A 504676-nucleotide genomic window follows, 5' to 3' on the forward strand; every position below is an offset into this window, starting at 1 on the left:
CCTATACCCCTGGCAACTGTCACTGTACTTTCTGTTTCTTTAAGTTTGACTGTTTTAGATAACTTGTATGAACAGAATCATGCGGTATTTGTCCTTCTATAACTGGCTTATTTCATTTAGCTTATTTCACTTAGCATAATGTCCTCTAGGTTCATCCATATTGTTGCATGTGGCAGGATTTCTTTCCTTTTTTAAGCCTGAATAATATTCCATTTTATGGATATACCAGGTTTTCTTTATCCATTCACCTGTAGATGGAAATGTAGGTTGTTTCCATGTCTTAACTATTGTGAATAAGACTGCAATGAACATCGGAACGCAGTTATTTCTTCAAGATACTTATTTCAATTATTTTGGGTGTATGCCTAGAAGTAGGATTGCTACTTTATATGGTAATTCTATTTTTTATCTTTTTAAGGAAACTCCATACTGTTTTCCATGTTGGCTGCACTCTATTTTACATTTTCATTAACAGTATACAAAACTTTCAATTTCTCACACCCTTGCCATTACTTGTCATCTTTTGTTTTTATTTATAATAACCATCCCAATAAGTGTGAGGTGAGATCTCATTGTGGTTTTGATTTCCATTTCCCTGATGATTAGTTATCTTTAACATTTTGTTATATATCTGTTGGCCATTTTTATCCTTTGGATAAATGTCTGCTCAAGTCCTTCACTCACTTTTAATGGATATTTGTCAAACCATTTATTTATTTAGATGTTGAATTTAGGTGTTCCTTGTATATTTTGAATACTAACCCCTTATCAGATATTGCATTTGCTAATACTTCCTTTCATTCTATAGATTCGTTTTTTACTCCATTGTTTCCTGCTGTGCTGACATTTTGAATTTAATGTAATCTCACTTGTCTATTTTTGCTTTTGTTGCTTCTACTTTTGGTGTCATACCCCAAAATTTGCTACCAAGACCTGTATCATGAATCTCTCTCTTTATGTTTTCATCTAGGAGCTTTATAGTTTCCAGCCTTTATTGAAATCTTTAATTCATTTTGAGTTAATTTTTTTGTATGCTCTAAGACAAGGATCCAGTTTCATTTTGTGCATGTGGATATCTGGTTTTCCATCACCATTTGTTGAAGAGGTTGCCCTTTCCCCACTGTGTAATCTTGGGATCTTTGTCAAAGACCAATTGGCTGTATTTGCATGGGCTTATTTCTAGGATCTCTGTTCTGTTTCATTGGTCTATTTGTCTATCTGTAAGCCAATGCCACACTGTTATAATTACTGAAGACATGTGATAAAATTTAAAATCAGAAAATGTTGTAGCTCTAGCTTTGTTCTCCTTTCTCAAGACTACTTTGGCTAGTCAGGATCTTTCATACTTCTATATGATTTATTTTTTATTTCTGTGAAAAATATAACTGGGATTTTAATAAAGGATTGCATTGAATCTATAGATCACTTTGGGTGGTGTGGACATTTTAACAATACTAAGGCTTTCAGTTGATGAGTACATAATATCTTTCTACATATTTGTGTCTTCTTTAATTTATCAATGTTTTGTACTTTTCAGTATATAAGCCTTTCACCTCCTTGGTTTAAGTTGTTTTTATTCCTAAATATTTTATTCTTTTTGATGCTATGGGATTGTTTCCTTAATTTCCTCTTCAGATGGTTTGTTCTTAGTATAGAGAAATTATTTTTGCAAGTTTATTTCCCATCCAGTAATTTTACTGAATTCATTAATAGGTCTAATAATTTTGTTTGTGAAGTTTTTAGGGTTTCATACCTCTGAGATCATATCATCTTCAAGCAAAGATTTTTTTACTTCTTCCTTTCCAATTTAGATGAGTTTTATTTCTTTTTCTTGCATAATTGCTCTAGCCAGAGCTTCTAGTACTATGTTAAAAAAAAAAAAAAAGTGGTGACAGTGGACACACTTGCCTCATTCCTGATCTTAGAGGAAAAGGTTTCAGCTTTTCACCATTGAGTATGATGTTATTAACAGCTGTGGACTATTCATATGTGGCCATTGTTATACTGAGATAAATTCCTTCCACATCTAACTTATTGAAAGTTTTTGTCATAAAAGGGTATTGAATTGGGAGAGCCCCCTGCCAAATTTTCAGCTGATGAAATTAGGACTCAGAGAGCTTTTAATTAGGATGCCACTGGCATATATGGTAACTTTGTATGAATTAGAGAAAAACAAGACTTCCTCTGTGGGGAAAAACAGCTGGGATGCTGATGTGCTGAGTTGAGTGCCCATTCCATCTCAACTAGGTAATCTCATGCAGAGTACACTTTCTAAAATTGTAGCAGAGACTTTACTTGCAAGAACTCTCCCATTGCCTGTTGGTACATCAAAATGAAAGCAAAGACTTGGTGCTTTTTGCCCTACCTGCATTGGTTGTGTCAGGGTATATTTACTTGAGTCTTTAAGGAGAAGGAAAGAGAACAAAATTTCTGATCTATAACCAGAGATAAGTAATAAGCAAAGTAAATAGAGGGAAAACAAGTTCGCATAGTGTAGATTTTTGCAACCGGAATACTATAAAGGAAGAAGTACCACCCAGTCACTCTATCTTGAAAGTGATTGTGATAGATTACAAAAATACCCACCACACTTTGCACTTCTTCAATCAAGCAATGAAGTGTATTTCTCCACCCCTTGAATGTGGGCTGGCCGTATGACTTATCGTGATTGATAGAATGTGGAGGAAGTTACAACCTATGAGTTTTGCACTTGAGCCTCCACAAACCTACCAGCTTTCAGATTGCTGGACGGTGAGAGGTTTGTGACCAAGTCACCCCATTTTTCTCACTAATAGTAAGTCAACCACCAGATAGTTAAGTGAGGTCATTTTCACTCACACAGTTCCCAGCCAAGTCACCAGGGGAACACAGACATTAGTGAGCTTAGCTACTCACCTGTCTGCCTCAGATCTACAGAAGCACCCAAATGACTTGTCGCTCATGAGTAACAATAAATGGTTGCTGTTTTGAGCCACTAGATTTTAGGTGGTTTGTCTATAGCAAAAGATAAGTGATACAATGAGCAAGCCTAGAAGCAAAAGAATTGGACAGATCATGAAGCTAAAGTTCCATTTGCAAATAGCAGCAGCCGTTGCAATTAGCAGCAAAAACTAAAGAACAAAAAGATTCTGCATGGCATAGACACTGCTTATCATGTCAGCTTTCCATGAGATAGTCTCAGAGTTGGTAGTGGCCATTAGTGGTATATTTTTAAAAAGAAGATAATGTACATAATAAATTTTATGTATAGTGGCTTGTTTTTGAAAGCACTAATAGAAAGATCACAGATAGCTACAGAGGCATCAACCACTTGATTTATTAATAACAAAACCCTTGTGATTCACTACCTCTTCCAGTGCATTCTCATAGAGAGCTAATTTGGTAATGAGAATAATTGAGGCAGCTCTTCTTGTGATGACTGGATTCAGCTCTTTCAAGTTTGAATATAGCCCTTTACCTATATTCATTTCCCATTACAATGGAACCTCAAAGTTTTCATAACATGAAATAAGAACTATGCTTTGAAGTCCAAGAGGAGAAAACAAAAAACAAATAAAAAATAAAGAAAATGTTATGTCAACGTGCATTCAATATTGAAGACTGGCTTGCTGGAGCGTGTGTCTTTCAACCTTTCTTCCAAACCTCAAACCATTTCAAATTCTCTTGCTAAAGGGAGGACAAAAAAATAGGGAAATACATAAAGGACAGAACCCATATCCATACTACATCCCACAATGACTGTTTTAGAAAATAATAATATAATCTAAACATTTTTTAAAGAAAGTTACCCAAATTAAATTTGAACACAGAACACTTCTAATACCTAGAGCTATCCTTGAACCAATGGTTTTTCTTGTAGTCATGTACAGATGTGAGAGTTGGACCATAAAGAAGGCTGAATGCCAAAGAATTGAAGCTTTTGAAATGTCGTCTGGAGAAGACTCTTGAGAGTCCATTGAACTGCAAGGAGATCAAACTAGTCAATCCTAAAGGAAATCAAGCCTGTTCAATGGAAGGACTGATGCTGAAGCTCCAATACCTTGGCTACCTGATACAAAGAGCCAACTCATGGAAAAGGCCCTGATGCTGGGAGATATTGAGGGCAAGAGAAGGGATGACAGACGACAAAATGATTGAGTGGCATCACGACTCAGTGGACATGAAATTAAGCAAACTCCAAGAGATAGTGATGGACAGGAAAGCCTGGCATGCTGCAGTCCATGGGGTCACAGTGAGTCAGACATGACTTAGCAACTGAACAACAACATATCTTTGAACAAACCTTGTCCTTCTGGGAGTACGCTGGAATCCATGGGTTATTTAAGACCAAAGAAACAAATCTTCCACTTCCCATCCTAACAGTTCCATAAGGCCCCTGAAATACACACAAACTCCTAAGCCTGAAACTCAAGACCTTCCACTATCTAGCTCTTGCACACCTTTCCTATAATCCCTGCAAATGTGCAATACATTTCCCCCAAACATAGGCAATACCTTCCTGCTTCCATACTAGTTGTTCTGCTAAGAACGTCTTCCCTACTCTTCTCTACTCATTACAAACAGCACTTAACCTTTGATGTCCATCTCAAATGCCATTTTTTTATTGAGGCATGACTACTTTTCTACAATATGGGATATTCTCATGTCCTGAGTCTCATCTTCCCAACTGAGAAATTAGAGATCACGTACCCAGATTCCTTTATAGTTAGGAAGAAGTCATGTGACTGAGTCTAACCAAGTGGGAATACCCACTTGTTGCATTGATTCAAAAAAGAGCAACAAGAGAGGAGACTGTGCTCAGAGGAAGAGATCTTCAGACAAACATAGTAGAAGAAACATGTAGTTCTTCAGTGAAGTGCAATCTGATTGTCCAGTAACCATCTTTCATTGAATCTGAGATGTTATCCACTAAAAATTTATCATTATTTCACGTGTTTCTAAAGCAATTTTTAATACTGCCAATAAGCTGGGATACAATGTGTTATAACTTAAGGTTTTTCTTTTGTGTTTATTTAAAAATGTGTTAGACATGAGGCATATATAGATATAGATTTTCATAAAATACATTAGTTAACCAATATATTTTATGAATGACTGAACCAATATATTTTATGAATGACTTCCTGAATAACTTTCAGACTCACAGTCAACCATGTCCATGTCCTGGCACACAATGTCATCCCTTCTGCCATCTGGACTGTTCATGATGTAGCCTTTCTTAAGCGAGTGCTCCACTATTGTCTCTGGGATTTTATTCTCATTCACTAGAGCCAATTTTAAGAGTGTTGATGTGTGTGAACAGGCAATGACAGGCTACATCATGACTAACACTTGGTTAACAGCAATTGTGAAATCCAGTATAATTTCAGAGATATAAGTATGCTAGGGGAAAAAATATTGTCTTAGAAAAAGTGAAGCATGTTCAGGCTCCACCAGTGATTCCAAGGTTATTTGTCAGTGTCCATTGCTATGCTATGTTATAGTCCATCAAATAAAAAACTGGTTAGTAGTGCAAAAAGAATAAATCAGTAAATAAAAAGCAAATACCTCTATCCCCGGCCACCTGTTCTACAGTTTCCACCAACCTAACACATAAGACTATGACACACATTCAAATTAATTTACTGAGAGGTTGAAATAAGTAGTCTCAGAGAGAGGAAAAAAGATGTAATTTTAGCTGATTTGGACTTCACACAAAAAGTATGAAACTGAGGACTTTCTTTACTAGTGATACACTAAGGAAGGCATCTTGAAACTTAGATTTTCATGTCTCTCATGCCTCTCAAGTTTCCCAGACCAAACAACTCCTTCAGGAAAGTGTCAATATTTCCATAGGATAAAATCTGATATTTGGTTGCTTTCTGAGCTCTCCATGTCAAGATGTATACTGGGCTTTCAATTAGATGAACACTGACATTCACCTGTGCTCAGTCTCATGATGTGAAAGATGGGCTTCAAGTATGGACAACGATGAAAATAATTCTCCCAAACTATATTTCTCTCAAACCACTTGGTGAAAGCTCTGATTCCCTCAAATGGTAACTATATTTGTTAGAAATTTCTCAGTTATTTTAGCATTTATTTTCTCTCTTACACAAAGTTCTCTCCTACACAAAGTTCTCTCCTACACAAAGAACTCTAGGTGTCATATAAATGATCTTGACTATGCTCCTCAAAGACCCTCCTGCGTCTGTCTTCCTAAGTGGGTTAGCTTCATCCTCAGACTGAAAGTAAAAGGATTGACAGAGATCTAGGTACATATCCAGATGCAACTGTGTCTATAGAAGGTAGAGGTGACTCTCCCTGTTTCTCTTAGGAGCAAAGAAACTTTCCCCAGAATTTCCCAATGTTCTTCTACTCTAGTCTTTATTAAACAGAAACGGATCACATGCTTATAACTAAACAATTATTGGCAAAGGGACAGACCCACCATGATTGATTTAGACCCACCAGGACAAATCCTTAGAGCCCGCCTACTCTAAAGAATGTGGTCACACAGAGAGGGTAAAAAGCCTGAACAAAATCAGGGCCCTAATAGGAAAGAGGAAGGGTGTGTGAGAAAAGGCATTAGGTAACCAAAGGTATCTACCAAATCAGTAGTCTCTCTAATATATTAATTTTTCTTAGAAATGTGGTGCTAGTGGTAAAGAACCCACCTGCCAATGCAGGAGACATAAGGGACATGAGTTTGATCCCTGGGTTGGGAAGATCCCCTGGAGGAGGGCATGACAATCCACTCCAGTATTCTTGCTTGGACAATCCCATGGACAGAGGAGCCTGGCGGGCTGCAGTCCATAAGGTCACAAAGAATCTGACATGACTGAAGTGACTTAGCACATGAGTGCAATCATTATTGATGAAAGAAGACTTGTAGCTACAGGACTCTGTGCTCCTCTTTAGGAATAAGCTTTACTGTGCTGTAGTACATGGGCTTTTTCTCTGGTCCATCAGAAGCCTGGCACCCTCAAAAGGAAGTGGAGGTTTTTGTATGTCCTTTCTTTCTTACTGGAAAAATGACACTGCATATGATTGAATTTTTTTATTCAAGTTATTCCTCTGATAGAAAAGAACTAAAAATGGAGGGCTTAATGATTTCGTGTAGGCCTAATCCCTACATATACAAGTCTGTAAACTCTTCAATGGAATAGATGGTGTCTTTTTCATATTTATATCTCCTATGGAGTTAGCCTCATATGATAGAAACTCAATTCAATAAATAAATGATGAATTAAATTGTTAATCTTGTTAATTTTTTCTTCATGGGAAATAGATGGGGAAACAGTGGAAACAGTGTCAGACTTTATTTTTTTGGGCTCCAAAATCACTGCTGATGGTGATTGCAGCCATGAAATTAAAAGATGCTTACTCCTTGGAAGGAAGCTTATGGCCAACCTAGATAGCATATTTAAAAGCAGAGACATTACTTTGCCAACAAAAGTCCATCTAGTCAAGGCTATGGTTTTTCCAGTGGTCATGTATGATGTGAGAGTTGGATGGTGAAGAAAGCTGAGCACTGCAGAATTGATGCTTTTGAACTGTGGTGTTGGAGAAGACTCTTGAGAGTCCCTTGGACTGCAAGGAGATCCAATCAATCCATCCTAAAGGAGATCAATCCTGGGTGTTCATTGGAAGGACTGATGTTGAAGCTGAAACTCCAATACTTTGGCCACCTCATGTGAAGAGTTGACTCATTGGAAAAGACCCTAATGCTGGGTTGGATTGGGGGCAGGAGGAGAAGGGGACAACAGAGGTTGAGATGGTTGGATGGTATCACCAACTCGATGGACATGGGTTTGGGTAGACTCCGGGAGTTGGTGATGGACAGAGAGGCCTGGCGTGCTGCAATTCATGGGGTCACAAAGAGTCGGACACAACTGAGCGACTGAACTGAACTGAACTGATGAGGCTTAAAGTTAAGGCTCTAAGATAGGTGTGGTCCACATCCATTCTGTGTGCATTAGCAGAGATAATTTGGCTTTAAGATGCTTTCTTCCCCATGACCACAAATATGACCCAGAAGCAGGGACTTTTAAGCTGGATTCTAATGCTCTTCATGGTTATGGTATGGGCTTAGGTGGGGAAAAAAATTTATAGATCCTAAATCAAGCAAAGAACTATCCGGAGAAATTCAGACTTTGATCAGACCTTACCAATTCTTTTCCTTTCAGCTTTGCCCATCAGCTGGATCTTCCTGAGTAAAACTAGTGGGTTGCAAATCCCTGAGGAGGGAATATCAAAACTTCAACAAGTTCAGAGAGAGGTAAGTTCAAATGAAATTCTCTACACGATTTGAGATTTTTCCCTTTTTCTCCTTACCATCCTGTTCCCTCATTTAATCTCCCCAGTTAAAAGGTTTGGATTTTTCCCCCTTTTCTTGTTCAGTTCAGTTCAGTCACTCAGTTGTGTCCAACTCTTTGCGACCCCATGGACTGCAGCACACCAGGCTTCCTTGTCCATCACCAAGTCCCGGAGCCTACTCAAACTCATATCTATTGAGTTGGTTATGCCATCCAACCATCTCATCCTCTGTTGTCTCCTTCTCTTCCCGCCTTCAATCTTTCCCAGCATCAGGGTCTTTTCAAGAGTCAGAGTCTTTTCAGTGAGTCAGCTCTTCACATCAGGTGGCCAAAGTATTGGAGTTTCAGCTTCAGCATCAGTCCTTCCAATGAATATTCAGGACTGATTTCCTTTAGGATGGACTGGTTGGATCTTCTTGCAGTCCAAGAGACTCTCAAGAGTCTTCTCCAACACCACAGTTCAAAAGCATCAATTCCTTGGTGCTCAGTTTTTTTTATAGTCCAACTCTCACATCCATACAAGACTACTGGAAAAACCATAGCTTTGACTAGGTGACTTTTGTTGGCAAAGCCCTTTTCTTGTAGCATAGTGTATTTGCTGAATATACTGATTTCTGCCCTTTGGTTTTTATTCCTTGATTTACAATTCTTATCTCTCTATTCTGACCCCAACCTCAAGGTTTGTTGTTATGTCGGAGCAGTCCTTAGATACCATGGTTACCCAAAGTGTCAAACTGACTCCCCGAAACTGAACATTGCTGATTCATGGGATGCCACGGGGATTACGCTGCAACTGAAATAGCTGTCCTAACAAAGATCCTCAGATAACAGCAGTTATTGAAAAAGACCAGCTCCTGTTACAAATCAATTAGCTACCCTTTATTTAAAAGATATTCAGTATGGTATTCATGCTGGGAATCAAGGAGAGTGGTATTTCCTGAATTGATTTACACAATGCTAATATTTATGAGGTAAAGAAAGGAAAATATTGAGAGAGTAAAAAGCCAAACAAAAATTCTCAATCTTAAAGTCATTTTCACTGTCTAATTGTCCCAATGTATTATCAAATACTCATCTGAATGCCTGAGGAGGGAATAATTTAGATTAAGATCTATATATTTCTATGTAGAATAATGGTCAAATGTAATAAATGTATTTAATTAAATATCTTGATGAGGATTTAACTTTACCTGCATTATTTCATTTAATCATTATGACAGCTTTATGAAGTATGTGCTAAGGCTATCCACATTTCAGAGGTGAATAAACTACATCTGAGAGGCTCTGTGCCTTTTTTAAGTTTACAAAACTAGCTGGTGAAAGGAAGAGCCAGGGCTAAATTCTAAGGCTTTGAGTCACTTTTTCCACCACCCACACTGCCAATATACAATCATGACAAAATATATATGAATACAGCCCTCATTGCCTAAACACAAGTAGCAAAAATTGAAAGCCAATAGATTGCAGTTGAGGAGCTCCTTCCTTTATGTGGAGCCTGTGGCTTTGCCTTCCTGTCTGTTTCCCTTAGATTTAATGTTAGATAGCAGTGACATTTCTTTGAGGAGCATTTAGGAGAACCTAATGAATGAGCAATATTCCCAAGGAGACTTGGAAAGTACAACATGTTGAAGGCTGGCTGTGACACCAAGGAAATTTTGCCCCCTGAAATTGCTATAGCACTCAACTTTCCCCCTGACGTTCAAATATTTATATTTCAATGATGTTCAGATTATTTGAGCCTGATCCTTTAAATCAAGAATAGGACACCTTATTAAACATAGGGTGGTCTGATGTCTCTTTTAAAAGCAACACTTAAGGTCATGCTGCTCTATAATCTCCAGTTTGTAATATGAAAAATAGTTTCCACTACCCTTGGTTCTCTGCCGAAAATGTTGCCAACATTTACTCTTTCAACAGCTTCTATTAGAGCTTGAGATAGGCCCCATTCAAACACTATCCCTGCCAAGAACTCTAGCCCAAGATCTATGAAGACTGAGCAAGACAGCAACTATGATTTTCAAGTCCTATCCAATGAGGTGTTTCTAACAGGCAATGTTGCTTGCATTTTAGGTTTTAAGCTATTGGACTATGCAATATTCTTTCTTGACAGGGTTGAAAAAGAACTCAACAATAAGGTTTCAGGCATTTACAGATGTCTGAAACTCCAGTGAGAGGTAGGGTTATAAGAGACGGGATTTGTAGATCAGATTTACTTTAGCTTTTTTAATATAATTCTTCATTCTACTGAATTAACGTAGCAAATATATTAAGCTCAAAACTCTAGGAAGGCTATTGCTCAGAGCTATTGTAAAGAAAATGTAGCACTTAAACCATAGCCCCAACAGGTCATTTGAGGAGAAAATGTGGTTTTTAAAAACAACTGAAAAATGCATTCATAGACATTATGATACAATTGGATGCGGCGGCCCTTGAAAGGAGGTATGAAAGGAACTGACTCAGGTATGATTCTATTCTGCCCAGCTCATCTGCCATGACAATAAAATGTATTTACTTGCTGTAGGAAAAAAAGAGACAAGCTCAACATCCTTAAGGCTTTGGTTGGTTAGTGATTCAGCTATGATGGAAGCACCTAAAGGAGAGTAACCAGTCTTTTCCCATTAGCAGGAATCCTTACTGGGGTGTGGTGAAATAACATTCTCCTCTTTGGCTGCATGATCTGATAATAGAGTCTATTCTAATTGTATTATAGTTCGGAGGGTAAAATGAATGTAAACAGGAATGAAAATAGGACCACCTTTGGTGATAAAACTAATTTATTTCTGGGCAAGTCCAACTTATTATTACATAGGATATTTTAAAAGGTTATTGTGTTTAAACTGACATTATTACCATTTATCAGTAATCTTTTCGTTTATTGATGTAAGATACTAAGAAGTGGGTGGCAATTGTGAAGAAAATTTCCAACTCAGGGTAGAAATCTGTCTTAGCAAAGAAATATGCCTACATGTTGTGTACTAGGATGTGTATTTAAAGGAAAAGTATTTGCACCATTTAATCTCCATTTATCCTTTCATTCTTTGACATATTTATTGACTGCCTACTATGTGCAAGCCTTGGTCTAGGTTCTGGAGGTACAACAGAAACAGACAAAGATCCTGGCTTTCACAGAGTTTGCATTTATTCCAGCAGAAGCAGAGAGACAATAAACAATGGGAGTAAAACATTTAAAGATTTATAATAAAAATAGCAAATGTTTAGAAAACAAGAAGTAATAGATTCACACTTCTGACTAGATTTCAAATTCCATGTCATCAGTGTAATCCCAGCACCTACAGGTGCCTGACCTAGTAGACATTCTGGAAATATTTGTTGAATGGCTGAATGAACAAATGAACAGACTCCATGTTCTCTGAAAATAGCCCTGACACTACATCTCAACCTTGTACAAGATTACTAGATTTTGTTTCCCACCTACTTCTCAAAAAAAAAAAAAAAAAAAGATTTAAAATAACTTTCAACAAAAAGGGAGAAAATTTAAGCAATTTAAGCAATAAAGGAAGAAATGTAGTCATAGTGTGTGGCTTCCAAAAAGAAAAACACAGCTAAGACATAATAGATGATAAATAGCTTAAATTAAAGTATATTTGATAGCAATTTCCCAAAAGATACATACATATTTTTCACATGACTTTAAAATATGTGTATATTATGTCCCTTAACAGAAGTTGAAGTGGACAGGTCCCAATATGAGGCTGAAAGGAAAGGGAAATAAATTATCTTGAATAAGGCACTTCTATGGACATCAGAGCAACAATGCTGTGCATGTGGCTTTCTTTAACATTCTAAGAATAGAACTTAGCATAAAGCAGAACCTCAATACATGTTGATATGAGACCATCAGATAAGACTGACTCTTGAGCTATTTCTGTAGTGTATAATAAGATCATGTAATCAGGGAGAAAGAATGCTTGTCTTTTCATTTTGGCCTGTTGAGTTAGAGCATACTACAGTTTGCTTTCGAGTAAAGATGCTCAGAGTCTCAAAAACCCTTGATGGAAAAATGGTCCTTCTCAACCTCTTCAATTAAGTGCATAGCTTTAAGGAACCCACATAAATGGGTGAGAGAAGGTAACAGTTGCCTTAGTCAGCCACATCAGCCAAATCAACCTTTATAGATCAGGGGATATAAGACATGCAAGTCAGATTCTGTGTCATACTAGAGAGGCCCACAGTGTCAGAGAAAACCAAATTCAAATCTCGGTTCTAGTAATTATTTACCCCAGTCAGGAAAGACAATGCAGCAGTCCATTGTGAATGAAATGATGCTGTTTGAAGTCTTCACAGTCCTAGGGTATAGGAGTTCAACAATATTTGTAATTACTGTTATTGAATGTAGATAGCATCTGGGATATTTTAGGGACCTCTGTTCTGAGATAGCAGGAAAGAAACTTGGGAAAATCATATGGTGAGGTGAAAAGAATAGGCTTCATTGGACTTTGGAATATAAATTAGACAGGATTTTTAGATAAAGCAGTAGTTTCAAAAAAGAGGTGCTTGTTACTTACACAGAGGAGAAACACTGGGAAGTTTTAGATGGTGAAAAAAGATATTGGATAGGATAGCTTATAAACTAAAGTCAAAGTAGTCTACCCAAGTCCAGATCAGCAGAGAATAAAGTTCCTATGGTATCTTGCTACTCCCACCCTAAGTGTGTCCAAGAGATTAGACACACTAAGGAGTCCAAGAGATTGTTTTTAACCAGCACACAGTACAGCTTGTTCTTTTCTTTGAAAAAGGTCTGAAAGTTAACATGGAAAGAAAGACAAAGGCATTACCATGTCTTACGGGCAGTGGGAATGTAATGGGGTGGACATGGGTGTTCTTATTGACAAAGAAGCCTTTCCTTTCCTTTAATTTCATTCTTTCTCCCCTTTCCTTCCATCTTCTCTTTTCCTCCCTTCTATTTTCTCGTCTAAAAGGGAATGATTTCCTCACTGTTATTTGTCACTGGATTTGGGATAAGTCAGGTGTTAAAAGATGCTGTCCAGATTTTAGTTTGCTTAAATTAGACCTGATGTATTTTTCATTCTTCTTTTCCATGCTTCCTAATATAAAGAAGTGTAGCGTTCAGATGAAAAATAGATGGGTCATCAAGACAAGTTCTCCCATTGGAGAACAGGAAACTAAACCCGTGATGACTGTGAATGAACTCTCTGAGAACCAAATGAAACTCAGAGAAATAGAAACCAGATGTAAGCAATCATGAATCCAGGGCACTACACTGCCTCCAATTTATTTTTAGCTGAAATGTTATTAAAGTATTTTTCAGTACCATAATTAATTTTCAAGGATTGCCATTAATTAACCTCAGTATAAAATGGAATAAGAAAATTTTTGCATATAAGGTTTAGTGGAAAATGTTGATTTTTAAAGTAGTTTGCTGTGTGTTTGGTGGTGCTAGTGGGTTGTTCTATGGTTTTTAGTTTTCCCAGTTTGACCTAGGAATAATGAATCTCTAACCAGAATGTAATTCATCTTTAGATAATAGTGACTGTTTATATATTTAGGATATGTCAACCTCCTCAAGGCTAGGAAGTATCATAGCCTAATATAATATTTGGCTTTCGAGTTCTGGGTGTGTAACAAGAGGACCAACAGTCTTGTTAGCTAAAATCAACCCAAAATATTAGAGTTTGGACATGAACTTGGCCTGCCCATGCCAAAGGGAATACAAGTACCTTCTTTCAGGCTCTGAATGAAATCATTAATTATGTCAGCAGCTCCAGCGATAGACCTGGAGACACCTTGCCCTACTTAGCAAACAAGCTACCTTCTCAACTGTTTAGAAGTCTAGGGAAGATCTTAAAGATTCATACCCACTGTACTTACACAGCCCTTTCCCCACAAATCCTCAGACTCTCCTTGATCTGGAATCTCTTTGGTTTCACCACACTGGGGTTGGAATGAGATGAGGGAACTATGTGGTTGTGATGCCCAGACTGTATTATAGACCTAAAAGTACATCCTGGTGTACCTCGACAATGAATCCCTTTTAAAACGAGGGGTTTTGGGAATCATATCAACCACACTTGAGTTGCTGCTTCATTTAAGGACATGCTAGACCTTTTAAAGGGCAATTTTAGCTGCTAAAGACATGTACATTTTTGCCATTTTAAAAACAGCTTTACAAAGAATGTGATCTGTGCTTACAGGACCAAAAAAAAAAAAAAAATTATCCTTGCCACAAAGAACAGCTTCCTTTTTTAACCATTAAAAGTGCCTTGGCAGTTCTATGTACAATTAACGGCTTAGCAGAATTAGCAGAATAAGAAGTAAAGGAGCAAAGCACAACAAAATTCTGCTAAGGTCAGTAAATTTTCTTAACAAGTACTTCCACACAGTAATTGATCTCAATGTATTTTGGTGCATCATGAATCCACATTTTCCCCCTCATTTACCAGTCTTTGGGAAATGAAGCACAAATGAAATGAAGAGAGAAATATCCTCAGGAAAGCAATACCATGCACCAAGCATTAAGGAAAGACAGACTTTTAAGATTGACCAACAGACAGGATGGGCTTCCCTGATGGCTCAGACTGTGAAGAATTCGCCTGCAATGCGGGAGAGCTGAGTTCGATCCCTGGGTTGGGAAGATCCCCTGGAAAAGGGCATGGCAACCTACTCCAGTATTCTTGCCTGGAGAATCCCATGGACATGGGAGCCTGGCGGGCTTCAGTCCATAAGGTTACAAAGAGTTGGACATGACTGGGCGACTAAGCACAGCACAATGACAGGATGCCCTCATCCCTGATCCACTATGATTTTTAAAAGAATATGCTTTACATGAGGTTTTCAGCTGCTGAGAAATGAGCTTCATAAATGAATTTGAGGAAGTGGATCTAAAATAATTAAAAACATACTTTCATTTCTCAAAAGTGCAGGTAGAGAGACATGCAATCCAATTCAATTCCACAGATACCTTCTGAAGACCTTCTCTGGGCTCACAGCAGTGCTAAGCACATTGGGAAGACAGGCAGAACACAAACAAGAGATTGATAGACTTTGTTTTTCTTTTTTAGCTGATAGACAATTATAATAATTGAATGCTTTCCTCTTGGGAGCAGAAAAAATGTCTGGCAATTTTAACAGAGCTGCTGATGGGAAGGATTAATATTCTCTCTAATAAACAGATAAAAGAATGAGATCTTTAAAATCTAATAAGCTGTTGGAGAAAGCTAATTTTTAAAAAATTAAGGAAACTGAAGGAAATTGGTTGAACTTTAAAGGGGAAACTCTCCATTGGTATCAACACTGGACAAAGGAAAATGTTAAATTACCAGTGTGTGTGGGGGGGGACTTCCTGAATTATATGAGCAGATATAGAATAGAATGAAGTTTATTTATATCAACCTATTTTTTTCTCCTTTCATAGAAAACAGAGTAAAGAGATATATGGAAGAAGACTAGCTAGCAAAGGGTTCACAGAACAAGACTAAACTTCTAAATTGCAAAACAACAATAATAAAATATTATTAAGCCAGTTTATTTCACACCTTTCAAAGAATAGAGTACACATTCAACCCTTATTTTGTTAATTTTTATAAACAGAAAAAAGGAAAGTAAAATGTTAATATCAATTTTATTGATATGTGGAAATATTCCATTTTCCTTCACTAATTATTATACAAATGCAGAAACTGAGAGAAGAAAAGCTATGAAAAATTATTGACTCAAAATACTTTCTGTTTTACACTAGGCATTCTCAGAGTTATTAATAAGTACACACATTCTTTTTTTTTTAAGCATCACACCACAGTAAGAAAGAAGGGTAAAAGCAGCAAGCAATGATGTGTTCCAACCTGACGTCTTTTTCAGAAACATAAAAGATTCTGTTACTTTCCGGTTGTTAGTTAAATGTCCTCATGAATAAAGGCACAACTCTCAAATAAGTGTTATAAATGTTTACAATAATATTTTTAGTTTCTTTGGTAGTATTTAAAGGAGCTTGTTACTCAATGGAGATGGGATCGCTAATAGAGATAAGTAGTGGGGAAATTGCCAAGAGAAATTAAAAGACAAAAAGGTAAAATGTGGTGATAATTAGAAGGTAAAACATGCTCTGTCTTAACATGTATAAGAGTTTAATTAAGTTCATAAACATTTCTTCTTAAGATCATGTCATAAGAACCAGGCAGAATTGTACTTCACGGAGAATAGACCTACAATATGGCAATAAATTTCTTTGTTTCCTCCTTCGCTAAGAGTGGCCATCAGACACTGCTCGGCACTGGTAAATAATAAAGAAGTCGCTCCTCTGAGTAAAAGTGTTTTACAAAGGACCCCAACCACCCCTTGGAAAGGAATTGACCAAAATCCCTGAGACTCCTGACAACCCCAGAACTTTCCCCACTCAATAGAAGCGTCGTGCGTCACCCTAGCGCTACCACACGGGTCCAAAAGCGATGGCCAGTTCCTAGATTCTTTTAACAAATATGAGAAGCATCATAAGACCGGTGACTTTGCTTCTCGCTCTTTTGAGAACAGAACCTTAGTGCAGGGAAGGGAGGTGAACTGCTGGCTGGACCGACATTTCTTAAAGCCCAAGAAGTGTCGGCTGAGGGGAAAGACATCTTCAGGAAGGAGCTAAAAGGAAACCCACAATTTGGACTCGAGAGTTTATTTTCCGCCTATCTCTGGAATTCTGCCCCGTTTGCGTCCCGGAGCGGTGCAAACGAACACGTGCAGCCGGTGCCCGGCGCACACCGGCTGCGTGGCCGGCAGGCTGGGGCCGGAGAAGCGGCGGGCCCCGGCGCGGGGGTCTGCTCCTCGCCGGGACCGCCCAGGACGCACGTCAAGGCGCCTTAACCACCATGGACAGCTCACTGGCTTCCCTCGGCCTGCGCGGAGCCGCTCGCAAACTCCGCAGGAGCCAGTGGAGAGGTTGATTTCTACATGCTGGAGAGATGCCATGTGTTTCACGGTCTACACTCCCCGCGATCGCCAACTGCGACCACCGATCAATTATATATAGACAGAGTGGGCTTCAAGAATCAATAACCTGTCTCCTTGCCCTCACATCAGACCTTTTAAGTGCCACCGGATTCTAAGAATCCGACGGAGAGACTTGGCAGAGAACTTGGTTCCACGTCCCTTCGTTTCCTCTCCGGGGCCCGCGCCGTCCCTCTCCCCGCCTTGGCTTTGTCGACCGTGTTAAATGAAATAAAGCAGACGGGCTCCCGGGCTCCGGGAGAGCGGAGCCGGACGGACGCGCGGGAGGCGGGCCCGAGGACAGCTAGTCCCGGGAGCTCCAGGAGGAGAGGTCGAGCCTGCACACCCCTCTGGGGACAGGACCTGGCCGCGGACTGGCCGGGGGTGGGGTATAGCCGCTCCACCCTCTCTCTCCCACCCCCACTGGGAACTTACTGCCCACTGTCCGCCAGGGTCTGATGTCAAGTTTGAGTCATCGATTGCACAGGAGGGAGAGGGGAGGGGACAGCCTGCTAGGGGGCATTTGTTGGTGCCTCGGATCCTGTGCTCGGGACACACTGTTCCCGACGCTTTCTTTTTTTCCCCCCCGCAGCGGGAAGCAGGGCCCTTCTGGGAGGAGGGAGCGTCTCTATAACGCGTGCGAAACCACGCAGTCAACCCAGAGGGATGGGAGAGCGAAGGCCTGGGTGCTACCGCAGCGGACAGAAGGCTTCTGTGCGGCCATCGGAGGCCAGATGCTGAGGGAGAGACGCCTGAGAACCCAGCGAACGTAGCTACACCCGCCGGGGGGCTCCCAGGCCTCTAAACTTTCCATCAGGTCTACGGTCCCCGGGTACCGTATACGCAAGGGTGACCTAGGTCTGCAGTGGCAGGTGGGGGCTGATAAAAATCGTCCTGTCGTGTCAAGCTTCTTCCAAGACCCGGGACTCCAACCACAAGGCGACATAGGCTTCCCCTTCCTGCACCCAGAGCACAACAATCAGGCCCGAAGAGCCGGGAGAGGGAGCGCGCAGGTTTCACGTCTGCTCTCCCGCGGCCTTATTTCTGACAGGAATCCCAGTAAGAGGAGGGAGTGTCCAAAGACATAATCACAAGCTCAAGCGAAATACGCACAGCACCCCCTCGAAGGGTGGGAGGCTAGATACCGTTTCTGCCCGTGCGGATGGGCTCCCGTTCGGTGCTGCCTTGGGGAGAGCCTGAGAGCTGGCCCAGTATGCAGGGGTGGAGGGTGGTGTTAGGAATGTGAACTGCTTCCGAAGTCCCGGCGACTCCAGATAACAGGGCTCAGATGGTAAGAAAAGATGACTTTGCTCACAAAGGAGCTGGGTCCGGGCCAGGAAGGCGGTGTGGCAGGCCCGAGATCAGTTTCAGATGGAGAGGCTGTCACCTGAGCCAGGTGGGACTCGGAACTCTCTTTGTGGTGCACAAGTCCAGAGCTGCCTGATTCTCGGAGCCGGAGCTGGGCCCAGCCAAGGGCATTCAGCGAACATCAGTCCAGGAGAGCAGGACTCTTGCACTACAGAACCATTTTCTCTCTCTCTCTGCCTGCCTCTCTCTGTTTCTCTCTCCCACACATAGTCTCCATCCCTAGCTGGAAGACTCTTTCTCATTCATGTTTTGAGGGTCATGGGTTTGGGAGGTTGCACCAGTGCTTGACCTTGGAGAACTTGTCGGAGAACCCCTTTCTTACAGACCTGCTCATCTCACATTGGCTTGGGCCCTGTGGGAAAACTGCCTTACCCATGAGCTTTCTGGTCCTGTCTGGGGAAAGCTGAACATTGCCCCGAAAGTAGAGAAAGGCCAGGAGGGTGTGAGACCCACTTTGCCAATAAGAGAAACCCATCAGCTTGATGGTGTCTAGGCACTTCTCTCTGAGGCAGCCCCCTCCCCGACAGCAGCCAGTCCTGTTCTTATAAAGACAGCCTAGTTTGAGTTCTATCTTCATCTATAAAGAGATTTAGTAATAAAACACACCCTTTCCTGCCCCTTTTTGGGATTTAAAGGCATTACTTTAAACCTTCCTCTAGGTTGTTGCTACCTAGAGGTCAGATCTCAAGTCCTAATCCAGGCCATGGTTCAAAATGATTTGAATCATGTTCTAGTGTAATCAAATGATAACTTTCAGTTCAGTTCAGTTCAGTTCAGTTCAGTCGCTCAGTCGTGTCCGACTCTTTTCGACCCCATGAATTGCAGCACGCCAGGCCTCTCTGTCCATCACCAACTCCCGGAGTCTACCCAAACCCATGTCCATCTAGTCGGTACTTGAGCTAATTATGCAAACTTCTTTATGCAAACAAAGAAAGAGAGAAAAGAAAGGATGCATTGTGTTGTTCAGTTTCATAGGATTTGAGAGATATAACTTGGAAATTGGCAAATGTTAAATTTGCATGTTTATTGGTAATAAGAAGGGAATTTCTGAGCCCAGGTGCACTTTTAAAGAGTTTAAGTTACCTTTTTTTCATTTGAATGTTTATTTGTTTGCTTGTTTGAACCTGGGTGGGAAAATGGGAGAAAGATAAGGAAGCTAAACATGAATGCTAGAGGTTTTTTCCCCCTAAATTGCAAGAGAAGATATCTCTAGAGATAGACATCAACTGGTTATGTAAACGTGAATTTAAGAGTAAAAGTGCACTTAGATATTTAAAACATCTCTTTTTAAAATTGGGATATAGTGTTGCCATTGGCGATGGGAAGATGAAATTCTGGGGCTTACTCATGGGCAGGCATTCATGTAGGTGTAGCTCTCACAAGCTAAACTGTCTTCACATGGCAAGGCTTCAGATTAAAGTCTGGCCTTCAAATCCTCGTCTGCTAAGGTGCATTTATGTGATAGCAAGGCCTAAGCAAACATTCAGGCTCTGTTGGCACTTCTTCTATTCCTAAGCCTTTCAAAAAAAAAAGCCAGTAGTGTGGAGTCATCTCATTTGCAATCATGTGTCCTCAGCATTATCATAAAGGTTATTCAATCATATTGGGAACTAGATTATGATGTCAGAAAAATATCCTTCTCAGAAAGATATATATTGAGGGTGTATTTGAGGAGAATCTCAACTGAGAGTAATACACAGGGCAGCTTTAGAAGACCTGCTTTCTAATAATTGCCTTGAGTGAGAACAGAAGCCTCCTTACAGGAAATCTTTAATTATTTAAGACTTAATTTTACTTTTTTGAAGAATAAAAAAAGAAATTATTTCTGGAAGAGACTGCTGTGAAGATCTCCCTCCTTTGGCCAGAGAAGCAGAGAAGACTGTAAATCAAGGAAAAGGTGAAGTAATAAATTATGAGGAAAGCTTTGGTATTCCAAGTATATAAAGACTATTTATTTTTCCTGTGTCTATATTTTCTTTTTTTGTAGAGGAGAGGAAATTCTAAAAATATTTGATAGATGTTTTGCCATTAACACCAGAAAAGTGTGTGTGGGGTGGGGGGGGAGAAAGGAGGGAGGGAGGTCAATTTTGTTTAATTAGTAGAAAAAGCAACATAAATCAAAGCAGTCTATTGAGGCCAGTCTTTAATTTATAATGTTATGAGAATATAATGAATTTATTTACAGCATAAGTGATTTAATATTTTCAATCTGATTTTTGCTTTAACCTTTTATTGGGAGAGGGTTGACTTTTTAAAGCCTGGATAGTTTGAAAGTTGGCTAAGCACCTCTGGGTTTTTTATTGTGGAAGCAAATATTATCATTTTACTGTTAAACAACTTGCAAGTATTAAATAGCTCATTTGTGATTTACTTTTTTAGATTTCCCCCCCTTCAGATCTAACGATTACATTAAGGCTCCTGCGTCCTTTTGGAAAGAATTTATTATAAATCAGAAAGTGTTAGATGTTCAAAGATTAACATTTCTGAGTGCTGATACTTCATCTTTTCATGCCTTGCAAACAGGTCTAACATTTAGAAATTCTTAAACGTTCAAGGGAAGTTGTGGAAATTCCCAGATTTTTTTTTAAGCTGGAGGAAGCCAAGTTTTTTTTTTTTTTTCTAAGTGTGAAGTTTAAAGCAATCAAATGAGGGAGATAGCAGCTTCTGAGAAGGGGTGACACCCACCCAACTTAAGTAGCAAATGTTTGATAAAGCTAGTTAGCTGGCAGCTGATGGTGGGGAAACAAAGCAGAGATGAACGAGGGTCGGTGAGAGGGCGCTATTTCACCCAACCTTGGTGAAATTTGTGGAGCATCGGCCAGAAAGCCAGGCTTGATAAAGGTCAGGCTCAAATCATCTCACATCTGTAAGTCACACTAGCCTTCAACAGAGTATTGAAACCTACCAGTGGTATTGTCTGTCTCGAAGACAAACATCCCTTGAATGGTTCCCAACCACTCGGGTTCATTTCCGAAAGATAGAACTGAGTCCGTTGGGAGGGCGTTCACATCCGCTGCAAGCCCTCCCTAGACGATACTGCCCGGTAATTCAGAGCAGTCCTTCTTCCCCGCCCAACAGTTTAAGGAAGAACCCCCTGCTTTCCCTTCGCTTCTCCGAGGCATAGAGGCTTAGAGTGATAGTCCCGCTGCTTTTGCGGGCTGAAGCGACACGGATAGACATCCTAGAATATGTAACAGGGGACGCGGGAGCGGGGTGCGAGGGATAGTAGGTTATCGGCACGGAAAGGGTGGGTTCGACTCCTGACGGTCGTGTGCCCTCCGCAGGAGTGTCGGTCCCCCTCCGCAATTCAAAACGGGGTCTCCATCCTGTGAGCGGGCTTTCTTGGACGGGCTCCAGAAGTCCTCAGCTGTACTGAGACACTTAGAAATGCCATCTCGACCTGAAGTCTGAAACCATTTTTACCATTCTAAGCGAAGGATTCCCCCATCCTTAGCCAAGGCTCCCCACTCAGCTTGTTCCAGGAAAGGGCCGCAGAGGAGGGTTCCCACCGCGCTTCCTGAGCCCCCTAGGCGGGCTTAGGGCTCCTGTAAGGCACTGGCCCAAGGCCCGCGACCTCCCCGCCGAGGATGCCGGGCGCCCGGGCTCTCCGCCCCGGCTCCTCGGCCTTTTTCTTGCCGACCGCCCCCGGCGGCCTGGGCGCCCGCACGTCCCGCGGGACTCGGCTGCAGCCGCGCGCCGGGGGTCGTGGCTACCCCCGGGCGGTCCGCACGCCCTCGGGACTTGGGCTGGCTGATCCGCTGAGGAGTCCCAGGCCGGAGGGACCGGGCGGGAACGTGCGGATCCGCCCCCGGTCCCGGGACAGCGCGGCGGGGCCAGCGCTCCGGGGTGGGGCTCGGCCGAGCTCGGGGCAGCGCCGGGGGTGGCGGGGCCAGGGTGGGAGGGGGGCGCCCGGCCGCCGGCGGGACGTTCCCAGCTCTGGGCTCCCCTCGGCTCGCTCCGGCCCAGCTGGGCCCGCTCGGGTCGCCGCCCCCGCCCCCCGCGCGCCCGCGCCCTCTCTCGGCCCGCGCGCGTTCCTAGGGCGCCACCTCTTTGCGACTCGCTCACTTCTCCGGCAGGTTTCCCTGCGAGCGTGTGAACATTGCCCAGCTCGGCTTTCAACTCGCTTCCAACCTGCACCGCCCGGCCAGCATGCCTCCCCGGCCGTGAAGCGGGGCCGCCGCCGCCCCTCCGCGCCGCTGGTAACCCGCCCTCGCCGCCACCTGGCCCTCCTGATCGACGACACACGCACTTAAAACTTGTTCTCAGGGTGTGTGGAGTCAACTTTCCGGAAGCAACCACCCCACCAGAGGAGGTAGACAGACAGCTAGGTATATATATGCGGGTCTCGCTACAAGTGGCTCTGGAACAAGCCGGCCTAGTTCGCAAAGAAGCTGACTTCGGAGCGAGAAACTTCCTTCTGTTTTTTAGGAAGGAGTTAGCCCTGCTCCCCGAACCCCGGATACTGCCGGCCAGATTAATTAGACATTACTATGGGAGACGTGTAAACACGTTGCTCATCATTGATACGTATATAAAACCATTTCATTTTGGTTATTATTTCGGAGGAGGCGCCTCTGATTTTTTTCTTTTCTTCCCCTTTTTTCGGTCCCTTTTTTGCCTGTGTGGTTTGGAAAAAACACAGTTGGAGTAGCTCATTCCTAAATAAGTAAGTGCCGGGAGACTCCAGTCAAAGTTTTTTTTTTTTTTTTCTTTGCAACTTGGGAGATGCCCTTAAACTTGAAGAAGCTCTCTGAGAGCAGGCTGAAGGGGGGCAGCGGGATTGTGCGGGGAGATGGAGGTGCCAGACTGACACTTCGGGCCCCTTTCCTCTCCGTTGCAGGTCCCCAGAGGAGAGGATACGATGCTGTGGAGGCTAGTTCAGCAATGGAGCGTCGCGGTGTTCCTGCTGAGCTACTCGGTGCCCTCCTGCGGGCGCTCGGTGGAGGAACTCGGCCGCCGACTGTAAGTGCCCGATCCTCCCCAGGGCGCCGGGTGAGGGCTGGGGAGGCCAGGGGGAGAGGTCACCAGGCTGGGGCGCTGCCGAGGGCCCTCCGCGGTCATGGATGCTCTGCGCCCGGGTTATAGAGCGGCGAGATCCGCTACCTGCCCGGAGCTGAGCCCCCGTCCTCAAAGCCGGCGGGAGAACTGGGTAAACCTCAGCGGGAGACAAGCAAGAGGCAACTTTTCATGTGTTTCCATGAGAGGGAGCGATTTACTGATTTTCCTCTAGCAAAATCTCTTCTACTGAGAGAAAAGGGTTATTTTCAGAACCTGGGAAGATTCTGAAACCCTGAGGATTGCAAAAAGCTTAAGATAACTCGGAGAAAGTTGAGGTATCCAGGCGGCATACGTCTGTGTGTATGCACTTGTATACGTACACACTGAATGTGGGTGGCAGGTTTTGTGTGAGAAGCAAAAACTTTACATCTAGTTTTATTATGAATGACATAATTTTAAGCATATAAAATGGGCCACATTACATAATGTAGGCATATTATATAATGAAGTAGTAACAACTTTGCAATGGCACAACTCCAACATCGGTATTGATACAGTTTAAGAACGCTAGAGTGCTCGATTCCAAAATGAGTATTAGGTGTGGAAACTTTCCCCCTCCTTGGAATTATTGCTAACAGCTCTTTAATCTGGAGTCAAATATTTGCATTGTAGACTGAAAATCTGTTATCTTGGCATTTTCATTTGGTGATTCTTTAAGGATAATTTTGACTTTAATCATACATCAAAGCACGCCAGAGAAATAGCACCATGTTGTGTGACTGAAAAGTTGGAAGACTGGGAAAGGAACACTAGCTTCATAATCCGTTGGACCCAGCAGTTTATGAATGTATGTAATACCATCTTTGGGTGATCGTTAAGCTGCACTCTCAGTGTCCAGGATGGGAAAACCAGAAAGTTTGAGAACTGAGATGAGTTTGCCTCTGGTGAAGGAATTAAGGGAAACTTTTACAATAACAATAAATATAGCAATATCTAATATTTACAATCAGGTTCCTGGTGCTTCCTTGTAAATTCCCTAGGGTGTACCAAAAGGCAACGTTTTATATGTGCCCTTGGTCTATTATTATTAAAGCAGAAAATCCTTAAATGAAATTACCTTAGACATGTCTGAACCTTGGCACCGAAATGAAAATCTATTAGGAATCTCCTAAGGCAAATTGTGTAGAACATTGTACTGAAGATAAAGCTGCATTGTATTCTTCAAATCAAGATTTTGCTGATGTATTTCTGGAAATTGTCTTCAGATTATTTGCTCATTTTGAGACTCATATTTAATTCAGTTATGTAAAATCCATATATAAATATAAATGAAGCCTAAAATTTTAAAAGCACAGTTAAATACTGTATTTATTTGGCCAAGAAATACTGTCTTGGAACAGAGCCAATTTTTTTTCTTTACAGTTGCTTAAGAAATACCTGTTTTCTCTTTTGAGAAACAGTAAATCGACCATGATTGAATCTACAGTTATGGCATTAAAATGGTGCTAAGTTAGTTCTAGAGGCTATTTTTAACTCTTTCCTTGTTGCACCTTGCAAAATACACATCAGAAACCACTTAGCAGCCAGAGTCTCTGTTATAGTTTTGTTTGTGGGTGAAATATAATATTGCAGTTAAACACTCACACTCAGCAGATGGTTATAAAACTACCACAAAACATTCTTATAGTTAATGCCTAATAGATCATCACATTACAGCCATGGTTTTTCATGGCGGCTGAAATCATCAGCAGATAAAGATGTTTCATCAAATTATTACAGCCAAGTGGAGTTTTTTTAAAAAAACAAGTCATTTATTTTTGCATTATTACCAAGTAACAGTACACTTTTGTGTGCTAGACAAAACATTAGTCTGCTATTAAAATAAATCAGCATAGTATCTTAAAAGAAATTCTAACATATAATCAAATCATATTGCTCCCCAATTACTTTTCACACCAAGTATTAGGGAAACTGCTTTAGACGTTTTCTAAATAAGGGCTAACTTTTAAAGGAGAGGAAACTACTACAACAGTAACAATTCCCAGGCCATGGCAATATAAGTTGTGACTCTTCTGGACCTTTGAGTCTAAAAGGACTTTACTCAATGAGGCTGTGTTAGTCCCTCAGTCGTGTCTGACTCTTTTCGATCCCATGGACTATAGTCCACCAGGCTCCTCTGTCCATGGGATTTCCTAGGCATGAATACTGGAGTAGGTTGCCAGGTTGAAGATCTCCAGGGGATCTTCCCGACCCAGGGATCAAACCTGGTTCTCCCGGATTCTAGGCAGATTCTTTACCGTCTGAGCCACTAGTTGGAGACCTGTGTACATTCTCATCCAGATGAACAGGGCTTTCGGCAGGTGACAGTCTCTGTGTTTTAGTTAGAGAGAGAACCCCAGCAGATTCAGAAACCTAAAACATCACTGACTGATGTGCTTAGGAGCCAGACTGGGTCTCTTCCACTTAATGAAAAGCATAACTTCTGACTGAGTCACTTGGGTTGGAAGGGACTTCTGATGAGTCATCTTAACTCTAACACCCTGACCCTGACTCTTCCATGGACCACAGAACTTTTCTTCTCAAACCCAGACTCCTTCCTCTTAGGAGCCTAGCATCAGCATGAGCATGCTGCCTCTTCCTGTGCTGAAAAAAGGAATTCCCATCACTCCAGCTATTCCCTGTGTTCCTTGAGAGCTCCTTAGAAATTTAATCTTCTTCCCCCAAACTCCCTAGAGAGTGATTTTTAAAGACAGAAAAGCTATATTTTGACTGAATTTAGAGTTATCTGTGTTAAGCATTTCCTTCACATTTTTCATTTTTTAAAAGAATAATCAAAGGAAACCGTGAACATAGGACACTTGTTTTTCCATGTTGGGGATGTAATAAAATGCCATGTGGACCATTGTGCCATATAATGTGTACAGATACACAAAATAATAGATTATTATTGAGGCCATATTTACAACTTAAGTACTTCAGAATTATCTAAAGTGAAAGCCTCCCTCTTGGAAGGAATTGCCCGCCACCTGTGTACATCTAGTTTGTACATGCTAGTCATTTACTCTTGGCTCACTTACTGTCTTATTTGGAAAATAAATAGAATACTCCATGGACCTGATTCCTTGTTGACAGTATAGATACTATGCTATTCCTGATCCTCTAATGCAGTTGCTCAACCAGAAAGTTACTCTTCACAATATTTTAAATGCAGAAGTCTTTGAACTAGTAAGTAAATTATGCTACAGCATTTCAGATTTGGCATTTAAGAAAATCTGTGTTTTCTACTATATTAATAATTATCCCCCAAAGGCAGAATGAAATTTTTACCTCAACAAGAGAGGTACTATTTTAAACTGGACAAAGTTGTACCGTATTGTAGGCTTTTTGTAAAACAGAAGGATAGAATGCTCACTCCAATTCCCATGAGAACCATCCTGGGAAATTGCAGTGCCCGAGCTAGGAAGGCACTGTGACTCACACTTGACAGGCTAGCCAGGATGACAGGCATATATGCCAGTCAGAGGAGACATGAGCAATGGAGACTTGATTAGAACAGACCAACTATTAAAAGTTTGGCTTCAAGGTGAGCTAGAATGGGATGCATTATACATTTGGAGAGCAATACAGATGAGTGGCTATCTGCCAGGAATTGAGAAAGTAATAAAAGCTCCAAATAGTAAAAATGATCATGTGTAAGAACTTCTTTTTAACTTGAAATTTTGCTAAAAGATACTTATGAAAGTGTAATACTTATGAAACATGTAAGTGTATCGGTCCTGTTCTTTAAAACCATTATTAGACAATATAAATCTATTGTAGCAAAGCCTCCATGTAGGTCATTAAAAGTTTCCAGGATACTAACTATTGCCACAAAGTAAGTGAATTTTAATCTGGTCACATGTGGCACCTTCCAAAAGGAAGAGAGACTCCTTCATGCCTCATTTAAACCAGGCTCCTGTTAAATTCCTTTCCATTAAGTCATGTCTTTTTTGCACAAGCTACATGGCTTAAAGTCAGTGCACACAACTAAAATGCTGAAAGAGAGCTGGTATTCTGGCTATAAAGTCCGAGAAATAATGACAGGTTCCGTGGTTTCCTCTTCTTGGACTCACAATATAATTAGACAGTCTGTCATTCCCTCAATGATAATCCAGACTCTAGGAATCCTGGTTCTTTATTTTGGTGATGAAAATGTACTTGGGACAACAAGCTCGGTCTTCTAGGAAGCAGATAAATTGCTGTCCTTTTGCCCATTGCCATGGTTCCCAACACAGACTCTTTACTCTATGCCCTTCCCTTCTAGTTTCCTCAACATACACTTCAGTAAGAGAAAGGGTTGGGGAAGTTGGAAAACAATCTTGGTTTTAGAATCAGAAGACATCATCTTTGGAGTGCCCTGGTTCTGCCTGTTCTTATCATGTGAGCAAGTGTGAACTCTTTAATCGCTGAACTTCACTTTCCCCATCTGTAAAATGAAGAGTTTTGTTTATTCTCATATTTCTCTGAAGAGTTAAATAAGTTGTATCAATGAAGGTAATAAGAGACCAGATAAATCTATCGTTGTGTTGGGGAAGGAAAATACACAGGATCCAGCCCTGTGAAATGCCTTCAGAAACTTTTGAAAATGAGCCACTTTGGAGGGTTATTTCAATGGTAGAAATTCAAGTTATGTGAAGTGCGATTATAGCAGATATAATATGACTGCTTCATGTATGTAATCCTTAAATTTGGTTAATACAGAATAGTAAAAGAATACATGAATGGACATTTAAGCAAGAGTCGGGGTGTCATCTAAAAAGATTGATAGAAAATTATTTTTTCATTCTATTTTCATTACAGTGTTGTTCAATAGAAAAACCACTTCGTATTTTTGCCCAGAGATATTTCTAGGACAAAGAACAAATAGAAAAGTGAATTTAATTAAGCCCTAAGGGTAATACCTTTGAAATTCTAAATTAAAAAGAAAAATGATGCACAGAGGAAATAGAATGATCTCACTTAAACACACAAAGACAGCCATTTTAAAGAGACCACCCACTACTTTACAGAAAAATATGCATGCTCTGACAGTTGGCCTTCATATATAGGTTCTTGGTAGCCTATAGTCTAATATCAATCATGTCCAAATTCAGTGTGTTAGTCAGGTGGTTTCCTAGACAGACTTCACAGCTCACTTCATCCTTCAGACTTTGTTTGCTTTTACTAGCAGAGCTTGCTGTTCTTTGAGATTCAGTATTATTATTATTTTCTTAAGTGGGGATCAGTGTGGGTGCGTGCACGCCCGCTCGTGCACATGTATGCACGCTTGCTCATGCACATGTATGCCTGGAGTGAGTACTTAGGGGAAATCAGCCACCTTTTTGTTTCCCAGACTAGGATGCTTTATTTCCCCAACACAACTCCAACAAGCATGAAAAGAAGCTCAGTGGTTTTCTATCCATATTTTTGAAACAATGACGCTTAATATTTTAAATTGAGAGGAGAGCATAGACATTGTAGAATCGGATCTTTTTAAAAAGATGGGGGCCCCAGGGGCCCAAGAATGTTCCATGTTCTCAGCAAGGTCACCGACCTGGGGAGCAGCACAGCTGGGACTCAGGCTGGAGTCTCCTAAAGGCCGGCTCTTCCCTTCCCATCTCTCCCTTCCCTGCTCAGCCAGCTTGCAGCCCTCTAGCTTAGCTTGTAAGACCAACTAGACCATTCAAAGGCTTTCCCCATGTCTTTGTGGTCTCGGTCAGATATTAAATTGTCACTGTCTTCTTCCTCTCCTGCTCTTTTCTCTTTACAGCAAAAGGGCTGTGTCTGAGCACCAGCTCCTCCATGACAAGGGGAAGTCCATCCAAGACTTACGGCGTCGGTTCTTCCTCCACCATCTGATCGCGGAAATCCACACAGCCGAAATCAGAGCTACCTCGGAGGTGTCCCCCAACTCCAAGCCTGCTCCCAGCACCAAGAACCACCCCGTCCGATTTGGGTCTGATGATGAGGGCAAATACCTGACTCAGGAAACTAACAAGGTGGAGACATACAAAGAGCAGCCACTGAAGACGCCCGGCAAGAAAAAGAAAAGCAAGCCTGGAAAACGCAAGGAGCAGGAAAAGAAGAAACGACGAACTCGGTCGGCCTGGCTGACCTCGGGTGTGCCTGGGACTGGGCTGGAAGAGGACTACCTGTCTGACATCTCCACAACATCGCTGGAGCTCAACTCACGGTAACCAGCTTCCTGGCCCCTAGCCCCTTCTCGGTGCCCCAAGTACAGTGTCGAGACTCCATTCTACCCTGGCTTGCACAGACCTAGAATCTTCTATCTGTGCCTCCGTCCATCACGCCACAGTTTAAAAAGCTTATAAAACCAAGATGGCTCAGAATATTGCCTGCCTTAAGGCAATGTCCTCCTAGCCCCTCAAAACACAAGGGGTTTAATCACTCACTTCTTTCTCCACCAGCAAATCCCAATACCAATCCTTTAATACTCTACTTTTATCTTTTTCCTCAAGCTTTAGAAGCTTGTGCACTTTAACCATTTGTTAGAGAACTGTATTTATTTCCCCCACTCTTATACCAAGTCAAACTTTATGATTATTTTTCTTGCTTGCTTTTTTTTCCCTTCAGGGGGGAAAAAAAAACCCAGCAGGCTTTGATATGATCTACAAACACTACAGAAAAATATCCTACCATAAACAATTAAACTTATTTAATTAAAAATTAAATTTACTTTCATGTGATTAAATTTAAAATTTTACACACAGACTTTGAATTTATTTAATTGAATTTAACTCTGTTTTCTACCAGTTCATGAAACAAAAATCATGATTTCTGAAAATTCTAAGTAAAGATTGGGAAGGACGTAAGTTTTTCTCATGTACCTATTTGTCCACTGACAAGTTGAAGTACTTTCTATATGAGGTTTTGTAGTAGGAATAATAAAACCACATCTATGTGGCTTGTTTAATCCTTAGCTCGCAGCTGTTCACATTCACAGACTTTGGAGCCAGTAACCCTTAAGTTCAAGTCTTGGGTCTGAATTTATTGACGTTCACAACCTTAGTCTTTCTAAGACAGATTTCCTCTTCTGTAAAATGAAGATGGTACTTGTGCCAACCTCACTGGGTCAGGTGAAGATTAAATGAGATTACATGGGTTAAATGCCTATCATAGAGTAAATACTCAGTAAACTGCAACTCATTATTATTAGGTGCTTTGAGATTTCATTCTGGCTCTACCATCCATCCATCCATCTCTCTATCTAAATATGTGTGTTTCTGTGAGGCAAAAAGTGGGTAAGTATTCATCTCATTTCAGAATACAATTGGAAAACCAAAGCCTTCCACAGGTAAAGCAACTGAGCAGACCTGGGAACGGGGAGTGGTGGTCCTCAGAACTGGCTTTATTTCCTTTCTTGACACTTCAGCCAGCACTGTGCTGGTGCTGCTGTTTGCCTCTGCATTTCCACTGAAGGGATCTTTGCATTTTTTACTTTCCAGTACAGCTCTTCTGTGGGGTTTAAAAGAAAGGGGGAAACAACACAAGGATGCATTCTATGCAGCTAATGATCTTGCTATTTAAGGAGTCCCCTGTCACTTCTCCAGTCCTTTCCTCTGACTGGTAAAGATTGGATAACAGAGTGATGTTTCAAAGGGGATATTTGAGTTAAATTGACAAAACCCATCATTCAAAAGCATACAAAATGATAATGACATAGGCTAAGTAGTGCAGCTTTAGTTACCAATGGACAGTGGCACTAGAAGAGTCTTTAGCCCAATGAGTGATCTATTCTGCAAATAACCTAATGGATATATAAGGGATAACAAACTATAAATCTTGACTTAATGCACACATTCAGTGTATTTTTAGATATGATCCTAATTGTACATATTTATAACTAATTCAGGGGCTTTACTTTATTGCCAAAACCTACTTTTATCCATTTTGTATATATACATAAACAGAAGTAGAAATATGTTTTAATGAATTCTATTCATTTAAAATTTGCAATGCTCTTAAGTATCTGGAGAATTGAAAGTCAGCCCTTGTCAGTTCATATCCCAAAACTGTCTCTAAGTTAAAGTAGATTTACTAAAAACTAGGCAGTGCCCAATCAAATCCAGACCTATGACTGAAAGAAATAGAATGCTTCTGCCTCTCCTTTCTGTTCCCTGGTTCTGAGAGATGTTCATGGGAAGCACTTTATGTTTGGCAGCCAGATGTTGGCATTCTCCCAATACAGCCCAACAGAGGTGTAGGCAAGAGTGGGGAAATTCGGGAGTGTACTGATGAGAACATACGGGGCCGTGCAAATTTTGTAGTCCAAATAGAATCTTTTCAGAATAACCATTTTAAAGTTTTATAAGCAACTCACCTTTTATTAACATCCTCTCTTCAATCTCCTTGCGTTAATGTGATGATCTCAGAGATCTAATGATATGGCAAGCATGAACTTTATTACAATATGTAATAGTGGTGGTATTTCTTAAGAGAAACTATTGAGCCTACACTGTATGGATCCTCTTACATGAACCATTCAGTGGGAAATATACAGCTTTAAATTTTGGAAATTATATTTTTGAATTTTTGATGTTGCACGTGAGATGTCCAGATAGAGTAGGACTCATATAATTTACCTTGGTAAACACTGATTTAAAAATAACATGAAAGCTTTTCAGCACTCAGAAGAGCTCTAAAGTGTTGTCATACTCATATGTGTAATAAGCTTATACATATACATTTAGGTCATGGTATATATTTTACCTGACTATCCCACTACATGCCTTTGTCAAAGGGAAATCAGAAGGAAGGATAACAAGCAAACTGGCTGGGCAGGGTGAAATATAATTAAAAGATCTTTTCCTTGGTCCTTAATGTATTTCCTTTTTCTTTTCTTCTGAGGAATAAATTGTTCAAGAGGCTATTCATTCCTCCTTGTTTGTGTTATTCTTAAATACAATTCACTAGATGCCGTTTAGTACCAAAACATTTTTCAATCAGTACAATACCCAAATGATTGAGTTTGACAGTTGTCTTTCAGACTTTATTCATAACATCCATCCATATCTGCCCACCATTTAAAAATTGTAATAGTAAACTATTTTTTTCCTCTGTTACTAGGAGCTGTTTTCTCATTCCAAACAAAATTCTTGAAGAGGTCAATTCCTTAAGATGTTAAAACACTCTAAATGCTAAACTTGCTTTTCATTCTTCAAGCTGCACATAAAATTCCTAAATTGTCAAGAGTTTGCTTTTTGGTAGCTCACACAATCATGCAGGTCTGACATGTAAAATTCTGGCTGTTAATGCAGTGATGCAGCCAACTGCTTCCATTCCGTAGCTGTTGTTCCTAGTTGTTCCATAGTTGGTTTCTTTGACACCAATAGGTGTTCCCTGAAATAGACCACACACAGAGAACAAAAAAGCAGAGAGAGAAGCAGAGAAAAAGTCGCTAGTCTTAAAATGGGCTTCCTTGGTGCCTTAGACAGTAAAGAATCCGCCAGCAATGTTGGAGACCCGGGTTCAATCCCTGGGTCAGGAAGATCCCCTGGAGAAGAGGATGGCTTCTCCACTCCAGTGTTCTTGCCTGGAGAATTCCATTGACAGGAGCCTGGCAAGCTACAGTCCGTGGGGTCACAAAGAAGTGGACACGGCTGAACAACTAAGCACACACATCTGAAAATACTGTCATTGCAGTGTTTAGAAGGGTTAGAAAACGTGTCAGTCCCAAGTGGAAACTTCTTCTGGGGTAATAAAACAAACACAGTGATGTGAAATATTGCTATTTTATACTTTTGAATTAATAGATTCCTATTCTCTAATTTAAAATAGGCTTTCCCAATTTCTAACATAAGATCCAGTCAAAAAACTAGCAGCAATTCTATCTTAGTTTTGGCTTCAAAAACAAAAATCCAAAAATAATTTTATTCATTAGTATTTAAGAACAGCTAAAGAAGGACAGATATCCTCATCCTCATCCTCAAATCATCAGCCAAACATATTTTAATTACTCATCCTTCTAACGTTTACCCCAAATCACACACTCAACCCTCACAACAGCCCATTAATCTGAGTGAGAGATTGGCCAAATGAGAACCTGAAAAGAAAAAGCAACCTGTGCATCACCTCTGTCGGGCATCCCTGGGGAATAAACTTCTAAGCAAGGTGTATTTAATGATGGATAACACAACCTGGCCTTATTCTGAATTCTCAAATGTGTCCGTCCTCTTCCCAAACTTGCCAGTTAGCAACTTTGGAAAATTCTCAAAGGGTCTCCTTTTCCTGACAGAGTATAATTAGAAATGCAGACCCATTTTCCTTTCTGTATTACATTGATCGTTAGATCAGATTAAAGAGCCTGCCTGTAGCAGAGGGTTCTGGAGAATCAGGTGGATCCCACAGGCACCTTTTGGAAAAGATATTTACAAGAAGTCCCCTGAATCAGTTTCCATTGTGTTTCTACGTTCCTTAATTTACATCTTTATTTTATGTCTCTTCATTTGCAAGGAAAATTAACCTGTTTTCTTCTCTTCTTTTTTTGCTTCTTTCTCTTTGCAGGAGGCATTGAATTTTTCAGCAGAGACCTTCAGAAGACGTATTGCAGGATTCTGTAATAATGAACATGTGGAAAGTATTAGAAATATTTATTGTCTGTAAATATTGTAAATGCATTGGAACAAAACTGTCTCCCCCATTGCTCTATGAAACTGCACATTGGTTATTGTGAATATTTTTTTTTTGCCAAGGCTAATCCAATTATTATTATCACATTTACCATAATTTATTTTGTCAACCGATGTATTTATTTTGTAAATGTATCTTGGTGCTGCTGAATTTCTATATTTTTTGTAACATAATGCACTTTAGATATACATATCAAGTATGTTGATAAATGACACAATAAAGTGTCTTTATTTTGTGGTTGATCTTAATGAATGCCTAGATATAATTATCCAAACTGATTTTCCTCTGTGCATGTAAAAATAGCAGTATTTTAAATTTGTAAAGAATGTCTAATAAAATATAATCTAAATTACATCATGACTCAGAAGGTGAATTTTATGTATATATGTCCTTTAAGATTTCTAGTAGAAGGAACATGATGTAATTTTTAACTGTATTTGAATATGGTCTTAAGTTTAATATGTTTATATTGGTACAAATTCCAACATTTTCACATTAGCTTTTAGTTTAAAACCACTTAAAATGTGGTTTTAATTATTTTGTCCAATATTTAAGTTCAATTCAGTAGAATGGCTGAGTTATCTAGACATCATTTTATGAAGTATATCCAATTCAAAGTGAAGAGTGGAGAGGGCAGAAAAAAAGCAGAGAAAAGTCAGGAGAAAAAAATTAAAGAAACTTAGTCCAGAGAGTTAGCCAGAGCTGAAAAACAGGGAGAGAGGAAGATCAGGAACTTTAAGGCCAGGGGTAATTTTACCCAATGTAAGGTTTAATTTGAGAGAGCTTGCCCTTATTGGTCAATAGTAAGAGGCGCTTGAGAATTCTACTTGGGTTATCCTTTTCTACCAGTGAATGAAGCGAGACTCAGGTTTGGGAGATATGTGGCAATTCAAAGAGCCTTCACTGGTGAAGATGTCTTTCCTGGGACATCCCACTTCCAGGGACCATGGTTGCAAACAGCACACATGTAATACCACATGCAATCCTCTTGCCGTTTTGCATATCATCCTGGTTGTTCCTACTTCCATTTTCAAATGAGAACACAAACACCTTCTTTCCACAGAATCTTTTTCTTTGCATCTGAGAACTGATCAGTGAAAAGTCAACACAGCAAAACAAAAGGCCTATAGGAAGTCATTTGTTTAGGCTCAGTATCATGTTAAGAATCTGTTAGATGTTTGGGGGATACCCAGAAAGTTCTAAATGCCCCCAAGACTCTCTCTCCAGTGGGTAAAGAATACATACATGTACATGAAACAACTAAAATGCGGTATTTAAGAAAGTGAGATAATCCAAACTTCTAAGAACTTTTAAAAACGGGGGAAAACCACATAGGGAGAGATTAGTCTGAGCTGGATATGAGTAGGATAATGTTTCTGGGAGGAATATTCTAACACTGAACTTATTCATAATTTCACTTGAGGCTCACAGCCTTCAAAACAGGACCCATCTTACTATTTTGGGTAAGAATGTTGAACCAAGGACTTCCCTGGTGGTCCAGTGGTTAAGACTTTGCCTTCCAATGCAAGGGGTGCGTGTTCGGTACCTGATTGGTGAGCTAAAGTCCCACATCCCTTGTGGCCAAAATACCAAAACATAAAACAGAAGCAGTTTTGTAACAAATTCAACAAAGACTTTTAAAATGGTCCACATCCAAAATAAATCTTTAAAAAAATTTTGAAAATTAAAAAAAGAATGTTGAACACATGTTAGTAAGCAAACAAGAGAGTTTGTGCTTATCTTCAGTTATGAATTTGTTGAATATTTGTAGGGAATATGCAGATGTTAAGACCAATACACTAAACCTGTATAAAGCAACTAGCTTGGAAAGTCTTAAAACAAGATATAATCACATTTTTCAAAATTCTGTCTGGAACTCTAAATCTTAAGACTGCACCAAATCTTTATGTTATTCACATGAAAAGTGTTTTTTAAACACTAATTTGGTAAATACCTGGACATTATGGCAGGAAAACAGATTCAAGTCATCTTTAAGCTTTTCTTCACAAATAGTCTATTCCTGAAAAATAAAGGCAGAATCGGTAGTTATCAGTTCTGACCAAAATATTATTAATGCATTTATTACCTTCAGTCATATCTTCGGTCTTCAGGCAGTGATAAGGAGTAAAATCATAGCATAAGGGATGGAATGAGATGATGAAAGAAGCAAAAAAATTCCTTTGGTGGAAAAAAGTTATTTTTGGATATTGTTATTTCCTACGAAAGAAAAACTGAAATATATAATTTAGGATAATAAGTGTTTGAATGTAAATAAAGTCTTAGCAAATTACAGTCTAAATGAACATGGTTCATGGTGGACTTACGTAAATGTTTTAAATAAAGGCAAGTTGGACTAAGTATTCAGAAATTAAAAAATAAAACCTAATTTACTAACTTGCTATTGCTTTCCTCAAGTTTTATTCAGACATAAATTTGATATTTAATTAGACTCATAATACACATTTATGGACATTGGGGAGTCCAATTACAAAAGACAAGAGTGGAACTTATATGTGAAGACCTTATTCCTTTCCTCTGTTTTCTTAGCCATTGTTGTAAAACAGGTGCAGGACTACATTAAGTGATGAACCCAAATCAGTGTGGGCGTTATTGGTTCTGAAAATATTATAAAATCATTATTGGTAACTCCCTTTCTTGTTACAAAAATTAGTTGGGAATGGAGGCAGCATCAATGAAGCTTTTCTTAGGAGAAAGCATAATCACATACCTTGATGGTTAAGAGTTTAGTTTTAATTTCCCATTACCTAACCTTGGTACCTATTGAGCAAAGTAGCTATTTAACTTTCTATAACTACCATACAAGGACAAAGGGAAGGAATCTTTTTAAAATTCAAAAAGTTCTTTAATATACCATGTATAGTGGACCCAACCAGAAGCACAAAGTTAAGTATTACTTTAGTTTTATCTCATAGTCAAGTCATTTAAGAAATTTTGAAATATGGTTTAAAAGATGCCCAAAGTGCTTAAAGGGCAAAGCTAATGCCTTTTGTAAGAAATTCTGAAATACTTAGACCATCACAGGCCATTAACTTTAGGATAATTTACAGCTTGATTCTAGAGTACCTTACAGTTTAACTGCTATTTTTCCCATTGGCCACGAAGTCCATGGGAAAACAGAACCAGCTGTGGACAGAGAAATATGTCGAAATTCGGAGGGTTCATCTTCTGTGGCATGCACTTTTATTGAGAGATCTAAGTGTTCCCAGGAAGTATTCCCAGTAGAGCCATCATTTCTTCCTTAAACAAAGGTTAAAAGACATTCCAAGCACAAATGTTGGCCACTTCCTTTTATTTAATAACCCAGAAGGTGTTAAGAGTAAGACTACTATCAAAGATTCTATTATACAGTTAGCAAAACATGACCACGTGCTAAATTCCTCGTAAGGACTCAACTGAACAACTCAGAGGAGGTATTAAACCTCAGTAGCTATGAAGATTCCAAAGGCTGAAAATATTACTTCAATAAATTATATTATCGTGTGTCCTGAGTCAATCCTTTAAGAGAAGCACTATTCCTTCAAAGTTGCCAGTGTTACTTCACTAATAATTTTGTGAACTTCTTGAGGGCAGGAACCTTGTCTTAGTCATTATACACCATCCAACACTACATTAGTACACTGCCTTAGTACATAGCAGGTGCTCAAGAAATATTCCTTGAACAGAATTTAAAAGTCCTTTCAGTTTCAGGATGAATAGACTAAAAAAGCAGAGTTAAGCAAAAAAGTCTGCTGGAGGCAGGAGATAAATCAGAGTTTTGAGTATTTCAGATTCCTGTGTCATGCCATTCTCTTATTTCAATAGCAAGAAGCTCAGAGAATGACTAACTGCTCCAAGTTACCAACTATTCACCAGGGTATGCTTTGTTTTTCAGCTTCTGCCTTAATAGGAAAATTTCCAGCCTTGAAAGTACAAGAAGCAAGGGTTTGTGTTGAGTACGCAGCAACCTCCCAGAGGAAGGGAGGAGAATTTAAAATATCAGGTATTTGTCCTATGAATACACTGCACAGAAGTTACCCACAGGGCCCAGTTGTGCAAAAGAGGCCCACTGCTGTGTTGTCAGAAGATTAATGGACACAGTTCCCAACTAGAGCTACACAGCCTCAGGATGAGAACATTCACATCTCTGTGTAAGTTCATGATACATGCACATTTACAAGGGCAAAGCACAAGGGACATGTTTTCAAACTGCTTTTTAATTAAACTTCAGAACATCTTCCAGAGAATTTCTTTACATTTTCCTCCAAACTGAAAGACATTAACAAATGACACAATGTGTCATCTCTGAAAAAATGGATTGTTTTAATGGTGACTCCTACTCTTCGCCAAGTCCACGTTGCTTTGGGGTCTGAAAAGCAAACTAACCCATCCATCTTCCATCTGAGCTCACTGGCTTGTCACCAAACACCTGCGAAACACCTCTGTTGAACTGCCCTGTGTTCCACAAAATAAAAACAAAATAATAACAAACTGCACCATGTTGGATTTAGTAATTCTGTATTCACATTACTCTTTCTTTTATTCACTATGAGCTTTAGTATAACTCTTGAGTCAATCTATAATACAAACAATACATTGAAGTGTTGTATCATAGCTGTCTATAGGTGAAAGAAACTAGAAAACAGGCATATTGTCTTAAGGAGAACTTTCTCCTTCAGATGACAAAGTGAGATATTCTTGATTCCTCAAGAATTAGAAATCCTATTCCATAGCATTATTTTATGACATTATAACAACTGGTATGTGATAAAGAATAAGTTAACCTAACACATTACCTGATATGAAAGCTAATACTTGTTTTCAACGAGCTCACTAAGCCTAGGTTGCAATCCTAATTTACACGCTAATCTTTCCAAGCATCTCATGAGGTAGAGATTCGATGACTCCATGTCACAGGTGATGCAGTTTTCCCCGAGACTGATTAGACAATTTACCCAAGAGCACACGGAGGTCACAGGGCAGAGAAGGGACTCAAAGCCAGGGGCATCTGACTCCTGGGCTCTGACTCTGTGTGCCGTTGCTACAGTGTTGCAGTAAAGCTTAAGGATCTTCCAGACAAACCTATTTTAGTCTTGCTTTCAGTGAGTTCAGTGAAACCATGGGTTTGAGACAATCCTTATTTTGCTCCACTCTCTACTGTCCGAGAAAGCACTACTGACCAGTTTCTCTCCTCCTTTCCTCCTGGCATCTTCTAAGACTGACTACAACCCTCTATTCCACAAAGCTCATAAACTGCTCTCTCTTTCTCTCTCTCTCACCCCCAGCCCCTCAACACACACACACAAGCAGAGCCAAGGAGCCCAGGTGTTTGCATAGTCCCATGAATGAGCAGCTGTTGCTTTAAAAGGAGGGTGGCAGAGGAGGCCAGGGAGCCCTGGCTGGCAGGCGGGTGTGTAAACGTATACAGAGAGCCACTTTCTGTAAGAAGGCTAAAACATATTTAAAATGGGACCACCTCAGAGATGAAATCTTCCCCCTCCTGTTACCTCTCAACCTGCTCCAAAAACTCCAATATTCAATTTTTCCAAGTCTCCCTCCCCCTCCCCGGCTCCCTGGAGTTTGCTGATTTTCTATGTGAACACTTGGCACACTGCAGAGCAGTTGCATTTAGGAGTCAAAAACATCGCCACAGTTAATTCTTTCCCCAGCTAACAGATGCGTGGGCCCAGGTTGCAGCATCCGTCCGTCTACTGCCCACACAGGGCGACAATGAATGAGCCAGCATCCTTTCTTTCCAACGGGTTTTCCTCTCTGGGTTGGCTTTTGGCTACTTATTTATTTCTTTTTAAATTACTTGGAAAAGAGGAAAGAAAGGTTTCCATTGAGGTCACCTTGGTTTAGGGAAGAAGAATGCTCTTGGTCACGCGGGGGCGCTGTGGAGGAACGGAGCGAGGCATGACCTGGGTTTCAGGTTCTTTCCCTTAGAAATCAGCCTGAGCATGAAGATGAAGACCACACACCAGCTCCTAGAGGTGTCAGCTTGACTTGGGTTCGAAAGCACCAGCCTTTGAAATCTCCCTGTATTTCCCTTGAAGAAGGAAATGGCCACTTACTCCAGTATTCTTTCCTGAAGAATTTCATGGACAGAGGAACCTGGCAGGCTTGGTGTGACAAAGTCAGACACGACTGAGCAATTTTCACTCATTCACTCACATTTCCCTCTGAGAGTCTGAAATTCCCTAACTGTTTTAGTCAAATTTATCCTTCCTTCTACTTTTATAGCTCTGCATCTAACTGTGAAGAATCCTACCTTAATCAGAGCTGTCTTTTTCTCTTATACTAAGTGAATCTTCTAAAGAGATACAACTAAATACATATTTTATCCCCAGAGGGACACGCAAGTGTTTAGGGTAATAACTACACATACTTTGTTAATTCACTGGTTGAGAGAAATAACATCATTTTACTTTTGACTGTGCTAGGCTATTAGACCATGTCCTTCCAACTGGCTATAGCTTAATGACAGAGCTCCTGATCCCACATTTTCCAAGAGTCACATTGATTCATACACCTGAGTGATGACAATGAAGCTACTCTGTGAACCTAAAGGCAGAGTCAATTCTGTCCTCTCCTGCGGATAACAGGTATGCTGGTTGACTGTCTTAAAATCCCTTGTTCCTATGGGGCCACAATCAAGAGGTGATTAGCTTGAAAAGTCAATGTCAAAACAAACTAGGTGAAACTGATTTGACTGTTGGGCCTGCAGTTCATATTCTACTTGGTCTTTCAGGCTGCCACGCTGACTCTGCAATTGTCTATCTTCCCTTGCACCAAATGTGTTTTCAGCTATTATCTCCTATTGGGTTTATGCTTTTCTTTGAGGGTGAGCCTAGCAGCAGCCTAATTGCCTAGTGAATATGTATTTTATTAGTTGGGAGGTGACTGGATCCCCTGGAAACATCTTCTTCATTAGGCTTGGAAGTTACATTTCCTTGTATTCAGCACAGTCTTAATACAAATCCCAAACAGTTGCAATCATCTTTTAAGTAGTTATTAATATTAATATATTATTCATATAATGGCACAATAATAATAATCCAAAGGTGACGACAGAGGATGAGAAGGTTGGACGGCATTGTTGATTCAACGGACATGAGTTTGAGCAAACTCTGGGAGATTGTGATAGACCTGGAAGCCCGGCCTGCTTCAGTTCTTGGGGTCACAAAGAGCAACTGAAGAACAACAACGATTGTTATACATCTCTGTAGGCAACCACCACCATATATGATCTATTTTATAGCAGTACAATTACAAGGCTTTTCTGATAGCTGAAAAGTAAGAGCTCCAGGATAGCTCTAGGGGAGTTTTCTATTGTTCCAGAGGAAGTCCACACAGCAGATGCCCTTTTCAATATTCATTCCACCCACTTAATAGACATGTCTCATAAGTTAGGTCCAGAGGATAGAGACAACTGAGGCACAGACCTGTTTCAAGGACCCAATAGATCACCTACTGCAACTGAGCTCTGGTAAGCTTTCTGCTGGTACCACCTGGAATTAAGAGGAGAAATATTTCTGCCTCAAATACTGCATCCCTTGTTTAGTGAACTCATGTTGTTTGTCTTTCCAGTGAAGGGAAAATATTTGTGCTTCCATTTGAAAGCCATGCAAATAGACTCTAGACAAAACTCCTCTGGGTTATCAGATTCTGATTCTGTGGGAGTTATTTTATAATTCTGGTATTATAGGTAACTGGTAGTAAGACAAAGTAATTCTTGTCTCTAATCTTGTCCTGTAGAGATTCAATTAACGTCTTCCCAACTCTCCCAACCTTGGGGGAATAAAAAAGAGTTTCAACTCCATTTGCACATTCATTTCAATCTTTTTTGAATGTGTTTTAACTTCTATCTTAGCCCATCACTGATTAGCGTGTTGTTCAGTTGCTAAATTGTGTCCGACTCTTTTGCAATCCCATGGACTGTAGCCCACCAAGCTCCTCTGTCCACGGGATTTTACAGCCAAGAATATTGGAATGGGTTGCCATTTCCTTCTCCAGAGGATCTTTCCAACCCAGGGATTGAACCTCAGTCCCCCGCTTTAGCAGGTGGTTTCTTTACCACTGAGCCACCATGGAAGCCCCGATTAGTATATAGAATAAATCTTTATACATAACTATTTGCATATTTACACCAGACTTTTAACTTTTTAAAATTATCTTGTAACATCAGTATCTTCCACTTGAGGGATCCACCCTGTCTCCATTCCCTGTGTTTTGGGGGACAGGAGGTTTAATGCAACCTCCTAGTCCATAGAGTGGGCAAAGGACCCAAACTTGGTCAGAGAACTCCATCATCCCCAGTTGACTTAGAGATGGGCACGTGACCAAAAATAGCCAGAGTTCTCCTTGGACTTTTCTGGGGGTCACTATGGGAATTATGTTCTTGCTTCCCTTGCATTCTTGGGTTACAAGAAAAATATCTATATTTTTATTGTATTCTTTACCTTCTCCCAGATGCATAAAGGAAGCAGTCCAGTACAGGAGGTAAAGAAACCAAATTATAAAGAAAATCAGAGACAAGAAGTGAAAAAAGGTAATGCTGACACCATGGTTTGTGCCTTGAATCCATCCATTCCTAAAGATTTTAATTATGTGGCAAGGGCCAAGGGGAGGAGGAGAAATCTCTTTTTACTTAAACTGGCTAGGTTCTGTCGCTTAGATCCAAAGGATTCTGAAAAACAAGCCTGACTTCTGACTTTTCCTGACTGTTCCCTCCTTTCCAACAGCCTCCTGTCTACTGCAGAAAATGTCTTTGAGCATCTAAGCTACAGTAACAGATCACTGTAGGACCAGAGATAACTGGGATAAAGAAAAAGTAGCACACAACTCACTATATACATTATGACAGGTTTAGAGCAGTAGGCAGTCTTTTCTGGAGTTTCTTATTGCCAAACACCTTTCAAGGCTACATCAGCTTCCTTTGGTACCTGACCCCTGAGTTCATAGTTCTTTTTTATCATTCCAGACTACCTACGCCTTTAAGCACTGACCACCGCTTTCCCCAACAATATGGGGTACCTGTAACAGTCTGGGTTCTCCAGAGAAACAGCACCAATAGGAGAGAGGGGGAGAGGGAGAGATTGATCTACTATAAGGAGCAGGCTCATTAAACTATGGAGGCTAAGTCCAAGATCTGCAGTTGGCTGTCTAGGGACCCAGGTTAACTGATGGTATAGTTCCGGTCTGAGATCAGAGACTTAAGAAGCAGAAGAGCCAATGGTATACGTTCCAGTCCAAGTCCAAAGGGAGGGGAAGACCAATATCCCAGGTGGAAGACAGAATTCTTATTAGTCTTTTTATTCTATTCATTCCTTCAACTGGTTGAATAAGGCCCACCCAAATAGGGAGAGTAATCTGCTTTACCCAGTCTACTGATTTAAATGTTTATCTCATCTATACCCTCACAGACACACTCAGAAATCATGCTTAACCATGGACATCCCAGAGCCCAGTCATGTTGACACAGAGAATTAACCACCACAGTGGCCCACTCTCATGCTCCTATAGCACAATGCAGAATAGAATAAATACTGAGAAAATGAGCCAACAGGGGGTAGCTCTTCAAATCGATGAATATTTAAAGTATTTATATGAAGAAGAAGCCATATGCTACATGAAGCAAGAGTAGGGAGGAGAAAACTCTTCAGGTAGCCAGCAATTAGCCTTTCTTATGTTGCCTGTGAACAGCTCCCCTGTAACATCAGATTTGCAATTTACAGTTTAGGAAAATGAAAGCCCTGAAGACAACCAACATCAACCTCCTTAGAAAGAAGTTTGGTGATTCTTTATTGTTATTTAAGTATACTCCTTGGTTGTATCACTGACCCCACTACAAGATGCTTATCAAAATAGTCCTTCAGTCACAATCATGGTCTCCCAAGTTTTGAAAACACAGCTTGCTCCATTCTGTACACATTCGGTGATGTTTTAACATCCTGCACAGCTATCAACCCCTTCAGTCTAGCTCTGCTTTCCTGTATTTTTCCAACAGACATTCTTTTTACCCTGTATTTTAATTGCCTGGCTACTTCTCTATATCCTGGTAGACTGTAAATTCCATGATGATTATATCTCTTGCTCCATAACTAGCATATAACATAGCTTGACCAATATTAGGTATTTAGTAAGAATGTGTTGAACGGGTATGAATGTGTTACCTCTAGATTTTAAGCTCCCAAAAGGCGAGAATCGTATCTACCTCACCTCTTTTATTGCACATTTGTCACAGCAGTGCCTGAAACACAGAAATACATGTGTGTGTTATATTTTATTATATTATCATTATTGTTACTGTTATTACCATTCCTCTTGACTTTCTCCAAGAAATTCTGTGACAACCCACCCTCCTGATTATGAGCACTTACCTTATTGCTTGGGTTCTGTAAACTGAACTGCCCACCCACATCAGCATAATCATTTGTTTACTCACCATTCAACAAATATGGTTCACTTGCTTTCAAATAGAGTGTATAATAAATATTTACTGGTACATAAATTATGTTCATAGGGCAGCAATTTCTAAAGTCATTTCTCTTCTCTTTATGTTTCCCTTATTCATCATTTGATCATATCCTCTAATGAACTGCAGTCTTACATTGATTTCCTATTACCCTTTAAGTCAAACACAAATTTCCGAGTATTTCTTTCAAAGGCTTCTCCTGGCTTGACCCACCCTAGGACTGTTTTCATCTTCTGCTCTAACCTCGTCTTCACCTTCCAGACTAACTAAATTTATTGTCATGTGGTTCCTTCCACTGGTTCTTCCTCTCCTGGCTGTGAGCCTTTGTTCAACTTTTTCCATATCTATGGAACAACAACCAAACCACAAACTTCTCCTCTTTAAATCACAGTTCAAGGACCAGCGGCTCCAAGGAGTTTTTTCCCACCCATCTTCCAATCCATCAGCTCATCACTGACCCCGACTTCCACCACAATGTAACCTTGAAGTGACTGAATTTATAAGTATGGTGTGGCTGTAGTTCAATTTCTGGCTTACGTCAATACTAATGGCTTAATCTCAGGATTAATCAACATTAACTTTGGAAAGAACCAAATGAAATGTTCAATAGTCATTAAATCAACTTTGTAAGATTTAGCATTTTGTGGTGAAGACAATTAAATGTTTCATTTGAGTTTAATAAATCTGTTCCCTGCCTTGCTCTAAAGGATTTGAGGATACAACACATGTCAAACAATGACAGTTAAAATTAAATAAACATTAAGATCGGGGAAATGTGGATAGAATAAAATAGAAAGATTACAGAGAAAACTGTATGTAAATAATCAGGCCGTAGAGTTCTCCATGGTTATTAAAGCTGAACTCCCATTCAGCTCTGATCTTGGCATTCTAATTATTCATCATTAAGTCCTAGTTTTTTACTTAATATTTAAAATTAATCTATCTTCTGAATGATGTGAAAATTATCCAGTTACTAGTACTTTTTGGAGTTGATGCTATAGTGTTTTCAAAAATGTTTCTTGTGAAACATAGTCCCCAAAGGCATGGCATAAAAGGGGGGGTGGTGGTCTGTGTTCAGTTTGGGAAGCTTTGAGAAATCTTACAGAAAATAACCCTATTTAATTTTGTAAAAACCCACTCCTTCCCAAATGAATTAGAACCTGATCTTTCAACTTTCTCCCCACATCACACTCCACCGAAACAGCTTGCAAGTGGCTCCCTTGGGAAAAGCTAGTGTAACAATAAGAAAGAAATCAGGACTAAACCGCCTTAAGATACTTCCATTCTATTTCTAATGTTATAGTTGTTAAGCCAGGTGGTGGGTATACAGGTATCTGTGTTACATTTCTATATACTTTTTGATGTGCTTGATACATTTCCTAATTACAAAAGGAAAAATAAAAAGTTACTCCCTCATGGAAATCTAGCTTCCAGCAGCTTTACCAAAGCAGTGAGCAGAGTGCAAGAGGTTCTCAGATGCTCAATCATGTCCTATTCTTTGCAACCCCATGGACTGTAGCCTGCCAGGCTCCTTTGCCCTTGGGGATTCTCCAGGCAGGAATACTGGAATAGGTTGCCATTTCCTCCTCCAGGGGATCTTCCCCATCCAGGGATCAAACCTTCATCTCCTGCATTGGCAGGCAAGTATTTACCACTAGCACCAGAGTACTGACTTAAACTATGGAATGCTCTCTACTGCACATCTCAATTATTATTTGGAACAATAATTATGACAGTAACAATAACAGCAGCATATCCTTATAGAGTACTTATTGTGTGTCAGCTATAAAGAAAGCTGAGCACCAAGGAATTGATGCTTTTGAACTGAGGTGTTGGAGAAGACTCTTGAGAGTCCTTTGAACTGCAAGGAGATCCAATCAGTCCATCCTAAAGGAAATCAGTCCTGAATATTCATTGGAAGGACTGATGTTGAAGCTGAAACTCCAATACTTTGGTCACCTGATGCAAAGAGCTGACTCATTTGAAAAGACCCTGATGCTGGGAAAGATTGAAGACTAGAGGAGAAGGGGACGACAGAGGATAAGATGGCTGGATGACATCACCGACTCAATGGACATGAGTTTGAGTAGGCTCCGGGAGTTGGTGATGGACAGGGAGGCCTGGTGTGCTGCAGTCCATGAGGTCACAAAGAGCTGGACACAACTGAGCGACTGAACTGAACTGACTGATTGTGTGTCAATCATTCTTTTCAGGGTTCTACTTCTATCAGCCCTCTGCATCAGAACTATTATTATTCACATCTTACAGGTGAGGAAACGGAAGAATAAAGAGATTAAGTAACTTGCCGGAAGGAAGAGATAGAGCTGGGATGCTGATCACAGAGCCTGATTCCTGAATCCATGTGTTTTCACCATTGCTCTGTTGCATAAGCCCCAGTTTACCCATGATAGTCAAGTAAGACCACCTCAATATGGAGATGTTTGAGCAAAGGCCTGAAGGAAGTAAGAGAGAGAGACCTGATGGTGTCTGGAAGACTAGCACCCCAGTCAGTTCAGTTCAGTCGCTCAGTCATGTCTGACTCTTTGCAACCCCATGGACTGAAGCACACCAGGCCTCCCTGTCCATCACCAACTTCTGGAGCCTACTCAAACTCATGTCCATTGAGTCTTTGATGCCTTCCAACCATCTCATCCTCTGTCATTCCCTTCTCCTCCCGTCTTCAATCTTTCCCAGCATCAGGGTCTTTTCAAATGAGTCAGTTCTTCACATCAGGTGGCCAAAGTATTGAAGTTTCAGCTTCAACATGTTGAACCCTCAGGACTGATCTCCTTTAGGGTGGACTGGTCGGATCTCCTTGCAGTCCAAGGGACTCTCAAGAGTCTTCTCCAACACCAAGCTCAAAAGCATCAATTCTTCAGTGCTCAACTTTCTTTATAGTCCAACTCTCACATCCATACATGACTACTGGAAAAACTATAGCCTTACTAGATGGAACTTTGTTGGCAAAGTAATGTCTCTGCTTTTTAATATGCTGTCTAGGTTGGCCGTAACTTTCCTTTCAAGGAGTAAGCGTCTTTTAATTTCATGGCTGCAATCACAATCTGCAGTGATTTTGGAGCCCCCCCAAATAAAGTCTGTCACTGTTTCCACTGTTTCCCCATCTATTTGCCATGCCATCTGGGACCAGATGCCATGATCTTAGTTTTCTGAATGTTGAGCTTTAAGCCAACTTTTTCACTCTCCTCTTTCACTTTCATCAAGAGGCTCTTTAGTTCTCCTTTACTTTCTGCCATAGGGTGGTGTCATCTGCATATCTGAGGTTATTGATATTTCTCCCGGCAATCTTGATTCCAGATTGTGTTTCATCCAGCCCAGTGTTTCTCATGATGTACTCTGCATATAAGTTAAACAAGCAGGGTGACAATATACAGCCTTGACGTATTTCTTTTCCTATTTGGAACCAGTCTGTTGTTCCATGTCCAGTTCTAACTGTTGCTTCCTGACCTGCATACAGATTTCTCAAGAGGCAGGTCAGGTGGTCTGGTATTCCCATCTCTTTCAGAATTTTCCACAATTTGATGTGATCCACACAGTCAAAGGCTTGGCATAGTCAATAAAGCAGAAATAGATGTTTTTCTGGAACTCTCTTGCTTTTTTGATGATCCAACAGATGTTGGCAATTTGATCTCTGGTTCCTCTGCCTTTTCTAAAACCAGTTTGAATATCTGGAAGTTCACGGTTCATGTACTGTTGAAGCCTGGCTTGGAGAATTTTGAGCATTACTTTACTAGCGTGTTAGATGAGTGCAATTGTGTGGTGCTTTGAGCATTCTTTGGCATTGCCTTTCTTTGGGACTGGAATAAAAACTGACCTTTTCCAGTCCTGTGGCCACTGCTGAATTTTCCAGGTTAGCTGGCATATTGAGTGCAGCACTTTCACAGCATCATATTTTTGGATTTGAAATAGCTCAACTGAAATTCCATCACCTCCACTAGCTTTGTTCGTAGTGATCCTTCCTAAGGCCCACCTGACTTCACATACCAGGATGTCTGGCTCTAGGTGAGTGATCACACCATCGTGATTATCTGGGTCATGAAGATCTTTTTTGTATAGTTCTTCTATGTATTCTTGCCACCTCTTCTTAATATCTTCTGCTTCTGTTAGGTCCATACCATTTCTGTCCTTTATTGAGCCCATCTTTGCATGAAATGTTCTCTTGGTATCTCTAATTTTCTTAAAGAGATCTCTAGTCTTTCTCATTCTATTGTTTTCCTCTATTTCTTTGCACTGATCACTGAGGAAGGCTTTCTTATCTCTCCTTGCTATTCTTTGGAACTCTCCATTCAAATGGCTATATCTTTCCTTTTCTCCTTTGCTTTTTGCATCCCTTCTTTTCACAGCTATTTGTAAGGCTTCCTCAGACAGCCATTTTGCTTTTTTTGCATTTCTTTTTCTTGGGGATGGTCTTGATCCCTGTCTCCTGTACAATGTCATGAACCTCTGTCCATAGTTCATCAGTACTCTATCAGATCTAATCCATTGAATCTATTTGCCACTTCACTGTATAATTGTAAGGGATTTGATTTAGATCATACCTGAATGATCACGTGGTTTTCCCTAATTTCTTCAATTTAAGTCTGAATTTGGTAATAAGGAGTTCATGATCTGAGCCACAGTCAGCTCCTGGTCTTGTTTTTGCTGACTGTATAGAGCCAAAAAATATAATCAATCTGATTTTGCTATTTACCATCTGGTGATGTCCACGTGTAGAGTCTTCTCTTGTGTTGTTGGAAGAGGGTGTTTGCTATGACCAGTGTGTTCTCTTGGCAAAATTCTATTAGGAGCCTTTGTCTTGCTTCATTCTGTACTCCAAGGCCAATTTTGCCTGTTAATCCAGGTATTTCTTGACTTCCTACTTTTGCATTCCAGTCCCCTATAATGAAAAGGACATCTTTTGAGGGTGTTAGTTCTAGAAGGTCTTGCAGGTCTTCATAGAATCGTTCAACTTCAGCTGCTTCAACGTTACTGGTGAACAGCACCCCAGCCAGAAGAAATGTCATTGTCAGGTCATTGCCCCTAAGGCAGGTGTGCTTGGTGAGTTTGAAGAACTGACCCCACAGAATCAAAGCCCTGCCATCTCCCCAGACTCCACTTTACCTTCATTTATCCATTATTTTTAGTTCCCTCAGCATGCCTTTCATTCTCTCAACTCTAGAACTCCTCTTTCTCTATGCATCCCAAGTCCTAGTCTTTATCTGACTAACTTCTTTGGGTCTTGCCTTATGTTGCCTCTTCTATTACTTCTTTGGCTTCTCATAATTATTGGTTCCATAAATACGGGACTGTTTTCTATACATCCCATGCCTTTGCATCTTTTCTCTCAAGAGCTAACATTTACTCTCCATGTTTCATGATTATGCTAAGATCTTGGCCTGCATCATATCATGTAAATCCCATAGCAACCCAAATGCAATGGTTGTGTTCATGCCTCCATTCTATGGGTGAGGAACCGACGGCTTAGAAAGATCAAGGAACTCACCTGAGGTTACACAGCGGGAACCTGGGTCCAGGTGATGCCTTGCTCTAAGCCTTCTGTTACACTGCCAATCTAACACTTACCACACTGTGATGTAATTGCAAGTTCCCATAGCTGTCATGCACCAAGCAAGGGCTATGTCATGGTCCTTAGTGTGTGGAATGATTTCTGCTACATAATAAGCTACATAACATGGGTCGACTCAATGAGTGGAATGCAGGAGCCTTCTCCATGTGTAAGACATTCTTGACTTCAGGAGCACTGAGGCTAGGTCGGAGCACATGGATGAGACAGTTTTGATGTTTAGCAGAGTCACCATGCAGGTACTCTTTCTTCAGCCAAACCACACTGTGTATATTTCAGGGTCTACATTTCTGCCCACTCCATCTCCCAGGCATGAGTACCTTGACCTCCCTTCTCTCTTTTTCAGGGTCCAGCATAAACAACTTTTCTTTCCATCAGGCCTATACTGGCCAGTCTGGAGCTCGGTCACAGTTTCACCAAGTTCCTGACAATCTGTAACTGTCTCTCCAACAGTGCAGAACTTCACCAACATACCGTCTTCCAGAATATCCCATAGATGACTTCCTCACTCTACTTCTGACTCTGAGCTATTCTCTGCATCCCTCTGGCTTTTGTACTTAATTTGTACCATACATATTTTAACTTCTGGTACATCACACCATCAAAGATTCTTCAATTGTTCTGTTTCTCCAGTTAAACCACAGGGTGAGCAATAATCAATGCTTTAAGAAATCTTAAATGGCATTTAAAGACTTTTTTATTAAAATGATTTTTACATTTTAACCAAAAATGCTTAATTCAAGTGTTACTAAAATTTTACTTAACAAACTCTAATGTACAAGAAGTTGTTTCAAGTATTTTGGAGTAGGAATAAATTTAGGTAGTATTTGAATAATTCTTATATCTTTTAAATTAAAATTTTAGAACATGTCTTACTCTGGGTCAAGTTCATTTTCTCATTTCTATTCTGAATGCTTTGTATTCAGAGCACTTTGTATTCAGATCGATATCTAAGGAAGAACAGAGCCTGATGTCTATACATGACCACTCTTTCTTCAAAATAATGATTCCTAAATGCAAGTTACTGGAGACAGGTGTCAATCAGTCAATACACACACACAAACATATAAACAAATTTTTTTTTTAATCACACCACTGATCTGGTGGGAGATATTTGAGTAATGATGTTTTGATAGTTATAGACTTGTTTCATTAGCACAGATTATTTTCATTTGTAATAATGGTAGTTAAGATCTTTGAGCATTTCTTATGAACTATAAGTGTCTGCACTGTAAGTACTTTGTATGCATTATTTCATTTAATCCTTCAAAACCTCTCTGAGTTGGTAAGGGTTTTTAATCTCATTTTTCAGATGAGGATTGTTAGAGTCATTGGTCCAAGAAACACATGTCTAGAAAAGTCATTGAATTGGGAGCAGGCAATCTAAATCCAAAGCCCCTTTCTGTTTTTCACAAAAATATGGATCCATTCATAAGTTGAGACACCAGCCTAGATAGCAGAGAAGTTTGCTACCTAGTCTTTACAACTGATAAACAGGAGTAAGAAAGAAGAAAAACCCAGAAACATAAGGTAAGATTTTGAAATAGCTTACATTGATTTGATGTCTATTAACATTGTTTTCTTCTGAAAAAATTAATATTTTTCATTAATTAAAAAAACCGCTTTAAATTATGGGTTACAATAGTTTACACCATTTTTATTTAAAGTTTATAAATTAAGAAACACCATGTATTTTCTTACATTAAAATATTATGTTTTCTGAATCTCAATATATACCATTTTTGAGAATTCTCATACCTGAGAATTACCTGATCATCTTTCTTAGGAAGTTTCTTATTGCAAAATAACAAACTGGCAAAGAAAATATTAAATTTGCCAACTTAAAAATACCTATATCTAAAGATCATCTCTCATTTTATAAAACCTCTAGCGTGATCTTTATTAAATATTGAAATATTAAAAAACCCAGATCAACAAAATTTTTCATCATGAATTTTTCCTTGTTAATATAAAATTTCAAACATGTCCCCCCTCATTTAAACCACCTAAAAGAGATCTAGAAGAGATTTAAAGAGGTCACAAAAATGTTCACTCTCTAACCACTTGCAATAAAGACTAGTATCAAAGAGACATATTTTAAGCTTACTAGAATACTTTCAACTCTGTTCCTAGATTGTGCTGTGATTATTTGACGTGAAACAAAATGTTATTGGTATAATCTTGTATTCTGTTGTTAGCCTGGGAGTTACCACTAGGTGGCAGCACAGGAGACACTCAGCCTTTGAAGTGAACTTCAGTTGGCATAACCTGAGAGGTGGGCCAGGCAAGAAAAGGAGATTAAACAAGCCTCTCCCTCTGTTGTACATTTAAAAATTGTGTGGCTTTTCTGTTCACCAACTTTAAGAATTATGGAAGACAAGAACAAGAATTTTCTTTTATTGGAAGAAAAACAGTCACCCATTAGCTTATTACCTTTAGTTTTCTCCTTCATATGCATGTTTTTGCATACAGTTTTATATTCACCTAATCCATTTTCCACGCTGCAGTCAGATCAATATTTTCAAAACATAAACAGAATAGAGGTATGTGCTCATGCTCAGTAGCTTCAGTCGTGTCTGACTCTGTCTACCCCATGGACTATAACCTCACCAGGCTTCTCTGTCCATGGAATTCTCCAGGCAAGAATTCTGGAGTGGGTTGCCATCTCCTTCTCCAGGGGATCTTCCTGACCCAGGAATTGAACCTGCGTCTCCTGCGTCTCCTGCATTGCAGGTGGTTTCTTTACTGCTGAGCCACTGGGGAAGCCCAAAGGGTGTTTTGCCTCCCTGTCAGGGAATCAAACTCTGGTCTCCTGTGTGACAGGCGGAGATACTTACCACTATGCTAATGAGGACAGCAGTAGATCTATATCTCTGCTTTAAAATTTTCAACAATGATCCTTTCAGATGGCCCTGGAGGGTCCACCTGGCCTTTACTTCTCCGAGTCTTCTCCCCTCAGACCGCAGCACCAGCACAGTGAAAAGCTCTCAATTCGTATTTATTATTCACAAAAGTGACCTTTTAAAATTGTGGTAAAAATCATATAGTGTAAAATTTACCATCTCAACTAGTTTTTAGTGTACAGTTCAGTATATTCACTTCGTTGTTCCACAGAGCTCCAGAACTTTGTAATCTTGCAAAACTGAAACTTGTACCCATTAAATACGCTTCCCGGGTGGCTCAGTGGTAAAAAATCTGTCTGCTCATGCAGGAGACATGAGAGACGCGGGTTGGATCCATGGGTCGGGAAGATCCCCTGGAGGAGGAAAAGGTAACCCACTCCAGCATTCTTGCCTGGAAAATTCCATGGACGGAGGAGCTTGGAGGGCTACAGTCCATGGGGTCACAAAGAGTGGAACACAACTGAACATGCACGCAGCACCAGTGGGTGATTAAACAAGGCTCCATTTATCCCTTCCCTCAGCTCCTGTGACCACCATTTTCTTCTCTGTGTCTACGAATTTGACTACTTTAGATACTTTATATAAGTAGAACCATACGGTATTTACCTTTTTGTGACTGGGCTTTTTTTCACTTATCATAATGTCCTTACATTTCATCCATGTTATAGAATGTGACAGGATTTTCTTCCTTTTTAAAGCTGAGTAATATTTCACTCTGTGTGTGTGTGTTTGTGTGTGTGTGTATGTGTATAATATTTTCTTTATCCATTCATCCATTGATGAACATTTAGTTGTTTCCATGTCTTGGTTATTGTGAATAATGCTGCAACAAATATGGGGGTACAAATATCTCTTCAAGATCCTGCTTTCTGTTCTTTTGGATACACACCCAGAAGTAGAATTGCTGAGTCACATGTTAGTTCTTTTTTTAATTTTCTGAGGAACTTTCATACTGTTTCCATAGCAGATGTACTGTTTTACATTTCCTGTATGCAACAGTGTGTAAAGTTTCCAATTTCTCCACATTCTTGCCAACACTTTTAATCTCTTGTCTTTTTGATGATAGTCATTCTGACAGGTATAAACGGATACATCATTGTGGTTTTTATTTGCATTTTCATCATGATTAGTAATGTAGAGCATCTTTTCACATGTTTGTTGACCATCTGTATATCACCTTTGGAGAAATGGCTATTCCAGTCTTTGCCTGTTTTTTAAATCAGATTATTTGTCTTTCTGTTTTTGAGTTGCAGGAGTTCTTGATATATTCTGGATATTAATCCTTTATCAGATACATGATTTTAAATATTTTTCACATTCCATAGGTTGCTTTTTCATTGTTGATTGTGTACTTTTATGCACAGAAGTATCATTTTTTTCAAAAAAAAGAAAGCTACATAATCTATCATTCCTCATGACAGCCACATCACCCTTTCACCCAGTGACTGGTAGCACCATAGTTGACTTATTCTTCTATTATGGAACATCATTTCCTGTTCTAGATAATGCCATAAAAATAGTTTTGTGTATATTGTTTCCCCCCTTCTTAGTATTTATTTCCCTAGAATTTATGTTGTCAGAAGTAAAATTAATAGATAAATTAATATAAACATGTTATGAATCTTGATTCTTGTTGCTTAATTTTTTTCTTATTAATTTACATGATTAACGAAGGCAATGGCACCCCACTCCAGTACTGTTGCCTGGAAAATCCCATGGACGGAGGAGCTTTGCAGGCTGCAGTCCATGGGGTCGCGAAGAGTCAGACACGACTGAGCGAATTCACTTTCACTTTTCACTCTCGTGCATTGGAGAAGGAAATGGCAACCCATTCCAGTATTCTTGCCTGGAGAATCCCAGGGACGGTGGAGCCTGGTGGGCTGACGTCTATGGGGTCGCACAGAGTCGGACACGACTGAAGCGACTTAGCAGCAGTAGCAGCAGCAGCATTGTTATTATATGCTGAGAACTAAGCTAGATTTATTGCATGTATCGTTAGTCTGCATATCAATGCTACAAGGTGAAGATTATCACCATTTTATAGTTAAAATATAGATTCAGAGATCGTAGTAGTTAGTCAAGATCGCGCAGCTTATGAATAATGCTGCAACAAATATGGGGTTATCAAATATCTCTTCAAGATCCTGCTTCCCGTTCTTTTGGATATACACCCAGAAGTAGAACTGCTGAATCACGTGTTAGTTCTGGTTAATTCTGTAGGTTAATTCTGCCTTGCTCCAAAACCAGAAGCAATATTTTTCATGACACTGTATTGTTCATGCTTGAGAATATACTACTTTTACTTTTCCTTCATACCATCTCTAAAATTTTTAATATTTGCTAATTTGATAGAAGGAGAAAGGGTAATTATTAATCTAAAGTACACATCTTTGATTACATGCATGAATGAGTAGTCTTCCAAATTTTAATCCTTTGTCCATGGGATTCTCCAGGCAAGAATACTGGAGTGGGTTGCCATGCCCTCCTCCAGGGATCAAACCTGCGTCTCTTATATCTCCTGCATTGGCAGGTGGGTTCTTTACCACTTAGCGCCACCTGGAAAGCCCTTTAATTACATTCAGTTTCAGTTCAGTTCAGTTGCTCAGTCGTGTCCGACTCTTTGCAACCCCATGGACTGCAGCATGCCAGGCCTCCCTGACCATCACCAACTCCCAGAGTTTACTTAAACTCATGTCCATTGAGTCGGTGATGCCATCCAACCAGCTCATCCTCTGTCGTCCCCTTCTCCTCCTGCCCTCAATCTTTCCCAACATCAAGGTTTTTTCAAATGAGTCAGTTCTTCGCATCAGGTGGCCAAACTATTGGAGTTTCAGCTTCAATATCAGTCCTTCCAATGAACCCCTTACTATTACTCTCCTCCAAACTGAATGGATATTTCCTTTCTCTGCAGACACATAATCTTTTTACAACAAACATTATTCCATAACTTTTATCCTGCCTTAAATTGAATGACTTTTTCCTTTGTGAGTTATCTGTTTGTTTCCTCAGCCCTATTTTTATTTTATATCTTATAAAACTATTTATTTTTTTCTATAATAAAAGTATTAACCTTTGTCAGTCATATCTTTGCAGTATGTTCTTTGCCAATTCATTTTCCTTTTCATTAGTGTTTTTAAAATTTAAATTATGTAGTTCTTAATTTTTACTTATTTATTTTTAATATGGCCACTTGTGTTGAGCATTTGATTTGTTGTTTCTTCTGAAAAACAACTGATTTGGTTTCTTCTGTTGTTTCTAAGTGTAGAAATTGATTTTACCTCCATATATAGTATCTAATAAATATTTATTTCTACCTTCTTGTTTTGTCTTCTCTATGATTGTCTTAATGTTTAAATCCTTAATTCCTCTAAAATTCACTTTGAAGCACAGTGTAGATGTAAATTTAGTACTTTTTCAAAATTGTAAATAGTCTCAATACTATTTATTAAATCATCTTTTCTTTCTTTACTGTTCTGTAATGTCTCAATTATATGGTAGCCATTTATATAAACTAGTTCATTTTTAATAATGAGTTTGTTGAAACATAATTCACACTAAAATTCACAATTCAGTAGTTTTCTTGTATTCCCAAAGTTGTGCAACTATCGCCACCTAATTCCAGAATATTTTCATCACCCGAAAAGAAGCATCTACTTATTAGCAAGACTGTTCATCCTCTCTCCCCTAGCCTTGGGTAACCACTAATCTACTTTCTGTCTCTATGAGTTTTCTTATTCTGGACATTTCGTGTAATAGACTACAATATGTGGCCTTTTATGATTGATTTCTTTCATTTGTTTTCAATGGTCATTCATGTTGTCACATGCACTAGTATTACATTCTATTTTATGATCAAATAATATTCTAATATATGGACATACCACATTTTCATTAACCATTTATTACTTTATGAATGTTTGCGTTTGGGGCTACTTTTGGGCTTCTGTGAATAATTCAGCTATGAACATTAATGTGCAAGTTTTTGGGTGGACATTTTTTTTTTCTCTTGGATATATATCTAGGAGTGGAATGTCTGGGTCATGTGGTAACTCTATGTTTAAGTCTTCAAGGAACTGCCAAACTGCAAACCAAAGCAACTGCACCATTTTGCATTCCCATCAGCAATGTATACCAGTTCCAGTTTCTCCACAGCTTCCTCAACATTTGTTATTGTCTGTCTTTTTTATTATATCCACACAAGTGGGTGTGAAGTAGTATTTCGTTGTGCTTTTGATTTGTACTTTTGTAACGACTAATGATGGTAAGCATCTTTTCATATGCCTATTGACTATTTGTATATCTTCTTTGAGGAAATCTCTGGGCAAATCTTCTACTTGTTTTTCAGCTCAGTTATTTTTTTGTATTTAAGTCAGAAGATTTACTTACATATTCTGGCTACAAGTCCTTATTAGGGAAATGCTTTGCCGATTTACCTTCTTAATAGTGTCCTTTGAAGCATAAAAATTGTTTTGTTTTGTTTTGTTTTAATGAAGACCTATTTATCTATCTTTCCTTTGTTTAGGCTTTTGGTGTCATTTTAAAGAAACTATGCCTAATCCAAGGTAACAAAAGTTATGTCTAGTTTTCTTCCAAGAGTTCTATAATTTTCATTCTTTCATTTAAGTTCTATTTTGAGTTAATTTTTATATATGGTCTGAGGTACAGGTCCTACTTCATTCTTTTGCATGTTGATATCCAGTTGTGTCAGAATCATTGGCTAGAAAGACTATTTTTTTTCCCTACTGAATTGTTTGCCTAATTTCTGGGCCATTTATTTGTTCCAGTGATTTCTATGTTCTTGAAGGTCCACAGTGTCTTAATTAGTATGTTTTAAAATCTGTTTAACACTTGTATGCTCATGTCCAACTCTCGCGACCCCATAGACTGTAGCCTGCCAGGCTCCTCTGTCCATGGGATTCTCCATGCAAGAGTACTGGATTGGGTTGTCATTTCCTTCTCCAAGGCCAGGTCTCTGGCATTGCAGGCAGACTCTTTACCAACTGAGCTACAAGGGAAACCCGTCTTCCCTTATTAACCACCTCATCACCTTTTCTCCCCCTCCAATATATACGCTCAGAATATTTCTTTTGATTCTCACTCACTTGTTATTCGAGATCAGTAGTTTGCAAACTTGCTTCTCAGGGAACAAATTCAAAACTTATGGTTCATAGCTTGCATTTATGCCTAGCGACCATGTCCTTCCTCCTTGAATTGCTGTTATTAATGGTTTGCTTATTTTGCTCAATCCATTGTTCTTCCTGAATAAAATAGATATTACCTCCAGTTAAAGAAGTAAATAAATCTTTAAAGCAGATAATAAAACATAAAGGAGTTAAATTCTGTGATGACATAGTTCACCCAACTAGGTGGTGGCAAAGATATTTGAAAACCTCAATCTCTATGAAGTTTATTTATGAGAATCTTTCCATTTAAATCTTAACAGTTTTGATACAGCAATCTGGATTTTTAAGAAAAATTGAAACTTGTGTCAACCAATTTAATTGTACTTCTTTCTCCAAACAACTTATCACTCCACACATTTAAACTTTGATACTCTTTGACCTGTCAAAGTAACTATAGCTTACTTACAAAAAGCTATAAGCTGTTGACTGTGTCTAGTCGCTGTTTTAGTTTTACCTCAGGAGCAGTATTCCCAAAGAATGGACAACATGATGACTCAAGGTGGTGAGAAGACATATGCTGTTTCAGATAAGTAATATTTTTATTGTTCTAATATGGTTTTTCCAGTGGTCATGTATGGATGTGAGAGTTGGACGGTGAAGAAAGCTGAGCGCCACAGAATTGATGCTTTTGAACTGTGGTGTTGCAGAAGACGCTTGAGAGTCCCTTGGACTGCAGGGAGATCCAATCAATCCATCCTAAAGGAGATCAATCCTGGGTGTTCATTGGAAGGACTGATGTTGTAGCTGAAACTCCAATACTTTGGCCACCTCATGCGAAGAGTTGACTCATTGGAAAAGACCCTAATGCTGGGTAGGATTGGGGGCAGGAGGAGAAGGGGACGACAGAGGATGAGATGGTTGGATGGCATCACTGACAACTTATCTCAAAGTGAACTTACCATGTGTCCAGTGCTTATAGTTACATGGTGCCTGTGGCTGCCATTCTGAACAGCACAGGTCTGTATAGAAGGAATCTCTTCAAGCCGGAGAGAAACCAGAGGACGGAGGGGCATAGGAAGGAAAGGAGAAAAGATGGAAACTTGTGAAAATGAAAATAACAATAATATAATTGTATTATAAGACCATATATCTTTTCCAGGCAGCAAAAGAAATGAGAAAATAAGAAAAACATAGATGGAAGACATGAAAGAGGGGGGTCAACATTTTTGAACATTTGCAGGGTGCCTTCCATTGAGTATGACAAAAAGTGCTAAGTGCTCAGAAGCTAGTTGGCAACGATCTTCAGCATTTCTGTGTCTTTAAGTAAGAACATCACATATGAAGTGAAATTACCAATGATGACTCAGTAAGTTACAAAAGTACTTCAACACTCAGTCGTGGGAAGGTGTTATTCTGGTTCATATGCTCATACCTGGAGACGAATCTGCCTTTGGTGTGGAAAGTAAACAACAAGAGGGCTACATTTGAGAGAAACTGCTTCTCACACTTCTTTTTCTACTTCTCAAAACCAAGACACAATACCAGACATCTCCCCAGAGGGGATCCAGGCTAATGAAATTGCAATGCAATGGGAATAAAAAGGGGAGATGATGGACAAGAAAGAACTCTGATTTCAGGGAATAAGGGGATTCTTGCACCACCACCCCAAATTTGTAGGCAAAAAAGATGAAAACTGGGCAAATATCAGTACACAGAAGTTTTATACAAACTGCCATGGGGTCGCGAAGAGTCGGACACGACTGAGCGACTTCACTTTCACTTTTCACTTTCATGCATTGGAGAAGGAAATGGCAACCCACTCCAGTGTTCTTGCCTGGAGAATCCCAGGGACGGCGGAGCCTGGTGGGCTGCCGTCTATGGGGTCGCACAGAGTAGGACACGACTGAAGCGACTTAGCAGCAGCAGCAGCAGCCTATTTTAAGCAATGTGTAATGATGCAGCCTCTGCCCCTGTTTGAGTGGCCAAGTTTCTGCTTTAAATCTGGATCTGTGGGATTTTGACTGATCTTAGGACAAAACTGACCTTTAGCTGCAAGGAGCTGAGAAAATGGTAACTGAAATGTTTTCTCTGAGTGAAGATGGTGCAAAAGGCAAGAGAAAATCCATAGCATCAACATCAAGGTGGAGAATAAGACAAGGATCTGAAACAGGTTGGCAAAAGCACTATGCAGGTGAGAAAGAGCAGATTCATACAGTAGAGCCTGGAGGCCTTTGTACACATATGCAGAGACCTCTGGCTGAGCCTCTAAGGGGAAAAAGCTTATAAAGGATACAATACCATGTCTCCACTCCAGTTTAGTGGATGATATGTGAATTACTGGCAAAAATATTAAGTATAGTATTTTATAGATTTTATATATTCACCAAATAACTTAATAATAGTCCCAACACATCTGCCAGACATATACTGTAAATGCCCCACACACATGAGTTGCAGTGACTGGAGCAGACCAAAAATTTCCATCCTAATTTAATTCAGGCCTGGCATCTGGGTAGGGCCTATACGTAGGATTAGCGCATTGTAAATTCATGTTGTTTTTGCTTGTTCCCTCAACTGGAGCCATGCTCCTTACGCCCCCCTCCAGCTTTGAAATGCGGAGGCCCTTCCTTTTCTCAGACCACCCCAATCCCAGTGAAACAAGCTGAAGCACTCCAACCAAATGGAACCGCTGCTTTAAAAAAGTACTACTCATAATCAGTGCGGAAGGTTTTCTCTAGGGTACTTTATTCCTTTCTTTCAGTTATTTGCATTTGTCCCTTTTATTTTTGTAAACCTTTCTAGAAGCATCACTCACCTCTTTGTTTTCTACTTCATTTAATCAAGTTTGAATTTTTTTCATGGAAGTCTTCAGCTACTTGCTGCCTTCTTTCTTGGGGTCAGAGGGAACCCCTGTCACATTGATTGCCACAGATCACCAATGGCCTGTGGTTGTCTGAGTGCTGTTCCTGGCAAGGGCAAAGCCTTTAAAAGCCAGTCCTCTAACAAAATGCAAGTTCTCTGTCATGACCAAAATCTGCTTTAAGATGCCCAAGAAATGCTATCATGTAGACCACCCTAAGACTTGGCGCAGACTACCTGAAGGAAAAGACTGCCTCTGCTCCCAAGCCATCATGAAACCAGCATGAGTTTCCGAGGAAGAACAAGATGGCGGAGTAGGTGGACGTGGAATACATCTCTCTCCGTGGATACATCAAGAATACACCTTCAGACATAGAAGTGAGTGCAAAACACCAGCTGAGAGTGGACAGGAGTACCTGACCAGCAGAAAAGAATATAAAGACCCACACAAAACTCGGTAGGATGAAGGAACTAGGGGGAAAAACAGGAATGTTAGTAGGACTGGACCTGCCCTGGGGGGGAGGGGAACTGAAGCAGGGGTCCGAACCCCACACTGGGGGAATTATCTGAGTCAGAGGAGAAATGGCTGAGAGGGAAATAGCTGATCTGCTGCAGCCTAAATGGGATGAGACTCAGACAGTCCTTGCCACAGCCATACATACCCTAGACGGTGCAGTGGCTGGGAGCTGGAGTTTAGGGATTGTGTAGCAATCCCAGGGCAAGGGCTGCTGTTGACTGCGGAGAGACAGATCAAGATGTGAGGGAGGAGCCTGTGGTGGGAAATGCCTGTGGAGGAAAGCCAGTCAGCCATGGAAGCAAGGCGATAGTACTGAGTCACGTCTAGCGGGTGGAGCCATCACCATAGCCTCTCTCCCCCAACATGCCACGATTGCAGCTGAACAATAGAGAGGCTGGTCCATCAAAAGCCTGATGCACTGAACTGCAGAATAGGACCTCATCCAGGGTGCTCCTTTAAGTGCCTGACAAGCCGATCTACAGAGTAGGACCCCAGGCAGGGGGCCTCTCTATGTGCCTGATGCACTGAACAACAGAGAAGGACCCCAGGCAAGGAAGCCCTCTAAGTGCCTGAAAGGGTGGAGCTACAGTGAAAGACTGGCCGAAGAGGCCTTCTGATCACCAGCTACAAGAGGCTGATAAAAAGACTCTGATAGGGCTATAACTGCTGTGGCGGAGGCAGTCCGTGTCCCTGCACACTTGGCGCCGCCAGAGCCCCCTCAAGCCAAGCAGCTGTGCTACCTTCACGCTCAACTCTCACTGGAGCAGAGCTGCTACAGGCAAAAAAATTCTTGTGCCTGTGCATACAGGGGCCCTTTGATAGTGTGCGACTTGTTGCGATCCTGTGGACTGTGGCCTGCCAGGCTTCTCTGTCAGGGAGGGGGGTTCTCCAAGCAAGAATACTGGAGCGTATTGGCCAAAACTGGTTGCCATACCCTTCTAGAGCACTCTAGTTCCTGCTGCCCTAGCCACCAACTCCTCTGAGTACCTAGTGCTGCCAGAACCCCTGTGACTCAAGCAACTACACCACCGCCACATCTGGCCTTCACAGGGGCAAACCCAAGTCCTCCAGGACAGCCTCAGGAGCAAACCCCAGTGTACAACCCATATCCAGAGGTGGAAATAAAACCACAATTGAAACCCAGGGACAGTGTAACCAAGGAAGAAGACCCAAAACCCTCCCACCAGCTGTACAAGCTGCAGATTAAATTCACACAATCAACTAGGCAGACTCTGTAGAATATATAAATGGTCATTGAGAGCTCCCACAAAAGAAAATGTACTAGTTCTGACAGCTGTGGGCATTGGAGGCAAGAACACAGAGGAACAGGAGCAGATTAGAATCTGAGCTGCCCTCACAGCAGGTCCAGAGATCAGCACAGTGTTAGCGAGCATCCTAGGAAGGTGAAGTGGACTTTGGCTTCCAGCTAGGGAAAGGACCCTGACAGCAGTGATTCAAGAAAAACATTTATTATTCTTATGTTTTGACATGTTCTGTAGATTCTTTTGGATTTCTTTTCCTTTTTTTTTTTTTCCTTTTTCTCCCCCTCTGTTGTAGTTGTTGATTTTATTGGCACTATGAAATCTAACTAAACTTTTGAGCTTTTTTTCTTTTTTATTCTGTCACATTTTTTATTGTTGTTAAAAACCTCTGCCTCTATATCAAGCTTTTGCAGTTCTGGAGAGTTTCTTTTTTTCCTCTTTTTTTAATTTTAAATTTTTAAACATATTATTATTTTTTCTACATTTATTCTTTTGTTTGCTTTTCCTACTGTTCATTTCCCCTTGCAGTTAATCTTTAATATATATATATAAATCTTCATCTACTTCTATTTAACTTTGCATATCTATTCTTTCTTTCTTTTCTTTCTTTCTTTTCTTTCTTTCCTTTCCTCTCAACATGTTTGTTAGTTTTATTTTCATTGCTTTATACCCCAATTGGCACCTTGCTTTAGTTTTGTTTTCCAGTTTGTGCTTTAGTTAGTTTTGTTCTGGTAGATATAATTTTTGGTTTTGATTTTGCTTATGGGTATATATGTATATGTGTATACTCAGTCACACTTTTTATTGTTGTTATAAACCTCTGCCTCCATGTTAAGCCTTTGCAGTTCTATGGAGGTTTTCTTTTTTCCTTTTCTTTCTTCTTTCATTTTTCTTTTCTCTATTTTATCATTTTAATTTTAATTGCTTTATTCCTCACTTGGCACCTTGCTTTAGTTTTGTTTTCCGGTTTGTGCTTTAGCTAATTTTGTTCTGGTAGATATAATTTTAGGTTTCCTTTGTTCACCGGGTCAAGCTATTGTACTTTATTTTTGTCGGACTGTTTTGATTTTGCTTACAGGTGTGTATATATATGTGTGTGTATATGCAGTCACACTTTTTATTGTTGTTATAAACCTCTGCATCTATGTTGGGCTTTTGCAGTTCTTTGGAGTTTTCCTTTTTTTCTCCTTTTTTTTTCTTCTTCCTTTTTTCAATCTTTTCTCTTTTTTATAATTTTAACTTTTAATTTTTTTAATCCTATTATATTTTTTCTACATGTATTCCTTTGTTTGCCTTTCCTACTGTTCTTTTCCCCTTGCAGTTAATCTTTAATATATATAAATCTTCATCTACCTTTATTTAACTTTGCATATCTATACTGTCTTTCTTTTCTTTCTTCCCTTTCCTCTCAACATATTTGTTAGTTTCGTTTTCATTCCTTTATTCCCCACTTGGCACTTCACTTTAGTTTTGTTTCCCAGTTTGTGCTTTACTTAGTTTTGTTCTTAACTGGTAAATATAATTTTTGATTTCCTTTGTTCACCAGGTCAATCTATTGTACTTTATTTTTATTGGACTGTTTTGACTTTGCTCATGGGTGTATAAGTACGTGTATATATTCCATTATTTTAATTATTATTTGCCTGATTTTGTAACTGCCATTTGTCTGAGGTGCATCTTTGGTTTCTCGTTTTTGGGTATTTGTCTTACTCTCACTTAATGCCATAACAAACCACTTGTGAAATCTTCATTCCTGAGCAGAGATCAAGCACTGTGCTTTTGGAGTGGGAGCACTGACTCCAAGACCCTAGACTGCTAGAGAGTTAACCCTAGGGGGTATCAAATAGTGAGAACTCACACAAAGGAAACCACTGTAATACAAGACCCGGCATCACCCAACCAGCAACAGCACCCTGTGCAGGATGCCTCATCTAAACAACAAACAACAAAAATACAAACCCAATCATCAGCAGACAGGATTACCACCTCACTCAGCCTTGCCCATCAGAGGAAAAACAAACAAACAAAAACTCAGCACAAATCTCACCCTATAAGAAGCTTACACAAACCACTGGACCAAACTTAGAGGGCAGAAACCAAAATGAAGAAAGAACTCAACCTGGGAAAAGGAGACCTCAAACACAATAAGTCAAAAAAAAAAAAAAAAAATGAAAAGGCAGATAAATACTACACAAATGAAGGAACAACTAGAAACACAGAAGTCCAAAGAAGTGAAGAGGAAATAGGCAAACTACCTGAAAAATAATTCAGAATAATGATAGTAAAGATGATCAAAAACTTTGAAAGCAAAATGGAGAAAATGCAAAAACCAATTAACAAAGACCTAGAAGAATTAAAAAATAAACACTCAGAGACAAACAACACAATCACTGAAATTAAAAATACTCAGAAAGAGTTAATAGCAGAATAACTGAAGCAGAGGAATGAATCAGTAAGCTGGAAGATAAATGGTGGAAATACCTTTGAAGAGCAGAATAAAGTACAAAGAATGAAAAGAACTGAGAATAATCTCAGAGACGCCTGGGACAATATCAAATGCACCAATGTTCGAATAATAGGGCTCCCAGGAGAAGGGAGAAAGAAAGGGTAGGACAAAATTTTTGAAGAGATTATAGCTGAAAATTTCCCCAACATGGAAAAGGAAATAGTCAATCAAGTCCAAGAGACATAAAGAGTCCCATACATGCCAAGACACATACTAATCAAACTAACAAAGACTAAACACAAAGAAAGAATATGAAAAGCAGCAACGGAGAAGCAATAAGTAACCTACAAGGGAAACCCCATACACTTAACAGCTGATCTTTCAGCAGAAACTCTGCAGGCCAGAAGGGGATGACAGGATATAGTTAAAGTACTGAAAGGGAAAAATCTACAACCAAGATTACTGTACCCAGGAAGGATCTCATTCAAAATTGATGGAGAAATCAAAAGCTTTTCAGACAAGCAAAAGTTAAGGGAATTCAGTACCACCAAACCAGCTTTACAACAAATGTTAAATGGGTTAAATAGTCAAGAAATACAAAAGAAGGAAAAAAATCTACAAAGTCAACCCCAAACAATTAAGAAAATGGCAATAGGAACATATATATCAATAACTACTTTAAACGTAAATGGATTAAATGCTCCAAACAAAAGACACAGACTGGCTGAGTGGATACAAAAACAAGACCCTTATATATGCTGTCTACAGAAATTCACTTTAGACCTCAAGACACATATAGACTGAAAGTGAGAGGATAGAAAAATATGTCCCAAGCAAATGGGAAGCAAAAAAAAGCTGGAGTAACAATCCTCATATCAGACAAAATAGACCTTAAAATAAAGAAGATTACAAGAGATAAGGAAGGACACTACATAATGATCAAGGGATCAGTCCAAGAGAAAAACATAACAATTGTAAATATCTATGCAACCAACATAGGAGCACCTCAATACATAAGACAAACACTAACAGACATAAAAGGAGAAATTGACAGTAACACAATAATAGTAGGAGACTTTAAAACCCCACTCACACCAATGGACAGAGCATCAAAACAGAAAACTAACAAGGAAACCAGCACATGTTTCCAAACACAGAAGAATGAGGAAAAATAGTAATGTTCTGTGTTTGTTTGTAAGTAATGTTCTTTGAGTTTACTTTTTTTTTTTAGTTGTTTTAAAATGTTACTGTTTTGTTTCTTTAATTACCTGTTGAGAGTGAAGGATGGAAGGTGGGGAATGGGGAAGGAGGGGAAAAAATAATGAGTCATGGGAAGCTAGGAAAGAGGTTAAAGAGAAAGTCTAAGGCAAGGTAGAATGCTGAGGGATTGAAACATGGAATGAAGTTGTGATTTCAAATCATGGCTTTCAGTGCATTCTAGCTGGGTGACTTGGACAAGCTACTCAATTCTTTAGGCTTGTTCCCTCAGTTGTAAAATGGCACTAATAATCAAATCTAGCTCATGCGGTTGTTGGATGAACTAATTAAAATAACATGTGTTAAGTATGTACACAGTGATCACTAAATGGTACAAGCTATTATCACAATTAGTAGTAGTGATGCAGATGGAATGAAATATAATCAATGCTTACGTCATTCTATTCATTCCATTTCTACAGTTTTACATGTTGATTTTCTCTCTTTGGAGTCTGGGGAGAGATGAGGTAGTGGAAATGGGATGGGTAGAAAAGTACTTTCAGAGAGCAAACTTACAAGGTCATGCAACAAGTACTGCACCTCGGAGCCACACTACAACTCCCAGGAACAGAACAGAAAAAATGCTAATTATTATTATAAGACCATTATCTCTTGGCAATCACCTCTCTAAGATTTTGAACCAGGACTTTCATCTTCCTTTTTATAAAATAGAAGTAGTAATAATTTACAGACCTGTGTTCCCTTCGCTAAATCTCCAACCCTGACACTCTCATCTCTCCCATCCTCAGGCTCATCACTCCCAACAGGTGGGACCAGTTAGGGTCCAGGGTGATTAATCTGGAAATAGATGAACTTTTATGACCTCTGACCTTGGCTACCTCCACCCTGTGATAAACTATCCCAGCAAAACTGAACTAGGAAAGAATGGGAGGCAAAAAGGCTGAAAAAGAATCTTGATCCTTTTCCAGAAACTCTGCTATTTTAAGCAAGGGTGAATCTGAGTACCATTTAATCAGATATTAACAATTGTAGCAATGGTTTTCTGACCTTTGAGGAAGGTGTAGTATTATTCCAGCCAAAGAGAAGTTGTCCACAGCCTCCCAGTCTGTGAGTCTGAGAGTAGTGAGTCTAGGTGGGTGTGAATGTTCTGTCTAAACTGACTGAAGCAGTTAGTATCTTTGCTTGGGTCACTTGCTGAAGTCCCTGCTCTATTTTTAAGGTGTTCTTTTTCTGGCAGCACAAGTTATGTGTTGGAAAACCTAAATGAATAGAGATAAGGTAGATGCAGCCAACCGTCAGGGATGAGACAAGCCAGTCATCCACAAATGTGCTCAATTAAATTTTTAATTCACACATTTACACACAAACATATGTAGCATGTGATCCACCAGAAGTTGCTCTTATGAACTTCTACCACATGTGAAAGTAACATAATAACTGTCTCTAAAAAATAAAGTAAATATGTTTCTGCATATTATAATATATACATAATGGTGTGTGTATATGTGTATGGATATGCATATTTCATGTATTACAATATATGGTGGTTTAGTCACTAAGTCGTGTCCGACTCTCTGTGACCCCATGGACTGTAGCTGCCAGGCTCCTCTGTCCGTGGGATTTTCTAGGCAAGAATACTGGAGAGGGTAGCCATTTCCTTCTCCAGGTGATCTTTCCCACCCAGGGATAAAACCTGGGTCTCCTGCATTGCAGGCAGATTCTTTATCAACTGAGCCACCAGGGAAGCCCTATTACAATATATGTGCTGTGCTTAGTCACTCAGTCGTGTCCAACTCTTTGCGACCCCATGGACTATAGCTTGGTGGGCTCCTCTGTCCACGGGAATTTGCCAGGCAAGAGTACTGGAGTGGGTTGCCATGCCTCCTCCAGGGGAACTTCCCAACCCAGGGATCGAACCCGGGTCTCCCACATTGCTGGTGGATTCTTCACCAACTGAGCCACCAGGGAAGCATTACAATATATACTGAAATATATTTAGAATATACATAGTGCAAGCTCCACGTGGCAAGAGTTTGTCCATTTCTTCATAGTAGATACTCAACAAATCTTGTTGAATAAAAGAATGCATATGTATAAATTATTTCATCTGATCCTCCAGGCAGCACTGTGAGTTATGAACAAAAAGGAATATTCCTGTCAGCATGCTGTAGTTGGAGGGTTCTTAGTGGCTTGGCCAAGGTCACCAGCTAGAGAACAGTGGAATCAGAATGAAGCCAGGTTAAATGGCTTCTTCTCCCAAGCACAGATAAATCTAACTTCTGTTACATGCGAAAACAAAAGTTGCTTGTTTTCTTCTTTACCAAAGTGAGAGTCGCTTAGTCGTATCTGACTCTTTGCCACCCCATGGCCTATACAGTCCATAGAATTCTCCAGGCCAGAATACTGGAGTGGGTAGCCTTTCCCTTCTCCAGGGGATCTTTCCAACCGAGGGATCGTACCCAGGTCTCCTGCATTGCAGGCAGATTCTTTACCAGCTGAGCCACAAGGGAAACCCCTCTTTACCAAGTAATGGGCTCGATTCATTTCCTCATCTATACCCTATTTTCTTGGATCAGGTTTATCTGGAGCCTGGGGTTGAGACATTACAGTCCAGTTCCCAGTAGTGTTCATTCTCCTCCACCTCTTCTGAGCCAGTTCAGAGTCCCCCAGACACAGCACTGCTTTCTCTTACCCCCTTGCACTCTCCCACTTTCTTTGTTTTGTTTTTCTGTGTCCCTTCTCCTCCACTGGCTCAAGCAACTACTAAATAAGAGAAATTAAACACACTTTCTTGGTGGGAAAGAATCACTTGGATTCCTTTCTTCTATTTCAAGCCCTTGAGATACCATCTGAAGACAGAGTGAAAAGAAATTAAAAGCAAAAATCTCCATTTACACAAAAGGAGGGAAAGCTTAGCTGACACACCAGTCACTACAAACACACATATGTGCCCACACGCACACGCACACACATCCTTTAATCCTTAAAAAACCTTGATCTCCCAGAGAGATGTTTGGATTTTGAGTGAATCATTATCCTCCCATTTTTCCATCTTTCCACCAAACATAAACACTGTATAATGTGTCCAGTCAGTGGCCTTCTTTATTATTATTATTATTATTAACCATTGAATATTAAAAAAAAAAAAGAAGAAGCTATTAAGGTGTATCCACACACCCACTCAGTAGATAAAGTGATGATGGGCAAAAACTGAGGATTTTCCTGAAAACATTCCTTATTTTAGGAGAATAAAAATCAATGTCTCTGAAAATCATGGAGTCCGCGGGTATGAATGCTCACTTAATATTTCACATGTTCAGTTTCTTGCTTCCAGGCCCTCCTAGCCAAATTTATTGCCCATGGCTGAAGAAAGGATTTTTTTTCCCCATGAAACTTGTTTTGGCTTGAAGTAAAGTTCAAATAATATTTACCAAGATTATTAAAAAACTCTAAAACTTTTTTCTTCTTCAGCATTCAGGGATGGAATGTCAGAGAGTGTTGACATTAATTTTTAAATTAATATTTTTGGAAAAATGTTCTTTAATAAAAGATCAAATGATTACCACAATGCTGGAAATGGGTTGCCGATGGGTAACAATACTTGTCAACAGCAAAATTCAGAACATAATGTAAGCTCTCCCACGGGTTTGCACACAATGGAAATACAAATTATTTTCTTAAATTGAATTTTTTGAATTTTCATTCTAGCTCATCTTCTGCTCTAAGGCTGAAACGCTGACCTCAAAAACATCTTTGCTCTTAACAGGAGAAAGAGCATTTCTTAACCGTATAATCTACATAAATTCCTTATCACCATATGCTAAAGAATTCTGTCACTGCCCACTGGGCAATTTAAAAAGACTCGTAAGTTACAGATTGTCTTGTACTTTCCTCACTTCCTTTGTTTCAATGTGCAAGAGAGGAGAGAATGGGCAATACAAAGTTTAAGATTTCTAATCATTAACTTTATAGAACGATGGTAGAACAGATGATAGGTGGGTTTTTTTGTTGTTGTTTTGTTTTTGTCCTTTACTCTAAAATAAAAAGTTGGCACTTTACAAAAAGAGAGAGGGAGAATGAGCTTTGTCCAAACAAGCCTGGATTACAGCAGACGGTCTACCACTCAGCAGTGTGACTTCAGGAAATTAACTCCTCTTGGCCTCAGTTTTCTCACTTGAAAAAGTAATATAATAAGAGCACCTTTCTCTCAGAGTGACTATTATCAGCACTCCCAATCCTCACTTTTTTTAACTTTTTATTTCACATTGGATCATTGCTGATTAATAATGTTGTGTTAGTCTTGTGTGTACAGCAAAATGTTTCAGTTCTGCATATACATGTACCTATTCCTTTTCAAATTCTTTTCCAATTAGGTTGTTACATAATATTGAGCAGAGTTCGCTGTGCCATACAGTAGGTTATCCATTTTAAATATGGAAGTGTGTACATGTCGATTCCAAACTCCCAAACTATCCCAATACTCATGTTTTAACTCACTTTTATTTTTCTCCATGAAAATTATCATCATATAAAATACTCTATATTAGTTAGTTAGTTTGGTTAGTTGTCTATACATGCCCCCTCCGATTAGACTTTAAAACCCAGGTGGGCAGTGACTGGTTACTCACCACTGTATCCTATCCAGCCCATAGCAAGAACACAACTATTTATTGAATGTTGAATAAGTGAAAATAAAGTCTCAGCACAGCACTAGTGTGTAAGAGCCCCTTCCTCCAAGCATACCAGTCAACCCATTGCTGTCATTGTGAGGATAAAGGGAATTTAATTTGTGAGACTTTCCAAGAGGACTGTGTTTGTTTTTCTTCCATTTTCTTCACGCTCCTGCTTTTTTGTCACAGCACACATGGTGGAGGACATTCCTTTCCCTTCCTACTTTCCTTAGCAGTAATGTCTCCATGCCTATGGACATACCCTAGAAGATTCTCAACCAGGATTGAACCAACCTGAGAATGAAAATGAAAAGAAAAGTGTTAGTCACTCAGTCATTTTCTGACTCTTTGCAACCGCGAGGACTGTACCCCACCAGGCTCCTCTGTCCATGGAATTCTCCATATGAGAATACTGGAATGGGTTGCCATTCCCTTCTCCAGGGAATATTCCCAACCTAGGGAAGGAACCCAGGTCTCCTGCATTGCAGGCCGATTCTTTACTGTCTGAGCCACCAGAGAAGCCCTGAGCTAATCTGGCAGCTTGGCAGACCAAGTGACATCATCTGACTTGAGTTTCCCTCTTTTTACTTTGACTTTTTAAATTTTTTTCAAAAAAGCAATATTCTCAGTTTCTCAAGATAAGGGTTTTCTTTGCCATTCTTAAAATGTGATCTTGCATCCAGGTCTGGAGACCCTCTGCCCTGATTTAATACATTGGCCTGGACAACACAGGCCAGAGACACTGATTCTCTAAATGATCAGGCATCAGGAATGTTGACAAAGTTTAATCTCCCAGGAAAGGGACCAGGTAGCTTCTATTTTTACTGGAGCACAACTAGGGTGACTGAGAATAGAAGCAGAACAAAGAATACAATCAGAGGATGTCTGGATCTCAAAATATTTAGAAGTTTTAAAACCAAGATCAAAATTTGTTCTGCATTCCTGAAATCAGTCATTAAAAAACAAAAAACACCTCATGATGAGCAAAACCAAACCCTAACTTCCCTCCCTCCTTTAAAGATAAAAAGATTATAAACTTTGGGAATCTGGGCTGGAATTCTGATTCTTCACCTATAGGCATCTGTACGATCTTAAGAAAATTACTATTTTCTTTTAGTAATTGAGATAGTAACACCTATCTTTTAGAATTATTATAAGTCAATGAGTTGATGCTTGTGATTAGTACAGTGCTTGGTACACAGTAAGTGTTCCATAAATATTCACTTGCTTTCCTTTTCTTATTACCAAGGACACTTTTCTTATTAATTATGTGAATGTAAGATGGAGGTAATTCTTACACCCCAGGTGACATTAAATGAGAAAACATTACTGTTCCAACTACAGAGTTTAGCATTTTACAAGCACTCAATACATGCAGCTACTCTTATTATTGTTGTTCAGTCACTATGTCATGTCCAACTCTGCCAACCCATGGACTATAGCCCACCAGGCTCCTCTGCCCATTGGATTTCCCAGGCAAGAATACAGGAGTGGGTCGCCATTTCCTTCTCTAGGCAATCTTCTTGGATCAGAGATCAAACCTGCATCTCCTGCATTGGGCAAGCAGATTCTTTACCACTGAGCCATCAGGGAAGCCCAACCCTAGCTCTTAATATTACTTACCATTTATTAAGCATCTGTTTTGTGTCACAACCAAAGGACTTGTCCTCTAGGCACTTTAAACACATGACCTTGATAATTTAGTCTTCAAAATAAGTCTCACTATGAGGTAGGCATTCTTATATTTGTATCAGAGATGAAGAAACTAAGGGTCAAAAAGTTAAGTAATTTGGTCAGGCTCATACAGGGTCAGAGCTGGTATCTGAACTCATGTCTCTGTGACTTCAAAGTCTGTGTTCTCTCCTATAACTATGCTGTAATGACTTCCATGGGACTTTCCAAGGTGGTTTGGTGGTAATGAACCTTCCTGTCAATGCAGGAGATGCAGGAGACACAGATTCGATCCCTGGTTTTGGAAGATCCCCTGGAGGAGGAAATGGCAACCCACTCCTGTATTCTTGCCAGGACAGTCCTATGGACAGAGGAGCCTGGTGCACTAAAGTCCACGGGGTCGCAAAGAGTCAGACATGACTGAAGTGACTGAGCATGTAGCACAATGAATATTAATTAGATAAACTGAAGAAATAAACCATGTTCATTACATCAATGGATGAGCACTAACTCTTAAAATAAAATATGAAACCTTGTTCCTTTGTGTGATGATCAGAGCCTAGATACGACACATCCTGAACTCCCCTCATGCAGACATTATCAACCTTTCCCCGAGTCTTCAAAGTGGACAGTTGTGGCTCCTCTGGCCACAACCCCACAGTTGAAGGGGGTCTCAGCAAACACTCTCTTCCTTCGATACTACATAAGATCTAGAAAGAGGGGACAGGAAAGATTGCCTTCTCAGAGAGAGAGGCTGAATGCCAGGATCTTCCCTTGGCTGTAACTCCATCCTGGCCATTGAACCATGTCAGCCTCTTCACCCTGCTCCCACCTGCATGCCTGGGCACACTGTTCCACATGCAGCATTTCATCCTGGCAAGAGGTACACAGGAGGCCTCTTGGCAGAGGCTGTTGTCTTGGTTTCAAGACATCCATGATGCTGGTTCCTGCTGCCTTGTTCCTCACTCTCTCTCCCAACAGCACTCAGCCTTCACCTCATGAACCGGAGTTTCCTGGCTTCTGCTTAACTCCTGGCACCAGGATCTCTCGTGCTTGCCAGATTCTGGGCACTCCCAAATCCAGCCAACTGCCTTGTCTGGCCCCGAGCTTTCCTTCCAGGCTTCCTCTGGCTCTTCTGGTCTTGATCCTCGATCTCTGGGTCACTGCATCTCAGTCCTGTATAGCTCTGGTTTAGTCCCTGCTCACCCAGCAGTGAGACCTTGTCTATGCCCCACAATGATATTTTTTAAGAAATCTTGTACAAGAAATCTAGTACAAATAGATGTAGCACTACGGCCTTCCTTATTTTACATACCCAGGTGAGGATTAAACTAGAGGCAATGCTAAGAGTTTTCTTTGTGTTAAACAAGGGATCCAGGAGAAATATTTGATGAGCAGATCCCCAGACTTTGGGATCTTTGTAGGGAAGGCTTCCTACCAACCCGCCCTCTTAAAGAAACTTCCATTTTAGAGCAATCAGGAAGAAAAATTTAGAACTAAATTCATTAGCACCGTCTTGCAGACCTCCCAATTTTCTCACCACTGCTCTCCACAGCCACTGCCAAGAATTTTAACATTTTAAATATTTCTCCCACTCTCTTGTTATATATTCATTAATTTTGATTCATTTAACGTACATTCTTTCTGTTCTAAAACATGCAATTTATGCCACAAAATCATTTGTTTAAAAGAACAGTTCATGGATCAACAACAGAAATTGTTACTGAATCAATGTTTGATTGAGTTTGGAGAATACTGATGTCAAGATACAGGGTGCTTCCAGGGATGGACACATGACAATGCACAGCTGAGCTACCGCATTGCTTCCTGAACTGTTAATTTCCTGGCACACCTAGAGAGTGGCATTACTATAAAGGACCCCGGGGTAAAGGGAGAAGGCTAGTTACAGCATAATTGAACATAATTGCCCAGGTCCTCTGCTGTCCCAGACCCTGGCCAGCTGCCTCAGGGGTGAGGTATCAGTATCGCAGCACATCTGTAACCCATTGGTGGTACATTGGTAAGCACTGCCTTCCAATGAGGGTCATTCATTCACTCATTCAAGTTTTTTTGAGTTCCTATGACTGTTTTGCATGATTGTGCCAGTTGCTGTTCATGGAGCTTGGGATATGTCAGTGAACCAAAGATCCCTGGCCCCATGAGCTTTGATTCCACTGGAAGGGAACAATAATAAACATGCATTAAGCATAATAAAGGCTTCCCAGGTGGCGCCAGTGCAGGAGACATAAGAGACATGGGTTCAATCCCTGGGTCAGGAAGATCCCCTGGAGAAGGGCATGACAACCCACTCCAGTATTCATACCTAGGGAATCCCAGGAAAGAGTATCCTGGCGGGCTACAGTCCATAGGGTCGCACAGAGTCGGACATGACTGAAGCAACTTAGCATGCATGCAACCATAATAAATGAATAGGTTCTATAGCTATGAGATGGCATAAAGGGAATAAAAGAGCAGGGCGAGGGGTCTCGGAGGGGGACAGACAAGGCAGTTGCTGAGTGAAATAGGAGCTTAAGGTGACCCTCAGTGAGAAAGTGGACAAAGACTTGACCAGAGTGAGGATATCAGCCAAGTGGATACCAAGTGCGGCAGGAGTACCCCAGACCATGGGAACAGCCAGAGTAGAGGTCCTGAGGTAGGAAGTGCTGATGGGGGTTCTAGAAACAGCAAGGAGGCTACTCTGGCTGGAAGCAAGAACCTGGGGGGAGGGACAAAGGATCCAGGCCGGGGAGGAAATGAAAGGTCTCTGCTTTTATTTTTTATCTATTTGCGTGGGTATGTGTGTGTGTTGCAAAGATCTTTCCCCAGTCTATTGCTTATCTTCTCAGTTAGTTTTGTGTCTTCGTTTGACAGAAATTTTAAGTTTAATATAGTCAGATTTATCAACTTTTCTGTTTTGGTGTGCAGTTTTGTGTGTGTGTGTCCCTTTGAAAGAAAGTCTTCTGAACAGAATGGTATATTTTATTTGAAAGGTTTAAAGTTTTGGTTTTTCCCATTTAAGTCTTAGTAAACCTGAAATTGAGATTTCTAATATGATAATAAGCAAAGGTCTAATGTTATTTTTTCCACAAGCTTCCCTTACTGATTAGTCCGCGTCTTCCTATCATTGACTGTTAATGCTACCCTATCTTTTGTCTCTACTTTTTTTTCTTTCCATTCTTTTTTTTTTTAATTGAACTATAGGTGATTACAGTATTGTATTAATTTCTGCTGTATGGCAGAGTGATTCAGTTATACATGTATGTACATTCTTTTTCATATCTTTTTCCATTATGGTTTATAATCAGATATTGAATACAGTTCTTTACACTATACCATAGGACTTTGTTGTTTATCCATTATATATATAAAAGCTTACATCTGCCAACCCAATTTCCCACTCTATTCCACCCCCTCCCCCTTCCCCTTGGCAACCACTGGTCTGTTCTCTATGCCAATAATTGTTTGTGTCTAATTTATTTATTTATTTATGGCTGCATTGGATCTTTGTTGCTGCAGGCAGGCCCTCTCCTGTTGTGGCGAACAGGACCTACTCTCTAATTGTGGTGCTTGGGCTTCTCATTGTGGTGGCTTCTCTTGTTGCGGAGCACAGGTTCTAGGTGCCCAGGCTTAGTTGTATTGGGGCATGTGGAATCTTCCTGAACCAGGGATTGAACCCTTGTCCCCTGCATTGGTAGGCAGGCTCTTTACTATTGAGCCACCAGGGAAGCCCCCATTTATCTCTACTTTTAGATGGAAAATATCCTTGGTCTTACCCAGCTGGTCACCAAAAGGCAAACATTGTCTGCTCTTGCCCTGCCATCTTACCAGTGAGGACACTGAAAGAAACTATGGAATAAGTGATTGTTTTTAATGCTAAAGGGGCAAGAAGAGAAGCAGCACAGCATTAAGGGCTGAAAACAGGGAGTGTCTGACCAAACCAAATTCACATAGTAAAGAAGCTTAATGACGACACACTGCCTGACTTAGCATCAGCGAGGAGGTGGCCAGTCCCCTCACCAGCCTCGCAGATGGTTCTGTCTGCTGATGTCCCCCCCTCAACTCCTTGACTGTAACTGACCACCTCTCACTGAGGGGCTAAGTGAACTACCGAAGGAAGTCTTCTCGACGTGACCAGGCAGGAGCAGGTGGACAGCAGGTTCCATAGCAGAGGAAACAGAAATGGAGACTGAAGCATCCTGGGCCATTGGGAGAAAATCCCACCCAGCAAACTATTATTTCCAAGTTTCTGTTCCCTGCCTAGGCTTCTTATTCTTCAGTAGAAGGACATACACCTCTAGGATGATGACTGAGAGTCAACAGTGTCATTTCTTGCAAAGTGAGAATGAGCTTCCATTTTACATGTCCTTCTGTTCCTCTCCCCAGTGTTTTGTCCTGAGACCAAAGGCACATCCTCAGCTCAGCACACAGCCCCCAAAGCTCACAGTTCCCTCCCCTCTCTCAAGAGCGAGGGAGCTGAAAAGGGCCCTGGAGATTTTTCTCCCTCTACGCAAAACCAACTGGTAGGGTCATGAAATCTGGTCGGGTTTCTGTCACTCAATTCAGAAAAGCCAAACAGCTCTGAGCAGAGGCGTGATGACAAGAATGCCACGTTCATTGCTGCCCCGGGCCCAGTATTTGCCGCCGGCAGCGTCTGGGAAGGAAGTGCGATGCTTACAGCATTTATATTTTCCATGCTGTGGTGAACTTGGAACCTTCCCCCGGCTCAAGACAGAATAAATTTACTCCAGCACAAATCTCTTGATCATTTCTCCTTCAAATGTGGGAAAACAGCACTGAGAATGTGGAAAGTGTAGAGCACATCATAAATCCAGGGACACAGGGACTCAGAAAGCTGCATGAGGCACATAAAGGAAGCACTGTGCTGTAATATTATTTTCTGTTTAAAATCGACATGTGTGGTTTCAGACAAAGGCCTTTTAGTGTAGAGGAGAGAAGGTTCAGTGTTTCTCTTTTTGAAAAGCAGAGGAGTGTCTGGGAGAGACAGTGAAGAGATGTGCTTTGGGGTAGAGTCTGAAAGAAACTAAAAATAAAATGACCCGTACTTTCGAATAACTGCCCTGAGGAAATAAAACCATGTAGCCGGCTTCCCAGGATATGTGTATGTGTGTGTGTGTGTGTATGTGTGTGTCTCCCGTGCCAGTGACTTCTGTCCTGGTGTGTTATATTTGAATGGAAACAGGTGTTTATTAATAAAATCCCCAACTTGGCCCCATGTGGGAGGGATTATTAACTGTCATTTAAGATGTCTCTGTCCCTGTTGCTCCTTCCGTCCAATACAGGAAAGATGATCAGAGCTGCACATTTTCTTGAAGTATCTTATTATAAAATTATATATAGTTATAGGAAGATTCTGAGGTAGACAGAATGGTGGATAAGAGCATAGACTGACCCCCACTGCCTGGACTTGAATCCTTACTCTGTTGCATATGGTACCAGCTGTGTGATCTTGTGTAAGTTACTTAACTTCTCTGGGCCTCAGTTTCCTCCTTCATAAAATGGGATTGATAAGAATGCCCCCCTCTTTGGGCTGTTGTGGGAATTGAATTAGTTACTATATGGAAAGTACTTAGCATATACTGACTCGTGGTGGTAGTGGTGGTTTAGTCGCTAAATCATGTCCGACTCTTTGCAACCCCACGGACTGTAGTCCACCAGGCTCCTCTGTTCATGGGATTCTCCAAGCAAGAATACTGGAGTGGGTTGCCATTTCCTTCTCCAGGGTATCTTCCCAACCTAGGGATCAAACCCAGGTCTCCTGCATTACAGGCAGATTCTTTACTGACTGAGCCACCAGGGAAGCCCCATACTGACTCGTGAGGATACATAATGTTTACTATTATTAATGAATCCTCTTGATAGCCTGACCTTGAACTCTGACGAGTATCTTGGCTTTCTGTATTTAAAAATGGGGGGGGGGTACTACTCTTAACAGACAGATAATGATTCTTTAATAAAAAGATTGAATCTACTTGTTCCCACTTGAATCTATTTATTTCTCAACTCTGGTGGCCATGGTGGGTAGTGTGTACTTAGCATCCTCTTCTTTTGAACTTGGCATCATAGTCTTGCCTTGAACTCCAGGCTGCTTCTGAATACCTACAGCTTGGGTTTTCTTCAGGAACTTAAACACCCCCTTCTCACCTCCCTGACCTCTCACCAGTGGCAGGGATGGCCTGTGACCCAGCTTGGCCCACCGTCCTCTTTCTCTGGCATTTGCATCTTGAGCAGAGAGCAATCCAAGATAGGGATTGACTGGTCCCATGCCATCAGACTGCAGTGCCTCAAGAGGCCTTGGGCCTCAGTCCTGCCACCTGGATCCCCAGAGCTGACTGTCCTTAACCCATTCATGACTCTTTTGTTTGGCTTTTCCTGGAGTTACTCCAGATCCTTCCAATAAATTTCTTTCCCCTATGTTAGCCAGAATGTCTCTTTTTTCTCATAACCAAAGACCCTACCTGATGTCGCCTTCCTTCCATTGCTGTGGCCTTCGAGTACCTAAATGTGGATAATTCTCCTGCAATCTTACCACTTTGTTGGTGCTATTGATATGGGAGTTCTAAGCAGCCAGAAAACAAATTACAAGGAAAGAAATACTCCTTTTAGTCAGGCACACATTTTTAAAAGCTGACAAATAAAGCTTCTCTGGTGGTCCTGTGGTTAAGAATCTGCTTGCCAGTGCAGGGAACACGTGTTCAATCCCTGGTCCAGGAAGATCCCACAAGCGCCAGAGCAACCAAGCCAGTTTGCCACAACTACTGAAGCCCACTCCCCACAACTACTGAAGCCCATGCACCTATAGCCCGTGCTCCACAACAAGAGAAGCCACTGCAACTAGAAGACCGTGCATGCAATGAAGAGTAGCCCCTGCTTACTGCAGCTAGGAAAAAAACCCTTGAAGAGCAATGAACACCCAGCACAACCAGAAATTAATTAATTGATTTTAAAAGCTGACAAATATTAGGATGCCATAAAGGTCAAAGAAAGACATGTTGAGAAGTAGGCTACCCTGAACTCTAGTAGTGGTGGAGGTATAAGCAACAACTAGCTTGTAGGGCTTCCCTCGTGGCTCAGCTGGTAAGGAATCCATATGCAATGCGGGAGACCTGGGTTCCATCCCTGGGTTCGATCCCTGGGTTGGGAAGATCCCCTGGAGAAGGGAACCCACTCCAGTATTCTGGCCTGGAGAGTTCCATGGCCTGTAGAGTCCATGGGGTCGCAAAGAGTCAGACACAACTGAGCCACTTTCACTTCATTTCACTTCACTTTGTTGTAAGCAAAAATGAGAAGAAAGCATTAATGAGAGTGAAGTGTGAAAATGGTAGCAATGTGAAGATGGGGCAACTATTAAAATACCAGTCTCACTGGGGGAGAAGGGTGCTCAGTATTGTTATTAATATCTCAATATTTCCTAGAGTCCAGCAGCTTCTCCCCTGCCAGGAATCTGTGATTGGAGGGAGGGTAAGGAAGGTGTTGTTGACAGTGAGGAGGGGTATGGATTAAAGAAAGAAAGAAAGAAAGGGACCCCAAGACGAATATTCTGACTTCATGCTTCAGCTCTGGGCAGCCTTGTAGGTGAGTAAAGCATGTGAGGAAAAGAATCACTTAATGAGAGAGTGGGTACAGGAAGAATTGTGAAAGAGCAAAATGGCAGAAAGAGGAGCAAAGAACTAAATTGGAAAAAAAAAAAAAAAGATGGATGGGAACAGCATGACCACCAGCAAGAACTAGATAGCGCCTGCTCACTCAGAACCTCTCAGCCAGTGTCTGGGTGAGGAGCTGCTTTTGGGAGTTCAGACTGTTTCATATCTGGGCCATGAGGAGAACAGAATTCCCCATTAATGAATGACCCAGGTATTTGTAATAATGGCAGTGAAACATTAGTGATGCTGGATTCAGTGGAGATTTCTAGAGCATGAGCATTAATATTCTGCTTTTACTCTACTTAGCGCTGTCTAAAACCTTAATGTTTCAGAAAACCCAGGAGAACTTTGGATTTTCTCCTGGCCCACCAATAGCTTCTCTCAACTTATCTTGGCAAAACATCTGAGACAAGGGTCCAAAGTGAAGGGTAGAAGAAGAGTAGCCATGCAAAGAGCAAGAAATACAGCAAGATTAATTAGAGGATGCAGGGCCCACATCCCATTTTGCTGGGAATCTGGTCCAAACAGAGAGGGCCAAATTGGGCCCCAGGGAGGCTGAAGCTGCCAAGGAACAGATGCTCTTTTATCCTTTTAGTGTAAGGACAAGTCCCCTACATGGAATGGCATGAAGCATGGGCTATACGGTATATTTTCCAGTTGTTAATGATGCACATGTATCCACAAACCCACCTTATCATGCCATTGACATAGTCATGTAGGTTATAAGTGTAATTCAAGCTTTGTTCCCCCAAGTGCTTTTCAGTCTCTCTCTCTCTCTCACATACACACACACGCAAAGTCTTCCTGCTGAATCATAATTATAGAACAGAGCTCAAGGTAACATTATCTGCAGCTAGTCTGACCCACTTCTTCTAACAATGAGTGCAGGAACTAAAACAGAAATTCGAAACAGCCCAGTCAGGAAATGTGCTATATGAAAGGATTTTCATTAAAAAAAAAATAACATTCATTTTGTTATTTTTAACCTAGTTTTATTTATCACGAGTTCTTAAACTAGATGTACAGATGTTTTATTACCAAGAACAAAAATTATCTTGTGTTCATGACACACATAAAGGGCAATTTTCCCTTTGAAGGGGAGAAATAATTACCATGTGTTGAAAGGGGAAAAAAATATACAGCTACATTCTACAGCATGAAAGATGGTCAGAGGACTGCAATGCCCCTGATGCTTTCAGTCAGATATCACATGACACTTCTGAGAAAGATGCATGTCTGTTCTGCTCTTAAGATGCCCATGCTTTCCCAGTAATCTGATATTTAATAACTTTTTATTTCTTAGGGCATTTTTTCTTCATTCAAACATAAATTCATCCTTCTATTATTTTTTCTTACTATCTTCTCTATGAAATTAAATCATAATAGACCCCAAGCTCCCAAACCCATATATTGAAATTCTAATCCCCAAGGGGAGTGGCATTAGGAGATAGGGGCCTTCTGGAGGTGATTAAGTCATGAAGGTGGAGCCCTCACCTGCATAAGCGTCCTTATGCAGGAGACCCCAGAGGGAGGCTTCACCCTTTCTGCTGTGTGTTAAGAGTGAGAAGTCAGTAATCTGCAACCTGGAAGAAGGCTGCTGGCAGCCTGATCTTGGATTTACAGCCTCTAGAACTGTGAGAATTAAATGTTTGTGGTTTATAAAAAACAAACAAAAGCCCACACATAGTAGAGATCTTCATCTACTTATCAACATTTTATGTATAAAGGAAGAATTGTGTTAAGGTAAACATTAATCATGTTCACAGAAATATCATCTGTTATATCATATATCATATGAACTGACTTATTTTTTTACAAATGACTTTTTAATTTTATTACATTTTTTCTAATTTTTTTAATTATGGAAAAAGTCAAAATACACAAAAATGAACATAAGAGTATGATGCCCAAAGACCCAAAATTGGCTTCAACAATTATCATCTCATGGTTCATTTATACTCCCACAACCCCTCATCCCACTCCCCAGTATTATTTTGGAGTAAACCCTGTGATATTTTTTCATTGGGAAAATTTTAGTTTCATTTCTAAAAGATAAGAACTCATTTCTAAAACATAATCATAATAAAAATAATCACACCTAAAAGAGGAACCAGAGATCAAATTGCCAACATCCGATGGATCATCAAAAAAGCAAGAGAGTGCCAGAAAAATATCTATTTCTGCTTTATTGACTATGCCAAAGCCTTTGACTGTGTGGATCACAATAAACTGTGGAAAATCCTGAAAGAGATGGGAATTCCAGACCACCTGACCTGCCTCTTGAGAAACCTGTATGCAGATCAGGAAGCAACAGTTAGAACTGGACATGGAACAACAGACTAGTTCCAAATAGGAAAAGGAGTATGTCAAGGTTGTATATTGTCACCCTGCTTATTTAACTTCTATGCAGAGTACATCATGAGAAACACTGGGCTGGATGAAGCACAAGCTGGAATCAAGATTGCCGGGAGAAATATCAATAACCTCAGATATGCAGATGACACCACCCTTATGGCAGAAAGTGAAGAAGAACTAAAGAGCCTCTTGATGAAAGCGAAAGAGGAGAGTGAAAAAGTTGGCTTAAAGCTCAACATTCAGAAAAATAAGATCATGGCATCCAGTCCCATCATTTCATGGCAGATAAATGGGGAAACAGTGGAAACAGTGGCTGACTTTATTTTTCTGGGCTCCAAAATCACTGCAGATGGTGACTGCAGCCATGAAATTAAAAGACGCTTACTCCTTGGAAGGAAAGTTATGACCAACCTAGATAGCATATTGAAAAGCAGAGACATTACTTTGCCAACAAAGGTCCGTCTAGTCAAGGCTATGGTTTTTCCAGTGGTCATGTATGGATGTGAGAGTTGCACTATAAAGAAAGCTGAGCACCGAAGAATTGATGCTTTTGAGGTGTGGTGTTGGAGAAGACTCTTGAGGGTCCCTCGGACTGCAAGGAAATCCAATCAGTCCATCCTAAAGGAGATCAGTCCTGGGTGTTCATTGGAAGGACTGATGTTGAAGCTGAAACTCCAATACTTTGGCCACCTGATGCAAAGAGCTGACTCATTTGAAAAGACCCTGATGCTGGGAAAGATTGAGGGCAGGAGGAGAAGGGGACGACAGAGGATGAGATGGCTGGATGGCATCATCGACTCGATGGACATGGGTTTGGGTGGACTCAGGGAGTTGGTGATGGACAGGGAGGCCTGGCGTGCTGTGATTCATGGGGTTGCAAAGAGTCGGACATGACTGAGTGACTGAACTGAACTGAAAAGAAGATTAAAAATCATTTTTTAATTTTATCAAAACTCCAGCCAGGGGACCTCCCTGGCTGTCCATTGGTGACTCCACACTTCCACTTCAGGGACCACAGGTTTGATCCCTGGTCGGAGAACTAAGATCCCACATGCTGCTCAGCTCAGCCAAAAAAAAAAAAACACCCTCCAAACAGTATCTGTAGTGGACACTGTAACGTGCTACCCAGCTCCTCCTTTAGGATCAAAGGCTATATTCCTCCTGCTGCTTTGGTGTGCTGCCAGCTGACAGCCCTCAGCCTTTTACCCTTTTCCCTCAAAGCTGCACACATTTCCCTGGGGCTGCCAACACCCGTGATTGGATCAATGCAGGGTTAAAGGCCCACAGACCTGCTCCAACTCGTTCCTGCTCTGGGGAGCCATCATCTGTAGTTCTCCTTGTGGGTTTGGCAGAGGTTTTGCTGTAACTACTTCTGAGCCCAGCTTCTCCCTCTGTCCAACCCTGCAGCTTTCCCTTCTCTGCAGGTTTTGATCCCAGGACCACTCCCCAACCAATCCCCTGCTGCCAGGCTTTGCCTCAGAGTCTACTTTCCAGAGAACCACACCTGCTGCAGCATTCAAATTTCTGTTTGTTTCCTAATGTCATTAAGGATACAAATGAACAATCAGATAAAGATATGAACAGGGCAAGGGGGGAGAGGCGCAGAGTCTCCATGCCTTCTTGGGGCTTGCCCTCCTCCCAACCTGGAAGTTTCCTGCGCTTCATTCTTTCTCAGTTGCTGTCTAAGTTTCATTAACTGAGCATGATTGATTAAGTCATTAGGTGTTGGTGAATGAACTTGATCTCTAACCACCTTTCTCTCCCTGGAGTTTAGAAGAAAGTGAAGCTGACCTCGAACCATGTGCTTCATTCCTCTGTAACCAGTCCCCATCCTAGTTCTATTTAGGGGCCACCAAGAATCACCTGATTAGCATAAACTCGGATATCATTGAAAGAAGTTTACATGAAAAACAAAACACACTCTGATCACTCAGGAAATTGCAAAGATCTGTGCCAGAAACCGCAGACAAAGGCCAAATAAACATAAGTAGAAATATATCATTTATACCATGACTCCTTATTTTCTTTCTTATATGACAAGATGGTCTAGGTTCATACATTACCTACGCCAGACTTGGATTCAGACATTTTTAAAAGAGTCTGACTATTGGACATGAAGAAGGTTCATTGCTAATGGGTTAGCTACTGATACTGGACCTTTTAGGTAGACAAAACTCAGAAAAAATTCTAAGATAAAATTCATCAGGAATTCAACTGATATTTCTAATTCAAATTTGGGAGTATTTTTATGTACCTTCGTATATCTCTCAAGCTGAGAATCCTAGAATTTGATTTAGAAGGTCATATAATTACTCATTTGCTTTGTCTCATAATACACATACAACAGTCTCAGGTAAACGTGTGACTCCTGAAAATTCTTTATAAAAAAGTTTTTGTTCTCCCCTGTGCTTATGATTGGCCTTCCCTGATGGCTCAGTAAAGAAGCTGCCTGGAGTGCGGGAGACCTGGGTTCAATCCATGAGTTGGGAAGATCCCCTGGAGGAAGGCATGGCAACCCACTCCAGTGTTCTTGCCTGGAAAATCCCATGGACAGAGGAGTCTAGTGGGCTACAGTCCATGGAGTCACAAAGAGTCAGACATGACTGAGCAACTTAGCACAGCACAGTGCTTATGATATATACTACTAGGGATGTACCATACAATTACTAGGCTTAGGAAAGTTATTTTCTGCCAATAACTGAATACACAGTGAGATGAATTTTGTTTCATTTACTCTTCACTGTCCTGGGATTGCTTTTAAACAATTTTGTTTTATAATTATATAAAATATTTTTACAAATATTTCAAAGTCAAGTAAACAAAGATATTTGTTTAAAGAAGCCTGGTTTCCATTCCTTTTTCTTCTATTATATTTTCTTCCATTCCTTACAGGTGAAAAGATTTTAATTAGTTTACCCTCTCTCTCTCTCTCTTTATATATATATATATATGCTTTTTATAAAAAACTTGCTCATCCTAATTATAAGAATTTCTAATTTACAGAATTTTATGGTTTTTCCCTGCTGCAACCCTCATCTTAGATGGAAGAAGAGAGGGAGTGAGAACAGAAGAACACTGGCATTTATGGCATTTATCATCACATACCACATACCAGACACATTCCCAGTATATTTAATATTCACTATAAATCTTAGGTGGGAGCATTATAATCCCTATTTTATAAAGGAAGACGGATCTGATACTAGAACCCAAATCTTTTTCACTCAAAGGACATGGTTGATCAAATACACTCTTTCTCTGTAATGTCCCTGACTTAGATTTCTCCCCTGAAGGCTAAAAAATAAGCTTTAATATTTATATTCTCTCCTTTTCTCCTTCTCCATTGTAAGAGTCCTATGAGATCGTGCATTTCATTTCTATTTCCATGCTTATGGTTTATAGTTTAACTTATTTCAAATTTTTTTTATTTATTAATAAAAAACAGAGATATAATACCAAAAAGATTTGAGAAGCCCTGCTACCAAGTATCAGAAGTACCATGCCCTCTACCAGAAACTTGCAGACTCAAGATGGAAAAGTGAAATAAAAGTGTTTGTTGTCACTCAGTCTTGTCCAACTTTTTGTCAACCCATGGACTGTAGCCTGCCAGGCTCCTCTGTCCATGAAATTCTTTAGGCAAGAATACTGGAATGGGTTTCCATTCCCTTCTCCAGGGATCTTCCCAACCCAGGGATCAAACTCAGATCTCTTGCATTGCAGGCAGATCCTTTACCATCTGAGTCACCAAGACCCCACATTATTGTTTTAAATAACATTATTAATTCTAATTAATTATATTAATAATTATTCATATGATGGAAGAAAATTATTTTCTATTTTTAATTTCAATGTTTGAAGTCAGTGATTTTTCTCACAGGATTTTTCTGTTTTTCAGGTTACTGATATTACCATGATGACAATATCATCAGTGTCATTTTAACATAAAAGAAAAATAAACCAAGACTCCTCCCTGGAGAAATTCTTGGCAGCAACAAGAAGGAGGGTGGGTGCAGTGGGTATGCATATGGTATTCATATGCACTGCATATGAATTAGGTTTGACCTCCATTAGAGGAATACTGCCAAAAAATTTTCCAAATCTATCAATTCTATGTATTTATCTTTAGAGGAGCTTGTTAACAGACCTTTTAAGATATACACAAAGTTTGGCCTTGAACTGAGTGAGAGGGCCATAGCTAAATTCCCTGTTGTATGGTAAGAGGGACTTAATGTTTTCAGATGGCACCCCAGGGAGAGTGGATGAAGACCTGGGACCTCAAATCCAATAAAGTGGTTGGGAAGATGATCCGGGTAGAGTAAGCATGCCTGACTGAAATGGAGGCAAAGAGGTCCAAGTAAAAGTCAGCACACAAATGCTCTGCAGTGATCCCTGTCTGTATTCCCCAGTTCTCAGCAGCATTGCTACACTGTGCTTTGGAAATGAGAAGGAGGGGCTGGAAGTAAAACAGTGTGGACAAACAAAAGCCACCACAGAGGCAAAGCCACAAGCAGAGGTTGAATATTCACATGGAGTAGGGATTAGGGGCCACTCATTCCCTTAGAGGTGGGATTGGGTACCACATCCCCCAACTTGCTACCTGGGGCATTCTCAGGAACCTCTGGAAAGGCACTGATCTTCTCACAGTACAGTTTACATGGATGTTATAGGAAAATCACTCCAGCAAAGTCAGAGGGTGAGAACATTAAGACTATAATAAAAGTGGGAGGCTCTGAAAATTACTGTATCATGAAAGTGAAAGTGAAAGTTGCTCAGTTGTGTCCAACTTTTCACTACCCCAAGTACTATACAGTCCATGGGATTCTCCAGGCCAGAATACTGGAGTGGGTAGCTGTACCCTTCTCCAGGGGATCTACCCAACCCAGGGATTGAACCTAGGTCTCCCACATCCCAGGTGGATTCTCTATCAGCTGAGCCAATTGAAGATTAAAGTTATAATTATCTTTAAGATTATAATACCTATGATAAAAAATATTTGTTACTTTAAAAAAAATCAATATTCATTTTCATAACTGGGAGCTACAATTGAATGCCTCCAAAATACTATTGTGAAATGCTACAAACTAATCAATCAATTCTCAGAAATGTCTTATAAACAGCAGCATGGATTGACCTAGAGAATATCATACCAAGTGAAGTCAAAGAAAAATATCATATCACTTATATGTGGAATCTTAAAAAAGTGATACAAATGAACTTATTTATAAAACAAAACAGACTCACAGACATATAAAACAAACTTATGGTTACCAAAGGGAAAAACTTCAGGGGGAGGTATAAATTAGGAGTTTGGGATGTCTAAAATAGATAATCAACAAGGACTTACTGTATAGAACAGAGAATTCTATTCAATATTCTCTAATAACCTGTATAGGAGAAGAATTTGAAAAACAATAGATATATGTCTATATATGTATATTACTGAATCACTTTGCTGTACACCTAAGACTAATACAACATTGTAAATCTACTATATATCAAAATAAAACAAAAGAATTTTTAAAAGACATATTATTCTAGAAATATCCCCTTGTGAATTTAAAAACAAATGTGGAAACACAGAAGACCCAGAATAGCCAAAGTAATCTTGAGAAAAAAAATAGAACAGGAGGAGTCAGACTCCCTGACTTCAAACTATACTGTCAGTTCAGTCGCTCAGTCATGTCCGACTCCTTGCGACGCCTTGGACTGCAGCATGCCAGGCCTCCCTGGCCATCACCAACTCCCAGAGTTTACTCAAACTCATGTCCATTGAGTTGGTGATGCCAGCGAACCATCTCATCCTCTGTCGTCTCCTTCTCCTCCCGCCTTCAATCTTTCCCAGAATCAGGGTCTTTTCAAATGAGTCAGTTTTTCGCATCAGCTGGCCAAAGTATTGGAGGTTCAGCTTCAGCATCAGTCCTTCCAATGAATATTCAAGACCATTCCTTTAGGATGGACTGGTGGGATCTCCTTGCAGTCCAAGGGACTCTCAAGAGTCTTCTCCAATACCACAGTTCAAAAGCATCAACTCTTTGACACTCACCTTACTTTTTAGTCCAACACTCACATTCACACATGACCACTGGAAAAACCATAGCCTTGACTAGACAGACCTTTGTTGGCAAAGTAATGTCTCTGCTTTTTAATATGCTGTCTAGGTTGGTCATAACTTTTCTTCCAAGGAGTAAGCATCTTTTAATTTCATGGCTGCAGTCACCATCTGCAGTGATTTTGGGGGCCCCAAAAATAAAGTCTGTCACTGTTTCTACTGTTTCCCCATCTATTTGCCATGAAGTGATGGGACAAAATGCGATGATCTTTGTTTGCTGAATGTTGAGTTTTAAGCCAACTTTTTCACTCTCCACTTTCACTTTCATCAAGAGGCTCTTTAGTTCTTCACTTTCTGCCATAAGGGTGGTGTCATCTGCATATCTGAGGTTATTTATATTTCTCCTGGCTGTCTTGATTCCAGCTTGTGCTTCATCCAGCCCAGCATGTCTCATGATATACTCTGCATATAAGTTAAATAAGCAGAGTGACAGTATACAGCCTTGACATACTTCTTTCCCTATTTGGAACCAGGCTGTTATTCCATGTCCAGTTGGTCATGCCCATGAACAGTATGAAAAGGCAAAAAGATAGGACACTGGAAGATGACCTCCCCAGGTTGGTAGGTGCCCGATATGCTACTGGAGACCAGTGGAGAAATAACTCCAGAAAGAATGAAGAGATGGAGCCAAAGCAAAAACAACACCCAGTTGTGGATGTGACTGGTGATAGAAGCAAAGTCTGATGCTGTAAAGAGCATTATTGTATAGTAACCTGGAATATTAGGTCCATGAATCAAGGCAAATTGGAATTGGTCAAACAGGAGATGGCAAGAGTGAACGTTCACATTTTAGGAATCAGCAAACTAAGATGGACTGGAATGGGTGAATTTAACTCAGATGACAATTATATCTGCTACTGTGGGCAAGAACCCCTTAGAAGAAATGGAGTAGCCATCATAGTCAACCAAAGAGTCTGAAATGCAGTACTTGGATGCAATCTCAAAATCACCAGAATAATCTCTGTTCATTTCCAAGGCAAACCAATCAATATCACAGTAATTCAAGTCTGTGCCCCGACCAGTAATGCTGAAGAAGCTGAAGTTGAACAGTTCTGTGAAGACCTACAAGACCTTCTAGAACTAACACCCAATAAAGATATCCTTTTCCTTATATGGGACTGGAATGAAAAAGTAGGAAGTCAAGAAACACCTGGGGTAATAGGCAAATTTGGCCTTGGAGTACAGAATGAAGTAGGGTAAAGGTTAATAGAGTTTTGCCAAGAGAACACACTGATCATAGCAAACACCCTCTTCCAACAACACAAGAGACGACGCTACACATGGACATCACCAGATGGTCAATACCAAAATCAGATTGATTATATGCTTTGCAGCCAAAGATGGAGAAGCTCTATACAATCAGCAAAAACAAGATCAGGAGGTGACTGTGGCTCAGATCATGAACTCCTTATTGCCAAATTCAGACTTAAATTGAAACTATACTATAAAGCTACAGTAATCAAAACAGTATGGTACTGGCACAAAAACAGAAATATAGATCAATGGTACAGGATAGAAGGCCCAGAGATAAACCTACACACTTGTGGACACCTAATCTATGACAAAGAAGGCAAGAATATACAGTGGATATTCTTTGAGAGCTTTGCTTTCCTTCTGTCTCTTGGTATTCCCAGTCATCCCCAGATTATTTTCCTTCCCACTGTACACAATATCTATCTATGGGCAACTTTATCAACTCTCATCTCCCAAATACAATACACATCTCTAGTTCTGTTCTCTCCCTAGAGCTCTTCCTATCGGAAACATTTTAAAACATCAACTTTTCCTTTCCACTTCCAACACACACACACACACACACACACACACACACACACACACACACACACACAATCCTCCTTGATCCTTTCTTCATCTTCTCCATCTTGGTGAGTGGAACCAATTGCAGTCGTTTTGTTAAATAATCTGCATTGAGAGATACCAAGTCCTTATACTCATGAAGCTAATAATCAAAGCCAAAAACTTTAGGCATCCCAGCTCCTCTCTTCTCTCATTCTCCAGATCCAACTCTTCATCAGTTCCTCCCATTCTCTCCCAGAAGCACAATTCTAACAACTGACCCCTTTTTCTCTACCCCCTACCACTACTGAATTAGTTCAAAGTCTCATTATATTGCAACCACCTCCTAAATTGTATCCTGCTCATTCATCTGCTCCACTCTGGTCCATGTTGCATGGACCAGACTTAGCCTGAGAGTGTTACTTAATCACATTACTTCCTTATAGAAAAACCTCCACAGACTCTCGATTGTAATCTGTAGTATTCAAATAGATTAGAATCTATAGTACTGCTTTAAAAGGGACTTGCCACTGTAATCCAACCTCATTTTGTTTTATTCTCCTGCTCTAGAAGCCTGCATTGCTCCTCATCATTTTCTAGAATGTGCTGAGATGGGTCAGTTTTCCACACTACTCACATTATGACATTCAGCTTCAGATTACCTTTTCTGGAAAGAGTTCACCAAATCTTCAAATAAACAAGTTCCTCTTTTCTTCCACTGTCATGGAACTTTTTAAAGTTCACACTCTAGCACTTAGCAGGATTTGTCATAGTTAGTTATCTATATGTTAATCTCTTCTACAGGAGTATGAGTTCCTACATACAGGGGCCTGGTTTACTTATGCGCTGGTTTTCCTTAACATAGGGCCTGGCACACTGTAGATGGTCAGTAAGCATTTGCTGAATAAATGAACCAATGTGTTTAAAAAAAAAAGTAATTGAAGCTAGAGAGAACAGCATGTCCAAAGCACAGAAAAGTTATGTTGTGCTTTGGGAACATCTAGGGGCTCAATATGATTGGTGTTTATGACAGTTGAAACAAGAAAGAGTTTGGAAAAGTAGTTTGAGGTGTTACTGTGAAGGAACTCATATATCAGGCTCAGTTTGGACTTTTTCCCATCGGTGATTAAGAGCCTGTGATGGATTAGCCTCTGATTTTTATTTATGTTGTACAGTCTTTTTAAATTTATTTATTTTATTTATGGTTGTACTGGGTCTTCATTGCTGCCCACGGACTTTCTCTAGTTGCGGCAAGCAGGGGCTACTCTTTATTGTGGTGCACAGGCTTCTCATTGTGGTGGCTTCTCTTGCTGTGTACAGGCTGTAGGGCACACAGGCTTCAGTAGTTGTGGTACACGGGCTTAGTTGCTCCACAGCTGTGGGATATTCTGAAGCAGGAACTGAACCTGTGGCCCCTGCATTGGCAGGCAGATTCTTAACCACTGGACCACCAGGAAGTCCCAGCCTCCAGTTTTTAGTTTGAAATTCTTACTGTATGGTTTTTATGAGTTTATACTTTGAGATTCCTATTGTATGATTTTTATTAGTTAGATTTTGGTAGCTGAAACAGAAACCGCTCTAACTCATGTAAGTAGAAAGGAATTTATACTACAATATCAAGCAGTTCACAAAAACATTGGAAGGGCTGGAGGAGTAGCCTGGACAGAGGATTTGGGTAAAACTCCCAGAACCACAAGACCTCTGCCATAACAGGCAATACTGCCATCTCCTATGCAAAGAGTCACCAAGTCAGGAAGTTTCTAATATGGTCTACCATGATCTATACCAACAAAAATGGATACCTTGCTGAACTCAGATCTAAATTCAAGTTTCACACAACTTCATCTGGTTGACAGAACCCAAAGTGCATTTGAAACCTTAACTGCAAGAGAATCTGGAAAATGAAATTGATAGATTCCCTAACCCCTACAATACTAGAATGAGATTGGAATGGACTCTGAGTGAGGCAATTCACAGCTTTTATTTCCTAAGGATGTGTTACTTTGGGATCAAAGGCAGCCCATTGCTCCCTATATTACATCTGTTACATTAGTCATCCTTTGCTACAATAATGCCAGGTAACAAACAGCCCCTAATACCCCAGTGGCCCTAATACCAGACATCTCACCTTACTCTCTGGTCTTAGGTCAGTGGAGTGGCCTGATTCAGGTTGCGGTTGGGGTCTGGTCTCTTTAGGCTAGCTTCATGTTGAGGCCCAGCTGAAAGGGAAGCAATACAGGGAGCATGCTCTTCCTGTCACAGCTCCCAGGAGTACGAGAGGGAAAACCAAACCTCCTGAGAAAGAGGAAGCTTTTGATCATAGACTAAGTGAAACATCTAGGAGATTCGTTGCTGAATGCCAGAGAAGTGAAACAGTGCCTCTCACATAGAAGTGAAAGGAGAACCAGGAAGCAGACACAAGCTGCCTTCAGAATCAGACAAGCTCTCGGGGGCTGGCGTGTGACAACTAAGACAAGACACAGAATCAGAGCCCAAGGATCTTGTGAGAAAAGCAGCTGGGAGAGGACCATTTGGGGAGTGTCACACTGCCTATATTATCCTTGTTTACTTCTTACTGTTCTCATTGTTCTTTCATGTAATAAAGAGGTGCTGAGCCCCTGGTGTGGACCAGGCTGTGGGCTGAATGCTGGAGGCCACCATAAGCAAGACAGATGTTCCCTGGAGCGACAGGCTATGAGGCCGTCGCCACAGTGTGGCAGGTGTTGAGGGGTGTGGCACCCACCCAGACTGGAAGGCTGAAGGAGAATTAGCCAGAAAGAGGAAAGAGCATTCTAAGAGTCCAGGAAAGATGGGAAAGCCAGGAGCACAGGAGAGAGGAGAGTGAGAAGCTAGAGATAGGGTTGTGAGGTACGCATCACTGGACAGAGGAAAGATGGGCCCTCTCAGGACTAGAGAGTTTTCATTTGCTCCTCGGTACTTAGGAAGGGATCTGTTTTTCTTTTTTAATTTGGGAAAACAGCTATAAAAAGAAAAAACCAACTATGATCATACTTTAAAACAGATCTTAAGATGTTAACTGTGGTATTCTTCCAAAGATTTGTGTTCTAATCATAAAAATGATTAATATTTTTATGAAGTTTATTTCTCCACTATGAAATGAGTAAATGACTAATTTAAATAATTCACATAAATGAATAAAAAGTTTTGTTAGTTTTACAGGTTACCATCTATTTATCTATATACTTTAATTTACACGTAAAAAATTCTTTTTTTATTGAAGCATAGTTGATTTACAATGTTGTGCTAATTTCTGGTGTATGGCAAAGTAATTCAGATATAGATAGAGGGAGAGATATTCTTTTTCAAATTCTTAGGAAGGTATCTTTGAGGAGATTTGTTTGGAGATTCTATATGTTGCAGAACAACTATACCTGTACGCCCCAACTACTGAGCCACAACATGTGGAATCTTCCCAGACCAGGGATTGAATCCACATCCCCTGCACTGGCAAGCAGACTCTTAAACACTGGATCAGCGGGGAAGTCCAGGAAAAATATTTTTAAATTATTTCAAAATGATTTTTGAAACTCACCTTCATAAATCCCTATGGGAAATATTCTCTTGTGTGCCCTTGGCTAAACTACCTTATCAGTGATTTTGAGGTAGTGTGGATCTCTTGAACTGTATAAGTAGAGAGTCAATAAACCATCTTACAACATGGAAGAGAGATCTACTATATAATTTAGTGCCTAGAATAGGTCAGTCAAATTATTACTGGCCCTAATTATCACCCCCATAGCTGTTAAATTCTTTACCTGCAGCAGAGTAGAACTTCAGAGGTGAGAAATTCTTTCCTGCCTTTGAAAATGCCAAGGGTAAAAACCAAAGGATTAACTTCCAATATGAACCTTAGAAATCAAACCTACACTGTACATGAAGACAGGCAGGCAAAGGGAAAAGCACCAGCAAATATGAAAAATAACTAATTGCAAAGTCAAAGATCTAATGTTGATATTATTTAGTAATTGCCTCCTACTGTGAAATGGGTTTATAAACTTGGGAGCTGTAACTCTCGAAAGTAGCAAACAGTAAAAAGAAAAAAAGAGTACAAAGAAGTCAAGAATAGCCAGTCGCTATAGTATTTTTCTCTCATTCATTCTTCATTAAGATATGAGGAAGGAAAGCTGAGCTATTAATCAGATACATGGAGAAACGTAATGAATAGAAGTGGGGAGATAGTAAGATCCTATAGAAGGGGCTCTTAACCAGAGGTAGAAGGCTGTCGATGACTATCATTATCTTTCAAAGAAGAAAATGAAGGTGGACTCTGCAAAGGAAGAGAGAGATTTTCCCACCTTTCCTGTGAATGGCCCACCTTCCCACACCCTTCTCCCTCTCCTACCAAACCCACTGTTTGAAATTTCCACTAGCATCAACATCAACCTCACAGAAGGTATCAGCCTTTTAACCAAGTCAAGAGGGACTTCCCCGGTGGTCCAGTGGTTAAGACTCCATCCTCCCAATACAGGGGGCCCGCGTTTAATCCCGGGTCAGAGAGCTAGATTCCACATGCCACAGCTAAAAGATCTTGCATGCCACAACTAAGACCCGGCACAGCCAATTAAATCTTAAAAAGAAATTTTAAAAAAGGAAATATAGAAAGCTGACAGATTCCCCTGGCTACCCAGAGAGCACTCATTTTCAATAAACACCACCTGTAGTCCTTCATAGATGAAATCCATTTTTAAAGTCAAGGTTCTGACTTCTTTATTCTTTTGTTTTCCATTTCCCCTTATGCCTGGAATAAAGACTTAAAGATGACTGGTGACTCATCAAACACAGAGAGAACTATTTGAAAGATGTAGAAAGTCAAGTCTCTGAGCTCACACCCCTAGACTCCTGAAATGCGATGAAGACCTTTCTCAGGACATTTTAGCCCAGGGCTGAAGCACAAAACAGGAGACGAAAAGAAGGAGAAAAGAGAAATTAGAGGAAAAAAACAACTGGAATGCACACTCGTAAGGGTAAAATTAGAGGTACGTGTGGTTACATGATTCCAAGTCTAAATACTGAACCACTTTTCTGTGGATGTTCTAGTAAGAGCCAAAGCCTCACCAACACGTGACAAATGACCTTTACTTTCTGTCTTAATGTGTTTGTATTTCCACAAGGAGTTTGATTTGTTTCTATGCTATGAGCATCTATAATATCTATGTAGAAACCAAACAGAATAATACTGGGAAAGATTAAATGAGAAAATTGACACTGGAGGATTCTTTATTGAGGGAGGGGACAGTGTCCTTTGCTGTGGTCACAGATTGTCCCTGGAGGCCATGCCCACTAGCACAAAAGACACGAAGGAACATCCCCATGCTGTTTGCCAAAGTGGTTTTTGTTAGGTCATCTATTCTAACATTGCTGATTTAATGGGAGAACAAGCCCTTATATCTACTGATTTGTTATGTAATTGAATTTATCATAATGACCTATAGTGTCTTCTATAGTCTTGTCCCAGGGCTTAAAATCCAGAAACCATGATACTTAACAAAATGTTCTTACTTCCATATCATATCACAACGGAATGGAATGTAAGAGGGTTTCTAATGCCAGCAGCCCTGCCCTGGCTGTTGGTCTGGGACAAGGATGGAAAAGCTGCAGCACACAGACAGGGGCATGAAAGAGACAGTTCACAACATGAACTTGAGTCTGTCTTTTACTCACTGGATGGACTTGGGGAAACTGCCAAATCTTTCCAAAATTCAATTTCTTTATTTACCAAAGTGAAGGGAATAACACTGATCTTGTTTGGGTTTTGGAAATAGTCAAATAACACATGTGAAAGTCATATATTGCCTAGTACATGGTCTATGCTCAGAATTAGTTATTATTAATATGTCAGCATTCATTAAGATCACCACTATCATTAGACTTTTTGCAGGGTTCTGGCAAGAATCAGAGGGACAATTTGAAGAAAGTCCAATAAGAAGACTTTTTACAAAGGCAATAAGGCAAGGTGTAGGGAAAGCACAGGGGACTGTGCAGTGCCTTGAAATTGTTGTTACCCCTGAGCCCTAAGCCTCAAGGAACCCACAGAAGTAAGACTGTGTGAGGGAGAACGACTTGCAGGAGCTGCAATTCCTCCCAAGGAAGAGGCTGGGGAATAAACACCCAGCCTCACTCTCCTCTGGAGTAGGAAATGGCAACCTGCTCTAGTATTCTTGCCTGGAAAATTCCATGGACAGAGGACCCTGGTGGGCTGCAGTCCATGGGGTCACAGAGAGTCAGACATGACTGAGCAACTGAGCACCCTCACTCTCCTGTTGCGTCTCCCCAGCCTCCAGTCAGTATATTTCATTGGCTAGCACAATGGAACGCCAAAGGATGAAAAAGCCCGATAGGATTCAGCTTGCCAGGGCTCAGACCAGGATAAAGAGGTGGAGGAGCATATAGGAGGTATCAGCATAAATTCATATCTGTGAAACTACAATGTTAAATGACCAAGCTCAGTCATTAACTTAGTGCTTATGACAGTATCTAGCATTTGGCGGCTGCTCAATAAATATTTTTAAATGGTTAAATAAATTACTCTGTGATCAGATTCTGGTCCCTTTAGATACAAACCCTACCTTTTCCACAATACATATGGTAGGTAAATTAGTTATCATTTCTTATTTAACTTAAGTTTAAGCTTTAATCTGAAAATAAGGTCCATTCCAGTAATTCTGAGAGTCGGGTAACTGAAATTAGGAAGCAGTGTTTGGATCCAGGGCTGTATCAAGAGGCAGATGATGAATCCTTCAAACACCACACATACACACACTTGGCTGACAATGTGGACAATGGCTGGGTTGTGTTTTCAGTCTCTCAAGCCATAACATGTGTGGATGAAGAGTCATCATGGTTACGACATCTGAGCAAGCGGCTGAAAATTCAAGCCCACTCAGCTCACATTTTCCTTTGCTAGAACATGAAGGGGGAATTCGCTGCTGACTTCGGAGTCAACGCTGACAGATGCTTTCCCATGAAAAAACAACACCGTGTAATGCTATAGCTCGCTTTGCGGTCATGGAGTGAAAACATCACCCAAGAAGATACCCAGTGGAGCTAGTTTTACTACTTGGCACAGTCAGGGACCTGAACCAGTTAAAAACAAAGCCTTACACGAAGGAACTTATGCTTACTTTGAGATGTATTTGAAATTCTACATATCCGTTACTCCAAGATTTAACATGTTTTTAAAGTTTTACATAGAGTAAAAGAAGAAGCAAGGGTGGAGATAAATGTGAAGAGCATGACAACTGATCTTGTAAGTGGATCATGCTTCCTGGTAATGTCCGTAGCCCACACATCAGCAAATCCAGGAGGGGGCACTGTCTCTGTCATCCTAACCACTTCCTCTCATCACCAGAGCCATCAGAAAGTCTCAAAGTACAGGAAGGACTCTTTCTAAATTTTACAGGGAGGAAAATTGAAAAAATATAATTTTAGATTTTATCAACTATAAATCAACTACCATAATCTTCATCAAAGTAATCTCTGCAAGCAAACAACTATTATAGGAGAAATCATATCTTTGAATAGTCTCACTTTCTATTCTTTAAAGATAAGACATAATAAATGCAAAATAATGAAACTGGATCACTATCAGACACAATACACAACAAAAATTTACTACAAATGGATTAAAAGCCTTGAACATAAGACCTGAAACCATAGAACTCCTAGAAGGAAACATAGGCAGTATCTCCTTGACAAAGCTCTTGATCATTTTTTTGGATTTGACACCAAAAGCCAAAGCAGCAAAAGAAAAAATAAATAAGTGGGACATCGTCAAACTAAAAAGCTTCTTCATGGCAATGGAAATAACATTAAATAAACAGAATGAAAAGGTAACCCATTGAGAGAAATATTTTCAAATCATATATCTAAAGAGGTTAACATCCAAAATATATTTTTAAAAACTCATACAATGCAATAACAAAAATAAACGAATCAACTTAAAAATGGGCAGAGGATACAAACAGGATTTTTCCAAGGAAGACATACAGATGGCCAATGGGCACCTGAAAATTTTGTCAACAACACTAATCATCTGACAAATGCAAATCAAAACCAAAATGAGCTATCACTTCACATCCGTTAGAATCAGTTCAGTTCAGTTCAGTTCAGTCTCTCAGTCATGTCTGACTCTTTGCAACCCCATGAACCACAGCACGCCAGGCCTCCCTGTCTATCACCAACTCCCTGAGTCCACCCAAACCCATGTCCATCGAGTCAATGATGTCATCCAGCCATCTCATCCTCTGTCGAACCCTTCTCCTCCTGCCCTCAATCTTTCCCAGCATCAGGGTCTTTTCAAATGAGTCAGCTCTTCACATCAGGTGGCCAAAGTATTGGAGTTTCAGCTTCAACGTCAGTCCTTCCAATGAACACCCAGGACTGATCTCCTTTAGGATGGACTGGTTGGATCTCCTTGCAGTCCAAGGGAATCTCAAGAGTCTTCTCCAACACCACACCTCAAAAGCATCAATTCTGCGGTGCTCAGCTTTCTTCACCGTCCAACTCTCACATCCATACATGACCACTGGAAAAACCATAGCCTTGACTAGATGAACCTTTGTTGGCAAAGTAATGTCTCTGCTTTTTAATATGCTGTCTAGGTTGGTCATAACTTTCCTTCCAAGGAGTAAGTGTCTTTTAATTTCATGGCTGCAGTCACCATCTGCAGTGATTTTGGAGCCCAGAAAAATAAAGTCAGCCACTGTTTCCACTGTTTCCCCATCTATCTGCCATGAAGTGTTTGGACCAGATGCCATGATCTTAGTTTTCTGAATGTTGAGCTTTAAGCCAACTTTTTCACTCTCCACTTTCACTTTCATCAAGAGGCTCTTTAGTTTTTCTTCACTTTCTGCCATAAGGGTGGTGTCATCTGCATATCTGAGGTTATTGATATTTCTTCCAGCAATCTTGATTCCAGCTTGTGCTTCATCCAGCCCAGCGTTTCTCATGATGTACTCTGCATAGAAGTTAAATAAGCAGGGTGACAGTATACAGCCTTGATGTACTCCTTTTCCTATTTGGAACCAGTCTGTTGTTCCATGTCCAGTTGTAACTGTTGCTTCCTTACCTGCATACAGGTTTCTCAAGAGGCAGGTCAGGTGGTCTGGTATTCCCATGTCTTTGAGAATTTTCCACAGTTTATTGTGATCCACACAGTCAAAGGCTTTAGCATAGTCAATAGAATGGCTATCATCAAAAAAGTCTACAAGTAACAAATGTTGGCAAAGATGTGGAGAAAAAGCAAACCCTGTGCACTGCTAGTAGCAATGCAAATTAGTGCAGCCATAGTGGAAAATGGTATGGTGATTGCTCAAAAAATTAAAATTAGAACTACTATATGATCCAACAATCCCACTTCTGAATATTTATCCATAGGAAATGAAAACACCAAGTCAAAAAGTTAGATGCACCCCTATGTTCATTATAACATTATTTACAATAGCCAAAGCATGGAAGCTACGTAAGTGGTCATCAGTAAATGAATGGATAAAGAAAATGTGAAATACACACATATAAACACACACAAAGGGATATTATTTAGCCAAAAAAAGACAGAAATCTTGTCATTTGTGACAGCATGGATGGACCTTGAGAGCATTATGCTAAGTGAAATTAGACAGAGAAAAACAAATGCTGCATTATCTCCCTTATACATGGAATCAGAAAAAAACAAAACAAAACAAAAACAACCAACTAAACTAACAAAACACAAACTCACAGATTCATAAAACAGATTGGTGGTTGCCAGAGGGGTGGGGCCTGGGGGCAGGGGAAGGGATGGGAGTGGGCAAAATGCACAAAGAGGACCAAAATGTACAAACTTCTAGTTATAAAATACATAAGCCCTGGGGATGGAATGGTGACTATAGTTAGCATGTTAACTAGACTTATTGTGGTGATCATTTCACAATATATACACAGCAACCCACTCCAGTATTCTTGGAGAATCACATGGACAGAGGAGCCTGGCAGGTTACATGTCATAGAGTTACAAAGAGTCAGACACAACTGAAGTGACTTAGCACACGTGCACACACAAATATTAAATCATGTTGTCCATCAGAAAATAATGTCAATTTAATGTCAACAGGGCTTCTCTCATGGCTCAAATAGTAAAGGATCTACTTGCAATGTGAGAGTTGTTGTTATTCATTCTCTAAGTTGTCTGACTCCTTGTGACCCCATGGACTTCAGCATGCCAGGCTTCCCTGTCCTTCACTATCTCCAGGAGTTTGCTCAAACTCGAGTCCATTGAGTCAGTGATGCAATGTGGAAGACCTGGGTTCAGTCCCTGGGTTGGGAAGATCCTCAGGAGAAAAGAATGGCTACCCACTCCAGTATTCTTGCCTGGAGAATTCCATGGAGAGGAGTCTGGTTGGCTACAGTCCATGGGGTTGCAAAGAGTCAAACACACCTGAGCGACTAACACACTATGGAAAGATTAAAAATGGTCAACATTAAGAGGTACAAACTACTATGTACAAAATAAATAATCTGAAAGGATATATTGTACAGCACAAGCAGTATAGTTGATGTTTTGTAACAGCTTTAAGTGCAGTATAATCTATAAAAATATTGAATCACTATGTTGTATACCTGAAAATAATATAACATTGCAAATCAACTATACTTCAATTAAAAAAAAAGAAAGTTAAAAAAAGGTCAACACTGTGTTTAAAGCATAAAACCTATTTGATGTAGGTTTTAAAGGCTCTCTCTTGCTGTAATATTTTTTAATCATTTCCAACATTATTGCCTAGACCTCATGTGACTGCACACTTTGAGAGAAGAAAAGAAAAAGAAACACTTCCAATATTTGCCTACTTAGCCTCCCATTACTGGTCATCTTCACACTTACCTAAATTGCTTCCTCAGAAAACTCCTAAAGAAAAAAATAAAGACTTCAGTAAAGTATAAAACTTATTTTAAATAAACTATTAATTTTAGAATAGTTTTAGATTTACAGAAAAGTTGCAGACAGTACGGAGGATTTCCTTAGATTCTGTGCCTAGTTGCCCTGTCACTGAGATTTTATATGATTCCTTTGTCACAACTCATGAACAGATGCTGACATATTAACTGAAGCCCATGCTTTATTAGGATTTTAAGATACTTTTTAAAAGAAATTTTTCCACTGGAAATAGGGTATTAAAACTCGGGGGGGAAATATTTCACACTAATATGTATGGATTTTGACCTCAACTGTTCATTTTATCTGATGCATTTTACTACTAATTCAGAATATCTCAGGGACAGTGGACCAGAGGACAGAACACCAATCTGGAGAAATGCGTCCATAGAAAAATATATTTCAGCCTTAACTTTGCTCTGCCTTAGAAAAATCACTCAAACTTTCTTTGAGCCTAAATTCTATTATAACATGAAGACATTGAGCTCAGTGATCTCTTAAACTTCTTCTGATTTGAAATCCTGTGATTCTGGAACACTTGAAAACATTTTAATGTTTTCATGGCAAAGATTCAAAATTTAGGGTTAGAGGATTATAACTCTAACTTTGTTACCAACTTTTAAACTAGTTTTTATATTTCTCGATTTCTAAATTTACCCTGAGGCTAATAGTACCAACAGGTGTGTTAAGAAGCCTCAGTGCATAAATATCTTCACTTGCAAATGTGGCTAAAACTTATAAAATTTACAATACCAGGAAATTAGCTGATAGCCCAAAATACGAGGAACTCTCATTCAGCGTTGACTCAGATACTGTCCCATTCTGATTTCACATCACGTCATTCTTTGTCATAACTTACCCATTAAGTTATGAATAATAGCTTAGTGTAAAGAGATCTAATTTTCTTTTCCTTTAAAATAGAAAAGTAGACTGTACATTCCAGTAAACGGGTTAGTTAAAATTTTTCAGCATAGATGAAATAGTGCTAAAATGTCACACCAGAATTTTACTAATAATGTAAAAGCCAACTTTTTAATGCCCTACTGTAGACTCAATGGATGTGAGTTTGAGTAAACTCTGGGAATTGGTGATGGTCAGGGAGGCCTGACCATAGGGTTGCAAAGAGTCAGACACAATTGAGCAACTAAACTGAACTGTAGACAAAATATTGTCTTACTGACTGAAGAGTGAAGAAATGTTATTTAAAAAAGACATAGTTAGCATGTATGAATTTTTTTTTTAAGTCACCAGCTTCAGTTGTTCCAACACTAGAAAACTCATAAGAAAAAAGGAGAAATAACACGTTCACTAATTTGAAGAAAAGAAAGCATGTACTTGTTTTCATAAAAAATCAAAATGAGCACATTTATGGAAATAGGGGTTACATAGGAAGAATATAATTTCACAGTCCAAAAAAAAGGACTTGCTGACAGTTGAAAGGGAAAATCCCCAGCTCTTTCAAGGCCTTTCCTTTGCCCTTAAGGGGAATTACACATTTGCAAAACTCTAAGTAGTCATGTACAGATATGAGAGTTGGACCATAAAAAAGGCTGAGCACCAAAGAATTGATGATTTTGAATTGTGGTGCTAGAAAAGACTCTTGAGAGTCCCTTGGACTACAAGGAGATCAAACCAGTCAATCCTAAAGGAAATCAATCCTGAATATTCATTGGAAGAACTGATGCTGAAGCTCAAGCTCCAGTACTTTGGCTACCTGATGCAAAGAGCCAACTCACTGGAAAAGACTCTGATGCTGGGAAAGACTGAAGGCAGAAGGAGAAGGGAGCAACGGGATGAGATGGTTGGATGGCATCATCAACTGAATGTACATGAGTTCGAGGAAACTCTGGGAGATGGTGAAGGACAGAGAAGCCTGGCGTGCTGCAGTCCATGGGGTCACAAAGAGTTGGATATGACTTAGTGACTGAACAAGTGGCATTCACTGGCTGCAGAAATGAAAACACTTTTACTTCAAGTGATCTCTTGAAGCATCCCCCTCCTCAAAAAAAAATTAAAATTAAAAAACCTATATATACATATATACATATATATATATACATACATATATATATATATGTATATATATATTATACTCTTGAACCTTAAACAACAAGGACAACATGAGTTTAAACTGCACAAGTTCACTTATATGTGGATTTTTTGTGGTTGGCTGAATACAGGGAGTGGGGACTGGTGCTTCTAACACCCTGTTGTTCAAGGGTCAACTGTACACATATGTAAGTGTGTGTGTGCGTGCTCAGCTGTGTCCGACTCTTTGCAACCCCATGGACTATATAGCCTACCAGGCTCCTCTGTCCATGGAATTTTCCTGGCAAGAATACTGGAGCAAGTTGCCATTTCCTCCTCCAGGGGATCTTTGAGACACAAAGATTGAACTCATGTCTCTTGTGTCTCCTGCATTGGCAGGAGGATTCTTTCCCACTGAGCCACCTGGGAAACCCAGATATATACATGTATATATATGTATATGTAACTTTTGCTCATGAATTCACTCAAATGTATTCCTAACTTGACAGTACAGCCAAGTCAAGATGTACCACTTAATTTAGCCCCATCCTGGAGGCAAATTCAGTGAACAAGACACAAAGAACATTTTTATAAGAGTCCCGTAATAGCCATATGAAAGTGAAAGTGAAAGTCGCTCAGTCATGTCTGACTATTTGTGACCCCATGGACTGTACAGTCCATGGAATTCTTCAGACCAGTACAGTCCATGGAATTCTCCAGGCCAGAATACTGGAGTGGGTAGCCTTTCCCTTCTCCAGGGGATCTTCCCAACTCAGGGATCGAATCCAGGTCTCCCGCATTGGAGGCGGATTCTTTAGGAACTGAGCTATCAGGGAAGTCAATAACCATATAGTCTTTTTTTTTTTTTAATATTTTTAAATTTTATAGGCTTAGCATCTGGGAGGGCCTCTGAGTAAAAAGCAAAGATTTTATTTTTGGAAACATCTAGGCCACACTATTTACAGTTGTATAATACTGGATATTGGATTTTATCTAAAAAATGAAGACAATAAATCTCTCACAAGATTGTTAAAAAAGCTGAATACAATCATGTCAAATACCTGACAGAGTACTCTGAGTTTTCATTACCTTCGTGTACCTTTCATATTCATCATTTAATCTGTGATGCAAACACTGGCAAAATTGAGCTGACTATCTCTCAGGCTTCAAGGAATGCCTACCTATCCCTCTTTACTACTGTTTATCTTCATGTTTACCAGTGAGTGCGCCACAGAAAACTCTTAGAGGAAAAACAATGAATTCACAACTATATCTCAATATAACATCAAAACTTACTTTTAAAAAGAAGTTTCCTCTACTCTAATTTCAAAAGATACATTCACCCCAATGTTCATAGCAGCACTATTCACAATTGTCAAGACATGGAAGCAACATAAATGTCCATCAACAGAAGAATGGATAAAGAAGATGTGGTGTATATATACAATGGAATATTACTCAACCATGAAAAAGAACGAAATGATGCCATTTGCAGCAGCATGGATGAATTATTACACTAAGTGAAGCAAGTCAGAGAAAAACAAATGTCATATGATAGCACTCAGGTGGAATCTAAAATACGACACAAATGAACTTATTTATAAAACAGAAACAGACTCACAGACATAAAAAAACAAGCTTCTGATTACCATAAGGGAAAGGGGAAGGGAAGGGATAAATTAGGAGTATGGAATTAACAGATACACATCATTGTGTATAAAATAGATAAACAACAAGGATTTAGTGTATAGTACAGGGAACTATATTCAGTATCTTACAATAACCTGTAATGAAAAAGAATCTGAAGCTGTACACCTAAAACACAATATTATAAATTAACTACAGTTAAATTTTTAAAATTAAGTTATAACATAAAGTGAAACATGAAAATATGAAATATGAAAAAATAAAATAAAGTTTCCTCTAGAAACAAGGTACAACTTTGAAACAAATGCTAAATATTTCATCTAGTTATAATTGTTAGTATTTAATGTATACAATAGAAGTTGCAAATAAACAATCGCGAAGTAAATAAATTCTATGTTGAAACCCTATACCTGAGGTCCTGAGGTTTTAAAAATAACTTAAAGAAGAACAACAATTCAGCCAACAATCAATTTTTCATAAAGAAAGGATGAGATAGCATGAAATATTGGTAACTAGAGACATTCTAAAGGTTTTCCTTTTGTAATATCTCCCCAAATAAACTTTTTAATAAAGCAACAAAAATAACTAATAGGAATACCACATTTTAAATGATAAAGAGTTTTGAAATGGTCAAAAGTAAAGGATAAAATGTAAACAACCTAAACAATAAATATGAAAATGTTTTTTAAATGTTTCTCATTTCAAAAAAATTAAACCATACAGAAAGATACAAAAAAGAATCAACATCTGAAATATTAACACCAGAGCTAACCTCTTAGTAAACATCTTTCTAGAGATGCTGCTGCTGCTAAGTCGCCTCAGTCGTGTCCGACTCTGTGCGACCCCATAGACGGCAGCCCACCAGGCTCCCCCGTCCCTGGGATTCTCCAGGCAAGAATACTGGAGTGGGTTGCCATTTCCTTCTCCAGTGCATGAAAGGGAAAAGTGAAAGTGAAGTCGCTCAGTCATGTCCGACTCTTAGCGACCCCATGGACTGTAGCCTACCAGGCTCCTCTGTCCATGGGATTTTCCAGGCAAGAGTACTGGAGTGGGGTGCCATTGCCTTCTCCCTTTCTAGAGATAGTTCTCTCTAAATACATATAGGAGATCACACTCTTCATAACTTGTGATTTCCGTGTAATATGTTTGGGACATTTTTTGAGGTCAATAAATATAGATCTTTAATATTTAACACTGCAGAGTATTTCAGTGTAGCTATTTTACATAACTTACAAGAATCAGTTTGTTTGTTTTTATTGCAGAATTTTTTGTTTCTTTTCCAGTTTTTTGCTATTAAAATAATGTTCCAATTAACATCTGTACATGAGCATCTTTTGGCATACAATTTCCTAGAAGACAGATTCCTAGGCCAAATGTTACACACATTTTCAATTTTGGTACATATTTCCAAAAGGGCTTATTAGAAAGCTTATACCAGTTTAAACACTGGAGAAGAATTCAGCCAACAGCCACATATAAATTTTCTTTAAAAAGTGCATTAGATTGTTGGTGCTTTAAAATTGAGAATGGAGCATAAGGTTTGACTTAATTGTTTCTTGACCACTCCTAAAACTGTCAGATTAAATAATATTAACTAGACAGAACAACAACAAGAAAGTTTTCAGTAGTATATCCAGGACAGATAACATAATGGGAGGTAATGATAAAAACAACTTCCATTTGGGTTGCACTTGCCAGTTACACTTTCACCTTAATTATGTCATTTGATATTTCAAAAATTCTGTAAGATGGGCCAGGCAGAAATCATTGACTACCTTCTATAGATAAAGAAACTGAAGCGCAGAGAGGTCACTTCCCAATATTACACTGCTGAGAGGTTTCAGCTTTGACCCACCCATGGTCTTCTGATTCACTGGCCTGTCTTCTCCTCAATGGGCCATGTCTTTGAAACTGCACTCTGGTTTTCACTTTTTTATGGTGAGGGAGTAGGGGGTTCCCATGATGGAGATGGTATTCAGCTATCCTTGTCAACTTGAACTCTATAGCTGTTGAAAGATGTGGGTAGTTATTCTTTCCCATTGTAGGAGTCAGTGCTGTGTATCACTGAAGTAATGGCATTGGACCTTCCTCATAGTAATTCAGCCCTTCCCTTTGCCAATGGATTTTTGGTTTGTATGCACACTCAGTTGCTCAGTTGTGTCAGACTCTTTGCAACCCCATGGACAGTAGCCCGCCAGGCTCCTCTGTCCATGGGATTCTCCAGACAAGACTACTGGAATAGGCAGCCATTTCCTCCTCCAAAGGATCTTCTTGACCAACCTGCATCTCCTGTGTCTCCTGCATTGGCAGGCAGATTCTTTGCAACTGAGCCACTTGGGAAGCCCTTTGGGCTTGCATACTGACTAGGTATAGAAATGGGACAAAGAATCGTAGCTGTCCATTGGAGAGGAAGTCTTCAGATTTCTGTTCATCATTTCTTGATTTCTTTTGATTATGCATGTATAGTAAGCAACACCCAACACAATAAGAAATACCATATTGCTATCCTTATGATCCCTGCTGCTGCTGCTGCTGCGAAGTCGCGTCAGTTGTGTCCGACTCTGTGCGACCCCATAGACGGCAGCCCATTAGGCTCCCCCGTCCCTGGGATTCTCCAGGCAAGAGTACTGGAGTGGGTTGCCATTGCCTTCTCCAGGGCTAAGATGCCTTCAAACCACCCTCTTGGTTGTCATTCAATCCTTGCTGCTCATTATGGTCATCACTCCCATTTCTTTCTCTTTTTTTAACCTTTACTTGTTAAATTTTCATTTAATATTGGAGTATATTTGATTTATACTGCTGCGTTAGTTTGAAGTATACAGCAAAATGATTCAGTTATACATATTGTTGTTGTTGTTCAGTCACTCAGTCGTGTCCGACTCTTTGTGACCCCATGGACTGCAGCACGCCAGGCTTCCCTGTCCTTTACCATCTCTCGGAGTTTGCTCATCCAACCATCTCGTCCTCTGTCGTCCTCTTCTTCTCCTGCCTTCAATCTTTCCCAGCATCAGGATCTTTTCTAATGAGTCAGCTCTTCACATCAGGTGGCCAGAGTACTGGAGTTTCAGCTTCTGCATCAATCCTTCCAATGAATATTCAGAATTGATTTCCTTTAGAATTGACTTGTTTGATCTCCTTGCAGTCCAAGGGACTCTCAAGAGTCTTCTCCAACATCACAGTTCAAAAGCATCAATTCTTCAGTCCTTGGTCTTTTTTATGGTCCAACTCTCATATCCATACATGATTACTGGAAAAACCATAGCTTTGACTATACAGACCTTTGTTGGCAAAGTAAAGTCTCTGTTTTTTAATATGCTGTCTGGGTTCATTACAGCTTTTCTTCCAAGGAGGAATCTATTCTTTTTAAAATGCTTTTCCCATTTAGGTTATTATAGAATACTGGGCAGAGTTCCCTATGCTATACAGTAGATTCTTGGTTTTCTATTTTGACATAGTAGTGTGTATACATCAATCCCAATCTCCTAATTTATTCCTCCCCCCTTCACTCCCATTTCTTTCTGAAAATTAAGTGCAGCCACCTGCTTTCTGTTGAGACCCTATCACCCCATTGTTAGTAGAGAGTAGCATCTCTTATCATCAGTCCAACCCTCAAAGTTCAGTGACCACTTAGCTTCTCAACAATGCCAGTGCCCCTCAAATATAAGTTAATGTCAGCCTTTCCTTCGGAAAGCCTTTGAACACGAAGAGTGCCACCTTCCTCCTTGCAACATTAAGGCTTGAGTGAAAGCCTTATGAAACCTCACTTAAGTCAGTCTTACTCTATTCAAGCTGTTGTAATGGAATACCACAAACTGAATGACTTATAAACAACATAAACTTATTTCTCACAGGCTAGGAAGTCCATGATCAAGACACCAGCATGGTCGGTGTTCTGATGAGAGTCCATTTCCAGCCATCTTTTTGTTGTGTCCTCATGTGGCAGAAATGGCAACCCACTCCAGTATTCTTGCCTGGGAAATCCTGGGGGGCTACAGTCTATGGGGTTGCAAGAGTCAGACACGACTTAGTGATCACCCTACCACATGGCAGAAGGGAGTGAGGGAGCTCTCAGAGGTCTTCTTTACAAGGGCACTAATCTCAGCAGATCTCATGATCTAACTGCCTCCAAATACTGTCACACTGGACCTTAGGATTTAACATTTGAATTTGAGGAAGTCATAACCATTCCATCTATAGCACCCATAGCCTTTGTCTGAAGGCTGCCTCTGGTGTGGAAGAAGTGTAACGTTTCAGGCCAGGCAGAAGAGAAATTATCCAGAAAAAGAAGGCATGTCCAGTTAGCACAACTCCCAGCAGCCAGAGTTAGGTGCACCCGCTCAGTGAAGAGATCTGGGTAGAGAATCCACAGGATCTGCTATATTTTTATCGGTCACATTTGGAAAATTCTAGGGAGTCCACACTAATTTGGAAACTGGTAAACAAGGCAAAATAACCAAGCATTTATCCTCCTTTTTCTCTAAGAATTATACTACTAGATAATGAAAGAGTTGATGAAAGTAAGATTCGTCTTAAGGAAGTATTCTGGCTAATGAATGAAGAGAAAAAGAAACATTAGTATATCACCATCTTATAACCCCTGCTGAATTCATGGGTCTAAATATTCAGCATCAAAGCAACAAACTTCATAAAGAGTTATGATCAGACATTATGTATCTCCTAATGGAAGAAAGATATAGCTACCTATGAACTATTCTTGCCAATAAAATTGATTCTGACTCTACTAAAGCCCCTCTATCCAGCTGCCAATTCACAGGAAATATGAAGAACACAGGAATCTGTTAAACACTCTTTCACCAAAATTCAGAATGTGAGATAATATACTGGATCCACGAAATGTTTTTCAGAAAATAAATCTCCAAAAAAAAGATGGAAGGAAACCTATTTATTAGAAGAGATCTATTTACTTAGAGACTTAAGATCATATCAACTAATTACAAGATATGAAGCTTATTTTAATCCTCATATTAACAAACTATAAAAAATAATTATAGAAAATAATAAACAGTTATTGACAGTGTTGTTTTGTTTTGCTACAACCACTCTGGGCTTCTTGCTGCTCCTCAGACAGGAGGAGATTCAAGCACACTTCCAGTTCAACATCCTTACATTTGCTGCTCAAGTTGCCAGAAATTCTCTTGCTAGACATCTCTGTGGCCACCTCCCTCACGGCTTCAAGGACTTTTCTCAAAGTCAGCTTCTTCAAAAACCCTCCCCATCTCCCCAGATACAAATTCAACCCTCTCTTTCCATTGTCAATAGTTTGTATCTTCCTTCCTTTATTTTTTCTCCTCATCATTTATAATTATGTCATATTCTTTGTACTTTATTTATCTTCTTTATTGTCTGTTCCCCAAACTAGAATGTAGAACAGTAAATTTTTGATTGGTCTACCTAGATGATTCCCAGCTTTTATTAGGTCCCTAGTAAATATTCGTTGAATACTGAGTGAACATAGATGAATCATGGCAAAAACAATACTTAAAGAAAAGCAAATTGCTATATAAATCATTTTATAGAGCTAAAACAACTAAAAATAAAAATATATATACATGTGAAAAACCATGTGTGTGTCTGTGGGCACACTGCCATGCACACAGAAGAGATGATAAAAACAAAACTCATGTGGTTGTTACCAGAGGCAGAATAAACATGGGAACAAGTAGATTGTAACTTCATAGGGAGATTTAAGTTATTCTTAATATTCTTTATCTCATATTGAGAGTGGATTCATAGATGTTTATTATATTTTTGATTAATAAAAACTGAGAGAAAAGCAACATAAAATAATACTAAATCTTCACAAAATTATATTCATAAAAAAGAAAAATTTAGCACAGTACCATTTAAAAATATTATTACAAATCCTAAATAAAGTGCTATATGTTACAATCAAGAAAGCTTTATCCCAAGACTACAAAGATAGATGAGTGTTAAGTAATCTATTTCTATAATTCAGTAGAGAAAAAATTACTCCTATAATCTGCCATAAAAATATTTAATAAAATTCAAAATTCACTGAAAAAATAACTTTAAAAAATAATTCTTCAAGTGAACCAATTTTATATACATATATATGTCTCAGAGCTTTAACTTTAAGATTGCAGAATTAAATTATCATACTTCATTTGCTCCTTCATGAAAAGTTTTCTTGTTCTTGCTTTGTGTTTTACATAAACCACCAATATGATGTCTGGATCAGTGATCTTTAGAAAACAGAGCCCAAGGCAAAGCTTACCAGCACATTATTGAGGGATATAATTCTTAAGTCACAGCAGTAAGCAAGGCAGGAAATGGGCAAGTAAATACAAGATGGTGCATTGCCAAACTTCACAGCTTCACAAGAAAGCACAGCCCATTGCATCACCACATAGGACATATCCAGAGAAGCCTGAGGGCACTATTGTTCCTGAAGAGCTCCTCTCTCCCACCTTATGTCTCTCACTTGGTCCAAGTTAGTCACAAGAGCATTAATGTTTTAATGTTCCCTCTCCCACCCATACCCCCACCCACATTTCTAGGCTCTGTTACCCAGCATTGGTGGAACAGCAGCTGACAGAGTGAGATCCTACACTGCAGCAGTATGTTTCTTCCAAATCAGGAGGAATAAGAACTACTGTCACTCAACATTAGCAAAGACAATGGTGATTGTATCAAAACCAGTCTTCATCCCAGGGCAGGCTTAGACAGATGGCAGTGTTAGGAGACAAGGACAAGGTGGCAGTGGCAGCCACAAGGGCTCCTGCTGAGTAATGAATGAAGCCCAGGAGGGGGGTAGAGATGAACAACTCTAAGGAGATACATAAATTGGTACAATAGGAAAAATTAAAAAAGGATAAAAATATGTTAGAATTTGGAAACCAAATAGATTAATGGTATCTCACTTAACAGACTAAAGATAGCCAAACCCTTAGTGGGAAGTGTGGGAAGCTGAATAACCAAACCACTGGGACAAACTGATATCCTGAGACACCTAGGAAAGATGTAGGCAAAGTCCACCTCCTTCCCAGAGAGATTTTCCTAGCCATCTTATCACCTTCCTTGCTGTCATCAAGGGAGAAACTGCCTGAGAAATAGTTTTATTTACAACACAGCTGGTTCTTTAAAAGCTCGAGAACTAATATTGCCCATTCCTCTTGGAACTGGATTGAAAGTTAATGACGGGAAAGTTGGAGCAGCAAGGAGAATTGAGTGACATTCTTTCTTTGAAAAACAATTAAATTCTTAAATTCCCTCTTCCACTCTAAGCTGCTAAGTGAGTGTCCCATCCTTAAAAGAAGTCTTGAGATTTAATCTCTGAAGAAGGTAAAAAAAAGGGTTTCTCATTTGGGGAGTACAGTTGAACAGTGGGCAACTATACTTAAAATGCTACGTACTCAGTTGTATCTGACTCTTTGCAACCCCATGGACTTTAGCCCACCAGGCTCCTCTGTCCATGGGATTTACCAGGCAAGAATATAGGAGTGGGTTGCCATTTCCTTCTCCAGGGGATCTTCCCAACCCAGGGACTGAACCCAAGTCTCTTGTGTCTTCTGCATTGGCAAGTGGATTCTTTATCACCCTGCCACCTGGGGACTAAATTAACCTAAGTATATTGAATGCAAAATACTGACACTGCTGGCCCCTAGCCTAGTCTTAACATGGTTTCCAGGAGGTTTGCAGCCAATCCTCTACCTTCCAGGCAGGAGATTAAAAGATTCTTCCCCGGCAAACTTGAGTACTCCAAAATAACACCCAAGTTCCTCAACAATGGCCTGACCATCCTAATAGTAAAACTCAATGTCAATAAACCACCCTTTCTAATCCCTCACTCTTAATTATGAGTAGACCAGCAACTATTGTGAAATACATCTGACTTCTAACTTTGAAGATAAAAGCCAAGAAAAGAAAAAAATAATAAGTTGGAAAAAAGAGACCAAGTTTTCTTTAATATTCAAAAATCTATCATTATTATCCTGAGAGAAATAAATGATTTTGCATCCATAATAAATGATTTTGCATCCAAGTTTTCTTTAATATTCAAAAATCTATCATTATTATCGTGAGAGAAATAAATGATTTTGCATCCATAATGAATAAACAGGATAATTTTTAAAAAAGAATATTCAGAAGGTAAATAAATAGAGAAATTACGTGAGATGAAAATACAGTAAAATAAAGAAAATTTCCCAGGTGAGGTGGACATTTGCAGATTAAATTAATTTATTAAATGCCCAACAGAGTGGGCAAAATAGATTGACACCAAGGTACAGTGTGGTAAATTTTCTGAATTCTTTTTGAGGACAAAAAGAAATTTCTAAAAGATTCATAGATTTAAAAAAATAAAGACCCTGTATGCGAGACAGCAAAAGAGACACAAATGTACAGAATTGTATTTGGACTCTATGGGAGAGGGCAAGGGTGGGATGGTATGGGAGAATGGCATTGAAGCATGTAAATTATCCTATGTGAAACGAATCGCCAGTCCAGGTTCGATGCATGGTACAGGGTGCTCTGGGCTGGTGCACCGGGATGACCCAGAGTGATGGGATGGGGAGGGAGGTGGGAGGGGAGTTCTGGAAGGGGAACACATGTACAACCATGATGGATTCATGTCAATGTATGGCAAAACCAATACAATATTGTAAAGTAAAAAAATAGATAAATAAATTTTAAAAAAAGAGAGAAAAAAATAAAATAAAAAAATAAAGACCACCTACAATGAATAAAAAATCAAACTGGCTTTGAATTTCTAACAACACTGATACCATAAGACATTGGAGTAAGGTTTCCAAAACTCTGAAGAAAAATAATCTTAGCTCATACCACTATACTGGGTTGAATTATCACACCACTATACCCAGTTGAACTATCAATCAAATGGAAGCATGGAGTAAAGAATATTTTCAGATGCCAGAACTTAAAAATTTTACTTTTTATCATAAACTTTTTCAGGGTGGTCTTAGAAATTGTATTTTACCAAAATTATCAAAGATAAGAAATACATGGAGCATAGAAACAAAAGAACCCATTCTGAAAAGGCAAAGGAAACCTCTAGAATGATGGTGAAGGTAAATCCCAAAGTGAATGTTGTATACCAGGGACAGCACAAAACCAGGACACATTAGAATAGGCTGGAAAATATGTGACCAAGGAAAGGGCACACATGTGTGGCTACAGTCTCTGCCAAACCAAAAAAAAAAAAGTGAATGTTGATGGTACAATGACAACCACATGACTGAGACCAATTGATAAAATGCCAAAGAATTATGTTCTAAAAACCAATCACACAGAAAGAATATCATATCTTTCTTTTAATTGACATTTGAGTAAATGCGTTATTGTCTCTACAGACCACAATATAGCAGAAAGAACAGATCTGCTTGAATAAGAATTCGAATATATAGGTAATTCCCTGATGGTCCAGTGATTAAGACTCAGTGCTTGCACTGCCATGAACCTCGGTATAATCCCTGGTTGGGAAACTAAGATCCCTCAAGCCACGTGAGGTGGCCAAAAAGAAATTCTACTGTATTTACAGATGTCTATCATGACTCTGAGACTATATGAAAAATCTGTCTCTCTCTAACAATGGCTGCCTCCAAAAGGAAAACTACATGGATAGAAGAAAGAAGTATGAAAAGGCATTACATTTCACTATTTACCCATTTGTTTTTCTGTACCATTGGCATATAGTAACTTTTCAAAAACTGTTACAGGAAAAATTGTATGCATATATGTGTGCTTCAAATCAAGAGTCAGAATTTTGCTTTACTACCAAGTGAAACCTGAGAAATCTGTATGCAGGTCAAGAAGCAACAGCTAGAACCAGACATGGAAAAACACACTGGTTCAAAATTGGGAAAGGAGTGTGTCAAGGCTGTATATTGTCACCCTGCTTATTTAACTTATATGTAGAGTACATCATGAGAAATGCCAGGCTGGATGAATCACAAGCTGGAATCCAGATTGCCAGGAGAAATATCAATAACCTCAGATATGAAGATGACACCACCCCAATTGCTGAAAGCGAAGAGGAATTAAAGAGCCTCTTAATGAAGGTTAAAGAGGAGACTGAAAGATTTGGCTTAAAACTCAACATTCAAAAAACTAAGATCATGGCATCTGGTACCATCATTTCATGGCAAATAGACGGGGAAAAGTAGAAGCAGTGACAGAATTTATTTTATTTAGGTTCCAAAGTCACTGCAGATGGTGACTGCAGCCATAAATTAAAAGGCACTTGCTCCTTGGAAGAAATGCTATGACAAACCTAGATAGCATATTAAAAAAGCAGAGACATCCCTTTGCTGACAAAGGTCCGTATAGTTAGAGCTATGGTTTTTCCAGTAGTCATGTATGGATATGAGAGTTGGACCATAAAAAAGACTGAGGACTGAAGAATTGATGCTTTAGAACAGTGGTACTGGAGAAGACTCTTGAGAGTCCCTTGGACAGCAAGGGGATCAAACCAGTTAATCCTAAAGGAAATCAATTCTTAATATTCATTGGAAGGATTGATGCTGAAGCTGAAGCTTCAATAGTTTGACCTGATGCAAAGAGCCCACTCATTGGAAAAGACCCTGATGCTGGGAAAGACTGAGAGGCAAGAGTAGAAGGGGGTGACAGAGGATGCGATGGTTGGATGGCATCACTGACTCAACAGACATGAGTTTGAGCAAACTCCGGGAGATAGTGAAGGACAAGGAAGCCTGGAGTACTGAACAACAACAACAAAAAATCAAATGAAATCATGCCTATCATAATTACTATTTACTACTGTTTACTAAATAGTATTAACCATTCAACTTAAAAGATAAGAGGGATAAATTATCATTATTTGGAGATAACATGACTCTAAATTTAGAAAAAACAAAAGAGGAACTCAAAATTTATTAGAAAGTAGGACATAATTTAGTAAGAGTTTTGTGCCAACTATAAATTTAATGTATGGTAATACATAAATTTATTAATATATTTTCTATCTACTTATTTTCCAGAATTGAGTAATACATTCTCCTTTTAAAAGTGTTTAAATAAACCAGAATGTATCAGATAAAAATGTTCTTCTCCCTGTTCTACTGATTCTCCTGCAATCTTATAACTTAGATTCCAATTGTTGTTGTTGTTCAGTCACAAAGTCATGTTCAACTCTTTGAGACCCCATGGACTACACCACACCAGGCTCATCTGTCCTCCACTATCTCCCCAAGTTTGCTTAAATTTATGCTTGTTGAGTCGGTTATGCTATCTAACCATCTCATCTTCTGCTGCCCTCTTCTCCTTTTGCCTTCAATCTTTCCCAGCATCAGGGTCTTTTCCAATGAGTCTGCTCTTTGCGTCATGTGGCCAAAGTACTAGAGCTTCAGCTTTAGCATCAGTCCTTCCAATGAATATTCAGTGTTGACTTCCTTTTGGAATGACTGGTTTGATCTCCTTGCAGTCCAAGGGACTCTCAAGAGTCATCTCCAACACCACAATTCAAAAGCATCCAGATTCTAATACAACCCCCATTTTATAGATAACAATTTAAATATAAATATTAAAGCCATAAAGTTTTAGATAAAACCATGACTAAATAGGTCTTCAATAAAATAAGCACATAACAAATTTCAAAAGCCATTAAAAAAGAGTGGTAAATTAGGAGTTTGGGAGTAACATATCTACACTGCTATGCAGAAAATAGATGAACAAGGACTTACTGTGTAGCATATTGAATGTCCTGTAATCACCTATAATGGAAAAGAATCCTAAAAAGAATATATATATACATATATATATATCTGAATCACTTTGCCATACACTCGAAGCTAACACTGCACTGTAAATTAACTATGCTTCAATTTTTTTAAGTCAAAATAAGAAGAAAGGAGTGATAAATTTTACTGCCTAAAAATTAAAAATTTACCATATCATATAAAAAATATGGTAAATATAACCAAAAGTAAATTATTAACTGGAGGAAATAGTTGTCTTCATTTATGAAAAGATTGATAATTGTATCCTTCATGTATCAATAGCCCTTCTGAACCAAAAATCAGAAGACAAACAACGTAATAGAAAAATGGGCAAATAAATGGCCAGACAGTTCACTAGAAAATAAATGAAAGGACCAGCAAACACAGCAAAAAATACCCAGCCATAATCACAATTGCAAGATAAAAATTAAAATAATTAACTACTGTTTTTTTAATACAACAGATTTGCAAAGATTGAACATTTAATGATACCCCATGTTGGCAACAGATTGGAAAAACTGACATTTTCATTGCACTACTGATTAGGTATAAGCGGTACATTGTTTTGGAGGGTGGTTTGGCAATATAGATAAAAATGTTATATACATATATTCTATGATTCAGCAGTCCTAATGCTAGGAATTTACCTTAAGGCAGCTATTGCACAAAAGCTTAAAAATATATGTGCAAAGATGTTCATAGAGAAACCATAAGAACAAAACTCAAAATGAATATTACTGGTTAAATAATGTACCCATAAAATAAAATATTTTATACCATTTAAAATTTTAAGTATACCTATAAATATGGTTATACAAAGACGTCCAATTATTCATTAACTGTATAAACAGAGAATAACGTATGCAGTATTATCCATAGTGAATGAATATGCATGCTTGCTTGCATGCTAAGTCACTTCAGTCATGTCTGACTCTGTACAACCCTATGGACTGTTATCCCGCCAGCCTCCACTGTCCTTGGGATTCTCCAGGCAAGAATACTGGAGTGGGTTGCCATGCCCTCCTCCAGGGGAATCTTTCTGACCCCAGAATCGAACCGCATCTCTTAGATGTGAACCTATATTGCAGGTAGGTTCTTTACCACTAGTGCCACTTCAGTATGTGTGTATATGTATATGCATATATATACATATGTACATATATGACTGAGTGAGTGAGTGAAGTCGCTCAGTCGTGTCTGACTCTTTGCGACCCCATGGAGAGTAGCCTACCAGGCTTCTCCATCCATGGGATTCTCCAGGCAAGAGTACTGGAGTGGGTTGCCATTTCCTTCTCCAGGGGATCTTCCCAACCCAGGGACTGAACCCGGGTCTCCCGTATTGAGGACAGACACTTTACCGCCTGAGCCACCAGGGAAGCTCATGTACATATATATACTCTTATATTCAAAAAATAAATTCTGGAAGGATACATCAAAAAATGTTAAGAATAACTACTACAGAAATGTGTAGAAATCAAGAGCATCATTGTTTTCAGGTATGTTTCAGCTTTAAGATAAATAGTACTAAAAATTCATTGAATGGGTTAACTCATTTAAGGATTTTGTTGTTTAGCATTTATATGTTGCCACTAAATCATCTTGACATTCATTGAGATGCAAAAACTCCACATGAGCCATTTTAGGCTAATTTATGAGCAAGGCCGGAGAAGGCAATGGCACCCCGCTCCAGTACTCTTGCCTGGAAAATCCCATGGATGCAGGCGCCTGGTAGGCTACAGTCCATGGGGTCGCTAAGAGTCAGACATGACTGAGAGACTTCACTTTCACTTTTCCCTTTCATGCACTGGAAAAGGAAATGGCAACCCACTCCAGTATTCTTGCCTGGAGAATCCCAGGGACGGCGGAGCCTGGTGGGCTGCCATCTATGGGATCGCACAGAGTCGGACACGACTGAAGCGCACAGCAGCAGCATGAGCGAGGCAGTAATAAGTAATTCCTATATTCACTGTTTTTCTCACCAACATTTAATTTTCCTTGTGTAACAATCTGATACTCTGGGCTCAATGAAGTACTTGTCCAAATGTAGATATACAGATACTTTTTGATTTAAAAAACAAAAACAACAAAAGCATTCTTGGCCTCAAATATTGATACAAGTACACCTTGCAAAAGTCAAATTGTTTCCAAACCTGAGCAACAAATTCAAGTCTGCATAAAACCAAAATTCTGAAGTTTATAGCCAATCATTAACTCCTTCACCTATATGCCTGATGTGTAAGCCTATGAAACACCTTTGTATTCATCATGAAAAATCTCTTTTTTGGTACTCCATGATAAGTTCAATCTCTAATTTTTCTTTTTTCTTTTTAATTTTAATTGGAGGTTAATTACTTTACAATATTGTAGTGGTTTTGCCATACATTGACCTGAATCCACCACGGGTGTACATGGGTTTCCCATCCTGAACCCCCTCCCTCCTCCCTCCCCATCCCATCCCTCTGGGTTGTCCTGGTGCACCAGCCCTGAACACCCTGTCTCATGCACAGAACCTGGACTGGTGATTCGTTTCACATATGATAATAAATATGTTTCAATGCCATTCTCCCAAACCATCCCACCCTCACCCTCTCCCACAGAGTCCAAAAGACTGTTCTATACATCTGTGTCTCTTTTGTTATCTCACATACAGGGTTATCATTACCATCTTTCAAATTCCATATATATGCATTAGTATACTGTATTGGTGTTTTTCTTTCTGGCTTACTTCACTCTGTATAATAGGCTCCAGTTTCATCCACCTCATTAGAACTGATTCAAATGTATTCTTTTTAATGGCTGAGTAATATTCCATTGTATTTATGTACCACAGCTTCCTTATCCATTCGTCTGATGATGGACATCTAGGTTGCTTCCATGTCCTGGCTATTGTAAACAGTGCTGCGATGAACATTGGGGTACATGTGTCTCTTTCAATTCCAGTTTCCTCAGTGGGTATGCCCAGCAGTGGGATTGCTGGGTCATATGGCAGTTCTATTCCCAGTTTTTTAAGGAATCTCCACACTGTTCTCCATAGTGGCTGCACTAGTTTGCATTCCCACCAACTGTGTAAGAGGGTTCCCTTTTCTCCATACCCTCTCCAGCATTTATAGCTTGTAGACTTTTGGATAGCAGCCATTCTGACTGGCATGAAATGGTACCTCATTGTGGTTTTGATTTGCATTTCTCTAATAATGAGCATATTTAAAAGCAGAGACATTACTTTGCCAACAAAAGTCCGTCTAGTCAAGGCTATGGTTTTTCCAGTGGTCATGCATGGTTGTGAGAGTTGGACGGTGAAGAAAGCTGAGTGCCGAAGAATTGATGCTTTTGAACTGTGGTGTTGGAGAAGACTCTTGAGAGTCTCTTGGACTGCAAGGAGATCCAATCAATCCATCCTAAAAGAGATCAATCCTGGGTGTTCATTGGAAGGTCTGATGTTGAAGCTGAAACTCCAATACTTTGGCCACCTCATGCGAAGGGTTGACTCATTGGAAAAGACCCTGATGCTGTGTAGGATTGGGGGCGGGAGGAGAAGGGGATGACAAAGGATGAGATGGTTGGATGGCATCACCGACTCAATGGACATGGGTTTGGGTAGACTCTGGGAGTTGATGATGGACAGAGAGGCCTGGCGTGCTGCAATTCATGGGGTCGCAAAGAGTTGGACACGACTGAGCGACTGAACTGAACTGAATAATGAGTGATGTTGAGCATCTTTTCATGTGTTTGTTAGCCATCTGTATGTCTTCTTTGGAGAAATGTCTGCTTAGTTCTTTGGCCCGTTTTTTGATTGGGTCGTTTATTTTTCTGGAATTGAGCTGCAGGAGTTGCTTGCATATTTTTGAGATTAATTCTTTGTCAGTTGCTTCGTTTGCTATTATTTTCTCCCATTCTGAAGGCTGTCTTTTCACCTTGTTTATAGTTTCCTTTGTTGTGCAAAAGCTTTTAATTTTAATTAGGTCCCATTTGTTTACAACCTCTAGTTTTTCATTGTCCAGCCTCAGTCAAGAGCTGCTCTGAGATTATTTTCTGGAGGATTAAAGGACATTCTAAACTCCATCCCTGAGCCAGTTTAATCAGTAGACATTATCTTATCTAGGTAATATGGTCCCAGTTACTTCCAAAGCAAGGTAGACACAGAGATGCACCACTAACTACTCCTTCAAGGAAGGTCTTGCTATTCAGCTTCTGGTAGTACCATCAGCAGAGAGAATCCAGTTATCAACTATTTGAGTGACTGCCTCAGCTCCAGACTGGCTCATCATCACATTTTTACAGGAGTGGCCCACAACCCATGACTGATAGGAGAAGGGAGATAAATTAACTAATTAAAACAACAACAACAACAAAATACCATATGCTGTCTTCAGAGTCAGCATCCTTGAGAACTCAAACTGTGTCACCAGGAATCAACTCAGCATTTTCCCCTTAGTTTTCATCAATGCCCAGTGTATGAAAGGGCCAAAAACCCTCATCATTTTTTTGTAACTCACTGACAAACCATGAGAGTCTTCTCAAGGTAAGGCAAGACAGACAAGGGCAAGGCAGAGGACCTGCTCTGGCAGGAGTGGTCCTGTAAAGAGACCTAGTACCTCTCATGATTCAGGCAAATGGTCAGCATAAGGGCCAAGAATAGAAAGATACCTACTAAATGATATGTCACAGTGGTGACAAATATGGAGCAGAAATCCATAGGAGATGTCAGCCCAAAGCTAGTAGGGTCCACCAAGTGTGAGAATTCTGGAACTGGGTTGCAGGCTCAGAGTAAGAGAGAGCAAAAACAAGGAAGGGCCTGGGCTTATGATAGACTTGAATTTAAAAGAGTATCTAGGGTACCAAAATAGGAACTCAGAATGAAAGGTCAAGGCAGAAGGGCAGTCATAATACTGAGATGGGGTTCAGACATGGCAATTCAAGTACTGAGAATCCACAAAGTGGATGGGGACTTAGAAGCCCCATGCTCAGTACTAGGTGCCACATCCTTGATTGGAAACATAAAAAACTTGATTCAATACCCATCCGACAGAGATGTTGTAAGGAGGAAAGTGCTGGGGCCATGGTAAACACTGAAAAAAATGTTTGCTTTTAAACAGTGGTAATTAACACAGTGTGGTTTCGGATTACTCAAGAGTTCCCATTCTGAAATCCCATTGCTCTAGGAAGAGGGGGCCCTTTCTCAGTATTGGTAACAGGTCAAGCCTACAAGGAGCTTGACAGACCTGACCACCAGAGCTGGCACAGGAGGAGGCAGAGGTGCAAGGCAGATGCTCACAGTTTCCCTCTTGATATAAGAGAGACTATTTGGTCTTATTTGGTGTTAAGATACCATTGCCTTGTTATGTTTCCCTTTTGCTCAGTTGCCAGGAAACTTAAAGCCAAGCTTAATGCATAAAAGAGAGAGATTGTCCCTTCCCACCTAAATTGTTAGTCTTTCTTCTACCACTTTTTTAATTGCTTGACGTTTATTCCTTCGGAAATTCTTCTTATTGTGACTCATATAAACTCCTTTTGAAAAATAGAAATAGGAAGATAAATGGGTAAACTCCAATAAAATTTTATTTGTAAAGAAAATATATCTCTTCCATGGAGAAATATCCCATATTTAGGACATTGTTGCAAAATATTTTTATAACTATCATGCTTTCCGTAACTATAGTCAAAAACTGTCTTAAAATTCACTCTTGCTCTTTTGTTTCAGCTGCCAACATGTCATTCAGAGTAAGGAAGGCTGAGAAACTTAAGGGCCATATAAGCCACAGCCACAGCCACACCAGCAAACACTGGAAGCACCTAAGAAATAGTGGTAATGCTGGTAACATGCATCAGTACAGGATAATTTGGGAAAGTTGACATGAGGCATTTCCACTTAAACATGAGCCAGAGCATTTGCCCAACTGTTAACCTTAACAAATTTTGTGGACCTATGTCAGTGAACAGACACAGGTATGTTGTAGTTGTTTAGTCAACAAGTTGTGTCAGACTCTGTGACCCCATGGACTGCAGCCAGGCCTTCCAGTCCCTCACTATCTCCTGGAGTTCACTCAAGTTCATGTCCATTGAATCAGTGATGCCATTCAACCATCCAATCCTTTGCAACCCTCTTCTCCTTCTGCTTTCAATCTTTTCCAGCATCAGGGTCTTTTCCAATGAGTCAGCTCTTTGCATCAAGTGGCCAAAGTACTGGAGTTTTGACTCAATGCTGAAGACATAAGTATATGCTGCCAAGAACAAGACTGCAGCTGCTCCTATCATTGAAGTGGTATGATTGGGCTACTACAAAGTTCTGAGGAAGAGAAAGCTCCGAAACCAAGCCTGTCATCATGAAATCAAAATTCTTCAGCAGGTGCGGTTTGTGTCCTGGTAGCTTGAAGCCACATTGTAGAAATTCATTAAATGTTAACAAGTGATTTTCAAAATAAAAATAAACAAAATCCATTCTTTCATTCTTTTATTTATGCATGCACTTAACAACACTGTTGACCTATCAAAATTCCACTGATTTCTTGAAGAAATGGAAAAAAATCCATCATAAAATTCTTCTGGAATCTCACAGGATTCCAAATTGCCAAAACAATCTTAAAAAAGAAGAACAAAATTAGAGATCTCATGCTTCCTGTTTTCAAAACTTACTACAAAGCTATAGCAATCAAAACAGTATGGTACTGGCATACAAACAGATATATAAACCAATGGAATAAAATAGAGATTTCCTAAAATAAACCCTCATATATATGGTCAAATGATTTTTGACAAGGAAGGGTACAAAGACCATTTAGTGAGGAAAGATAATCTTTTCAACAAATTGTGCTAGGAAACCTGGATATGTACATGCAAAAGAATAAAACTGGACCCTTACCTGACACCTTATACCAAAAATTAAGCTAAAATATATACTCTGAAAAGTAAGTCAAAATGGGTCAAAGACACATAAGACACAAAACTCTCAGAAGAAAACATAAGGGAAAAGCTTCAGGATATTGGATTTGATGATGATATCTTGGATATGACACCAAATACTCAGGCAAAAAAGAAAAATTAAATTGGAATACATCAGAATAAAAACTTCTGTGCATCAAATAACACTAACAACAAAGTGTAAAGGCAACCTATGGAATAAGAGAAAATACGTAAAAATCATGTATCTCAAAAAGGATTAATATCCAGAATATATTTTTTAAATGCCTATAACTCAATGACACAAAGAACAAATAACCTGATTTTAAAACAAGCAAACTGGGATCGTCCTGGGGGTCCAGTGGTCAAGAATCTGCCTTCCACTACAGGGGACACATGTTCCCTCACTAGTCAAGGAACTAAGATCCCACATGCTGTGGAACAAATAAGCCCACACACCACAACTAGAGAAAGCCCACACACCACAATAAAGATCCCTGCACACCTCATCAAAGACCCAGTGCAGTCAAAAAATAAAATAAATTGAGCAAAAGACTTGAACAGACATGACTTCAAAGAAGCTATAGTATGTGTTAGTTGCTCAGTCATGTCCAACTGTTTGTGACCACACGGAAGTAGCCCACCATGGTGTAACCCCACCAGTAGCCTCCTTTGTCCATGGAATTCTCCAGGCAAGAATACTGGAGTGGGTTGCTAGTCCCTTCTCCAGGGGATCTTCCTGATCCAGAGATCAAACCCAGGTCTCCTGCATTGCAGGCAGATTCTTTATGAACTGAGCCACCAGGGAAGCCCTAAATGGCCAATAAGCACACTAAAAGATGCTCAACATAAATAGCCATTAGGGAACTGCAAATCGAAACCACAGTGAGATACCACCTCACATCCACTAGGACAACTAATATCAAAATAGAAAATGACAGCAATTGAAAGAATGTAGAAAAATTTAAACATTTGCACACAGCTAGTGAAAATGTAAAATGCTTAAGCTGCTATGGAAAACAGGGTGAAGATTCCTCAAAAAATTAAAATTCCCATCTGTGTAAGCTTAGTCACTCAGTTGTGTCTGACTCCCCTCGATCCCATGGACTGTAGCCCACCAGGCTCCTATGTCCATGGAATTTCCCAGGCAAGAGTATTGGAGTGGGTTGCCTTTTCCTACTCCAGGGCATCTTCCTGATCCAGGGATTGAACCCACGTCTCTTGTGTCTCCTGCCCTGGCAGACAGATTCTTTACCACTACACCACTTGGGGACTAAATTAACCTAAGCATATTCAATGAAAAATATATCACTGATTCATTCAAAAAATACTTACTGAGCAACTACTTTCAGTCAGACGCTCTTGCATGGAAATTACATTTCCTGTGAGAAAAGTAACCAAGAGCCAGATCTACCCTGTGGACCAGAGAGTTCATTCCATGCCAGGCCCTGGAAACAATAAAAGATATTCCGAATTCTAAGGCAAAAGCCATTTCTTATAGAATCCCCTAGAGGTAAGCACAAGTTTCAAAAAATTCTTTTGGCAACATTGACTGTCTAGATTTTAAGATTCAACAAATAAAACTGACTGCTCTTTAACTTTTCAACTTTTCTTCCCCTGAAAACAGTCCATTTACTTTAAAGTTAACCTTTCCTACAACAAACTAGTCAGCATGATAAATCAGTGTATCTTTAGCATGCATGTACATTCAGTGTATATGGGGTTCTTATCAATTTGCTGATTCAGTGAGTCCAGGGCAGGACCTGTTCTGCTTTCCTGATAAGCACCCAGGTGAGGTAGATAATGCCAGTCTCTGGACCACACTTTGAGCATCAAGGTCATGGATAACAACTGCACATGACACACAACCCTTCCCATCTCTGCAGTCACAGCTCCACACATGTCTGCTCTTCGATGTTAGTTAAAATTGGTAATGCTCTACCCAATACCAAGAACAAACTTTTATAGCTTTGGCCAAGGTAAAAATGTTTCCAGAAAAAGGAAAAAAAAAACTTTTAAGTTTGGACAAACCTCTATTTCTAATTACAGGGCTTTCATAAAGCAAGCCTTAAGGGGAGGATTAGTCTTTAAGTTCATCAACCGCTCTCACTCAAGGAAAATTAAGAGTTGCCTGAGTTTGACAGGTACTTAATTATACCATAACAGAGAAAGGGTTTGATTTCCCCTAGTTCATTATAATTAAGTCCTTGCATATTTTTCAGTTTGTGAAAGGTCACATGAGGAAGCTGAATTTTGAATGCTGGAGGGCTTTTCTCTTTTTTTAATTTAATTAAGAAAATGAATCAAATTGGGGTTTTTTTGGTTTGTTTGTTTGGAAACAAGCACATCAGTCTCACAAAGAGAAAAGTCAATGCCCTGGTACAAAAGGGGATTGCTTTTTTTTCTTCAAATTTTGTGATTCTTTTAATGACTTAGATATAGTAAGCAATATACAAATATGAAAATAATTTATGAAATATTCTATTTCTATCCAGAAATCTGATATTAGCAATTGGAAAAATAATTTTCAAGAAAACATAGAAAATATCTGATATCAATTGAGCTAGTAATATTAACCATTTTCATTCTTTGATACAGGGAAAAAAAATTAGTCTCTGAAACTTAAGATCAGAGACAATGGTAAGGAATCTGTAAATAGTGAACATAACCACAAAATGTAAAATAGTCCTTATATCCAACAAGAATTCATTAAACACAGATAATAGCTGTAAAAATGGGACTGCTTTTTAACTCTCATAATTTGTCATAGTGAAAACTCTACATAATTTGCTCTTTCTTGTTTGCCCCAACTTACTGAAGGAGCAGAAATTATGAAGCCTTAACAGACTGATCTACCCTTGTCAAAACCCACATTATGTAGAACAAGGCCTTCCCAGAAAGAGATGATTCTTACCTGGAAGGTTATTTAGCAGTTTCAAGAAAATGCTATATACTTCTAGGAATCAAAGACTGTCTGTCTGTAAATCTATACAGTTTTAGTTGTCTTCTGATTAAAACTTTTTAAATTTTTGCATCAATGATTGCAATGAGTGAAAACATATTTGCAATTTTGCTCCCACAAGCTACAAAAAGATCATTAACTATCGTACTTAGTTATTCCATTTTGAGGGGTGAACCAGAAATTCAGAGGCTAATTCTCTATCATTAAGTTGTACCTTTTCTTCCATTATTTCATAATATTTTGGTCTAGCTGTCATCAGAAGTGCCTTCCAATCCGGCATAGGTTTAAACTCAGGCCTGTAGATGTAGCTGAGATCAAGGTATCAAGATTCCACAAATGGGCGTTAATCCAGTCTCGCATTTCCCTCTAAAACAAATCTAGTTCCAGAAATGCCCACAAGATATGTAGCAAATTCCTGTGTGACCACAGATCTCCTCACTAACTCTTCTTGTTAATCCTTGAAAACCCTTTGGATGGCCAAAGAGATAGCACAGTATACACTCTCAGCTGGCAAATAGATGACAGAATTGTGATAGCCTCTTATTTCTTCCTGTGATTTTAATTGAAATGGTACTTTTGTTGAAGTCTGCCATTTCTTCCTGACCAGACATGCAAATAATTATATTGTCTAGGATATTAAAGGAAACAGGCCAACCCAAAAGGAAATCAGGCAGAGGCTTAAAGGAATCTGACCAGGATTCTAAACACAATAACGTCTGTCTCTGTTCTTGCCGTCTTTCTCTCAGGTTTCTGCAAGAATCTGTCTTCCAGGTTTGTTAGAACCCAAGAAAGAAGCTGAACAGGCAGAGTAAGTGACACAGTGAAAACAGAACAGAGCAAATTGTCTTTGGTGGCCCACGGAGCTAATAGACTATGGTATGTGACCCTGATTGGCCCCTGAGGACGCCAAAATTTTCCGATGCAAATCCCTTTGGTTCTACCTCTTCCTCCACTGGCTCTCTAGTGCCAGGAGCTGGGCTACAGCATGATGGGGTCATGGAACAGGACCCTATGGGAACTTTCTAGGACAGACCCCCTTCCCCATAACCTCTGATTTAGCTCCTCTCTGAAGTACCTAGATGACTTCCCTGGTAGCTCAGCTGGTAAAGAATCTGCCTGCAATGCAGAACACTCTAGTTTGATTCCTGGGTCAGGAAGATCCCCTGGAGAAGGGATAGACTATCCATTCCAGTATTCTTGGGCTTCCCTGGTGGCTCAGATGGTAAAGAATCCACCTGCAATGAGGGAGACCTCGATCCCTGGGTTGGGAAGATCCCCCGGAGGAGGGCATGTCAACTCACTCCAGTATTCTTGCCTGGAGAACCCGCATGGACAGCGTCCATCGTGTCTCAAAGAGTCGGACACGACTGAGTGACTAAGCACAGCACAGTAAATTCCTAGATAATAGTATCTGGGGCACATATCTTGTGTTGTTTTACAGATGCTAAAACCCCCACCAAATGGAAGAAATTAAGTACTTGATGACCATGAACATTCAGCCCCTAGACCTACTGGAGACTAAGGATTGATGATGCTAACCCCTATGACACAGCCCTGTTACTTCACCATCAACCAGTCAGAGAATTGTGCACAAGTTGACCAAATATCCTGGGACACTCCCTCCTTCTTTTGCCCTTTAAAAAATGCTTTCCTGAAACACATCAGGGAATCTGAGTGTTTTGAACACTAACTGCCTGAACTCCTTACTTGGCACCCTGTGATAAACGCTGCACTTTCCTTCACCACAACCCGGTATCAGTAGATTGGCTTTACTGCATGCAGTGAGCAGGCCCAATTTTAGTTCAGCAACAATGGCTTCACCAAAGGACAGTCTTATAACTTACTTAGGGAGACCCTAAGAGCCACTTTCTTTCTGAAGGAAACTCAGCTGCTGACAGACTCTTCTCCAGTTAGCATATAGCAGACCAGCGGCTGAGCCAGGATCCTCAGGATGGAACTTGACTAGAAGATCCCTCTTCTTACATGCACAGCCACTAACCACCTCTCAAAAACAGTTGCTTCTTTCATAATTTATTAAAGAAAACTGGAAAGGACAACCCCAAGCTACATCTCCCCTACTTTCTTAACACCTATATTTTATTTACCATCTTTCTTTCCATAGGTATAGAAATTTTCAGAAATACTTTCCACTTCTCTTTTAAAAGTCCAGTTGTTTCAAATGACAACCAGAATCTAGCTGTACACATCCTTTCTCTTCCAACAACCTAATAAAAGCTATGATTCAACAAGGATTTCCTCCTAGTCTACCATTTAAAGTTCCTTAGTTTTATATTCATGCTACTAATAAAGCAATTAACAGTTTTGCTTTTTGCAAAGAATAGCCTAAAAGATAGAGACCACCTTCCCTAGAAGAAGAGAGGGATTTTTCCATTTAAAAGTTATTTTCTTGAGTAGCTTAACTAGGCATTAGACCAAGAACTTCCAGAGTCTTGGGCCTCTCAAAGCTCCCTCCTTTCCTCCTGATGTCCAGAGTTATGTGTCAGTCACTGCTGTCTTCCTGCTGGCTCACAAGACTTTAACCTTGGCTTCCTCCCAAGCCTGTCAACACTGCTCCCAGTAACTGCCAGAGAAACCATATAGTACCCCCACACCCTCCCCTTGGGTACAAGCCTATTATCTCCCCAACCTACCCAAAGCAGCACAAAGAAGGAAGGAGAGGAAGAGCAAGCCAGGGCCCTGAGTTTGGTCTGTTCCTACTTTTCTACTATTAAGTCACCATCTAGAAGTGGGGGAGGAGGGGAGGAGAAAAAAGAAGAAGCAAGGGGAGAAAGATAGAGAGAGATAGGGAGAAAAGATACACACAGAGAGGAGAGAGAGAAAGAGAAGAGAGAGAGAAGTTGTATTTGAAATTGTGGTTCAGTCACTAAGTCATGTCCAACTCTTTGCAACCCCACGGACAGCAGCATGACAAGCTTCCCTGTCCTTCATTATCTCCCAGAGTTTGCTTAAACTCATGTCCACTGAGTTGATGATGCCATTCCAGCCATCTCATCCTCTGTCTCCCTTCTCCTGCCTTCAATCTTTCCCAGTATCAAGGTCTTTTCTAATGAGTCAGCTTTTCACATCAGGTGGCCAAAGTATTGAAGTTTTAGCTTCTGCATCAATCCTTCCAATGAGTATTCAGAGTTTATTTCTTTTAGGATTGACTGGTTTGATCTCCTTGCTGTCCACGGGACTCTCAAGAGTCTTCTTGACTCTTGAGAGTACCACAATTTGAAAGCATCAATTCTTTGGCCTTCAGCCTTCCTTATGGTCCAACTCTTACATCCAGTACATGACTACTGGAAAAACCATAGCTTTGACTATACCAGCAATACCAGGGCTTCCCTCATAGCTCAGCTGGTAAAGAATCCACCAGCAATGCAGGAGACCCTGGTTTGATTCCTAGATCGGGAAGATCCACTGGAGAACGGATAGGCTACCCACTCCAGTATTCTTGGGCTTCCCTGTGGCTCAGCTAATAAAGAATCTGCCTGCAATGCAGGAGACCTGGGTTTGATCCCGGGGTTGGGAAGATCCTCTGGAGAAGAGAATGGCTACCCACCCCAGTATTCTGGCCTAGAGAATTCCACGGACTGTATAGTCCATGGGGTTGCAAAGAGTCGGACACAACTGAGCAACTTTCACTTTGACTACACAGATCTTTGTCAGCAAAGTGATGTCTCTGCTTTTCAAAACACTCTCTAGGTTTGTCATAGCTTTTCTTCCAAGGAGTAAGCATCTTTTAATTTTGTAGCTGCAGTCACTGTCCACAGTGACTTTGGAGCCCAAGAAAATAAAATCTGCCACTGTTTCCACTTTTCAACACTTATTTGCCATGAAGTGATAGGACCAGATGCCATGATCTTAGTTCTTTGAATGTTGAGTTTTAAGCCAGCTTTTTCGTTTGGCAAAAAGGAATATGAATGACTGTTAACTTATTTGTAATTCAGTTATTGGGTTAGATCAATTTGGTTCCACATGCTGATGTCAGATGTGCCCAGGAAATATGTCCTCATTCTAACAGTATCCTCAAACTAATTTATACACATAGGTGTTAAATAGCCTTTTAAGAGTCTTGCATTTTCTTTATTATCATCTTGACCTCAAAGGAGAAAGACTGCAGACAATTTGGAAGTTTTTCTGGAAGCTGCTATTCAAAGGTGGTATGAAAAGGTAACTTTCTAAGTTAAAGAGAAAAATGTTACCTGGGCAATATGTTGCCAGAGTTTTAACAGTTATTCTGATTTTCACATTTCAAAAAAAGAGTTCTGTACAATTTTTTAATCTTAAATATGACATTCAGCTCAGATTCAGATAGTAGCTTTTCACAGGAACCAAATTCCATCTGAAAAACTACCATGGGATATGCATCTATCCATCTAGTTACTTTAGTTTTATTAGAATGCATACTTAGTTGTGGTGCCTAGCTATCAAAATTTAATTTTGGAAAGAGATATTTATACCCTATACTAAGAGACAAAATTGAAGGGTCAAGATTATTTTTATGAGACAATAATCACATGAAAGTCCAGATGTCTGACCAGACTGCTGCTTTGGGATTTGACCTGGACTAATATTTCCATCCCCTACCCCTCATCATGCATCCCACTCAACACCTCATACACTGAGAAATCCCATGAAAAATGCTGTGATGAAGGGACTTTTCTAAAATGCCAAAAGACCACAAACTGTATCTGGTTGGCCTGTCTGTTCCCCATACTCCCTGGCTTCATGCTGAAAAGATGCCAGAAATAGCATTCCTACAGGATTTTCAGTACAGAAACCACAAGAATGCTCTTTCTCATGGTATGGCAACTGTGCAACAATATGGCGTCATCTGGAAAATTACAGTCTTGGAGACAAATACTTTTCCCCTCTCCAATGATTTAAAATAGACAGGGTGTCACCCAAGAATTATGCGTTCCTTTCTCCAAGATGGAGGACTCTTCTTGGAAAGCTTCCTTTCAAGATAACAACCTTTGTTGTTAGAACCCCTGAAAGACAAACTCAAACAAACAAAACACCTTGGACAGCCCTCCAAGGATTTTGGAAACTGCTTAAAGCATGTCTCCTGAAAAGGAAGGTAATTTTGGGTATACCACTAAGTAAAAACCTCCTTTTTGACTTGACATGAAAGCAACTCACATTTTTAATGAACTTCCCATAGAGCTTAAATTTGCATAAGAAGTATCGACATTATTATGGCAGTTACTGTTTTTGGTAACATTTACTTTGGGTACACTCTGCACCAAAAAAAGAATAATAGTCCTTGACATATATACACTAATATTTATAAAAGACATAACTAATGAGAACCTCCTGTATAGCACAGGGAACTCTACTCAATGCTCTGTGATGACTTATATGGGAAAAAAAAATCCTAAAAAGGGGAATATATGTATATGTATAGCTGATTCATTTTGCTGTACAGAAGAAACTAACACAACATTGTAAAGCAACTATACCCCAATTAAAAAAAAAAGAACTAGTAATCTAATTAGAACAACTTATATGTAGTGCATTTTTAAGGACTAAGAATGTAAGAAAAATTTCCCAAGAGTGTGGATAGTTCAATAAAGGTGTGCCTGCCTGATTCACAGCTGTATTCCTTGTACCCATTCAGGTTTGACTCAGGATAGAAACTCAATAAACATTTCCTGAAAGAATAAAGAGAATGGGACAGTGGAGCAAAGAGCAAAGAAAGAACAAAGGGTGCTAGGGGACTGAGCTCAACATGGTGGCAAATGAAGCTTCTTTATTCATTAGAAAAGTACCTTCATCACTTGCCTTCACTTGAAGAAGGATCCACACCTTCCTTACTGAAATGGGCATCATATTTCACTATAATGGCAAATAAGCCTGCAGGCCTTTGGGAGCACCCACCATCCATTCAGGCTCTTGCTCTCAGGGTGTTGTCTAGGTCTGTTTCTTTCTGCACAGCATCAAGTCACCTCCCATTTATTTATTTGCAATTGTCTGTAGACTATGCACCTCTTGTCTTTTAATTTCTAGAGTCCTCTCTGAGTTTGATTGTGTTCACCTTGTTAGACAAAGTTCTTAATGGTCATAAATAAGGAATAAATAACCCAAAGGGGAAGCTTTCTGTTTCGTTTTTCAGAAAGAGAGATCCTTATTTCTATATGAGTGAGAGTTCATGAGAAGGCACTTATCTCTAATTTTTAGCCTCTTGGTTAATAATTGCTCCCTATATTTCTTGGAACCCTCTAATCCTAAACCCCAATGGCTGAGGATTTACTGACCTCCCACAAGCAAAAACACAGAAGCCAATCTGATGGCAACCAGTGCAATGCTACTTTACTCACAAGTAGAGACAAGTGATTATACAGGTAAAGCATTGGCATGCAATGCCTCTGCAATGTCACACACACACACACACACACACACACACACACACACACACACACACACACACACACACACACACACACACACACACACACACATACACACTCCACAAAAGCCACTGGGCTTCAGAGGGTTCACTAGGCAGAAATTGCCTCCTTGTCTTCAGAGTCAATACCCTGTGTTGGCAGTCTCCCTGCAGGCCATCTGAACCCTCTCGGGGGATGACTAGACTGAGAGCTACGGAATGGTATCATCTCAAACTTTTCCCTTGACATCAGCCGAGGAGGAAAAGGAAGTTGTTTAATGACAGAGAACTCCCCTCCCCCCCAAAAATCAAGTAACTTAAAACATCTTTTCTGGCAAAATGTGCCTCCTATAAAGCTACTGAAGGATGATAACAGGGTGTGGAGAGATGGAATCAGCAGTTAAGTGGATATCCGTCTGTCACTTAACCTTCATCACACAGCATTAGAGACCAGCGTCTGGCCAGCTTGGCACTCATCTTCCCACATCAGCCCACTGGCAAGACACTTCCCCAGGTCCATGGCCTCCAGCCACACCACTCTGGCCTGCGGTTAAATCACGTCTTACAAACGGTAAAGGGGCCGGACAGAACTTGGATGAGACCAAGGGTCCGTTTGGACTGGATTCAGGCCTGGTTCAACAGGATTGTGCACAGCTTGTCCCTCTCCTCTTATTTCTTTACCTTTCTGGTCTCTATATTTTGCGCATCCTCCCCCGTATTCCCCACCCTCACTCCCAGCCCTCAGATCCAGACGAGCTTCTGTTTTCCTAAATTCTTCTCACCCTTACCATATCCCAAAGTCTTCCTTCCTCTGTCTTTTCAATGTTTCCTCTCTTGCTGCACTTATATTTCTTTTAAAACCAACATGAATTGGCTGCAAGCAAAATAAACAGATGCAACTAAGAGAATCATAAATCACCAAGTTGGAGAGTGAGATTCTTCCCAGTACAGGAAACCATCTCTCGGCTGGTTTCAGAGGAGATAGAGGAATAGAGCTTTGGTTTTATTTAAATGTCCTCTTCCTCTAACAAGTCCTCTGGGATCAAATAGGAAGTACGCTAGACAGATTGGATATTCAGATTGAGCTCATATACGTGGAATCAAAACCCTCTTCCCTATACGTTCCTTATTTCATAGATATGGACAAAAAATGTAAGCTTTACACTTTCTAAAGCTATGAAGAAATACTGAGATGTGACCTCCAGGTGTTTGGGTTCATAGGAGTCCCACACAGGGGCTCACTAACAGCATTTTTCAGCAAAAGTACATAGTGAACCTAACTTGCCTCATAAAGATGGAGCTGCCACACACACACAGACACACATAAGCATGTGCACACACAATCAAATGCAGGGACACACTACTCCAATCCCACAACACAACACTCACCACAGAAAGTAGCACTCTCATCCATCCAACTGTGCACTCACACCCAGTCTCTCATCACCATCTGCTGAGTGTACCTGCTAAACAGCCATCATTTCTCTAGACCTTCTGTGTTGCCACTGCCCTTGGATATTTTAGGGGTGTTCAAACTCTTTCTCTAAAGGGCCAGACAGTAAACATTTGAGGATTTGTGAGCCAAGCTGCCTCTGCCACAACTACTTGACTCCACTGCTGTAAAGCAGCCTGAGCCATAGAACTAGGCAAATGAACGGGCAGTGAGCCGGGGGTGGCCCGTGACATCTCTCATCTAAATGACCGTGACAGCACTTCTAACTGGTCTCCCGTGCCCAGTTTCGCTCTCCTCTGACCCATTTTCTACCCTGCAGTCAAAGATCTTTCAAAAACAAAAATATGAGTGAGTCACACAACTGTTAAACTCTCAGCTTCCTATTTCCCTTAAGATATAAGTGAAAGTCTTTAACATGTCCAGTGAGCACAACAGGGCGAGGCCCCTCTTCACCTCTTCACACCCCGTGCTCCAAACCCACTGAACCTCTGTACTGGTTTCTGTGCCTGAAACACACATCAAGCTGCTCTTGCCTCTGGGTCCGCCTGCAGGCTGTTTCCTTTCTGAGCGGAACACTCCTTGTGTCCTTTGTCCTTTTTTAAAATTTTTATTGAATACAGTTAGTTTACAATATTGCATTAGTTTCAGGTGTTTAGCAAAGCGATACATTTTTTGCTTTTTTAGATTCTTTTCCACGGTAGGTTATTACAAGATATTGACAGAGTTCCCTGTGCTATATAGTAGGCTCTTGTTGGTTATCTATTTTATATATAGTAATATGTATATTTTAGTCCCAAACTCCTAATTTATCCCTCCCCCCCTTTCCCTTTGGTAACCATAAGTTTGTTTCCTATGTCTCTGTGTCTACTTCTATTCTGTAAATTAGTTCATTTGTATTATTTTTTTAGATTTCACATATAAGCCATATCATATATTTGTCTTTCTCTGTCTGGCTTACTTAGAATGATAATCTCTAGGTCCAGCCACATTGATGCAAATGGTATTATTTCATTCTTTTTCATGGCTGAGTAATAGTCCATCGTATATATGCACCACATGTTTTTTATCTATTTATCTGTTGATGGACATTATCTTGGCTACTGTGAATAGTGCTGCTATGAACACTGGGGCACATGTGTCTTTTCCAATTATGGTTTTCTCTGGATAGATGCCGAGGAATGGGATCACTGGACCTTTGTCCTTTGAAGACCTCTTAAAAGTCATTCTCTCATGGATATTTTCTGCCCACCATCCTAGACCAGACAGGGATTCCTGCTGAATGATCTCTTGCACCTTGCTCTTTCATCACACTTTGCCAGTATACCTTGTTTCACTGTCTGTTTCATTGTCTGTTTGCTCTTTTGGGAGGCAGAAAGCATGACTATCTTTTATGCCACTGTTTTTTCAGCAGCTCAGACAGTACCTGGGACATGGTGCATGCAAAACCATGTTGAATGAGTGGATAAATAAATAAATGAGAATCTAAAGTAGCATAGTAAAGTGTTCCAAACTATTCTATAATACTATAGATAGTTGATAACCTATAAAGTAAATGTGTGTGCTCAGTCGATCAGTCTGCATCCAACTCTGCAACCCCATGGACTGTAGCCTGACACACTCCTCTGTCCACAGAATTTTCCAGGAAAGAATACTGGAGTGGGTTGCAATTTCCTTCTCCAGGGGATCTTCCCCACTCTGGGACTGAACCTGAGTCTCTTGTGTCTCCTGCATTGGCAGGCATATTCTTTACCACTGTGCCACCTGGGAAGCCATAAAATAAATATTCCCAGTAAAGATGAATAATTTAGTCTTTAAATATATTAGAGTTCATTATGTAGCCCAATTAGTTGGTAAAATATTCATAGTAGTTCCTTATAATTAGTATTAAGCACTTTAACATGTATACAGGTATGATCTGTACAGATTTTTCTTCCTATACATAACATCTTGCTGATTACTGCCCATATACATCAACAATAAGACATGGAGACATTGCAACCTACCTAGAATCATGATGTTACTATTTTTGACTTCTTCCCATTGGCACAGGCCAAATAATATCACCCCAAGCCTTTTAAAGAGCCATTGGTGTAAGAGTTGCAAACTTCCTAGGGTACTAGAAACCACTCATGTAAGTGAAATTTGACAAGAAAGGAAAAGTGATCTCTTACTTAATGGTTCTTGGCACTCCAGAGCTGAATAATTCTTAACTTGGTTCACTCACTGAGAATTCTTATCAGTATTTCTAGGGGGACAGAGTTATCTGCATTTTTAAACAGACCCTAAGTGACTCCAGCATGAATCCCCATTCAGAAAACTAGTTCTGAGTGGTGACTTTTTTTTTACCCCCAGCTATGCTGGGTCTTCATTGCTGCACATGGTCTTTCACTAGCTATGGTGCTCATGATTCCCACTGCAGTGGTTTCTCTTGTTGCGGAGCACAGGCTCTAGAGCACAGGCCCAGGAGTTGTGGCGCACAGGCTCAGTAGGCCTGCTGCATGTGGGATCTTCCTGGACCAGGGATCAAACTCACATTCCCTGCATTGCAAGGCAGATTCTTAACCACTGGACCACCAGGGAAGCCCCTGAGTGATGAGTTCTTGAGGGCAGCAGCTATTTCCTGGTCATTGTTTTATCCCACCTTAACCCAGAGTCTAACAGGTAGTAGGAGTAAATGGGTATTTACTGATCTAAACTGTAACAATTGTTATCTGGGGTGCTGGTGATTAGTGAAAACTTTTAAATGTATACGTGTGTGCATGCATGCTATGTCGCTTCAGTTGTGTCTGACTCTTTGCGACCCTGTGGACTGTAGCCCATAGGATCTGTCCATGGGATTCACCAGGCAAGAACCCTGGAGTGGGTTTCCATGCCCTTCTCTGGGGGATCTTCCTGACCCAGGGATCGAACCCACATCTCTGATGTCTCCTGCATTCACAGGTAGATTCTTTACCACTAATGCCACCTGGGAAACCCTTAAATGTATACACCTTTGTTTTATTTCTTAATAGGCTTGTATATTTCTTTTTAAATCAGAACAAATACATAGATCTTCATTCAAATTTAAATAAACATCTATGGAAAGAGAGTAAGGTAAAATAGTGTTTTTAAGGCAGAGAATTACACTCATATTAAACGTACTGGGGACTGCCCCACTGCCCTCCCTTCACTCTTTGCCTCTGTAAGATCTATCATAACTCTTAACTTAAATGTCATGTCCTCAGGGAGATGTTCTCTGATTCCTCCACCTAAATTATTCTCTATCATAATATCCTCTTCTTTCTTCCAAATGCATAAAAAATTTTAAATTACTTATTAATTTTTAAAAGTACTGGTGAATAAGGTAATTGTAAATTAATAAACTGTTTATATCAGAATGAAAAAAACACTATAAATATAAAAATTTATATTATAACAACCATGAAGCAACACATTTCTAGGTCCTCAAATCAGGTCACGTGACATTTAGGTCTACATCTGGTGTAGTCAGTGTGTTGAGTAGAGTTTTCCTTTAGTAACTTAGTAAAGAGCTCCAAAAAGATAAAAATAAAATAAAAATTGAAGTTTTTCCCCTCTAGGGCAATGATTTGTCTTCCGGCTGCTGATACTGCTACTTCTTACAAATAGCCCAAGGCTATGTCTTGCATCTCTGGTGCCTCAGATGGTGAAGAATCTGCCTGAAATGCCAGAGAAGAAGGTTCAATTCCTGGGTCAGGATGATCCCCTGGAGAAGGGCAAGGCAACCCACTCCAGTATTCTTGCCTAAAGAATTCCATGGACAGAGAAGCCTGGTGGGCTACAGTCCATGGGGTCGCAAAGAGTTGGACATGACTGAGTCACTAACACTGCTTTCATGCCTTGCATTTGTCCACACTAGTAAGAGATCAGAAATTACTTATTCTGGAAGCTTGATTGTACTCGGACAAAATCACTCACATACTATGAGATGTCCTTACTGCGGTGGGATGAGGCAACTTTCAACTGTACTGTCTTTTATTTTCTTTGCTCTTTTGATCCTGCCCATTGTCTTCATTTCCCCATGATTCTTAGTTAATTGATTTTCCAATCTGCTTTTCCTAGAAACCAATTTAAGGAGTGTTCACACCAAGTGATGGTGTTTAATGACTCTCCTGAGCCACACCCCAAACCATACACACACACATAAAAAATATCCATAAAAATTGCTGCTATTACCTTTTCACCATTCAGGCTATTTCTCAACTTTGCCACTTAGTCTTTGCTTGCGACTTTCATTCTAGCTTAATCTCCCTGGGATTCATCTCATTATTAACGTTCAGTTCAGTTCAGTTCAGTCACTCAGTCATGTCCGACTCTTTGCAACCCCATGAACCACAGCACATCAGGCCTCCCTGTCCATCACCAACTCCCGGAGTTTACCCAAACTCATGTCCATTGAGTCGGTGATGCCATCCATTATTAATGTGGGCACAGATTTTTCCCTGACTTTTCAGATCCTTCAAATGGACAATTCATTTGTAAAGTCTTCTTAGATTCTGCATCTTGGATTAACTCCCTTGGCCCCATGTATACACCCTGTGCATGCTTGCATGCAGTCATGTCTGACTGTTTGCAACCCTATGCATTATAGCCCACCAGGCTCGTCTGTCCATGGGATTCTCCAGGCAAGAATACTGGAGTGGGTTGCCATGACCTCTTCTAGGAGATCTTCCCAACCCAGAGATTGAACTGTGTCTCTTATGTCTTCTACACTGGCAGGCAGGTTCTTTACCACTAACACAACCTGGGATGCCCTATGGTCCAGAAATATTCTGGGCTCAGTAGAATCCTCTGTAGGAACCCATCCTGAACCACAGGAACCTTGATTCTCTCTTGTCTGGAAGGAATGATCAGATCATTTGGAAAAATTAATCTTCTAAAACACCACTAAATTATTTCATTTATGTTCAATCTTATCCTCGTAAACCATGTTTTATCATTGAATCACCACTGTCACCACATTCAGGATTTTAATTAGATGAAAGAGTACTTACGATGAGAAAAAAAATTCTTAAGTGAATATAGAACAAGGAAGAGAATTCAATGCCTCCCAAACCCATCTTGTCCCAGGTCTACCTTGGAGATTAGATTTTTATCAGGATGTCTGATTTTCTAAGAAATATTGAATGGCCTTGGGAAATAACAGAAAGATTAAGTTGGGTTTTTTCCCCTGGGAAGACTCATCCATCATTTAAATCACTTTGTGACTCAACATGTAAGTCAGTCAGTACTTGTTGGATGTCTTTGTTGTTGTTCAGTCGCTAAGTTGTGTCCAACTCTTTGCAACCCCAGGAACTGTGGCACACCAGGCTTCCCTGTCCAGAGTCTGCTCAGACTCATGTTCATTGAATCAGTGATGCCATCCAATCATCTCATCCTCTGTCATCCCCTTCTCCTCATGCCCTCAATCTTTCCCACCATCAAAGTCTTTTCCAATCAGTCAGCTTTTTGTATCAGGTGGCCAAAGTACTGAAGCTTCAGTTTCAGCATCAGTCCTTCCAGTGAATATTCAGGGTTGATTTCCATTAGGACTGACTGGTTTTATCTCCTTGCCATCCATGGTGCTCTCAAGAGTCTTCTCTAGCATCACAATTCAAAAGCATCAACTCTTTGGCATCTACTTTGCGTAGATTGTAGTCCCAGATTGCTCTATGTTAACCTCTGATGGATATTAAGACAATGATCCAGACTGGAATAGAAATATATTCCTCAGGGATGAAATCTATGAGTTAGGGGGAAGACAGGAGAGACCCAAAGACAGAAAACTTCAATGTGCCCTTGAATAATAAGGACCTGCGAGAAGGGCCTGAAAGACGGGCTTGGAAGGTAGCAGCCCAGCTCCTCTTGGGATGTTGTGGTCTAAATTGCTTTTCCTGGTTCCTCAGCCCCAACCCTTTCCATCTGTCTGAGCTGGAGGTGGTCTTGGATTCTGCCCTACAAGCGCTAGAGGGCAAATAAAATAGAGATGGTTAGCAGCACTTGAATGTTCAACACATAACCCCTTTTTAAGAAATAGAAGTTTAAAATTTGGGGCCTTCCAGCTTGGCTGAGTACAGCTGCTGTACCCTGAGTTTATGCCATCCCTTTGAAACAAAAAACAAAGCAGCAGTAATAAAAATAAAATTCATACTTAAAAAAAAGTTGGTCCCTTCCCACTCATGTTTATGTATAAACCAAACACCAGCAAAACAAACTGGTGGTTAAACTGGCATTTTAGTTATGAACCATTGCATTAACCAAACAAGCTATGGGACTCCCACAAGCATCTCTTATTTTTATGGTGCTGGATGGCAGGAAGGTCCAGGTAGATTTCCAGGTATCCTACTGCTCACAGAGAGGCCAGCATCCTTCAGTGTCCCCACAGAAACTGATCTTAACAAAAAACTAAAGAAGGTTTAGAATCTTCAGGAGGAGAAACTCCTTCTAGATTCAGACATTAAAACCATTGGGGAGAGAGAGAGAAATTCCCAAAGCATGACTTTTATGGTTGGGTTGATGCTATTTCAAATGAATGCTTCCCACTTGGGGCAGTTAACCCAGTTAATCTCAACTCTCCAGACCAACCCTTCTTGTCAACGGGAGATACGGATGGGTCAAGGCCTATTAGAAAAACCAGTTCTTTCTGAATCAGTATTTGTTTTTGCAGGCCATCGGATGAGGGGATTTCCTAACTGACTTAGGAAAATGTAGCTCAAGCTGATGAAACCATGTTCTACTTATTATTAGGCCCAGGGCGTTGGAGAGAAAGTGTGACAACCTACGCTATCCACAGCTGGCCTTTGAAAAATAGCTTCTTGAAATTAAATACAGTGGCTGCAATCGCCTGACCAGAGACATTCTGAGAAGACACCTGTGCTGAGACCCAGAGCAGCAAGGAAGGGCGAGGGCTTGGGGGAACTGAATCTGTGGTTTTGACTGGCATAACCAGTCCCATTGGAGTTAAGAAGTCAATGGAAAAATGATCCTTCCTCAGTTACTTTTATTTTGTTTTTGTTAAAATTTCTTTTGGAAAAATTAAACATCTGGACTTCTTTATGGAAATAGTTGTTATGGTCACCAGGAAAAAATTATATATCTTTTTCACAGAGTTTGAATAGATTTGGTCAGGGAAGGTCTGGGGGTGGTGTAGGAAGCCCAAACATAGGATGGCTGCTCATCCAGTCTTAAACACTTTGAAAAGAAACTTTCTACAACAGAGTACGGCAACTATACTCCAATAAAAAGTAATTTTTAAAAAATGAAGAAAAGAAACTTTCTTCTGAGTACATTCAAGGACATTTGCGCCACAGTCCTGAGAGGCAGCATTTAAGAGTTGTCTCAAAAAGGAAGGCCTCCTCTACCCAGCAAAGAAGGAGCTCTCCTCCCCTAGGCAGGGAAATTCCTCTTGGGTTTGAAGTTAGTTGTTAGTGTTGCTAAATTGCTGGCATAATATTTTCTTTTCCTGGAGACAATGTTTCATATCTGGGAAATGGGAGAGAAGAACAATGTATTTGCCTTATTTTTCAATCAGTATCTTTCTTTGGTGGAGCACTTTTTTTAAGGTAGGTGCTCTATCTTTTCACCCCATTAGTTTTGAAAAGAAGTTGTGGAAAACTGTTAGTCTCTCAGTGGTGCCTGACTTTTTGTGACCCCATGGACTGTAGCCCGCCAGGCTCCTCTGTCCATGGGATTTTCCAGGCAAGGATACTAGAATGGGTAGCCATTTCCTTCTCCAGGGGATCTTCCCAACCTAGGGATCGAACCCAGGTCTCTTGCACTACACGCAGATTTCTTTACTGACTGAGCCACCAGGGAAGACCCATTAGTTTTGAAAAGAAGTTGCGGAAGGCAGTGGTTTTTTTATGCTCTATAAGTACACTTTCTTCCTGAGTGTGGGGCTGAGGGAAAAGGAGATGCTTTGAAAACCCTCCCAACTGAAAATACAATATTTTCTTGAACTCAGGCAGATGTTCTGGATTCCAATCAGATTTGAGGTCTCCCATGTTCTGCAGGCCACTTTTGGAGACCATTTTGAGAGCTGAAATCTTCATCTTCAACCCCAAACTAAAGAAGTGTCACAGGTTAGCTCCATGGAGACAGACAGCAAACATGTTAACTATTGTACATTCTCCTCCCTCTGCTTCCGTGAGTGCCTGGCACACAGGAAATATTCAATAAAGCTTAACCTAAAATACGTGTTTAGCTCACTCTGGGTAATCAAAGGTACAGAACATTTTACTAAGAGTCTTGTCATTCTTTAGGTTCCCTTTTTTAAAAAAAAAAACAAAAAACTGTCTCTGCATCAGAAATGACTGGAGCTCCATGAACTGATATTTTTCCTCTTAAAAGTTACCCACCAATCAATTTGAGATCATATAGATTACCAAATGGATTAATACCTTCACCAAAAGCTCTTAGTTGCTTATTACCCTGCTATTCAACTTTATTTCTTTAGATTTTTCAGTGTGTAAATGTGTCCTATTAAAATGCAAACATTTATGGGGAAAATAATGCCATATTAATAATATTAATAATCACCCCTTAAGCCAAGATTGATTGAAAGATGGTTAAGAGTAAGCCACCAGGGTGAGGAATGAGGTGCAGGAGAAAACAGAAACAGGGGAGGTGGAAGGGGCCTAGGTGCCAGCATGGGAAGGAGGAAAGAGAAAGCTGCTGGAAGGGGACATAGTACAGTTTCTCAAGTCCAATTTCATATCATTTACACTTCACATAATTTATAGCTGTGCGAGAAGCCAGTCCCACTCCTACCCACGGGGAATACACTAGGAACACTTTGAACTCCTTGGAAGGAAAGGTTTCAGCAAATACAAAGTAGGTTTATCATTGCACCTGTTTTCTAGAATAGATGAGGGACTTTCTAGCCAGGTGTCTATTATCCCTTTGTGTCTTCTGGGTCAAGGAGGTTCATTTATAATCCATGTCCTTTTTTTTTTTAATCTCTTCATTTTTTTTTATTGGAGAATAATTGCTTTACAGGGCTTCTCAGGTGGTGCACCAGTAAAGAACTTGCCTGCAGTGCAGGAGATGTAGGTTCAATCCCTGGGTTGGGAAGATCCCCTGGAGGAGCACATGGCAATACACTCCAGTATTCTAGCCTGAAGAATCCCATGGACGGAGGAGCCTGGTGGGCTACAGTCCACAGGGTCATAAAGAGTTGAATATGACTGAAGCAACTTAGCATATGCACACAATTGCTTTACAATATTGTGTTGGCCTCTGCCATACATCAACATGAATCAGCCATGGGTATATATATGTCCCCTCCCTCTTGAACCCCCTTCCCATTCCATACCCCATCCCATCCCTCTAGGTTGTCACAGAGCACTGGGTTGAGCTCCCTGTGTTTTGAGAGAGTATAGCACTGGGGGAAGATGGTGGAGGATAAAATGAAAAATACGGCAGCAGATGCAGGAAAGAAGCAGCTTATATGGTTCAAATGTAATGGTTCCCACTCAGAAGATCAGAAAGAACAGAAAGCTGTCTCCATTTGGATTCTCCCAGAAGCAGATCCTGAGACAGGGATTTGAGGGCAAATAGTTTATTTTGGAGGTGATCCTAAAAAGTACCTGTGGGGAATGAGAAGAGGCCAGTGAAGGGCCCAAAGTCAATAGTCAGTTCATAATCAAGTCGTTTACCACCTGTGGGCAGCTGGGGGTCAGCCCTGCTGGGTAACTCTGGGACATGGGCTGGAATATGCCTCCCAGTCTTTCCACAGAAGGTGTGAGGAACCTGGGATGTTTGTCTTCCAACGGTCATCCTTCATGAGGCTGCTCTTGGAGACAGTAACCCTCCGCCGCTTCTGGGCCTCCTTGTTATGGACTGGGAGGCAGAGGCGCGGGTGCTTGTGGGTGGGGTGCACTGGACTAGTGAGTGCCAGGGACAGGTGGGGGGATGGGCATCTAGCGGCAGCTAGGATTGCCACAAAAGTCATGATAAGGCCCTGTGGGCACTTACATCATCATGTACAAAGTCGTAACCAAAATGGATATAGGATATGTACATGGGCTCAGTCGTGTCCACCTCTTTGCAACCACATGGACTATAGCCCGTCAGGCTCCTCTGTCCATGGGATACTGGAGTGCGTTGCCATTTCCTTCTCCAGGGGATCTTCCTGACCCAGGGATCAAACCCACATTTCCTGTGTCTCCTGCATTGGCAGGCAGATTTTTTCTTTTTACCACAGTGCCACCTGGGAAGCTTGCAACCAAAAAGTGGTTCTTATCAATTTAGGATTTTCAAATTCATTTAAAAGTTCATATTTTTTTCTCTCTTCTTAAGATTCTCCTCTGTTTACTTGGCTTCAACTAACACTACAACGTCTGTGCCTGCTCAGTTTCTTCAGTCGTGTCTGACTCAGTGCAATCCTATGGACTGTAGCCCACCAGGCTCCTCTGTCCATGGGATTCTTCAGGCAGGAATACTGGAGTGGGTTGCTGTGCCCTGCTCCAGGGGATCTTCCTGACCCAGGGATTGAACCTGTGTCTCTTATGTCTCCTGCGTTGGCATGCAGGTTCTTTACCATTAGCACCACCTGGGAAACACTACAGCAGTGACTCCCAAGTCTGCTTCTACAGTCTATATAGCTCTGCTGAATTCTTGTTCCAGGTTTCTAGTTGTTTAATGGGCATCTCCACCTAGAGAAGAGCATCTCAAACTCAATATGCCTTAAATTCTCTTCTCCCAAAGACCCATTTCTCTTCTTGTCCTTCTAACTCAGTCTAAGGCACCACTAGCCATCTATTCGGTTAGATGAATAGTGGTCACTACTGATCAAGGCATCAAGCCCTCAACAGTATTTCTTAATCCATCCTACTCTCTACAGCTCTACTACTGTGATGTTTGTGTGTCACCAGCATTGGTCACCTGAATTATTACATTCTCTTCACTGCCCCCACCGTCATTTTCTCCCTCTCTCCAATCTATCAAAAAGATAATTTTAAAAACCTCATCTGATTACATTTATCTCTCTTTAAAATCTTTCAGTGAGTTTTCTTTGCCTTCAGGACAAAGCCCAAACTTCTTAATAATCATGCAAAGCACCTGACAATGATTCTAATCTACCTGCGTAGCTTCATCTTTTTCTCTCTGCTGCTGCTGCTGCTAAGTCACTTCAGTCGTGTCCGACTCTGTGCGACCCCAGACGGCAGCCCACCAGGCTCCCCCGTCCCTGGGATTCTCCAGGCAAGAACACTGGAGTGGGTTGCCATTTCCTTTTCCAATGCATGAGAGTGAAAAGTGAAAGTGAACTCGCTCAGTCGTGTCTGACTCTTCACAACCCAATGGACTGCAGCCTACCAGGCTCCTCCATCCATGGGATTTTCCAGGCAAGAGTACTGGAGTGGGTCGCCAGTGCCTTCTCCATTTTCTCTCTGCACTCCAGTCAAAATACATGTTCTTAAATACACAAAAGATAAACCAACTCTAGATGATTTAAGAAGCAAAATAATTTACTCAGAAAACACGGGGGGCTCACCGTATCTCTGGGAAGGTTGGAGAACCTGGCTTAGAAGGCAAACAGGAACAAAAGGAGGCCAGCCAACGAGAACCACAGCCAAAGCCATCCTACCATGCCAGTCCAGGGAGAACAGCTGCCTCTTCCAATAAGTATTAGACAATGTAACTGGTACCAAGACAACTGTGGGCAGTAGGCCTTACTGGTTCCTCTACACTGTCTCTCCCAGCAGCTGGATGTTACTGCATCGCCACGCCTCCAGAATAAATTCTCCACCCCCTGTTCCACTTGCATCACTTGGTCCAGTTTTAATATCCTGTGAGTGTGACTGATTGGCTGCCATGTGAGGTCACATTGCAGGGCCTTGAGTTCTGGAGGGACCGTAGCAACAAGTAGGGCTTTCTCTACCTTGTAGGGGGGGACAGACTGAGCTCCCCATCAAGTTCATGAGAAAAAAAATAGAAGTATAGGATAGGCAGCTGCTAAAAAGTGACAACTGTTCTTGAACTAGGCCTTTCTTTCCATTTTTAACCAAAAATAATGTTTCTACTTAACATAATTCAACCATTCCCACGTATATATTCAGGCTCTCTGCCAAAGGAGACAACCCAAAGCCACATTAGTATTGAATCTAATGCTGATACATCAGGGACTTCCCTGGTGGCCAGTGGTTAAGAATCCACTTTCCAATGCAGGGGATGTGGATTTAATCCCTGGTAAAAGAAATAAGGTCTCATATGCCACAAGGCAACTAAGCCCATGACACAACTAGAGAAACCCTTGTGCTGCAACTACTGAGCCTGTGCACTCGAGAGCCCATGGATCACAATTAGAGAGCCCACATGTAACAGCTACTGAGCTCGAGAGCTCTAGGGCCCATACTCCACAACTAGAGAAGCCCCATGTGACGCAACCAGAGAAAGCCTGTGTGCCTCAATGAAGACCCAGTTTAGCCAAACTTAAATAGATAGATAGATGGTCCATTGAGTGTGCCATGTTCAATCTGCCTAACCTTGATAGACACATTCCTTCCTCATGTGACAAAACTAAACCAGCAAAATCAACAGATTCAAGGGTGAGAAGCTGGCCATTAGGTATAAGAATGGAAAGCACCAAACCAATTGCATCTGTATTCTGACCTGTGTGTCTTCAAGCTATGGAGTAAACAGCTCATGACTTAGATTACTGTGTGATATGCCATGGCTAAGCCTGCAGAAGACCTGCTGGGGTTACAAGAAATCAAACATGGACAGTGGTGACTATGGAGCAGCAAGGAATTCATACATGGTAGCACAGCTGACTCTTGAGTGCTGATGTGGCCCCTTCCTCAAGAAGCTGCTTCATTCAGCCATGCACTTGATTTTATTTATACCCTTTGAGTCCATTGTTTATTGGCTGGTACCATGGTGAGCCAAAGTGAACATTCCCTCAGAATGAGTTTCAGTTGTCACTCTTGTCATATTTTGAACTCCAAGACTGACCCAGCTGGCTCAAGACATATACTACAGCTTGTGAATGGTGATGGTAGTTTAGTCACTAAGTCATGTCTGACTCTTGCAACCCAATGGACTGTAGCCTGCCAGGATCCTTGTTCATGGAATTTTCCAGGCAAGGAAATTGGAGTGAGTTGCCATTTCCTTCTCCAGGGGATCTTCCCAACCCAGGGATCAAAACTGCATCCCCGCCTGCATCCCTGCAGGTGGTCTCCTGCATTGCAGGCAATTCTTTACTGACTGAGCCACCAAAACCACAAGATATTGTGTCCAAGCTGCTCTGTGGGTGACCAGCTCCATAATAAGACATGTGATCCCAGCCTTCCCTCTCTCACTGAAAAGCAGGTTTCTTGGTTAAAAGCAATGTCATGTGCTTTTGGATATGTGCTCATGTATGGATACCAAGAAAGTGTCTAAGACATTCAGTAAATTCAGGGATGGTATCAGAAACATGACAGGCACTGAAAGCAAATCTGAATCCAGGTGGTGTAATTAGTGTATTGGGTTGGCCAAAAAGTTCATTTGGGTTTTTCCATAAGCTGGTGTGGGGAAAATCTGAAAGAAATTTTTGGCCAGTCCAATAGCAAACCAATAGATGTTGAAGGCTGCTGAGGTGCTGAAGATCTCTGAGGATTAAATTGTGCCCCAGAGCCCAGAGCTGTTGTACCCTGAAAGCAACCAGAGGAAGGCAAGCTCTCTCTGATGTTGTCTGCTTATTGGAATCCAGAAGTAAGCATTGGACCTCTTAATAATGGTGTGATAGGTGTTAAGGATTGCATTATCCAGAAGAGAGACAGCATAATTGAAGTCAACATCTCCATAAGCTTGTGATATCCCTCTGTCTTTCATCAAAAATCCATCCTCAGGTCTTCCCTAATGGTCCAGGGATTGGGAATCCACCTGTCAATACAGGGGAGGATGGATTCGATCACTGGTTCAGGAAGATTCCACATGCTGCAAGGCAACTGGGTCCATGTGCCACACTTACCAAGCTCATGCAGTAGAGCTTGCCTGCACCAACTACTGCAGCCCACATGTCCTAGGGCCCATGCTCCTCAAGAAGAGTTGAGTTCTTCTCTGTCATACAAATCAAGCAGCCTATCTATCTCAGGCCTAAGGACCATCTGATCATTAGGGCCTGAGGAGCATTCTGGAGACCACACCATCTGTGGTAAGTGCTTTGACTTGGTCTCTGCCATCTTGAGCTCCCCGCATTCTCAATGAAACCCGGGAGCTCATTCTATTTTTATTTAGTTAGTTAGTTAGTTTTGGCTGCACTGGGTCTTGTGGTGGCACATGAATTTTTTGTTGCTACGAGCGGCCTTTTTCTAGTTGCAGCAAGTGGGGGCTACTCTCTAGGTGTGGTGTGCAGGCTTCTTGTTGTGGTGGCTTGTCTACTTGCTGAGTAACTTTAGGCATGGGGTCTTCAGGAGTTGCTGCACACAGGCTCAGTAGTTGCAGTGCATAGGCTTAGTTGCCCCATGGAACTTGGGATTGTCCTGGACCAGGGATCAAACCCATGTCCCCTGCATTGGCAGGAGGATTGTTAACTACTGGACCACGAGGGACATCCTAAAGCACCTTTCAAAGCAAAAAGGATACTGTCTTTACTAAGGCCTTGGCAAAGAAAGCACCTTCTGGTTTCTCTTGTAAGAGATCAGTCATGTATGACAAACCCATTCCAACTTTCCCTCTCTTGCTAAATCCTAGGATTTTCTCCACTTTGTTATACCAAAGAATTTATGACATCTCAAATTTTTATCCAAATTAGGACATTGACTTTTTGTCACCCAAGTAAATAGTCAATAAGAATTTACCCAGCTCTTCAAGCTGGCCAATTGAATATTGACTCCTTGGGAATTGCATCATCTTCAAAATTTTAGGCCAGTTTAAAATCATACTCTTTTCTCCTTGATGTAGCCCCTTAAGAATTCATGCCCACACATACTGTACAGATTTTTGCTAGTATAATTTTTCAATCTTACTTTATTGGTGTGTAACACCCTCCTCCCAAGTGTGAGCTTATATTTCACCAGGTTGGGATCTAACTTTGTTCATATGTCTAAAGCAAATGGGTGGTGGGTGAGGGGTACACAAGAATGAACAGTGTCTCCTTGCATGTTAATCCCTTGAGTGAAAGAGTCACATGATCTAAAAAGAGCAGCGTTATCAGAAAATGGAGAAGGCACTTCTTTGAGTGGTACAGTTTCTATTGTCACTATAACAAATCATCAAAAACTTAGTGACTTAGTACAAGACAAATGTATTATCTCATAGTTCTGTAGGACAGAAGTTTGACATAGGTCTCACTGAGCTAGAATCAAGGTGTCAGCAGGGCAGAATTGTCCTCTGGTGACTCCAGGGGGAAAATCCTTTTCTTGCTTCTTTCAGTTTCTAGAGGTTATCTGCATTCTTTAGTTCGTGGTCCCCTTCTTTCACGTTCAAGGTCAGCTCTGTTGCATCTCTGTTTTTGACCTTTCTTCCACGGTCATGTCTTCCTCTGACCACTGGGAAAGGTTCTTCACTTTTAAGTGTTCCTGTGATTTGATTGGACCCACCCAGATAATCCACAATAATCCCTCCATTTCAAGGTCATTAACCTTAATCACATCTGCAAAATCTTTTTTTGCTCTGTAAAGTAACATGTTCACATGTTCCAGCGATGAGGACATGGAAATTTGGGATTATTCTATCTATCACAATGAGCAAATGGAATTTACTTGGGGTTGAATATTCAACGCTCCCTGAATTCTCCTTTCAATTCTTTGGATCCCATTCTTTCCCAAAGTACATCTTTATTATTAAATAAAAGACCTGGTAAAGTTGCAAATTTGGCTGTTGTAATTTGGCAATGCCTAGATTCAACTCTGTTTAGTTTGTAGTGATCTCAGCTCTGTGGCTGAAAGAGATGATGAATTATTTTAACACAATCTTAGAAATTCCCTGAATTTTAGGCCTGGATTGTTTTAATATAATCGTAGAAATTCCCTGAAATTCCCTGAATTAAAGCCAACAATGTAGGGTCATGAACTTCATATTCTCCTTCTTGGGGCTATTCAAGCATGATGTAAGTGGCCCTCTAACCCCATGGCTGTTGAATTTCTCATGCCCTTCATCCTGGTCTGTGGCAGTGATCTTTCAAACACACTTCACCACAGATAACTATAAACCATCACTGAGTTATTTCTTTGTTGTATTTCATGAGCTACAGCTTACTGTCTCTTAAATATTGCTGGATTTTTCAGTGCTTTTAGTCCAACAAGGCCCAAATTCCCCTCACAGTGTAATTTCCTTCACACTTGTGTGGCCTCTCTTTGCACTGATAGCCAGGGTGCTTCATTGTAAGTAGCAGAAAGCAACTCTGATTACAGCCAAAAATAGAATATATTTAGAGATAAGAGGTTGCTCCCAGAATTGCTGGAGGGTCTTGAGGACCAATTCAGTAACCCAGGAACCAAGTAACCCAGTAAGCAAGAAAGCCAGAATCAGCCAAAATTACCAGACAGGACCAGCCTGATAATGAAGATCATGGTACAGCAGCCACCCAGCACTGGTCACTGGATGCTGCCACTGATGTTCTTACCATTGCAATGATTTTGCCCAGAATGAATTTCTCTTCCTTCCTAGTTTCTTTGCTTCACAAGATCAAGATCGCAGGTCCTGAGAAGAGGCTTCTGACTGAATAAACCTAGGCCCATTCTTATATCCTGGTTCCTTGAAAAAATTAGACAGGCAAGGATCCTGCCCCTTTGGATCAACATGATGAAGTATTTGTACTTCTTCTTCATACTGTTAAATGGAGCTCTCGTCATATTGTACTTTAATAACATAGATGTTCATCTTCTCCACTAGATTGATACTAAGGGACAGGTACCACATCTTAACTTGGTGTTCCCAGAAGCTACAACAGTACCTGGCACACAGTAGGCTCTCAATAAATGAAATATTAAAAAGGTAAGTTTATTGCAGGGTTTTCTTACAATCTTTTAAAAAAAGAACTGACCAGGAAAATGATGAATCAAGGATGCAGGGTATGAATGGTAACAGAAAGAAGAAAATATGTTCAATGGAGGCTGAGGGATAGGGAGAGGGATATATGTGTGTGTGTAGGTATTAGGTGGGTGTGCCATAAATATGGACAGAAAAAGAGACAAATAAAATAAAAGAAAGTAAGAAACTGAAACCAGCAAATGAGCACTAGACTCAGCCAGCACACAGTGTATTAACACAGCTCCAAAAGCCCAAGTGACCTGGAAAAAAGTTACCTTGAGCCTGAAAGAAATTATTATGTAGATAATTCATCACAGCCCATAGCACTGATATACTTAGGGGGACTATTAATGCCCCATATCCTCAGATTATTTTCTTAAAGCAATAGTTTCATTATGTAACTCCTCACTCAGTAACTTTCAAAGGCTCCCCATTGTCAGAGATTAAAATCCACAGTCCTTAATGCAGTATTCAAGGTGCTATGGAACCAGTCTTCCCAAATAAAGAGTCAACTCTCTTGTCCAGAAATGCCTTCCTTGTTCCTATCTCTGTTTTCCTGTTACTTAAGCTGTTTTCTTTCCCCTTTCTGAAAAGATCTTCCTTGCTTCTTCACCTAAACAAATCTAATCATCCTGCAAGATTGCAATTAAGACTTGCTTTCTACTTCCTCAACTCTTGCCACCCTCTCTCATTTTAGAGCTGCAGTAATAAACTCTAGTACCACCTATCCCCCCGAATCGCATAGACCCTCAGCACTGTAGGGTTATTCAGCTTTGAGGTTATGCATGTTACCATTACATTAAGATGAAAAAATCGAATTGCCAGATTGTGACTTCTTGGTTTTCTCATGTGTCAACGTTAAAAATTAGCTTAAATAAATGACAGCATTAATACCATTCTTTTCATACACATGGAAAGGAGAGAGAAAATTATTCACATGGGAAGATGATTTAAATCTATATGCAAAACTTCAGTAGGTATAGATCACACACTTTAGGAGATAATGGAGTCTTCCTGCCTGGGCTGACTTTCCAGTTCTCGCAGAAGGAGTTTCCCAGAAGTCTCAGCAAACATCCCTTCACATTACCTTTGCATCTGAACATAAGGATGGGGTCAGTGTACAGGTGAGATGGTAAATGAACAATATTTAGGTCTTATTTGGAAAGAGAAAGAGGGGAAAGGATACTGAGTGAGTAACGAAGAATGTCTGCAAACCCTCCCCACCCCACCAACATGACTGATTCTTTTGAACACTTAAGTTTGAGTTTCTATAGATTATAATACAAGTCCAAAATACATACATTATTTTGGGACTTCCCTGGTGGTCCAGTGGCTAACCCTCTGAGCTCCCAATGCAGGGGGCCCAGGTTTGATCCTTGGTCAGGGAACTAGATCCCACATGCTGCAACTAGGAGTCTTCATGCACAACTAAAGATCTCACATTCCACAATGAAGACAGAGGATCCTGAGGACTGAAACTAAAACCTGGACAGCCAAACAAATAAATAAATATTTTAAAAAGACATTATTTCCATTCAAAAGTAGTCTATATCTTAAAACATTTTAATGTTTAATGAAATGCTTACAACTTTTTTAAAAATCAAAATTTCAAATAAATATCTATTGCTTATTTTTTATTGAATTATAATGGACATACAGTATTTAGTTTCCAGTAGACAACATAGTGATTTAATATTTCTATACATTATGGAACGATTACCACCAGAAGTGGAAAAAAAAATGAAAGTGTTACTTGCTCAGTCATGTCTGACTGTTTGTGACTTCATGGACTATAGCCCACCAGGCTCCTCTGTCCATGGAATTCTCCAGGCAAGAATACTGGAGTGGGTTGCCATTCCCTTCTCCAGGAGATCTTCCCAACCCAGGGGGTTGAGCCTGGATCCAGGCAGATTTTTTACAGTCTGAGCCACCAGGAAAGCCCTTTTCACTTTACAGCATTATGTTAGTTTCCAGTGAACAATATGGTGATTCAATATTTCTATACATTATGAAATAATCACCACCATAAGTCTAGTTCCCTCTGTTACCACAAAGTTATCACAATATTATTGACCATATTCCCTACATTATATATTACACCCCCATAACCAACAAGCCTTGCAGTAATAAATTGTGACTCTGAGAGGCCACTGCCCAGCAATGGAGTGCTCGTTTCTTTAATGTTAGTGATACTCTTGGTCATGGAATAATGCTGATCTTGGAGGGAGAGCAGTGAGCAGTCCTGAAGAGAGATCTTAGTTCCCTGCCCAGGAATTAAAGTTGGGTAACCTGGAACTGACTCCTAGCCACTAGATCCCTAGGGGTTAGAGGCTAGAAGTAAAGTGGTCCTACTCTTGCCTCTGTTTGAAAGCAAGAATGTTTCAAGGAGGCAAAAACTGAAAAAAAACAGGTACAAAGTTTATCATTAGAGACACAGCACAATGTATGGGAGAGCACACGGGAAAACAGTTCCTTTCTCCAGCTCAGAAGCAGGGCAGAGATACACACCCAGAGCGAAAGGGTGTGGCATCCTCTCTCATGAGGAGGGCAGTAAGCCAGACCCTGGGCAGAGATACACCCACGGAGAAGAGTGCGGCTGTCCTGAGTGAGGAGCAGCATGGTACAGAGGTGACGTAAATCGCTGACATAGGACAGTCCTTCCAGGTCTCTATTTTTGGTCAATTATCTTGTTTCTTTCTTCACCCCTGACTGGTCCATGGATCCTCCGCAAGATGTGTGTGCAACTGTTTCCTAAGATGGATTGCACCGTAGAGGCCTATGGGTGCATGTCCACACTTATTACGCAGTGGAGCCCCCTCCCTTTTTGACTCCCAAGAAACCTTCCTGTGCATGTGCTGACAGGGAAGTCTTCCTTGACCTCAGGAGAGGGCACCTTATCTCTTTGCTTTAGTAGAGCCCAGCTTTTACTCCTAGCTTTGTCCTTGGAAAGTCTGGATGAGAACAAAGCTTCAATTTGACTTCACTTGACAAATACCAGCTGTCTGGCCCAGAGGCCCACGGTCTCCTACTTCAATGCTATGTAAGTAAGTTTACATTATCAAATTTAATTCTGTTTCGAAAAGTTACTTATCAGAAATCGACAGCACACTGTTGACAGATCTGCCTAGTATTCCATGACTCATAACTACCAGGTCCAAATCTAGAATCCAGATCTTCCGATGAAATAAGAGATAGAATGGAAAGAAATGGGGCTTGGAATCCACCAGAGCTGGGTGCAAATCTCAATTTGGGATTTAAAGTGTGCAACCTTTAGAAGCGACTTACCTCTAGAACCTTGGTTTTCTCTGTAAGGGGAGGGGTCCTCTACCCAGCGATGGAATGAAAATGGAGAAGTGTGTGAAAACGGTCTGGTGTTTGAGAGGCTCTGATTAAAAGACAGATTTTTTTCCTGACCTTGTATCTCTTTCCAAAGTCCATTTCTTTCCCAAGTGCAGCGGATCACAGAAGGATCACCTAGGGTAATGACTCAGAGGCCTTCAGAATCAGGAGAGACATCGCTTAGCCTGGCAGCTGTAATTGGTCAAATAGCAAGACCATACTGGCCTCCTCTCCAACAGTAACGAAATCAGAGGGAACTCTAGGTTTTGGTTTCCTAGATGGTTTACTAGGGCCGATGAAGGACTTCAAGATGCTTCTCATAAAAGCTGTTTTCCTTGTGATTAAGTTGTGTTTGCCTGTTAACTATGTGGTAAACAAACCCTCAGCTCCCGCCTCCGGTTCTAGCGCAGCCGCGCGTTAATTGGGACCTGGAGGGTAAGTGGGTTGGCAAAGCTGCCAGGGACAGGACGCCAAGGAACCCCCTTTGGTTATCAGTTCTGTTGACATGAGCTGAGCCGTATGTGGTTGTGTGGCATGTCCAGCAGGTCTAGCAGGGGTTTTCCCAGCTATGAAAGGCCTGCTGTTTGAAATGCTTGGCCTGCAGTCAAACGAGGGTTTGGGATCAGGATTCCCACTGCCATCCACCCATCAGCCCCACCAGGGCGGGGGCCGGGCCAACCAAACATGTCTGGTCTCATCCCTGGGTCAGGGCTGAGGAGAGAAGGAAAGGCAGGGAGTGGGGGTTAATCTCCTCTTCTTAACACCCACCACCACCCCAACCCAGACAGAAAGAGATCCTTTCCCAACGCTGAAATCCTTTCCCTCTGTGTCACTTATCAGGACTAAACTCAGACACACTCAATCCCTGAGAAAATGCTGCCAGGGAATCAAACGGGTGGGCGAGGCTTGCTGGGAAATTCCTTCCAGCCAGTGGATACATGAATTGGGGCAGTTCCCAGTGTAACTTGCTACCCCTCCCCCAGGAGCAATCACTGTCAAAGACGATTTATTTTAAACATTTTGTAATTATTTTAGCCAATGGAGTGTGTATGTGTGTATGTGTGTGTGTGTGTGTGTTTGATCATTTGCGGTTAAGTCTGTGTTCACAAGAACCTTTGAGTTCAGTAGAGTCTAACCGCCAAACCCACACCCAAATATTTTGTAGATAACAGAAGAACCATTGCTGGTGATGCTTGTATGTACACAGACAAGCTTTGTGGCCATACGGTGAGGACCCTGAAGTGGGACTCGGGCTGTGAGGACTTTGCAGTAAGAGCTACAGCAAGTCATTCCACTGCATCTCAAGAAATGTGTTTAGAAACCTCCATGAAAACCATTCCCTCTGCTTCTTAGTAAACGAATATGATTAAGTACCTAAATGTTACTGTTCTTGAGTGAAGGTCTATAGAACAGGGTTAGCACTGACTATTAGGTTTAGGGTTGTTCTTATACTCCACGTTAAATGCTCACAAGATTGGAAGCAGTCATGCCAAGATGTTAACTGTGGCTAATTCTGAGAGGTGGGAGCATGAGTGAGTGGTATTTGCTCCTTGTATTTTTCTAGGAAATTTTTAGAAAACTTTCTTCCAGGAAATTAGAAAATTCCTTCTAGCTTAGAAATTTCTACAAACAATAAAGTTTAAATCCTTACTGGATGAATGAATGAGTGAGTGAAGGAATGAACCCTGAAAGGTCTACTTGAAAGTAGGCCTAGTTCCTGTTTTCAAACTGCTTCTGTTCCTAAATAGATAGGATGGATCACAACATTCCTAAGCATCTATTCTGTATACTTTTTGTATTTTTTTACCTTCTACTTTCTTTTCTTTTTTAGGGTATTTGAAAAATGAAAAATAAGAGGCAGTGTACACATTAGGATAGCATAGATGAAAACCAGATGATAATCATGCAGGTTTAATGAATTGCTTCCTCTGAGGAGCTTGGAAGGTTGCAGATGGACAATAGAGGCTGCCAGCTGGTAATATTGATGGGTGATAAAGAAGACACCACATCAGATAGCACTCACCAGAAGGTAATGAGGGCAGGAACTATTCATCCCTGAATTCTCTGAGTCTAAAGCAGTGTCTGGTGCATGAAGCATGCTCAAAAAAATAAACAAGTTTTAAATTATGAGTGACTCCATTTCCTTTGAAACCTAAAGAAAGGGGGAAATGGTTTTCAAATTGTAAGATTTAGAAAATATTTCTGACTATGAACACTTTGAAACATTATCGAGGATTAGGCTGTGGGATTTCTAACTCCTAGAACTTTGTAAGAAAAAAGACTATCTGAAATATTACAGATGGGACTTCCCTGGTGGTCCAGTGATTGAGAATCTGTCTTCCAATGCAGGGGTTGTGGGCTTGATGCCTGGTCAGGGAACTAAGATCCCACCTGCCGCAGGGCAACTAAGCCCACACACTGCAACTAGAGAGGCCCACACACGGCAACTACTGAGCCCACATGCTCTAGAGCCCATGCCCTGCAACAAGAGAATGCCACAACTTGAGAAAGCCCAGGCACCACAATGAATCCCCAGCAAAGCCAAAGTTTAAAAAAAAAAGAATTTAAAAAAATAAAATATTAGTGTTAATGAGAGTGGCAGTAAGGTTAGAAAGTTCTACATACTAGCCAAAGAGACTTCTATATTCCCTTCTTGGCTCTTACTTGGTTTAAAAGTGATGCTAGGGCTTCCTGACTATCGACCAAGACTGGAGCATGCTCACTCATGCTCAATTGTGTCTGATTCTTTGCGATCCCATGGACTGCAGCCCACCAAGCACTTCTGTCCGTGGAATTTTCTAGGAAAGACTACTGGAACAGGGAGCCATTTCTTACTCCAGGGGTCTTCCCGACCCAGGGATTGAACCCACATCTCTTGTGTCTCCTGCATTGGCAGGCAGATTCTTTACCACTGCACCACCTGGGAAGCCCAAGACTGGTACAATTGCTGGCAAATTGCAAATTGCTCCTCTCTTCAGCCTATACTTTGCAAATGGCTCCAAGTTAAATCTTTATCTTAATAAGCTTGACAGAGCTATTTCAACACTGAATGAGCTAGATAGGACCATGTAAGACTTAATGACCTCTTTAGTAGTTGAAATTGGCCACGTTAAGTAAATGTAAAACTATACAAGGCTAAGTTGTCGGGAATCTGATTTTCAGATTCAAAAGGGCACCTGAGCGCATGGTCTCCTAGTTCATAGGGCACACAAAGACATTCTGCAGGGTCCCTCTTAACTTAAATGCTCTTGCCTAAGCAGTTCAAATTTGCGGGAGCTTTATACAATGGACATGAAGCCTGCTGTTGTATCTTTAATAAGTCCCCAGGACCTCACTTTGAAGTGATGACTCACAGAGAATATTTTGTCAGGCCAACTAGGCCATAAAAATATTAAGCGTGGTTTTAGGTAGTAAAGGTTTTTATTATCCTTCTCACTTCCTGTCATGAAGCATTGCATTAAATTGTACTTTAAAGGGATTAATGACCAGCTTGCTATGTTTCACAAGAAATTCATTCTTATAAAGATTCTAGAAGCATTGATATTAACACTAGGGTTAGTAAAAAAAAATAAAATGAAAAACTGGACGTGCTCAAAAAATATTCATTGAACTGAGTCGGGGCATGTTAAACATACAAACACAAAACTGTTGGGGTGAAATTTCATTTGAATTTGTTTTTAATCCAGAAGTTTTCAGGCTTCATCCTATCATCATGGAATTGTTGAGGCTACCATCAGAAAAGAACAAATATCTTATTTAGGTATTTGTTAGTTGCTAGGGCAAGGTACTCTGTTCCAGCTGGTAATAACCCACAGGCATTATCTCCTCTCTTTTGGGCCATTAGCTGACAAGATTGACCAAAGCCTCTTTCAATGTCATTGTCTTTTTAAGTCCAGCAAGAAAAAAATAATCACTTTTTGAAATACATGTTTATTTATTTGGCTACACCAGGTCTTAGTTGCAGCACATGGGGTCTTCGATCTTCGCTATGGCATTCAAGGTCTGTATTTGCAGCATGCAAACTCTCAGCTGTGGCATGTGGGATCTACTTCTCCAATCAGAGATGGAACTCAGGGCCCCTGCACTGGAGAGCAGAGTCTTAGCCACTGGACCACCAGAGAAGTCCCCCCAAAATCACTTTTTATCTTTGTTATAACTGTGAGGCTTAAAATTTGCTGAGTCATCTCCCCAGTGATCAACCCACTTTTGGGCTTTGCTAAATTCAGTCTGCTGCTTCCAGGCCACATTAACTTTAGCCATCTCTGTCTTGTAAGGCCCCACTTGGACATTCATTGAAACAACAAACGGAAGTTATTTGAGTGTCTGTCTCATCCCTTCCTTAGAGTCAATACTTGCCTCTCACTCTCCCTTGCCTGTTCAGCTTCTTCTTCTGGAAAATCAGGATGAATCCATGGATGACTTGCACTAAGATAAATGATGTTTTACATCCATTTGTTAACAGCCAAGTCTTTTGAAACTAAACTAGCTAAACTAGCCAATGTGTATCACAATTCTCAGGCTCTAACTTTGTTAGCATTTCAACATTATGTGATATTTCTATTCATATCTCAACTTCTGGTTAGCTGAAACATGTCCATCTGTTCGTCAAAGTTTAGAAAAAAGACCTGTTATCTATATGTTGCTCATTAAATTCATATTGTATTGTTACACTTCCCAGCAGAAAAGATATTTAATACTACTTCCAGAAGAGGGCAATGTTCCTGAGGCTAACTTTGCTATTAAATTTTCCAAACTCCAAAAATTCACACTAACTCCAGATTATTTATTCAAAAGCACTCTCATCCTGAAGTCTGAGAACTGATGACTTTAGGAAAACATTGGATTTGTACAGTTTCCCCTTATAAATATTACTGTAATTTTCCTTTTCTCAAGAAATCTGAAACTATTCTATCTGTTTGACATAATTCTTCTCTGGGGCCTAAAGTTTCTGGGAAATGTCTTTGGGCTATGCCAGAGTCTTGGTTTAATTATGCTGACAATTCACAAACTTTTGAGACTGGCTTACCCCTTGAGACTGAAATATTGATGTTATTTTAGATGGGTGCTTGGCTACAAAGATTACCGTTTGATCTGTAAAGACAAGAACATAGGAGAACATACTTGATTGTTCTTTCTTCTCTCAAATGCTTGAGCGAAGCTAACTCGTGAAACTATGAGTCATAAATCACTCTGTTGACTGCCCTGCAAATCTGAGATGTATGACCCTATGTCCTCGTAGGAACCTAGAGTAAAGAACTAAACTTTCTCCTTGCTGAAAACTGCATGATTACATCAGGGACTCTTCCTAGAGAGAAACTGTTTGGACTTGAGTGAAATAAATAAATAAATCACTTACTTCCTAGAAAGATTCCTGAATTCCACGCCAAAGAACTCTAGCCCAAAACATCCTATGGAAAGCACTTCAAGAGAGTCCTCCTGAAGAGATTTCAGGTGGATTCTAGGTGGCAAGAGCACTCCGTCTCTCCTAAGTGGACAGCTTGTACCAGCCAGACACAATGTAATAAAAAGTGACCTGCCAGTACTACTGGCACATCCCAAGGAGAATTTTGCCTGAAAGATCTCAGAAAAGCAGAGCCAGCTTCCATTAACCTCTCCAACCCTATAAAATTATCGCCTGGGTGGACATCTATTTATTTATTTGCTTTGTTTTGCCTGCCAACATCCCTTCCCCTTTCTTTTGGCTAAGAATTCTTAAAAAGTGGGCATGTGATCCCAGTTTGGACAATCATATTTTTCTTCTTGGAATTTGACTCTTGAGTGAAGTGATGAAAGAACAGGAATGGTGAGGTGCAATCCTCTCAAAACAGCCCAGTGGAGAGACTGCCCATTAGTTCCTGTTAACTTACATGCTTAGTGCTTCCCGGGCTCTATCCTGGCCATGATCTAGCCACTCAGCCTGTCCTTGGATTTTGTGAGTTTGAGTTAACCAGATGTGGACTATGTTGTTTGCTACCAAAGAGCCCTAAACCAAAATATCTCCTGAATATAAAGGAACTCTATGAATCCCTATGGATTTTTAAGACCACTGGACCATTATACCATAGACTGCTAGCCAGAAAATAAAAAGAAAGCCTTCTTAAAAAATCCATAAAAGACATCCAGTTTTAAGATGGAAGAGCAAAGATAGGTCCAATCCCCTCTCAAAAATCTTCTCAAGACAAGAAAAATAGGAAACAAACCATATTATATATTTTTGATGAAAATCAAATCATCTACAGCCGTGAATCAAAATGGCAAATGTTAACAGTAGAACTGTGAATTACTTCGTTGAGAGCAGGAAAGCTAAATTCAGTGCCTGACATGTTAAGGGGTGGTGGGAGGACTTGAAGGGAGATACAGCTTTGAGAAGCAAACCCTGGAAAACTCCAGAATTCACGGTGCCTGTTAGAGATAAGGCCAAGGCACTGAAAAGAGAAGACCTGTCTGAAAGTCTGTAGGAGGAATTCTTGGGCCCTGAGTCCCACTCCCGCCCTACACTGTCACTCCCTCTCCACCCCCACCATAGGAGACAAAGGTTTTCGCCCTGGCAATGTTTCCCCTGGAGAAATTGAGTCAGGGAGAGTCTAGACGTGAAGCACAGAGAAAGGCAATGGTGATGCTCCGCACTGTAAACAAACGATGCCTTCAGATCTTTCCCTTCCCCAAAGGTGGAGGCGGGAGGAATGGAAGTAAGAAACCACCTGACCGCCTTAACTGTGCAGCCCAGTGTATTAGTAAACCTGTTATGAAGCTGTTGGAAGGTATGGGGAGGCTTCATCACATTTTCTTAGAAAACTGTTAGTTGCTCAGTCATGTCCAACTCTTCGCAACCCCTTGGTCTGTAGCCCACCAGTCTCCTCTGTCCATAGAATTCTCCAGGCAAGAATACTGGGGTGGGTTACCATTTCCTTCTCCAGGGGTTCTTCCCAACCCGGGGATTGAACCTGGGTTTCTTACATCTGCTTGCATTGGTATGTGGGTTCTTTACCACTAGCACCAACTGGGAAGCCCTGAAGTCACTATAGTAACATTGCCTCCAGGTAGAAGAAAAAAACAGTACAGAAAGAAAAATATACAACAGCATACTACTTGGTAGTGTAAAACTATTAACATAGTCGTAGCAATGAAAAGATTCAATATTGTATTTGAGCAGAAATTGAAGACAGTACTGGAAGAAGTCAATAAATACAACATAAAAATTTGATAAATCAAAATATTAGAAGGTAAACACCAAAAAATACGTATAAAAGTGTTCAAAATTACTACTTCTGGGCATCAGGACTGAAATAGAGATGAAAAACAGGTAACTACTGTTTTGTTGCAACCCATTCAACGTTATTTGGTTTTTAAACTATTTGTAGGTAATACTTTGATAAACAATTTAACTTTTTCAATCCACTAGAACTAGTTGGAAGATTAATAGTGCCATTAACACTAATGAATTTTTACAAAGCTGCAACTGTAATTGTTAAATTATACCAATAACTATATAAATGTGGCCATCAGTATCAGAGACATAGCCCACATCTCTCAGTTTGCATGTCTATAATATGGTAATTGTAAAAAATCTTTGAAAATATTGTACTAACATATATCTTTTTAAATTTTGAATTTGAGTAGTGAATTAGGCATGAAATACTTTAGGAGTCCAAAGCCCTTTAAAAACTAAAATTAGCATATTTCTGAGTAGAAACTATTAATGATTGCAATACAGCATGTGCAAGCATACTAAGTTGCTTCAGTTGTATCTGACTCTTTGCAACCCCATGGACTGTAGCTGGCCAGGCTCCTCTGTCCATGGGATTCTCTGGGCAAGAATACTGGAGTGAACTGCTATGCCCTTCTCCAGCTGCAGTACAGTACAAAATGACAATGCTATATTTGTATGTATTTCACCTAACACAAAGTATTTTGAATTTTTAAATTTAATTTATTTCATATGAAATGTCAGTGCAACTAAGATTGTCATACATTCCCATACAACATTTACAAACTAAAATCATCTCCAGGAAAATTTTGTATATGTAAGTGTAAACATTAAATACACATTGTCATCCTAAAATAAAGTACTTGCAAATAATTTTAATAAAAATAAATATTAAAAAAAATCAAGTCACTGACATGAAAGGGAAAATATGTAAGGAATGGAAAAAGATTAATAAGAAATATTACTTAATATTTTAAAATGCTGCCTTAAAAAAAAGCATTGTGTCAGTTTTAAATAACGCATAAATTTTTCATGAGAAATTTTCCAGCTGTTGACAAAAGCTTTTTCTGACTCTAACAGTCTGAAGACTACTGAGGAGATACTTATGAGCCAACTTCAAATATTTCCCTTTGGTTCTTGTATTGTCAAATAATATCATCTCTTTGTTAATAATTTAAAGGAGGCTTTTGTGAACTTTTTATTTCAAAAGCTCTCTTTTATTGATAGTACCATGTAGTTTTTGTTTCAAAGAATGCATTTATGTCTTGTTTCATCTTCTTTATCATATTTAGAGTTCAATACTATTGTGTTCATATTCTTCTGGTTTGAAAAAACTTTGAACAAAATTAAGAAATATTCTTGCAATATGTATGCGCTTAGTAGCTTAGTTGTGTCCAACTCTGCGTGACCCCATGGACTGTAGCCTGCCAGGCTTCTCTGTCTATGGAATTTTCCAGGCAAGAATACTGGAGCAGGTTGCCATTTCCTCCTCCAGGGGATCTTCCTGACCCAGGGATCAAACCCTCATCTCTCGCATCTCCTGCACTAGCAGGCAGATTCTTTACCACTGTGCCACCTGGGAAGCCCATTTTTGCATTAGAAGCTTGGCATAGTACAATCCAGTTGCTTTTTTGTATCTTACACACTGTAGATCTGTCTAGACTTGTAGTCTGCACATCACATTGTCTTTTCATTACAGTTAAAAATTTGAGTTATTGCTCTTAATCTTGAGACATAATTGACTCAGGTTTCAGACATTTAAAATAATAACAGTACTATACCAAGTAAAATGTGATGATTTGGTAGTTAAAAATAGAATAGTATGCCAGACTACTGGAATACTGAAAATTGATAATACTATCCCTAGTAGGAAGAAAATTCAAATTGTTCTATACACTGATTTTCAGTTTATAAAAAATTGTTGAACTATTTACCTTCATCAATAATACAGTACTTTTTTCAACTGCCAAGTTATATCAGTTTGTATCAGATATAAATATCCAATGCAATTAGAAATTCTCTGAATAAATATACATTTTGGGGAAAGGAATGTATGGTTACTATCTGATCAAAATTACTTAGGGAAAGCAGGAATTCAGTAATTCAAAATTTTTGTAACCATGGAGTGCAGCTACGTGGTTTTATTAGCACTCACTCTGTATTAATTTGCCACTGTATCACTAAAAATTTTCATTCAAAGGGCCTGAGGCCTATTTCCTGAAAACCGTCAAGTATATGATGAGGTTACAGAGCAAAAAGAGATTAGCTTAAAAACTATTGACGGTTTCTAGTCTCTCCCCTAAGCCTCCCTAACCTCTCTGTTTCTCAGTTTTCTTTATGCTAAACAGCCAAGAACTTGTCAACCTATTTGCTACCTGTATGTCATACTGAAGATTAACAACTATGAAGCTCTTTGAGTGGGCTGGCAGAAGAATGATCTGAGTGGACAATTCTCTAGTGGATCATACAGGTCACTCACTGTAGAAGTCTGCTTTCGGACAACCTATGTTCATCAAATGACACAAAAATCAAAGTCCACCATTAGACATTCACTTCTGGAGTGAAGCACCATCCTCTGTGCTCAATACTGTTTCTACCTCTGAAGCCTCTGGAGAGAAAGGCACCTCCAATTACCATCGTGTTAGTATGGACTTTTGTTTCAGATGATAGCAAGACAGATGGAGCACAACACTCCTCTCAATGTGAGAAAAACAATGTAGAGCACAGAGATCAAGAGACCAAAGATCATCTCTCTTGCCTCTCAGGTTTTGCTGTGGGCCCAACTTTTATCTCTAACTTTCTTAGTTCATCAGTTCATCAAGACTTTCTTTCATCAGTTCTTCTCTCTGCATTAATTCTCAGTTCTACGTTGCTCTCCAGTCTGTATTTGGAAGGATCCACTAGCCACTCCTAATACTGAACCAACCAAACCCTGAAGTTAGTGAGATTGCTTTACAAATCACAACAGGAAAGCAAAACCACTCTGAATACAGAAACTAACAAGGCTGAGTAGGAAAGGAAAGGACTACAGAATGAATGAATGCGCAGAGCAATGAATTAACAGTTTGACTACACGTTTGAAACTTGGGAAGTTAAAAATACTCTTCCTGGATGTGCCCAAGCTTCCAGTCTGTCTCAGTGCTTTCTATTTTAAATATTTAGGCTTTGGCACACAATAGTTGTACTCCTCCTTGAAGAGCTATGGAAATTGGGCAGTATTTCCTTTTAACCCTCTCCAGTTTAAACATACAGTCCAACCAAATAAGTTACACCACCGCAAAGAGTTCACATCTATGCACTGGCCTTGGAGCCTCGGGAAGTGGTCGTAATTTCCATAAGGTCAAAAGGGTGGCAGAAAATCATAACTATCATTAATTTTTGTAAAGGTAATTTTGTACAGCAGACAAATCTGTGAGGAACAGCATCTCTATCTGCGATGCGCCTACATCCCTTTGGGGGATCATCTGGGTAGTTGTTCGTTATACACACACAGTCATATAACTTGAACTTGAAATGCTCAAATGGAGAAGGGAATGGCAACCCATTCCAGTATCCTTGCCTGGAGAATCCCATGGACAGAGGAACCTGGCAGGCTACAGTCTATGGGGTCACAAAGAGTCGGACACAACTGAGCAACTGACACTTTCACTTTCACACTTAGAAATTCTCAAACACAACTCAGTGAGATAAATCTGGCCTCTACTTAAATCATTCTCTTTTATTATTTCCAGTTCTAGAGATGATCACCAGAACATTTTACTAAAATCTTCCTAAGGGAATATGTGAATAAGAGGGTTGGGAGGGAGACCATGACAAGGTGAAGTGTCAGGAAAGGCATTTAACCCAGGGGCTTGGTCAGGAAACACTCAGAAGAACTGCAGACTCCCTGATGGTATGGGGTACACTTATCTAAAGCTGGGCAAATTCCGAGTCAAAGAATTATCCTTATTTCAATTCTCTGGGAGAGAAAAAAAAAAAAGAAATCCAAACACAAACTACTAGGCAAGTGTTGAGCTATCCTATAGGAAGTTCAATGCTATCACCATCTGCCAAGGGAGTCTCTCTAGACCTCGAAGGGGGCATGGGGACATGGAATTATGCAGATTCCCTTTCAGGACGAAGACATCAGAGTGGCAGGAAGAAGACCTAGAGTCCCATATACCAAATGTGGCGCATGTATCCTAACCTAAATTATGAGCCTCTCAGCCCCAGATCCAGCTACATGCATAATTCAGACAGCTGAGCCCCATTTCATGATGGAAAACCAGTTTCCAAAATATCTGATTTTCACTTGTCTTTTTTTCCTCTTTTCTTTTCTTTCTTTCTTTCTTTTTAATTATTGTTCATCGGGCTTATTACTTTAAGAATAATCAAAACAAAATAAAAACTGGGTGGTCATGAGATATTTTTTAAACTCCTTGCTCCTAGTTCTCAATTGGCATCTTTTTTAGAGAGCTCAAGCCTGTGCCTCAAATGTTGTACTTCATCAACATCACTCCTTCCAGACCTGAGCTCTGAATTTACACACCGGGCAGAAGTGTTTCTTCGCCTGGGGATTCTCAGAATGCCAGGCTCGGCCAAATGGGAGCAGCTTTCCTTCTAGACCACAGTCTTGCGGCCCACCTTGGAGGCTGAAATAAAGCTACTGTACTCAGCCTCCCAACCTCACCCAGTGCCCACTAATAACATCTGCTTTATAGCCGTCGTTCCTGCAACCTGCTCTCTCCTGGCTCTCTCGTCCTCTCAGAGAGGATGTGCCCTACTATGCGGCAGGTCTGGTGGAAAGTTGACGGTCTCCAAGCCAAGAAGAGCAAAACCAGCCAGCACTGGATAAATGACTTGAAGTGCTTTCTCAAGGGACCCTTTCCAGGTACGGGAGCCCTTCTTAACCAGATTTGGCCTGTGCTGGCAGACAGCCTTGTTCAGGAGCACATTAAAAAAATCAAAATACAGACACCGTTTGGAAAGCATAGAAAGCTTGACTCTAACATCTTATGTATTAAAACATTGTTACATAAAAATGACTGCAAAGCTCCAAATTCATACTTTCCTACCTTGTGAGACCAGATGCCACTAGGAATAAACCCGGGAAAGTGTGGGGTCCACTGCGGAGCCTCAAGAGGCCTGGGGAGAAGGCTGGAGCCACATTCCAACCCCTGGGGACAAGATCAATGCCCTGGCCCTTGAGGGTGGCCTTCATCTCACCACACGAGTCTGGGGGCAAACACCCAGCCTGAGCCACGGTGGAACCGATAGTCTCTTCCGAGGCCCTCTTTCATCTGCCTCATAAAGCCCCAGACAAATTGGCACAGCTCACAGTTTTTAATGAAGCGCCGGCTCCAGCCTGGAGCCAAAGGGGCATTACCGACTCAGAATGAGGTTCTTTCATACCCTCGGAGATGGTGGTGCAGAAGGCCAGACTTCTGGAATAACTTTCTGCTATGGAACTCAGTGCTGGTCATGTAATTCATTTCATTTTTCCTCATCAAGTCATAGTAGCATCCAGAGTGGGTTATTTCTACCTTTGTTTTGAAGCACACCTGAAGCAGGGCCTTGAGAAGTTGAGGTGACCAGGCAGCCCAAGGGCTAGAATGCAAACCTCTTGAGTACTGACCATATGAGGATGCTTATGTAAAGCTTCTGGAGGAGGAAATGGCAACCCACTCCAGTATTCTTGCCTGAAGAATCCCATGGACCGTGGAGCCCGGCAGGGTACAGTCTACGGGGTTGCAAAAAAAGTCAGACACAACTGAGCACCCAGGCATCGAAAGCTTACAGTAGGTCAGGTACTGCTAAGCTTTACATGCATTGCCTCATTCAGTCATGGCAATATTCCTATGGGAAACCCACTATTTCCCATTTTTGCGGTTGAGGAACCCCAAGTACATAGATGTAGGGGCATATAGTTAGTCCTATTCTGTCCCTCCTTCATAGTGCCTTCAACATCATTCAAACATGAATGAGTATGGCATGATGTGCATGGTTGGACACTTGGAAAATAAGGTATTTTGAAGTCAATTGGCCCTTGTTTAAATCTTGATTCTAATACTTCCCAGGTTCCTCATTTATAAAATGGGACCTTCTAGGGACTCAGGGTCTCTGCACTGGACAGTACAAAACCATAGAATACAGTTAAAACAGGGCCACCTAGAACTGTATAATTTGAAGTTCCCGTCAAGACTTCAGCAATTCCAAATTATTTATAAATTTTGCTTGCCTTTCTTTCCTCCAGAGAGAGTGTGGTATTGTGTGTGAGGGGTGAGGAAGGGTGATACACTTTGATTATTCTTAAATTTGAGTCATAATTCATCCACATACCGGCTGTGTGACCTTGAGCTAGTCATAACCATGAGGTTTTCATATCCCAATCTGGAATTAGGAATAATCTGTTCATCTGGAATAATTCTTATAAAGATTTTGTTACCTAGAAGTATTTGTAACAAAAACCCAAAATGTGACAGCAGCTTTGGAACCAAGCAATGAGTAGAAAGTGTAAAAGCTGTAAGGATTTTGAGGAGAGTATTAGTGAAATTTTAAAGTGCCTTGAATACATTATTCATATAATTTTGGACTTTGAGGAAACTGATAGTGAGGATTTAAAGGAAATTGAGGAAAATCACATTGGAAACTAGATGAAAGGAGATCCTTGTTACGAAGTGGCGGAGAGTTTAACCATGCCATCATCTGGAGCTATAGGAGAAAGTAGAAAACACATCCAATGGAGTCGGTCATCCAGCTGATGATATTTCTAGCCAGACTGTTAAAGTGGTACATGGTTTGTTCTCACTGCTTATAGAAAGTAAGACTGTCATATGAAAAACTGTTAAAATGAGCATGGTAGGAAACCACTAAGACCACGATAAACAATGGTTTTGAACATTCTCAGCCCTTCCAGATGGCAAACAATGATAAATTTTAAAAAGGGCTTTCAAGAAAAGATCAAATAGAGGCTCCTTCCAGGAAAACAGTGTCCCTTAGAGTACTATTCATTCAGATTAAGGCCCTGTAAAGATTTTAAGAGTTTGATTCACAACCAAACAACAGGACTTTTAAGATGATTAGGGACACTGTCCCTCAGTAGAATCTTAGGCCTTTAGGAAGGCCTTTCTCAAAGAGATTTATGGGGCTTTACCTAATGGAGTAAAGCCCAAGAGTATTCACAGAAAGCCCATAACATTTTTAAAGCATTATTTCAGTTTTGATTGAAAGTTACAGAGAAAAGGATAAAATGAAAATAGACCATAGAGTTTGGGGGCCCCCAAACTCTACTGACAAGAAGCAGGTCAAGAAAAATACTCAGCTGTGAACACATGCTGTGCTCATTGTGTCTGACTCTTTTCGACCCTGTGGACTGAAGCCTGCCAGATTTCTTTGTCCATGGGAGTTCCCAGGCAAGAATACTGGAATGGGTTGCCATTTCCTACTCCAGGGGATCTTCCCAACCCAGGGATTGAACCCACATCTTCTGTGTGTCCTGCATTCGAAGGCAGATTCTTTATCACTAGCATCACCTGGAAAGTCCATTAGCAAACACATGCTAATCTTCATGAAAGAAGAAGGATGACTCAGAGCAGAGAAGCAAGAGTCCACAGCCAAGAATGATGCAGAGTAACTCCTGGTCAGGAGTATGACTGAGTCCTAATCAAGGAACTTCCATGTTTGACCAGTTGGAGTTCCAAACAGCTAAGGATTCCTGTGTGCCTCTTACTTTCCCCATTTTTGAGCAGAAGTCTCTATGATGGTTATCCCATGCCTGTCTAAACATTGCCTGTTGAGTGTCAGTGTTTTTTTGTTGTTTTTTTTTTTGTCAACAGGTCTACACACAGAAAGGAGCCATACTCTAGGAAACTACATCTGCACCTAGACCTGATTTAGAGGACAGTATTCTAGCCTTTGAGACGATGGTCTAAGGGGATGAGATTTGGGGCCCCTTGAGAAAGGGATGAGTGTATTTTGCAGGTGGAAGGGAGATGAATCATTAGGACTCAGAGAATGAACTGCAGTAGCCAGCTTCCAAGATGGCACCCTATCTTTCACACTCCCATGTATAGTCCCCTTCTACAAATTTGGCCTGTGTAATAGACTGTGGTGGCTCAGATGGTAAAGAATCCGCCTGTAATGTGGGAGACCTGGGAGACCTGGGTTGGGAAGATCCCCTGGAAGAGGGCAAGGCAACCCACTGCAGTATGCTTGCCTGGAGAATCCCCATAGACAGAGGAGCCCAGCAGGCTACAGTCCACAGGCTCGCCGAGTCGGACACAACTGAGCAACCAAGCACAGCACAGCACAGAAATGGTGTTAGATTACTTCTGAAATTGGGTTATAAAGAACACTGTGGCTTCTGTCTTGTTCTCTCTCTCTCTTGGATACCTCACTCTGGGGAAAGCCAACTAACCTGTTGTGAGCAGCTCTGTGGAGATGCCCGCATGGTAAAAAACTGAAGCCTCCAGGCAACAGGCATGTGAATGAGCTTGGGAGTCCCAGTCAAGTTCTCAAAGACAACTGCAGCCCCAGACAACATTATGATGGAAACCATGTGAGAAATTCTGAGTTAAAATTACTCAGCTAAGTTGCTCCTGGATTCCTGAACCTCACAAGGTGTGTGAATAATAAACATTTAAACCATTTTGGGGTAACTGTTACCCAGAAATAGATAACAAATCTACTTTTCATAGAAAGTGAATACAGAACAATTTCTGTATTAAATGTGATTAAAGCCAACAAAGGTGGAAACCTAAATATCCATCAACAAATAAATAAAGATGTGGTACATATGTACAATGGAATACTACTCAGCCATAAACAAAGAAGGAAATAATGCCTTTTGCAGCAACGTGGATGGACCTAGAGATTCTCATACTAAGTGAAGTCATAGAAAGACAAATATTATATGCTATTTCATATATGTGAAATATAAAATATGAGAAAAATGAACTTATCTACAAAATAGAAACAGACTCCTAGACATAGATGACAGACTTGTGGTTGTGAAGGGGGAGGAGAAGTAGAGGAGGGATGGATTGGGAGTTTGGGATTAGCAAATGGAAACTATTATATATAGAATGTACATAGAAATAACACTGTATAGCACAGGGAACTATAATCAATACTCTGTGATAAACCATAATGGAAAAGACTATGAAAAAGGATTATATGTCTGTGTGTGTGTGTGTGTGTGTGTGTGTGTGTGTGTGTGTGAGGCTTCCCTTGTAGCTCAGTTGGTAAAGAATCTGCCTGCAATGTAGGAATTGAACCTGGGTTAGGAAGATCTCCTGGAGAAGGAAATGGCAACCCACTCCAGTATTCTTGCCTAGAGAATCAGTGGATAGAGGAGCCTGGCAGGCTACAAGAGTCGGACACGACTTAGCAACTAAACCACCATATATATGTGTGTGCTCAGTCTCTCTGTCATGTCCTACTCTTTGCAGCCCCGTGGACTGTAGCCCACCATGGAATTTTTCAGGCAGGAAGATTGAGTGGAGTGCCATATCCTCCTCCAAGGAAACTGGCATCTCTTGCATCTCCTGCATTGGCATGTGGATTCTTTACCACTAATATCACCTGGAGAGCCCCCCAAAAGAAAAAATATGTTCTGTTACCCTGAATGCATGTGTGCATGATAAATTGTGTCCTGACTCTTTGCAACCCTATGGACTGTAGTCCGCCAGGCTTCTCTGGCCATGGGATTCTCCAGGCAAGAATTCTGGAGTGGGTTGCCATGCCTACTTCCAAGGGATTTTCCCAACCCAGGGATTGAATCCTCATCTCTTAGGTCTCCTGCATTGGCAGGCAGGTTCTTTACCACTAGCACCACCTGGGAAGCCATATATATATATATATATATATATATGTATATATATATATATATAATAGAATCACCTTGTTATACAGCAGAAATTAAGACAACATTGTACATCAACTATACTTCCATAAAATAATTTTTTAAATTATTGCATAAAAAAGTACAATGTCTATGTGGTTAAAAAGTCTAATTACTTAAAGATGCATTTTGCTAAAAGACATGGAATGTAATAAGACGCACTTGCTATATGTCACTACATATGGAAAGAACATGAATATACCGAAATGCTTTCTAGAGTCAAGGTGTCATCTCTGGAGATAGGAGCACAGACCTGTAACCTGTGAGTCTTCAGGTCAGTAAAAATGCTTTGCTCTTACCGATGTGCTAAGAATGTCTTCTGAATAAACTCCTGTTGATAGATATTTGGTGTCAGAACAGCTCGATTATTGGAAAAAATGCTAGTGTTTATCATTCTGCATGCCCTCAACATGGGGGGATGAAAGGGGTTGGATTTTAATCCACTAAAAGGGCTCCAGAAGACATAGGTGTGCGTGAAAGCAGGAGCTAGGCATTCTAATTACCACAGCAAAAACTCTGATCCCCACCCACCCTCGGGAAAGGGTTTTCAAAGCCAGTGTGACAGACAGTCCGGGTGGAGCCTGGGAGAGGAGAGACAGGGGGCTGGAAGAGCCTAAAAAGAGTCAGTCCCGGTAACCAAAGTTTCCATCCTATTGAGGATAACTGAGGCATCTCCCTAGTGCCTGACTGTGACAAAACAAGCTGGAACTGGCTGTCACTAAATAAAGCAACAGGAAAGGGAGGACATTCTTGACAGCCGTCCCCAGTTTCAGCGGCATGTTTTGACTACAGAGTAGCACTCGTCACTGGGACTGACAGCAGCTAATCTTCTACATATCAAAACACACCTCCTTGGGTTCGCTTATTTCAGAAACCTCCATCTCTGCCTCCTTCTGACCACATGAGGCCCTGGGACCGTCAGACCAAATTTGTTTTTGATCCTCTCCGTGGAGCCGTTCAGATGGCTTTCTCTTTCATTACCCTCTCTCTCTCTTTCTTTTTCATGTGAGTTGAGTGCCAGTGAGAGAAGCCAGATGGAAACTGAAGCTCTCTGTTTATGACTGAACAGGTACACCACAAACAGCAGTGTAAATGTTCCAGCCCGCTGCCTCCCACACACCCAGACTGCCCCAAGCCCCACCTGGAAGGACGAGTTTCAAGCAGAGAGATGATGGTTCCATTTCTATGCTTATTGAGCCTGGTAATATTTGCTTAAGAACAACATTTGAATAGAGACTCCTCAGAAAACTCACATTTCCATATTTACTGGGGGATTTTTGTTTATTACCAATGAGGTTCAGAAACCATATTCTGTATACTTGCTAAGTGAAAATGAGCAGCCTACAAAAAAGCAGGCCAGGAAACATAATATTGGTAATCGTTTGTGAGCATTTATTATACATACGGACCTGTGCCGGGCACATCAGGTCCATAAAGATGAATGGACATGAGATGAATCTATCGTGCCCATTTCACAGATGAGAGACTGAGGTGTAAAAAAGTGGAGGAACCGATCCTACTGAAGATGACTGCCTCTGGGGAGGAAGGTAGAGGTGAGGTGGAAGGAATCTTGTACTCTTTTCTACTCTTAGAAATTATTTACCACTTTTATTATTTGATGCATTTTAAGTGACAATCCCTGGGTTGGGAAGATCCCCTGGAGGAGGAAGTGGTAACCCAATTCCAGTATTCTTGCCTGGGAAATCCCATGGAGAGTGGAGCCTGGTAGGCTATAGTCCTTGGGGTCACAAAGAGTCAGACACGACTGAGCATGCTGGGTGTTGGGGGAGGTTAAAAAAAAAACAACACTTGCTTAAACTCACAGAGCTGGTAGGCTACCCAGGAAATCCAGAGCCAGTTTATCAGGCCCCCTGGCACACAGGCTGTTCGTAACTCTGCTGTGATCCTACTGTTGGACAAAGATTCTAAAGACACCAACTAGGGACTTCCCCGGTGGTACAGCAGCTAGTAATCCGCCTTCTAATGCAGGGGACAGAGGTTCGATCCCTGGTTGGAGAATTAATGCTGTGAGGCAACTAGAGGAGACCACACATCACTTCAAAGACCCAGCAGAGCCAAAAATAAAAAAATAAAGACACGAACCAACGTGTGCATGGTATTTGGTTTCTGGGAGGGGGCGGTAGAATAGAGTGACTACTTCAGCTATTGTCCCAGTGGAACATTTTTGAGAATGAAGGGAGGTACTAGTTGGACTGGGTCTGTCCTGGGTGCACTAATACTCATAGGGGCACATGCCCTAATTGGGGCAACAGTTTTCATTAAGCTCTACACATACAGATGTTCTATCCTGAGCCAGGAGTATGTTTATAAGTAGATGCCTCTGTTGTGCATCATTTTTATAAACAAAGATACTCCTAGTTCTGACTTTTGTGGATATACATTTTTTTCCTTGGAATCACAAGTCAAAGCTTGAATAATTCAAATTATTCACTACCGCAGTCCCAGAGTGCTGACAGCCATCGGTGTGACAATCATTATGATTGCAATGCTAATATTTAAGCAAAGGGCTTGGAACCATCTCTGAAACTGAGCCGTTCCCAGCAGCAGGGCAGCAACCCCACGATCATGGCTTTCACGTACAGGTGGCCAACCCAGAGGTTCTGGAAAGCCTCCCCAGAGGTCACCCGGCAAGTTAGTCAACCCTTGCTCCACCTCAGGCCAACTTCCGCTGCGCCTCTGAGCTGGAAGACAGTTTCCAGTTCTCTGCGGCTATTCATAACTTTCTCCAAAGAAATAAAAGTCAACTTTGGAAGAACATATGTGTTACCTTGGCCACATCATGCTCCAATACACAAACAGCCTACCCATCTAGCCAAGACTATCAGTAAATAATGTCGTTTGACTCAAAAAAGGGCATGAACATTTCTCAGTAGGGGCAGCCTCGTCTGGACCAGTTCAGATGACTAAGGAACCTCAGGAAGTGGAACCATGAATCAGAAAGCGACCTCCTTTCCTCTGACTCAATGCTGAGCTCATGAGCCCAGGTGGTGATGGGGGTTCTGTGTTCCTGGAGGTGCTGAATTCCTCACAAACATCTGAAAACCAAGGAAAAACTTATGACCTCTCAAGTACTCCCTAAACTAGGCTCTAAGATCACATTGTATGTGAGTTATTTAATCTCATAACAGTGTATGGTCCAAAGTATTATCCCATTTTAAAGATGGAGAAGCTGAGGCTCCAAGAGCTTGCCAAAGCCCCCCAACCAAGTTTGTGCCTTACCAGTGCACTTTCTATTATATTACACTGCCTCACAATAATAAGCAATAAGCAAGAATTTAAATGGTATAAAACATTCTGTAAGCCTCTTACTAATAATTTTGACCGTGACCTTTGTCACTTCCAATTCGATAAGCTCTATCAGTAGTAACATAGCTTTTATATACTTATTTAATTTCTTTAATTCTAATAACCAACCTGAAAAAGTACTGCTCAACTTTGCTTACAATTATGATAATTAGAGTATTGCCTATTTTTCTCTTGTATACCAAGAGGTCTAACATGTATTAGTAATTCTTAAGAAGAAAACAAGCAGTGAAATTTTTCAGGAGGTATTAGCTCCGGCCTCAAAGGCAGTGCATAAGTCTTCCATACTTTTGAGGGTCCACTGAACCCCCAGGAATGACAGAGTCACAGCTGACCACACAGGGCCCTGTGGTTACAGAGGCTGGGGTTTGTATGGTTAGCCCCTCAAAAGCAGTTTGAAGCCTCTCAACGTAAGGACGATGCTTGCAATTCAGACTTACACCACTAGGTGGATGGGAATGCTTTGTGTATTACCTTAATGGCTTTGCTGAAGAACTGATTAGCTTTCCCTGAAACCTGGTAAACATTTAACTTTATAAAGTTAGTTATACCAGCTTTAATTAAAGACAATGAGCTCCACTTAAAAACAAGATTTTAAAGGGGTGAGAGAGCAATAAAACTACGTGGTATAAAAAAAAATCTCATCTATAATACCAAATCCCACTTAATTATGTCATTTTGTAAAAATAACCTCTCTCTTAAATAAGTCTGAGAATCTAATTAACCTTATTTGGGGTAAAAAGAAGTCTTCTTCAAATTGCTATAATTTGATACTTTTCTCACTAAAATTCAATTACTGTTGATTATTGCTGAATTTAATTTCAGCGTTACTTTTTCTATTTTTAAGAAGATAGCTTTAACTTTTTTTTCCCATATGTGGAGCCTCAGTTGTCAGGAGACTGTCTGTGCAAATACAACTTAAGTTAGAAGTTAGTATAACTTCTCATGTTGCAGTTAATCCATATTGTAAAAACTCCTCAGAAGATTTTACTTCCCAGACCCTCCTCAGTCTTAAAGTTTTCACGCAAGACTTAAGGAAGATGTAGATGATTTGTTCTATTTGCTGGTGACCACCTCCATCACTGTTCTTTATGGGAATGATTTAATTCTCCAAGCAAATCCTTTCTATTCTAATTCCCAGAACTTTGAACCCTAGAATCAGCATAAACTATAATAATGATATTAATATTAAATATCATAGTTAATGCTTATATTGTTCTTAAAATATATCAATCACTGTATAAGTATTTTATACATTTTAACTCATTGTCAGCTGACCATTAAATATTAAAGATTATCTATAAAACTCTCCTAAATAGCTCCATACCTCCTTTTAAAATGTTTTTGACAAATGTCTATTTTTTTTATTTTTTTTTAGAGTAAATAACATGAATTTATTTTACAGCAAAGTGAATCACCTGTATGTGTGTGTGTGTGTGTATATATATATATATATATATATATATATATATATATATACATGTTTTCCCTCTTTTGGGATTTCCTTCCCATTTAGGTTACCAAAGAGCACTGAATAAAGTTCCCTGTGTTATACAGTAGGTTCTCATTAGTGATCTGTTTTATGCATAGTAGTGTATATATGTCAATCCCAGTCTCCCAATTCATCCCACCTCTCCTCTCCCACTTGGTGTTTGAATGATGCCATTTTTAAACAGAGTTTATATGTTTGTATAAATCTTATATATTCATATACATAAATATGTAATCACATATATACATCTCTTCTCACCACTTCCTGTAGCTTACTTTCCCAGGTGGTTTGTGGGTCTCTGAAAGGTAATGTTCCCTTTATGCCTCACCTGTCATTCCTTCATTCTGTCTTTCTACCCAAGAGCATGGTTCTCTGATCAGCAACATATGCATTTACTAGGAGCTTGTGAGAAAAGCAGAACCTCGGACTCAGTCTCAACTTATTGGATCAGTATCTGCATTTTTAAAGCTGCCTGGGTGGATTGTAAAGCAAATCTGCATTTTATTTTACTTATTAAAAATTTTTTATTTCATACTAGAGTATAGTTGACTTCCCTGGAGGAGGGCATGACAACCCACTCCAGTATTCTTGCCTGGAGAATCCCATGGACAGAGGAGCCTGGCAGACTATGGTCCACAACATCACAAAGAGTAGGACATGACTGAAGCAACTTAGCATGCATGCAAAGTTGGCTTAGAATGTTGTGTCAGTTTCAGGTGTACAGCAAAGTGATTCAACTAAACATATATATTCTCTTTTTCAGATTCCTTTCCATGTAGGCGATTACAGGATATTGAGCAGAGTTCCCTGTGCTATACAGTAGGTCATTGTTGAGAGTCTGCATTTTTGTAAGATGCCCAGGTGAACTGTTCACACATCACCTTTTAGAAGTACCACCCTTCACAACACAACTGAACAGGAAGATGATCACATGATGAAGGAGTTAGACGTTAGAAGTGACTGTGTGGGGACAAGGCCAGAAGTTAATAAAGGACACAGGAGTGCCAATTTAGGAATCCAAAAGGTGTCACTAATGAAATGTTCCTAGTGCACTAAAAAGGAATCACACTTCTCCACAGAGAGTTGTAAGTAATGAAGGTAAGGCTGTTTTCTCCCCTCCATGTCTTGGGGATAAGGCAAATCTCCTTGTTGTTTATTGTTTTTAGTAGCTTTTGCAACCACATGGACTGTAGCCCACCAGGCTCCTCTCTCCATGGGATTTCCTGGGCAAGAATACTGTAGTGTGTTGCCCTTTTCTTCTCCATAGGATCTTTCTGACCCAGGGATCAAACCTGCATCCTTGCCCCAATGCAAATAAAAGCATAATTCTTTTTGGCTGTGCCATGCAGTTTGTGAGATCTTAGTTCCCCTACCAGGGATTGAACTCACGCCCTCAGCAGCGGAAGAGTGGAGTCCTAACCACTGGACCACCAGGGACTTCCTGAAGGCATAATATTTATAGCAGAAAGCAAAAAGTGTTGAAATTCCATGTGGTCCAGAGGCTAAGACTCCACTCTCCCAATGCAGGGGACCGAGTTCGATCTCTCATCAGGGACTAGATCCTGCATGCAGCTACTGAGACCTGGTGCAGTCAAATAAAGAGTAAATATTTTAAAAGAAGAAGAAGACAAAAAGTGTTTCCTCAAATATTTGATCCTATGGACAGAGTACTACATGTTAGCAGTTTACCCCTCTTCAAAGACTTCTAGTCAGAGTTATTCAACTGTCTCCCCTTTTTAGATCCATCACATGAAGCAGGAGCCATCCATAACTAATCATGTACCATGAGTGGCATTTATTTCTGTGAAGGTCTCTCATAGGCACCCCATGCTTAAATCTGAAAACTCTAAATGCGCGGATGGGCATTGGAGAAAGTCACCTAGGCTCCAGGTTCTTTCTCATCAGTATCCTCTGCAAACTGCTTTAATATCTGAGAGTTAATTGAAACTGAGGAGCACACAAATGCATTCTTTAGACGCAAAGAAGCAATGAGCGTTTCTAGCAGCTGTGGAACGATGTGTTTGTGAGAAGGGGGTGATTTGCAAGAAGTTACAGCTGCTGCCATGCCAGCTCCTGCTGCCCTCTCTCCAAAGCTGCTGCGAAGTTGGGACTGACAGTTTTTTGTTTTTAATGTTTATGTATTTATTTATGTGGTTATGCCAGGTCTTAGTTGTGACATACAGGATCTTTAATGACATGTGAACTCCTAGTCGCGGCGTGTGGAATCTAGTAACCTGGGCCCCCTGCATTGGGAGCAGAAATCTTTGTCACTGGATGACCAGGGAAGTCCCAGGGCTGACAGTTTTAAACTTCAAGGGATAAGAAGGAATCACAGGGAATTAAATGGTGAGAAAGAAGGGGTGGGCTTCCCAGGTGGTGCTAGTGGTAAAGAATCTGCCTGCCAATTCAGGAGACATGGGTTCAATCTCTGAGTTGGAAAGATCCTCTGGAGGAAGATATGGCAACCCACTCCAGTATTTTTGCCTGGAGAATCCCCTGAGGAGCCTGGAAGGCTACAGCCCATGGGGCCAAGGAGCTGGACACAACTGAGAAGGGGTGAAGTGAAAGGGAATCTGAAGCTAATTCCAGCCCCTCTTTAGGTTAAGCATAAGCATCCTGGGGGTTTTGAATACCTTGTTGAGGGAGCATCTCTCTGGAATTCCTGTCTAATGCTCTGTCTTGAAATTTTTTAAATATACATAGAAAAGGTAATGACAGGAATGAGATATATGTTTTTTATATTCTCAATTCTTGTTCAAGGAAAGAAAAGAAATCAACTGGATGAGAGACATCTTGATTGTGTGTGGAGGGGGTGGGAGGGGTGGGGTGGGTGGCTGGATTTTAAACAAAAAGCTTGAATTGTTATTATCTTCAGTTCAGTTCAGTTCAGTTGCTCAGTCGTGTCTGACTCTTTGCAACCTCATGGACTGCAGCACAGCAGGCCTCCCTGTCCATCACCAACTCATGGAGTTTACTCAAACTCGTGGCCATTGAATCGGTGATGCCATCCAACCATCTCATCCTCTGTCGTCCCCTTCTCCTCCTACCTTCAATCTTTCCCAGCATCAGGGTCTTTTCACATGAGTCAGTTCTTCGCATCAGGTGCCCAAAGTATTGGAGTTTTGGCTTCAGCATCAGTCCCTCCAATGAATATTCAGAGCTGATTTAAGATGGACTGGTTGGATCTCCTTGCTGTCCAAGGGACTCTCAAGAGTCTTCAACACCACAGTTCAAAAGCATCAATTCTTTGGCATTCAGCTTTCTTTATAGTCCAACTCTCACATCCATACATGACTACTGGAAAAACAGCTTTGACTAGACAGACCTTTGTTGGCAAAGTAATGTCTCTTCTTTTTAATAATCTTATTATCTTAAATGTTTTAAAGTATGTCTTTTAAATCAAGTCCTCGAGGTTGCCACCAAAGACTCAACTTTTGAAGGAGCAAACCACCTTCCAAGCTACAATCCTTTGCCCATTCTTCTCATCCAGCTAACATGCAGATCCATGTGTCCCAAGTTCCCTAGAAATTGGGAGGTGTCTAAACACCATGGTTAATGCCATCCAATCCTAGTTCCACTGCATTTTCACCACAAAACCACTGAGGACCAAGTAGAACTGGAGTTCCTCCTGGAGTTAGAACTTCCCCCTGTGGGGCATTTTGGAAACTCACCTGCCATTTTGGTGGTTTTATTTCCTACATTCAGTGTACAATATTTCTAATGTTACATAGTGTGCATTAAATGGAACAGCCCTATGCAATAAATTATCCAACATCCCATGCAACTTTCATGTGGCCCAAGGACATTCATAGATATCTGCTTATAATTTTGTTACCTAGAACCAAAGCCCGTTTTATATACAAGCATCAAATATTTTTTGCATAGTATGACTATACACTGAATTTTCCAGAAACACAACTACTGTTTAAATCATGAGACGCTTGTCTTGTTTTGCACTCCAAATTTTGCAAAGAGTTGCTTACTATTGTGGAAATCCACATCACCAGTGGCAAGGCCATGACAGGTACTTGAGTCCCTGGCAAAATATACGTTTATAAGTCTTCATCTATAGCTGTCAAATGCACAATGATTCTGTGGAGGTACAGGTGTCTGTCTTCTTCATTGTCTCTTGTAGTATAATTGTGGCCAAACATGTACATATTGGTAAACATATTATTTATTTATAGATTGTTTTCCTTTTATTTCTCTGTTCTCTCATCATTAGCACATCATATTGGTTTGTAATGAAGGGTGTAAGGAGGCTACATTTATTTGTAAACTATATATCAAAATAGAAAAAGGAATACTAAAAAATAGGGACTTCCTTGGTGGTCCAGTGGTTGAAAGACTCCAATGCAGGGGGCCTGGGTTCGATCCCTGGCCAGGGAACTCGGTTCTACATGCTGCAACTAAAAGTTTGCATGCCTCAAGTAAAGACCCCACATGCCACAAGCAAAGATCCTTCATGCTGCAAATAAGACCCAGTGCAGCCAAATAAAAAAATAAAAATAGTTTTAAAAAGTAAAATACAATACAAAGAAAGTGTTGAGTGTAATAGGGTTGAGACAATGATACAGCAAATTTTTTTGGAACCTAAGAGCCAAAAGGAGAGAAGACCAAATACATGTCCTGCAGAAATGCTAGACTGAGGATTTGAAAATTAGTGGGTGTTTCTGTTCTAAGGACTGATGGCTCTTGAGTGCTCAGATTCCCCTTCAAGTGCCCTCTTCTCCTGTCTTCTTCTTGAATCTAGGTGTTCCAAATGTCCCCTCTGTCACCCTATTTTCTCACTCTGATCCTCATCCTTGATAAATGTATCCACTGATAAAGCTTCAGTTAAAATCTCTATACAGCTGATTCCAAATCTACACACCAGGTCAGACAGAGCTGAGCATTTAATACAGGCATCAATTTTACTTTAGGATAAGACACATCCATGTTGTGTTATACCCCAAATTCATGTGGCAAATCACATTTATCATCTTTTCCCTAAACTTAGTCTCCCATTGATGTTTTCACTATTGGCTAACAACAAAGAAATGTAATTGGAGTGAGGAGTGGTCAAACTAACTTTGCTGATAGTTCTATAAGTCACCTGGCCTCCCCATCAAAGCCCTGTGCTGCTATAGTTCCAGTTTTCATATACTCATTTTTGAGATATGGAAAAGGAAAAAGTGTTGTGCCATCTATAATCATTCCCATTTATCAGGGGAGCCCAAAAGATTTCCCAGAACCTCCCAGGAGACTTTTGCTTAGTTGCTACTGCCACACCTGACTCATGACCACTCCTAACAGGAAGGGAGATCAGAAAAGCAGGAAACAGAATCACAGTTAGCTTAGAACTGTGATCTAGAACTAACTACATGGAGGCCCCCAAACAAAATTGACATCAAATATGACAAACAGACTCTAGGCTGACCCCACTTTCTGGTTTTTACACTCTTGTTTAATTCATTCTCCTGGGACTTCCCTGGTGGTCCAGTGGATAAGAATCCACCTGCTAATGCAGGGGACATGGGTTCAATCCCTGGTCCAAGAAGATCTCACATGCAGCAGAGAAAGTAAACCTGTGCACCACAGCCTGAGCACTTAGAGACCATGCTCTGCAACAAGAGAAGCCACCACAATGAGAAGCCCAAGCACCACAATGAAGAGTAGCCCCTGCCCACCATAACTAGGGAAAGCCTACATGCCTATGAAGACTCAAAAATAAATAAATATTTTTTTAAAATTCATTTTCCTTCAGTGTGGGTGGGACCTGTGACTTACTTCTAGCCAACATAGCATGGCAAAAATGGAATGCCACTTCCATGATTATGTTACAATTCTTTCATATTAAGACTGATTCTACAGACTCTAGTATCCCTAGCTGGCTTTGAAGAAACATGTGGCCATGTTGTGAGGTCCACATGACAAGGAGCTGTGGATGGATGGCCTCTAAGAGCTGAGCCAGCAAGAAGCTGGGACTCTTAGTCCTACAACCATAAGGAAATTAATTCTGTTAGCAACTTGAGTAACTGTAGAAGCAAACCCTTCCTCACTCAGGTCTCCAGATAAGAATGTAGCTCAGATAACCCCTTGACTGGAGCTTTGTGAGACCCTAAACAAAAGATCCAGCTAAGTTATATCCAGACTCTTGATTTACAATGGAATTTCCCAGGCAAGAATACTGGAGTGGGTTGCCATTTCCTCCTCCAGGGCATCTTTCTGACCCAGGGATCAAACCTGGGTTTCCTGCATTGCAGGCAGATTCTTCACCATTTGAACCACCAGGGAAACTCCATTATTTACTTATTAAAGCCACAATGTTTGTGGCAATTTGTTATACAGCAATAGATAACTAACATATCAATGGAGAACTAAGAAATGTATATGGTGAGGTAACCAAGAGTTTATGCCATATCAATCAAGTTTTTTTATTTCATTGCTTTTGTGTAGAAACCACATTTTTTGCCTTCTTCCATGTTTTATTATTTTTCTTATACTTAATCTGTAGGCCTGCAACTTATATTCAGAGATCTTCTGTGAAGTTCCATCTTCTTCCACACCACTCCCCTCATAAATTCCTTTCTTAACTTTGTTAACATTGCACTGTCCTTGTTTCTTTCAACTTCTCCTCTTCTCCATGTGTGCCTGAGGTTTACTCCTTGGCCCAGTGCTTTTTCTCCAGCTACATTTACTCAGTTCTTTTTGCTCTTCCATAGCTACTCTATGCTTGAAACGGCTGAAACCCACTATTCCTTTTCTCCCTGTCCCACAAACCAGTTTCCCCCCTCAGACCCTCCTTTCCTGATAGTTGCACTGTAGTACTTTCAATCTTTGAGAATCAAAATCATGAAATAATAATTGATTTTCCTAACTTTCACCCCTCAGCAAATCCTGGAAATCTCCCATAATGTCTTCAAGAATCATCCATTTCACTGTTACCACCCTGTTTCAGGACTTCAGAACCTCCTGTGTATTTCACTTCAATTGCCTGCTAATTGATTTCCACTTTGCTACACCTTAATCAATTACACATACCACTCCACTGGGAGAATGAAAAATAATTGTTTCATCTCCAAATAACATCTCCTTTCCTTAACTATTTCACACTTACTGCTGGTGTAGTGTAGTGGTTCTTTGTAGTTATCACCCACTTTCTAGTTACTTTTTGTCTTCCCAACAAATGCTCTTCCTGTCCCTGTCCCCCAGCTACACAGACATACACACAGAGACACACACAAGCACCAACACAGTCATCTGTATATTCTCCCTCTCATATGGGGATCCAGGAAAGCCAATTTCCACTCTAGCCTTCAGGGGGAGAGCAGTGACCTTTGCTAAAGCAATTGTCACGTTCCATACTCAATTCCCCCAAACACAGCGTCAGTTGAGTATTACTTAAGCCAGTCCAATAAGAGTGAATCTCAGAACTAGTACAAGAAATGCTGTGACAAAGATGATCTTTTCCTCACTGGATGCTCTTGAAACCACAAGAGTAGACAACCTCATGAGGACAATGAGGAAACTTCATAGTTGGTGATATAGTTAACCTGCTGGATAAAATCTTGACTAAAGTCTATGCTATCCTTTAATTTCTCTTTTATCTTCTATCTAATAATTCCCTTTATTTTTTTAGGCCAGATCACTTGGAATTTTCTCTTATTCACAGTCCAATACATCCTGGTAAATTCAGCCAGCAACCCACAACTAAGAGATGGTTCTAGGCTCTACTGCTGTCATTTGTGGGTCAGTATATAATGTGACTGTATGAGTACGCTCTTTTCTCTAATTGAATTGATGTTCAGGTCTATCCCTGAACTAAATAGATGTCAACCTGCTGTTAGAACATAAAGTTTTTACTTATTTTGTATTCCAATGGTATCCATGCTTGTATCATTGCTTAATAAATATCTGTTAAGGATTTACCAAGTTCAACTTAGCACAAACTATGCTAAAATCTAGGACACTGACAGATTTAGAACACATAAGTGAAAAAGGGGAAAAGAGCCAATTTCTTCACCATATGTGTACGCTATGTCGCTTCAGTCATGTCCGACTCTTTGAGACTTTATGGACTGTAGCCTTCCAGGTTCCTCTGTCCATGGGATTCTCCAGGCAAGAATACCAGGTGGGTTGCCATGCCCACCTCCAGGGAGATCTTTGTGACCCAGGGATTGATCCTGTGTCTCCTATGTCTCCTGCATTGGCAGGCAGATTCTTTACCATTAGTGCTACCTGGGAAGCTCCATTTCTTCACCACATTGACAGAATTCAGTTCCTTGAGGCTGTAGGACTGAGATTCTCTTTTCCTTGCTGGGTGTCAGCAGGGGCTCACTTTCAGCTCCTGGAGGCTTCCTGCATTCCTTGCCACAGGGCCACCCCCATCTTCAAGCCACCAATGGCATGTTGAGTCTTTCTCATGCTTCTATTCTCTACCTTTCTCCATCTCTGACCTCTAGACTTGGATTTCAAGCACTTTGTGATTAGGTCAGGCATACACAGAAAAATTCTTTTTGCCATTTCATACTGATCATAGGGTTCTCAAGGCAAGAATGCTGAAGTGGTTTGCCATTCCCTCCTCCAGTGGACCATGTTTTGTCAGAACTCTCCACCATTACCTGTCCATCTTGGGTGGCCCTACACGGCATGGCTCATAGTTTCATTGTTAGACAAGGCTGTGATCCATGTGACAGTTTGGTTAGAAAGCAAAGAGGAATTAAAGAGCCTCTTGATGAAGGTGAAAGAGGAGAGCGAAAAAGATGGTTTAAAACTCAGCATTCAAAAAAGCAAGATCATGGCATCTGGTCCCATTATTTCATGGCAAATAGATGCAGAAACAATGTAAACAGTGACAAACTTTATTTTCTTGGGCTCCAAAATCACTGCAGATGGTGACTGCAGCCATGAAATTAAAAGACACTTGCTCCTTGGAAAAAAGCTATAACCAACCTAGACAGAATATTAAAAAGCAGAGACATTACTTTGCCAACAAAAGTCCATATAGTCAAAAGTTATGGTTTTTCCAGTAGTCATGTATGGATGTGAGAGTTGGACCATAAAGAAGGCTGAGAGCTGAAGAATTGATGCTCTCGAACTGTGGTGTTGGAGAAGATTCTTGAGAGTCCCTTGGACTGTTAGGAGATCAAAGCAGTCAATACTAAAGGAAATCAATCCTGAATATGCATTGGAAGGATTGATGCTGAAACTCCAATACTTTGGCCATCTGATGCGAAAAACCGACTCATTAGAAGAGACCCTGATGCTGGGAAAGATTGAAGGCAGGAGAAGAAGGGGATGACAGAGGATGAGATGGTTGGATGGCATCACTGACTCAATGGACATGAGTTTGAGCAAGCTCCGGGAGATGGTAAAGGACAGGGAAGCCTTGTGTGCTGCAGTCCATGGGGTCGTAAAGAGTCAGACATGACTGTGCAACTGAACAACAACAACACAGAAAATCTCCCTATCTTAAAATCAATTAATTTGGGACACAGCATAATCACAGGCTAGTCTTCAGCAGTACTTGAACTGAGAATTTACAGATGTACAAACCTGGGTTTAGAAAAGGCAGAGGAACCAGACATCAAATTGTCAACATTCATTGGATCACAGAGAAAGCAAGGAAATTTCAGAAAAACATCTACTTCTGCTTCATTGACTACATGAAAGCCTTTGGCTGTGTGAATCACAACAAACTATGAAAAATTCTTAAAGAAATGGGACTACAGACCACCTTCCCTGTTTCCTGAGAAAACTGTATGAGGGTCAAGAAGAAACAGTTAGAACCGGACATGGAAAAACAATACTAAAAGACACGGAACAAGAAATTAAAAGATGCTGGCTCCTTGGAAGAAAAGCTATGACAAACCTAGACAGCATATTAAAATTACTTTGGCAGTAAAGGTCCATATTATAGTCAAAGCTATGGTTTTTCCTGTAGTCATGTATGGATATGAGAGTTGGATCATGAATAAGGCTGAGTGCCGAAGAATTGATGCTTTTGAACTGTGGTGTTGGAGAAGACACTTGAAAGTCCCTTGGACTGCAAGGAGATCCAACCAGTCCACCCTAAAGGAGATCAGCCCTGAAAACTCATTGGAAGGACTGATGCTGAAGTGCAAGCTCTAATACTTAGGCCACCTGATGCAAAGAACTGACTCATTGAAAAAGACCCTGATGCTGGGAAAGACTGAAGGTGGGAGGAGAAGGGGACGACAGAGGAAGAGATGGTTGGATGGCATCACCAACTCGATGGATACGAGTTTGATCAAGTTCCAGGAGTTGGTGATGGACATGGAAGCCTGGTGTGCTTCAGACCATGGGGTCACAAAGAGTTGGACACCTGAGCAACTGAACTGAACTGATGGAACAATAGACTGATTCAAGATTAGGAAAGGAGTACAACAACGCTGTATATTGTTACTCTGCTTATTTAACTCTTATGCAGAGTACATCATGCAAAATGCCAGGATGGATGACTCACAAACTGGAATCAAGATTTCTGGGAGAAATATCAACAACCTCAGATATGCATATGATACCACTCTAATGGTAGCAAGTGAAGAGGAACTAAAGAGCCTCTTGATGATGGTGAGAGATGAGAGTTGAAAAGCTGGCTTGAAACTCAACGTTCAAAAAATGAAGATCATGGCATCCAGTCCCATCACTTCATGGCAAATAGATGGGGCAAAAGTGGAAACAGTGATAGATTTTACTTTCTTGGGCTCCAAAATCACTGTGGATGGTGACTGCAGGCTTGAAATTCAAAGACACTTGCTCCTTGGAAGAAAAGCTATGACAAACTTAGACATTGTTTTAAAAAGCAGAGACATCACTTTGCTGACAAAGGTCCATATAGTCAAAGCTATGGTTTTTCCAACAGTCATGTACAGATGTGAGTGTTTATCCATAAAGAAGGCTAACGCCAAAGAATTGATGCTTTCAAATTGTGATACTGAAGAACACTCTTGAGAGTCCTTTGGACTGCAAGGAGATCAAACCAGTCCATCCTAAAGGAAATCAACCCTGAATATTCACTGAAAGGACTGACGCTGAACCTGAAGCTCCAACACTTTGGCCACCTGATGGGAAGAGTCAACTCACTGGAAAAGATCCTGATGCTGAGAAAGACCGAAGGCAAAGGCAGAAGTGGGTGGTAAAGGATGTGTTGGTTAGATAGCATTACTGACTCAATGGACATGAATCTGAACACACTCTGGGAGATGGTGAAGGACAGAGAAGAATGGCGTACTGCACTCCATGAAGTCACAAGAGTCAGACATGATATAGAGACTGAACAACAACAACAAATAATCACAGGAGTGATATCTCATCATATTTGCAAGTTAATATTCAAAGGGAGGTGATTATAAGAGTCAGACATGACTTAGTGACTGAACAATAACAAAGAGCAGAGGAATACCTTAGAGCTCTTTCTACCACAGCCCCCTACCTTTTTACTTGACAAATGTATCCCCAAATACAGACTACATCTCCTAGACTCCCTTAGAGCTATGTACAGCCATGTCTCCACGCTGGCCAAAGGAATGTAGAGCAGTTTCCCAGAAACCTCCATAAGATACTGCTGGTGCCCTATATTTGTCCCCTTCTTTTTGGTTTTTTTCCTGCCACCTGGAAGGTATAATTCAATGTCTGAAACTTTTGCAGCAATTTTGGACATGAATGAACATAGGAATGGGAGCCACACACAAGAATGATCGAGCAGGAGGATAAAAAAAGCCTAGGTCCCTAATTCTGTAGAAACCTAAACCCAGAGGTGTGTTGTTAAGTGTTAAAAAAAAAAAAAAAACAGGCTCTATGGACAGCAAAACCCTGACTTGTAGGATTTGCCAACTTCTGTGATGTAAATACTCCACCATGGCCAGTTTTGAGTTATCAATGTGACATTACTGAACATGGAGTTGGGAAGAGATGCTTATAGCTGATTCTCAGGAGCTGGAACAAGCCAACCCAGCACCCTGCCAGCTGTACCAGCTCCATGCTACCTGCCACCAGGCTTCTGTTTCATCAGAGAAAATTAACTTCTATTGTACTGAACGTACTGTAACATTAGGGTTCTCTGTCCCATGTAAATACACCTAATCCCATGGTGATTTTCTCCAGCTTTCTTTCAACTTTGAAATGTTTTTCACCTGGAATTTTCTCTACGTTGATGTTTCCATCTCTAAGCAGGACAGTGGGTGTATGGGCCCAGGATCTACTTCATGCAATATTCACAGCAGCTGCTGTTTTATTCCAGCCTCCTCTTAGTAACATTGACCCCACTCCTTATACAGTAGAGCTTGAATAACTACAAAGCTCAGAAGGAAACAGGAGGGTAATTGTATCAAAGAAACAATCACAATGCTTGACACAGACCCCTGGGCAGGCACCGTGATGGGAAATATTTTGAAGCCATGCAACAAATCCACGAGTATGTGACACTGAAACCCCACTTGACAAAGCTGTCTTTGAAGACTGGTGACTTTCAAGACCCACAACAGAGCAGAAAAGACTTCAGAACAAATAAACATCAGCACTACTAGAAAACACCTATTCACCTCTCAGAAAACAGAGCTGGGCAAAGACACAGACATGCCTTTTCTGTAGGTTTCAGGGGCCAGAATCACTCTGCATGAATCGCCCCCAGTGCAGAGGCTGGTCGGTGACCACCAGCCCAGAGGTGGTAGCTAGCATCTCCTGTCCACAACTGGAATTTGTACCAGGGGCATGGCAACTCCATTACAGGACAGCTTGGTGTCCGTACCTGAAACTTCACTCAACAGTGGCACCAACCGGCAATCCCAGGAAACGTAGGACAGTCTCATTTACTCTGGTTCCCTTCATTCCAGCATGCCTTTCAAATAAATATAGATGTGGATATTCTACCCCCCACCCCACTTCTTTGGTATAAGCTGTTTTTCAGTAATGGATTTCCTTATTCAGTTCCCACAATAATCCCATAGAGTGGATACCACTTTCTTTCCCTTACTTCACAGACAGACACTGATCAAGGTACGGTAACCTGACGAAGGCTATACGCTAGAAAATGGCAGGACTGGGAAGCAGACTCCAACAGTCTTGCTCTGCAGCCCACACTTTCAACCCTTCTGCCCGCAACCCGGCAACGGCAGAGGGTCAGATAATACACGCCTTGCAGAGCTGCACGAGCCAGAGTCTATTTCAACCAAAGGTGCATGAACAGTCTGGAAAATGCAGTAGGACTGGGTTCTTGAAGGCAGCAAAGAAATCAGGTGGGAATTTCATCCCCAAACCCCTCACAACACATAGAGGCGATCGTGTCTACTAAAGCAGCCTTCCCTGGGAGGTAGTCTGGCAAGGGCAGAACCCTACTGTTTCAGGTTGTCTCAAAGTTGATTAAGAGATTGGAGCCCCACGCTGAGGATGAAGGGTGAAGGCAGTAACTCTGAAGCCAAGAGACAGACATCACAAAGATCAGTTCCAAGTTCAAGGAACTAGCTCACAGAGTTACCATAGATCAGATTTACCAGCATCTAACTGGGGTTTTTTAAGGGTTTTTGTTGCCAAGGAAATGTTTAGGGTCCCCACACAGGGGCCTGGAGTTCCATGGTATCTATAGAATCTCAAGCTTTCCTCCCACCACTCCCCCTAACTCGGTCAACAGGAAGACGGCCGCCACCTGGCACACACAATCAGGCATGGCCATGGAACACCTGCTGCAGGACAGAACCAAGGGCTCTCAGATTGACTGGCTAGAACCCACTCTACCATCAGGGTGGGCAGCCTTTGCCAGCCGCTACCAGCAGGAAAATGTACACCATTTGGACAACTGACTTCTGCACACAATTTCCCCTTCTCTCTTTTCCCAAATGGCACTTTGTGACCTGCATAGCCTCAGTTTCTTCAACCAAAGGGGGGACTCATATTTATCACCTTGGATTGCTGTGAGGTCTTTTGTTTTGTTCAGTCCCTAAGTTATGTCCAACTCTTTGCAACCCTATGGACTGCAGCACGCCAAGCTTCCCTGTCCTCCATTATCTCCTGGAGTTTGCTCAAACTCATGTCCAAGTCAGTGATGCCATCCAACCATCTCATCTTCTGTTATCCCCTTCTCCTCCTGCTTTCAATCTTTCCCAGCATCAGGGTCTTTCCCAATGAGTCAGCTCTTTGCATCAGGTGACTGAAGTATTGGAGCTTCAGCTTGAGCATCAGTCCTTCCAATGAATATTCAGGATTGATTTCCTTTAGGATTGACTGGTTTGATCTCCTTACTGTCAAAGGGTCTCTCAGTTCTTCTCCAGCACCAAAATTCAAAAGCATCAATTCTTTGGTGCTCAGCCTTCTTTATGGTCCATCTTTCACATCTGTACATTACTACCGGAAAAACCATAGTTTTGACTATATGGACCTTTGTCAGCTGTGAGGCCTAAATAAGTTAAGTTTTTAAATGCCTAGAGTTCCTAGAGTAAGTGCTCTATTAGTGTTGGGTGTGTATGAAATAAATTCATTAGCTGATAGACTGTCAGAGTTCGGAGAGATGGATAACCCCTGATGACCCTGGACTTGGGACTCCATGAGCTGGAATATCACCTTGGATGCAGTAGCTAGATCTGATCTTTGTTTCTGTTAGGGAAAAGATGGATGTGTCTTTGGTTTTTAATGGGGGTAGTAGTATATTTCAAGTTGGATCACTCTTAAAACTGTACAAGAAGACCTGTTCTCACAGGTCAAACAACCAAAGGATAGAAGAAGATGGACACAGGGGACATCCCTGGTGGTCTACTGGTTGGGACTCCATGATTCCACTGCAGGAGTGGTTCCACTCCATGATTCCATGCCATAGTTTGATCCTTTGTCAGAGAACTAATATCTCACCTGCCTTGCAGTGCAGCCCGAAGAAGAAGAAGAGGAAGATGGACATCCATGGATGGATATCATCTAGTAACTGAACTCTAGTTTTGGACACTTACCCCCAAGCCCTTTCTCAGCCTCACAGACAGTGAGTGTCATAGCTAACACAACAGAAACGGAACTATGTGTTTTAGTTTTCCTAGAGCAAGTGGTGTTTAAAACAGTGGGAAATGGTAGAAAACACAGGGAGGAACAGATTGTGGGGGGCCATAATTGGTAAGCTATGGGATTTTGACTTCATTCTTTTATTCAGAACTGTAAGGATTCAGAGCTCCTCCTCTCAGATCCATCTTCTTCAAATACTAACAGTTTTCATAAGAGGCTCCACGTGGCTCTTCCTCCACTAACTGGCTCACAGGTTAGTCGGGCCTTCCAGCCAATCAGGAGCTCCCACCGACAGACACCTGTCTCCCCCCTCCCCAGCCCTGATCAGCCCTGAGTACACAGCTGGTACTTAACGGACAACAAACACCGATTTAGAACTATTTTATTTGAAGAGATTTTCTTCTGTAGTTCTAAACACAAAAGGAATGCTGTTTGAGTGAGTGCTTCATAAGCATCATTGTATTTAAATGAATCATGTGAATGTTTACATTTTAAGCCACACTGGAAATTGAAGACACGATACAACCATTTTAACCAAGAAAGTATCAATCATAACAAAACATAACTATTCATTCTATAGATTATCACTTTTTTCTAAAATGACCACTAGATATGAAAACACTGTAGAGACATCTAAAGATTCCCTATTAAGTTTTTTTAGAAAAAGGCATAATAATGCAAATTACATTTTCCTTTTCTTTACTAGTAATAAACTCTGACATCCACTTGACAAAGCACCAGCCAACCCCATCAAAGTCATTTCAGCACCCTTTTGCAACTCAAAATTGACCATCTTTTACATTTAATCTGTCTTCTACAGGAATGAATGGGTAAAAATAGTTATGTTAAGTGCTAAAATCAGTCTGTGTCAATTGGTGTGTATTTTATATTGTGTTCCTAAGTTAACACCAGAAAATGGAAAAAAATACCCTTATGTGAATGAAATATACCCTTTAATAGTTATCACAAAGGCAGAAATCAACTGACTCTCAGTCAGGACTAGTATCCAGATGTCCATTTCTTTATTAATATTTTTTATGGTAGTGTGTTAAAGGCATAGGTATAAACACACACGTGAACAGCTGGCTTCTCTCCCAATACCTGCCTCCCTGGCTTTGCTCATCATTCTCATGGGATCAAGCTGCTGAGCTCTCAGCTCCATAAGCCATGGTGCCTACTAAGTATTTTTAAATAAAGCCGATCTCATATCATCCTTCTCAGGAAAATGAAGTACAGAGAAGACTACGGAAAGTAGTGAGAAGAGAGCATATGGTGAAAAAGAAAAATAAAACCCACAGGATCTGATGTTTAAATTGAGTGTATAGCCGGTATGAATTAGCTAGTATGATGATCGTTAGTCAACCATAAGGTAAGGGACAGACTGGGGCCAGGACTGAAGACACAGGAATGCAACACGCCCCAGAGCACCTGACGAAAGCGGGCATCTTCCAGACAGTCTAAGACGGTCACGGCAAACATTTTCACAAGGCTGCAAGGTTTTCAAGGCTAGGGATGGTGGCTTACTTATATCTGTCTCCCCACTTCTTAGCACTTTCTTGCACATAATAGAGATTAAATACGTATTTTGGGAAACCAGAAAACAGCTGAATCAGCTCACTGCTTTCACAGCCATTCTGGGTGGTGTCCACTCATGTAATTCATTCACTCCTCTGCCTAAGGCAGGGATGACAAAGAGCCCTCATCTCACTCTGATGGGCTGGTAATAGATGCCTGGAAGCATTAATGACATGGATTTTTAAGACCAGTTTCTGCCACAGAGGCAAAAAGTGCTGCTTACTCGTAACGCCACCTTGAAAGACTGGTGGCACGGTGTTTCACCTTCCCCAGCCCTAGTCTAGGAGAAGCATCCAGTGAAGGACTCACCCATATTCCCTTTCTGTTGCTATGTTGTCTCTCAAGTGTTCTGCATTAAGCCACTGCTTATTAAGTGCTGGTCGACCAGGACAGCAAAGCCTTCGCACTCAATTTACCTTTGCAGTCAAACACACAGGGTCATGACTTTACCTAGAAATCTGAAAACATGGCATTCACAATGCTCAGTAAGTAATGGTTTATCAAAAGAGAACAGGCATTTACTTGATTACTCTCCCAGTAGAGTTTTGTCCATCTCAGAACAATTTCAATTGATATCTAAGGCATTTGGAATTACTTAGGATTTTGGTTTTTTTAAAAAATGGCAGAGTTAAATTCTCTTTGGTATTCATGCTTAATCTTAATCTACTTGTTTCTTACTAGTATCCATAACTTCTCAGTACTTCACTGTTAAGATTTAACAAATATAGTTGAAATAATCAACTCCTATACATTCATCAGACAAATGTTTAAAGGGAGGGGCCTCAGAAACTAAGGATGCAGAAAAGAAAGCCAGAAGGAATGACAGGGAGAACCAATAACCTCCCTCTAGCAATTCACGTGGAGAAGGCAATGGCAACCCACTCCAGTACTCTTGCCTGGAAAATCCCACGGATGGAAGAGCCTGGTAGGCTGCAGTCCATGGAATCTCGAAGAGTCGGACACGACTGAGCGACTTCACTTTCACTTTTCACTTTCATGCATTGGAGAAGGAAATGGCAACCCACTCCATTGTTCTTGCCTGGAAAATCCCAGGGACGGCAGAGCCTGGTGGGCTGCCGTCTATGGGGTCGCACAGAGTCAGACAGGACTGAAGCGACTTAGCAGCAGCAGCAACAGTTCACACTGAGACCATGCTCAGTGAAATAGGGTGCTTCTGGCAAGGTGGCTAGCACTCAGGTCTTCCCAGTAACTCCCCTCTCCACAATGGGAGGGCAGCACCCCTCAGAAGCATCTCTGAAAATGAGAAAGCAGTTGGAGAAAGAGAGGAAATAAAGGGAGACTTTCAAGCAACATTGCCTTCATCATAGGTAGAGTCTTCAGTACAACACTGGCACCAGTGCGAGCATGAGGCTAAATTAAAATTACCCTCAAAACATCAACACAGCTAATGTGTACAGCAGGAAGGAAGTCCCAAATCCACAGATCTCTCCTACTGCACTTTCTGTTTTGCCTAAGTACTGCTGGCAGCCCCAAGGAAGTCTTGTTAGAGTCTGCGTATCTCAGAGCTTAATATGCCAGATGCCTGTGTGTGTGCATGCACACTTGTTATACACACACACAGATGCACATACACACACATTACACTTGGTTTATAAAAAGAGCTTTGTGGATGAGAGTATGCCTCCACTTGGTCAAAGAATCTAATTGTTGGCACTAGGAAAATGGATCCAAAGAATGTAATCAAGAAGAGAACTGGTTGGCAGGAATAATTTTGTATTTCTTATAATGTGGGTATTTACGAGCTAATCTCCAACTGCTTGCCCAGAATTAATTCAATTGGCTATAATCTTAGGAATATATAAGGTTAAGCCTTAAAGATGCTAAGATCTATAGTAACACAAGTTAATACTATCTAAAATAAATTAGATTTTTAAATATATGTAATGAAATTACTGGTCACTGGAAATTCAATTCTACAATGAATATAAATTAATATAAATCTATTATTAAAGTACTATTCCCAATAAAATTTCAGTTCAGAGTTTGTTATTTTAAAAAAAAAAGAAAAAGAAGGCTAAGTATTTGAGAATAAATGGATATGGCTTAGAAACCCTTTAATATTGTTGTAAGGAGAGTACTGATAAGATTATTTGGTAATAAGACACAAAGATCTAGCTCCATGTCCACAATAAAGACTTACCTCATTTTGCCTAATACAAGCATTCCTGAAAAGTTGTGCAACTAGAATTTTTTACAACCAGACCCTCATTTTAAATATACTAGGAGGTCATAGTTGCGAAGAAACCCTGTAGTGACTCCTTGCATAAACTGAAGTCTGTTAAGGTCATGGACTCCTCTGTGTCCACCTGCCCAGTGAATGCATACTGGAGGCATCGGTAAGTGTGCTGAATGCATGAATTTTCCCTAATGGTTTTTGTTTTTCTACAGGACCTTCTTAAAGTGAGGCACACTGAAACTGGAATGTTAGGACAGAACGACAGGATCCAGCTCACAGTTTAAAGTTATTCCACTGCAAAAAATCAGAGGACTTCAGAAAATGTTTTTCAATGGAAATAAAATTGCTTTACATGTGTATATACAGGCATAACTCATTTCATGGTGCTTCACTTTACTATACTTTGAAGATAACATGCTGTTTACAAATTGAAGATTTGTGGCAACCCCACTTTGTCAGGTATAATGGTTAGCAGTATTTAATAATAACTGTATTTGAAAATTAAGGTATGGATATTTTTTAAGACATAATACTATTGCACACTTAATGGACTATATAATATAGTGTAAACATAACCATTACATGCACTGGGAAACCCAAAAATCCTTTCAATTTGCTTTATTGCAGTGGTCTGGCACTGAACTGCAGTATATCCAAGAGATTCCTGTATATTTTTAAAGAAATGCTGATCTATGACTGGCAGAAGATTTTATTCATTGTTAACTACTTACTGTAAACAAACAACTGCTTGAGCTGGGTTCCACTTGATTTACCAACCAAGGCAAATAGAGCACCGGACCAAATTTCAGAAGTCCCAGCAGATGCTACTCCATCTCTAGGGGCTTCTTTCCCTCTCTCTAGCACAAATGTTTCAAAGCTATCCTCACCTTACCCCACAAAAGCAAAGCATGAATTAAAAAGCCAAGATTAAATCTGAAAGGTGTCTGACCTAAGTATAAAGTTACACTTTCACACTTAAAGAACTAGGTCAAATACATTCGATAAAAGTAACTTTCAAAGGCATTTTTTTTCTCTTATTTGGTGCTTCCTTCCCTTCCCATTTAAGACTAGATTTAAAAAATATAGAGATCCATTTTTTTTTAAACAATATATCCTCTTTTTTAAGAAATACAGAATGCCTAGCAATATAACCTGACCACACAAATCTGCAATCTGCTACATAAATGAAATAAGAGGTTATACCGGCTTATTTACTCAGCATTCATAACTGTAAAAAAAAAAAAGATTGAAAAATAGCTGAGAATGTTGTTACACAGGTTTTGGGGAGGACTGGGTGTTGGGTTCCACTGGTGTAACTTTCCTGGAAGTCATGTGCAAATAAAATATATGAACACAGAACCCTATTTTAAACACACTGCAACATAGGTGGGTGTGACCAGAGGAGAAAGACAGCGTTAATATTCATGTTTGTCAAGTAAATTAATAACAACAACAACAACAAAAAAAACTTTCATGTAGGGTATCAATGATATTTCAAGTGACCTAAATAAAACAGATCTAAAAATCATCCTTAGCATTCTTACCAATTTTGACTTTGGCCCTTTACTAAACAGGCACAATGAATCTTCTTTTTGAAGATCAGTTTCAGACATTGGCCCAAGGGTATCACATTTGTACAAAAACATTATCATGGATTTGCTCCCCATAATTTAAAAATCAATAATTAAAAAAATAATAAAGTTGGTCTCTCTTTTTTCCCACAAGTTTTCAAGTAATTAGTTCAAGTAAGCTTATTTACAGCTTCTGTATAAATGACCTAAAACTCACATTTTCCCTTTAAAAATCAGTCTCTCTGGAAATTGGACAGTTGTGTTTTTTGGTCTTCCCAGGTTTCTTCTTCAATTCTAGGTCAATTCAGTCAGGTTTCTGTTTTATTGGGCAGATAAAGAGAGGAGACCAGCAAATTGTGTCCAAAAGCTGGGAAACGCCTAAAGGCTTCCCAACTATCTGAAAAGATATTGTACTTGAGGAAAACTCGGTGCTCCAGGCTGGTGGACAGGGTCACGTCTCTGCTCATGATGTAGATGCCATCGTTGTGCAGCGCGCACGTCAGGTTGAGGCCCGACTTCGACGTGTTCTCCTTGAGGTAGAGCCACTGGCGGGTGGTGGTGTTGTAGGACTGCACGGTGAGCATGTCCTCGCTCTGGCTGCCCCTTCGTGTGGGCCCCAACTCGTGCAGACAGCCCCCCACGATGTAGATGGTTTCCTCCACCGACACCATCTGCTGCTTGCGGATGTGCACGTCGCACGTTTCGAAAAGAGTCCAGAGGTCGGCGGAGGGGCAGTACTGCAAGATGTTCAGGTTCCGGTCTGAAAGGCAGAGAGGAGCCGCGTGAGGACACCGCCAGGGGGAGCGCCACCAGCCGCCCGGCCGGACGTGCACGTCTGCCTCCGCCTGAATGACTGCCTCACACGGAGGCCAAACTGCTTCCGGAAAGCCGAGGTTGGGAAATGGCTGGGAGGAGATCCGTGTAGAATCCGCCCCACTGGGCTGGCATTCAGGCACATCCCTCCCGGGCTGGCTCTCAGAGCCGGTCGGGACAGGGACATGAGGCGCTGTGACAGAGCACCCGCTCCTCCCGGGGACCCGGGCACCTGGACAACCACCAGGCCAGTGTAGGAAGAAGCCGAGCCTCAGAGAGCCCTCATTAGTACCTAACAGAACAACTGGCTGCCTAATGCAAATGACAGGCTGAGCCCCAAGAGGATCTATTCTTGACAACAGATTCTATGAAACAAGCCAAGTGAGCTGGGCGGGATCTCTGGGGCCGTCTAACAGAAAAGAGGCAGAGCTGCAAGTCAGAGAGATGCAGGAAAGAAAATCTAACCTCTGGCCTTTAAGCCAGAATCGCTTGGCAATTGTGTTTCCCAACTGTAACACCAGAGATGCGCTGAAAACGGCCCTTTCCCCTCCCCTTGCCCATTTCACAAGAGATGGTTACATATAACATGGACCATTTTTTAAAGTCTTTATTGAACTCGTTACAATATTATTTCTATTTTACGTTTTGTGATTTTTTGGCCCTGAGGCATGTGGGATGGCACCCACACCCCCTATGCTGGAATGAAAAGTCTTAATCTCTGGATCACCAGGAAGGCCTGAGATGGTTAATTACTGTGTGGATATAATCGGATGGTAGATGAAAGACCACCCTAACATCATTTTCAGTTAATACCTGTTTCAAGGAAAAATGCCTAGTCTCTTTGAAAAATGCTTGTGAAATTGAAAATATCTAGTTTCCTTTTTCTTTAAAAAAAAATTGTTCTTTTATTCTTTCTTTCCTCAAGGGAAGAATAAATGGAATATTTTAGCCTCAGCAAAAAAAAAAAAAATTAAAAATGCTCTGAATTATCCAAAAGAATGAACTTTCTGTTTGTTGTTTTTTAAACAACAACATCAGTGTAAAGAGACAGGTCAGCTTGAGAACTGACGTCCAACAAAAGCCGCAGCCTTTGATCGCTGCAGAAACTGGGAGCAGTACTTCCTCCTGAGACAGAAGGACCCACCCAGAGAGGGCTGTAATTAAAGCTCTACCATGCTCTCTGCTACAAGTCAAGGGCCTTGAGGCGGGCACAGGGGATAAGGGGACATTCTAGGAGACAGCCCTAGGGAGTCTGGTTACTAATCTACCAACAAGTACTCCTGAGTAACCTGGTTCCCCATCCTACGAATAAAGGACTTATTCTGGCCAAGCGTCAGTGTATTTATTTCTCAGGTCCAGGTCTGAAGGTCCTTCCAGGTCTTCTGTAAATGTTTTCTCTCCTCACCCAACAAGGGCTCAGAGCATGATGAGGAGGTTTGAGTTGGTGGAAGGATCTTTTTGCCTTTACATTGAGAGTTGACTCGGACATTTAACAAATCACCCCTCTTTCCTTTAGTGGTTACTACTACTTTCTATTGAATTTCATTTCTTCAGTGCTGGCCAAAGAATTAAAATAATCAAACAGTTATCATAAAAATGATGAATTATCCCTTACTAAATTTTAAAAGTATCACCTGACTTAAGTGAGTAGGTTAAAAACCCAACTTCAATTCCTGATTTTTTTTTTCATGGCAATTATGATGTCTTATTTTAAAGACAAGGAACTATTAGGAAGTGCTGGGATGAGCCCAAGCAGAGGAGGAGGGGGCTTCAGAGGACAAGGAGCTGCCTGCCCTCTCATCGTAGAAAACTCATTTTCAGCCCTTACACAAACAGCCATCCATCCACGTCACCTAACCATCCTGTCATGGGGATTTGGCTCAGGGAAGCCAGGTCAGGGATCACAGTGGGTGGCCCAAGTGAAGAAGGCACATTAGTAGTGGCCTGTGAAACTAGAAAACACACAAGCAAGGGTTTTCCAGGTCAAATCTAAAGAACATTTGCTCAGCCAGGGTCATGGAAAAACTAGGAAATCTACCAGTAGAGTCGTCTTTGGGTTACAGTGCTGCCTGTCAGGGCTTCCCGACTCTGGGGTAGAAGAGAAGCCAAGGGCTGTGTGTGCACTGGGTCAGCCCACAGGGCACATTCTGTGTCACAAAATCTAGGGAGGAATCAGAATTCTTAGAAATGTGCAAAAGTAAATAACTATATTTACTTTCCTAGGAGAGAAGACGCACAGATACACACAGAGGTACATATGCACACACAGGAATTCTCTGGGGTCTATGGTTTAGTTAAGTCTATAAAGTTGAGTACTGTAACCTGAACACCAATGCTGAAGTGAAAGAAGTGACTGCTAGGTTTCATTTTCTTTCAATTATTTGTAGAGGGAAAGTGGACGGATATCTTATTATCAGTGGAGAATCACTAGGGACAAGTGATGAAAACTTGGCATGAAAAAGAAAAACCTCACTGCTCCCCATGTACTTCTCTTCCCATGTCACCACTTTTCCTTAAATGTATAAATAAAAACACCACTTACAGAAGGTTGAATGGTGGCCCCTGGATAGATATGTTCATCTTCTAACCCCCAGAACCTTTGAATTCACTTTTTTTGGGAAAAGGATCTCTGCAGATGTAATTTTAGTTAAGGATCTCAAGAAGAGACCATCCTCTGGATAACCCAGGTGGCTCTAAATCCAAGGAGAAATGTGTCCTTGTAAGAGACAGAAGAGGATCCAAAGAAGACAAACAGGTGGCCGAGAGGCACGTGAAAAGACACTCAACGTCACTGTTAGAGAAATGCCAATCAAAACTACAATATATCACCTCACATGGGTCAGAATGACCATCATCAAAAAAATCTATGAAAAATAAATGCCGGAGAGGGTGTGGAGAAAAGGAAACCCTCTTATACTGTTGGTGGGAATCTAAATTGATACAGCCACTATGGAGAACAGTATGGAGCTTTCTTAAAAAACTAAAAATAGAACTTCCATATGACCAAGTAATCCCACTTCTAGGTGTATACCCAGAGAAAACCATAATTGCAAAAGACATGTGCACCCCAATGTTAACTGCAGCAGTATTTACAACCAAGACATGGATGCCACCTAAATATCCATCAGTAGATAAATGGATAAAGAAGATGTGGTACATATACACAATGGAATATTACTCAGCCATAAAATGAAATCGTGCCGTTTACAGAGATGAGGATGCACCTAGAGACTGTCACACAGAGTGAAGTAAGTCAGAAAGAGGAAAATATCATATACTAACATACAGGGGATCTAAAAAAAATGGTACAGATGAACCTCTCTGCAAAACAGAAACAGAGACATAGACATAAAAAAGAAACATGTGGACATCAAGGGGGGTAGAAGGGGTGGGATCAATTGGGAGATTAAGATTGACATATATACACTACTGATACTATGTACAAAATAGTTAACTAATGAGAACATACTGTATAGCACAGGGAACTCTACTCCATGCTCTGTGGTGACCTAAATGGGAAGGAAATCTGAAAAAGAGGGAATATATGTGAACATATAGCTGATTCACTTTGCTATACAGGAGAAACAAACACAACATTATAAGGCAACTAATGAAAGTGAAAGTCGCTCAGTCATGTCAGCCTCCATGGACTATATAGTCCATGCAGTTCTCCAGGCCAGAATACTGGAGTGGGTAGTTGCCCCCTTCTCCAGGGGATCTTCCCAACCCAGGGGTCGAACCCAGGTCTCCAGCATTGCAGGCTGATTCTTTACCAGCTGAGCCACCAGGGAAGCCTGAGAATACTGGAGTGGGTAGACTATCCCTTCTCCAACAGATCTTCCCCACCTAGGAATCAAACTGGGGTCTCCTGCATTGTAGGAGGATTCTTTACCAACTGAGCTATCAGGCAACTATACTCCAATAAAGAAATTTTTTTTACAAGCTGTGAGATGCTCCCTACCAAGACCAGGAGTATAAAACCTGTTGGAGAAGCTTGTTATTTTCAAATCATCAACTACAAAATGTCCACCAAACAAAGTAGAAAACACATGTGCGTACTGAACGCTAAGTCACTTCAGTTTTGTCTGACTCTTTGCAATTGTATGGACTGTAGCCCACCAGGTTCCTCTGTCCTTGGGATTCTCCAGACGAGGAGAATACTGGAGTGGATTGCCATGCTCTCCGCCAGGGGATCTTCCCGGTCCAGGGATCAAACCCACGTCTCTTAAGTTTCTTGCATTTGCAGGTGGGTTCTTTACTACTAGCACCATCTGGGAAGCCCATTAGTCACTCAGTCATGTCCAACTCTGTGCAGCCCCATGGACTGTAGCCTGCCAGGCTCCTCTGTCCATGGAATTCTCCAGGCAAGAATACTGAGTGGCTTGTCATTCCCTTCTCCAGGGTATCTTCCCAAGCCAGGGATCAAACCCAGGTCTCCCCCATTGCAGGTAGATTCTTTACCATCTGAGCCACCAGGAAAGCCCAGAAAACACATATGTATGGTTTAATAAACAGCAAAACCACCTGCCCTGCTGGTCAAGAAAGAATGCTCTTCATGCTCTTGTTCCTCCTATGATATGTGAACAGCCTGGAGCTGAATTTCTGGAATCTGTATCCCATATGTTTGTGCACAAACACAAGGGAGCAAGTGAAAAGAAAGACCTGAAAGGATGCACTGGTGCTAAATTCCAATGTTAGACAAGGCGGGTTCAGTGTACGTTTGAGAGAAAGGTAGGAGTTATCCAGCCAAGTCACAGGATGGCTGACTACAGGGTGGGATTTCCAGAGCAGGAAGAAAATACATGTTTTCTTCACAGCTCTCCCTACACCATGCAGTTTTCACGCTCATACAAAGGCATCAAAGACCCTTCTTTGATGTCCCACAAGATGCTCTTTTTTCCAGATATGTAAATATACAGTAAGCAATACATAACATCAGGCTGGTGTGCACTAGAGGGCTTCCTCCAGCCTCTCCAGCCCTCCCCCAGGTTGCCAAAGCTCACATGGAGCACGACCACTTTCCAGGCCTTCACTTACCTCTAGTAGTGTATCCTCCAATGACATAAATTTTCCCCTTACATTCACATGCAGAGAACTCAGCCAGAGGGTTTGGCAAGGGTGCCACGAAATTCCAGGCATCCTGCTCAGGGTTGTAACACTCAACATTAGAAACGGCCTGCCCACCAATGGCGTAGAGTTTGAAATTAACAGCCACGAGCTTGAAGTTAGACCTGCAAGAGAGAAACAAAGGCCCACAAAGTCAGTTCTTCTGATCACTCAGAAGTAAGACCATGGCACAATCTGCTAAAGCTGGTGTGTGGAATCTGCTGGGTATTTGAAGGAAATGAGCTCTCCAAGTGGGGTGCTGTTATGCCTGGGGGCAGAGGAATGATGGAATACCATCCAAGATTTCACCCATCCCCAAGAAGCCACAAGAATGGTGCATTCTCCAAACTTTAGCTGTTGAAGGTAAGCAATTCAATGTAACAATTCAGTGTAATCTTGCTTAGTTTAAACCAAGAATCAAAGACACTTTGTATCTGCTAAACTCAAGACCTCTGTATCCAATAAAAAAAAATAATAAAGATTGTTGTAAAAAATACTTCACTCAGAAAGAAAAAATTCACAACACTGCAAATCAACTATACTTCAATAATAAGTAGATTGATTAAAAAATAAACTCAATATTCTCTCAAGAGTGGGAGCAAGTACCCACTCCACTCCCTTGCCTGTCTCTACTCCCAGGGGGTAGGCTCCATCCTAAGTATACATCAGCACTGCCTACACAGACAAGCACATGCAATATGTTTTCTACAGGGTGGTCCAAACACCCATTTACCATGAGTTCACTCAAGCAGATGGATGGCTCACCCATCCTCCTCATATGAGGGCATCCTCTACATTGCTTTGCAACATACAGAGTAGAGGAAGGTAAGCAATGAACTAAATAGAAATATTTTGATCTAGCATTGTAAGAGTATTCATACATGTTAACTCAACAAATAACCGATATCAACAAATGCTCACCTATCACAAGAGTAAACAATTTTAAAAAGAGAAAGGTATTGGTTTTAAGGTTCATATTAAGTAATACAATTAAATTGCTTATTGGCTTCAAATATTAAATAAAAGTCTCAAGACTTTTGGATAGAAAAGAAAAAATTAATTTCTTTCAATGTAGTACAGGGATTAATGGACTCCTTGAAGACCAGGAAGGATAAGCATTTGGAAGTGCTGGGTCAGTTGACTGTGATACGTGCAACAATCTCAACTTTACACTCATACGAGCCACAGCACAGAGCCATAGACCTGGTTCTGGACCCACCCTGGTGATAACCAGCTAACTGACCTTCGTCTCGAGTGCGTAAAACACACCCATCCCAGGGTGGTGGAGACAACCATAGCACACAGCATATCAGAAAGTACCAACACGATGATTTTGTCAAAAGTAACAATGTCCTACTAAAGAATGGGGGTGCAGAGGCTCCAAATGTTCAAATGGAAAAAAGCACATAAGACGGTAGATTAAAAAGCAGTAATGAACAAGTAGCCATGCTGGACAGATGTTTAATAAACGATACATTATGATATAGAACGTATGTTCATAATAGCCACCTACTAAAAAATTAGGATTTTTTTCAACAGTTCCTGTAATGTTTACATTTAAATGAGTTTTAGTTTAGTTGCGTTTTTCAAATCAGAGAGTGAACAGAATACTCTTCATCAAGAACCTCACACTGTCCATTAAACCCGATCGGCCATTCAGTTTTTCATGCCAACAGACTTCACCGGGGTGGCAGTTACTGGGGGGTCCCTGGTTCACCGTGCTTACCTTTCCTGCTGCCAGTGGTCCTTAAAATCTGACCGTGATGCCCTCTCTATGTGTGCAAATTTGGGGAACCGAAGGAAATAAAGCTTGTGAATAAGCGCTAAATTTTACCAGCCCACAATTTGTTTTTGTTCCCCAAAGGTACACAGATAGTAAATTTTGTAAGATCAAAACAGTGTTTGATATTCCTCCAGCATAATCATTTGTCCTGTGCAATATGTAAGGGATTTCTTTCTGAGGCTGAACGAACAGGCAGTTAAAAGTAAACCACTCCATCTCTCCAGACCCCAATATGCTCAAATTCACTTGAAAAGAGAAACAGTTTTCAATATTGAATTTATGATGAAATTGCCACCCAAACACAGGCCACTTGATGAAGAGGCAGACGGCCAAGAGTTATGAACCCAGGCTTGTATGGGGAAGTCTCAGCTCCCCTGCTAAACAGCTCTGTGACCTTGAACAAGGCATTAAATCTCAGGTGATCTGAGTCTCAGTTTCCCCACCTGTGAAGAGGGGGGGAAGAAAAGCACGTTGTTAAGAGTTAAGAAGGGTAACCTACAGAAAGAGATCACTGCCTGCACGTCTCTGCCTACGTTTCTTAACCTCAGGAGGATTAGTTTCTCGTCGGGCAACTGCAGCCATCACTGGCTGCAAAGTACAAAGTGCTGGATTTCTGTACAAAGCACTCTCACGTCCATAAATTCTTGCCTTTTCTCATTTTCTGAAAGTAAATCTTCCACTCTTCACATCCTGCAGGGTAAAGGTATGAATCCAAGATAGCAACTATTTTAATTATCACTTTGATAGGGTTTTTCCTAATATTGATCCCTGACATCCTCCATTCAGAAAGTAAAAAGGATTTTTAAATCAAATAATCATTTGCTGTAGCTACATCAGAGAAGGCAATGGCACCCCACCCCAGTACTCTTGCCTGGAAAATCCCATGGATGGAGGAGCCTGGTAGGCTACAGTCCATGGGGTCGCTAAGAGTCGGACACGACCGAGCGACTTCACTTTCACTTTTCCCTTTCATGCACTGGAGAAGGAAATGGCAACCCACTCCAGTATTCTTGCCTGGAGAATCCCAGGGACGGTGGAGCCTGGTGGGCTGCCGTCTACAGGGTCGCACAGAGTCGGACACGACTGAAGCGATTTAGCAGCAGCAGCAGTAGCTACATACTTGACTTAAACAGTGTATAGAAATGAAAGTGAGAAAAATTAGATGATGATCTAGTTTCTACTTCACTTAGAAGAAATTAAAAGCTCTTGAAATCCTTCAAAGTTAAGTAACATGAACCATGCTAACCACCAGCACACAGGTATCAAAGACTAACAAGAGCTACTACAACCACTGTAACTGTAGTGAATACACAGGATGATTGGGATCTGAGAGGCTGAGAGTGCCACTCAATGAAACTCACTGTGCCTCAGTTTCCTTTTGGGGAAAATGGAGCCAACAGTAAGGCCCACCTCACAGAGGCCCTGGAGGACATCTAAAGCAGTGACCACAACACGCAGCCATGAGTAAGAGCTCAAGAACTGTAAACCACCATCAGCTCTTGCTGCTTAGAAAAGTTGTTACCATTAGGGTAAAACTTGGAGCGAAAAGCAAGCTCCTTTCTCCCGTCCTTTCTCAAGCTCTCTGAGGAGGATGGTGCAGCCTGTGGCCCCCTAGGGCCTTCTGTCTCCTCCTTCCTCTATGCTACTTCCCCACATAGTAGGGTGTCCAGGGGACCAGTAAGGGGAGAAGGAAAGGCCCCACATAGTAGGGTGTCCTGGGGACCAGTAAGGGGAGAAGGAAAGGAGACAGAAGTAGCCATGGCTGCTCCCTACTACCAACCATCTCTGAGAAAACCTAACACACAAAGCAATTTAAACTGTTGGTCAAAATTATATTGGGTGTGGGGAGGAGGTGAATAGACATATGGTTTTGTTTACTTCATGGGGCTTTCCCGGTGGCCCAGATAGTGAAGAATCTGCCTGCAATGCAGGAGACCCTGGTTAGATCCGTGGGTCAGGATGATTCTCTGGAGAAGGGAATGGCAACCCACTCTAGTATTCTTGCCTGGAGAATTGCATGGGGTCTCAGACAGGACTGAGTGACTAACACTCTTTACTTCACGCTATCCTGAGGCTCCACTGCAATTCACCACGAGGACAAAATCTCTCAAAGGTTCCATTACTCTAGAAGAGTTCTAAAATAAACTTGGGCTCAGAGGAAAGAGGACAGCCAAAGCTGACAAGTGTAATTCCTTCCAGGCCAAGGACTCGTTTGGTAGGTTTCTCTCCCAACAGCCTTGCTGTGCTCACGTGCGGAACAGGCCGGCACAACCCTACTCTGACTTCAGAACAGGGTACAGGGCAACAGAAGAGACTAGAGACAACTTTAGACAGAGAGAAGTTAACGAACTAATGACTGCAACAGTGCCAGTTCCTGCAAGTTATCACAAATTAAAGCGAGGCAGGGAAGCAAGCAAGCTTGTGTAGAAGCACACAAGCTTCTACACGTGCAGAGTTACGTCCTGACAACTCCAGAGATCAAATCCACATTGAGACCACCGGGCAGTATTGTGTGCTTGGACTTCAAAGCAGCCTCTCCAGCAGTGTTGTGTACTCACTGCCGTTTTCAACTAGAAGGCACAATCCTAAATGTTTCTTTTTTCTTCTTTTCTTTTTTGGTTCACCACTGGTCATTTAGCATCATTTTCTCCAGGGTGTAAAGAGCTTTATAAATCTCCCAGTCCCGGGGGAGTCTAAGTTCCCACCTGTCCCTTGTTATTTAAGATTATGGGATCATTTTACCGTTCAGTCCCTGTGGAAAGTAGGCTGCTGTGCCTTTGATCCCTTTGTCAATGGCCCAGTTACCTCGGCAAAGGCGAGTGAATGGGGTAGATGTGAAACGCTGTGTAACCAGGGGTCAAAATCTGCCCTTTCTACTCAAGGTTTCTTCCAGTGTTTCTCCCAGTCTTCTAAGTTTCTTCCAGTGTTTCCAGAATCTGTGTTGGACACGTTATCCAGCAATAACTCCACTCTAGGTTTCACTTTTATTTGTCTCATCATCTAAATTCAGCTACAAACTCCTTCAGGGCAGAGCCATATATATCATCATTGTTGTTTATTCAACAGTGACTAGAACAAGGTTGGCACAGAGGCTGTGGTGAGGGCTGAGACACACATGATGAAATTCTGAGAAGCAACACAGGATCATGAAATACCTGAGCTCAACTTCTTGGAAGAAAATAATTTTTAAAAAGAAAAGTTAAAGGTTTGTATGAAGACAGTCACTGTCAGTCATTAAGCCAAAACTTGTAAATGCTCCAAATGGTTATATTGCGTCAATGAATGTTTAAATTTTGGTTACTCTACTTTTTACACACCTTGACCAATTTTTTAAAAAGTAGAGTAACCAAGCTCCAAGTAGGGCTTCCCTAGTGGCTCAGACAGTAAAGAATCCACATGCAAAGTAGGAGACCTAGGTTCAATCCCTGGGTTGGGAAGATCCCACGAAGAAGGAAATGGCGACCCACTCCAGTATCCCTGTCTGGGAAATCCCATGCTCAGAGAAGACTGGAGGGCTATAGTCCATGGAGTCGCAAAGAGTCAGGCATGACTAAGCACTAACACTTCCACTACTCCACTTTTTACACACCTTGAGCAATTTACTTTCTGTGCCTCAGTCTCTGCCTCTGCAAAATGGGGACCTAGTATAATCCTTGAGAAGAATAAGTGAGATGATACATGCAAAGCAGTAGGGACAGTACCTAGTACAGAGTAAATGTTCAATTAAATGTTACTTACTGTTATTTTTCAGTGAGTCTAAGTAACTAAAATGACTATAATGACTTACAAAATAAAAATATTCACTGTAATGTTACATTTTTAAAAGAACAAAAACATACATTTACTTTTATTACAATAATGTAAAATATATTCCACAGTTCAAAAAAGCCATGCATTTAAAGCATTTATTGCTCACCATGTTAGCAGTATGAATATACATAAGCATTGAATAAGCAATAGGTCCCAATCAGAAGAGAAGAAAAAAGCAAAAACAGAAAATTTCAATTCAGGGTGAGGAGTATGCTAGAAAAGAAAGCATGGCGTTTCATCATTTAGTCCAGTTGAGGGTTCGGGGATGGAATCCTGGTTGATATTATGTCAGATCTGAGTCAAAGTATGAAGGAGAAAAGAAGGTAAAAATTCCAATATGACACTCAATTCTAAAAATATAATGAAAAAAGGTATCTGTGTAGAAAGAATAATAATAACTTGAAAATACCTAAGAATAATTATAACAACAACCAAAAAAAAAAAAAAAGACCAGGCAAAGGTAATAAAAGAAACCTTTCATGAAGGACCAAAACCCCCAAAAAATACGTGGAAAAACAAACCATTTTTCCATCTGCAAAGTATCAGACAACTGTGAATCCTCCTTCAAATTAACCTATGATACAATGTAATTCCAATCAAAATTCTAACAGGACTTGACAAGAAGATTCTGAAGTATATCTGAAGGAGAAAATGTATCAAGAATAACCAAGAAAATTAAAATAAAACAGAACAAATGGGTCTCTGTGCTATAAGACAATAAAATAGGTTCCCAAGCTACAAAAATTTAAAAATGTGTTATTAATACAGCAATGGCTAAACTGCCCACTGGGAAACAGGGAAATTAGCATAGGATAACTGGTTTAACAAATCACAGTGAAGAACCAAGACTACTGAACATTCAGGAAACATGTTGTAACCTAAAATCCCCAAAAGATTCAGATGTAAATGTAAAATGGCAAAACTATACAAGTAACAGAGCACGAGACAGATGCGGGCTCTCCTAGTAGAATCCTTCCTTCTAGAAAGCCTTTCCTATGCAAGATAAAAAGCTCATAGGACCCAGACGACAAAACTACGAGATATTGAAACGCTTTTCCTATAAAAATACCCTATAAACATGAAGCCCCAAACTGGAGGCTCACAAGGCCAGTTGTTGTTGTTGTTGACTTGCTTTTCAAATGGAGTATGGTGCCAACATTTAAAAATTGAGATGTCTTGGCGACACCATTCCTCACGCCTATGGCAATAACAGCTGTGGGCGCGATGTGGCGCCCTCTTGCGGTGCGTTAGTAACTCGCCAGTTCATCATAACCCTTCCAAACCCCTCTATTCACTGGATCTACCTGCCTGGTCACTTCTGGCATTTTATTTTTGACCTTTATGATTTTAAAAAAAAGGCATATGAAAAACATGTGCAACATTACATAACTGATAAGAGTTATTATCTATATACAAGAAGAGAATTTCTAAAATGAATACAAAAGAGATAAGCCAATTTTTTAAAAACTGGGAAAGGCCATTTATAAAAGATATACACATGGCCAATAGACATATGAAACAAACAATCTCTCTTCCAAGCAGAGACATTCACACCAGTGTTTTTGTCCATTATAATGGTAAAGATAAAAAATGTTCATAATGTCTTATCTTCGCAAGAATTTAGGAAACTGGCAAGCTGAAACATTGTTGCTAAGAGAGGCAATTAGATCAATTTTTGATGAGAAATTTGGCAGGAGCTACCAAACTTTAAAATGCATGTATACTTTGTTCCATCTATCCAGGGATTCCAGGCATTTGCCATATAGAGCTAACGTATACCAACCAAGATAGGCACACATATTTGAAGATGTTCAATATGGGATTTTTATAATGGCAAATGGAAGTGACCTAAATGCTCATGATAAGGGAAAAACTGATTACAGTACTGTGCATCCATAGGATGGAATACTACGCAGCCATTAACAACAGTGAGGTGGGTCTACATTTGCTGATACACAAAAAAACTCTCCGAGTGGAAATACCAAGGGCCATAATAATCACATAAGCTAAACAATTTTGCAGTAAAAATATGTATAAGATGCATATATACCCCAACATGTAAATGCATACATATTTTCCCCTGCAAACCACCATTACTGTATTTATAAATATACATTTGTGATGTATAAATATTATGTATTTATATATTTACATTAATATGTCTATAGATACACATATTCTTTACTCCGTGGTTTTTCAATGTCAGTTGCAATTTTTCTAAGGATGTATTCATGCATTACTGGAATACTTTTTTTTTCCTCCCTAAAGAGGACAGTAAGAAGTTCCTGCAGGGGTGGCAGGGAAGGACTACCAGGGATTTGGAGAGAAAAAAGGATCATGTGAGGTGCTGTGTTAATAGTTGTGGAGCTGGGTTTGTGTGCTGAGCACCAAATGTACAGCAGGAGACATAGGAGTAGAGGTGCCAACCTGCTGGGCCTTCTACCCCTGATCTCGGCATCGTCTATCACCACTGCATGTTCCTTGTTTGCTTCAACAGAAACTCTGAGAATCCATTTAAATGTAACACTCTGATGTCAGATTTTCAATACAGCAGTGTAAATAACGCACTAGAGAGGGATAGAAGAAAATACGCCAACCTGTAGATGGTTATCACCTCCCACAAGGAGGAAATAGTAGTAATGATCTGTCTATGGCCATACTACCCTGAACATGTCTGATCTTGGAAGCTAAGCAGGGTCAGGCCTGGTTAGTACTTGGATGAGAAAAGTGACAGTCTTTCTGCTTCTTCATTCTTTGCCCTTTTACCATGTTTTTTAGAATAACTGTGCATTTTTTACCATGAGAAAACAAACAACACGTTCCAAATTGAATTTTATATTATAGTAGAAATAAAGCCAGTGTACCCTCCCCCACTCAGCCTAGAGGGGCACCTTAAGTCAAGCAAATCTGTGTAATGACCTTCTCATTCTTGTTAAGACTTTCTTTGCGCAGTTGTGAGTCCCCCAACTCCTTGTTCCACACTTCAGGGCAGGAACCACGGTGGGGGTGGGGGGGCTTGAGATGGACACAGATGGGCCAGAAGAAAGGGCATGCCTGTCCTTTCTTGGGTTACATTGATTCTTCTCCCCACTTCTGAATGGCTCTGGGCCATCTTGGGCTCTGCCATCATTTGTTTTTTTTTTCCCTACCACTTCTTCCTGTAATGCTCTTTGCCCTTGTTTTCCTATTCCATTCCTGACTTTGTTCCCTCTTCCTGCCCCTGATTTCTTCCTTTTCCTTTCTTCAAGTCACCCAAGTGCATGTTGAGAGGGATTTGCAGGATGGGAAGGGAGAAGGTTGGGGTGGATGATCAGGTTCTAATTCTGCAGGTGACCAATGCCAGGCTCAAGTCTTGGGTCCATGATGAAGACTGTCTGGGAAGAAAAGTGAGATGCAAAAGAGAATAAAAAACAAGGAAGGTAATCCTGCATAGCTAATATTAGTAGAAGTCTAATGATTATTTTCTGATCACAGATTGGTAAGCTTCAAAGTCATCAACAAGAACATCCAAAGTCAGTGTTACAGGTTACTGGTTACTGCCCCGTGTGTCATTATAATCAGGATTAGTTCCTAAAAGAAAATAAAAATGAAAGCAAAATTAAAGAAACTTTCCTTTGGAAGTATCCTTCTAGGAAACCCCAAAAAGGCAATTCGTCTGAAGGCAAAATACTTGCTAGGAAAACCACTCAGCGAGCTGACCTCCTTGGGGGCCTCTGCTTCTCTGCAATTTCTTAGTTCACCGGGAACTTTGCCAGAGTCAAGGCCAACAACACTCCCGAGCAAGCTATTCCCATCTCATAACCACCTCCAGTGACTGCTGTTGACTCCAGTGGAGTCAACCTGAGGGGTATGGCTTCCGGAACAGGTGGATGCGCGGGAACGCAGTAGCCGGCTGGGTGCTTACCTCTTCTGGTTCATGGAGGCCACTTGGAGCCACTCGTTGGTGCTGGGGTTGTAGGAATGCGCCGCGGAGATCTCCTGGCTGGTGATCCTGTACCCGCCCACGATAAAGAGGTAGTTGTCCAGGATGGCAGCCCCGTACCCCCTGACATTCACCAGGTCGGGAGGAAGGTTGTTGGCCAGCGGGAACCAGCGCTCCGTCATCTCCTCGTACCTGAGCATGGACGGGGGCTCCCCTTGGTAGGGGTGAGGGGCTAGGGGTCCCCCCAGGAAGTCCCCCAGCGCCACGAGGACGGGAGTCCCGGTCATCCGGGCCTCTCTCAGCCTCTGCTTCAGGCTGACATCCCCGGGGGCCGGAGGAGAAGAGCCCAGGAGGTGGAACTGGGGCTTGCACAGAACCTCGTGGAAGTGGACGGCCATGAAGCGCAGGCAGGCCTCCTGCAGGTCGGGCAGCCCGTACACCTGCGCCAAGCGGTACAGCTCTAGGCAGTTGGTGAGCCGCACCTGGGACAGCAGCAGCTGCAGCAGGGACGTGACCTGCAGGAAGGAGGCCGCCTCCACCAGCTCGGATAGCAGGCTCGCCTCGTCCATGTCCTCCTCCTCCTCCTCGGCCCCGCCGCCCGGCTCCCCGCGCCGGCCCAGCAGCCAGCCCTCGCGGGCGCCGCCCGCGTTGATGAAGTCCAGCACCAGGCGCAGGCCCGGGGCGCTGAGGCCGCGCAGCTGCTGCACCTCGGGGCCGCCGGCCTCCGGGCTCAGGGCCTCACGCATGCCGGAGCGGTAGAGGGCGCGGAAGTAGTCGCTCTGCTCGATGAGCTTTCGCTTGCTCACCGGGTAGCAGCGGTCCTCCAGGCGAATCTGCACCATCTCGTCGGCCGACATGGCCGGGGGACCGGGGGCGGCGGGGGCTCCCGCCAGCTCTGCGAGCTCGCCTCCCGCCCCCGCGCGCGCTCGCCGGGTTCCGGGGCGGCCGCGGAGCGCGGGGAGGAGGCGGCAGTGGTGCGGGGCCGCCCGCGCCCGCCCAGCCTCTGCCGGCCGAGGCGGCCCCTCCTCCCGGTCCCGGGGGCGGTGGCTCGGCCTCCCCCCTTCTGCCCCTCCGGCCTCCGTCCGCGCCAAAAAAGGCCGCAGCGGCGCGCGCTGCCCGCTCGGGTCGTCCCGGGCCGTCAGCCGGGAGGGGATCCCAGCCCCCAGCCGCAGCCTCCTCCCACGCCCGGCTTCTCACTTCCGCCCGCGGGACCCCCGCCGCCCCCGCCGCCGCGCTCCGGCTTTCAGGGAGGGCAGGAGGCTGCAGGTCTCGGGAGCCGGGAAGGCGCCTCCCCGCGTCCTCCCCCGCACGCCGGGCGCCGTGACCCTGCCGCCCGCCGGGGCTGCAGCGCCGCTCCGCGCGCGCGGGGAACGGGAGGAAGCCTTGCCTTCCACCGCGCTTTACCAGCGGGAAGGAAATGCTAGAGAAAGGGGCGTGGGAGGAAGGGCATGAAATGAGTCGAGGTCTAGGGAGTCAAAAAGACATTACGCGTGGGGTCGCGCATCCGACCGAGTCCGGCCTCTGGTCCGGGGTGGGGACCGAGGCCCGCAGGCCGCCTCTGGGCGCGTAGGTGGCACCTCGGGCTGATTCCTCGGAAGGGTCATCGTGGAGGAGCCATCTTGCAGGAAGAAGGGCCTGCCGGATGGCCGCAGGTTGTGCAGGGCCCGGCGCGGTGAGCAGATGCGCGGGGCTGCGAAGCAGAGGAGCGTGTGTGCGCTGCTAGGGCCTGTGCTCTTTGTGCTATTAAAAGAAATACGACTCAATCAACGTAGATCGGATGCCTTCTTTCAGAATATTTTCTTAACAGCTATTGCATTCCCTGTTTCATTTTGGTGGGACTAGCCACCCTGGAATGTTACCTCTGGGCAAAAGGTCTGACGGCTTTTGCTCTTATTTTCCTACAGAGATGGTTTTTCTGGCCACCCTCTTACCCCTCCCTGACCCCCGCCAACTGAGGACCACTTAAGCAAGGCTACTGCTTCCCCATCTTCTCCCACTGAACACTGCAAGTAGAAACCTCACCTCAAATAAGGATCTTGTGTTGCTCATAAGAGGAGAATTAATCCTAGAAAGGGGGAGTAGGTGGTAATTATTAGGTTACCTTTGAGTAGAAGAAGGGTTAGGATTGGGAGGGAATGTGTGTGTGTGTGTGTGTGTGTGTGTGTGTGTGTGTGTGTTCACTCTTATCTTAACAAAAGCCCCTTGGAAACTTTCTTAGACCAGAGATTGAGAGCTAAATATAGTAGTCCTCAACCTGTGGGAAATATGTCCTTGGAGTTTTTTAACAAGCTTCATCTTTCTTCATGAATGACAAATTGTTAAACAGTAACTTCTTCATGAGTGCAATGCCCCATATTGCAAACAAAAGATAACCTCCTACAGTGTTGATTAACATTTTCTGTTAGGAAGTTGTTGTTTGTTCAGCTGCTAAATCATTTCAGACTCTTTGCGACCCCATAGACCGTAGCCCACCAGGTTGCTCCCTCCATGGGGTTTTTCCGAACAGGAATACTGGAGTGGGTTGACATTTCCTTCTCCAGGGAATCTTCCCAACCCAGGGATCTCCGGAGTCTCCTGCATTGGCAGGTGGATTCTTTACCACAGAGCCACCAGGGAAGCGATTATGTTAAGGAGGGGAAAGGTTAAAAAACAGAGAAGGAACTCATGTCCTAAAACATGAAATCATTTCAACACATTGTTCAGTTACATAGTGCTTCTTTCTGTGTGATTTAGGGCTTCCCAGGTGGCACACTTGGTGCAGTGGTAAAGGATCCACCTACCAATGCAGGAGACACAAGAGACACCGGTTCCATCCTTGGATCAGGATGATCCCCTGGAGAAGGAAATGGCAACCCATTCCAGTATTCTTGGCTGGAAAATCCCATGGACAGAGGAGCCTGGCAGCCTACAGTCCATAGGGTCGCAAAGTCGGACACGACTGAGCACACACACTGTATAATTTAGCTGCTTCATCATTGAGATATTGTCATCCCTTATTTTCTTTATACTACACTATGAAGAAGGAACTAAAAATTTAAAGATAGGGAAGAAAATTCTAGTAGATTCTTGCCTCCCTGGGAAAAGTTAAGGAAACAAAGTTGGACCTATGACTTGTCTCTTTCAAGGTATTTTCTTGGATTCCGGGGAAAACTTCTAGCGTTCCCTTTGTTGCATGTGGCCTTTAGATCATTACTGATAAAACTCCAGTCTCACGTGGGACCTCTCGCACTTCTGTTCTCAATGAGCAAGTAGTGGAGACATCTTAGGTTCTTTGTGGGTGCGTGATCATGAGTGTAGCATACTGTTTGGAAAGGCAATGATTCACTTCCAGAGTTAGGCTGGGAAACTTTGGTCAGGAGGCGCCCCTTGTGTCAAAGAGTCTTGAACCTGGAATTTGTGCCTCCATCAGCAACAATGCCAGATTCAGTGGGTCAGCTAAGAACAGGCTCTTAGTCTCTCCTCAGTCCCTTTAGAATCTTTCATCAATGGATGCTTTTGTTTCCCAGGCATCATAGATATGCTTCAGAGTGGTGTGTTCTTGCTTTTTAAAAATGGACCAAAGGAAAAAAAAAATCACGCTCAAAGAAGCACATGCATTAGAAAGTAATTCACGCCGAGTAATATTATCAGAGCAGATCTTGGGCACGTAATCTAAGGTGTCAGTTTGACAGTACTAGGTGCTGATCCCATATTGGCCCCTGACATGATAGTAAAGTCATTTAGAACTGAAAGTCTCTTAAAGATCGAATCATTTTAATAATTCATGAAGTAAGTTTTCTGTTAAGCTAGAAATGCAGTCAAAACAATATAAACTTTATTTACCAAAGACCTAAAATTACTATTAATCTTCATGAAAATGTTGCTTGCCTATAACTGGAGATACACTTTTATAGATCTGTTATTGATTGATCTGTTATTGACTGACCTTTGTGGCACCATGATTCACTTCAAATACATAACAGTCTGTTTTACTAAAATCTAAAGTAAGGGTCAAACGCAAAGTTAGACTATTTCTTTAAGAATTTATGGACGGACTTTCCTGGTGGCCCAATGGTTAAGTCTCTGGGCTTCCACTGCAGGGGACACAGGTTTGATCCCTGGTCAGGGAACTAATGGACTTCCCTGGTTGCTCAGACAGTAAAGAATCTGTCTGCAATTCAGGAGACTGGGTTTGATCTGTGTTGGGAAGATCCCCTGGAGAAGAGAATGGCTACCTACTCCAGTATTCTTGCCTGGAGAATTTCATGGAGAAAGGAACCTGGTGGGCTACAGTCCATGGGGTTGCAAAGAGTCAGACATGACTGAGCAATTTTCACTTTTTCTCTCTTCAGGGAACTAAGTTGCTTGGCACAGCCAAAAATAAGAAAAAGATTTTAAAAGAAAAATAAAGAATTTATGGAAAATATACCTTTTGACCTAGGACAGAGAAAAATCGAAGTACAAGATGTTTATCACAGTGTTGCTTTGAATAATAAAAGATTGAAGAACAACATATAACAATAGCAGTAGCTAACATTTATTAAATGTTTATTATATGTTGTAAATGCTTTACATGGATTGCAACCTATTTTAATACTCTTCTACAGCTGAGGAAGTTGAGGTGCAGAGTAAATTTTGGTATATGAGTAGAATGAATACCATAGAACTGTTGCAACTTTGGATGCAGAGCTTTCTTTAGAGACAATGAACATATGATTTTACATTGGATTTTTTAAAAACAGTTTCTGAAACAGTATGAATCCATTTTTTGTAAAAATTGTACATGTGTATTTTTTTATGGAGATGTCTGGAGGATGTTTACCAAAAGATTTAAGATTGTAAGATCTTGAATGGTTATTATTTCTTTTCGTTCTTTTCTGTATGATTTGGGTTTTTAAAGTGCATGCTCATGCCCAGTCACTCAGTCGTGTCTGACTCTCTGTGACCCCATGGATTGCAGCCCCCCAGGCTCCTCTGTCCACTGGGATAGTCATCCCAGTAAGAACACTGGAGTGGATTGCCATTTGTATATCCATTTAACAAAAACAAAACATTTTAAGAAAAATTAATGATACATTCCAGTTTCTCAGGCCCCATTTTAAAAAATGATTTCCATCAATTTTATGAACTGGTGAAATGAAAGTGTTAAGTAAATACTACAATTACTCTTTTAAAAAAGATGAAATATTGACTGTTTTTCAAACATCTTTTGAATTTAGTGACTGCTGTTACCTCACTGCCACTTAAAATTTGTTTATATCTATTTTTTAGTCCCTCCAATATTTCTAAAACAGTTGTTTCCTTTTTGGTTTTTAATAAGCAAGACTGAAATTTCTTGCTTTCATTAAAGCATGGGGGAAATTTAAATGTTCAAAGTAGAACAGTTCTTAAAATGGCTCTATTTAATTCAGGCTGAGCATCTTCATGTAGCCGAAACTTTCACTTATTTCAGTGTTTTCCAGACATCTTAGGAAATCACCTGAGACACTTCATATAAAGATAAGACCTCTGGTTCCCATATCAGAGCTACTGAATCAGGCTCTTGGGAGAATGGTTCTGGTCCCCATCTCAGATCATTGTAGTTTCCTCCCTCTGCCCCTGCTGTCCTGTTTTTAATCTCTCCTTTTCAAAATAGCTGGCTCCAAGAAGTTACCTGTTTCCAGACTCAGTGTTTAACAATCACCCCAAAATTTGTTTTAAAAAATTAAAGCCTGCTTTTACATTGGAACTTGTAGATTCTTTAAAATGCAACCTTGATCTCCCCATGAACATCATCTGAGAGCAAAAGGATTAAACAACTGTGGATTGTTCCCTTACCCCTGCCAGAAACACGAGCACTTCAAGGAATTATATATCACACAAAAGAAGCCACATTTAATGTGACTGAAAGATGTGGAGGTTAGAAAGTTGACTTTCCGGTTTATGTCCCCAGGGTTTGAACTAATCCAAATAGCTACTGGAATCTCAGGGAAAAACAGGGAGCACTCTTTTGTTCACCTGTCTCCTGTTTTTGCCTTTAGGAAACCTTCCCTCTTTCCTCTGAACAGATGAAAGACTGTTCACAGGTAAGCAACTGAAACTTGTTTTCTAAAGGAAGTTTATTAGAATAAAATATTTATTTTTTAGTGTATTTTATGTGGCTTATACAAGGTTAAGACTTATTCTAATTTTTGCACAGAAAAAAATTTTTTTAAGTTAATCAGCCTTTTGACTGTCATCCTCTTTATTATTAATTACTAATATGTGTTTCTAAAAATAAAAAGATATAATTACACTATTATTAGTAGACAGGTGGAGAGATGCAAGTCCAAAGAAATGATAACATTTTGGTGTCAAGTAATTGATTGTGTGAAAAAGCATATGAAAAACAGATCACAGGAGGGAAATTTTTCACCTTTTTTCATTTTTTAAAAAGTAGTACAGCACTTTTTGGGCTTCCCCAGTGGCTCAGTTGGAGAAGGCGATGGCATCCCACTCCAGTACTCTTGCCTAGAAAATCCCATGGACGGAGGAGCCTGGTAGGCTACAGTCCATGGGGTCGCTAAGAGTCGGAGGACTGAGCGACTTCACTTTCACTTTTCCCTTTCATGCATCGGAGAAGGAAACAGCAACCCACTCCAGTATTCTTGCCTGGAGAAACCCACAGACGGCGGAGCCTGATGGGCGGCCGTCTGTAGGGTCGCACACAGAGTCAGACACGACTGAAGTGACTTAGCAGTAGCAATGGCTCAGTGGTAAAGAATCCTCCTGCAGTGCAGGAGATACAGGAGACTTGGGTTCAATCCCTAGGTCGAGAAAATCCCCTGGAGAAGGAAATGGCAATCCACTCTAGTATTCTTGCCTGGAGAATCCCATGGACAGAGGAGCTTGGCTACAGTCCATGTAGCTACAGTCCATGACATTGCAAACAGTCAGACACCACTGAAGCGACTAAGCACACACAGTACTTTATACCCCAAACTAATTACCACTAGTGCTTTGTATAAATATGGATAGAAAAAACAACAGTTCTATGCTTTGAACCAATTTAATCTTGGATATTGTGGAATATGGAACACAATCTTCACAAAAGAGGCCATTTTCACGGCCTTTAATATTTTTTCAAATGTTTTGGCATTGCAATGGAAGTAACTTTATTAATATTTAGAAATTTAAAACTATTCCCCTAATGCACATTTCCTGTAACTATATCTGCTTCAAAGATGCCTTTATGTATGTGTTTCACAAAGTTTTCTTTGTAACTTGAAAACATAAATAGCAGAAAACAGATTAGAAAACCCCCAAATTGAACTTCTTCACAATTTTCTATTATGCTTTTAACTCTTGATTGAACAAAATACACTTTAATGGGTGTTGTATTCCATCTACATTATTAGAATATTCTTGGCTGGGATCTTTTATCTTTTCAAAAAGTGTGTGGCTGGCCTTTGCAAAAATGCCTGACCCCAGAAGTGACCAGGATTCATATTCAGTGTTTTCAAAATCACTGCAAAGTTAAAAATTTTTTCATTTTTATTTCATTTTCACTTTTCATTTACTTTTTATTTTTTTCCAGTGATTCTGAATATTAGAACTTCAATTCAAAGAAAAAAGATCATTGAAAAAAAAAATCTGCAGTCACAAGTTTCTTAAAGTAACTGACAGAAGTATCCTGACAAAACAACATCTTGTTTCCTGGTGAAATGTATCCTTCCTTTATCTGACGTCAAGTGACTGAACCGTTGTTTTACTCAGAAAGACTCTTGGCTAGGATTTCGAATTGCCTTTATATTTACTTGGTAAAAGGTGTCTGTGACGCCCCTTTCAGAGAAAGAAGAAAAGCAGAGGAGAGAATCTACGTCTACCAGAGGCTAAAGGACAGAGTACTGAAATGGCCTGGAAAGTGTTCAGAATTAACACCAGCAAGTCACCAAGTCCCAGGTGTGGGGTGCAACTGGGAAGAAACAAAAGAAAAATCAACATGCAGTCAAAGAGCTGCTTCATTTTTCTAGAAAGTGACCTTTCACAAAGTTCCAAGGAAGCTCTTCCTTCACAACAGCCCTGAAACCCCAGCTGCTCTGAATCCTGATGGTCAGCTACGGCATCTGTCTGGTCACCAGACATACCGCCGAGTCTTCATTCCAGGGAAATGCGTGCCGTGGTGGTAGCAGCAGACGTGATACTGCTCCTGAGCATGGGGGGGACCTCAAACTCTCTTTGCTCACCCATCGTGTTTCACAGAGACTGCTGGATCCGTCGCTTCCCAGGTCTTCTGATTAACCTGGAGGAGTCTCAGAAGCTGGGGGCCCAGTTCCTGAGGTATTATTCCGAAAACACCGGTCAGAAGTGCAGTCGGAACTGCTGTCTTAGGAAGGATGGTAAGTGTCCATGATAAACCTGAGAAAATCGGGGCAAACTTCTAAAATGAGGACCTGAGGAAGGAGCCCTTGGCAGAGGGTCTAGTGAACAACTGACCCAGAATAGGGAAGATGCCCTGAATGAGTGAGTGGGCAGAGAGGGAGAGACACTGAGACTGACTTTGCACTTGAGGTCAGTGCCAGCTTGGTTTATAAATCTAGCAATGACCTAGGAGGCTGTGAACCTGCTGGTAACAGAGAACCCCTTCTCTTCACTAAAGTGCTAAGTGAAAATATTTCCTTGAGAGCTAACTAACAATATTTCTATAGCCCAGAATATAGCATATATAATTCCAAAAGTATTTGTAATAATTTGTTTTCAAAGTTCTTTCGGTGATATTAGTATCATATCACACTTTTGAAATGTGCTCGCTTGAGCTGACCAAATGTGGGAATGTATCGAACAGGATTTAGATTGTGATTCATGTTTTGAAAGAAATAGGGAGATATATATCAACTAGAAAAAGGAAGAAAGGCAAAGAAGAGAAAATAAAGGAAGGAAGGACGGGAGAAAGAAAGAAGTGGGGGAGGGAAGATGGAAGAAAGAAATCTACAAAATACCCTGACATAATTTTTTTTGGTATGAGATGTGGAGTCAGGGTTAAATATCATTCATATAATACAATCAAGGCCTGTAATTAGAAAAATGCTTCATTGTTGCAGAATTTCAAGTTACATTTGACTTCATTTGTTTCATTTTTCCAAGATTTGAAAGCTACTTTGGAAAGAACAAAAGTGACACAGCACATTAAAATAATTCTCTTGTTCCACATTTTCTGTGGTGTCATACTGACATTAATTGCCTTTTACCCAATTATCCATGTATGATTTCTAGGATGCAAATTGGAGCTCCTTGGAGTATCTAAACTGTCTGTCAAGAGATCACAGTGTAAGAAGCTGTGGGACAGAAGAGAGCAATTAATTTATTAAAGGGAAATTTTGAAAAAGGTAGCAAATATTCAGCTTCCAGATGCTTATAACCCCAAAAACATTCACTGAGAGCAGATGAGGGAGGGGTGATAACTTTTCCACATTTTCCCATGCCATGAATTCACCTGACTCTCCACACCAGGGAAACTGTGGCCTATGGACTTTCAGGGATACTAAAAGCATCCGTTTGGAATTCCAGGATTTTAGAGTCTCGTGGGGCTTCCAAGTTGTGGCTTTCCTTCTCCAGAAGAAGAAAAGGCACAAACACACATCCGTCTTTACCTGGAAGCCAGAACTTCAAACTAACCTACTCAGAGCTGGGACTCTGAAATACACATGAAGAATGTAAAAGATCTTAAAAAATTAGTTCCTACAGGATCCACTACTTTCTTATTAGAAATTCAGATGTCTAAATTGGAATGATGTTCTTTCTTCCTTTTCCTTAAACTTTACAGCAGTCCTCAGGGAAACTGTATTGGTAACCTATCATGTATTAGCAATGAATTATTAATTGACTTTTCTCTCATTCTTTCTCCTGGAAAAATAAAGAGAACAGAAACATGGAGTGTCCCAGAAGTAATGGGGGAGAGGTAACCCCCACAGTTAGCCTTACACAGAAGCAGAGCAGGTTCTGCCAACAGTTCCACAGCAGCTGCCGGTACACTCTTGAGATCTGGTAACAATACACGATCCCTCTGTAATCTCCTTTTATTAAAGAAGCTGATACCTTTGGGTCAATGAATATTTCTCATCACATGGTTCCTACTATACAGCAGCAGGAGGAAAATCTGTGCTGCACTACAGGGATGACAAGACTGGATATTTGTACTCAACAAATCTAACTTAAAAGTTTTCCAGAAATAATTCCAGATATCTTTTAAGGAGCAAATCTCCTTAGAAAAGAGGAGCTGGGGAGAGCAATCCTCACTACAATTCCAAATGCTAGCCACCCTGTCGGTCTACCCCCTTCCTCTTTGACACTAATTAACTTTTCACTGGACATAGCTTTGCAGCGTAGGGCTAGCACACACCTGCAGTCAGGGTCAAGGTGATGTTCACCCAGACTGCTGCCTCTATACCACCCGAGCCTCTTCCAGCAACAGTCAGTGCTGTTTTTGCTTTTCCCATCACTCTCCTTTCTGTTATAGCATTTGTCCATTTATTTTCCTATTTCTTTCTCTGGTGAACTCCTTAGCATTCTAAGAGGGTATTACACCTGGAAATCTCATATTATAAACATTAGATTAGAATATTATGATATCATAAATCTCCCCTCTGGGGAGAGATTTTTGTAGTCAATTGAGTTTTCCTGAACATGAAATACTGGGATTGCAAAATAATTCCTGGTAATCCTGTGTAGCATGGGAATGTATGAAAGATTACTGAAAGAAAAATCAGTATTTTCTTTTGAAGAGGCATTTCCATATCTTCACAGAAATAGCTGCTCTCAGTTCACAGTAGGATGTCTGAACAGCCCTGCAATGAACTGTTAATCCAGTGTTTGTGAAAGAAACATAAGCTACTCAGAGCTTATCAAGCTGCAGAAATCAAGCAGACATACTTTGCCTGCTTCCTTTTCAGTGTCCTGTAACCTGGCTGTCTTCTTCCACGATCCTATTCATGACAATGTCAACTGCCTCCATGTCCACTGCCCAACCCTGGAGAGCTGCATACTGGAACCTGGAACCAGTGCCATTTTATATAACATAACAGATGGTAACAATTTATGTACTTTGTATGTATTTCTAAGAATGTCTAATATTTTAGTAGAGGCAAATAACCTAGAAATTGGCTGGAAGAAGCCATGTATGAATCTCTAAATCATTATTTTCCAGTGACCTCTGTCTGGAAAAGTCTGGGGCTTCCAAGACAGAAAGTAAAAGGAAGTTCTCATTAATTTGGCATGTTCAGCAAGGATGACTTTGTCCCAGATAACAAATCGTATGTGACTGAACAAGAACATTGTATTTCATTTATCCCAAGAGCCTTCAACAGGAGCCAAAATAGGTATTTCTACTATAGTCGTTAAGAATACAACTAGGAAGTAAATAATATGCTAAATGTCACTTTGAGGCTTGCTGACACTATATACAAGGATTCTACAAAGATTGATTCGGGGATGGGAAATACACTTACTGCTACATATTAACTTCTGGTCCCAAGATAATCAGTATGTTTTACTTTAGAAAAACACATTATTTAAGTGTCCTTTGCCCATGTATATAATCTCAGGGTACATATTAGTAAACATCAAAGATCGACTTTTGCCATCACGATACAAAGGAGGTAAATTTCTTTATTGATCTGTGCTCGTTGACCACGAGCTGTGTTTATCTCTGCAGCTGTCTCTCTGCCCTCAAGTTCCTTCTGATCTAGCTGAGGAAAGAAGTCTCACAGATAAAGACATACAATTCAATTAAAAATAGGTGATACTGCCTCAAGTACCAAGGCTCAAAGCGGGGAGGGGGGTGCTAAAGAAAGCTCGATTATTCAGGGGAAGCTTCATGGAAGAGGGCTGGTAGAGGTAAGAAGTCTATATCACTCCCCAGGAAAGTAAGAACATTGATGTTGTGACAGTATGGGCACATTTGTAGCTGCAATGGAAATATGGGTAGGATAGGGTAGGCCAGGTAACAAAAGAACAGAGTAGAGTGTTGGTTTGACTTTGTCAGAAATATGGAAACAACAAAGGTATTTAATGAGAAAATGCTATCATTAGAGTGATGTGTCTGGTTATCTTAGTCCAGGAAAATTATAAACAGGATGCAGGCTAGAACAAGGCAATTTTAGTTGCAACGGAGAGGGATAGTTACTAGCATATTGGGAAGGGATTGGATAGCACTTAGTTTTTGGATAGAGAAGTCTTAATCCTGACAGTCCAGTGGTTGACTCTGTGCTTCTGCTGCAGGGGCACAGGTTTGATCCCTGCTCCAGGAAGTAAGATCCCTGCAGCCAAAAAAAAAAAAAAAGAGAGAGAGAGAGAACAGAGGAGTCAAATATCCCCTAGCAGTGCAGAGTCCATCATGGGTGATGGAAGAATGATGATGCCTCTGAATAAGAAAACGAGGTAGATAAGATGATGGTTCTGAAAATGTCAGTGGTGATTTGAGATGTTTAGGTGGGAACATCCAGTAGAGCATAGGAGAAATAAGATTAGAGCTCCAATAAGGGGAAAAAATTGGACACATGGGTTTCAGGGCCACCAATGTCGTAGTGATGATGAGGATAATATTTCTGGCAGTGGGGGGGTGGGGGTGGGGAGGTGGGGGGTGTGGTCAGGGGCAGAGTTTATATGGAATGCAGAGAAATACCGCAGAAAACCAAGGACTAAAGACTAGAAATCACACAACCATTTAGGACCAAGGAGAGAACCAACAGAGGAAGGAAAAAAAGGGATGCAGGCATCCTGAGATAAAGTGCCAAAGGAATCTGTGGTGCAGGGAGTCACTTCAGTTCAGTTCAGTCGCTCAGTCGTGTCCGACTCTTTGTGACCCCATGGATTGCAGCACACCAGGCCTCCCTGTCCATCACCAACTCCCAGAGTTTACTCAAACTCATCGCCATTGAGTCAGTGGTGCCATCCAACCATCTCATCCTCTGTAGTCCCCTTCTCCTCCCGCCTTCAGTCTTTCCCAGCATCAGTCTTTTCAAACATGTCAGTTCTGCGCATCAGGTGGCCAAAGAATTGAAGTTTCAGCTTCAACATCAGTCCTTCCAATGAATATTCAGGACTGATTTCCTTTAGGATGGATTGGTTGGATCTCCTTGCAGTCCAAGGGACTCTCAAGAGTCTTCTCCAACACCACAGGTCAAAAGCATCAATTCTTCAGTGCTCAGCTTTCTTTATAGTCCAACTCTCTCATCCATACATGACTTCTGGAAAAAATCATAGCCTTGACTAGACAGACCTTTGTTGGCAAAGTAATGTCTCTGCTTTTTAATATGCTGCCTAGGTTTGTCGTAACTTTTCTTCCAGTGCAGGGAGTCAGGGAAGAAGAATTCAAGGAGAGGTGGGCATCAGTGTCAAGGACAAGAGAAAAGCCAAAGCAGTGACACCCAGCAATCAGGAAAGAGGGAAGGTACTGACCACTCTAGAAGCAGAATTTTGGCAGAACAGAGGATGGAAACATGATGGAAAGTACAAAACAGTCAGAAAGGAAATGAAGGAAGTGGATGTTGTTGTGTTGAGAGAGAGAGAGGGAACAAGAGAGACTGAAAGGGAAACGGTGTGACAACTGGAAAGCTGTTGCGAGTTTCTGAAGCCAGCCGGAAAGGAGTTTATAAGAGGAAAAAGAACAAACACTGAAGAAGACCGGAGGCGCTGCGAAGGGATGCAATTTAGGGCTCTGCTAATAATTTTGAATAGTGAACTGAACTGAACACTTCTCAGGCCTCATTTTGTTTAACTCTAAAATGTTAATCAAATCAAATGGTTCCTGTTTCTGAAGTTCTTGCCCTCACACTGCTATTGTTGCCTAAAAGCCCTGGCAGATACAAAGTTTTCTCTATGATGTAGCCAATTTAGTTCACAACAGATGTCTTAGAAAGTCAAGAATTCAAATGTGGTCAGTATGTCTCAAAGCCTTTGAGAAATGTGTACTAGTGGAACTTGCAATTAGCTTAGTTTATAACTCAGAGAGGCAAAATCCAGGACTTCACTAAACTGTACTTTAGGGCCCTCTCTGCTAAACTAAAAATAAATGATGCCTTATTTATCTTTCAGGTATAGATCCTGATTTGCTGGTTTTTGAACAATCACTGCCCACATATCTAAATACCCGTTCTTCATCTGATACATGGGAGAGACTAAGGATTCTAAAAGCTGTGTATTTAGATAAACAACAAACTACCATGATAAACCAAATGCTACCATCAATAGAGGCTCTGTCACCAACCACACATCAAGATTTGTTGGCAACCACAAATAATACTAGGTACTCCAAGGAATCGACCACAGACTCTTGGGCAAGATTCATTGCCCTGAATGACTCCATTACCACAAAGATAAACATGGTGTCAGCCAGTACTGACTTCATCAACAATCCAGATAACAAGACTGTTTCTCCTTTCTTTGTGCCCAGAGACACAAAACTTTCTCATATGTCTAGTCCCTCCCAACTCAACAGCAGCAAACAATTACTAAACAAAACCAAAGGGTACAACAGCAGAAACCATACATCTGAGAATGAAGACTCAACACCGGATGGAGCACCTGTGACTGGTGCAAAGTTGTGGCTGGTTCCTGTGGCCCTCTGCACCTCTGCCATCTTTCTTTGCTCTTGTGTAGTCATCCTGGCATCTGGATGCTGTCGAAAGCAGTACGGCCAGTATAAACCAGGGCAGAGAAAGTCAGAACCCAGGCAAATTAAAAAATGTGCCAATCAGAAGGAGTTCTCTTACTGATGAAAGATGAGAGCATTTTAAGTTTTCAAGAGTATCAGTTTTAGTTTTCTTAAGACGAGCAATTTGGTTTAAAAAAAGGAAGAAAAAAAAAGCACAGATACCCATTCATACCAATATCTAAAGAAGGCCAATGTTTGATAAACTGCTTTTTGTGATTCTATCCATTTCTTGAATAGTGTACCCTTTGCCAAGCTTCAAAATTCTGACCCCTGCAGTTATTCAGCACAACATAAGAGATACAGTTCTAAGTGTTGTATGTGTTATCGACTTGTTGAATATTTAGAACTCTGTGAGTTTTCATTAACCATCATACTGATATTTTACAGATGAGGAAACAGGAGAAAAAAGGCTAAGTATATTGCTGAAAGTCACACAGCTAGTATGTAGCAAAGCCAGATTTCATAGGCAATATGGTTCAAAAGTCCACGCTTGAAATCCCTATTGGACTACAAGTCTCCACTTTCCCAGTGAGTATGGAAAAAAGATACAGGAGGAAAACACCAATAATATTTTTCTCCTGTTAAGGTCATATTACTGTCACATGTTAATGAAATCTTTTAGTGGTTTGAGCAAAAAAGCTTCTTGATCTAATTTTCTATGTTCAATTGATTAATCTTTCTCAATCCTAATCCATCCTTTTCATTTTCTAAAACATGCCTCTCAATAATTATGGCAGAGATTTCTGAGTTTTCTGTTGAATAAATGTTTGGAGTTTTAGTTTATGTTCCTCAGTTGTAGACATTGTTTTCCCAGGGCAAATATTAGCTCTAGGTATTTCAAGCTCTGTCCACTCCTTAGACCAGACTCACCCTCTAGATCTTATATTCCAACTCTTAAAGTGTAGAAAACTGAATTACCGTCTCCAATAATCTTAAACTTTAGACCCTTAGTCTCATCCTTGAAAATATTTTTTAATGGGAGAACAGACATTAAACAGTTATTTGTAGTATCTAGGCAAGAACGCTGGAGTGGGTTGCCATTTCCTTCTCCAGAGAATCTTTCCAACCCAGGGATCAAACCCAGGTCTCCTGCATTACAGGCAGATTCTTTACCATCTGAGCCACCAGGAAAGCCACGGTGTATTATAGGGAAAGGATATGGATTAAAATCAGCCAAGGCAAGAAGTACCTAGGATGAATTTCAGGAGGGTTCCACACCCACAACTTTGTCAGACATTGCCTTCTCCCTGTGGAAGCAGGATGCATGACTCTCCTAGCACCAATGTGTGATGATATGTCCAAAGTATTGTCAACCAGTGAAGCTTACCAGAGCCTCAGTGTTCTACATTTTTACCGAGGCTCTGTTATACAGATATACCTGACTGATCAATTACCTGGGCAGTTGATCTCAGCTGCTAGGTGGACTGATTTACTGAGAGACTCAAAGCCCTCCCAACCCTAAAACACATGGTTGGTTTTTCCAGCATGCTTAAGACTATTAGGTGTAGCTAGCCCCACCCTAAAATCCATTGTGACCAACTGCTGCCCTAAACAAAGACACTTCCATGAAGTATGACAGATTACCTCCCAGAAGGTGACAGAAGAGGCCAGAATCTCTTTGGGGAAAGTCAAATTCTTTATTACACGTCTGCTTCCATCTGCACTGTACTATTACTATAGGACTGAGGACCCTAATCACCACCTCTTCACATGTTTCCAAATAACCACCTCTCTTCAGCTTCTACTGTTCTCATGTTTCCTTCTTCAATCCTGTTTCAGCAACTGAATTTTCCTTACTCTTTGAGTCTCTAAGAAATGTAACATTTTGATACATTTACATATGCTTTAAATCAGATTGAGAAGTTCAGTTGTATCTACTTTGTTTTTTATTCACTATCTCCATCCAATGGAGGATGGAACTTGAGGCTCTACTGTTATCCTTCATAACCTATGGACTCTTGGTCTTGCTAATACCAAATCACACCTTCAATTTACATACATCTTTTGAGCAACTGTTCTGAAATTCCTTTTAACATGCTATATTTTCAAATTCTGTTAAGCAAAATAAGCTTTAGGAAAATAACAGCCTCCATAATTCCTTTATTTCAATTTTAAATTACTCGTCGACAACTTTAAAAGTGGTAAGAAATGACTCACAGATATACTGAAAAGTACTCAATTGACAGCTAAATGGAATGAAATGTTTCTTAGGGCAGTCATCACTGTCATTTATTCCAATTAAATTCAAGGTCTTTATATCTTATCTCTTTCCTGAGCTGTGAAAGTTCTAGCTGGGGCTTCCAGAGAGGTGAATATCGGTCAACCTCCACTTCCACTTTTCTGCGAGTTTGGGCTTGGAGAAATGAGCCAAAGAAAATGGAAACAGGATGCTAAATAGAACTGAATCAACATAAAGTGATCCCAGAACAGAAGAATGGAACAAACTTCTTAGGTTAGAAATCACTGCCAAGAACCTGTTTCTAATCAGAATCAGCATCTGCAAAAACCTCACTAGGCAGGTAGCAGTTATGTAGACAAAACACTAAACTGCAGTCAGGGGACTGGGTTCTGAGCCAAAATTCCCAATTAACCAAAATTATTATTTAAAAGCAACCAGTAAGTACTAATTTGTAGGGAAAGAAATAGAGCAGGTGACAAAAGAACAATATTGTGTGTATATATATATGTATATATGAATACTAAAGGGGTTATGGTAGAAATAAAATTCAAACACTTCAGGACCAGAAGAAATCAGAATCAAATTAGTCTGACTGCCCCAGTATATAAGAAAACTTTTGAATAATCATTGCCCTTGTATCTTAGGATAAAAGGAATAATTTTAACTCTGATGTAGTAAAACAATGGCTTTTTTTTAAAGAACATTTTCAACTTTATATCAAATTAATGATTACATGTTATCATAAAATTAGTAAATCAAGGAAATTTTTCTATATAATTCACGTCAAATGTAATAGTCTCTTCACTGATTCTTTGTACTGAGAAAGGGTATTCTCATTGTCTCCTTCATTCTTAAGACTAACAACAGAATTTTTGTAATCTTCAACTTCTTTAGTACTAAGGAGTTCTTCTTTACTTAATTCTGGATTTTTCTCAGCAGCTTTAATTTGGAGAAGGGTTTCCAGAATGTTTTTTTCTGAGGAGCTATCTTTCCATACATACTCTTCCATGTCTGCTTCAGTCTTCTTTTTCTCCCACTCTTCAGTTTTCTGAAAAGAAAAAAAAAATCTCTGATTTTGAGAATTATTACTCAAAGACAAAGTCTGGTCAACACTTTGCATGTTCACCTTGATTCACCTCCCTTATCCAGCACAGCTGCCTACCTGCACCAACAGCTGTGGGCTGCACACTCTTATTACATGAATTCCTCGTTACCACTCACTAATTCTATCCACAGAATTTATACTTTATCTGCCCTATAAATGGCACTTACAAAGCAAGGATGTTTCCCAAAAGACACAGAAAACTCACTCCTTCCAACTTTCTAGACTCTAAACTCTAACACAGCAAGCATTTCTGAGGTTAAAACTATGAGAGCTGAAAGGAGACTGTATTTATCTTTGTAACATGCCTGTGGGGATGACACGGGGAAGACCAATTATTATAATAAAAATTAAAATATAAAGTTTGTGTGATTTTTAGTTATAATGACTATATATTCTGAAATTTTGTTTTGTTAGTATCTTTACTTTCTGTTCCTAAAATGGAAATAATTTTCAATACTACTTATTTTTTCTTACAGAAATTATTACCATGTTATTTTAGGGAACACTGGTCGGTTTTAGATTAATATAATTCAGATTTATGATTTAAATGAAGATGTAATATTCTGTGAAAAAAAATCAAGCAACACAGCTCATATGTAATACAACCTGGTTCAGAGAAGTGCTGAATACCAGCCACATTCTTTCCAAATTAACACATAACTGTATTGTGAGCCATAGGCTATTATGGAATGAGCCACTAGTCTTACAACATTTGAAGGTGGTAAATCCCCCAAATTATAAAGTTTTTAAAGTATTAAAAGTGAAGGCAGGTTTGTAAGGCTGTCAGAAATCACATTCTAACTTTGAAAACTCCTCTTGAAATCGACCACAGCTTGAGCAGACAAGAGCTCCAAGGCGCCTCAGAACCAAATGAGTTAGCAAGAAAGAGGTAAACAGTTTCCAGCCATGCCACCCTCCCATCCCCACTCCCGCCCCAAGAGCTCCTGAGAAGAGAAAAGCACGAGCAATCTGTCCCTCAAAGGACGCACAGGAGCCCCGCCAAAGGCAAACAAGCCACTGGGGATGCCACTGACTCAGCAAACCCCACTTGGATCACTGAAGCCCCGGGAAGAAGCTCCCCCACCACAGAGACCTACAAGAAGAAGAAACCCTCCTTTAATCCTTCAAACTGTGGACTCTCTTCTTCAAGAGAAGCAAACACACATAGAGTGTTCCCTCAGCTCCCAAATTCGTCAGCCGAAGCGGGGTCTCTGTGCTCGCAGCTCCCCTCTGTCTGGCCCCACCTCCTTATGCTGAATTTATGGCTGAGGACAATGTTCCAACTTAAGTTCTAGAAACATCTTATCCAGCTGAGAATCAACTCTGTGCCCCTTTTACCTGGTAAGGGAGGTTTTAGGCTTGGCAGAGGGGCAGGGAGAATATGAAATAACTTCTTCTTGTGCCCTGGCCCCACAACCTTGTTGCAAATAACTTCTAACAGCCAAACTCTAAGTCTGTACATTTTAAAAAAATAACTGACAAAATGCTACCCTGCCTAGCTTTCACTGTAATATATGAGGAAGGAATAAATGTCAGCCCCTTAACAAAGTAAATGCCCTAAATTAAATACATTACTGGGCCTATCTACTCTTGCCAATGCTTTAAATGTTCAAGACAGTGTCAGAGTTTCTTCATAATTCTAACTTACAAGTGAAATAAACTGAGATCAACGAACACATTTTATAAAGCATTAAGTAAAACAGTCACTCCATCTCATTCTGAACTGTTAGAAAGTAAGCAATTAAGAAACTTCACTGTTTAAAAAATTGTTTCACCTAGGTTTATCTGGATTTTCTTAATTGACTTGAAATAGGTGCTTAAACAGAGGAGCTAACCACATTAAATCCACTAACAATTTCCAACATTTTTTATCTCCCCCTTATATTTGGTATATACAATTCTACATTGGTTTCTAAGATGTGTTTACAGTTGTGCCATGAAATCAATTCCTAGGCACTCAAGGTGCCCAGTGAGCCTGGAGTAGCAGGGACACCCACAAGCATCCCCCTCCTTCATTTATCTCAGGAGAGAATTTTCTATGTGTGCAGTGACATGAAAAACACTGGGATTCCCAGGGGGCTCAGGTGATAAAGAGCCTGCCTGTCAATGCAGGAGACATAAGAGACCTGGGTTCGATCTCTGGGATAGGAAGATCCCCTGAAGAAGGAAATGGCAACCTGCTCCAGTATTCTTGCCTGGAGAATCTCATGGATAGAGGAGACTGGCGGCCTACAGTCTATAGGGTCACAGAGTCGGGCACAACTGAAGCAACTCAGCACACACACACGTACACTTACTGCTGTTCTAAATAGTCACTGTCAGCTGAAAGCTTAATAAAACTCTTGTTTTTCCATATATTCTAGCTTAAGGATCCAAACTCTGCCCAGCTCAATATAACTCCCAAGATAATAATGGAAACAATCTCCCAAATTTGAATACTTATTATATACCCAGTACTTCAATATTTACATGTATATAGTAATTAATATAATTTGTATTAAGACCTACTGGATTAGATTTTAATATCTCTACAGATAAGAAAACTAAATATTACAGAAGTTAAACACAGGGTCACAGTCACCTAGGAATGGTTCAGAGCGGCACATATACCATAAATTATGTAACCTCTCCAAAGAAGGTGACAGCAGCAACCCCTAAACAAACAGATTACTACTTTTCTAGCAACAGGCAAGAATATTCACACTAAATGGGATAAACAAAGGCTATAAATAGTTTCTCATCCATTCAGATCTCATTTTGCCACCCAATAAGTCATGAAAAGACTAGCGATTTCCAAAGCTTTTGGAAAAACCCTACATGCCGTGGTACAATTAAGCTTGTGAGCCACAACTACTGAGCTCACACTCTAGAGCCTGTGCTCTGGCAACAAGAGAAGCCAAGACAATGAGAAGCCTGCACATCGCAACTAGAGAATGCCCACACACAGTGATGAAGACCCAGCACAGCCAAAAATAACTATATTAAAAAAAAAAAAGTAATCCCAATGGACCCCTGCCTGGAATCCCTTGAACTCTAGCTCCTGGCTGGGTTTGGCTAATGGGAGGCACCAGCAGGAGACCCAGAGAATGATGGAGAGTGAGGTCACTGCTGTCTTCCCAACTCTCTCCCTTATGGGAACCACGCTCCACAGCCCTGGCAGGCGGCCCACACCCCCAGCTGGCAGCACTTCCCTCTCCCCCCTTCATATGCGGGGTGTGATGGCACCCCACTCTCCCCACCCTTGAGAACGGCCCTCTTACTTGTTTCTGTTACTGAACCTTTGTAAAACGTCTCCTTAATAAAATACCCTGAAAATGAAGACAAACAAAAAAGCAATTCCAAAATAATCTTCTAGTCTTTGTAAATGATAAAAAAGCAAGAATATTTTACATAATGCTTGTCACTTCAGAATAGTTTTCACTTAAAGAGGTATAGATATAAAATCCTTGAGGGAAAAAAAAGCTCCAATTTTTTTTTTTTTAATTTTATATTATGATTTCTACTTTCAAATAGGATGTAACAGGTCACAGCCTGCCTCTGCTTTGGCTTCAACTGGAAAAAAAGCCAGGAAATAAAGATACCAGAGAGTTCCAGAATTAATAAGGACTAGATGAATGTGAATTCCAGGCTGCAAGGATATGGGAAGCATCCTTCTGAAAACCCTACCCATTTTCCTCCCTGAGACCATTTTCCAATTCTGTGAGACTGGCACCTGGTACATGCGGAAAGACTACTCGGGAAAAGAGGAAAGAATGAGGTGTTGAGCTGTCACCCAGGGTTTGTGTGACAGATTGGAATTGAAGAGTCCCAAACTTGACTGGTTGTAGTTCTGGGACTACTTCTGGAAAACTGGAGAGGCTGAACCAAACTTCTAAAAAGCAAATCTCTTGTAATCTCGTAGTGTTTAGGAGGCAAAGTCCTACTAGAGGGAAGCCCTGTTTCAAACACACAACCAGTCTCCCTCTCAAGACATCTATCTGCTAGATTCTGCTGCAAGGGCTAGAGGTTATCAAGCTAAGCTCAAAACTTCTCAAAGGCACACGTGACTCTTAAGCAGGCTTTGAGATGTGGAAGCAGATTCACCAAGTTCCTAAACAAAATGCCTGAGAAAGAGACAAAGGTGAACAAAATCTTAAAAAACTGTAACCCAGCGCTGCTCCAGCTCAATTATGATTGGATTAAAATGATAAGCCAGTGATCTCTGCCTAAGAGAAAAAGAGGCAATTCTTTCTGATGGATGACATCAGATGGCTGCAATGCAACAGCAGTAAGAATCTGCATGCAATGCGGGAGACATGGGTTCAATTCCTGGGTTGGAAAGACTCCCTAGAAGAAGGCATGGCAACCAACTCCAGTATTCTTGCCTGGAGAATCCCTAGGGACTGAGGAACCTGGTGGGCTACAGTCCATGGGGTCCCAAAGAGTGGGACATGACTGAACAACTAAGCACAGCACAGTTCTTTCACATATAATATCTGTCATGCAAATTACTAGACACTTCAGACATTTGAAGGAAATCAGTCAATACTGTTGATACCCAGTGCATGTCCTTCTAAATTCATTTTTTAAAAGCAAAGCTATGATTACCTTTCATATATAATTTTGTACCCTGAGCTGTAATTCACTGCCAAATTTTTATTGCTTCTGAAATTACACCCAGGATTGAAGTGGGCAATTGTAAAGAGTTTCTTTTTTTTTTTTGAAGAGTAGTTGGCATGTATTAATTTTAAAGCATAAACAACAGATATTCAAATTGTTGGGGGAGGGCACTTAAAAATAACCAATGTAAGGTCAAACTGATCATCATTTAGGCAGAGTTTGATTAGTTTGTAGATTTCAACATTAATACCTCAAGTACTAAACATTTACCATTTCACCATCTGATTTATGTATGTATACAATACATATACATATACATGGTCTCTTTTCTTCCTTGCCTACCACAAGGAAACCTGCTCTGATTACATCCTAGAGGAAGCAACCTTCCATTCCACACGATCCTGTTCTTTTGTCCACAGTCAGCTCTACTATTAACTCACTCAGTCATATTTGTTATACAACTACTGTCCCAGGCACTGTGCTCTCCTGGAACTGCCAGTCTAGATATGGAATGTGGAGCTGAGTGGGAGCTGTCAGATGAAGGCTGTGATCCCAGTAGAGGAAAGAGTATCTATCCATAAAGGCTGGAGGCAGGAACCAGCTTAGTACGTTCAGGGCTGAATGAAGGCCAAGGTGAGGAAAGTGGCAATGGGATGAGTAAGCACCTTACGTACATTACTTCATTTAACTTTCACAGCAACCCTTATGAGGTAGTACTATTCATATCTGTTTCACAGAACAGGAAATTGAAGCCTAGAGCAACAAAATAGTCTGTTTCAAATCATACTGCTTCTCAGTGGTAGAACAAGTTGCAAGGAACACAGAAACACGGTTAAAAAAAAAAGAATAATTTAATTTCAATATATCATCTTTCTTCTCATTGTAAGTGTGAATTTAATACAAAGAAAAAAACAATAGCTACTTCATGCAATGGTCAGTGAATTACAATGTAACAGAAGGCAATGAAGTATCTGTTCACTAAACATACAAATGTGTCACCTTCTACCATCTTATTTATAACTCCCTTTGCCTAGGACATGAATCACTGTAATATTCCGCTTCTCATGATCACAAGTAAGGCATTATGCTAGAGAACGGAAAACAGCTTTACTATTTTAAAAAATCCAAGTTACTCAAAAATCATAAAAAATAGGAAGAGGTTAAATATCTGTAATGGATTAAAAAGTTACTGACAACTATTTTAGTTGTCAACTAAACTTTTAACTGAGTATGTGAAGGAATTCAATTCAAATCACATCAGCTTTTTAAAAATGTACTGAAAGCTAATATGCCAGACAGACACTGTACTAGATGCTGGGAATATAAAGATGAATGAAATACACTGTCCTGTCCTCAGTGACCACACAGTCTAATAAAGCTTAGCAGACATGCATACAGGCAATAACCATAAACACAATAAAAGGAAGGCTAACTGGTAGAGGGAGGCAGGGAACAGGAAGGGAGGAGACATCTAAACAGAGGTCACATGTGAGGTTTATTAGAGGATTCATATGAAGTTGCAAGGCTGATCAATTTGAAAAGGTATACGCAAAGAGAACAGTACATGCAAAGTTATGGAAGAACACATTCTGTTCATTAAGTTATAAGGTATATAGCCTACAATTCCTGAGCAGCTGGTAATGAGGTGGTGCATGTGTGGTGTGTTAGTCACTTAGTCTGTGTCTGACTCTTTGTGACCCCAAGGACTGTAGCCCACTAGAGGCCTCTGTCCATGGAATTCTTCAGGCAAGAATACTGGAGTGGGTTGGCATTCCCTTCTCCAGGGGATCTTCCCCACCTAGGGATTGAACTCAGGTTTCCTGAATTGCAGGTCAGATTCTTTACCATTTGAGCCACGAGGGAAGCCCAATGAAGTGGTTCGGTTCGGTTCAGTTCAGTCACTCAGTCGTGTCCGACTCTTTGCGACCCCATGGATTGCAGCATGCCAGGCTTCCCTGTCCATCACCAACTCCCAGAGTTTGCTCAAACTCATGTCCATTGAGTCGGTGATGCCATCCAACCATCTCATCCTCCATCGTCCCCTTCTCCTCCCGCCTTCAATCCTTCCCAACATCAGGGTCTCTTCAAATGAGTCAGTTCTTCACATCAGGTGGCCAGGGTATCGGAGTTTCAGCTTCAGCATCAGTCCTTCCAAGGAATATTCAGGACTGATTTCCTTTAGGATGGACTGGTTGGATCTCCTTGCAGTCCAAGGGACTCTCAAGAATCTTCTTCAGCACCACAGTTCAAAAGCTTCAATTCTTTGGCACTTAGCTTTCTTTATAGTCCGACTCTCACATCCATACATAACTATTGGAAAAAACCATAGCTTTGACTAGACGGACCTCTGTTGGTAAAGTAATGTCTCTGCTTTTTAATATGCTGTCTAGGTTGGTCATTACTTTTCTTCCAAGGGGCAAGCATCTTTTAATTGCATGGCTTCAGTCACCATCTGCAGTGATTTTGGAGCCCCCCAAAATAAAGTCTCTCACTGTTTCCCCATCTATTTGCCATGAAGTGATGGGACCAGATGCCATGATCTTAGTTTTCTGAATGTTGAGTTTTAAGCCAACTTTTTCACTCTCCTCTTTCACTTTCATCAAGAGGCTCTTGACTAAATGAAGTGGTAAATTGCTGTAAACAGACATACTAAGGAGTTTAGATTTTATCCCAGGTAATGGGAAACCACTGAAGGATTTTATAAAGGGATATGATACAACAGATTTGTTTTTTAGAACAATTACTTAATAGCAATATGGAAGATGGATAAAACAGGAAAATCAATAAAGTTATTACTGTTATTCTGATAAAAAATGACAAAGACCCATATAGGATAGTAGCAGTAGGGATACAGGAGAGAAAATAGTTTTAACAGATGTTTAAAAGCTAGAACTGAAAAGATTTAGTGACTTATCAGGGGAGATAGGGAGGGAAGAAAAAAGTGTAACTTTCAAGGTTCATGACTTCAGCCACTGGGTGGCAATTTTTCTTAATGGCCTTTATGTATATGATAGGGTCTTGAGCATCAGATATAAAATGAAGTCTTGCCTGAAGGCAAAGAGATATGAGACATGTCACTTTACTGTATCATCATCCTACTCAAGAACAGCTGCCTACTGCCTATCACACAAAGTGAAAAAAAAAGAAATTCTATGTATGTATGATACACAGATCCTTCCTTCTTCTTGCCCCTTTCATTCCAATGCCCATATCACACCCTCAAGGCTAACACTAGATACATGTACAAAAACTGTCTTTTTTTGTTAAAATATTTTTTTTTTTTTGATGTGGACCATTTAAAAATCTCTATTGAGTTTGTTACAATATTGCTTCTATTTCTTGTTTTGGTTTTTTGGCCACAAGGCACGAGGATCTTAGCTCCCTGACCAGGGATTGAACCATACCTCCTGCACTGGAAGGCAAAGTCTTAACCACTGGACCACCTGGAAGTCCCCAAAAACTGTCTTGGAAGAGACATATCAAACCTTCTAATCAGTTTCTTTATTAACAAAACTCAGACTGGGGAAATTATTCACAATCAAGAGCTCAGCAACAGAGCCTTTAGAATAAAATACATCTGGGCCTCTCCTCTGGAGATTTTGATTCTGCAAGGTCTAAGTATCTGTAACTTATAAAAGCTTTACAGATGAGTTTGATGAAAGCCCCAGCTAAAAATCAGTTATGGAGACAGATAAATTTTCAATTAACAGTTAAGTTTTAAGAACTAGCAGCTAAAGTTCAGGTTTGATTTCATCTCTTTCGTTTCCTAATATTTTACCAGAGAAGTTGAATAAAACTAAGTAATATGATACCATGGAAAGAATGTGAAACTCTGAAGCTGCAGTTCAAGTCTGAGTTTCTTGGGTTCACAAACTCTGTGGCCTTGGGCAAAATACTTGATCTCTCCTTTAAGTCTTAATTTCTCAGGGGAATGAAGAGATTATAAAGGTTATATAATGAAGAGGCTGTAATAGATAAATTAACATTCTATTAACATTGTCAAATACAAAATTAGCATCATGAATTAAAACTCACAGAAGCAAAGATTTGTAGATAACTTCTAAAATAATATAGAATTAGAACATGTTTCCTTTAAATATTTGGAAAAAACACATAATCAAATGAAAAACAAACCTGATCAACATATAGCCCAAATCATACATCCACGAAAATTAAGTACCTCAAGCTGTTGCAAAGATATTTCTTAAACTTTGGGCAATTTATTGATTGTTGATTATTAATAATCTTCTTAATAGATCATTAAAAAGCTATACCAGTAAAAAATTATTGCTAACATCTAACAAGTATGATACATTTTATATTACTGAAAAATGAATTTGTTTGTAACTCTGTCACTTTACTTCTTTAAGATGAAAACCTACTTCCAATGTCTGTTTTTGGAAATCCAAAAGACAACACAATGTTTCAACAGCTGTCAATCCGTGGAATATGGACTAAGGCAACTTTTGTACTCAAGATAGTAAGATAGCATAACTTGCTGTCTATGCAATGTAGTCAGACAAATAAGAGGCACAAATATATCTGAAAAGAATTAATTTCCAAAATATATAAAGAACTCATGCAACCCAACAGCAAAAAAAGAAACAATCTGATTAAAAAATATGCAGAGAATGTGAACAGACATTTTTCCAACACTGACATACAGATGGCCAACAGGCACCTGAAAAGGTGCTTAACATCACTAATCAATGGTACCACCTCACGAAGCTGTTAGAATGGCATTACCAAAGAGACAATAACAAGTGTAGGTGAGAATGTAAACTGGTGTGGCCACTATGGAAAACGGTATGAAGACTCCTCAAAAAGCTAAAAACAGAACTATCATATGATCTAACAGTTCCACTTCTGGGTTTTTAGCTGAAGGAAATGAAAACTCTAACTCGAAAAAGATATTTGCACCTGTTCACTGCAGGATTATTTATAATAGCTAAGGCATGGAAACAACCTAAGTGTCCACGAATGGATGAAAAGATAAAGAATAGTCAGTTAGTCATAGTTGCTCAGTCGTGTCAGACTCTTTGCGATCCCATGGACTGTAGCCCACCAGGCTCCTCTGTCTGTGGGATTCTCCAGGCAAGAATACTGGAGTGAGCTGCCATTTTCTTCTCCTTGGATCGAACTTGGGTCTCCTACATTACAGGCAGTTTCTTTACTATCTGAGCCCTAAGTGGTGTGTAGATATGCAATGGACTATCATTTAGCCATAAAAAAGAAGGGAATTCTGCCATTTGTGACAACAGGGATGAACCCTGTGGGCATTATGCTAAGTGATATAAGTCACAGAAAGACAAATATTGTAAGATCTCACTCACGTGTGGGAATCTAAAAGAACAACAACAACAAAACCTCACAGAAGCAGAGAATAATTGCTGGTTGCCAGAGGCTCAGAGTGGGCAAAATGATTGAAGGTGATCAAAAAGTACAAACTTCTAGTTATAAAATAAATAAGTCACAGGAATATAATGTACAGCCTGCTAGTGACTACAGTTAAGAATACCATATGATATACTTGAAAGTTGCTAGGACAGTAGATCTTAAAAGTTTCTCATCACAAGAAAAAACTGTGTATTAACTATGTATGGTGGTGGAAGTTGACATATTGCTTGAGTGCATATCAAAGCCCTGAAGGATATATAATAAATAAGTAGACAAAAATAAAAAATTAAACAATAAATTATATAACCTTTATAACACTTTTATAATATTTATTGTTAAATATTATAGTATTTATTACTAAACCAACTTGCTTCCACTACTATTCCTCAATAGGACAGTGTTTTCTCCTCAGGTATTAATCTCCATATCCAACAACACCAAGCACACAGGCAACTAGTAAACATGTGCCCATCAATTAATAAACACTTCATTTTAATGAAAGCACACTTGATATTTGCCATGAAAACAGTTTACTCTTTCATAAACACTACAACAGTGAAAGAGGTGCCTTTTCAAACATCAAGTAAAACGCTACTGTGCATGCTCACACTCAGTCGTGTCCGACTCTTTGTGATCCCACGTACTGTAGCCCACCAGGTTCCTCTGTCCATGGAATTCTCCACACAAGAATACTGGAGTCTGTTGCCATGTCCTCCTCCAGGGGATCTTCCTGACCCAGGGATCAAACCCACGTCTCCTGCTTGGCAACTGGATTCTTTACCACTGAGTTACCTGGGAACAAACCCCCTCTCACCCCCACACCCCGCAAATGCTAGTACATCAGTCATTATTGCCCTCTGGATACAAATCTACACTCATTAAATAAACCCTATGACCTGCTCACAGCCTGGCTCAGAATGATTTTTCAGTCTCATCTCCTACCTCTGCCTGTTGGTCATACACCCTGGCCACACCAAACTTCTGCCTGCTCTCTAAACCCACCAGGCCTAGAGAGTCCTTCACACACTTCTCCAGGGCACACTCCTACTCACCTTCCAAAACCTGTCACCACTTCTGTGAAGCTTCAAGGGAGAGTTAATCTTTGTCTGCACTTCTCACAGCACTATGTGCCAACCTCCCTTACCTGGTGAAACAGACTATACCAACCACCAAATCCTTCCAGAAACAAAGCTACTTTAAAAGCAGAGGCTCATTCATTTTGATAATCTGACTGATACCCACCACTTTTAAACAAGAACAAAATCATTGATGAATGCTAAGAAAAGCAAACAGATTTTGTTCAAGCATTCTCTAATATAACCTGGAAATGTATATGTATGTGAAAACACATGAACGATCACAGTGAATTCATCAACCACCAGATGAAATGGCGATTATCGCTCTGCAAAAGGATCCATTATTTTTACCAGAAACACTTACAATAAAGTCCCCTTTAAAAATAAACCCTTTGTAAAATTATCCCTTTTATCCATTTTGTTATGTGACTTTTCAGAACCACTTTATTACAAACCTAGACATATTTCTGACTGGCAACAAGACTATCATGCAGTCCAAATAAGACAGTCCAAAATTCAAATTTTAAAATGAGTAATTAAGTATCAAAATCATTCAAGAGCCCTTTCAATCTAGTTTTAGATCTCTACATTCTCTGAAGCAAGTGTTATACTTTCTTTTCCCCTCTGTCTCTATCTTTTGTGCAAGTCACTTTGTAAAATGCTTCATTCAATCATCTCTTAACCAAATCACTTGTGGAAGGTTTAAAGAACAACATGCAACAAAGTTAACATTTAGGAAGCTTTTGTTATTATCAATTGTGTCAGAATGTGAGTCAGATACAAGTTCTAAAAATTCAAATACAATAGGACACAGATCTGACTTCATCTGTATAAAGTCTTTGTCAAGCTAAATGTGAGCTATACACAGAAACTGGGAATGAATGAATCTGAAGTTCTAAGATACATCTTCCTTCATTTTAGTAGTTAGCAGCAATATTAATAGCCACCATTTAATGAGCACCCACTATTCGCCAGACATTTCATGTAAATTCTCCCTGATCCATCCAAAAGCCCCTCGAAGAAATCTGAGCCTCAGACATTAAACGGCCGGCCAAGGCTACAAACGTAACAGGTTCATGAGTGTGTGCTCAGTTGCTTCAGCTGTGTCTGACTCTTTTTAACCCCATGAATGGTAACCCGTCAGGCTCCTCTTGTCCATGGGATTCTCCTGGCAAGAATACTGGAGTGGGTTGCCCTGCCCTCCTCCAGGGGATCTTCCCAACTCAGGAATTGAACTTGAGTCTCCTGCATCGCAGGCGGATTCTTTACCCACTGGGTCAGGTAACAAGAAATGAGATTCAAATCCAAATCTGAATGGTTCCAAAGATTAAAACTTAATTCACTTCTATGCTAACAATGTGTAACATTGAAATATTAACCCAAATTTCTACGAGTCTCTTTGTTTCTTTGACCTGCTTAAGGATAAATGGTTTAATGTATTTCTGTTTCTCATCACCTTCTTAGCATGCAATAATCATTCTTTGAGGCATTATTAAGACTCTGTGCCTGAAGTCTATGCTTTTTGAACACAAAAATTAATACAGAAAACCTCAATTAAAATTAGAGTCGGGAATGGCCTGTGGGAGTTCTCACACATTCTCACACTCTGTTATTTGCATGCAGTGACTTTCACTGACATGCTGCACTGGAAGCAGCACTCTGCACTCCCAAACAGAAAGTGCAACAACTTTACAGTTCCAAAGGAGGAATTTCTCTGTGCTCAGCAAGAGCCCAGGCAATGAGAAACCTCTCAGCTCCATAAATGAAAAGTCACCACCACCCTAAACTCCTACTTTCCTCTCTTGGACTTTCATTTAGAACAGCCCCTCTCAACTCTCCCCTTTTCCCTATAAAAGCATGCTCTCTTTGTCTTTGGACTTACGTGTGTGTGTGTGTGTGTGTGTGTGTGTGTGTGTGTGTGTGTGTGAAGTCACTTCAGTCATGTCCAACTCTTTGTGACCCTATGGACCACCAGGCTCCTCTGTCCATGGAATTCTCCAGGCAAGATTACTGGAGTGGGTTGCCATTTCCTTCTCCAGGGGCTCTTCCCAACCCAGGGATTGAATCCGTGTCTCTTAAGTCTCCTGCACTGGCAGGCAGTTTCTTTATCACTAGCACCATCTGGGAAGCCCCTTGGACTTACCTATGGTTCACCACAGATTACATTTCCCAAACTGCAATTCTGCGCTGTTGCTGAATAAACCCATTTTATTGTTTTAGGTCAACAAGTTCTACTTTGATACTTCTATACAGTTAACTGTTTTGAATTGCACACAACAGTAACTTCCTTTTACTGAAGTCTACACAAATACCTTTTTGGAGAAGTTTCAGTACCATGTTACATAAAAGTACCAAGTACTTTCTCTCAGTGCTACTTAGAGGTAATCTCCATGGAGCTTAGCTTTTAGGTATTAAATGCTCTGAAACTATTCTTAAAACTAAAGGAATGGATTAAAAGGGGCTCTCTAAATATTTGATTAAATACCAGGTGGTAACATCAATTTCAAGTATGAATTCCATGCTGGTGAAGGAAAAAAGAGTTTCAATTCAATAAAAATTCTGTTTCACCAGCTCTGCAAAATTTCATGGCTCATCTGCATTCTCTTAAAGCTTCTTCACTGATGGTACTTGTTTAGAAAGGATCAAGAGCCAAGTTTAATATAGGAATTATTTAATTATATCTGTTTAGGACAGTTGTATGTGGGTAGCTATTCTGCCATCAAAGTAATTAGCATTAAGATCAAAAGCTTCTTGCGTGAATCCAGAATACAAATTTGTTTGGATTTTATGTCATGGAACCACAGAAAGAATCCAGTAAGTCAACTTTAACTGAATTTATTTATTCCTGTCATTTCCTTTGGGGCAAATTCATTTTACAGACTGCTGGCAAAATAAGAGACTCAAAACTGGTCAGCTTTTATTGTTTGGTATTAACTCTTTAAGTGGTAGCCATAGAACTGAAGGTAATTCAGCCATGTTGTTGGTTCGAAAGGGAACTTTACCTCAAGCCAAAGGCATTTATAAAATCAGTTGACAGGAAACAGATTAACTGCTATTATAATGTTCCTGAAGCCAGGAACTAGAAAAGGAGATGAACTGTAATTAGAACAGCTCAAAAGCAAAGAACCACCAGCTACTTTTTGTCCTTTTACTAAACTTGCAACAAAGTTTTATTTTTTTTTAATTTTTCACTCACCCTGTTGTACTGTTTTATTATTAACATCAATGAAATCTGCAATAAGAATTTCTGTATGTGTTCACAGAATTACAGAGATGAAAGGAGACTCCAAAGACCATTTAATGCAACTAACATCTGAAGAGTACGTTCCTTTTACTGCATCCCCACTGAGCAACCCACTCTAGTATTCTTGCCTGAAAAATCCCACAGACAGAGGAGCCTGGTGGGCTCCAGTTTGCAGAGTTCGACATGACTGAGTGACACATACACACACACGCGCGCGCGCGCAGTAAGCAACCAATGGATGAAACATTTTCTACCTATTAAAGCAGCCCACTCCATCTTCAGATGAATCCTGTACAGAGCTTTCACCCGGTAAATAAATCACTATTGTTTCTACTTTGTTGCATCCTTAAAAGTCATGAAAAACAGATCTCTTTTTTTCATATGAAGTCCTTGGAACATCTAAAGAGAGTGACTTTCTCCACCTACCTCCATTCTTTCAAATGTTCCTAACATGAAATGCTATTAAGTCCCATGTCTATATTGGGCAAGCTTCAAAAAATTAAATTTATGTGCATATCTAAAATTATTTTAATTTAAAAACATATAAAACTGTGAGTTACCTAAATATATTAGTTACCAATTTTAATGAGTTGATGCTCACACATAGCAAAATCTTCCTTATGTGTATACTTATACAACTCAATAAATTCAGATACAAGACTGTTTTCACACTGTTTAATTAATGACCCTAATTGCCCCTAATGTATACCTGTGAAAAGTTCACATGAAAGACTACATGTTAACTAAAATTTTAATAAATATTTAACGTACTTTCTGTAAAGTTTTAGAGCTTTGTTTTGTAGTTTATTTGAATAACAGGATGAATTATGTAGTTTCAAGTAATATAGATGGTGATCTCCCTTCCATAACTTTGACAACTTTCACCCAAAGTCATACAAATAAACAAATAAAAAAATTTTGCACTTTTTAGCCTAAGCCAGAACCTAAACTTTAAAGGCATTTTAGTCATCTGATTTCTGAAGGTCCTGAGATGGACTGCATAATATATTTCACGATCGTCACTTTCAATATCAGTAGAAGTTACCTTAAGACATTTTACATGTCCTTACCTTAAATAGCGGTTCATTAAACTCTCAAATGAGTGCTGGATACGGACTGTTTTGAAAGGCTAACATCTCTCAAATTACAATGACAAAATTATTAAACATTTATCCTACAGTCACTTACCCAAGACTCATGGTATAAAACTGTTAGTAGATACATTGCATAATCATAATTCTGTCTCTTTAAAGGGCACCTTTAAAAGACAGAGAGAGGAAAGAAGTCAAAATGCTCAAAGTTCAGTATACGGAATAATTTGCAAAGTACACAAATACTAAATACAAAGGATAACTTATATTCAGGAATTCCCTATCTGCCTTAAGAAAACTCTGTCCTTGGAATAAGAATTATCTATGCAGTTTATGACTTGAGGACATTGAAAACTGATGCTATTTTTACTTTTATTTAGAGGATCTCTTCGCTTCATTACTAACAAAGTTATTTACATATGATAATAGCTTTACACTATTTTTAATATGACTGTATCTAACCCAAGTGCCTCTCACGATCTCAGGGCTAAGAGTCTGCAATGACAGGAACATATCTGCTGCATTTCTTTAAAGAATACAGAGAGACAGATGGTAATCTAGAGGTTCATCCTGATCTCCCCTGAGCTGATTCTTTTAAAAATGAGCTACATTACACAATGCTGTATTTTTATGCTGTCGTATTTAAAATGGAACTAATGGCCCAATGTTAGATAAACTTCTACATGAATATGAGCTGGCATTAACTTTTAGGATACAAAAGTAATAGACAAACGGAAGTAATTACTTCTAATTTCTTTCAATATAAAATAAAACTTTCATGTGACAGTTGACTTTAATTGTATTCTGTTTATTCTGTATTTGGTTTAATAGTCTTCTACATAGTTGTTATGGTAAAACGTATTTATACTCTGACACTTGTAAACTTAGGGAAAAAAAGCAACATTATCAGAAACTTAAAGAATTTCTAACAGTAACATTTTACAGGTATTTAAAATATTGCAAAAACTAAAAACATAGTGCTATTTTAGGAGGGAGAGAGGATATCTGCCATTTGCTTTTCTTTATATTTTGACCTAATTCAGAACAACCAAAGTATAATTCTAGAAATAAAATAATCATTTAGCAAAAACATACCAACAGCCTTGCTTTTCCTTAAATGATCTAATTTATAAATTCATATACAATAAATTTAATACTGCTCTACAAACTTCTATGCTAGCACTGAAATTGCGCTTATTTATAAAAGTGCCTCGATACATTAAATTTCCACATTTAATAATCTTGATTTTGAAATGTAAGATTTCTATACTTTGATTCTGCAGAAAGCTGTTTAAGCATTAATCACTGGCAAATCATACTTCGATTCCTTCTAACATCTTCTCTGAGTTTTACATGCACAAATATATTAAAAATAACAATAATTTAACTCAGCTACACAAGCCTCTCCTTGAACACAAAGATCACATCAATAGGAGGGTAGTGTGAGGATATTAAAATAAGAATGAGACAACTTCTCTGACCTAATAGGTTAATATCAGGACTGCCAGGGGACTGAAGGACAATAAAGAAACACACATGTGATGAATATACTCAACTTTTCTTTCTTTACCTGTCTGTCTTGATGGTAAGCACATCTGTGCTCTTGCAGTATCGATCTCCCACAAGTTTAATAAGTTTCTTCTTTGCATGATCATCTAAATTCAAACTGGAAAGTTTAACCTTAAAAATACAAGAAAAAAATTATATACTTTGTTTAAATAAAAAAACAGTGGCAATATTATTTATACTAACATTTAAAAAGAAACCTTTTCAAACTCCTTTGTATACAGAGTGTTATCAATTCACAAGTATCATGAAGCCTGATCTTATTCATGGGGGGAAAAAAAAAATAGGGGGAGCAAACTGGGAGTTCGTTGAAAGTTCTGGGCATAAATACCTTTCCTAAAAGAATCAATGACATGTCTCTTAGATGAAATTACAGTGTTTATGAGTAGCAGTAACTAGTAGAATTCAACTCAGTAAGTGTTAGTAAAGCTGTTTTTAAAAATAAATGGATGAAAAAAAAATTTAGAAAAATAAAAATATAAAAATAAATGGATGAAACATACAGGCTTTAAGAACTTCTACCATGCAAGTATGAGACCCATATCACTGCAACAGTTTAGGGGCACTTATCTTAAGAGCTACAGTTATCTCATGGAAGCCAGAATACAGCACCATGAAGGGTCAAAATATTTGAAATGATTCAGTTCAACATCTCTCAAAATGCTAGTCCCGCAAGCTGCTAAAAAGAATTTTAAAAGAATTTACTTCTTTAAAAATGTTCTGTCTATTGAATCTATTTAGGAAATGCTCAATTAAATTGGGTTCTTCACGGCAGGATTTCTTAGAGAAAGCAAAATGTTAAAGAGCATTCTGAAATTTCAAGATGCAGGATGGTGATGCAATAATATCCAAATTTATTCAACTTGCGATTCCACTTTTCAAGGGATAATTCATGAACTTAGTCTTCCTTAAAACATATTTTGGGAAATGCTGGGCTAAATGAGCATACTTTTTAATTTGCAGAGAATTATGGCCTTGGCTGAAAGTTATTATCCAGAGATAAATAGGCTTGATCCAGGAAAACAGGTTACAGGCTAGAATACAGTCAAGTGAGGTAAACTAAAGATTATCTTTCCATGGACAGCATTAAGAATATGCAAGAATTAAAACTATATGAAGTGAAAGGCTAAATAAGATTTTGAAATGTCACATATTTCTTCTTTCTAGCTTCAATAACCCAGCATTTCTCTCAAGACAACTGTAGCATAAGAGCTTATTTATTTTCCCATTTTTCCCACTAGACCACAAACCCCTGAGAGTAAGAACAATATCTGTCTTGTTCCTGGCAATGACCTAGCACCTAAAAAGCATGCAACATATATCAGCTAAACGAAATCATACATTTTAAAAAGGGAGGATATGTTGCTTCTTTTTTAAGCACAGTGAATTTTTTTTTTTTGGATTAGAGAAAATAGGAAATAAATAAATATGAACGCAAAGAACGTTAGGAAGAACAATGACAATTAAATATTAATCCCAGAGGATGATCATATGGTGTAGGCAATGCGAAATTACTAGTCTTCTGAAAAGAATTTATATCAACAATCAGGTTATTAGTCTGAGGGATAAAATATTAGTTTTATGATGACTCTGACTGCTAGCATTATGGAGAATTACCTATAAGAAAACCATAAAATATACCTACATTGTGACTATTATTATGAAAATATATGCATATATGCATACAGATATAGTACAGAGATACAGATTTTACATTTAGCTACTGAGAACGTAGTGATTTTTCCCTTTTAAAACTCATACAATAAAAATCAAGATACTTAACAATAATTTTTAAAATTTACCCTTTAAAAAAATTTGTGTTTCTAGTTTCTTATGTGAGAAACAGTGAAAAACAAAAATTGGTAGCAATGCTGATCATTACTGTAACAACTGCTTTAAAACTCATGTTCACATTAACATTTTAATGGTCAAAAGTTATACAGTGTCTTATGCCAGAAACTCACAAATACTGCAGAAGCAGCTGTGTGGTACACTCCCGCCACCTACTAGCACTCAAAGGCACTGCAAAACTGTAGCCTTTAACCTGGACTAAAACTCTTACTTTGAAGTTGAGTGACATTTATTTGTCATTCTTTTTCCAAAATTCAAAAGAATCCTTAGACTTTTTTTTACAAGTTACTATATTTTAAAGGGTCAGTATTAAACTATTAACATTATGCTCCAAACAACGTTGACATTTCAAATCAGAGGTGGTTGCAGTAATAGGTATGTATCTTCAAATGTCTCACTTAGAACTACATAAATTGAAAGAAGTCTAAATGTGTGAAATATTTTCTCTATTTACAAAAATATGCAATTAGTTAAAGAACAACAGCATTAACACATAAGCCAAGAACTGGATTTCATGTCTAGATTTCTACTTAATCAGATAAAGTGCCTTTAAACAAATCAAGTGATCTTCCTGTCTCATTTATAAAACAGAAAGGATTCACAGAAGTTTTGTCAGAAGTGAGATTAAATAGAAGAAAGTACTTTTAAAGCAAAATCCTACATAAATATGTTACTTTAAATCCTGAACTACTTCTGTGACTTATCACAAAACATGATACCAACTTTCCTTCCCTGAATTTAAAAATCTGAATATCTCTAAATAATATTTTACATAAGTTGATAATCTTCACAATATTGCATTAAATCATGCTGGTCTACACATTTTAGTCTCACTGTTTCACCTGCTTCTACCCTTGAACCACAATACCAGTCTGGACACTACCTCTGAGCCTCAACTATCAGCAGATGGAGTGAAAATAGTTCAGAAGGGCAGCCAGGAGTCAGGCAGTGGGGTACAAGGGATGGAGGGGGGTGGTATGGTGGCATGAGACAAGGAGCAGATGGGCAGGGATGGCCACAGGATACAGTAAGTGGTATCTGCGGGCATACTTTAAATAAAGCACTGATTATTTTTATGTGAAACAAAATCAGCAGATTTAGAACCAGCAGGGACCTTATATGTATACTCTAGTACTTAAGACTAAGGCGCACAAAAATTAAACCCCAAAACATGAATTAAGACTCTAAGTTTCCTGGAAATTCCCCAGTGGTCCAGAGGTGAGGACTCTACTGACAGCTGTGGGTCCAGGTTCAATCTCTGGCTGGGGAACTAAGATCCCACAAGCCCCATGGTGCGGCCAGAAAAAAAGAATCTAGGTTTCTGTGGGTTCAGAGATTTTACCATAAAACACAGAACTCAAACATTGTTGTTATCATTATAATTAAAAAAGTAACATTTATGAAGTTCTTAAAAATGCATGAGGTATTATTAGTCTATAATAGACACTCTGTTAACCCGTGGAATGGTATCAGCAAAGCAGAATTTTAAGTTCTTTTCCTTTCCTTTTGTCGATCTATGTTTCATAAAATGTATATAATAAATCTTTTGTAATTTTTGTATTTTCAGTATCTCTAAACACATAAATATATTGCTAGACACTTAAACTGTCCTATGGAATTTTTTAAAAAATGCTGAAAAGCTTCAAAAATTCATTTCATAAAGATGGTACAACCTTGACACTGAAACTCAAAGAAAGAAAATTACAAGTTAGTTATGGCTATAACACTGAAAAAATTTCTAAAAATTAAAGTCTGTCTATTTGTTAGCATATAATGCAAAGATGGTTGCATAGATTTTCAGCACATTTTTGCAGTAAATTGGAGTCTTCCAATTTAAAATACAGGTTACATGGAGTACAAAAACGAACTTTTTGTACTGGAAAGCCCCTCAAAAAGGTGGGCAGTCACCCTCCAGAATAGGTGAATCAAAAGTACATTGGTAAGGGATCTCTGGAAAAAGGGCTGATTCTAGGAATGGGACAGGAGTATCTAAAATGAATTAGGAGCATTTTGTGGTGCCAAAAAATGAAGATGTGCTTAAAACACAAATGATGGGGCATGGCCAAGGGACAGAGTGGCCAACTGAATAAGTGTCCAAGTGCCCAAACCAAAACAATTTGAGCAACACAATGAAGTATTACTGGACCAAAATCCAAGGGATAAAATAAATATCCCTGAGTCCACACTGATATAAATACATGATTGAATAAATAAACAAATGGAGGAGAACAGACAAATTCCCACATAGAAGCACTCCAAATAATCTATGTGATCCTTCTCCCTCAATGCAGTGGAGTATAACTTCAATAAATGTGGGCTATGCAAAGGGTATACTATGGAAAGGAAGGAAAAAAAGAGTAATTTTAAAGTGGAGAAAGATCTAAGATGCATCACCAATGATAAGTCAAGTGAGCAATCTATACCCTTGCTCTGATGCTATGAGAATGCCACTTTGCTCGAGGCTTTCTTCCCCAAAACGCAGAACAGTCTAACCATGAGGAAAACATCAAACAAATTCAAACAAATCGAAACTGAAGGACATTCCACAAAACTCATAACTGGTACTTCTCAAAACTGTCAAAGTCATTAAAAACAAGGAAATTCTGAGAAATAATCAGTCAAGAAGAGCCTAAGGAGACCAGATGACTAATGCAATGTGGGACTGGATGGGATTCTGGAAAAAAAAAAAAAGAAATTAGATAAAAACTAAGGAAATCTGAATAAAGTAGGAACTTTTAATTAAAAGTGTATCAATAGTGATTCACTGATTAGTTGTAACAAATGTACCAAAGTACCATAAGATATTAACAACAGGAGAAATTTGGTGAGACATAACAGCAAACTCTGTACTATTCTTGAAACCTCTCTGTAAATCTATTCTAAAAGTAAAAGTTTAATGTAAAAAAAAACTGCTCGTGACTGCTGTGTAAGAAAGATATATCATGTGCATCAAGAAACAAGGGTATTGGAAACAAGGGTTTCCAATACTAACTTAGGACTGAATTGAACTGAACTAATATCACGGGCAAATGCAATTGTGTTTGACTGGATCCTGGTTTAAACAACTCAAATGTCTACTGACTGTTAAGTGGATAAATAAAAGTGAAGTGAAAGCGTTAACTGCTCAGTTGTGTCTGATTCTCTGCAACCCATGGACTGTAGCACAACCCCCCCCCAGGCTCCTCTGTCCGTGGAATTCTCCAGGCAAGAACACTGGAGTGGGTTGCCATTTTCTTTTCCAGGGGCTCTTCCTGACCCAGGGATCAAACCCAGTTCTCCTAGTATTGCAGGCGGAATCTTTATCTGAGCTACCAGGGAAGCCCAAGTGGATTAAAAAAAAAAAAAAAAATGTGGTGTATCCATAAAATGAAATATTATTTGGAATAAAAAGAAATGAAGAACTGATACACGCTATAACAGATGAAACAGTGAAAGCATTATACTAAGCAAAAGCATAGATGTTATATGATTCATTTATATGAAATGTCAAGAATAGGCAAATCCACAAAGAAAGAAAGTAAGATTAGTAGTTGATAGGAGCTTGGGGGAAGTAAAGAGCACTGGCAAAAAGGGAGTGATTGATAATAGGTATGGGATTTCCTTTCTATGGTGATAAAAATTTCTGGAGTTGAGTAGTGGTGATGGTTGCACATCTCTGTGACTATGCTAAAAACCATTGAGCTGTAAACTTTAAAAGGATGAATTCTATAGTATGTGCATTATCTCAATGAAGCTGCTCTTAAAAAGAAAAAATAAGTCTGTAAGAAATCAATACAGCATCAAAATGGGCAAAGGAGCAAAAAAGAAAAAAAAGTATTTTACAAAGGAATAAACTTTCACCCTCATTTGAATTCAAAGACATACGTATTTCAAATAAAATTCTTACCTATCAAGCTAATAGGTAATAAATATCTAATCTGGTAAGAGTACAGGAAAATACAGGCTTTCTCACAATCTGCTGGTATTGTATTTGGAGGAATTTTATATAACCAAAAAACTATCACAATATGCATCAAAAATCCTTAAAAGATCTATATCCTTTGACCTGACTTCTCATTTTAGTAAGTTATCTGAGGAACATAATCAGGAATACATACAAATATTAATTTCTAAGAATATTCATTATATTTTTCTAATAAAGAAAACTGTTAGAAAGCCTAAATGTATCAGTTTTATAGTCACACATACAAAATACTATTATAAAATAAAGTGTTATAATAATTCTTATTTTTTTAAAAATAGCTCTTACCCTTAAGGTCACTACTCGTGCTTTGGGGTTTCGAATAGATGGTCCTGATGAAACATAATCAGCTGTGTCAATTTCAATTGGAAAATACTTCTCACATTTCTCATCACTGTCTAATGCAGCTGGCCACTCAGTGCAAAAATCTAAGAATTAAAAAAAATTTCAATTGTAGTTTTACAATTCTCATTGTAATATATATTACCAGAGAAAATCAAATTATTGAGGGAGATCACCTTTCAGGATACATGAAATGAAAGAACAGATTCTCTTCTGCACTTTATATACATCATCATCCCACATGCATCACTTTTCTTCCTAGGTGAATCCTAATTAGGGGATTTAATTAAGGGAATGATTTGGCTAGTTCAGGTTTGGTGGGGAGCAGTAAGTTAAAAGGGAACTATGACCTGATGGAAGCTTAGTATAGCTTTGCACATTTCTGTTATGAGACAGTGTTAATTCCTCACCAACTAAAAGCAAAAAATTTCATAGAGCCTGGAGCATTATTGTTTTTGCAATGGCAATAGGTAATATGAATTCACATCCAAATGAAGGTTATTAAAAACCAGCTGAAGGGGAAACGGAGCGGCAGGGCCAGCTGACCGTAACAGGGTGAGAGTTTGTGCGCCGAACGAGTTGAAGATAAATGCCAGAGGACTTGGATCTCAGCTAAAGGACAGTATTCCAGTTACTGAGCTGTCAGCAAGGGGACCTTTTGAAAGTCATGATCTTCTTCGAAAAGGTTTCTCTTGTGTGAAAAATGAGCTTCTGCCCAGTCATCCTCTTAAATTATCAGAAACAAATTACCAGCTCAACCAAGATAAGATGAACTTCTCCACACTGAGAAACATCCAGGGTCTATTTGCATCACTAAAACTGCAGATGGAATTCAAGGCAGGGCAGCAGGTTCAGCATCTTCCATTTCTTCCAAGCTCAAACCTTTCACTGGATATTTTGAGGGGTAATGATGAGACTATTGGATTTGAAGATATTCTTAATGACCCATCACAAAGTGAACTAACAGGAGAACCGCATTTGATGGTTGAATATAAACTTGGCTTACTGTAATGCCGTGTGCTGTTTGTGGAAGTAGAGGAGCTGCATCTTGTTTATAGTTGTCTTTTTCCTATAATTCGATGTGTACAACATTAAAAGTACTGACATATGAAAAAAAAAATCAGTTGAAGCGAAGTGAAAGAAGCTCTGAAAAAGCTCTAAGAGGGAATTCCCAGGTGGTCCAGTGGATAGGACTCGGTGCTCTGACTGTCATGGCCCAGGTTCAATTCCTGGTCAGGGAACTAACATCCACCAAGCCATATGGTGCAAGCTCTACCAGAGAACTGAGATGTTGTCAATCTTCTTTCAGAAACTGAGTCAACAGGGCCTCTTACTGTAAAGCCTCAGTCACCTTTAAATGATCCTTACAGTAATTCATGTTTCTTTTGACTTCTGAGCTCCTGGCACTAAATGGAAAGAGGAACAGACTTGTCCGCATATTCACGCAAGACAGCCAGTCTGGAGAGAGTGGGTCTACGTCTGAGATCTGGGCTACAACCAGAAGTTCTAAGCCCGGAAAACACTGCTCATAGCACAGAGGTGCAAACTCAGGCCTCAAATGGAAAAAAAAAATCTTTCAAGGAAATGAGAGCGCTCCCAGCCTCCTATGGCTATCGGTACTACAATACCGAGGCACTCCCTAGGTGGGCAGCTGATTTCATTTTGCCCTAGTCTATCAAGTTAGTACAGTAGAGGGCTCCCAGTCTGGGATGAAAACTTCTGACATTATCAGGTTCCCCTTAACAGAAATTCCATTTCCTAAACAACCTCTTCCTAAGAAGAGTGAAAAGTAATAGGTTTCTTAGATCAAGCGCATGAGACCCCATGGATCCATGCTTTCTCCAACAACATTTTCCCCGAGCTAACGACTTTCTTATAGTAGACACTATATTTAGCTCCTGTTTAGACTTTAAAATCAGTCAGCAAAATGTCACTCCAGATTACAGAGACTTTCCAAGATCTGGGACTAAATATATGTTAGCAAATTAAGTATAGCTCACACCATTCCCTAAATACTGTGTTTAAGAGATCAATACTCAGACACTCTGAGGGGAAAGAAATAGCTTTGCCATTAAGAACATTTTGACATTTAAATAAAATGAACGGTGCAAAATTCCTGGGGTTAAACTGCATTCCCATTATGGACTAATCCCAGTATCCTGTACTATAAGATGCAACAGTGCCAGGCACTTTATAACACAGACTAGTTTGGGGAATTTTATGAGTTACTGAGTTTGTACTGACCTTTTTTTTTTAAACTTTGGATAAATCATTTCAATCACCAGATGATAATTACAGTTTTTAAATTAAATTGCCCAATTATATGTTCAAAAAACCCCAGCCAACTGGAAAGTACATAATAGACCCCTCTCAACCTTTTATTCATCTGATAGGTAGAGCAACAGACTAGAATTCGGAAGACCTTGGTTTTTACTTAACTTCTGCCACTGATTATTAAAGTTTTGGTAAATTACCTAACTTTCCTGTGCTTCAAATTTTCCATTTGCAAGTCAGATACAAAATCTGAACTGACCTACTTTGAAAGAAAACTGAGAAGAAATACTTGAAAAGCCTTTTGAGTTATTTGGAAGATATGATCTAAATCTAGAAGCTGGCAAAAGTATAAAGGCAAAATTAAGGAAAGATTAAAACATTCGCTTAAATATTATAAAATATAATGCTGCTCTTCTAAATGTACTGTATGAAACCCTTTCATTTAAAAACTATGAAGTATTTTCAAACTATCTCATTACCAGTTTCTAAATTATAAATGCACATTTAAAAATAATGTTTAAAAAACAAAAAAAGTGGAACTTATCACAGAGTAATATATTTGTTCTTCTGTGTATTCTTTCCATTTTGTCTTGATCTCTTCAGCATCTACTAGGTCTCTACCGTTTCTGTCCTTGATTGTGCCCATCTTTGGGTGTAAAAAGGGCTTCCCTGGTGGCTCAGACAGTAAAGAATCTGCCTGCAATGCAGGAGACCTGGGTTCGATCCCTGGGTTGGGAAGACCTTCTGGAGAAGGGAATGGCAATCCCCTCCAGTATTCTGGCCTGGAGAAATCCATGGACAGAGGAGCATGGCAGGATGCAGTTCATGGGGTCACAGAGAGTTGGACACGACTGAGTGACTTTCACTTTTTCACTTTTTGGGTGTAAAAAAGGCAGAGTGCCAAAGAATTGATGCCTTTGAACTGTGGTGCTAGAGAAGATTCCTGAAAGTCCCTTGGACAGCAAGGAGATCAAACCAGTCAATCTTAAGGGAAATCAACTCTGAAAACCATTGGGAGGACTGATGCTGAAGCTAAAGCTCCAGCATTTTGGTCATCTGATGTGAAAAGCCGACTCACTGGAAAAGTCCTCGATGGTGGGAAAGATTGAGAGCAGAAGGAGAAGAGAGTATCAGAGGATGAGATGGCTGGGTGGCATCACAGATGCAATGGACATGAACTTGGGCAAACTTCGGGAGATGGTGAGGGACAGGGAGGCCTGGTGTGCTGCAATTCATAGGGTCACAAAGAGTTGGATACGAATGGGTGACTGAACAACAATGCATTTGTTAACTGGCTTTGCAAAGGATCAAAAAATAACATATGATTTGTGTCATATGGGGCACAAATGTGCACCAGTGATCTCTGTCAGTCTAACATTGCTGCTGCTGCTGCTAAGTCGCTTCAGTCGTGTCCGACTCCGTGCGACCCCATAGACGGCAGCCCACCAGGCTCTGCCGTCCCTGGGATTCTCCAGGCAAGAATACTGGAGTGGGTTGCCATTTCCTTCTCCAGTGCATGAAAGGGAAAAGTGAAAGTGAAGTCGCTCAGTCGTGTCCGACTCTTAGCGACCCCATGGACTGTAGCCTACCAGGCTCCTCCATCCATGGGATTTTCTAGGCAAGAGTACTGAAGTGGGGTGCCATTGCCTTCTCCAAGTCTAACATTAGGCACAACAAATAAAGAAACATACAATCTAAAGGGACAGAAGTTCATCCTAATGTCTCAAAACAGAAGACAACATAACTTAATGAAAACAGAAGAGATTTTTCTTCCCTCATTTCAAGTGTAAGGTTATTATTCCTGCTTTTTAGACCTCTTTTTACGATCTTTTCATTTTTTCTTCTTCCTTTTAATTTTCAACTGGAAGGACCTTAAAGAAGTTCAAATTTCATCATAATCATGTTTACTAATTTATTTTTCCTATTAGCATAACAGGCTACCTGTGAAATTTCTGGTTTCATTTCCTTTTCTGAAAAGCCTTGATAACTATACTGAGCATGTAGACATCACTTTCAGATGAACATGGGAGTCCATGTATCTCAATACTCCATCTTCATTTCCTTTGGATATATATCAAGATGTAGGATTGCTGGATTATATAGTGTTTTCACTTTCATTTTTTGGAGGACTCTCTACGCTGTTTTCCACAGTGGCTGCACCAGTTCGCATTCCCATCAACTGTGCACAAGGGTCCTCTTCTCCACACCCTCATCAACACTTGTTACCTTCCTGACAATAGTCACTTTGGTGCAGTGACTTTGAATTTTTTTTCCCCTCATGATTAGTGAAGTTGAGCATCTTTTCATGTACTTATCGCCCATTTGTAAATCTTCTTTGGAAAACTGATGTCTATTTAGTTCTGCACATTTAAAATCAGATTTCTTTTTTTACTATTGAGTTGTATGAGTTCTTTACATATCTTGGCTATTAACCTCCTAACAGATACATGAGTTGCAAATGTTTTCTACCATTCCACAGACTGCCTTTTCATTTCACTGATGGTTTCCTTTGCTGCGCAGAACCTTTTTAGTTTGACGTAGTCCCACTTGTTTATTTTTGCTTTTCTTGCCTTTGCTTTAGGTGTCAAATTCCTAAAAATCATCAATGTCAAGGAGCTTACATGCAATGTTTTTCTCTGGGAGTTTCATGGTTTCAGGTCTTATGTTCAAGTTTTTAATTCATATTCATTTTTGTGTATAGTATAAGAATGTGGTCAAGTTTCATTCTTTTACATATGGCTGCCCAGTTTTCCCAACAACATTTACTGAAGAAACTATCCTTTCCTGATTAAGTATTTTTGATTGTCACAAATTAACTAAACAAATACAAGACTATTTTGGAATTCTGTTCTGTTCCATTGATCTATGTGTCTGTTTCTATGACAATACCATACTGTTTTTACTACTATTGCTTTGTAATATAGTTTGAAATCAGGATGTGTGATGGCTCCACCTTTGTTCTTCCTTCTCAAAACTGCTTTGGCTATTTGAGGTCTTTTATGGTTCTGTACAAATTTTAGGAGTTTGCTCCATGTCTGGGAAAAATACCTTTGGAATTTTGACAGAGATTGCATTGAATCTGTATATTGGTTTGGGTTTTATGGGTGTTTTAACATTATTAATTCTTCCAATACATATCTTAACACTTATCGGTATCTTCTTCAATTTCTTTCATCAATATTAGTTTTAAGTATACAGATCTTTCACCCGCTTGGTTAAATATATTCCTAAGCACTTTATTCTTATTATGTGTTCATATATATTTTACTTTTATTTCTTCCTGTTTTGAGATATAATTGGCATATAGCACTGTATAAGTTTTAAGTGCTTTTTAAAAAAGCTGGCTTAAAACCCAACATTAAGAAAACTAAGATCATGGCATCTGGTTTCATCACTTTATGGCAAATAGAAGAGGAAAAGGTGGAAGCAGTGATAGATTTCCTCTTTTAGGACTCCAAAATCACTGTGGATGGTGACTGCAGCCATGAAATTAGAAGACACTTCGCTTCTTGGAAAGAAACTTATAATAAACCTAGACAGTGTATTAAAATGCAAAGACATCACTTTGCCGACAAAGGTCCGTATAGTCAAAGCAATGGTCTTCCAGAATTGAATCATAAAGGAGGCTGAGCACCAAAGAATTGACGCTTTCGAACTGTGGTGCTGGAGAAGACTCTTGAGAGTCCCTTGGACAGCAAGGAAATCAAACCAGTCAACTGTAAAGGAAATCAACCCTGATTACTCATTGGAAGGATTGATGCTGAAGCTGAAGCTCCAACACTCTGGCTACCAGATGTGAACAGCTGACTCAATACAAAAGATGCTGGGAAAGATGCAAGGCAAAAGGAGAACAGGGTGGAAGATGATGAGATGGTTAGATAGCATTACTAACTCAATGGACATGAACTTGGGGAAACTTCGGGAGATAGTGAGGGACAGGGAGGCCTGGCATGCTGTAGCCCATGGGGTCACAAAGAGTCAGATACGGCTGAGGGACTGAACAACAACTGCAATTTAAGGTATAGGGCATAATAATTTGAATTACATAAATTATGAAATGATTATCACAATAAATTTACTGATTATCCATCATCTCACATAAATACAAAATTAAATAAACAGAAAAAAACACTTCTTCCTTGTGATAAGAACTCTTAGGATCACTTCTCTTAAAAACTTTCATAGATAACATGTAGTAGTATTAATTATATTTATCATATTATACATTACATCCTTAGTATTCAGTTATCTTGTAACCAGAAGTCTGTATCTTCTGACTGCCTTCATTCAATTCTTCCTCCCCCCACCCACTACTTTATTCTTTTTGGTACTATTGTAAACAATTTTCTTAACTTCTCTTTCTTAATCTCCTTCTGAACTCCCACCTTCACCGCAGAAAATGCAACTGACTTTTGTATACTAACTGTATCCTGCAACTTTACTGAATCCATTTATTAAGCTTTTTTGGAGTCATTAGGATTTTATATGCATAAAATAATGTCATCAGCAAGTAATGACAATTTTCCTTCCTCCTTTCCTATGCCTTTTGTTTCTTCTTCTTGCCTAGCTGCTCTGGCTAGAACATCCAGTACTATGTTGAATAAAAGTGGTAAAAGTGGGCATCCTGGTCTTGTCCTGACCTTAGAAGAAAAGCTTTTAGCTTTTCATTGCTGTACTATGATATTAGCTTTGAGCTTATTATATGTGGCCTTTAATATGTTGAAGTTTGTTCCCTCTATACACACTGTGTTGAGTTTTCTCATGAAAGGATGCTGAATTCTATCAAATGCCTTTTCTGCATCTGTAGAGAAGATCATATGATTTTTATCTTTCATTTTGTTAATGTGATGTGTCACACTGATTTACTTGCAGGTGCTGGACCACCTTGCATCCCTGGAATAAATCCTTCTTGATCATGGTATACGATCCTTTTAATGTACTGTTGAATTTGGTTTGCTAATATTTTGTTGAAGATTTTTGCATCTACGTTCATCAGGGATATTGGCCTGTGTTATTTGCCTCTGTCCGGTTTTGGAATCAGGGTAATGCTAAATTTATGACTTTGGGTGTTCTCTCCTCTTTTACTTTTTTGGAAGTTTGAGAAGGACTGATATTAATTCTTTAAATGTTTAGCAGAATAAACCAGTGAATTAGAAATTTGGGATTAACATATACACATGATTATATATAAATAACTACCAAAGACCTACTGTACAGCACAGAGAACTATACTCAGTATTTTTAAATAATCTATAAGGGAAAATAATCTATAAAAGTATACATAGATTTATACATATGTTTAATTGAACCACTTTGATATACTGCTGAAATTAAGGAAACACTGTAAATCAACCATGATTCAATTTAAAAAAAAAATCACCAATGAAGCCACCTGGTCCTGGACTTTCCTTGGTGGGAGATTCTTGATCAGCGACTCTCCTTACTAGTAACTTGTCCATTCAGATTTTCTATGCATGCTTCAGTCTTGATACATTATATACTTGTAGGACTGTATCCATTTCTTCTAGGTTGTCCAATTTGTTGGCATAAAAATGTTCACAGTAGTCTCTTAGATCCTTTGCATTTCTGTGATAGCAGTTGTAACATCTCCTATTTCATTTTTAATTTTCAGGCCTCTCTTTTCCTTGCTAGATAATGGTTTGTCTATATTGTTTATCATTTCAAATAACAAGTTCTTATTTATCTTTTCTGTTGTCCTGTCTTAATTTACTCCCATTCCAATCATTATACTTCCCTCCTTCTACTAACTCTGGGCTAAGTTTGTTCTTTTTCTAGTTCCACGTTAGGTGGCTTAGTTGATATTTTTCTTTATTCTTATGTAGGCTGTTATTGCTATAAAATTACTTCCTGGAACTGCTTTTGAGACATCCCATATCTCAAGATATTTTCTGGATGTCTCTTTGATTGCTTCTTTGAATCAGTATGTGTTCAGGGGAATGTTATTTAATCTCCAGATGTTAGTGAATTTTCAATAGATTTCTAGTTTCAAATCATTGTGGCTGGAAAAAATGTCTGATATGATTTCAATCTTCTTAAATTTTATTAAGATTTATTTTATGGTCTAACATATGATCTATCTAGAAATCATGTTTCATGTGTACTTGAGAAGAATGTGTATTCTACTACTGTTGGATGGAATGCTCTGTAAATGTCTGTTAAATTCATTTGGTCTAATGTGTAAGCTTAAATCCAATGTCTCCTTAGTGATTTTCCATCTGGATGATCTACCCATTGTTGAAGGTGGAGTAGTGAAGCCTCCTACTATAACTGTATTGCTTTCTATTTCTTCCTTCAATTCTGTAAATATTTGCTGTACATTAAGTGCTCCAATTTTTGGTGCCTAAATATTTACAAATACTATATCCTCTTGATAAACTGACCCCTTTATCATTGGAAATGAGATTCCTGTTAAATTAATAAAATATTAAGTTCATATGATAAAACAACCACATACCTTTAAGAGCTTCACAGTGCTTTTTAATTGCTACAGGAGTCAAATGCAGAAAATTGGGAATCTAAAATAGAGAATTTTAAAGGATAAATTAGCTGCTAAGTGTCTTTGTTGTTTGTTTTTTTGGCCATGCCATGCAGAGTGGGATCTTAGTTCCCCAACCAGAGACTGAACAAGGCCATAGCAGTGATAACACCAGGCCCTAATCACTGGACGGCCAGGGAATTCCTGACCAAGTCTCTTAAAAACACGAAACACAATTTTCTCCTAAAATTAAATCATAAGCCTCACAAACCTTGTAATAAATAAAATCTTTTTTTTTTTTTTAACAATACTGATTTCATGTCACAGATGCTGTAAATTTAAGAAATGAATTTCCTGAAATAAAGATTCCGTACTAAGTATCTTATAATAATGGTGGAGAAAAAAATGTTATTTTCATAGTATTACTCCTGCCACAAATCTACAGGTGTACGTATTTCCCTTATAAAACTGAAAACACTTGAAGACACAGACCGTTGTTTAACAATCTTAATCCCCCTGGAACACATACCACTGGAAGACATTTTCTGTTTTATCCTTAACAGACATTTTATGAATTGAATGGAATGAATAAACAAAGCAAGCAAATCTTAAATGAACAGTTAGATGAACTTGGGAATATCTTTATGATACACTGAAGGGTTCTCTATTTACAGGGCCAGTGAAAACTTAGGTATGGTCAGCAATTAGATTCCTTCAAATAAATAATTAACACTTCCTAGGATATTTTTTAAATAATGTTAAGCATCTAAAGAGAAAATTTAAAGAAACTTATTTTGAAAGAAAATCTGAATAAGCAGAAAGTTCCTCCAAACATTATGTCTGGAATCTTAAGTAGCAATCAGAAAATGGTTATTTTAAACAAGAGAGAACAGACACTGGATAGTGGGATTATGGGGGTGGGTGATTTCATTTTCTATACTTCTATTTTTGAAATGTGACTCAAAGTCATAAAAGGAAAAAAATAACAGTGAATGCTTACACACTATTTATACTGGCACTGCTTTCTGAACTCTGCATATATTACCTCAGTTTACAAGCTTATCCATATGGCACTTACTGGGAACAGATCATATCACTGGACTAAGCATATAGGTGATTCTTGAAAGGGACAGCATGCATTAAATGTTCGGATTTTTATATTTATTAAAATTCCATTCACGACCACCATTGCAACATTATAAATATACTGTTACTCTCTCTCTCTCAGTGATATTTTCCAAAGATTTTTTTTTCCTTTAAACTAAGTTGAATTCTTCCCCACCATTTGAAGAAAAGGTTAGTTTTACAAGTGTTTGCTTTGTCTCTTGAAATGTTCCCTTGTCCAAATTTCATCTGCCTGTCCCCAGCAGCAGATTATTCCCTCTCCATGTTACTATCTTATTTTTTAAAAAATTTTTATTTACTATCTCATTTTTTTACCATCAACTTTTAGCAAATTTTTGTTTTTCATGAAGTAGAAAATACAGTTTCTCGCATTTAGTAGAAAATACAATTCCTTGATGGCAATTTGATTGTATGTAAGAGGAAACCATCTAAGACATGCATTCCCTGGTGATGAACATTTGTATTTTCTTTAAGAAGTCTACTTTTCATAAATCACAAAAGGTGCTATCAACTCATTATAGATGCATTTAACTAAAGTATTTAACATGACCAATTTTGCTTCATGAAATAAAGAAGTTTAAGCACTATAACAATAATACTAAATTAATTTTCTGGAAAGTTTTTAAATCTCTTTTTTAAAAGTAAAAACTTCACCCCCCCCACCCCCCCCAATTCTCAGTCTCAAATTAGGTTATTTCACTTTTCTTAGTTCTGCTTGAAAAACACAATATAGAAAAGAAAAAGCCTAAAGGAAGCCACAGGACCAAGTACCCATTCTTACACGCCTAGAATTCTTTGAGCCATCTTTACTAGGGATAAGTAAAACATAGTATCCATTATTACCTGGGAAACAACTGAATTACAATACAGTAAGCTGCTATGCACTGAACCTTGAAGTTTTTTTGGCAGGGGGGTGGTGGCTCGAGGGCTGGGGGAGGGTAGGTGTCAGAGGGAGATCAGCATTTATTTAAATATAAGTTTCATCCAATGAACCAGCAATTCATCCTACCTTTAAAAGTTCCAGATTTCCCTCCTTAGCCATGGGCACTCCCCTTTTTACTGGATAACCCATTCGAACAGGAAGAGGTACTGTGGAGGGTTTAAATGGAGCTGCAACAGGATAAACACTAGGCCAGTCCTGGTCAACAGACATTTTCTCTGTCCTGGGAGGAAGTGCCTGAAGAATGTAAAACAGTTTAACATTTTAAATATAAACATGAACTTCAATTTTAAAGGAAAAAAGGTACAATTAAGAGAAACACAAGGACCTGCAACCTATATAAAATCTGACCTCCCATAACTGCTGCTGTTGAAATAAAAAAAAAAACAAATAAACAAACCTACCTAAAAATCCTTGGCAGTTTCGTCAAACCCTGTGGAAAGGAACCCTTTAACAGCACATTTCCTTTACAAAAAAATTCTCTTACTTACTGAGTCTTTTAGCAAACTTTCTGTATATTGTTTATGAAGGGGTCAGTGACAGTATATTTTGAATAATTTTTAAAACTTCACTGAAAGTCAATACATGAGGTGACAATGAGAATTTGAAATAAGGAAAACAAGAAATAAGAAAAAGAAAGAATACGAATTCACAAATTAAGATTAAACTAACTGAATAGACACAAAATGAGAAATGTCTTCCACATCCAGAGAATAGTTACATGATAACTTAGTCAATCACATTGACATTTATTTTATTTTTTAAACTGTATTTGATAGATGGGGATGGCCAGCATTCCCTTTAAACCCAAAAGGAAGGTTCAAAGATGCAAAACTAGGCAACGTCCTTCTAACCAACAGACCAGTGTAGCATATGTCCTGGAAGCAGTTAGTACTCCTGTGAAAATGAGTACTCTATACTATTATAAATGGTGCCACTTAACTTCCAACTAAATGTGCCTTTGTTCTGAATCCACACTTATGAAGGCACCTTATAATCTGGATTCCTCCATGAAGATGCCCACAGGGTGAGACCAAACTGGTTAGATGAACGCATACATCCCAGGCTGCCTGACTGTTCAAGGCATCGTCAAAAATAATTTTTTATTCTGGTTTATATACCTATTTCCTGGGAGTAAGTGAGTGAGTCTGCCTCTCAAGAGATGATCCATTCTCAGGGAACTGACAAAACCAGTCAAAGACTAGAGCCAGGGCTGCGGGGCTCACCCAGCGCACGTGCCCGTTCGAAGCCAGCCCTCTACCTCACAATGAGGATCTGACTTACTTTAGATCAGAAACCCACACGACAGTCTACACTAGAGCACGTTAACTGCTTACCTTTCTTCTCGGCAGCCTTTCATGTTTGGAGGTTCTTTCTGCTGTCGCTAAAAGACAACACAACAGTTGCAGAGAATTTTATTAGTGCGGAGTTGTTCCACATTGTTCATGATCCCACAATTCTCACATAAAGTATTTAGTAATATAAAAATGAGACAATAATCCATTTTCCATAAGTTCGGAGACTAAATCATTCTAATGCAAATGAAAACTCAGAAATAGGTAAGAAAACTCAAGAGTTACTTGAAAATATACTGTGATTGATAATACATGTGCTTAGTTGCTCAGTTGTGTCCGACTCTTTGCGACCCCATGGACTGCAGACTGCCAGGCTTCCCTGTCCATGGGGATTCTCCAGGCAAGAATACTGGAGAGGGCTGCCATTCCCTTCTCCAGAGGATCTTCCCAACCCAGGGATTGAACCCAGGTCTCCCACATTGTGGCAGGATTCTTTACAAACTGAGCCACCAGGATGATGAGATATAGTTAGCTCATCAACTAAAGATACATTTTTAACCACTTTTAGGGTTGTCAAATAAACTCACTTTCCCAAGCTGAAATATCTAGTTAGAAATAAGTATCTTGCATCTTTAAAGACAACTGGTTTGAAATGTTCTAACATATACTTGCTCATATCTGGTGTTATTCTGTTCTTTACGCACACACACAAAATAACCTTCAGTTTTCCATCTCTATTGTTAATTAGAACTGCCAATGCTACAATAACAGCAACTATAACAAAAGTCATAGTTATTCCTAATAAATCACATAACTGTACAAGATAAATTACTTACATACAGTATCTTTTAAAATATTAACTTATGTCTCTCTAAATTAATGTTTTGCTATACTAAAATAATATGAAATAACTATATTCAGTACTTTCACACATCCAGACACTGAGCTAAATGCTTTTCATTATCTTATTTAATCTTATTCTTCATAGTAACTACAAGCACTATTAAATATATCATCCTTATTTAGAGGTCATTTAGCCAAGAAAACTAAAGACCAAGGAGTTAGGATGATGACAGCTCAGCACAAAAGACTTCACACTCTGAACTACTGTCTCCAGCTTCACTTCCTTTCACAAGGCCCAAGGCTACACTGGACTTTCAGTACCAGGCCCCGAGTTTTTCTCTGAACTTTCTGTTCTCTTTGCCTGGAATGTGTCTCCCTTTCATCTGCCTGGCTTCTGTCCTCTACTCCCTCTCCGCCTCATTCCTTGATTTGATAAATTCTTATTCACCCCCCAACAGTAATTCACTGATTCATCAAAGAATTGTTTGAGTGATACTGTGTACCAGCAACTCAAAAGGCAGCAATGAACAACAGACACATAGTCCTTGCTCTTACTGAATGCAGTCTGTCAAATAAGATAACTATTTAGCAAGAAATTTCAATAAACAGTGATAAATACTAATGTAAACATATAGCAGGGGACCCAACTTAGTCAATTAATTGGGGAAAACATCCCTGCAGTGTACTTCAAGCTAAAACCTTAAAGATGAGCAGGAGGTAGCCATGGGAATAAGAAAAAGTGTTCTAGAGTGAAAGAGAAGATGGAAAATCAAAGTAAACAAGTTCAAAATGGCTGAAACTTAAGAGTAGGGCATAAAGAGCACTCAGAAAAGTGGTATTCAATAGGTCAGAGATAGGGACTTTCCTGATGGTCCAGTGGCTAAGATTCTGCACTCCCAATGCAGGGGGCCTGTGTTCCAACCCTGGTCAGAGAACTAGATCTCACATGCCTCAACTAAGACCCAGCACAGCTGGATAAATAAACTAAAAAAGAATTTTTAATAAAAGGTCATTAATACATTCAACAGGCATCTCAACTAAAACACATCATACATAGACAGAGCTCTTGATTTCTTTTGCCTCCTCAGTTTCTGTAAACGGTATCACCATTCATCCAATTGCTCAAAAATCTAACATGCTTCCTTGAGACTTTTCCTCAAGGCCCCATATCAAATCCATCAGGGAGTCTTATTAGTGCTATCTTCAAAATATATCCCAAATCCAACCACACCAGCATCTCCACTGTTAGGTTAATCCAAGTCACTACCATCTCATTTGGAGCACTACAACAGCTTTCAGACTGGTCTCCTGGCTTCCACTCTTACACCAAGCTTGACAAACAGCAATCAGTGGTCTCTCAAAAGTATAAATCACATTACATCACTTCCTGTTCAAAACCTACCAATGTGATCCCAAACTTATAATAAAATCCAAGCCAAATGCCTATAAGCCTTTACCAGATCAGGTCATTACGTATCTTTCTGACATCTTCTACTTCTCTTTACTCACTTTAGCTCCAGCCACATTGGTCTTCTTTCTGTTTCTTGGTCACACCCATAACCTCATTCTAATTTTGAGCTTCTGTACTTTCAGCTCCCTATACCAACAAGGCTCTTCCCACAGATGCTCAAACATCACTTCCTCAGGGAGTTCTTTCCTGACTATCCTATCTTGTCTTGCCCTACAGTCTCTATTCCCCCAGTCCATTATTCTCAAGATCCTATTTTGTTTTTCTTCACAGCATCTGACATTGTTTAACTATTTATAATCTGATTTCCTACCAAGAATGTAAACTTCATGAGATGAAGGACCTGGATTTTTATTATTATTATTATTATTCATTCATTTATTTTTGGCTGTGCTGGGTCTTCAGTGTTGGGCGGGCTTTTCTCTAGTTTCAGCGAACCAAGGCTTCTCACTGCGGTGGCTTCTCCTGTTGTGGAGCATAGGCTCTATGGTCTGCAAGCTTCAGTAGCTGCAGCACCCGGGCTCAGTAGTTGTGACTCCCGGCCTCTAGAGTACAGGCTCAGTAGTTGTAGGGTGCACTGGTTTACATGCTCTGCTGCATGTGCGATCTTCCCTAACCAGCGATCAAACCCTTTTGTCCTGCATTGGTAGGTGGATTCTTAACCAATGGACCACCAAGGAAGTCCGAAGGGCCCTGCTCTATTCCAGTATCTAGATCGCTACCGAGCACACAGTAGGAGTTACATATTTGCAGAATGAATAGATGAACGAATGATTAAAAAGTGTTAAGACTGTTAAGGGCTATGATGATGCATTAAGGAATTTACCGTTTATCTCAAAGCAATGAAAAATCTTTTGTATATTTTGAACATGGGAGTGGCAAGTTAAGATTCGCTTTTTTTCTCACTCCGGCTGTTGTGAGAATCCAATGTAGGAGAGCAAGAGCAGAAATAGATGAAACTGGAGCCCATTATACAGAGTGAAGTAAGCCAGAAAGAAAAACAACAATACAGTATACTAATGCATACATATGGAATTTGAAAGATGGTAACGATAACCCTATATGCGAGACAGAATAAGAGACACAGATGCATAGAACAATTTTATGGACTCTGAGGGAAAAGGTGAGGGTGGGACGTTCTGGGAGAATAGCATTGAAACATGTATATTATCATATGTGAAACAGAACACCATTCCATGTTCGATGCATGAGACAAGGGCTCAGGGCCGGGGCAATGGGATGACCCAGAGGGATGGGATGGGGAGGGAGGTGGGTGGGGGGTCCAGGAAGGGGAACACATGTAAACCCATGGCTGATTCATGTCAATGTATGGCAAAAACTATTACAATATTGTAAAGTAATTAGCCCCCAACTAAAATAAATAAATTTATTAAAAAAAAAAAAAGAAATAGAGACCAGCAAAGAAACTATGGTAGAAGGGAAATATGGTATGGTGGCCTAACTGGACAGTGAGAAGTATGAATATTAGAAATATTACAGAAAATAGCACGGATAAGACAAGACGAATGACTGGCGACGCTCCCTCGACAGAGCTCTTCTGACACTTGAGGGGTCCTGCTTGGTGTTCCCACCCCCTCACCGTACTCACGCTTCTATTAACAGCACCTAACACTGCACAGTACTCCTACCTAGTCCATCCACAATTAGACTTTTCCACTGCTGCTGCTGCCGCTAAGTCGCGTCAGTCGTGTCCGACTCTGTGCGACCCCATAGACGGCAGCCCACCAGGCTCCCCCGTCCCTGGGATTCTCCCGGCAAGAACACTGGAGTGGGTTGCCATTTCCTTCTCCAGGGCATGAAAGTGAAAAGTGAAAGTGGAGTCGCTCAGTCGTGTCCGACTCAGTGACCCCATGGACTGCAGCCCGCCAGGCTCCTCCGTCCATGGGATTTTCCAGGCAAGAGTACTGGAGTGGGGTGCCAGTGCCTTCTCCACTAGATTCCGCCAAGGCAAGAACGGTATCGGGCAGCCCTAAAATCTCTCTTGAATGAAGGTCACCTCAGTAACACCTATTGAATGAAGGTCAACCCCCTTTGGTGACATAGCTAGCCCTGGAATTCAGACCTGTACCTTGTTCCAGGCCATTTGTGTGCCTCTCTTAAATTTCGGGAAAATCTGTGGTTCACCATCACCCAACAAATATTACGAGAACCAGCAACCAGAGAGAGACTTGTGCCGCTGGCCCTGGGAGAGACTACCAGAAAGCGCAGGTCACGGAAAAGGTGGGGGAGCAAGCCCGCGGCGGCCCAGGAACCAGGCGACACTCCGCGCAAGGGGCACACCTAGGTCCGCGGCTTTCCTACTAGACGGGCCAGTGACCGGCTACGGAGGACGTACAGGCATCCCCACGGTGGCTCTGGCTCCGCCACCGCAGCCGCCATCACGCGCCCGTATTCCGCGCGCTCACAGCCCCCAAAGCCCGGAGGCGACGCGGCAGACACTCACGCGGGCTTAGTCTCGGAGCGCCAGTGACAGGAGACACAGCGGTGGAAAAGGCACGAAGGGTCCTGGCTCGCGTCTGCAGAGCCAACCACGCAGGGAGCGAGGGGGCCGCCATGTCGGCCAAGACGGCAAGCGGGAGGGGACAAGCGCGGCTCCGGGTCAAGGGGTGGGCCTGGGACCTACTGCGCAGGCTGGCGAGCCTTGCCCCGCCCCTGGGAGGGAGAAACAGGAAACGCGTGGGCCTGCGAATGCAGAGCCCGAGTCAACTGACTGCAAGAAAATACTCTCCACGCAGAAAAAGGAATGGAAAGAAAACAAAAAGATTTTGTAAAAAATCGAAAATGTCAGTCCAAAGACAGTTGCAAAGACGAACCATAAGGGATGGGAGAAATGTGGCTTATTGGAGGGCAGGTGAGGGCGGAATCTCAGATGGCCTGGGAGTCCAGCAGCCTACCCTAAGGCCCTGTTTCTCGGCAGTTGCTGCTTTTCTGCACTTTCTTGAATTAAAGGAAGTCTTCAGCTAGTGCAAGTGATGCGCTTTAAGGAGAGAGGCAGTATCCAATAATAAGTAACAGGATGGCCTCTTGAGCCAGACTAGTTGAGTTCAGTTCAGTTCAGTTTCTCCGTCGTGTCCAACTCTGCGACCCCATGCTCCCCTGTCCATCACCAACTCCCGGAGTTTACTGAAACTCATGTCCCTTGAGTCAGTGATGCCATCCAACCACCTCATCCACTGTACTCCCGTTCCCCTCCTGCCTTCACTCTTTCCCAGCATCAGGGTCTTTTCCAATGAGTCAGGTCTGCACATCAGGTGGCCAAAGTTTTGAAGTTTAAGCTTCAGGGTCAGTCCTGCCAATGAATATTCAGGACTGATTTCCTTTAGGATGGACTGGTTGGATCTCCTTGCAGTCTAAGGGACTCATAAGAGTCTTCTCCAACACCACAGTTCAAAAGCATCAGCTCTTCAGTGCTCAGCTTTGTTTATAGTCCAGCTCTCACATCCATACATGACTACTAGAAAAAGCATAGCTTTGACCAGACGGACCTTTGTTGGCAAAGTAATGTCTCTGTTTTTTAATATACTGTCTAGGTTGGTCATAACTTTTCTTCCAAGGTGCAAGCATCTTTTGATTTCATGGCTGCAGTCACCATCTGCAGTGATTTTGGAGCCCCCCAAAATAAAGTCTGTCACTGTTGCCACTGTTTCCCCATCTATTTGCTATGAAGTGATGGGACCAGACGCCATGATCTTAGTTTCCTGAATGTTGAGCTTTAAGGCAACTTTTTCACTCTCACTTTCATCAAGAGGCTCTTAAGTTCTTCTTCACTTTCTGCCACGACGGTGGTGTCATCTGCATATCTGAGGTTATTGCTATTTCTCCCTGCAATCTTGATTCCAGCTTGTGCTTCATCCAGTCCAGAATTTCTCATGAGGTACTCTGCATATAAGTTAAATAAGCAGGGTGATAATATACAGCCTTGACGTGCTCCTTTCCAGATTTGGAACCAGTCTGTTGTTCCCTGTCCAGTTCTAACTGTTGCTTCTTGACCTGCATACAGATTTCTCAGGAGCTAGGTCAGGGGGGTCTGGTATTCCCATCTCTTTAAGAATTTTCCACAGTTTGTTGTGATCCACACAGTCAAAGGCTTTGGCATAGTCAATAAAGCAAAAATAGATATTTTTCTGGAACTCTCTTGCTTTATTGATGATCCAGCGGATGTTTGCAATTTGATCTCTGGTTCCTCTGCCTTTTCTAAAACCAGCTTGAACATCTGGAATTTCACAGTTCACGTACTGATGAAGCCTGGCTTGGAGAATTTTCAGCATTACTTTACTATCGTGTGAGATGAATGCAATTGTGCGGTAGTTTGAGCATTCTTTGGTATTGCCTTTCTTTGGAATTGGAATGAAAACTGACCTTTTCCAGTGCTGTGGTCACTGCTGAGTTTTTCAAATTAGCTAGCATATTGAGTGCAGCACTTTCACAGCATCATCTTTTAGGATTTGAAATAGCTCACCTGGAATTCCATTACCTCCACTAGCTTTGTTCGTAGTGATGCTTCCTAAGGCCCACTTGACTTCGCATTCCAGGATGTCTGGCTCTAGGTGAGTGATCACACCATCATGATTATCTGGGTCCTGAAGATCTTTTTTGTATAGTTCTTCTGTGTATTCTTGCCACCTCTTAATATCTTCTGCTTATGTTAGGTCCATACCATTTCTGTCCTTTATTGAGCCCATCTTTGCATGAAATGTTCCCTTGGTATCTCTAATTTTCTTGATGAGATCTCTAGCCTTTCCCATTCTATTGTTTTCCTCTATTTTCTTTGCATTGATCACTGAGGAAGGCTTTCTTACCTCTCCTTGCTATTCTTTGGAACTCTGCATTTAAATGGGTATATCTTTCCTTTTCTCCTTTGCCTTTCACTTCCCTTCTTTTCATAGCTATGTGGAAGGCCTCCTCAGACAACCATTTTGCCTTTTTGCATTTCTTTTTCTTGGAGATGGACTTGATCTCTGCTTCCTGTACAGTGTCATGTACCTCCGTCCATAGTTCTTCAGGCACTCTATCAGATCTAATCCCTTGAATCTATTTGTCACTTCCACTGTATAATCATAAAGGATTTGATTTAGGTCATATCTGAATGGTCTAGTGGTTTTCCCTACTTTCTTCAATTTAAGTCTGAATTTGGCAATAAGAATTCATGATCTGAGTCACAGTCAGCTCCCGGTCTTGTTTTTGCTGACTGTATAGAGCTTTTCCATCTTTGGCTGCAAAGAATATAATCAGTCTGATTTCAGTATTGACTATCAGGTGATGTCCATGTGTAGAGTCTTCTCTTGTGTTTTTGGAAGAGGGTTGAGTTTAAAACCTGACCTCACCATCTTTAGAATGTGTGATCCTAATCCATCATATATCTGGGTATAATATTAGCATATTGATCCCCTGTGCCATTTAGGCTTTGAAAATTTGAAAGTGGAAGAGTTAGTCCCTCAGTCCTGTCTGACTCTGAGATCCCCATGGACTGTAGCCTGCCAGGCTCCTCTGCCCATGGAATTCTCTAGGCAAGAATACTGGAGTGGGTGACTCTTCCCTTCTTCAAGGGATCTTCCGAACCCAGGGATTGAACCTGGGTCTCCTGTATTGAAGGCAGATTCTTTATGGTCTGAGCTACTAGGAAAGCCCCTATAGGCTTTAGCTATAATCAATGATTCTGTTAGCTTGTTTGTAGATCAAGTTAGAATTACAAAAAGGCAGAACTCATCAGGACCTAGAAAATGATGGTAATCCTTAGAGGAGCTCTCTTATTTTCTACGCTAGGATGGATTAACATACAAACCTTAATAAAATTTCCCCTTTTTTTTTTCAATCAATATGTATAATACTTAAAGTGAAAGTGAAGTCGGTTCCAACTCTTTGCGACTCCATGGACTGTAGCCCACCAGGCTCCTCCATCCATGGAATTTTCTAGGCAAGAGTACTGGAGTAGGCTGCCATTTCCTTCTCCAGGGGATCTTCCCAACCCAGGGATCCATAAGAACAACTGGAAAAATAGAACTTAGCCTTGGTAAGCATACCAGGTAGAGCAGGTGTGCACGTGTCCTAGAGTGTTCTACCTGTGACCATTCAGTGTGCTATGGGCATTGATAAGCATGCAGCATGATAAGAACAAGTATTTGTAGTAATTACCTTCCTCATCTTTTCTGGCCTCTTATCATCCCATTATTATTCCGAAGTGGAAGTATGGTGCATTAGATGTGTTTGTTTCCCAGGGATGCTATAACAAAGAACCAGAAAATAGGTGACTTAAAACAACAGACGTTTATTCTCTCACAGTTCTGAAACTAAAAGTCCAAAATCCAGGTGTTGGCAAGAGATGGTTCCTTCTGGAGGGTCTGATGGAGAAGCTGTTTATGCCTCTCTGTCTCTCTCCTAGTTTCTGACAGTTGCTGGCAATTTTTGGCATTCCTTGGTTTGTAGATACATCACTCCAATCTCTGTCTCCATCTTCACATGGTATTCTCCCGTCCTCCATTTTCAAGATTTAAAGCATGCCCTTTAAGTCAGATGGATGTGGGATTTGAATCCAGGCTCTGTTTCTTTGTGATCTTGGGCAAGTCCACCTAAACTCTCTGAGCTTCAGTTTCAGAAAAAATGGGGGCAGTATTATCTCCCTGAAAACCACTGTGATTAGGTGATTATGTTTTCAAAGCCATAATATAAAAGGTGGTCTTTCAAATTAAGCTTAGGGTCAATGCAGCAACCATTTTTTTCTCTCAGTTTTGTATATTTTAGTAGAATAAAGTGCAAGGTCTATCCCATAGACATTTAGGGACAAATGAGAATGAATCCTTAGAGAATTAGTTCATATCCAGAGACTTCTCAATTTCTGAGCTTAAGATATTAAGAGATTCAGTTACTCGTTCAAACTGCTTATGCTTTCTTCCTTTTGTTTTACTCTCTTCCTAAGACTAAAGTAGATCAATATAACTGGAATTAGAACAGCCAGAAAATTCTTATTGTTTTCTCTGATATCAAATACTATGAAATTTGTTCTATATTAAAAGTTAAAATGTCACTTGTAATGCTATTAGTGGGCAATAATGCTGTTTCATGCAGTATAAAGAGTAAAGCATGTACTATCATGTACATAGAAGTTAGTAAGAATAACATAATTTTTCAGTTAGAAAAGATGTTAGAGGTATAATCACTCCATCATGATAAAAGTCTTTTTTTTCAGCCTTCATGACCAAATAACCCATCAAAATGTAGAAGTCAGATTAGTTTCATGGGCTTGTGACTTACACATAGAAGAGCCCTGTGCTTGGTTTAATATTTGTTGTCTCTGTCTTGAAATTTTTTACAAAGGGCTCCATATTTTCAGTTTGCATTTGGTCCCACAAATTATGTAGCCAAGTCTGTGTAGATCAATTTTAAATATTAAGATTTTTTTAACAATTTATTTTTGCTATATTTGAAATTTGCATTAATCCAATGACGGTCAGGGAGCTATTCTTAATTAAAAAAAAAAACATAAAAACTGAGTGAACCAAATTTCCAGTTATAGGATAAATAAAGTACTAATGATGTAATGCACAACATGATGATTATAACTAACCCTGCTGTGTGGTAAAATTGAAAGTTGTGAAGAGAATAGATCCTAAGAGTTCTTGTCACCTGGAAAAAAATTTTTTCTCTTTTTTCTTATATCTATATGAAATGGATATTAACTAAACTTGTGATAACCATTTCATAATATATTAAGTCAAATTATGATGATGTACACTTGAACTTATCCTGTGCTGCATGCCAATTATATCTCAATAAAGCTGGAAAAATGAACTCAAAAATAAATATGCACTTACCAAAAAAATCGAGCAAAGTATGTTGATTCACAAGCATGTTAAATAGACAATACGTAAATATCCAGGTATGTGGATGGACTTTGGAACCCAAATATCCATCCAGACAGTACAGATTAAATGTATCATGGTGTATACATACAACAGAGAGGACTACTTAGACACATACATCTTAATCCTAGTTGAACATTATAATTACTTTAGGAGATTAAAAAAAAAATCTGTCTTGGTTCCCTCTCTCTGAGATACTGATCAGTTGGTCTAGGTGTGTTTGCAGACTTGGTGTTTTTTTTTTTTTCGTTTTAAGTTTCCCAAGTGAATCTAATATGCACGCAGGGTTGAGAACCATTGATGTCAGCCCAGAAAAGAGGAAAGTGAATATAAATGTATTAACATGGAAAATTGTCCACAATATTCAGTGAAGTTTTTTTTAAAAATGCAGGTTATAAGGCATTTGTAGATCATATGATTACACTTGTGTAAAATATGTTTAATACACAGTACAAGTTCTGGAATGGTAAACAGTAAACTGGTACAGGGGTCAGTGTAAGACTCATTAAGATGTAACTTTCTATTCTTCTGTACTTAAATCTTTACACAAAAATGCTGATTTTAAAAAACATGAGAATACAGTATCTTTAAAATCAGTAAAAGCTTCACATCTTTATTTTCATTAAAAATAAACATGGTGAGTCTTTGATTTATATCTTCCAGCTCTTTATCACATGAATACTTACAATTTGTACTAGATACATCAAAATTTTGGTAAGCTTACCCTTCAATAAAATAGAAAAGTGTTGTCACAAGCATTGTCTCCTTTGAATTAGTTGAAGTCATTCCCTTTTCACAGATAAGAAAACAAAGAGTTAAACTACTAGACTCTACTTTTAAAAAGAACTGAAACTCAAACCCATAACTGATTCCAAGATGTATACATTTTTACTCTATTATACCACCTCCTTGATAGCTTGCTCTACACAGCACTGATGCAGACAGGGGTCACTCTATACAAGGAAACAGAAATTGACTGAGTACTATAACCTTCCAGGCATATTCCAAGCAGGAATAATTATCGCTTAACAACATGAAGAGATGCGTCTCATGCCTATTTGTACCTGCTTATTGAAGACAGAGGGCTAAAATGTTTTCCTTGAACTTTTGGTTTCCTGGAATGAAGGAATGTCATATTAAAGAAGTTTGGAAATAAATGTTCTAATTGTGATATATTGCATCCAATCATAAGCAAATGTAAGCTTTACCATCAGCTGTTCCTAATCTGACCTCTTCACTCCTTCTCTTCTGCCACTTTGCTCCAGGCTACTCTTTTCTCTCATATGTATATGTGACTGTGTGAGCATGCATGCATGCTCAGTCGTGTCCAACTCTTTGGGACCCCATGGACGGTAGCCCACCGGGTTCCTCTGTCCATGGGATTTCCCAGGCAAAAATACTGGAGTGGGTTGCCATTTCCTTCTCCAGGGGATCTTCCTGACCCAGGAATTGAACCCAGGCCTCCTGCATTGGCAGGAGGATTCTTTACCACTGAGCCACTTGGGAAGCCCCAAGTCTTTTTTCTCACCTGAGTTATTATAATAGTCCCCTGGCTGCCCCCTGGGCTCTGCTGCTACTCTTTCCTCCCTACAGTCTAGTCTCCACCCAGCAACTGAGTGAGGGTTTTAGTGTCTAAGTCAGATCAAGGCATGTCTGTCCCCACATCAATCAGAATAAAATCCCGAGTCCTTACAAGTGTGATCTGCTTCTCCTGTTTGCTGGCTCCTTCCTCGACGGTCTCCTATCAGTCTTCTCCCTGCTCACTCTGCCTCTGTTACTATGTCTCGAACACATCAACTCCATTCCCAGGTCAGGCCCTTGGCGTCTGTAGATTCCTATGTCTAGAACACTCTTTCCCAGATACCTGCATTGATGATCTCTCTCCATTCACATTTCTGGTAAATTTCCCCCTTCTCTCTGAGGCCTTCCTTAACCACCTCTCATAAAATAGTATCCCTTTCTCCTGTACACCACCCCTGACATTTATTTAAATATGCATTTAAAATATATGCAGGTATTTATTTATTGTCCATCTTCCACCATTAAGAGGGAAACTCCCTGAGAGTAGGGACTTGGTTCTTTTTACTGCTGGACTGGCAAGGCATAGAACGGGGCCTTTCAAGTAACAGGCGTTTAACAATCATGTGTGAATGAATCAAGCTTCCCTTTACATTTTTAAGCATTCTTTTTGCTTCTGTCCTCTAGAAGCATAGAGGAAAAATTATTTTTCCTTCCCTAGAGTGCTGTTTTAATTCACCCCAGCTTTTAAGTATAGTTTTTATATATGAATATACTTTCCTTACTGCAAATGCTAAATAGATGTTAATTATTATTACAAGGGATTGTGATATGGGTTAAAATCATAGGTAAAGCTAACACTCAAATGAGTCCCAAAGGGATCCCATCAAGGTCCTCTCTGCAGAGAGCAGGCAGCTTGGGATGAGGTGGGAGCCTGGGTAGAGAGGAAGAGAGCCAGGCTCAGTTTTGCTTATGTGTCCTGAATTGAAACTGGTTTTGTATTAATGAATACAACCAAACCTGTTCTGTAGTCTTATGCACCTCTTTGCCCTCCCCACCTCCCACCCACAGCAGTCAAAACCCATTTTACACTTTTAAATGCTAGACTTACTCTTATCAAACACAATTTGTTTTCAAGTTGAACTTTAAGGGTGACTTTATTATCCTTTCCTCCCACTTTTATTGTTGAATAATAAATAAAAGGTTAAGCTAAATTTTTCCATTTTCCCTGAAATACAGGTAGGCTTTTTTTCTGTCCATAATCATGACACTAGGATGTTTTGACTCAGGAGATGGTTTTCATTCAATGTGGGGTGGGGTGAGGGGAGAAAAAAAATCCCATGAGGGGATAAACTTATTAGAAGAAAATATTTTTGTTTCCTTTTTATCTTACAGGCCAGTCTCATCTCACACGGCCAGTTCAGAGGATGCTAATATAAACCTTGCCCACCTCTCTCAGCCCGTCTTTCTTACTCAGACAGTTTCCAAGCAGCTCCCTGATGGAGATACAATCTTCCGTTTCCAGGATGAATCGTGCCACAGCTGTCCCTCCTGGCAGATGACCCTTCACTGTCTCTCTCTTGACACTGTCCAGGACAACTCCTCGGATGTCTTTAGGGTTTCCTGGCACACCAAAGATGATACACAGGCCAAGACAGTCCTCTCCTATCAGGTTACAGAATTCTTCCAGCTTGTCAAACCTACTTTTCTTGCTGGAAGACTCCTCTGCCTTGGAATCTGGGTCGGAGGGATCAGATTCCACAGGAGGAAGAGAAGCCATCTGCAGTGTCTGCACGGCCAGCTGAAGCTGTATTTGCTTATCGGATCCCCAGAAGGTCCAAATCCAATCTGCCCCGAACAGGAAGGCTTGGTGCTTGGTCATCTTGGTGGTGGTGAGCCACTTGTCAGCTCCTTTCTCTTGGCAGAAAGTGACAAAGTGGATTAAGAAGATCTCATTGAGAGTGTTTGGATCTGGGCACAGATTGCTCAGTGTGTCTTCAAATCCAAGGTAGGCCTTCAGTTTCTGAGCTGCGTGGATGATGGCTCCACTGACCACCTCACAGACACCGAGAAACTCTTTGTCCTTTGGAGCCAGCTGTTGTGATGGTTTCTGCCCCATTTCCCTGCACACACTGAACACTACTTCTAGATATTGAGCATGTGAACTGTTCTTTTTCAGAGTAAAAATTTTGCAGTGAAGTCACATCTGTGAACGTGGTCCCAGTTTTCAAACTCTACAAGTAAGCATATATACACACAGCTAAACAAACATGTTAGGTCTTCCTGTTTGCCAACTGGGTGTGTGTACTCATATCGAGTCCTGCTGGTTTATTAAGTCAGAGATACTAACTTTCACAAAAAATCATCTGTCTTCTAGTTATATTCACCTAACTTTAAATATTCAGTAACCTCTTCTGAGACAAGTTTCCTTTTTTCAAGTTTTAGTTTCATTAAAAAATAGTATTTAGTTCTTTAACTAACTTCTTTCTACAACTAACTTCTTCAAACTTGTAGGCAAGTCATTTCTGTTTGCTTTTCCAATACCCCTTTGCCATGATTCCTCATCCCCCAAGCTCAGCTGCCTGTTTCCTTTCATGAGAAAGTTTCTGAAGCAAAGGTCTCAAATTTTCATCTGTTGATACAGGCTATGCATGCTCAGTGGCTTCAGTCGTGTCCGACTCTTTTCTACCCTATGGACTGTATCCTTCCAGGCTCCTCTGTCCATAGGATTCTCCAGGCAACAGTACTGGAGTGGGTTGCTGTGCCCTCCTCCAGGGGATCTTCCCGACTCAGGGATTGTTCTTACCTGTCCTGCTTTGCAGGTGGTTCTTTACCACTGAGCCACTGGGGAAGCCCTGATGCATGTTATAGACCCCTCTGAAAACAAATTTCTGAGAGTTTGTGAGCTGTAAAGAGTTGGTGTTACTATTCTTTAGATCCAAAATAAAGGTGACTTGGTTATTCCCAGTAAAGGAAAACAAAGTAACACACAATAAAAATATGAGGCAGTTATCAATTGACTTTATTTCTTTTCATATGGTAATACCAGCAGTGTAAATATCTTGTAAAAAGAATATATATCATCAAAAAAATTTAACCTTATCACATATCATCAGTGATGTTATACTGTCCTGAATAAGGAATATTTGGCATCTGTAACAGTCTCTTGGCATTTTTAACCAGGATTGAATAACAAATGGTTTTTCAAATGGTGACATATGTTCACATTAAAGTAAAACACAAATATAGAAAGAGTCCAATACAGTTACCAAATAGTGCATGATAGGGAGCAAAAATATTATTAGCATTGAGTCGTTTTAATTATGAATAAATAGTAATTTAGTATCACAGGGTTCCTTGATAAGAAACTTGGAAACTTGCTAACTTGAAAGATCATACCACTGACATTGATATATAGTTTATTAGGCAAGTCTTCGGACATATATTGAACTGTCCACCCTACGCTAATTTTTGTAAACCTGTCTTTACCACCACTGACTATCATAAGTGATGACATAGTAGTGTATAAAAAATTGGATATTTTTCTGATACCTCTAGAAAATAATAAACACAATAACAGTTTTTATTGCAGCATTCAATTTTCTTGATAAAGAATATTTGGGCTCGGTGCTACAGAAAAACATGAACTGCATTTTATCATCACACTATAGCCATTATGAAACTAGTTTTGCAGTCTTTGAGTTACTGAAATCTGAGACAAAATGTGCAGACAAGTATTCAGCTTTTTAAAAAAATCCATTTGCTGAATACTCTGAGAAATGTGCAATTAATAACATTAGGCAGACTGTTAGTATTTTGATGCAATGATATGTTTAGCAAAGAGGAAGATAAGAAGTTTAATACTATAAAGGGTCTTGTTTTGGTTTCTTCAGGAATTATTTCTACAAATTTTGGGGGAGTTTCTTGAATGCACTCAGGTTAATAGCATTTAAAATGTCCCTCAGGTTCTTCCTTATGAGTTAAAAGGATCCAAGACCAAGGCTGAAATTCTTAAAAAGCTCTTCAACAATTTTGTGAGGTGTCATCAAAGAAGGGGTATTTCACATATGTTAATTTAGTCTGAATGATCAACATCATTAGAATTCAGTTTAGGGGAAAAGAAAGATCATTTGGACCTCTCCAAGAAACAGCTGGTATACGAAAATTTTGATCACTGTATTTTTTTAACGTGATCTTTTTACCATCTTCCTTATGTTACAAAATAAAAGTTCTATTTTCTATGTACTAAGTATATACATATATTTAGAAAAATATATAAAAACAGGACAATAAGAGGCAAGTGGAGGTGTGGCTGGCATATAGTGGGCACACTGAACGCCTAAGAAATTCCACAATTTGATTTTGAAAGCATGTAACATCCTGCTTCGAGGGCCGCAGTGCTGTCACATCGACGTGACAAAAATCATTCACATACTGATCACTGCTTCCCAAATCCTCCATGCTGTGAATGTGGATGGAAAGACTATGGTGAAATACTCATATTAAATGCAACACTTTAAATATAATATATCACAGATTTTTTTTTTACATTAAATAGAGGAGAAACAATTATACTCTCATTCACCAGTGTCTCAATTGTCATGGAAACTTTAGAATCAGCACCCTAGTCCCTGCTTTCCATCTCCACTTCCACATGGGAAGTGGGAATGATAATACACAGTCTGTGGCTTGCTGTAGATACTGTGAGTGTCTGAGGAATACAGTGGAACAAACATGAAGGGCTCCCTGCTCTCATCCAGGTGCTGTGGTCAGACGTTCGAGTCTTCATCAGTGATGCTGGCACTGGGGGAACGGGCAGCAAAATCTTTAAACATGTCATCTTCCTTTAACATGTGCTAGAAGACAAGGAGGTGGGAGTCACACACACCAGGCACCTTGAGCTCTCCACTACACAGGCAGTCCCCTTTGGGGTGACTGTCAAGCTTATTTTTAGAACATTTGAAATTTGTTTTACAACTCACAGTTAGGTTGTTGATGCCCTCAGAGAATGCACCTATCTGTCTCACTGTCCCTTCCGAGTCTTCCATCTGCAATGAACACACCACGACATGACAGACTCATTTGCACAATGTCAAGAAAAATGCAGCAAAATGAACACAAGTCTAAGAAGAAACAATACAAGTGGCACTGAATGGGGTGGGAGCAACAGAACACTTCCGATGCCATCTCCTCCTACGACTGCAACTGGACATTAACACGAGAAGAAAAACACTTGGCTGGCACATCGAGCCCAAAGCTCTGATGTTGACAATGGTACCAAAGAATATTTATTTGAAAGCAATACTCAGAACCATGATCTGATACTGAAAAGGCTAAGGAGTATGAGGTGTCCATTCCTGACTTGTTTTAGTACGTAGATTTCCTTAATACTGAGATAGACATAACATAGGCAAATAGAGCAAGCTTTGAAGCCAGCCTGGCAGGCTGGAATCCCAGCAATTCTACCAGCTCTTCTGTCTTAAGTTACTTAACCATTCTGTGCTTCAGTTTCCTTATCTCTAAAATGGGAATAACAATGCTCCCTATGTTTTATATACCCTGAACATTAATACATGTTATGTGCTTAGGATAGTACCTGGGATGTAGCAAACAATCTGTAAGTGCTTGCTATTATCTTACTATTATCTTTATTATTAGGTATTAGAGGAAAACATCTTTAGTTAGTGGACAGCACACAAAGTTTTCATTTAGTTTTTAAATACTGAAAGAATTTTGAAACAGGCCTATGGTGTTACGTTTACCTGCTCTAACCGGTCCAGGTCATCCTCATCATACAGGCGTACATCCAAACCAGGCTTAAATCCTTTCTTAGATGTCCCTCCTGATGCCTGTCCCAACTCCATTGGACAAACATATTCCTCCCCATCTTCCTGTTTCTTCTTTCTCAGGTTCCCAAAATTGCTAAAGGTAAGCTTCTTTGGCTTTAAAAGAAAAGCAAACGAAAACAACCAGGGACTTGATAAAATTCACATGACAAAGGACCAGTAACACATGTAATTTAAGTATTCACACTACCAAGAAAAGCAATTCAATGACTGAATGGGTATAAGAAAAACAAAGACATCTCAGCCATATGATTAACACCCAAATATGATAAATGATCCTCATTATGAATCTCAGAAAATTAAGCTTGTTCTCCTTATTCACATCACTAGCTGGGTAGTCCCTGTGAAAAGCCAAGAGCCTTAATTGTGATTGACCTTAATGCAATGAGATTTCTCAGGGCTGAATCCAATTTTGCAAGGTCAAAAAGAGGAAAGAGCCATTACTGTATTTTCTTTTTGAGTGAGGCTATGATTATCCATACCAGTAATTGCTAAAAGAAGCCTTCATTTTCAGGGAGAAAACTTTGAGAGAAGGAAAAAATCCATCTTTTCACTGGATAGTACCTGAGACTGTATTTAAAGGAGATGCTGATGTTGAGAATTTATATAGAACAGTTTAATTTTTGAAGAACTGCCAAACAGTGTCCCACAGGCACTTCATCATTTATGCTTCTACTAACAGTGTACAAAGGACCTTATATTTTTGAGAGTGGATCATTCGTCACTTTCTAAATGCATCTTCAAGTCCATTTTTTAATTTTATTCCCTTACTCCCCACCTACATGTCTGACCACCTGTGCCATTCTATGCAGCCTTCAAAGCCTAGCTCAGATTCTACTTGTGCAGTCTTCTTAGACTACTGGGGCTGGAAGTGATATCTCTCTCTTTAATGCATATAGTTTTACCATTTATTTCTCTTGGAGGCCTTTTGTGACAGTTGTTGGTGTCTTTGACCTTTCTTCTACCACATTTTTGTATTCTCATAGTAGTTTGTATAAAACAGGACTTCCGTAAATGTTGGAGAATGAATGGGAGAAAATTGGAAATCCTTACCTTGGATTTTTAGAATGTTACATGATAGACGTAATCTGTATTTATCTTTGTAATACCTGTAATGGTGTATGAGACCATTGTTTTTATAAAACAGACATATTAGCATCTAAATACTGTTTTTAATATATTTCAGAATTTGTAATGGTGGTTTTAACTGTCCTTACAACTGCAGGTGTATGTATCTAAAAATATGTACTAATTTCTTGTGCTTGCAACAAGCTCTTTCTTGTATGAGCAGTTACCTTTCAAATCATTTTAAAACTGATAGTATACATTTATCTGTTGGCTTTGATCTAGAATGACATCTTTGTCTATAATTATGTATTAAAGAAGCTGTATTAAAACACACACACACACAAAAAAAAGAACAGACTTTTTCAGAGGTTTCAAATCTGACACATTTTTTTAAAGGAGAAAGGGAACTAAAGAGAAAGTATTGAGTGGGTAGGGGGAGTGGTTTTTTTTTTTCTTTTAAAAGAGGTTTGTGGAGGAGCCACGTTTGTGGAGGAACTGATAAACCCTATCTTCACACTAATTTAATTGATATAACAGACTCAGAAGAGTTCACAGAAGAGTGATTTAAAAAATAAGAAGTGATCTGAACTTGGTATGATTCATGAATCCAGGTAAATCTGAAGATATCTACTCTCTGCTGGTCTACCTTGAATCATTGCTTGAGTATCCTTTCCTAACTTGCAAGTCTGGTTATTTATGAGAAAAAAAAAAATCCTCCTCTTATGCTTGATTTATCCATAGGATAACGGCAATCAATATTGGGCCCAAGACATGGACTTTCCACATTGGCAAAAAAAATCAATGGTAGATGCCAACATCATGTTCTTTACACCTGTTAACTCTAATAAAATAAATGATTTAAGCAAAGATCCAGAAGGAAGCCTTCAAAAATGCATTTTCCTAATTATTCTTAAAGAATCATTTACCTTCAACCCATCCACAAAACTTAGAAAACCTAAGAAAATGGGATAGCCAGGTAACAGCCAAGACTGAGTCTTTGCTATGCTGCTGCTTAGTCGCTTCAGTCGTGTCCGACTCTGTGCGACCCCATAGACGGCAGCCCACCAGGCTCCACCGTTCCTGGGATTCTCCAGGCAAGAATACTGGAGTGGGTTGCCATTTCCTTCTCCAGTGCATGAAAGGGAAAAGTGAAAGTGAAGTCGCTCAGTCGTGACCGACTCTTAGCGATCCCATGGGCTATAGCCCACCAGGCTCCTCCGTCCATGGGATTTTCCAGGCAAGAGTACTGGAGTGGGGTGCCACTGCCTTCTCCAGAATCTTTGCTATAGGCAATTATAAAATGGTAGGAGCTTGAACCAACCTTTACTTTGGCGGTCGCGGTTAGAAGCACATAATCTGGTAACTCCATGGCGTCCCGCTTCTGATGCTGGGCCTCCACACCGATCAGAAGGTTGAAGTGAGTGGCCAGATGTCTTCGCAACAGGGTCTTACTTGGTGGGATGTTCAGTAACTGAGCCATTGTTTCTACATTAAAACGAGGTTCTAGAACCTACAGGAAAAATTAAGATTGTTGAAGGCACCATGGATCACACATGCCTGGATCATGCTTTATAGTCTGCAAAGCTCTTTCATTTAGTTATCTCCAATGACTCTCTCGACAGCCTGGTGAGGATAGACAAACTGTGGACTTTGATCTTCAATTTAAGTATCTTTTCTCTGTTTTGCCTAAGCTAGTGAGAAGCAGGGCTGGTCCTGACACCCAAGCATTACAAAGTTGGGGCTTCTACCTCTGAAGTGGCACCTTTGGGAACCAACTCCTTATGCAACATCAAGGTGTAGCAATGCAGTATCCCTCCAGGGGATTTAAAACATGATCGTATGCCAGCCAATGGCCAGATGTTATCCAACATTAGTGAAGACAGTAAAAGAGAAATCAGTTTAAATTCAATCTAGACAAAGTGATGAAAAAGCATGTTTTGCTTAGTGCTAGCAGCAGTTGTAAAGTAGCCAAAAGCCACATTGTTTATTTACTGGTCTGTGGCCTTTCACTGTGCTTTGTATCCGAGTTCCTAACAAGGTTAATAAATCACCCCAGTCTTCATTAAAAAATAAATAAATAAATAAATTGAATCTAGATTATATGATGATATTAATTTTAAAATATGGGGAAGAACACTCTGAAAGTAAAGATTCACTAGAAATGGTGCAGAAAGGTTCAGTTAGATGACCTCAGGATTATGACAAGCAACTGATAATCGCCTACTCATTAGACTAATGGAAACAAAATGATAAGGAGTCAATTTTAAATGAAAGCAGAGTTTTACCATGAGCCCACCATGGACACCACTGCCTCTGAGGTTGGGGGCATATTCCGCCAGGTCCACAGAGCGCAGCCACTCCATTACTCGATGATTGGTCCACTGCTGAACTTCTGATGGGGTGATGCTGTTCTACGGGGACAAACAACCATCCAGAGCTTAGTCACTGTCTGCGGGGTTCCAAATATTAAACCTGCCTGCCCATTCTAAAGAGCCTGCCTCAGGGGAGGAAGTCCCTTGAAGAAAACAGTTTAAACATTTTGTTTACATTTTTCATCTTATTTCATTTCTGCAACAGCTGATATCTAGCTTCCTTTTTATAAGAGTGACAATTTTCTCTGTCGTATCTGATACATGTTGTCTAGGTTCCATTGCCAACAATGTGTTATCCAAAATGCCAATTTAGTTTGTAAAGATGGAACTCCAGGTTTTAAGTATGTATGACACGTTATGATAGGATATGGTAGTACTCATGTTCAGACAAATGGAAATGGTGGGGAGATAAGAATATAATGTGAAATAAACTCAGTATTTTAATAAAGTTAAAAAAAAAAGTAAAGAACCTGCCTCATGGAGAGGAGTTTAGCATAAAGGTAAAAAGGTTGTTTGCTAACTTGAACTCTCTTTTAATGAATCTATGTCCCAGAGTTTTAAGTTTTTTACATACTAGTAAAGCAGTGTTCTAGGAAAGGAAGTCTTTACAGTGATACTTAACTTTGTGGCTTAAGGAGGCAGAAATATAAAATGTACCCAAGAAAGGAGGAAGTACAACTAAAACACAGTTCAGTTACACAGGCAGAACCATCATGGGGGAAAGGAAGGAATGCATGTGTGCTCAGTTGTGTCCAACTCTTTGAGACCCCATAACTGTAGCCCACCAGGCCCCTCTGTCCATGGAATTCTCCAGGCAAGAATACTGGAGTGGGTTGCCATTTCCTCCTCTAGGGGATCTTCCCAACCCAGGGTTTGAACCTGGGTCTCCTCCACTGCAGGAAGATTCTTTACTGACTGAGCCACCAAAGAAGCCCAAAGGAAGGAATACAGAAACACAAAGCCTAAGAAGTAAATGAGGCTGGATTTGAGGCTCTGAGGGAGCCAGAAGTTTCCCTTCTGTGTAGGCACCGAGAAGAAAAAAATGGGTCTTAGTTTCTCCAACCGGACTGTCACGCTCATGGAAAGGATGGGCTGCGGAAACCTCAGCCTCAGGTGCTACCTCGTCAGAGGGTCGCCTTCGTAGACAGTTTGGCTCAAAGTTATTGATCCTTAGGACCTGGATGGCCCTTTTGATACTGAGATGGTGGAGCACACTCACGACCTTCAAAGACAGTAAGTCATCCTGCAAAACAAAACAAAACAAAAAAAAACTGAGATGGCCTAGAGCAGGAGCACCTTCTCAGGAAGATCTCAGAAAACTCAAGTAAAAGTAGAGAGGCCCCTCCAATGGGCCTCGAGGGCTCGTCAGGTTTTTCAAAGTTTTTATTTGGTAACAGCACCCTTTTTCCTGTTCTGAACAAAATTTTCTCCAGGACCCCAGTATGTTAATAGAAGAGAACCAAAATTCACATTGTTCCAACTGAAGCTGACTTCTACCTGTTTATGTCTCTTCTACTGAGGTAAGATGTTAGGCCCAAACAGCTCTGAAACACGCAGTGTGAAAAGCAGTAGCTAAGCCACTACGGAAAGTGACCTGCTTTGACGTGATCTGATAAAGCGGATAACTGAGTGCAAGCGGTGTTCACTGATGACGGAGAGTTGGTTCTCTGAGCGGGGGCCTATCACAGTTTGGAGGGAAACCAGAAGACTGCTCCTGTTATACCATCCCCCAGCCTCAAGAAATCTCTGGTTCTAGATTACTGTGCTTTATCCAGCAGATGATGTGAACAGTTTGGGAAAAGTTATCTTCCTCAATGAGAGGTAGAGAGAGAAGAGAAATGAAGACGTTGTAAGCAGCAACATATATCACCAAGCAATTCCTTTCAGGAATAACTTTCACCAGTGGCTATAGGGAACTTCTCAAACACAGTGAAACAAAGTATTTCACAAGAAGGTGATGGGGGGGAGGCAGCGTCAAGGTAAGTACCAGTCTACTTCCAAACATACCCAGAAAATAAATAAGGAAAACAGCCACTTTAGGCATACCTTACAGAAAACACATTTATTTTCTTTTCTTTAAAAAAAAATACAAGGTTTTATATTTTGTATTGGGGTATAGCCGATTAACAATGTTGTGATAATTTCAGGTAGACAGCAAAGGGACTCAGCCATACATATGCATGTATCCATTCTCCCCTGAACTCCTCTCCTATCCTGGAGAGGAGCAGAATTCCATGTGCTATACAGCAGGTCTTTGTTGGTTATCCATTTTAAATATAGCCGTGTGTACATGTCAATCTCAAACTCCCTAACTGTCCTTTTTCCTCATCCTTTCCCCCCGGCAACTATAACTTCAAGAACACATTTCCTGTATGGGAAAAATTAACCTATTACAGAGATATTTTAAAAATAAAATGATAAGACAGCTTAAATCCAAGCAAAAATAATTTCCTGAGCTTTTTTCCAGATTAAGTTCTTTTTTTTTTAATGTAACTTTTATTTTATATTGAAGTATAATTGATTTATATCTTTGTGTTATTAGACTGACTTCTTAAAACCAGTGCTTGATGGTAAGTTAGAAAGGGCATTTACCATATTTTAATCTAAGATTGAGACACCTATTCAAAACATTTCCACATGGGCTATTCTCAACCAACTGAAGTCTGTCAGATTGAAGAGAAAAATCGAAATGTATAATGCTTACAGTGTAAATAAAATGTTAATTATTTTAGTTTAAGAGATTTTAAAAGTAGGGACCATTTTCTTTTAAATCAAGACACACTTTTTTGAGTGGAAGATTTTTTAAAAATCCTTTATTTTTAAGTAATTTTAGATTTACAGAAAAGTTGCCAAAGAGTACAGGGTCCCACACACCCTTTGCTCAGCTTGCTCTAATGTTAACTCTGTAAGTCATGCTCTATATATAACCATGATAGTCAGCAAAACTAAGAAATTAACACAGACAATAATGAAATTCAATTAAACCCAGGCTTTACTCAGACTTCTCCGGTTTTTCTACTAGTCCCTTTTTCTGATCCAGGATTCAATACAGGACACTATATACAAACAGATTTTTTTATGACTTAGGATTTCTGGGGTCAAATCTTCTAAGGCAATTTATTCTTTCATAGACATGAAAATTATGTTTGCCTTTTGTGATTTTTCAGCCTGAATTTGCTCACATTCACACTGTTCTCAGTATGAACATCCTCATACCTAAACAGGTAGGCCAACAGCCACAAATGCTCTCTGACTTTCTACTGCTCTCCAAACATGGCTAAGTTACCCGATTTCTCAGTTCTTTTGTTTCCTCATCTAAACGCTGGAGATAACAGAGTGCTACCTCGAGTACTGCTGAGACCTGAGCATCAATTATGAGTAAAGAGTTTAAAAGAGTGCCTAGCACACAGTAAGTGTGCAACATGCCACACGTTGGTGTTATTTTACCTGTATTTCACATGATGTACCCATCATGGTTCAAACTTTTGTTTCAGTGATGGAGAAGAAAATGAGCTGGACCCCAGCTTTCTTTGATATTGAAAAATTCCTAAATAAATTAGCTCTTTGAAACTTTCCTCTTATTTTAAAAAGATACTTGTCTGAATTGAGAGAATATCATTGATATATATACACTGCAATGTGTAAAATAGAAAGCTAGCAGGAAGCTGCTATATAATACAGGGAGCTCAGCTCAATGCTCTGTGACGACCTAGAAGGGTAGGAGAGGGAGGTTCAAGACAGAGGGGATATCTGTATACTTGCAGCTGAGTCACAGTGTTATACAGTAGAAACGTTACAACATTGTAAAGCAATTATATTCCAATTAAAAAAATAAAGTTATTATATAAAAATAATGGAAAGTTAATATTGGTATATGATTCTTGTACAAATTAAGAGAAAAATATACTACAAGACTTTCATATTTAATTTTAAAATTTTGTTCAAAAGTAATTAGAGCAATTTTTAACAGCTTTCACCAAATAAACAGCAAGATGCAAGTCAATAAAATTAATTTAACAGTTTCCACTGTCTTAAAAAAAAAAAGATACTTGTGGTAGTTGGATCCATATCCTAGACCACAAAAAAGCCATTTAAAAAAAAGTATCTCAGGCAGGACACTCCTAGTACCATGGAGTCTAGAACAAGTTCTCCTGCAATCCCATCTCTCCCTGCTGTTGTAAAGTAGGGAAAAGTTTTTCTATCCATTGGACAGAAGGCTAGAAATACACAACAGTAAGGAAGGAATCCGAGTGAAGACCTACCTTTCCCTGTCTCTTCACTCCAGCAGAACTGGGCTGAAGTGAGAAGGGCTAGGGGGTTTCAGGAAATAGTTCTCAAAAGTGGAAGGGAAGGGAAAAGACAGTTCCAGTGGAACTGTCAGAAGGGCAGCCTTTCTAGTGGTCACTACTAATAGGAGTGTATCACTTAGAAACTGCCAGGGCTGCAAAACTCTACTTTCAATTTCAAATCTTTTTATGGGATGTTATTCTATATCATAAAATGGACCTATTCAGAAGTGTACACGTCAATATCTACATTGTTGAATATATATAAAGTTTTATGTAGCTTAAGTCAGGGTTGCAAAATTTCCCAAGCCTGTTATAATCACCAAATCCCACAACATCAACTGAGAAAAATCTGCCTGCCCCTCTTCTCAAGTTCAGACAATACCTTCAAAATCTGGTGGAACCATTGTGAAAACACTGTATTTTGCTTACTTGATTTCTGTGTTTTTCAGAGAAAAGCAACTTTAGCCTCCCCAAACCCCAGGAGTGTGTCACTTACAATAGTCATGTAATGAAGCATTCGACCATCTACCCGTCCTTCATCAAACTGGGTCTTGTACTGGGGGAGGCCAATATCATCCAACCATCCTATGGACAGAAATGAGTTCTGTTAAGGAGCCATAGAACATCGGTTCTTGCGATGAAAAAGAAAGAGCAGCTATATATGTGTGTGTATGTGTGTGCATGTGTATAATTTTATACACACTCATTCATGAATTGAAAACCTCTTACTAGTGACCCAGTTGAAATCCAGCTTTCCATGATTGGTTTCTTCTTCAGATCCCAGGGCTTGCAGTGCCAGTTGGAGTTTCTTTCGATGAAGGGAATGCTTGATTCCAAGCTCCTGAAATAGTAAACAGAAACACTGGCATTACAGCTCTGTCAACATAGGTTGGTGGCCATTGGCAAAGGATGCCAATACCTCCAAAATCAAGCTAGTATTGAAGATTCAATAATTACATTAAATCAGAATACTAACCCTGGCTATAAAATGTTGCTGAATAAAAGGCTCCTGGAAAGCCAAGACCACTGTAGTTGATTTAGTGGTATGTCAGATATTCCCATTAGGTTCCTTCCTTTGCAAGACTGGAAATGTAGGATGCGTAACACAAATTCTACTCTCATTTTGTGTGTGTGTCCTAAGCTGCTTCAGCTGTGTCTGACTCTGTGTGATCCTATGGACTATAGCCCACCAGGGTCCTCTGTCCATGGGATTCTCCAGGCAAGAACACTGGAGTGGGTTGTCATGCCCTCCTCCAGGGCATCTTCCCAATCCAGGGATCGAACCCACATCTCCTATATCTAACATGCATTAGCAGACGGGTTCTTTACCACTAATGCCACCTGGGAAGCCCACTCTTATTTTGTACCAGATGTTAAATAATTGGGAAGAAATGTTAAATAACTGGACATAAAATGTAGGGCTTTTCTCCCTTGTGCAAAGTGCAATTGAATTGCACATATTACATTGAGAAGATGGACCAATGATAAAGCCACAGAATGGTTTTGAGAATATGAACTGAAACTTTATGATTATGGCTCTATAATTATTCTTTCATTAAAATGTCCAGTGGCTTAAGTGTCTCAAGGGAATCATTAAGACCAGGTCCTCCCTTTTTAAGTCCATGAGATAAAATAAGCACAAAGTAGGAAACTCAAGCTTTTTGCAGAGTACTTACTAGCCCTATCCACTTCCCTTTCTGGAAAATAAAACAAGCCTATGTTCACATTTTCTCTCTGTCTACATGCATAAACAAAATAGAGGCATTCACCTTCTCTAGGTCTTGTTGAGAAGCCTGCAAAAGTGTCTGGCCAGATGCAATCCAGTGCTTGCCAGAATTCAGGTAGGACCCCAAACCCTGTTCCACCAGCCAACTGCAAACCTGATCCTTGGTCCACTTGGCAAATGGCATATCCAAGTCACTACGGAAAAATGAACAATCATATGAAAAAACAATTCAAAGCCAATCCTGTAACGTATCATAAGGGCAGAACAACTGCCTGTTCAATAGATACAGAGATTCCCATCCGACTATGAAAAGTCTAATTTTTAGGATGTATTTGGTGAAGGAAATGATACTTCCTCACAAGGGAGATGAACGCTCTCTTGTGTCAAACAAAGCCACAAAAGATTCAACATGATTTAACAAGACCATGTTCTATGGAAGAAGACTGAGTTAAACGAACAGATCAAGGTATTATACTAGTATCAACCAATGTTGTTTAGAGGTTAAATCTTCAAAGAACACCAGATCAGATTGAAAGAAACTCAAGTCTAACTTGAATTAACTTTAGCAGAATTACAATTTCTCTCCACACGGTATTCACTCAGAGGGCGATGTGTCATTACTGAGTATGAGAAAGTGCAGTCAAAGTAAATTTTTGCTTACTTTTGCTACTTTTAAATTAATTTTTCATCTGGAATCTAGTTGATTTACAATATTGTATTAGCTTCTTATGCTATCTTTACAAATAGCATTCTTGTTTGGAAAAAAACAGTGGCAATGAACAAGAAAATTTCTTTTTAGAACAGCACAAAGAGTTCCTCTACTGTGTACAAAGAGAACATATGGCAAACGAGACTGTTCAGTGTTTGAAGAAGGCCAGAGAGAGTTTCCTCCTTGATGAAACTGGTGCCCAGTGTTCTGCCTGGGTGGGAGGAACCATGTGTAAAAGGTTTCAAGTCTATTCTCTTTTTAAAGATTTAGTATCAATGACTTGTACTATATATTTGCCAACCACACCCTTTGATGTTTAGCAAGTTTGTGGAGCAGTTCCAAACCAGCCCTCAACTGGGATAAAGGTGTAGGAAAAGTTCTTCGAGTCTTAACAGATAAAACATTACGCAGTCCTGATAAACTGAATTCCGATAGAATGTATGTCTTTTAAGTGCTTTCACAGAATCTATTAACTGTTAATGTTTGGTGGTTTAGTTGCTAAGTCGTTCCCAACTCTTGCAACCCCATGGACTGTAGCCTGCCAGGCTCCTCTATCCATGGAATTCCCCAGGTAAGAATACTGGAGTGGGTTGTCATGTCCTTCTCCATGGGATCTTCCTGACCCAGGGATCAAACCCAGGTCTCCTGTGCTGCAGGTGGTCTCCTGCATTGCAGGCAGATTCTTTACCAACTAAGCCACCAGGGAAGCCCTGTTGATGTATACTGAACAGTCATTTTTTTTTGCCAGATACTTAAAGCATATTAACTCATTCAATCATCACAATCATCTTTTTGGGGTAAGTGCTAATTCATACTATGGGAAACAGAGGCAGAGAGATGAAAGTAATTGGTTAAGGTCACTCAGCTTACAAGAAGTGGTGAAGTCAGAAATCAGGTCCAAGCAGTCTATCTCTAGAACCTAGCCCCTTAATTATAGTTGAGTTACAATGCTGTGTTAGTTTCTGGTATGAAACAAAGTAATTCAGACATATAAATATATATATATATATTCTTTTTCATAGTCATTTCCATTACAGTTTATTATAGGCTTTTGAATATGGTTCCCTGTGCTATACCGTAGGACCTTGTTGTTTATCTATCATATATATAGTAGTTTGCATCTGCTAATCCTAAACTTCCACTCCATCCCTCCCCCGTCTCCTCTTCCCCTTGGCAACCACAAGTCTGTAGAACCTGTTCTTGACCACTACACTTTCCTATCTTTCCAGAGCTATGCTTTAGAGTTCCTATAATTATTTTTTACGTAAAATTTAAATCCAAGAGCCATTCTAGTACAGATGTTGCTAACATTTCAGCTCAGGTTACTTGCCTAGCTCACAGAGCCCTCACCTTCTGTACAGTTCCTCATTAACCACAGCCAAACGGCACTGCTCTAAAGATGATAGAGGCTTCCATAGGCACAGCAGTAAGCAATGGATTCAGCTGGCTAACCCAGGGTAAATAATAACACTGCAGATGCTCATGAGACCTTGATGCTTGGGAGGTGATGCAAATGTCCATTCATGTGGCTGCTCCTACCTGTTAGACTGTCCCAAATCACGAGACCAACCCAATCGAGGCCCCGCAGTTGCCCTTGTCCCTCCTCTTTTGAATTCAGACTCAGACATGTCATCTGGGTTGAATGTAGTAGACTGACTTCTCCTAAGTCTGTAAAGAAAACACAGCACATTAGACCTGAAGATGCCTTTGACTTTAATTTGAACATTTTAAACTGATGCTTAGGTATGAATGGTTAGAAAAGACACTTGGATTAAACTTTGAGACTCAATGAGTTAATGAATCCCAAGTCACAATCTTCCCTCTGTAAAAGGATCACAAAAGCCCTAAAATTTTGTAACCATTTTTAGCCAGTTTTCCAATCATCCCTACATTGAGCCACATATAAGACAAAGCTCTGTACTTACTTTCCAAAGAGTCTCATAATACCCCGGGATTTCTTTTTGGAATCTGGAGACGGTGGAGACATCTGGAAGGGACTACTTCCCTGTGAATTTTTCGTCCGAGAAGATACACCAGCCAGATCTAAGTGCTCGGGTGTCTCCTTCTCTGTTTCAGCTATTCCAAGAACAGAACACACACTTGATGAATTTTAAAATATGGGATGAACAGGCCTAGATGTTAACCTTAGTTTAAGCAACTGTTAAGAATTCTTCTTCTGTTGACTTATAAACCAGTGACTTAGAAAGAGCACCCTGCAAATATTAAAAATGGAACACAAATCTACATCCTACTCTACCATCTACTTTGTTGTGATTCAAGTTTATTAACTCGGATATTACATCTTCTTTGAGACCAAAAGTAAAATAGCATTACCATACTCTTTCCTTGACTGATTTGAATCCATAATGAAATCACTCTCGAAATTACTGCAGCACTTGGTACTGTTGACTACTTCCTACAAAGCCATCATCTCCTTTAGCTTCCTGACACAATATGCTCCTAGATCTGTCATCTGAAAGTTTCTCTGCTGCAGCGCTGTTTTCTCTTCCTCTTTCATTCCAAGATTCTCTCCTGGGTTCCTTCTGCAGGATCTTTTGACAGACTCACCCACTGTATGCTCAGAATGAAATGATGGCTTTGCTCATTTCATGAACAAAGCAACTGGTATCAGAATCTCTGAGCCTAACAATCTCTCTCCTCAGCTTCAGTATCTGAATGTCAGTGGATATTCCCAATTTGATGTGCCAAGAGTACCTGGGACTTAACAAATCCATCCAATTTTCCTGAGAGTCTTCTTTTACATTTTCTTATTTCATATTTCATTAATACCAGGTAATTTTCTCCCTGTTACTCCAGTCCAACCTCTTTGTCATTTTCTTTTCATTCCCTTCTCCCCTTTGGCATTTACATCAAATTGGTTACCAATTTCTGAGAATTCTTTATTTAATAAATTTATTCTTAATTATAACCTGTTATGTTCCAGGAACTAAGAACGAACTGGATAGTCATAAATTTTTGTTTTTTATTAAAAAATTTTTCCTTTTGATATGAAACTAGTGCCTGTTGATTTTGCCTTAAAAGAATAACATCCAAATCTGCTATCCTCAGACTTCCCAGCATCAACTCTCCTCATTTGTTTAGCTGTTGATCTCACACTAGCAAACAAGGATGTTGATTCCTCGATGTGAGAATATGCACTTTTACAGAGCAAAGTAAAAGTTGTACAAAAATCACAGGGACAGTGTTTCAGCAAGATCTAAAAGTTGCAGAGGCTAACTTGTCTATGAAGCAGAGCTGTGATTACAGGTTATGGTAAGCAGCATTGATTGGCCTCAGCATCAACAATACATTTCTCCTATGAAAGATGCAAACACATTTGAGAACAGTTGTCTGGATAGATCATTTTCATTTACCCTGTGTATATGCTGGACATTTAAGGCTATGAAGAGACAGAAGTCACTTTTGTTGACCCATATTAATATGTGGATACCTATACAAGGTAATAGGACCTACTGGGAAAATCTAAAGGAATCTATCCATTCAAACCCTACAGCCATGATAGAGGTACTGGGGTCTCTGAAAATGCTACCCAGCTCTCCCTCATTTTAAAAGCATCCTGTTTTTATTTATTTTGAGGATAACCTCCCTACCACTGTACTCTTTAAAAAGAAAAACTGAGCTTTCCCTCTCCTAAAATCGCTTTGGGAGTGACTCCTCAGATATTGCTGCAACTAAATGTCACCTCCATCTTCAAAGCAATATGTCAGAAGGATGTTCCTCTAAGAGAAGTAAGTCTAAAATGATCGTTTTCGGTGTCTTCCACAGACCTGTTCGGCTAAGAACATTTCTTTCTGGAGTCTGGGGAAATGTTACCATCGAGGAGGAGCTGCAAGGCCCTGGGAGTTAAGTGTGATGTGATGTACTTTGGGGTGAAGGAGCTGGATTTATGACGCCAGGACACTCCTGCCCTGCACTTGGCCGGCCGCTGGGCACATCTAGGTCCTCACAGAGCTGCTCGCAAGGTGCCATTAGCATGGGTTACAGCAGCGTTTAGGCTTAGAAGCGGAGGCTCTACAGAGAGTCCTGGTGAGCGGAAGGTGGAAGGAACCCTCTGGAGTAGAGGACTCCATTTTCTGACGCTGCCAGCTCGCTGTCTAGAGATCAAGATGCCAAGAGCAGGGATTAGCTCGGTTGGGAGCACAGCGCTGGCAAAGGCGGGCATGCAGGGGTACGGTACCTAAGGTGGGTGCACTGGCACTTCGTTTACGATCTTCAGAAATCCCAACAACGCACACAATCACACGCAGCCCAGTGGAGAGAACACAGGGGAACGACAAAATGAAACACAGATCAAACTCCTTCTCACAAAATGCACACGCCGAGAGGGCGGCTGGGCGCCACACTGTGCTTCCGATGCTACACACAGACTCTGTTAGCAGCGTCAATATGGGGTGAATTAATCCGCTTTCAGAGTGGAAGGGAAGCTGTTTGTAATGATGTCAGACAGAGCCACGGGTTTTGGTTTTTCCTCTAAGTTTACACCCAGAACTGGGAGCAGAGTGAGAGAGTCCACACCAAGCCATCTTTACCTCTGAATTAAGCCTGTGGAAGCATTTTTTGTTAACTTTTCCCCCCAAGTCATTCACCTTCATTTCTGAGAAAAAGGCATGTACAAATAGATGAATAAGGGAAGAGACTGATCTTTTCCTGACTCTGGAAGAATTAAGGAAATGGCATTTTGGCCACACGTACCCAAGTTTGGCGCGCTTGCTGTCCTCTTGTTACTTTTGATTTTAAAAAAACCACGACCAAAGGAAGATCTGGCTTTCCGAGTGCCAAAGGGATTGTCATCCCCGGAGGCATCATGTCCTGGAGCTTTGGGAGGGAGGGTCCCAAAGGGACTGCTCTCTACTGGAGCTTTATCCTGAGAGAGAAGTAGTGATGAATGTGACACAGCATGAACATGCATAATTACTGGTGCATGGCAGTACTAAATACATTACACACGTGATTTTAGTTTAAAAAGGATAACTGAACTAACACATTCATTATGAATGTCAAATGTCCTGTTAGAAGTTTAAAAAGTCAATTCTGATTTTTACTTAAGGAACAACAACAAAAACGTGATCATCACCAATCTTAATCCATGTGTTTAGGGCTTTAAGTATTTAGGATAGATACAGACGTTCTCAAATTTTATTTTAATTTGCCTCATTCCCTCAAAGACACAGAGATAAAACATTACATCACTGGAGTAGCAGTAGATTTCCTACTTTCCTAACAATCACGACAAAGACCTGGTTATGATATAGTTCACGGTCTTTGTAATTACAACAATAAAACCCCAATATAATATAATTATTCTATAAAGTAGACATTAGTCCTGACCTTTTATACCAGCAGTATAAGGACTTTCTACTCCAGTTATTTTAAATATCTCCTCTCAAAGAGTTAATGATAAAATGAAATCACAATCAGCAACTATTTAAGATATATAATATTGAAATGGGATTCTGGGTTATATTCATATCTCACCTGCAAGTTACCAAACATGGATCACCAGTTTTCAATGACTGTGATACATTCAAATATGATTAACCATTAAAACTAAATACACTGAAATTAAATTATCTTGATTGATTCAGAAGCCACTTTAGATCTTCACGATGTTTCAAAATCCTTATCAGGAATTTTAACTGTGACTTTAAATACAGGTATACATCATTTTATTGCATGTCCCTTTATTGTGCCTTGCCGATATTGTTTTTAACAAACTGCAAGTGTGTGGCAGCCCTGCATTAGTGCTATTTTTCCAACAGCATGTGCTCACTTTGTGTCCCCATGACACATTTTGGTAATTCTCACAATCTTTCAAACTTTTCCATTAATATTAAATTTGTTAGGGAAATCTGTGATCAGTGACCTTTGATGTTACTATTGTAAAAAGGTGACAGCCTGCTGAAGGTTTAGATCATGGTTAGCATTTTTCAGCACCTTTTAATGAAGGTATGTACATGGTTTTTGTTCATATCATGCTACTGCAGATGAAATAGATTATGGTAGTATAGTGTAAATATAGCTTTTATATGCACTGAGAAACCAAAATGTTTGTGTGACTCATTTTATTGCAATATTTGCTTTATTGTGGTGTCCTGGGCCTGAACCTATAATATCTCCGAGGTCTGCCTGTAACTTAATTTTGAGCTTTCTGGTTATTTAAATTGGTAATTATACTGTTTTAGTATTATCCAAGGATTCTTTTGTCTGCATGTTCTCATTTCTTGAACATCTCTCGTCCTCTCTCTCTTTTCTGCAGCAATAGAGAGAAGGGCAAGGAGAAACAAGCTTTCAAGGTGGATATTTTTCTCTACATTTCTACCATTCATAGTAACTAAATACGTACAGATGCCACAATTCAGTGATTCTGTTATCTATGTCTCAATGCTCTGTGTCAAAATCATTTCACACCACTTCCTCAATTAGCAAGACAAAAAGAACAATGACTTGAATTGTGACTGGATCTACTTTCTGTGCTTTGTTAGTTACACCTCCTCATGACTCAAGGCAGTAAGAGCCAACAGTCGAGAGACTGAATCTGGAGAGAGTGTGCTTCCCAGACTGTGACCTATGAAAGGTTAACATTTGAAAAACAGAAGAAAGAAGAGCCAGAACCCATGTTGATGATGTCTTTAAAATACCAGAATGTCTGCTGTGGATAGACACTGTTATATAATATAAACAGCTGGTGATCTTTCTAAGAAGGGCTTTTTGTGAAGTGTAAGGAAACCCAGGTTTGGTTGTTACTGTCATCAAGTAACATAACCAAGAGTTCAGAGCTTTCCTTTTATTTTGTTTTTATTGACATGAAAGTCACATAACATAAGTACTATTTTAATTTTTGGCTGCACCACATGGCTTGTGGGATCTTGGTTCCCCAACCAGGGATCAAATCCATGACTCCTGCATTGGAAGTGCGGAGTCTCAATCACTGGACCAGCGAAGTCAAAAGTAACTATTTTAAAGTGAGCAATGCAGTGGCATTTAGCACATTCATAGTGTTGTGGAACCAACACCTCTACCTAGTTCTAAAACATTTCCATCATTCTAAAGTAAAACCCCTTATTTACTACACAGTTTCTCCTCATCCTCTCTCCTCCACCCCTAGCAACCACCAATTTGTGTTCTATCTCCATGGATTTACTTATTCTGGTATTTCACATAAATGGGATCATATAATATGTGACCTTCTGTGTTGAGCTTCATTCATTTGGCATGTTTTGCAGGTTCTGAGAATTTTACTTTATTGGAGACATTTAAGTAGTCTTATGTTTTATGTATTAAGCAATCTTATGCATTATGTATTAAGAAGTCTGATGCATGTATTAGAACTCTCAAATATTTCTACATTGTAATCTGGACATAAAACTTACTTCTGAAGGCTTTGGAATAGACTCCTTTTCCTGTTCAAAACAACAACAGTAGTTAAATATTGTTATAGGAATTAATCTATTTAGAATTTCTCACATATAATTCAACAAATTAAAATAAATTTACATCTATTTCAGGGCTACAAAATCTCATCTTTATTTACTTTCTACTTTATTAATGTCTCCACATTTGACTTTGTGTACTACTTTCAATCCTTTCCACTCATACTCCTTAATATTTATCATTAACTGCAGTATCTAATACTTTTCCATTACTGAAACCACAAATGGGACAAATGAAGATCCCTAAATATTTTGCCTCAGGGTAACAGACAGAAAAAACACAGGACCAACCCCGTCTGATGACTCTTTCTTCAGATTGCCCAGGCTGCTAGACTTCTGCAAACTTGAAGTTCTAAAAATAACAACAATAATAATTATGATTAATAGTAAGTGGCTCTGGTGCCTTGGAAAGAAACTAAAATTGCATGTGAATGGAGTCCTGGCAATAAAAGAAAATCTGGATTCAGACAATCATTTATGTGCTTAACTAAATTATAATGTTTAGTTCTTTTAAAAGCAGGGGTGGTTAACTGTCCCGCCAGTAACTCTAACTGTCCTGCGCATGTTAGGATGGCTGGAAAAACACTTAGGACTATCCTGTGATGTCAATGTTCGAAAATAAACCAGTGTTTTCCACGGGCTAGCGGTGCATCCTTTGCATATACATATTTACACCAGGAACTTTTAAAATGGTCGTGTACTTTTTATATTAACCCTTCTAATGAAAATAAAGGATGAAAAAGTATTACTTTTCAATTCACAAGGGAATCAGTTTTCTGAGTCTGGCAAAGCACTTTATTTTATAGTCCTAATCAAGCATAACAGAGGAATCCCTGTTGCTATAATAAGTCGTTTAAAACCTTCGTGAAGGCACAGTGACAGTGTGAACACCTGGGAGAGTCTTGCTTGTCTCATAAGTTGCATTCAATTACACGCAGCTGTTGTTACTCAGAAACTGAAGGCAGGAATATCTGACCAGTTTAAAAACAAGAGCGAAAAAATAACATCTTTGCTCTAAGATACAGAATAACGGAATACACTAACAAACTTTTAAAAGGCATTTCTCATGTATTTATGTGTAAATAAGTTGCTAGAAATGTCAACTACCAAATAAAGAAAAAGATAATGGAGAAAAAATCTCATCTTTGAGTATAGCTCTGAAAATAGATTTTCCTAATTTCATCCAGACTTTAACTTGGATAAATGTAGCCATTAGGTCAGCTTATTAAGCTGAAGGTACAAAATACCATGGCAGCCTTACCAGCTGCTGTGATGCTTTTCTGACAGACATATTCAAGATATAGGTCAGTACAAAAATGAAATTTAAAGCACTGAACTTCACATGAAAACTGATGAAGGAAGGCTCAAGATCAGCAGAAAGCTGGCGTGAAATAATGGTAAAAGAGCAAGTATTTATTTGTTTCTTTACAATCCCTACCCGCACCCACTCCGGTCATTACAGCTGCATTCACTCATGCAGGCCTCAGGGTCACCTGCTTCTAATACTAGTCATTGTTAGTGTAACAGACACTTTTTGTATCCCAAGCAGCAATCATATTTTTCACATTTGATAAAACAGAACTTACGCAAGACTATCACACAGTTGAGTTTCAGCAGCAGGACCAATTCCATCACTAAAATATTGTAAAAAAAAAATTGATGAGTTTCATGAAAAAAAAAAAAGACTACATATATTCCAAGGGAACAAAACTGTCAATAACAAAAAACTGTGCAAAAACAGTTATTTCTCTCTCTTTTGATATTCTACTTAATTTTATTTAGTCTAATTGGAAGATTAGGCAATTAATTAGGAACACGTTTCCCCCACGTTCCATTTGCCTAGGGAGAGACTATCGGATCCTTGCCTTGGCGCCTTGACAACATCTTCCAAACAACCTCAGGAACATGACTGTTGCTATTCTCCTTGCAGCCCTTTGATGACCACCTGGGACCTAGCATATACAAGCCAAGTTCCGTCTCTAACCTGATCAGCATACTTCCCCAGCCTCACCTCCAGTTACTTCCTGCTTCACACCTCTTGTTTTAATAATACAGAACTGCTGTGGGGCTCCCCGGCCTGTGTCTTGCTGTTTCTTGCTTCTCTGGGTAAAAGATTATGTCTATAAATAGATGCAGCCCACTCCTGCTTTTGGTGGATCTACTTTTCTGAGTATTCATATTGCAGTGTTAGGTCATAAATGACATACCTCTCCTCAAATGGAGTCTCTGACTTAGAAGACAATTTTTCTTTTTCAGAAGTTTCCAAGCCTTTAGATGTTGGCAATAATGAAGGCATTGAAACTTGCAAGATGCTGGTGTGGAACTGTAATGTAATAATAAAAAACCCCAAATCAATCCATCAAACAAACAGAACATAAGCCACAGAGTAACAAAGAGATAAATGAGACAATTAAGTGGTCTACTGCTAAAATTTCATACACCTGTGGTTAGAACTCGATCTTTATATTGATAAAATGGTTTTAGGACATAAACATCCAGATGTGGTAATCAGAGGAAACATTCAGAAGAAGGTAATTTTTGAATGTGCTTTTGAAGAAGACACTGAATATTGAGAAGAAGAGATAATAAATACCATTAAGAAAGTTAGTAGTAAATCCTAACCACGTTAAGCCCTGATTGACATCTTGGCCCTGACACACTTGACTAAGCGAACTTGACCTTAGGCAAGTCACATAACTGTGCATTCATTTTCTCCCCTGTAAAATGACAATGTCAATGCCTACCTTACAGGGTTGCAATGATTGTAGATGAAATTTGGCTAAAGAGTTTTGTAAACAAAGCACTATTTTCACTTTAATTTCTATCATTAGTCTAATATGGTAGTTAATTATTCTATATGTGCACAAGTTAACTAACTTCAGTTAACAGAACTGATGAAAAGTGTCATTAAAACAAATTATAATAGATTTTGTGGCTACACTACTTAAAACACGAAGCTTAGTAGTAACAATATTATAGCGAAAACAACAAAAAAGCATAATACATTTCCCCCCGCCAAATGCTTTGTATATCCTAAGGATGGATTTTGTGAAAGGCTTTCTAAACACTGGTTTTCAGTAATTTCTGACAATCAGAGAGCAGGTAGATTGTGAGCCACACCATGAAGTAATAAATGAAGCACTTAAAAAAAAAAAATTCCAGTATAAAATGAAAAAAACTTGCCTCAATGAACTCACTTTTGAAAGTCAACCAATCCAAGACAGCTCTTGGCTTCTGGAATTAAGTCAGTCAGGTAGGGACCCACACCAGGAACACACTTCTGAGTGCCAACCAGTCAACAACAGCCTCACCTTCACAACCACACGCGACTTATGCCAGCTCACTTCTGCCACTTGAAAGCCCAATGTCCTCGACCAACGAACAAACTCACTTAAATAAGCAATAAAAACAGCTTTGTGAGATTTGTTTCAGTTCCTGAGTGGCAGTCCCATCCTTTGATACTAGAAAAAGTTATAAAATGTGAAGTCTGTTAAAGATTGGGCACAAAATGGAGTCACTCATGCTAAGCCCTATATTAGCAAGCCTGGATGTAACTACATTTCCTATGCACAGCTTTCCAAGAAAAGGAAGGAATAAGTCAACCAGTCAACACTTCCTGTTCAGCACAAGTAAGGGAATAACCTGTGTTAACCAATCAGCACATGCCAAGTAAGACTTCCCTTTTCTGCTCCACTCTGCCTATAATAGGTGATGGGACGCTGCTGGATTCATGAATCACTGAATAAAGCCAACAGATCTTTAAAATTTACTGAGCTGAATTTTGTCCCTTAACAAGTCATATTATTATAAAATAGATTACTTCACTATCACTTATTTCAGTTTGAATCTTTATGATTCGTTCTGGGCAATTTATTTAACCACCATACCCATTTTCTGATGTGCACTCACTTCCTTGGGAAAAATAGCTACACTAGCAAACTGACTCATTTTCTAGATTTCCTTTCAAAATTTAGGGCTTTCGATTCATGCCAATGTATGGCAAAACAAATACAATATTGTAAAGTTAAAAAATAGAAAATAAACTAATTAAAAAAAAATTTAGAGCTTTCACTCCAACCTCAAATTGCCCTCCTGACTTTTCTTTAAAAATGTGGCTGAACATCTTCAATCATCCTAAAATCATTCTTGTTCCAAACTTAGTATCTGTCATTAAACTCCAATTCACATAGTGAAGACTTTTTTTTTGTAAAGATATGAGGTTATCCAGGTATGTCCCATATGGAAGAGCAGCTGCTCTCAACAAATGGAGCACACGCCATGGCTATCATACAGTATTTTTTCTTTTAGTGTAAATATTTAACAACTAGAGAATTTTTCCCTCTAAAATAATTCTTATTCCTTAACTAATTCCTTAGGTTTTTTTCCTTTCAGTTTTATTGAAAAAAAAGCTATGACAAACCTAGACAGTGTATTAAAAAGCAGAGATATCATTTCACCAACAAAGGTCTAGATAGTCAAAGCTATGGTTTTTCCAGTAGTCATGTGCAGATGTGAGAGTTGGACCAGAAAAAAAGCTGCTGCTGCTGCTAAGCTGCTTCAGTCGTGTCCGACTCTGCGTGACCCCATAGACGGCAGCCCACCAGGCTCCGCCGTCCCTGGGATTCTCCGGGCGAGAATACTGGAGTGGGTTGCCATTTCCTTCTCCAGTGCATGAAAGGGAAAAGTGAAAGTGAAGTCGCTCAGTCGTGTCCGACTTTTAGCGACCCCATGGACTGCAGCCCACCAGGCTCCTCCGTCCATGGGATCCTTCAGGCGAGAGTACTGGAGAAAAAAGGCTGAGCACCAAAGAATTGATGTTTTCAAATTGTGGTGCTGGAGAAGTCTCTTGAGAGTCCCTTGGACTGCAAGAAGATCAAACCAGTAAATCCTAAATGAAATCAACCCTGAATATTCACTGCAAGGACTGATGCTGAAGCTGATGCTCCAATATTTTGCCCACCTGATGGGAAGAGCCAACTCACTGGAAAAGACCCTGATGCTGGGAAAGATTGAGGGTGGGAGGAGATGGGGGCAGCAGAGGATGAGATAGTTGGATGGCATCATCGACTCAATGGACGTGAGTTTGAGCAAACTCTGGCAGATAGTGAAGGACAGGGAAGCCTGGCGTGCTGCAAGTCACAGGAGTGAAAAGTCTGGGACACGACTTGGCAGCTGAACAACAACAACTGACATATTGCCACTGTGAAAGTTTTAGGTGTACAGGATAATGACTTGACTTACATACACTGTTATATGATTGCCATAGTTAAGTTTAATTAAGTTAACATTTATTACCTCATATAGATAGGTGAACAAAAAGTTTCTCCCTCATGATGAGGACTTCTAGGACACACTCTCTTATCAACTTTCAAATACACAATACACAGTGTTAACTGTAATCATCACGTTGTACATCACATTCCTAGTACTTACTAATAGCCTTTGTACCTTTTGACTACTTTCATGCAATTCCCCTTCTCATTTATACCTTTTTAATGACTCATTTCAGCTAAGAGAAATGTTGTTTTCTCACTGAACTCCTTCTCATTCAACTGAAATTTCATATCTTCATTATGTAATTATGAGTAACATATATAAAAAGTAAAGATGCCATTTGATTCCTTCTCACAATTTCCTATAATAAAATGTTAGAAGAGAGATGACCAAAGAAGGATCTGTTAAATATAAAGGAGCCAAAATTTAATTGAAAAATCACTGTTTCTCATTCATAGTTTCCCTAGATGAAATACTACATATCAAAATTAAGAAATGGTTTCAAGGCAAAGATCAAGCATGGGTGTTGTCAGGAAAACAGCCTTAAGATGAAGCCACAGGTGTGGCTTTGTTAAGAGAGGAAAATTTGAGGTGGTGCTCTCCTTGAACCTTTCAAACAGGTCAAAAAACTTTAAAGATAAGGGGATATCTCATAGTGGCCTCACAGGGAACCTAAGGTAATGAAGGGTTTTTTGTGAAGATATTTGTGGATATGATTTTATCTAATGGAGTGAGTTATACCCTGATTGATGAGAAATTCCGAATGTTTAAAATATTCTGTCAATTTAGACTGAAAGGAATATAGCTAGTAGAAAATGAGAAGAAATGAAGGCTTTGTGACCTAAATGTACACTCAACAGAAAACTACTCATCTGCAAATACAGGCTTCTTATTAAAAAGAAGGATGGCTCAAAAGGAAGGCAAGAGCCTAGAGGACTAGGCTCCATGGAATTGCTATGGACTAGTGATACATGTGTGCCTTGTAGTTCTCCATTTTTCAATGTATTTCTCTATTTTTCTACAGCAGCTACATTATGTCTATCCCACCACTGTATGCTGGGTGTGTGGGGGACAGACAGCTTGTCCTTTAAGTTCCAGGTTCCTTAAATAGAATGGAATGGTATTCACAAAGCTGTGCCCAGGGAAATGTACCCGAAAAGCTTCATCTATAACTTGATCTGATCTGTATGACAAGATCCGGGGATACTGAGGCCAAACTGGAATGAGGCTGAGGGGTCTTTGAAGAGGGGATGAATGTTATTTTCCCTGGGAGAGGGATAGAAATTGTTGGAGCCCGACAGCCAAATATGGTTGCCCCAATATATCCCATCCCATGTATTCTTATGATATTGGCACTCGTTCATCAAGAGGTAGAGTCTATGTTCCCACTCCTTGAATCTGGATGGGCCGGTGACTACAGGAGAAGAGATTCTACGTGACTTCTGAGATACATCACAAAAGGTGGTAAAATCTGCCCAGTCCTCTCCTTGGGACGCTCATCCTTAAGACCCACCACCACGCTGAGAGGAAGCTAAGCAGTCACCTGTAGTTGTTCCAGTCTGAGTCTCAGCTGAGGTCCTAGTCAACAGTCTGCCTCAACCACCAGACACGTGAATAGAGTAGCCTTCAGATGACTCAAGCCCCTAGGTTTCTCACCATTCCAGCTGATGTCCAGGGGAGCAAAGACAAGATGTTCCTGCCAAGCCCTGCCCAAACTGCAGATTCATCAGCAAAACCAATGTTGTGGTTCAAGCCACAAAGTTTTGGGGGTGGTGTGCAACAGATAACAATAATAGATTTTGGTGCCACTTTGAAGTGAAAGTAATATAAATTGAGTTTAAGACTGTTCATTTCCCTCTAGCTGCTTCTTTCAAGTTTAACAAATTGAAGGGGAAATTTTGTTCTATCTTGTTTTTTTTAATTTGAAAGTAGTCACTATTTATTAACTGATCAGATTACAAAAATAATCATGGTAGACACCCTAGTTCAAAAGACCCGTTGATCTGGTCTACTATACAGCCAGCATCTCCACCTACAAAATAGGTGGTCATTCTCTTCATTCCACCTTGTGAAGATAATTTACAGGGCTGTAGGAAGGTGTTTGCTGCTTTAAAGCATTTTCCAATACTACAGATCCCATGAAGCAGATCCTGCATGCAGATGATACCATATTTACCAAGTGATCAAGCAACCAATGTGTAATCTGTCAAGGCAGTTTGCTTCTTATTGTTTTGCCATAACTCTGCTTGTAGATCAATTCATTTGCTGACTTCCAGTTTGGGTACCTCCATGCAATACATGGCTCCACAATACCCAGCTTGTTAACCGAAGTCCATCACCTTTCCATGTTACCATCACAAGTGACTAAAACTTATATAATCTCACTTTGCCCCCACTTTATTCGTTGCCTACTTATTTTTTAGTTAAGTAGATTATAATCTCATATTGAAGACCACATCTATCTCCAAAGGATTCATATGTCTTTCCTGAATTATATAAGTGATTTTGACATTGCCCAAGTCTTTATTTATTTTTTTCCTTTTTAAACTTTTTGTTTTGTATTGGGGTATACCCAATTAAACAATGCTGACAGTTTCCGGTGAACAGCAAAGGGTCTCAACCATACATATACATGTATCCATTCTCCCCCAAACTCCCCTCCCATCCAGGCTGCCACATAACACTGAGCAGAGTTCCATGTGCTATACTGTAGGTCCTTGTTGGTTATCCATTTTAAGTATAGCAGCATGTACATGTCCATCCCAAACTCCCTAATTATCCTTTCCCTGATCTTTTCCCCTGGCAACCATAAGCTTGTTCTCCAAGTCTGTGAGTCTGTTTCTGTTTTGTAAGTAAGATCATTTGTATGATTTCTTTTTGGATTCCACATATAAGGGATGTCATGTGCTATTTCTCCTTCTCTGTCTGACTTACTTCACTGAGTATGACACTCTCTAGGTCCATCCATGTTGCTGCAAATGGCCCAAACCTTTATTTATTAAAGAGAGCGGAAAAAAATATGTTTCAAATAAAGACCCAGAGGTCATAATGACTGCCAAGACAAAGCAAGTCAGTGATCCAACTGAGAAAAGAACCCATGTCTTTGATGTTGTCAACAGCACTTTAACTTCCAATGAGAGTCTCTTTAACATGGAGAAACAATAAGTCTGTAAATACCTCTTCTGGAACACTTGTGTTAAATGGGTCATGACTGGGAGATCCTCTTACTGGCGTCGGCGACAGGTGTTTCTCCAGATCACTAAAGCCCTGCACGTCCAGCAGAGTGGAGAAGGAGCTGGAAGGAAGCAGGTCTTCAAAGTCGCCATCGTGGCCTAGGAAACAAAAAAGCACAGAGTGGACACCAACAGCTTTTCACTTTTGGAGGAAAATAAGGATCCCAATGATCTTGAACACAGAAAGTTTTCTGATCCTTAAAAATCAAACAGTCAACTTCTGGCATCCCTAAGAACAACAACATGGGCCCTAGGAACAGCATCTTAAACTGGGAGCACCTAAGGCCCAGGAGCTCTTGGGCCACGTGAGTATCCAGCACTGGTATTAATAGAGGTAATCAATTACTCAATAGTGGCTTAACAGACGTAACTATGAATCCCATGGACGGAGGAGCCTGATGGGCTGCAGTCCATGGGGTTGCTAGGAGTCGGACACGAGTTAGCGACTTCCCTTTCACTTTTCACTTTCATGCACTGGAGAAGGAAATGGCAACCCTCTCCAGTGTTCTTGCCTGGAGAATCCCAGAGACGGCAGAGCCTAGTGAGCTGCCGTCTATGGGGTCGCACAGAGTCGGACACGACTAAAGCAACTTAGCAGCAGCAGCAGCAGCATGGACTCACAGCATTAGCATTAAAGCTAACTTAGTCTGACAACCCTTCTATAATTTTGTGTCAGCATTTGGGGCTTTAAATATTTCACTTCAGAAATAACCTGTGGAGGAATTTCAGAAGTACAACACAAGTGCTTCTAAACAGCAACAGAGTCTACTTAACTCTATTTCCATCAACTACTATGCTCTTGAAAAAAAATGTGCAAAGCAAAAAGAGAAAAGAGAAAAGATGATGACTCTTGGTCCCTCTTAAGAGGGTTCTTTATGCCATTCATTTCATTTTAAAGCAGAAAGAATAATGACCTAATGGAAAAAAGCAATCACATAACTAGCAGAGTGGCAACTGAGAATTTTTTTTTAATGTGTCTAGAAATGAAAAGGATTAAGTGCTGAACAACAGTGCCAGACATTCTTTTTTAAAAACAGAATGGTTCTTCCAACTAGTCTTTAAATAACTCGCTCAGTCGTGTCCGACTCTTTGCGACCCCGTGGACTGTAGCCTACCAGGCTCCTCCGTCCATGGGATTCTCCAGGCAAGAATACTGGAGTGGTTTGCCATTTCCTTCTCCAGGGGATCTTCCCGACCCAGGGATCGAACCCAGGTCTCCCGCATTGGAGGCAGACGCTTTAACCTCTGAGCCACCAGGGAAGTCCTTTAAATAACACAGAATGGCAAATCATTTACTTGTTTAAAGATACTAACTAGACATAGCCTTTTAATTAAGGTTTTATTAGATTTTTACTCTAATTTTATTAGAATTGAGGTATTCTTAGAATTGCCTGAGGATTTTCTAAATGAATATAAATCCTACCGAGAAAGCACTGTTGATGAAACTCTTCATTAGAACAGGAAATAATTTCTGATGGTTTATAAAAATCCTTCTGGACAGGGTTAAAAACTCTCTCTTTTAACTAGACTACTATATGCATAGATTAAAAAGGCAGAAAGAATTACATGAAAATGCCAGTAGTGATCATGCCAGTGCAACTATGAGTGATTTTTACCCCTTTTCTCTGTTTTCTTTCTTTCTTTCTTTATTTTTCCTTTTTTTAAAAAAAATAAATTTATTTATTTTAGTTGGGGGCTAATTACTTTACAATATTGTAGTAGTTTTTGCCATACATTGACATGAATCAGCCATGGGTTTACATGTGTTCCTCATCCTGAACCCCCCTCCCACCTCCCTCCCCATCCCATCTCTCTGGGTCATCCCAATGCCCCAGCCCTGAGCCCCTTTTCTCTATTTTCTAAATGGTTTACAATATAGTCTAATTGCAGAAATTAACCTGCTCTTCTTTCATTTTGAAATGTTAAAATTATAGTATTGAGATTTTATAAAATCAAACAATGTTACAAATACTATGACTATGCAAAAATACTATGTAAAATATTAACATAATAATTTTATGTAAAAATTAATTAGAGAATCTGTAATATTCCTTAAAAGAGACTGTTGTGAAGGCATAGAAAATGCTGAGTGATGAGAACTGTCACGATAATTAGAGGTTCATTTGTTCATTCAGATAACTATAAAGTCTTAATACATGCCAGGCCTCATGGACAAAAAGATGAAGATCCATTTTGTTCAAAGATCCTGATCCAAAGGATTTTCTTTCTTTGTGAACCCATCAAAATTAAAATTTCAAAATCCCAAGTACTCCACAAGTACCTTCCCAAAGACTTATTTTCACCACTTACTTTTAAAGTAAATAGCCCCACCTACACAGTGCTAATGAACAAAGGAACTTCAAAGCTCTTAACATTTTTGCTCATTTTGAATGACCCCCAAAGCTTTGCCATATTTGAGGATGGCCAATTGGCCCATCAGCAGATAAAATAATAATAAATACAATAAAATACAGACTACTTTTACTTAGATGTTTTACAGACTTTTTAAAAAATGTATTCAAAGCTGAACATAATCCCCCTCAGCCCCTGCAATGTTCCTCCTCTAGGTTTCCCCCTCTTGGTAAGTGGAGCCATCCTCTGCTAGTTGCTTTAGCTAGAAATGTTCATCTTTCCTGATGCTTTCTTCTTCTTCACGTTGCTAATCTAACTCATCATACTATTAAGTCAAGGGTAAAATCAAAATAGATTTCCAATCAGCACCATCAAATCTTCCCACTGTAATACTGCAGGGTTCTCTTGATTGGTCTCCCTTCCTTCCAACACTGCTGGAATAGTCCCAGTGGTCCCTAGTCCACGATGCTCCATTTGTCATGTCACTGACTTGTTAAGACCCTTCAGTGGATCCTCTGGGCTGGAATGAGAGCTGAACTCCTCACCTTGCCTGATTTGGCTGTGTCTCTTCTATTATCTCATCTGTCTCACTCTCCCCTCTGCCCACTACCTTTAAGGCACATGCGTCTCCTTTTTTTTTTAATTGGAGCAGAATTGCTTTACAATGTTATGTTAGTTTGCTGTACAATGAAGTGAATCAGCTCTATGTACACACACTGAGGTCCTTTTCCACCAAGGCTCTCGCACATGTTGTGATTCTCTTTCTCTCTCTGGAATGTCCCCTATACCTGGGGAGGGCTCTGTCTGAACAACCAAACAACACTGCACTCAGCAGCCTACACTTTTTCTGGCAGAGAACAGATGCCTAATAACATTGCTGAATGAATGGATGAGCCACCTAATTTGAAATAATAGCAACTCAGGCCAAATGTAAAAAGTTTACAGCCACATAAAATCAACTCAAGTAGAAAAGCTCTTAGAGTTACATACCTGTTTTATCTGGAGCCAAAACCACTGTTTCTTGCATTTTCTTGTACCTGTTCAGGCACTGTCGAAGATCTTCTATTTTCCGATCCTATTAATAAAATAATAATTTTTAATATTATGATTTTAAAACAATAAAAGTAATTGTGACACAAAGAATGAGCAGACGTGAATTATTTACATCATTCAAAGAATAGTTCTAAACTTTAGTAAAACTGCTAATGTCTAGAATATTTTTCCTACATACATCAGAGATATAGAAAAAGTACCTCTAAATTTAGAGATCCTATCCTTCAGCTGCCATCTTTAAAAAACAAAAACAAAACAAGGTAATAAGATACAAAAAAAAGCCAAGAAAAAAATCAACTTTAATTACTCTCCTCTCTAACATAAGTCAGAGCTGGAAAGAAAGATCTACACTTGCTATCTTCATCAGCCACCATCAATCTCCATCTGGTTTTTCCCTTCTCACAACACGCCATCAAAGTTGCTTCCGTTAGTCATCAGGGACCTTTCTCTTCCGAGATGGCACAGTGGTAAAGAATCCTCCTGCCAGCGCAGAAGCCGCAGGAGACACAGGTTTGGTCCCTGAGTCGGGAAGATTCCCTGGAGTAGGAAATGGCAACCCACTCTAGTATTCTTCCCCGGGAAATCTCATGGACAGAGGAGCCTGGCAGGCTACAGTCCACAGGGTTGCAAAATGTTAGACATACTGAGCCCACGCATACAACCTTCTCTTTACTAAAAACAATGGACACTTTTCATACTTTTCCGAATTTGATCTCCAGGTGGCACTTGATTGACCCCCACTTTCCTTCTTTCACTTTTCTCTCCAGTCTTTTTCTGTCTTGATTTGTTAATCCTTGAGCAGATGAATATTCTACTTCCATTACCCCCCACTCCACCCCATGCTATCGTCCCAACCCAGAATATGAAATGTTAGAGCCTCAAGGTTTTATCCTTCACCCTCTTCTCTTCTCCCAGGCCCTTAGTGTGGTAGATTATAAACATGGGCTCCCTAGCTCCCTCCAACATGGATTTGGGGCATGACCATATGACCTTCTTGGTTAATGATATATAACAAATGTGGTTCAAAGCAAAGGCTTGAAAAGTAGTTGCAAACTGGGGCATGCCCTCTCTTGCTGCCCTAGGAACTCTGAGGCCACTACGTGAAGAAGTGTAGGTTAGCCTAATGGAGGTAGGGAGATCATTTGGAGAAGACACAACCCAGCTGGGATCAACCTAGACCAGTCTGTCAATCACCAGACATGTGAATTATACCATCTTAAACTATCCAGCCCCATTCCAGCCACCAGCAAATGGCAGAGGATCAGCAAAGTCAGCCCAGACTAGAAGAACAATCTAGCCAATCTACAGAACTATGAGAATTAACAAATGTGGTTTATTATGGAGCAAAAGCAAACTGATACCTCAACTATAGTTTTGTCCCCACCAATCTACATATTTCAACTCTATATTTCTCCTAAAATTGACAGGGTTCACTGCCCACCAACTTATAACCCTACATTAATCCTAAAATGGAGATTCATTTTCCAACTTTCTATGAGAAATCTCCTTTTAATGTCCCACAAACACATCACAAATTGAATACATCTAAAATGAAGCTCATCATTTGCCCCTAGTACTTGAGTCTCTGCTTGGATTCCCTTAACTCTTTTATGGGTAACCTCATTCAACCCACTGCCCAAACCAGAAAGTTTTTCCCAAATCCAAAGATTTAAAAATCTTGTTAACCAGTGAATTTCTCTAACACCCCCTCCTCCTATCACTTCACTGCCACTGCCTTGTTTACACATCTTCATTTCTCACCTATTTTAACAGCCTCTTAATTGTCTTCATTCTCTTTTATTCTTGCTTCTATTCTGCCACCAGAATTGGCTTTTTAACATGGCAATTTAAATATGTCACTCTTCCAGGTCTAAAGCTGAGACCCCAAATCATTAAATCATCAGCTTCACTATAGCACCCCCTCATACACCCATGTCCTCCACCTGTATCTCACGGCTCCAGTACTTTCCCAGTATACAGTGGCTGTTTCAAGACTTGGTTTTGACTTGTGTTTCTGCTCATGGATCTTTTGCCCAGAACATTTCATTTTCCTGATGAATGGCTCTTGCTCTCACTCAGGATTTGCCCAAATACATCCTCTTTGAAGGCTTCTTGGAACCACCAAGAAGTTAGGTCACTTTTGGTGCTCTTAGAGAAGTCTGAGCATCTAATAAGCCCTCCCTCATTCAACATTGGGAGTTTTGCTTGTTATTGTTGCTTTTTGAGGGAGAGAAATGAAAACAAAACGAATTTTAGTGTTTTGTTGTTTTTTTTTCAAATTCAATCTATGTGGACAGCTTGCTAATGACTTTTTTATTTGATGTGGGGAGGACTAGCACAAATAAACCTATGTATGGGTGGGTGGGTAGAATGAATTTATTTCCATCGAATAAAGAACAAAAACAATGAAAGGCAATAGACAGAGTTAGGCAAGAAAGAGAAGGAAGCTTATGATGAGAGAAAAAGATCAAGACTAAGTTCTTTAGCAATGGCTTGGTTTTTATTTCCTTGAAGTTACTCTTTTTGTGGGAAAATGTCTCCTTGTTCTACTCACTACGGGACATGAGGTGAGGCACAGTTCTGGTGACAGGATCTGAACCTGCCTGCTGGGTATGTGGTTGGTCAGGGAAGCCATTAAGAGACACGTTACTTTATTAAGGCCCTGCGTCCCTGCTCTGAGGAGAATGCAGTGAGGAGAAGCAAGAGCTGGAAAGAAGCCCTCCTGGAGATGTTGGCATTAGGCCAGTGCATCTCAAACAAAGTCTAGTGCCATCTTGATTACATGGTGCCAGTGCCTGTGCCTGTTTCCTGGCATCTCACCACGCAGGAGTGCAGAGACAATCCCAGATGTGAAAGAGGCCAGCAGTGTGAAGGAAGCAACGTGTTCATAGAGATTAAAGTCAACATGCTGGTGAAGCTAAAACTGCCACGGCTACCTCCTTCAGAGTTCATATGGTGGCCCAGAATGTCCAGGGACCACAGAAAGGATGTACTATGGACTACGTCCTTTCTCTCATTTGTCACCTGAATGTAAAAAGCTGATCTGATAGCTTGAACACTTTCTGAATTCAAGACGGTGGGCTGGAGGGATGGATTCTCAGTAGAGCCAGAGCTGCTGGTCTCCATGCCTATCCACACAGCACAAGTATGTCACTGACCCGCTGAGAGCAGGTCCACTTGGGCAGGAAGGGAGAATGCTTCCCCTTAATGTCAGTTGTTTAGCGGATGTTCTTTCAAACTAGCGTATCTGATGAAAATGCATGGAATGATCAAAATGATGATGTAACATATCCAAATAAACAGTTAAATTTCACCTACGTACCTTTTCTTCATTTGCTGCCATCAAAGACTCCACAGCCTTTTTCATTTTTTGTACTTCAATATCTGAAATATCACAACATCAAATCAGAAATCTGTTTTTTTTAAACATGTGTGAAAATAACAAGAAACTACTGACTCTTCATGTTGAAATGTTTTAAGGTAAAAACGTTAATAATTTATTCTGCTTGTTTTTTTTAAAGGCGCATTTACCATCTATATTCTCTTTTAGGGAAAATCTGAAAAATGAACACTTTCTATTGTAGCTCACCTTAATAGTCATCACTCTAGAAAAAAAAAAAAACAACTGCCCTCTGTCAAAGCAAGAACAAAATCCTGATAAGAACGCTGAAGATGAAATTTCAGTGCCATAACAATAAAAACATGGAGTTTTCAAAGGAGAAACTTATAATAAAGCAGGTGAAAGTGATGAATGGCATATATATGACAAAAGCAGAGAAAATGTTCAGTTATAACCGAGACAGAGACACAAATGGTAACAGCCTGATGGAATGTGATATTTACATGAGTGTCATGCTAAGAAGCTAGCTGTAGATTCCATACAGAAGGATAATAAGTACCTTGCTTCATCTATAAACTTCATTTCCAATACTATCTTAAAATATAAGGGCCAAAGTAAGTGATTCTCCTTAAAACTTGATATTCAAATAGAAAAGCATGCTACTTTAATCATAAAAACAAATATTTTAAATATGAAAAGTCAATCCAAAATGAGATCACAAATTTAAAAAAATAAAACAGAGAAAAAAGTTCAGCTAAAGTTGCCTGCTTCCAAGAGAAAAAATACTACTGAAGGTGAATTTTAACATAATGATGCATCATCCAGCAGAGATATAACACTTTCAATTATGGTATACTCTGTAGGAACTGCTTTAATTATTATTTTTTAAACGGCAAGTTTCCTGAAGAATTTAACGTCTGGAGGAAAGCCCACTAAGGGTTTATCTTTATCCTGCATTAAATAATCTAGGCTCTGTTAGTCAGCCTGGGTACAATTTCTTTTGTAACACAAGAGGGTATGTTTATAGAAACCCCTAATGTAGATCTCAGTGAAACAGTGGGCTAACTGTTAACTGTGGTAAATTTTAAAAACAGTAAGTTTTGACTTTCCTGGTGGTCCAGTGGTGAAGAACCCACCTGCCAATGCAGGGGACATGGGTTTGATCCCTGGTCTGGCAAGATCCTACATGCTGAGGGGCAACTAACTCTGTACAACTACTGAGCCCATGCCCTCAAGCCCACACACTGCAACAGAGAAAGCCTGCATGTGGTAACAAAGACCCAGTGCAGTCAAAAATAGATAAATAAATTTATTTTTTTTTAAAGCAGATTTTCATAGGAGTATAAACATTGTTTTCTCCTCTGACCCTGTATCTCAGGCCGCAGAGAAAATGCTTCCTCGCCTCCACCAGTCTGGGGGCTCTGCTGAATCCTGCAGAGCAAAGGGGCTGACTCAGGTACAATCTGCAAAAAAGCTGACTCAGGTACAATCTGCAAAAAGGCTGACTCAGGTACAATCTGCAAAAGGGCCGACTCAGGTACAATCTGCAAAAGGGCCGACTCAGGTGCAATTTGCAAAATGGTCTTTTAGTCCTGCTTCTATCGTCTGTTAGTTATCCTCTATTTTGTACATCCTGAAGAAATGAGGAGCTTATTGATGAAGCAATTTTACATCTTTGGTGAGAGAAATGTTTTAAAAACACATGCAAAGAACAGTCCAAGTAGTACTTTGGGTGAATGTGAAGGCTGATGGAAATACACCAAAAACCTTACTTTTGTCTTTGAGCTTCTTTTTAAAATTTTCATCTGTGCAGGAAAACCCATTGAATTGGAAGTTAGCATATATTACAACGATAATATTTTAAAAGCACTATAATTTGGTCTCCTTTTACCTAAAATAAAGAGACTTTAATCTCATAAAGACTGAATAGGAAGCATTATTTTATGACTTTAGGACTGGCACTATAATACCATAATGCTTTCTGTGAGGTTAGAACCTCATGTAATTAATCAGAAGATGTAAATCTGAGTTACTACCTCTGTTACTTCATCTTTCTGAGACTTGATTTTCTCATTAAAATTGGGCCTTCCATGTACAAGTGCTTCTTAAACACTGTGATGAAAAACCAGCTAATGTTGCATCAGTTGCTTTTTACATTTCCGTTACAGTCTGATCTATGACCCTCTTGAACATGATGAGGACAATGCTTATGTCATCTCCATCTCACCATTCAAGTTCAACAGCACTGAAATGATCCATCTCCTGTTCAACAAGATGAGTCCACTGATCACACAGTTAGATGTTATGTCAGCATCAGATTCCATGAAGTTTCTAAACACTAGCTCTTAATGCCTGTACCTGTCTGGCCAGGTGGTACACAGACCAGTTCAGTTCAGTGCAATCACTCAGTCATGTGTGACTCTTTGCGACCCCATGGACTGCAGCTTGTCAGGCTTTGCTGTCCATCACCAACTTCCGGAGCTTGCTCAAACTAACGTCCATCGAGTTGGTGATGCCATCCAACCATCTCATCCTCTGTCTTATCCTAATCACAGACCACTGCTAGTCCTCAGATCTGATTTTGGGTAGCATTACTCTAATGTAGCCTCTATAGCACACAAGTCCTATGAATCGTTTTTTGTCTTAAGACTCTTGGAAGCATGACCTGCCTGTGAATGTCCCCAAAGAAAGTACATTCTATATATGTGAAAACAGAGATGAAAGATCCATTTCCCTCAATGTTGGACAAACTGAATTTTCAGATGGATAGGGAGTTGTGGTACCTGCAAATAAATAAAGCCAGGGCAATCTAGAGCCAAGAAGACTATGGAGGTTATCTAATTCAAGCCCCTCACTGTACAGACAATTGCAATTTGGACAAGAACTCTCTCATGATGAGAATTTACCATGTAATAATTAACCACATAGGCTTCCCTCATGGTTCAGACAGTAAAGAATCTGCCTGCAATGCAGGAGACCTGGGTTCGATCCCTGGGTCAGGATGATCCCCTTGAGAAGAGAATGGCTACCCACTCCAGTACTCTTGCCTGGAAAATCTCACGGACAGAGGAGACTGGTGGGCTACAGTCCATGGGGTTGCAAAAGAGTTGCCATGACTGAGCAACTAACACTTAGACCAATGATTAGGCTTAATATAAAATAAACATTGCAAAAGTACAGAGGTGCCCTCCTCTAGCTGCTCAAGAGGAGGTTAACAGATGCCCAAGCATAGTGAAGAGTCTCAGAGGAGTCCCTGGGGTCCCAGGCTCAGATGGCTTCTGCTGCTCCTCTCTCTCCCTTGATGCTAATGTGACACATCATCTAACATCAACTTCTTTTATAGATTGTGATGGTTTTAACAAAAGAAGAAAACAAATGTTTAATACATATTCTTACCTCGATCAAGAATTTCAATCCCTTCTCCTTTCATCTGGCAAACCAATTTTTCCTGTAGTCTTCTCACTTCAGATTCCTTCTCTTCCAGTTGTTCTTTCAGAGATGCTAGCTCCTCCTACAAATGATAAATTTATTCAGAAACAGTAGATTATGACTAAAAGGGAATATTCAGGGAGTCTGTTAACTCTTGAGTCAATAATTAGTTTTCATGAATGAAACAAAAAAACTACAAGAATTTAGACGCAAACTTCAGAAATCAGTGGCAATGATAAGCAGGAAGGAAGACAATTAATAAAAGTCCAATTTATAATAACTATGGTATAATTATTTCAAGTTTCTTTGTGACCAAATTAAAAATGAATCTTTTAAAGTGTAATTAGGACTAGGGCAGCCCTAAGGTTTAAATCTTATGTTAAATAAAACATCTGACCAAGTTAATCAAAGACGATAATCGAATTAGGTGCTTAGTGTCATAAACGCAAAACAAAATTCCAATTTGAAAAAATATATTAGACTTGCTTGACATTTATTCAGCATTTCAAGATGGTACTCATGTTCCCTAGACAAGACAGAACTTAATTAGTGGATAAGGTAGCAGGCAATAAACAACTTTAAGTCATGGGACTAAATAATTCCTTCTCATCACTAAGGTAAAAGAATAGAATCTCCTACAACAATGGGAAAAAAAGAGATTCTTTAATCTTAAAAAAAAAAAAAAAAACTACACAACTATTTAAGACCTTAATCCAATGTTCTACTTACTGAAGTTTGTCTCAGCTTCATTTTGGTAAAGACTTACTAGCTTTAGCAAACTTAAGTTTTGCTGGTTATATTTAACACAGAAAATAAAGTATGCAATGCTAATAAGTGTGCCTTTATTTTCAATATAACATTTTATTTTCAGTTGGTAAAGATACCTATTACATTTAGCATTATGAGAAGATGTAGCTCTCCAAAGCAGCTAAGAAGTTGGCCTATTGGACACCAAATATAAGGAATTTTCAGTAGCACTGTCACGAAGTGCTGCCCTGAGCTCACTATGCTTCTGAGCAGTAACATCTACTCACTGCCATACAGAGTTAACTGCTGTATGCATTTAACTTTGAGAAAGTCTTGAAAGAATAAGACTGTTTATTACTGATAACAAAGAGAAGTCTTTCCCAGGTAAACTTTTGCAATTATTTTACCATGCCTGGATCTCATTCTAAGACAATGAGATTTAATTTATAAACAAATACTTTTATTTTACAAGTTTATTACTTTTCACTATTTCATATGCTTCGGAAAACAATATTAGGGATCGCAATGTCCCTTTAATTAGCTTTACACATATTAAAAAAAAAACAACAAGGGACATACACAAAAAAATGAATGCACACACCACTAAAAACACCATCACAGCAAAACAACACAAGCCAGAAAGCAACAGGCCATGGACCCATTACTCAAGGTCTACTACACCTTCAGTGATTCCCACTTTTGTTCCATCCGCTGCTTTTCATACTGCATCTGACCCACCTTGATTTTCATGCTAGAAAGTTTGGCCATTAAAGACTGGTAGAGAGACAGGAGTGAAAGAAAACTACAGATAGAAAAAGACAAGCTAAGTAACCAAGAACACAGTATCAGTTTATAAAGGAGGTTAGATAATTGAGAGAAATGACAGGTTATGTTCTACCGAATTAGGTAAACCCTGATTCTTATTGAGAACTGTTGCTGTTCCGTCACTAAGTTGTATCCAACTCTTTTGGGACCCCATGGACCTGCAGCCTGACAGGGTCCTCTGTCCTTGGAATTTTCCAGGCAAGAATACTGGAGTGGGGTGCCACTCCCTTCTCCACTTATTCAGAATGTGAAAGTCGCTCAGTCGTGTCCAACTCTTTGCGACTCCATGGACTATACAGTCCATGGAATTCTCCAGGCCAGAATACTGGAGTGGGCAGTCTTTCCCTTCTCCAGGGGATCTTCCCAACCCAGGGATCAAATCCAGGTCTCCAGCACTGCGGGTGGATTCTTCACCAGCTGAGCCACCAGGGAAGCCCAAGAATACTGGAGTGGGTAGCCTATCCCTTCTCCAGCAGATCTTCCTGACCCAGGAATCAAACCAGGGTCTCCTGCAGTGCAGGCGGATTCCTTACCAACTGAGCCACCAGGGAAGCCCTTATTCAGAACAGTAGTGTTTAAATTCTAGATAGTCTCCAGCTTGGGGAAAAACTTTGTTCACTTGTAAAATGCCTTAAAATGTCTTCTTTATCACGTTCTAAGTAGAAAATGTATTGTATCTATATTATTGATCATGGATAAGTAGTGGAGCCACTTATATAAAATTTTTTGCCATTATGAAAACTTACCTTGGTAGATTTCAGCTTTTTCTCATACTGAAGTCTTTCATTTTCCATTTCACTGACTCTTAACCTCAAATCATTGATCTCCTGCATTAGCCCCTGTCCAAAAAGAAACAAGGAAATACATTAGGAAAGCAGTAAACACCTATTTTACCTACCAAAACAGCAGTTTGGAAATCCTCAGTCAATGGCTCTTGGGTTACAGCTGGATGAATGAGATTGGACAAATGGGAATGAATGTGTCTCCTTGAGAATCTTTCCACTGAATCTTTCCATGGATCCATTGAAAGATCTATTGAATCTTTCCATTGAAAACATTGCCTCTGCCCTAAAATCATGGGATTGACTATGGAAATGAAAAGTAACAATAATTTTTAAGAAAGGTAACCGATCACTTGTTATCATTGAGCAAATATTTCTAGATTAAAAATCACTATATGAACTCCATCTTTTTAAAATAATTCAGAGAAATTTTCTTTAGTAAACTCATTTACTTTTAGGGCCTTTTCAGCAATATATGGATATTTATAAAAATATTTTTCTAATTTCTTAATTTGTCTACAAAAGATACATATTGTTCTTCAACCCAATCTGGGAGAAACAAATGAAATTGAAACACTTTAAACCAAGGATTCTAAATTTGAGAGTAGGGGACAGCCCTGTCATTTACAAATATATTCAGCATCATAATATAATTTTATGTTTGAAAAATGCAAAAGAAAGCAACCCTAATGTTTTCATAATACAAATATAATCATACACCTTTTCTACTTTTATTTTAAAAAATCTAATTTGTTTGTAAACATTGTCTAAATATTCTGAGCAATAGTGATGTATTTTTGTCCACAGGCCAGAGAGTAGGAAAGAAATTAGAATGCAAACAATACTAAGTCATCCAGAAGAAGGGCTCAAATAGTCTGTGAAGACGCCTTTTGTCTAACAACAAGGTATGAAGCTTCCACCAATGGTTAACGAGTTTTTGTTTCTCTCAAGACATTTATTCCTGAGCCACAGATTCACAGGTAGTAGAAAAGAATTACACAAGAATGCTATAAAAAACAAACAGAACAATGCTATTAAAGTGTAATGATTCAGCCTCACAGAGGCCAGGAAAAGGATGCTCTAGTGAAATACACTTCTCAGAAAACCTACAGGTTTTTAAAGTGTAGTTTCTTGTAAAATGGGGAAAAGTACTACCTAGTATTACATAATACTTATAAATATTAATTGTAACTATTAATACAATGTTTCAATAAGAAGCTATTCTCTGTTTATGAATGACATAAATAACTGTTTGACATCATTTAATAACATTTTAGTTGTGATTAAGTTGTGATTTAGTTTACCTGTAAGCTCAAAATTCAAGTAAAAGGGAAAGTCAGTCTCTCCCATTCATTTATCTACCGTTTATTAACCACTCCTGCATACAAGTTCTTAGTAAACTTCTTTAATCAATCTGGTCTTCCCAGATATAGTTTCCCATTTATTGTTAAAAGTGAATTCTATCTGGATTGGAATTCTATTTGGATTGTTTGAATTCTGTTGTTGAATTGTTGATTGTTGGAATTTCTCAGCTTTGAATTCTATTTGGATTGTTGTATTTCACCACTTCCTTTAGAAATAGTGGCAATTTATAAAGAAGAAACAAACGAAGAAAAGAGAATTATAAATTGAGGTCATTCTTCTATTAAAAAAGAACTACCCAATTATCCCTTGGGGCAATACTGTAAGTATGAACATAAATTTTTTAATCTGAAAGAAGCCCTATCTTTCCATGATAACTCAAGCTAGAAAACCTGGAAGTAGCTCCTAAATATGAAACTTTTAAAAGTGTAATACAAATTATTTCCAAGTAATTTCTTACCAGAAGTTCAGTACTTTTAAAAGTGAAAATCCTTGTTATCTTTCCCTTTTCCTTTGCAGAAAACTAGGGCTCCACAGAAACTCATTTCTGGTATCTGTATTCTTACCAGAAGGGGGCACTGTTGAATGATGCTAACCACCTATCAGCAATTCTGGGATAGGCAAGTCCTATCTTCCAAGGTTTCAAGACTTCTACCCTAATCTTTTAGAAATGCCTATACTTCTACTTCCCCACACGCCACTGTTTTCTTAGAAATTAATCTCCAAATAACCTAAAATCTTAAGACAAAGTTAAAGAATTCTGGATTCATGAAACAGCCAGGTAAACATTTCAATTAAGGGGAAAAGGTAGGAAAATGAGCATATTCAATTTTAATTTTTTTAGTTTTAATCTTAAAGACTACTTCAATTATTTTCATATATAAAAACAGTTTAAAATATCCCATAATCTCTAATCTCTAAAACGCATGCTACATTGTACCAATAGTGCTGAATGTTTATTAGAAAGTTATCAGGGATTGAAGTTTACTAGAGGTTTGGTGACAAGATCACCTTGCATATGATTAGGCAATGCATAAGTGAAGCAAAAAAAAAAAAACACCAAAAAAAGGTTTTACAAAAGATGCAGACAAACGCAACACATATAAATACTGCTCTGGGATCTTACCAAAAATAAAAAATCATAAAACAGTTAGCTACTTCAACTTAGTCCTAATGGCTGGTTAACATCTTGTATCCAAATTAACCACAGTTGTATGGGTTAAGACTTTCCCTAAACTTTGCATGTATAGTAAGCCCAGCCCTTAATGCTTCAAAACTGCTAACTTCTTTCCTGACACCAGAATTGGTTGGCTCTACTGCCACCTTATCTACCTGTTGACTGAATTCTACCATCATTTTATACAGCAGCTGTGCAGTCAGGGAAGGACAAAAAGGGCAAAGAAGAAATATCCAAACAGATTTTTAAAGAAAGCACAAAAGCAAGAATTTTAAAGAAACCAAGTAATTTTCCAAGTTTTAAGAGCTCCAGCCTCAGTTAAACGAAAAACATACTAACATAGGTGACTGATAAAGAGCTTTAAGATTAAAACGTGAGCTAAGTTGGGATTTCCTTTTGCTACTGAGGAAGTAATACATATACCAAGACTTTTCAGTACAGTTATATATTTGACAGAAAATTTAACTTTAAAAATAGCAATGGAGTATTTGTTGTTGTTGTTCAGCCACTAAGTCATGTCTGACTCTTTGCAACTTAGAGTATAAACCTTATTAAATTCAGATCTATGAAGGACTTTCATACAGTGGAAAACATATGTAATATAGCTCATATCATGATGGCATGCATCAGCATAAAATAAATATTTGAAATGAAAACAGAGGGGAAGAGTAAGTAAATGATTTCTCTTCTCTCCTTCTTGGTGCCCACTTTGTAGGTAAGTATGACACTTCTCCATACCCAGCCAAGCGAACAAAATAAAGAAAAATGAAGAGATGGCCCTAGGAGAGAAAAAAATTTCTACAGCTCTTTTATATTTCTTTTCTAATGAGTAGATTTCATATGGATATGCTCTGCACTGCACCTCCTGACAAAAAGCAGTTAACAAACTAAAAGACCTAGAGTAACAATAAACTAAGTTGAACAAATAAGAAAGCATGTTTAGCCACAAAAAGGGGTACTTCAAGTTGTAAAATCTATCTATCCTGAATTTCACAAAAGTATAATGAGCTGTATTTATTAACAACTGGAATGACTTACATGTGGAACAGATCAAAAGTAAAAGTCCAAATTAAATGACCTCTAAAATCTGTGATTTTATGAGTACATAATGAAAGCATGTTTGCTATACTTATTTAAAAATCTACTTATTATATAGTGAATAATCAATGTGCCTAAATAAGAACTATTAGTAAAGTCATGCACTTGAATCCATTATTTCCACAATGAAGAGAATCAGTATGGATGAACAGATGAACGGACAGACAGACGGATACATGAATGGCAGACAGATAGACAGAAGCTCCAAATGTCCTAAAGTCAAAAGTATTTTTAAAGGCGAGTGAAAGGATTAATATTTCATATCAAAAGTCTCAAAATAAAAATTACTATTATCATTTAGTGATAAAAAGTCAATGTAAGCTTATTCTTAAAAAGAAGTATGGATAATGAAGGCATATAGTAATTAACTGCCTCTCCTTCACAACTCCAAGGAATTTCAACTTGTTCTAGAAATATATGTGTGTGAGATATATAAGTATGCAAATATATAAATTAAAATGAAAGTGTTAGTCGCTCAGTCATGTCTGACTCTTTGTGACCCCATGGACTATAGTCCGCCAGGCTCCTCTTGTCTATGGAATTCTCTAGGCAAGAATACTGGAGTGGGTGGCCATTGCCTTCTGCAGGGGATCTTGTCGACCCAGCGACAGAAACTGGGTCTCCTGCTTTGCAGGAGATCTCCCTGTGGATTGTAGTCCACCAGGTTTCTCTGTCCATGGGATTTTCCAGGCAAGAATACTGGAGTGAGTAGCCATTCCCTTCTCCAGGGATTTTCCCAAGCTGGGGATTGAATCTGGGTCTCCTGCATTGCAGGCAGATGTTTTAACTGGGTCACCAGGGAAGCCCTATATCTATCTATCTATCTATCTATCTATCTATCTATCTATATATATACGTATGTGTACATGTATATGCGGTTAAGTCGCTTCAGTCGTGTCCAACCCTTTGCGACCCCATGGCCTGTAGCCCACGAGGCTTCTCTGTCCATGGAATTCTCCAGGCAAGAATACTGGAGTGGGTTGCCATTTCCTTCTCCAGGGTTGTGTGTGGGTGTGTGCGTGTATGTATATAAAGCGAGAGAAAGGGCATCACTTACCTCCGTGTCTCTGAATCTATCTTCGTAATCCAATCTGTCCTTCTCTACAGCTGTCAGTTTTAACTTCAAGTTAGATATTTCAGCCATCAGGTCCAACTTCTGAGTTTCTAAGGATGTCCTACTCAGAAGCTCCTATTAGAATTGAAGAGATACATGCAAAAGTTGCTTTATTATAAACAGTCACATATGGATGTGTCTTTCTTATGACTGTAAAACATTATTACTAAGTAGAGGATGTGAAGATTAATTCTAAACAGATACATCTGGAAAAATTATTAGCTTTAGTTAACCTTCATTGAGCCAAACTAGTGTTCAATAAGCAGCACATGTCTGCTTTTTGGGGAGACATATTCTACTGACAAACACATATATAAACTTACATATTCTTAAGCCTGCAATAACACTGATGATGCTATTATGTTTGCTATGTGAAAGGTACTGTTCTTACATGTACTAAGCGGTTCAATCCTCAAAACAATCCTATGAGATAGAAACTCATTAGGATAACCTATGAATTATACTTGTTCAAAGGTTGAGCCTCTTGATGAAGGTGAAAGAGGAAAGTGAAAAAGTTGGCTTAAAACTCAACATTCAAAAACTAAGATAATGGCATCTGGTCCCATCACTTCATGGCAAATAGATGGGGAAACAATGGAAACAGTGACAGACTTTATTTTCTTGGGCTCCAAAATCACTGCAGATGGTAACTGCAGCCATGAAATCAAAAGACGCTTGCTCCTTGGAAGAAAAGCTATGACCAATCTAGACAGCATATTAAAAAGCAGAAACATTACTTTGCCAACAAAGGTCTGTCTAGACAAAGCTATGGTTTTTCCAGTTGTCATGTATGGATGTGAGAGTTGGAGTATAAAGAAAGCTGAGCGCCAAAGAATTGATGCTTTTGAACTGTGGTGTTGGAGAAGACTCTTGAGAGTCCCTTGGACTGCAAGGAGATCCAACCAGTCTATCCTAAAGGAAATCAGTCCCGAATATTCATTAGAAGGACTGATGTTGAAGCTGAAGCTCCAATACTTTGGCCACCTGATACAAAGAACTGACTCATTGGAAAAGACCCTGATGCTGGGAAAGATTGAAGGCAGGAGGAGAAGGGGTTGACAGAGGATGAGATGGATGGATGGCATCACCGACTCAATGGACATGAGTTTTAGCAATCTCCAGAAGATAGTGAAGGACAGGAAAGCCTGGTGTGCTGCAGTCCATGGGTCACAGAGTCGGATACAACTGAGCAACTGAACAGTTGAGGAAGCTAAGGAACAGAGAGGTTATGAAATTGCAGATAGTCATTACAGCAAAGAAATGGCAAAGCATGGACTCAACCTAAACAGTCCTATTCCAATGTGTAGTCTACCCACTGTATTATAGGTCCTCTAGTAGACAAGCGTCATACGTGTATGTGCCCACATACATTATAAGTTTTTTCCACTAAGAGTCATATAAGGTACTTGTGTGTTAGTCACTCAGTTGTGTCCGACTCTTTGCGACCCTACAGACTGTAGTCCCCCAGGTTCCTCTGTCCATGGGATGTTCCAGGCAAGAATACTGGAGTGAGTAGCCTTTTCCTTCTCCAGGGGAATCTTCCCAAGCCAGGGATTGAACCTCAGTCTCCTGCAATGCAGGCAGATTCTTTACCATCTGAACCACAAGGGAAGCCATTCTTTCTAATCCTAAAATATACACTCATGGTTGGAAATGAGGCAACCATATGAAAGCATAAAGAAGAAAACTGAAATCATATACAATCTTACTAATATTTTATTCCAGACACTAATTGCAATGAACACTTTCTATTGTGTGTATGTGTTTGGAGGCCCACAACTCTAGGTTTTTGCTTCAAATAAGCCAGTCTAAGTGAATCATAAAATTCACCACTGTATCAGAGCAAACACAACATATAAATGTAGCATCTCAGACAGTTCAGCAGGGAAACCCCACCTCAGTGCTGCTTTCTGTACATACCTGCTGCAGCATTTCTTCTGTGGCATTCAACTTCTCTCTGTGCTCTTCAAGGCAAAACTCCAAATCGCGAATCTTCTCTCCCTGAGCCTCTACTTGGTCTGTCAACACACTCACCTGTGTACAGAGCAAAACACTGTCATGATTAGGAAGAATTTGGGTCCCACTGCCAACTTTATTTGTCTGCGGAGAACAAAAACTGGGATGATGTTACCAATCATTTGGTTGTAAAAAAAAAAAAAAGAAATCTAAGAATTAATAAGAAACCAGCCCTTCACACACTTATTCATATCATGCGTGTTGGTTTGAGGAGTCCTCTTCAATTTTTAAGAAAGTTAGGGCTGAATTGGGGATGTGCAACACTTTATAGGATAAAAACATTGCAACTCTTTATGAGAAAGAGCATGTATACAAATTTTCTTTTTGGGAGGGTCCAGTGAGGATGGGAGACAGTATTAGAGATTAAGAGAGGAAATGGAGTTAGTATTTAAAAACAGATGTCCTCAAGGACTATTTAGTTCTGTTTTTTTTTTTTCCCCCAAAGTAGTCTGTGGAGGGCTTCCCTGATGGCTCACTTGGTAAAGAATTGCCTGCAATGCAGGAGGCCTAGGTTCGATTCCTGGGTTGGGAAGATCCCCTGAAGAAGGGAAAAGGTACCCACTCCAGTATTCTGGCCTGGAGAATTCCATGGACATGGGGTCACAAAGAGTCAGATACGACTGAGCGACTTCCAGTACTGACTGAAAGTGGTCTGTCTCATTTATTTACTGAAGTAAAATATTATAACGTTATATTAGTTTTAGGGTATACAATGCAATAATTTGATACTTGTACACACTACAAAGTGATCATAACAAGTCTAGTCACCATCCACCACCATACAGTTGACTCCCTTCACTCATTTCAACTATCCTCTAGTACCTTTCTTCTCTGGTAACCGTCAATCTGTTCTCTGTATCTATGAGTTTTGTTTTTTTTCATTTGTTTTGTCTTTTAAATTCCGCATATAAGTGAAAACAAGTGGTATCTGCCTTTCTCTGTCTTGACATTTCATTTAGCATAATACCCTCAAGGTCCATTCACATTGTCACAAATGGGAAGATTTCCTTCTTCTTTTATGACGGAGCAGTATTCCACTGTAAATATATATACCATATACCACATCTCCTTTTTCTTCTTTTTAATTTAAACTTTCTGTTTTGTATTGGGGTACAGCATATTAACAACGCTGTAACACTTTCAGGTGAACAGCAGAGGGACCCAGCCACACATATATTAGTACATGTATACATTCTCCTGCAAACTCCCTTCTCATTCAGGGCTGCCACACAACAAGGACTATTCAACTTTTCTACCTGACAAAGAATACAGAAAAGTATCCTGGGAATCCAAATTCTGTGAGATCGTTCATGATCCCACTGTCCAGAAATGTGTTCAAAAGCCAGCATGTAGCTCAAAGGTCCAAGAGGAGCCATTGGGTTGGTTTTTCATCCTCAGTGTTTATTGCAAATCTCTGAGCTTTCCTTCCAATGGTCACCAGCCTAGTAAATATGCTTGTCGTCTTTTTTTTCCCCACCATGCAGCTTGTGGGATCTTAGTTCCCTGACCAGGGGTCAAACCCAGCCACAGCAGTGAAAGCATCGAATCCTAACCACTGGATCACCAGGGGATTCCCTATGCTTCAGTTCTTGTAGCTCAAAATACCAAAGTAAAACTATTTGTCAAGGATTTAAAAGCCTGTGAAGGAGAGGAAAACTCAAATCTAACCTACAAACAGGACTCCACTACCCACTTTGTGTTGCTTGGTCCATGGCATCATTTTTCAAGTGGAAAAAATTAAATATATATTCAGATTCAGACATTCTTATTCATATTTATAAAATGGATATATGAATATATAGACACACATATATATACACATATATAGTTACAAAGTCAGAATTTCTGCTATATATATATATTTTTTTTTTTTAAAAGATCATTTATCAGAAAATCAGATAACATTGTGCCTATCACCAAACTGGCCCTTGAAGAGCAGAGGCTAAGGGCTGCTCACTCTAGACTGGGTATGCATACCCTTGTTCCGTCACAGTCCTCACCGGTCCCTAACATGTATAGATGGCCCCGTACTTATTTCTACTAGCAGTCTGGCTCCTGTAAGCAACGGAATTTGCCACCCCAATTTACAGTGGTCTTTGTAAGTTAAGTCATGAGGGGAAAAAAGCATTTAAAAATCACTTGCCTGAAGAACGAGGGATTCTTTATCATTTTCTAAACGGGCCAGTCTTTCTTGATACACATCTCCGTTCCCAGGGAGGTGTCCATTTGTCTGAAAAAGGAAGTGATACGTGTAAGCCTGACCCTCTTTAACACTGAACTATGGTGGGAAAATAAAAATTGCATATGTTTTTAATCCAAGGAACCTGAATCGAATTCAGCACAGCTGTTACTATTAATACAAAATATTAGAATGCAACATAGTTCATATAAAAACAGCAACAATAACAACAAAAAAGCACTTCTTATCAAGCAGAAAATCATGACCCAAAAGGGGCAGTGACTACTGAGAGTCACTGACAGTGAATACCCACCTGAGACATGCAAAGCTTTGTGAGTGTGTGGTTGGGCACAAAATCCCTCTTTCTCCTGAATGCCATGATCAGTGGGAATGTACTGAGAGGGCCTTCCATCCCTCCCCTCTCCTCTCACAGTCCCAAATCCAGGGCTGCAAATGCTGGCCTTTAAATGCAAGACTGCAGGCTTCTTCCCACTACTCCAGTCTCCAAGTCACAGAACAAATGTTCCCTTTCTCCCTGAAGCATTTCTCTGTTTTTCTTTTCAAGACCTTAAGCACTGAGTCCACAATTTCCTCCACTGGCAGCATGAGCCAAGCTAACTGGCGATTTATCATGTTCTGTTCTGAATTCATCAACAACTTCTGAGTTTGCTTGTTCACCTATTATTACGCTAAGCTTCCAGGCAGTCTGTAAACTCGTGTTATCTTGTAACCTTCACAGCTTCCAGCCCAGAGCTCTACTTAGACTAGTGTTCACTCCTTTTTTCTCCTCCCTTCTGCCCATCCCCACTTTTTTTTTTTTAATCAGATTTGGGTATGTTTACAGATGGTACAAATGCCAAAGGAAATACAGATTGGGAGTGGAAGTGTAGATTTTTTTTTTTCTCAGCCATCTTACATGTGCAAGTGTTAAGGAGACACATTGTAAAGGCTTACAGAGTGCAGACAACATAAAAACGTCATTTTGAAACACAGTAGTATATGTGATGTGTCTCTTGGTAACTCATTTAAACAGTTCATAATCACATAATGTGTAATCCCAAGAGAATTTTCTGATTAGTCTTTCAAATATAACAGAAATGCAAACCAGTGGAGTCCAAAATGGTAAGATGGGGCCAACCAAAGTTCAACTGAAAAAGCAAATAAACCACCCCAGACTTAGAATCAGAGAAAACACACACAGTACATCCTTACTGCCCAGGACATAGCTGATGTGAAAGCTATTATTTTTCCAGAATCAACTGCTTTTATCATTCTACCTTTCCAATTAATGAATTTTCTAGTATAAATTCTGGAAATACCAAAAGCTATGTATTGGGAAGGAAACAAAAACGGAGAATTAATGAAAAAGAAAATTGAAGGATGTTTCCTCTAAAAATATATACATCCCATAAGGCCACAAGAGAATCTGAAACTAGTTAGTAAGCAAGCACACACTATGTGGATACAATTTTTAACATCTGCTGCTTGACCACATACCTGCACAATAATCACAGCATAATCACAGCCAGAATTAAATTACAAGTATTAGAAAGAGGGCAAATTTGGAAAACTCAGCAGTGGCCACAGGACTGGAAAAGGTCAGTTTTCATTCCAATCCCAAAGAAAGGCAATGCCAAAGAATGCTCAAACTACCACACAATTGCATTCATCTCACACGCTACTAAAGTAACGCTCAAAATTCTCCAAGCCAGGCTTCAACAGTACGTGAACTGTGAACTTCCAGATGTTCAAGCTGGTTTTAGAAAAGGCAGAGGAACCAGAGATCAAATTGTCAACATCCACTGGATCATTGAAAAAGCAAGAGAGTTCCAGAAAAACATCTATTTCTGCTTTATTGACTATGCCAAAGCCTTTGACTGTGTGGATCACAATAAACTGTGGAAAATTCTGGAAGAGATGGGAATACCAGAACACCTGACTTGCCTCTTGAGAAACCTGTATGCAGGTCAGGAAGCAACAGTTAGAACTGGACATGGAACAACAGACTGGTTCCAAATAGGAAAAGGAGTACGTCAAGGCTGTATATTGTCAGCCTGCTTATTTAACTTAGATGCAGAGTACATCATGAGAAACAATGGGCTGGAGGAAGCACAAGCTGGAATCAAGATTGCCAGGGGAAACATCAATAATCTCAGATATGCAGATGACACCACCCTTATGGCAGAAAGTGAAGAAGAACTAAAGAGCCTCTTGATGAAAGTGAAAGAGGAGAGTGAAAAAGCTGGCTTAAAGCTCAACATTCAGAAAACTAAGATCGCGGCATCCGGTCCCATCATTTCATGGCAAATAGATGGGGAAACAGTGGAAACAGTGGCTGATTTTATTTTTCTGGGCTCCAAAATCACTGCAGATGGCGACTGCAGCCATGAAATTAAAAGACATTTACTCCTTGGAAGGAAAGTTATCACCAACCTAGACAACATACTAAAAAGCAGAGACATTTTAGTCAACAAAGGTCCATCCAGTCAAGGCTATGGTTTTTCCAGTGGTCATGTATGGATGTGAGAGTTGGAGTATAAAGAAAGCTGAGTGCTGAAGAATTGATGCTTTTGAACTGTGGTGTTGGAGAAGACTCTTGAGAGTCCCTTGGACTGCAAGGAGATCCAACCAGTCCATCCTAAAGGAGATCAGTCCCGGGTGTTCACTGGAAGGACCGATTTTGAAGCTGAAACTCCAATACTTTGGCCACCTGATGCAAAGAGCTGACTCATTTGAAAAGACCCTGATGCTGGGAAAGATTGAGGGCAGGAGGAGAAGGGGACGACAGAGGATGAGATGGTCGGATGGCATCACCGACTCAATGGACATGGGTTTGGGTAAACTCTGGGAGTTGGTGATGGACAGGGAAGCCTGGCGTGCTATGGTTTATGGAGTCGCAAAGAGTCGGACACGACTGAGCAACTGAACTGAACTGATTAGAAAGAGACTGATGGAGTGGCTAGGATGACTTCCATCCCTGAGGACTACCAGGAAAATGAAATTTACCTTAACCTCTTGAGGATTGTTTTTGGAGAAAGAAGCAGGATGTGTAATGCATGTTCTCAATCTGAAAAAGTGCTGAGACTCACCCTACATGACTTTAAATCTCTCATTTTGATCATGAACATTAGCAGGCACCTGCTTTTAAAATTACACAAGCAATGTTTTATAAACAGACACGTTTTCCTGGGGAGGAAAAAAAAAAAAAAGCTTTCTGCTTAGTGAGGACAAAAAAACAAGTCCTCTTTCTCTTGACTGAAGGAGACTATAGCAATAGCAGAACTGTTTCTAGAGCAAGTTCTAGAAGTGTTTTTTGAAGCTACTGCCTATGATACGGAAATAAGCTGTCCCCAAACCAGTTCTACAAAATGATCCATTTAAAAAATACTAAAAATTGACCACAATGAGCATGCTCATGTTTCTCAACACTGTATTGATATTTACAAGCAGTCGTAACACTCGAGAGTAGTTTATTTTTAAACACTAAAATAACTTTAGGAATAAAACACAAATGAGCTACCGCTGGAATAGTTATGTACTTTTGAAATATTCTGTTGGTGTATTCAAGTAGATAAAGGTCTGTTCTGTTCACACATTAGTTTCTGCTAATTTTTGTTACCTTTGCCTCAAAAATGCTAGCAAGAGGTACATTGCATTAGGCAAATACCCTACTGTCTCTATTCTTCCTCCATCGCCTGTGCCCTACCTCCCAGACCACTCCACGCCACCCCAAACCCGGCATGCTCACTCAAACACTAATGCTATTCCTTCTGAATGGACTGTATCTCCAACTCTTTCCCTCCTTGTTCCGCCTCATTCCTTAGGATCCACATCAACTGGGGCTTGGTCTGGAACGTCTTCCATGAGCTGCCTGTTCACTCATATGCTAGTTAACCACACTCAGATGACCCTTTGTTGCACAGGCATCACGTTGAATGGACTAGGCTAGACTTGGCTATATACCCAACTCTGTCTACCAATAGACTCTGCATTCTTTGTACATTCCTCTTTCAATCTGATGCACAGTGGATGCTAACCGACTGCTGAATGAAGGAACACTGATAGATGTTCAATAACATCAGGCAAATAAAAGATAAATGAATATTTGGTTTTATCCTGGCCTTCTTCCTTCTGAGGAAGACATTTATTCACATTTCCTCTACTATCTGGTACACATACACGATGATCACTAGCTCCTTTCCCCTCAAGCCCATATCCTCTCTTCCTACTACATTTAAGAGGTGACTTCATAGACTTTTTTTTTTTTCATCCGCACCGCATGGCTTGTGGGATCTGTTTCCTAACCAAGATTGAAGCTGGGCCCTTGGCAGTGAGAGTGCAGAGCCATAACCATTGGCCCTCCAGAGAATTCCCTCCAGAACCTTTTCAATGGTCAGTAATTGAGGCCCTCTTGCACGAACTCCCTCAACTTCCTTCTTCAACGCACAGTATTACATATCGCCTCCTACATCTTCCCTGTCTTTCTTCCTGCCAGTCTTGGGAGAACTGAGTCTTAACTCCTTACAAGCTTACCATTCTTCTACTTTGGAACCTTGACCTCCTGTTTTCCCTGTGAATTGACTTACACTTATCACCTGCATGCTTATCTCATCGATTTCTTTCTCTCAATGAACTTTCATTCTCCTTTCCAAGATCTAACTCCAAGGCTCTGTGCCCACCTCTGTACCAGCTCCCACTTCTCTCTGCCTATAGAAATCCACCTTTCACAGTTGCTTCCCACCTCCTCTTTCTTATACCATGTCATTCTCTTCTCCTCTACTGAATTCTCCTCCACATCTTGCCTTGAACTTCATGATTAGCTTTGCAGCTTATTCTGCCAGTGAGGGCTTACAAGTGATTTTATGCATTAGTCATTTATTCTTCCTAATAGTCTTTCAGTGCTAATAGAAACTTTTTACATTTATTTTGATTCTCGCACGATGCTTATGAAATTCTAAGCCTATAATTAAAAACATATTTGGTATAAACTCTTTTTTTTTGTTTGTTTATAATATTTATTTTGACTGGACTGGATCTTAGTTGCAGCTATAAACTCTTGTTGGGTGAATTTAACATCCAATGCATTGAAGACCAGCCCAAATTATTTCACTCAAAATCCCAGAGATGCCTTCAAAAGAACTCTTTCTAGTACCACTCACGATGCAACCCTTTATTGACCACACTCAATCCAGCTGACAGTTTAGGTCAAAACTGGAATCAATGTGAGGATTTTAACAATGCAATCTTCAACTAACAGGGGGTGTGGAGGGGCGGGACTGGAATATACCAGGGAGGGCAGGGCAGGAGAGGCAGCTGGACTGTAATAGTGATACTTTAAGGGACTTATGGAGTTTGCCACATTTTCCTGACATAATGGGTGTGGAGGGATATGTCTAAAAAGCTTTATTCCTCATAGAATTATAAAATCCTAAGGCTAGGCAGAAACCACATCTGAGAATGTGAATTGCCTGAACTCACATGACAGGTGCTACACACACCATCTACTTTACCCTTCATCATCTAAATAGAAGTTCTTCTTCTTATATTAATTTCTCTGTAATCATCAAATATAAGTACACAGTAAAGTAAAAAGATGTTACAAATGTTAACATTTTGCATTATGAGTCTCTTCTTTAAAATGTTTTATTACAGAAAGCTTCAAATATATATAAAAATAAAGACTACAATGACGAGACCCTTTGTACTCATCACCCAGTTTCGGCTTCATGACAGGTGGGAGTCTTCTGTCTGTTATTTTTGTAGGAAGTATCATGCTGTGTCTTCCTCTGATTTTCTTAGTTTTATTGGTTTGCATTGGCCTACACCTGGCTCTCTTTTCTCCCAACCTTCAGTTTTGGTTTAGTGTTTTCCAGAGCTCTGCTGTCCTGTAAACATCCAAAATCAATATACCAGTAGTGATTTGCTATGATTAAACTTATTTATCTTATAATATAGAACTCCTTTTGAATACAGCATTCCCATATCAGAATGGTAACAGAATTAAAACAGGTAAAAGAAAATCAGTCCAATTTTATAGACAACAAATATTTAAAAAGAGTTGGACTAGCATCATCTCTCACACACCCACACACTCTTCTCATTCTCGCTCTCCCCCCAACCAGTAAATATACTAGCCTTTTTGTCTTTTTTTTGTCTAATCTTTTGGCCTCACTATGTGGCATGTGGACTCTTAGTTCCTTGACCAGGGACTGAACCCGCACCCCCCTGCATTGGAAGGTGGAGTCTTAACCACTGGACTTCCAGGGAAATCCCATAAATATACTAGTTTTTAAAACTGCCATACTCTTATGATTTCATGATTCTATTTCTTAACATTCAATATCAAGAAAGGAAAGCGGGGAGTTCCCTGATGGCCTAGTGGTTAGGACTCTCAGCTTGCACTGGTGTGACTCAGGTTCAGTCCCTGATCAGGGACCTGAGATCCCTAACCCTAACCTTAAACCCTAAACATCCCACAAGCCACACGGTATGGCCCCAAAAAAGAAAGAAATAAAAAGGAAGGTGTTAAACTAAAGCTCATTTAATTAAATGTTATCTTTAGCTGACAAATGATATATCTAATACACGGTCTTTCACGTCCTAATTACAGTATTAATATTTCTACCACTGCATGCGAACATCCATTGCCTGCTTTCCACTAGAGGAAAAGACTGAAATAAGACTTGAATCTTTCAGCCACAAATATCACAGTCACATTTCATTTGGGTCCAACACACAAGACAGCATCTCACACTCTTTTGTACAAAGAGTCAAAGAACACAACACCAACAATGTTGGAAATCAATCCACCAGGCAGGAGCAGTGCTCTGTTGTCTGGTCCTCACACTCGATGTGGTGTGATTAGGATGGAGAGGCCTGCTCCTGGGCTGGAAACAATCATCTCAGGGCAACACCGCTACCATTCAGGGCCACTGGAGCAGCTCCTCCACCTGGCCAGTGCCCCTTTGTACCACGGTACCTCTGAGTCTAGGTCCATCTTGCAAACACCCCACTTATATTTTCCTCCTAAATTTCTACTGTTCAAAAGAACAGTCTCTTCAGGAAGCCCTCTACTTATTCCAAAATCTCATCATCTCATCATTTGCTAAGAAACCCAAAAGGGGAAATAAATCACACATGTATTTATCATACCCCCAAAACTCAATCATGACCCTCTCCTAGAAAGACATCAGTTTATTTAATGTTGTCAGAAAGTACATCAAAAACTGAAACTCAGAATGATCCTGAATATATGCTGTACTTGTCTGTAAGTCAAGATTACAGACATGGTCAGAATCAGACTATGGCTTTGGGGTTTTGTTTTTCTGGGTTTTAATGTTCACGGTGCTTGTTTCCCAGAGACAGAAGGCATCTTCCTAACTAAACAGTTAACAGGAACAAAAACAAGTGCTCTGGAGCAAGAAAAATCACAGTAGTGGGTCAGCCTCTAAGACTCACTACTCCAAAATTGTAACTATTATCTGAAATGCTGGTGAGAACAGCAGATGCCAAGGGCTTTCATCTGCCAGTCTTTTTATTTATTTTCTTTCTTTCTTTTTTTTTTTAATAAATTTATTTATTTTAGTTGGGGGCTAATTACTTTACAATATTGTAATAGTTTTTGCCATACATTGACATGAATCAGCCATGGGTTTACATGTGTTCCCTTTCCTGGACCCCCCACCCACCTCCCTCCCCATCCCATCCCTCTGGGTCATCCCATTGCCCCGGCCCTGAGCCTTTGTCTCATGCATCGAACATGGAATGGTGTTCTGTTTCACATATGATAATATACATGTTTCAATGCTATTCTCCCAGAACGTCCCACCCTCACCTTCTCCCTCAGAGTCCATAAAATTGTTCTATGCATCTGTGTCTCTTATTCTGTCTCGCATATAGGGTTATCGCTACCATCTTTCAAATTCCATATATATGCATTAGTATACTGTATTGTTGTTTTTCTTTCTGTCTGCCAGTCTTTTTAGAAGTATCATGAGAGCGCTTCCCTCGGAGCATATGTGCCACATTAAACTATTCACGGCCACGAGCAGTGGCTGTCCTGTCACATGGCCAGGGCACGCCTGCATCTCCTTGTCTGTGCATCCACGGCCAGTACCAGGTGAAGAGACAGACTGCTTCAGTGTCTCCTAAAGAGTTCTTTTAGATCCTTGAGAAGGGAAGATGGGCTCTACCCCTTCCTCACCTTATTTTCAGGCATATCATGATGCTCCTGAAGCTTCTGTAGTGGGGACAGGAGTACACACTGAGACTGCAACATTATCCCAGTCACATGTATGCTCCAAAGTGCCCTGAGTTCCAGATGGATGGAAAATAGAAGTCCCCAAAAGCTAAAGCCAGCTCCTATTCTAGGAGTAAAACATATTCATTCATTCACCCATTGTTCATTCCTATATTCAGTATTTATAAAAATCCAAGACACAGACATAGAGAACAAACATATGGATATCAAGGAGTTAAGGGAGGGTGGGATAAATTGGGAGACTGGGATTAACATATATACACTACTGATACTAGGTATAAAATAGATAACTAATGAGAACCTATTATATAGCACAGGGAACTCTACTTAATGCACTGTGGTGACCTGAAGGAAGTCCAAAAGGGAGATAATATGTGTGTATGTATGGCTGATTCATTTTGCTGTATAGCAGAATCTAACACAACTCTGTAAAGCAACTATACTCCAATGAAAGCTTATTTTTTTAAAAACCCAGCTATGTGACAGGCTGCAGAGCTAGCAGAAGAATCTCTTTTACTTTAGGAAGGAGAACTTGAGATCAAGGAAAAATGCTGTGTCTACTTTTCTTGCCACTTACTCTTTCAGGGATCCCCTGGAGGAAGGGATGGCGACCCACTCCGGTATTCTTGCCTGGAGAACTCTATGGACAGAGGAGCCTGGTAGGCTACAGTCCATGGGGTGGAAAGAGTTGGACACAACTGAGTGACCAACACTATTCTTTTTTAACTTACTTTTGCAAAAGAATAGAAGAATCTTTCTATTCAATCCCAACAACTACCAGCAGCCTGGGATTCCACCAAAAGCACCCCTCTCACTGTTCACACACTGGCATCTTTTGATGGAGAACTCTGCTGACTTGGTCCATGTGCTTTCTTGTTTCTATGGACCCTTTCCATGGGAGTTTTCCAGAAGCATAAGGGAAAATCAGGTTTAACTTCAGCTAGGATGTCTCAGTGAGAGATGAGGCATAGCTCGTATAACTGTGACCACATACGGGATACAACCTTAAGATGTATCTTGTTTGCCAAGGCTTGGAAAAACATTCCCTGGAGGCACACAGGAAAAGAGAAAGAAGCTGGCCAGAGACCAGCGGGGATCAGAGGGTGGCGGGGTGGGGATGGAGTGTGCGGCTGGGGGTCAAGGACTTGGGGAGAACAGCAAGAAGCCCTGGAGAGAACATGCCCTGTGTCTGAACTCTTTAAATAAATTATGAGTATTGTTATTTTTACGAAACATTTAACCAAGGGACACTTAGGAGTAATATTATCTTTTTCAACAGAGAAAAGATAGAAATGCATTATAATGATATAACAGGTCAGAAGTCAGTCAAGAGCACTTCATTTCCCCCACTGATGCACTACTGGGTTATCATGCCTGATTTGCAGTTTTTACCATGAGTATTTTCATTCACTTTGTTGAAAACTGTCTTTTTTTTTTTTTTTAAGGGGATTCTTTTTTAAATTAATTTATTTGACTGTCGGGTCTTAGTTGCGACATGCGGGATCTTGTGCTGTGTGCACAGATTCTCTAGTTGTGGCGCGTGGGTTTAGTTGCTCCGCAGCACGTGGGATCTCAGTTCCCCGACCAGGGATCGAACCTGCACCCCCTGCATCGCAAGGTGGATTATTAACCACTGGACCATCAGGCAAGTCCCCCAAACTGTCTTTTTCTGTAATTTCTGCTGACTTTGAAATTGTATCATAATTAAAACTGCCAAACAACCAGACACTTTGGGATTTCAGGGTCCGGTCAAGGTCATGAACCTTGCCCTCCATCTACTGGAGAAGCGTTGTAAGAATGTTCTAGGGCAGTGCATCAAGTTAGATCTAAAATAAACAAAAACCACTTGCTAGGCTCAAAAAATTAAGACTTTTTTTCCTATTTGCCGTCTTAAACTTGGAGCTTGATAAAGTACGTAATTCTCTGTTAACATACATTTCACAATTAAAACAGAGAATTAAACCTCAGTAGTTGAACAAATATGTCATATTCAATCGATTTGTTGCTGCTATTGTTTTACCACAGGAGACAGACTTTCAAGTCTTAAAAGAAACTTATTCATTCCTAGAAGGCTACATGTTTAGCTACCCAATTAAAACAAATTCCTTTTTGTAGATTAAACTTCACTTCACTGTAACAGTCTTACTATTTTCCATTTTCTTATCCAGCTTCTGATCATCTAAAACAATTAAGAGGGCAGCAGAAATTAGTAGCGAAGGAATAACCTGCACCCTATAGGAAACCAGGGCATCTTCCTGGCCTGGGTAAAATAATTCAAAATGCAAAGGCCCAGTTGCACTGATGAGAAGCTTAGCATCAGTCAGTCTTAAGTAAATGGACTTTCAGGTTGGCCACCATTAAACATGAATGAAATATTAATTATGTAACTCACATCATTAATAAGTTTTTCTAAAATATTGTGGAAGCTTCCCCATAGTCGGAGAAATGTCTGCACTCTTCTGTCAAGAAGTAAACTGTATAAATAATTGGTAATCGTCGCCCTGCCCCATAACCAGACTCAACCCTTTCTTTCCTTCATTGCAAAAGGTCCTGCTAAATGTTTCCCTCTACTCTCTATAATCCACTCTTCACTATGACCTTTTTGACTAATCCTCTGCCAGGTTCACTGACAAGCACTCAACATACATTAGCTAATAGGATCTTCACAATCCTGTGTGGCAGAAACCACCATTCCCATTTTACAGATGAGGAAACTGAGACAAACAGCTTAAGACACAATCGGGAGAATTCTGTGTTCCTTCAATTCTAAGATGCCACCAAATTTTATCAAATTACTAATTTAAAATTTTTTGATTAGGGTAAAATACACATAAAAATTTACCATATGTACAGTTCAGTGGCAATAAGTACATTCAGAGGTCTGTGAAATCATCACCATCATCCATCTACAGAACTCTTTTCATATTGCAAAACTCAAGCTCTGTACCTATTAAATATTAACCCCACATCCCATCCTTTCCCCCGCTGATGGCAACCACTATTCTATTTTCTCTCTCTATGAATTTATTTGACTACTATAGGTATCTACATGAATGCTCAGTCATGTCCGACTCTTTGTGACCCCTATGGACTACAGCCTGCCAGGAACCTCTCTGTCCATGGGATTTCCTGGGCAAGAATACAGGAGTTTGTTGCCATTCCCTTCTCCAGGGGATCTTCCAAACCCAGGGATCAAACTCGGGTATCCTGCACTGCAGGCAGATTCTTTACCTTCTGAGCCACCAGGGAAGCCCAAAACATGTACAGATACCACTTTTAAGATCATAAAACACATCACAGCTTCTGAGATATCAAATGGGAGAAGGCTATACTATCAGCAAATCATTAAATTGCAAGCATAAGACCTTCTACCTCTTGGATTCTTAATACTGCCTCAATTCCCTTTGGTTCTAAAATTAAAGTCTACAACAGGCTAAGCTCTGACTATTCATGTCATACCTATGCCTTTTTGTTTATTTTTTATTGAAGCATAGTTGAATTACAATGCAGTGTTAATTGCTACAGTATAGCAAGGTGACTCAGTTATACATATATATACACACACAAATTCTTTTTATATTCTTTTCCATTATGGATTATCACAGGATACTGAATATAGTTTCCTGTGTTTATGGTAGGTGGGACTGTTGTTGGTATTCAGTCACTAAGACGTGTCCAACTCTGATCCCATGGACTGAAGCACAGCAGGCTCCTCTGTCCTCCAATGGGGATTAGCAGATGTAAACTGGTATATACAGAAGGATAAACAACAAGGTCGTACACTTATGCCTTCATTATTCCACTCACTCACTCCCCCTCCCCCCTTCTTGCTTTGAGCTTTGCCCTTTGTCATCAATCTTTTTTTTTTTATTTCATTTTCTACGCACTTGCAAAAATACATGTAATTTGGAAGGACTGGATTCCACATGAGGGGATGGATATAAATCAGTTGTACAGATATAAATAAATTTAACCCCAAAACACTTAGCTCTCCAGAGTTAACATTTAGTTAGTTTTTTAATTGTCATTTTTTTTTGATAAAAACTGAATCTTTATAAAGTGTGTTAAGTATTTGTCCATTTTGTGGACACTTAACTTTAAAATGTTAGCTATTAAGACAAAGAGCAACCAAAACCACAAATTAACAAGCCATTATCCATCAAATGAATAAATTTAACACAATAAATAAATCCTATTTTAATAAATGTTAAATTCAGTATACATTCAAATGTATATACCATTTTATCATTCATGGAACAACATTCATCACAAATATAATTACTGACTGCCTATTGCATGCCAAGCATTGCTCTAGGGACCATCGAGGCAGTGGTTTGTTTTGATTTGCTTTAAATATAGTCAAAAGTCTCAATGATACTTCCATTCCAGTTGGAGAGAGAAAAAGTACATATAAATATGGCAAATACATAGTACATAAGAATGTGGTGCATTCTTCGTAAAAAAATAAAAGTAGGGAGATGTACTATGAAGAATAACGATGTGAAATTTTAGATCAGGTGGGCAGGAAAGGCCTCACGGAGAGCACAACTTTTAAGTAAATGTGACAAAGCTAGTCATCTAGATAATCTAAGAAAAGAACTTTCTAGGCAGCGTAAACAGCCAGTGCAAAGGCCCTGAGGCCCAGTCTCCCCAACATGTTTGAGAATCAGTGAGGAAGCCCACGTGCCTGAAGTAGAGCAAAAGAAGGCAATGAGACCTGAGGGTCAGAAGGCAACAAGGAGCAAGTACTAAACTAAAGGCCTCGCAGTCCAGCAAGCACTGTGGTTTCTATCTCTAAGTCACCTGTGCCTACCACTGTAGGTTTCTCAAAAAGGCATGGATGACATGATTTGTGTTTCAGGAACCATCACATCACTTTCAGTCTTTTCCAGAAACACTTTAACAGACTGAGCACCTATTAATGGAGATATTTTGGACACAAGTGAAACACTTAACCATAGTGCCCTCAAGTTACGGCTGCACTGGCTGCTTCTGAATGCAGGGTGGGAATGGGTTCCTCTAAGTTCCCTTCCCAAAGTGTGCTGAATGGTCAGGAAAACAAGCAGTAAAGAAGGGGCAAGGGAGGAGGTAGAAATATGCCATGAAATCTCTGGTTTCAGAGCATGAAGGAATTCCCCAAAGAAATCAGCAGACCTGGATACTTAAATCTCTAGAGGAGAAACTTGTAGAAAAACTAAAGGTGCAATAATTAGGTATTGTGTATTATACAAAGTAAAATATATCTATTATACAAAGTAAAATATACAAAATAAAATATCTAAAATACTATTATACAAAGCAAACTATCTCAAAGTAAGATATACAAAGTAAAATATTTATGCATATTTTACCCTAATCAAGGTTGCAGAGATGAGCTAAAAGATGGACCGTACCATTTGCACTTGAAATGGGGAGGTACACTGGCTGGAACAGGGTGGGAGCATTGGTGTTTGTGTCACATCACATGAAAATACTTTAGGTGCAGGATGTGCAGATACTATTAAGGTTCCCAAAGCAAACAGCTGACATTGGCACCACAGACCAAAAATAGATTTTCATTCTTTCATACAATTTTCATTAACTTTTATATAAAAACAATTAACTTATAAGCTTATTCATGCATTTCCTGAAAAACTGAATATCCATTAAATACTTATAAAATAAACACTTTTTCTAGCTTCTCTTTTGAATATTTTTGTGACATTCTGTGGATTTTACGTGTTTAACACATACTAAAACATAGCATTTACCACTGTTTTCAGGGAAAGGGCAGATCTGCCATGCCATCAGTTTTCGAGAAGGATGCCTAGAAAGAGGCTCATTGTTCAGTGACTAAGAACACCATTCAGAGCCCAATCCACAGCTTGACTCATGTACTGGACTCAAAATGACTGTCACAACCACTAGATGGCACTTGACACCACATACTGCTACCAACCTCCCTTGCTATTAGAAGTATCTATTCACTGTTTGTGCTCCAGTCCATGGGGTCGCAAAGCAACTGAACAACAACATTCACTGTACTCCCTATTTTGAATCGCTATCGGGCCTTTTCAAATAAACTTCCCTGTATTACCAGTAAAGTATCTATTAAGTGCAAAACTCTTTCCCTCACAGGACTATTTGTTTTAAGCCACAGCAGGTCATTCAAGCAGAGTTCAAATGCTAGTCCACCTTTAAGGGCAAAATCAGGTGACCAGCTGGCACACAGAAAATGTATACTAACAGCAATTAAAAAAAAAATACCTGTAGAGTCAAAAGGAAGTCAGAATCTCTTAATGGATAAAGTCGGGGCAAACTTGTTGCCCTGCAGCTGTTTTTCCCTATTCGGATCAGCTACTTTATGTTCTAAGTTTTGGACTAAGCAACGGAAGATACACGGTGTGGGGCTGGTAATAAGCAGATATCTACCATTTGACTCTGGAGCCACTCGATGAGCGTTTCCGCTGTAGAGTCTGGGATCTGGCACCTTAAGCCTTCCTTCTCGTCCGCTTCCATCATCTCCAGCAACCCACGCAGGTCTTCCACAAGGTGCAGGGCTCGCAAGCTTCCCATGAACGGGGAGGTGGGGGACTGGCAATCGAAAATCCCATTGGAATATTCCAGGGCCTTAGAACCTAGGTTTTTTAAAAAAAAAAAAATCAGAGAGAGAGCAACGGGATTTATGCTGGATAATATACCAAAGCAAGCAAGTCTAGGCACAATGAGGAATGACCAAACGAGGAATAGGGAAAAGAGAATTCAATCACGTAAATCTCTCCAAGGGATAGTCATTTGGTGAAAAAAAAAAAACTATGTAACTGATGAGAGATTGTTGTTGTTTAGTCGTTGTGTCCAACTCTTTGCTACCCTGTGGACTGCAGCCTGCCAACCTCCTATTGCCAAGGGATTTCCCAGGCAAGAAAACTGGAGTGGGTTGCCATTTCCTGAATATCAGTGGTCAAATACCCAACAGGGAGGCAAGCTGTGTGGCACAGTAAGAGTAGGATGGGTCTTGGTATAGATGCGCTGACAAGAAACAAAGGCTAAGAAGAGAGCAGATCAGTCTGTGTGGAGCCATGTATTCCCCAAAATAAACATTTTAGAAAGCATCAAGTTTTTAAATCCCCCTAGAAAGAAGTTGCATATTGAGGTGGAAATTGCATAGCATAATTTCAAAGGTAAGAGAGCCAGCTTTCAGTTAACTGCCTAGAATTTAACGTCTGAAGTTCAATAACTTACACATGTACATTGTATACGTACATGGGAGCATGTGTGGATAAACACTTTCTCCCACAATTTTGTTTGCAGCCTAGCATCAAATGCTCTTGCTAATGTTAGCTTCAAAACATAGTTTTAAAGCCCTTTTTGTTTTCTATTACTTTTTATGGAAAACACTCTACTACTTAAACACATACGCTGACTCACAGGGCATTCTGAAAGCACCCATAGACACCTCTATATCTCTTTGATTTTTATTCTCTGGTCTATCAAACATATCACCAAATATACATATTAACTTTACACTTAAATTTCAACAACTATGATATTTAGCTCATCCTCACAAATCCGGGCTTCCCTTGTGGCTCAGCTGGTAAAGAATCTGCCTGCAATGAGGGAGACCTGGGTTCAACCCCTGGGTTGGGAAGATCACCTGGAGAAGGGAAAGGCTACCCTACCCACTCCAGTACTCTGGCCTGGAAGATTCTATGGACTGTATAGTCCATGGGGTCACAAAGAGTTGGACACAACTGAGTGACTTTCACTTCACTTCTCACAAATCCAAAGGTCTTACAACTTGATGAGACCTGTAAGCCAATGTGTAAGTTCTCTCTCCAGTTGGCCACAGGGCTTGATCAGTTCTAACAATGGGGAAAGGAATTCTCTTTCAGCTGTTTCATTCCATTGATGTCCCTGATAGTGGACCAGGAGATTTGAACCAAACATCTACCAAACTGTGATAATGGTAACCACTGATATGTATAGTGATGAATGCTAATGGAGCCACATAACCATCTAAATCAGCCTCCTCAGGAAACCCTGCACAGGTGAGATGAGAACTCAGAAAAAAAAAATAGAGGTGAGCATGTCAGGAGGAGGGAAGAACAGAAAAGGAGCAAAACCCAGACAGATTATATAACATCCTATATTCCAGCAGTTTTAAGTATTAGGATCATACAACGCAATGATTTAAAAAAAAAATGTGAGCCCATGGTAACCCTCTGTTCTGTTCAGTCTTCAACACAAAACAAAGTGGGAAGAGGGGAGAGGTGTGTATTTAAAAAAACTCCCAAATGTGTGTTGTCAGTTCTCCTCTTCTCCCTCTTACGTCAGTTGGAGAAATACTGATGGTAATTTGAAAATATAAATCCAGATGCTACCCACAAAGCTTTGACTGACTTAGTGTGAGGTGAGAGCTGGGGAATCTTGTTGTCCTAATAACTCTAGTATTGCTCCTGAGGCCCTGCCAGGGCTGAGGAACAAGGACACAATCTGGTGGAATGTGTGACCTGTAATCCCTCAGAAATATCACTTCCCTTGATGAGAGGTAAGGTTGTATTTAATCCCTGGGAAAAACCTAAAATTGGCTCTAGTTGTTATATTTTCTGAAATTGTGACAGAGTAAATCCATTCTCTTTCCCATATAACAGTCCTTAAACTATTTAAAAGCATATATCATAGAAAATGGGGCTTCCCTGATGGCTCAGTGGTTAAGAATCTGCCTGCAATGCAGGAGATGCAAGAGACGTGGGTTCAATCCCTGGGTTGGGAAGATCCCCTGGAGGAGGAAATGGCAACCCACTCCAGGATTCTTGCTTGGAAAATTCCATGGACAAGGAGACTGGTAGGCTACCGTCCCTGGGGTCCCAAAGAGTCAGATACGACTGAGTGACTGAGCACACACACATCACAGAAAATAAACACAAGGAGCCACTGCAGAGCACAGGGAACTACATTCAATATCTTATAAAAACCTGCAATGGAAACAAATCTGAAAAAGAAAGCATATGTACGTGTAACTGAATTACTTCATTGTATACCTGAAACTAGCAGACCACTGTAAATCAACTATCTTTCAATTTTCAAAAAGGCAGTTAAAACAGAAAATTTTTTAAGAATTAAAAAAATAAAAGCATATATCATGTCCCAAGCAAGAATCTTTTGTAGATTAAACATAACCAGTTCCTTAGTTTGTTAAATTCTTCACCTTCATGCTTACCTTCTCTAGATAAGTTTTAGTTTGCCAACGACAGTGTGAAAATAATATTCTAAGAACTGAATACAGTAATCAAAATGTGGTCTAATCTACACAGGAGGTCAAATTGAAAGAAGGTCTCCAAGACACAGAAGTATAATAAAGAGACCATGCAGGTCACTTCCTTGAAGAGAAGAACCTTCTGAAGAGGAAAACATCTTTGGTTTCTCCAAACCACCAAAGTCAAGTAGGGTCCAATCTGTGACCAGAAAAGAGAAGCAGCTGGGGCCAGGACAACCATATCCTGACCCTGGTCACTGGTCAAGGCCAACTGTAACAGGACCCTGACAACCAGGTGTCTGCAGGCCAACCCATTCAGACATCTCCTCGTTGTCATTGGTTCATTCCCAAATACATGAAAGTCCTTCTCTTGAGACAAGACACAAAATGTGACAGAAGAGCTTAGTTTGGTGGTGGTTTAGTTACTAAGTCGTGTCCAACTCTTACGACCCCGTGGTCTATAGCCTGCCAGGCTCCTCTGTCCATGGGATTTTCCAGGCAAGAATACTGGAGTGGGTTATCACTTCTTTCTCCAGAGGATCTTCCCAACCCAGGGATCGAATCCAGATCTCCTGCATTGTAAGCAGAATCTTTACCTACTGAGCTACCAGGGGAGCCCATGGAAGACAGAAGAGCTTAGGTAGCACTAGTCCTGGGGGATCCGTCAGGGGGTAAAAGGGCTCATCTACTAGTCAGTCCCTCACCATGATGAGAAAACAAAGAGATAATAGTATACTTCTTTTGCTCAGCTTCTGTAACAGAGAATTGCTGAAGATTCTTAAGGAGGATGATCAGAATGGCATTTTATTTATTTTTTAATGTATTTTCAATTGGAGGACAATTACTTTACAATACTGTGCTGGTTTCTGCCATACACCAACATGAATCATAGGTATACATATGTCCTCTCCCTCTTGAACCTCCTTCCTACCTCCCACGCCTCTAGGTTGTTATAGAGCACCAGATTTGAGCTCACCAGATTTGAGCACCAAACTGAATGAATTAGCCATTCAGCAAATTCCCACTGGCTATTTTACACATGATAATATATATGTTTCAGTGCTACTCTCTCAACTCATCCCACCCTCTCCTTCCCCCATCACGTTCACAAGTCCGTTCTTTATGTCTGCGTCTCCATTACAGAGACTGGCATTTCAGAAAAAAAGATTCTGGTGGTCTGGAAAAAAGGATGTACTAGATAAGGAAAGCAAGTGCGCCAAGGACATCAAGTGGGAGGGTTATTTAGATAGAGCAGGACAACGGTAGCACAGACACAACAGATTTTAGAGAGGAAAAAAGGGACCGGGAGAATTCAGTAGGAGGCAGAACTGACAGAATTTGACTAAGCGGGGGAACATACAGGTCATGTCTAGAATGACTTAAACTGCTTTATGAAAGTGTATAGAGGGAGGACGAGATTAGCCAAGATAAAGACACCATATGTGAAATAGATCGCCAGCCCAGGTTCGATGCATGAGACGGTGCTCAGGGCTGGTGCACTGGGATGACCCTTAGGGATGGGATGGGAAGGGAGGCGGGCTCAGGATGGAGAACACATGTACACCCATGGCTGATTCACGTCAATGAATGGCAAAAACCACTACAATATTGTAAAGTAATTAGCCTCCAATTAAAATAAATAAATTAAAATAAAAAAGACAACTAGAAGGGCTTCTGAGAAAAGACAGTGAGCTCAATGTTTTACATGATGACACTGATGCATCTATGATAAGACATTGCAGGGGGGGTATCTGGTTGGCTGGTAGAGATAAGGACCTGAAGCTTAGCAAAGAATTGGAAAAATAAATAGGTGTGAGAGTCATTGGTGGGAAAGTGAATGTTGAATTTAAGGGAAAAGATGAGAACATTCCTGAATATTGGGTAGAGTGGTAATCCCTCCCTCCAAGTTCAGTCCACAGACCACCTGGACCAGAGTCACCTTTACTCTGGATCGGAAGCCCAGGAAGGTACCAGAATTTTTTGACATTTTAAAACAAAATTTAAGAATAATTCTGGCAGAAATTGGGGAAGAAGGACAAAGCCTGAAACAATGGGTAACCTAAAGGCACTGGAGAAAGCCAATAAATGAAAATATCAAAGTGGAGAGGTAATAAAGGAGTTGCAATAAAAAAAGCCAAGAGAGCCAAGTAAATGCCATGACTGCGTCTTTGAGAGGATGCAGATTACCTGCTATAATCCCATCCATCTGCTCCAGCGCTGCAGCCAACATGTCACTTGCATCACTCATCATCTTGTTGTTTGTCAAGGGCAAATTCCAACCTAGATCTGAAAAAATGATGTTTATCATTACATCCTTCAAATGATATATGCTTCCTGGCAGGTTTGATACTTCAACATTAAACTATAACTCCACCTAGCAGTGACATACAGAGAATATGTGAAGTATCAGAGCTGAATTAAATGAATCATTTAATAAACTATGATCAGTCATTGTGTGCCTACTCTACCACTGGATCTCATGCTATGCCCAATCAGTTAATAAAGTAAGTATGATTCAGTTCTTGCACCCACAGTGTTTAAACTCCAGTAGGACAGTTTCCATGCTGTACTCTGGAGAGCTCTAGGTCTCTGTGAGGGCAACAGAGGTAGCTGTGGAACCCTGCTCAGGGCCATGAAGAATGCTAGATAGATCAGACTTGGTTCTGTCTGCACTGGCTCCCCCCAGTCTCTGCTCTGTCAATTTTGCCTTTATTTTTATTTTTTTCCTCAATAAGGAATTACCATGAGATTTGTCTAAGAAAATGATTCAGGAACATACAAGCACACACACACCTACTGGCATTTTGCACTGTAACAATGGCTATCCTCTACTGACTGCCTATGAATGCCTATCCTGTATTCAGTCCCACACATTAATATAAATTACCCATAATCCTTAGTCACGAGAGGAACCCTATTAAATGCATAAATCCCTCTTCATTTTATAATGATCTTTGCCTATAAAGACTGCAAGTAAATATAATAAAAACAAGTTTACGAAGACCAGTTTTTGAACTAGGTCTATCTGATTTCCACTGTAATATTAAATTTTTGTTTCTCTGATCCTATCTGAGAAATAGAGTTAGGCTGAAATTGTGTCACAACCTACTCACTCTTTTACCAGCTAAAAAAATAAAATTATTCTTGCAAAAAATTTGGCAATAACAGGAAAAAAGGCAAATTATGTGATTTTCAATATTAATTAATGCATTTCAGGTACCAGCTAATCATCCAAATAAATTCTCCCAACACACTCAAATAAAGCTCCTGCTCCTTAGCAGTTACTGTGGTGGAGGAAACACCTGGGAAATAAAGCATATGCTGCTTAACAGAAAACTTTGCCCTCTGTTTCCAAGCAACCTACGCCTTACCACTTTATTTTTACAAACATATTTACAGTTCTGATAAACAGCTGCCTAGATCAATTCTCTATTATGCGTTCACTCTCATAAAATGCCATTTAACCATTGTGAAATCTTACTCTGATTGGATAGTTTTCATATATTTCATCTAAGAATTTCAAAGGTTAAAGTCTCTGGCTATGTGGATCACAACAAACTGGAAAATTCTTAAAGAAATGGGCCTACCAGACCACCTTACTTGTCTCCTGAGAAACATGTATGTGGATCAAGCAGCAACAGTTAGAACTGGACATGAAACAACTGACTGGTTCAAAATCGGGAATGACAAGGTTATATATGTCACTCTGCTTATTTAACTTCTATGCAGAGTACATCATCTGAAATGCTGGGGTGAATGAATCACAAGCTGGAATCAAGATTGGTGGAAGAAATATCAACAACCTCAGATATGCAGATAATACCACTTTAATGACAGAAATTAAAGAGGAACTCAAGAGCCTCTTTATGAGGGTGAAAGAGGAGAGTGAAAAGGTGACTTGAAACTCAACATTTAAAAAAAATGAAGATCATGACATCTGGTCCCATTACTTCATGACAAATAGAAGGGGAAAAAGTAGAAACAGTGGGAGATTTTATTTTTTTAGGTTCCAAAATCACTGTGGACAGTGACTGCAGCCTTGAAATTAAAAGATGCTTGCTCCTTGGAAGAAAAGCTATGACAAACCTATACAGAGTATTAAAAAGCAGAGACATCACCCTGCCAACAAAGGTTCACATAGTCAAAGCTATGGCTTTTCCAGTAGTCATGTACGGCTGTGAGAGTTGGACCATAAAGACGGCTGAGCACTGAAGAACCGATGCTTTCGAACCGTGTTCCTGGAGAAGACTCTTGAGAGTCCCTTGGACAGCAAGAAGATCAAACCAGTCAATCTTAAAGGAAATCAACTCTGAATATTCATTGGAAGGACTGATACTGAAGCTGAAGCTCCAATACTTTGGCCACCTGATGCAAAGAGTCGACTCATTGGAAAAGACTCTGAGGCTAGGAAAGATTGAAGGCAAAAGGAGAAGAAAGTGGTAGAGGATGAGACGGTTAGCTAGCATCACCAACTCAATGGACATGAATTTGAGCAAACTCCAGGAGACAGTGGAGGACAGAGGAGCCTGGTGTGGTACGATCCATGGGGTTGCAAAGAGTTGGACATGACTTGGCGACTGAAAAAGAACAAAGAATTTCCCAGAATTTACTCCCCTCAGAAGGTGTAAAATATCACTACCATTTTATGTAGAAATACTACAGCATAAAACCACCCAAGGCATGCATTTACAGTCACCTAGAAATCAAGGGGCTAACAGGTTATAAACCTAGGCATTCTCAAAAATCTACTAGCACATTTAGCTAGTGCACAGTCCAGAGAGGTAAGGCAGAAATTTAATGATCACACTTCAGGCTTAAATACTCAAGAAACATGAGGGATTAAGCCAAAGAGTGTATGGTCCTTGAAGTTCACATAATTAAGTGGCCTACATTCCCTTTCATTTTAAAGTTGAACTTCAAAGAGCTCTAGATAGATGCTATCTATCTGTCTATATTTGTGTGTGTGCACGCACGTGTGTGTGTGTTTATAACTAAGAGAGACAGACAGACACATGTCCTTCTCAGCTATAAACATGGGGAATACCAATAAAATAAAACAATGCTCACATTAGAAAAGCTCTCATCACCCCACTAAATCTTTGCGGGTAACTGTAATTTGTGTAGAGCAAAAACACTTTTTCAAGAAAGACAGGGAGTCATTTATTTCTTCTCTGTTCCAATGAACCTTTCAAATGCTAAGACACAGAGGTATGAGAACTTAGGCAATGCTTTTCAAAATGGTGGAGAAGAACCAATTAAAAAAAAAAATTTCCAGTTTATTAGAGACCAAGTCTTTGTTTAATATAATATGATGTAAACATTAAACTGTTATAGAAGTTTATAGACGCTTACTCTCGATCTCTATACCTATCACATAGCAGCCTACATGTAATAATAAGGAGAAGACAAGACAGTAAATACAATTAATAAATATGTACATAATACGGCAAAGGTGGTAGGTGCTAAGGGAGAAAATTGGAGCAGTTATTCTCAGGGAGTCAAGGGGTCAGGAATTAGGAGAGGTCCCTGATGGCTCAGTGGTAAAGGAACCCGCCTGCCAATGCAGGAGACACAAGAGACACAGGTTCTATCCCTGGGTCGGGAAGATCCCCTGGAGGAGGAAATGGCAACCCACCCCAGTATTCTTGTCTGGAAAATTCCATGACAAAGGACGCTGGCAGGCTACAGTCCACGGAGTCTCAAAGAATCCAACATGATTGAACGACTGAGCACACACACACACACACAAATTAAACCGAGTTGTCAGGAAGAAGGACAGATTCAAAGATCAAAGACTTCTTTAAATTTAGTTAAATACAGGTGGTAGTTCAGCAGTTTCCAAGTATAAAATTACTACAAATTAATTTAAAAAATGGGAGAGGTAAAGACATGAACAGACATGTAACAAAAGGGAAACTTTCACCAATATAAAATATGAAGAGATGCTTAATGTCATTAATGCTCAAAGAATTTAGGGTAGCAATGTGATATCACTTTATGTTCAGTCAGTTGGCAAAAAAATGGACAGTACTAAGTATTGTACAAGGATGTGAATTCACAGAATCTCTTACAGAATGGTAATGGGAATGCAAAATGGGCTAAAATGAAAACAAAAACAGGTAGAAACTATGGGGAATTTAGCTCTTGAGTAAAGGTAACCATACATAATGAGTGAGGGTCACATTCATACATCTTTTCACTTGTGTACACTCCCCCGTCCACATGATGCAGCGTGATTAGGAAAGGAAATTACAATCTTACTGGCTCAATGGATAGAAGAGGGTAAAGTTCTTACATTATGCACAAAGATGTTCAATACCAATTCATAGCAGGCTGTGATAAGAATATATAATATAATCCATCCAAACTGTACAAAGTAAAAAGCTAGTTAAGTTGATGAGATAGAATACTAATAAAATCCTCAATTACTCCAAAAGAAGGAAGTAAAGGTGAAACAATGAACTGATGGGAGAAAAAGAAATCAAATGGCAAATGATAAACTTAAACTCAAGCATATAATTTACCATTACGTTAAATGTAAATGGAATAAACTTTTAATAAAAGCCCAAGATTGCCAGACTGGTTAAATGTAAAGACATATAAAATACAAGAATGAAAAATAAGATACTACACACACAGTAAATAAGCCTGGGGAAGGAGAATTGGCCATATTAATATGTGAAAAGTGACTTTCAATCCAGTATTACTAGAAAGGGGATATTTTATAATGATAAATTATCATTGATAATGATTAATTCATCACAAATATTTCTGCAACTAATACCAGAGCTTCAAATAACATGAGGCAAAAACTGACACAACTAAGGGAGAATTACACAAACGCAGTCCATTTATATTTAATAGTCGATAGAGCTGGATTTAAGTCTACTGCCCTGCCATTTTTTTCTGTTTATCCCATCTTTCATTTGTTCCTGCTTTTCAACCTTCTTTTGGAATGACAGACAAGGTAGGAAAACAAATCAGGTAATAACACAGACTTTAGCGATACTATCACCCACCTTTACCTAATTCAATTTATAGAACAAAACATCCAAATGCAGAACATATTCTTTTCAACCCACATATTATATACATAGGCCAGGCCATGCGTGTATGCAAGGCCACAAAATAAGTCTCAATAAATTCTAAATGAGCATTAAAGGATTATACAGAAGAGTAAGAACAGCAACCGAAAGTGGTGAAGTACTAATGTTAAGAACAGAGCTTCCATATTCATTAAAAGTCTGACTTGTCCATGCTTGAGCTGTTTTAGCGGCTGCTTAACTTCATGAGCATCTGTGTTAATAAGGTTATGTCAATTTTTATGCCTGAGTTAAAGTATTTTAAAAAATAGAAAACTTAAATAAAAGGCTTCAGAAAATCTCATGCTATATCAAGATTTTCCTATATTCTCAGAAACATTTCTGAGAGGAAGATTCCCCTGGGCATCTTCACATACTTAATACAATGGAATATTATCCCAGTACAAAGGAATATTCCTCCACAGTGAAAAAGACTAATAAATATAACATTATCTGGAGCAAAAGAAGTCAGACATAAATCACACAATAAATTGTGTGATTCCTTTCATGTAAAATTCAAAAATAGGTAATCTATGGTGATAGAAAGTAGAACAATAATTACTTGCAGGAAGTGGTGAATGATTCAAGGAAATTCTGGGGACTTTCTGTTCAATATCTTCATGGATATATACAAGCTTATACATTTGTCAAAACTCATCAAACTTTACATTTAAGATGTGTTCGTTTCACTGTATGTAAGCTTCACCTCCAATTTTTTAAATTAGGGTTGAAGATTAGTGTTAGAATTTAGAAATGAAACAATATTTTAATTTTTTATTTTTTTGAAACAATATTTTTAAATGACTGAATGTAAGTAGGATATGCAGGCTTTATATGATAATATATCATGAATAAAGAATAATGAATAATCCAATTATATGTACCTGAGGTCTAAAATTAAACTCAGAATATCCAGCTTCCTATGTTCGGACTCTTTCCTTACCCAGAAACCTATTGATTACAGCTTCATCTTTTGGACGCACAAAACCATCTAGAAAATAAAAACTTTAACATCTAATAATTTCCACATAATACCAAAATTATTTCTGGACTCTAAATAGCTAATATACACTTGTCTGAATGACTTGTTAAAGGAAAAAGCACCAGAAAATACAACTACCAACAACAAAAGAGTGTGGTTTGGGTTCAAGGTCATAGATCAAACGGAGAAAGCCCTTACTATTGGGTGATGTAAACAGAGATCAGTTCTACTTTAAGGAGTCCTCAGTCTAGTGGTTTCCTATTCTAATGGTTTAATGAAAAGAAGTTCAGAAAAGTCTTGGAAAAGCAAGCTCCTGGAGGTAACATTCATATTTTACAGTAACGGTAAAGGAATACCAATGAAGAAATATTTGGGGTGTATTTCAAGCTTGGTCAGGACCCATTTAGAGCAGATGTGAGTAAGGTAAAATATCAGGGAAAGTTCTAGCAATGGGTGTAGTGGCTTAAAGGTTGGCAGAAAACCACGACTTTTACAGGGTTGTTGACTAACTGGTGTTTTAGGTCGGAAGAGCTGCCCAGTCTCTCCGTGAAGTATGAAAGAAAGACTGTAAGAAAACTACAGAATCTGTTTCTAAAATTTGGTGAGAATGACATTTGTCCTAACTTTCTCAGCTTTCCTTAGGTAAAATGTTTTAAGTTTGAAAGAGAACTTTGAATTCCGAGCCCAGAGACAGATACTAAGGACACTTAAAAGAAGAAATCCCTTCAGTGAAGGACAGAATGTTTACACACATTCAACTAGGCTGGTGGAGCACCATGTTATTATGTGGCCATTATGAAAACAATATACTTTCAGGTAAATTACCCAAGATCTCTCATCAATTTTTTTTTCCCCAAGATGCTTACGAGGGATGTCAATCAATTACAAGATGATTTCCCATGCAGGCAGCAATACAATCTTAGCAAAGAAATGTCTTAAAAATTGGACTAGGAAGGACTGCTGAGTGGTTCTCAAAGTGTGGGGACTGCCCAGCAGTGGCACAGCATCACTCGTGAGCTGGTTCAGATGTAAATCCTTGGCCAAGATCTACTGAATCCAAACTCTAGGAGCAAGGTTTGTATGAGCTGCAACATGATTGTGATGCCCACTCAGTCACTGTGCTGGAGCACAGGCAGTCCTCTTTCCTCCTGGAACACCAAGCCCCACCCAGATGGGTTGGGAACAGGCTACCAAGGTAAACAAGGGCAGAGCTCCTCTCCCCACCCCCTGCTTCTACTTTTGATCTAAAAAATAACAGCTCTGAAGAGTCAATTCAGGTTTTAACCAGTAAAATCCCTCCCTTTAAACTTCAACTACTAAGTTGTTATGCCTACAACTTTAGAGATTCTTATAGAATCCTTGTTTTCTGGTTCTCTGCTATGTATACATTATCACATAGTTCCTCCTCCACACTGTATTATTAGTCCAAATCCTCTCACCTCCAGTCTGTTCTAACATCCCTAGAAAGTGAATTCAGAATCAACTGAAAAGGGCAGCACAGTAAGAAGTGGGGGTTGAGGGGCAGGAAAAGTGCTAAAAACAGCGGGGTTGTTGGCAGTGGGACTGATGTCAATGTTACAACACACATGTAAAAAGTCTGGTCAAACTGTAAAAATAAGTATAATATTGATGGCAGAACTGGAAATATGAATATTGCGTATTTGGCAATATTAAGGAATTATTTTAGTGTTTATAGCATATTAGGGATGAGCAAAATATTCATGGATGAAATGATACAACATCTGGAATTTGCTTTAAAATAATGAAGGAGAACGTCCCTGGTGGTCCAGTGATAAGACTCTGTACTCCCCATGCAGGGGGTATGGGTTCGATCCCTCGTTGGGGAAGTAAGATCCTGTATGCTGCACAGCACAACCAAAAAATTAAGATAAAACCAAAATAAATAAATAAAAAGAAGGCAATAAAGGGTAAAGACATAGATGACACAAGATTAGTCATGATTTGATAATTGTTGAAGATGGGTGATAAGTACATAGGGTAACACTATACTGTTTTATCTACATTTTCACATATTTGAGATTTTCTATAATAAAATATTTAAACTTTTTCACCCATGTCTTCAAACAATAGGATTTTCAAACACCCTTGACCCTGATATAATTGGCTTAAATATTTTATTTTTATAGCATAACCTCAAGCATACCAAGGTCTCACCAAATATTTACAAATCAAATAAGAAAGTACATGTTATGTTAACCACCTGCATAAACACAAACACATACTCAGAAAATGGAATAGCCTCTCATAGAGAGATGTAAGGCAAAGTACAAGAGGGCATGTTAATGACTGTGTTAGAAAAAAATTACTCTTGTGCTCACTAAAATGAAGAGCCATAAAAAAATGGTTAAGTATTCAAATAAACAAAGCAGCAAGGAAAACAGGACAGAATAAAAGGAAACGAATGTTTTGGCTCTTTGCTATCAATATTTAGGAATGATAACAAGAAGGGAGATAATTTAAAAAGTTTATTACAATAAGCCAAGATCTTTTACTTCTTGCATAAAAGGATATTGCTGCTATTTGAAAAACTAATGTGTATTAGATGTCAGTAAATCTGAAGCTCTTGTGGTAAACTGAAAGAATGCCCTATTTCTCGCTGCTGCTGCTGTTGTTCAGTCACTCAGTCATGTCTTACTCTTTCCACCCCGTGGACTGTAGCCCGCCAGGCTCCTCTGTCCTCCACTATCTTCTGGAGTTTGCTCAAATTTGTGTCCATTGAGTTGACGATGCTATCTAACCATCTCATCACTCTACCATTATTAGCTATTATGATGACTGCACAAAATCACGGATTTGCCCAATGTCACTAAAGAAGAGAGATTTAAGTTCAAAACCCAAGTATACTTCTCATTCATTCAACAGGTGCTTATCAAATAGCTATTATGCCCTGACTAGGACCACCAACTTTGACCAGGATCACCAACCTTGACCTCTCATTCACTTCTAGTCCACATTATATACCACCTCCAGGACATCCACTCCTGCCTGCCTCTCTGCACAACATACTCTACTCTGGACACACCCTGCTCTCTTACCTCTGTATTGTCACCTCTCTCTTTGCACCACCCCTTCTAAGCCCTGGAGCACATACTTTCAAGACAGCTCAGGCATCCTTTCCTCCAAGGCCTTCTTGAGCCCACCGGGAACATCCTACCAGGATGACTTCACAGGAGCCCTAATTTTACAGTATCTGTCTCTGTGACTGCACTGTGAGCTCCCTGATTACAGAGACTGTATTCCTGATCTCTGCATCCCCAGCGTCTCAAGTGATGGACATCAAATGCTTGCAGCACAAATGCTCATGCCCAGGGGCCCCTCAAACATGCACACTGTCATGTCGTAACTAGTCTTGCTCCTATGCTCCCTGGTTTGGGGAATAGTGTGAGCTTCTTCTGAGCTGCATAGGCCAGAAAACTATCTTCTCACTTTAACTTTTAAGATAAATCTTGATAAGTTTGATCACTACTATCACCCTTGTTAACTACAATCTCACAAAATGAATGTTCATGCTTTTCAGGAGGTAGATAAACCAAGTTTACTGTGCTACTGTGGAATGATGTTATTCCTTTAAGTCTATAAACTTCGTTCCCCATATGATGGAGAACTATTTGCGGCCTGAGCAGGTTTCAACTTCTAATTTTTTCACCCACTCTAATCTCTTCATTTTAGGTCTCATAAGCTGGTGACTCATCTCTCTCCTATTTTCCCACCCAGGTCTACCAACCTAGCCTCAGCTGGCTCAGAGGAAAGCAGCTCTGGGGTCCATGAGACCCAGACTCATACCCCTGAGGAGTGTAGGGATGGGTAACAGCTACTCAAAGCTCCAAAATGGAGGGAATGGACAAGGTGCCTATACGTGAGCAGCCTCTGAAGTGTGTTATAAACCCTCAGATTAAAAGGTAGTGAAAAAGTTTAGTCTTATCATCATTTATTTTAATAAAATAGAAGACATCAAAATGTCTCACAAGAGGTAAAAGTATAGTTTTGTGAAACTTTTGATTTCATTTTATATATATACTTGCCTGTAACAAATACTGATGGAAGGCCTAGAAACAGAATAGTGGAAAAGAGAAGCAAAAAGAAAAATCTGCCTTTAGGGAGCTGACATTCCAGTGATTTCTCTGTGTGTGTGTGTGTGTGTGTGCGCATGTGTGTGTGCACACGCGCGTATATATGTGAACATACATGCATATGTACTGCATCATGAGATAAGACAGTATATCTTACATTGGGTCAAAAACATTTGAAAATTACTTCTTTCTCTTTGCAGGCAGATTCTTTACCTTCTGAGCTACCGGTGAAGCCCCTCTTTCTCTTAAGTGGTGCTGTTTAAAACATGGTCTATGAACTGGTGCTAGTTCACCAACTTTTACTGGTCTATTATAAGTACAGAAATTCAGAGCAAGTATTCAGAAATTTTATAGCAATGTGACCTTGCTGTGATATCCAATTTCATGATAATTTTGCTGCGAAACCCAATTATTTTCAAATTGAATTTTACAAAAAAAAAAAAAAATGAATCAATCCATGATGGACTGGAAATAAGAAAAAAAAAAAAAAAAAAAAACAACCTTCATCTTCACCAGACAGCTGGAGAAGCACTGCTATGAAGGACACATTGAGTGGGAGTCTGGGGAACAGGTGTGCACACAGGACTTTAAATAAGAACTGTAGCTGTAGAGCACAGACAGAAGGAGTGATGCATTTGCAAGAGGACTCCAACAAGTAGGGAGAATAGTTCAGGTTTGTTCTCTTTCCATACACATCAAATGGTTAAAATAACTAAATGGGAAGTATAAAAGTGTTAGCACTGACAATGATGCTATACGGCTAAATTCAGAAGAAGTGAAACAAAAAACACATTTGTGTTAAAGTAACATCAATGGCAGTCATACACAGACATGCCTCTTTAATTTGCTTCACTTTTATTGTGCTTCACAGATAGCAATAGCTTTGTGTTTTTTTACAAACTGAAGGTATGTGGCACCTCTGCGAAGAGCAAGTCTATCAGCACCATTTTTCCAACAGTATTTGCTCATTTCATGACTCTGTGTAACATTTTGGTAATTCTAGCAGAAATGGCAACCCACTCCAGGATCCTTGCCTGGAGAATCCCATGGATGGAGGAACCTGGTAGGCTACAGTCCATGGGGTCGCTAAGAGTCAGGCACGACTGAGCGACTTCACTTTCACTTTTCCCTTTCATGCATTGGAGAAGGAAATGGCAACCCACTCCAGTGTTCTTGCCTGGAGAATCCCAGGGACGGCGGGGCCTGGTGGGCTGCCATCTATGGGGTCGCACAGAGTCGGCCACGACTGAAGCGACTTAGCAGCAGCAGCAGCAATATTTCAAAACTTTTCATGGTGATCTGTGACGTTACTATCAGACTTGCTTTGGGGCACCATGAACCGCATCCGTGTAACATGGAAAACTTAATTGACAAATGTTGTGTGTATTCTGACTGCTCCACCGACTGGCCTTTCCCCCATCTCTCTCTCCTCCTTGAGCCTCCCTATTTCCTAAGACACAACAATATTGGAATCAGGCCAGTTAATAACTAGACTGACCTCTAAATGGTCACAAAAAGAAGAGTTGCATGTCTCTCACTTTAAATCAAAGGCAAGAAATGATTAAACTCAGTGAGGAAGGCATGTTGAGAGCCAAGATAAGCTGGAAGCGAGGCCTCTTGCAACAAACAGCCAAGTTGTGAATGCAAAGGAAAACTTCCTGAAGGAAATTAAAAGTGCTACTTCAGTGTACACATGAAAGATAAAGTGAAAGAGCTCTATTGCTGACTGATATGGAGGAAGCTGCAGTGGTCTGGATAGAAGATCAAACCAGCCACAACATTCCCTTAAGCCAAAGCCTGATCCAGAGCAAGGTCCTAACTCTCTTCAGTTCTACGAAGGCTGAGAGAGGTGAGGAAGCTGCAGAATTTCAGTCTGAAGCTAGCAGAGGTTGAAGGAAAGAAGCCCTCTCTATAACATACCAGTGCAAGGTGAAGCAGCAAGTGCTGATGTAGAAGCCGCAGCAAGTTTTATCCAGAAGATCCAGCTTCGATCATTAATGAAAGTGGCTACACTACACAACACTAATGAAGATGAAACAGCTGTCTATTAGAAAAAGATGGCATTTAAGACTTTCATAGATAAAGAAAAGCAGCCAACGCCTGGCTTCAAAGCTTCAGAAGAGAGACTTTCTTTCTAGGAGCTAAAGCAGCTGGTGACTGTAAGTGGAGGCTAATGTTCATTTACCATTCTGAAAATTCTAAGGTCCTTTAGAGCTATGCTAAATCAACTCTGCCTGTGCTTTATCAATAGAACAACAAAGTCTAGATGACAGCACATTTATTTACAGCATGGTGCACCAAATATTCTAAGCCCATTCTTGAGATCCATTCTGTGCTTTATCGGTTCAGTTCAGTCGCTCAGTCATGTCCGACTCTTTGTGACCCCATGAACCGCAACATGCCAGGCCTCCCTGTCCATCACCAACTCCCGGAGTCCACCCAAACCCATGTCCATTGAGTCAATGATGCCATCCAGCCATCTCATCCTCTGTCGTCTCCTTCTCCTCCTGCCCTCAATCCTTCCCAGCATCAGGGTCTTTTCAAATGAGTCAGCTCTTCCCATCAGGTGGCCAAAGTACTGGAGTTTCAGCTTCAACATCAGTCCCTCCAATGAACACCCAGGACTGATCTTCTTTAGGATGGACTGGCTGGATCTCCTTGCAGTCCAAGGGACTCTCAAGAGTCTTCTCCAACACCACAGTTCAAAAGCATCAATTCTTTGGCGCTCAGCTTTCTTTATAGTCCAACTCTCACATCCATACATGACTACTGGAAAAACCTTGACTAGATGGACCTTTTTTGGCAAAGTAATGTTTCTGCTTTTTAATATGCTGTCTAGGTTGTTCATAACTTTCCTTCCAAGGAGTAAGTGTCTTTTAATTTCATGGCTGCAAGCACCATCTGCAGTGATTTTGGAGCCCAAAAAATAAAGTCTGCCACTGTTTCCACTGTTTCCCCATCTATCTGCCATGAAGTGATGGGACCGGATGCCATGATCTTAGTTTTCTGAATGTTGAGCTTTAAGCCAACTTTTTCACTCTCCTCTTTCACTTTCATCAAGAGGCTCTTTAGTTCTTCTTCACTTTCTGCCATAAGGGTGGTGTCATCTGCGTATCTGAGGTTATTGATATTTCTCCCGGCAATCTTGATTCCAGCTTGTGCTTCCTCCAGCCCAGCAATAAAGTCTAGATGACAACACATGTTGCACCGAATATTCCAAGCCCATTCTTCAGCCCATTCTCGAGAAAAATATTCCTTTCAAAATATTACTATTCATTGACAGCGCACCTGGTCACCCAAGAATTCTGATGGAGATGTACAATGAGATTAATGTTGCTTCCATAACACAGCATCCATTCTGCAGCCCTTGCATCAAGGAGTCATTTTGAGTTTCAACTCTTATTATTTAAGAAACACATTTCATAAGGCTACAGCTGCCACAGACAGTGATTTCTGGGATGGATCTGGGCAAATTAAATTGAAAACCTTCTGGAGATATTCACCATTCTAGATGCCATTAAGAATATTCGTAATTCATGGAAAGAGGTCAAAACATCAACATTCAGAAGAGTTTGGAAGAAGCTGATTCCAATCCTCCTGGATGACTTTGAGGGATTCCAGACTTAGTGCAGGAAGCCACTGCAGATGTGGTGGAAACAGCAAGAGAACTAGAATCAGAAGTGGAACCTGAAGATATGATTAAATTGCTGCAATCTCATGATAAAACATGAAGAGATAAGGAGCTGCTTCTTACAGATGAGCAAATAAGTGGCTTCTTGAGATAGAATCTGCTCCTGGTGGAGATGCTGTGGATATTGTTGAAGTGACAACAAAGTATTGAGAATATTACATAAACTGAGTTGATAAAGCAGTGGCAGGGTTTGAGAGGATTGACTTCAATTTCAAAAAGGGTTCTACTGAGGGTAACATGCTATCAAACAGCATTGCATGGTACAGAGAAACCATTTATGGAAGGAAGAGACAATTGATGAGGCAAACTTCGCTGTTGTCTTATTTTAAGAAATTGGCTGTGGCACAGCCACACCGACCTTCACCATCCATCACCTGATCAGTCAGCACCCATCAACATCTCACTGAGGCAAGACCCTCCACCTGTACAAACATGATGATTCACTGGAAGGCTCAGATGACAGCACTGTTAGCAATAAAGTGTTTCTTAATGTATGTACATTGCTTTTTTAGACAAAATGCTCCTGCACACTTAGACTATAGTCTACTACACTACAGTCTAGCGTAAACATAACTTTCATATGCACTGGGAGACAAAAAAAGTTCCTGTGACTCACTTTATTTCGATATTTGCTCTAATGCAGTGGTCTGGAACTGAACTCACAGTATCTCCAATGTATACCTGTAAGGAACCACTTACATGTCTAATTACAAAGCATCGCAGCCACAAAGAATATATCCCAATCATCTCTGTTTTAATAAAGCAATAAAGGCTATTATATTTTTCACTAAAATTTCACAGACTGTCATTTCACACATGGCTCAAAAAAAATTTTTTTTTTATTTTAAAGTGGAAGAATCTTGCCAGCACACCAGGAAGAGTGGTAAAATTGTGGACTAGGGAACAGTTTCATACAGAAACAAGACTATAATAATTTTAAAAACTAAACTGTTTGTCTAATAGGTAACTTCTATTGCTTTTCTACTTCAACTGAGTGGCAGTTACATTCTTAGCTGTATGATAAATAGAATGTCGTCATTTTTTTCCTTTATAGCATACATGCCTCTGGCCATAATCAGCAGCACAGATACGTCTCCAGCTGTTGTAGAAAAACAACTGAAAACCAGAGTCCTGAAATTATACAGTTGAAAGTACAAAATATATTCTTAACATTGTTATTCACTGTTAAGAGATTACCCCAATACAAAATTATAAGTTTTTAAAAATAAGACATATGGAAACCGTGTACAATTAATGAGGACTGAGCCAAGTAATTGATCAAAGATTGAAGGCACAAGAAGGGGACGACAGAGGATGAGACGGTTGATTGGCATCACCAACTCGATGGACATGAGCTTGAGCCAGCTCCGGGAGTTGGTGATGAACAGGGAAGCCTGGTATGCTACAGTCCATGGGGTCACAAAGAGCTGGACATGACTGAGCAACTGAACTGAACTGAGCCAAGTAATAAGAGGTAATATAACACTTTTCAAATTAGGAATACTTCAGGTTTGTGTGACTAGCACTAATTGCTGCAGTGGGAGATTTGCTTAAGGGAGGGATGATGAAAATGAGGAAAGCAAGCACACTTCCAATGCAAGGGGCTCAGGTTTGATCTCTGGTTGGGGAACTAGATTCCACATGCCACAACTAAAGATCCCACATGCTGCAACTAAGACCCAGGGCAGATAGATAACAAATAAATAAAAGCAAAGCCAAAATTTATTTCCCAGCCCACGGGTTAGCAAACTATAGCCCATAAGCCAAATCTGGCCCTCTGCCTGCTTTTGTAAATAAAGTTTCCCTGGAACACAGTCACACTCATTCGTTTCTGTAATCCTCTAGGCCACTTTCATGCTACAACAGCAGATTTGAACAGCTATAAACACAAAGCCTAAAATATTTACCATCCGGCCTTTTTACAGGAAAAGTTAGCAGACCTCTGCCCCAACCCCTTTCCTATTTGCACATTTTCTTATTACAGAACAATATTTACTGACAACGTATAATATATCAGAGGGCTTTCCAGGTGGCTCAGTGGTAAAGAATCCACCTGCCAATGCAGGAGACACAGGAGATGAGGGTTTGGTCCCTGGGTCAGGAAGATCCCTTGGACTAGGAAATGGCAGCCCACTATAGCATTCTTGCCTTGGAGAATCCCATGGACAGGGCAGCCTGGCAGGTGACAGTCCAGGGGGCATAAAGAGTGGGACATGACTGTGCACTCACACATGCATAATATATCAGGCACTATTCTAAGGGAGGAGGGTACAGCAGTAAAGAAAAAGAAAGAAAATGGAGAAAGAAAAAAAGTAAATAAAAGGTTGGTGCTGTGATGAAGCATACATTCTAATGGCAAGAAACTATTAACAAATAAGTGGTTGAACTCTATAGTAACTCAGATGATGATACAAATATGGGTAAAACAAAGCAGGTAAGATCACATTAGCTTACAACACACCAGGGACTGTTTTACGTGCTTTTAATGTAAGAATACATTAATTTTTCACAACCCTACTGACAAGGTATTCATCTCTCTTTTTTTGCTTGGCTATGCTGGGTCTTCGCTGCAATATGAGGGCTTTTTCTAGCTGCATCATATAGGCTTATCTAGTTGTGGTACATGGGCTTAGTTGCCCTGTGGCATGTGGGATCTTAGTTCCCCGATCAGGGATTGAACCTCCGTCCCCTGCACTGAGAGGCAGAATCTTAACCTCTGGACAACCAGAGAGGTCCCTCATCTCTATGTTATAGGTGGCAAAACTGAGGCACAGAAAGGGTACCTGAGTCATACAGCTAGAAAACAGATTCGAAACCAGAGCCCATGATCTTAATTGTACTCTGCTGGCTCTTTGTGCAGAAAGGGACAGAGAGGAAGCTACCATTTTAATATGATAATCAGGGAAGACCCCACTGACAGAATGATATTGAACCACGCCCTGAAGAGGTGAAACAGAAATTCATGTGAATATACAGGAAGAACTTCTAGGTTGCAACAATAGCCAGTGTGAAGGCCCTGAGGAAGGAGAGTTTCGTGTATTTGGTATTTGAGGCCCAGGTGGGGAGAGGGAAACCGAGAAGAAGAATTTTGTTGTTGTTGTTTAGTCACTAAGTCATGTCCAGCTCTTGTGTAACCGCATGTACTGTAGCTCCCCAGGTTCCTCTGTCCATGGGATTTCCAAGACAAGAATACTGGAGTGGGTTGGCTTCTTCAGGGAATCTTCCTTCTCCAGGGAATCTTCCCAACCCAGGGATCAAACCTGCGTCTCCTTCACTGGCAGGCAGGTTCTTCACCACTGAGCCACTAGGGAAGCCCGAAGGGCAATTTACATAGAGTGAAAGGCACAGGGCTTAACTACATAGTTTGATGGGTTCTAAGGAGTGTGCACACCTAGGTAACACATACTCTAACAAGGCAACGGCTTTCCTAACATCTTGTGTTTATTTTGATGGAAAAGCTAATAGAATTTGATGAGTCTTTAGGAAAAATAAAGGACCCAAGTCGGTGGCCTAATCCATAGAGAGATGGATGGCCACTGACTGAGGTGAACCACTTGCTCCCAAACCGAGCATGACAAGTAGTCCTTCCATCAAGTAAAGGAAGGAAGCAAGAACTATAAAATGATCATCCATGGAGAGTCATCCCCTCCATCCTTTACACTAGAGCACAATGAAATAGCCAGATCTTGTATATGAAAGCTGTGCATCATGGCAGACTACCCAAGGAAAACCCACACCTCAGCATCAAGCACTCCCATAACACTCTTTTGTTTTTATAAACCTCTATAACCAGGTACCATATGGACCACTGGTTACCTCGACAGACACTGCACTTGGCTAAAAAAAAAAAAAAAAAAAAAGATGTCTTTGATAGTTGGGCTCACTTGATTAGGTCCATGAAATGTTGTTTCTGCCAGACTGAATTTTCTTAAAAATTAAGGTCTTGGGACTTACTTGGAGGTCCAGTAGTTAAGACTTCATGCTTCTACTTGCAGGGTCATGGGTCTGATCCCCAACCAGGGAACTAAGATACTGCATGCTGCACAGGATGGCCAATAAATAAATAAAATGCTATTTTAAAAAGAATTAAGGTCCTGCTCTTAATAAGCTTCTATACCAAGCTTAGCTCAGATCATGTATTCAATAAAAGTGAAAGTGAAAGTGAAGTGAGTAGGACACTCAATCGTGTCCGACTCTTTGCGACCTCATGGACTATATAGTCCATGAAATTCTCCAGGCCAGAATACTGGAGTGGGTAGCCTTTCACTTCTCCAGGGAATCTTCCCAACCCAGGGATTGAACCCAGGTCCCCACATCACAGGCGGATTCTTTACCTGTTGAGCCGCAGGGAAGCCCTGTATTCAATAAAGGTTTGATAAACAGATGAACAACCATTCACTATCAAACATCCATCAACACAAAATTATTCATTAATCACCACAAAATGTGCTATAGAGTATTGCATATTAAAGAACAGTACATTAATGGACTTGTTTGGCCAACAACTAACAAGGGTGGGAGTGTACAATAAACAGCTCAGAGGCTTGCAGTGGCTCCCTATGGCTTTCAGGACAAGCTTAGGGCTTTTAGGATTTGATGAGCTCTTCACTCTGGCTTCCCTGGGGGCTCATTGTAAAGCATTCGCCTGCAATATGTTTTAGATCATGAGCAGTTTTTTTTTAATTTACTTTTAATTGGAGGATAACTGCTTTACAATATTGTGTTGGTTTCTGCCATACAACAACATGAATCAGCTATGACTATACATATGTCCCCTCTCTCTCGAACCTCCTTTCCACCTGCCCCCTACCCATCTCACCCCTTGAGATTATCACAGTCAACCCAGATTTTTGTTTTCATTTTAATAAAAGTTCTGGCAACCCAACAGCTTTCAGGAGAGAGGGAATGCGGAGACAGAGACGAAAAGTGGAACAAATAAAATATGTTGAACTGTCTCAACAGGAATCTGAAAGCTTGCTTTCAGTATAGCTGTAAATTGAATGCCTAGGGTAGGGCTACCAAATAAGCAATATAATCAAGATTCTCCACACTTTATCTGGTAGAACTTCTGCTTCAAAATGACATGGCTAGTCCACCCATTCATTCATACACACATATATACACTTATTAAAAGGATACTGGTCATTCACCCATCATGTACCAGGAATTGTACTAGGCACTGAGGAACTGTCATTCCAGTGACCATCCCCAACTGGTACCTTTGCTTTCCAATAAAGTCCACCTCACGCACCTGGCTAGGTAAGCCCACCTGCCAGACACACACATTTTCCTTCGCCAAATACAGCACTGGTCTTATTTTCAAGAGGCAACCCCAAACTAGGGCATTCTACTTAACCTAGTGATTTCCTGAGCGTAAAAACAAAGCAAGGGAATAATATACTTTTATAAATATAAAAAATATACTTTTTTACTATGTATTCAACAAAATATACTATTTTTACATAATATAAAATATACAGTGTTTGTACATTTGATTAAGTATTAAACTATTTTTTAATATGTAAAAGTATATACTTTTTACATTTTTGCTGTTTAAACCATGTGTACTGAATGTCTTAATCTCAGGATGCCTTCAAGTCCTGCCTTCTGCCAAATAGCAACAAAGCATTAAAAATGTATTTCTCCTTATGAAATGCCCAGCTGTGTCTTGATTTCATTCTTCTGATCTGTTAGAGGAAGCTAGGTTGGCTCCACTTCAAATGCCTGCTATCTAATCTCGACAGGGCACTTAATGTTACTCAATGATCCTTTATTCATCACTATTTCCTGCCCTATCACATTTCTCATAATGGCTGTCTCTCAAAATTCCTGCCAAACTCTCCCCTAATCTATTCCTATTCCTCTCTACCCTTAATCTCGGTAGATTCCCTCATATCCTACCTTGCTGAGAATCCCAGGGCACTCTCCTCTATCTAAAATTTCTATATACTCTCCTTTGCCTGTTTCTTTCTGTCATGGGAAAACTCTCCACCGTATTCTCAATGACATTCCAACCTTTTCACATTCACTCCGTCATTCCCTCATATCTTCAGTCTTTTGCATTCATCTGTTTCCTTCTGCTCAACCAATAAACATTTTAAAACCCTTCTAGACCTAAAAATAGCACTCAAAAAACAACTCTCAAATTCTTCCCTACGCTTCAGAAGCTACAGATCTAGCTCTGACTCCTCACAATTGTCCCAGGCCTTCCTCTACTTAAGGATAAGTCAACAGCTCACGTTTCTGTAAATAAAAAGAAACTAGCCAGATACAGAACTTCTGGGGTAGAAACCCATGTTTTTAAAGCAGGGGTCCAAAACCTCAAGGATCTAATGTCTGATGATCTGAGGTGGACCTGATGTAGTATTAATAATAGAAATAAAGTGAACAATAAATGTAATGCACTTGAATCATCCTGAAACCATCCTCCACCTCCCCCCGTCCGTGGAAAAATTGTCTTCCACAAAACCTGTTCCTGGTGCCAAAGAGGTTGGAGGCCACTGTAAATGAGAGCTAAGATGGCTGATATCCTTACTAATATATATACATATATTTCTTATTTAGTAGAAATTTTATAATATTCTACTTCATCTTAGTAGTAAAGATTACTTGGGCCTTTCACACAAAGTCAGAAAAGACTATTGACCCTGGTCTCCTTCCACATTGCTACAGATGATGATGAGGCCATGCAGTATCTGTGCTTTGCTGAGCTTTGTCACTCAGTGGTGTCCGATTTTTGTAACCCCATGGACTGTAGCCTTTTTTAGGGACTGGAATGAAAACTGACCTTTTCCAGTCCAGTGGCGACTGCTGTGTTTTCCGAATTTGCTGGCATATTGAGTGCAGTACTTTCACAGCATCGTCTTTTAGGATTTGAAATAGTTCAACTGGAATTCCAACACCTCCACTAGCTTCATTCGTAGTGATGCTGCCTAAGGCCCACTTGACTTCACATTCCAGGATGTCTGGCTCTAGGTGAGTGATCACACCACTGTGATTATCTGGGTCATGAAGATATTTTTTGTATAGTTCTTCTGTGTAGTCTTGCCACCTTGTCTCAATATCTTCTGCTTCTGTTAGGTCCACACCATTTCTGTCCTTTATTGAGCCCATCTTTGCATGAAATGTTCCCTTGGTATCTCTAATTTTCTTGAAGAGGTCTCTAGTCTTTCCCATTCTACTGCTTTCCTCTATTTCTTTGCACTGACCACTGAGGAAGGCTTTCTTATCTCTACTTGCTATTCTTTGGAACTCTGGATTCAAATGGGTATATCTTTCCTTTTCTTCTTTGCTTTTTGCTTCTCTTCCGCACAACTGCACTCATCTCACATGATAGCAAAGTAATGCTCAAAATTCTCCAAGCCAGGCTTCAACAATACATGAACCGTGAACTTCTAGATGTTCAAGCTGGTTTTAGAAAAGGCAGAGGAACCAGAGATCAAATTGCCAACATCCGTTGGATCATTGAAAAAGCAAGAGAGTTCCAGAAAAACATCTATTTCTGCTCTATTGACTATGCCAAAGCCTTTGACTGTGTGGATCACCACAAACTGTAGAAAATTCTTCAAGAGATGGGAATACCAGATCACCTGACATGCCTCTTGAGAAATGTGTATGCAGGTCAGGAAGCAACAGTTAGAACTGGACATGGAACAACAAACTGGTTCCAAATAGAAAAAGGTGTACATCAGGGCTGCATACTGTCACCCTGCTTATTTAACTTATATGCAGAGTACATCATGAGAAACGCTGGGCTGGATGAAGCACAAACTGGAATCAAGATTGCTGGGAGAAATATCAATAACCTCAGATATGCGGATGACACCACCCTTATGGCAGAGAGTGAAGAAGAACTAAAGAGCCTCTTGATGAAAGTGAAAGAGGAGAGTGAAAAAGTTGGCTTAAAGCTCAACATTCAGAAAATTAAGATCATGGCATCCGGTCCCATCACTTCGTGGCAAATAAATGGGCAAACAGTGGAAACAGTGGCTGACTTTATTTTTGGGGGCTCCAAAATCACTGCAGATGGTGCTTGCAGCCATGAAATTAAAAGACGTTTACTCCTTGGAAGAAAAGTTATGACCAACCTAGAGAGCATATTAAAAAGCAGAGACATTCCTTTGCCAACCTAGGTCCGTCTAGTCAAAGCTATGGTTTTTCCAGTAGACATGTGTGGATGTGAGAGTTGGACTATAAAGAAAGCTGAGCACCAAAGAATTGATGCTTTTGAACTGTGGTATTGGAGAAGACTCTTGAGAGTCCCTTGGACTGCAAGGAGATCCAACTAGTCCATCCTAAAGGAAATCAGTCCTGAATATTTATTGGAAGGATTGATGCTGAAGCTGAAACTCTAATACTTTGGCCACCTGAAGCGAAGAACTTACTCACATGAAAAGACCTGGATGCTGGGAAAGTTTGAAGGCGGGAGGAGAAGGGGACAACAGAGGATGAGATGGTTGGATGGCATTACCGACTCAATGGACGTGAGTCTGAGTAAACTCCAGGAGTTGGTGATGGGCAGGGAAGCCAGGCGTGCTGCAGTCCATTGGGTCGCAGAGTCGGACACGACTAATGACTGAACTGAAATGAACTGGACTGTAGCCCCCCAGGCACCTCTGTTCATGGGGATTCTCCAGGCAAGAATACTGGAACGGGTTGCCATGCCCTCCTCCAGGGGATCTTCCCAACCGAGGTATCGAACCCAGGTCTCCTGCACTGCAGGTAGATTCTTTACCATCTTAGTCACCAGGGAAGCCCAAGAATACTGGAGTGGCTAACCTATCCCTTCTCCAAGGGATCTTCCTGATCCAGGAATTTAACCGTGGTCTCCTGCATTGCAAGCAGATTCTTTCCCAACTGAGCTGCCAGGGAAGCCCTAACCAGCTCTAAATTCTGCTTCCTGCAGGGATGGGTAGTTTTATTAGCAGACTGCACAATGTATCACAGACCTGCCAGAAAATTCCACCATAAATTCCTGGAACACAGTCAGTCCAAAGCACTGGAGAGCTTTGAGAGTCAAAACCACTCAGCTAAACAAGGCTTATGTGGAAAATAAAGGCTATGCATGAGCAGTGTATCCAAGGCAAGTGTCAAGCAAAAACACACTACAGATCAACATGTTACAGGACTTCAAATTCTCCAAATGTTGAATGGGTTAGACAGTTTACAGGTGGTGGACTTGGATGAAAAGGGTGTGTCAGAAGTCCCCTCCTAAAAAGCGCTGCTCTCATATTTGTTTTAATTTATCCAACACATTTTGACCTCATGACTCATGAAATGACTGAGAGAGAGAATTGTTAACTACAGAAGCAACACCACAGACACTAATTCAGCTAATTTACAGATTTCCTTTGAGATTCCCTGGTGGCTCAGACGGTAAAGCGTCTGCCTGCAATGCAGGAGACCCAGGTTCAATCCCTGGGCTGGGAAGATCCCCTGGAGAAGGAAATGGCAACCCACTTCAGTACTCTTGCCTAGAAAATTCCATGGATGGAGGAGCCTGGTGGGCTACAGTCCATGGGGTCGCAAAGAGTCGGACATGACTGAGCAACTTCACTTTCAATCCTTTTTGGTGATTTAAAGATTCCAAAGTAAGTATAGCTTGATTTCTGAGGCTCATCTATATCAAAGCTCAGCTATAACTGGTGGGATGGGTTGAAGTGTTTCTACCCCAAATTCCTATGTTGAAGTCCTACCCCCAGCACCTCAGAATCTGACCTCATTCAGAGAGAGGGTCTTTATGGAAATAATGAAGGTAAATGGGATCATTCAGGTGGGTCCTATTCCATTCTGACTGGCATCTTCATAAAAAGGGGCAATTTGGACAGAGAGACACGCATAAAGGCAGGTGATGTGAAAACACAAGGAGAAGACAGTCAAGGTCAAGGAGAGAAGCCTGGAACAGATCCCGTGCTCAGAGGACTCCCACCCTGCCCACATTCTCATTTTGGACTTTCAGCCTGCAGAACTGTGAAAATGAATTTCTGTTGCTGAAGCCACCGATTCTGGTTGGCTTACTCTGTCACAGCAGCCTTAGCCAACTATCCCAAGTGGTGAGGCCTAACATGAGACGCTGGACTGCGGCAGTAGCAGGCTGACCATCGGCCAGGGTAAGCAGACACAGGATTACAAAGGTACAGGGGCTTCCTAGGAGGCAGAGTTTAGAATGCAGCTGGCCTGAAAAATCCAGCTACAGCTCTGTATATGAGTGAGTTTTCTAAGGCCACTACATGCTGGCCACGTTCTGCTCTTTTCTGTAACAACATTCAACAACAGTCTTTATGACCCAGTAACAAGCATGATACATGAATTCAATTAGATACAGCATACTCAGCAATTGCAGTATCATAACAAACATTTACAGAGCAAACTCTTGCCCTCGGATTCAAATTCTATTCCTCCTGAGAGACCCAGCAACAATCTGCAGGGAACATCCATAAGTCTTTTGAAATTACAAAAGTATCAAAGTATATATGGTTGTTTTTCTTATACTTTCTTATACTCCTCCTCAAGTAAGATTTAGGCATTCCCATAAATCTGAAAAAAAGGCGCACAACCACCTCCCCTGAATACTCAACACTGACTTTAAACACAAGAAACAAAACTGTCCCCCAAATCAAAGGCAAAAATATGGTAATAATATGTTTTCGGTGTTTGTTCAGGGAGAGGTCTATGCTAGGATCCTGACAGAGGACATGTGGATACATAACACGTACATCAAAGCAATCTAGGATTGAGGAATCGTTTTGTACCAACAATGAAACTGCTTAATAAAATCATCAATTTAAAGGTATAATAAGATGACTCATGCCCAGCAAGAATTAGGTCCTCTCCCATCTCTTCTGCTGCCAGCTCTCAATTACTTCAAGTCACTTTCACAAGAGCCAACACGTCGTATGAAGGAATGCTGTGCCTCTCCACCAGGTTGGAGGGCTTCCTCCAAATAGCAAAACCACAGTAGTCCAGGAGCGACACACGTTCACTTCCAAACTTAGATGTTAGCAGATAGCTACATTCTAGATTGAAACTCCCTCCTGAGCTTCAACTATGAGACAAGGCTCCAATCAGGCAGCACAGATAGAACCATACTGGCTTGAAAAGACACATACATGTCATCCTGATTATGCAAAGAACAATTTCTACAGCTTTGTGGTAAAAAGCCTTTTAATATTTAAAATTATTACTAAGTCACTGGGCTATCAGAGATTTCCAGAAGTTGTCCAATTTTCTGCTTCTAAATAGGACAAAGAGACTTATTTTAATTTGGAGATAAACCAACCGACATCTTCAAGTCAGGGTCACCCTTCTGGCTGTGCAGGTTGTGTCCTGTACAGGGTTCCCTGCCCCAGTGAGTGGAGGCTGAACCCCAGCCTGTTCCAGCCCAGGTGCTACATCTGCCTGGAGGGCAGCCATTTTCTAACTGCACAAAAGCTAAGACCAGTGCCACATTCACCTTCTGCATGGGTACCCTTGGGTATAAGTCTAGAATCACTGCCAATGCAGGAGACTCGGGTTCCATCCCCGGGTTGGGAAGATCACCTGGAGGAGGGCATGGCAATCCACTCTAGTATTCTTGTCCAGAGAATCCCATGGACAGAGGAGCCTGGTGGGTTATGATCCACAGAGTTACAAAGAGTTGGACACAACTGAAGCAACTTAGCATGAACACATGCAAAATGAGGAGGTGTTGGCCTGGGCCGTGACCTGCAAGTCATGTGGCCATTTTGAGAATTTAAAGATTATCCTACATCCAGAGGGATGATACTAAAAGGTCTTAAGCATGGGGATGACCTGATACGATTTGTGTCTCTAAAACAAATCTCTCTTGCTCCACAGGGAGCCAGAGAGGATGTGATTAGATGGAGGCTGAAAGTATGACAGAGAAGGAATAATGTCCTGGATGATGTACAAAAAACTGGGCAGATGATGATGTCATATATAAAGAACACTGTAGCAGGAGTAAGTTTGAGAGGTTACGGTCACAGGTTCAGTTTTAGACATTTCCATTAAGCAGTGGGTGAATATTCTAGTAAATGCTAGTCTTCAAGTATGATACTTACATGTGTTTAAAATAAAATCTGAGAAATACAGTTTCAACCAGGGTTTTGGAAGTATTCTGGGCTGAGTATAAGGTTATAGTTCTCAAATTCTTCTCTATGACCACATTCCTGACCCCACCCCAGGGTATTTTTGGTTTGACCACTTGCTCTGAGGGTAAAGAAATCTCTGAAGAAAAAGGGCGAAAGACAGCCCACTTGTAGGCATTCTAGGTCACATAACATGCTGACGGCCATCCCCTTCTCTGTCTTGCCTCTGCAACTTGTTCCAGTCCTCATCTGTGGATTACTGATAAATCAAGACACCAAATTCATGAACAGCAGTGAGTCTCATGGTAAGGTTCCCAGCCCAGGCAGCATCAGCAAAATGTGGGAACAGGAATGAAAATTCTCAGGCCCCAGCCCTGACCCACGAAATCAGAAACACTGAAGGTGGACCTGAACAATCTATGCTTTAACCAGTCTTCCAGGTGATTCTAATGCACATTCAAGTTTAAGAACCACTGAAAAAAACCAATCAGATTTCCTACAACTGTTTGCTTCCTAAGTTTCATAATTCTATTTTGTGCTACAATTTCCTCGGTCCTCCAAAATTATAGTCAACATCTAAGTAAGACTCCTTCCCCAGGTGAGTCTATCTCCCTTTTGGGTCCCACACTATCTCTCTCAAGGTGTCCAGACACCCAGTTTGCCTCCACTAACCTGAACCCCACCTACAGCCTCAAGTCCACTGTTGATGGCGCTGCCCTCCTGCTCTGAGCTCTCTCACTTCATTCCAGCTGGACCACTCGGGATGTTGCCTTGTATTACACACTACGTTAGCACCTTCCTACTGGGATCCTGCCTTTTATTTGAATTCACCATAGTGTCTCATATAGAGAGAAAACCTAATCAAATCTGGAGAAGGCAATGGCACCCCACTCCAGTACTCTTTTGCCTGGAAAATCCCATGGACGGAGGAGCCTGGCAGGCTTCAGTCCATGGGGTCGCTAAAAGTTGGACACGATTGAGCAACTTCACTTTCACTTTTCACTTTCCTGCACTGGAGAAGGAAATGGCAACCCACCCCAGTTCTTGCCTAGAGAATCCCAGGGAGGGGGGAGCCTGGTGGGCTGCCGTCTATGGAGTCGCACAGAGTTGGACACGACTGGAGTGACTTAGCAGCAGCAGCAGAAATCAAATCTAAATGGTTGTTACAGATCAGTGTTTCTCAAGGTGGAGTCTATTGGCAAGTGTATGTTGGTTGAGAGGACAGGGTCTCAGCCCCATTTCTAGTCTATTAAACTAGCAACTTCTACACACCAGGGTCTGCACCTTCAGTGCACACTGAAATTCCATCACCCCTGCTGTAGATGAGATTCAACTTGTTAACTACAGGCTTAGAAGAACTGCTTCTTGAGTACAGAACACTTAATGAATCCCTGAACTAAAATGAAACGAAACGACAAGAGCTTATCTTGTTCCTAACCTGTGGTCCACATCGTAAATGTATTCTTCAAACTATAAAGTTTCAAAACAATGATAATCACACTTTATCCTCAACAAATACTGTGGAATAATTTCTTACCAGGGTCTCTTCCCCAGCCTACACTTATGGAACTGATTTTTCAGTCCTAACGAATTTTATATTTTAACTGTTGGTCCAGATACCAGGGCTTTAAGACCACTCAGAAAATATCTTTTTCATCTATTTCTCTTGGAAGTACTCATTTGCAAATTGTTAATGTAAGCTTCAACAGAATGTAAACACGGAATTTTAGGTGTAAAAAGAAAATACCAAAATAGCTGTCAAAAGGCAAATGACGTTATTTATAACTAATGACACATCTTCCCACAGCCAAAAATATTTCCTGGCTTTAGTTATGAAAGTTAAACTTAGTCCCCCACAACCAATGCCCCACCACCCCCTCCTATCAAGTGGGTACATGAGCTTCCCCTTGATCTCCCCAACACCCTCAAAATACCTGCAGACCGCCAAATCCATGGTCAAAACAGTTGCTACATAGCACGTTATATAACAGAAGCAGAAGGAAAAGACATGTGATTTTTAATAGCATTGTAAAAGTAGCTATGAAACAGAGAATGACAAGCTCTTTCCTAGAATTAGCGTTGGGTCTTTCTTAAAACAATCTGTGTTCATCTTTATTTTGTCAAACACATGCAAATCCTTTGCTTTTAAATTGTACTAATTCAATTTTCACTATCCCTTTCTAAACTGAGGTATGAAGTAGAAAACAGACACACACACACATCTGAAATCTACAAAAATTAATAGCCTTGGGGGGTTCTGATGTATGTTAACTTTTATTTTTAAAAAATTGCCAAATTCCATTTCTGAGATGTATTTTAAAAGAATTTTAATAGTTGTTCATGGACGGAACCTATTTTGGCTCATTCTGGCTAGCAGGAAAATGTTTCTTTTTTAAATTGGTGCACAATTTAAATAAAGTAAAAGTAATCCTTTTTAGGTACACAACTCAATGGGTTATTTTAAATGTTCATAATCATTAATTTTTTAAATTTTTGTTTTTTATTGAAATATAGTTGACTTACAATGTTTCAGATATATAGCAAAATGACTGTTATACATATATGTTTTCTTTTTCAGATTTTTTTCCATTATAGGTTATTACAAGGTATTGAATATAGTTTCCTGTGCTAAACAGTAGGTCTTCTATTGTTTATTTATTTTATATATAGTAGTGTGTATCTGTTAATCTCTAACTCTTAATTTATCCCTCCCCCACCCTCTTTCCCCTTGGTAATCGGAAATTGGTTTTCTATGTCTATGAGTCTATTTCTGTTTTGTAAATAAGCTCCTTTGTATATTTTTTTTAAGATTCCACATATAAGTGACATCATATGATTATCTATCTTCATCTGACTTACTTCACTCCATATGATAATCTTTAGGTCTATTTTGTTGCTGCAAATGGCATTTTCATTCTCTTTTATGGTTAAATAATATTCCATTGCATATATACCACGTTTTCTTTAGCCATTCATCTGTCCGTGGACATTTAGGTTGTTTCCACCCCTTAGCTCCTATACATAGTGCTACTATGAACACTAGGGTGCATGAATCTTTTTGCAACTTATGAGTTTTGATAAATGCATGCGGTTGTGTAACTACCACCAAAACAGTATTGAGCTGTGTTGCCTGGTACAGTTGCCACAGGTAGCTAGTGAGCTCTTGAAACACAGCTTGCCCAAAATCAGAGATGTAAAATACAAGACTTCAAAAACTTGGTTTTTAAAAATGCAAATGCATATATCTTATTAATACACGGTGAAATTATAATATTTTTCATATACTGGCTTCAATATAGTACAGCTTAATTCTACCTTTTTTCCCCTTTTTTAATGTACTTATTAGAAAATTAAAAGTTAAAAGTAACTGGCTAGCATTTGTGGCTTAAATCACATTTTTATTGGACAATGCTGATACATTAATAGATTATTTCTGTTCCCCAAAGAACACCCTCTGTTTCCTTACAACAGATACCATTTTCCCTTTCCTGGCTCCTAATAGTGACTGATTTCCATCCCTAAAGTTTTGCTTTTAAAAACAATGGGTTGGCCAAAAAGTTTATTTGTGTTTTTCCCTAATACCTAACAGAAAAACCAGAATGAACTTTTTGGCCAACGCCAAATTTCCTTTTTGTGTTTCTCCATAATTGTCTCATGCTGTTTTTAGAGCGTTTTAAAAAACTACTTTTAACATTAAAAGATTTGAAAAAGCCTTACCTGATAATTTCCTATAATTTTCATTAATCAATATCCTTTTCATTAACCAGTTCCAAAGTCAGTAGGCCACCACAAATGCATTCTGGGTAATAAACCGTCTTCCAGAAGGAGATGTGCCCAAGTGGTTCATAACTGAATGGGGACCATTGTGCAGACACACAACAGCATCCATTCACAGATGCTGCAGGAGATCTGAGCCAGAGGTGAAGAACCTCCCATAGCATAACTGTTTTCAGCCTCAGGGAAGTGGAGAGAAAGCCTTATCTGTGCTAAGAAAAGACTGGACAAAAATGTAAGGCACTGAACGGGTAAATCATTTAAAGGTGGGAGGAGGAACAGAGACAGGAAGTGGGGGCTACAGGGAGTATCTACTGGTGGGAACTCTGCAGTGGGTGATGATAATGGCCAAAGAGATGAAGAGAGACATCCAGTCCACAGCCCACCCCAGGCCCCACTCCAGGCTCAACTGTTCCCATTCTGCTTTTCTTCTGATTCCCTTCAAATTAAACTGAAGTTAATTAGTATTTATAGCAGGCTTTCACATTTCCTGCTCCTATTCACATTTACAATTCATTCCTTCTTCAGACACTGTACACCATCTTTCTGATTTTCCAGAATAGAAGAACAACACTGTAGATGAGCTCCTATCCATGTTTTGTCCCACTGAGTTCCTTACAGTGCCAGTCTATCTGTCTCAACTCTTCGGGTCCTTCTGGATAATCAACCTTAGGCACATCTCCTTAGACTTCTACCCCTGGCTCCCACCTCCACTCCTTTCCTCTGCAATCTTCTAGAGAATGTGAACAAAGGTCTTTGCATGTTGAACATTTTACTGCTAGTCCTTTAAGGCAAGGTAGTAAAATGCTAACTAGGTTCTTTGAGCTGGGGTTTCTTTTTTCCTTTGAGATAACTAAAAGCACCTGTGGGGAATTCCCTGGTGGTCCAGTGGTTAGGACTCTGCTTTCACTGCCATGCTGTTGCTGTTTAGTTGCTAAACTAAGAGTGTCTGATTCTTTGTGATCCCAAGGACTCTAGCCTGCCAGGCTCCTCTGCCCACGGAGTTCTCCAGGCAAGAATACTCGACTGGGTTGCCATTTCCTTCAATCCCCGACCCAGGGGTCGAACCCAGGTCTTCTGCTTTGCTGGCAGATTCTTTACCAATGGACCAGGTTCAATCCCTGGTTGGAGAACTAAGATCCCACAAGATGTGTGGTGTGGTCAAAAAATAAATAAGGGCACCTGCAGAGATTACATCTTCCCACCTTTCCCCCACAGATTTCTTGTGGAAATTTCCACCAAAGGGACTTTACCCTTCCAGAGCGGATGACACTCATTTTACCAGTGCTTAGCCCCAAAAGATCCTTCTATGTTATTTCCACCCCTACTGGAGAATGCACTAGAAATGGAAAAGTCTTCAGGGTGACTCCCATGTTAGTGACACCCTGGGAAAGGAGGGTTACCCATGGCCACCAAAATCCCAGAGGGGTTCACAGATCTGCTATCATGCTGGCAGATGCAGACACTACCCAGAATGACAGACAGGGACCTGCCTTGTTCTCCTGGAGGCTCCAGTTCACTTGGGGGAGACATTCAGAAAACCAAGTATGTCTATTAAATGCACACATGATTTTAATATACAATTAGAATGGGCAATGGGTTTATTTTTGAAATTTTAAAATAAAACCAAAACATTTTGCCCATAGGGGCAATGCCAATGAAACAGGAAGATGTTTCAGGTTCCTCCATTATGGAATGAAAACAACCATCTGCCATGCATCCCATATATATAATCTCTAATCATTATAAAAACTCTGCAAGGAAGATATTATCATCTCTAGTTTATGGATGAAGCAAAGCTGGGTTAAAATGACTTAGATGCTACTAGAAGTGGCCTGGAACTTGGTAGGCTCTCAACTGGAAATGTACACAGTTGTTTATTTTCAAAATATTGAAAATAGAGGACACATTTTAACAGAGAGGTAGGAAAGGACTATAGGTTCTCTGTATTTGGTGTTACACAAGGCACAATCAGTCTTGGCCTGAAGTAGGTATGAGCCTTGACATTAAGGAATAAAACAAGAAAAGTTATACGTTTATGTTTGGCAACTGAACAAATGATTTGCACTGAGTTCTCACTCAAGAAATAAAGAAGCTGATACTATCATGTAACAGCCTGGCCACAGGATGTTGAGGAATTCAATCAAGCCACAAATGGGGCTAATAACTGCAATGCCTACTGGAAAGGGATGCTGTAAAGACTGAATGAGACAATCTATACACAAACTGTTCATACTGTCTGCAATGTTTCAAAATACTTCAATGTGAACAAGTTAGCAAAGCTGATGATTATTTTTAACCTGTACTCTAGGGCAGTTGGCATTTGAAGAACTAATCAAAAGTTCATATAGTTGACTACAAAGTCAACTATAGTTCTCTTTGATGAAAACTACAGGGTTTTTATTTAGCATAATGGCTGTCGCACATGATTTTTCATCAATCAAATGATCTTCATGATGGACTCTATGTACTGTACAGACATTCCCACTCTTGCATAAACTGAATGTAAGACTCTATGCAAACCAGTTGTCTAAACCTTTCAAAACAGTGCCCTGGGTGGGCTTCCCTGGTGATTCACTGGTAAAGAATCAGCCTGCCAATGCAGGAGACACCAGTTCAATCCCTGGTCTGGGAAGATCCCACATGTCTCAGAGCAATTTAGCCCACGCACCACAAAAACTGAGCCTCTGCTCTAGAGCCCAGGAACCACAACTACTGAGCACCCTTGCCACAGCTACTGAAGGCCAAGTGCCCTAGAGTCCGTGCTCCAAAACAAAAAAAGCCCCCCCAGTGAGAAGCCCACGCACTGCAACTAGAGAAAACCCCACACAGCAATTAAGACCCAGCACAGCCTAATACATCAATTATTTTTTTTTTAAAGGCAAAACAGTGTCCTCATCTAAAGATTCCCACTAGTTCTGTTTCTAAACACTTGGAAGGAAATTTTGCCACTCAATCCTAACAATAAAGTTAACTAAATCCCAATAGATTAGCTCGAATATTGTTCCATCTGGCTCTAACAAAACTTTCTTTCAGACTGTTATCCAGATGAACAAGAGGACAGACCACAGGATCTTCCAGAGTAGCTCTGTCCAACAGAACTTTCTACGATGTTGGGATTTTTTTTTTTTTTTTTTGCCCAGCACAATAAAGTAGCCCACAAGCTACTAAGGTTCATTTCAGTTCAGCCGCTCAGTCGTGTCCAACTCTTTGCGAAACTATGGACTGCAGCACACCAGGCTTCCCTGTTCCTCACCAACTCCTGGAGCTTGCTCAAACTCATGTCCATCGAGTCGGTGATGCCATCCAGTCACTTCATCCTTCGTTCTCCCCTCCTTCTCCTGCCTTCAATCTTTCCCAGCAACAGGGTCTTTTCCAATGAGTCAGTTATTTGCATCAGGTGGCCAAAGTATCAGAGTTTCAGTTTCAGCATCAGCCCTTCCAATGAATATTCAGGGCTGATCTCCTTTAGGATGGACTGATTTGATTTCCTTGCAGTCCAAGGGACTCTCAAGAGTCTTCTCCAACACCACAGTTCAAAAGCATCAATTCTTCGGCGCTCACCTTTCCTCATGGTCCAACTCGCATATCCATACATGACTACTGGAAAAACCATAGCTTTGACTAGACAGACCTTTGTTGACAAAGTATTGTCTCTACTTTTTAATATGCTATCTAGGTTGGTCAGAGGTTTTCTTCCAATGGACCAAGCATCTTTGAATTTCATGGTTGCAGTGACCATCTGCAGTGATTTTGGAGCCCCCCCAAAATAAAGTCTGTCACTGTTTCCATTTTCCTCATCTATTTGCTAGAAGTGATGGGACTGGATGCCATGATGATCTTCATTTTTTGAATGCTGATTTTTAAGCCAGCTTTTTCACTCTCCTCTTTCACTTTCATCAAGAGGGTCTTTAGATCCTCTTCACTTTCTGCCATAAGGGTGGGGTCATCTGCATATCTGAGGTTACTGATATTTCTCCTGCCAATCTTGATTCTGGCTTGTGCTTCATTCAGCCCAGCATTTCACATGATGTACTCTGTATATAAGTTAAATAAGCAAGGTGACAATATACAGTCTTGACGTACTCCTTTCCCAATTTTGAACCAGTCTGTTGTTCCATGTTGGTTCTAACTGTTGCTTCTTGACCTGCATACAGATTTCTCAGGAGGCAGGTAAGGTGGTTTGGTACTCCCATCTCTTTAAGAATTTTCCACAGTTTGTTTTGATCCACACAGTCAAAGGCTTTAGTATAGTCAATGAAGCAGAAGTAGATGTTTTTTTCTGGAATTCTCTTGCTTTTTCTATGATCCAATGGGATGTTGGCAATTTGATCTCTGGTTCCTCTGCCTTTTCTAAATCCAACCTGAATATCTGAAAGTTCTCAGTTCACATACTGTTGAAGCCTCACTTGGAGAATTTTGAGCATTACTTTGCTAGCATACGAGCTTGCTATAAGGTAGCAATAAGGAGAATTATAGTTCTCATCTACTGCTACTGTTAGTTACAGGTAGTCACTGAGCACTTGAAATGTGGTAAGAATGACCAACGAAGCATTTTTATAAGTTTAATTTTAATTGTTGCATGTGGCTACCCTGTTGCACAGCTGAATTCTGGGGTTTACAAAACAAGACTGTATGATGTTTTTGTGCCTGCCATTAAACACTTGTATCTGTGGCAGAAATTCAATCTATGAGTTGCTTTCATGGCAATACTGGTTGGTGAAGTTGTGGGAGAGGAGACCTATAGACCTCACCACCGCTATTGTTGACTAACAATATTCAATATTTATGATGTATAAACAGATTCCCTGAAGCTGGTTCCCCGTAGCAGCAGCCTGGCTCCAGGGGGCCTCTGGACTTCAGAGGCAGACCTGGGTAATATAAACTGCAAAACCTAAGACTGGGGTGAAAATACCCAACTCAAACGATTGTCACGAAAATTAAATGACCACACATGTGAAAGCACCACTGAACTTCGCTCACACCAAAAGGCTATTTTCACCACCATCCTTCTTTAATTAAGTACATGAGCTTTGATAAGGCTTTGTCTGTTTGGGAATGGACATATAAATAGAACACAGAAAATTATACCCATCCTCTCCCTAATCCCTCAAGTAATTTCAGCCAAGTATTCGATCTGGAAAAAGGATATCTTTGTCACAATAGTTCTTACAAAGCAAAATAAACCACTGGGACTTTTTCTTCTCTAAAGAGCATGATCTGTAGTCCATTTAAGTTATATTTATGTAGTCCAAGTAAATCTATATTTATGTTGTTTTTTTGTCTCCGAAGGTAAAACAATACACTAACATGTAAAACCACATTATAGCAGCACAAGATAAATAAACAAATTCAGGACAGTGATTCTGGGAGATGTGGGGAAAGATGAGGATCAGGGCAGGAATACAAAGAGACTTAAGTTTCATCTCCAATATTTCATTTCTTTTCACAAAAATAATGGGTCAAATATGCCAAAATGTTGACTTGACCAAACTTAGTTGTAAGTATATAGGTATTAATTCATTGACTATAGTTTTATCTTATATTTTTCAAAAATTTATTTTGACCTAATTTTATATGTACAGAGAAGTTGCAAATACAGTATCCATGTATCTTCACTGCACTTCCCCTAACGTTAACATCTTATGCAACCACAGTACAATAATCAGACCAGAAATTTAACTTTGGAACAACACCATTAACAAATTAAAAACACAGTGAAGTCTCCCAAGGTTTCCCACTCATGTCCTCTTCCCATTCTGATAATTTCATCCAGTTATTTCTCTCTAGTCTTCTGCAGTTTCTCAGTCTTTCCTTGCCTTTTATGACCTTGACACTCGTTATTTGGTTGAGTGTCTCAAAACTGGAGTGTGTCTGATATTGTCTCATTATTAGGCTGTGATTATGCATTATGGGCAAGACTACCACAAAAATGATGCTGTGTTCATAGTGTACCATATCACAGGTCTGTGGTATCTTTTTACATTGTCAAAATATTTCATAATTTCAAAAGATGAAAAATCAGTAGCTATGTTGGTCTCGGTTCTCCAGAGAAACAGAACCAGTAGTACACATATGTATGTGTATATATATCAACACACAAACACACACACATATATGAATGACAAAAGAGGCTTATTATAAGGAATTGGCTCATGCAGTTAGGGAAGTTGAAAAGTCCCAAGGTGTGCCCTCTGCAAGGTGGCGACCCAGAAGAGACAATAGTGCAGTTCCAGTCCAAGTCCAGTGGCCTGAGAATCGGGAGAACTGATGTTGTAAGTTCCAGTCTGAGTGCAAAGGTAGGAGAAAACCAATGTCCTAGCTCAAAGCCAGTCAGGCAGACAGAGCAAATTCTCCCTTCCTCAGTTTTCTGTTCTCTTCAGGTTTCAAAGGATCGGAGGCCAAGCCACACTAGGCGGGGGCCATCTGCCTTACTGAGTCTACTGATCTCAGTGTCAATCTCATCTGGGAGCACCCTCACAGACACACCCAGGATAACGCTGAACCAAATATCTGGGTACCCTGTGGCCTAATCAAGTCAACACATAAAATTAACCATAATGGTAGCTTAATTTCTAAGTTAGCAACTTTCAACTTTATACATTTAGGCTCTAAATCCCATCAAGTCAAATGGATTTGAGGAAGCGTTCCAATTTTTAAACTTGTCATTATTATTGGCTTCAGTTCTAAAACACTGTAAATTCACTGCTTATTATCATTTTTAAAACCTCAAGAGCTTTATTATAGATGATTCTGCTTCAAGAGAAAAGGTTATGAGCCAGCTACACTATTTAGATAATATACCTGTGATCCAAGGAAAGGTAGGTCACCAAGTCAAAATAAGGCCCTAGGAAAGAAATGAACATAAATGGTATTGTTAATGAGGACCCTGAATCCTCTGATTTGTTATCAGAAGTAAAAGCTAAGTCACCTTTTAGAATTGATTACACTCCTCAGCATGGCATCCTAAAGATGTGTTGTTACTTCAATGATGCCTTAGGAAAAAATATCAGAATAAATTATGTAATATATGGGGGTGCCCTGGTAGCTCAGACAGTAAAGAATTTGCCTGCAATGCGGGAGACCCAGGGTTGATTCCTGGGTCAGGAAGATCCCCTGGAGAAGGGAATGGCTACCCACTTAAGTACTCTTGCCTGGAGAATATATAACAAGCAATTAACAGTGATTTATCCTTTTTCTGAGGTAGGTGAGAAGGCAAGTTTCAGGGACTTTGAGCTGTATATGAAATATATATGTATACATATGCATTTAAAATGAAATATATAAGTATACGTATATACATACAAACACACACATATATATATAGAAAAAGAATATACCGAGAAATAGCAGTATGTACAAATATATAAGATTTCAGGTTTTCTCTGATGCTTCCCCTGTGTGAAGCTCTTTTCTCTTCAGGACGATTATATACTTTAGTAGTTGAGGCTGAGAAATAATTTTTTCCCACTTAAATTTTTATGTTTAGTTCAAAGCATTCCATTTGCATGGGTAACGGTATAGCACACAGCTTCTCCCAGACCTTCACTCCAGCTGCATGGAAAGAAAGCTACTCATGAATCCTTTTCTAGGCTCCCAGTGCCCTGGGAGGCAGTCATAGTGTTTTTATGAAAAGCCAGAGCAGAAGAATCCAGATCTCATTATGCCAAAGAGGAAGCTGAATATTTATTTTAAATCTCATTTTAGCCTGCTCCAAATGTGGATGCCATTGCTTGGGGGCAGTCCTGTGGACTACGTACTTAGAATACACAGTTCCACTCAAAGGAGTTTCTTCTAAGGCACCAGAACACAGGTTTCATATTGGCCTAAGTCAACTCTCCCAGGAATCTTTCAGGGAGGAGGGAGGTGGTCAGCCTCCCGAGAGACAGGAGTATGTAGAGGTTAAAAGTATGAGCTCCAGAGCCAGACTGCTTATATCTGAACTCAGGTTTTAGGTTTTATGGTTTGGAGATGCGGGAAGGCTACGTAACTGCTCAGGCCTTGGTTCCTTTGTCTGTGGGTGGTGGTGGTTTAGTTGCTAAGTCGTGTCTGACTCTTGGGACCCCACAGACTGTAGCTCACCAGACTCCTCTGTCCACGGGATTTCCCTGGCAAGAACACTGGAGTAGGTTGCCATTACCTTCTTCAGGGTTCTTTGTCTGTAAAACAGGGCAACTAGCGATGCTTAACTGATTGGGTGGCTGTGAAGATTAAACAATGAGTGAGTGAGTGAAGTCGCTCAGTCGTGTCCGACTCTTCGCGACCCTGTGGACTGTAGCCTACCAGGCTCATCTGTCCATGGGATTCTCCAGGCAAGAATACTGGAGTGGGTTGCCATTTCCTTCTCCAGGGGATCTTCCTGACCCAGGGATCGAACCTGGGTCTCCCACATTGCAGGGAGACGCTTTACCCTCTGAACCACCAGGGAAGCCCATCCAAAGTGCTTAGAATAGGACCTGGCATGCAGTAAGTGGCCAATAAATGCTACAGAGGAGGCTCCTGACCTGAGCTCCCCAGGATTAACCTAGGACCCCAAACACCCATGGGATGTGTGGCATCTGTGGTCACCTGCCATATGGCCTCTGTAGGGTATAGATGGTGTCTCCCCAAGTCCAATTCTGCCTATTTCTCACACCAGGACATAACTCCTGAAACAGATGGACCAAAACCAATCTAATTTAACAAAACCTAGAAATTTAACCAGTGCGACTGACCAGATGGCTCAGTGATCAAGAATCCACCTGGCAATGCAGGAGACCTAGGTTCAATCTCTAGGTTGAAAAGATCCCCTGGAGAAGGGCGTGGCTACCCACTCCAGCATTTTTGCCTGGAGAATCCCATGGACAGAGGAGCCTGGCAGGCTACAGTCCATGGGGTCACAGAGTCAGACACGACTGAGAGACTAAGCAAGAGCATGAGAAATTTAACCAGTACAACAGCAAAAGCATTCTACTGATACTGAGTGTTGTAACAAATGTTAAATATAATCTTGTTAAAATGGAAATAAAGACAGAAAAATGTTTGAAAAAGATCTTTTAGCAACTGATAGATTCCAATGAGCTCGAGTTCTTTAAGTCAGACCAGTGTTTCTTGGCTTTTTTCCTTTTCTTGTGTGTGTGTTGAAACCTAGGCTTCTTTTTGGATAAATATAAAAACCGTGTGGTTTCTCTTAATGCTGCTTGTAACTTGAAACTTTTTTTTAAAAAGTGACCAAAAAGTTCTAAGCAATATTAATTTAGGAACATGCTTTTTCAACATTGTAAATCAACTATACTTAAGTGAAAAAAATTTTTTTTAAAAACATAACATGTACTTTTTCCAAGTACATACGCACTCCATTCCTTGGAAACTCTGGGTGGAAGCCCTACTCCCTTCCTGAGAATCACTGATTGACCCAGAAACAGTACCCCACAGCCCCACAGTTTAGACCAGGCTGACAGCTGCTGTAACTACATTTGTTAAGATGATTCTACTGTTGGAAAAGGTTAATTTTTGTTTAGCCTCCGCAACTGACTGACTGCCTTCAATCCTACATGACCCACAGTTGTCCTCAGAATTTGCACATTTGGGAAGCAGACAATGAAAGACTTACTGTCTCCACCCATAAAGTGTCCCCGGAGACCTCACCAATCCCCTCATAATTCCATGATGCCATTGGGAAGGGGAGGGCAGATCAGGAAGTGGGAGGACCTAGTGAGGTCAGCAGGGGTGTCAGCAGAGGAGGATGACAAGGAAAAGCAAAGCTCCAAGTCTAGAAAAAACCAAGGCACCTCATGTTATTGAAGAGTCCGTCAAAGGAGATAATAAGGAGAACAAGGACAACAAGGACAGAGATCCAGGTAATAGAGCTGGTGTAAAATAATGCAGACAACCTCAGGAATAAGGCAGAAGCCTACCCGGGAAGCTCAAAGAAGAATATAGAGGTCCTCAACAATGCACTCCTCCATACCTGTCCACATCCATCTTCACTTTTTTTCTTCTAACACCAGGAAATAACCAAGTATTATTACAATCAAGCCCCCTGCCCATGCCATGTATCCCACCCTTACTCTCCGAAAGCAGCAGCCAACCTTTCAAGTTTTGAAACTGTCCCCCAGTACTGACTGTGCCCCTCTTCTGTATTTGGGGAGTGGGTGCAGAAACTAAGCTGGCCTCTGCCTCCTCCTTTACTTGCTCGCTCAGACACAGCTGAAGTAGAGTCTAGGCCCACTGTTACCACCTCGTCTCCTCCCATCCATTTCTCAACCCAGGGCAAACCTACTGATTCCATTGTCGTGAAAGCCAACCAATAACATTCATGCTGCCAAGTGCAATGGAAGTTTTGTTTTGTTTGCTTGTTTTCATCGTGTTGAGCATTCAATATACTTTGAGTTAACTGGAAGAATGCCTAATAAATGAAACCACTACCTGAGTATGTGCTCACAGGATAAAAACCAAGTTCCCTAAAAGGGGTGGAAGGCTTTCCATGATCTCAGTGACCCTGTTGACCACTTTATGCTTGATCTCCCCCCTCAAACCTGGCTGTTTCTCACCTGGGAGTACTTGCTCATGTGTCCCATCTGCTTGTAAGGTCCTCTCCCCCAATCACTCCCTCCCTTTCAGCTAACTTCCACACCCCACTAAATACTGAGATCAGAGGGAATCTCTTCTGGGAGGCTTCTCCTGATGCCCCCTCCCCAATCTCCACCCTGGCTGCACAAGGTACCTCCTTCCTTTCTCCCATGACATTATTTTTAAGTTCTGCTGCTGCAGTTACCATTCTGTCCTATAAAAGGCCGTTTATGTCCATTTCACCAAATAGGTCCTAAATTCCCTCAAGACAGGAACCATCCTGGACACACGCATGACAAGAAGAAAGGAACTGTCATGGCATTTGTCCTTCTGCCATCGAGAGGGAGTCTCATCAGCTAAGTTGATGAGGGGATGGGATATTTTGGGAGCAAGGCACTGGCGGCTGTAGCTTTCAATCCCTTTCTTCTCTCTTCCCACATTTCTGACTATAACTTGGGTCCTTATGTTACCATGGTAACCAACAGTCCCAGAACACAGACTTCTGGCAGTTGGACTTTTAGCTACTGAGATTCAGGACCTGAAGGATTTTTCACGTCCCCAGTTTATGGCTCAGGAGTTGGCAGCACCCTTTTCATGCGGGCAGCCACCAGGGCAGAGCATTACAGAGACTAAAACAGGTACATACATGTGTGCCTGTGTATTCCTACCCTCTCCCCCGGTTCTTATGGGACATCATAGAAAAAGTGCCATCAGGTGATGGAAGGATGCGCGTCTAAATGGCTATAACCTTTCTGGGACGCAACTTGGTATCAACTATTAGGAGCCTTTAGTACATGTGTGGTCTTTGATCGATTAAACCCACCTATAAAAACATAAAGGGAGACACAAAGGCTTATTAACAAGGGGTTTTACTGCAGATGTATCTATTAAATAACTACCTAAGTCATTAATAAGAAAGTGGTTAAAAATGACAGAATAGCCATATACACGGTTAACGTAGGCTGTGCCATCAGTTCAGTCACTTCAGTTGCCCAGTCATGTCTGACTCTTGGTGACCCCATGGACTGCAGCACACCAGGCCTCCCTGTCCATTACCAATTCCCGGAGCTTGCTCAAACTCATGTCTATCGAGTCAGTGATGCCATCCAATCATCCCATCCTCTGTCGTCCCCTTCTCCTCCTGCCTTCAATTTTTCCCAGCATCAGGGTCTTTTCCAATGAGTCAGTTCTTTGCATCATGTGGCCAAAGTACTGGAGCTTCAGCATCAGTCCTTCCAATGAATATTCACAGGACTGATTTCCTTTAGGATTGACTGGTTTGATCTCCTTGCAGTCCAATCTGCCTGCAGTACAGGAGACCTGGGTTTGATCCCTGGGTTGGGAAGATTTCTTGGAGAGGGGAAAGGCTCCACTCCAGTATTCTGGCCTGGAGAATTCCATGGACTGTATAGTCCTCGGGGTCGCAAAGAGTTGAACATGACTGAGCAACTTTCACTTTCACTTTCAGGTTGTGCCATAAAACATAATAATCTCAGTTTCAACTGATGTGACTTTCATATCTACATATACACATGACTGTACATATATATATACATATGTATATTATTGTATACATATAAGTACATACAAAGAAAAAGAAAAGATTATAAGGAAATCCACCAAAATGTTTTCATGATGATTATCATCTCTGGACAGGGGAATCACAAGCATATTTATTTTCATCTTCACACCTTTTTATATTTTTCAGATTTTACACCATGATCATTTTTCTTTTATGATACAAGTTTTTTTAACTGTAGTAATAGATGATACGAGGCATCCAGTGAAGATGCTTAGTGGAGAGGGTTGTATAGAGCAGGTTTTTAAAGGGAGAGGGCTGCCTCTTTTGTTCTTCATTGGAGATTGTAAAACAGATGAACTTCTCTCAGAGTGGGATAGTTCCAAATAGAAAAAAGAATGGGTAATGTTATTGGGTAAGTACCATATTACCCTCCTCTTCTCCCCAGTACCACTTAGATTTTCTCTTTTGAAGATCCCTGGGATGAGGGAGACCTGGGATTTGAGCCTTCGAACTCCACGGTGCACTCATTCTCCAGCAGCTCTGAATCAAACCTGAGTCTCTCTGTGGGCTATTTCCCCTGTGAGGACACCTTCTCCCATGAGAACACCCTTTCCTGTGAAGACCCATCTTCTGAAGGTCCTTCAGTCCACTTTGTCCCTCCTATCCAAGGGTCATGGCGGACTGAAAACACAAGGAGGCTCCTAGCGAGACGAGCCCAAATACAGGATGGCCCGGAGCAGTTCTGCAAACTCAGCATCACCCTGGCCTGGGATGTTGACGTGGCCTCTAACAATTCAGACTCGACTGCTAACTGTGACCTAAGTGGAAACAACAAAGACAAGCACCCCAAAGAGAAGACACAGATGACTCTCAGCAAACTGAATGGTCTTGTGCAAAAGCTTGAGAAATTTCTAGAGGACCAGAGAGATGACAAAGATGATGACTCTGTGTTCCCTGAATCTGCTCAGGAGGAAAACTCCCAGCTGCCTAGCAGCTCCTTTCCAGGTATGGCTCAGGTTAGTCATCAAGAACATGGTAGCTGTCAAGACTTGGCCAAGTTCAACCCACTAGAAAATGAAGATGTCACCCAGTTTCCACAGATTCATCCAAGGCTTCAGAACCAGCAGCTTGCTAAGGTGAGCAGAGAGGTACCTCACAGGCAAGCACAGGACGGGCCTGGTGGAGGGTCCAGGTGGGAACGCATGGAGCATTACTCCCCACTATAGAAGGGACAGAGTAGAGGTGAAGGCAAAATACCGAGGAGCCCTGAGAGAGAGAAGAGGGTAGGAATGTAAAGACAACAATTATGACCAAAATACGAGTGTGTGTGTGTGTAAATATTAATGAGTACTGAAACTCAGCATATATAGCTGGGTTGTGCATTAGTCATTCAGTCATGTCTGACCCTCTGTGACCTCATGGACTGTAGCCTGCCAGGTTCCTCTGTCCATGGGATTTTTCAGGTAAGAATACTGGAGTAGTGGGTAGCCATTCCCTTCTCCAGGGGATCTTCCTGACCCAGGGATCAAACCCAGGTCTCCTGCATTGCAGGCAGATTCTTTACCATCTGAGCCACCAGGGAAGCCAGTTAAAGGATCTGAGCTCCCTAATTGGACAAATACTGACCCCACTGTCGTCCAGGTTACACAATATCTAACACTTGTCTTCTTGGCAGATAATAAGCAAGGCAACTGGCAGCCAAGGGACAGATATTGCAGAGACCTCCTCAGTCTTATCAGGTCCACGAGAGGAGGCCACTCACTCCAGCACACAAGCCCTCTCGTGTCCGAACTTCAGGTGGGTCTTCCGCTGGCTAAGACACCAAGTCCTCTCCTCACTTTTGGGGAGAGAGGATCCCAAGAAGGCCACTGAGCGCCCCTGTGAACTGACACAAAAGAAAAGGTTCTCTCACAGAAGCAAGAGAATCCAACCTCAAGAATCCTTTGAATTAGGACACCCCATACTACCAGATTTTTAAACTTTTTGATAGTCCCTATTCTACAATCCCCACAAGTTATTTTTCCTAATAAACAAAATAAATTCTTTTAAAGAATTTATTCATTTATTTATTTTTGGCTGCCCCGAGTCTTCATTGCTGTTCAAGGGCTTTCTCTAGTTGCGGTGAGTGGGGGCTTCTCACTGTGGTGGCTTCTCTTGTCTCAGAGCATGGGCTCTAGGGCACACAGGCTTCAGCAATTGTTGCGTGTAGGCTCAGTAGTTGTGGCTCATGGACTCTTAAGGGCACAGTCGCAATAGCTGTGGCACATGCCCAGCAGCATGTGGGACCTTCCCAGGCCAGGGATCAAACCAATGTCCCTTGTATTGCAAGGTGGATTTTTAATCACTAGGCTACCAGGGAAGCCCTCCAGCTGACTTGTTATTTAAGAGATAAAGCCATGTAAACACATGACTATAAATGGTTATGGCAAGTAAGAGTATGCACATGGTCCATATTGAATACTAAATAACCAATTCAACATGGGTAGGTTGATTTTAAAAGGTTTCATACATGAGGTTCTTTGAATCACAAATACAGTTAGTGTAAAATGGAGGACTTTACAAATTGGCATGGAGTTAAAGTATGCAATCCTGGCAGGTTATATATGACAGACACTGGCAAGGATGTTGTCCCAGGAAAGAGAGTACCATGGGGATGAAGAAATCAAAGAATAGTGCGTTTTTAGCAATCTATGCCCATGGTTACACCCTGAGTCTCTGCACAGCTGACTCCTCACTTTATCTACCTCTGAGAAAATTTCCCATTCGGCTAGCTCACCTAAATGCCCTCCTTCACCTTCAGCTGCTCCCTGACTTCACCAAGACTTTGAGTTCATTACCCCACCGATTTCATTCACTTCCTCCCAGAAGCAGACTTTGCCCCTCCTTCCCAAGCCGTGGCACATCCACCACACCCACGGGCACTGACAATGACTGCCCTTTTCTTTTCCCAGGTCTTTTAATCTACACTCTCTGAATTCCCCAAGAGAACAACCGTCTTGCTTCTCTCATAAGAGCCAACACACAAACACAGAAATTACCTTCTCCACTTTCTGGAGACTTCCCGCAATGCCTTCTCAAGTCCCCCACTGCCTGAGGCACTCATACTTAAAGACACTGCTCCAGGGTTGCTAAGAGGCCAAAAGTGATTCTTCCAGTTGACACGGTCAGCTTTACTTAAGCTGCCCCCTCAGTCCCCACCTTCACACCATGACTTGGATGTTTCAGCTCTCTTGATATGACTATTTTACCTATAGACTCTGATTTCTTGAAGACAAGCACCAGGTTTTGGTTTTTACTGCAAGATCTTAACAGAGTCTGCTATAGAGTGCTCTCTCCATCTCTATATAATCGTTTTAAGATTTGAATATATTCTATTTCTCTTTTTTTCCTACATAATATTTTAAAAAATGAAATACAATAGCTTAGACTTGCTATTCCTTAAGTCAAAAAATTTACTGGTCAGCAGGGTTAAGAGTAGGAAAAGAGGGTTGGGGGAGATAGAAAGAAGAGAAAATGGCAATCTGCAGAAGGTCAGGGGAGGTGGTGACCTACAGACCAAAAAAACTAAGGCCAGAGGAATTTAGCAACTATTATAAATTTGAAAATGTAATTCAACAAATATACACGGAGCCTTATTGTTGCTTTAGACGAGACACTAGAATACATCTAAAAGAAAGATGACAACTCCTACAATCATGGAACTTGCAACCAGTCTTATTGTCTGCTCAATTCTTTATTAAATAAGTCAACCTCTAAGAAAAACTCACCCCGAGTGAACTACTGTAAGATCGCCCACATTAATAAGAAGCCCTGTTCATTCGTAAGATTTCCAACATATTATTGTTTATTTTTCAGTGTTGTATAAACCTGTTTGACAAGTATGAACCCACCTCTATGACTCAATGTACTTTACAAGCCTTTATAATAAATATTCTTTATAAAAAATTGGAATTCCAAATATTCTTTGAGATTGTTCTGCTACATCTTAGAAAGTGAGTCAAAGTGTTTAAAAACAGGAAATATTTCAGTACCTCCTCATTTATTATAGTGTCAAATATGCTACGAAGCTCTTAGTTGCATGCCAAACTAGGACCAGGTTCTCTGCTCTGTGTTGTATCCAAGGGACTGGGGCTGGAGGAGACTACTAAAAGGCAAGAGAACTGAGAGCAAATTCGGCATGGTCATGGAGAGACTCCAGCTCTGCAGAAACCTCAAGACTCTAGGAGAACGACTGCGCTTGCCAGGCAATGTGCTAATCTAACTTCTTCAAGTGAACTGCTCAGTCTTGTGATAAAGTTCAGATGCTTGAATTAGCAAGGTTTTGCCTTATTCATATTCTAGACTCTGTGACAACACAGTAATACAATCCAGCATGCAGGGTGAGAAATTATCAAACAAATGTAAGGAGTATTCAGCTGTCTCCAAACACGGAATTACGATAGGTTAATGTAAACTTCACAGACCACCTCATGCCACACCAATTTCTCACTCAGCAAGATCTCAACAAGAGAAAAAAGTATGTGATCACACCATACCAACAAAAATAGGTACAAATTGCTTTTCCAAACTTCAAGAACATAACATGAAAATGCTCAAAAGGAGCAAGGGGTCCAAGGTCTACTTGATTACAAAAATAATGTTGAAAATCCTCTTACAAAACAATGAAAAGAAAAACAAAGCAAATTATAAATGAATTCATAGAGTTCGGGTAATGACCCCAGTATTCAAGAATAGTTTTGTCTAGGCAGGAGGGATAGTTAACGAGCTTCAAAAATAGGTCTTTTCATCATGAAGGGCAAGCAACAGAACTGATACTGCATTCAGGGTACTAGCTAATCTCAAGATGGATGGGCGGGTTTTCAATTGCAATGTCCAGAGTCAATCTTTTCCTGCCTCCTCTTACTACCTCAACAAAGAGAACAACACTTTGCTTTCAAAAGTGAAATGAGACCCTCATCAGATAACACCAAGTCACTGAGTGAGCTGGTCATGAGCAGGGTAGGTATAAAAGCTTTAGGATAATTCTCGAAAGAATTCTAAGCCTAGATCAAGGAATTCCCCCTCCTAAACAATTCCTGTTTACTATCTACCTTTCACAGGAATTTCATGGTTGAGATGCCCATTTGAATTCAACTAACGTGCCTTTACAGAACTATTTATAAAGAATATTTTCAGATAGGAGGGCAGACATGAAATATCTTTTCAGATTGTGGCTGCTGAATGAAAATTCATCTCATTATTAATTGAACGCTCTCAGTCTAGAAGGAAATCAGAAAGGCGATTTGTTTTGTTGTTCTTCATCTGCACCAACAAAGATTTATTATTTTAAGGGCAAATGCTCCAAACTAAAAGATACCTCTCTCTCTCTCTCTCTCTCTTTCCTAGAACTTTCTTCCTATATGTCCATTCACAAAATAAAACACTTCTGACACTGAAAATAATAATACGTGTTTGGATAGTTGTTTCTGAACTTCACTTTTGTCGGCTCCTCTGCCACCTGTCTTTGGGGTCTAGATTTTTTTCAAACAGGGATGGGGGTAAAAAGGAGAAATTTTCTTCAGTAAAGTAACTTTCAAAAATTCAGTTAGTACCATATTGCAACCACCAACCTGGTCACTGATTCGCATCATGATCCAAGATGAATGTTAAAAACACTGGATGAATGACTGAGTGTCAGGGAACAAGATATGCACATGGTGAATTACCCCACAGATAACTTATTAAGGGAATTAAGTACCTGTACAATGAGAGGTCCAGTGAACACCAACTTAATCCAGTGATTAAATCTAGCCTAACCACTATCATATACTTTCTAAAGAGAAGCGGTATATTCTTCCCAGCACTGTTGAATCTGAATCTAGTTGTTAGGAAACCAACAGTCAGATGAACCCGGATTGAAAGACATACTTTGAGACAAATGTTTGAGACTTTTCAAACATGTTAATGTCATGAAATACAAAACAAGAAAAAACAAAAAAGGGAGGGAGACAAGATAATTCAAAAAAGACAAAAAGAGATGTGACAACCAGTTGCTATTTACCACCCTTATTGAATTCCCCAAATCTACAAAACTATGATAAAAGATAGTTTTTAATCATTGGAGAAATCTGAATGGGGGCTGTATATTAAACACTTTCAAGCAATTCAGGAAAAAAATATAAAATAGAGAACGTGAAAAAGAAGATGGGAAAAAACATTAAAAAAAAAACCTCCAGTAAGTAGGGAATACAGATCTCTGTTATTAAAGTATCATATTTGCTATGCCTGTGTGATGTGTTAGTTACTCAGTCATGTCAGACTCTTTGCGACCCCATGGACTGTAGACCACCAGGCTCCTCTGTCCATGGATTCTCCAGGCAAGAACACTGGAGTGGGTTTCCATTTCCTTCTCCAGAGGATCTTCCTGATCCAGGGATCGAACCCCAGGTCTCCTGCATTACAGGCAGATTCTTTACCATCTGAGTTATCAGTGATAGTAACATCTTAAAGAGGTACATATTTAACTCATTAATATTTTTCACTCTAAACAAAATTTAGGTATTAGTCTGATTTCTCACATGATATAAACTGGGCAATTCTTTAATGTGGATTCTTTCATCTGGATATCTGCCTTTGAATTCACTACTGGCCACAAGGAATTTTCAGTCTCATGGGTTAATAAATATTCATCCCCTAAGTCCCTCTAACTGTAAAAAGACAAACTGGAACAGTTGAAAGAAGATTAGCATCTAGACATTTTTCAAAAACATTTCAAATTTCAGGAGTTTATTTAGCTTTTGTTAAGAATGATGTTTGTCCAATGGAGACCCAGGCTTTCTGCCCTCAAATTATCACAAATTTGGGGACTCCCCTGGCAGTCCAGTGGTTAAGACTTCACCTACCAGAGCTGGGGGTGCGCATTCTATCCCTTGTTGGTGAGTTAAGATCCCACGTGCCTCATGGCCAAAAGACCAACATAAAGTAGAAGCAATACTGTAACAAATTCAATAAAGATTTTAAGAAATGGTCCACATCAAAAAAATCTTTTAAAAATTATCATAAATTTTAAGGTCTGGATAGCTCATGTTTACTCTCCAAAGAACTTCGTGAGCATTTTCCATGTTTCTCATAGATCAAGAAGAGCTCGCCACTTATAATACTATAATAACAATTCCTACAAACTGTTGTGACATTTCATTTTGAGCGGTGCTATATTCTTCTTCTTCCAATGTAAGTAGCAACATAAGCCTAAAGTCACCATATAATGCATTGAACATTCTGAGAGACTTCTGAGAGTAAAAGAGAGGGCTACCATAGTCTTTATTAATTAACCTTTTATGGAACATACTTTTCATATGGTTAAAGCTTTAGATGTTCTCTTAAACAAATGCACGCATACATACATACTAAACACTTTGCAAACAATTGAGAAAGTTCAGAGATTCCCTAAACTCTACAAATTCAGGTTCACAACCAAGTTCTTAAATAAAACTTGCTGGCTTCAAGTCCCAAGTCCACCACTTATTTGTGGTAGATCCTGGGAAAGTTACTTAAATTCTCTGAGCTTTCCATTTGATCTATAAAATGTGATACTAATAGTACTCATCTCAACTTTCACTTTTCACTTTCATGCATGGGAGAAGGAAATGGAAACCCACTCCAGTGTTCTTGCCTGGAGAATCCCAGGCAGGACGGCAGAGCCTGGTGGGCTGCCATCTATGGGGTCGCACAGAGTTGGACACGACTGAAGCAGCAAAGTGCTGCAGTGAGGATTAAGCAAAAGTGCCTGACACCTAGTAAATGTTGTAAATTACTAGTAAACTAGTAAATGTTGGCAAATTTTAGCAGCTGCTCTTGCTGTCTTATACTTCCTTTGTTTTAAAACTCTGCATGGCTCCTAAAGACTGCAGCATTAAGTCTAAGCAAACTGCCATTATGTTTCTTTCCACCAGATTATGATGTGCTTTCCCAGTCTTAGTTAACAATGCTCCTCCCTCACCCCTGCGTTCCCTGCACTACTTGTCCCTGTACTTTCCTGCCTCAGTGCCTTTGTTCACACTGTTCCCTCTCCTTGGAACCGCTCTAACCATGCTCTTCCTTCAGTCTGCCCTGCCACCTACCTACTCCCAAATGCACCCTTTAAGGCTCACATTAAATCCAAGCTTTTCTATGGAACTGAGCAGGTTGAAAATAAGTCTCACCTTCTTTTGTGCTACCATCACTACCTGCAGTAAGCATACAATTTATCCTGTTTTACAGAAATGTGCTTCCACGTCTTTCATCCCACTAGACAAAAGCCCCTGCGTTCCGCTTATCTTTTCACGCGTCAGAGGCCCTGGCCCAGTTTCTAATACATAGTAGCTCCACGATAGATATTTGGAATATTTGAAATGGTTAATCTGCAGGAAATAATTGAAACAGATAACATCCGAAATGAATGTCATTTCCGCACACATAAAATTTCACTTGCTTCTACTTTAATCAAGTCTAGTCCCTGGATGTTTATATTGGGGGCTGTGGAGTGTGGCCGAGTGTAGGTGTTTCCTGAGTGGAAAAGCTCAGTTCTGTACAACAGACAAAGCTGGTTAACAAAAAGGCAGCCGTAGCTTTTTACTTGCCTTAGCAGAAACTGAGGTCTAGCCTCTCCTTTTTATTTTAAAGACATTTCAAGCCTTCCTATTTCCTCTAGATCAGGGGTTCTCAACCTCTGGCCTGAGGACCGGTACCTCTCTTCAGAAGCATTAGATTAGAAATAAAGTACACAGTAAAAGTAATACACTTGAATCATCCCAAAACCACCCCTCACCCCACCTCCTGCTCCCTGGAAAAGCTCTCTTTCACCAAATCAGTCCCTGGGGCAAGAAAGTTGGGGATCAGTGCTCTACATAATATTTAGATGCACTGACTCATTCAAATATGTTTACTGAACATTAACATGCGAGTCTACTTAGGGAGAGACAGGTATCTTGCCAGACATAGCACAGGGGCTGAAAGAAGAGCTGGGTGAAGGAGCAGACAACACTGCAATGACTGTAAACCCTAAGAGGCATGGCTGGGTTCCAGTGACGGGTCCAGTTTAGCTTGAGCGTGGGTGCAATGGTAAGAGACTGAAGTCTGAGGTGGAGGGATGGAGCCAGGTCACTAAGGAGCTTTGAATTGGTTCTTAGGGGAGAATGGAGCTCTTGAAGCAAGAGACTGACATGATCAAATCCATGGCCTAGAGAGAGGTTTCTAACAACAGCAGTGTGGGAGTGAGGTGAAAGTGGAGAGAAGTTGGTATCCGGAATATCAGAGAAAAAAATGCTGCCAGCCTAGCTCCATGGTGAGATGGAAGAAGTCCAATGCAGTTCCAGCCCTTTTTAGTAGTTTTCTCAAAATGGTTCCATCCTCAGGCCCAGCTATGATGCCCTCCATGCTACACCAGATCCAAGACACTACTCTCTCTGATGGTTAATAAGCATTTACATGAGTTAATGAACACAATGGACAGGAAATTATCTAAGTTGAAATGACGCATTAGATTCCTATTGTGCCCTCAAGTACCCAGGCACCATGGAGCAGATTTCTCCTTGCTCTTTCGTTTGTTTATTTAGTATTCATTCACTTACTGAGGTCTCACTATGTGTTGGCCTTGATGCCAGGGACATCATTACCCTTCATGCCAGGGACAGGAGGATACACAAGACATTATTCCTATTCTACAGATGTTCAAAGCGCATCAGAGGCGTTAACTGTCATTTATATTCAACAAAAGGAGTCACTAATTAGCCTTCTTTTTACCTGAAGCTGGGATTACCTGGTGGCTCAGATGGTAAAGAATCTGCCGGCAACGCAGGAGACCTAGGTTCGACCCCTGAGTCGGGAACATCCTCTGGAGAAGGAAATGGCAACTCACTCCAGTATTCTTGCCTGGAGATTTCCATGGACAGAGGAGCCAGGTGAGCTACTGTCCATGGGGTAGCAGAGTTAGACACGACTGAGCGACTAACGCTTTCACTTTTTCACTTTTACATGAAGCTATTTAAAAAATGTGTTCTGGATATTGGTCATAGTACCAACTTGCAATACATTTTTACCTTGAATGACTGGCTTTCTACATGAGCTATAAAGCTGAGCTGAGGGAGATTCCTGCTACAATATCTGGGATTATTTTGCTTATATTATACAGTAGATGTTCATGAATTTTCCCACTAGCTAAAATTTATTTGTAACCCCCAAAACCACTATCAATGGTGTTTCTGCTGTTGTTCATGGCCATACACAGAACAGCAAAAAATCTGAGTGCCCATGTGCACAATCCCAGCTGAAACTGAACAAGGCAATGCTCTGCCTTGTTTCAGCTCAGCTCTCCTACTACAAATAAGTGTCCCAGGGACTTCCCCGGCAGTTCAGTGGTTAAGACTCCAGGCTTCCACTGAGGGGGGACACAGGTTTGATCCTTGGTCAGGGCACTTGGATCCCGCATACCACATGGTGCAGCCAAAAGAAAATAAATGTCCTTTCCATGGTCTATCCTGTGTCATGTTTCACACTCACATGCTTTTGGTTGGTGATTTCAGTGTTTAAGATGGTTCCCAAGCACTCGCTTTTGAACTGTGGTGTTGGAGAAGACTCTTGAGAGTCCCTTGGACTGCAAGGAGATCCAACCAGTCCATCCTAAAGGAGATCAGTCCTGGGTGTTCATTGGAAGGACTGATGTTGCAGTTGAAACTCCAATACTTTGGCCGCCTGATGAGAAGAGTTGACTCATTGGAAAAGACCATGCTGGGAAGGACTGGGGGCAGGAGGAGAAGGGACGACAGAGGATGAGATGGCTGGATGGCATTGCTGACTCGATGGACATGGGTTTAGGTGGACTCAGGGAGTTGGTGATGGACAGGGAAGCCTGCCGTGCTGCAGTTCATGGGGTCGCAAAGAGTCAGACATGACTGAGCAACTGAACTGAACTGAACTGAAGTGCAAGAAAAGCTGTGATGAGCCTGGTAGAGAAAATGCATGTGTCAGATAAGCTTAGTTCAAGCATGAGTTACAGTGCTGTTCATCATGAGTTCAATGTTAATGTATCAACAACATGAAATAAGGTCCCTTTTAACAGAAACAAGGTTATGCATTGGTCAGTTGGGAAAACACTGTGACAGAAGCTCATAGGAACCTAAGCCTGTGTATCCCCTAGGAGCAATGGCTCAATAGGCACTAATTCAGAGTTCTGGCAACTTTACAGAAAGTAACTACTACAAAAAACAAGAATCAGCTGGATTTTCAGTGCAAAGAACCAGCCATGACACAGATTTTTTTTTTTTTCAGCTCTACCTCCTGAGGATTCAGGAAGACCACAAAGTGAGGAAACAGAAATCACTTTCTGCCAAGTGAAAAAAGTCAAATATCACATAATGTCACTTATATGTTGAACCTAAAAAACAAACAAAATGAAAACAGACTCAGATAAAGAGAATGAATGGCTGGCTGTCAGAGCAAGGAGGATGTGGAGGTGGGTGAAATAGGTGAAGGTGACTGAGAGGTACAAACCTCCAGTTATATAACAAGTAAGTCATGGGGATGCAACACACAGCATAAGGAATATGGTCAATAGTTACAACAACCTTGGGGACAGTTGGTTCCCAGACTTATCATGGTGATCATTTCACTGTTGTTGCTGTTGTTCAGTTGCTCAGTTGTGTCTGATTCTTTGCAACCCCATGGACTGCAGTGCACCAGGCTTCCCTGTCCTTCATTATCTCCCAGAGTTGGCCCAAGTTCACGTCCACTGATCATTTCACAATGTATGCACATGTCAAACCATCTTGTAAGTATATCTAAAACTAACACTATTGTATGTCAACTGTATTTCAATTTTTTTTTTAAATGACATAAAAGAAAAAAAGAAACCACCTTCTGGGTCTTGTAACACTTCAGTAGAATTAGTTGGTTTTTTCTGTCCCTGGAGAGTCACTCAGACACAGTCTCTCAAAGAAGGTCAAAGTAAATGGGTATTTGGGGGCATTACCATTTTCTCTTGGTAGACGCCTCATGCTTAAAGGCCTGATACTCCTTGAAGACCATTTATTTTCTGCTTTATACAATACTTGGTTTTTTGAGAACCCTAATAATTTGAGGGAAAGCTCCCTGAAAGGAGTGGTCTATGCCAGACCTCAGCTAAGATCAATTTAGACCCTGAAGAACCAAAAAGCCCACTTTTTTAGTCAAATAATCCATTCTTTAATTTATAAAAATTTATAAACAGTAAGACCATTTAAGTCACACCAAATCATGCAAAACTTTTGAGAATGCCCCAGAATCCCACATTTCCCTTGTAAAAGCTAATCTCAAAGCATGAAACAATTTCCCGATATGAGTATAATATAGTAAGAAGCCAGACTCCCTGCTCCAGGGATTTCATGCCTTAGATCCACAAGCATTAATGGAGAGTCCCAACCTGCCATCTTGACTCTCTCCCAAGGTTGAGATAGTGTTTATTTGTTAAACAAAACAGTCATCCAAATAGATCTGTTGAAACGCTTTCAGGCAAGATGAGAAGCCAAGGCAAGGAGGAGGAACAGCTAATCAGAAACCAAGAGCAAGAAAAGCTGGGTCCAAAATAAATATAGTACAAAATGCCCAGAATAGCCCAGAAAGACAGCTGATGACCTTTTCTTTTAAAATCTCTTAATATCACAGTATCATATGGCACAAGTATCCAAAGCCAAGCATAATTACTATAACGAAGGTAAGAGAATAAAGTAAAGACAAACATACAAACAAGAAAAGATGCTGGTACAACAACAACTTGTGTTTTGAAATACAAACTTAAAACACAGACAACAAACACAATTATTGTACTGAACTTAAGAGTCAGTTATCAGCAAGGCATTACACCTCGGTTCAAGGTAATGGTCACAGGAAGCTGTCAAAGCTATTTCAAACTCTGAAAGCAACCATAATATTTAAAAGGCGATAGAATACTTTCTTTTTGCCTAAAGACTAAAGGAATCCTGCTATAATGGCTACGAACTGCCACACCCCTAATTTAAGTCTCCTCTTGGTTGGGGCATCTCTGGGCGAGGCCAGCATTATGGTATGTAAGGAACCCTGAACACATCCTGAGGATCCAACTTCAGTTCTGTGATCCTGATGCACAAAGTCCTGTGTTTGTTGTTGTTCAGTCCCTAAGTCATGCCTGTCTCTTTGCAACCCCAGGGACTACAGCATGCCAGACTTCCCTCTCCTTCACTACTTCCCAGAGCTTGCTCAAACTCATCCATTGAGTCAGTGATGCTGTCCAACCATCTCATTCTCTGCTGCACTCTTCTCCTTTTCCTTCAGTCTTTCCCAGAATCAGGGTCTTTTCCAACGAGTTGGTTCATCACATCAGGTGGCCGAAGTATTGGAGCTTTAACTTCAGCACAAAGCCCTGAGCTATTGCTAAGTAATGGATTTAAGAATGACTGAAAATACTTATCTCACTTCTTCACTCTCATAGCAATGGAGACCCTGGCTAACTGAAATTCTCGTGCCAGAACCCAGGTTTCCCTAAAACATCAGTTTTATTTATTTTTATTTTGTATTGGGGTATATAGCCCATTAGCAATGTTGTGATAGTTTCAGGTGAACAGCAAAGGGACTCAGCCAGTACACAAACTTGCATCCATTCTCCCCCAAATTCCACTTCCATCCAGGCTGCCACATAAAATTGAGCAGAGTTCCATGGTCCTTGTTGGTTATCCATTTTAAATATATCAGTGAAAATATCATAATTTTAAACCATAGATCCACTAAAATAAGAGTCAGAACTCCCACCAACCCACTTCCTCCTTAAAACACTGATGAAACTGCATACCTGCATGCCATCATAGATGCTAGGGCCTCCTCATTAACTGTGGATATGCATGGCGACTTAAGAGAAACAGACACCACCTTGCAGTTACAGAGCTATGCATGCACAAGCCTGCACACACACGCCCCCTACATATTGGTTATTTAAATATATAAACATTTCCTTCTCTCTGTCAACAGTTACCCTCTTGCATATGTGGATTAAGGAAAGAAAAAGTCAAAGGCACTGACCACCAGTTTCCCAAGAGGTAAGAGGGAAAGGAACAACCAAGAATAAATAGATGACTATGACTTCAGCCAGTTGAGCCAAGAACTTTGAGCAGCCCTTGAACTCCATCTACTCACGCTCACACTCAGGGATGCTTAAGGGATTCTAACAGCCCAACTAAATCTCCATTTGATTGCAAAGGTGATCTTAGTTATTTCATGAGACAGGGAGAGATTACTAGAAGGAAGAAAAATGGAAAGGAAAAGCTTTCGTAAATTTAATGAATAAATTTATTTATGGATTATCTCAGGTTATGATGAATCAAAGAAGCACAAGACAAAACCACATAGGTGACACATGACCCCAAACAAGACAGCCATCTCCAAGCAGTATTTTCAGAATGTTTAGTACAAATTGTCTAGAATAAGGAATATTTGGTCCAAAATATGTAGTTAGGAGTTAGAAAACTTCAAATCCCATGTAATAATTAAAGTGCTAGGGACCTTCCCTGGTGGTCCAGAGGTTAAGAGTTCACCTGCCAATGCAGGGGACACAGATTTGATCCCTGGACCAGGAGGATCCGACATGCCTTGGGGCGACTAAGCCCATGCACCACAACTACTGAAGCCTGCATGCCTAGAGCCTGTGTTCCACAACAAGACAAGCCACAGCAATGAGAAGCCTGCGCACCGCAATGCCGAGTAGCCCCCACTTGCCACAAGCAACGAAGACCCAGCACAGGCAAGAGAAAAATAAATAAAATGATAGAGACTGGAAGAAGGGTACAGACAGAAAGCACAAAAAGGGCAGTTCTTTGGGGAAGGACACTGTCTCAGTGGCTACAAATCCCCTCTTAGAAACCACTGCACAAGCAGGTAGAATGATCCCTTGGGAGGCCTGGGGAATGACCTGCACATTCCCACAGCCTTCCTCCGCCTGATGAAGAGGTTTTGATGAGCCCCCACCTCATTCCTGTACTTGGTCTATTCAGCCTCAAGACTAGTATAACCAGAGAGCTTTCACCACCATCACCCGTGATTACATCAGAGACCAGGGTGTTCCCTGCACCCGAGGCAAATGGTATTTCTTCTGTTTGCCAGTTGCCAGAACAACTAAATGGGTCAAAGCACAAATATTCCAAAGTTCTCAGTTTACTTTAAATATTTCTTATATGTCCTCTTGGGTGTACGGATGTGAGAGTTGGACCATAAAGAAGGCTGAGTTCCCAAAAACTGATGCTTTCAAATTGTGGTGCTGGAGAACTCTTGGGAGTCGCTTGGGCTACAAGGAGATCAAACCAGTCAATCCTAAAGGAAATCAACCCTGAATATTCACTGGAAGGACGGATGCTGAAGCTGAAGCTCCAATACTTGGCCACCTGATGTGAAAGAGCTGACTCAGTGGAAAAGACCCTGATGCTGGGAAAGATTGAAGGCAGGAAGAGACGGTGGTGACAGAGGATGAGATGGGTGGATGACATCACAAACTCAATGGATATGAGTTTGAGTAAACTCCGGGAAATAGTGAAGGATAGGGAAGCCTCACATGCTGCACTCCCTGGGGTGGCAGAGTCAGACACGACTCAGGGACTGAACAACAAGAACCCTTGGGTATAAGAAGATAGAGCTCAAAACCTAAAAGCAATTATTTTGAGTATTACTTAAAAGTAATAGTGATTAACGCTATTTAGTATTCTTATTTTATTAATTCAGTTGAATCCAGTATTTCATTTTCAAATATCATTTTTAATATATAATTTCTTCAACATGTGGAACAACAAAACAAACTCAAATTTGTGACACACCCAACTGTGGGACTGTAATGTGAGAACTGAGAATTTACATATATACGTGAGATAAGGCCAACGCAGTTTCCATAATCCAGTTATGCCACATACAATGTCTTGAATATTTATTTATGTTAACATAAACATCCTTTCATGAATAAAGCAAGTGTAGGAAAGCTAGTTAAAGTAAATGCCAGAGTGAAAATGAATTTATATATACTCATATAACTTTACATCAGTCACAACAGTCGGGTCATTTGTTTTTTATCTGAAGTGGACATTAACTATTTTGTGAACTTAGGTCAAATCTTACAACTGTTCCTTCCCCTACTATCATTAAGTGCCAAAAGCTGTCGTCATAAGACCTTCTGACTTGGCCAAACCCATGAAAGAATACAGCTTTTAGAAAAATAAAACTACACTCCAAACTAGCTACTATTAAATTTAGAGATTCACAGAATCTTCCTTTGCCTCAAAGTCTAACTTTCTGATTTTACAGATAAGAAAACTGAGACCCAGGATTAATGCTATACCTGAGGTCTCACAGATTATTTGTTGAGAAGTCAGAACTAGAATTTCAGAATCTTGGGTCAAATGCTGTCTTAGACTCAACTCACTCTAAAAGCTTCCTTCTTAGAACAAATGTTCATTTGTGAGATCATAATCTCACTGAGGGCAAAATTATGCTTAATCTACCACAGATGCCCCAAGAGTTAGTCCAGAATGTTCCAAAAGGTGGAAAGACGTCACTAGCCACAGTCAGTTGGAATGGACACCCTATACCAGCTGCGGTCTGTAGTGAATCACCCACAGAGCCTCTCACTAAAGCCCCCTGCTACATACATACACTTGTTTGCAAAATGCCTGATATGAGTTGAGAGTGAAATAAATAAAATCATGATGATTTTCCTTCGTGCAAAACGATCCAGTTCTCTTGTGAATCTTAGCTCGTCTGGTCTCTTCTTGAAACAACCAAGTAAAGCAGTTGCAACAACTAAAAGTGTCTTTACTGACTCACGCTGGGGAGGGACCTGCCAAGGACACACAGACAAATGTTTCCCTTCAGCTTTCCTCTGAGTTTCAGTTTAAGGCGAGGCAAGTCGGAAAATATTTTTGTTCGTGTTCTCCACACTTAAAAAAAAAAAACATTAATCTCATACATTAAAAAAATAATCTGAAAGCTTCTACCAAGTATCCGATGCAGAGTCAAACACGTAATATCAGTCATAGTAAAAATCAGAAAAATAATAAGAATAATGGCTATTATTTTTAGTGCCAGTGCAATGCACCCAGCAGCACACTCCAGGCACTATGGAAGTACCCTGTCACAGGAAACCTACAAAGTGGGTGTGTCAATGTCCCCATTTTACAGATCAGGAAGCTGGCGGGGAAGATTACAGGGAAAGAAAGTGAAGCTGTGATCTGACACAGAACAGTCTCCTGGCAAAGCCCACATGCTCACATTCTGTATTTGCTTGAAAAATACATTTATTCTTAGTTTGGTAATTTCATTAAGTTCATTCTTGACTCAAGGTTCATACTTTAGGGGCTGGTTTTTCAAAGCTTCCTTAAAACAGGAGTTAGACTTAACAAGGGCTTCCCTTGTGGCTCAGACAGTAAAGAATCTGCCTGCAATGCAAGAGACCCAGGTTTAATCCCTGGGTCAGGAAGATTCCCTGGAGAAAGGAGTGGCTACTCACTTCACTATTCTTGCCTGGAGAATCCCATGAACAGAGGAGCCTGGTGGACTACAGTCCAAGGGGTCGCAAAGAGTCGGATGCAACTGAGAGACCAACAGTTTCATCAGACTTAATAAATTCGTCTAAAAATGCTTTGAGACCTCCCGCCTGCCTGCTGAAATCAATTTTTATTTCTCTGTTCATTTCCTAGACTCTTCAAGTCTCATAAGCTGGTTCTTCCCCTGGGTTAACACGTTTCCAGATTCTTGATCTGGCGGGTGACATATCCTAACCATTTCTAGGGTAGCCCAGACACATCTGTCTTCTGGATCTATCTTCTCTCCTCTGAAGTCCCTTCCTGAAATGAATCAAAGCCCTCCTCTGCTCCCCTGGCAGCTGCCAGGGGAGCAAACCTTACCACATCACACACTTATCAGAGAGGGCTTCTGCCCAGCCACACCCTCAAGAGGAATCTACATTCCTGACCAGCAACGTTCAGAACATCATGCTGAAGCAGACACATCACCTGCCTTCCTAAAATCCACTCGTCTGCTTTCAAAGACGCTTACCTCAACATCACTTCACAGGGCTGCTGAATTCAAATTACTTGAATTTAGTCCCTGACCAAAATAAAATCATCACCAAAAGATGTGCACAAAAACATTCCCTGGAGCACTATTTGTAATACATCCAAACTGGAAACTACCGAAATGGCCAGCAATTACAAAATACATGTACAACTGAATACCATGATAGTTAAGGAGAATGAAATAAATTAACCATATACAATATCATACAAGAATTTCACAAACATAATAATCAAAATAAGCCAGACACAAAAGAATATAAACTATATGATTCTATTTATATAAATAATAAAAACAGGCAAAATTGTATCAATTGGCATTAGAAATCAGGAAATTGGTTACTCATGGGAGCATTAGGGGAGGAGAGTTGGAGGGGCTGGTAATTTTCTGTTTTCTTGCACTGGTTACACAGATGTGTGCACTTTGTAACAATTATTCCATCAAGCCATCCACTTATGATTTGTGTACTTTGTTCTGTGTGTAAGATACTTCAATAAAGCCTACTGAAAGAGACCATGGAGAACATCTGGTCTGCTCTCCTTAACAGGCATAACAGTAACTGTTTCTTGCAGATGTTAAGTATCCCAAAGACACACAGAAATTCATGGAAAGGTCTGTCTAGACTTTAGATCTCTTAACTCCCCCTCCAGATACCAAAAGTACCTCTCAAACTTGGGAAGATGTTTCTCTAACTTCCTTTCTTGTTGTGACTACACCCAAGATTTAGAAGAATCAGGACCACATTCCTATTAAGAACACAACCCAGAAGGTTCCAATCTCCAACAACAACTGAGCCAGGATGAGGATTTCAACATTATTTAGAAAATAGCAAATGAGAAAAGTCAGACAGCATAGTGTTCACTCTAGGTTCCTCCCCTTCCTAGCTGTGTGATCGTCTGTAGCCTCCTTACCTCTTTCTGAATCTCAGTATACTCACCTGGATCACCATCACTAAAATATGGGCTCCTACTTTGCAAGGCTGCCACAAGTATAGCACAAGGTAACAGTCTCAGAGCAGCGCCTGGCACATGACAAGCACTCAGAAAAAGCATTTGCTGAATGAATATTGATTGAATTGAACCAGTCGAGTGCTTGTCTTTTAATAGAAGTTCAATACATAGCTAAGTATCACTACTATTACAGAGCAAAAGAAACAAGGAGGAAGGGATAAATAAGCTTATTTTGCAAATACCTCACTTCTCTAAGTCTATGGGGTCATTAACAGGTTGACCAACAATTCTCACTGACTTACATGGTGCACTAAAAGAACCTGTAGGGTAAGGAGCAACAAAGGATTTGAGAAAAGGGCAGTGCTTTTTATGTGCTACCAGGTCTATTTTCCCTCTTGACACCAAAGAAAGATTTACTCACTGACTGTCACAACATGTCTAAGTTCTACAACCACCTATGTTAGTCATATTACTTTCAGAATTTAAAAAATTGTAAGGAGAGGGATGGGTCATAAATTATCATAGACTTTATGAGTAGACTATGCAGACAAGCAGCTTTACTACTGGGAAAACAATTTACACGCTGAGTGTACAGACAGGTAATTGCAGGCTATGAAGTTGACACATATGAACAATAGTGAGAAGACAGTTTACTTACATTTTAAAAAACAAGTGTAAATAGTGAATTTTTTTTTCTTCAACTCTTCAAATCTTCCATGTACTCGTTAGCAATCTGATCCATGAAGTTCTTTTATACTGAAAAGAAACAAATATAAAGGAGATAAATTAAAACCAACTCCAAACTATGACACACCATAAAAAAAACCCTATAGATGGTGAATTATTATATAAGCAAAGAACAGCAAACTAGATAACATGTGTGCAATTAAAAAAAACAATGAAATGTGGGACTTCCCTGGTGGTCCAGTGGCTAAGACTCTGTGTTCCCAATGCAGGGGATCTGGGTTTGATCCCTGATCAGAGAACTAGATTCCACACGCTGCAACCAAGAGTTCTCATGCTGCAACTAAAGATCTTGCATGCCACTATGGAGATCAAAGAATCTGTGTGCTACAACTAAGACCCAGTGCAGTCAAATAGATACATTTTTAATTAAATAAAAATTAAAAATGAGTAAAAGCAATAAAATGTGTTAAGGACCAACAGATTTAACTAATTTCCTTCCACCTATCCTTCCATTGTTCCTTCCTCTCCCTTCCTTTTCTTCCTTCCCCCCTTCCAGCATTCATTCCTCCTTACTTCCTCAGTTACTGGCCACAACTTCATATATTCCTTGAAACCTGAATTTCAGCAGAAAACTACAATCATTAATTTTTATATCACAAAGTACCTGGAATAGGTTAGGTGCTTTATGTTTCCTGAGTAAATGAATTAATCATAGTTCACCAATGCTTAGTTGTTAAGGTTTAAAAAAAGGAAGAAATTTATTATTTTCTTATCCAACAAGAATAATACATAAACAGTTGAGCATCTCCATGTCAAATGCTAGAGGCATGATTTCACATGTGCTTTTCAAATGTACATACGATCTGGACCAGTTCTAGACAAAATTATGAAGTAGGAGTTTAGCTGCTTCCTTCTCTCTGGCCTTTTGAGGAGCCAGTGACCTCACATGCTTAATTAAACAGAGAAGCAATAGGATCAGCTCAAAGATTCCAACAACTTAATGGATATGGATCTTGAGAACATTTTCATTAAACAAACAAACAAAAAAGAGCTTCAGAAGGCCTCTTCTGAGGTGCTTAACACTGAAATAAAATGCAATGGAATTCAGGCATGAATGGTGGATAGAGGCTGCCTTGAAGGAATTTCTCAGCTCAGGTAAGCTTCTGTCCATTCAACTTCCCCAAAAGCTGACTTCATATATGACCCACACATACCTACCAATCCGGTAAATTTTAAGCAATTAATGATGCATACATAAGCAAACCTGATTTTAAGACTAGTGTGTGCTCCAAAAGTAAAGAGGAATCTTCATCAGCAGTTTTTAAAGTGAGTGTCTTGGAACCCTACCCAACAGGTGTTTCTAAGAACAGAGGTGGAGACGAATAGATGTGTGGTAGCGGGCAGAGTAATTGCACTTTTATCTGTTTTATATTTTGATCCAAGATTTAAGTTGGAGAATTGGTTCCTTGAGCTGCTTACAGAGGGTTCAAACTAAACAGGGACTGCATTAAAAGCTAGGGCAGAAATCCCAATGAGCTCATAACACTGCTGATCTAGAAGCATAATTACACCAAATCCCAACCACCATCTCTAACAGAGCCCCTTATGGGAAAATGTAGGTTCCAGCCTGGGTCCCAGACCACAGGTAAGCCTGTGTCTGAGCAGACAGGAGCCAGACCTGCCCTTCCTTCCCACCCAGTGCCCTGAACAAAGAGCAGAATGAGGGCCCCCTCCACTGCAATGAGGACAGAATTCACAGTGAGGGCACGAAGCTAGGCTGGGGAGAATCATGGATATTGCAGAGGTGGGGAGACCAGCGGTGGGGGTGGGAGGGTGGTCCTTGTTAGAAATTACATGAACAAGGTTTAGATGCTTTACATGTCAGTACTACCTGAAAAGGAATAAAGAAGGAGAAAAAATAGTGAAACAATTTAAGGAGAAGAAAAAGACATAGCTATGTTCATCCTGGAATGTGAAGTCAAGTGGTCCTTAGGAAGCATCACTATGAACAAAGCTAGTGGAGGTGATGGAATTCCACTTGAGCTAGTTCAAATCCTGAAAGACGATGCTGTGAAAATGCTGCACTCAATATGCCAGCAAATTTGGAAAACTCAGCAGTGGCCACAGGACTGGAAAAGGTCAGTTTTCATTCCAATCCCAAAGAAAGGCAATGCCAAAGAATGCTCAAACTACTGCACAATTGCACTCATCTCACACGCTAGTAAAGTAATGCTCAAAATTCTCCAAGTCAGGCTTCAGCAATACGTGAACTGTGAACTTCCAGATGTTCAAGCTGGTTTTAGAAAAGGCAGAGGAACCAGAGATCAAATTGCCAACATCTAATGGATCATCAAAAAAGCAAGAGAGTTCCAGAAAAACATCTATTTCTGCTTTATTGACTATGCCAAAGCCTTTGACTGTGTGGATCACAATAAACTGTGGAAAATTCTGAAAGAGATGGGAATACCAGATCATCTGACCTGCCTCTTGAGAAACCTGTGTGCAGGTCAGGAAGCAACAGTTAGAAAAGGACATGGAACAACAGACTGATTCCAAACAGGAACAAGAGTACGTCAAGGCTGTATATTGTCACCCTGCTTATTTAACTTATATGCAGAGTACATCATGAGAAACGCTGGGCTGGAGGAAGCACAAGCTAGAATCAAGATTGCCGGGAGAAATATCAATAACCTCAGATATGCAGATGACACCACCCTTATGACAGAAAGTGAAGAAGAACTCAAGAGCCTCTTGATGAAAGTGAAAGAGGAGAGTGAAAAAGTTGGCTTAAAGCTCAACATTCAGAAAACTAAGATCATGGCATCTGGTCCCATCACTTCATGGGAAATGGATGGGCAAACAGTGGAAACAGTGGCTGACTTTATTTTTCTGGGCTCCAAAATCATTGCAGATGGTGATTGCAGCGATGAAATTAAAAGACGCTACTCCTTGGAAGGAAAGTGATGACCAACCCAGAAAGCATATCAAAAAGCAGAGACATTACTTTGCCAACAAAGGTCTGTCTAGTCAAGGCTATGGTTTTTCCAGTGGTCATGTATGGATGTGAGATTTGGACTATAAAGAAAGCTAAGCACCGAAGAATTGATGCTTTTGAAGTGTGGTGTTGGAGAAGACTCTTGAGAGTCCCTTGGACTGCAAGGAGGTCCAACCAGTCCATCCTAAAGGAGATCAGTCCTGGGTGTTCATTGGTAGGACTGATGTTGAAGCTGAAACTCCAATACTTTGGCCACCTGATGCGAAGAGCTGACTCATTTGAAAAGACTCTGATGCTGGGAAAGATTGAGGGCAGGAGGAGAAGGGAGCGACAGAGGATGAGACTGTTGGATGGCATCACCGACTCAATGGAAATGAGTTTGAGCAAGCTCTGGGAGTTGGTGATGGACGGGGAAGACTGGTGTGCTGTGGTTCATGGGGTCGGTTCAAAGAGTCGGACACAACTGAGCAACTGAACTGAACTGATGTTCTATAAGACTCACCTGAAAGTCACATGTAAAATTAGAAAATGATTTTTTTAAAAGAGTATTATAAGAAAGTGCTGCCTGAACTTGCTCCAGAGGAATTCACGTTAACTATTAATAAGAAGCACTGGGAACATTCAAGCCTTCCCTCAGCACAGAACTCTGATTATTGGCCCAACCAGGACTGAATACATAATAACATTTATAAACATGAACTATGAGATTTTTTTGAGTTTCCATCGTGAGCCTTGTTTAAATAAGTCAAAGATACCCTTTGTGATGCAGTTTTGATCAAATTCAAGAGACTTTAGTCATTTCCTCAGAAACAGACGTAACTATAAATACAAACTAACCAACACAGTCAGCCGCTCACAGAGGCTGACTGACAAGTTTAATTTAAAAACAAGAACACATTATTCAACTGAAAAGTTAAGCCATCAAAAAATTGAAACCTATGCAAACTACATTCCTAGCAGAAAACCTTTAGTGTAATGACAAGGATAATTACAAACAACTTTTTATATGATCCACAAACCTTTTCTTTTCAGATTACAAAAAAACAACAAAACAAGCAAAACCCAGTATATTTGCATCCATTTAACAGCACAAACCCTAACATCCTGCCCAAATCTCAGATTTCAAATACCAAGAAAATTCTCCAAACCACTAAATAAATGACCTCTGTATATCCCTTTGAGATGGAAAACACATTTATCAGTACTGCTTATCTTCTAAATCCCTTTGATCTTGTAAAGCATGACCATCATAATGGGAAGTAACATGTCAGACTAATAATCGTTAGGAAGGGAAGTGAAAGTGTGAAAGTTGCTCAGTTGTGTCTGACTCTTTGCAACCCCATGGACTGTACAGTCCATGGAATTCTCCAGGAGTTAGGAAGGGAAGTTACTGCTTATTATAATAATGCCATATTTCATACTTTAAATGAAATTTGAAGTCTCTATTCATGTTAGGCAAGCATCTAAAGCAGGAGTCTGTATGCAGGGCAATGTGGTCTGCCACCTGTTTTTATAAAATTTTATTGGAACACAGTCAGCCCATTAATTTACATATTGTCTACGGCTGCTTTTGCAGGACACAACGACAGTGTTGAGAAGATGCAACAGAGACAGTAAGGTCTATAGAATATAAAATATTTGCTATCTAATCTGGCCCTTTGAGGAAAAGTTTTCTGACCTTTGGTCTAAGAAACAGCTATTTCTCTGGACTAAATCCTGAAATGAGAAACACTAATCCTAGACTGAGGCTTCCCAGCTGGTTCAGATGGTAAAGAGTCTGCCTGCAATGCAGGAGACCAGGGTTCAATCACTGGGTCGAACACATCACAGAGGAGCCTGGCAGGATACAGTCCATAGGGTAGCAAAGAGTTGGACACAACTGACTGACTAAACAACAACAATCCTAGTGTAGTAATCTTGTTGGGTAACTACCTGAGTCACTTCACCTTTAGCTGCTTTCTCTCATTTACAACACAATAAGAAGTCTTGAGAGTCCCTTGGACTGCAAGGAGATCCAACCAAGTCCATCCTAAAGGAAATCAGTCCTGGGTGTTCGTTGGAAGGACTGATGTTGAAGCTGAAACTCCAATATTTTGGCCACCTGACTCGAAGAGCTGACTCATTTGAAAAGACCCTGATGCTGGGAAAGATTGAAGGCAGAAGGAGAAGGGGACGACAGAGGATGAGATGGTTGGATGGCATCACCGACTCAATGGATATGAATTTGGGTAAACTCTGGGAGTTGGTGATGGACAGGGAGGCCTGGTGTGCTGCAGTTTATGGGGTCACAAAGAGTTGGACACAACTGAGTGACTGAACTGAACTGAACTGAAGAAGTCATATGTATTGATAACTTGTGTACCAGATACTATTCTAACAACTTTACTTTTAGTAAATGAACAATAAATTCATTCATTTAATTTTGGCAAAGACAAAGAGAAGTAAATTATTACCCCCATCAAACAGATGAGGAAACTGAGGGAGAGGGGTTAAATAACTTACAAAAGATCACACTGCTGTTAAGTGGAGAAATTGGGATCACAACTCAGGCAACATGGGTCCTGAGCTGGTATAATTAATCTGTGCTGTTTTGATAATAATTTTAATTTCATCAAAGTCACAGATAATAAAAGGAAATCTCAAATGGTTTGTTAGTTAGAAATATTAGGCGAGTACAATGAAGTATACCCTGTATGGTTTAGGATCAGATACCTAAAATAAAAATATAAATGGACCGCCATAGACACTTAAGACCTTTCTGATTTGCTAACCTTGGCATATTGGGAATATAAAAGTTACAATACACTTTATTTTTTACCATGAGTAATAAAGGAATCAAATGAACTGACCAATGTCTATCTTTCCCTTGGTAAACAAGGCCTCTCCAGGTAGTTCAGGCCCTTTAGAAAGCCTTCAGGATAAAGACTTAATAGAGGGATCCTAGCGCTTCCCTGGTGGCTCAAACGGTAAAGAATCTGCCTGCCAATGCGGGAGACCCAGGCATGAACCCCTGGGTCCGGAAGATGTCCTGGCAAAGGAAATGGCAACCCACTCCAGTATTCTTGCCTGGAAAATTCCAAGGACAGAGGAGCCGGGTGGGTTATAGTCCATGGGGTCGCAGAGAGTTGGACACAACTGAGTGACTAACACTTTCACTTTCAGGAGGGATCTTAAATCTTCCAAATTTGTTCCCATCCCATCTTATCCTCCACCTCTTTTCCACTTGGGAAAAGGCTGAGGGAGTATTAGCAGGAACTTTGGTATGACTACTTTTCACATTGGCAGCAAGAGAGTGCTATTCAGATATCCACCATTACATGACACAGGAAGACATCCCCTTAATGAGTTATCTACCACTTTCAGAAAATTTCCAGGAAGTCTAGGGGAATTGTGTCACCTAAAATGTGACCTAGTGTTCTTTTATATGGAAGATAGATCCACATGATCCAAATAAAATAAGGAGAAAATACATCGCTAAATTACTCATCATCAATTTCACCCTTAGATAGAGATGGTCTTAATCATCTTCTTAATCAAGCTTGTTTTTGATTGGTTCCCACATCTGCAGAGTAAAGTCCAAATCCTCATTTTATCCCTTACCTACTTTTCCAGTCTCACTCTGTTTTTGGTTTGTCGTGTAACCTGGACGGTCCTTTCTTTCTCTTTCATGTCAACTTCTGCTTCATCCTACTTACTCCTGCTTCTGAGGCAATACTCACTTCATACTACCTTTTTATTCTCTTCTACTGTCAACTCTCACATCCAGGGTACAGGCCAAATCTCTGTACTAAATATTATGGGATGTAATTTGTATTTCCCATGAAGGTTGAATCTTCACAATCCAGGAGGGGAAACAAGTACATAAAGACTAAACTAAAGCTGTATATTAAAGGTTCAAAGTGGTACAGGACGCAGATCAGACGATCTAAAAAGACTTTAGGGAGAGGCCATCACTGTGTGGACCTTGAAGGAAGGGTTGTTGTTGTTCAGTTGCTCAGTCGTGTCCGACTCTGCAACCCCATGGACTGCAGCATGTCAGTCTTCCCCGTCCTTCAGTATCTCCTGGAGTTTGCTCAAACTCATGTCCATTGGGTTGAAGATGCCATCCAACCATCTTCATCCTCTGCTGTCCCCTTCTCCTCCTGCCTTCAATCTTTCCAGCATCAGGGTCTTTTCCTGATGTAGGAGAAGTAGGCTCTTTGCATCAGATGGCCAAAGTATTGGAGCTTCAGCTTCAGTCCTTCATTATAGACTGGTTGAGTGTATAAAGTTGTAGGAGTCACCATATAGGATAAAGGTTTATATCATAAACTTTAAAGTCAGATAGTCCTGGGTCCAAAATCCTGGCTCCCTTTGACCAGGAACAGGGTGTGTAGGAATTACAATCAAATAGATCATGTGGATCCCTAACCATGCTCAAAATCGTATCTGTAGCCAGTCCTCACGTCTTGTTCAAATAATAAAGGCTTTCATATTATGCCCCCATGTCATCTTCCCATCTCTCACTGCCAACAGCCTTTCGTGTTTCAACCCATGCATTCATTTGGGAATCTAATGACACATTGATTTCCACTGTTTAAATATCCCTGAAATATGTTTTGGCTTCTCAATAAGACTTTGTTGTCAAAGAATAGATTCTTTCAAAGAGACCCTTGGCATTTTCAAATTTTAGGTGCAAGGTCCCTGATGAATAAGGCTAGTTGAGCTGAGAAGCAAATGTAAACTACAAGCTTGGGCTGTCTGGCTAGTTACATGGGGCCCAGCCAACCATGCTGCTGCTGCTGCTAAGTTGCTTCAGTCGTGTCCAACTCTGTGCGACCCCACAGACGGCAGCCCATCAGGCTCCGCTGTCCCTAGGATTCTCCAGGCAAGAATACTGGAGTGGGTTGCCGTTTCCTTCTCCAGTGCATGAAAGGGAAAAGTGAAAGTGAAGTCGCTCAGTCGTGTCCGCCTCTTAGCGACCCCATGGACTGTAGCCTACCAGGCTCCTCCGTCCATGGGATTTTCCAGGCAAGAGTACTGGAGTGGGGTGCCATTGCCTTCTCCGCCAGCCAACCATAAACATCTGTATTCCAACATGGTTTTGTTTCCAGTCTATCCAGTAACTCAGATGAACAGACTGAAAATATTTCTTTGTGGGATGGTCAGAAAAAAAGCTCATGGCTTAGGGCTACTAATAGAAGTAAAGATCAAGTGAAATAGTACAACAAAGTGATGACTCTTGGCCAAAAAATAAACAGATATTAAAGAGTTTAAGAAAATAAACAGATATTAAAGAGTTTAAGAAAATAAACAGATATTAAAGAGCTGAAGAAATTATGTTATCGTATATTCACAAATCTTCACAAAGAGCTTCAAACTAATCTCTTCAGTGTTAAAAAGATTAAGTGTACAATTTTTTGTGTGTTCTCACAGTACTAAGCACTATGCTGTAAATACCAGGTGAATGAATAATCTGATAATCTCTGATGTCCCAAAGTCCTCAATGAACTCACTTTCCATGCCAAAATCAAATTTAATATAGTCAAATTTCCCTTGAGGTTCTAAAACTGTAGTAGTCACAATGTCTACTGACATATTACATCAAATAAGGGCCACATGTTTTTAAATTAACACGTTGTTTCACAATAATATCTGTAGTGTTTAGTAATGGCTTGCTGTTTATCTAATTCTAAAGCTTTATGCCAAGCGTTGCCAATATTGCCAAATTATTTTTTTCTTTCCCACAGGAAGATTCTAATTCAAAGATTCTAAGCAATTTTGGAATTCAAAAGTTGTTATTTTTTGAACACTTTTATTGAAATGATTGAAGTGATGAAAGTACACCATGAAGTTTTATATAAAAATAAATCTATGTACAATTGCATGTGTTATGAGGCAGTACACTGGGGGTGGAGATGAGAGAATGAACACAGCTTGGCTTCCAAACACACCAATTTTCCTTTGTGACAAATATTTAAACTTTTTTTTTTTTAATGACAAATATCATGAACCACAGCCAAAATCTTATATAACATATTAAAACTCCATATGAAAAACATTATGAACTATAATGTAAAATGTACCTAATATATTTAAATAGTGGGTTCCAATTCAATTGGGGGCAAGAATTTTAGAGTAGATGTTCCCACTATTTGCACAATTCTTTTATTTTTAAATTATTAATTTATTCTAATTGGAGGCTAATTACCTTACAATATTGTGTTGTTTTTTGCCATATGTCAACATGAATCAGCCATGGGTGTACATGTGTCCCCCCATCCTGAACCCCCCCCACCTCCCTCCTCACCCCATTCCCCTGGGTTGTCCTAGAGCACCAGCTTTGAGTGCCCTGCTTCATGCATCGAACTTGCACTGGTCATCTATTTTACATACAGTAATATACATGTTTCAATGCTATTCTCTCAAATCATCCCACCCCTGCCTTCTCCACATAGTCCAAAAGTCTGTTCTTTACATCTGTGTCTCTTTTGCAGTCTTGCATATAGAGTCACCGTTACCGTCTTTCTAAATTCCATATATATGCATTAATATACTGTATTGATGTTTCTCTTTCTGACTTAGTTCACTCTGTATTATAGGCTCCAGTTTCATCTACCTCATTAGAACTGACTCAAAAGCGTTCTTTTCAATAGCTGAATAATATTCCATTGTGTATATGTACCACAACTTCCTTATCCATTTGTCTGCGGATGGACATCTAGGATGCTTCCATGTCCTAGCTATTGTAAACAGTGCTGCAATGAACATTGGGGTTCATGTGTCTCTTTCAATTCTGGTTTCCTCAGTATATATGCCCAGCAGTGGGATTGCTAGGTCGTGTGGCAGTTCTATTTCCAGTTTTTTAAAAACTCTCCATACTTTTCTCCATAATGGCTATGCTAGTTTGCATTCCCACCAACACTATAAGAGAGTTCCCTTTTATCCACTCCCTCTCCAGCATTTATTGCTTGTAGACTTTTTGATGGCAGCCATTCTGACCGGTGTGAGATAGTACCTCATTGTGGTTCTGATATGCATTTCTCTGACAATGAGTGATGTTGAGCATCTTTTCCTGTGTTTGTTAGCCATCTGATGGCTTCTTTGGAGAAATACCTGTTTAGTTCTTTGGCCCACTTTTTGATTGGGTCATTTATTTTTCTGGCATTGAACTACATGAGTTTCTTGTATATTTTAAAGATTAATTCTTTGCCAGTTGTTTCATTTGCTATTATTTTCTCCCATTCTGAAGGCTGCCTTTTCACCTTGCTTTTAGTTTCTTTCGTTGTATTTGCACACTTCTTGAAGTAGAGGGATAGTCTGATAGAAATCAGACTGCTGACTATAGTCAGTCATGTCTTCAGAGAGAAAATATTTTATAAATATTCTGAAATGTGTTCTATCTTTTACAAAAATGTAGGAAAAACAACTACACTACCACTACAACTCTGGCCTGCATACCCAAGAAATTCTGTAGAATCAAGTCCTTCCACTCATATCTTTATTTAATGTTACTGCAAATATCACTCAAAATATATGAAGTCAAACCACTTCGATCCCATCACATTCTGAAAGAGTATTCTGAACTAGTGTTAAACGTGTATAGTGATTGTTTGAATAAAAACAATGACTTCAGCTCAGTGGTATATAACACTTTATCACACCAGTAGAACTCTGTGAACCAACATAACCCAGTGAGGTAACTATAGCTCTAAAACGTTGGTTGGCCCACTATGAACTCTATCATTGCTGACCCAGCAGTAGGGGCTCTTCTCATTAAACTGCCCCACAAGGAATAGATGTGTTTGCTTTACCAGACTAGGACCATGATCTCTGCATCATCTGTGTCTAGAAAGAAATGGATTGGTGGCTTCACTGACCTACTCCCAGAGAATTACGCTACTGAAACATAAGTTACTGAATATATACATATATATTCTTCAATTTCTGTATCTCTTTTTTTTGGTTGTTCTTTCTCAAGCTTTTATCAAATAGAGTAGAGAAAAGCTTTTGTATACATATATATATATAAATATGTATAACATATATTTTAGAAACCTTATGAATTTTTGCCTAAGAAAATTATATTTTGATTTCACTTGTTTGATTTAGTATGAATAGAATCCTAGATTTCTAATTAAAAATAGATATGCAACAAGCAATAAAAATTTACTGTATAGCACAGGGAAATATAGTCAATATTTTGTAATAACCTATGACTGAAAATAATTTCAAAAATAATATATGTATATTTGTATAACTGAATCACCTTGCTGTGCACCTGAAAAATTGCAAATCAACTATACTTTAATCATATATATATATAAAATATATAATAAAAAGTTCAAAATTGATAGAGAAATCCAAAGCTTTTCAGACATGCAGAAGTTTGGAGCATTCAGTATCACTAAACCAGCTTTACAGTTCAGATCAGTCACTCAGTCGTGTCCGACTCTTTGCGACCCCATGAATTGCAGCACGCCAGGCCTCTCTGTCCATCACCAACTCCCGGAGTCTACCCAAACCCATGTCCATCGAGTCAGTGATGCCATCCAACCATCTCATCCTCTGTCATCCCCTTCTCCTCCTGCCCCCAATCTTACCCAGCATTAGGGTCTTTTCCAATGAGTCAACTCTTCGCATGAGGTGGCCAAAGTATTGGAGTTTCAGCTTCAACATCTGTCCTTCCAATGAACACCCAGGATTGATCTCTTGGGTGACTGATTGTAAACCAGCTTTACAACAAATGTTAAAAAAACTTATATATTCAGGAAATACAGAGAAGAAAAAGATCTACAAAAACAAACCCCAAACAATTAAGAAAAGGGCAATAGGAACATATGTATCAATAATTACTTTAAATGTAAGTGGATTAAATGCTCCAACCAAAAGGCACAGACTGGCTGAATGGATACAAAAACAAGACCCATATATATGCTATCTACAGAAATTCACTTCAGACCTAAAGACACATATAGACTGAAAGTGAGAGGATGGAAAAATATATTCCGTGCAAATGGGAAGCAAAAGAAAGCTGGAGTAGTAATCCTCATATTAGACAAAGCAGACCTTAAAATAAAGAATATTATAAGAGATAAGGAAGGACACTACATAATGATCAAGGGATCAATCCAAGAGGAAGACATAACAATTGTAAATATCTATGCACCCAACATAGGAGCACCTCAATACATAAGACAAACACTAACAGACATAAAAGGAGAAACTGACAGTAACAAAATAATAGTAGGAAACTTTAACACCCCACTTACACCAATGGACAGATCATCAAAACAGAAAATTAATAAGGAAACACAAGTCTTAAATGATACATTAGACAAGATGGATCTCATAGATATCTTCAGGAAATTCCATCCAAATGGATAAGAATACACCTTCTTCTCAAGTGTACGTGGAACATTCTTCAGGATAGACCACATCTTGGATCACAAATCAAACTTCAGTAAATTTAAGAAAACTGAAATAGTACCAAGCATCTTTTCCAATCACAACACTATGAGACCTGATATCAATTACAAGAAAAAAACTGTAAAAAACACAAACACATGGAGATTAAATAATACATTTCTAAATAATGAACACATTATTGAAGAAATCAAAAGGGAAATCAAAAAATTCCTAGAAACAAATGACAATGAAAACATGACAACTCAAACCTATGGGATGCAGCAAAAGCAGTTCTAAGAGGGAAGTTTATAGCGATAACAATCCTACCTCAAGAAACAAAAAAACATCAAACAGACAACCTAACTTTACACCTAAAACAACTGGAAAAAGAAGAACAAAAACCCTCCAAAAGTAGCGAAGGAAAGAAATCATAAAGATCTGAGCAGAGATAAATGAAAAAGAAATGAAAGAAACAATAATAAAGATTAATAAAGCTAAAAACTGGTTCTTTGAGAAGATAAACAAAATTGACAAACCTTTAGCCAGACTCATCGAGAAAAAAAGAGAGAAGAATCAAATCAACAAAATTAGAAATGAAAAAGGAGAGGTTACAACAGACAATGGAGAAATACAAAGGATTATAAGAGACTACTATGATCAACTATATGGCAATAAGGTGGATAACTTGGAAGAAATGAACAGATTATTAGAAAACTTCAATCTTCTAAGACTGAACCAGGAAGAAATAAAAATTAAAGAACAACCCAATTACAAGCACTGAAATCAAAGCTGTGATCAAAAATCTCCCAAAAAACAAAAGCCCAGGACCAGAAGGCTTCACAGGAGAATTCTATCAAACATTTAGAGAAGAGCTAATGCCTAACCTTCCAAAACTCTTTCAAAAAATTGCAGAGGAAGGAACACTTCCAAACTCATTCTATGAGGCCACCATCACCCTGATACCAAAACCAGACAAAGACAACACAAAAAAAGAAAACTATAGGCCAATATCACTCATGAACATAGATGCAAAAATCCTCAACAAAATTTTAGCAAACAGAATTCAACAACACATCAAAAAGCTCATACACCATGATCAAGTTGGGCTTATTCCAGGGATGCAAGGATTCTTCAATATATGCAAATCAACCAATGTGATACACCATATTAACAAATGAAGGATAAAAACCATATGATAATAGATGCAGAAAAAGCCTTTGGCAAAATTCAACACCCATTTATGATTAAAATTCTTCAAAAAATGGGCATAGAAGGAACCTACCTCAACACAGTAAAGGCCATATATGATAAGCCCATGAAAACATTATTCTCACTGGTGAAAAACTAAAAGCATTCTCCCTAAGATCAGTAACACGACAAGGGTGTCCACTTTACTGGTATTATTCAACATAGTTCTGGAAGCCCTAGTTACAGCAATCAGAGAAGAAAAAGAAATAAAAGGAATCCAGATTGGAAAAGAATACGTAAAGCTCTCCGTGTTTGTAGATGACATAAGATTGTACATAGAAAACCCTAAAGATAGTATCAGAAAACTACTAGAGCTAATCACTTTAGCAAAGTTGCAGGATACAAAATCAAGACACAGAAATCACTTGCATTCCTATATACTAACAATGAAAAATCAGAAAGAGAAATTAAGGAATCAATCCCATTCACCATTACAACAAAAAGAATTAAATATCTAGGAATAAACTTACCTAAAGAGACAAAAGAACTGTATACAGAAAATTATAAGACACTGATGAAAGAGATCAAAGACGACATAAACAGATGGAGAGATATTCCATGTTCCTGGTTAGGAAAAATCAATATTGTGAAAATGACTATAATACCAAATGCAATTTACAGATTAAATGCAATCCCTATGAAATTAACAATGGCATTTTTTTACAGAACTAGAACAAAAAATTTCACAATTCATATAGAAACACAAAAGACCCTGAATAGGCAAAGCAGTATTGAGAAAGAAGAATGGGGCTGGAGGAATCAACCTTCCTAACTTCAGGTTATACTATAAAGGTACAGTCATCAAGACAGTATGGTACTCGCACAAAAAAAGAAATATAGACCAATGGAACAAGATAGAAAGCCCAGAAATAAAGCCATGCACCTATGGGTACCTTATTTTTGACAAAGGAGGCAAGAATATACAATGGGGCAAAGACAGCCTCTTCAATAAGTGGTACTGGGAAAACTGAACAGCTACATGTAAAAAAAATGAAATTAGAACACTTCTCAACACCATACACAAAGATAAACTCAAAATGGATTAAAGACCTAAATGTAAGATCAGAGACTATAAAATTCTTAGAGGAAAACATAGACAGAACACTCAATGACATAAATCAAAGTAAGATCCTCTATGACCCACCTTTTAGAGTAATGGAAATAAAAACAAAAGTAAACAAGTGGGACCTGATGAAACTTAAAAGCTTTTGCATGGAAAAGGAAACTATAAGCAAGGTGAGAAGACAACCCTCAGAATGAGAGAAAACAGCAAATGAAACAACTGACAAAGGATTAATTTCCAAAATATACAAAGCAGCTCATACAACTCAATACCAGAAAAACAAACAACCCAATCAAAAAGTGGGAAAAAGATCTAAACAGACATTTCTCCAAAGAAGACATACAGATGGCTAACAAACACATGAAAAGATGCTCAACATCGCTCATTATTAGAGAAATGCAAATCAAAACTACAATGAGATATCACCTCACATGGGTCAGAATGGCCATCATCAAAAAGTCTACAAACAATTAATGCTGGAGAGGGTGTGAAGAAAAAGGGAATGCTCTTGCACATTGGTGGGAATATAAGTTGAATCAGCCACTATGGAAGACAGTATGGAGATTCCTTAAAAACCTAGGAATAAAACCACCAAATGACCCAGCAATCCCACTCTTAGGCACATACCCTCAGGAAACCAAAATTGAAAAAGACACATGTATCCCATCGTTCACTGCAGCACTATTTACAACAGCTAAAACATGGAAGCAATCTAGATGTCCATTGACAGATGAATGGATAAAGAGGTCGTGGTACATATACATGATGGAATATTACTAAGCCATAAAAAGGAACACATTTGAGTCAGTTCTAATGAGGTAGATGAACCTAGAACCTATTATACAGAGTGAAGTAAGTCAGAAAGAGAAAGATAAATATCACATTCTAACACATATATATGGAATCCAGAAAAATGGTACTGAAGAATTTATTTACAGGGCAGCAATGGAGAAACAGACACAGAGGACATAGAGAATAGACTTATGGACATGGGGAGAGGGGAGGAGAGGGTGAGATGTGTGGGGAGAGTAACATGGAAACTTACATTACCATATGTAAAATAGATAGCCAATGGGAATTTGCTGTATGGCTCAGGAAACTCAAACAGGGGCTCTGTATCAACCTAGAGGGGTGGGATGGGGAGGGAGATGGCAGGGAGGTTCAAAAGGGAGGGGATATATGTATACCTATGGCTGATTCATGTTGAGGTTTGACAGAAAACAACAAAATTCTGTAAAGCAATTATCTTTCAATTAAAAAAAAAAAAGAAGTGTCCAAGTATATCCAAAGCCAAGGGTTTCTTACCTAAGATAGGTCCAACTCAGCCACCTCCTGTTAAAACTCTTGTCAACCAAGGTAACACCTTGGAGCTTAGTATTATTTTAGAAAAACAGCAGTTAAAATATCTAGTTGATTTTCATCTTCCATATTCAGAAAGACACAATGACCTATAAATTTTCTAAATCTCAAAAGAGAATCCATAGCAATTCTAAACAAGGACACAGGAGGAAACATTTAGTGCTCCAGTCCTCATGTACCCCTGCTGCTGCTGCTGCTAAGTCGCTTCAGTCATGTCTGACTCTGTGCGACCCCACAGACGGCAGCCCACCAGGCCCCGCTGTCCCTGGGATTCTCCAGGCAAGAACACTGGAGTGGGTTGCCATGTCCTTCGCCAATGCATGAAAGTGAAAAGTGAAAGTGAAGTCGCTCAGTTGTGTCTGACTCTTTACCACCCCATGGACTGCAGCCTATCAGGCTCCTCCGTCCATGGGATTTTCCAGGCAAGAGTACTGGAGTGGGTTGCCATTGCCTTCTCCCATATATCCCTAACATTCAATAAAAAAGAAAACAAATACAAGGGACAATACACAGTTCACCTCTATCATGAAAGGTTCCAGTCCACAAAAAGGCAACCCCACTTCTTTCAAATCACACCATCCAAGGCTGACACCCTGACTTTTCCATCTTCTTCATGCCATTAAAACATTGTTCCCTTTCTTTTCCTCTCCCTTCTTTCTCATTTTAACAGGAGCCAAATTGGGAGATGGTTTTTCCTATATTGGCAACTGGCAGTGGTTATCATAAGCCTTAAAAATGTAATAGTCTTTGATCCAGCACTCCATACTAACTAAGCTAAACTAAATGTTGCAACAAGTGAGAAAAAATTTTTGTATCTAATTTTCACAATATTATTTATAATCATAATAAGAAAAATAGCAACAATTTAACTGTCTAGCAATAGCTACACTGAAGTACACCAATTAGACAGAACACTAAGCAAGCCAAGGTTAGAGGGCTATGGTTACCAATGGTTAATGACACAGAAAGACCTTCATGATACATTAATTGATTTTTGTAAATATACAGGTACACAGGGTAAACAATCAGGAAGGATAATCATCTATGGTTTTCAATAATTTGTTCTTCCTCTTCATCACTGACCCTGCAAAAATCTACCACCAATCACATATCTTTCATCAGAGAGAAATGGGAAGGGGGGTATAGTGGCAAAGGCTTCCCAGGTAGTACAGTGGTAAAGAATCCACCTGCCAATGTAGGAGATGCAAGTTTGACCCCTGGGTAGGAAAGATTCCCTGGAGGAGGAAATGGCAACTCACTCCAGTATCTTGCCTGAGAAATTCCATGGACAGAGGAGCCTGGCAGGCTACAGTACTTGGGCTTGTCAAGAGTCAGACATGACTGAGCTCACGCACACATGTGCACGTGCACACACGTACACACACAATGGCAAATGAAGGGACAGGTGTTCACATATTTTTTTATGGGATCTCGCTGGTGGTTCAGTGGCTAAGACTTCAAGCTCCCAATGCAGGGAGCCCGGATTCGACCCCTGGTCGGGAAACTAGATCCCACATGCCTCAACTAAGAGTTTGCATGCCGCAACCAAAGATCCTGCATGCTGCCATGGAGATTGAAAATCCCACATTCCACAACTAAGACCTGATACAGTTGAATAAAAAACAAATATTTTTTTTAAAAAAACCCTCTCCTACTCCCAGAGTCTGTCTGTGATAGGTCTTCTCTCTTCCTCTGCAACATGCTATCACAGCCTAACATGATGACAGTGGTGGAATATCAGACAAATATAATTTTATTATCTGTATAATTTTACAATAAAGATCATATATTATTTCTGTCAAAGGGAGCAGAGCATAATGACTAAAAGTATAGACTTTGGAATAGATCAGCCTGGGTTTTAATATTTCATATCCATAACTTTTTATCTATATGATTTTGGTCAAGTTACTTAACCTAAGTAAGCCTCAAATTTCCTCATCCATCAAATGGGAAGAATAACACTATAGGCATCCTCTTATTAGAGATGCTAATAGAAATGCCATATTGGATAAAAGAAATGACTGCTATAGGTGATATAAAATACAACTTTATTTAAGTGTTTATACTTCCAAGGAAAAAAATTTTAAGCCCCAGTCTCATATGAGAAAAATATAAATTAAAACATGGGGAAATTTTCATTCAAAATGGTAACCAAAAATGTGTATTAAGCAGCCTTGAGTTACCATTTTACACATATCAAAAGAAACAATCTGTCTAATCTTGTCTTAAAGTACAAAATTAAGAGTTTTAATTTTTAAAGCCCTATTAAAAGTAGGAAACTGCAGCATATTCCCATTCTTTTTTAAAATAATTCATTAACATTAAAGAAGAAAATAATAGCTACCGCTTATTGATGGCTTACTGTTTATGGATCAGGCATCAGTGCTTGATGTGTGTTAATCATTCAATCGATCCCTGATGGAGAGACTATTATTTCCTCATTTCACAGATACAAAAACTAAGACGCAGATTCAACAAAGCACCTAATTTAGTAAACAGCCAAGTCAGGATTCTAGTCTTAACCCCTCAGAATACTACACTAGACTGCCACTGACTGGCTGATTTCAACCAAACTTTTCTGGAGCTGATGGATTAAAAATGAACAAGTAGTAGTCACTGCATGTCTCCCATTTGGATCTATATGTACCTTATAAATTAACTTTTTCAATGATGACAACTTAAAAATTTATAATTATATAAATACACTGAACTTTGAAACAGACGTTAAAATTACTGTACAACAAAGTAGAAATAAATTTTTTTTAAATAAAGAAGCATTATTCTCACTAAAATTATTATTGATTGAGAGGGAGAAAAAAATAAGAGCCAACAATTTTAAAAAGAGTATTTATTTTAAAACATTATATCTTATTAATTCCTATTGCTATGTGTTTATAATATCTAATATATTCATGCAATAATGTATATATTCATTATAATAAATATACACAGACTGGAAGAGATGCTCACAAATTTAGTGACAGCAGTTTCCTAACAAAGTTTTAGAGATAACTGCAGAAGGCTTTAAAGCAGGAGATAAACATAATCAAATTTCATTTTTAAAAGATCACTCTGGAAACGATATCAAATTTGGAAGCAAGGAGGCAACAACTGGCTTCCAAAGGCGTGAACTAGCAGATAAAATGGAGGGGAGAGGGAGGCTGAGAAAAGCTTTAGGAGACTTATCAAGGGATGAAGGAGCAGGGGTCAACGATGGCTCTGTGGTTTCTGATGTACGGTGACAGAATGCAGAAGAGAATAGAAAACGAAGTGCGTGCATGTGTGTGTATCATATGGGGGGTGACAGTGAAATTTTGATCATACTGCAACTGCAATGCCCATCGAGCCACAGGGTAAATACATACAATGTAGTTGGGAGAACAGGTGTGGAGTTCAAGAAAGAAGCCTAGGTTCATTTGTGGTTGGGCTTCATCAGTTTGTAAGTGGTCACTGACAAGATGCCTTTTGCGAAGTGCCAGGGAGAAGACCTAAAGACAAAAGGGTGCCAGCACCGAAAAAACCAGTCATGATAACAAAGCCACTGAAGAATTTTATTTGCAAACAAAAATATAGACACAGACAGTAGAGAACAATATGTATGGATACCAAGGTAGAAAGGAGGGACAGAATAAATTGGGAGATTGGGATTAACATACACACACTATTGATACTATGCATAAAATAGATCACTAAAGAGAACCAACTTCATAGCTCAGGGAACCCTACTCAGTGCTCTGTAAGAATTAAATGGGAAGGAAATTCAAAAAAGAGGGGGTATGGGTCAGTTAGTAAAGAATCCGCCTGCACTGCAGGAGACCTGGGTTTGACCCCTGGGTTAGGAAAATCCCCTGAAGGAGGGCATGGCAACCGACTTGAGTATTCTTGCCTAAGATAATCCCATGGACAGAGGAGCCTGGCAGGCTACAGTCCATGAGGTCTCAAAGAGTCGGACATGACTTAGCAGCTAAACCACCACCACCATATGTAAACACAGAGCTGATTTACTTTGCTCTACAACAGAAACACAACATTGTAAAGCAACTATACTCCAATAAAAACTTAAAAAACGACCTTAGGAAGGAAGGAAGGGCCTGGAAGAAGGAAGGGGTCCTGGAGAGGGAGGCATCAGAATGAGAGGCCAGGAACCAAAGGATGCTGAAGGCTGCTGGGGAAAGGCTGTGCAGCTGTGTGACCCAACACACCCACACACCATCAGTGAGCAGAGAACATCCTGGCATCACACCTGCTTCCAGAGCAAACTGAGGCCCCTCGGCCACCACCCCATCACCCTTACACGTTTAGAAAGCTGAACAAGAGGAGCTAGGTAAAGAAAGGCATGATGCTGGCAGCTTGATATTCTACAGAAATGAGTAAGGAAGCATAATTCACAGTCAGGATCAAGCTGTCGGAAACCACTCTGAGCAACATGTCATTATTAGAAAAAGAACATTTTCCTTAAAAACCTTGATTTTTAACAGTCAACAATAAAAAACATAGAAATGCTTTCTGAGAGGAAGAATGAAACCTGCCCAAGACCCAGAAAACATGAAGGAAAAAAAAACAAAACTTCTGATCCTACTCTTGTTACATATGCTCAGCTGCCTGACCAGCTGTAACTGATTCCTCTTTCCCATCAGACCCTAACAACTCTCCTTCGTGATTTGAGGATAGGCTTCGGCTTTTGGAAGCAACTCTGAGTCTGTTCAGTGTTCTCTCTTAAGAAGAAATAGAAGCCGGAATGAAGGCAAATTTTACTATTTTTCCAATGCCCTTAATTTTTTTTTTAATTTGGAGTTTCTCCATAATGATCAAGAGATATAAACTTTATCTTGGGTTTGAATCAGTGTCTGATTCTACTTGGTCTGAATACTGAGTCAGGATAATACCTGAAGAAGGCTAAAGAACTCCTTGGACTTAGAAATAGTACCATAAGTTGAATTTACCAGCTCACTCCCCCCCCCCAACTTTTATTATGGAAATTTTCAAAGATATAAAAACATAAACAGATTAAGCCAATGAGTGTCAGGTGCCCATTACCACCCATAATCCCATATTACCTTAAAGCAAATCCCAGAAATTCTAACATTTCGTCCATGGATATTATTGCATCTCTAAAAGTAATAATATAACTATAAAACTATTAACATATCCCCCAAAATTAGCGATAATTTTTAGTGTTAGGAAGAGGAACTTCTATTTCAATATCACCACATTTCCAGTTAATCATATTTCCAACTGTCTCAAAGAAGTCATATTTTAAAACACTATTTCTTTGTTTGCATTAGGATCTCCTCAGAGTTCACCATGGTGGTTGGTTGATAGGTTTGTTAAGAATTTGGGGAGGCGTGCATTTTTTTAAAGACTACTTTTTAAGAGCCACTGTAGGTTTTTTAACAAAATTGAGGGAAGGTACAGACATTTCCTATGAAGTTTTCCTAAGAATTTTTAATCTATAGGTTTCCTCCTTCATCTCTGTTCTTTCTCCTGATAAGTTATTTATTGAAGAAACCAGGTTGTTTGTCCTGTAGAGTGTCCCACAGTCTGATTGCATTCCCAAGTTCAATTTTAACACGATCCTGTTCACTTTTAATATTCACGTTGGTTAATTTTTTCCTGCCCTTTGTTGATAATTAGGTAGATACAGGTATCACATGGTACAATGAAGAAAACCAGCATGAGGTGGGCGGGAGTTGGGGTTGCACGGCTCTAAACAGGCAGCTGAGCTGAATCCCAGCTCCACCACTCTCCAGCTATGTGGCCTTTAACCCGCTTATTTCACTGTGCTTCAGGGTCCTATCTGTGAAATGGAGATAATGCTTTACAACTGGGCTTCCCAGGTGGCTCAGGATTAAAGAATCTGCCTATCCTTGCCTGGAATAATCCCATGGACAGAGGAGGCTAGCGGGCTGCAGGCCATGGGGTCACTAAAGAGTCAAACACAACTGAGCATGCACGCATGGACAACTTCACTACTACTGTGGGAGATTCTTTGAGTTCATTGAGAAAAAGAAGCCAACACACAGTAAGCTCTCAAACAAACAAACCAACAAAAAGCTGTCTTTATTATCCTTTTTAAATCATGATTACCTCTAATTAAAGTGAAAGTCTCCTCCTCAAAATTAAAGCTCAACTTTTAAATGTCCCCTCTTTTCTTCCTCAACTAAGTGACTATTCTAAATTGTTGAGTTCTTGCCAATTTCTGTTTAAACGGCATTTGTGAACAAAAACTACCCCTGCGATGTGATAACGTATCTTCCATATTTTGCAAACAGTAGGCAGAATCAACTCACCTTGAACAGCCACAGAACTAATCTACTTGCCTGTCGAGGTCGAGGAAGCATTCAAGTGAGGGGCAGTAACTTCTATTAACTTTCACAAAGAGCCTATCGTGTGGCAAGCATGATGTTTATTTAGCACAGACACTTCATGAATTCTTACCTGCTGAATTTCAGTGGTGAGGGGGGCATTCAGTGGTCTTTGTTTTAATTAGTAGTAACCCCAAAGGTCTCATTTAAAATATATATTCAGTACCTACTACTGGGCTATGTGCTGCAGGGAGTGAAAACTTAACAGTAAAGCACAGTCTTTAAAAAGAAGTTTATAGTCCATTAGAAGGAAAGAGAAGTATACTAATTATATGTAATGTAATATAACATAAGAGGGGCAGATAAAATGGTAGGAAAAATTAAGGTGGGGCAAGTAACTTAGAGTTAAGGGTAGTTATGGAGGCACTTTTTAAAAAAGAGATGATGGGTAAGATGAAAGTTTACACAATGTGTAGAAGTTTAATAGACCACAGAAAGGAGCAGAAGAAACAAGCAGAGAGAATTTCAGAGAAAACAAGAGCATGGGGGGGTGGGTCAGAGAATGGCAGTAGTTCTGATTGGATGGAGTGAAAGGACAGTGAGAGAGGTGCCTAGATTCTAAAAGCCTTTGACGAGTGGTAGTCAAAAGACTGAACTAGATTTGGCAAAAAAAAGAGGTTTTCTGAGCCAGTGAGTGGCATGGTGAGTGTCATTTTATATAAATTAACATGGACGTGCCGAAGCAGGAGGAGACCACCTCTATCCTAATTTAGTCAAGTCAAAGGGAAGAAGACACAAATATCAGTTATATTATGTATGGAGAAAATATTAATATAACATGAGAGAAGAGATGGAGGAGAACTCAAACATAGCAGCAAAGGTTTGAACCTAAATGTCTGGGAAAAATAGTGGTGCCATTAATACTGATAGAAATCAGTTCAAAGAGCTGGGGGTGGGAGAGAAGTGATATAATAAATCCTATTGGGATGTGCTGAATCTGATGGACTGGCACATTACAAACTGTGGGCTACCAGAACCAACAGGAGAAGTGTTGAGAGCGGGCCAGTGAGAAAACCTCAGAGAGGTAATATGTTTAGAGTGTAGCAAGGTGGGCTAGTGAAAACAGATGAAGCAGTATTGTTTAGAGAAGACTCAGGTTAGTACAGATGGTTGAATCCAAAGAATGAAAGAGCTTCAGAAGAGTCGTGAAGACAACAAACAGATGGGAGAGATTAAAGGAGTGAGGAGGTGAAAGCAATGAATGTAACCACTTGTTCAACAAACTCAAAAAGAAGAAAGAAAAGACGGGATATATAGACAAGAGCACTGAAGAATTATTTGTTCTTCCAGAAGGGGGACCTTCTGAAGGTCCTTATGCAGATCAGAGGTGATACAGAGTTATACATGGAATCAAAAAAGAAATGACACAAATGAACTCACAGACAAAACAGAAACAGACTCAGACTTGGAGAACGAACTTACGGCTACCAGGGGGAAGGATGGGGGAAAGGGATGGTTAGGGAGTTTGGGATGATCATGTGCCCACGGCTATATTTAAAATAGATAACCAACAAAGACAGACTGTATAGCACATGGAATTCTGCTCAATGTTATGTGCCAGCCTGGGTAGGAGGGAGCTCGGGGGAGAATGGATACATGTATATGCATGGCTGAGTCCCTTTGGATGTCCACCTGAAACTATCACAACATTGTTAATTGGCTATATTCTAATAGAAAACAAAAAGCTGCTTTAAAAAAAAAAAAAAGGTGATGGTGAGGAAACAACTGAATACTCAAGAAAGAAAACAAGTGACCCTGGAGACAAAAAAAAAAAAAAAAAAGGAGAGGCAAATGAAAAGACAGAAATATGTTAAGGCAGAAAAAGAAAATGAAGCTTGAAAGTAAAGACGACTAGCTGTCAGATGTGTTTTGTCAGCCTCCCAAGAGTTTCAAAAAAATATGACTTAAATTGTAGAGATTTTACCTAGAAAACCAGACTCTTGATTTTTCTAGAGAAAAGAGAAAGATGGGCAACACCGGGCCAGGCTTCCACAGGACAACTAATGTGGCTGTCACCTGCCCATCTCCTCTTTCATTTCAGTAATTCAGAAGGCCTCTCTGGGCAGTTGAGTCTGTGATCCCTGACCTACATCCTTTCTATTAAAAAAAGGAGATGATGTCATCCTTAGAGAGTGAGGACGCTAGACTGAGACTTGAAAACTGTGACAAGCCATTGTAACAGTCATCGAAGGAAATGGGTTAGGAAGTCAAACAGGAGATGAATAACCAAAGAGCTGTTGTCTACTGGTCCGCTAAAGAGGGCAGGGGTTCATCATGTTGCCTGGCAGTGCCCTATAGCCTGAAAGCAGAGACCTCAGGACAGTTGTGGCAGAAGACAGGAGGATAAAGGGTCCTGGGGTGATGGGGGACCTCAGAGAGAAGACCTGCCCTTGATGGAACGTCCAAAGGGGTTGGTGCCCTGGGAGAGTGAAGAGGAGACACTGTGGGAACAAACAGTGGATTAGGAGGAGCGAGGGGGGATGGAGGAGACCTGGAAGGCAAGATAAAAAGTCTTCCTGGAATTTTTCTGGCAGGAACTTGAAAGTATCATCTGTATAAAAATATTAGAGGACAGACCCCCACATCAAAGGTTAAGTGGAAGAACTGGGAGACTTTGGGAAGAAAGTAAAAGCTAGTATGATTAGTACAAAAGGGAAAAGTTAGTTCTGCAAAAATTTACCTTTAGTACATCTTCTCCCTGCTATTCAACTCCCAGAAACAGTGAAAATATAACCAAGCTTGGTAACCAATGATAAATTAAGTTCAAAGAATTATATTTTTGTGAAATGAGCCATGTGAATGTCAAAGGCTTTTCAACTACACACTTGACTTCCTTGCAAATATGATTTTTGAGATAAAAGTACACTCATTCTTTGTTCTTATATGCAGAGGACTGTATACATTATCTCAAGTTTTCGAGAAGAAAGGAGATCAAAAGTTTGAAGTTCAGTAAGTCCTCGGTGTCCCCCACAGCACATGCCCATATAGAAGGAAGGGACCCACTGCTCACACCTGCTGGCCTGGTACCTCAGCCTGTGGAGTCTACATGTTCCCTAAGTATCTTTATGTTGAAAACAAACACACACAAAACAAAATGACATATGAAATGCAGACACTAACCCTACAAAGTTACACCCCAAATGGCAGCCTAGCAGCTCTGCAGGGAACAGCAAGCATGCCAGCACCACCAAGGAGCAGGGATGGGTGATTAAGGCTTTATCTTCAATGTTTGGGTTATTTGCTCTTATGGTGAGAATGTATTCCTTACTTAAAACAATTTTAATTAAAATTCAATAAAAATGAAACTAAATCAACCTTTCTAATCATCAAAGAAATATACATTTAAATGAGATCTTTTATTTCAAATATTACTAAAGAGACTGGTGAGGCACAATACCTGTAAGGTGTGGGACCAGAGGAAATGCAATGGTGTGGCCGCTGCTGTTTTTCTCTGAAGAGATGATGCATGCCCAAAGTACAACATTTAAAAGGTATGAAAGAACCTGTTCTAAAGATTAAGTCTCAGGACTTCCCTGGTGACCAATCATTAAGAATCTACCTTCCAATGTAGAGCACGTGAGTTCAGTTCCTGGTTGGTGAACTAAGATCCCACGTGCTGTAGAGCAACTACGCCTGTGTGCAGCAACTAAGACCCAATGCAGCCAAAAATAAACTTTTTTAAAAAAAAATTAATTTTTCATCCCTTTCCTATACCCTAGACACCAGTTCCTCCTCTTAAAATCTACTATTACCAAGCTCAAAGAGTCTACTAAATCATGGGTAGGAGTGAAAATCAATACACTTCATTGAAAGAAGGCTTAGCAGTATCTATCAACACTTTAAATACACATACCTTACAAGTTTTCAACTCTACCCATAAGACTCTACAAAAAAATGATCTATGTACCTAAATGCCCATGGCAACATTTCAGAGGTAATGAATAATTAGAAACCACATAAACATAAAAAATACAGCATATATGTCCAATAGCTGGAGAAGAATCCCATGGACTGAGGAGCCTGGCGGGCTACACAGTCCATGGGGTCGCAAAGAGTCAGACATGACTGAGTGACTAACACACACACATACATGTCCAATAGAACACTGTGTGTGTGTGTGTGCGCGCATACACACACGTGTGTGTGCACTCAATTATGTCTGACTCTGTGACCGCACAGCCTGTAGCCCACAAGGCTCCTCTGTCCATGGGATTCCCCAGGCAAGAAAACTGGAGTGGGTTGCCATTTCCTTGCCCAATAAGACACTGTACAGTCATTATCAGACCTGAGAGAGCTCTATATACAGTTGACCCTTGAGCAACATGGAGGTGGGAAGGTTAGGGGCACCAATTCCCTGCACATTTAAAAATCTGCTTATAACTTACATTCAGCTCTTGGGATCTGTGGTTCTGCAGCCAAGGATTCAGCCAACAGGGGATCATGTAAATAGTGTGGTGCATATTTAGTGAAAAAAGTTCCTGTGGTTCCTGTATAAGTCGACCTGTACAGTTCAAACCCATGTTGTTCAACAGTCAACTGTATACAAACATGGAAAGATGTTTCATGACACAGTGGAGAAGGAAAAAAAGGGAGCTTCCAAGAAAACCAACAGTATGACAGCATTTCTGTAAGGTAATAAAAAATTCTGGATTTGCATTATCTGTGTGTATGAATGTTGCATATGTCTAGGAGGATATTCAAACAATCTTTAATTGTGTTAATTACAGAGGATTTGGAAGGGGAAAAGAGTGGAAAAAAGAACAGGGAATGGTTTCCATTTTTTAATACTACGATATTATTTGCATTACAATGAGCACATAATACTTTTGTAACTTAAGAGTTTTAAGAATTAAAGCTGACAGAAATCAGTATTACATGGATGAAAATAATCATCTGTAAAAATATTTTTGCATGCATGTTATTAAAAAGACTAAGATATGACAGGTAAGGATTTAACTGCCAAGAGCTGCCCCTAAGGCCCAGGCATGAACTAACACATGACTATATTGAAGGATGAAAGAGAATCATGCATTCTAAGGGCTGCCAGACAGAGTCCCAAAACTGCGGAGCGAAGTCAGAAGGGCCCAGTCATCCACAAAATGCAAGTTCTTTTCTTATAGACCCAAACTCAGTAACTTTCGAAAAGTGATTGAAAATATTGAGGGTGGACAAAGAAAGGTAATGAAAATGGAAAGAAGGAGAGCTAAGTAAATAAAGGTATTACAAAATCCAGGAATTTCAGATTATCTCCAAGAATAATCCTAAAGTCCAGGAATAATCCTAAGGTCCACTTTCTAAATTTTAGCCAGAAGCCAAACTTTCTTTCTGAAAAGGTGCGCATCAACTGTAGAATTTCAACTTTAATCCAAGAACACGCAGTACACTGGTCACGAGAAAGTAACACGATGAAAAAGCTGACAAAAAAGGACAGACGATTAGAAGGCATGGAGTGTCCTTTTATCTCCTGTGTTGATCATGAGAAAGGAGGCACTCACTGATTCCATGGAAGTTTCCCAGCCTTTCCAACAGATAAACCTCTGGAAGGAGAAAACGCTGAGGCAATGTTCATTCAGAAATGCTACAGCTAAAGATTACAGCAGCTGTGGCCAAACCTCCTTCCAATACTGGCCTTATTTCTCAAACTCACAATTCTAGTTTTCTACTGCTGCCACAACAAATGACCACAAATTCAGCAGCCTGAAACAACACCTATCTGTCACCTCACAGTTTCTGTGGATCAGAAGTTGGGGCACAGTGTGGCTCAGCTGGGTGTCTACCCCAGGGTTCACAGGCAGAAATCATGATAGCGGCAGGGCTGCACTCCTCTCTGGAATCTCTGTGGATGAGCTCATTCAGATTGTGGGTAGAATTCATTCTGTGGTTGTAGGAGTGAGATCCCCATTTCCTTCCTGGCTATGGGCCAGGGATTGTTCTCAACTTCTAGAGACTACTTGGCTCGGTGCCTCATACGAAATCAGCAACGGCGGGTCAAGTCCCTCTCAGCTGCCCTCCTGCCTCACCTCCCCTCCTGCCTCATCTGAGTCTTCCGTTTTTAAAGGCTTAAGTAATTACTTAATGTTTGCCCACCTAGAATGTAAGCTGCTGTAGCTACTATGTAGAACAGTATGAAGATTCCATAAAAAACTAAAAACAGAGCTACCGTATGATCCAGCCATCCCACTCCTGAGTATACATTCAGAAAAGACAAAAACTCTAATTCAAAAAGATACATACACCCCATGTTCACAGCTGCACTAGTTACAATAGTCAAGACATGGAAGCAACATAAATGTCCACTGACAGATGATGGATAAAGAAGACATGGGATATATACAAATGGAATACTACTGAGCCATAAAAAAGTATGAAATAATGTTATTCGCCACAACATGTATGGACCTAGAGATTATTATACTAAGTGAAGTAAGTCAGAGAAAGACAAACTATGATGTGATAGCACTTATAAGTGTAATCTTTAAAAAATGAAATAAAAGAACTTCTTTACAAAAAGAAATAGAGAGCAGAGGTAACTACATTCAATATCTTATAATAATCTATAATGGAAAAGAATCTGAAGAAGAATATATATTAACATATGTATAACTGCATCACTTTGCTATACATCTGAAACTAACACAACATTGTAAAATAAATATACTGCAACAAAAAATTATTTAATGCTGAATTCTCTGGGAAGGATTGGGGGCAGGAGGAGAAGGGGACGACAGAGGAGGAGATGGCTGGATGGCATCACCAACTCGATGGACATGGGTTTGGATAGGCTCCAGGAGTTGGTGATGGACAGGGAGGCCTGGTGTGCTGCGATTTATGGGGTTGCAAAGAGTCGGACACAACTGAGCAACTGAACTGAACTGAACTGCCACCTGGACAACTGAGGCTACTCTCCCTACCTTACAGAGAAGTCAATGGCACCCCACTCCAGTACTCTTTTGCCTGGAAAATCCCATGGACGGAGGAGCCTGGCAGGCTTCAGTCCATGGGGTCACTAAGAGTCAGACATGACTGAGAAACTTCACTTTCACTTTCGTGCGTTAGAGAAGGAAATGGCAACCCACTCCAGTGTACTGTCATGGAGAATCCCAGGGACAGGGTGGGCTGCCGTCTATGGGGTTGCACAGAGTCGGACACAACTGAAGCAACTTAGCAGCAGCAGCAGCAGCTCCCTACCTTACAGCATGCTATTCCTTCACAGCTGTACTTGGATTAGTGCTGACTGAACAACCAAATGACAGGAATCCTGGGAGGACATCTTTATGATTATGCCTACCATACTCATTTATATTCTGAGGTTAAAAAAAAGATGATGACACAAGTAATCCAATCTACCTGGATTTATCAGTGTATAATAATGAACTGGCACCGCTCCTGAGTTATTTCAATGAAACCTGAAAATAACTCTGCTAAATAAATTATTATCACAACCATCTTCATAATCAACAAAACTATGTCTCAGTGAGAACTGCAAGTGAGACAAATCGGAATTAAGCTCAATGCTAGCATCTAAAGAGCCCATTTCCTCTAATAGTTCTAAAATCATGGCACAATTATGGCTTCAAACAAAAGAATGGCTAAGTTAATAGTAATGAGAATAAGGAATGCTGCTGCTGCTGCTGCTAAGTCGCTTCAGTCATGTCCAACTCTGTGCCATAGATGGCAGCCCACCAGGCTCCCCTGTCCCTGGGATTCTCCAGGCAAGAACACCAGAGTGGGCTGCCATTTCCTTCTCCAATGCATGAAAGTGGTGTTTAAAATGGAAAGGGAGGAAATCCATTAGGAGTTAGCAACTAATCGGTTCTGTGAATTAAAAGTAAAGGAAAAAACAAAATCAAAGCCAACTACCATTTGAAGGACAAACTGAGGTTAACAAATCATGTAAGTCCAGAGAAACTTGAGTAATTTCTACCCAGAGGATGTGGAAGACAATTTACATTACCAAAAGTCCTAATAATTTTGAAAAGTAGAAAATAGTCATACAATGGAATACTAGCCCTAACATACTAAGGAGGCTACAAAATGCCATGTACAAGACTGTGCACATACGTGTATGCACACACATGTGAACATACTGACACACTTTCCATTTATCTTATTCAATAAATATTTATGGAGCATCGCTTGTGTGCTAAACATGTGTCTAGTTGCTATGGATATAGCAATAAACAAAACAAAGTCCCTGCCTAGAAACAGCAAATATACAAATAAACAAGTGAAAATATAAGAGATAGTGATAATACCATGGAGAGAAGAAAGCAGCGTAAAGAAACAGGGAGGTCACAGAGGAGGGTTGTTATTCTGTGTGAGCTGATCAGGGAAGGTGACTCTGATTATGGTGACATCAGAACACAGCTCTGAAGGAAATGAGTGAGCCATGTGGTTCTCTGGGGGTAAGCTTGCAGTAAGCCAAGGGAACAGCAAGTCCAAGTGTCCTGAGGCAGGAGAACTAGAGGAACAGAGAGGAAGCAACTGTACCTGCAACCAAGCAAACCAAGAGGGAAGGAGAAGGCAGAGAGGTCAGAGAAGGTCAGGAGTTCTGTGCCATTTTAAAGACTTTGGAAATGAGAAGGCATTAGAGGATTCTGCATACAAGAAAAAAGATATAGCTTATCCATAAATAAAGAACTGAAGGGACTCCCCTGGTGGTTCAGTGGTAAGACTCCGTGCTCCCAATGCAGGGGGCCCAGGTTCAATCTCTGATCAGGGAACTAGATCCTACAGATAGCAACTAAGAGGTTGTATGCTGGAACTAAAGATCCAGCATGCCACAACTAAGACTTGGTACAGCCAAATAAATAAAATATATAAATAGCATTTAAAAATAGCTGAAATTCAAAAATACTAAGTGTGAAAGTGAAAGTGTTAGTCACTCAGTCATATCCTACTGTTTGTGACCCCATGGACTACATAATATAGCTCACCAGGCTCCTCTGTCCATAGGATTTCCTAGGCAAAAATACTGGAGTGGGTAGCCATTCCCTTGTCCAGAGGATCTTGCCAACTCACGGATCAAACCCAGGTCTTCTGCATTACAGGCAGATTTTTTCTTTACCGTCTGAGCAACCAGGGAAGCCTCAATCTAGAAATAATTACCTCTTCATAAGGGGATGATTAACTTAGGAACTTTTGTTTTCCCGTTTTACTTATTATTCAAAAGAAAAGGTTTGGTGTGTAGAATGTCAAGTTAGTTTTCAAATGCACAGAAGTGAATGACCAGCAGTGCTCAGGAGACAAGTGGTTAGGCTCCCGGGTTCTGGGTCAGGAGAGCTGAATTTGGTTTGCTCACTTCGAGTCCATTCGATTTACCCAATGTACATTAACCTTAGTCCACTTAGCTTAACATGTAAGTAATAATACCCACCTCTTCTGGCTGTTCTGATGGAAGGAAAGCACTCGCACAGTACTGAGCACATAGTAAGAGTCCCTGGGGCCCTATATCTGTTAGTATCACCGCCCAGCACAGATTCAGCCAGGTTGCTTTGCGTATGGAATAGCTAAAATGTGCCCGTCATCTGCAGGGTGTGTGGGATGCAGACGATATGTCAGCCTAACCTGGGCTTCCTCCCTGCGTCTCCCTCTGAACACCAGTGCAATCCAAGAGATAACACAAGTCCAACTCAACTCAATTTCCAAAACCCAAACTGAGAGAATCCATGAGGCTCTGCGGCAAAGGATGCCAAAGCTAAACCACAGAAACAAATGAACTTATTTCACATTTAATTCATTCCTGAGGTTTGGTAAACTCAGCTCTCAAGCAAATCTGTAGTCCTTTATTCCTTTAGTCTTTATTTTTCTGTCAAGATCTGAGACAGCCAGTAATTCATATTTACATTTAAAATTTATATTTAAAATGCAGGATTATTGACTGCAGCTTGAGAAGAAAGGAAAAAGCTTTAATTTTCAAAGAATAAAAATGCAATAATATATTTTACAAGAGGACAAATTTCTGGGTGCAAATTTTTAAAACATTCAGATGTGTCAAGTTTCCCATGTGTAATTTTTACCTGTCAACACAAATTCTCTCCATAGATGAAGAACATTATTACAAAGACTTTATCATTAAGAAAAGTCTCAGCTACTTGCATTCAACATTCTAGTTTAAATGACAATTATAGTGTTTTGTTTTCTGAGGGGGAGGAATAAACAACTTTACCATCTCATAGTGTGTGTGTTCTCTCTAAATGTCAACTTGGCCCAATTACATTTATTTTTCATGTAGGGAAATAGCAGGGTTTGTTCCACATGGGTGCTGGGTATGTGCACAGAAATTTCACCATTTAATTTTCATGTCTGGAAGGAAAGGAGCTTATAATTACACCATGAGGTATAACTATAATTAGGTTCTCAAATACCATAGGTATCCCTATGATCCAATTGTGAAATAACAGAGAGTTCTGGTACTGTGTTACTGGCTTGGCTTTTTTTCCCCCTTGAACCATCACATTCCTCTAACCTCAGGAAGAACAAGAAAATCTTATGGTTGAAAAGGTTTTTTTTTTTCTTTAAAGATAAAAAAAAAATAAGCTAATACAAAGCCATTACTATTACTCAGCACTGATGAGACTTTCTTATATACTTGTTGGTGCTTAAAAATTCATTATGGTGGCTATGAGTTATATTCCACAAAATAGGTTAATGGCAAGTTTACGTAAGTACATTTAACCTTGTTACCTCTGGTGATGCTAATAAGACTCGGCAATAATGTAACTTCCTAGTTGAGGTAGTGCCCTCTACACATGGTCCTTTATGATTATTTTGAGAAGAGACACACATACAATTTAAAGGTCGTACTCAAGCCTAAGCAGCATGTTTGTGTTTGTGTGGAGGTGGTTTTTGTGTGTGGAGGTGAGAGGCAGGAGGAGCAGTATATACTGAAACTATTTTCCCCAAATGCCCTCAAGAAATGAGTAAGATATTAGGTTGATGAAAAAGTAATTGTAGTTTCAGACTGAATTTTAAATCACTGTAACTAGGCTCAGTTCAGTTCAGGTCAGTCGCTCAGTTGTGTCCGACTCTTTGTGACCCCATGGACTGCAGCACGCCAGGCCTCCCTGTCCATTACCAACTCCCAGAGCCTACTCAAACTCACAAACATTGAGTTGGTGATGCCATCCAACCATCTCATATTCTGTCGTCCCCTTCTCCTCCTGCCCTCAATCTTCCCAGCATAAGGGTCTTCTCAAATGTGTCAGTTCTTTGCATCAGGTGGCCAAAGTATTGGAGTTTCAGCCTCAGCATCAGTCCTTCCAATGAATATTCAGCACTAATTTCCTTTAGGATGGACTGGTTGGCTCAAACAAATCTTTATTAGTCAAAATAGGGACCATTACAATCAACACATTTTTGCCAACGAGAAATAAGTTTGTTTATTCCTGCAGTGTAAAAATCCATGCTTTAGGATTCGATGAACTCTGTGGAAGCATTTTCCCTGCAAAAAGTTGTCAAGATGCTTGAAGAAGTGGTAGTCTGTTGTCGAGAGATCAGGTGAATGTGGCAGATGAGGCAAAACTTCGTAGTCCAATCTGTTCAACTTTTGAAGTGTTGGTTGTGCAACATGTGGTCAGGCGCTGTGGAGAATTGGGCCTTTTCTATTGACCAGTGCAGCTGCTGGGGTTGCAGTTTTCAGTGCATCTCATTGATTTGCTGAGCATACGTCTCAGATGTAATGGTTTCACTGGGATTCAGAAAGCTACAGTGGATCAGACAGGCAGCAGACCACCAAACAATGACATGACTTTTTTTTAGTGCAAGTCTGGGTTTGAGAAGTGCTTTGGAGCTTCTTCTTGGTCCAAAGACTGAGCTGGTTGTTGCTGATTGTTGCTGTTGTATAAGACCCACTTTTCATCTCAGGTCACAACACGATCGAGAAATGGTTTGTTGTTGCATAGCATAAAAGACGACACTTCGAAATGACAATTTTTTTTTATTTTCGGTCGGCTCGTGAGGCACCTACTTATGGAGCTTTTTCACCTTTCCAATCTGCTTCAAATGCCGAATGACCATAGAACAGTCACCACTGAGCTCTCAGGCAATTTCTCATGCAGTTTTAAGATCAGCTTCAGTGACGGCTCTCCATTGGCCACTGTCAACTTCTGATGGTCACTCACTGGGCTCCTCACCTTTAAGGCTCTCGTCTCCTTTGCAAAACTCCTTGACCCACCACTGCACTGTACATTCATTAGCAGTTCCTGGGCCAAATGTGTTGTTGATGTTGCGAGTTGTCTCTGCTGCTTTACGACCCATTTGAACTCAAGTAAAAAAGTCGCTCGAATTTGCTTTTTGTCTAACATCAGAATTTCTATAGTCTAAAATAAATTCATTAGCAAAAAAAACATAAAGCGAGAAATGTGCATTAAAATGGGTATAATAACCACATTTATTTAAGAATATATTCCAATATCAAATAGCAAAGTGCAACAATGCAAAACTACAATTACTTTTGCACCAACCTAATATTTCTTGACCCACATAGGATACAGAGGGAACAGCAAGTCCAAGTGTCCTGAGGCAGGAGAACTAGAGGAACAGAGAGGAAGCAACTGTAGCTGCCACCAAGCAAACCAGGAGGGAAGGAGAAGGTGTGATATACAATATAAAATATCCTATATAATTACACATATTCCTACTTTTCTGTACTGCTTCCATTCTAGAAAGAGAAAGATAAAAATAAGCATGCTCAATTCTTGGGTGGATGATCTTATTACTGGAAGTAGCCCTTTTCATTTAAAATCAATTACAGGCTCTAAACACCAAATAACCTTAGAAAGACTGGGAAATTCTTTAGGGAAAGGGCAAAAGTATGAGAAACAGCATATGTGAACATGCTAATAAAGCATTTGTAAAATATAAAATGCCTAATAATTTTATCCCCAAATATTCTGAGAGCCAACTTCCACTCAAACATACTCACTCATTACTACTGTATGACGTGCACACAACTACTCAAAGTCACATGGAGAATGGTGGGGCTTTGTTGAAGCAACAAAGTAACTCCAAGAAATAAAGAAATAGAGCTTCAAATAAGATGAGATCCTTTAAAGAACTGAACGATTCTTAGCATCCAGAATTATCAGAAAACAAACTAATTTAGAGAAACTATTTAGAAATCTATAACTTCTCTGAATACTTGAAAATATAAGAAAGTAGTTCACATTCTAGTAGTTTCAGGTTTGTCCCCAATAAATCTACATCACTCATTTTGCATATAAAACTATTATGGGGGTATTTAGCACTTAGACAAAATATATCTACAGTGTTGGAAATTTTTTATGAACTGACCAATCTGTAAAAATAACATGAGCACAGAAACTGATATGGAAAAGACAGAGCTCTTGTAGGTGGTAAATGTAGCCATGTAACCATCGATACAGACTATCATTCTACAGACTTTTTAGATACTTGATAAAGACCTAAACATTTTAGTTTTTTCAGATTATTCCCTTTTCTTATGGAAAAGTAAGTATTATCACCATGATGTTACTTCTAAAAACTTTAGTTTGATACAAAAAGTTCAGCAAGAGGAGAAAATTTTTTGCCTTCATGAATTTAAAAATAACTCAAGCTCTTAAGAGATTTCTAAAGCAGACTCCCTCTTTTATTTTCCCCCCAAAATATATATGCAGCCCAAAGCAGGGGATTATCAAATGAGAGAACTTAATGCAATTTTGGATTTTGAAATTAAAATCTAAGGTCACCTGGACAAGTCAGTAAGCCTTGTCTCAAAGTGGTTTTTTTGGTTGTTGTTGTTTAGGGGGACTCGTAAAAGGGAGGTCTTTGAAATTTTGAGATTCTTAATCCCTCTCCCCCTTCCTCCAAATATTATGCCTGAGCAAATGTAAAATAATCTTCTTAGAACTGCAGGCCTATGTAGATTAATTTATTAGCCTCCAACAACGCCAAGTGAGAAGTTAGATGATTTATGAGCAATTCTCTGAGCCATTCTTCCAATGTGCCCTCTCCTGGTCAGTGCTGGATGTCAGGGCTGGGTTTGCCTGAAAGCAGCCTACAAGAAGAAAACTCTTCTGAATCATGACAAATCCAGACTGCCAACAGCAAAGCACAACAGGCATTTCCTGTTCCTTCAGTAAATGACAACAATCCTAATGCGGACGACATTCCAGATTCTCAGGAGAAAGAAACAATAAACATGAGATTCCATTTTGAATTCCTACCTCCTGTAAACTTAACCTCAAATCAAAGCTTTCACAAATCTGTATAGCTAGTAAAGTAAGCTAAGCCCACAGCACCTAGCCTTTTATCAACTAGGGGTATTACTATGATAGCTTCTGTGTGAGGATATCCCCAAACAGGTTTTTCATTCTGTGATAATGTTATCACTGGCAAAGAATGGAAACCTTCATAAAGACTCAAGTCTCTTTCTTTCAATATCTTTTTCATTTAAATACAGAAATGAATGTTAATGGCCATAGGAATGGCCATATTAGCCACCTGTGTGTCAGAATTCTTACATTTAGGCATGTAGAAAACCAACAACCTGCATCAAACTTTTAATTTCTCCAAGCAGATCTTGGAACCAGCATATCAACCACAACAAGATGATTCAAAACTGTTATGTTATTATACCAAAATATACTCCAAAAGCAACAGATGTACTTAGGAAGTAGTTTTATTTCAGTAGGATAGTTGTTAATTTCAAAATATTCCGTATTCATTTCTCATAATTCAACTTGTCTCACAATTTAAGTTTTAAACGCTGAATGAAAGAGTAACATTGACAAATGAATAATTGGAATTTCTTTCCAATGCATAGCCTCTTTCAACCATAAGACCATGATTTAAGCTATTCATAATATTATGTAAAATAGTACCCAGCATGCTTAAAAAAGTAAATATACTTGATAAAAGAATCAGGACCATTAACATAAAACAAGGGCTTTTTTCCCCCAAAACAATATTTAAAAGGATTTGAGCCAATGAAAATATAAGCTTGCTAACAGGTAAAAGGCTCTAATGCTTTAATTCTGTTTTGTACTGCTGTATCATAGCCAAGTGACTGTCACTCCTTAGAAAAAGGGGGAAAGTTGGGTTAAAATTTTTTTTGCCTTCAACCCTGATTTATGATTTCCTCTAAAGAAAAGCACAATTTTCTGCCAAGAAGAGGAAAACAAGGCTTAGGTTTCACATCAGGAAGGAAAACAAACAAACCGGTAGCAATCTTGTTTTGCATATAATAATCACTATTATTTAGCCCACTCAAGTGAAACATAAAACCAAAGAAAGGAATAAGGAACGTATAGTCTTAACAGGATCTGCAGAAAATAAGAAACAAGAAAAGTCATGTTTAGAGAAATTTCCAGAGCTTTTTCAGCTGTCATCAGAAACAAGCAGTTGTACTTTCCATAACCGGTGCCACAGGAAAGCGATGCCTTTCTTCCACCATGCTAGCTCTCCAAATAAAATAATTTTGGAAAAGAACCAGGAGAAGCTGGCCATTTTACAAAATCATAGAACCTTATTGTTGAAGGGGACCTGAGCCAACATCTATATTCAGGCTCCCACTCAAAGCCTGAATGTTTTCTGTTACATCTGGATGAATCCTACCACCTCCTCTAAAGGGCTAGATTTACTCAGTTACTGGAAGGGCCTGCCTTCCCTGAGTCAGCCCGCCTGCCCCACCCAGCCTCACTGACAGTTTAGGATTGTCCTTGGGGATCAAACAATAAAGCCTATTCCCTCTCCTGTTTGGCAAGTAGGCAAGTTTTATAATAGCAGCCCTGTCTCCCTTAACTTCCTAGGACAACAAGTCCCAGTTCTCCAAACCACTCCTAACAGAATATGATTTCCAGACCCCTGGTCACACTGTCTCTATATTCCACTATCAGAAACCTTCTGATTTGGCAACATTCCTCTTAAAATGGGATGTATGGAGTCCAGCACTAGGATCTCTGATGTGGAGCACAAAAGGACCATTGTCTCCAAGAAATTGGACATGAAACCTGCTGACTGTGGTGAGGTCCCCTTCCTTGAACTTTGTTAGCATAGCATCACCATCTTTGCACTTGAAAACAACCCCCAGGAAGCCTGTCAAACCAAGTTACACAACTTTTAACTTTTTAAGATGTAAAGTCACAACATGACATATAACCCTGTTAATTAAAATATTACCAACTCAAAAAATAAAATATTACCAGCTTCACTTTACCATGTCATGTACAGATTATTTTCTGGATTCTGACTATCATCAGTTGTCTCTCCCAGCTATGTTTCAACCACAGTTCCCAACACTGATGAAAATGCTGAATAAGAACACTGTGGTGAGCTAACCTCCAAGTCATTTCCTCCTAATGCACATCTTTTTTTTTTTAACCAAAGAAAATACAAATTTTCATTAAGCAATCATTTTAAATAGAACAATCAGGTTCAGGAGGCTGAGAGAACTGGTGAATGGCAACATGTAAGGAATAGTTAATTAAAAACAATTTTGTTGGCCCCAGTGTGGAGCTCTCTCACCAGCACCAGTACTGACTTTTTTTAAAAAATGTTTATTTACTCCGTTGCATTGGGTCTTAGTAGTGGAACTCGGGATCTCTGTTGCAACATGTAGGAAGTGTTTGTTGCAGTACAAGGACTCTCTAGTTGTGGCACAGAGGTTCAGTAGTTGAGGCGTGCAGGCTTTGTGGCTCCGAGGCACATGGATCTTAGTTTCCCTGAACAGGGATCAAACCCGTGTCCCCTGCTTTAGCAGACAGATTCCTAACCAGTGGACCACCAGGGAGGTCCCTGGCGTTGTCTTCCCTTGGCTACGCATTATCTCCAGAACTTAACCGGAGCCTCAACAGGACGGCCAGCTAATGTCTACAAGTTGCCAGTTTTAATGCATTTACCATAACACACATCTAAGCACTCAGCGTTAACCAGATGGGGATTGTCAAGCAGTCCTGGTATCAAGTTAAACTTTGTTGAAACACTGGCATTTCCCACAGTGGCCTTTTGTGTCCTCCTTTATTTGTAAGACAGCAGGTTTATCCAGCGCACCTAGCAAGGCACTTATAAACTGCCTCTCCAGTTATCTAAATAATGCATATAATTCAGAAAGCATCCTAGCTATTCAGTTTGGGAGACCTGGAGAAGAGAAAAACAGTAGGAACTGAGGCAGGAGATAGAAGGGCTCCAGGCTAAACAGTTTCCTGTGGACAGAAACCGGTAACATCAGAAAGTCCATAAAAGGAGGAGGAGGAGGAGGCTGGGCACTGCTCAAAGAAGAGACAGAGACCACGTACTTCTCATTCTTGAAGTTATGGAGATCGTTCTGACTACACATGCACAGAAAGGCTCCCTGGAGGTCAAAAGGGAGAGGGCGTTACCTCATAATGAGTGATGTCAACCTACCCACAGATCTCTTGGCTAGAATCCATCTTGGCTAAGAGCTGTGTGCACATATGGGAGGACCCTGAGATATACCAAGTACGGACTTAGAACCAGGCGCAGCAAGATGAGTGGCCAAAGGAAACCCAGAAGAAACGTCCCCTAAAAGTGATTCAAACCACCAACCACCATGAGGGCACGACTCTCTGAGTCTGCCTGTGTCTATCCACACTTACTGTACTCATTTTCCTCCTAATAAACACTATACTTGTTTCACTCCAGTCTGTCTCTAGGTGGAAATTCATTTCTACACAGTGACGGGCCAGGGCCTTGTCACTGACCACTGGTCCCTGGTGGTCTAGAGGTTAGGATTCAGCGCTCTCACTGCCTCAGCCCGACCTCAGTCTCTGGGTAGGAAATGAAACCCTGCTTCAAAGAGCTGCAGGCCGAGGCCACCAGAGATCAGAACCATTTGATATTGGCTTCCTAGGTGGTGCAGTGGGAAAGAATCCGCCTGCCAATGCAGGAGATGCAAGAGACGCGGGTTTGATCCCTGGGTCTAGGAGATCCCCTGGAGGAGGGCATGGGAACCCGCTCCAGTATTCCTGCCTGAAAAATTCCATGGACAGAGGAGCCTGGCGGGCTACAGTTCATGGGGTTGCAAAGAGTCGGACACGACTCAGTGACTGAGCACGCACAGCCAGTTCCATCTCCCTGTTCTAACAGAGGACACTCGAAAATGGTCTCAAAGGTACACAGAATTACCAAGGAAATCAGATGAGGACCAAGGGTATAAGTGATGTGAATGGCCCCCCCAGTGCATGCTGAGTCCCTGAGTATAAGGCCCAAAGTGATTAAGGAGCATTCTTAAGGATCTTTTATCATATCATTGCAGATAAACTCTGCAGACAAGAATTGTTTTCTATTCAATTCACAGGTCACCAATCGATAGGTAATCATGACCCCTAGAGAGTTAGCCACATAATGCGAAGGCTGCTGACTGAGAATTCACCAAGCACGGGGACTTTCCCATCACACATCATGCAACATGTCCCATAATATGCCGGGTGCTTTGGCTTCTGCAGGGCAATTTATGAAGTCTGCTCGTACATGGCAGATGGGCTGGTTATCCAGCAGGGCAGCCAAAGGCCTCCAGCCTCCAGACAGCTAAGAGAGCAGTAGGGGCATGCTATCTGTAAGCCAGAAAGGGCACAGGAAAACGCAACACAGCAGGGCACAAAACAGCATTCAAACAGCGCCCTGGTGAGCACAATCCCCAACCCAGCTGGGCCAAGCCATGATAGAGGCGGCATTGTTGAGGGCCCGCAGGAGCCATCAAACTTGTCAGTCACCGATGTGAAGAAGCGTCTCCTGAGTTCATCTCTATTTGCAATCGCCCCCTGTCCCCCACCCAGGGCAGTGACCAGGGTCATGCCGCAGTATATTAGCTCAGTGTCACCAAACAGCCTTGAACCGGAGGAAAGGAGAAGAACCTTTCCCCGGTGAGACATGGACTTGGAATCACACTCTGGTCCAGTGAGCTGAATATGAATGCATTTTCCTCTCCCGTCCTCAGCACCATCTATCCCTTCATCCCAACTTCCAGGTGCCATTGCCCAGCTGGACCTCAGTCAAAGCTACCCAAACAGTTGTTCTCCGTTTCTGCCCCTCCTTGAAGTCAACCCGCAGCATCAGTGTTTCTGACCGCAGTTCAAGGCAGCCCAGAGAGACACTGGCTCTGGGGTCAACTGTCAGGGATTACTGCAGCAAAGGAGCATCTTGACCCCCCATCCCAAACCTACTGCAGCTCAATTCTCTTCATTAACAATGAGTCACTCTATTCAAAAGATGTGGAAGAAAAATGTCCACAACACTTTCCCTTTGAAAGGCAGTCTACAGGTGATCAGAATTTAAAACATAGTATCCATTTCAATTCACTGACAATTCAATTCACAAAGGAACAAATTCAACATTGGCTTTAGGCAGACACTCTGGTCAATCAAAACAAAACCCATGTTAGAACTTATTAGAAATGTTTGAACCAAAAGGTTTTAGAGCCTGAGAAGTTTGGGGATATTTAACGTACCTCCCTTGTTTTAAAGATAAGGAAACTAGGGGTCAGGGGTTCCTGAGGAGCAAGAACAAACGGAATACAGTTTGCTAATCAGAATTCAGGACTCCATGTTCTACAGGCACTTTCAATGTCTTTAAATATCTGTCTACTTATGCACTGGAATCTGTCAAAATTTATTTTTAAATGACATAAAAATCTATCCATTTAAATATATTCTGCTTTATTTCTAGATGGCAGCTTGGCACACAATCTTCACATTCTTTAGCAACACATCAACTTGAGATAAAAACCACCAATTCCATAAAAGGAATAGGAGAAAAATGAAAAGCCAAGTACTAGTTGAGTTGCTACAGAGACTTTGGTTAGTTGGTGGTGGGTGAGCACAGACGGGGTTCTACCAGGGCCTGAAAAGGCAGGACTCAACATGAAAGCTGTCAAATGATGACTTGGCCGGTAATCTGCAGGTAACTTAAATTACACAATATCATCAAATGTTTTGGTTTTATTTTCCTGTTTGGGGAACTCCAAGAACTTCCATGCAGCCAGTCTTCTAGTTCTCAAACAACTTCCTAATTTACAGTGTTCCTTTTAAACTACGTCACTTGCTCTTTGGACATGGAGAGGATATAAATTATAAATAAAGTCAGTTCCTTCTAGTCAATGCCAGGTTTGGAAAGATGGGACTAGCTGAGGTCTGTAACCTAGGGGAACCATGATTATTTTTGGCATCACAGTGGCAGCGAACGGAGAGATGGACATTCCCATCCTGGCTGAGGTGCCACACCCCTGAGAATTCTTCCTGACCCAGGGCTGGGGTACGTGTTCCCAGAGGACAGCGAGCACGCCTCCGTCAGACCACACTCTTCTGGAACCTCAGTCAGATCTGTCATGATTGTAAATAAATTTGAACTTTTAACTACCGCATTACAGAATTCACCTTTAGTGTGAGGTATGTGACCTCGGGAAGTTTTCTGTGTCAGTTTTCTCACGTGAAAATGGGGATAAGAGTACTTACCTCAGTTTCCTTGTTTGTAAAAAAGGATATAACAGTATCGATCTCAAAGTGATTGTAAAGATTAAAATGCTCTAGTGAATTATAGCACAAAAAAGCATTGCAACATCATAAGTAGTCAATAAACACCAACTCTTATGGTAGTGCTGCCCTTGTAAGTCCTAACTAACACATTAGTTGTCTTCTTCTCGGTGCTTCTTTAAATCTTTACCAGTCAGATAAGATAAGCTCTTACCTGTGATGGGGGAAAAAACCCACAAGATTTGAAATCAGACAGGAATGGGGTAGTATCCAGACTCTATTTATTACATTTCATTAATTAAAAAGATATGCTTTTTTTCATTTTAACCTCACTGAAACTGAAATGTGTCTTACATGCAGTGAAAGCAGGCATTATCTCCAATCTTCAGCAAGCTATTTAATCTCTGTAAAACTACTGATATTACCTTCCTCTCTTAGGGTTGCAGTAAGGCACAAATAACATAATCATGCAACCTCCTAACATACAACAGGCAGCCCTGACACACATTTTGCTCTGCACCTTTATGGGTTCAGTGCCTTGTACATAGGAAATGCTTAGGAGGTGAATTAATATTTACGTATATTTAATGGAACAACCCATTATCCATGGATATTTAAAAATAGGACCCAGACCCATTCCAAACTAACGTGTGTGGATGTCCCTGCCAGAACTGCCTACAGAAAAGGTCAGGGGCTTTAAGAACAAGAGCCCTCAGGAGGGGCCATGGATGGACACCCAGAGCCCTGTGCAAGGACATGCAGGTGCTTTCAACAACCCAGCCAGGGCCTCGGATTACTGTCAAGCTCCACACAGGCCTCTGCTAGTGTTTAAATCCCTGCAGATGCCAAGGTCAGGTTCAAAGTTCGTATGGTAGGGACAGAGAGCCCAGGAAGGTGCTTTTTCCAAATCCAGTTATAATTCTTTCAGTAATAACAGTTACACAGTTTGGAGCACTTACTTCATTAAGCTCCACTAAACTCTTCACAATAACCCTATGAAACATAACTGACTTCATCAGCATTCCTGCTTTCTGAGGCCCAGTGTTTAAGTCACAACTTAATAAGGGGCAGAAATCCGCCTGGTCCCCAAGCCTGTGTCCTTAACCACCATGCCTTCTCTGGAGGAGGTTATGAACATTGGCTCCAGAAGGAGGCAAGACTGTCCCAAAGGTCTCACTTTCAAAACAGCCTGAGAGCATCCTTCCCAGGAGGATGTCAGACCTCCTGCTCCAGGTGGATGGAGGCAGATGGGGTAGATGGGTGGGGCAGTTCTGTGTGGAATGAGTTTCAGTGGGTTTCCAAGCCCAGTGGTGCTGCCTCTGCCCTGGATTCTAGCCAGCCCTAACAGGCAATGTTTTACATTTGACTTTTTCCATTTCACTTGTTCGAGATTTATTTCCCATAGCTCCAAGCAGCACCCTGTAGCTCACCTCTGGTCCTTCCTTTCTTCAATAGGCTTCCTCTATCTTTTTCTTTTCTCTCTCTCTTTTTATTTATTATTATTTTTGGTTGCACTGGGTCTTTGTTGCCGCACATGGGCTTTCTCCAGTTCTGGTGAGCAGGGGCTACTCTTCATTGTGGTGTGCAGGCTTCTCACTGCGGTGGCTTCTCTTGTTGCAGAGCACAGGCTCCAGGTACACGGGCTTCAGTATTTGTGGCACGTGGGCCCTAGAGTTTGGGCTTAGCAGTTGTGGCTCACAGGCTTAGTTGCTCCTCAGTAAGTGGAATTCTCCCAGACCAGGGATCGAACCTGTGTCCCTGCACTGACAGGCAGATTCTTATCCACTGTGTTACCGGGATGTCTTCATTTCTGTTTGTTTTTTTTTTTTTTTTAAACTTCTGGTTCTTTAAGAGCTTCTCTCCAAACAGCAATTATTTCTCTCTCAGCAGGACTGTACTTCTTGGTCAAGAAACTCTTCTTTATTCATCCTTTGCAGATGTGAGTCACAATGAAAAGCCACAGCTGGAGACTCCTCTTCTGAACTTTCCAGAAAGTCGATGATAAATGTACATGTGCAGACATGTTTAGAAAGATGGAGAAGCCAGAGGAAGACATACACAACATTACAACTTTCCTTGGCCCCAAGTAGGATGTCTGCTCCTTGCACTATAAAATCTCCACACCAAGGATCACAGGGAGAAAGATCATTCCAAGTGGAGGGTTCAGGAAGACACACCTTGAGTGCCCGTGTTCCACAGTCTCTCCTTCAACCCTTTCTCTACAGCAATCACTGTGTGTGTGCTCAGTTACTAAGTCGTGTCCAACTCTGTGCGATGCTATGAACCATAGCACACCAGGTTCCCCTGTCCATGAAATTCTCCAGGCAAGAATTCTGGAGTGGGCTGCCATTTCCTCCTCCAGGGGCTCTTCCCAACCCAGGGATCAAACCTGCATCTCCTGCCTGCATCTCCTTCATTGGCAGGTGGATTCTTTTACCACTTGAGCCACCTAGAAAGCTATGTTGCATTAATTTCCTTCTCAGCTGAGGAAACCTGGAGAGCTTTTTATTTCATATTGTCTACCATTTCTACACAATAAAGTTAGCCAGCTGGTAAATCACGCAGCCACCAAATCATTGCATTCCTCCAAGAGGTTCAGAGATGTGTGTTTTTAATACAGAAGCTAAGGCCAAGGCAGCTGAATTGCTCAGTTTCTGAATAATGGACAGACCTACTTCTCTCTCCACTCCATCCATAATGGAAACAGGCTGGTAACATTTCCCATGACTAGGCATTACAGAGTTCCCAGGTGATAATATTGAGCTTCCCAGGTGGCAACAGTGGTAAAGAACCCATCTGCCAATGCAGGAGACTTAAGAGACATGGGTTCGATCTCTGGGTCGGGAAGATTCCCCTGGAGGAGAGCATGGCAACCCACTCCAGTATTCTTGCCTGGAGAATCCCATGGACAAAGAAGCGTGGCAGGCTACAGTCCATAGGGGGTTGCACAGAGTCAGACATGACTGAAGTGACTTAGCACAGCACAGGTGATAATGCAGATTGAAGTAAAGAATACAAGGGCTACTCCAGAGCTGAGAGGGATTCACTGGAAGTGAGGTCCTTGAGTCAGGACACAAACTACCATTCTGCTGGTGCCAGGCCCAGATCATCCACAACACACCCAAACTATTGAGATGATGAGTGGGCAGAACCCACCACCACCTTCACTTACTAAAAGAAAATGCAGTGTTCAGTTTTGTAGATGACTTGATCTGCAGTTGGAAAGATATTATGACTGACTGACTCTGGCCTTGTTTATTCATCCCACTCACACCACAAGCCATGCCAGACAGTCTCAGACGCTTGCTGAGCACAACTGGCTTTTGGAAATGCCAGAAAACTGATTCATTTTTTCAAAGCACATTAACTTATCCTTTGGCAACGTGACTCCTAAATCATTATCCTCAGCCATGACTAAAGTGCTGTATCAGGTGATTTCGACAGAAGCTCTCCCATGTCTACCCTCCATCCCGAGGGTCCCCTGGAATGTTCTGAGTTTCACGGTCTGTGTGCCTTACTTGCCTTTTGTGTTGGTGACCCACCAATCCTATAAATTCAACATGAATTAAAGATCCCAGAAACAACTGCATTCATGCACACATACGATTAATGTTCCAAATATGCAAAATAATTCACACTTGGGAAAAATTAGTCAATTACGGGTCAGCAATTTCACAAGTACAGAAGCTGGCCCTGGCACCATAATCAGGTATAAATATTATCCAAGTGTCTCAAACTTTGGAGAGGCTAGAGATCTGTTTGATTTATCAGTAACAAAGGGGTATGACCTCTTCCTTCAGTTTTGCTAAGGGATCAAACTTTCTAACTTTGCAGATAAAAGGACTTACCATATTGTTGGGAATTTGGTGCTAGGTATTTTGTTTGTTTCTCTCTTAAGGGGTTGGCTAGATTCTTTGGGACAGGGTAGTGGTCACTACTGTGCTCCAGCCAGATTTCATTTTTAGGGCAAGTGTACCTATCCCTGGTTGCTGCTGGCTCACAGAGAAGGTCCTCAGGTAATGCCCCTGGAAGGGGAAGCCAGCTGCCAACCATTGGCTGATACAAGAATACACAGGTCCAGCCCTTTGCCTCAATTGAAGACAACTGGGCAGGGCCACCCCAGCTCCAGAGCTCCCCATAAGGGCATTCAGGGCTTCAGTTATTCCCACATTGCCAGTCAGCTTGTCCTCTGCCCAATCCTGCCACCTTCTTTTCCTGGCCCCTAAATTCCTTCAGCACCCCCCTTTTGGTGTGCTTCCAGCCAATCCAACCAAAGACAAGCTCTTTTCTAAGTATAGAAAGTTATTTCTTAAATCATGCCAAGGAAGTTACAGGCCCTAGAGGGACATTTTCTATCAGAGGTCCTGTGAGAGCTGAACAGTCTCTGAAAAATACCTGTGATTCCATTCAAAATCTTCATAACCAGCTCAGGCCGCCTTCTGAACACCAGCCCAGTGCGGTCAACAGGGACAGGAGTTTAAATAGCCCAGGAGCATCACAGCTTCACAAGTCAGGGAGGTGAAACACTGCCAGGTGAGTGATCTGTGTATCACAACATCAAGTGACCCTGGACACTGACACCAAAGCACGGGGTGCCAAGCTGCAGTCGTCACCCTTGACCATCAGAGTGGACCCCTCCCCACATCTGACATGCTTGCCTGATAACCTCACATCCGAGGAAATCTTTAAAGCTACCTGAAAAGGCCTACATGTAAATATGACAGTGAGACCTGAACACTTTATCCCCAAAATTCCAAACTTTTAGGAACAAGAAACAATTCCTAGAGCTGACTGATTACTGATGACTTTGTACTCTTTACTGCATCCCCGAGAAACCAGATGGCAGACAGGCCTAAGAAGGGAGCAAGAGCTACTGTTACCATGTTGCCCAGGGTGCACAGCACCATCTCCCAGAAAACCTCAAGGAACTACCTCATCGTCATCCAGGCTCTAGTGCAGCTTAGGGTCTGGGGATGAGGTTAGAGATGTCTTGGGAGTAGAAGTCAGAGGAAAAGCAGGTGCCTGCACAGTGTATTTTATCACCAGAGGGGCGGGTTCAGGATGTTAAAAATGTAGATAATGTACTCCCTATGAAACACTTTGCTTAAAATTATTGCAGGGACTTCCCTGGTGGTCCAGTGGTTAAGACTCCACGCTCCCAACGCAGAGGACAGGAGTTCGATCCCTGGTCGGGAAACTAAGATCTGGCACGCCACACAATTCAGCCCCCCAAAAAATTAAACCATACTACTGCTTCACGTTTTATAGCCTGTTACGCACTGTCTCATCTGACCCTCACAACTCTTCCTATGAGGCCTAGGCTGTTATTACAATCTCAACTTTATGTCTGGTTAAGTGACTTACGTGTGGCTTCCCTGGTGGCTCAGGGAAGTCAGTAAAGAATCTGCCTGCAATGCATGAGACCCGGGTTCAATCCCTGGATCAGGAAGATTCTGTGGTGAAGAGAATGGCAACCTACCCCAGTATTCTTGTCTGAGAAATCCCATGGACAGAGGAGCATGGCAGGCTACCGTCCATGGGGTCGCAAAAGAGTCAGACACGACTCAGCAACTAAACCACCACCACAGGTGACTTGCCTAGGATGACACTGCTGATCAATGCTGTGATCAGACTGGCAGATTCTTGGTCTCAGGGTCCTTTCATATAAAACTCAATTTGCAGCATATCTACATATTTCTCCAGGCTTGTGTACAAAGCCTCCAAACCTTGTCTCCCTCCTCCTGTCTTTACAACCTCCACCCTCATATACACATCTCTATTTCATGGGAACATGGGCAACCGATGACATGAGTCCTGAACAGGGTCACAAATCACCATCAACGCTCTCTCTCAGTGACTCCAAACATTCCAAATTCTTTGTTGATACAGACCACAGCCTCTGGAGTATGGCTGACAAGAGGATAAGGGATCAAGTTATAAGATGATCAGTGTCTCTGACTATCCAGGTTCATGTCAGTCACATACACAAGAGGAGGGAAGAGAAGAAAAAGCTTTCAACAGTTCACTCATTTCTTGGACACAGTAACTCTTCCTAGGAAACCCTTTCTATCCTGGTCAATAGGTTTTGCAGCTGTTATTTGAGGCACTTGGTGGATTCTAATCTTGCCAAGTCGGCATTCTGTTTCTGCAGTACAAAAATGCCGGGGCTGAAGAGATCAGGTGGGGATGCTACGGTTTCAGGACCAGAGGCAAGCATCTCTGTGCCGCAGGTGGATGCATTACAGATGCGGGCGTGCTAATGAGCACTTATTACTTCCTACTCCACAAGCCAAACAGCAGCAACAAGAAATGCCTGGTAAAACTCGCTGGGTCCTCAGGCTTTGATCACAGGTCTGGTGCCACAGTGATTTGGCTGAACTGATCGGCACAGGGCTGAACTGGACTGTTATCTCAGGATCACAAAGCCTCGTCTTAAGTTCTCTGTATCCTGTAAATCAGTGGTCAGGTCAGCACCAATTTTATTCTTCCAGACTTAACCTACTCTCTTCACCAGTAACACCGCTAATCCCAAATGTCCACTTTCGCTGATTATTAAGAAATCAAACAATGGACCTGGAATTTTAGGAAAACAAATGCCTACTGACCATTAAAATGGGGTGTGACATTCTACAATGTACTGCACTCAGTTTGCAACAGTCAAAAGATTTGGCCAACAGTTCACTCACTTTGATCCTTGAACTCGAGACATAAAAGGGAACTGAGAAATCATGTAAATTTCACTTAATCACTGATACTTAACTTTAACCATGTAAAGTATACACATATGGTATTAATTATATAAAAGTACAATTCTAATTTATTAATTTATATAAATTAAATTTTAAAAAGGCTTTCCTATCCTTGTCTCTCCATTGCTACTAAAGCAAGGGCAGGGAATGGGAAAATCACATGGCTACAGATCTAAATTTCTCAGAGAAGGGACAAAAGCATCAGCTATTACTCCACTAAAGCCCCATTCTTGTTCACTTTTCCCCATTCCAATACTAGGTTGATGTATTGTTGAAAATGCAACCATGGCTTCAGGGACAGAAAAAAAATAAGAATACTCAAGGCATATTCTAAAGAAGATTCCTGAAGACTGTTATCTTTAACTCCACAGAGACAAAACTGTGTTGGGTTATAATATAATTCTACAATAACAACTCTTGTAATTACTTGACTCAATTTATTAAAATGGAAAAGTCAGAATAAACATACAATAGAAGTCAAATGGCAAGACAACTCTCATGTTGAAATTCTTTAGGCAGAAGTAACAATAATATTAGCAAAGTTTTTTCTTTTTTTAAGTGGTTCACAAAGTCTAGACTAAGGACGGACCAGATCTAACCCAACTTTTATATGGTATGAAAAAAATAAAGATTTATTTAACAACTCTTCTCCTGAGTTATTTAATAACTTTGTCTTTTCTTATGATTTTCTGTAACTTTTTTTAAGGCTGCTCTCTTACCTGAATGTTTAAAGATTCATGGACAAGTAACAACTCCATGAATAATGCCAAAATTCTCAACTATGTGTAAAGGAACGCCTGAATTATTGCTCCTCTAAAGAACTGTCTGTGCTTTTTACATAGACACATAGACAAAGTATGTTTTATTTTGGCTGAGAGCATAGTTCTAAACTGGGGGTTCATCACAAAATTCTCCAAGCAAAAGGATTTCAGAGAAGTAAGTGACTTAGCCACACCAGAAGAGAAAATCTACTGAACAGGAAAATAAGTAGGCCAGATAAAGAAATGTTTCTTGCATTTAAATATAAATAACATTTACTAAAATTTTACACAAGTCTGAGCAGATTTACCAGCTATTCTGAAATTTTTAAACAAAAAAAGATAGCATTTTCAGCTTTGAGACTAGGAAACAATCATTACATCTGAGCTCCCACAATAAAAGGGCCAGGTGCTGTGCTGGGTGGCTTGCATGTACTATCTCCATTTAATCTAACATTCCTACAAGGCAGACACTGTTGTTTCCATTTTAGAGATGAGAAAACGAAGTCACAGTGCTATTGACATGACTCTCTTGGCATTCCATCCAAGATATGCCTGACTCGAAGATCTAAAACAGTTGCTGCTACCCTCTGCACAATGGCATCGCCAAGAAATTACACCCAGAAATTACAACGAAGGAATTGTTTCATAAGCAGAGGATCAGCTCTGCAGTCAGAAGCTCCAGATTTTAATTATGCTTCCACTGAGTGGTGGTTTCCTCCAAGTTAATGGAGATGAAAATAGTGTTTAACCTCATAAAGTTGAGGTGAGAAGCACCTTAAAAAGCCCGAGTAAAAGGGCTTTGCAGAAAGACCAACCAAGTGAGCACTGGTTGTTATCACTACCTCCCTCTTCAGGCTTCAGCTAATACAGCTGGTGACCCACAGGTGAGCAGGGCTGTGCCTCCCATGAGTCAATCCTCAGGGCAGGGAGCCACTTCCACGAGGCCAAGTGGCACACAGCCTGGAGAGAGTCGAACGTGATGGTGAGGTGTGGAGGGGCCCGTCTCTGCTCAGTCTACCTTCTCCTGGACTAAATAAACAAATTGTTGTGGGCCAACTCTGTGCCCAGGTACAAAAACCGTTTGCTCAGCCAGATGCTGGTCCCTGGCACTCAGCCATTTGGGAACCTCTAGGAGCCCCCCTGCCTGCAACAAGATCACTCCCATCCTGAGGGAAAGGAAATTTAAAACAAAACCAAATGAGCAGGGGCCTAACAAGAGCCTCATCCTTTCTCATCAATTTTCCTTATTCTCTCCCTCTCCACCCACCTCTCTCTCACAGACACATGCACACACATGCTGGTGTAAAGGGTTTTTTCCATAGTACATAGTGGGTGTCCATATTAGATTCAGCACTTTTATCCTCATTAGGAAACTTGATAGCAATCTACTTTGGGATAGAATTTTAAACACTGATGACTCAGCACGGTGACTTTCAGAGCAGAAAGGGTTCATCTGAGTAGAGGTGAAGTAGGGTTGAAGACCCCAGGCAGAAAACAATAATCAATAGATTTGACTACACAAAATTTTTAAACTTTTACATCACTAAAAACAAAAAATTTTATCAGAAAAACTAGGAAAAAAAACTAGGTGAAAATATTTGCAATAACTATGAGAAAGGGTTAATAAGTGAAATACATAGAGTTCATGACAAATGAGAATAATACTAATTCCCAATAGATAAAATGGGGAAAGTATATGAACAGTTAAACAGGAAATACAGCCAACAGTCATATACACGGTTGACCTCATAAATATCAAATAAACGAAAAAGAAAATATCTTTTCTCCTAGAAAGTTAACAAACGTTATTAAAATGAGAATATCACTCTGCTATTTTTTGGTAACTGATATCAACATGGACCAAGACATCCATGCACGGTGACCCACACCCTTTGATTCTGCTTTTTGTCATCTCTTTTAAGGATGGGAAGGATCTAAAATGCAGAAAATGCTGACTGCCGAAAGATGCTCAGCAAACACTGAGAACAGGCTGTGTGTGCTGTGATAGGGCTAAATAAACCATGAAACACCCAGAGATGGAAGATATTACAGTCCTTAGAAATAATATTTAGAGATACTGTAGTCATGTGGGGACATGCAAATAAACAACATTAAGAGGAATTCCTTGGCGGTCCCGTGATTAGGACTCAGTGCTTTCACTGCCATGGACTTGGGGTTCATTCCCTGGTCGAGGAACTAAGGACCCATAAGCTGAGCAGTACAATGGAAAAAATTTTTTAAATAAAATTAAATAAACAAATAAAACAATGTAAGTAAAAACAGGACATAAAAATACACATTCAGAATACTTCAAATATGAAAAAATATATATGAATGGAAAAAAAGGAAAGAAACGCAGCATCAGTAGTTGTATTTTTGTGTGGCATAATACTGAGGACTATTTTTTTTTAATTGTGTCTTCTTTAGGTTCTTTTCCATATTATTCAAATCTTCTAGAAGGTACATATTTCTTATAACTATAAAAATATTAAATAAGTCTCAACTTCAAATTAAAAAAAAAAAAACAATAGATAGAAATCCAACAGTTCTTCAAGCCACTCCTACAAATGCCAAAACTGTGCAGCAAGCAGGTAAGGCAGTAAACAGGGAGAAAGCGGCTTCGTTTTAAACTTAGGGTTATGAAAACAATAGACTTCTTGATATGAAAACAAAACCTTTTCATGTCCCACTTATCAAAACATAGTTCGGAAATTCACTAATCAAAACATTTTCCATCAGAGGATTTAAACTCACACACCAAAATTATCTCTAGTTAAGCAAGCAGGAAGTTTACCAGGAACACCCTAAAAATTAATAATTGTTTTTATAGCTTTGATAAACCCATGCCAGCTCATGTTAGTACACAGTGTAACACACACAATCTCCAGTGAGTCTGTCACTTCTAAACAGGAAAGCGTGAAATCCTTAGCATAAGGCAAGAATCACAGATGTTCTGAAGTGAAGCTTTTTAGGGTTTGCTCCCCCACTCCCAAAGGCTGGTTTCTCAGTCTTTGAGATGGTTTTCTTAGAGTAACAGTTAACTATGCCAAACTCATCGCATTCATTATCTTGTTTCATCTTCAGGAACCTGCTAGGAAGGGTCTCTCATCCTTGGCCCTACTGACATGTGGGGCCGGGTATTTCTTTCTTACTGATGGTGGGGAGAAGCACCTGGGCATTGCATCATCTCTGGATTTGACTTACTAAAAGCCAATCTTGCCTCCAGCCCCAGCTGTAACACAAGAAATGTTTTCTGACATTGCCAAATGACTCCTATGGGCCCAAATCACCCCAGTTTAAAACCACTGCTACAAAATACTACTATTGACCCTATTTTACAAATGAAGAAACTGAGACACAGCCATAGGTCCATCTAAATCCACAGCCCAAGATCAGAACCCTATCCTGTCTTTGTGCACAGTAGGAGGTCTATCTTAAAGTAAAAGATACTACTCAAGTCTCCTCTGCATCCCCATGGAGGCTTGTCTAGGCCTCAATGCACACTGGCCAAAACAACCATTACTCTCATCACTAAAACATTTACTGATTCCTAATTGGGTAGCAGGGCCTGGCAACAATGGCAGAGTCATGGCCTGCAACAAGTATATAATCTATTTGAAGAAATAAGATATAACTAGAGATCAGCCATCTGGAGCACCAGTTTTGCAGGCAACTCTTTGTTTCCTCATCAGTAAGAGGAAAATAATGCTAGTGCCACCCTCATAATTGAGATGACATAAGCAAAGTTCCTATCACAAAGCACAAGTTCAAAAAACAACTAGATAACCAAACACATAGTAACAGATAGGCACAAGCATTGGAAGAATTATGGCTTCTCAAAATCACCGGGCTGGGAGGAACCTTCATAAACTTGAACTCAGGGTCCACTTAGTGCTAAGTCACTTCAGTTGTGTCTAACTCTTTGTGACCCTATGGACTGTAGCCCACCAGCTCCTCTGTCCATGGGTTTCTCCAGGCAAGAATACTGGAGTGGGTTGCCATTTCCTTCTCCAATGCATGAAAGTGAAAAGTGAAAGTGAAGTCGCTCAGTTGTGTCCGACTCTTCTCAACCTCATGGACTGTAGCCTACCAGGCTCCTCTGTCCATGGGATTTTCCAGGCAAGAGTACTGGAGCGGGTTGCCATCGCCTTCTCCGTTCCACTGGGGAAGTCACCAAAAAAAATTAAGTACTGGCGCAAATTTCTTAAAATCCTGTGTAGTTCAAACCATACCTGTCTGCAGGCAGTCTCCATCCCAGACCCATGAGTCTGAGAATTCTGCTTTAAGGCTGAGCCTACAGGAGGTCAGAGAAAGAACCAGGCAGGCCTTGTACCAAAGGTTTATTTGGAAGATCTTTCTAGCCACAAGGTGCAGAATATAGGCAAGAGACTAACTGAATGGTCTGTATCAGAGATGATGAGGATGTAAACCAAGGCATTGGTAGAAGGAAAAGTTATTCAGAAAACACGTGAAAGGCAAAAATGACAGGGCTGATGGCCAGGAGAAGGGTCTCTAGGACACTCCACACAAACCTGACCCATTGTAAACTTTGATAATGAAGCTGAGACTTCAAGATCAGAGGGTAGCTCGAGCTTAAAAGTGAGTTCTTTAACTTCCCAGAACCAGGGCAATCTTCACAACCATGTAATCTCTAGTCACATATAGAACCCCTGGCTCAGAAAGACCCCATATCTGGCTTAACACTCTGCTGTCATCAAGATTCCTAATAATTTAAACTTTGAATTTTTTTTCATAAATGAGGTTGGAATTCCTTATAATTTAAACTTTGAACTTGTGTTCTATAAACAAGGTCAGATGGCACAATGGAGCGTGCATGTGAGCAGAGGAGATCTGTTTTAATAAGAGTGGCCACCGGCCACCATTCCTTGCCGCCCTATTCATACACAGTGTTTGCAATGCCCCACAAGCACAGAACTTTGGCAGGCTCACGGTGCATCGAGTTCAGCAGGACTCAAAGCGAGTTCAAGGTAAATGTGCTACAAACAACTGAGTGAGCAGGTGGGTGGGTGCTGACAGCCACAAGAGGCCACGCTTTCCTTTCCATCCAGAATCCGCTGTACATGCAGAAACAAGGCAGCGTGTTTCTAAGAAACACAAACAACCAAACACTCCTTTCATATCCTCTCTTACTCCTGTCACTCCCCTGTATTAACCAACCACTTGAGCTGACAATGACAGCACAGAAGAAGGAAAGACAGAGCTACTCCATGGTTCTTTTTCCTTTCAGTCTTTTCTTCCATAAGCCAAGACTAACCGACTGTGCAAATTGAGATGTGAAATAATGGTAGCCAGTTTTGTGCAGGGTTTCTTCTGTCCTGATAAAAAGAATATACAAATGCATTTACAAACCATGAAACACTATGAAACATGATTTCAGTAATTCTGCATATTTGTTAAATGCTCTTATATTTGCATTTCACACTGGCATTGCATAATAGAAAGATAAACAATAAAATTCACGCTGATGATTTTTATTTTCACTTCACTCAGAATAACATTAAAGAGCAAATAAACACCATGACAAGTAAAGAGAGACTATGGAAGAAAAAGAAAAGCTTTTCCTGTTAGTACCTTTTACAGCACTTTTTCCTGCTTTTTGAACAAGAGTGTCACACATTTTCATCATACACTGGGCCCCACAAAGTATGTAGCTGGCCCCACTGAGAATCACTGAACTCAAGAACATTATGCCCATCTAAATATGCTGCCCACACTTGGATACATTTATACTGACATCAGTCAAAGCAAGCCCCAAAGGACCCACCTATGGGCTGATGGGAGTGGTGCTGAGTTTTAGTCCCACACTCTTAATTATTAGATTGCTTCGGTCCTTTTCTCATACCACTCACGTCACTGCAACAACAAATCTGCTGAAACACTGCAACCCAATGTCTTTCAGCCAAGGATCTTTCTGAGTTCCTCCCATGACCTCTTGTGTTTGGTTTAGACTTTAGTTACGTTCTAAAGGCAATCAACATTGGCATCCTCATCTTCCCTATGTCATCTCTAAGGTCAACACTCTGGAAAAGGGTCCCAGGATGGGCGGGCTGGGCATCTCCCCTATCTCCCCCTATCGAAGATGCACAGAGCCAGTTAAACCGCAGCATGTAATGATGCGGAGGTCTCTCTGCTGGACACCTCCCTCTTTCAGAGTACTCCCTGGTGCTCTGTGGTTCAGTGTTAACCAAACCCAGCCTGTGGTCCCAGACCCAGGCTGCTTTCCCGTCACTCAGAGCTCTCGGATTCCCCTGGGAAGTTGTTCTGCAAACCATTCAGTCTGGTGTCTAAAAATTCCTCCTTCACATACATTCAGGTATCCCGTTGTCTCATTTCATTCCCCTCTTCTTTTTTTTTGTACCACTACTTTCCACTTCAATAAATTAACTTCCTGCCTGGAGATACATCCTGGCAAATGTGTCAGCTTGCATTGTTTAGATGAGAGACTCCTGTCATTCTTTCAAATGTTTCCTCTGTCTCAATAATCCCAAGAGCTCTGGGGAGCCTGAGTTACTTGTCTATGAATTTCCTCTCACTGCCTCCTATTAGACTGGAAAAAAAAAAAAAAAGGCAGACCGCCTGGGGTGAACTCACTCAGCTCTTATTTCTTCCAATCACATTTCTTTCCTCAATTTCCCACAACCTTTCTTTCATTCTATCTGAAGAAGCATTCTTACAGGTTTCAAAGCTAACCCGCATTCTCCACCTAATTTCAATCTATCCCTTTCCTTCCCCCTTTTTGTTTGCTGCTTTCATATTACCCTCTCTGCCTGGACCATCATCAAACCTACACTGTCAGAGCGTGTCTTTCCCTGTTCAATTCCTTGAAAGGCTGGGCTAACAGGACAGTCTCGGGTTCATCACCTCCCATGTCTTCCTCAATCTTCTGTACTCTGGATTCCATGGCTACTGTGCTGAAACTGCTCTCCTAGCCCACAGATGACCTGGCAGCTGGACTGGGGGCCATTTCTCAGACTTGTCCTGTCAGAGGCCTGCAGCACTGGACGATGGGGATGGTCCACCTGTGTTGGGCGTGCTTCATTCCCTTGCCACCAGCAACCTCTTCCCTTCCAACCTCCCTGGTTATTCTTGCTCTATCACCTTGAATAACTTCTTTTCTTTGGCCTGACCATGTCTACATGTCAAGAGTTCCCTGTGGGTTGTGTACTTGCTTCTCTTTTTATTCTACATCCTCTTCTTCACCAAGTTCACCTACTCTTGCTCTTTAGGTAGCAACCCTACAGAGATGGTCTATCACTCGAGGGTTTTGCCTACACTCCAAACCTAAATGTCTAAATTTGTGCTTAACATCATGATGTGAATAGCATGAATAACTAACAATTCTTAACAGCTTTTAACATGTCAAGTACAGAACTAAGCCAGAGGCAGTAATATGAACTGGTTGAGGTTACTGACCCTGGAGACTGTATCTACCTGCATTTAAATCCCTGTCCAACACACAATCTGTGTGACCTTGGGAAATTCACTTAGCCTCTCTGTGCCTCAGATTTCTCATCTGTAAGAATAAAAACAGTACCTTTTCTTAGGGATGATGTAGGGATTAAATCTAAGTTGAAATATATCAGACACTTAGAACAGTGCTTAGTACACACCAAGTAAGCATTAGCTATTATTATTACTGCTGTTATTCTCCTAAAAACCTAATGAGACAGGTTCTATGATTTAACCCATTTAGACAATGAGAAAATGAAGGTAAGTTATCATGGGTCACGATGAATTGCAAACTCTAGATGTTTAAATCATCTTTTTCAGATGCTTAAATCTTAATTCATCATATTTCCTATTTAAATTCAACTTTTGCTGTGTGCCTTTCTTGATTAAAGTTGTTCTATAAAGTTGTTCTATCTGTCCTCACTCTGTTCGCCACATATAACCCTCCTAACATTCAACATATTATTTCAAGAGTCATTTTTAGAAAATAATAATAGTTCTTAGATCCCTCTCTACCTTACCAAAAAAAAAAAAAAACAACCTCATTTTAAAGCATAGTCTTGTCACTCTTTTTAAATCCCTCTAAGATCTGGCTTTAGAATATCTTACCTCTATTAACAATACTGATCTTCCTATCTTTCTCTAAAACTAATTTTACATTTTGTTCCAAACCCAAGGATGTTTGTGTCCTCTCAATGTCTCTTCAACATTCCTACTCATCCCATTCAAATCCTACCTTCTCAAGTAGGACCCCTCTAAACCCAATCCTTTACTATTTCATAGCATCATCTTCTACCACTTACCTCCAAGAAGCCCCACAAACTGATTCTTTAAACTTTAATACTCTTTTTATTTCAAGAGTAACGCATGAGGCTGTAAAACAGACATAAAAAAATTAAAGGCCCCTCATCTTCCCCATCATCTTCATCCTATCTCCCCAAGATCACTTCATTTAGCAACTTTTTCCTGCACTGACAAATATAACTTTTATATGCATGCTTGGTGACTTTTTTCCCTAAAATCCATATCATAAACAGTTGTTTTAAATTCGTATATTTCCCCACACTTTCTAATAGCTAAGTAGCTTTCTAAATCTGTTTTTCATTATGGTTATGTGTAAGGAAGATCATTCCATTTCTTCCCCTATCTTCTCTATATGAATATCCTTAAGGGTAAAGACCATGTTTATTTGCCCTTATATCTCCAAGAGGACCTTGTACCAAGGCCAAGAACTGTTTAACAAAATAGTAACAATATCTGTCACTAATCCAGTGTTCACTGTATGCCAGGAAAACCACTGTTAATGCTTCACATATATTATCGTATGTAATTCTCATAACCCACCCAATTATTCCCATTTCACAGAAGACAAAATCACATAGTTAAGGACAGAAGAGTCTAATTTACATTTGTCTGACTCTGGAGCACATCTGCTTCATCTCTTTGCTTATAGGAAATAAAACTGTCATAAGAACATCTTTTGCTTTTTCAACCAAAGTTGGGAGAACAGAAGAGTTCCAAGGATTCCAGTGCAGGCAGATGGGGCTGAAGATAAACAGATGGGCCTTGGAATGAATGGTAAGTAGATGGAGGCAAGTGGCTGCAGCCATAAAGCTAACCCACCACTCAGTTGTTCAATCTGTTTACTGAGAACCTACTAAAAGTTAAATTACTTAACTCCCCTTCTTCAGGCTCCTCACTGTGGTATTCTTTAGTAATAGCTGCCATCATTTATTAAAAATCTATGTACCAAACGTGTCATTATTATTTCTATTAACATTTTCTAATACTGACAAAAATTCCATAAGACAAACACCAGTACCACCATTTACAGATAGGAAAACAGAGACCCAAAACCGTTAAATTTCTTGTCAAGATTAGTCTGTAATGAATAGCAAAGGCAAGATTCAAATTGAGGGTATGCAAAGTTCCAAAGATCGACTCTTTTTTTTTTTTATCATCCAGGATGGTGCCTTTTAATTCTGAGAGAAAAGAACTATGACTTCTTTAAAATTTAAACTCAGTCAGGATCCCATCTGGCTTCAAGTAAGAGACCCAACTTCTGTGGTTGAATCAAATGGAGATTTATTTTTCTCAAAATAAATCAAGAGGTGGGCAGACCAAGTCTGGTACAGCGTCCCAGAAGGCCATCAGCTTCCCAGCCCACTTACCCCTCAAGCTTCTTGAATTTGGTCACAAGACGGCTTCTGTGGTTAGAAAACAGCATCCATTATCCTGGAAGAAAGAATGAGAAGCACAAAGAGCAATAGCCTAACAGGCAAGAGAGTTTGTGGGAGAGCCCCTCCCAGCTACCTGCATCTTATTGGCCAGGACGATGTCACTTAGACACTGCCCAGCTGCAAGGGATTCTGGGAAATCAAGTTTTGGTGTGTGTGTGTTTTAACTGACCACCAGTAAAAAGTGGGAAGGATGGAAACGATTGCGCACCTAGCTGTGTCTGCTCCGCAGGGTAATGTAGAGTGCAAGTCATCCTAGAGAATCAAGGTACCTTGAGAAGAAAGCGATAAAAGAACTCTATAAGTCTATGTTTAAAAGCCCTCTTGGTTGTGCAAAGTCACCCACTGATGGGGGTGGAGGTCGGAAGAATGTGAAAGTTTTACAGACGCATCCAAGCAGCTGATCCAGAGGAAAAACACCGAGACCCAGGTGACTTCACACAAACTTTCCTGGCCGACTCACAGGTTCAATCAGTGTTTCCTGTGAGTCATCACTATTTCCCTTCCTCCCACTCACTCGCTGTCCAGTTACTTTAGACCAGAACTTACAGGCTCCTCTGACTCTTCCATCATTCATAAGAAAAGGAAGAGTGTGTTCAAATTTCAGTTCAAGCAAAATAAAATCCTCGACCATGTGTTGTTATGAGAAGCATTACCTTTACAAAAAGATAATGGTTCCAGGGATATTATTCATGCAGTCACAGCCACACTCTCAAGCTACTGTATTTAGAAAGCAGGCCATAGAGCTTTAGCCTGTTTACATTTTCTTTCAAAGTTCAAACTTTTCTCATAAAAACCTCATACAATTCTGTGATGAGAAGATTATATTTGTGAAAAGATATATATGGGGAGAAGGGTGACAGAAAGCCAGCAAAAGGACTTCTGTGAGCTATATCCTATGCTCACAGGAAATAAAGATGACATGAAACTATATTCAATAATACGGTTCAGAGTAACATGCATGCAAAAGAAATGGTAAAAGAGTTCCCAATGGGCCTACCTACTTCTTCCCAAGAACTACCTTGTGTGCCTAAAGAATTTGGCCACTTACTTATGAATGGACTTGTCACTGAAAACAGCATCTTTAGTCTCTCTCTCATCAGGTAAAACTAAGTTTTCCTTTGCTACCCCACACGCAACACTAGGAATCAGCATATCGGCTCTCAAACTTGCATTTGTTTTCTGTCAAATGCTTAATTTCTCTAAGTTAAAGGAGAGGTGAAAAGACCTCGCCTTACTCTGGAGTTCAAAGGATGTCCATAAAATCTATAGCCAGCCCCCAAAGTTATAGTATTTGATCTTCTTCCTTCATGGTCCATATCAGTGAAACGAGTCTTCACCAGAATGACTGATATTCAGTGCAATCTGAGTTCGCACAATTCCTTCAGTCATGGGCATTTTTAGGTGCACCACCACACGGAAACCACCACCTGATCGTTCTATCCTGAGCTCATTACGTTTGCCAACAAAAACAAGGATGTGAATGTGGGCCAGTCAAACTGTGAGTCACACCAAGTTCCAGGGAGACACGCAACCAAAGTTCAGTCACAAACTAAGACAACACACCCACCTGGATCCCTCAGAGTCCAAACCCACATTTCAGAAATAGAAGCTCTCCAAGGAGAAGCGGTAGAGGTTTCACTCAAACTCTCCTCTTCTTCAAAAGTCGCCCAATGAGTGTGTAAACTTAAAACTCCTGGAAGGGCCACTTTTTCATCTAAAATCCAGTTGTTTGGTATCTTAGATCCTTAAACATGGGGCAGAGTATTGATGTAAAAGAGACTCTCACCACTTGGCTTTATGAAACATCAACCAATGCCAAACTGGCATCAATAATTACTGTTTAAATAAAGAGTGTAAAAGAAATAGAAGAGTCTTTGTATTTTCTAGGGTGGGTTAGTTCAGCTTTGTTTTTTTAATCCATTAGCTCCATTTAATGAAGCATTGGTCTTTATGGTGGTGATATATGTGACCAAAGTTGTAGGCTTTTGGCTAGGAAAATCATTCTGACATGTACGGCGATGAATTTGAGAAACTGATGACTTAATACACTACAGATTCAAGGAACTACGTAAGCCCAGAGCAGTTATTGGATAGTGTCAACATGGGGGCAGTTTGATGACTGATTTAATTGTGAAATTATCAACCTTTAGTTGAAGGGAAATGCTGGCCAGAGGACAGACACTTTGTTTCCTTTGTCCTAAAACAACACCCAGTGTCAGTAACCTTAACAGCTTTGGGTCTCATACTTAAACCCATCTGTTCCACCATGGTTAAAAAACAACAATAAAATCATGGTTTCCTGAAAGATTTCACAATCAGATGCTCAACTGGGATTTTTTTTCTTACTTTCAAAACTAATATGACTTTCTAAGGAAATCTTTGGGAATAAAAAAAAAGTCATAATTATGTATTGGGTTGGCCAAACAGTTTGTTTAGGTTTTTTCCATGTTACAGAAAAACTCAAACTTTTTGGCCAACCTAATACTATCTCTTGCTTATGCGTGCACCTTGAAGGAACATTTCTTTAGTAAAGAATCAAGACACAGACCCAAATGTGAATGGATATTAATACATTCATTCATTGTTTTGAAAAGGTAATTCAAAGCAGATCAGAAACACATAATAATATCTCTGAAAAGACAAGAGTGATGAATGAGGTCTTTTAGTTAACACTTTGAAAAGATGTGCTTTTGAGGATATAGGTATTTTTAAAAATGGGAGACGAGAACCTCAAAAAGTTACTTTTAATGTGACAAATCACCAACATAATCTAAATTAACTGCAAAAGTACAAATAGTTCATGAATATGAAAGGTTTTAAAAAGAAGTCATCTTGTCAGTAACTGGTGGGGGTGGGTGGGAATGTCCTTGTTCTGATTTATCTCCTGCAAGCACAGTGAGTGACAAAAAGACTACCTAAACAGTTAATGAACTCTCTCTCCCTGAACTTGTTTCCAAAAGATGACTAGGGCACACAATAGTGTGCCCTAAATTTCAAGTCAACATCTGTCCACAAAGGCCAGATTATCCCATTTTTTAAAGGAGCTATTGTAACTATGATAGTTGCTGGTCAAAGAATTTAACCAAAACCTGATCCTACCTTTCTCAATAACTCACACATCTTTCAAGTTTTGTCCTTTGAACATACTGTGTTTTAGTATACCACATCTTCCTCCTACATACAGATGGAAAAAGAGAAATGTTGGTTAAAAATAAGTATGTAAACTTAAAGGTTGCTACTCAAACTGCGAATGCAATTTAAAGCTTTATTATATTCAAGTCCTTAAGCAAGGACTCATTTCTTAGAAAGAATTATAAATCTGAATTTGGCAAACGAGATAACATCCTAAAGATACCACTTGACTGGTTTTTAAAGCTTTCTTTGGGTATTACAAACAGCAGTCTGAATACTCCATCAGTCAAGGCTTCAGAGAGCTCTCATCAGCCCACAGGAACTCCACCTCACCTCCTGGACTTGCCTGCTGAAAAAGTGCATTGGAAAATACAGTGTGTTTTATGTACTTCTGCTCAGATGGTAAAGAGCCTGTCTGTAATGCAGGAGACCTGGGTTTGATCCCTGGGTCAGGAAGATCCCCTGGAGAATGGAATGGCTACCCATTCCAGTATTCTTGCCTGGAGAATCCCATGGACAGAGGAGTCTGGCAGGCTATAGTCCATGGGGTCGCAAAGGGTCAGACTGGACTGAACAAATTTTTCACTTTCACAGAACATAAATAGCAAAGACTCAGTCACCATTATTTCAGTGACATTAGGCAATTTCTGTTTCTCAGTCCAAAACACAGACCAAAAATAAAATATATAGGCTTTTTCAGTGAAGCACACCTCGTCTTTGCAAAAAATCTACTATTAATCCATCCTGTGCTAATTAAAAATTTTAAGAACAATACAGATCCAGGTGTCTTATGAATGCATGCATGAGTGTGTGCTCAATCACTTCAGTCGTGTCCAACTCTTTTTCGACCCTTTGGACTGTAACCTGCCAGGCTCCTCTGTCCATGGGACTTCCCAGGTAAGAATACTGGATCGGTTTGCCATTTCCTCCTCAAGGGGATCTTCCCCACCCAGGGATTGAACCCATGTCTCTGGTGGTTCCTGCATTGCAGGTGGATTCTTTACCACTGAACCACCAGGGAAGCCCTTAGGTATTTTATAAAACAACAGCAAAACAAAACACCTCTTTTTTGCCCTGCAACCTAACTGGTATCTGGCTAGAAAGACGGAGAACCCCATCAACAAAGTCCCGGGTCTCCACACTTCCCGACCTGGGTTTATTAGATGCAATATTGTGGCTTCTTTCTTTCCTCCTCTCCCGGAAATGCCCTGACGTACAGGCACCTGGGATGCAGCTTTTGACTCACAAAGAAGTCCACGCCCGTTTCCTCCCGACCTGGCAACAGAAGGATCCTCACTGCTGAGGCACTCTGGTGAAAGAAAAGGGAAACTTGACTCAGGAGTCCCAGCCTAAATACTTTCTTTGCTTCCCCAAAAGAAAGAGCCTTCAGCACTGGTAAGTGAGGGTTCTCAATCAGTGTATGGGGTCAATTTTTTCCCCAGAAAGTCAATCATACCCAGTTAGTGACCTGGGCACACAAAATCACCAAGCAAGAAAGAACTAAAGGGTTTGAAACCGGAAATAAACAAAAAAACATAATTCTGTACTTCTACTTATCTAAATATGCTTTTGCTCCCAACAGGCAGTTCCTTTCCCTACATACTGAACTGGGACACAAGATCAAGTTCTTCTTCTATTGCTCCCTGCAATTCTTATTGAAAGGAAGGATTTGTTTTGGCCCCACATGTTGAAAAATTCATGTTCCTATAATTAAGAGTTTGTTTGCCACGCCTTCGGCCACATTTCCCTGTTAAAACTCCCTTCTCCAAAAAGGATCCATGAAAACAACTACCAGCCCTCATCCTTCTCTCAAACAGCCACAGAAAACAGATATGAAGGTTCTCAACAGCCTTTCTAACCTTTCCAGATCACAGCGTTGGCAACCAAAGGGATCCTCCGTTAAGATGTGAGAGAAAAAGAACCGACCGGCGTTGAAGCATGCCCCCAAGAGACCGGTTTTCCCACAAGCTCATAATTAATACACTCCAGGTGAATTTCTCACGTTCTGACAGAACTATAGAAAAGCATTTCTTATATTATGATATAAAAAAATATGAATAACAATGACAGACTTTCATTTAAACCAACATGTAATAGACCACAGGGGAGCCAATAAAACACAAAAACTTTTGTTCTCTCTCAGCATAATTTTTGAGTCGATATTTCATAAACTTTTTGTGACATTTTAAAATAACACCCCCCCTACACACACACACACACACACACACATACACACACACACACAACTTCTCTGATTGGGGTTATCAAGTATTATTAGCAGACTGGGGAGGGGGCGGTGTTTAAGGACACAGACAAGATCTCACACGTCCAGTCCTGGAGGTATTTTTCACCTAAAAGCTAGTTGGGAGCCCCAGGAGTTAAGCCCTACCCCACCCACCAAAAAGTGCCCGCTCCCACTGGGAAACTGCAATGAGCTGGAAAAGGAAATCGAGCGGGGAAAAGGAGGAGCAGCTGCAACCACACAACGGTGCCACTACCCCCCGGTCCCCGAGAGGAGCCAAACGCCCTTACCTGGGGGGAGAGCCGCCAGCACGAGTTGCAAAAGTTGTGCTTCACCTTCGCCCGGAGTTCAAAGCGCCGGCACTCCGGCCCCGCCGCAGGCTGGCTGCCCCGAGTCCTCTCTCGCCCCGCTCCCGCCTTCCCCACCCTCTCGGCCCTACACCATGTCAGGAATCCGGGGAGGCACCGAGCTGGGAGCTGACATCACTCCCAGTCCCAGGTACCTCCCCTCCCTCGCGCCCTCCCACCGCCCTCCCCGCGGGAATGAACCAAAGAGAGCGCGCGGGAGGGGTGTCGGCGCGCCGCGGTTCGCGCTGATTGGGCCCGCGGACTGTCACTCAGAGGAGCCCACTAATTTTACACATTCCTCTCTGAGCCCGGCGCTGGGCTGGAAGTGGGAGTTGAAGGAAAAAAATGCTGCCTTTCCTGCTATCTATAAGGGAAGGAGAATCATGGTACGAGGAAGATCCTTGCGGGTGGTGTTTTAAACTTTTCTTGGCGCATTTCCCAATCCCCCAGGTCAGAAACGAAACTAACCTATCCAAGCCCCCCTTTGAAGGAAAAACAGTCTCTTGTGTGTCACGGGCAAGTCCGAGTCCGGCGGCGCGTGCAGCAGAAAATGGCTAGCTTGAAGTCAGGCAAATAAAAGAAACAGCCAGCTCGCTCAGCTCCCCTTTTATCTTGGGGTTGCTGGGCGTTCCCTTAGAACGGGAAATTTAGGACTTCAAGAGATCTTCGAGAAGATAGGGAGGACAATCCTATAAACTGCGACCCAGCTCTAGATTGTTAACCCTGGGGCGTTATTGACCATGCGGTTTGCTTTTGCTTTTAGTGACGAAAATCACAGCACGCGAGCTTCCAGGCAAATAAAATTGAACCTCCGAAGTAAGAAAAATTACTGTTTACCTTTTTTTAAAGACCTCAGGGCTGCTGTTTTAATACACAACTGAAAAGGGGTGGAAATCTCACAATTGAGTTCAGCAAGCCACATGAGAATAATTATTGTTGAACGGAATCAATTGCAGTGGCTGAGCTATCAATTAAGAATTAACTAACATTTACCCTGGCAGCTATCAGGCTATACCCCTGGCTAACAGAACAGAGAGATTCTCAGGAAATGGGTCTTTCAGTTTGCCTAATAACTGCCCCAAGGCAGGACTGAATTGTGAAACGTGGCCCTCTTTATATGAGATAAAGATAGATTATCTGTCATCTTCTGGAATTACAATGAATTGATTACTGACTTTCTCTTCATTTTTATTGTTTGTTTTCTGATTGATGAGGACGTGTTTATTTTGCCATTCTGCCACAAATTGTAGAAGGGATGCACAGAGTCCACCAGTGTGTCTGAGTTAATTCCCACAACCATCCTGTAAAGTGAGTGTCATTAGCCCGGTTTCAACATAAAGGAATGAAAGGCTCAGCAAGGTTACATAAGTAAATTGCTCCAGAACTGCAGTTGAATCCAAGGTTTATTGGATTCCGAAGCTATTTCTTCTCTCTAGAGCAGTGATTGCCCACAATCTACACACAATCACATATTTTAATGCCAAAAAAAAAAAAAAATCCACCGACCCCAGCAACTGCTCTCACAGACCAATTTCTATATTATCAACATCATGCTGTTTGTCAAACCTACACTGTTCCAAGCTCCTAACTTTACTGAATCCATTTTCCCCCAGCTCCCCTAAGTCCTTCTGTGCACTACTTCCAAATGAGTTTGCTAAAACACCGTTTGGTTTTGCTGTCAACATCTTCCCCTTCTAAATCAGGTCCCTCTTGCCATGCCGTTCTTTGCTGGCCATTTTGCTCCTTTCCCTCCTTGTCTCCCACTTCACTCGTGGGAAACATTTCACTGCAAACTGGCTTACTCCCAGATTCCTGATTGCATTTCACCTACTAGCCTACCTGGAATCCCCACTCTTCTGTTTGGGAGTGCTTTGTGGGGTGTTTTGTTTTGTTTTTGAGAGCTTTTAAGATATATTCTCTTAGTAACTTTCAAAAATGTAATACTGTATTATTAACTATAGTCACCATGTTGTATATTACATCCCTATGGCTTACTTATTTTGTAAGTGGAAATTGTTACCTTTTGACCCACTTTTGTGTGCTAAGTCCCACCCTTCTCTCAAAGCTTTAAGTCCTTATCCTTGCTGTGCCCTACAGTAGACAGCAAAGGGGGTCCATTGTCTAGTTCTGCTCTTGCTTGCTGTGTAACTTTGTGCTGTGCTATGCTAGGTTGCTTCAGTCATGTCCAACTCTTTGCAACCCCGTGGACTGTAGCTCTCCAGGCTCCTCTGTCCATGGGATTCTCCAGGCAAGAATATTGGAGTGGGTTGCCATTTCCTACTCCAGATCTTCCTGACCCAGGAATGGAAACTGCATCTCTCACATCTCCTGCATAGGCAGGGGAGTTCTTTAACACTAGCGCCACCTGGGAAGACCAAGTCATTAACATATCCATCAGAAACCTAACCACCTCTTTTATAAAATAGGGCTAACAATACTCCCATCAAAGGTTATTACAAGCCTTACTGAAATTGTACAGATGTCTTAACGTATGGTTATCTATGTCTAGTTATACTCATTTCTTATCTTCCCAGACTCTGAGGAGGCTGCCCATGCCTAATACCTCTATTCCTTACCCCTAATTCAAGAAAAACATTCAATAAAAATATAGGATGGAAAATGGATTAGCAGATCACCTCTAACACTACTCCCTTCCCTAAATGCACTCAACCCCAAACAATCTCATAGCTAGAAACCATAACTACTTAACTGTGCTGTACTTAGTCATGTCCGACTCTTTGCAACCCTGTGGACAGTAGCCTGCCAGGCTCCTCTGTCCATGAGATTCTCCAGGCAAGAATACTGGAGTGGGTTAACGTGCCCTCCTCCAGGGGATCTTCCCAACCCAGGGACTGAACCCAGGTATCCCGCATTGCAGGGCAATTCTTTACTGTCTGAGCCACCAGGGAAGCCCAAGAATACTGGAGTGGGTAGCTTATCCCTTCTCCAGGGGATCTTCCCAACTCAGGAATCAAACTGGACTCTCCTGCATTCCAGGTGGATTCTTTACCAGCTGAGCTACCTTAACTATCTCTCCCCATTTCCCTCTCTCAATCTTAATGCCTTGGCAACAATCCCCTCTTCTTACTCTCCCACTATTCAAGCAGCAACCCTTCACGGCCTCAGGCATTTTCTGCACCAACCACTTAACCTGCCTCTTAGCTACCTGTTCCTCCTTGTCCCTCAGTCAGGGACACACTTGTCTGGAGCCTACTCTGCCTTGCTCTCCCAGATGCTCTCCAACAGCGGCTGGATGGCTACCAGTCTTTCTTCCAGGCCCAGTCATAGGAAGCCTGCCTGGCTCACATTCTACAGCCAGCAGCAGGAGATGGGAGGAGGGACTGTCCCACCCCCACAGGGATGGCAGGATAGAATAACAGGAAGTTGCCTCCCATCCCCTCTGCAGCTGGAGTGATAACAGCTGTCATCTGAGTCCAGAAAACAGAAGACTCGAGGAAAACAGCAAACAGGCCGCAGCTGGAGCAGTAGTGTTCTGACCAGGGGTTCCAGAGTGGATGAGAAAGGAACCCAATTGGTGAGATTTCAGCCTCTTTCTTCCCACCCCGCCCTCCCCTCCCCCTTAATTAGAGTTACAGCTCTTATCTGTTCTATCAATACATTTGCAAGCATGCAAAGTCACTTCAGTCATGTCCAACCTTTTTGCAATCTTATGGATTGTAGCCCACCAGGCTCCTCTGTCCATGGGATTCTCCAGGCAAGAACACTGGAGTGGATTGCCATGCCCTCCTCCAGAGAATCTTCCCAACCCAGGGATGGAACCTGCTTCTCTTATGTCTCCTGCATTGGCAGGAAGGTTCTTTACCACCAACATCACCTGGGAAGCCTGTCAATTCATTTAGGCTTTACTATAGTGCTTCATTTTGCAAAGAGATCTAATGCTTCAATAAATAGATTGAAATCACTGGCCTCTGGGTATCTTGGGGATGCCCCACAGAATCATGACATTGCAAGGAGCAAAATAGGATGCCCAGTGAGCAAGTACTCAGAGTCTACCCATTATCCTGGATCTTAGCTGATTTAATGGGAAAGTCCATTTACAGCTCCTGTGGTTTCAACACCAATTGACTCTGAGGGTCTAGATATGTATTTTCTGCCAAGTTATTCCTGTGATCAGCCTGACCTATAAAACCTATGAGTTTTTTTTTTCAAATTATGACTATGGGTTGGGAAGGGGACACTGTGAAAGCAAGGAAAAAAAAAAACTTGCGAGAATAACAACAGTAGAACTTGAAATGGATCCTAAAAGTCATCTGATATAACCAACTATTGGATGCCAGATTCCTTTCCACTGTGGTCCTGACAAGTGGCCTTTTGAATTTATCTGGCAACAAGGGTCACACTAGCTGAGAGAACATCCCACCACTGAAATTCTTTCTCCTGGGAACCCATATCCTGCTTTTCTGACTGTTTCCCCAAAGACCTCTGTCTTGTGTCTCTTTTAATCCTCACAACCATCCTGTAAGGTGAGTGTCATTAGCCCCATTTTAACATAAGGAATCAAAGGCTCAGCATGGTTACATAAGTAAATTGCTCTAGACATCCAAAACTGGGAGGGAAACCAAGGTCTCCTTGACTGCAAGCCATCTTTCCTTTATCTCTCCAAAGCACTGATTGTCCACAATCTGCTTTCAGCTCTGTGCTCTGGAGTAGCAGAGAGCAGGCTGGCTTTTTCTGTTTCTCCCACCCCCAGGCCTGTGCAGGCCCAAAGTTTAGTTAGATACAGATACCAGGAGAGGCTCACCCCACTCATAAATGTTATGTCCTTCGCTGACTGGTCTTTATAGGCTTCCATCTTCGGCTCTCCAAAGCACAGTCATGACCACTCTTGGTACTTTCAGAACAAGTGAACATCGCCCAAACTGCTCTCTGGCATCCAGAGATCCTTACATCATGGCCACCAACCTACCTTTCTGAATGTATCGTTTTCTCTGCTTCATACTCACACACTCTGCAAATGAATGACTTTGCACCCATCTTCTCTAAGAATCTTTGCTCAGTTAAGGAAGATCCTTGCCCATTTCTACTAAAGTCCACCTCCCAGGGTGGTTGTGATGATATGATGTCATACGCAAGATAACAGAACACGTTGCCTGACACATAATGAGTCATTAGTAAACATCTTCCTTTACCTTAGGACAGAAAACAATTGTACTATTTTTATATATGGCTTATGGCTCTCACTGACTGTAAGTTCCTTACAGTTCTTCAGGGCAAGATGCCAATTTGCTTCATCTTTATGTTCTTTACAGAATTTAGAACCATGCATTGTCCTATGGACATTCAGTAAAAATTCACCAAATGAATGAATGAAGCTGCCTTTTGCTTAAGACTTCTAACCTACTGTAGGCTGTGTCTTTAGAAGTTCAAGAAGAATCCCCACTAGCATGATCCTAGAGGACCTGGGTTCCTCAAATTGTTCTTATCCTAGTCACATTGCCAAACACAGAGGGGGTTGAACACGTGGTATAAATCATGAACCCAAATTTGGATGAAACAAGCTAAGCTTTAGAATTCCTTCTTAGAGGAAATTGCCGCTTATTCTGTCTGATTCTAAGCACGGTGTTGGTGATAACCCAGATACTATTTTAATATCCTTCAGCTGAATACTGAGTTACTGCTCAGCTGTCACCATTGGCATCATTTATGAGCCCAGTTCTCCTCCCCATTCCCTGCCTGCCCATGGAGGACAGGTTAGAAATAGGCCCAACACCTCATTCCAAGCAGAGTTTTATTTTATTTTAAACATTTTTACGTGGACCATTGTTTAAGTCTTTATTGAGTTTGTTACAATATTGTTTCTATTTTATGTTTTGCTTTTTGGCCATGAGTCATGTGGGAGCTTAGCTACCCGAGAAGAGATTGAAGCCACAGCCTCTGCATTGGAAGGCCAAGGCTTAACCACTGGATGGCCAAGGAAGTCCCAGCAGTCTTATTTTAATCACTGTTTCCTTGCAACCCGGGTTGTGGTGGTTTTTCTTTGGCTACCCACCAAAGAAATCCAAATACCTAGTTACATTCAACATCCCCATTTTATTATTCTATTTATAAAAGGAAAATTTTAAACTAAAACTGGAAACTATTTCTTTTTGTGGTATTTGATTAATATTCGATTAATGGTTCAGTTGAACAAAAATTAAAACTCCTTTAAACAATACATCCCATTTACAAATACAGTTATTTCAGTTTCATAAAAGTGTGTCTGATTCCTCTACTGAAAGAGAGGTCAATAGGATGGAGAGTCAGACTATTCAGTATATCATAGCAATTCTTTTTTTCCATTCCAGGCAGATGGTCTGCATAGCATTCTTTCCAAGCAAGTCAAGCCTTTCTGCAGGCTGTCAGACCTTTCCTGGGGTGACAGGTCACTGCCATTTCTTCCTACCAACATGCACTGCGCACAGACCTCTTTAGAGGTCCTGGGAACATGCTCGATCAACAATAGGGCATTACTCATAACCAGTAACTCCCACCTAGATTTTTCCCCTGCTACAATATAACTAAGGCTCATTTTTCAAATAATATATCATAGCTCACTACTAATCAAAATATATCTAGTTTGACATAGTGGTGTGCCCCATTCTCTGGACCGTGCCTCCAAACAAAAGTGAAAGTTGCTCAGTTGTGTCCGACTCTTTGCGACCCCAGGGACTATACAGTCAGTGGAATTCTCTAGGCCAGAATACTGGAGGGTAGCCTTTCCCTCCTTCAGGGGATCTTCCCAACCCAGGGATCGAACCCAGGTCTCCCGCAGTGCAGGAGGATTTTTTACTAGCTGAGCCACAAGGGAAGCCCAGGCCTCCAACTAACCCATTAATTCCTCCTCACTCACCTTTTCACCTGGACAATCATTAATTTACTGTTGCTTTATTCAGTCTCTCCTAATCTTTAACCAGAATTCTCCTACTTAACTAGAATTTGTATTTTAAAATGACATGTCAGAATTCATTCCAGAAGCCTCTGTCTACAAGGATTAAGAGGAATGAATTTTAGCTAAAACAGATATAAGATGAGGATGGGACAACTGGCTTAGACAAATGTTTTCATTAAAGGAACTTTCTTGCAAGTTGAAACAAGTTGCTGATAAACTAATCTTCAGGCTGGAGCATCTTGTCGCTCAAATCCTATAAAAAATGTGTTTCTCTGCTACTTTCCCTTGCTCTTCCAGATTCTATCTCCAAAAGAGCCTTTCCACTGATAAATGCTGTTTGTGTAACATCTGAATTGCCAGATAATTAGTACTGTGGTTTGTTAAACTAGCCAAGGTATGAAGGAAGCAAAGAGGAAGTATGACAGCTATCACTTTTGTGTGTCTGTCTTTAAAATACTTTAAATCTCTTCCCTCTTATTTTACCTTATATAATCTCCATGTGACCCTACATTGTTTAAATTCTGAATTAGATGTAACAGAATAGCCATAGAAAAACTACCTTTTACATTACAAGATGCCATCTTTGAAAAAGATCATCACCCATTCTTGAATAAAAGGAAGTATAAGAAATAGCACCTCTTATTTGGCAAAATTAAATAAAGCACTTCATGTACTCTGAGTTATAAGACCTAGGACCACTTGACATTTTTGAGTTTCAGTTTTTCATCTATAGATGGGATAGCAATAATTCTAAAGAAAAAGTGCATTTAGGGTGGTGCCATGACACTCTGAATGAGACTACCCTTCTTCTGGCGGAGTCTAAAATGTTTCCCTACACACAGGATTCTCAGTTAATACCCTGAGACCCTCACCACCTTGAATAGTACAGGTTGGACCATAGACGTCCACTCAAATCAAAACAATCCAGTATAAACTTGGCAGCAGCCTGGGACAAACAAGCATAGAACTCTTCTGCAGAGCTCCGTACTGAATATTTCCTAGGGAGCCCTATCAAATCCTCTCTCAAGACATTGCATGTGAGACACATAGAAAACCAGATGATAGGGGCTTTCCTGGTGGTCCAGTGGTTAGGAATCTGCCTGCCAATGCAGGGGACACGGGTTTGATCAAGGGAATATCAGTCCACTCCAGTATTCTTGCCTGGAGAATTCCATGGACAGAGGAGCCTGGCAGGCTACAGTCCATGGGGTCACAGGGTCAGAGACAACTGAGTGACTTTCACTTCACTTCACTTCTTCTGGGAAGATTTCACATGCTCCAGGGCAACTAAGCCATGTGCCACAACTACTGAGCCAGCGCACCCTAGAGCCCATGCTCTGCAACAAGAGAAGCCACCACAATGAGAAGCCCACTCCGCCCAACAAAGAGTAGTTCCCACTCACCTTGGCAACTAGAGAAAGCCCACGTGCAGCAACGAAGACCCAATGCAGCCCAAAATAAACAAAATAAATAAATAAATCTTAAAATAGAAAACAAAACCAGATGGCAGAGTAGAGCAGAAAAGAGTAAAGGGGCCTACAGAATGAAGGCGATAAAACAGAAGCATAAATAACTAGAAACATGATGTAAAGAAAACGAGGTCAGAAGAAAGTCACTCAAATAAAATATAAAGCAGAAAGGGATGGATGCTGAGAGTCACACATAAACAAGTTGGTAAAAGAGTCTCACCCAGAAAAGGTGGTAATCAGAACATGAAGCAGTCGACACCGTGAGGGCAGTGGACAGTAGTTGCAGAAGTAATCAAAAATATAACAGCAATAATAAAAATGATAATGATAATAGGAAATTCCAATTTCTGTGTGCCTGGTAAAATTTTTCATGCTTTAAATATATTAACTTCAACCCTGTGAAGTCTGTTTCCATTTCACAGGTGTGGAAACTAAGCCAGAGCGTTTCAATAGCTTCCCCAAGGTCACAGGCTTCCCAGGTGGCATTGGTGGTGAAGAAGCTGCCTGCCAATACAAGAGATGCAGGAGACTCAGGTTCAATCTCCTGGGTTAGGAAAATCCCCTGGAGTATGGCATGGCAACTCAGTCTGTTATTCTTGCCTGGAGAATCCCATGGACAGGGGAGCCTGTTGGGCCACAGTCCACAGGGTCACAAAGAGTTGGACATGACTGAAGTGACCTAGCATGCATGCACACCAGAGGTCACGTAGTAGGAAGTAGTATGACTCAACCCAGTTTGACATTAGAGTCTGTGCTGAGAGAGAAGCGGTTACAAGGATGATAGACACGTACAGATCCTGTTGAATCCTTAACCATGGGCATGCTTGGTGGTCCAGTGATTCCCTGGCTTTTCCTTCATTCCCCAGGAACTCACGCCAAATCTCTGTCACCCGAGGTAAACTGAGCATGCTCTAATGCCTTCCCACTTGAAAGAGGCTAACTAATACCATGACTTCAAATGAGATAATAAAAGAGCATTTTACCTTCCCTGAAATAAATGGGACAAGTGAAGTGTTTTTATTCTGAAATGAGATAAAAGTTCTGAAGAAGTGGTCTGGTGATCAAGACTGATCACTGTTTGTCTCTAAATCCTGTTCCTCTTTGACACCACGGTGGGCCAGCCTCTGTCTGTCTTGGAGGTATATTTTGCCACATGCTGTGGGAATTTCGGAACGTATTTGTTTTCAACATGTAATTATCATTACATATTAATTAAATATGATTATATTAATTACATGACCCTGTTCTACCTCATTCCTTCTCTAAGCAACTAGAATGAAGAGCCTGTGATTATAGGGGCAATGAACAAAGGCCAAAGGAAAAGGAGCTTAAATATTGCTTTATCTTTCTACCACCTCTCACAGCAGCAGCCAGCTCACTTAGGGCCTTAAAGGAATTTTAGATGTATCCTAATTACAATGAGAACAAAGTCAGGATATATCTTACTACCATCTTCTTGTTTCCTTAAAAATAAAGCCTTCTCTCAATCAACCCCAATTTGCTTTCATTGAGTATCTTTGTGAGAGTGATCACTGGTCCTAGGACAGACTCAGTTTTCTAGTAGGATTCATCTGAAAGGGTCTAAGCTTTGCTACCAAAAGGGCAATCAATGCATATTATGAATCAGTGATCCCAGCATTATGTTAAGAAGAAAAAGTGTTGGAACCTAGATTCGACCCTTCTTTGGGAAAGGTTATTTTACAAAAAATTGAAATCTACCGAAATACTTCAGAAGATTAAGAATTTTATGTCTTGTACCAGAAATTATTTCTGTATGATATTATTGCTTGAAAAAATATTAGTGTTGATCATTTTATTCTAATCCATTCAAACCAGCTGGCTTTCAAAAGGTAATAAATATGTCAAAGAAATTATCTGCCCCCTTCCAAAGTGCCACTCAGAATCCCCTGACATTCTTTACCTCCTAATGAGGATTAAATTTATAAAGATCAGCTTTATTTGTCTTGCCCTATTTTAGGCATCAGGGTTGTGTTCAGTTGCCTTCCAAAGCTTTATTTATTTATAGAGTAAAAGAGTCATATGTGTGGAAATAATAACACTTTTGTCAGAAAGTCAGGCAGCAATACAGAAGCTCCGGGGGTCCAAATGCCACTCTCAGTGGAGCATACTTCCTCGGGAGCAGGAAGAGAGAGAGGGGAGGAGAAAGAAATTTCATGCCCTGCAGCAGAGATCCTAAGACCATAAATAAGCAAATTATCAGACAGTCTGCACTGTTCACCCTAGCAGAGTCTCTCAGCTCTGAGATATCCCTGTTCCCTTACCCTCCCACTGTCCCCACCCCAACACACACATACACACTCTCTACTCCCCCTGACTGATGGTTCCTTGGCCATAAATAAAGAAAACAAGCTATTCTTTTGATCTTGGAGCTCATCTCAGGCAAGACATTTAATATTAAGCTTTGAACATCTTTCTTGATCACCGTTCATGTTCACTGAGAGCTTTAGTCCTAGAATTCTCACAATTCTGGAGGCTAGAAGTCTAAGATCAAGGTATCGGCAGTACTGGTTTCTTCTGAAGCGTTTCTTTTTTTTGGTAGATGGCTGCCTTCTGTATCATCACTTGGTCTTGGGATTAAGGCCCACCCTAATGATCTCATTTTGGGCTTCCTTGGTGGCTCAGATAGTCAAGAATCTTTCTACAATGCAGGAGACCCAGGTTCTATCCATGGGTGGGGAAGATCCCCTGGAGAAGGGAATGACAATCCACTCCAGTATTTTTGCCTGGAGTATCCCATGGACAGAGGAGCCTGGTGGATTATAGTCCATGGAGTCACAAAGAGTCGGACACAACTGAGTCATACACACACACACACACACACACACACACACATGCACGCATACACAATGACCTCATTTTAACTTAATTATCTCTCTAAATACTCTATCTGCAAATTTCCTCATATCCTAAGGTATGATTAGGACTTCTACATCTGAATTGCAGAAGGATATACAATTCGTTTCATTCACTCTGCTCTACTTGTCTTCACAAATACCTGTATAAATGTGTGTGTGTGTGTGTGTGTGTGTGTGTGTGTACATGCACGCGCTCAGTCACTCAGTCATGCCCGACTCTGAGACCTCATGGACTGTAGCCCACCAGGTTCATCTGTCCATGGGATTTTCCAGGCAAGAATACTGGAGTGGGTTGCCATGCCCTTCTCCAGGGGGTCTTCCCAGTTCAGGGATTGAACCAGGTTCTCCTACATTGAAGGCAGATTCTTTACTGCCTGAGCCACCAGTGAAGGCCCCATATAAATATTTACACCTGTATAAATCTGTAAGGTTGATTCTTCTTACCACCAGGAGGAAAATCAGAGGTACTGAAAGGTCAGTACTTGCTCTGGCTGAACAACATGGCAATACAGGAGCTATATTAGTATAATGATAGCGCTGGGTCGAAACCTCAGCTCTCCTGGCACTGAATCTACTGCTGGGCCCCTCCTGCCCTTTACAACCTGCACACCCAGACACCACTGCCAGAAAAGACAGTCCCTCTCTACAATTATAGGTTCTTGGACGGTCTCTGCCTTTGGTAGGTTTCAAAATAGCACAGTTAACTCTGATTCTAGCCAGGAAAAAAAAGTCATTACTCTTCTACTCACACAAAGGCACCTCTGTGGAGTGCAACCAGCATGCCAGACTGTAGCCTCTTTATCGCATTCTTTTACCAGCTCCAAGCTGTAAGCAGTAAGCAGTGAGAAGTTTGCTGAGATAACCAGCAAGGGAGGTAACTGATTTAAATGATAAAACAGGAAATCCATTTCTAGTTTGGACATGGATAGTGTTTTAATGTGAACAGATCTGGAGTCTGGGAGGAAGACCTGGGAGTATTATAGTGCAGAGTGGCAAGGAGGGGAGCCACCAGATTTCTTCTTTCCAAGGAAAGGTTCTTTGGTGACAGATGGGCCAGGAATGCTTTTGTTGTGCGTTGCTTCCAGGTGCAGTGAGATGGGAGGGTGGCAGACCTCAGACAAGAGTGTACGCTGGTCTCAGAGACTAACATTGGGCAAGTTACTTTACCTCTTCACACCTTAGTCTCTTCCCTGCAACTTGATGCTTTAAAGTCCCATTCTATTTCTCAAATTCAGCAATCATTGATGGAGTATACTGAATGTTCTTTGTAAAACCAAGAGCAAGACATATTATTTTTATTAAATTATGAAAATATGAAAAAATTCATTTATCTTTGGGTAAAGCAGACAACATCTTAACCAACTGATTAAAATAAGCATCACCAATTAGGACCAGCTGGACTTGGTATGCTTAAAGATAAGATGCACATTATCACTTAGGTAATATCCTGGCCTCCAGTGCATAAATCTGAATCTAATCATGAAGAAGCATTAAACAAGCCTAAACTGAGGACATAATGCAAAATAATTTGCCTACTCTTAATTAATGTCAGTGGCATGGAAAACAAAGAAACCTGAGAAAGCTGTCCAGATGAACAAATAAGACAAGTTATATATGATCCTGAACTAGATTCCTGCTGGAAAAAAATTTCTATAAAGGACAGCTGACAGGATTAGAATACTGATAGTAGATTAAAGTAATGCATGGATGTTAGATTTCCTAAATTTTATAACCATACTGTTGCTCTGGAACAGAGCATTTTTGTTTTTAGGATATATATATTCAAATATTATAGAGTAAAAAGAATGATATGGGCAGGCTTTCAAATGGTTCAGAAAATTTTTTGAGAAAGAAATTAATAAAGCAAATAGTCTTTTCAGTTCAGTCGCTCAGTCATGTCTGACTCTTTGCAACTCCATGAACTGCAGCACTCCAGGCCTCCCTGTCCATCACCAACTCCCGGAGTCCAACCACACCCATGTCCACTGAGTCGGTGATGCCATCCAAACATCTCATCCTCTGTCATCCCCTTCTCCTCCTGCACTCAATCTTTCCCAGCATCAGGGTCTTTGCCAATGAGTCACCTCTTCGCATCAGGTGGCCAAAGTATTGGAGTTCCAGCTTCAGCATCAGTCCTACCAATGAATATTCAGGACTCATTTCCTTTAGGATGGACTGGTTCGACCTCCTTTCAGTCCAAGGGACTCTCAAGAGTCTTCTCCAACACCACAGTTCAAAAGCATCAATTCTTCGGTGCTCAGCTTTCTTTATATTCCAACTCTCACATCCATACATGACCACTGGAAAAACCATAGCCTTGACTAGATGGACCTTTGTTGACAAAGTAATGTCTCTGCTTTTAAATATGCTATCTAGGTTGGTCATAACTTTCCTTCCAGGGAGTAAGTGTCTTTTAATTTCATGGCTGCAATCACCATCTGCAGTGATTTTGGAGCCCAGAAAAATAAAGTCAGCCACTGTTTCCCGATCTATTTGCCATGAAGTGATGGGGCCAGATGCCATGATCTTAGTTTTCTGAATGTTGAGCTTTAAGCCAACTTTTTCACTCTCCTCTTTCACTTTCATCAAGAGGCTCTTTAGTTCTTCTTCACTTTCTGCCATAAGGGTGGTGTCATCTGCATATCTGAGGTTATTGATATTTCTCCTGGCAATCTTGATTCCAGCTTGTGCTTCCTCCAGCCCATTGTTTCTCATGATGTACTCTGCATCTAAGTTAAATAAGCAGGCTGACAATATACAGCCTTGACGTACTCCTCTTTCTATTTGGAACCAGTCTGTTGTTCCATGTCCAGTTCTAACTGTTGCTTCCTGACCTGCATACAGGTTTCTCAAGAGGCAGGTCAGGTGGTCTGGTATGCCCATCTCTTTCAGAATTTTCCACAGTTTATTGTGATGCACACAGTCAAAGGCTTTGGCATAGTCAATAAAGCAGAAATGGATGTTTTTCTGGAACTCTCTTGCTTTTTCAATGATCCAACGGATGTTGGCAATTTGATCTCTGGTTCCTCTGCCTTTTCTAAGTTCAGCTTGAACATCTGAAGTTCACGGTTCACGTATTGCTGAAGCCTGGCCTGGAGACTTTTGAGCATTACTTTACTAGTGTGTGAGATGAGTGCAATTGTGCGGTAGTTTGAGCATTCTTTGGGATTGCTTTTCTTTGGGGTTGGAATGAAAACTGACCTTTTCCAGTCCTGTGGCCACTGCTGAGTTTCCATATTTGCTGGCGTATTGAGTACAGCAGTTTCACACCATCATCTTTCAGGATTTGAAATAGCTCAACTGGAATTCCATCACCTCCATTAGCTTTGTTCATAGTGATGCTTCCTAAGGCCCATTTGACTTCACATTCCAGGATGTCTGGCTCTAGGTGAGTGATCACACCATCGTGGTTATCTGGGTCGTGAAGATCTTTTTTGTACAGTTCTTCTGTGTATTCTTGCCACCTCTTCTTAATATCTTCTGCTTCTGTTAGGTCCCTACCATTTATGTCTTTTATTGATCCCATGTTTGCATGAAATGTTCCCTTGGTATCTCTAATTTTGCAAAATGTTAAATATTGGTGAATTGGGTAAACGATAAGTGGGATTACTCATTTAGCAAATTTTCAATAAGTTTAAAATTATTTTCAGATGAATTCTTTTTTAAAAGTAATACATGTTCACTGCATAAAATTTTCTGAAGAGGGAAAATCACTTGCAATCTCTATAGCCAGAGATAAACATTAACCTTTTGTATATTTGGAGTTTCTTTGGAGGAAATTCACTGGTGACAGCCGCATGGGATGAGCATTTGTTGTGCTCGCAAGTACAGGCGAGTGCGGAGGGTGGCAGATCAGGACCAGTAACTGGTTTGTTGGGGCCTGTGATCTAGTCTGGCCAAGGGTTCCCAAGAGGAAGTCTGCTGGGAATTTCTGGGAAAGATGTTTTTTACTCTGTTGTTTTCTTCTGTGCCGCATTTTATCATGGGGACAAGTTTCAAGTAGCCACCTTGAGACCAAAAGGGGAAGGTCAAGAAAATGAAAGATAAGGTGATTCAAAACACTGATATTATTGAGCTGCTTAATTAATCACCCTAGCTGCAGATAATTCATCACACGAGGTAATAAATGTCCTGATTGGGCTTCCCTAGTGGCTCAGTGGTGAAGAGTCCGTCTGCCAGTGCAAGAGACACGCGTTCACTTCCTGGTCGAGGAAATTCCACATGCTGCAGAGCAACTAAACCAGTGCACCACAACTACTGAGCCTGTGCTCTAGAGCCCGGGAACTGCAACTACTGAAGCCCAAATGCCCTAGAGCCCGTGCTACACAATAAGAGAAGCCACCAAAATGAGAAGCCTTCCCACCACAACTAGAGAAAAGCCTGCACAACAACCAAGACCTCACATAGCCAATAAATAAAATCATAAAAAAATAAATATCTTTATTCTTTAAGTCAATATTATCTAGGTATACTATTGCCTCCCACCTGTTAAACCTCTACTATTAAATAAGACAGTCAACCATTTGCTTTGCTCGTCTATCAGTCACATGTAGCAAAAGCTCTTCCAAAGGAAAAGAAGTAGTGGGACCAAATCTGAATTTTGAGCACGTGGCCAGTTCACCAGCCAGAAGCTAAAGAGAACACAAGTTTCCAGATTAAGACAGAAACTGTGTGGCTTCATGTCCAGAAAGTGAGAAAGGAAGGTCCAATCTTACTCTTTGGTGCAGAGAGGCCCTAAGTACTAGACAAAGTCACTGGACTTGCTTTGGCTTCCTGAAGAAGATTCAGTGTGGGCAGTGGACAGTGAAGGAAGCAGAAAAGTTTGTAGTCCCTGGAGTGGCTTGATATCTGTGGCCAATAGACAGGCTGGGTGAAGAGTGGACCACTGGCCATTCGAAGACTATGTCAATGACCTTTGCATTGACGTGACTCCTGGGAGTAGTGATCAATGGTGGAGATGATGCTGGAGAGGGGGAACACAGCAGGTGGTATGTGGAAGCTTCAGTACTGGTGGAAGCTGTGCTTGGCACAACAAATGTTAATTCACTGATTCATTAAGCTCTCACAGAGCTTACAATCTAGTTTTGAGGGGCTGTGTGTCACATGAAAATCATTATTGTAGCCAGACAGATCTAGATTCAAATCCTGACTCTACCATTTACCACCGGACTGTGATCACACTACTTATCCTCTCTGTGCCTCAGTTATCTACTGTACAAAAATGAGGATGATAACAATACCTGGCCACAAAATACTTGTAAGGATTAAATAATAAAATGTATGTGAAGTGTTTAACACAGTACATGGATCGTAGGAACCATTTACTAAACAATATGAGTCTTGTTCTTACTGTCATTTTTTTAATGTGTTGTTGTATTATTGTTGTTGTTCAGTTGCTAAATCGTGTCCAATCTGTGACCCCATGGATTGCAGCACACCAGGCTTCCCTGTCCTTTACCATCTCCCGGAGTTTGCTCAAATTTATGTCCAAGGAGTCAGTGATGATGTCTAAGCATCTCATGCTATATTATTAATTAATAACAATAATTGTTACTGTTGTTATTCATATTAGAATTATTCACATTTGTGCTCTTGTATTAAAGAGGATGTGCTTCCCTGGTGGCTCAGTGGTGAAGAATCTGCCTGCCATTGCAGGAGACACGAGTTTGATCTCTGGTTTGGGAAGATCCCCTGGAGAAGGAAATGGCAACCCACTCCAGTATTCTTGCCTGAGAAAACCCATGGACAGAGGAACCTGGTAGGCTACGGTTCATGTGATTGAAAGAGTTGGACACAACTTAACAACTAAACCATCACCATCACCACCACTACAGAGGATAGAATTTTGCTGAAATTAATCTACCCTAAAACTGAATGTAGCCATTTCTGCAAGACCACCAAAAGAGGTTGGGTTGAGTTCATGTGTCCCTAATGCCGGAGTCAAAAAGCATTCATTGCTCTCTTCCTCAACACCTTTCACATAAGCATCTGAAAGCTTGAGTGTCACAGGCTGTGAAGGTCTCAGGAGTCACATGAGTCTTCTCCCTCCAATCAGCCATAATCTCTCCTGGAGAGATTACCTCAACCTGAGAAGTAACAATGCGCTTTTCCAAATGCACAGAAAACATCACTCACTTTGGAAGCAATTTGTATCATTAAAAGTACCCCCAAGCCAGAGGTCTTTCAGAAAAGACTTTTCTCTTTCCCCCTAGTGCCTCACAGACCATATCTCAAGGAAGAAATTATGAAAATAAGAAACAAATTATTTCTGTATCCACACAAACGAACTTTAACTGTGTAGTGTGTCAGAATATCACATTTGGCATTGTTTTGAAAATGCCTGGATCTCATCCGGTGCCATCAGTAGGACATTTGGCCTTATATGGGACTGCTTATTAGTCAAATGCTCTTCACTTAGTTAACTCAAATGTCACCACAGACACTACTGTTTGTTCTTATTCTGGGTAAGAAAACAACCACCCAGACAACACAGGCATTTGGTAAAGCAGTAGTTCAATCACTAAAAGAACTCTCTTAACTCAAGTACCCTTAGTTTCATCCTTTACCTAGACCCAAATTTCACTTTCACACAGTGACGCCTAAAATAGTAACAACAAAAACCCCACACCTTTCTTCCTTCAGGCTTCCCAGGTGGTGGTGGTTGTAAAGAACCCACCTGCCAATGCAGGAGATGTAAGACAGTGGGTTCATCCCTCCAGGGAAGATGCCCTGGAGGAGGGCACAGCAACCTACTCCAGTATTCTTGCCTGGAGATTCCCATGGACAGAGGAGCCTGGTGGGCTACATTTCACAAGGTCACAAAGAGTCCGACATGACTGAAGTGACTTAGCACCTCTTTCTAAGGTAAAGAAAACTTTTGCTCAGAAACATTCCTTCCCTCAGTAGATAAGTCTTCAAATCTCATTGGTCAGAATTGAATCACAGGTTCGCATCTAAACCAATCACTGGCAAGGGGATTGGGGCCACTGTGATTGCCTTTGTCAGTCAGGGTCTAATCCAGAGTCACATCCAACAAGGGTAGATACCGGAGCAATAAGAGGAGGAAGTGGGAAATGGTGACTGGAGAGGCTCTGCTAGAGTATTTTGCGCTTTGCCCTGTTTGTTAAGCAACATCACTCAGAAATTAGTCTGTATCAGTAAAATCAGCCAGGAATTCCTTGGTGGCCCAGTAGTTAGGATTCCGTGGACTCACTGCCAAGGAATGGGCTCAGTCCTTGTTCAGGGAACTAAGATCCCACAAACTGTGTGACATGGCCAAAAATAAAATAATAAAATATCAGTTACAAATTAAAAGAAATAAGGAAAAAACCATCATCCTAAGCAGTCAAATTGAAACAACAAAAACCATGTAACCCTTGGTTAGTTACTATTCTGTGACACTGAATATTAACGAGTCTCCTAAAAATCATGACTGATAGAAAAAGAGATCCAAAAACTGAAATTAAAAAAAGAAAACGCATAAAAACTAAAAACTTAATTGATTTCTACTTCATGAAGTTATACGAAAATTGAAATTAATCTCCTAGGTAACTAACAGGTCCACCCTCACACACACCATCCCCCATTTCAAACTAAGTATCCTGTGGGCAATTTCTAACTTTCTCCAGTTCTGCTTGACCATAAACCTGGGAACCCTTGATTTGAAGATATTATCTTATTCAGTCCTAAACCAAGGTGAGCATTAATAATGTTAGGTGAAATTTCACTGGCCAATTAATTTAATTTTGCTTCCTTGGGACCCAGTAAGAACTGGACATCTTACTACATTTGTTGGCTCCATCTATTCTCTCCTCTCTAGCCTAGGACAGTTTTAGGGTCTGTAAGAATGACTTTAGCTAGCATAACTGGGAAACCCACCTGCCATACACAGAACATGTTTTTCTCTTTTCCCTTTAATCTTTCATTCAGGTGCAAACCTCTCACAGATCTTTTTCCTCCCTCATGACGCCCTACCCCTTATTTTAAGCTTTGACTATCTTGCCCTCGTTGTTGTTGCTGTTGTTCAGTTACTCAGTCGTGTCCGACTCTTTGCAACCCCATGGACTGCAGCACGCCAAGCTTCCCTGTCCTTCATCAACTCCTGGAGCTTGCTTAAACTCATGTCTGTTGTGTTGGTGATGCCATCCAACCGTCTCCTCCTCTGTCACCTCTTTCTTGCCCTCAATCTTTCTCAGTATCAGGGTCATTTCCAATGAGTCAGCTCTTTGCATCAGGTGGCCAAAGTATTGGAGCTTCAGCATCAGTCCTTCCAGTGAATTTTCAGGGTTGATTTCCTTTATGATTGACTGGTTTGATCTCCTTGCTGTCCAAGGAACTCTCAAGAGTCTTCTCCAGCACAGATCTCTCACACAGATATCCATAGCTTATTACCCTTCAGCTTTTAAATATTCTGAAGCAACAGTAGAACCAAACATGTAGCGACAGACTGATTCCAAATTGGGAAAGAAGTACGTCAAGGCTGTATATTGTTACCCTGCTTATTTAAATTATATGCAGAGTACATCATGCAAAATGCTGGGCTGGATGAAGCACAAGCTGGAATCAAGATTGCCAGGAGAAATATCAATAACCTCAGATACTCAGATGACACCACCTTTATGGCAAAAAGCGAAGAAGAACCAAAGAGCCTCTTGATGAAAGTGAAAGAGGAGAGTGAAAAAGCTGGCTTAAAACTCAACATTCAAAAAATGAAGATTATGGGATCTGGTCCCATCACTTCATGGCAAATAGATGGGGAAACAATGGAAACAGTGACAGACTTTATTTTCTTGGGCTCCAAAATCACTGCAGATCATGACTGCAGCCATGAAATTCAAAGATGCTTGCTCCTTGGAAGAAAAGCTATGATCAACCTAGACAGCGTATTAAAAAACAGAGACATTACTTTGCCAACAAAGGTCCATCTAGTCAAAGCTGTGGTTTTTCCAGTAGTCATGTATGGATGTGAGAGTTGGACCATAAAGAAAGCTGAGCACCGAAGAATTGATGCTTTTGAACTGTGGTACTGAAGAAGACCATTGGACTGCAAGGAGATCAAACCAGTCAATCCTAAAGGAAATCAGACCTGAATATGCATTGGAAGGACTGATGCTGAAAATGAAGCTCCAATACTCTGGCCACCTGATGCAAAGAGCCGACTCATTAGATAAGACCCTGATGCTGGGAAAGATTGAAAGAAGGAGGAGAAGGGGATGACAGAGGATGAGATAGTTGGATGGCATCACCAACTCAATGGACATGAGTTTGAGCAAGCTCTGGGAGTTGATGGATGGGGAAGCCTGGCGTGCTGAAGTTCATGGAGGCGCAAACAGTTGAACACGACTGAGCAACAGAACTGAATCATTCTGAGGAAATATTTCTCAGTGATTATGCTGCTAGTATTGCCATGGTCATATGGGCAAATAATTTCTGTTATTATACATATAGATAATGTGGTGTCTATATAGTCCCAGTTTAGATTCTTGCTTTTGTGGAAGTTACATTTCTGTAGGAAGAGACAGATAAACAATAAACCTGATACATGAGTAAATTATATATTATATTAGAAGTCATGGCAAAAAATAGAACAGAGGAGAACAATTGGGAGGGACAGGGAGGGGATGAGAGGACCGCAATTTTAAACATGACAGTCCTAAGAGGTCTCATTAAGAAAATGACATTTTAAAAAAATAAGATATAATTCATATAGCACAAAATCCACCATGTTAAAGTGTAAAATTCAGTGATTATTTAATAGATTCACAAGATTGTGCCGCTATCATCATTATCAAATTTCAAAGCATTTCTTTACTCTAGAAGAGATCCTGTGCTCATTAGCAGTCACTCCTCACCCTCAACCATTCATCTACCTTGTCTCTATGAATCTGCCTGTTCTGGACATTTCACATCAATGGAATTGTACAATAGGTGACCTTTTGTGTCTGACTTCTTCTGCTTAGCATAATTTTTAAAGAGTCATCCATGTTATAATATGTATCACTACTTCAATATTTTTGTAGTTAAATAGTACTCCATCATACAGATACATTAAAAGTTGGTTAAAAAGTAATTGCAGTTTCAGACTGTAAATTTTATATCATTATAGCTAGGTTCAAACACATGTTTATTAATCAAAATAAGAAATATTACAATCAACATATTTTTGCCAATGAGAAATAAGTTTGTTTATTCCTTTAACATAAAAATCCGTATTTCAGGATTCAGCAAACTCTTGGAAAGCATTTTCTGCATTCTGCTGGTTGTGGAAGCATTTTCCCTGCAAAAGGTTGTCGAGGTGGTTGAGGAAGTGGTAGTCAGTTGGTGAGAGATCAGGTGAATATGGCAGATGAGGCAAAACTTAGTAGCCCAATTCATTCAACTTTTGAAGCATTGGTTGTACAGCATGTGGTCAGGTGTTGTCATGGAGAAGACTTTGGTCCCTTCTGTTGACCAATGCCGGCTGCAGGGGCTGCAGTTTTTGGTGCATCTCATCAATTTGCTGAGCATACTTCCCAGATATAATGGTTTCACTGGGATTCAGAAAACTATAGTGGATTGGACTGGCAGCAGACCACCAAGCAGTGACCATTACCTTTTTTTGGTGCAAGTTTGGCTTTGGAAAGTACTTTGGAGCTTCTCAGTCCAGCCTCTGAGCTGGTCATCACTGGTTGTCATATATAATCCACTTTTTGTTGCACCTCACAATCCGATTGAGAGATGGTTCATTGCTGTGTAGAATAAGAGAAGACACTTCAGAATGACAATTTTTTCAATTTCTAGTCAGCTCATGAGGCACCCACTTATTGAGGTTGTTCAACTTTACAATTTGCTTCAAATCCTGAGCAACCATAGAATGGTTGACATTGAGCTCTGGGGCAACTTTTCATATAATCAGCTTTGATGATGGCTCTCAGTTGGTCATTGTCAATGTCCAATGGCCGGTCACTGTGCTCCTCATCTTCGAGGCTCTCATCTCCTTTGCAAAACTCCTTGAACCACCACTGCACTGTACATTTGTTAGCAGTTTCTGGGCCATATGTGTTGTTGATGTTTCGAGTTGTCTCTGCTTCTTTACCACCCATTTTGAACTTGAGTAAGAAAATTGCTTGAATTTGCTTTTTGTCTAACATCATTTCCCTAGTCTAAAATAAATATAAAATAAAGAGCAAGTAATAAGTCATTAGCAAAAAATATAAAGTGAGAAATGTGCATTTAAAAATGATGTATAATATAACCACGTTTATTTAAGAATGTATTCTAATATCAAATGTCAAATTTCAACTATGTAAAACTGCAATTACTTTTGCACCAACCTAAATATCACATTTTGCCTACCTGTTCATCAGTTGATGGATGTTTGAATTGTTTCTGTTTTTTAGTTGTTCTTAAATGCTGCTATGAACATTCACATACAGGTTTTTGTGTGTACGTAAATTTTCAGTTCTTTTGGGTTATAGGTCATTGAAGGCTATTGTAAAGATTAGAACTTTTATTCTGAAAGAAACAGCAGATATTATTTGCCTCAATTAATTAATGGGTAAGCAAGATGTGGTTAACAACTTTCCTAATTTTTGTTCCCCTTTTAAACTTCAGACCAACCAGGAAAAGTCAAACATGCACCCACCAACCACTACATAGGATGCTGTGCTCCTGGTTAGTCCACCAACATCTTCCCCAGGCCAATAATCTTCAATTAGGGCACAATCAAAGCCTTCCTCTTTTCCCCCTATAAAGCTTTCCCACTCTCTGCCTTCTTGAGTCTCTGCTAAAACACATGGTGTTTAATGGTGATTGACTCCCTTGCTTTAGCAAGCTCCAAATAAATAAGCCTTTGTTTGCTCTCATTTGGTTAGTATTCTTTTCCACCGGTGTCTTGAGTCAAGTTTCCCTGAAGTAGAGCTTGGAATGAAGGCCTCAGTTTAGATTTGAAAATGAAAGTGAAAGTCATTCAGTCATGTCTGACTCTTTGCAGTCCCACGGACTATACAGTTTTTGGAATTCTCCAGGCCAGAATACTGGAATGGGTAGCCTTTTCCTTCTCCAGGGGATCTTTCCAACCCAGGGATCAAACCCAGGTTTCCTACATTGCAGGAAGATTATTTACCAGCTGAGCCACAAGGGAAGCCCCAGTTTATGTTTATAAGAGAATATTTTCAAGATCATCACATTTAAAGAGGGTGGTGGGAACAGGACTGAAAAGAGAAAGAAGCTGGACCACCATACATTTGCATTAGAGACGTTAAGTTCCATGGGAACTCTGAGTCTGGAATGGCCCTTCAGAAATGTCCTGGCCTGGATCAGTCATTGGATATAAGAAAGGTAGAGGAAACTTAGGTGTGAAACAGGTCTCTCTGACCAAAGGCAAATCCCAGGGAAGATGCTAGCGTGAGCTCTTAGCAGCCAACACTCTGAGCAGCTGGGGAACAGTCCTTGGGTTCTATTTGAGGGAGAGTGTGGGGTGGGGGACAGGTGGAGATTGGCATACAGTTGGCAGCAGATCATGACTTGAACTCAACTTGGAATCCAAGTTTAAATCTCCTTTCGCTGCAGCATAACTGTGTTCACTCAAAAAACAGACATGACTAATGGAGAGTCTGAGACCACTTATTTTCTTTTCTCCTAATCCAAAACCAGGGCCATATTTGTAAAGTGATTCCAACAGTTTTTGTAAGTGATCTTGAACACAGCAGTTGACTCAATTGAATATGGCATTTTAAAGATCTGAAATAAAACACCAACCAAAGCAGTAAACTGAATTACCACACGTAGACATTTAATCTCCTTAATATTACATTGCTCTACAAAATGTTTCCCTCTCTCAGTAGAGAACACTGTGATATCCAACTTTCCAGCTTGAGATGCTGACAAATGGGAAATAAATTGATGTGAATAGCACCATTTATACTTTCAGGATCTTCATCCCACAGGGAAAATGATTCCATCTTAGTGAAAATCCTAATAAAATATATCTTGGAAGTTAGTAAAATGTTAATTTATTCTTTAAAAGAATCTAGTTCCTCTACCTTACTTCTTTATTTATGTTATATACTTATTGCAATAAGTAGCTAAACTCAATGCTTCTATTTTGGTATTACAAATAAATCAGCTGATACTGTTCCCGACAGTGAGAGTTTACCTGAAGCTTAGAAAAAACACACTCCAAGTTCTGTCTACAAATTGGTCTGGACAGTCTTTTTATCTATAAACAAGTCTGTGACTGTTTTTTTATTCTGTCAGCATATTCTCACTATCACAAGACCTTTTGAATACATTACTCATTGTTCCTAGAGCTTTTAGCTCTTTCCTTTTCTGTGTGTCCTGGAAATTCCCTCATTCATCCCCCTGACTCCCAGCCTGCCCCATAAATTTACTCACCTCTTGTTTAACCTTGTATGAGATCTCAGTCAAATTAAAATTCCAGGTAACTATTGCCCGTAGCATAGAATGGTAGTTCTTAAACTTTGAGCCCAAGAATTACTAGGGGAAATAATTAACACAGAAAATGTTAGAGATTCACACTAGACCTAAAGATTCAGAATTTCTGGAAGTGATGCTCCGTGTGTCTTAGTTACTCATTCATGTCCTACTCTTTGCGACATGACTGTAGCCTGCCAGGCTCCTCTGTCCATGGGATTTTCCAGGCAAGAACACAGGAGTTGTTTGCCATGCCCTCCTCCAGGGGATCTTCCCAACCCAGGGATCGAGCCCAAGTTTTCCACATTGCATGCAGATTCTTCACTGTCTCATTGACCAGGGAAGCCCAAGAATACTGGCGTGGGTAGCTTTTCCCTTCTCCAGGGGATCTGCCCAACCCAGGGATCAAACCCAGGTCTCCCACATTGGAGGCAGATTCTTTACCAGCTAAGCCACAAGGAAAGCCCAAGAATACTGGAGTGGGTAGCCTTTCCCTTCTCCAGGGGATCTTCCTGATCCAGGAATCAAATGGGGGCCTCCTCATTGCAGGTAGATTCTTTACCAGCTGAGCTACCTGGGAAGCCCCAGACAAATGTGCAATTAAAAGTCTCTTTGTGGAATCCTGTTAAACATCACTGCTTGAGAACCATTCATAAGCGAACTTCACATTTCCAGCTACTGATGTAGCTTGCTGGATGGAGGCTATCCGGATAAAACTGATATTTCAAGTCTATTCTTTTCTAAGGGTGTGTGAATAACAGCAGTTTATGAAGTAGAAACAATGGGCTGGCTCTTCTCAGTGCTGATCTATTTGTTTGATAAGGCCTATCAGAATGGAAACATTATAAATGCAAAGAACAGGGACTGATTTGAGAAAATTTACTGTAGAAGAATGGAAAGGGCCTGGTGATTCCTGGAATGTTAAAACAAAAAGATAGTAGAAGAATTAAAGATTACTTCAAGGGCATGAGAAGATGGGGACACTGGGAAGATGGCTCTGAAGAAAATTTGTGAATAAATATTGAAGGTAGCACTTGATGAGGTGATAAGAAAGCCATCGAGATAAGAGCACCTAATTTAACTTGCTTCAGCACATATTTATTGAGTACCTACTCTGTGCATAGCATCGTCCTAAAGTGTACTAAGGCATGGTTCCCAAATTTGGATTTATATTGGGTTCACCTGAGGAGATTTTTAAAAAATATTTATTTATTTGGCTCTGCCGGGTCTTAGTTGCGGTATGTGAAATCTGGTTCCCTGACCAGGCATTGAACCCGGACCACTACATTGGTGGTTCAGAGTGTTAACTGTTGGACTGCCAGAGAAGACAGTTGGGCAGATTTTTAAAAATCATGTTCTGGGGCCCCGTATTAGCTCTGCTGAATCTAAATAACTGAAGATGTGGGTGGAAATCTCTACTACGTAAAGTGAATCTGATGCATACCGTCGATGGACCAGAATGACCACGAAACAAACAAGGTTGAACATTTGTTTTGAAGGAACGCACAAACTATGCTGTTGAAGGAAATGTAAATTGGTGCAACCACTGTGGAAAACAGTGGAAATTTCTTAAAAATCTAAAAATAGAACTACCATGTGACCCAGCAATGCCACTCTTGAGTATATACCTAAAAACCCCAAAAACACTAATTCAAAAAGATACACGCATCACAATGTTCATAGAAGCATTATTTACACTGGATAAGTTAAGGAAGCAACCTAAACTGTCCATCAACAGATAAAAAGATAAAGAAGATGTGATACACACACACACAGAGTGGAATACTACTCTGCCATAAAAAGAATGAAAATTTGCCATTTGCAACAGCATGGATGGACTGCGAGGGCAATATGCTAAGTGAAGTAAGTCAGACAGAGAAAGACAATATACTGTATGATATCATGTATATGTATAATCTTGAAAATACAACAAAAAGAGGCAGACTCACAGATATAGAGAACAAACTAGTGGTTACCAGTGGCGA

General features: G+C 40.3%; 7 protein-coding genes, 1 non-coding gene and 1 pseudogene across 60 annotated transcripts; 5 read left to right on the forward strand and 4 right to left on the reverse strand.

The window, feature by feature from the left end:
• The first annotated feature begins 22885 nt into the window (after window positions 1-22885).
• On the forward strand, window positions 22886-29827 carry PTHLH (parathyroid hormone like hormone). Its single transcript, XM_081587451.1, has 4 exons — window positions 22886-22926; window positions 23257-23280; window positions 23455-23576; window positions 29401-29827. The coding sequence occupies exons 3-4, from the start codon at window positions 23476-23478 to the stop codon at window positions 29825-29827; spliced, it is 528 nt and encodes a 175-aa protein (XP_081443577.1). The 5' UTR covers window positions 22886-22926; window positions 23257-23280; window positions 23455-23475.
• Window positions 29828-196240: 166413 nt separating this feature from the next.
• KLHL42 (kelch like family member 42) lies at window positions 196241-214067 on the reverse strand. The gene is made up of 3 exons (XM_081591866.1): window positions 212906-214067; window positions 203340-203533; window positions 196241-198249 (listed from the first exon to the last, which is right to left on the reverse strand). Exons 1-3 carry the CDS (start codon window positions 213778-213780, stop codon window positions 197798-197800), a joined length of 1521 nt encoding a protein of 506 aa, XP_081447992.1. The 5' UTR covers window positions 213781-214067; the 3' UTR covers window positions 196241-197797.
• A 306-nt stretch (window positions 214068-214373) lies between these two features.
• MANSC4 (MANSC domain containing 4) lies at window positions 214374-231213 on the forward strand. 2 transcript variants are annotated; one of them, XM_081591869.1, is made up of 5 exons: window positions 214374-214595; window positions 218923-218967; window positions 220458-221259; window positions 223810-223944; window positions 226952-231213. In XM_081591869.1, the coding sequence occupies exons 3-5, from the start codon at window positions 221031-221033 to the stop codon at window positions 227629-227631; spliced, it is 1044 nt and encodes a 347-aa protein (XP_081447995.1). In that variant the 5' UTR covers window positions 214374-214595; window positions 218923-218967; window positions 220458-221030; the 3' UTR covers window positions 227632-231213. The 2 variants fall into 2 exon arrangements, with proteins under 2 accessions (XP_081447995.1, XP_081447996.1); XM_081591870.1 differs by lacking the exon at window positions 223810-223944.
• MRPS35 (mitochondrial ribosomal protein S35) lies at window positions 229188-271020 on the reverse strand. 3 transcript variants are annotated; one of them, XM_081591873.1, is made up of 8 exons: window positions 270887-271020; window positions 266154-266194; window positions 264886-265053; window positions 262731-262791; window positions 253928-254067; window positions 247832-247941; window positions 246359-246428; window positions 229188-230797 (listed from the first exon to the last, which is right to left on the reverse strand). In XM_081591873.1, the coding sequence occupies exons 1-8, from the start codon at window positions 270996-270998 to the stop codon at window positions 230528-230530; spliced, it is 972 nt and encodes a 323-aa protein (XP_081447999.1). In that variant the 5' UTR covers window positions 270999-271020; the 3' UTR covers window positions 229188-230527. The 3 variants fall into 3 exon arrangements, with proteins under 3 accessions (XP_081447999.1, XP_081447997.1, XP_081447998.1); XM_081591871.1 differs by having other exon boundaries at window positions 266154-266200; XM_081591872.1 differs by having other exon boundaries at window positions 270881-271020.
• On the forward strand, window positions 254276-254992 carry LOC145544588 (proteasome maturation protein pseudogene; annotated as a pseudogene).
• Window positions 271021-279187: 8167 nt separating the features above from the next.
• On the reverse strand, window positions 279188-280819 carry REP15 (RAB15 effector protein). The gene has a single exon (XM_081591874.1). It carries the CDS (start codon window positions 279934-279936, stop codon window positions 279238-279240), a length of 699 nt encoding a protein of 232 aa, XP_081448000.1. The 5' UTR covers window positions 279937-280819; the 3' UTR covers window positions 279188-279237.
• Window positions 280817-478152, reverse strand: PPFIBP1 (PPFIB scaffold protein 1). Of its 50 annotated transcripts, XM_081591814.1 has the most exons (32): window positions 477988-478152; window positions 472255-472318; window positions 412211-412308; window positions 387265-387307; window positions 350942-351040; window positions 345931-346136; window positions 331224-331310; window positions 328985-329098; window positions 327008-327139; window positions 322278-322370; window positions 321388-321480; window positions 319927-320041; window positions 316513-316574; window positions 313128-313212; window positions 309730-309884; window positions 303486-303601; window positions 302865-302912; window positions 301570-301630; window positions 301219-301248; window positions 298541-298712; window positions 298026-298058; window positions 295753-295903; window positions 295367-295495; window positions 293162-293312; window positions 292122-292233; window positions 291889-291977; window positions 288224-288346; window positions 287017-287142; window positions 286053-286241; window positions 283580-283759; window positions 282800-282865; window positions 280817-282673 (listed from the first exon to the last, which is right to left on the reverse strand). In XM_081591814.1, exons 5-32 carry the CDS (start codon window positions 351003-351005, stop codon window positions 282587-282589), a joined length of 3069 nt encoding a protein of 1022 aa, XP_081447940.1. In that variant the 5' UTR covers window positions 351006-351040; window positions 387265-387307; window positions 412211-412308; window positions 472255-472318; window positions 477988-478152; the 3' UTR covers window positions 280817-282586. The 50 variants fall into 50 exon arrangements, with proteins under 50 accessions (XP_081447940.1, XP_081447951.1, XP_081447939.1 ...); XM_081591825.1 differs by lacking the exons at window positions 321388-321480; window positions 472255-472318 and adding an exon at window positions 318303-318335; XM_081591813.1 differs by lacking the exon at window positions 472255-472318.
• TRNAC-GCA (transfer RNA cysteine (anticodon GCA)) lies at window positions 373958-374029 on the forward strand. The gene has a single exon. It is a non-coding gene; the product is annotated as a tRNA-Cys (tRNA).
• Window positions 390127-398792, forward strand: C4H12orf71 (chromosome 4 C12orf71 homolog). The gene is made up of 4 exons (XM_081591868.1): window positions 390127-390299; window positions 393005-393669; window positions 394209-394330; window positions 396656-398792. Exons 1-4 carry the CDS (start codon window positions 390185-390187, stop codon window positions 396792-396794), a joined length of 1041 nt encoding a protein of 346 aa, XP_081447994.1. The 5' UTR covers window positions 390127-390184; the 3' UTR covers window positions 396795-398792.
• Window positions 478153-504676: the final 26524 nt, after the last annotated feature.

The sequence above is a fragment of the Giraffa tippelskirchi genome, chromosome 4, assembly GCF_054371585.1.
Source record: "Giraffa tippelskirchi isolate mGirTip1 chromosome 4, T2T-mGirTip1v1.2.pri, whole genome shotgun sequence".
NCBI classification, from domain to species: Eukaryota; Metazoa; Chordata; class Mammalia; order Artiodactyla; family Giraffidae; genus Giraffa; species Giraffa tippelskirchi.

Excerpts from the sequence above, each read along its gene's own strand:
- PTHLH (XM_081587451.1), top strand. The coding sequence starts at position 23,476 with ATGCTGTGGAGGCTAGTTCAGCAATGGAGCGTCGCGGTGTTCCTGCTG. Across the intron at positions 23,577-29,400 it reads GAGGAACTCGGCCGCCGACT|CAAAAGGGCTGTGTCTGAGC; the intron begins GTAAGTGCCCGA and ends TTCTCTTTACAG.
- KLHL42 (XM_081591866.1), bottom strand. The coding sequence starts at position 213,780 with ATGTCGGCCGACGAGATGGTGCAGATTCGCCTGGAGGACCGCTGCTAC. Across the intron at positions 203,534-212,905 it reads GCCTCCATGAACCAGAAGAG|GTCTAACTTCAAGCTCGTGG; the intron begins GTAAGCACCCAG and ends TCTCTCTTGCAG. Across the intron at positions 198,250-203,339 it reads TGGAGGATACACTACTAGAG|ACCGGAACCTGAACATCTTG; the intron begins GTAAGTGAAGGC and ends TCTGCCTTTCAG.
- MANSC4 (XM_081591869.1), top strand. The coding sequence starts at position 221,031 with ATGCGTGCCGTGGTGGTAGCAGCAGACGTGATACTGCTCCTGAGCATG. Across the intron at positions 221,260-223,809 it reads CTGCTGTCTTAGGAAGGATG|TGTCCTGTAACCTGGCTGTC; the intron begins GTAAGTGTCCAT and ends CTTCCTTTTCAG. Across the intron at positions 223,945-226,951 it reads TTTATATAACATAACAGATG|GTATAGATCCTGATTTGCTG; the intron begins GTAACAATTTAT and ends TTTATCTTTCAG.
- MRPS35 (XM_081591871.1), bottom strand. The coding sequence starts at position 270,998 with ATGGCGGCCCCCTCGCTCCCTGCGTGGTTGGCTCTGCAGACGCGAGCC. Across the intron at positions 254,068-262,730 it reads GCACTGTGAAGCTCTTAAAG|ATTTTTGCACTGAGTGGCCA; the intron begins GTATGTGGTTGT and ends TTTAATTCTTAG. Across the intron at positions 230,798-246,358 it reads TTTTATACCATGAGTCTTGG|AAAACTGAAGAGTGGGAGAA; the intron begins GTAAGTGACTGT and ends TTTTCTTTTCAG.
- REP15 (XM_081591874.1), bottom strand. The coding sequence starts at position 279,936 with ATGGGGCAGAAACCATCACAACAGCTGGCTCCAAAGGACAAAGAGTTT.
- PPFIBP1 (XM_081591810.1), bottom strand. The coding sequence starts at position 351,005 with ATGATGAGTGATGCAAGTGACATGTTGGCTGCAGCGCTGGAGCAGATG. Across the intron at positions 292,234-293,161 it reads CTCAACAAGACCTAGAGAAG|GAGCTTGGAATCAAGCATTC; the intron begins GTGAATGCCTCT and ends TTACTATTTCAG. Across the intron at positions 282,674-282,799 it reads AGGGCATCAACAACCTAACT|CACATGTTAAAGGAAGATGA; the intron begins GTGAGTTGTAAA and ends CTTGTCTTCTAG.
- C4H12orf71 (XM_081591868.1), top strand. The coding sequence starts at position 390,185 with ATGACAAGGAAAAGCAAAGCTCCAAGTCTAGAAAAAACCAAGGCACCT. Across the intron at positions 390,300-393,004 it reads CAACAAGGACAGAGATCCAG|ATCCCTGGGATGAGGGAGAC; the intron begins GTAATAGAGCTG and ends TCTCTTTTGAAG. Across the intron at positions 394,331-396,655 it reads CTCTCGTGTCCGAACTTCAG|GGACTGGGGCTGGAGGAGAC; the intron begins GTGGGTCTTCCG and ends GTTGTATCCAAG.